The sequence below is a fragment of the Drosophila tropicalis genome, unplaced genomic scaffold (assembly GCF_018151085.1).
Source record: "Drosophila tropicalis isolate 14030-0801.00 unplaced genomic scaffold, ASM1815108v1 contig_443, whole genome shotgun sequence".
NCBI classification, from domain to species: Eukaryota; Metazoa; Arthropoda; class Insecta; order Diptera; family Drosophilidae; genus Drosophila; species Drosophila tropicalis.
Window position 1 is genome coordinate 1,148,193 of NW_027172907.1, and position 559,784 is coordinate 1,707,976.

Genomic DNA, 559,784 nt, shown 5'->3' on the forward strand with positions numbered 1-559,784 from the left:
CCACGCATGATCCACTTACTGTTTGGGTGAGATCTGGCGAACTACCGATATATACTTATATAATAATAATTTTAGTTTTAATAGATGGAAAAAGAAATTTAACTCACAGCAAATAAAATATAGTTAAACATAAAGTATAATTGAACAGCATTATATTCAGTCATTCGAACTACAATTAAAGTTCTAATCGTGGACAGCTTCCGCAGGGGGACGAATTATACACACCCGAGGGTGTTGGCATGATTTTCATACACAAGCCGTTTCAGGGAAAATCTGAATTAAAGATTCTTGAAACCTATCGCAAAATTTCGATACCTTGATAGTGCCATCGATAGTTTGCCAGTTCAAGTGCAATTATTTCTTTATTAACATAAAGCATCGGCATTGCCATTGGATCAACCTTTTATAATTAATATATATCTGAATTTTCGCTATTTGCCTTTATAGAATGTCAGAAACAGTTTTAAATTGGTTAGCAAAGTCTGCTGACTTGGTAGTTCTTGAAATAGCGCTATATAGACAACCTGTTCAAAAAGAAACTAAATTTCTTCAACTTGGATGTTTTAAAATCAAACTCAAGACGTGAAGTGTGGATATTTTACTAATTATTACAAACGTTATAAATCTTCTTAAAAGATCAAAATGTCGACTTAAAGCTGTGTAAGCTAACAATAATACTAAATTAAACGAATCTTATATCATGCATATAAAAGAAAATCAAAAGAATATATGTACATAATCGTAGTCAATAAACAAAAATTTAAACATGTGGGATCGGAAAGTTTTCGCTTAAGAATAAACAAAAAATGTCTATTGTTTTACAAGAGTCTATTGTAATAAACTTATTGTTTGCCTTTTGCCAAACCATAATCAAATATTTACTTGATTTCTTTTATTTTCAAGACAAGAGAATTTTTTTGCTATAAATATTCTGCGAGAATCTTAAAAATTAATATACATTGTTCAGAAACATAAGAGAAAGCAACTAACTACCATGAAATCGAAATTTTCAGTATGCTTCTGCCTTTTGGCTTTGATCGCGGTTGCTATGGATGCTGATGCGGCAGGATCTTCTTCAGCATCCACTCCATCATCCTCATCTACGACGACTCCAACATCTTCAACTCCGTCGACCTCAACGACTCCCAGCTCTTCGTCGTCGACTCCGTCGTCATCGTCATCAACGCCCTCGTCTTCCTCCTCGTCGACGCCTTCATCTTCGTCTACAAGTACTACGCCTTCATCTTCGTCCTCAACTTCGCCCACAGCTTCGACTCCGACTACTACCACAACAACAGTTGCTCCTACAACAACAACAACAACAACTACTGAGTCTTCAAGCAGCGGCAACAGCGGACGCAGGAGACGTCGTGAGCGGCGGCGGCGTGAACGCCGTCAGGAGAGACGTCGCGAGCGCCGTCAGGAAAGACGTCGTGAACGCCGTCAAGAGGAGAATCGTGGACGTCGTCGAGGAGAACGCCGCGAAGTTATTCGCGAAACCAGGCGCCGTCGGGGTTAAATAATTTACCATTATGGGAAAATTGACAACAATATACGATATAATAAATAAAAATTCCATTGCTTTTAAAAAAATTATTGGCCAAATTAGTTTTTAGGCTGTTTGAAATCTTTTCCAGTATTGATTGCGAGAAAATGCTTTAAACTTTATATACTTACATATGTATTACAATAGCTTGCAATTTTTAGCGGCAGTTTTAGCTTTCGTCACTTTGTTTGATCCCAAAAGAAAAAAGTTCGCGCCACAATTAAAACCATATTAGAGTGTATGTAAAATGTTTTAATTTTGTTTGCCCAATTTTCACTGACCTTACCAAAAAAAAAAGGAGAAGATGTAAACATGGCAAGTATGTACGTAGCTGTTGAACGTTTTACCAATCAAATGAAGCTGCAAAAGCAGTAAATTTACATTGGCGCCACGTGGCGTATACGCAATATGGAAATTGCCAAAACCAAATACACACACATACAGACAATATGCATTAGCTAGCCATAAATAATAAAGCCATACACACACACACACTCATTCACAGGACACACTACACAATGACGACGACGACGACCAAAAATTGAAAGAAATGCAGTGAAATTATTTTCAAATCATTTTATATATAGAGAAAAGCCAACGAGTTCAATAAGTTTTCGTTTGGGTTTTGGTTGAATCGTTTTTTTTTTTTTTTTTTTTTTGGTTGGGGAATGCGTGTAGATTATATCAAAGATGCGGACAGGCGCCGCTGGAAGCCATAAAATTTTAACACACACACATGAAGCCTCAGTGTGAGAGGTAGAGAGAGAAAAGAATAGTCTGGTTCTGTACTTTTTATGCAAAACGAATCAAAATCCAATTATAAACCAAAAGCGTGTGTATGGTTGCGTTCAACGAAAGCAAGATAGTCAAAAGCGAGAGAATGAGAGAAGAGTGGTGTGGGCACCACTGCAGTGGCCAGAACCAGAGCCAGAGCCAGAATCAGTACGAGGGCCAGGAGCATAACCAGACGGCAGTGGCAAGCGGCACTTGGGCAATGGTAATGAAAAATTCAATTTTGTAAACAAAAGACGTGGCGCGCGAGCGCCAGAAAAACGCCATTTTAATATATGCAATCGTATGTGAATCAGCTCGCCTGTGTGTGTGTGTACGCTCTATGACGACAGCATCTAAGTTAAGGACGCGAACATGGGCAAATAAGGGTCAACAAGAGGCATGAGAAAAGGTCATCAATTGTTCCAATAGTTCAATACAAAATGTAACACTCTCATATACATATACTTATGTCTGTATGTGTGCCTTGAAATAAACGTCGAAGAAAATAGAACAAGGCGTTATATTGGATTGCGCTCTCCTCCATTTTATAAAAACTAAGTGGAGTGGAAAGTTTAAAAGATAGTAAGATTAAATACTTTTTTCTGAAGAATCATTGATTGGTAGAATGTTATCTGACCGTGTTTGATCCCTTCGGTGTCTTAATCTACTTATACTGTTATGTATCTTTGACCAATGAAAACAACTCCTTTCAAAATCTTGTTCATTATACAAAAGATTCGTTGGTCGTTGGTCGAAATGACAAATTTTGTAGAGAAGTTGCATGCAAAAGAGTACCAAAACATGCTAAACCGGACACGACCTAAAGACCTCCTTCTGTTACCTGACATTTGGCCAAGTCTATCGCAATCTAATGCAAACCAAACAAAGTGATGTGCTTTCTTTAAAACGTTCTACCCAGAAGTCGTCCCGGGCCTTATCATAGAGCATGCTGTCTCGCTAATTTTTTTCAAGCATATGAACACCAGCCAACGGCCAATTTCGGCCTTATGGAAAAACGTTTATATGCATAACTTGGCTATTTTCATTCCGATTTTAATTAAATTTGGTACGTTGCTGAATATTAATGACCAATTTAAGTATGCCAAATTTAACATGTATGTACATACCAAATTTGATGTCTCTAGCTAAATAAACTTCATCACTGTACATACTACACTAGTTTACACACAAAATTTGGTGCTTCTAGTAGTCTTATAGTCTTCCAGATCTAGCACAGTCGGACGGATGGACAAGGCTAGAATAACTCGGCTGTTGATGTTTAACAGGAATATACTTATATACTTTATGGAGTTGGAAAAGCTTCCTTCTGCCTGTTACATACAATTTGGCAACTTTAATATACCATTTTACCAAACTAACAGCTTTCCCAATGCCCTAAATATAGTTCAAATAAAAACTAGGCCAAAAATATTAAATTTAATATAAAAATCAATTTCTCACCACTGTTAATGGCTTCAAAATTAGGAGCCAGATTGAAACTTTGTACCGCAATTCTGTTTGCTGAAAATTATATATGTACATAGATTAATTATTTAAATATCTAATAGTTTCAATACACATTAACCCAGTTTAATGGTATTAGTATAATATGAATTTTTTGTAAATAAATATGTATTTATTTCGATTTTCTGGTGATCTTCCATACACGGCTTATTATTAGATTTAAACTTGCCAGATCATGCCATGCTTTGAGGGTAAACAAATTTGTCTATTTTTGTCAACACACAAAAATTTGTTTCATCCGAAAGAAGCTCGTTTTTATTTGCTATATCTGTTTCTGTAACAAATAAAATATGTATTTGCATAGAAGTTAGATGAACACGTGTAAATGCTACCTGTGTGTGTGTGTGTGTTATCTTTGTTTGTTCTATTAAACATAGTAAATCAAAAAATATATTATAAAGTTCAGAAAATTTTAATGGAATCGGAAAGTTTTCTCCATAAAAAAAAAAAGAAACATCTGAATAGCTTAGTTACTTCTTTTATTAAAAACGAATCTATTGTTTAAAACAAAAATTAGTTGTTTACCTTTGGCGAAAACAGATCATCAAATATTTACTTAATATTGTTTTTAAAGTGAAGATTTTCACTTTTTTTTGCTATAAATATTCTGCGAGAATCTTAAAATATTATAATCATTGTTCAGAGACATAAGAGAAAACAACTAACTACCATGAAATCGAAATTCTCAGTATGCTTCTGCGTTTTGGCTTTGATCGCGGTTGCTATGGATGCTGATGCGGCAGGATCTTCTTCAGCATCTACTCCATCAACATCGTCATCTTCAACTCCATCGACTTCAACGACTCCCAGCTCTTCGTCGTCGACTCCGTCGTCATCGTCATCAACGCCCTCGTCTTCATCCTCGTCGACGCCTTCATCATCGTCGACGCCTTCATCTTCGTCTACAAGTACTACGCCTTCGTCTTCGTCCTCAACTTCGCCCACAGCTTCGACTCCGACTACTACCACAACAACAGTTGCTCCTACAACAACAACTACTGAGTCTTCAAGCAGTTCCAGCAGTTCCAGCAACTCCAACAGCAACCGTAATCAGAGACGTCGTGAGCGTAGAAGGCGCGAGAGGCGTCGCGAACGTCGTCAAGAGAAACGTCGTGAACGTCGTCAGGAGAAGCGTCGCGAACGTCGCCGACAAAACAAGCGCCGTCAAGGTTAGGAGATTCATTTTTTTGAAACATTTAACAAATATATAAACAAATTCATTTTTTGTAAAATAAGTTGTAGTGTTTGTCAACAAATATCAGCTTTATTAGTTTGAAAATATGAAACAGAGAAACGAACTGAGATTTTCTATTTAAAAAACATTTATTTGGTTGCTTTTTATGTCAAGACCCGATTCCCACACGATGCATCTGCGGGAAATGGCTGGAACTAATTGGCAATATTTCAGCACAGCTAAATTTTTTTTTGCACCATCCCTAAAAGACATCTCTTTGGACGGATGGTCGCCGTGGGAATCGGCCTTAAGGTACTAAAGAGAACCAACCAGTGTTGGCTAACAAGGAAATCAAAATATGACAAAATAAATCAGGAACAGTATTGGATAATAAATTTATCAGGTTTATTGAGAAACCATTATTTCAGAATAAAGTACTTCTTTTTGATAGAATGAGTGAGTGTAGTAGTGTTGGCTAACAAGTAAATTTAACAGCTTATCTTCTCAAAACCAGATCAAAGGAAAGCCACAAAGCCCATTACGAGCCCCATTACCAACTGCAATTAGCTTTTTTTAATATTGAGCCAGAGCCAAGTAACCACAAAAAGCATATTAGAAGCGCTGGACGGAGGGCCAGCCCAGATGACTAAAGCTTAATATTTGATTTGATAAAAGAAGGTAAAATTGCTGGAGTGCCTAGCGCCTAGTGCCCTAGTGGTTTTTAAACGGTTTGTTTGAATTATGTAGGTACGTACTACAGTACGTAAGTCTGCCCTACTTTCACACCCCTCTAACTTGGCACGCCGATGCGCTTTATCTATGTTGGACCAAGCGTAATTGCAATTGTCATTGAGTCTTCTAGGGCTCTGTGCACTTTAGCTGGGGTGTACATAGTTCTACCATAATCAAGTGGCCACCGCATACATACATATGTACATTCCACTTCCCATATAAAGGCAACGACGGGGCAAAGATCTGGTGGTCGTTGAGGTTGAGGGCTCAAAAGGTAGCATTGCATGTAATGGGCTTTTTATTAAGTGGCACAAAGAGAGGAGATAGAGAAAGAGAGACAGAGAGAGCTTGAGTACCAATGGCTTTTTGGAGTACTTCCTTCTCCTTCTTGTTATTAACTTCCCTTGGCATTTTCTCAGAAATTTAATTTTTACCCCTCAAGGTTGGCTTGTATACACATACTCCAGGCACAACGGCGACAAAGGGCAGCTGGGGGTCACCGCGTCTCCTTTCATTTTCCCTTTTTTTTTTTTTTTGGTTTTGGTTTTGTTTTTAATGGGTAAAAAAACAAGCAAACTTTAATTTTCGTTTAATTTCGTTTTTATTATTATATACCTTCTTTTCTTACGCGTTGTTGTTATTGTTATTGTATTCTGGTAGCGGAAACCCTTTTTTTTGTTACAAACTGCATAAAAAATTCAAAAGGCGAGAATAGCTTTAAAGTTGCGAATGAACTAAGAAAAGCCAAAAAGTTAGTACTTGAAAAGTTAAAAGAAAATATGTCAACACATTTGAACAAGTGAAGCCGAGGATTACAACTACTACTACAACACAAGAACTATTGGGTTTCATCAGATTATGTTATGGTTATAGTTTGGGCATAAAGTGAATACGGCCCAATAAACTAGATAAAGTTAGTTTAAAGTTAAACTCGTTTTTAACTTTGCAAAAAATTTGTTGTTTTTGGCAACATTTTTGATTAATATCAAGTCTTTTTGTTAGCCGGCTATTTTATAATATTGTATAATGATCAAAACTACTGGTTACAAATATGTTAACAACTGAGGCAATAATATTGGTTTTGCATCAGAACTATTTTTTAAGGTAAGCCGCAGTACAAAATTTACGAAGAGGGGAAAGTGTACATAAAATAAAGGCCGCATAAAACGATAACGACCCTGGGAAATGGCCAATTTTACTTGAAACGAACTCCACGCGAGAATAAAACTAGAGGTCCGAGCCTAAACGGCAAAACGTTTCTTTCGATAAGTCAAATTTCCGCATAAGAATGGGCTACTAACTTAATTCATATTTTTTATCGTAGACTTACATGACATCTACTAATATACATAGATATGCATAAGTTATCCGTTTCTTAACAAAATTACCTAAACTATAGATTACTACGTGCTTAAGTTAATTACCTAGTTTTGGGAGTACATAATCATAAAACTATGTTACGACAATGGGAGCTATTTGATATGGCCATCCGATTTTTATGAAATTTGGCGTATTGATTAAAAGCTAGACTATATATTAAACTGACAAATATTTATTTTTACTACAATGGCGTGAAAAATGATACAGTGCACGATCGGTAGTTTTTTATATGATATACATACATATAACTAAATGATAGAGTTACCCGATCTTAGTGAAATTTGGCACAGTCTAAAAATATATATTAATTTTTATGGCGATAGCTTAGAAAATAAAGAAGTTATTGAGGAAAGTCACTGTTAGTGACTTAATCGTTTCTATACCAGCTGAATTCGAGATATTTAAGCCCTACATTATATATGTATGTATTTGTGTACATACATACATAGACGCTACGTATACAGTAAAAACTCACAGCCAATTCAAAAGCACATAAACAATGTACATACATATATTACTCAATAAATCACTCAAAAATTACTCACACCACTTAATTGTCATAGATGAAATTCTCCATTTTGTTTTCACTTTTATTTCCACTCATTCCACTTTTTTACCGACTCACTCACACTCGTATTTGACTTAAGTTTGCTCTCATTTGACTTCATTTCACACACACTCACACTCACAGCATCGGGCTGTATTTTGTGGGGCAACAGAAAAAAAAAAAAAAATAAAACACATTTCAGGGCCAAACAACAACAAAGCCGTGTGCTCAAACACAACAACAAACACTTCTTGCATTTACTAAGCATTTTTAACAAACTTAGACAAAGATTTAGCACTTAAAGAGATAAATAACAATAAATTTAGGATAACACAATTTTCACAACTGATCGTGGCAACCGGCAAATTCGAAATGGAACCAAACTAGTGATGGAACATAATAAAAGGAATTCGATCTCGATTTTAAAGTTCTAAACTCGCTCAAAGCTACAGAAAAACTTAAATGTAATTAATTTGCGAGTTAAATTAGTCTGTTGCACTTTCTTTTAATCGTTGTTTAATTACAATCTGTGGTTTTGTCGTCCTTATTAATACTTGTTGTTGGTAGTTTTGGTATTTTATCGATAACTTGTAGAACTTTTTGGCGGCTTTTGATTTATCGAATGCCGCTGATCAAGTTGACGCTGAATAAAGCCAGGAGTGGCAATTTAAAGTACACGTACATAATGGAAATGCAGGCAAAAAGAAGTCGCCGATCGAGTTGACTCCAAACGGAAGCCAGGAGCGGCAAATCAAGACACCTTCATACATGGAGAGCATCAAGAGGAAGAGGAAGAAATTGTCGAACGGAAGCTGGGAGCGGAAATTCGGGAAACAGGTACATAATGGAAATGCAGACTACTAGAAGCACAGGGCAGAAGAAGCCGTCAATCTAGGTGACTCCAAGCTTAAGCCAGGAGCCGCAAATCAAGATACCTTCATTTATGGAGATTATCAAGAGCAGAAGGAAGAGGAAGAGAAATTATCGAACGAAAGCTGGGAGCGGAAATTGGGGACTACTAGAAGCACAGGCCAGAAGAAGTCGCCGATCTAGTTGACTCCAAACGGAAGCCAGGTAATTCAAGATGCAGATAATGAAGATGCAGAGTAGAAGTAGAGCAGAATTAAAGGGACATTATTTTACCCAGGAACAAACAATTATTAACATGTTTAAAATATTATCAATAGTTTACATACATTTTATAAACCAATTTCGACATCCAATTGATGTTCTCCACGAGATGACCAATTCCTGGTGAGTTAACGCAATACAAAAATGAGCCTTTCGTCCAGTAATAAACTCACATTTTCCACAGGAGAACCACTGACTGAAAAGGACTAAATCAAATGGGTTAGTCCCATGGGGGACTACGATTGAATTTGTTGGGGTCTTTTCATCATAAGTCATGGTGGAGTAGAGACTCTCGCATCAACTGAGGGGAAACCCATTCGAATTAGTTGTGAATTTCTAATTGAATTTCCATCTTGCACCCTCGTAAACGATGGCAAAGAAAAGACATTTAAAAGGTTCTCTCTCTTTCCCCCTACTTGTGAAGAGCTTTTATGTCTGACCATTATCTTGACCATCATTGTTAATTTCCGGTTTTTCTCGTTTTTTTCTTGTCCCATTTGTCTTAATTGCTTCCTTTTGATATTTCATACCCATCGAAGGTTAAGAGAAGCAACTCATTCTCTTTAGTTGTCTATACATACAAAATGTACAACTAATTTTAATTTAAATATTTGTTTAAGTTAAATTTATTAATTAATTTTAAATGGTTTATATTTATATGTATACATATATCATTTTTACAAGTGTTTGTTTTTGTTTTTTCCGTAAAGCTAGCTCGAAAGGTTTTTTTTTTTTTTTTCACCACATTTACCACCATAATGAAAGAAAGTATTAGTTTTAATTTTTTTTTGTTTTTTCTTATGTGTTTGTCTTTGTTTCCTTGGGTTTTTTTTTCTATTTTCATCCGAAAGTGAGTTCTTTTTTCATACATGCTAATACAAGGTATAATTTTCCATATATTATATAATTGGATTTTGTTGTTTTTGTGTTTTTTCCATTTTCGGATAAGTAAGTTTATATTTCTATATATGTATATATAAAAATCAGTGGAGTTGCAAGTCTGATGGATTAATTCTTTTTCTTTGTTAAGGGTTTCTTTTTGTGTTCTTCAGTTGCTTTGTCTCCTTTCTCGATTGAGTGTCTCTTGGAAATTATATATGTAGATCATAGAACTTAGGAATTAAAAAAAAGTACACATATGTATGTATATATATATATATATATGTATATACATATATATAGATAATAGTTAATAGATAGGCGGATAAGAGAGAGATTTAACAACAATTGAGGCTAACAAATTACAATATAATCAAAAAATAAACGTTCTATGCATAATTATATATGTATATATATCTAAAAGAGGAGGAGGGGTGGGGGGGGGGGGACTTTTTGTTTTTATAGTCGTTATCCGTTACCATTTTCCAAGCAAAACAATTTGAAAATCAAAGAAAAAAATAAATTGACCGTATTGATATTAATTATTTTACTTAAAAGAAATTTTGCAACCCCAAAATTGCATTCACAATATTGAGGTCTTCCTCGTGCTGCTGCTGGTCCGTGCCATCATCCTCCTCAATCGGCTGGATAATGTGAATTAAACATAGATATATAATCAGCGATTCCATAACGAATAAACATAGAAAATAGACGTAACCCTAGAGCAACTCCTCATTGGCATCTACCAGTAGGTGGCGTGGTACATCGTCACGCCTTCGGCGAGCATACAAAGCCGCCTGCTCCTCATCATTGAGATAATCAATGGGAGCACCACCAGGTGGATACTCCTCCTCATCGTCATCATCGTCGTTGTTATCGTGATTGCCAACTTGATTGGGTGCCAGTGCAACGGCGGCGGCAGCGACAGCAGCTGCAGCGGCATTCACCGCCTGCTGTTCATTTGCCGCCTCTTTGTCCTGTTTTTCCTTTAATTCCTTGGCCGCCTTTTGTTCCTGTTGCTGTTGTTGTTGTTTCTTTCGATGCTCATAGTTGACCAAGCGCTGACCAACCAAATATTTATCCACCTTAATGGACAAATACAATTTCTTCATTTGCTTGATCTGAAACAGTAGGAAACAGATGCTGCCGACAACTATACAGCTGACGGGATAGACCAAACGTGAGATAATCTGTCTGGTGTAGGGATCCGTAAAGAATATGGGCAAATACATGTGCGCCAGGACATAGGGTATGGCCAGGGCCAGTCCAAAGGTGGTCACAACTGGCACCGCCAAATCTCGCATAACAAAACGCAAATCGAAATCCCTCAGTCCATCGGTATAGGCGCGTTCCAAGGCTCGTTTAAGATGCCACTCTGGACCCATTAGTGTCAGGGCGATGGCTATTTTCGTATATAGCACACCCAAAGCCCAATCCTGCCAAAGGAAGTGAATGGGTGTCTTTCGTAAGGGAACTCTCAATGGTATAACCACCACCAGTTCAAGGAGTAGACCAAATAGCAGCGGCACAAGCACAAATATTCCAATCAACGTCATTACTGGAAGGGCATATTGAAGGGCAATCCTTGCCCAATGCTTCAGTTTTTGTATAATAGCGGTGCGACCCTGGGGCAAGAGAGTGACTACCACAGCAATGCCGCGTGAGACAATCCAACATAGATAGCCGCCGATTTCCGCTGTATAGAGTTCATGGGCACGCATAAAACGTTCATTTTTGCGTGCTTCCTCTGGATCAGCCACAACTCCTCCACCTGCTGCTGCTGCATCATCCGCTCCTGCAACTCCTCCATTGGCTGCAACCACACCTCCCTCGTCTGCGGCAGCGGCCAGTCCGGCTGCTGCGGCTGCAGCTGCTCCTCCTCCAACTGCCACACCACCGCCTCCGCCACCACCCGGTTGTCCTGTCCAAAGCATCATTAGACGTCGACCAATGTAAACGGGTATGGTCAATACCATTACAGCAGCCACCACAATGGACAGGCACATTAGCATGAGAAGAGCACACAGACGTATGGCAAAGAAAGTTGGCTTCTCATAGGGCTGGAAACCCACTGGGGCATCTCTTTGCATAATGGCCTGATGGGCAGCAGCTAGGTTTCTAGCCGGTTCCGGTGGTGGTGGTGGCGGCGGAGGCGGAGCAGGAGGTGCAGCTGCCGCCGCCCCTGCTATGGGTGCTCCTCCTGCCTCCTGATTTCCTTCTGCTGGCTGCTGTTGTTGTTGCTGCTCCTGATTCTCATTCTCTGGCTGTGGTGCCGGCAATAGATAGCTACGTATACCCAATAGCCAAGCCACTGCAGAGCACCAAAAGCGTAGCAGTCCCTTGAGCCAAATGCGCGTTTGCGTCTGTTCAAAAAATCCTGGCAAGAGAATCTATATGAAAGAAAGAAATAATTCAATTAGAGACACTAAAGGGAGAGTACATCAATTTAACTTACCTGCAGAAGGAGCAGCTGTAAACTCAAATCATTCACCTCCGAATCCCCGCTCAGGGCATAGGGTAAGAAATTTGGCCATGCCCATTGAAGAATTCTGATGGGCAGCCAAAGCATGAGCAGGACAGCGAAACCAAAGATCATGGCTGATGCAACCAGTCGTCTTATATGTCTAACAATTGGCACATGGATCATCTCTTGTATGGGACTAAAGTCTGGATCATTGACATTACGGAATATCCAGAGGACACCAGGACGCAAAACCTCCCGCAGTAGGGAAATGAAGGCAGCAAAATAATAGACATAGACCATGCCAAACATCCAATGGACAAAAAGCGATGTACCCGGAGCTGCTTTAAAACTCGCCTTGCGATCTTTTAGACTAGCATCCAGAAGGGGCAGCGAGCATATATCCAACCACCAGCCGCAAATCAATGGCAAGACACCAATCTCTACCACAGAGAGAAGGGAAACTTTCACCACAATGTAGCAAAGGCCAATGAACCAGCAGACACGTCTCAGGCGAAAGATTCGAGCAAAGAAATGAAGGACTACAAGGGTAAGACCAATGCAACAATAGCCAAAGAGAGTCGTCACCAGGCCATGGAAATGTAACAATGGTTTCTCCGCATGAAGCAAATCCATAGAGCTCAGAATGAAATTACCAACACAATATGGACAAAAGGCGAAGGTAAAAATGAACATGGTGTTTAGTGAGATGATCCAAAAGACATGCTCCAAAAAGACCAAGGAACCATCCAAACCCAAGAGTCGCTCCCAGGTAAGCTCCTCGCCAGCTCGATCCCATTCCATGGGATTCCAATTTTGTTCATCAGCATCGGCAACGCCAGCCCCGGCATCAGCTGCTCCCTGGGCTGGTGCTGGATCAGGTGCTGCTGCTCCTGCTGCTGGATTTGGATTCTCATCGCCTTGATTGTTATTATCATCTTGGAGTTCGACTTCTTGTTCAACAGCAGCCTGAGCGGCGTTGGCTGCTGGAGCTGGTGGATTAGCATTTGCTGCCGCCGCTGCTGCTGCTGCTCCCGCTTCATCTCGCTCTAACCAATCGGGTCCACCGCCGTGTAAGATCTGCTCCCTTAGCCAAACTAAACCAATGAATGACAGCAACGTACAGGTGACTACAAAGCAGCCACGAAACGCATCCACTGCCAGATTTTCCATGGAGAATATATCGAAGGGCAACGTGAGTATCATTTCAAAGGAATTGGCTCGAAACAGATAGCGATAAGTGCGATACGCCGACAGCGGGACGACACCAAACCAGGCCATGCCCACCAGTGAGTAATGCAACCAGCATCTTGCTCCCTCAAAAACAGCCGACATGAGACCCACTAGGACATCCTTTAATGGCAATACGCGTGGCATATCGGGGGGCATAGATGGGCTGAAAACTGAAACGATGTCCGCATAATTCACAGTATTCCTTATGCGAATAACGCATCCATTGCATTAGGCAATCCTGATGGATGTATTTGATGCTCCCAGTGCAGATGCAAGGATAAAATAAAGGACGATCCTGCTGGGCCTCGCATCGGCAAACGCGACAAATGTCGCCCTGCGACAGATCATCCATTGTGAAAATTGATTCTTTTTCGCCTTCTCGTTCTTCTTCTCTGGATCAGACTTTATACTAATTCCTGGACACGTCTCGTCTCTTTAGATTAGTGGCCATTTGTTCCCACTCCAACTAATTGGCCTGGTCTCCACTTCACTTTATTGTTGTTGTGGCTCTGCTTGTTATTGTTGTTGTTGTTGCTGTTGTTGGTTGATTATTCTTCCTCTTGTTGCGTCTTTCACTTGTACTTTGAATTTTGCTCTAAGTAAGCAAATCTCAAAATGTATATCTTATTCAATTTGTTTATCGTTTTTGCTTCAACTCTTTTCTATACATATATATTTGTTACGACAATCAAAAATATTTTCGTTTCGTATTTTATAGTTTTTTTTTTTTTTTTTTTTGATTTGCAATCTACTCTCTGCTTCTGCTTTTGCGTAGGGTTGGCAAACTTGTCTAATTGGGTTTCTTTTTGGTAGGGCCGTCTGCCAGGGCTGCACTCTTAAGCACATAGAGATGGTAACGTGTGAACAAATTTTAGAATTTCAATTTACTATGTCAATTTTGAAAAAACTTAAAAAGAAAAATTCGGTTTGCAAAAGTTTGTATGCAAACATAAAGTGAGAAAAAAAATCTTGAAACCTTGAAGTCAACTTTGTTCAAATTAGGCAAAAAAAAAAGTAAAATAGGCTATTTTTCACTTTACTTAATTATAACACGCCAAAATTGACAGCTTATTATACATTATATACAGTCGAAACTGACACAGAAAACTTAAAAAAAACATTTTAAAATCCCTCGGAAATGAATCTCATACAAAGATATGTAATTTTGTTTGATTCTGAAAATTTCTTGCATTGTAAATTGTTTATTTAAGAGTTGGAGTTAGAATTCTGCTGCGTGTGTGACAATCTTTTCTCATCCCTAGTACAAGAAATGCAACTTGGCCACATTAATTATGGAAAATAGTGTAACCACAATTGCGGATTGTTGTCATTGTTGTTGCTTTTGGGGCCCACGGAGATTGTTCTCGTAACAAGTTGAAACTAATAGGAAATTGAAATAGAGAATTTATTATAAACAAAATGCAGCGACAACTACTAAATACCTTGACCAAGACACTACGTCAAGGTCAGACGCAAATGCGCCTGTTCTCTGTGTCATCACTGCAGCGAGAAATATTCAAAGTGCAAAGCACCGAGGATTTCGACAAGAAAGTGAAGAACAGCCAAACTCCGGTCATAGTCGATTTCTTTGCAACGTAGGGATACAAAATAACAATAATTATTCATAAATTGTTAATAAATCAAATATCTTCGCCTACAGATGGTGTAATCCCTGCAAATTGCTTACGCCGCGCATTGAGAATATTGTTGGCGAACAGGCAGGATCTATCAAATTGGCCAAAGTTGACATTGATGAGCACAGTGAACTGGCTTTAGATTACGATGTAGCTGCCGTGCCAGTTCTGGTTGTAATGCAAAATGGCAAAGAACTCCAGAGGATGGTCGGTTTGCAGGATGAGGATAAAATCAGAGCCTGGGTGGCTGCTGCTGTTAAACAGGCTAAGCAGTAAAAAACGACGATTAAAAAATAACACAAACAAAAAAATACACCACATAAAATGGAGCAAAGCTTTTTAAGTTAGTTTTCTGTTGGACTTTTTGAATATTAATAAAAGAAATCACACACATTTTTTTCAAACTGTTAACAAACGTTTAATTAACTAACTTAAACTAAATGGAATACCATCCCGGTGTGCCAGGACGTTTCTTATTGCGATCGAGAAATTTGCGAAAACCATCCTTGGACTCATCTAGAGATTTGCCCTCCTTCTCCTGATTCTCAGCCCGATTGGAAAACAAATCGGGAAAGGTGAACGATTCAGTTTTTGGCTGTAAAATAAGAAAATTAAATTATTAGTTAAACCATTCTAATGGATTTCTACTTTACCAGTTCTTACCATTGTTACATAAGCATATTTCACATCGTCTTTTTTCGTCACATAGCCATAGGTTTGATCCCTTTTAGTTTCGCCAAGAGCTATTCTGGTACGCACCTCCACCACGGGCAACTTATAGATCTTCTCCAAATAGTTTTTCACGTCGTGTTTGGTCATCTCCGTGGAGACGGCAAAAGTAACCACATTGGCCGGCTGCTCTTCCTGAGGACGCACTAGTTTCATCCAAAAATTGGGCAGAAAGACACGCAACTGTGGATTACCGCGTTGATAGATGGGGTACCAGCGCGTTGACATTGTTTAATTGTTAGCAGTGATGTCTTTTAATTCAAAATAGAGGAAAATATATTTAAAATTGGTAAATAACATGCAAAATGTACTAAAAAATGACAAGTGCCAAAGAATCCAAGCACGCGACAGTGATGACAGCCTTTTACGGCTAAAATATAGGTGGGCGAAAGTTAGCGGAAAAGTAAATACGCAAAACATTAATTGGAATACTATTTTTCTGCTAGGATATAAGCCTGGTTATTAATGCATAGCGATTCAGGTTCAGCTGTATTTCTAGATTTACTTACTGTTTTATTATTTGCAGATCTCTAGCAAGCTAGAACTACTTTAAGCTAAAAAAAAGCCAATATATCATATCAAGCGACTCGGAGTACGCACGTGTGCTGTCCAACACTAACTCAAACAGCTGATCCACCGGAATTTTAATTGCTGTCCAAAACATTTTACCCAGTATCAATATCGAGTCACTTTGTTTCCGAAGAATATGGGAAAAGTTAAATTAAAGTCGAAAAAGCAGGGCCCTAAGAAGCCTTTAACCCGCAAGGAGCAACGTAAGCAAAAGGTTTTGGACAAAAAGAACAACAAACGTATTTATCATGCCAGCAAATCGAATGGAGCAGAGCGCGTGGCCGCTGCTGCAGCAGAAGCAGCAGCGGTGGCAACTGTGGGTAAACAGAAACAAGGCAAAAAGAAACGTAAGCCCAAAGGAAATCCCCTAGATCTTCAATGGGAAGAGCTAATCAAAGGTAACTTGGGTAGCGATGATGGGGAGGAGTCTATTGCATCGGACTTTAGTGATGCCGAAGTGGATGCTCTTATCCCGGCCAGTCACAAGGTTGAGACCTTTGAGCCTCTGGGTAAAGTTCCTACACAAAGAAAGCAAAAACATGCTGGCATTCAGCGTGTGGACGAGGCTGCCCAGCGTCGCAAGGAATTACGCCAGCAAAAGGAATTGGAGGGCAAATCCCGGAAGCAAAGAATAAAACAACTTAAACTGGAGAACGAAGAGGAGGATCGTGAGATAGCCAAACTGGAGAAAAAACTCAAATTGAACAAGACCAAGGATAAGGGGCGTTTGGTAAAGAAAATGTTCAGTGATGGTTTGGATTACCTCTTAGATTTCGTCATGGACGATGAAGAGGAGAAACAGAAATGGGAGCAGAAGCAGGAGCGAAAGAGACAATTAAAAGAACAACAGGAGAAAGAAGAAGCCGGCATGTGGAGCGATGATGATGAAATGGACGAAGATATGCAGCATAGTGATGATGAAGAGGAAGATGATATGGTTCAAGATAACAGTGAAGATGACGAGGACCTAAATGACAGTTACGAAACCAACGAGGAGGAGGAGGAAGAGGAAGTGGAGGCGGACGACGACGACCAAATTGAGGAACCAACCCCCAAATGTAAGTAAAGAGTCAAGTTGGATCTTATTAATTTTACATTATTTACTTTACTTTTCAGTCAAGGAGGACATTTATGGACGTCGTCGTGATGCTGAGGGCAACGTAGTACCAGATAATGCGGAGCAAGAGGGCCAAAAGTACATACCGCCACACCAACGCCGTGCCGCTCTTTTGGAGTCAGGGAGTGCCAAACAATCGGAGCAATTGGAACGCCTCCAAAAGCAATGCAAGGGTCAGCTCAATCGTCTCTCGGAAGCAAATCTTCATAAGATAGCCACTAGCATTGAGGCATTATATATGAAAAACTCCCGTTACAATATGAATGAGACGCTGACAAAGTTGCTGCAAGAGTCTCTAATTGGCCATACGCGCTCCAATGAGCGAATGGTTCAAGAGCACATGGTCCTCTTGGCCTACCTACATGCCCAAATTGGCAGCGAAATAGGAGCACATTTTCTACAGATTTTCGTTGAAACATTTGATCAGTATATAAAAGATATATCCATCATGGAGGTGGAGGACAAACGACTCAATAATCTCGTCCTTATCCTATGCTACATGTACATCTTTAAGATCTATGAGCTAAGTTTGTTAATGGAATTGATTGGGCTTTTGGCCAAGAATCTATGTGAGAAATCTGTTGAATGTTTGCTACTGATTTTCCAGTCAATTGGTTTTCGTCTACGCAAAGATGATCCGGTTGCCTTCAAAACAATGATGCAAGGAGTGCAAAGTCAAATAGCTGAAGCTCCACTCGAACTTAAGGATAATCCACGTTTACGTTTTATGGTTGACATCCTAAATGCCGTCAAGAATAACAATATGAGCAAATTGCCACAATATGATCCACAATTGGCGGAGAATTTGCGCAAACGACTAAAAGGAATGCTTAAGAATGATCATTACGTGACCACATTGAATATAAAACTAGAGGATCTACTAAAGGCCGACAAAGTTGGAAAATGGTGGATAATTGGCTCAGCCTGGACAAACGATCTAAATGGTGCTTCCAGTCAAGATCCCAAAGTGAAAAGGGATAAGAAGGAGGAGAAATCCAATTCCGGTTTCACGGAACAATTACTGGAGCTGGCCAAGCGTCAGCAAATGAATACAGCCGAGCGTAGACAAATCTTTTGCCTTATTATGAGCGCTGCCGATTATGTGGATGCATTCGAAAAAATACTCCATTTGTCTCTAAAGGATCAACGATCCGTTGCCTATGTGATACTACATTGTGCACTCAATGAGCGTCTTCCGAATCCTTATTATGCCCATTTGGCATTGAAATTCTGTCAATATAATCGGAAACATCAATTGGCCTTCCAGTTTGCCTCATGGGATCGCATCAATGATATCGAATCCCTGACCAAAAATCAGATACGTAATCTGGCTAGCTTCTTGCAGCATTTAATTCTTAACAGTGGCCTGCAATTGTCCGTACTGAAAGTGGTTGACTTTATGCAATTGGATAAACTCAGTTTCTATTTCATGAGAGAGATTATGGTCAAGTTGTTGCTAGTGGTGGAGGAGCGGGAACTCTATCAGGCCTTCGAGCGTGTGGCCAAGAACACGAAATTGCAACAGTTCAAACAAAGTCTCCGTCTTTTTATGCAACATTTTCTGCTTGGCCAAACGGAGGAGCAATTAGCCAAGCTGAAACTTAAGGAGGGACAACAGGAATTACTGCAGCGTCGCATTGAGTACCTGGATAAACTGTTGGCCTATGTCGATTTGTAAATAGAACCAAATAAAATCAAGAACTTAAATGTTAATCCATGGTCTATTAACTTTTTTAAAGTATATTTATGTATGTACATATACACATACATATATTCAAAACTGGGTTTTATATATTGTTTTTTTTTTTTTTTTTGTAAACATTTCACCAATTGAAAAGAGCATGAAAGATGCCCTATGCTCTATTTTTTTATATACCTTCTCTTTCTCTTTCGCCGACTGAAGGCAAACAAATGAAATAGTCTGAAATAAAGAGAGACAGGTAAACCCGTAAGAATGATTTTGTGATTTTCTTTACCAGAAATGTCCCAAACTCATAAAAAGTTGTAAGTTTTTTCTCCTTTTCAATATGTAGAAATGCTTTGGAGTTGTTCGATCCGTCAATTTGTCAAGAATTTTAGTTTTATATTGCCAACTGATCATAAAATTTATATTTTATACGTATTTAATTTTCTTTATGTTACTTTGATTTGAATGCCTGATTTTAGGGTTACTTTTAAATAACATTCCCGGCAATTGTTCAAACATAACATATTTGTTTTTTATTAAGTGAATAGACAATGGTTTCTTATATACATTCATATATATAGGATATTACCTATATTCTTGAAAAGTTGGCTATAAACAAAAAAAAAAAATGTATTCAGTTGCATTTGTATTAAGATGATCATAATGTTGCAAATTAAAAGACTTCTCACTGACTTCTTAGACAGAAACCGAAATAAAGAACGCTTTTCCAGTAAAGGTTTTCAAGGATTCTAACAAATTTTATGGCGTTTCGACTTGAAATGAAATAGGTTTAATTATTCGTTTTAGAAATGTACCACAAAGTCAAATTTTTAATCAAAACTTTGGAGTAAATCTCGAGCTCTTTGATAGCGTGGCGAATTGATGAGCTGCTGTTTCTCCGATTCCTCAGCAAACTGCTCGCAATCCTTGTCCACTGTTTGGATGACATCTTCAGCCAGTTTGATAATGGTGGCCTTAGCTGCACCCTTTGAACTGGCCAAATACTCCAGGGCATTGGGCCAAATGTCTAAACTCAATTTCTCTACATCGAAGGCCAATTTTTGTATGGATATTTGACGTAGCTTATTAAATTTCCAATCCTGACGTGAATTTTTCCAGGTATTGAGGTATTCTTCATTGCGTTTGACATCCTTGTCGGCATGCTGTTCCTTTTGGGCCTCCAAACGTTGCAAATGCTTTAGTTTTTTCTTTTGGCGAACTGTCACAATGGCATTGGAGTTCTCCGGCTTGGCTGCCTCTTGCAATTGGGCAGCTGTGGGCTGCTCATGCTCATCATCGTTCTGATCTTCATCCACCTCATCTTGATCGTCCTCTTCTGCTTGCTGCTTACTTCGTTTCTTTTTAATTAAGTCCTTCTCGATTATATCCTGCTTACGCTTGTTGGCTTTGTCTGGGGGGTATACATGTGGTTATGGAAAATAATTCTTTTGACAAAATTGAGACTAACTCTTTTTTGTGGGCTCCTCGTCTTCTCCTTTGTTAGTTTGTAGTATCGCCTGTTTTTTGGTGTCTACCTCGTCATTATCGCTGCCTTCCTGCATGTTATGTTTGCGCTTCTTTCCTTTTTTTGTATTTTCATGTTCCTCTTGTTCCAGCTCTTTCTGCTTGGAGCTATTCTCATCGACGGCTTCTTCCGAGTTTTCCTGCTTACGTTTCCCTTTTGACTTTTCTGAAATTATTGAATACATGAATTGTTGGTAGTTCTGTGTGCCATGAGTGTAAGTCTTACTTTTCTGTTTGATGTGTTCCTCCTCATGTGGATCCGATATCACCTGCACTTTGGTGGCCACCTCGTCGTCGTCGTTAGCCTCTGTAACAGCATTTCCTTTTTGGTTGTCCGTATCATTCTCATGTTTACGCTTCTTTCCCTGGCGCTTGGGTTTTTTAGTAATCTCAATGCGGGCCATATTTACCGATTCTGACTATTAAATAAATTTGAAATAAAATTTCCCACGTTGTTTTCGGTTGTTTCGAAAAATTTATGTCGTAGTCGCACGGCTCCCGAATGATACTGAGTCCTAACGAAACGGCAGATAGAGCAAATGTTTGCTTACAATTGGCATAGCCTACTGAATCTTTTATTTGGTGTAATCTGTCAAATGCAATTCCAGGCTTGAAAGCAAGAGCAATGAATATATTTCTTAATATTCGATATTGCTTATGTTAGTGTAAACATAGTTGCTTAATTTTGCGTTTGTCAACACTGGTATAAGAAATATCGTAATCAATGGTAATCGAGTATGGTTTTCCCGCTTAGTTTTTTTTTTTTTAATTATAATTCAAATTTTTTATACTTAAAAGCAAAATCTGTACACATTTATAAAATAATGATTAATTTTTGTCGACAAGTGTTGAGCTATTTTCATGAATGTTTGTGGCTAAAAATTAATGTAGCAAAAAAAAAAAAACCATTTAAATACCAGAAGCGCCAGTGAGCTTGCGGTGTCTTTGGTTATCGATTAGCCAACAGCTGTTTGTGGCTCCAGCTATCGATGGCGGAGCTTTGTGTTTTTGTTGTCGTTCTTGGCTTTTTGTTTTTAAGAAATAAGCAACAAAGTATTCAATAGTTATTTGTAGTGCATAATTTATAGTGTTAAATTTAAGGTGCCAATTAGTTAAGTGATCTATATAATTAAACAGAATACAGGTAAGTTTCAGCCAAAAAAGGCGGTAGTTTATTTTTGCTTTGCTTTGGTTTTTTTTTTTTGTATCATGTTTTGATTGTATTGGCAACAACAACAACAAAAGTTAATGTTAGGGCGCGGAACCGGTAAATGTAACAACAACAACGAAAATCGCGAATATTCATCGAGTGTAAAGTGTAAAAATGAAAATTCGCCCTATCGGCAATCACAATTGCCAATTTGTGTTTTCTATTGTGTTAATTGAACGGGCCAAGGTCTCTGGACCAAGGAAACCCATGGTCAAAGCGTTCATAAAAGAAGAAGGAGAAGCAGAATACACTGGAATAATGGGAGCAGCTGTGGACATATACCGTTAGCTCCAAAGGCGAGAGAGAAGGAATTACCGCAAATGCTAGGTAAGTAAGATTAATACTTATCTTTAATTATATTTCATCATTTGCTCTCTGCATCATTTGTTATCTGAAATTCTACTCTTCTATTGTATTCACTTTACTTTTTGGTATCTATGGTTTCAAAGGTGGCTTACAAAAGGTGGTATGCTTGAATTCGAATATGGTAGCAAGCTTCGGTGTAATTCTGCCGGATGAATACGAAAAGGATTGTCCGTCAATATCCTTCAATAGTTTTGCCCTCCTCTATCCTTAACCTCTACGATGTGATTTATTGCTTCTCACTCCTTTAAGTGATTTTGCTACGAAATTAAGTGAATCTATGCATAACTAATAACCTATCAAAGTTACATTGTAGTCTTAATTGAATACCTTAAAAGTAGAAGGAAGATATACCTTCCCCAAATGAGTGTTCAGTGTGGTTTATCATTGTTCTAATTCAATTATCATTTTGAATATTGCATCAATAAAGGGTATTGTGGGTATTCCTATTCCTTGTGCTTGCCAGTTTTAGGCCCATCTCAATATCCTCTATTAGACAAACGCTATGCTTTGACTCAATTGAGTCATTTTGTAAAGACATCCAAAATAGCATTTTCTTTAGTTTTTCTCAATTGTTTTACCCACCTACCGTACCTTCTCCTCCCCTCCATACTTTGCACCTCTCTTTCTCTCTGTCTGCCACTACTGCTGCTGCTGCTGTTGAGTGGAAAAGCTCTTGCTAGTCGCTCTTTTTCGTTTTATTTTCCTTTACTTTTCCTTTTTTTCTCGTTTTCTTTATGTTTGTAGTGTGTTCTACTATAGATGTCGGTGCCATTCAGTTTTGCTTTAGTTGTGTTCTCGTGCGCGTCGTATTTGCGTCGTTCAGTGGATTTCCGTATGGTTTCCTGATTTCAATTTCAATTTACAATTTTTTTTCTGTGCGTGCGGCTTAAAAGATTTCGCATAACTCTAGTGAAGAAATCTTTGTGGAATTTTTTGATTTTTCGATTGTTGTTAGAATTTAACACGTATACGCCCCGCGTGCTGGTGATATTAAACCCTATGAGAGGGCGGCTTCTTTTGATTGTTTTGCCAACGCTAATTGGATTGTCAACAGTTTTCCCTCCCGTACTTTTCTCGCACACTATTTGGGGGGGCAGCGGGGCTATCTGTTAATATATATTGTGTTGACTTCGCATAACTTCACCCGGCAAAACGTTCGGTTGTAGTACATAGTAATCAATAGTTTTCTTTCTTTTGTTTTGCTTTCGCGCGCGCGTTTTACTTTCAAACCCCGTTTCTTGTGTCGTCGTCGACGGCGGCGTGTTTCTCCTGACAACGTGAGCCCAAACAAATCGCAGTGCCGTTTTGGTTTTTTACCTACATACTGAACTTGTATGTACGTACATACAACAAAAACAAATGGTTTAGCCGCTTAACACATTGGAATAATGCCTTACAGTACGCGCCATAAGTGTAAGTTTATTTCAAGCATACCAACTATATACTACTCATTTGGCGTTATCCATGTTTTGTTTATAAACATTATCTTGCACATCCGTTGGGTCTTCTTCTTCTCCTTCTTGTCGTTGTGGAGATTACATCAGTCGTGTAGAGATAGAAGCAAGCCCACTTGTGGGCTTCCATCATCATCATCATTTCCATCATTAACGTCATGATCTTATCCAATACGTTTCCATATTCTCTACTTCGTATATCTATTTGGCATAGCAGCCACAACATTTTTTTTTTTTTTTTTCTTCTTTCTGGCCCATTGAGATATTTTGCTCTAAATTTGGATCAGAAGCAATTAAGCAAGATATACACACATAGATACACACATACAACGAAATTAAACGCATCTCACCTATATACACATATGTATACATACATATATTAATTTTGTGTAAAGTGTTCTAAAGAAAAACTTTTTCTCCTTTTAGTCGGAAACTTTCATTTCCTAGATAAAAAAAAATAAATATTTTTAAATGATTGCCAAAATTTTATTGCCAAAAAAACCATTTCGTTGGGAAAGTTTTATTTAAAAATTTTCCAATGCAAACTTTTATTAACAATTGCGGAGGTAATAAGTCGTTAAAATAATTGAACCCTAGATTTCACTTTTGTTTTATGTATTACAAATATTAATTTCTGTTTTTCAATGTCATTCAGATTACTTTTGGGACTCTTAATAGAGGTAAAAGTTGTTTAAACTAGAAAAATATTTAAATTTGATAGGCTAATAGTTTTTTTGGATGACTAAACGTACCAAAAATGTATTCCACTTTTTGATGCCTTTTTTTATTTGATGACAATTAAAGGTCAAGTGAACATTCTAGGGATAAAAGGTTTAAAAAACTTGAAACTTATCGAGAGAAGTTAGTTTAAATCACTGATATTAATTTCTGTCTTATTTTTTTGGTTGTTTAAATATCTTGACCCAATTTTTCATCATTTATTCCATGGCGTATGAGTTGTCAATAAACCATGAATACTCAGAGCACTAAAAGTACTAACTGAATCTGAAGATTAGGGTAACCGAAGTTTAAAATATATTCTTTGTCGGTTGCCTGCAACTTTTTCTACTGCTTTTTAGTGTTCAATTTGTAGTGATCCCCAATCTGCACTCATTTTATTCGAATCAGTTCTAGTTTTTGTGATTCAGGTAAAATCTTCAATTTTTATTAATAGGTAAAAACCTTAAAGACGCTTTTCATTAGGGTTTGGTCTAGTCTTATCGTACTATGTATTACTTATTCTTCAAATTGAAGTTAAAATCTAATTTTTTCTTTCAAATCAATCGACTTTGATTGCATTTTCCAATTCTAATTTATATTGGCGACCTAATCTATTGTTACTGCATAAAAAAGTGAAATTTCTTAATTTTCCTTGAGATTTTGTTGACCTCTTTTATCTATCTACTAAAGTAATATAATATAATATTTAATAATAAACAGCAGAATAGAGGTTAGTTAAGCACTCTCGTCTAATATTATTCCAGGGTATTTCGTCAACATTTGTTTTATGTTTTTTATTTTCGTTTTCTGTTGACCTACCGCGTCTCTGATTGTAGTTGTGGGCCATAAAAATGTATCTTTTGAGCACAAATGTCAAATATTGCTTTTTAAGGGTCAGCGGTTAAATATTTTTTACTCTTTTTCAACGTATTTAATTTCTACGTTTTTTCAATGTTGCGTGCTCTGCTCGGGTGGGGTCGCTTGGTGGTCAGACTGAGTCATTTGGAAGGGTTGCTAGACTAGAATACATGTTGAGTTGAGTGCAATTTGGCTAAATGTTTGGTTTTGGTTTGGGAGAATATTCTTCTTGTTTGTGTGTATTTTTTTGGCATATAAATATTCACACAAAATGGAAATCGTTAGCATGTGTTCATTTTTCATTTCAATTCAGTTCAGTTTTATTTCATCTGATTTTGATATTCTTTGCCATTGACGTCAAATTTGCTTAGTATGCAGCTCTCATCATCATGATGATGACTATAATGACGATCAAGAATCATTTGTCTGTTTCATAAAGTTCGTTGTAGTTTGTTTTCTATACACAGAAAATTCAATGAATCGTCTTTCCAAAACATTTGCCCAATGCTCAGAGTAAATGTTGGGTAGATTGAAGCCATCAAAAGTCAACAAAAAAGGGCTCTGGTCTAGCCACTCGAATGTGTTGTGTTTTAAGTACACATTTAACATTCTATTCTCTTAAAAAAAAACTATCTAAAGAGACTAAAAACAATTGAGAAAAACTGACAATTAAAGAAACTTTTGTATTTTCTTAACATTTTTTCCTCTGCCCAATCTATGAAGAGATCCTTTTGAAATCTAATGAAAATATTACAGAGTATTATATGGTCTGCTTTACTTATACTTTTTCTACGTGTTATTGTTATGTATGCAAGTCAGGTTATTGCCAACGATATCGACTTTGCCAAATATGCGACTCGAAGGCGTCACATTTTTTACGCCCCATTGCCCAGTTGAAATATCAATTAAACGGACTTTGTTGTTCACATTTATTTGTTGTACATATATATGTACATGCTATATATTTATTTTCATATAATTTTCTTTCATTTAATATTGCAAGGAAAAGTCGCTTAAATGGCGGACAAGTATCGCGAGACACGCGCACTTCCGTCACCCAAAACGAGAAATCTTTTTAAAGAAAATTTCAGAAAAAACGAACAAAACAAAGTGACAAGTGTGAAAATAAACCGACATATTTTGTTTGTTTATATATATGTGTGTATATATAATATCAGGGTCTTTTTACGATATGTCCAGTACTTGTCGCAGTAATTTTAGCTCGTTAAATATGAAAAATTATGATTTTTTTTCATTGGCGCTAGCCAAAAAATTTAAAAAAAATATATAAGGCTTAAATATGAACAAGATTAATTGACACAAAAAACCAAACAACAAAAAAAAAAAGAAAATTTGTTGTATATTGAGGTTAAGTATATTGCAGTTCGCTGCACTTTGAACAGAAAACTTTGGTATCCGATTCGAGTAATCCAAACAATTTTGAAGCGTTATCCATGTGAAATTGTAATCTTAACTATTTTCTGAACTTCATATTGCATTTATTTATATAAACTTCATAGACTTTCCTGAAGAGCCATGTCACTAAGAAATATCTTAAGAAAGCTTCTGGATAGTCCATCAATTTCCATTTGACTTAATATTATAAACAATGTTTTTTGTATATTACCAGGAAAGGTTTCCTGAAATCTTTAAAAATTCTTCAATTATTATGATAATTAACCACAAAATTTATGACATTGCTAATTGTATTTTTATGTTACGCCAAAGCATTAAGGTTTAAGCATTTCGAAGACATAACAAGAAATAAGTCAAAAAAAATATATACTAGATTCAAAAGATCTTTTTTCTAAGACAGTCCAAACGGATTTATACATATATATGTATGTATGTATATATAAGAAAAATTTGTCCCAACATAAATCTATGGAGCAGCTGAGAGAGCAAAAATTTACCCCTAGAAATTCCCAGCTAGACATTAATTTTTTATACAGACATTTAGACGCAAAATTTTTATTTAAAGCAAAAAGCAAAACGCTAAATACTGACGACATATTTACTTGAATTTGTTTTTGTTTTTTTCTTTTATTTATTATAAATAACCAAAGCAAAAAAACAAAAAACAATCTAAAGACCTTGGAGGGGAAATAGTTTTGCAAAAATACTAGAAAACAGGAGAAGGCGTAATTGAAACACAAATGATGAAAAACTTGATACCCTTTACAAGGTATATTGATATTTTATCCTTTACTATGCAGAAAAATCATTTACCTTTATGTTATAATCCTATAATGGGATATAGAATAGTTCATTTGTGTGATTCTCTGACTGATTTTATTATTTAGATGACTGTAAATCCATTTTGATTAAAAGCTTACTTTTCTTAGAATTCCCAAGTAGTTCTGGAATCTAGATACTTATAGGAAGAGACTCTGAATCATTAAACTTTCCGGAAAACATTAACTTTATGCAAGAGTATTTTCGATTTTTGATTTAATTTAATTTACTATTTCTCACATCTAACCCTGAACTGAAACAGAAACCATTTCGACTTACATACATATGTATGTATGTATGTATGGGGGCGAATTGGGTCAACATATAATTTATATACCAAGGCGCAATGGCAATGTGCGTTCAGTCAACGAGGCAATGAGGTCAACTGGCAAAAGATAGGCCAGGTCAAACCACCAACCTAGTAAATGGCATGGCAACCCCCCAAAACTAACAAAAATTCTGATAAACAATCCAATTAAAACAATTGCCAGGGACAAAGTCAATAAGTTTTCTATTGCGTGTAATGTCTAGATAACTGCCATGGATATATATAGTTCTTTTAGCCCAGCCTCGATTTCACAATTCCGCCAATACAGTACCCTCCACCCAAGAGAGTAGAGTAGAAGGAGGGCCGGGAGACTTTTCTCCAGCAACGAAAGTGAAAGTTTCGCATATATGCGTTCGCACAAACCAATTTAATGTACATTTCTGATCATTAATCTTTGCTTTTCTTTACTTTTGCCTTTTGTTTCTGTCTATATATATATATATATATAAATATATATCTATAGTTTATTTTTTTTGCGATAATGTTGATTGTTTTGCTCCATGTGATGGCTACTCGATTGGTCCGGCTGACTTCGATCGTAGTCGTCGTCATCATGTCGCTTGATTGATTTGCCATGGCAGGCCGAACAATTTTGTAGCTTTCATTGAAATTGAAACTAATTAACATGCAACGTGTATCAAATTTGATTTGCCCACAAAAAACTATAGATAAAAAAATGTTAATTTTTCTTCTATTTTGGATTTTACACCTTGCCGATATATCTCACATAGACACAAACTTCCCTAAAATTTAATATACGACTTTTGTTTGTGAGCAAATTGATATAAATGATCTTTCTGCAAGTTTCGGTTTCTTGTTTCATTTATCATTTACGTTTTTTTTTTCTATATAATTTTCTAGTTTGCTCGAGAATTAATGATAACAGTGCTTAAGACGCTTCGAATTTTCCCACAAAAATTCTAGTTCATTGAAATATTTTCTCTATTAAACTTATAGATCTTGACCTAATTGTGTTTTTCCTGTATTGAATTTGAGTAGCATTATTTTAAAATCAGTAGCATTATGTTAAAACACTGACGTTTTCTTGACGTTTCAATGCTGAAACTGTTTTTCAGTTACCAATTTGTTTGCCAACTAGATCATACGGAACGTGTTGACACTAGTTGGCAATACTTCCACTTTATAATTATCCCAACATTTCATGAAAGCAATTGAAAACTGCTACCAAATGACTGGTCATGATGCAAATTGGTCTTTGCAATTGGTTAAAAGTGTTTTAAAATGTGTTCAACTGTAGGTCCAGCCCAAAAATTGAGTTTAAAAAAAGTTGAAAACCACTGCAATATGCATCATAAAGACTAAAACTAGTTGAGAATTCTAAATCAAAACTATACTATGCAAAAAATAAAAGCCTTGTTGACTTATTTTAGATAATAACGGATTATATATACATCATTGGAATTCAATATTGGCTTTATCTTTAAAGGCTTTATCAGTATCGAGGCTTGACCGAGTCTAAAACCCCTTAAAATATTTATTTTAAATACCAAAACTAGATGCGAATTCTAATTAAATACTTTTAGCGAAAAAATGAAAGTCTTGTTGACTATTTTTAAATGAGAGACTTTGTGCATCATACCAATCCAGCATCTGCCCTACCTTTAAAGGCTTCCTTCTTAATGTTGTACAGGCGTTGCCCCACATTTCAAAATCTCCTGCTTGGCTCTGCATGAGTAATCAATCTGTCTGCAAATGTGTATACATACATGTATGCAGTAACTCTGTGTATGGTAGTTGTTGTTGTAGTTGGTTTTTGGTATAATTGCTCTGTACATGATTATGGGTTATAACAATTGTCTGTAACCCAATTCAAGCTTGGCATTTTATTCAAGTTCACATGGGAAAACATGTTTTCCGCACAATATATACATACATTTTTTTTTTTTTTTTTGTATACCGGCATTTAATTGGCTATGCGTGGGTTAAGAAAATTGTTTCGCGCCTTTTTTTTCTGTTGGTGTTGTTATATTTTTTGGATTTCAACTTAAGCTCTCCTTACCAACGCCTCGAAAATTTGCAATTTGCATGGGGCTATGAAAATGTAAATGGTTATTATTATACATATCGCATATTTGCATATAAGTTGGCAATTAATTTACAACAATTGCAATAATATGACACACACCTACATTAACATATGTCAAGAAGTCAAGTCGAATCAGCCAAAGTGTACTCACATAGACGAAGGATTGGCTGGACGCAAAAAGATTTACTATAACTCCACTCTGGAGTCTCGATAGAAATCAGCATAAATGGCTAAACAATGCTAACAACATAGGAAAAAATTTCTAAAATCCAAGAAAAACAACAATGTCTTTAGCACTCGATACGTGCCAAGTTGTGGCATTTACCTCACCTCACCACATCTCATCTCTCCTTACTGGCACTAGCTCTTTCTTTCTATATGGTAAAGCAAACAACAACAAGAGGCACGTGAGTATTTTACAAATTAACGGAAAAAAAAGACAAGAAAAAGAAAAAGCCTAAAAGACTAAAAAATAACAAACGCACCTACATCAACTGAAAGATTTCATAAAAATACATGGCAGCAGCAATATAAAGAGGATGAGAATAGGAATCGGGATGAGGTGGAAGACCAGGTGAGGGAGCAGGCGGAGGCTATAAAAAAATTAAAATAAAAACCATAGGGAAATATTCAAACGTACTAGTACTTAGCTCTCATAGTTTGCTGCATACCCAGTACGATACAGGGTCAAAAAAGGGTATATAAAGGCAGAAAAAGATTTCAAGTCCGGCCATACGATTTCGTTTGCAAAGTTTTACTGACTTCTTTGATTAAAATTGCGTTAAAAGAATGATATATTTAAATTAAGATTCTGGTTTCGTAAATTAAGCAATCCAAATCAAGCAATTTCATTCTAAAGAAATGAAGACTTGGGTTCTCAAACAAGAAACTTATATTCTAAATCTTGAATAAAGAATCACACATTTTAATTCGGGCCTTTCACTCTCAAATTGAGAATTGACATTTATGCTTTTGCATGCATTTCACTAGGTTAGGGTATTGTTCTGTTCTACTTATTAAAGTGTTTTTATTTAGAGGGTACTCTGACATCGACAGCTGATGCATATCGACTACAAAGCTTAGATTGCATCTAAGCCGACTAACCGGCCGACAGACCGTTTGACTGACTGGCATGACGAGCAGCACCGAAACCCCAAGTCAGTTTTTGTGTTTTTTTTGACGTCAATCCGTTGGGCATACAGACGATATGCAATTTATAAAAAAAAAGCTATTGCATATTACCCATATCTATCTCTAGGCATAGGTTGTGGCTGAAGCTGAAGGTGCAGATATAAAAACGCTGATTAAATTGTATGCACGCCATGGAATGGTGTTTCAAACCAAAACCTTAACTGAAGTTTTCACTTGTGATTTATGCCGACCGCACCGATTGACGAGACGGGCGTGGCTGGTTCGGCGGGGTCCATATACACACCCACTGCAAGAATTTCTTAATGGTCAGTTGTTGGTTGCATTACGTGACCAACAATTTGTTAAAGACTTGTTGCGAAAGCCAGTCGATTGGGGTACAAGACAACAAAAAAAAAAAAAAAAACAAAATAAACGAAAGTGCCAAAGTGAGTGAAGATTGTCGCCGCAGCAGCTTGTTTGCTCCTTGCCATTGCAGTAGTCTGTAGTATCTGTCTGTCCTCTCGACTGGGGTTCGAGTGCTGCCGCATTGCATCATCTTTCACATCTCTCATATTTCGCTGACATCTTTTCAGCCGGTTTTACTCTTTGGAAGTAGCCCCCTGCCTGTTGTAAATACCAAATATAATTGTTTAACTGTCCATAAAGATGAACAAAAAGAGACCCTTTTGTTCAACGTCCATTGAACTTCATGCGTTGAAACTGCAGCACTTTGCCATAGCAGATTTTGAGAAAGAGAGAGAGAGAGAGAGAGAGAAAGAGAGAGAGAGCGAGATGAATAATTTCACACCAATGTGAATAACAGGCCTCCCTGTGTCCCATCCATCAATTGAAAATGAGAAAATATATTACCGCGGTCAGACCGGGGCAACTCTAACACCTGCCTACTACTACACCTCCTAGCCAAAGATACTCGCATGTTTGACTTATTGTTGTTGGGTGGGGGTTGCATCTCAAATGATTGAGGTTTGTTGTTTGAGTTGAGACATCATAAAATTATCTCGAAGGCAGCGAGAAAAAGAGATTTCACAACCAAAATCCGTAAATGATCAAAGGAGTAAAAAGAAAAGAAAAGAAGAAAATTGTAATCCTTTATTATTCAATTAACTATTCTAAGGATACTTTCCCACGATCCTCATGCACCAGGCAAGTACAAATTGTTGAAAAATTTCAAAAGGATTGGAAATATTCCTTATTAATAATTCCTTGCCTAAAATGCATGTATAATTGATATTAATTGCAGGTTTATACGACCTTTTAAAAGGCCGGAGTTAGGCCTTCTTAATTACCATAGTTAGCTTTCTAAGGCTATATATTTGTATACATTATATAATGTTTATTGGGATTTTGTTCAACTGTTTTAGTAAGTGTTTCCACTTCATATTGTAATTGGCGTTTCAATGGACAACTGCTTGTCAAAGGAAATTGCCTAATCATGTTCCCTACGTCTCTTTCGGCTCCCCGTTTTGTAATCATATCACCTTGTGAAAATTTCCTTTACGATATTTTTTATACTTTTGCAAATGACTAATACCATTTTCCAACCTACTTCTCTCTCTCTCTCTCTCTCTCTCTCTCTCTTGCTTTTACATGTAAGTTTCTCCTGCATTCAAAAGGAAATCATTGCGTAAGTCAAACAAGTTGATTGTTTACTTAGGATTGACTTCCTTGCCATTAGATGAATGGTTATATAACCAAGGGAATCGTATCATATGGTGTTCCGGTCGAAAGGGAAGTGCTAGCGAATCTATTGTATAAGAGAGCTCATTCTACCTGTTCGGTTTCTATTTTGTTTGGTGTTTTTCATTTTTTTAATGGATTTCCCTTAACATCATTTACCATATAGGCAATTCGTATATGCACATGATTATCTCTTCATCAAATTGCTTTGCTCAATCATTTACTGCGGCGGCTGAGTTCGTTTTGCTGATTGCAAAACAAAACCATATAAAAACATGAGGAGAAGAAAAAAAACTAATGAAAATGAAAAAGATTTCAACGCAAAACACTTATGAACCCGTGAGATATACTCAGCCTTGTTGTACCTACACATTGAGTTGATGTTGTGCCTCCTTCTTCATTATCGTTAGCATCTCCTTTTCTTTTACCTGACGACCTCTTGTCGCGCCTAACGATCTTTAACCTGGCTGCAAGATGTGAGACAAGCCAGCCAGGCAACCAACCAACCAGACCGACCAGACAGTTAGCCATTCAGCAAGCGATAGCCAGTCAGTCAGTCAGTCAGCCAGTCAGTCTTTCAGTCTGTGTGTTTTTCTTGTTATTGATAGTTGTAGGAAAATACTCACATCTTTTAGTATCCAGTGTATACCTAAGGTGTGGTAATTAGTTGGGGTATATAAGGCTTGAATTAGGCTAATAGAGCCATCAAACAATATGTTAATGAGTGTCGACCTCGTACAGGGTGTCTCTACTGTCGATCTACCTACTTACCTATCTCTTTAGGCTCACTGTGTTGCATTTTTGTTGTGGCATTGTTTGTTTGTTTGTTTTGCTTGCAACTAACCAACCAGTCTCCTCAGTCTGTCAGTCTGCTGCCTCCTTCGCCGTTTTATTGGCCATTTGCAGAAAATCGTCTCCCTGGGTAATCACAGTTGCCATTTGGGCAATTAGCTAATTCAACGATTTTCTATGGGCTGTAAATGACTGACCGACGCGTCGATCGTTCTGTTGATCTGTTTGTCTATCTGACCGTTGGTTCGTGAAGTGCGTGACCATATTTTAACTAGAGTTATTTTGCACTTAGCTACTACTAAGGCTACCACAATCAACCAACAGCACCAGCACAAGCACCTTGAGGAAGATCGAAAATGAGTGAAAGTGAAAGGAAAGAAAATAAAAGGAAAGGAAAGGCTATACCAGGCTAGACAAGGCGTGGGTTAGCTACACTAAAATCAAAAATTCCGAGATCAATGAACCTTAACTGACCACAGAGAAAACGCCCCTTTCTCTGCAGGTTCAATTACAATTAGATTTAGGGATATTTTTGTTAGAAATCAGAATTAAATAAGCCTTTGAAAAATTGCATGTGAGACCAAGTTTTGACCCAGTTAATATTTGGCAAAGAATTTTAGGTCAATAGAAAGAGACTTAAGCTAAAATAAAGTATGTGAAGTAGGTGAAAAAAGGAAAAACGTACAGATTTTTGGGGAACTTTTCATTAAATGGTCGATTTAAAGTTCTATAACTAATCAACTCAAAAATTTCGTCTACGGTTTTTATATGATTTTGTGCTTGTGATTCCGTAAGAAATCGTCTTACAATTATCTGGGGAAGTTTCCCTTTTTCCTTGTTGTGTGGCAGAGCTAATTCTAGATTTAATATCTTTTACGACTTCTCAACTCCGTTTTGCTGCTCAAGTTCAGTCAATCATAATTCTTTCTTTCTTCATGTCTGGTTAATTTGAAGATTAGGGTGAGGGGGCGCCCTTTTTCACAAGCAAAGTCAGTTGAAATTTATAACACAAATTAAATGGCATGAAAATTATGATGAATGCGCAAAGAAAAATTTATGCTGATGACATAGTCGACCAGCAACAACAATAACAATATTGAGCAAGGAAAGAAGGAGCCCAATCAAGACCCCAGACAAGGCACAGACACAACAACGAACGAACGAACAAACTACATACATATGTATAGAGAAAGAAGGAGAGGACCGCCTTGAATCAAAATCTCATGAGCCTTCTATCCATTGAGGAGGAGTAGCAGTAACAGCAGTACCAAATCTGGAGAGGAATGAAAAGGAAAGGAGTAGAGCTGAGTAGAGAGGAGTGGACCTCTCCTCAGACCTCTCTTCTCATCTTGCATCGAGAGCCTGCCTCTAGCCGAAAGTTGTTGCGTATTTAAAATGGAAATTGCAAGTTTTTCAGCTCGACTCGCGGTCTGGCTTGGCTTTGGCTATGGCTCTGGCTCTGGGTTTTGGCTTGGTTGACTGTCGGCATTTTTGTTTCACTTTCGTTTGGGTCTTGATTGCTGGTTTTTATAACCGCCCCGACGATCCAAGCGCATTTATCACGCTGTGTGCCACACATAAGATCAGCGCGCCCAGTCCAGTCAAGCACAACAAGAAAATATAAAAAATATAATAAAAAAAATACATCTACTGAAATACCCTATAACAAGTTGAAGCTTAGATTTCAGTCCTATGCCCAGGCTATATCTGCTTGGTATGCCAAAACGAGTAAACGTTTCATTTTCATTTAGTTAGCGGGCAAAAAGGGTGTATTGACCAGATCCCAAAAAGATAAAAAGAAGTTGCTGATAGCTAATTTGTAAGTGAAAATCTTCATCTTACTCTTTCTCCTTCTATCCAGCTATCTCTATCTTTTTCGATATCGGTTTTATCATCCGCATTTGTCATCTTTGGCAATTTGTGTCAGGTTATGAAATATTTTTCGTTTTTTGTTTTTGTTTTTGCAAAACAAAATTTCCTGTTTCTCCTTTTGATTACCTTACGCACTTTGCAAGTTGCTGGCTTTTGGTTAGGTTAGTTGGTTGGTTGGGCTGATCGGTTGGTTGGTCAGTTGCCTGCTTGCTTGGTTAAGTATTAATTATTATGGTTTTGGTTTTTGTTTTTCCTTTATTTTTTTTTTTTATGAATTTTGTATTCACATGCCAACGAACCTGTTGCTGTGGCGGCTGCTGGTGCAACGCGTTCCACAAATCTTAGCAAAAGATATTTCTCATTGGAGGAGGAGAGGGAGAATCTGTGTCATGGATTTCGAAAGCAATTTGCTTGAATTAAAAATTGAATAGAAAATTGATATTAATGACCTTTGTTAACCAAAAGTTCAATTATATAAATTACCTCTAGAACTATTGTAAATTAAATTCAACAAATTTGAGTTAACAAGTACATATTTCGTTTATTTTTGCATTTTTTGTGCTACTTTTAGTGTTAAAAGTTGCAAATTTTAGTGTTGATAAGTGCTTAGTAAAAAAAGCCCACATTTTTGCCATTTATATACATACTTGAGTGGCATTTGCCTTAGCCTTTTTATCGGCTAAATTCTCGATTTCTATATCACATTAACATTTCACCTTTCACTGTGACTGATTTTTGTTTCTAATTTCTGCAAGTCATAGTTCTCTATTATTATCGATTAGATATCGACTTATATTCTATCATCTCTTGAAAATCAATGTACCTGAATAACTCTCACCTAAACTTCAGTATAATTTTACTACTCGTCGAGAGATTGTCTGGAAAACAAAAAAATAAAATAAAATAAAGTTCACTACTGGTCTAGAAATTGTGTTGAAAAAAAATAAAATAAAAAAAAGTAAACTAATTTCACTAAAAAAATGGCTGAATTTTCTGGAAAAAAAAGATGATCCTTTAACACCAGGAGCAGGAGCAAAGAAAGAAAACAATTTTCTGGAAGATGAAACTATGTCGGAAGACAGTAACGATATATATCTGAATGTATGCCAAGCCTTGTCCGATGCGGTCAATGCAATCAATGCGGCAGGAGTAACCGAATCTCCGGATGGTGAAGATCCGATGGAGAAAGTGTATGATACGGTTCATGCCATGTTCGATTTGGGTCAAGTGCATCTAAATCGTAATTCCATAAAAGTTTGTATAAAATTATTGAACTCTGGCGTGGCACCTCAGTCTTTGGCTGAAATCATTGAAATCCTGACGCAGTACATTGTCATTGGCGAAGACTAAGAAGAAGAGGACAAAAAGGAAGAAGAGAAGGCGATGAAGGAGAAGAAAAGAGGATGACGAAGATGGAGAAAAGGGAACGAAAAGAAAGAAAAGGGGAAGATAAGAAGAGGACCAAGAAGGAAAGGACGAAGAGGACCAAGAACGGGAGAACGGAGAGGACCAAGAATGAGAGGATGAAGAAGAAGACGAAGAAGAGGACCAAAAACGAAAGGACGAAGAATAAAAGAGGATAAAGAAGAAGACGACCAAGAACGAGAGAAGGAAGAACAGAAGATAAAGAAAAAGACGAAGTGAAGATGACGACGAAAAGGACAAAAAAGGAGACGAAGAAGCGAAGATGACGAAGGAGACGGGTAAGAGATGATGACAAAAAAGAAGACGAAGAGAAGATGACGAAAAAAAAACGAAGAGAAAAAGGCAAAAAAGGAAAGACGAAAAAAAGGAAAGACGAAAAAAAGGAAAGACGAAAAAGGAAAGTCGAAAAAAGAAAAGACGAAAAAAAGAAGAAGACGAGGAAAAGAAGAAGACGAGGAAAAGAAGACGAGGAAAAGAAGACGAGGAAAAGAAGACGAGGAAAAGAAGACGAGGAAAAGAAGACGAGGAAAAGAAGAAGACGAGGAAAAGAAGAAGACGAGGAAAAGAAGAAAACGAGGAAAAGAAGAAAACGAGGAAAAGAAGAAGACGAGGAAAAGAAGAAGACGAGGAAAAGAAGAAGACGAGGAAAAGAAGAAGACGAGGAAAAGAAGACGATGAACAGAAGAAGACGAAGAATAGAAGAAGGCGAAGAACAGAAGAAGACGAAGAACAGAAGATAAAGAAAAAGACGAAGTGAAGATGACGACGAAAAGGACAAAAAAGGAGACGAAGAAGCGAAGATGACGAAGGAGACGGGTAAGAGATGATGACAAAAAGAAGACGAAGAGAAGATGACGAAAAAAAAGGCGAAGAGAAAAAGGCAAAAAAGGAAAGACGAAAAAGAAAAGACGAAAAAGGAAAGACGAAAAAGGAAAGTCGAAAAAGAAAAGACGAAAAATTGAAGACGAGGAAAAGAAGAAGACGAGGAAAAGAAGAAGACGAGGAAAAGAAGAAGACGAGGAAAAGAAGAAGACGAGGAAAAGAAGAAGACGAGGAAAAGAAGAAGACGAGGAAAAGAAGAAGACGAAAAACAGAAGAAGACGAAAAACAGAAGAAGACGAAAAACAGAAGACTGATCGGTTCCACAAATCTTAGCAAAAGATATTTCTCATTGGAGGAGGAGAGGGAGAATCTGTGGCATGGATTTCGAAAGCAATTTGCTTGAATTAAAAATTGAATAGAAAATTGATATTAATGACCTTTGTTAACCAAAAGTTCAATTATATAAATTACCTCTAGAACTATTGTAAATTAAATTCAACAAATTTGAGTTAACAAGTACATATTTCGTTTATTTTTGCATTTTTTGTGCTACTTTTAGTGTTAAAAGTTGCAAATTTTAGTGTTGATAAGTGCTTAGTAAAAAAAGCCCAAATTTTTGCCATTTATATACATACTTGAGTGGCATTTCCCTTAGCCTTTTTATCGGCTAAATTCTCGATTTCTATATCACATTAACATTTCACCTTTCACTGTGACTGATTTTTGTTTCTAATTTCTGCAAGTCATAGTTCTCTATTATTATCGATTAGATATCGACTTATATTCTATCATCTCTTGAAAATCAATGTACCTGAATAACTCTCACCTAAACTTCAGTATAATTTTACTACTCGTCGAGAGATTGTCTGGAAAACAAAAAAATAAAATAAAATAAAGTTCACTACTGGTCTAGAAATTGTGTTGAAAAAAAAATAAAATAAAAAAGTAAACTAATTTCACTAAAAAAATGGCTGAATTTTCTGGAAAAAAAGATGATCCTTTAACACCAGGAGCAGGAGCAGAGGAAGAAAACAATTTTCTGGAAGATGAAACTATGTCGGAAGACAGTAACGATATATATCTGAATGTATGCCAAGCCTTGTCCGATGCGGTCAATGCAATCAATGCGGCAGGAGTAACCGAATCTCCGGATGGTGAAGATCCGATGGAGAAAGTGTATGATACGGTTCATGCCATGTTCGATTTGGGTCAAGTGCATCTAAATCGTAATTCCATAAAAGTTTGTATAAAATTATTGAACTCTGGCGTGGCACCTCAGTCTTTGGCTGAAATCATTGAAATCCTGACGCAGTACATTGTCATTGGCGAAGACTAAGAAGAAGAGGACAAAAAGGAAGAAGAGAAGGCGATGAAGAAGAAGAAAAGAGGATGACGAAGATGGAGAAAAGGGAACGAAAAGAAAGAAAAGGGGAAGATAAGAAGAGGACCAAGAAGGAAAGGACCAAGAACGGGAGAACGGAGAGGACCAAGAATGAGAGGATGAAGAAGAAGACGAAGAAGAGGACCAAAAACGAAAGGACGAAGAATAGAAGAGGATAAAGAAGACGACCAAGAACGAGAGAAGGAAGAATAGAAGATAAAGAAAAAGGAGACGAAGAAGCGAAGATGACGAAGGAGACGGGTAAGAGATGATGACAAAAAAAGAAGACGAAGAGAAGATGACGAAAAAAAAGACGAAGAGAGAAAAAGGCAAAAAAGGAAGGACGAAAAAGGAAAGACGAAAAAGGAAAGACGAAAAAGGAAAGACGATAAAGGAAAGACGAAAAAGGAAAGACGAAAAAGGAAAGACGAAAAAGGAAAGACGAAAAAGGAAAGTCGAAAAAAGAAAAGACGAAAAATTGAAGACGAGGAAAAGAAGAAGACGAGGAAAAGAAGAAGACGAGGAAAAGAAGAAGACGAGGAAAAGAAGAAGACGAGGAAAAGAAGAAGACGAGGAAAAGAAGAAGACGAGGAAAAGAAGAAGACGAGGAAAAGAAGAAGACGAGGAAAAGAAGAAGACGAGGAAAAGAAGAAAACGAGGAAAAGAAGAAAACGAGGAAAAGAAGAAGACGAGGAAAAGAAGAAGACGAGGAAAAGAAGAAGACGAGGAAAAGAAGAAGACGAGGAAAAGAAGAAGACGATGAACAGAAGAAGACGAAGAATAGAAGAAGGCGAAGAACAGAAGAAGACGAAGAACAGAAGAAGACGAAAAACAGAAGAAGACGAAAAACAGAAGAAGACGAAAAACAGAAGACGAAAAACAGAAGACTGATCGGTTCCACAAATCTTAGCAAAAGATATTTCTCATTGGAGGAGGAGAGGGAGAATCTGTGGCATGGATTTCGAAAGCAATTTGCTTGAATTAAAAATTGAATAGAAAATTGATATTAATGACCTTTGTTAACCAAAAGTTCAATTATATAAATTACCTCTAGAACTATTGTAAATTAAATTCAACAAATTTGAGTTAACAAGTACATATTTCGTTTATTTTTGCATTTTTTGTGCTACTTTTAGTGTTAAAAGTTGCAAATTTTAGTGTTGATAAGTGCTTAGTAAAAAAAGCCCAAATTTTTGCCATTTATATACATACTTGAGTGGCATTTCCCTTAGCCTTTTTATCGGCTAAATTCTCGATTTCTATATCACATTAACATTTCACCTTTCACTGTGACTGATTTTTGTTTCTAATTTCTGCAAGTCATAGTTCTCTATTATTATCGATTAGATATCGACTTATATTCTATCATCTCTTGAAAATCAATGTACCTGAATAACTCTCACCTAAACTTCAGTATAATTTTACTACTCGTCGAGAGATTGTCTGGAAAACAAAAAAATAAAATAAAATAAAGTTCACTACTGGTCTAGAAATTGTGTTGAAAAAAAAAATAAAATAAAAAAGTAAACTAATTTCACTAAAAAAATGGCTGAATTTTCTGGAAAAAAAGATGATCCTTTAACACCAGGAGCAGGAGCAAAGAAAGAAAACAATTTTCTGGAAGATGAAACTATGTCGGAAGACAGTAACGATATATATCTGAATGTATGCCAAGCCTTGTCCGATGCGGTCAATGCAATCAATGCGGCAGGAGTAACCGAATCTCCGGATGGTGAAGATCCGATGGAGAAAGTGTATGATACGGTTCATGCCATGTTCGATTTGGGTCAAGTGCATCTAAATCGTAATTCCATAAAAGTTTGTATAAAATTATTGAACTCTGGCGTGGCACCTCAGTCTTTGGCTGAAATCATTGAAATCCTGACGCAGTACATTGTCATTGGCGAAGACTAAGAAGAAGAGGACAAAAAGGAAGAAGAGAAGGCGATGAAGAAGAAGAAAAGAGGATGACGAAGATGGAGAAAAGGGAACGAAAAAGAAAGAAAAGGGGAAGATAAGAAGAGGACCAAGAAGGAAAGGACCAAGAACGGGAGAACGGAGAGGACCAAGAATGAGAGGATGAAGAAGAAGACGAAGAAGAGGACCAAAAACGAAAGGACGAAGAATAGAAGAGGATAAAGAAGACGACCAAGAACGAGAGAAGGAAGAATAGAAGATAAAGAAAAAGGAGACGAAGAAGCGAAGATGACGAAGGAGACGGGTAAGAGATGATGACAAAAAAAGAAGACGAAGAGAAGATGACGAAAAAAAGACGAAGAGAAAAAGGCAAAAAAGGAAGGACGAAAAAGGAAAGACGAAAAAGGAAAGACGAAAAAGGAAAGACGATAAAGGAAAGACGAAAAAGGAAAGACGAAAAAGGAAAGACGAAAAAGGAAAGTCGAAAAAGAAAAGACGAAAAATTGAAGACGAGGAAAAGAAGAAGACGAGGAAAAGAAGAAGACGAGGAAAAGAAGAAGACGAGGAAAAGAAGAAGACGAGGAAAAGAAGAAGACGAGGAAAAGAAGAAGACGAGGAAAAGAAGAAGACGAGGAAAAGAAGAAAACGAGGAAAAGAAGAAAACGAGGAAAAAGAAGAAGACGAGGAAAAGAAGAAGACGAGGAAAAGAAGAAGACGAGGAAAAGAAGAAGACGAGGAAAAGAAGAAGACGATGAACAGAAGAAGACGAAGAATAGAAGAAGGCGAAGAACAGAAGAAGACGAAGAACAGAAGAAGACGAAGAACAGAAGACGAAGAACAGAAGTCGATGAACAGAAGAAGTCGATGAACAGAAGAAGTCGATGAACAGAAGAAGACGAAAAACAGAAGAAGACGAAAAACAGAAAAAGACGAAAAACAGAAGAAGACGAAAAACAGAAGACGAAAAACAGAAGACGAAAAACAGAAGACTGATCGGTTCCACAAATCTTAGCAAAAGATATTTCTCATTGGAGGAGGAGAGGGAGAATCTGTGGCATGGATTTCGAAAGCAATTTGCTTGAATTAAAAATTGAATAGAAAATTGATATTAATGACCTTTGTTAACCAAAAGTTCAATTATATAAATTACCTCTAGAACTATTGTAAATTAAATTCAACAAATTTGAGTTAACAAGTACATATTTCGTTTATTTTTGCATTTTTTGTGCTACTTTTAGTGTTAAAAGTTGCAAATTTTAGTGTTGATAAGTGCTTAGTAAAAAAAGCTCAAATTTTTGCCATTTATATACATACTTGAGTGGCATTTCCCTTAGCCTTTTTATCGGCTAAATTCTCGATTTCTATATCACATTAACATTTCACCTTTCACTGTGACTGATTTTTGTTTCTAATTTCTGCAAGTCATAGTTCTCTATTATTATCGATTAGATATCGACTTATATTCTATCATCTCTTGAAAATCAATGTACCTGAATAACTCTCACCTAAACTTCAGTATAATTTTACTACTCGTCGAGAGATTGTCTGGAAAACAAAAAAATAAAATAAAATAAAGTTCACTACTGGTCTAGAAATTGTTTTGAAAAAAAAAATAAAATAAAAAAGTAAACTAATTTCACTAAAAAAATGGCTGAATTTTCTGGAAAAAAAGATGATCCTTTAACACCAGGAGCAGGAGCAAAGAAAGAAAACAATTTTCTGGAAGATGAAACTATGTCGGAAGACAGTAACGATATATATCTGAATGTATGCCAAGCCTTGTCCGATGCGGTCAATGCAATCAATGCGGCAGGAGTAACCGAATCTCCGGATGGTGAAGATCCGATGGAGAAAGTGTATGATACGGTTCATGCCATGTTCGATTTGGGTCAAGTGCATCTAAATCGTAATTCCATAAAAGTTTGTATAAAATTATTGAACTCTGGCGTGGCACCTCAGTCTTTGGCTGAAATCATTGAAATCCTGACGCAGTACATTGTCATTGGCGAAGACTAAGAAGAAGAGGACAAAAAGGAAGAAGAGAAGGCGATGAAGAAGAAGAAAAGAGGATGACGAAGATGGAGAAAAGGGAACGAAAAAGAAAGAAAAGGGGAAGATAAGAAGAGGACCAAGAAGGAAAGGACGAAGAGGACCAAGAACGGGAGAACGGAGAGGACCAAGAATGAGAGGATGAAGAAGAAGACGAAGAAGAGGACCAAAAACGAAAGGACGAAGAATAGAAGAGGATAAAGAAGAAGACGACCAAGAACGAGAGAAGGAAGAACAGAAGATAAAGAAAAAGACGAAGTGAAGATGACGACGAAAAGGACAAAAAAGGAGACGAAGAAGCGAAGATGACGAAGGAGACGGGTAAGAGATGATGACAAAAAAAGAAGACGAAGAGAAGATGACGAAAAAAAAGACGAAGAGAAAAAGGCAAAAAAGGAAAGACGAAAAAGGAAAGACGAAAAAGGAAAGACGAAAAAGGAAAGTCGAAAAAGAAAAGACGAAAAATTGAAGACGAGGAAAAGAAGAAGACGAGGAAAAGAAGAAGACGAGGAAAAGAAGAAGACGAGGAAAAGAAGACGAGGAAAAGAAGAAGACGAGGAAAAGAAGAAAAAACGAGGAAAAGAAGAAAACGAGGAAAAGAAGAAGACGTGGAAAAGAAGAAGACGAGGAAAAGAAGAAGACGAGGAAAAGAAGAAGACGACGAACAGAAGAAGACGAAGAATAGAAGAAGGCGAAGAACAGAAGAAGACGAAGAACAGAAGTCGATGAACAGAAGAAGTCGATGAACAGAAGAAGTCGATGAACAGAAGAAGACGAAAAACAGAAGAAGACGAAAAACAGAAGAAGACGAAAAACAGAAGACGAAAAACAGAAGAAGACGAAAAACAGAAGACTGATCGGTTCCACAAATCTTAGCAAAAGATATTTCTCATTGGAGGAGGAGAGGGAGAATCTGTGGCATGGATTTCGAAAGCAATTTGCTTGAATTAAAAATTGAATAGAAAATTGATATTAATGACCTTTGTTAACCAAAAGTTCAATTATATAAATTACCTCTAGAACTATTGTAAATTAAATTCAACAAATTTGAGTTAACAAGTACATATTTCGTTTATTTTTGCATTTTTGTGCTACTTTTAGTGTTAAAAGTTGCAAATTTTAGTGTTGATAAGTGCTTAGTAAAAAAAAGCTCAAATTTTTGCCATTTATATACATACTTGAGTGGCATTTCCCTTAGCCTTTTATCGGCTAAATTCTCGATTTCTATATCACATTAACATTTCACCTTTCACTGTGACTGATTTTTGTTTCTAATTTCTGCAAGTCATAGTTCTCTATTATTATCGATTAGATATCGACTTATATTCTATCATCTCTTGAAAATCAATGTACCTGAATAACTCTCACCTAAACTTCAGTATAATTTTACTACTCGTCGAGAGATTGTCTGGAAAACAAAAAAATAAAATAAAATAAAGTTCACTACTGGTCTAGAAATTGTGTTGAAAAAAAAAAAATAAAATAAAAAAGTAAACTAATTTCACTAAAAAAATGGCTGAATTTTCTGGAAAAAAAGATGATCCTTTAACACCAGGAGCAGGAGCAGAGGAAGAAAACAATTTTCTGGAAGATGAAACTATGTCGGAAGACAGTAACGATATATATCTGAATGTATGCCAAGCCTTGTCCGATGCGGTCAATGCAATCAATGCGGCAGGAGATACCGAATCTCCGGATGGTGAAGATCCGATGGAGAAAGTGTATGATACGGTTCATGCCATGTTCGATTTGGGTCAAGTGCATCTAAATCGTAATTCCATAAAAGTTTGTATAAAATTATTGAACTCTGGCGTGGCACCTCAGTCTTTGGCTGAAATCATTGAAATCCTGACGCAGTACATTGTCATTGGCGAAGACTAAGAAGAAGAGGACAAAAAAGGAAGAAGAGAAGGCGATGAAGAAGAAGAAAAGAGGATGACGAAGATGGAGAAAAGGGAACGAAAAGAAAGAAAAAGGGGAAGATAAGAAGAGGACCAAGAAGGAAAGGACCAAGAACGGGAGAACGGAGAGGACCAAGAATGAGAGGATGAAGAAGAAGACGAAGAAGAGGACCAAAAACGAAAGGACGAAGAATAGAAGAGGATAAAGAAGAAGACGACCAAGAACGAGAGAAGGAAGAATAGAAGATAAAGAAAAAGGAGACGAAGAAGCGAAGATGACGAAGGAGACGGGTAAGAGATGATGACAAAAAAGAAGACGAAGAGAAGATGACGAAAAAAAAGACGAAGAGAAAAAGGCAAAAAAAGGAAGGACGAAAAAGGAAAGACGAAAAAGGAAAGACGATAAAGGAAAGACGAAAAAGGAAAGACGAAAAAGGAAAGACGGAAAAAGGAAAGACGAAAAAGGAAAGACGAAAAAGGAAAGTCGAAAAAGAAAAGACGAAAAATTGAAGACGAGGAAAAGAAGAAGACGAGGAAAAGAAGAAGACGAGGAAAAGAAGAAGACGAGGAAAAGAAGAAGACGAGGAAAAGAAGAAGACGAGGAAAAGAAGAAGACGAGGAAAAGAAGAAGACGAGGAAAAGAAGAAGACGAGGAAAAGAAGAAGACGGGGAAAAGAAGAAGACGAGGAAAAAGAAGAAGACGAGGAAAAAGAAGAAGACGAAGAACAGAAGTCGATGAACAGAAGAAGTCGATGAACAGAAGAAGACGAAGAATAGAAGAAGGCGAAGAACAGAAGAAGACGAAGAACAGAAGTCGATGAACAGAAGAAGTCGATGAACAGAAGAAGTCGATGAACAGAAGAAGTCGATGAACAGAAGAAGACGAAATACAGAAGAAGACGAAAAACAGAAGAAGACGAAAAACAGAAGAAGACTGATCGGTTGGTTGGTCAGTTGCCTGCTTGCTTGGTCAAGTATTAATTATTATGGTTTTGGTTTTTGTTTTTTCCCTTTTTTTTTTTATGAATTTTGTATTCACATGCCAACGAACCTGTTGCTGTGGCGGCTGCTGGTGCAACGCGTTCCACAAATCTTAGCAAAAGATATTTCTCATTGGAGGAGGAGAGGGAGAATCTGTGGCATGGATTTCGAAAGCAATTTGCTTGAATTAAAAATTGAATAGAAAATTGATATTAATGACCTTTGTTAACCAAAAGTTCAATTATATAAATTACCTCTAGAATTATTGTAAATTAAATTCAACAAATTTGAGTTAACAAGTACATATTTCGTTTATTTTTGCATTTTTTGTGCTACTTTTAGTGTTAAAAGTTGCAAATTTTAGTGTTGATAAGTGCTTAGTAAAAAAAGCCCACATTTTTGCCATTTATATACATACTTGAGTGGCATTTGCCTTAGCCTTTTTATCGGCTAAATTCTCGATTTCTGTATCACATTAACATTTCACCTTTCACTGTGACTAATTTTCGTTTTCAATTTCTGCAAGTCATAGTTCTCTATTATTATCGATTAGATATCGACTTATATTCTATCATCTCTTGAAAATCAATGTACCTGAATAACTCTCACCTAAACTTCAGTATAATTTTACTACTCGTCGAGAGATTGTCTGGAAAACAAAAAAATAAAATAAAATAAAGTTCACTACTGGTCTAGAAATTGTGTTGAAAAAAAAATAAAATAAAAAAGTAAACTAATTTCACTAAAAAAATGGCTGAATTTTCTGGAAAAAAAGATGATCCTTTAACACCAGGAGCAGGAGCAAAGAAAGAAAACAATTTTCTGGAAGATGAAACTATGTCGGAAGACAGTAACGATATATATCTGAATGTATGCCAAGCCTTGTCCGATGCGGTCAATGCAATCAATGCGGCAGGAGTAACCGAATCTCCGGATGGTGAAGATCCGATGGAGAAAGTGTATGATACGGTTCATGCCATGTTCGATTTGGGTCAAGTGCATCTAAATCGTAATTCCATAAAAGTTTGTATAAAATTATTGAACTCTGGCGTGGCACCTCAGTCTTTGGCTGAAATCATTGAAATCCTGACGCAGTACATTGTCATTGGCGAAGACTAAGAAGAAGAGGACAAAAAGGAAGAAGAGAAGGCGATGAAGGAGAAGAAAAGAGGATGACGAAGATGGAGAAAAGGGAACGAAAAGAAAGAAAAGGGGAAGATAAGAAGAGGACCAAGAAGGAAAGGACGAAGAGGACCAAGAACGGGAGAACGGAGAGGACCAAGAATGAGAGGATGAAGAAGAAGACGAAGAAGAGGACCAAAAACGAAAGGACGAAGAATAGAAGAGGATAAAGAAGAAGACGACCAAGAACGAGAGAAGGAAGAACAGAAGATAAAGAAAAAGACGAAGTGAAGATGACGACGAAAAGGACAAAAAAGGAGACGAAGAAGCGAAGATGACGAAGGAGACGGGTAAGAGATGATGACAAAAAAGAAGACGAAGAGAAGATGACGAAAAAAAAAACGAAGAGAAAAAGGCAAAAAAGGAAAGACGAAAAAAAGGAAAGACGAAAAAAAGGAAAGACGAAAAAGGAAAGTCGAAAAAAGAAAAGACGAAAAAAAGAAGAAGACGAAAAAAAGAAGAAGACGAGGAAAAGAAGAAGACGAGGAAAAGAAGACGAGGAAAAGAAGACGAGGAAAAGAAGACGAGGAAAAGAAGAAGACGAGGAAAAAGAAGAAGACGAGGAAAAGAAGAAAACGAGGAAAAGAAGAAAACGAGGAAAAGAAGAAGACGAGGAAAAGAAGAAGACGAGGAAAAGAAGAAGACGAGGAAAAGAAGAAGACGAGGAAAAGAAGACGATGAACAGAAGAAGACGAAGAATAGAAGAAGGCGAAGAACAGAAGAAGACGAAGAACAGAAGATAAAGAAAAAGACGAAGTGAAGATGACGACGAAAAGGACAAAAAAGGAGACGAAGAAGCGAAGATGACGAAGGAGACGGGTAAGAGATGATGACAAAAAAGAAGACGAAGAGAAGATGACGAAAAAAAAGACGAAGAGAAAAAGGCAAAAAAAGGAAAGACGAAAAAGAAAAGACGAAAAAGGAAAGACGAAAAAAAGGAAAGTCGAAAAAGAAAAGACGAAAAATTGAAGACGAGGAAAAGAAGAAGACGAGGAAAAGAAGAAGACGAGGAAAAGAAGAAGACGAGGAAAAGAAGAAGACGAGGAAAAGAAGACGAGGAAAAGAAGAAGACGAGGAAAAGAAGAAGACGAAAAACAGAAGAAGACGAAAAACAGAAGAAGACGAAAAACAGAAGACTGATCGGTTCCACAAATCTTAGCAAAAGATATTTCTCATTGGAGGAGGAGAGGGAGAATCTGTGGCATGGATTTCGAAAGCAATTTGCTTGAATTAAAAATTGAATAGAAAATTGATATTAATGACCTTTGTTAACCAAAAGTTCAATTATATAAATTACCTCTAGAACTATTGTAAATTAAATTCAACAAATTTGAGTTAACAAGTACATATTTCGTTTATTTTTGCATTTTTTGTGCTACTTTTAGTGTTAAAAGTTGCAAATTTTAGTGTTGATAAGTGCTTAGTAAAAAAAGCCCACATTTTTGCCATTTATATACATACTTGAGTGGCATTTGCCTTAGCCTTTTTATCGGCTAAATTCTCGATTTCTATATCACATTAACATTTCACCTTTCACTGTGACTGATTTTTGTTTCTAATTTCTGCAAGTCATAGTTCTCTATTATTATCGATTAGATATCGACTTATATTCTATCATCTCTTGAAAATCAATGTACCTGAATAACTCTCACCTAAACTTCAGTATAATTTTACTACTCGTCGAGAGATTGTCTGGAAAACAAAAAAATAAAATAAAATAAAGTTCACTACTGGTCTAGAAATTGTGTTGAAAAAAAAATAAAATAAAAAAGTAAACTAATTTCACTAAAAAAATGGCTGAATTTTCTGGAAAAAAAGAGGATCCTTTAACACCAGGAGCAGGAGCAGAGGAAGAAAACAATTTTCTGGAAGATGAAACTATGTCGGAAGACAGTGACGATATATATCTGAATGTATGCCAAGCCTTGTCCGATGCGGTCAATGCAATCAATGCGGCAGGAGATACCGAATCTCCGGATGGTGAAGATCCGATGGAGAAAGAGTATGATACGGTTCATGCCATGTTCGATTTGGGTCAAGTGCATCTAAATCGTAATTCCGTAAAAGTTTGTATAAGATTATTGAACTCTAACGTGGCACCTCAGGCTTTGGCTGAAATCATTGAAATCCTGACGCAGTACATTGTCATTGCCGAAGACTAAGAAGAAGAGGACAAAAAGGAAGAAGAGAAGGCGATGAAGAAGAAAAGAGGATGACGAAGATGGAGAAAAGAAAAAAGAAAGAAAAGGGGAAGATAAGAAGAGGACCAAGAAGGAAAGGACGAAGAGGACCAAGAACGGGAGAACGGAGAGGACCAAGAATGAGAGGATGAAGAAGAAGACGAAGAAGAGGACCAAAAACGAAAGAACGAAGAATAGAAGACGATAAAGAAGAAGACGACCAAGAACGAGAGAAGGAAGAATAGAAGATAAAGAAAAAGACGAAGTGAAGATGACGACGAAAAGGACAAAAAAGGAGACGAAGAAGCGAAGATGACGAAGGAGACGGGTAAGAGATGATGACAAAAAAGAAGACGAAGAGAAGATGACGAAAAAAAAGACGAAGAGAAAAAGGCAAAAAAGGAAAGACGAAAAAGGAAAGACGAAAAAGGAAAGACGAAAAAGGAAAGTCGAAAAAGAAAAGACGAAAAATTGAAGACGAGGAAAAGAAGAAGACGAGGAAAAGAAGAAGACGAGGAAAAGAAGAAGACGAGGAAAAGAAGAAGACGAAGAACAGAAGAAGACGAAGAACAGACTTCTTCTGAAGAACAGAAGAAGACGGAGAACAGAAGAAGACGAAGAACAGAAGTCGATGAACAGAAGAAGTCGATGAACAGAAGAAGTCGATGAACAGAAGAAGTCGATGAACAGGAGAAGTCGATGAACAGAAGAAGTCGATGAACAGAAGAAGTCGATGAACAGAAGAAGTCGATGAACAGAAGAAGTCGAAAAACAGAAGAAGTCGAAAAACAGAAGAAGTCGAAAAACAGAAGAAGACGAAAAACAGAAGAAGACGAAAAACAGAAGACGAAAAACAGAAGACGAAAAACAGAAGACGAAAAACAGAAGAAGACGAAAAACAGAAGAAGACGAAAAACAGAAGAAGACGAAAAACAGAAGAAGACGAAGAACATAAGATGATGAAGAAGGGAAGAAAAGATGACGAAGACAAGATGATTAAAACGCAAAAGAATCCAGAAACCAACCCGGAATTGTAAAGCCCATCCCATTCTAAATAGCTGGAAATAAATCTTACCATCAAAACATTCGTATCTACATTATTTGTGTTTATTATTTTTCCTTTTGGTTCACATTTTTCCAACCATAGGCCTACTTATTTACATAAATTTAGTTGCCATTTAGACCAATTCCCTTTTTAATGCGAATTACTTATCAAATTAACAAAATTCCAACAACTGCGTCGGTGGTGGGCGCCGCTATTTTACGCACCCTTCGTACCTCTCGACACTGTGAGGCAAGAAAATAATACGAATTCCAAAAGTTGACGACAAGCATTTCAAGTGCATGCCACCGCTGCCACCAACCACCGACTACCCACCCTACCCTATTCGACCAAGAAAGAAGGAACTTGCAACATTTTTGTATCTTTGCTCTCTTTCTCCATGGCAACCTGTTCCTACGTTTGTCCAAACCACAGGGTCGGCTCTTTGCTTGAACGTTTCGAATTTAGTTTATTTTCAGCAAAATAATTAACGTAAATTTTTGGAGTTTTTGAGTGCCTAAGTGACATGAATCTTCTAGAATATTATGCTTATTTCTTGCCAGCCCTAAAGGACATTGTGTGTGCCACTTTTTTACTTTTTCTGCTTGCTGTCATTGTGTGTGTTAGACCCATATACCCTGTTTTCCATAGGCATTTGACAACCAGACTAGCGTTCCACAACATGTTCCACATGTTAGCCAACAGACTCATAAACGAGCCAACTGCAAGTTAGCAGAGTCATAAGTGAGCCCAACTGTTAGCTGACAGAGTCCACACCATTGTGGAATCCATTATTGATTAAAATTTCGAAAAATTTGTTGTTTTCCAGTTCGCGCTCAACTCACTTAGATGACGGTCATGAACGACGCGTTGAAAACAGAAGATTAAGACCAGAAACTAATATAATGATACCTACTAAAAATTTATAAAACACACCGACATACAACCCAACGAAAACTGTAAATAATTGTACAAATTATCAAATAACCACAAAAAAAAAAAAAAAAAAAACAACAATAATAAAAAAAGGAAACCCTCCACAAGAGAAAACTAACTAAAAACGCAACCAGCTATATAGTTAGTGCCTCAAGTTCCCATAGATTGTGCTAGTGCGCGCTCTGGCATTTGGAATTTTGTTTGATCGATTTCTGTTTGTTTAGTGTAAAGGCATTCATTCTCAAATGAATGGCGAAAAAGAAGTGCTAAAAGTGAAGTAAATAGAAATTACCACCAACCCTATACGAGTGTTTAACTTGTTTTTCTCAATATATGTTTCGTTCGGTGCCGATGACTAATTGCCGTTTATATAGCCAGACTATATAAAAACTTGGACAATAAGACCGGAGGCCAAAAACCTACAAAAAAAAAAATCAACCCCTATAGAATCCATCATTTTTAATTTCAATCAACCCAGAATCAGCTGGCAATTACTTCTTTATCGAAAGAAGTTAACTTTAAAAAGTAACCAGCAAAACAAAACGAAGACAATTTTCAATTTATTTTCATTAAGTGGGAAAGTTTTTTTTCCCCCGTTTCCTCCAACCAATTTTCTTTGTTTTTTTCTCCTTAAACAATTGAAAACACTTAAACTCGAAAAGAACTAGAGAAGAACCACCAAAAAGAAGAGTTGCTGCTGCATATTTATATATCAACTAGAGCAAAACTATCTGCAGTCGATCTGCAGTGATTCTCTTTTCTGGACAACAACAATCAAAATGTATCTCATACAGGTGAGACAAGATAATAGTTATTAACAGTACAAAGATACCAAATAAAGTGTTTGCTTATGACTTATCACCTGCCGCTGCCGCCTGCACTTTACCAAAACAAGAAGAAAGATCTTCATTTAAGCGTTTTTTAATTGTTTGCCAGTTTTGATTTGTTTGTGTATGTGTGTGTGTGAGAGTGTCTATTTCGTGTGTGCGTGCTATGTTTATATATTGTAGATATATGTATATATATAATTTTGTTTAATTTGTAGCTAATTTATCTTTCCACTTGGCCCGCAGGGGGTTGTGGGCTCTATGCTACTTTTAATGGTGCAGGAGCAGCAGGTGTGTAAAACTCCCTCCACTATTTCTGTAGCTTTGAACTTGTGTAACGGTCAGTGTTAGGTGAGATTAGAGTTAAGAGTTACACCCAAAAGTAGTCATTAAAAACACATAATTCTGTGCTCTCACTCACACTTTATATAATAATGGGAATTGAATCCATTTGTAATCAATATCTGATGTATAGCAAAAACCTATTTTAATCACGTAGCTCGAACTTTTCTTTATAAAATTAACTCAAAAAGCATCTCAAGTTGTTGGCGAGAATAATTGAAAACGGGAAAACAATTCCGCTCCTACCAGACATAACATTTGCATATACATATTCAAGGAGTCTGCTTACTCGAATGAAAAATAGAAAGTACATCAACTGTCATTCCTTACATTAGGCATTTGAGTTCGATTACAATTTATGAAGAAGGCTTTGATTTTCACTTCCTCATTAAACTTACAAAAATAAACATTCTGCAAAAATGAATGAGAAACGAGATTCAAGAAAAACTCCATCCTCACCAGCGAAAAATGCCGAGAAAGTCCTAGATGTGGTCGCTGCCATGAGCCAGACGCTGAATATTGAATTACCCCGTGAGGCTCTCAAAATTTGCATTAAGTTGCTAGAAGCTGGCATTGATCCAAAAGCTTTGGGTGAAGTTGTCAACCGTTTGATGCAGGAAGGGCAAAATCTAGGATTGATTTTAACAGAAATTGACTAGAACAAAAAACAGAAATGCCACAATAAAATCATATGCCTTTTGACAAAGAATAACTCTCTATTTGCTTGTCTCTTTTTAAATTTCAAGTCAAAAGAAAAAATATCGAATTAAGCTAAGCAAGTGATTAACAATTATCCTCAAGACTTGGTGATTGTTTAGATCTGGCAAGAGGATTTAGACTCATCGAGAAGGTTCTTCTAAAGCTGTTTCGGAAATTAATTGGCCGATTGTATTTATATTTATAGTGCACAATTATCTATTGTTTATTCTTTTTCACTTCAATTTATTATCAAAAATTTGGAAAAAAGTACCGAAAATTGTTCAGAAATGTATTGGAACTAGCAGGAACTGGATCTAGAGAATGGCCAACATACGCAAGCTTCCAACGAAGGAAAAAGAGTAGGAAAACCATGTATGCCAGCTGTGGGGGAGAAATGAGAGAGATGGAGCAAGTGACAGAAAGTTAAAGGATATTATCAAAAGACTTACCCACTCTCTAGATCAGGCAAGAATACTATGGCTCATCGATGGGCATCATACGAGAACGACGCTGCTCTTTGATGACAGTAAAAATGCCAGCCAAGATGATGGCAAATTGCAAAAGTTTTGCCTGCAAAAAGGTCTGAAATCAACCAAAAGAAGATTAAATGACGGAATAGTTTAAACATTATATGACTTGCCTGTCTTATGTACATCTGTAAAGGCACATGCATTCTATGTGAATGATAATCCATGCCCCTATAAACCCAATAGCCAGGCCAAGCACCCAGGCTGGCCAGTAGGAATGGTGAGGCTGAATTAAGGGCCGTCTCGAACTCTTTCGTCTGCACTACTTGCCGTATATCCTCGCCAAGATTCGGAAATGCTATTACTGGAGGTTTCTCCTCAATAGGTTTCTTCGGTTGAACTAAAGCATGCCAGACATGCTCCATTGTCCAGTTCTTCAAGCTCTGAATAGTGCTTAAAAGGCCCATTTTTTTAATGTTTTTTTCTTTTTTTTTTTTTTTTTTTGAATTTCTTTTGTGTGTGGGTATTTTTTTGGTCCAAAAATATGTATGAAACTAAATTTATTAAATCTATACTGAAAGATTTGTTAAAGCCAGCTGCTGTTGATAACTTTAGTTGTCATTTTGAAATTGTGATCCCTTAGTTGATACTTCATGTATCAATAGACCTGAAGACGAATGACCCGCTGTGGTGGCCATTAGAAGTCCAGTGGCCAAAATAACCAACTGCAACATTTTGGCATGCTGAAAGGTCTTTGCATAAATTCCAATTAGTTATTGTTTAATTATAAATATATATAAAATATGTATAAGGTATTACCCTCTGTATGTAGAGGCCAATTCTTTCTGTATTTCGTTTCTGTTGCCAATGGATTCCCCTATAAAGCCAATAAGTTGGCCAGGATATAAAGCTGGCACCCAAATAGGGCACAATTTCCTCTAGTTTCTGGGAGAAACCTTTGGGCGTATGTTGATCTATGAATTTCACAAATTCTTTATTATAATCAATCAGCACGGGTTGCTCTTCACGATATTTGGGTATTTTAGCTTTCGGTAAAGGTATCTCAATTTCTGATTCAATTTTCAATTGTGCGTCCGGTAGAGGTATTTCCACTGTTGGAGGTGGCGGTGACGTCACAGAGGGCGTTATTAGAACCTCTGTTGGCGTTTGAGTTTGCGCATCTGGAACTTGCTGACTGGACCCAAAGATACCTTTTTCTCCTACAACGCCTGCTGCAATCTTTATAATATCGTTGGGCTTACCCTCATCATCGCCCGCTAAGGTATTGCTATCGCTGCCCTGTTCTACATTATGAAGCTGTTGTTCTGAGTCCTGTTTTTGAGTTATCGCATCTTCGGTTTGATTTGCCTTTTGAGGTATAGCCAAATCATCTTGCATGGGTTTGGCTTTGAAGAAGAAGTTGCGTAGTTTTTCCATTTTAACACACAAGAGATTTTGAATTTGTTGATCTATTAAAAAATAAATTGCAATTTTTTTTAAGAACTGAACTAATTTTAAATGTACAAAACGCAAAGCCAACCCTGCTTGAAAGAGCTGAAAACAAGTCAAAATAATTACCTACTTTAATGGGCAAAAAAGTTTGGGGATTTCAAATAAACTGAAACTGAATTTTTGCATTTTTGAACAACTCTTTATGAAGATGCATAAAAAAGGTTATTTTGTGGTTGTTTTTGAATTACTTGAACATTAGGGTAGAGATAGAGCTGCATTTTTACAGTGTTGGTTAACAAGTTGTAAAACTTGATTTATTTGGGACATTTAACAACCTTTCAAGAAGTTTTTGGATAGAAATTATCTAACTTGAATTGACTATATGCGGGCCACTACTATTTACAACAACAGCAACAACCGCAACAAGAACAACTGAGTGCCGAAATCTTGGTTAAGTCTGTTGTTACCAAAAAAGTGGGTCAGCTTTGCAGTTGGCTCTCTTACAGGTTGCTGCTGCTGGTGGCTGCATACCAAAAAAAAAAAAAAAAAAAACAACATCCACAAGCCATGCCATTCGTTTTGGATCATTCATTCATTCAAAAAAAAAAAAAAAAAAAAGACTTTGGGCTCCATTGTGTGTGCCGAAGTGTGTGCTGAGTGGCTTTTGCAGTAGCCTAACGGCTTGAACAGCAGCAGGTGTCTCCTCACCTCTCTGTCTCTATCTCTCCCTCTCTCTTTCTATGTTCCATGTGGTTCTATACAGAAAATGTGGCTTACCTTCAAATTGTGTAGGGGCCAAACGGTTTATTTTTTCGAGATGGCAGGAAGCCTATTGGCTAACCGACACTGTGTTCTAAGAGTTCTTTTGTGTTTTAAACTAGTTTTCTAAATGATCAATGCATTTAATCAAATATATCCAAAAATAAAAAAAAAAAGAAAAACAATTTAACGGTAGTTAGTATTCGGGATTTTTTCCCCATTTTTACAAAAGGCCTTACAATACTTGCTTTAATGAAGTAAAGATTAAACCTAGGCAAGATCTTAATTGGCTATCTATAAGTTTTCTTTTTCTTCTATAGAGAGAGAGAGAGAGAGAGAGGGAGAGAAAACCAACTTCTGCAAGTTGCTTAAGAAATTCGTCTCAATAGATTGGATGCTGGATATTGATGCATTATTGGATTGAATAGCTTTCATTCAGAACATTGAACTAGTTATCAATCTAACCGTCTCCATTCTCTAATAAAAATTGGTTGCATATTTTCCTGCTCTTTATTTTATGTATTATACACATTCGCTCAATTCCCATGCTTTCATTCATTTCAAACCGCAAATTGCATTTACAGGGCTTCATCATTGGATCAATGATCACTGCTCTTTCTTTGCCCTTTTCTGCTCTCTTTTCCATTTTACTGTATCGTACTTCACAGTTTTAAAAGCATCAAACTCAATTAACCCAATTTCCAAAAGCCTACGTTATTTCTTCTATTTTTTGCCATCTTTGAAATGAGTTGGCAAAACTCTCGATGAAAGTCAGTCTTCATTTGAGGCCTGCTGTCAAAATACTTGAACATAAATCAAATCAAATGAAATCTTTTGCCAACAACGACAACAACAATAACAACAAGTTGACACCTGCAATTAGATTTGCTTACCTGAAGTGGCGTGGGCCACAAGAAAATAAATACATACTCCTTTGACAGTTGTTTTGGAAATTGTATAATCAATTGAATTTCAGTTCGATTCGCTTCGGTTCGAATGGCATGGTGAAAGGCCCACCCAATGACACTTCAAGTGTCAAGTGGTTTTCAATGTAGCTCCAAAAATGGCATAATAATGTCGCGTCGTTCGTCGACGTCGTCTATAATGATCATTGCTCAATATAAAATTATGTTGAAAACTAATGTGTTCTTTTTTTGTTTGTTTATTTCAATTGATCAATTGTGAGTCAGCAAGTATTAAAATTCTTGCAACAAGTGATATCTCTTGAAGACACACATAAGGATAGATAAATAGATGGATCGAATGGCGAATGTTAATGTCTAATGTAGGCCCAAGAAAGTGTCCACAAAAAACGGCACAGGTATCTAAACGCTGAACAAGATTGGGTAGAAAGCCTGGCGATCCTATGTATAATCGGTCATCATAACTTCTTTCAATTCGGTTGTACATTCCAATGAAAGATGTTGCTCATCTTAAGAACCTGACTTTGGCCTTTATTTTGCTCTTACCTCATCATCATCATCATTTATTCATTATTGTTGCTGCATCATTGTCGGCAGCAACGGCGGCGGCGTCTGCTCTCACTGCTAATCTTGACTAACCCATCTAAATGGTCGGCCCGCATACCAGCAAAATAACGCAGCAGCATATTACTCAATTTTCAGACAAAACAAAAACAAAATAAAACATTGCTCAGATTTCAAATTTGTATATATGTATGTATGTATGTAGTATGTGCTGGCAGACAGAAAAGTATAGGGGGGCCTCGGAGGGGGACTCAAAAGTCAGAAGAAGATGATGCCACACTATAAAGGCCCACCGAAAATTCCACAGGCTATGTGACACATTTGACAAATGATCCCCTCAATAGAGTCAAGAAACATTGGCGATAAGGCATCCGACCCACTATGTAGCCCTCCCTTTTTCAAATTGAAACTCATGCATCAAAATACGAGACAGTTTTCAGAATTTCAAACAAGTTGTGAGCGTGTGCGTGGACCTTGATCTTTTGCCGTTACAACTTGAATGAGGTGCGGCAATCTGATCTCTGTCTGTCTGACACTCTACTTGAGACGAACTACTATATAATAGTGATATTGATTATTGCTCTATATATTTATACTTGAGCGAATCCCATCGCTCTCTCAAATATCTTCTGTGTGGTTTGTGATGAGGGGGTCACCTGATCCACAGGAATTTCTGACACTCCCTTCTATCATTTGTTCCTTTTTGAAATTCCTTTTTGTCAGTTATTTGGGCGTGGGTCAAATATAATTCCGCATTCCTATATACATAAACCTGAAATATGTATCATTTTAATTACCTCAACGAAAATCCTTTAGCTGAATCATAAACTACAACAGCAACAACAACAGTCACACGCAATTAAAGTCCACGAAAGACCCAAAGACCAGAGACCAGAGCAGAAATATGTAAGTCTTTGAACTTCTCGGACAAAAGGGGAGAACACGCACCTTTTTTCCCTCTAACAGTGTATAATATCATAAACAATTGACTACCTGATGAAGAACAGGATTTGGCTTCTATATAATTCCTTGAAAAAAAAAAAAACCAAAAGAACCAAATGAAAACAAAAACGAGAGAAATAAAATGAAAAGAAAGGAGAAACATTAAACTCACTTCACAGCTTACCTGCTAGCTCTCTTCTATCTCTTTGAATTTTCTTTTGTCTATGATTTATCTTTGACATATACATTTCATGCCTTATCAAGGCAAGGCAGGAGAAAAAGAAAAAGAACCTTTTAACCGATTTGAATATTTTAAGAGCCCCCACCAAACGCCAAAGTTCATTGTCATTGGGGCGTAACCAAAATGCAAGTCAACCATAACGAGACAGCATTTTGGGAGTCATTTAAATTTTTGAGTTGGTGTTATTTTTTTTCTTTCGAAGGCGTTAAGTCGTGACCACTCCCTCTGCCTTTCCATCTGTACAGTTAGATTGTTTCAATTATATAGAAGATCATTTAAATCGATATGTAGGCAAACTTATTTGGTATTGATTTTTCAAAACACGCTTCTCCAAATTGTAATATAAAACTCGTTTCCATTGATAAGCTTGGCTTGGATGACTAAGGCCAGGCTTGTTGTCTAGGTCTGAGACAAGGTTCAGACATACATAACATGAGTTTATTTATATATTTTTATTTTTATTTAATCACGATCAAACCCTATCGACTGCTAATACCTACTAAAAGCATGACCTTCAACATTTTTTTTCTCTCTGTTTAAAGGAAATGCGCGTAATTGAAAGTCAGTTTTTTTTTCCTGTTCAGTTTATCCACCTCTTTCAATCATTCAATTTTTCGTTTGTCTGTGTTTCTATTATTAAGCAAAAATAATTATTGGCTCTTGGTTGTTGTATATACATACGTATACAGTATATGTATGTAGATATAATTGCCGCACGTGTTTCGGTGAAAAGTAGTATTTAGTTGTATGTATTGTACGTTAAAGTCCATGTCCATGTCCATGTATACCCCCATGACACATGTCCGAATTGTTGGTCTGACATTGATGAAATGGGCTTTTTATTGACCATGTTTTATGCCTGTATGTGTATGGGTATTTTTTTGGTTTTGTGGCTTTTAATACTCTTTTTTTTAGACTGAGAGTTTGCCCAACTCTATTTAAGCTACCAATACTTAACTTATATTCATGTTAACTAAGGCTCTTTGATAACAATTACAAAAAAAGGTTTAACATTGATTTTGGCCATCTCTATTACTGACTCACTTTCCCATGCCTGATTGCTCGCTTTTTAGCTGAACAACCTTACCAGTTGTTAGGGTAAAAACTAAATTCGAAGCCCTGAGCACTTATGTTCCCGGAATTCACTTTTCTTTCGTGTTCCAGGAGATGAAGAATTGCGCAATTGTCTGTATCAGAGTTGCAAGGGAATCACACTTTTTTGATTGGCATTTCGAAATTGAGAGTTTTTTAAATGGAAGTTTAGCAATAAATATTGTTAATAAATTTATACTCATGAATCTATAATTATGTTTTGGTTTCTAGGAAATTCAATAAACGAAATGATAAGAGCTGAATTTAATTTCTTTTTGAATTGTATGGTATTAAGATGCAACTAATCAGACCTCCTCAACCCAACCACATTAAGTCCATGTCTTTTGACTCAATTTTTTTTCCCCCTTTTCTCTCTGTCTCTCTCTCTGTGCATGTGTTTTGTGTGGTCATAATAATGAAATTTATTACGTGATTACTTGGACGCGTACAAAAAAAAAAAAAAAAAAAAAAAAGCATTTTGATTAAGTCGAAACCAAAACGTAACCAAACCAAATGAAATGAAACAAAACGGAGAGGAAAATATCTCATAAAAAGTAAATGGAAAAATACACAAAACTGTTGTGTGTGGTCCACTAGCATCAGCAGCAGCAATCAAAGAGTACATATCTATGTATGTATATAGTCGAGTACAGTTAGAACACAAAAAAGTGAACAAAGAAATTGTTTATCAAACATTAAGATTGCCATTATATAGCTTTTATATTATAGTTGGTTCAAAAGTTACCTCGATTCTTCATTGGCGAAACTTAATGCCTTAATTTAAAAGCTTATTTTGATTAGTTAACATTTTTAACTCTCTAAAATGATGAAATGATTTCATATTTTTGTTTAGCCAGTGATCACTGTATGGTTAAAGCAGCATTTGCAATTTAATGAATATTTTTCCAACATGGGGCAAGTTGCCCCACATCAAGCTGGCTTTTATTGCATTTTTCCACCTCAGATATTTATGATAAATAAGAAAAAAAGAGAGAGAGAAAGAAAAAACCAAAACCAACATAAGAAGAAATTACAAATTTCAATGGAAAACTAAACCAAATGAAGCAACAACAATAATAACAAAATCAAAATGCAATTACATAAAAAAGAGGAAAATAATCATCTAATCCTCTCCCCGTCTCGCTGTCTTTAAATAGTTAGTAGTAAATAAATCCAATTAAGTTCAATAACAATTAACCGAGTAACTGAAAATATCACGGCATTTTCTTTTGGGCTTTAGTTAAAGTCAGTTTATTGCTCTCGTTTTAACTATCTATCAATTTAATTGTTAGAAGCCCTTTAAGGGCAAGTTCGTTGATGTTTTTGTTTTTCTTTTTTTCTCCTTCTTTTTTTTTTTTAATGATGTATTGGTATTGCCTTTGTTTCATATCCCCTAGAAATGTTAGTCGAGTGAGTATGTTGAGGTCACAAAAAACCACTGCTCTTAAATTCTTTATAGATGTCATTTAGATTTCCATCTTAAGTCAAAATAAAATCGATCCTTAAAAGTGTGATACACGATAATGGGTAACGCTTAGTCGTAGACACAATTTGATGTTATACTTTTATTGTTACCAAATCGATGACACTTTAACTGGGTGTAGGTCTTTCGGTCTCAACCTGTCTCTGTGAGGTGGGGTTAGATCGATAAATGCGTAATGTTTAGACAATTGTTTGTTTGGTCGGTTCGTTTGGCCTGTCATCATACAGAAATAAAGAAGAATGTCAAGAGGCCACAATAATTGCAACTAATACCCAAACGAAGGCTAAAACCTTGGGCCAATTTTGATTTTGTTGCATATGTGGAACAACCTGTCAGAGTCAAAGCAAAGAGTGCCGCAAAATGACTCTGAGAGAGGGGGCCAACACGTGTCACACTTTGTTTGGCATAGTCGTTGACTGTGAAGATTGGTACTTAAATGGTAATTACCTATAACCAAACCATGATTATATGTACGTACATACACATGCGGTCCACTCACTCTTGCTCTCTCTTTATCTCTTTCTATATATGTATGTACATAGATGTATCTTTTGCATTCTCTTTCTCTATTCAATTAACTGAAAACGGAAATGCAAAAACGTCGGCTTCCGGCACACAAAAGGATGTGAACGGCTACCGCTCGCTGACCACACACATATGACTTTTAATTTTGTTTGGAAATAATTCTAAGCATAAAAAATTGTTGCCTTCCTTTCTTTTCTGTTAACTTTCCTCCCCCTCTCCCACTATATACATATGTAAATCTCTTTTTGAGATTTCTGAACATGTGACTAAACTTGAACTTGCCCTCACCCAAAACCTGAAATAAAATAGATTCGCAACATTTATCAAAATATATAAAATGATTCATTCTTAAGATATCGCAATTTATTTCCTCAGGTATACACACAAACACACTCACACACGAGGAAAGAAATTCATTTTTTGCCGGCATTAGCTTATTGTATATACATATACATACATAGTAATATATATGCTTTCTGCATATAATTTTGAAAATTTGGCACATTTTGTGGATCTGCCAAAAAATGTAGCTTCTTCTGTCTGTCAGACTAAATACAAAAGCTAAGAAAATTGAAAATGCACACACAAGAAACACACACAAACCTAGACACACATGAAAATTTTGTGAAAATAAACATTGAGCGAAAGATTTAAAAAAAAAAAAACTTAGTTCTAAGACGAAAGATGTTGAAAGATTGTGGTAAAGTAAAGTGAATAATGATGAAATCGAAAAGGAAAATGTGATTTTTACAACAGTGTTTTACCTATTTTAGAAATTGCCTTCACACAAAATAAGAACTAGAGCAACAAAATATAATTTACTTAGGTCTCAGCTCGTAAAATGTATACCGAAAACATTATGTATATGTTTTGGGCACATATTTTAGTTGCAATTAGATAAAAGACTCAAAAGATTTCTTTGATTTCTTAACCCTGAGTTGGTGTGACGGTTGTCACATTGTAGCAAAAGAACTTAAAAGGTTAAGACTGATATTTTAGTCTATTGTTTAGTTACAACACAATTATTGTCAGATAAAAGCCTCATATAAGATAGTAAGTCTTAACTTTGTCTTCAATGTCTTATAGAAATAGATAAGCTAAGGTTAAGTATGATATTTAGTCACATTTACTGATTAAGATGTTTTTAATGTCATAAAAAAAGTTGGCTAAATCAATTAGGTTTATTAAGCTCAACTATAAGTTATTTGTCAAATAATAGTATAGAACTGTCTTATTATTCGCTCTGTGATTTGATACCAGCTCATATATGTAGTATACTCCACCAATTTTTACACTTACAGGGTATAAGCGAGGTGAATATGCATCACTCGCACCTCCAACTGGCATTATATTTTTGCAAACAAATATCTTTAACACTATATACAAATACGTTCATAATATTATATACAAAAAAGATATATATATGTACATCTATATATTGTGTGTTCCTCTCTGTCTTGCTTCTTCTTTTTTTTTTTTTTTTTTTGGGCCATGGCAAAATAAATTTCAAGTATTTTTGAACGCAAAAGAAAACATGATTACGGAAATTGCTAAAGATGATGTACGTTCTTCAACTCGCATCAAAAGTCATAATTTAACTAAGGCAATTGCTGTTTGTAGTTAATGATATCTTAAGCTTAAAAATAAAAAGATATAATAATAATTATGATTCCGGCATACGCCCAATTGACATTGAAGTTGGGGCTGGAGTTAAACAATGGGTCAAGGTTGAGGTCTTTTTACCTGCATCTCTCTTTGTCGCTGTCATTCTCCCAACTCCGTCTCTCTCTCTCTCTCTCTTTGTTAAAATACCTTCTCCAAGACGTGTTAATGGCTTGTTAACGATCTTAACAACTTAAAAAAAAATAAGGCAAAAAAAAAAAAAAACATTTAAAAGAGTGCAAAAAAGCGAAAAAAATTGGCATTACAGTAAAATAGTAAAACTGTTGTTCCGCTTTATGAACTTTAAACAGTTTTAATGTGTGCTCTCTGTTTGTTTACTTAGTTGTTGTTATTGCTCTGTCTATATATGTATATACATATATAGTGCTATGTCTCGATGTATGTACATATGTAGGCCCTACGAAACCATAAAAATTGTACCCATTGATGTTTCAATTACGCAAAAGAAAACAAAAGAGAGCCATAATAAATACGCTGTGTCTTGGCGAGGCAACGAAATGAAAGAAATGCTCTGGACCAATGCCATCCTGGGAATAAATATTTCCAAGATCCGTATAACCTTAAAAAAACAATACTAAAATGATAATAATTTCTGATCAATCGCAACTATTAGAAAGTGTTCATTTTAAACGGTATTGGCTTCCGGAATCTCTATGAATGGCTTTAGATCCATAAATGTTCCATCAAATTATATATTCCACATGGCCAAATCTGAAAATCGCTTGGTAAATTTGCAATTTTGATTGACAAAACCAAATTGGATACATTTTGGTGTTGTCTTTGATTTAGATTTGATCAAAAGTGATTGTTGGTTTTTCTTGGGTTCCACTTTGCTGAGAATTCATTCAACTTACAGCTCACGTCAGTTTGTTAATTGAATTTTCAAATATGAAAATTATCATTCAACCTGTTGCTGCTGCTTCATTTTCAATTCAATTCCCACGATTTTATCACTCTCTCGCTCTCCATCTCTCTATCGGAGTTCATGTTTTCAGTCTCAAATATCATCAAATCAAAGGGCTTACGCAAAACTCTATTATGCAAATTTTTGATCGGTGTTTTTTTTCTTGTTTTTTGAATTTCTTTTGTGTAACTCAAACTAAATGCTTACAAATTAGCCGGCTTTTCATATAATTTTTTAATAAATACATTCGCCACCTGCTTGATCGGCTTATGAAATAGATTTAAAATCCAAAAAAAAAAAAAAGAAAAACAAGCACAGTAGTTTTCAGATTGTTAAGCCTCATCGATCTTCGATTGCCCTTTCTCGGTTGAATAGTTTAAGAGACCTAGAGCTATGAGTTCAGATCTTGAGATCTTTTTCCCAGAATCGTTGTGGCTTTCAGCTAAGCCATTAAATCATCGATATGCTCTTATTTGGCAAGGGTATTCAATATTTGGAGATGAAAAGCAAACATGTCTTATTTGTGGGCAATTAAAAATCGATTTATGCATAAATCTTCTGCCGCGTTGTCTGCTGCTTCTCTGGGTGAAAATTAATGACAACTAAGTGAAAGTTTTTTTCTTCCCCCCCAGATTTACGTTTTGTACAAACAAAACTATAAACCACAAAAAACAACAAACGAGTGTAAACCAATAGGTAAAGCCCACAGAAAAAATGCGTGTCAAACATTTTGCTTAGCTTTTTTCGGGCATTTCTCGACAAAACAACAAACCAAAAAAAAAAAAAAAAGGTTCATTGGCCCAGGGGCTATTTGAAAATGAAAGCGACCAGTTTTTAGCTTATGAGTCTCATACACAATACTTGTATGCAGAATTTGAATACGAACAAAAACGTCATAAAAAAAAAAGTTATATCTGCTGTTAAAAATGTTAATTTTCATGCTTTGTTAAATTAAAATTATATTGTTCAAGCGGCTAACTGAATTGCAAAAAACAAAATCGCAGAAAATCAAAGTCGAAATCATTTTCGCTTGAAGCGTAGTAAATTTAATTATTAGTTTCAAACTAAAATAACTAAAATTTAAATATTAAAAAGAATTTCTAACTGAAAGCCATTAAAAACTTCGATTCATTTCGAAAGGCTTTTGCATTTAAAGAGAAACCCATATATTTTGAAATGTTAGATAAAGCATTATACGGACATGTTTCCGTTTTTGTAATGTTTTGTGAGAAATTTGAATTTTGAAACCAAAGCAACTGAGACAAAATAGAAACAAGCCTAATTATTGAAAATTCCAAGTTCAATAAGAGAAATAAAACAAAATCTGTTTTTTTGTTTTTAAGGAAGAATCACTAAAAACAATGACCGCTTTGTGAGCAATTTCAATAACTAAATTTCAATGACATTTTAAGGAAACAAAGATTTAAATTGTTAAAATTTAAAGTTAGACATTTCAATTGTATTTGATGAGACAGTTAAAGAGTTTGAAAAGTTTAAACACAATTGACAACTTGACAAAAAACAAACAAAACATAAAAAAAAAGAAATAAAGTATAAAAAAAACTTGATAATTATAAATGCAAGATGCAACCAAAGTTGAATGCAACTTCCTGGTTCAATATGAAATTGGGGTTGGAGAAGCATATATAGCATGCAGGGGGGCCAGATATATACATACATATGTACGTATGTATGTATGGGGGAGTTCAACCTAACCTAACCTAACCCTTACTCTGGCCTATTGTATTCACTCATGCAATGCAATGCAATAGCCAACATAAGCTGCAACAGCAAACAATAACTGCAACAATAACAACAACAATATCACGCACTAGTCATTAGCCCTGCCATGGATAAACAAATTTTGTGTTTGTTGCCACAAAATGCGGCAAAGTTTAGTCTACAGTCTACGCTTCGTCTCCTTCAGTTTATTCTTTTGCCTCTCTGCATGATGAAATGCAACACGTGCTGTGCATAAATAAAATTGTTTCAAAGCCTTTTTGGAGTTTTTCCACACTCGCACACACACACACACACAGATGCACGCATTTTACTCCTTTTTTCTTTCCAGTTGACCAATTTTTTGGCCCTGTCATTGACCCCTTCCCTAGAACAAACAAAAATACCAAAAAAAAAAAAAAAAAAATTATTATAGATTATGCATGGTTAGAAATGAGAATAGAAAGAATTCCTTAACTTTCAATTAAGGCAACGACTTTGACTTACCCTAGAATGAAGCACAGTTGAGTAGTGAATCAAAAAGCAAACGTTTATGAGTATACCTTTTGCAATTTATGAATGTAGGGTATACAAAAAATATGTGTTAAAGCATCTCAAATGAATTAGAAGAACTTGGAGCTTGGGATCCCCTTTCATTCTCTCTATCTTTCACCACACATCATAGGCCTCTGTCCTCGTTTTTCCTCTCCATCTTCAGCGAACCTTAACCACTTGTTGTCCATCTTTATTATTTTTTTTCTGTTTCTTACAAAACTCCTCCGACTTCTTCTTCATCGTCATAGAAATTTCTTAATTTTTTTGTTTAGTTGCTATTTTGTGGTGCGTCGTTTTCTGCTGTCTTTTGCCACTATTTCATTTGCATAATGTGTGTGATAAGCTGTGACACAGATATTTCACCGAAACGGGCGGATGTTATGAAAATGAGAGAAAGAAACAAGAAATTGCTGCTGAATTTCGCCTCACAAAAAGTCGTTAAACTTTTTGGCCAGAAATATATGTATTTAACAAATTAAATTTCATTTTTGCAAACCCAAAAAAACCCAAAAAATATTAACAATTGCAAGCCTGTTTCAGTTCATTAACTTTCGATTTAAATCATTGCACAGCTGAGAGAAATGACTAAAGCAAATTTTCTAAATTTTATTAATGCTGTTTTGTTGGGGTATTTAAACTCATAACAATTGAAATGTCCTAAATTTGAGATCAAGGCTGTATTGAGTCATTTGGCAACTCGAAATGTTTGCCAATATCATTAGCCAATTAGGCGATCAAGAATTTATGAGTCTTTTTAGTCCAAGTCATTTTCTGCCTCAAAGTCTTTAATGTTTAAGATCTTTTTCAAAGTGTTTGCATATATAAGTAGGCACATTCGTCTGGTGTTTTGACTAAAGTTGCTTGATTTCTACTACAATAAAAAGAAAAGGTTGGCACATGACAAGCAAAAGCTTTGATTATATTAAAATCCATAGAAATGTAGATATATTTTGCTTACCCTTCTCTAAGTTTATGAATATTAAGGGCATGGTTCTGTGTGTCAAGTTAAAAGAATCGCCAAGAAGTTATTTCTAAAAAGGTTTTTTTCTAATAATAATTTATCTATCGTGGCTCATCATGATGATAGATATCAATAAATATTTTTGTAGTTGGATGGTCAGTTCAATTTGCATTTACCTAAGATCCTTACTCACCTCTATGAACAATCAGTTGACTTTATACCTCACGGTTACCTCATTCTATCTGACAGAACGAACTTTCCCACACACAAAAGACACACGCACACACAAAGAGAGACACATTCCTTTAGCAGGCACTATATATAGGAAAATGTCTATCTATAATTAGTTTCACCCACTTTTACTGCACTTTACTTTTACTTTTGCTATTCTTCAAACTTTTGTTCTATTCTTTTTTTTGAGTTCTTTCGATTCTTCCGCATTTCCAAGCTGTCTAAATGTTTTGCTTTAACTAAATTTAATAGTGTTTGACATAAGTGGAACACAGGGAAAAAACTTCGATCGATTAAGACTATGATAATGTACCTTTTTGGTGGAGGATGAAACAAGTCTATATATAGAATTAAGATTCATAACCATAAGTTAAATGACATTAATGATCTTCTTAATTGAGTGACAGCCAAAACGAAGGTGACACATTTGTTGTTGTTTTTTTTTTTTTTGTTCACTTTGCTTGTTGTTTCTCAATTTTACATTGGTTCATTGACTTAAGGCTTAAGACTCAATTTAATGATCAAAATGGTTTTAATTTGATTTCTTTGTTTAGTTAATTGAAAATTTGCCTTAGGCCTCTTATGGTTGCTCTTAGAGGTAGGACTAACCCATCTCATCCCATCCCATGAATTTTATTCTCATGAGTTAGAAATTCTCATGGCATGTAAAATGCTCTTGGGTTACCTTAGCCTACCCCATCTCCACCCCATTTTGATGATGATGCTTTTCACTCTCTTAAGTCCATTTATATATATATATACATATATACGCCCAGATATCTCGCACTGTTCGCTCTCTCTCTCTCTCTCTCTTTCTCTCTCGTTTACCGATGGGGAGGGAGCTTCACATGTTTTTATATATTTTTTTTTTTTTGTTGGAGCTTTTAGTTGCTTGGTTCATTCGATCGATCTCAGACCCCAACACACACAGTTTTTCCTTTGCCCATAATCAGTTGAGAACGAGCGCGTTTACGTGTCGGTGTGGAACTACGGAAAATATTAAGAACAAATACGTGAACGAGAACCGGGAACCGACAACCGAAGACTTTTCCCTTATTATTTTTTTTTTTTTGTTTTGGTTTTTTCGCCTTTCTATTTGACCAAATATTGCGCGTAAATATTTCTAAACCTCCGCCCGGCCGGCTGATTCCCATCTTTGCTTCTTAAAGAGCCTTATTTTATTTATAAACTTTCAAAAGGCAAAAATTTTTTTTTTTTTTTTTTTTTTGTTTTGTTTTTTTTTTTTTTTTTTGTTCTTTATGCTTGTCTGTTATTTTGGGGATTTGCCATTTGAAATTGGGGAATTCTTGATCTGGAGTTGCGTGTGCTTATTTATAGTTTCCTTTTGCCTATGTATGTTGCATATATATATATATTTCTGATTCTATTGTTGTTTTTCCGCGTCGTCGGCTTACGCCATACAGTGCGTATGAGTGATTTGTGCTGTTTTGAATATATAAAATTTGGTTGTATTTTTTTTTTTTTTTTTTTTTTTTTTTTTTTTGATCTGGCACATTGCCCGACATTACGCAGCTGTTTAGTTTACCATAAAATCTTCCTAGTCAAAAAGAAGAAATATATATCTAGAAAATTGTTCATCTTGTAATTTTACCTAAATATATAAACATACTTATACCTACTTATATATACAAAAAAAAAAAAAAACTGATTTCACTGAGTCACGTAAAATTTGACTTTTATGTTTCCATATTTCGAATCTATAAATCAATCGAGTTGAGAGAGAACGAAAGAGATTGAGGGGGTGGAGAGAGAAAAAGCAAAGCCACCACAGACTGACATGTGTTAGCTCTAGGAAAGTTGTTGAAATGTTTTAAGAAAGAATTATTGTCACAAAAACAGAATATTCACATATATGTATACATTCTTGACAAGACATTGAAGAGTCAGCATGGAGAAATGCTAGATAGAGGAAAATTAGACAGCAGGGAATGCTTTTAGTAAGAAAACTAGAGATAGAAAGCAATTGGAAACTATAGTTTTGCCACTCGATACCTGACAGTTCTTTCAATCTTTTTATTTTTATAGTAGTGTAACTATTTAAATCCCTTTGAGTCTCTTATCACTTAGGATAATGCTTGCCTTTAAATGAACTTGAATCCCAATTGAAAAAGTATCTCTTATTCCTGTTTATCCCCTAATGAAAAACGTTTTAAAGACTAATGATTAATCCATCACAAATTATGCTTATTTTTCGGCAATTTGATCTGAATGTTAATTTCATTTAAGAGATACATAAATAAATAATTTGTTTGTTTATGGTCAGTGATCTTCACTTTGCATCATAGACGAGATCTCTGCTTTCAGTTTGGACCAAGCATATCGAATATCATTCATCATATACATAATCTCTTCATGCTTATTGGCCTCATTCCCGTTCCGTTCCCTTTTCGTTTATTGTTTCTCTGTTTGCCTATTTGTTTATATTGGGGGAGGTTTGGATCGTCTTCGGATTGAAATTGAAATGGAAATGAAAATTGAAACAAGTGTAAAGCCTTTTGTCTTTTTGGTAGTTGTTTTTGTTAGTGTTGTTGTTGCTGGTGCTGGTGTTGCCGTCTTCATCAGCAATTCGGCTCTCTTTCTATGGCGTCATTAACGGAAATGATGCGTCCCGATCCCACGCCTTATGCTTGCCTCATATTATTCGCCCAATTTTAGAGCTATTTTTTTTCTTTCTTGTTTTTCGGTATAAACAAATTCAAAAATTGAATTTCACACGCAATTTGGTAGTTTCTTTTTCCACCCCCTTCCATCTTCTTTCTTTCTTTTTGTTTTGTTTGCTGGTATAAATAATATCCGCAAAAAATATATGAAAACGAATTGAAATTGAATTGCGGTGGGGCTGAAATTAATTAGGTTTCATTTATATAGACACTTTCAATTGGCAACAGAAAAAACAAAAAAAAATAGAGAAAGAAGAGATAAGATTATAGTGCTTATACGACTTTAAGTGATATGTATGTCTATGTTATATGTATGTATACATATACATATGTATCTACATTTGTATGTTTTTTTGCGGCTTTAATATATATTTCAAATTTAGTTTCTATTTTTAATAATTCCTTGCCAATAAAATGGTTTTCAATTCGATTCCTTATACGGAAACTTTTTCTTAAAATAGATTAAACATTCAATTGAAGTGACCATAAACAGCTTATATTTATAATATTTAAATCCAACTAAAGTTGTATGAAATTAAATGATTAAAATGAAATGTAAATTTATTTGTCAGCGCCAAAAACTTTTCAATAAAAATAGTTAATGGACTCGTGTTTTAGCTACAATTCTTTTATCTCTTCTCCAACTTGAATGATAAGAGACGTTTTCTATTTGTGCTTTTTTAGTTGGGTCGCATTTGATTTGCTCTTTTTATGCAATTAGTATTATGCTAAATATCTAAAATGATATGGTAATCAGATGTTTCCGCTGACATGACAAGTCAAGTGAAGACTCTTAGCGTGGGAGCTAAATGCAAACGATAAAGAAATTTTGCAAGAGTTGGCAAAAAAAGTGGCAGAGTAAAGAAGACCAACCTCTCTTACTATGCGAATCAGTTTAAAGCTGGTCTTTTTTTTAGCGATCAACGACCCTGGTTGTCTTTTGGTACCTATCTATATCTTAGATGTGATGTAAATGTTAACGTCGACGTGAGGCCATTAAAAAGGTCTTAACTTATCTCAGGGTCGTATGTCGTACTATAATGAAATCTTATCACAAAGAGCAAGCCATTAAAATTAAATAAAATAAATGTTTACACAAAACTTGACTTGAATTCGCGCTGCCTATTGAAATTTTCTATGGAAACAACTAATCGTTTGCCCTCTCTCTTTCTCTCTGTTTTTGTAGACTGTTCAGACCAGTTGGCGGCCTCAATTGCCATTGCCCAAAGAGCTACAGCTCAACGACGAAGAAAAGGATACTAAAATAATAACGACAACAACTCAAGCAGATATACACAACGAACAGGAGGATCAGGATCAAGAAATGGATCGTTTAAGGAGCAATCATCATCATCAACAGCAACAGCAGCAGCATCATCATCAGCAGAGTCTGGGCGGCTCACATCAACAGTTGACTAGCAAACAAAAATGGTCATTTGGACGATTATTTCGTAACAATAATAAGAAAAAGGAAGCTGAAATTTCCGCCTCATCCAGTGAGGAGGATCGCAAGGCGGGCTTTCAGCCCAATCAACGACAAAGTGCTGGCAATAAATCTAAGACGAAACAAGGCAAAAGTTCACGCAACTCGAATAATGCGTCCAGTCAGAGACAACAAATGGGTTTCGATCACATTGTGATGCCCCATCGAATGTTGGAGCAACAGGTGGAGAATGAGTTCTTTTTGCCATTGGAAATGGTTGAACCACCACCACATCATCCACAACAACAACAGCAGCAAGAGCCATATTATCAAAATCAACCGAGTCAATATTATCCACGTTCTAGCAATTCATTGGACAGAAGAATGCTAATGCCACTAGCGCCACCGTCGCAACATAAATCAAGATCAGCTCAAAGAGGTGGAGCCAATGGTGGTCGCTCTAGTGAAGAGGAAATGATTTCCTTAAATTCTTCAACCTTTTCAAAATACCGCAGCGACGAGAGTATACATAGTGGCGGGCAAGCTCTTATGCCTGGTGGCTCAATAGGCTCAACATCTGGCCAAAGTCGACGAAGTCGAGCGGCACGCAATGAACGCTATTACAAACGTTTATCCCGCGATGGAGAACAAAGCCATGGTGGTGTACACATTCAAATGCCGCCCCCACAACAACAACAGCAACGCTATAAGACACAACCCTTACCATTGTCCATTTATCAGCCACAGCAATCCTCAGGAGGTTATGTGCAATGGCAACCAGGTCAGGGTCACACACAGACGAAGCCATTGCAAAACTCTATGCAAAATGACAATAAACGCAGCATTAGCTATGATAGTCAAATACATTTACAGAATATCAATGGCCGTATGCATAGTAAACCCTTGCCGCCGCCACCACCTCCAAGGGATCCTCTGCGACGAGTGCCCACACAGATGGGCTCAAGTTCTGGGGATTTGAGACCGGTTTCGATGTATTCATTCGATCATGGCGGCGGTGGTCGTTGTGTGTCCGATGATCGCATTTGGCAGCCACCCCACTATCAGTCGGTGCACTCCCTCAACTCTCAGCCAGCCAGTCAGACCTCATCGATAGTCAGTGCTCCCACTGGAGGTGGTCATCGACGGTTTATCACCAGATCGGAACGTAAAGCTCAACCGGGTAAACAATCATTGCCGAACGGCATTGATTTTCATTACATAGCCGATGCTACGCCACGTTCTCGCAAACCCATACATATGATGGATATGGAACGCATGAATCACAAAGATGAGCTACCAGCCTCTAGTGGCATATTGAGAACTTCCAAAAGTGGTTTGGCGTCGGCACCAGCACCAGCAGTAGCTGGGGCTCTACCTATAGCCAAACCACGTTCTGTATCCAGTTCGAGATTAAGTGATTATGCCAATTGTAATATGCCCATGTATTCCGAAGTACAAAAACCAAAAAGAATGATCAACAACAATAACAGTAGCAGTCAGGATAATGTTATATGCGGTAGCTTACACATCAAACCGAATCTAAATGATACAAATCGTTCCGAAAATTATGTGGAAATACGTCATAAAACGAATTCTATGCCACATCAACAGCAGCAACAGCGTAGATCTGGTGATAAATATGAGGAATATATTGCCGAGAAGCGGGAACAACATCAACAGAAACAACCATCACAACAGATCTATAAGGAACGCAATCAAAGTCTTCCAACAGCAGCACCCATATACTTTCCACGCAAAAAACCAGCCAATTTGGAGGAGGCGATCAATGAACTGGAGGCAATTTATAAATCTCTGGGCCTGACCGAACCCAAAGAGGAGCAAGTGGGACTAGTGGGAGTGGGAGCAGTAGCAGAGAAGCCCGTGCGTATACCAACGCCCAGTGACTTTGAAAAGTTTGCTTTGGCCCATGCTGATGATTATGATGATGATGGTGATTCACCGGCCGGTGAACCAGATCCCATACGAGATGACGTGGCTTATAGAAATCTTCAATTGGCCAATTTACACAATCGTTCGGCGGTGGAAAAGCAATTGCCATTCGGTATACCTCTGGGTCCTATTGTGCCAGCTCCGCAATCAGATTATTTGCATGTTGAAGGATTGCCACATGTCCTGAAGCAGAAGCCAAAGAAAAGCGGTTCACCCGATATAGTTAAAGATGATTTGGCTGTGCGTGCATTGCGTAAAGATCCCCCGGGACCCAAATCCACATTCAATTATCCCATGCAAAAAAAACAGAGAGCCATACGAACTCAATCGGCCAATATATACAATTTGATACAGAGAGATGCAGCCAAACCATCTGGCGGAGATTTAAATAGCTACATGGAGCTCAGTCGCAACATTGAGAGGGCAGGCAGTATGACAAATTTGCAGCAAACAAGTGATATACCGGCCACATTGGATCTACTAAGGAAATTGAAGGCCCAAGAAGAGGAGTTGAATATGGTGAAGAAGGTGCCTTTCCGTCATCCTAGTCTGGGCGGGGCTATTGCTCAATTGCCAGAACGTTTGGCCAAAGATGAACCATCGGGCAAATTGCCGTATCAACCAGTGCCAGCACCACGTAAAAGTCTAACTCCCGAACCAATTCTGGAGGATGCCCTGAATAAGATTGCTCAAGATGCTCAGGCGAGTAGCATTAAATTGAGTCAGGAATTAAATGAGTTGCGCAAGGAGGCTCTCATTACGGCGGCCAGGCCAAAATTGAATGCGGAACAGCAGAAGCTAGAGGAGGATCTCGAACAGATTGAGGCAGTATCTGAGGCGGCGAAGAGATGCGGCCAAATGTTGCTCGATACGCTGCCAGATGCCAATGAGAAGGAAGAACATCAAAATCAACAACAAGAGAAGCCATCACGTAAACTTCAAAAGGAGGGTAAACTGATACGGGCCATCGATGAAGTGTCCGAGGCAGCAAATGCGGTGTGTGAGAAAATCCTTAAAGATATTGTGACCACAGAGCCGCCAGTTGTAGTCCATGAGGCAGTTCAGGTGAAGCAGCCAACAACAATGGCCGCAGGACAGGATCAACAGCAATTGGTGATGCCGAATCTTATCAAGAAACTGGATCCCATCCAATCGGATAAGATTGAGCATATTGCCAGACGTTGTATGCGACAATTAAGTGAATTGGCCAATAATCCGGACTATGATAATCTCTCACCAACAGCAACAGCAGCAACAACAACAACAGCCTGTAAAGATGCAGCCCAAAGCAACAACAAACAAGCACCATCAAATGATGCAAATAATGTTTATACCGTTGCAGAGATTACGGGTGCAGGAGTCGGAGTAGGAGGAGGTAGCGTTAGAGGAGGAGTTGTAGGACGTACAACTCTCGAGGAGATTGATCACATAATGCAAGAATGCGAACGTCAGGCGAAAAGTCAACAAACAACAGGCAACAGCTCTTCCATATCCACCGATGATCAACGCACCACAGCACCAAGCATGACCAGTGGAAGCGGCAGTGGCAGCGGTCCAAATAATGTGAGCACCACAGCCAGTTCATTTAGCTCGAGCAGTGATTGTTTGGCCAAATCATCATCGAGCCCCTCAAACGCCAGTCGTCCCATGTCCTCGAGCATAACGTCTTTCAATCCTTATTCATCGAGTGATTATATTAAATCACAGAGCAGCGATTATCAAGCACCCAGCACTTCAGATCCAATCAAAACCTTTAGCACCACATCATACGATAAAGAGACAACGCCAAATCAAACCACAATTAGCACTATAACCACAACCACCAGTAATAGCAACAGCACCACCAATAATTTCGATTCAATTGAAGATCAAACTGCGGCCAAAACAGAGCCAGCTTCTTCTCCCCTGCAATTGACGCCGAAAAGTGAAAGAAAATCAAAGGATGGTGAAAGGGCATCATCGGGAGCATCATCATCGCCATCGCAATATAATTCTAGTGAAGAATTGGCTGCCATATTTGGCATTGAAGAGAAACCAAAACGTCATCTACCAGCACCACCAACGACAACTACAACAACAGGTAAAGGCGCTACCCTGAAACCGCCGCCTTGTACCGCCAATGTTGCCAACGCTGCCAACGCTGCTATTACTACTACTACTACTACTACTAATATTATTAATAATAATAATAATAATAACGAAACCCATCTCCACCCTCTTCCATCTAATGCTAATGCTATTAAACCAAATTTGATTGATACTACCAGCTTGTCAACCAATACCAATACTACTACTAATGATAATTGTAAGCTAGAAACTATATTAGAGCAAGATGATTGTCAACAGGTGAAATTGTCACCTAATTTCAATCGCATCTATAATAGTAAAGTACGCATTGTAGTAGATACAGAACCATCAACTGCTGCTGTTACCCATTGCGATTCATTGAGTTCTTTAGAGGAAATCTCATCAAATCCCGATTCGGGTAATGTTAGTTTAACCGATTTCCCTTTGAATAGTCAGGCAAATGCTTCCCTTCAATTGCAATCATCGTATAATAGTCGTTTTGAGGTGAAAGAGCATTATGTAAGCGAGATAGCTATAGCCACAACTGAAGATGATGATGATGACGATGAAGATGAAACTGAACGAAAAGACATAGCAGAAGTTGAATTTCCTCCTTTGCCCACAGCAGAAGAACTATACGAGAGTTTGAGAGAAGATGTAGAAAACGATGAATCTCGACCATACGAGAAGGTAGCCGATTTACTCAATAGTTTCATAGAAGATCTAGATCTAAATACGCAAGAAGCATTGACCTTAAGTCAAGAGGTTTATAATTTGGCCAATGGATCAATGTATAAGTCTTTGGAGGCATCAAAGGAGGAAATGAGAATTGAAGCATTACCCATATTGATCGAAGAAGATGAAGATGAATGCGATTCGGTAGCGCAGTCATCGCGAATTGTGTATGAGACACCCCAATTAAATCTAAGTATAACCGAGCTGAAAGTTAATTATGAAACCAAAGTAGAACAAGATAAAGAAATGGAAACAGTGCAAGAAGCAACAGCAGCGGTAACTGATGATATGAAAACCAATGATCAAATATCGATTAATGATACTTTAGCAAGTAATGAACAAGAGCACAAAGAAGATGAAGAAGAAGAAGCCAATGAAGAAACTGCTACACGATGCCGCAAAGGACATCCGGTGAGACATATAGATGCAAATGCAAACGATGTGCAGCAGCAACAGCAGCAGGAACAACCCACAACCAGTAGGAAGGCTCTGTCTGTGTTTGGGGAACAGCGTCTGGTGGCATTACCACGACATCAACAACAACAACTGGCAGCGGGAGGAGGAGCTGCTGTACATCTTGGCAGTGGTTTGACAACACTTGAGCACGTACTTGTCGCCTGCACAGTGGGCCTGATTACACCCAATGATTTGCTCACTTTATGTTTGATCGTAATTGGTGTGATTATCATTATAGCAATTGCTCTCAACTGATTGTTGTTGTTACAAACAAACACACACACACATACACCCATATTGTTGTAATTATAAAAAAGAGAAAGAAGAAACAAAAATCGATGGTGAAAAAGAAGAGAGAAATGAAGTAAATTGATTGTTTAATGGCCACAAAGTGCACTTATATCTACTTACATATATACATAGATATATATTTAAATAGTATATATCCTTAAAAATATGATATATAATTTGTATTTTAGTTTATCTTATACCAAAAGTATTGTATTTTTTTTTTCTATACATTTAACAAACATATATTTAAGCACATCGAGCATATTTACTTTTTAAAACTAACCTTGGCAAGTTCTTTAACCAGTTTTTTTTTTTATTCTACTCCTTTGTTTTATTTCCTTCCCTAATTGTTAATCATATTATTATATATTTTTCTACTTGTTTGTTTTTGACTGCAACTTGTGCCAATGATTTTGACTTAATTATGTTCTATTAATTAATTAATTAAATAATGTTTAAGCACATTTACCAGACATCGAAAAAAAACGAAAAAAAAAGCTATCCCAGACGACCTAAACAACAACGAATATTTCATTTATTATTAACAAATAATATTTAAACAAAAACAAAAAAATCTCTCTCTCTTTGTATATTTTCAGCTCAAAATTTAAGAGTTTAAATTATAAACAATTTCCTTAATGTAGTCACATATTAATTATTTTTTTTTTTTACATTTTTTTTTACGACGAAAACTACAGCGAAAATATTATTATTATTATTATTATACTTAATAAAATGTTAAAAAAAAAAATGTTTTGCTAGAAATTTTATTTTTATTTTGTTGTTGTTAAAGTTTATTTTTATTGCTTGCTTTGCTCTTTTTCTTTTCTTTATATGTTTTAATTTTTTTATTTGCTTTGATTTATTATTTTACATTTTCAGCGTACCGCCCTGCCACGCCCAGCGTGTCGTATCCTATGAAAATGCGTTTAACCTGAACTAATAAAAACCGAAATTCGAAAGTGCATTAAATGTTTATTGGTGTTAATTGTTGATGTTGTTGCTATACAAAAAAAAAAAAAAAAAACCAAACAAAACTCCGAATTAGTTGCTAATTAAAAAGATTATTGAATATCCATTTATATTTACACATTTCTTTTTTAAAATTTTACTCTTTAGCTAATTTCAAATTTGAAACGGAACTTTCCTAATTTAAAACGATTAAAAAGCTTTTTGGTCAACATGAACGCTAGATGGCGCTTTTATTTGTGTGAGTGGCGCTGTCGTTTGTTGAAATTGTAGATTTTCTGTGGCGCCACTGAGTTTATAGATTTCAAATCGAACGTTTAAAGTTTTAGATGTATTATAACCCTCTCGATACTATTATCATTAAGTTTAATTTTGAATGACTTGGTGATACTTTTTGGTGCTACTGAAGAATAAGCAATACAATTAAATTAAAGGCTATCAATTTGGTATGCAATCAGGGCTGTTGTTATTTTAGCTAAACTGACTCAAAAAATACCTAAAAGAAACCCCATTAGTGGTTACGATAAAGGCCAAAGTTCTTTAAAAGAACAACCAAACTTTGTAGGACACTTTTAAAGCAGAGTGGCTTAAGTATGTTCTAGTGATGACCAAAAAGAAAATTTTAACAGGCTCACTCAATAAAAGAAAAAGTAAGGCAATTGACCCAGCGTCACACATATTTAAGTCAATTTCTATTAACAATTATCTGTCTTGAGTATGAATTCGTATTTGCTTAGTTTATCTTAGCTGTTGGGCATCAACATGCTTCTTCGTCTAGACATGACCAAATTGAAAAGTTCTGTTTTTCTCATACATAAATACTTTTTCTTTTCTTGTGTTGGTTCAAACATGAGAAAACCCCTCCAAAATTTAAAAAAAAAATAAAATGTAGGCATTTTAGATGGAGAGCATTGAGTTAACGGTGGCCAAAAACCACTCCAGAATCAACAAGAAAAGTTCAACAATCGTTTGAACTTTTCGGCTCTCTAAGAGGCCAGTCAAAAGGCACATACACACATGGCCAACATATATATGTACATGCATGATGCTATTTACAATTTGTCTGTCTGCTCTGCTTTTTCGGGGTTCCTTCTTACCAGTCAATACTCCTTCAACCCTTCGTCTTGCTCTCTGGTGGACCCAAACAAAGAAAAGGAAAGCTTATAGCCAAAATAAAGGCAACTTTCTAAAACGACTTTTTGATACCTTTCATCCAAAAAACAAAAACGGCTGTCAAGCAAAACTTTATTCCCAAAAAACTGTTTTGGATTTCTAAAAAAAAAAAAACATATTAGAGACTCTTTTAAAACGGAATAAGATGACTTAATAAGCAAATATGTACATCCATAATAAAAGACCCATGAATATAGAGTATAATTATGTTAAAGCTGATGTAAAAGCGAAAGTCTTTGGCGAAGTTCACCGAAAAAAAGGACATTCAACTTAAGGTCATTTGCCTCCTGTCTATGGCTTTCGTTTGTTGCCATGCTACTAAAATCATTTATAATTGTGTCCTTTGGCTAATGAGGCATGAAATATCCTTGCGAACCCAAACAGATGGATTTCGCTACCTAAAGGTTTCAACAGCAAGATCTCTCCAAAAACTACATACAACTGAAAAGTAAGAAATTGAATTTTAAAGTGAAAACGAAAGAAAATGGGTTCATTAACCTGCTGCCAAGAGAAGGCAAAACCGGTGGCCATTGCCCCCTCCCAAAAAAAAAAAAAATAAAAACAAAAAGAACAGAGAACCACAAGAAAAATAAACTTTCGGGCAATAAAAATGTCACAGAACTAATTTGTTTTGTGTGTTGTTGTTTTTTGGTTAGGAGCTCCTCATAAATTTACGCTAGGACACACATGTGGCTGAAAACAAGGGGAAAAATAAGAACTCAAGGAAAATCCACACTCTCTTATACTCTGGCTCTATGACGCTCCCTTGGGAATGTGAAATAATCATAACTCACTTAACCTTATTATAGCAACGGCTTTCACTAGGCGTATGAGTTATATTAGCTAACGGTCGGAAGGCCTCACTGACTCCTTCTTTTCACGAGGCGTGCCTAAGTGGGCGTTTGACTTTCCCGGTTATGTTTAATTATTCTTAAGAGAATCTTTTGCCAAGCCTGCTGTTTGGTTCACACTTGCTGGATAATTATTTATCATAGGTTACTCATACGCCACATGGTACCCGCTGCTACACCGCCGAGCTTGCGGTCAAGTGTGAGCTACTACTACTCAGCTCAGTTCCTAGTTGCGGTTGCACATCCTCTACCTCGTCTCCTTCCTTCCACCCATTCTCCTTCCTTTCGTCCAAGAAAATCGGGGGCACGCCTCAAATTTAACAGTTGAAAACAGTTTGACAAGCATCATTTCTGGAGTGAGTAGTGAGTGTAGTTAGTAGTAGTAGTTTGAATTGTTAGCAAAGTGGGGGAAACAAAGGGGATACGGCCATAAAAGGTTTCGTCCTTTCGTCCCTTTGCGCAGGTACAAACAAATTCTTCCAATTTGATTGGGAGACAGAACGAAAGCGAGTGAGCGGGAAATAGCCGAATCAGTGAGAGAGAAATAGCGAAAGTTTTTCAGCGAATTCGTCAAGTCTTTGGAAAAGAGAAACATAGATAAAAGCTAATGGGAAAGCTTTGCTACACCCTGTATCTATAAATCGGACACAAGGGTGTATTTAAGTTTAATAACGCAAAATTGGAAAGTAATTCCACTCAAGGAATATATTTATTTGTCTTTATATGTTAAAACGTAGCTCATTGTTTAGTACAGAAACTTAAGTCACTCAAAAATAATTAAAGTAATTTTTTCAAAACCTATTAAATGAATAAGTGCAATTTTTTGTAATAAAGGGTATAACAAAGCCGATTAATAAAATCATTATCAGGCATAAAAAGTTTCTGTAAATTTTAAATTAATAATTGTCAAAAGAGGATCCGTCTGAAGTCTCCTTAATTAAATATATAAAAAAGCTCTTCAATCAGTCATGTACATACATATGTAGGTCATTATATTAACTTTATTAAGAATAGTTTCTGAATAGTTACTACTTCTATTTTTAATAGACTAATAGATTGATTAGATAGATAAAAAAGATACATATATAAAAAAAGCAACAAGTTTCATAAGCCAGCAAAAATTCTTAATTATATTTCAAAAAATTGTGAATGTTTGAACCCCTTTAGAATTCAGATCCTTAGAAGTTCATTAAAATGTTCAAAATTTTTTGGAAAATTCACAAAAAAATCAAAACATTCTCTATTATTACAAATAATTATTATTTATTATAAAATAAAATAATGATAGAAGTAATTAAAATTATTGATAATTTAAGAACTAAAGCGCTGGCAATTAAGTCTTATTTTCATAAAGTGTTCACACTTTGAAATATATAAGAATACTATAGAAACAGCTGATTAAGTTTTGTTGATCAGCTGTTGTGCAAAATCTAAAAAGAAAAGTAAAAACAAAAAATCCTTTCTATTCTTTTTTGTTCCGTGTACAATAAGAGAGAATAGCTTTCGCTCTCTGTCTATCTAGCTTTTTTCTATCGCTCTCTTCTCTCTCGCTCACCTCTCTCTCTCTCTCCCTCTCTCTCTCCCTCTCTCTCTCTCTGCCTCTCTCTCTTGCATTTGTTGATTTCGCTTCACTTGTTGTTGCACAAATATCCAACGAAATCAAACAACAAAAACCGGCTAACAGACCAGCTGTTTACTGAGGACCTGTAATGTTATTGTTGTTGCTGTTGCCGTTGCTGATAGCAAAAAACGCAGAGAAAAACTTGTCTCGGTATGGCCTTAGCCTGGGCCCCAACACCATCAACATCATCATCATTATCATCATCATCATCATCATCATCATCATCATCATCTCTTCAACCTACCGACAAAACAGCCAACCTACCAACAAGGCAGGCTCAGTACGCGCTGAGTTTTCCAACAGGACGGAACTGTGGCGGACACAACGCATGTGTCCTTCATTATTCCACTTAACGATTTACGAGCCAAAAGTTACGAACCAATTTCAAGTTAATGTAACTTTAAAAAATAACAGACTCTAAAACAAAACTGAAATTAAAAAAAGAAAAGTGAGAAGAAAATATATCTTGAAAAATAAAATAAATTGACAAACAAAAAACTAAAAAAACGGAAGGTGCGTTACGGTCTGCAATAAGTTTTCAAACTTTGAAGTCTGAGTGGAAAGCACATGTGTGTGTGTGAGTGTGGCATTTTTTGTTAGAAAGGTAGGATGAAGCTGGGTCCTACACCAGCAACAGTTAAGCAGAAATTTCCGGAATGTAAAGCAACGTATATGTACATGGACGATTTTTGAAGTTTCTTCATTTTTTTTTTTTTTTTTGGGTGTGTGTGTGGTTTGAAGGCCGCATGGCAAGTGTCTCTCCTTTGTCTCGTTTACCTTCATCCGAAGGATTGTTTCGCCACATACATATATGTGCATAAGTTTTGTGGTTAGCCAAGCAAAATGTTTGTCATGACATTTTGATTGCTCGATCATCATTTTTTGTGTTGATTTGTTTTTCATCTGTTGTGTTTCTTTTCACTTAATGCGTAATTCATGTCACTTACAACATGGTAAAAAGTCGGGGGCGTGAGTCTTAACCTCCTTCATCCGTTTCCCGAGTCACGCCTTTGGCCTGTTTGTTCTGCTGTTACTTCTACTGTCTGGCATTTTTGTTTGCCAATTCTGTATATTTTTTCCTTTCTTTCTTTCTTTCTCTTTATTATTATCGTGGACGTTGAACTCTTCTACGTAGCTGGGGGGAAACGAAGAAGACGCATCAAGTTTTTCACTGTGTCCGTTTGGCGGCCATCTATTTACATTTGCAATGAATTTTCATTCTCATTTTTTCTTGAGCTACGCCAAAGGATTCGGGTTTTCTTGCCATGACAAGTGAATTTTTGTGTGTTTGTGTGTGTGTTCTTTTCTCTCTTTTCTTTTGCAATTTAAATCGCTTTGAAAATGCATTTGGAATATATAAACATGCTACTTGAGGAATAGTCTAGGCCACTTAAATTTGTTAGTTGAAAAAGTAAATATATTTTCTGTGAAACTTTAAATTTATTCAGTACTAAATTAAGATAAATTTGCCATTAGTTTTTGCCATAAAATCTAAATTACTTTAGTCTTAAAAACGGACGGTGTTGCCTGCTTTTAGGCTAGCATATTTCATAAATTTTACTTTGCAGCAAGCACATTTCTTATCATAATTATGAGCACCTTGAAAACAACAACAACCGAGAGCTGTTAAATTCTATATTGTTGTTTCTGCTATAATTTCACTTAAAAGCCAATTTACTTCATAGCTAACAACTTTTGCATACCCTTGGGCTTACGCATCGGCCTTAATGTAATCCTAAGTAAAGCAATGTTCTGGCTTTTCAAGAATTTAATCAACTTTTGTATTGGTAAATGGGCATCGTTTCCCCAAAACGTATGAATCCAGATACCAAGTTACAAGGTTGTTCACAAAAAAAACTTTTCCAACCATTTCAATTGGCAAAAACAGAAATGCTTTTACACTTTATAAAAATAAAAGTGTTGCATACCTCAGGGCTCTGATTTTCTTGATTATCCTGTAGAAGGAGTTTGCTGATTTATTAGGAAATTAAGAAACAAATAACTGTGGTCTCCATGGGTTTGAAAGGGAATGCTACTGGAAGTTTATCATGGATAAATGTGACTTCTTATGGTTTCCATTCATAAAGTTGCCTAAGCAAGCTATTGTTAGACAAGTTTCAATACCTGGTTTTTCTTTGTACACGACACGTCTCAGATTTTGCGTCTTTCCTTTTGCTAGTAGTTGTCCTCATTTTAGGCCCAAACAAAAAACCGCGATTCATTTCGTTTTCATTCCACTTTACTTCGAATCTCTTTCATTTGCCACCTACAAAGCTTCAACAATAGCAACAACGCACACACACATACATGAACTCGGATGAGATGAGTAGCAGACCCTTCTCATCTTTTCTCTCACTCCCTCTTTGTCTCTCGGTCTTTGGCTCTGCATCTCTCATGCCTTTTAACTTTTATTTTGGGTCTCGTCTGCGTTCTGTGGGTATCCTTCAGATACGTGAATGATTCAACATAATTATGTTTCATCAGTTGGCGTTGAAGATGATGATGTGGGTTCACCTCCTTCTGCAATCACCTCTTGCCCCTTTCTTGCTCTCTATCTGTCTCTCTCTCTCTCTCTCACTCTTTCTCACTGACGTTTTAACTGTATTATAACGGTTATTTGTGCACGTATGCACGAAATAACAGTTAAAGCCAAAGTATTTCAACATTCATTTCGGTTTGAAAATTGCCAACTTGATTGTTTGGTGGTTTTGCATTTTGGTTTGCATCATTAAGCTGACAAAGTGTGGGGGTTGCGGGCAGGGAAAGGCAAAAATGAAGGTAACAAGAGCCAGGCAAATGAACAGACTGACTGACGGACTGACAGACAGACAGACAGGTTGAATGACAGAATCACTTGGCTTCGGTCTAACTGAAACAGAAAACTAATAGGTATTAAGTCTCTCTCTCTCTCTCTCTCTCTCTCTCCCTATCCCCCCTCTCTATTACTCTCATTTCATTCACTCTCATTTTGTGTGTCTTAACAGCAGTAGTAAAGTAGGCTTCGATTAAAATTTCCGAGAAAAACGAGTCTACCTCTGAATTCAAAACAATACGAAATATCAGTATGTTTTCTTAAAATTAACAAACGGAGCTAACGTTTCGTTTTGCAATTTCGTTTATTAAGAAGTTCCATCCAAAAACTCATTTAACACCCTTCACAAAAACAACAGCAGCATCAAAATAATCAAAGAACCAAAGGAAGAAGAAAATATTATAACCAATTTTTTGGAGTTTTCATTGAAACCAAAACAAGCAACCAAAAGCAAAAAAAAAAAAATATATATAAGAAGCAAAAGAAATTGTATTTTAAGACTGTTGGAAAATCACAATTTTTTATTGTTATTGTTGCTGTTGGAATTTGTGTGATTGAGTGAGTAACAGTGTGTGAGACCAACTCTGTTTTTTTGGGCCAATTAGTTTATGCCAAACGCCGTGCCGTGAACGAGTTGCCCTAAGACTAAATCCAGACCCCTCCCCGCTTCGCCCTCTCTCTACACCTCGTATTTGGTTGACGTCGAAGTTGGAAGTTATCAAAGCGCCACAAGGGAGTCCTTGTTGAGGTAAGCTAGCACGCGAAATGTCCCTTATGTCCTAGGGTCGGTGTGTACATACATATGTGTGAATAGGGTGATAGGTGAGCTAACATTCCAAAAAAGAAAACCCAACACACACACACACACGCACCACATAGAAAAAGAGTACGTGAATGTATAGAGCATAAAATCTACATAATTCAATTTTTTTGGCAACGTTAAAAAAGTTGAAATTTCTATACCAAAAAGTTGTACCAATTTCATTCTTTCTATACCCTTTTTAAAAAAGGATACTTAAACTTTCACATTTTTGAGTGATATTAAGGTAATGAATGCTAAATAAAGATAAACCAAGAACTGACAGGGGGAAAAGTACTCTGATAACAAGTGCAAATGAAGAGATCAACTTAAGGGCCAAAACGACAGTAGGTAGTGAAATCTTTTAATACGTTTTTATTGTTCACTCATTTGGGCAGTCAAGGACGACAACACTTTATACATACATACATACTTATGTGTGTTTACGATATGAAATTTTATATTTTTATGCACAACTGAAATATGATACAGGAAGAGAGAGATAGAGAGAGAGACATAAATCATAATCACACGGCGCCAGTAATATATGTATTTATCATCTTCAGATTTTTCTTAAGAGCCTGTCATCAAAAGTCACGTGACTGACTCATACACTTAATATTTGGTTTTCTTTTGCCCACTGTCTCGTCTCTGGGCCATAAAAACCAAAAATGTTTCATTAATTAAAAAGTCAAAGCACAGGAAAGCCATAAAAAAAACAGTCAGGACTAATACAACATAGAACCAGTGAGTAAATGACAGAGGGGGGAGGGCACAGGAAATGGCAAGTTAAATGTTGGTAAATAAAATGAAAAATAAAAATCCATATGAAATACCCAACATAAGAGAAGCGAAAAGTAGAGAAGTACTGAGGGAAGTGTATCCTGTAATTACATATTTTGAATCTCCAGTCTACCTCTAGGACATGTAAAACTTGGCTTATTACTTAGAGTTTTCGGCCCACTTCCACCCACGACAGACACATGAGTTCCTTTTTTTTATTCAGCCTTCATTTCTGCTGCTAGTTTTTTGTTTCACCGTTTACTTTTCGCCTCCTTTCGTTTTTTGTTTTTCTTTCATTGTTGTTGCTCGCTTACTAATTAATTAGCTAATTAGTTTTGTCTTCATTTAGCCAGCACGTGCACAAGAGGAGACAAACTCCTCGAGTAGACGTGACTTGAATTTAAAAACAAAAAAAAAAAAATATTCGAATTTTTGTTCTTTACATCTTATAATCATTTCATTTATTATTTATTAGTTTTTTAACGTCTTGGTCAAACATAATTTAATGCTAATTATTTGTTTACTCTATTTCACAGGTGAGTTGACACAACAACGACAACGTATATCCAGAACATTCAGTTTCAAGTTGAATTTGTGTGCTTGCATTTGGTGGGTGAGTTTTTTTTTTTTTTATATTTTACAATGGAAAAGTTTATTGAAAGTACAATTCATACGTTTCGTATTAGGGGTGTGTGTGTATGTACATACATACACATGTATGTACATGGAATGTGTAAGTCGTATAAATTTTTATGCTGAACAAATGAAACACTATACTACCATTTACTCAGTCTATATATTTCTGTTATGGTATATAAAACGAATGTTGGTAAAACAAAAGAGTAACAGAGGGAATGAGGGAGAAAGAGTCGTAAAAAACAATTTCATAAAAAAAACGGATAGTAAATTTGAAATTTGTTCAATTGTTGGATAATATCGCCAAGATATTGGCAAATTGGTTGTAAAACAAAAAAAAATCTCAGGTTACTGGTTAATTGACTTGAAATATTGTATCTCAAAGCGCAAAAGTCATTATAAGATATGCGAGGTCAGCGACAGGTCTCTTGTTTGTATCGTGTAATATCTTTCGTTCTAAGAACTTAACAAGATATTTTACTCTGCCAAGGGAATTATTTCGTGGCTGGCTCACATACAATTTAAAGATATCCACTTAAGTAGATTGATTTTTAAAACTCGTGGAACAATTTTCTATAGTTTCCAATTTGTCTAACAATTTTTGTCTAAAGTACTTCAATTTTTTTTTTTTTTTTTTTTGTTTTTGTTGATTGAGGCATCATCCATCTCTCAATGTCTTATTTTCTCTATCATTTGATTTTTTCTCTTTGCCGCTGTTGCCGCTTACAATTTGGCTGCAATCTCATCTTAAACTTTTCCGCCAACCATTAAACTTCTTTCCAACCATCATGGAAATGGACTAGACGGGTCGGCTCTCGTCTTCTCGTCGTCATCCTTAACCACCACCATTCCCAATACACCTGGTCATGCAATTTAAAGTGCCCAAGTTTTGGCTTTAGTTGCCGCCTGCGCAAATATCCTCTAGGTGAATGGCAAAGACTAAGAGCTACCCCGTAAACAGTAAAAGGAGAGGATAAAAATAAGGAGGGAAAATACGGGGTATCAAATCCGTTCACTTTGCCTATCATGAATATACCTTTTTTTGTTTGCCATGCAAGAGTACTGGGCATAAACAAGTGAGAGAGAGAGAGAAAAATAGTTTCGAGTAAATTCTGTGAAAATGCAGTTTTTACAAGTGTTTTCCTACGCAATAAATATTCCATCTCTCCTCCATGGGTGTGTGTGTGTGTGTGTGTGTGTGTGTGCTTTTGCTCCAACGCTCGTCCGTTGTTTATTTATTTTTATCTGTTTTTATGACCATTTTACTGGGGCTCCCCCCCCTTGCCCTGCTCTCTGGCCTACCATTTGACCATTTTGCTGGTGTTAACCTGTCCCCGAAAATCTGTTTTTGTGTGCTGCATCTGAAAATGGTAGTAGAAATGTTTAGACCAGCCAGAGCACAAGCAGATTGCTTAATGGCATTGAACTTGGTCAACTGGAGAGGAGGAAAAGCTACTGACTGACTGACTGGATGGCTGGCTGCCTAGTTGTTTGTTGGTTAGCTTGGCTTGCTGGCTATTTGCTGGATGATTCTCTGATCTATGGACTGGTTGGCAGAACCACTGCCATTTGGAGCAAATGCGAAACGGTTCATTAAGCAATTTTCTATGGCATTTCCGCGCGCTTTTCATCATCATCATCATCATCATCGCATTCTCATTCTCTTCATCATCATCTCTTGGCTCATTGCATTGGTCATTGGCTATGGTTATAACGGCACCTGGCATTGGCCAATGCCATTTCTGCCTTATTAGCAGCGTGCAAGGCTCTCAGCAAGTTGTTGAATGATGTCCAGATTTTCTTTTTCTCTTCTTTGATGACTTTATTAATGCTTACCTCTACCCCTCTTTCAATCAACATATGGTAATAAGTTGTTATACTTTAGTTACAATTGTAAAACCTGATTTCCCGTTTTTTCTTTTTTCTTTGTGCTCCGACAAAACCACGTCCAAACAAGTTTCAAATATCTTTTATAACATTTCATTCAAAAATGTCTCAAATTTGACGTCTTTACATGTTTATAAGTAAATTTATCAGTTCAGGAAACCTTCTTATCTCACTTGTATACCAAAAATACTTGTATTGCAATCAAATGGTGTAAAGTTGTAAAATAACTGAGAACCTACATAATAGTTTAAATACTCGTGGTGAAATACGAAAATTTGAACTATGTATTTGACTCCAAGGGAGTGGAATTTTATTGACAGCTTTGAAGAACTCAATTCTCCCTCGAAAGATCTACTAAAACTTTCCATTCTACAAATTTTTAAGTTTTTACAGATACTTATCGAATTTCAGAGGAAACCAAAATTGATATATTGAAACAAAGAAAAGCCCAACGAATGACTAGATTGGAAAAGAGAGAAATATGATTTTTGGGGGTATTAAGTATAAGTATTTAAATACATTTAACTTTTGGAATCAATTTTAAATCTGGTTTTGATTTAATCCAAAAGGCAAAAAAAAAAAAAAAAAATAAAAGAAAACAATCATTTGGCATTGAAGCCTCCCGCTCCCTGAAACGCGACAGTCCAATCTTTTTGTCTTTCTTTCTCTCTCTGCCCTTTCCTTTTTTTTTGTGTTTTTGCTGTTGTAGTACCAGCAGCAATTGCCCGTAACTGTTGTTTTTGCAGTAAATGCTCTGCTGCTGTTCGCCGTGGTTCTGTGCAGCAACAACTACACCCACACACACACACACATTCGTACGTTGTGTGAAACCCAGTCGGAAATGAGCAGCGGCATGTTAAACTCCTTTCTCTCCCTCACTCTGATTTCCCCATGGACTGCCCTTCAGTTTGCTGAATAAAGTTTGCATTTGCACTTTTTTTTGCTCTCTTGTCTCTCTACAGGGAAGGTCATTGAACAAAAACTGACAGATGACACAGTGCAAAGTCCTTGCCTAAGTAAGAGAAAAGCGCATTACTTCTGTCAGGTGAAAATAGGAATTTCATGCATGACCCGACCTGCTGACATCAAAAGTCCGACTGGGTAAGCGCGAGCGAGAGACCCCGTGCGCTCTATCGGCCCAGTACAAGATCCGATCCGATCGTTCGTTCGGCCTGTTGCTGCTGGTACTGCTGCTGCTGCTGCTGCTGCCGCTGTTGCTGTTGCTGCTGCTGTTGTGCCCACAACAACAAAACTTGCATTTCCATTCCCAACTCTGGCTCAGTCTTTTGTTTGCCTTGGTCGATGTCGGTACACGGGGGCTTTACTTTCAGATTTTCTATACACATAAAATTACATATTTACATTGAAGGTTCTGAATTCTGAAACGTTGTTTCCGTTTGTTTTTGACGCTCGTGTGTGTGAGTGTGTTTACTGTCGGTTTTCGGTTAATGCAGTGCTTTTTTTTACATTTTTGTTATTGTTGTTATTTCTTGTTGTTGTTGTTGCAAGTTTAGTAATGCGTTACAAATCTGCGGCAATTGTTTCGTTTACATTTGTTATGCTCCATTCACTCTCATAGCCACCGACAAAAAGAGTCGAGAGGAAAGAGAGACAGAAAGAAAGACAGAGAGGAAGAACATGAGATCAGTAGAGAGAGAATCTGTGTGTAAGTAAAAAATAATTAATTAACAATTTGTTTAGTTACTTTAAGTTAACTTCTAATAAACGGAACATCCAAGCCGCTGCATCATCTTAATTTGTTCTTTCAACATGTCATTAGAGCTTTTCACTTGTCCACTGCTCGCTTGGTCGGTCTCTGACAGTCGCTCCACTAGCGTTGACAGTCAACGGTAAATCTTTGCTCCACTTTTTTTTTTTGATACCCCGTGTCCAATAGATAATCGTGGGCGTATCAATCTCTTAAAAACTTCTTTCATTCTAATGAAAAAAAAGATTAGTTGAAGATATTAAAGAAAATGCGTGTTTTTCTTTTAATATGGCATTTGTTTTTGTATAAGAAGAAATCTTCTTAATACCATATAAATTTGCTACATATGACACACCGAAACCGTAATCGATTCCCATTTCTAACTAATTTACAAGGGTTTCTAATTTACGGCGATTATTTGTTTAACGCGAAACTTGATCAAAGAACCAACAGTTTTACAATATTTCAAGATTTAAGAGGAAAAAAAATGATCGTAACTTGACTCTAGTTTGGTTTAATTTGTGATAGCTTTAATAGCTAACGATAGTTTTACAGAGTAACTAGAAGTCGTGACTCAACAAGCTGAATGCTTCGATTTCGGCAAGCCCGAATGTTTGAGAGAGAGAGAGAGAGAGAGAGAATCTGAGAGTGATAAAGCAAGTGCTTTATTTAAGCTTGACCTTTAATTCTAGCTTGTTCTCATTTCTCTGGCTCTCTCTCTCTCTCTCTCCCACCCTCTCTATCTCTCTTTCTACCTCTCCATATGTATCTATCTTTGTCGCACTGTCATTGCTACTCATTGCGTTATTTTTAGGTTTTTGATCGTCGACGCTGGCGGCTTATCAAAAACAAACAATATGCTAAGAATCAAAAGAACAACACAACACACACACACACACACACACACACACACACAAAAACAAAAAGTAAAAAAAACTGACAGAAATGTGTTTTATTTTTAGCTTTTCAGCTACTTAAAAATAATTTATTCTTTGCATTCTGATATGTGCGAAATTTGCTTTAATTCAATTCAATGTTCCAACTTTGTTCTGAACTTTGCTATGACTAGACTAGCCAGCCAGCGCAGCATCTACGTAGAGATGCAGCGAATTGGAGCGAGCGAGATGAAAGCATTTCACCTGCTGTCAAACATATTGCTGCTTCTTTTTTTGGCATTTTCGATTAAGAACTTGAAAACTCAAAAGAATCTCTTGGATCACCACATTTCACCTAAATGGAATAGCTGATTATATGAGGATCAGTTTAATCCACCTCATCTAACCTCTGTTCTTCTGTGTGTCTAAAGATTGTATACTTAATGCCTCATTTCAAAACAGATTACATCAGGTCAGCATTTTGCATATTCATTTTAGCCGGAATCGTTGGGTAGGGTATAACTAAGTTGAAGCATACACTAACTGGAATTCCATACGACCCTCCGTGCATTTAGCCATGCGTTTTGTTTGCACGCCCTTTATTGTTTTAGTTGTTGTTGTTGTTACTATTATTGTTGTTGTTGTTACCATAGCAATGCCAACATTCAACTGCATTTAGTTGATTGCAATTCGCTTTTTCGTTTGTATATATGTAAGTGAAGTTGATTTTCATGGCTCCTTGATTTGATTTCCAAATAAAAAGGGAAATCTAATTCAAATTTATGCTATTAAAAAGAAAGAAACTTTTTGTTAGTTCAACCGAATTAAGAATGTAAAAGTAGCCACTGTTCTAATTGAGCTTGAATTTAGTGCGAAGAACAAGAGTATGCAGTCAATTAGTTTTAGGATTAAATTCCTTTCATTTTAATTTGATTTTCGTATAAAATTTCATGCCACTTGGGGGCCGGCCCCAATTATTAGAATTTATTTGTACTTCATTACCAACTAAATCAGCTGATTGTTGTTCGATGTGTGCTGTGATGCAGTGGTGTGTGTGTGTGTATGTGGTGGTGATTAGTAGTTGTAGGTGGTTGGTGGTTGTGTTTTTTTTCACTTTTATATGCTGCAATTTGTGTAACCTGCTGAGCGCATTAATTACAATTAAAAAAAAAAAACGAATAATAAAACAAAAATAAGAGAAAAAATCTTGTGCAGTCAACAGCAAAATGCCATAAAAAAGAGCATAAAATGTTTCATCTAATCTAAAAGTGTTCATACATACATACACACATGCATATATGTCTATGCATGTTACCCTACAACCAAAAAGATGGAAAGTACATTAAGCCTAGCCATATTTTTAGATAATGACATATTTATTCAAAAACTCTTACTTTTCGAATACAATTCAGAAAGAGAATTTAATTGTATAGGGTATTTGAAATGGTCGTTATATTCATTTGCTTTCTTTTATTTTGGTTTTTCTCTCATTTTTCGGAAACGCAGCGTTGCTTTGCTTAATTATTTATGCCAACCTGCCGTAGACCATAATTATCTGTGTTTAATTTTCGTTTATTTAATTGTATCTAGTAAATTATTTTTCACTTTGATTTAGACATTTCTCAGATTTAGGTGCCGCCATGGCGATGATGAGCGGCGGTAAAAGGAAAGATATGTATACCACGATGACCTTTTTATGTGATTTGTACCTTAACCTTTCTCATTATTATTGTAACCACTTGTTAGCCGGAAAAGTTGAATCTTTCACAATTGCCGGTGCTTGTTGGTGGTAGGCATAAATGGGAGGGGCAGGGACGGGAAAGGTCTGGGCTTATGCAAAGGTCAAATCTGATTCTTTTTCCAACTAAAAATTATACGTTCTTGACTTTTGGAGTTGAGCTAATCCCCAACCAAGAACGATGAAGAAATAACCTTCACGAACTACCACCATGAGTTAACTTTATCTTTGTCTCATTGCCAAGACAACCGGGAGCCAAGCACCCACACCGACTCCTCAAACTTCTCCACCCTTTCTCTACGGACATTTCATATATCTAAGGTTTTATGGCAAATTTATGTTTTTTTCTGTTTCATTTCGCTTACGCTTAATAAATCTCTTTCTCTTTCTGTTCTGCTCTCCCTCTGTTTTCTTTTGTGTAATTTTGCTTTCGCTTTCGTTTTCTTCATTTAATTTTCTTCGGCCTTTTGTTGACAATTTCTTTGTGAAAGGGGAAGACGACGGGGACGGGGGTGTTGCCTGGTGGTATTGCCTGCTTTGTCTTCGTCATCATCAGATGGTAAAAGTAAAAATGATTCACAATAAATGCCATAAAATACAAATTCGTTGCCTGATTTATGTGAGGGCGAACGTTGCGTATGAGTAATGTTTAGTACATAAATAAGGACTTGAAAGAAAAAAATGTTTGGTTACCAAGTTTTAAATTGTTTGAAATTAGTTATAAAATTCAATCAATTGTTTGCGGGAAAAAGAAAGAGAAAATTAAATCGCGGATGCGTGGAAACCAAAATCAAAAATGAAGTAGACAAAAAATTGAAGAAACCTTTGTAAACCTTTTCTATGCCAATCAAGAGATAACGCTTTATAAAAAACCTTTAAGATCTCATCCTGAAGTCCATATTTTTACTTGATTTAATTTCATTTGTTGTAGCTGCTGCTCCTTGTCAGTTCACCATCAATCGATAAATCCGTAAATAGCATTTACAAAACGCGCGACTTTTCAACGTCAGCAAATGACTTGTGTCCCCCTTTACACCAGCTGTCTCTCCTGTCTTGTGTCAATAGTCTCCTCATTTCCCCTGTCTCGTCGCCAGTCAGGCACTGAGTGTCTCTTCCTTCCTTCCGTTAAAGCTTCCTTCCTGCCTCTTTTTTCCATACGCTTCCTGTGGATCAATGGAGAGATGGGGGAAGGAGAAGTCCTTCATCGATTATTGTAACAAATGTCAGAGAATTGCGTCAATGAAGAGGAGGAGAAGGAGAAAGGCTTTCTCTTCTCTTCGCTCTATAAACAATTGTCCTTGCTTGTTTGACTACTATGTCTATGACAACTACAACAGCAACAAACAAATGTCTATTAAACAAACAAAACTGTCCAAAAATGCCGAAAGGTTACATGAAATGGTAATGAAAGGTATGGATGAGAAGGGAAGGGAAGCGAGGCGAAGGTGTAGGTGGATTGATGTGCAACTTAGTACACCAAAAATTTGTTGGGCATGAAAATGTCCTTCTTCTGCCATTCTTTCTTCGTCTTCTTCAGGTGGTTTTGTGTTGAGTTTCATTGACAGCTGTCAGCTTTAGAGGATTGTTGACCTGCCACGAGTGGTAACAGACGAAGAAGAGGTAGTAAAAGTTTTTGTCCTTCTATTGGAGACCTTTTTTGGTTGTTAACATCGTGAGAAGAGAATAGAGATATAGAGATACTTTTCTGCTTGGTTTGCTCTTTGTGGTTTAACAATTTTTCGACAGCTTTTTGTTTGTGTGTGAGTGTGCGTGTGCGGAAGAAGAAGGTTGCTGCCTGGCTGCCTTTTTCTAGGGTCTCTTTACTATGTGTGGGTCTATGTTGTTAATGAGCTTTTGGCAGACACTTGAGTGAATGAATGGGTGCCGCTTGAATGAACATGGATGGATGGGATGATCATCTAAAGGTTATTCAGGGGTGAAGATTACTACTACAACGAAGGCAAAATGATGATGATGACAATAACAATGATTGTGATTGTGGTGCTGTCTGTGTGCGTAAGTGTGTTAAAATTGAGAAATTCTAAAGATGATTACATTGAAAATTTGCATATTCTTGTTGCAAAAATTGTTAAAATAGCGTAAATGAAACATTTGCAACAGCGAATTTCATAAATAACTAAAAAATAACCGTTAGCTACAAAATCAATCATATTATGGCTTAAATGTTTGTTGTTCTTTTTTTTTCTTGTTGACTCTTCTCTGATTTATGACAAGTCCTTCTGCAAACATTCATCCATCCATTTATCCCTTAGCCACCAATAGCGGTGTGTATATAGTCGAGTCAAGGCACTTAACAATAATTGAATTCCATAGTTGTTGTTCGAGTGCGACGAGTATAGACCCATATATACATCCTCATACTGTTTGGCGCGGCTGTGACACACTCAGTTCTTCTCCTTTCATTCTCTTGTTCTTCTCTCGGCTGCTGCTCTTCTGGTGTGTTTTGTTATTCCTATACGAAAAAAGAGAAAAAAATGCGAAAACTATCTAAGTGCATTGCTAGCATAACTTTCATATTGCATTTTCCGAAACCTACGCATACCATGCCACGTCGTCCATTTCACCCACATTGCCCCGCATCTTTGGCACAGTTGGCAAACTTTCAACTCAATAAAGTACAACCAACCAACCAACCAGCCAACCATCCAGCCAGCCAACCGACCGACATTGAACATTGAACGTTGAACATCAAAAATGAAGAGCCCCGCCTACAATTTTACGCCCACATAGCAGGGGCAGGCAGAACCAAAATGTCACCATAACATGAGCGAGCAGCAGTAAAAAGAAGCAAAAACCCCACTGAAAACTCTGTTGTAGAACTTTGAAAATGGTGGCATCTCCATTAGTCGCTTTTCCTTCGTGTCGTTTCGAAATATCGCATAAATCGTTATAAGGTTGTTGTTGTAGTTTTTTTTTTTTTTTGCCAATGTTTTTGCTTTTTTGCGTAGTGTAAAAGTTCACCTATTAGCCTGAATTTTTCTTTTAGTAGACGAGTTTTTCCATCACCTAATTTATAGACAAATGACCGTCTTCTCCCTTACCCCACGTCCACACTTTGGATGAAAGGTAATTGCTAAAAGAAATTACCAGCAAAACCTCTAAAGCTCATTAGCCGTTTTGTTACACCCATTTCGCCCTCCTCCTCAATCATTTACCAACTTTTGATGTACACAGATACTTTCCCTCCATCTAAAGGGTAAAAGAAACGTATGTATGTATTTGTCTTTGTACTCACCATTCGACACCTGATCCTAAGGGTCTTGTCCTGTGGGTCTAAGCTGAAAGATTTTAGCTATTTAAGTAACAATTGAGTAGCATTTCGTTAACTACTTAATCCCATGTGAATGGAAGTTAATTCAAGTTTTAATCAACCCCCTAGCCTCTTGAATTTGGTGAAGAAGTCGTCAATGCCTTTGACTAATCCATTTGACAACTAATTATTCAAATTTCATCTCTTGAGTAAATATTGTCTAGTCTCGATTATTATGTCACGCCTTGTTAATTAATTTATAAACAAGACGAAGAAGCACCCATCATTTCCATTCATTCCCATCGCCATCAGCAACATCTTTGTCGTCATCCTCATCGTCGTCGGGTTTATTGCTTTGTTGTTACATTATGCATCATACCAATTTCCATTTCCATATCCATTCAAATTTCCATCACAATTATTCAAGCATAATGAAATGAAGTTGCATTTTTTGCTCAACCACTTCACCCTCCCTTCTTTCACTCTTATCAATTTGCATATTTCAATGTTTGCCTTGCTCATTTTTTTCTTGGGGCTTATCTTTCGCTTCGATCGGCATCGGTTTGTCTGTTATATAACTAATTTTGATATATATAAATGTGTTTCTTTTCGGTTTGTTTTTCTGTGGATTTGTGTTGTGTTTTTTAACGCTTCTCGTAATTGGTAAAATTTGCATTTATTTTATGATAAATATGTATGTATGTATGTATTTCTGCTTGTGCTTTGTCTCTTTTATTGGTCAATCAATTATGCATGCATAAATAAAAGAGAGACAGAAAAAAAAAAACAAACTTATTGCTTGAAAAGAAATAGCGTTCCTCCGAGGATGAAAAACATTCGCACTGTTTCTAATTGACAATTATATTGAATCGATGGCCAAATAATTTATGCAAAATGTAAGAGGGTCGTGGGAATGTCTGCCATGAATACTACCTCTACCACTTAGTAGTTTATTGTATATACTATAAATCGCACAGAAAACTACGTAAATATATGAACAATTTGTATTTAAAAGTAAAGGGAACTTTGCTTTAAAATGTTGCATTTCATCACAAATAATCGATGGTAGTTTTAGGTTTAGTTTATCACAAATAATCGATGGTAGTTTTAGGTAATCTGTCAGTTATGGAAACTACTTTTGTAGTGTTGCAAAAGTCACTTGTTCCATACATTAAACAAAATTAACAATTTGTATGTGAAAGTACTTTAAAATGTTTCATGTTAATTAAAATATTTAATGGTGGTTTTAGGTAATTTGTCAAAAATAAAAACTTTGCAAATGTAACTTGTTCTATTCTCACATCAATTAACTATGTATATAATGGCAAATGGAAGTAAATAAGATGTGAAAGGGGAAGTTTACTTTAGAATGCTGCATGTTAATTAAAATTGCAATTTGCAAATAAAACTACAAATTGCTAATAAAAATAAATGTATAAATAAATTTCTGTAGAACTATTGCTTTTCAGTCATGTTGACTCTTTCTTTAGACTATTCAAAGCAAAAAAGAACTAGTTTCATTTCTTAAATGCAATTTTATAGTGTTTTACAGGCATAAGAAATTATAAATGGAAATGTTTTTAAAAATCCAAGAATAATTCATAAACTTAATAAAGATGTAATTACCATCTAGTATTTTTTTTAAGGTCTCATCTTAGCATTGTAGTTTAGTCTTCTCTCCTCTCTCTCTCTCTCTGTCTTTTCTTAAACTTGATTTGTTATCGTGTCATCTTGTGAGTGCTGCAAACAAACCATAAAAGTGTTTGCAATTTGGTTTATCGACCTTCCCACCTCAAAAGGGGACCACATACATGTATACAGTTTGACAAGCATTGACAGAACCACAGAACGCATTATTTTGCAATGAAAGTGGATTAGGCATGGTGATAGTGTTGTGTTGCTTTTCCCTCCTCTTTCCTCCTTCACGCTATTCTCTCGCTATGTGTGTGTTTGCGTTTGCACCTGCAACCTACTTTTAACAGTAACAAGAGGAAGACGAAGAAGAAGCTATTTTCAAAAACCATGTCAATATTAGTAACGCCCATTTAACCAGTTTAAAAAGGCGTCAGCAAGCAATGTGGGTAGAGCATTGACAGATAGACAGATACCGGTAGAGAGAAAGGATGGTTATGCAGGATTATGAAGGTGGAAGCGTAAAAATCTCTTCGTAAATAATAGAGCAAGCGGAGAGGAGATATGATGATTAAACTAGTGGGAGCCAATTGTAGGGCGAAATGTGGGCGGTAAAAACCTCAAGGTCAGAAGTGATGACAACGCCTCCTGTAAGCATCAAGGCCAAGCCCAGCCAAGCCTTCCAACTAACCGCAGTCGTTAGGTTTTTGCGAGTTCCAATAATTGGCTTTTCCTTGTCAAACTTTTCCATGGACACTCACTCGATTCCGTTTATCTCTGTCGAACATATTTCCATTCCATCAGCAGCAACTTCGTTGCATTGCTAGGCATCTACTTGAAACTGCTGCCATTGCTGACATTGCTGGATGGCTGGCTGACTGGCTGTTGGCATTGTTCGCACTATGCGGCGCAATTAGCGCTGACAATTAAACCAGAACAAGAATGAGCAATGAGCTGCAGAAGAAGATGACGGAGGTGGAGGAGCATATGTACATTTACTTAGTATAGTATAAAAAAGGAGGTAGATTAAGGTGCTGCCGATAGAGACAGAGAGAGATAGAAAGACACGGAGAGATGGTGACGGGTAGGTGCTGCACTTAAGCTGACACAAAACGGCAATGAAAACGACTCCATGACACGAAACTGACGACGACGACGACGCATGCCATGACAGACGCCAACTGGTAAAGTAAATTAGCTGCAGACAGCCAAAGAGCAGAAGTACGCGGGGGAAAATAAGTTGATCAACATGGTTAGTAGCATAATTGCGCAGCGCCATTTAATCACAATTAAATTATATCTCATTTTTGCAAAAGAGAGAGAATACAAATAAATTGTAGCAAAAGTCGGGCAGAAAGTTTTTACTTAATCAAAAGAAGAGGGGCAAAGTAGATGAGACTCTGGCGGACTCTTTTACGAACATCGTATTTAAACCGTATCCTAGTAATAGCAAGAAATTCTTCTCATATTGAGAGAGAGAGATAATAAGTTGTTTATTTCTTAGATAGAAATACATTTATCGTTTTTCATTTTAATATAACAATTATCCTAATTACTTTAGTAATTCAGTACTCTCTAATATTGGTTAAGATATGACTAAATGATCACCAGGTAGACAGTTTGTGGAAGCAAAGGGAAAATCGAAAAGGTGGAAAAGAAGGTATATAGTGTAAAAAGTTCATGTAAACTAAACTTGAAAAAATGTTAGATCAGAAATTGAGCTCAATAGTTGTATTTATCTTCAGTTTTTATAAACCAGTAGACGTTTGACCTCTTTGGGTTCATATGGATATTAAGTTTGTAGATATTTCGGGAAAGAGCATTACAACTTCTCTCTGTTCCCATTGCTTTGTTTTGCACTGATAATGTCGGGAGTCTGTAGATAAGAATGATGAAGCCAGCCTATGACGTTTGGACGCTTTGACGCACAATGCTGACATTTAACCACTGACAATGGCAGCAACAACAGCAGCAAGTTCATTTTTCAATGGCAAAGTATATAAATCTATAGTTACCCGATTTTTATTTTTGTGTTTTTTTTTTTTTTTTATTTATTTTGTTTTGTTTTTTGTTTTGTCAAGTAAACTAAGTAAACAATTTAAATGGTGTTTGCGGTTCGATTTTAGTCATGGTGGGCGACAGCCACCAAAATGTCAAGCGGAAATCAATTGCGGATTTTCCATATAATTTTGGCGAGGGATTAAAGTGTTTCTTGTTACTCGTAGTAGGCGTCAGTTTCTAGTTTTCTTGCTAAGCTAAGCTTTGGTAACACCAAAATTGTAAACATTTGTTACCGCATAGAGAACTTGATCAAGATTAGGTAAAGAAACTTGATAAACAAATGAAAATTGTTTATTTTTCATTTATTGAAATATCAATAATTTCGAAAAACAAAGTAGTTAAAGGCGCCAGTAGTAACTTAAGGGTATATGTATTAGTCGACGAGTACAAAAATGTTTCATGATAAACTATCAAAAATAGAGTAATATATCGTTTTTTTTTAGAAAGATTTCAAAGAGATTATTTAGTGACAAATATTTAAAAAAAAAATGAAGTCATTATTTGCGTAGAGGTTTGGTCAATATAAAAATTGGTCAATAGGGTGCAAAAAATTGCACAACCGGTCACACGCACACACAGACATGTGCTTTTTGAGGCCTTATCTAACAGGCTTTTGTGTCGGTGTCCCAACAATTTGTATTAGGGTCAAGTTGGCATTTTTACACATATTCGCATTAACAATTATTTATTTATTTTGGGTTATGCGTTTTGTGTTTCTCTACCTCTCTCGCCTTCTCTAACATTAATGTGTCTATGTGTATCTATCCCTCTTACTCAGTGTCTTTTGTTTACGGTCTCTGCCTCTGCCTCTTTCTCAATTTTGAAATTTTCTTTTAGAGTGAATGCACGTTGCAAATTACGTGGCCCTTGAAGGTGACAGCGCGTCAAGAGAATTGCATTTTATGATGACTTGGCATTGTGCAAACATCGTTAGTGGCTGCCGCCAGGAGTGGCAATAGAGCCAGAGTTCGATAGGGTGAGAGAGGGGCTAGATGTTGAAGGGGGCTGTATTACTTGCTGACTGAAACAAAAACTTGAAACCGATTTTCAGTTAATTTAAGCAAATGAATGAATTGTGCATCGACAAAGTAAAATCACAGTCAGGCAGGCCCAACTGCAATTAGATGATCATTATCAACATCATGATGACGATGAATAGTAATGATTCATGAGTTGGAAAATGATGCAATGCCAATTGCAGTCAAATTATCACAAATATGCAAAAAGCCACAACAACAATAACAATGCGATTACTGTTTGAGAATTGAATTATAGTGGCTAAACAAATGTGCTAAGTGGGTCATGATACACTAAGTATATATAGTAAACTAGACTAACTAGTTCTCATACTGATTTAATAGGCAATGTAAATAATAAAATTGAGACTGATTGATACTTAAATGATCATCTTCAGTCTCTCTCTCTTTAGCTTAATTAAGACATTAATCAAATGTAATAAAGGGAAATGTCTCTCCTCCATTTATAAATGCAACAAGACAATTTCTCCATGCGACATCTACATAAATCTATTCTGCTGTAGTAAAGATCAGTCATGGATAATTTCTTCGTTTAATCAATGTCGCCAAAAATAAGTACAAATAGATAACCAATTTAATTGAAACTTCGGTGCTAACAGTGTGAATATCTTCTTTAGTTTACAAATTTTATGAGCGTATCTAAGAAAAAAAACAAAAGAAAAAGATTATGGCAAGTTGTCATAAAAGTCTGTCTCGATTCCACATGAAGTGTATGACAACAAAATGTCTTTTTCTACCTTAAAGTATTTCCCCTCTTCCGCACTTCAGTTTCTTAAGCTCTCTTTTCCCTGGGTTATTTATTCCATTTGGTAAAGTGATTTTGGTTTTTATTTTTTCCCATATTCATCCTCTCTTGGCTGACATTACTTGACGGGCAGAATATTTGCTGATTGAATTATAGAGCAGACTTCAGCTGCTGCATTATTAATTTCGTTTCTCATATGGATTTTTCTGTTTTTGTTTTTGGCCAGCAGAAACGATATGAAGAGACAGGAGAGGGGCTGGCCAAAAAGGAGCACAAAAGTAGGCATATTTGCATTTGGGATTAATCATGCTGTAGCTCATATCCTGCATATTAATGAAAATAATTATTGGCATACAGCATATGAAATATAAATAGCTTTTCCATGGACACTGACAGACTGCCTGTGCGTGTGTATGTATGTGTGTGTGTGTTTAAACATTTGGGAGCGAGGTAGATAAAACAGTTGGCCCGATTGATTGCTGGAATGTTGGTTACATCAGCATTAATTAATAAACTGGACAACAAGATTTTCAATATAATTCTCTGTAATAGTATTTACATGATATTCACTCACATAAAACACAAAAACCAAATCATTTCAGCCGAAATCTAAATACTCTTCCAAATTCGTCATGTTGTTCCCCCCATTAACCTAATGACTTTTCATCAAAGCTTCAACTCCTTTTACACAGCTTATGGTCTTGCCTTCTGTTGTCTAGTTACTCCGCTTGGCCCCGTTCGATATTGACATTCTCCTTTTGGCCAAAAGAGTATTGCAAAAAAAATAATAATAATTGAAACAACTTCCCACATTTGGCCATGACAGTTAAAAGAGATTTTAATAATTGAAACATTGTTGTTGTCTTGTAGCGGGTGTAGGAAATGAACTGAAAGATACAGATACACAAACTCACACACACTCGCACGTTGTTGAACAAAACGATACAAATAATCTGCATATAAATCAGCGCTCGCTGCTTTGATGCAGTTTAAACCCAACCAGACCAGAGACAGCAGATATATGTACATATAAAGATAGATTACGATAGACATGAGATTGAGGAGATCTCGCTTAAGTGGCAGGAAGCAAAAAATTTCAATTGACACCCACAACGGAAGAGTAAAGATAAAAAAAAATAGTAATAATAAAATGAAGTAAAAACTGAATGGCGAAAAACTCAATTAGCTTTTATAGAAAAGTCAAGTCCAAAATGTAATCTGTCTGTGGCCAAAGCCAAAGCCAAGTCACGTCAGTTGAGTTCAAGTCAGCAGCAGCACGTGCCTGATTTGCCCAGATACATTTATATATACATATATATATATTTTATACATATATTCTTGCCATAAAATTGATATGCTTGGCTGTCTCTCTCTCTCTCTGTCTCTGAATTGTATGAGATATACCAAATTCCATATTCTATGGTGGCGCTGTCAGCTGCCAACTATTTAAACCTCAAGAGACAGGGATAGCAGAGTTAGAGAGACACAACAAAATATGCATGAGGTCAAAGTTGAGGCTTTTTAGCCAGTTGACTTTTGACATATGCCAACCAAAATAAAGGGGCAAAAATATATGTATATAAATATTTGAAAAGGGAAAGTATCAAGTTTTTTTTCGACTATAAGCATCCGCCCAGGTGTGCTGCCTGACTTGATTCAGACGAGCCTCTGCTTCGCATCTCTTTCATCTAACCAACTTTTTGTTGGTGGCCAGTGAAACGCATCCTCCTCCAGCAAACCACAAGCCTGGCAGCTTAACAATTATGGCACGCACTCTAATGAGAAACTTGGTTGTCCACCTCCCCATCCTCCTCCAACGAACAACCCAACTATCCTAACTATCCCGAACATCCCATCCCAACATAATCATCATCATCATCACCTCCATATACTCTTGTGTTCTTGTGCTGGTCCTCCTTTTGGCTTATCGTTTACCGTTGCCCAACCTCATAAACCAGATAATGCCCCCTAGTTGCAGTTCTGTTTCTCTGTTCTCGCCGTTGTTGTATCACTCTCTGGCCATTTAATGAGTTTGTTGTTGCTCCTCCATGGCATGGTGACATGGTGCAGTTGGCTGGCTGGCTAGCTAGCTGGCTGGCTGGTTGGTTGGTTGGTTTTCTGCTTTACTTTGGTCCGTTTCTGGTGGTGTGTGGTGCTTTACAGTGGTTATGAGCTGTCCCACTAATAACGTATGCAAAATGTGGTTCTTTATCAATTGAAGCTAAAAAAAAAACTTGATTAGAAAAGTGGTTTATGGTTGCCCATGATTACTTCTGAGGAAAATCAACCAATTAGTCCAAGAGTCAAGGTGAGATATATAAACTGACTAGCTCTCATGTGCATCATTCGAGAATTATTACTAATGACCTAATCCCTTTAAAATGCTAAAACTAGAAGAAGAAAAAGGAATTTAAAGATAGACTATTTGCTTTTTTCTCTCTTTTTAATGACATCCCACCAGAACTAGTGTTAGATAGTTCTTTATACGCAGCATAATTTAGAACCAGATCTTATAAAAGGTTCATTAAACTCATTTTGTTTAATAGACTAAATTAAAACGAAAGTATATCGAGGGTATTTTTTTACCTACTAACTGAGAACTAGGACAATTTCTCTTTCGATAACTAGTTCATATACTAATTATGTTTGATAAATAATTTCCAACACTTTTTTTAGTTGTCATTTCATTGTTGATTTGCCACTGTGCAGCATTCTGTGCCTGCAACACACGCATCGCAGCAGCTGAAGCATCTGTTTCAGGTTGATTCTTCTTCTTCATGTGCTGGTTGCTCTCCTAGATCTCCCTGCTGATTTCCACATCTTCATCTTAGTTTTTCACGCCTTGTGGCTGTAACCGTTGCCGTTGAAGCTGCCGCAGCACGTTTTTCGTTTTGTTTTGAGTATTTTGTTTTGATTTTGCTGCTTCTACCCACACGCACACACATATGAGACACAGATACTCGAGACACTCATAGATACTCACGCATACATTGAGGCATTCCCATTCGGTTTTTGTTTTAATTCTTTTGCTTCGCACACAAAGAGCCAGCCAGCCCCCCTTTGATAAAGAATGAAAATCCAACACACACAGAACGAACGCGGCGGCAATGGCAACGGCAACGGCAACATCAACGACGACAATGACGACTACGACTACGACGACGACGATATATACATACAACAACATCGAGTTCTAAATACATTCGTCTAGCGCTTGCTACTCAGTCAGTCAGTCGCAAAAACGTTTAGCGTCGAGACGGACGACAAAAAAAAAAAAAATAAATAAAAAAAACCGAAAAACATTTTTTTTGTTGTGTTGAAAATTACAAGAAACAAGAAGAAACGAAACGTTCGTCGTCGAGTGTGTCTTGTGTGAAGTTGATGCGAGTGAAAAGCGCTTTTCTATTTTCGCCTCAAGTGCAGGCAGGCAGGCAAGCAGAGCAGAGCAGAGGCTGTGGCAGCCTGGCAGACGATAGACTGAACCGACCCCCAGTAGTAGAAGATCCTACCATCTTGTTTCGCTGCAGCAGCACTTGATGCGCGTGTCTTACTTTCTAAAATAAAATATATATAAATATATCTAAGAAAAAGGAAAAAAAAAAGATTTAGAAGCTAGTCAGTTGGCTGAATTTAGCCAGTTTTTTTTGTGTGCCGTCGAGACCGCAACCGCGCAACCACCAAGTGTTGACAATGCTAGCCATTAAGGAGTGTCTTATACGCGAAGGTGTGCTCAATTTGGATAGCAGTCGTCCCACCGCTTCCACCATCAGCAACGGCAATGGCAACTGCAACAGACATCGCCAGTTCCAGCAGCAGAGGCAGCAGCAACTGCATACCAGCAAAAGTAGCAGCAATATGGATATGCCTTGCTATCGCAGTTAGTATCTAAACATAAATATCAGTAGAAACACAACAAGCGGTGTTATATGGTATCTCATTCACTTTACTCACCTACGCAACTGTGAACCTAGAGCAATTGATATGATAGCACACTGTGAGCGCTAGTTGTTGTATCTATATCTCTCTACATTTTTGCCAATTTCTTCATAAATGTACGAGATACGTGAGTGTCCGACCGCCCTTTTGTGTGATAATTTACTAAAATGTGACATTGACACTGAGTTTGTCCCTCACCACCACCCCCAAACGACCTACTCTATATTCTGCTTTATTTAATTGTGTTTTGTGTGGTCGGCGGGGGGTTGGCCATATCTTTCTTTCAATAGGTGAATGAAAACATTGACATTTTTGGTTCAAACTGAACACAGCTGATTGAGGGAATACATGTACATACATATGTACATATGTATTCATGTACTTCCAATGAATTGGCTTTCTATGGATTTACTATAAAATCACTGAAACATTTGTTGAAGTGGAAAAATTCCTTGTGTTTCAACAGCTGATTACAAATATAGTGCTTGGACTTTCTAAGCAAGATGAAAAGATTAAAATATAAATTCCAAGTTAAACACTTATCATCGCATACATACATATGTACGGTTTTTTATTTCTATTCTCAATAAGTAAATCAGGTTTCATCGTCACCCGCTTCTTTGTGCAACAGCTTTCTTGCACATTTTCTAGTTATTAAGTTTTTTTTCTTGTGTTTACTTTTAAATGCAATATGCAAGTTCAAAGTTTTCCATTTAAATCACTCATATACCACACACAACGTTGCCGTTTTGTTATATTATGTTGCAGAACTTTATTTTTAATACCCTAGCTAATGAATGGGTATGATGTATTTGCAGGAACTTAAGAAAAGTTAACCTTTGTTTCCAATTACCTTTCGCTCTTGGAAACCTTAAGTGAATTCCCATTGAATATACAAATACACGTATGAGAATTTATTCAAAGCGTAAAGCATGTAACAAGTATCTCTTAGTTAATCGGAGGCCTAATGCAACAATTATTTAAAGTCGTTTCGGACGGTATAGCGATTTTTCTCAAGTACTTTGCGAAATCTACAAAATCGTATTTAACCTCTGGTTAACCGCCCAAATGGATTAGCTTACTTTGGCTTCCGAACTGTGACTACAAACTAACTAGTAGATACATAATTTCCATAATTTACTAACCTTTACATTACATATTACATTTTGTAGACTTGTCGAGTATACCCCCTGACTTGATATATATGTATATAGACAAATTGTTTGGTTATTTTTAGACTCTGGCGTCGTTCAGCTATCTCAGCTATTTCCTATATAAAAATTCTTTGGTTTTTGTTATTGTGTCGTGGATTATTGTTTAATAAACTGTTAATGATTTGTATGGCCTTTGTTTACTAACAAATTGTTGTTGCTGTTGTTGTTGTTGTTGTCATGCACATTGTCTTATGATTTGAAAACTTTAACACTCCCAACCGGTCTCCCCCTTCCCTGTGTAACCCACCGTGTAATGCATTGTCTTTTCTGCTTTCCAAGAGTTATTCCCAAAAAGAGTGAAAGAAAACATTGTTACTTTTGATGTGGTTTGGTTATAGCGGTGGTGGTGGTGGTGTTAGATTTTGTTGTTGTTATGTCATTTGTCTATGGAGTTAGTTTTTAATGCCTTTTATTTGATTTGATTGCTTTTGTTGTTATTTCACCTTCCAATCACACCGCCGCCCTCCTCATTCCTCCTTTCTTTACTCTTTAACAATCTGTCCACTTGTGCTGTGCACCTGTATCTCTATGTATTTCTATTCTGTCTTAAATCTTGATATATTGCTCATTTTTATAGTTTATATTGTAAAGGGCTTAAGTGCTAAACTAAAGTAAAGCTGCCGAGAGATAGAGAGGCAAATGACCCGTACCAATAGACAAACCTGAACCACGAACCCAACCTCTGTATTTGTATATAAAGTTGTCCGCAATCAAAGGCCATTTGTAAATACTTTTGTGAGGCTTAACTCTTTTAGCTGTGGCAGATAAATAAATGCTTCTAGAGGTATCAGTCTAATAGATCCCAGAACGAAACGGATCGTAACGAAAAACTGGTTAAATGTGTCTTTAGCTTCGAATAATCGTTTCATCGTGATGATGAATGCTAAGCATAGATAATGATAATGATTTTCAACTTCCTGTATATAAATTCTTCAAAAAATTAGCCTGTAAATCCAATTAAAATACAAACAGCAATATCTAATATGCCCCATGCTTGAAAGTTAAGAAGTAAATTTTGATGGAGCTAGATGAGGAGGGACAATAAGATGACATAATTTTCCCATTTCTGATACCAATTCGACTAGACTCACAGCAAAAGAGACAGAGAGAGAGAGAGAGAGAGAGAGAGATTATTGTACATTTTGATTGATTTGTTGCCAGAATTAATTAGAATTGTGTAAAGTTAACATGAAAATGTTACGCCCTAAATTGTTTGCTTAACATTTAAGCGAAATTAATTATAAATTCTGTTGACTTGTATTTATGTGCATATACATATACAGGATACATACATATATACGTGTGTATACCTTATGTATATTGGAAAAAAACGTTGAACCGTTCCGCGATGAAAAGCAAACAAAAACATTGATGAAAGTTTCCTCCAATTCGTATGGAAATGTCAATGCACCCACAACCAGCAACAACATAAAAAAAGACAAGAAAAATAATTGAAAACAAACAATTTGTATGTCTTTTGTTGTGTTTTTTTCCGTAAAGTGGCAAAAAAAAAAAAGAAATAAAAGAAAAGAAAAATGCATTTTTTATTACACTTGGTTTTTCATAAATTTCATCACCGAAAAAAACGAAAACAAAAGTGACAAAATGCTCAAAAAAAAAAAAAAGAGTTTCCCCATAAGTGAATAATGACAACGGCAACAATCTAATATTTATAGTTGCATTTACGCAATTGCTAAATTTGGGAAAATGGAAAACGGAAAATCTTTTCAAAGAGAAGTTAGGCAAAATGCCAGCGTGTGTGGGATATTCTCCAATATCAGGCACAGCAGCAGCAACAAAAACCTAGCAGAAAAAAAGAGGAAGGAAAAACCAGAAAATCAGCAAAAAGAAAGAAAAAAAAAACTTTTCAATGGTCGCCTGCCAAAAATGTAAAAATTAAATAAATAAACCAGCTGCAAAATAGTAGAACAACACAAATTCTTATTGGCATTTTGCCTTTTGGGTTATTAAACCAAGCAAACAGATTTGCATTTGCCTGCAATAGCGAGAGTAATACGAAAAGTTATCCGAAAGCTAAGTAAATAATTTATATGAAAAGAATAGTGAATTCTAAATGAGCTTTAAGAATTTTTAAGTTTGTCTAGGGCACGGCAGCTATTAATAACAATCTTATCTAAATAACCCAAGATTATTTTTTAACCCATTGATATTTTTTGTAGAAAGAACTACAAAGTCTTTCTCAGAAAACTTTTCAGATTACCCATGCAAAAAAGATTTCAATAGTTATATAGAGATAGGGGAGTGAGGCGGCAAAACTTTGTTTTTGACTTCGCGTAACTAAACCGCTTACAGTCAGAGCAATAACAAACGACAGAAACAGCAACATTTTTGCGGCTTCGTTGCGTATTAACCAAACCCCAACAAAAAACGCTTCTGTGTGTGGCAAGCAGCAGCAACAACAGCAGCAGAAGTGGCTAGCCAACTGATTGATCGATTGTCTTGGGCCCCTCAGGTTGCATAATTAATATTATGGCCAGGCAGGCCAGGCTACCAGTTACAGCTACAGCTTAAACTTGCTGCAGAAATATTGTCATAAGATTGTCAAGGGGCAGACACACACAGCCTATAAATACATTCAATATTGTGTGTGTGTGTGTGTATGTGTGTGTGTGCGTGTGGTAGCAGCAGGCAAAAGAGAAAAAGTTGAATCAATATTGAACGCAACAGCAAAAAGGCAAAGGAGAAAAAAAAAATGAATTTTGCAGTTGTTGCTGCTGCTGCCTTTGTTTACAGTTTTCTGTATTCGTCTTATTTTTAAATGCAAGGGCAAACTGCTGAGCACCACCAGCATGCACCACTCAGTTAGTCAGTCACTCAGTCAGTCAGTCAATCATTCAACCACAGATTGACCGATTCAACGGTTTTTTAAAAATAACATTCTCAAATGCAATAAACACAATTTAATTATCAACAAAAATGAACAAAACTTTTCTTCATCATGTGAACTTGATGGGTTTCTTCTTTCTGCCTCTAACTCGCCCTCCTTTAAGAATCTTTTGAAATGTTGTGGGGCAGCCACACATCATCATGATCATCATCGTCATCATTCGCATCATCAACACACAACAACTTCGACAAAATTGTGTAATTTCTTGTGGCAATAAAAGCAGTTAAAATAAAAAGATGTTGTTGCTGTTTCGGGAGAAGATGTTGATGGATGGCATAAAGAGAGGAAATTGGGTTAAGTGAAGTTTATAACTCAGCAAACCGAACCGAAACAAACCTTACAAACATACAGATACACATATTGGCTTGAGTGGGAAGAATATAATTTATCTACACACACACAAACACACATGCACTCTTATGCACACCCTTTCCCAGAAAAAGAGTATGTTAGCAATACTAAGAAGAATATAATTTGTAAAAAGAAAAAGTATATTTCTGTGTTTAAGAAAGAAGAGAATTCCCTTTTCGTAGAATCAGGAAATAGAAGAAAGAACGGTTGTAAATTAAACTAGGTGTTTCGACAATAAGCTGTTTACTTTTTTTGTAGCATGCTTTGTGGGGCATACGCCTATGTGCATATATTTATTGCATACGTTAGGGAGCATGTACCTATGCAGTTCGCAATGTTTCATTTTATCTTACCGTCAGCGAAGCTGTAAAAGTTGATAAAGGTAAATAATTTTACTAGTTTTCTTAATTTGTTAGTTGTTCATTGCATACTTTAGGGAGTAATAAAATCATATTTCTTAATCTGCACTTTAATTGCGCAGTTAGTTAAGAATTAACTCACTTGTGAAATTCTACTTGTTCCTCACCTGGTTTAATTCATTTCTTAGATCTATTTTCTGCAATTGTCTTTGACCCACAGTGACTCTCGAACAGCAGCAGAGACAAGGCAAGATAGAAGAAACAAATAGGCAAATAGACAGCCAGACATGAAATGACAAGACTGACGGTAAAGAAAATCTCAGGCAATTTCATTGAAGACAATTAATTAAATTGTAAATTGAAATTCATTTTCATTTCAAACTCATTAGAACGACGAATAGAAACCAATTCAATCAATTAAACAGACAAGAAAGAGACGAATACAAAATGTTCAAATTGATGTGTGTGTCTCTGTGTGTTTATGTGTGTGTAAAGATGGTGGAGGCAGAAGACTAGCAGGGAAGTAGGCATGACAGAAGCAAGAGGAATGGGTGACATCAACTGACTGAAATGGCGCTTGGTAGCGACGTATTCTTCTCTTTTGTACGTTGGTTCTTTTTCTTCCAATTTGATCAATGGTTGCGTGGGATGAGGACTTCTGACATATTGCGAGAAGTAAGTTTAGTTAAGAGCAACCAAACCCAAGCCCTTTTGACATTAGTCAGGGGGCGGGCAGACTATTAAGTGTACAAGGGAGGAGAGAAACATTGAGGGCGTTACCTAAAAACTGAGAAACTATGACAAATGCTACGCCCACGATTTTGCTTTCCTTGTATGGTTTTTGTAATTGAATTAAGCAGTTTTTTTTTTTTTTTTTTTTTGCTTTTCGCTGAAATATCTTGTAATTTGATAACCAAACAACAACACACCCGTCTCCCCTCATCAGCAGCACCTTCCTTCTTTCTCTTGTCTTCCCTGTTTAATTACTGCTTATGCAACATGTGCAACACCGATCTCATTTTCTATTACAAATTGACTTTTGTTTTGGGTTTTCTTTTTTCCACCGATAAGATATATGTTTGTTCTATATAGTATTTGCTTTTGTGTGGCTCTCAATGTGTTAACTATTTCAATATTTGCATTTCACTGGGCATTCGTAATTGCTGGACAAATATATAGTATAATTCTGAGAGATCTGACTGCCTCTCCTTCGCTTAGTTTATATTTATTTGTTAATTGTATTTCCAGTTTGCTTACTTCTATCTCTCTCCCTCTATATCGCTCTTTTTTCTCTCTTGCCTATAACTCGCTTTCCTCCCTTCCTCGTTTTGCTTTTTCTCTTCCCAATGCATGTCATAATAAATTAGTTACCATTAATTTGTTGAGATCTTTTGCATTTGGCAAAATAATAAAAAAAAAAGTAATTGAAGCACAAAAAATATGTGTACATACATATTATTCATTTTTTTCTCTTCTACATTAAACATTAAACAAAAGGCGGGCATATTAGTCCATATAAAGAAGAATATATATTCTTTATCAACATCGCAACATCGAAAAGAGAATAGGGTATCTTGAGATCGACTCTCCGTTTTTGGTTACTCCTGTCGAGATTTATATTATTATGGCCCAGACTACTTATTCATATTTGCTTGTAAATTCATGAAATTCCTTTTTGGCCATCAAGCAAACAATTTTGTTGTCTACAAAGAAATTTGTTTATTTCAAATTATCATTGGTTTTATTTCGTTCTTCTTTTTGTGTGCCTTTTTTTGCAAGCAAATTTTTGCTTTGATTGGCAGGCGTGAAGTGAGAGAGCCAAGACATGAGATTAAATTGATCAAATTTTAATTATGGGGAATTAAATCTATTTAAATTCTAAGAATTGACTAATTAGACGACCTGTGTGCAAGCAAAGAAATAGTGGGTAAAGCACTCACAAAGAGCATAACTAATCGCTTCTGCCTGAAGAATCGTCTAAAGAGATTTGCAAATGCCAAAAAAAACTTGTCCACTCAAAAGCTAAAAAAAAAATAGAGAATAATTTCAGTTTTTTCCTCTCATTGCCAGAACAGCAGATGCTTAATGTGTATGTGTTTTGGGTGTGGGTTGAGTTTTAGTTTTAGTTTTTTGGGTGGGCTATAAAAAGCAGCCAACCCTCACCTCACCTTGACATACAAAATGTCCACGTAGAATGTGAAGGATGAGGGAATGCAATATATATTAATACAAGTTGCACCTGAGCAATTTAATTGCTGCCAAGATTTTCGCTCAGAGCTATACATATATATATATAATATGTATATACATACATACATATATAAAGGAGGAAGAAAAACTGAGAGGAATAGCGAGAAAATGAGTCGAGGAAGGAGGAAGTCTAATCCCCTAGAGGATGCAGCGGCGGCGATGGGAAGCGCTTTTAAATGCATTAAGCAACATGTCAGCTAACAGAGAAAGAGAGTAAGGGAGAGAGATTAAAAAGGGGGGGAAGGACCAGATTATATTACTTACTTTTAATTTAAACAAGATTTAACCGTTATTTCTTTCTTTTTTTCTCCCTCTTTTATGCATTTCAGAAACCATTGCGGCCTCAAGTGACTTATCCTTAGAATCTGCCACTGCCAAAACTACTAGCTGCCAGCAGGTTGAACCGCCGCAACACATTTCTGACGATTCAAATTCTCAGCGTATATCATCTTCATCAGCAGCAACAACATCTTCGTCGTATCGTGGCCAACATCCTCATTTTTATCACCATACAACGCCAGCCTATTATACAGATCTACAATTGCGCATACACACACCGAATGTGACCGATGCTGGGGTCCTGAATGAGAATTATCAAAGTGTCTATCGAACGCCTAGCACACAGTTGACAGAGAAACGTACATTTCCCAAAACGACAACAGCCACCGTGGCGCCGCCACCCATTGGCAACAGCAACCACCAGCAGCAGCAACCATCATTTTTTCGTGGCGACACTGCGTCCATAGACAGTACAAGGCGTCGACGTCGTCACGGCAGCGAGGAGGGACGTTGCTACAAATTCTCTCAGGGATCTGTGAGCCCTATAAAAAAAGGTGAACAACAACAATTGCTAGATGAAAATTCACATATAATTACGAATTCAAATCAAAATCAATCACCACAACCACCCAGTAGTAATTCCCCCGTAGTAAAGCAGGCTAGTCATCATCAAACAGTAGCAACTCCAACAGCAGCGGCAGCGGCATCAACAACATTATCAAACACTAGCGGACGACATAGTCGTCATAATCAACAACGGTTCTATAATCGCTCTAAGCGGGCGGTGCGTGTGCGCAGTGAATCGCGTCCCATTAGCGCCTTGTATGATATAATATGCAAAGAGAAGGGCCTAGAAGCCAGCAGCAGCAGCAACAGCAGCAACAACAACAGCAGCCACAGCGACAGCAACGACGGGGAGGTGGAGAAGCAGCAGCAACAGCAACAATCGAGCAAAGTGGCCATAGCAAACGACACACTGGCGACCTTTTGGCCTTTGCATCACCGTTATCATACGCCCCCAATGAGTGGCAATAGCTTGGGCGGCAGCAGCAGCAGTAGCAGCAGCAGCAACCATAAACAGCAACAGCCACCACCAACATCATTATCTAGTCAACAAATTGGCTTAGATCCCTCAACGAGCAATGATTCCCTATTGGCTTTGCATTCTAGTCACAAAGTTACCAATCTAAAGGCCGCTTCATTGCCGCCACAAAATGATATATCATCATCTAGTGCCGCCAATCAAAAGCGTTTGATGGCCTTGCATCATCAGCAACATCATCAACAACAACATCATAATCATCAACAACATCGTTCAACAAAGAGCCAGGAGCCGTCGATCGAAGTCGCTGCACCATCAAATGGCCAGGCGAATTATGATCAACCATTTTGCATGGATCGCCTATTTGTAACGCCACCCAGCATAGCCATGTCGCAAGTGAGGCGACATCTCTCCAAACACGCCCAAAAAGATCGTCAAGATGCTGCTAAAAATAAGGCTGATGAGATTCCGCCGCCCCCACATAGTGATGATGGTAGAAATGCTGATCAACATAATTTTGAACATTTCGATCAGGGAGTTGTTTTTGACACTTTGGCACGTTGGCAACAAGAGTTGAGCTCGTCCAGCGAGAAGCCATCTAAAGAAGAACAGCTATCTGCTAATGGACATAGTCATCACTTAAATCACCATGAAACTGAACTAGATATTGAACCAGAACATCATTCATCATTGCCTATAGTAGAACCTCAATTGTATCATCAAAATCATCCGACTCATCAGAATCATCATCAGCAACATCAGGCCACCAATGCGCGCAGGTAAGTTCAATTACCTTATCCACCACACCTTATCCACCGCACCACCCATGGCACCACTCTCCCATCCACTTGAGTGAACTATCCCTAACATTCGTATCAATGTCTTTCGCTCTTTTAGTCGCAAATTACGCGCATAATTAGTTTTGTTTTTCTACCGTGTTGCTGCTGTCACGTGTGGCAAGAGCAACCCAAACCCAACCACCCAACACGAAATCCACTTAACTCTCCCTATTTCTGTTTTGGTTTTGGTATTGGTATCGGTTCTAGCCAACCAACCAATCATTTACCCAAACCACCCACTTACCCTCTACCCCATTCATTCATTATTATTCAACCCTAGCTAATTACCTTTAAGTGCATGTTTGTGTGTGTGCGTGTGTTGATGTAAGTGTGCGTGTGACTTGGCACTTTTATTGGAAATACTTTAGGTCATTTGCCAAACTCTGATTGCCACTAATGGGCAATATGTTTCGATTAAGGCACTTTTTCCTCTGTGCGCTGCTCTGTGTGGGGCAACTAAAAAGGGAAATCGAATGATCAAATTGAATTACTTGCACTTTACCATAAACTGATTTGCCAAATATAGAAAATATAGCAAATAAATCATGGCTTTTTTCGACACATTTCTCTCTGTCTCTCTCTCTATTTACTAAAAGAAACTATTATAGATACTATGCCAACAAAGTGATTTTTTACCAAATACGTCTTCTCATTGACTATACAGTTCTAGTTTTTCTTTTCTAGTAGTTCTTTTATATTCAAATATCCTAAAATCAGGATGAAGTTCCTTCCAGAGAAATTATTGGGGTTCTTATGGAACCATCATAAGAATGCTGAGAAACAACAGTTAAGGTACCCTTCTCCTCATAGTCTTTTGTTTTGCAAAACTGAGTTTCAAACTCAGTTCTTACCTCTAGCATTGCCTCCTTGAATATTGATCCATTGGTTGATTTATTATTACTTTTTCCAATCAAGGAGGTTATCAAGAATCTTAAATCCCTCCCCAACAATCCTCAACTCTCCCTAACACTACACTACATTTTATTTTTCTGTGCAAGGAAATGTACTTTGATTTTTGCATTCAGTATTTATCAAAAGATTATCTCTATATCGAGATGGCCATCCTTATTCATTGGTTTAATCTATGCAAATGGAACATTTTTTTTCCGACCAATTGGTGGTGGTGAGGAAGGGGTATTCCCCCACAACACACCACATCTTTCTTGCTCTCTCCTTCGTTTCAATTCTCCCTTGTGCCTACTTGGCCTCTAATCCTTACCAACAAAACGGGGCAAACAAATTGCATTTATTGTTTGTTGTCTACCTCTTTCATGTAAGCTGAATGCTATCTTCACCCATATTGTGTTTTTGGGTGTTGTATGTTTCATGTTTTTGTTGCTGGCGGTGCGTGTTATACAATCGGCAACGAATCGGCTTCAACTCAGCTCTGTCTTTTACTCTTTAAGCCGGTCGTTCGAATCAACAAAGCCCCCTCCAGCAAAGGAGGAGTAACAGAACAATATCGAGAGAAAGAAAACGGGGTGGCCGGAGGGGTAGGGTGACGTAGATGGGGGGAGAAAAAAAAAAAAAAAAAGAAAGAGCGAGAGGGGTCTTGTTAACAAATGAAATCCATGTATTGTTTAATATTGTGCTGTTACGTTGTGGTTGGTTTCTTCTTTCATTGTTTGGGGTTTTCCAAAAGCTGCGAGTGCAAATCGCACAACGAATTGTGTTCCATCAATTATAATGTGATATATCAACGAAAAACGGCCAGACCCCGACCTCGAACCCGGCCCCTCGGACACACGACCCTTACCCCCCTTGCGACCCGTGACCCGTCACCCTGTTTGTGTATGTGTGTGTGTGTGTGTGTGTAGAAAGCACCTGTTTTACACCCAAAAAAAAAACTGACAATATGAAAAGCAAACGACAAGTTTTCCCAATAGGCTAACTTTCTGGTTGGCTTTCGCTACAAAAATGCATCATAAAAGCGACACAACAAAAATACAAAATAAAAAAAAAGCAGAAGAAAAGACAAAAAGTAACAGAGACCAGACACAAGAAAAAGAAGCACACAACAAAATTTTCCAAAATGCATTTCAACGCATAGAATTTCTTCTACTCGACCACAAAAAAAAAAAAAATTAAATAAATTTGAATGCCTCCTCAATTAAGATTGGAATTTATTGGAGTTGCAACGCAGTGTCACCACCGACGGCGGTTCCTCACCTGCTGTGTTTAACGACCAGTTAGACTAGCCATTTAGTGTGTGTGTGTGTGTGTGTAAACACATAGACGAGAGTCTCATCCATCGAGAGCTAACCACCCTGGCCCAGATCGCCTGTTTTTAGTTTTTTTTGGTCCTGATTTTCGCTTTCTTTAATTTCGGCAGCTGCTTCATCTCATGGCGGAAAACTGGTTAAAAAACCGAAGACACATTGTACGCATAACACTTTTCCTTTTCAAACAACAAGTTGGAAAGTTCTCGTGACATCCATACATGGCAGCCATATGCAAGAGCCTATATTCCGTTTCCGCTTTATGGATATTTCCAAGCCCAATAGTACACAATATTAACGATTAAAGTCAATGGAGATAAGTCAAAAAGTGAATTCCCTATAATCTACTGCCATCTCCTAGAAATACTCGGGTGGGTAGGACATATAGTTAGGTAGGCAGTTTGTCCTTGAAAGGAAAAACCATTGCTTGATGGATTTCAAGGTTATGGCATATGGTTTTGAGTATACAAAGTACAAAGAAAGTTTGTTTTACATAATTTTTATCGATAACTAATTGATTAAGAAATTGTTTAAACAAAAAGGAAGTTCAAAACAATAAATCTCAGGCAAATAGTATCGATTATAATGAGTGTTTTAAATGTCGAAATCAAACCAAAAGTCGCGACTAAGGACATTTTCATTCTATTTGTTGATCACGCTACAAATATGTATATTCTGTATTATTCTATTATATAGTTTATCACTATATTATTTATTATTTTATTATAAAAATATTCAGTTTTGCTTGTGATTAATATATTCAAAATCTAGTTAGATTCCGATTCCTGATAGAGATAAAACAAATTGAGTCGAAACTTAGTCTTATACAAGAATTCTCATTTGAAAGCATAATTTTCAAAAGTTTTCTGTACTCTTCCTTACATTCGAAAATATAGATTATCTATTTAAATTGAATACCTTTTAGGGATACTTTGAATACCATAAATACTATTTATACTAAATAAATTATTCAAAATCTTTTGAAAATGGCTTTCATTTTAATCCGAAAATCATTCAAGTTAAATAAAATTTTCAAGTTTTGTATTAGAAACTGAACCATAATAACCGGAAAGTATGTCCAGGCTTAGCTTAAAAGAGATTTAGAATTAATGTGTAATTTTGTTGCAAAAGCTGAGAAAAATAATATTTACATCCACAATTTGTTTGAATGCAAAATACTTTTAAATATTTTTTAAAATATTAGTTAGAAATTTAGCAAAGCCTTTTGAATTTCGATTAACTTTATTTTGCTTTTACCATAATTGACTTATCTTTGTGTTTGTGTGCGTTTGTGTGGGATGATCAGTAAACATAAATATAATCCCTCAACCTAGATCATGATCGCCTCACTCCTTCGTACTACTGATCTGCAATGTCCTACCTCTATGTACAATGGCATTGAAAAGATTTAGTATCTTTGTAGCAAAAAAAAAAAGGTGACATTGATGCGTCGCGACATTTAAATGCAACAGCATCAGTCTCAGTCATAGTCATAGTGAATTCTGTCTCTTGTCTGTCTGTTTGTTGTCTGATGTCTACCTGCTGCTGCTGGACCAGAGACTGTCTGTCTGTCTGTGTGTCTCCTTCGCTTGATTGAATGCCAGGCGACAACATGCGGCAAACTGCGTCAGACAGACAGACACACAGTGCAAACCAAGAAGGAAGCCAGCTCGAGACTTGTATGTGTGTCTATTTTAATGGATATCATTTACACAAAGATTGCAGAGATACATTTTGTTGTTGTTTTTGTTTTTGCTGTTACTTTTGGTGGGTACCTGCGACACTGCTGCGCATGCGTGCCAAACGGAACCAAGCAGCAACAATAACAATAACAAAAAAAAAAAAGATACAAACTTGTTAGGAAAACAGATACATATGGATAGATGAATAGATGGATGTACATATGTATGTGTCTATATGTACTATATGTGTATTTAAGTAGTAAAAGAACAGCAACACACAATTTGTATAGAGAGCTCTCTGTTGTGTCTGTCCGTCTACCTGGGCCCACATACTTGCTTACTTACTTACTGACTTACCTACATCTGTGCGAATTTTTGAGTGATTTTTAGTTTTAGTTGAGTGACTTTGGCGCGTAGCGGCAAAAACCCAAAACACAGCCAACAGCCAAAAACTCTTGTTGCTGGAGTAAAGTTGTTTCTGCTGCTGCTGCTGCTGCCTGGCCCGGCCTGCCTGCTTGTTGTGTCTCTCTGATGTTGGGTTACCACTCTGTATTTCAGTCTGCCCCTCGGCAGTTGTTGAGCGTGTTTACTGGCGTCTAGTCTTGTGTGCCGCAGTTAGCGGAACGTATACAAAATATTTCGTTTTTATTTTATTTTTTTTTTCTGTTATGCGGACATATATCTCTCTCTCTATATATACATATATCTATCTAACTCTATACATTTATCGAGTTGCCGCAAAGTAGTAGCAGAGTGTGTGGTGTATGTGAGTGGCGTTATGTATGTGCTTAACGGTTAATATTTGTGTGCTTTTGTTTTGCAAAAAAATAATAAAATGAATGAATAAATAAATAGAAATGAAAAAAAAAAAACTAAAGCACATTCTTCTCGCGCCCTTTTCTCATGCAGATTCATAACGCGTTCAACACGTTCAGCGAGTCGTCAAAGTGCTGGCCACTCACCGCCGCCACCATTGGGAGCAACATCCACAGCCGGTGCCAATTACTACCATTGCAGCGACTCCTCAGATAGTTCACCATCACCCACAAGAAGACGTAACCAGCAGCAACAGGGATCAATTGATCAACAATCCTCGGCCAATGGAAATAGTTCGGCTTATGAAACGGCAGCCACCTCTGTGATGACACACGGTCCAGCAACAACAGCAGCACCAGCAACATCTATTCCAGTTCCTTCCCAACAGCAACAGTCAGCAGCATCGATTCCTCCTGTTCCCGCTGCTGCTGCTACTACTACTACTACTACTACGACTAACACAGCTGAAGTTGTTCCTAACACGGTTCATCCATTGGATAAATTGGTTGCTTTACGTCCTCATCCTTCTCCAGCTCCAGCATCTTCGGGTGAGTAGTAATCGCACAGAAATACAAATTTTTGTTTTTGTTTGTTTGTTTGTTTGTTCGTTTGTGTGTTGTCCATCCAACTACTCTCTTTCCTTTTATTTGTTTTCTATTCTTGTACTTTCCTCCTTCATCTGACCTTTTCAATGACTTAAACTTTCTTTGGTCTATCATGTTAACCTCTAGCTTTTCTGATCATACTTTAGCACTGATTTTCAGGACTTGGAATCTAGTTCCCTTAGCACAGCATAGGCCAAACTGTTTTTGGGGCTCTGAAATCCTCATGAATCACCATTTAAAATGTTTAGTTTTAATTTAGGCACCCCTAATGATATTAATTAAAGCATTTACCTTTGAAACCTTTAAATGCTCTTTAGGGAATCATTTTACCTGAACATCGATGTACCATTGTCCCCATACACACACACACACACACACACACACACATACACTTGTTTGCCTAATTCTACCAGGGACTCTAAATATCAATGATTGTCAAACTGCAGATGTGACTCACAAACCATAAAGCCTAGTCGGATCATTTAACGATGCTGTCTTCATAAGCTACTCTCAAGCTACTTGCCAAGGTTTGGTCATTAAACCTTTAACTTTTTCCAACTTTCTCAGGCCTTTTTTTGTTTTTGTTTTTTTAGACCAATTAGTTTTCAACAATAATCTAAAGTCTAAATGAAAATTTAAAATGTTTCTGCAGTTTCTTTTGCTTGCGTCGCTCTTAAAAGCAATTTAAACTAAATTAGATTTCAGTTGTTGTTGCTGCTGTTGCCAATCAAGCGAAAATGTTTGCTAGACACAAATGTTAATTTATCTTTCCAAAAAAAAAAAAAAAAGCAGCTACAACAACTACCACAGACCTTGCAAACTCTAAAATCAATTTGCAAACTTTACTCAAGCTTCGCTTCTCAGAAAGAAGTCTAATAACAAAAAAAATCATAATAATTATAGAAAAAAAAAATAATAATAAGAAATAAATAAACAAAATTTGCACAATTTGAAAACCGAAATAAGCGATTCACTAGAAAAAAACAAAAACAAAACAAATAAAATAAAACCCTTCATAAGCAAATTTAACCCAACCCAAATCAAAAGAAATCTTAACGCAACAAATTAGGCAAATGAAAAAGATGTCATAAAATTTGCTAATAGTTGGACAAACTTTAAATCCAACAGCAACAAAAAAGAAAAGAAAAAAATCAATACAAGTTTTTTTATTATTATTATTATCAATGGGCCAGAAGAGTTTCGTTTCATAAATATTTTTGACAGGCCCAAGACAAACCCAAAAGCTCAAGTCCAGCTATCTCTTCTTCTCATAACGGTGGATCTTGAGAAAGTCGTCCCCATCTCCATTCCGCCCGAAATGTATCGATGGAAACGACAACGAACGTTGGGGCCAAATAAAAAAAGCAAAACACTTCAAAGATCGTTTGCATAGATCTGCATAGTTTGCCTCATTCATAGGGTTATGGGAACCCCTTAATATACGTATGTGTATATATTTATATATATTTTTTATCATAAACATATATTGATAGATATATGTATGCATTTATGTCACATGCTCAATCAAAATCATTTAAATTTGCCACACGCACCCAGAGCTTTTACATCTCTTGCAATCGCTTGATGCTGACGATGATTGATCAGCGGCGATCTCTTCTATCGAATGCCCCCAATGCCTCCTGTGTCTGTGTGGTATTATTGTTTGTGCACACTTCATTTGAAATTTCTATTTTATACAATATTTTTTCTTTTCCTTCATGGCAATTGTTTCTCCTCTTCATCCAACTGTTCATTCACGAACAGCACATTCATTCAGTATTGATTTCAATATTTACCAATTTGGCAATTTTTTTTCTTTTTTTTATTTATAAAGCGGAATTAATTTGATTTTCATACGGATTTCAAAGTGTAAAGAGAAGTGGTGGGTCAATAGGGCTGAAGAGGGGGGAATTTGCTGCCGTTCAGTGATCTCTGACAGATGACTATAAACCTTCATCTAAGGGGGGGCAGACAACAAGAAGGCAATGAACGCCGCTTAAAAGAAAAAGATGATTCGCTAAAAGCATATCTACATCAAAATATCTCTATGTATGGTGGTTTCTGGTGGTTCTGCTGCGGGGATTATGTAATCATTTCATTGCCTAAGAGAGTAAAGATCAAAAGATATACAGATACAGAAAAAAGTTTAAACAAATTCCATGTCAAAGAAGGTTGACCCAAGAGGGTTAAAAGAAATTACGATTATAACCTTTACTTGAGCTACCTTTTATATGAATACATATTTTTGAGTATCCTTAATAGGATGGGATAATTTAGATATTCCTTATAATATTGTTAGAGTAATAAGATACCATTAAATAATTCATTTTCATAGCTCCATGTTTTAAAAAAACAAGGATATTTTAATACTAATGCAAGTGATCTTATATCATCCCTGGAATAGATAACTTTTTCTATACCATTGCTAACAAGTTTTAAGGTTCTTCAAATCAAAAACTGATTTATTGTATAGCTTTTCCTAGATTATTAAAGCGTTTGTTTCTCTGATCTATGGCAATATTCCTTATGAGTCTCCTTAGCACTCTTGTGGTCCTAAAACGCACTTATACAAATCATTTTCCGTACCTTATTGAACAAAAAGCACAAGTTTCGAAAACATTAAAGGAAATTTTAGAGAGTTTCTAAATTCAATGTCAATTGAGTAAACCATTTTTCCCAATTAACCCATCAAGGAGGCATTTTTGAAGGCCATCGAAAGACAGATTTATATTTATAGCTGTGCTTAAGGCATGAACAATTTTTTCTATCACATATTGTATATATGTAGATAGTTGTGGGGTGTACATATGACCTTTTTTGTTCGCTCATTTGACATATGCGACCTTTTATAAGTACGGGGGGATCTGCCAGAGAAAGACCATCGATTAAACATGTCAGACCAAAGGCAGGCTTATACGCGGGCTTTTTTTTTTTTTGCTTTATTCGACGGAAACTCGGAAACTATTTGCTTTTCTTTGTTATTTTCTTTGTTGGGTTTGGCTGCTGTCGCTTATTTTTTTTTGTTGGTTTTTTGTTTTGCGGTCGGGCGCAATTTCCTTAACTTTTGCTTAATGTCATCAGCAATCAATCCTCATCTTAGGCCAAATATACAATATTTTTGCTTTATGCAATCGACACACACACACAAACACATACACATACTCATACACACAACCACAACTCTCATTTGCTTATAAATATACTAAGTCAACAACAACAAACCACAAATAAACAAGCCAAAAAACAAAATCAGCAGCAATGAGAGCTGCAAAAGGAAAAGCTATCAACAACGTCTTCTTTTCCTCCTCCTCCTGCATTTCCTACTCCAACTGACATACGAATTGCTCTTCAGCCGGCGGCGCACCTAACAAATGCAGCATTAATTGCACTTACAACAACAACAGCAGCAGCAATAGCACCAACAACAATAACTACAACAACAGCAGCAGCTATAATAACAACGCCACGCCCATGCCGCCCTTAACTAATGCCAACAAAGCGCCGATAATTGTGCTGAAAGCAGCATCAGCAGCAACAGCTCAGCCAACAGCGGCAACAACATCGTCTGCAGCAGCAGCATTAGCAACATCAATAACACCAGCAACATCTTCACCTTCAAAGCGTCGCAAGAATCCTTTGTCACCTTTGCGTCTGGGGGGTCCAAGTCCTTTATTAGGAGGAAGTGGTGGTGGCTCATCCTCATCGGCGGCAACATCGCCTCAAACATCGCCAGCAGTGCGCACAACCAAGGCCAGTCGTTTGAGGGCAGCAGCGCTTGGTGAGTGTGTGTGTGCGTGTGCGTCTCTCTTTAAAGAGAAGATCATGCTACACCTCCCCAACCACACCTCTCCATAACCCATACCATTAGTCTTAATCACATCACCCATTGGTAAAAGGATTAGCTACAAAAAGTTTCTCTTACTCTCCTTCCTACTTACACTTTCTTCTAATGTATCTATATGTGATTGCTTAACACCTGAAAATGACATTAACTAACAATTGCCCCCTCTCTCGGTCTCTATTTCTCTTTTTTTTCGTTCACAGACAAGAAAAAAGAGGAAGTGCGCGAACTACGTCAACGTTATAGTTCACCCAGTTCGCCACGTACCATTGCTGTTGCTGCTGTTACTGCATCTAATCGTCGCCTTAGTAGCTCCGAACTATCCCCCAAATTAAATCAAAGCGGTTTCAATTCAGAGCCAATTTCATCAGTTGCAACCGTACGTCATCAGTCTCGGGCCTGTTCCCAGCCCACGGATACTCCACCTACACAACGACGTCAGAATTTGGTAGCTGTGGGCTCTGGCATAACGATGAAACAAAATCTCAGTGAATTGCATTTTACTGGAGCAGCAGGAGGCGGATCAGCAGCAACAAATACATCACCAAAACCGTTAGCTGAATGCACTCTGCGCATGCGTCCACGTAGTTCCACCATGTGCAATGACAAAACTTTGCCTGGTAGTGACGATGGTAGCATAAGCAGTAAACCAAGTGATAATTTAACCAACATACAATTGAGTCCCGTCGAAAGGAATAAACGAACAGTAAGTAGATATTAGTATATACAAATTATTTGATTGATCTTGAACTCATTTGATTTATTTCTTCTTTTATAGCCGGAGGCCTCACCACGTCGTTTAGGTGATCGCGATAAATCATCGAAACGTAAATCAAATTTAAATCGTTCTTTAACTGAGGAAGCCACCAAGGATGGCGGTAAGTGGAACGAGTATATCAGAAGCAGCCGCAGCAGCAGCAGCAGTAACAACAACAGCAATAATAATAATAATAATGGATGGGAGGTGGTTGTGGATTTGAAGGCTAAATTTGGTCGCTTTCAAGCTTCAGTGCCTCGAAAAAAGAGATGAAACCAGGTCATCAACCAAAGACGATGTGCCTTTGTATTCAGTCGATCTTGAGGCATCGAGAAGATGATGTCGTTGTCATCGATACACATTCATCTAAAGCATTTTCAACTCCTTGACAACAATGAGCATCAGCATCATAATTATCAGCGTGGCTTTCATGTCATAGAAACCTGTGTGAATTATGTTAAAATCCTCCAAACCTGCACCTCGTCCCACCACACCTCCTGTTCCTCTTGTTTATACCAAACTTTATGCTTGCCGCCGCCGCCGCTTGTTTGTCTGTTTCCTTCTGAATAATGAGTTATGCTAATTACTAAATCATTTCTTATATATTTCTCTTAGATGATTTGTCAAATGCAACGAATGCTGCAGCAAACCGACGACGTCGTCGCCGTGAATTGGGCCAGGCGCGACCTTTGTTGCCTGCTGATGATGACGTCCTACGTGATTTACTTCAATCGCCCATTAAGAGCTCTTGCAGTGAATCAACAACAACAACAACAACGAATACCTCCCGTTCAGAATCCCAGCGAGCTGTATCACAACTAGCTGCCACGATGCGTCATCCAGAAGTGCCAGTGCGCACCATGACAGCGGTTTTGCCCTGTCCCAGGTCATTACATGCTGGCGCATTGCGCGGACAAAAATTAAAAGAACGTACTAAAACGGAACTGGCTGAGATTAAGAAGATTGCCGAAATGGCAGCAGCAACAACAGCAGCAGCAATACAAGAGAAATCACCCAAGTCACCCATACTGAGGCGCAAGAGCACTGATGATCAACAGATGATAGCAGCTCCTTTGGGTCACTTGCAGACCTCACCACCGGCACCTAATCAAATTGTATCTATACTTAAGAAAAAGGAGCATGCCTTTGGCGAATGCAATTCGAGCAATTCAAGCAATGCCTCTCCGGTGACATTCTCATCCAGTGTCATGGATCCACCGCTGGCAACTGGGCGCAATAAACGTCAGGGTATACTTAAGAAGCGATCCAGTTTGGATGAATCGCGTTACTATTCCCGTTCCCATTCACCCGATGAGCGTAGCATTTTAATTAAATCCGCACGTCGCAACTCTCTCGAAGAATCAGGCACTGGTCTACAAACTGCAGCTGGCCAGGGCCATGGACACGGACACGGACATGGGCATGGGCATGGTCACAGTCATGGTCATGGTCATGGCATACTTAAACAAAGTAGTTACGATAGCAGTAAAAGTGATGGTTGTCCATCGGCCACAGAATGCCAGCCTCATAGTATACTAAAGAAAAAGGATTCACTATCCACACCATCGGATGGTGGATGCCACAAACATGTATCTATTTCTCAGGCAGTAATTTTAGCTGCCGCCGAATTGGCTGCCCACGATGGTTGCTTGACCACTGGCGGTGGGGGCGGAGGCGGCGAAGATATCGATGAACACGAGATACGTCCTATACTCAAGCAGGAGAGCACATCCAGTGAGGAGGCAGTGCGTCCACCGAAACCCATTTTGAAAAAGAAATCATTTGGCGAAGCGGATGAACATGAAATACGTCCCATACTAAAGAGTTCACGCAAAAGTAGCCGTGAGGAATTCGATTTGAATCTAACTCTGGGTCAAAATCAGGATAATGGTGATATTCAGCGACCCATTCTGAAAACCGAATCGCCCTCCAAGCGACGTTCATTGGGTTCAAATTTACATGAACTGGAACTGGAGCCGACATCGTCATCGTCCTCGTCATCGATGCTAAAGCGACGTACACGTTCCCTGGAGCGACATGATGGCGGTTCACCAGTAATGGATTTAGCTGCCGCACTCGATGCCATTGCCACATCGCAGACCCCAGTGGATTTTGTGACTACACCGGCCAGCATGTCAGTGGCTGAACGCGTTAAGCATATGGAAATGCTATCGACAACAACAACTACAACACCAACATCACGCTCTGTTGGCGGCATCAATAGCATTTGGGATACACCGTCAAGCCGAACTCCGAATGCCAATGAAGCAGGTGTCGGCCCCAGGCTGCTAAAGCCCAGTGTATTGCGTAGAGATTTGCAAAGGGAGAGATACAAGACCCAACCAGTGACCAGTGATGAGAAGAGCTTGTAAGTATCTTACAAAATTTTCCTTTATATATATCATGGGTGAATCATAAGAGAAAATTTAATGTCTGACCCAACGCCCAGCCATTGCCTGTCAAACTGTCACGCTTGACAGCGAGAATAGCTGAGTGCTAGAGTGAGAGAGGCGCGGCAAGAGCTATATTTAGTTTGAAATGCGCTTGGATTTTTTCCCTGGCGGCTGGCTTCTATAAATATTTGTTTTGCAACAACTCTCCATTTACCATATATGCGTGGTGTGGCAGTAGCTTTTGGCTGGAGTCCAGTTCAGTTCAGGGTCATCATCATATTATCATCATTAGTCGCAGTTCGTTGACTCAAAAACTTTCCTCTCCTGTCTTGCATGTGACAAAATATTGTGTGCAAAATTATGTCTGTTTCTGATTCTGATTTCAAAAAAATTACAGAAATCCCTCATGGGTGACCTCAATTGATTGGCTAACTCAGTCACTTTTTATTATTTGTTTATTTGTATTTACCTAAGTATGTATATATGGTTGTTGCATGTTTCACTTTTTTTCTATTTTATTTTTTTATTACCATTATTTGTTGTTTGGCATTTAAGCCGATTATTGCTTACCTAATTACCTCACTGACTGACTATTGAGGCCAGCCAACCAGCTATAGGCAGGCAGGCCATACCACAACAAGAACAAGTGTCAGGCAGAAATAAAAGGTTAGCAATTGGTTTGAATTGAGGGATTTCGTTGGTTGATAGCTTTGACGCTTTGATAGTTGAAGGCTGATAGAACAAGATGGAGCCAGAGGTGGGGGAACCCTTTGAGTCTTTCAATTAGCTTGGCATTGACCCCGCTTTAAACCTTTCTCCGATAAGGTTGATTAAAATGTTTCTTGTTTACCAAAGGATAATGGCCAAGATGCCTTATGGAGAGTTATGTCCAACAGAATTTCGGTATTACTACCAAGAACTGAACAAAACAGGCAAAGCATTATGCAGAGTCAAGATACGATATAAAAAATACGTCCACATCTATATTTTAAAAATCTTTTCTTTATATGTGCTCCTAAGTTGGGTCTTAATGATAACATAGAACTTTAACCCTTTGTGCTAACTGTCTGACTATTAAGAGAGATGTAGTCACAAAATTTCGCATAGTTTTCCCCAGCGGTTGGTCTGTTGGCCTCCTCCGCCTTTAGAGACCTTTGTCTTTTCTCTCAATTTGTTTCGTAAATCGAACCCAATTTTGTTGTGTCATAAAGATCTTATCACTTATTTGTGTGTGCTCCATCAACATAGTTGGTTTTGGTTTTTCAATTGTCGCCTCTTTTGATAATTTTCTTGCGAATTTGCTTGCCCCCTCCTGCTTTTTGCCCTCTGGTGCTCCTCCATGTCGCCCATGCCAATGTCATAGTCGTAAACCTACTTAGTTTTCCCTCTCACTCACTTGCTTTTAAGTGAGGGGTAGTGAAAGAGGTAGGAGGGGACTTTCATTTTAGCACTAGACTAGATACATAGAGCGACCTCCGCTCTACTCCTCGTTGCTCGCCAACCCTCTGCTTCCCTTTGTTCTACGAAATGTTGTGACTTCTTTTAACTGTGTTTTTATGTCAGCATTTTTATGTGTTTTTTTGACTAGTTGGTTCTTTTCGGTACTTTGTGTGTGTGTGTGTGTGTGTGTGTATGTTTGTGTGTGCCGCCGACACTCCCTAACCGAAATTCTATAGAACATTCAGAGTATTATAGCCAAGTTCTTTTTGACCCTTCTCTACCTTCCTCTCTTTTTCTCTGTGTCTCTTTGTTTGTGTTGTTGTGCTCACCTGCCTCCAATATGTTTTTTTGCTATTGTTCTTCACACATTTGCATTTGCAGCGATTGAGAATATGTGTAACTGTGGGGTGGAATTCGGACGGGGGGGGAGGAGGAGGTGGTGCTTGTTTGCTGCCCCAAGCCGCTTTTGTTGTGTAGCATGAATGTTTTGTAATTTATGGCATGTTGATGTGTTGCATTCAGTTAGCTGCAGCACTTGAACGCGAAACCACTGGAAATTTCCCTATTTGGTCTCAATCATCGCGAAGGGTTTTTCGTTTTACCAAGGGTTGTTCCAATATATCCACAGATATATATATATATCCATCTTTCTATATGTTGTGGCTTCAACGTCGACAGAGTGAAAAAATGTTTGAAGCGTATATCAGAAAACGGTAAAAATTCTTCCAATTATAACAACAAAAAAAAAACCATAAAAATTCATCCAGTCGATAATCAGTCACATAAGAGAGTGACCCAGAGGGAAAGAGAGTGAAAGGAAGAGAAAGAAAAAGAGAGATATAGATAAGCGTCGCGTCGCTCTGGGCTGATATTATAAATCGATAAAGTAATACTTATGTCTAAAATTTGAAGTAATCATTGTGATAAGATATACAATAACTACCTACCGATGTGAGAAAGAAAGCGAGGGAGAAAGCAAGAGAGAGAGACAAAAAGAGTTAAATCCATGACTAACTTGAATAAGGATAGAACTTTGGCATGCCAATTATAGAACCAATTGAAAAAAAGTACATTACTCAATAAGAGGATTTATAATACAATCACTTATTCAATCCCATAAGTTTCCATGAGTGTGTATGTGAAGTGCTTACTAGAATGTATTTAAAATCACTACACAAAGAGCAGAGGTTGGTTTACACCTCGTCCCCACAATCACAAAGAATGCGAACATTTTCTTATCACAAATCTTGAAGGTAGTTATGTATGTCCAATTCTTTGCCCCAATCGTATATAATCAAAAACGAAATCGCTTGATTAATAACTATCTGAAAACACCTATCAGACGGTTTATTTTCAAAGTATTGCATTACCCCATCGTAATGTTAAAGCTACTTAGGGGGCAAAATCATTGTATGACATAACCGTAACCCATAAAACATGGTCAAACAATGTTAATATGTAATGGCTATTTCCAATGACGAATTCCGCCCACAAAGATGTTTCATCTTTTATATATAATCAAACTAGAAATAATGGCAATATTATACAAAACTGTAAATCGTTACTCGATACCAGATTTTCCTATGACTCTAAACCCTGACTTTCTTTTGGTTCTATAACCAACATCAAGTTAGTGCTTTATAAGTGTGATTAATTTGGAAATATCTATAATTCTGCAGACATACACAACTAACTAAACTAATGATTATACAATTTGGGTACCCATTTTTGTTATCAATTCGTTTGGAAATAGATCGTAGTTATGTTTTCTCCTACCCGAATAACCGTAACGAATACAATGAATGAATTTTGTGTAATCTGTATAGTCAAAATGCATTTATGATCAATACTTTGACATAATTAAAGATTTCAGTTAAGTTAGCTGTATTACCGAAACCCCACCCAGTGTAACCGATACGTTTTTGCCACAATATGTGCCCAAAAGTCTTTATTACTTTAGGCAGAATGTTTCGATTGAATCTGAAAATAGATCATATCCTGCCCTATATATGTACATATGTATCCAATACACACCCACACAACATCAACACACACTCTCTCACACATACTCCAGGGCTACTTCATAAAAATAGCTTAATATAATATTCCATATGAAATAAATGAGCAGCAACTGCAACTGGTCAAAGAAAAGCAATTTCTCACCTCTCTTTTAGCCGGGGAAAAAGAGCAAAAGCAGCAGCAGAAGCAGCAACAACAACAAGGCGAAAAGAAAATCTCATTAAAGAAAATCTCAAACAGACGAAGAAGAAGACATTTCGAAATACGCTCACACACGCATACACATGTATGCATATAGAGAAGGAAAATAACATACCAAAATAAATATAACAACAAAAAAAAAAAACCGAAAAGAAAACAAAAACTGAAAATAATTTAAATTTGCCGACTGCGCCGAAGTCTCAGTCGCTGTTCAGTTGCTGCCTCAGTCGGGGCAGGCAGCGCTGTTAACATTGCCGCTGCTTCTGCCGCTGGCGCTGCCCGCGCTGCTTGATCGTCTGTTTTGTACAATTTTTTATATATATTTTTTTTTTTGCGCTCAGTCGCTCGCGATCGCTTTTTCAATTTTCACGTACCGCAGCCGTAGCAGCAGCAACGTCAAGGGAAAAACTACATTTCCTCGGATTTTTTTACGGGTTTTCTTCCTGTGTCTGTGTGTGTGTGTTTTTTTTTTTAGTGTTTTGTGACTGAAAATCAAATAAAATTATAGTAAATGTGTATTGTTGTTGTGCGTGTTGTGTGGGTGGGGTAAACCAAAATCGAAATTACTCTAAATAACTGATAAAAAAATAACGTTAGGTATCACTGCTGTTGTCCCTCTGTTGCGTTTGCCTTTGTCTTATCAGTTCGAACACAAAACGCGCCATTGAACCACGTTTTCGAGCAACGTCTTTTGCCTGTCGATTGCCGCCGCCGCCGCCTGTCAGTTAGCCCAACTAGTCAGCCAGTTGTTGGTTAGTGCCGGTTCACAATTTTAAAAGGTTCTTACAACACCTTCTACATATATTTCTTTCTCTCTCTATGTGTGTGTTTGTGTGTGAGAGGGAGTGCAAAAAGTGTACTTGAAAAATTGGAAAGAAATATATTCAAAAGATTTTCAAATCGAAATGAAAATATTTCGTAATGAGCTAAAAATACTTGCGAAAAAAAAGACAAAACAACCTCATGGAAATGTGCAAAAGAAATGGAATATACATATACAATACATATAAACATCTGCATATGTACATACATATATATGAATATATGTATATATGTATGTATACATAGATTTGTCAGTTGTGCGAAAATTGTGCAAAATTAGCAAACATTAGCAACAATTTTGTTAAATTTCATTACTTCTTTTATCTCTTCTACCTCACTTCCACCTACTTCTTCATTACCAATTTATTTGTTCTGGTTGTTGTCTCTGCTATTCTCTTTTCGTTGGTTCTCAACCCAACTAAATGGGCTAACAAAAAGTTGTAAATCTTTAAGCCATAAATACACATACTTATAGCCATATACATTTCTTTTTTTGGGATGGATGTTTGCCTGTAAATCAGCGGGTGCTCTATAGATTAAGAGGCATATAAGGTATATTAGGTAGATCTGTTCTTAATTCAGATTTTGAATTGGAATAATTTCAAAATAAATTCATTCATTTAATTTTTCTTCGTGCGTCAAGAACTAGTTTAAAGAAATAAACTTAAATCTAAAACTATTGACTTTGTGAAGAAACCTTTAAACTTGAATTAAAGGTGAGGTATTTTTTTTAGATTTCTTTCCTTTTTTTACAATTTTGACGTCTTGTCTCTCTCTTTCACAGCCTTAGATTCTTTTGCAGTTTGAGAGTCACTTTGAAAATCCAATTAGCTTTGCTTGTTATTCTTTTTTTATATTGTATATTTTTAGTTATTTTTGCTTCTCCCGATAAACAAAAAAGCAAATATTGGAAAAGAAGAATTGCTGCACTAGAAAAAGAAAATGAATAAGTTGTTATTGTTGTTGTTGTTGTTATTGCTGCAGTTGCTATTTGTTCAGGAAATGAGCCAAGCAAACTAATTGAAAAAGAATCATTTGAGTGTGTTGGGAAATTTTTATAGTCTCTTCGGTTTGCTGTTGGTTAGGAGAGGGCAAGTAGAGAAGGGGAAGGTTTTTTTTTTTTTTTTTTTTTGTTTGTTTCGTTTTTTTTTTGTTTTTTGTTTTTTGGTTGATTTCAATTACCTTTCACTCGGAAACAAATTTTTGGTGGTAGCGGATTCTAGAAACTTTTACCCGGTGCCCGAGCCCCGAAAGGGATTTGTGAATTGAAAATTGCCGCCAGCTTTGAAATTTCACCACAGAGAAACAACAACAACAAAGAGTGTAATTAACTTGGCCAAAATTGCCTATAATTATGACCAAATGCTAACTGCTCATTGTGTGTGTGTGTGTGTGTGTGTGTGTGGTGTCTGTGGTGTCTGTATAAGATGATAGAGAGACAAAAAGAAATTCACACTATTTTATTGCTGGTTGTTGTTGTTGTGGGTTATGTATAGTTTGTTAATGCCCTAACTCATTTGTTTGTTTATTTAAATCTCCCTCTCTTTGTTTATATTACTACAGCTTTAAAGGCAACTCCACACCCTTTGACATCTCGGCCTCATCGGCCTTTAAGCCCACCAAGCCGCTGGACATACGCCTAATATCAACGTCAGCCGCTCAACAGCCGTTAATTTCGCCGATCACTGGACAACCGCTAAGTCACGTGCCAGCCCCCTTGCTGCTCTCCTCGTCAGCACATTCAGCAGGAGCTGCAGCTGGAGCTGCTGGATCTGGTGTTGCTGCAACATCGTTTCGTTTGGCTCGTAGCTCTACACAGCCATTGCAATCACCACGTGTCGTTCATTTGGCCTCACAGGGCCAGGGTCAGACTGGTGCTGGTGCTGGAGCTGGAGCTGGTGGTAATAAACCCTCTGCCCAATCAACGTTGTTGCGACAACATTCAATCAACGATAGCTTCAGTTTGAGTGAACAGCTCACTCTCTCTTTGGGCAACGATAGTGAGAATATCTTCGAGATGTCTGGCTTAGATGATGATTCGGCCATACAATCGCTTGGCGATGAAGCTGCTCAGGCAAGAGCTGCAGCAGCAACATCAGCAGCAGCCTCAGCAGCATCGACAGCAACAACTACAACGACTACTTTAACCAATCAATCATCAACACCAACGACCACCAGTGGCCTAACACGTAGCAATAGTGTTCGAGCCCGTGCCAATATGTTCCAGCAGTTGCAACAACAGGAACAAACTCGCAATCGCCGCGACTCCCATGGTGGAGGTGGAGGCAGTGGAGAACCTCAGCAACAGCAACAACAGCGGTCAACCATTGCCAACCGTCAAGGTAAGTAGAACCCGAAAAAAAAATTAGCATCAAACCATAAAACTAACAGACAAAAATACCGCTAGCAAAAAAGAACAAAAAAAAAAGGGAATGCAGATTCTAAACACCAAGTTTTTGGCCAACTTTGTTTCCATTCTGTAGCGGTAACGAGGCGTAACTGCGTCGAGATCAAAAAAACACGAGAGAGGGCACAAAGGTTGAGAACAAAACAAATGCGGGAGACTAGGAAGTGGAATAATTTAGCTCCTCTACTCTTTGTTTATTTTGCTTCAAAGTACATATGTATCTACTACTAGAATTTTAGCACTAGCTTAGAATGAAATTAATCAAAGATACTAAATTACAGTTAGCGTCGTCCACAAACAAGCTTAACTTAAAGACTTATTGTGCAATAGTTTTGTTCATCTCACTTAAATTTCATATCATATATAGAAACAGATCCCTTTATAAGAACTAGCGTCAATTTAATGACTTAACAGAAAGTTATTATCACTAACCATAGAATACATAGATGCGTCAAACTCAAGTTTTTTTTGATTACAAATGCTAGCCTGAGTCTGGAACCCCAGAGAACTTCGGCAAAAGCCGAACAGCGTAGAACCCCAGAGAGCGGTCGCAGCGAGAGCGAAAACGTTCGCTCGCAGCACTGTCGCTACACATCTGCCACAGATCGCAGAACGATGAACACATGTCTGTGTCGCTGTGTTCTCGTTTTGCATATGTATGCGTACACTCGTCGGTACATGCTCAGGCTTCGTAGTGTGTGTGTGTGACGTGAAGTTGTACAACATCGCATTTCAATAGTTCCCTCAACCAAAATTTTTGATTTTCGACAAATAAGCGACAATGCGAATAGGTAATGCCTCTGTGAAAAGAATATCAAGAAGTATTGGCATCAGATTCGTATGTGTCACGGTGGCTGTGCCGATAGAGTGCTCGCTTGGCGATCCGAATATCACTGGTTCGAATCCCAACTCCGATTATCGTTAATGAAGGTTTTTTTGTTTATTTTTATTTTTTTTATTTATTTCTATTTTTTTTTTTCTTTTTGTTTATATTTTTTAATTTATTCTTATATGAATAAAAAACGCTAGCCTGTATAATAAAAAGCCTATATAATTAAAAAAAATAGATAGAAAAAACCTTCATTAACGATAATCGGAGTTGGGATTCGAACCAGTGATATTCGGATCGCCAAGCGAGCACTCTATCGGCACAGCCACCGTGACACATACGAATCTGATGCCAATACTTCTTGATATTCTTTTCACAGAGGCATTACCTATTCGCATTGTCGCTTATTTGTCGAAAATCAAAAATTTTGGTTGAGGGAACTATTGAAATGCGATGTTGTACAACTTCACGTCACACACACACACTACGAAGCCTGAGCATGTACCGACGAGTGTACGCATACATATGCAAAACGAGAACACAGCGACACAGACATGTGTTCATCGTTCTGCGATCTGTGGCAGACTGAATTATTTTCGATGTGTAGCGACAGTGCTGCGAGCGAACGTTTTTCGCTCTCGCTGCGACCGCTCTCTGGGGTTCTACGCTGTTCGGCTTTTGCCGAAGTTCTCTGGGGTTCCAGACTCAGGCTAGCATTTGTAATCAAAAAAACTTGAGTTTGACGCATCTATGTATTCTATGGTTAGTGTTATTATCGTGTCATTACCATTAAAGACATCCTAAAGTTGTTTGTCATTCTGTTTGTATCAGAAAAACCAAGCGGATCAATGCTAAACATATTCTTTACCTTAACTTTTCGAGTTTCCCGGGCAACTTTTTAATGAAACATGATTCTATTTGATTTTAAGAAGTTTTAAGCTTTGATTTGCTTTCAAATCTAGTCTCTGAAGTACTCAAAACTGAACGAAAATGAGCTGTAGAAAAAAATATTACGTATCCGCCATGTTGGTCCAGAAGGATGAATATTTTGATCAAAACTTCAGGAAGAACTGTGAACAGACATTTTGCAAGAGAATTTAAACTTGGACAAGGCCAAAGATAACACAACATTGATAGCTACAATTATAAAGATTAAGAGGCTTTCGAGGCTATATAAATGTAGGTTATCCGAGTTTATATACCTAAAATTGGCAGAATCGAACTTTGATCGTGTATGTGCCCTGTGATTGATTTATTATTTTTTGTTTCTCATTGCATTAGTGCGGGACAAGCCTTTCCTATACGTATTGTTGCCAATTCAATGTCAAACTTACTTTTCTCTCCGATCTGGTCAGTGGTTGTGGGCCTTAAATATGAATTAGCCAGATTTTTGCTAGCTTTTTGTATTGTTTTCTGTTTTTGTTGTCATTGAGGCTAGTCGCTGCCGCTGCCGCTGCCGCTGCCGGCACATGGTTGTTGCCCAAGTTAATAAGCTGTAAAATGTATGTCACTTGCCTCACACACGCACACACACACACTTAGGCACACTCATTCACTCAGGCAATCAGGCACTAATTAAGGTTTGTGTGTTGCTTGGGTAACATTTTGGGTAAAGGTGGAGGACCGTCGATGGCGACTGCTATGTGTGTGTGTGAAGGGGCGGGCGGATACATAAATGTATGGGTCACTTAAGATTAGGGCCTCTAGTTTGTTGTGAGAGTTATCAAACGGCGTGTGCGCTATCACTAATACATATGTATATTCGTGTCAAAATCTGGCCAAGCGTTGAGAGTTATGTCAAAAATGTATCGAAAAATCGCTGTCAAATTATGACATAAGATGACATAGCACTTTCAGTTTTTGCTAAACCAACCATCAAACTGCACCTCACAGACCGAGGAATAAAGTTTTAGATAATGCTAAACATTAGCCAAGAACTTCTGTTCAAAGATGGTAGCGTCACTTCCACTGCCTTGTACTTTTCACCCTCTTGCAAAAACTTATCAATATTTCATTTCATTGCAGCACTACGTCAATCGACGCCGCCGCCAGCGAGTAATACGCAAGGATCACCAACGCATGATGAGACCAGCACGCCAAATACAACACACGATGCGGAATTTGGTAAGTTCTTAAGAAAATCTATTTCAAAATGTTTTGGAAAAAGAGTGAGAGAAAGAGAGAGAACCCATTAAACAATCGATTAATAATCGAAAAACCAAATTAGAAGAATTTCTATCATCATTCTTCAATGGATGTTCGAAGGGCCTCCACGGCTGGAAAAAGAACAGATTTAGCTATCTAAGATACATATCTAAGTTTTGTAGACAGATTCTTGATTTTTGTTTTCCTTGCACATTTGAGCAGATTTATTACTTAGAGGACGTTAATGCAAGTGGAGCACCAGGACAAAGTCCGATAGATGCCCACCTTTTACCCGACCGTTCGACCGTATATCGCAGGAATCGTGGGGATAAATCTTATACAAAGCTAGTTATGAACTAAATAGAAAAGGTTAGATGTTAGTTAAAGTAATAGAAGTCTCTGAGAAGTTCACAAAATATAGTTCCAAAGGTTAAAAGTTCTATCATCAGGGCTTTAAGACACCAAAAAGCCAAGTCAAGACTAAAACTGGTTACAACTGGAAAATTAATTAGTTTGGGCTTTGTTTTTAGTTTTCAAATTTTTCATATATCTCAGAGTAAACTTTTTGGATCTGTACAAATATATCAAAAAGTCTTACAATAAAACCTATTGATCCTATTGATTGATTGTTGTTAATAAAGACGCGTATGTTCGTCTCTCTCTCTTTCTCTCTCTCTCTCTCTCTCTCTCTCTCTCGCTCTATCTCTCTTTATATATCATTCTCTTGTTGAAAACTTAATTTTCATTTGTTAATCTCTTAATTTAATTAATTTTGTTTGCGCGCCTGAGAAAAATGCACGAAACACATTTTTTGGAATGCCAACTGAAAATTCCATATTTGTTGTTAAAATGTGTTGTTGTTACTTTTATTGAATGTTGTTGTTGTTATTGCTGCTTTACTGTGTCTATATGTTAAATTATATGCATTATTTTTTACATTTTTTTTTTTTTTTTTTGTTTCTTTCTCTTCATCATTAACTAATAATTTGCATTGAACAAATCAAAAATGAATGCCACGTTCAATTAAACAAACAAAAAAAAAAAAACAAAACAAAAACCTAAAGAAATTGCAGCCGCACGCAAAATTGCGCAATGCCAAAGCGAGAAATTGGCAAAAAAAAAAAAAAAAAAAAAAGAAAAAAAAAAAAACGAAAAACTTTTAATAATTTATTCAATAAATTTGCTGCATGCATGCAATATTTATTTCCATCTTTTTTTATTGCTTCTGGCCAATTTTCTTGAATTGTTTTCTAACACACACAAAAAAATAACAAGAAAAAGCTTAAAATAAAAAACAAAACAAAAAATATATTGGCTGCCGTTGTTGTTGTTGTTGATGTTGTTGTTGCCGCATGAGAAAACTAATAACAATTATTATTTACAAGTGGTTTTTTTTTTCCATATTTCTTTAAGTTTACATTAGTGTGTTTTACTTTATGTAATTTAAGACGTGATTTATATTTCCATTTTGGCCATTAATTAATTTCTTAAGGCTTTTCCCCCAATTCCTTCCTTTTGTGTTTTGTGTGTTTTTGGCATTCGTTACACACTGACATAGAAAAGACATATGTATTTATATATCAGAAGGTTTGGTCTCTTTTTATTATGATTCGAGGTTTGCTAAAAACGCAAAATATATTTGGGCGTGAGAATGTCATAAATAATAGCGATAAGATGGCTTTACTTTATGATCTTGATTGTGTTAAGAGGGTGTGTGTGTGTGTGTGTGTGTGAGTACTATATGGACAATTAGCATAGAAAAGAGAGAACACAAAGAAAGTTCAAACTGGAGAAGTCAATTGCCCCGATACTAGGGCAATCCTTTCTTAAAACTGAAATAGGGAAAAAAATCTATCTGAATGATTCAAAAGTATGTACATTTTTTTGTTTTAACTCAATTTATATGCCAAAAATTATGAACAACAAAAGGTTGGATATAAATCAAAAAGAATATCAAAAACAACCAAAAAGATTTATAATTCAGACTTTGTTTACTTACCCAGCATTAAAATAGAAATCAAATGTAATTAGAAATCAAAATTAATTCTAGAACTTAGTTTTATGTAATTTTTAGATGAGTTCTGGATCGTTAGAGATTTTTAGATTAATTTTGTTTTAAACAAATTTGTAGATCAAATTTAAATCAATTTAGAATAAGATTTAGTTAACATTTAAAAGCCATCTGAATGAATTTTAGATATTTTACTTGTTTGACCAACTTTTTCATTCGTTTGTGAATTTTCTACAACTTTAAGAATGAAATTTAAGAGATCCGACTATGAGTAATAATAATTTCGTATAAAAATAAGCAATGATATTTTATTTTCATTCTATGGAAAGATCTATTAAACAAAAGGGCATCAAGGAATTAATATATGTATTTAGATAGCTTGATAGAAAGTAGACTCACACAACTTTCTGTGGTTTTTCTATGAGTTCTTTTGGCGTCTGTTGCGGGAGGCGACAACGGCAATACTTTGCACAGAGTTCATATCAATCATGAGTAGACACAATGACGATGTCGATGATGATGATGATGATGATGACGATGAAAACAATAATGATGATGATGATGATGATGCAGAATGAAAGAAAGCAACAAAAAACGAAAGCCGCAAAAGAAAGATATTGCAAAGAGAGTATAGAGATGAGACTGACGGCGGCGACACTCTCATAAATGTCCATTGAATAACTAAATAGACAAGTGTGGACAAAGAAAATTACAGAAATTGCTTTTCAACAACACACACACACACACACACACAAGGAAAAAAAACCAACAAACTTTCTAAGCGGCGGCAACAACAAACCCGACAATGTCTCGACGAAGAGAGCAAAAATCGGTTGTACTCGGCCGATTTGTATATGAGTAGTTACATATTTATATATATATTTAGTGGGTGATAGGGCAAGCAGCAGTTGACAAAAACCGTTTTTTATCGCAACAGCAGCAGCAGCAACAGCAACAACAACAACAACATATCGGCAACACCAGCAACAACAGCGGCAGCAGCAACAATTGTTGTCTCGTTTCATGTGGGCACAGAAAAAAATGGATAAAAACTCAGTGCGCAGTTGAAACTTGCCTTCAATCGAACATTGAACAACAGCAATTATGGTTTCATATAATATTATTAATAATAATAACAATAATAAGGAGAAGAGATCAGCAAATGAGTTGAGTAAGTTTTACCCAACAACAACAACAAGAGCAGCAGCAGCAGCAGCAACAACAATCCTCAGGATATACATAATGCAGTAGACTAATTCCTCAATTCCTATCTCTTTCTCTCTCTCCCCCATTCGCTCCTACATTACTTGCCACTTCCTCTTCTGATTTAGAACCCTCATCTTTATCACTGGCCGAACGTTTGGCATTCTTCACCAGCCTCTGCGATACTGGCAGCGGCGGCGGAGGCGGCTGTCGCACTAGCAGCTATTCAAAAAGTCCACAAATGGATCGCACACCGCGTAGCAGCACAACAGCCAGCAGTGCCAGTGTCACGCCCACACCAATGGAGTATTCGCCCCTGCTGCAGGAGGATCATCCTATCCAACATTACCAGCCCAGCAGTTTGACATTGGAGAGCATAAATGAGCACAATTCACAAAATAGCAGCAATCATTTTCATGCCCTAAGTCGTTCAGCCACAGAGCCAACAGCGGTCCTTTATGATCAGCAGCAATCGGATCCACAAGCGGTACCAGGAGCAGTGTCATCTGTCACAAAAATCAAAATACGCACCATAGGTAAACTGATATTGCCGGATACGTTTATGGGTGATCGCAATAACAACAATAATGCCACAATCAACAATCACAATTCGAACAAGACATGTCTGGGTCGCCTGCAGACACTCGAAGAGGTTAAGATCTCAATGGGTGTGCGTACCATAGGGAAAATCAAGTCCCCATTTATCGAACAGCAGCAGCAACAACAGCAGCAGCAACATTCGAAGCTTCTAACAAATGGTGGCTCCTCATCGACTCAAAGTGATTCCGATTCGGGCAAAGAGAATTGTGCCTCAAATGAGCAAAAAGATAAGACGTCACCGCAAAAGGTATCCGAAATGCGTCGCAAGATAACCCGTATAGTGCAACAGCAACAGCTGCCACAAGTCCAGCCAGTGCAGCGGCGACACACCACAGAGATAACCACCGGCAGCAACGCTGGTAGCAGCAGCAGCAACAACAATCGTTCACCAGTTGTGGATGAACGTTATGCCAAATATTTTGGTTGCAAGGACAGCTTAAAGTCCACCCCAGTACTGAAAACGGAATCCATGCCACTGCCATCAACACCAGCAATACCATCAACACTATCACCACAGCAACAGCAGCAGCAGCAACAACAGCAGCAGCAACAGCAGCAGCAGCAGCAGGAGCAGCAGCAGCAGCAGAAACCTCAGGCAGAGGCCACAAATGAGTATGTACGTTTGCCCACCGTTAGTGTGGGTAAACGTCGTGAGCTATTGAAACGAACCCGTCCCATATCCTTTGAGTCTTCGATATATACACCAACGAATGGCGCCGGCGGCAGCTTTAGTCCCACAGCCATGCCCAGCCCCAAGAGAGCTCATTCGCCCGGTAATCGCATTAAGGCCATGATATCCTCCTACGATGACATCATTGTTACACCAGCTGAACTCAATGCAGCTGGCAAGGAGTTTCATCGCCTTTGCGAAGAGTCTTCAGTGGGCTAAAAAGATTTAAAAGAAAGAAAGACAACAAAAAATCGAAACCCTTTCAAAAAAAAAAAAAAAAAAAAAAAAGAAGTTCTCAAAAAGAAGTAGGAAAAAATTGTACATTTTGGCCAAATCAAAACAAAATTTCACAAATTTTTTTCAAATTACGTTTCAAAAACATTCTCCCCACCACGTTGTCATCCCTCCCTGCCTAGCTCCCTTCCTCCCTACCCCTTTTACCAACTCTCTTGTGGCTCGCCTAAGGCAAATGCTCAGTGTGATAGATGCGTTTCGCCTCACACAAAAACGAAATTTTCACCCACAAATCATTGTCCAAACGAAACGAAGAAAACAACAACAACAACTACTACTGCTACTATATATTTCTTAATAAAAAGAGTTATTATCTTAAAAAAAAAAAAAAAAAAAAAAAAAAACAACCCAAGCAAAACAAAATATAAAAAAAAATAGAACGAGAAAAAAATATAAAATTTAGGCTTGTAAAGGATATTTTTTTTTTTTTTTTATCTTATATATTGATTATTATTATTGATTTCAGCCAGATTTAATGCCAGTTATACAAAAAGAAAAGAAAAACGAAAAATAATTTAACAATTTGTGCTTGGGCTTAAATATATACATACATATAAATTATATCACATTTTATAGAATGGATTTGAATGGATGGGAAAAATGGAAAAGAACGAATTGTACCTTAAAAGGCCTAATGTTTATTATTATTATGATTATTATTATTAAAATTATTATTATTATTATTATTATTATCATTATTGTTTATACTTAAAGGCAAATTGTTAAAAAAAGAAGTAATCGAGAGAAGAAAGCCCCCAAATAAGAAATAAAACTCAAGAGAGAAGTGCTAAATCAAAGTGTTTAGTATTAAGAGAGGCGGTTTAACTAAGCTTGAATAAGTATATATATGTATGCATGTATATGTTTATGGGTGACTTTAAAGGTAAAAGTCAACATTTAGAAAACAAATGTTGTTGGCAGTAGATCAGATTCCACCTAATGCAAACACTTTTTTCTAATGATTGCTGCAAATTTGATTGGTCTGAGGATATCTTAAGCTTAGCCCAACTACAACATCAAAAATCTTAGATCTTAGAGCCCAGACTTGATACGAAGAAGGAGTTATACATCGGGATATATGCTTTGGAAAGAAGTCAAATCAATTTATTATTCATGTTTACTAGATTCAGCCTAAAATGCATGTGTTACATATATGAATAACAATGGATTAAACAGAATGACTAAAGCATGTGAACTTGCACTTTGCATTTAATTGATTGTTTTCCTTTTCAGTTGGAAACTGCTTTGTTTGACTATGTTAAAAAACAATTGTTTTTTCGTTGGTCCGCTTCTAGCCACGCAAAGTATCCTTTGAATTTCTTGACTAATGTCCTTTCTTTGTATATTTAATCCATAGCCAAACCAAGCAGCAGCAGCAACAGTAGTGCCTCGGAACCATTGAAAAGCATTCTTAAGACTGGAAAACCAATGCTTGGCGCTGCCATGGGTCGTGGCCTAATGCCAGTTGATCTTAATGCCGAACTGAAGAATCGTCTGAAACGTTCAACTCATGCCACAGTGTCCAATCTAAGGAAATCGGCCACTGCAGCAGAGGTACCGGCAACGACAACTATTGATGATGAGGTTGATAATCCTCAACGTAATTTGGCTCAGATATTGCGTAATGTGGCCAAAGAGAACACAACACCGGCCCAACAGCATGATGATGCAGTGAATTTAGTTAGAAATTTATCAACATTGGGTCAATCGCGACGCTGTGAGGAAGCAGCCAGTGGAGGAGGCGGTGGGGCTTCTGCCTCGGAAGGTGAAAGTTCTGGAGGACGTGAAATCGAGGCGATTATTAAAAATAGTGCTGTGGCACGTAGAAGGCGTCAGCAGCAGCAACAACAGCAACAACAACAACAGCAGCAGCAGCAGACAGATGGGTGAGTCTATGTCCACCAAGACGATCATCACCTCCTGCCATACCCAAAAGCTGTGCCTGTGCGTGCGTTCTCGCTGTCTCTTAATTGTAAATTAACACTAAGAAACTAACCTAAAACAAAAATCAAAGAAAACAAAAAACAAAAAAATGTTGATCTTAGCTTTGATCATGGTTTATATATTTACATATGTATTATACATACATATATGTATGCATCAATTGTGTGTGCTCTTCTCAAGACTGGTTAAAAAAAAAAAAAAACAAACAAAAAAAAAAAAAACACATTTTTGTACCATTAAGAACAACCAAAAACAAAAAAAACTTTAAAAGATTTCAATGTTTGCATTTTTCTTTCACATTATTTGTGTTCTCACAATGTTTTCTACTAGATGTGTACTTCATTCTTTTCTCTATCTCGCTCTCTCTCTTTGTGTTGCCTTTTAATAATTGAAATTAAATGAAATTTTTCCGATTTTCTTAAACACACAAAACAAAATAGAAACAAAAGTTGTTTCCCCATTAAAGTCAAGCCCATAGCCAGAAGCTATTACTGGCCACATCAGCAGCATTCCTATCAACAGCAGCAGCAACCACTGCAACTGCAACACCGGCAGCTGCAACAGCAGCAGCAACAACTATTACAGCAACAGCAACATCGGCAACAGCAACCACAACAACAACAAAAATTATTAAAGCCAAAAACTACATACTCATAAACTTGTAAAAACAAAAAAGAAACAAACGGAAAAATATGCGTGTTAAAAAAAAAACAAATAAAGTTTTAGCCATTAAGTTTGAACCATTTGCTTTGCTTACTACCTAACGTTTTAATGCAACAAAACAAAACATACACAAAATACAACAAGTAACTGAAAAATATATATTTTATTGATAAAAAAAATAAACGAAAAACACACAAATTTGTTTAAAACAAAACGAAACCAATGCCACAATATATTTTTACGTAAAAAACCAAAAACATACAAAAAAGTAAAACGAAATAATATTAATATTAATAAAGTTGCCGAAAAAAAAGAAAATCCCATATAATTGTTGTTTTGTTTTGGCGCCCACACTTTGCTCCCATCTAATCGTGCTTTAATACTAATTCTTGTTGATTAATACATTAAACTGCAGTGCATGTCAGAAGAACATAATTTTTATAATTTAAGCATGCTGTTGTCACATTTTAAAATTACTAAAGTTGGCGCTTCATCAGTGGCGCCTGCTCATTTTGGGGCTTTCTCGATTGAGCATTTTCATGCTGACAGCTGGTAACACTATCCAGACTATCGATAACAAAGTCGATGGATTTGCCATCTCTTGTTGTACCAATGATTTCTCATTGTTCGACTCTTTTGTCGGAGTTCGACTTCTTTGTTCGATGTTGGCTTCGGGCGAATGAGCAAAAAGTTACGGCGAATAGTACCATCCGGGCGAATTCGGCCATTTGGTTGTTGTTGCATTTGTGAGTCGAGCGAATTGGCGGCGAATTTTGCTGTTATTGTTTTTTGTTGTTTTTTCGCGTTATTGTTGTTTTTGCTTTCGTAGTGAGTAGACGTGTGTGTCGGTGATTTTTTGGTGTTTTTTTTGTGATTTTGTTTACGCTTTTTTTTTTGGCGGCGCGCGCGTCTATTGCGCCGACTGCTAAAAAATATATCAATTAAGAATAAAAACAAAAAGTGCATACAAATTCCTTCAAACATCTATGCCAGATATTTATTAGTGTGTCGTGCAATGTTTGTTTCCGTTTATAATTTACAATTGTCAATTGCGGGAAGTTTTTCTTTCAATTAGCTTTCGATTGTAATTGAAAGCGCAAGTGCAGCCGCAGTTGGCGTCGTCGTCGTCATCGTCGCAGCGAATTAAACCGAATTGAATTTGCAATTGCAATTGATTGTTTGCATTGAAATTCAATAGAAAGGTTAGTAAAATGTACATATGCATTTACTATGTGCATCTGCCATCCCTTCTCAATGTGTTCATCCCCTCCGTGCTAGCTCTTACCTGCCGATGACGGATGCTGCAGCAGGCAGAATAACTGTAAATTCTTTTGCCTTGTGTGTTTCTTCTCATTGAGGAAAAAAAAAAACAGCAAAAAACTAATTTAGCTGATTCACAAAAACCAAAACTCCCCTTTGCAAACTGTCTGATTTTTTACGCTACACCTCCCCCATCATCAAAAGTAAAGGTATATTGATTAAGGGCAGGAATATGCAACAACTTCTTACATATCTATGTATGTATGTACATATATACTGATGTATTTGTACATATATGTACATAAGTTCTTTTACCTGTTGCAATCATTGATTTTGTTTGTTTTTTGGGAGTGAAAATCTGTGGCAAAAATTGATTAATTTTTTTGCACTCTTACCTAAATCGGAAAGGAAACAAGCAAGTTTTATACCTTTTAACATCTAAACGATCGTTTGAAAAACATATACATACATACATACATATTTATAGTAACTTTAATTTGGATTTCAATTTGTTGATCTATTGTTGTTGTTGCTGTTATATCTAATTTTGTTGATTGTCTTTACTTCTTTTGCCCTTTCAAATAATCACAAGTATTTAAATGTTAAGGTTCAAGGTTTTAAATCTAGGCCAGTATTTGCATAAGTATCTATACTTATGTATGTATATACATTTATCTCAATAAAGAAATCAATCAAAGAAAACAAACAAACAATAAAAGCAAAAGAAAAAGTCAAGACCACCAATGTTTTTATTGTTTAATCATTATTACCTTAAATATTTATTTATTTACACTTTGCTGTGTTGTAGTTTCATTATTGCATAATTTTTGATCAGATCACACTCCCACCTTGTCGTCCTCCTGCCCTCCCCTCCCCCCCAACCCTAAACTCTAGGCTAATGAATAAACAATCGACAGCGAGAAAAAGACCCAAAGAAAGATAAAAATTTGGGGGATAGCTAGAAAAAAAGAGAGAAAGAAAAAAATGCCTTTCGTTTTCAATAAATTTGCATAATTTTTTGCGGTGTGGCGGCTCCATTTGATGAGGGGCGAGAAATCTGTATAAATGTAATTAGTTATGTCATAAGAACGACGTAATGATACCCTATCCACGAAAAAGTTGTTTTTTCCATTTAGCTAATTGAATGCATTTTGGCACAGAGTTGGGTCTTTATATCCAAATGTTATAAACTTTTTCTTTAATCTACAAAGAAGTAAGACAGATAAATTAGATATACGATTTCCCCAAAACAAATACATATATATTTCCATAATGGAATCTCCTCTAAACAAACAATTAGCGTTAATCTGGATTTATTCATTATAATTGAATCCACTTTCCCCGTACTTCTCTGAGTATGGATGATCGTAAATTGACTTCAATTAGAGCTCAATCGATACGATCGATCGTTAAATAAATCAAACCACATTGAAGTGTGAAGGGTAAGGGGGAAAGGGTGCCGGCCATAAATACAGACAAACCGTAAAGTGCTTATCAGTTTTAGATTGCGTTTTCTATTTCGATTTTTATGGATAGCCCTATCTAAATTTCAAGTGGCACTTTGGCAGCGGCGGCTAATTTCGTACGTATGTATGTATGTGTGTATATATACTTATATGGGAAAGTGTAGAACAAACATTAAACTTAAACCCAACAGAAATAAACTGAGTATTGATATGCGGAAAAACGTGAGCTCAAACGCTAATGAGGCAGATAAAAGAAGAAAAAACACTCTAAACAAATTTACAACGCTTGAAAAATTGTAAAAATACAACAACAACAACAACAAAGAGAAAAAAATGTTAATGTAACGAAACTTAATGTACAAAGAAAATTTATGTATGAAACAACATGCATTTTAATAATAAATTTAACAGCTTAACAATGAATAGTTTAACACAAGTTCAGGATAAACCATTTTATCATTAGGATTTAGTAAAATTTTATTTGTAATACATACCACCGAGAGAGTGTTATATAACAAAGCTTAAAACATTTTTGTTAAATGCATACATTTTGTTGATAGATAGATTATATGCAAAGTGATTGAACAAAGAGTTATACTATATGCACATACTTATTAACGCAATACGCCATTTCGTATGCATTCTTATCTAAAAGCTAAACTAAAAATAAATTGTCTTTGTAATGTGATATTTCAGTTGTCCTTTACGTTTTGTTTTCATATAGAAAATCCTGAAATCAAAACAAACTTTTTAATCAATTTGCCATGAAAAACAAATAGAAAAGAAACTGAATTTGGTCTTAGGGGGAGGAGAGAAGAATGCGGTTATTCAGATTCAATTTACTCTTTCGTTATAATTAGGTTTTTGAGTGATTTGTTTGTAGGCTTTTTATCAATTTTTCATTGAACGAATACAATATGCTGAGCCGCCCTCTGATCGCATGGTGGCAGCTGTTTCCCCCACTAATCCATTGCCACGATTCATCTTCATCCCTCCCACACATTCGTCTTATGAACATCTCACGCAACATTTCCATTTAAAGGCATGTTTCTGTGTTATACGATGCTTTTCGTCCCCACCCTCCCCCCATTTTCGTTTGCATTGCTAATGCATTTCCAGCAGATTACACAATATTTTCAAATTTCAATTCCAAAACATACATATTTCTAATGCAGTGATCCATTAATCATGTTTTCATTTAGCTTTGTTCGTTTCTTCGACTTCGTTATGCTTTGTTTCAGTTTATATAGCAGGGCACATAAAAACTTTATTCCCCTTTTCCTTCCCTTTCCCTTCCCTTGACTCAGTATATGCTATAAATATGCATTTCGTTTTAGTATTATAGCAAAAAGATTCCATCAATTTCAATGCAACAAAATCTCATCAGCGATTCTGTCTTGAGTTTTCAGATATTTCAAATATTTAGCTTTTCAGAACAATATTAAAAAATCATGAGCTTTACTTTAGAATCTAAAGATTAGATTGATAACTTCTACTTAATACATAAGATTTAGAAAATATTTCATAACCATCTACGAATTTGGAATATGAGGCCCGTTGTCGCTTCTAATGAAAGATGAAACTAAACTAAATATTTTAACCAATTTCAAATTGAATCTATTATTGTTAAGAACAAGGTAAATAAATTCCATTTGCACTCTATTTAAAGAGAGCTTTTAGCTCAAACTAAAGAAGAAACTAAACAGAGCTATAAGAAAAGTGTTTTTCTTTGTAAATGATTATTATACAATTTTGTGTCTCTAGTACATTGACTTAGTCTCTGACTCTCTCTGTCTCTCTAAACGATTTTCTTCCATCTGTTTCTTTCTCTCTCATTGTCTTTGTATTCACTTCTGGCTTTTGCCTTTGTTCAAGTTTTGGTTATGGTTTGGGGCACAGCTGTTTTGGTTTTTGTTTCCAGTCAGACAGTCTTTTATAAAATTTGGAACAATTTGTGGCAAGTGTTTTCGCTTTTATTTATTTTGTTTTTTTTTAGTTTTCAGCATCTTTAAGCTAATTAATCATTTACCCACTTGTAAGTGCAATAAGTTTGAAGTTAGATAAAGTCATTTAAATATCACATATACATATATATGTATGTCACAATATTGTGACAAGAAAAAAAATCATCATAAATTGTATTTATGGCCAAAAAAAACTAGACAAAACTTGCTCTAGGCCAAGTCAAGTTAAGCTAGCCTCCTCCTCCTCTTCATCTTCATCCTCCTTCTTCTTTTACACCCTCCCGCTAAAGCCACTCGAATTACCAAAACGAATTTGAAAGCTCTCTTTCATGATGTCAGGTCGTCTGTCTGTCTGACTGACTGAATGATCCAGCCAACCAGTCATATACAGCCAGTATGTACATAGTTTTGCAATAACTGAACAAACAACATTAGCAGGAAATGTTGAAATATAAAAAATTGGTTTTCGAGCGCAATTTAATTAATTTTTAATGAGAATAAATTGCAAACAGTTGGAAGTCTCTGTGTGAGTTAGCCCCCCACACAAGCATGAGAAATACTCAATGACAGATGATTAACCACAAGTGAAACTGTTTTCAATGCATTTGATAGACGAATAATTATTTCAAATTCACTGAAATTCTTCAGAAGGATGGGGATTTATTTTAAAAGGTATACATATATTCCCGGTTAATAAAACAAAAAAAAACCAACTCGAATCTGATTGCCTCAAAATTATTCTATTCTATTCTATATTTTTTCAAGTCTGCAATCTGAATACCGCGCTGACATTGACTTTGACACTCTCGATAGGAGAAAGAAGCGAAGGAGATGGAAAAGTCAACAAACTGAAGTCTAGGATAAAGATAAATCCTTTGCCTAGACTGCAGTTTCTAGTTTCTCTCTCCGTCTGGTTTGCTGGTCTGTCTGTTTGTTTGTTTGACTGGCAAATAAAAGTCATCAGAATTGTTGACAACTCATTAGCCCCAATGAAGAAGGCGGAGGCGAAGGTGGAGTTGCAGTTGCAGTTGGAAGCTCTCATCTCTTCGTACAATGAACTTTTTGGACACGGTGTTCTCCTCTTTATTTTCTTTTTGCTCATAAATCTACTGTGGCTGCCGCTGCTGCTGCTCCTCCTGCTCCTCCTATTTCTGCTTTAAGCTAAACGCAAAGTGAAAAATGTTGCCCCCGCCCCCCACTTTTGATCCCAATGAAGCAACCAGCAGCTGCAACAGCATCTTTCCTCAATGCAAACTCTTTGTGCCTGGGCATGTGTCTTGTCTGGCCATGTTCCGTGTGTTAGCTCCTTTGTCTGCTTGGATAGATGGTTGAATGGCTCCCTGGCCAGATACAGGGAGAGAGAGAGACAATCTCTTCTCTGTCATAGATACCATCATTGGGCATTTATTATTGCAGTCTTTCGTTTTTTTTTTTCTCCTTCTTTGTGTGTGGTTATTCAATTTTCTTTGTCTTGTCTCTCGCGTATCATCCTGTTTTGCCGTCATCTGGTTGTTTCAGGCTATGCCAACTCACAACTAACATTTCCTTTTTGCCTATTGAATTTCTTATCAATTTTCCCTTGATATTTCTCCAGGGCCCCTATCCCGACCCCCAACCACATGAAAGTTTGAGTGACAAACAATAAATGCATCGCCTAACTGCATCTATTGATCTGTCTCTCTGTCTCTGTTTCTGTCTACCAGTCAATCAGCCAGTCAGTCAATCAATTAGACACCTGTTGCTTTTATGCAAGCTTAAAGCATACTGAGATGGCCAAATTGACTTTTTTATGGCTAGAACAGGATTTCTCATGGGGGGAATAGAATTGATGACAGGCAGTTGCATGTTAATATACGTTTATCTCTGCGCGTTTTCAAGAACTAGAGAGACTTTTCCACTAAACTAAACTAAGATTTCAAAATTATGACTAAATTGGATAATAACCAGCAAAGCCATAGAAATTAACATTCCAAATATCATAGGAGATCTACCATTTGCAATTTTGGTATTCAAGTAATCTACTTGCTCGTTTATATCGTTCTGTTCTTTTCCCTTACACGCTCTCTTCGTTTCCTTCGGAAAATCTTTATTTCTTCGTCCTCGTCTCGTTAATTTAGTTGTCGTTTGTTTCACTCTCGTCTATTCGTATTCGTTCTTATTCATTTAGTTCTCGTTTCTTCGCACTCGTTCATTACGTTCTTATTCTCTTCCATCTCGTTTCCATCTCTATTGACCTCTCGATACTTTTTCTGATTGTCCTCGCAGGCTTGTTTCCTTTTCCCTTTCTCGCTTTCCTCGTCTCCCTTCGTTTTTTAAAATCTCTCTCTTTCTGATCTCGTTAGTCTTAGATTCCAAACAACTTATGTACATACATAGATAATAACTAAACTCGTTGCTTTTTAATAACTCTGCCTGTTCCTCCCAGCTTAGATTCTAGGCCAGGAAACACAAATTGGTTATTTTGCGTTCAATTTCCTTTTCAACTTCCTTGCAGCAGCATCACTCCACCCCTCTCCCTGTCTCCTGCTCTCTCGTTTGTACATACATTGTTAATCGATTATTAATGACTTTGGCGCAATTAAGTAACAAACAAAGGCAAAAATCGCTTCATCAAAGCGCAAATACAAAAAAAAAGAGAAGAAAAAGGCAACAGCCATAATAACAACTTGCCATTACCATTAACACACAAGCCAACAGGCCAGAGATCGGTGGAAGAGTGGACCAACTGGTGGACTGGTCAAGTCTGTTTGGGACTACCTCCTCCTACTCCTACTCCTGGTCCTCCTGTGTGGCTATAAGCAAACAATTTTTAGCCAGGCCAGAGAGTAAAAGTTTTTTGTTTCTTTTTGACATCGGCAAGGCAAGTGCAATCTTAAGAAAAATCAACATGCAAAAAAAAACGCCTTCAAAATGTGAAAATGCGAATGACCTGAATACACAGACACACACAGAGATATGGAGAGAGAGCGAGAGAAGCGGAGAGAGGGAGGTAGAAAGACTGAAATTGATAGCTTACCAAGGCGCATGCGCAACACGCAACAAAACCAAAATGCCTTAAAAGGCAGCGGCAACACCGACAACGCTGACGACGACGACGATTTCCTTTTCTGCTCATTTTGTATATGTCGTGGCAGCAGGCAAACTAGTTTTTGCCTCGATGATATTAATACCCTGTAAACGATTGCCAATCGGAGAGTATATCAGAGTCAGAATCGAGTGAAAACTTGGACACTCTCAAATGGGTAGCATCTAGTCTGGTTTAATTTCTTCTTACTTTTGGGGACACTTGCAACTTTTTCCTTAATTGGCCGCACTTACTATACGCCCTCCTCTTCCTCCTCATTTGCACCTTACCCCTCACTTCATGCCTCTTATTTTTGCATATGGAAAAAAAAAGCAAAACGTTTTCCACATATTGATTAAAATTGATTCTCTCACGTTTTATTAACACATTTCCCCCAATTTTCGCATAGACCAAATGAAAATGAAACGTTCACGTTTTGTTGTATGGAAAAACAAAACTAGTTTTTCTTCTCTCTCTTTTTGTAGATTGATGCATGATGATCTTCCACTATTTAACATTCGCTTTTTTTTCCATGCTTGGTTAGATGTGCTGAAAAGTTCAATGAAGCGAGTAAATTGTACACTCAAATGTGGGTTAGTTTTGGAAGCCTCCACCTTTCCCCATTCTACGTGATAGATAGATAGACCCCCCATCATTCTACATACTACTCAGCGTCTAGGTGATTAGTCGCTGGTGATGACGAAATGTGAGGCATCATCATCATCATCACGAGTTGAATTAAACTAAGCGTGGAGAATTTCTAATAAAAGTGATGGGAGAATGAGGCAGAGACAGAGGCAGAGTCACTTTTTTGCAGTGTTAAGTAATGCCATTAAAAAAATGTATATATTTAATGTCTACGATGACTTTTGGTCATATCCATTAACTTTTAATGGCTTGCAAAATTAATTATCTGCAATAATGCCTCAAATAGTCAAAGAGGACACAGGAGAGTATATGTCCATAGGTAGGTAGGCGTTGAAATTTCACATCTCTTGAAAACCCAACCCAATGAAATGAAAGCCAAATAAGCCAGAATGTTCATTACTTTAATGTACTTTAGAATCATTACAATTTCATGATCAAAGATACACACATTTCCCCCAATACTTGGAAAATGTTTCAGATGGATCAAATGAAAAGTCATATTTTATAGCATTTTTTAAGAAAATGATTTTACTTAAAACCTTTTCTGCTTTTGTAAGCGATAAATTGGCACTCCCCCGATATTAAAAGAATGCTAGCTGTCGTAGCTTTTTCTCTCTTCCATTCCCCCTACTTAATAAGCAGTTCCTCTTGACAGCCAATTAAGAGGGCCGCACGTCATAAACACCTAACTGCATACAAGTTGCATTTTAATTACCAACAGAAACTACAAAATACGAGACATGGCCAGCATAAGCATAGCCAGCCACTCCTCTTTGGCTTAAACTTAAACCTCTTACCAAGTGCAGCACAACGGTTGCCTGCAATTGCTGGCGTACCAATAAAACGCATAGAAATTGACGCAATTGGCATTCCAAGAATTACATACCACAAGTTAAGTCAAGTTTTGCTGCTGTTGTTGTTCTTGTTGTTGTCGTTGTTACTGCCGCCAGCAACAGTTCTTGTGCCAGTGTCAGCCAATTGTGTTAATAAATGAGCTAAGCACTTGCTCTACGGCGGCAACGAATGAACAAGCAACGACCAAACAGGGCCAACAACAGGTGTTTCATCTATGGTCATGTCTTCTGGGTTCTACTGCGGCCCTAAGCATACATACAAACATATATGTACATACTGAAATACTCAAAAGCCATAAAAGCCAAACATGTTATGGTCAGAGGCATCTAAAAAGAGCAATTGAGTGCGGTGCGGCTTGTCTTTGTCAAGGTCTGGACTCTTTTTCTACTGTGTATAGGTTGAGAAGTACTCGAAAATTCCAAAAACTACATATTGAACTTAATGTAGAAATATATAACCCAAGTAAAGCTGATTGCATTAGAAAACCCGTAAATGAAGAAGCCAGACTTGCCCTTTAAAGCTCCTTATTCTTTTTTTAATGTAGGGTATAATCAATTCGGTGCGATAACTTACTTTACCTTAAATGCCAAGTTTTGAACCATTTTTTCTTGCTTGATTTTTTTTTTATATTTTTGCCTTTGCTCTTCATGGCCATAAATGGCTCTTGAGATTTTTGTAGTTGGCATTTTCTTGTTCTGTTCTTCTGTTCGGTCTATCTGAAGATCTCGTTGAATTATTTTTTATTTAACTCAATTATTAGCACCTTAGGTTTCTCATCAATCATAAGAGCTTTCCGCATTAGCTGGCCAAGTGTTGAATAACGCCAACGGAAAACGGAAGAGGGCTCCAAAAACTCATTAATCACAATTACGAAAGTGGAAAAGAAATCGATGAATTGAAATGAAAACGATCTTAGCTTAAATCGTTGAAGACTTTTCGCACCCACCCAACTTTTTTTTTTTGGTGAATATTTTGTGAAATTAAAACCTCTTGGGGTTGTGAGTAAATGTACCCTTCTTAGTTCAACTGGGGGTTAATTTATGTATTTACTAAGGGTTGCATATTAGGGACTTCTTCTCTTTCCGTGACATGTCTGGAAAGTATTTCATAAAGTTCTTGCCACCTTTGTGACATTAATTTAGCAAATTTAAAAGCTGCTTAAATTGATCTTCTATATTAACTGGACTTTCGGTAGTATTTGGTAATGTTGCCTCAGTGGTTGGTGGTGGCGGTGGCTCTGTAGTTGTGGTTGTTGTAGTTGTCGTCGACGATGTGGTCGATGATGTTGATGTCGAGCTTGTGGTAGTTGGCATCGGTTTAGGCTTGGCACGGCCATCCAAACATGCCTGCAAATAGTTATAATTTCCAGCTGTGGACTCTACATAACTTCTCTCTGCCTTATGAATGCATTGCTCATGCTGTAAATCGATTAAACGATAACGCTCTTGCAATTTGGATGCCTGATCGGAGGCGTTTCCCGATATGCTATAGGTGGTAATGGTATTATTCGATCCCTAAAAGAAAAGTTTGGAGAAATTAACGTACGTTCTTTGAGTACGCAGCATTGGAGTTACTTTCACTTACCACATTCGCATGACAATTAAAGGAATCCAGAGTGTTGTTGATTTTATTGCACAAGTTAAGATCACGGCATACTTTTTCAGCTGATTTCTCGATTAACCTGCGAGTTGGCAAAAAATCATGATCGATCCCTTTGCGTGAATTCTGTGCCTGCTCCGAGCACACACTATAGTCTTTGCTATACTGCTCCGTAATGAGATTCGATTCACCAATGTAGCCAGCAAAACAGGCCACCGAGGCGAATGGATCACGACGCGTCACACTCGATGAGAGAAACAGACGTGTCAAACCATCCTGGGTGGGTAATCCCACATACGGGGGAAATGGACGACTTATGCCCTCGGCAAAGGCTAACACGGCCAGCGATGATAGAATTAGAATTAACATTGCACACATAATTATTGCCGAAGAGTGCTTAACTTTAACTAACTGCTGATGAACCACTTTTGACGCATTGCGCCGTCTCTTGGCCCCTTTTTATACTTTTCTCAATCTCAGTCCCAATCTATGCAGACTCAGCCGAATGTTGACCGACAAAACTGATAAGATGATTATATGATTTCCTCCCTTTCTGGCCTTATCTATTATCTATAGCTATATCTATTGTTTTTTCTTTGCAAATTCTCTTAAACATTGCAGAACTTATCTCTTGGGCCTAAATAACCAACCTACTCACATATACATATAACATAATGACTTGAGATCATATTTTCTTTTTTTTTTTCTCATTGGAGATTTATGATACACTTCCGACGAAAATTTCTACGAAATATTGTTATTGTTTAATTCATTCTTAGAGGTTTCTGCATCTTTACAACCTTTGAAAACGGTGTGAATGCATAACAAGTAAATTACAAATATTGACCCAAAGTAAATACCTACAATAATTTATATAAGATAAACCACCAGCACTCAGTTATCCCCAGTCCAAGTCAGCAGCTTCATTTGCTAAATAAATATTCCGATGTATAAACCTGAACTAGTTTGCTTTGACTGTCTAATTTTATAATAATGAGCCTAACGAGTAAATAATTTAGATAAAGATTAAGTAAACAAAGACCGCTATAATTTACTCGACTTAGTCATCGATTTAATAACACTGTTACCATAAAGTTAGTTAATCATTACTTTTTCTAGTAGCCAGAATGCACTTCAAAATACAAGTAAACGATCTGTGATTATAGAAGATACATATGTATTGCAAGACTAACTAACTTTAAGAGTCTTCGTCTATTAGGTCGATTAAGAAAATATTAATAAATGCACACACATTTCCATTGATCGATCTATACCACAGATTCTATAGTAACTACTATAAAAATGTTCTTTGTAAATTAAATTTTCTAGCCATCAAAGGTATTTTCAGTAATTTCAAGTCCATCTGTTTAAATCAATCTCTCAACGTGATTTCAAAAACTATCGACATAATCGTCAATATTGGTCGGCACTTAGTTAAGGCACAAATTTACGTGTCGTTTCTTTCTAAATTGTCATGGAAGAAAAGGAAAAGGACCATATAAAACAGAAAAAGAACAGACTAATTTTGAGAATCATTTCTGAAAAGTTGAACAAAAAGTTTGAACCTTAATTGATTATTCGCAAGTATAGCTTTAAAAATTCTTTCATACAAAAATTAACATATTAAAAAAAGGTTTATTCAATTGTATTGATATCTGCTAGAGCATAAGTACAAAAAGTATCACAAAAACCCATTATACACCTTAACCAAACATTAAATATTAACAATATGTGTTAGATTCTATTTCGATCTCGGCTTAAGGCCCACATTCATGCCAACAGACGAACGTAAAATGAAATTCATCATGGGTTTCACATCCTCACCGAGAGGCAATAGATGATAATATCGTATCACTTTGCTGATCAGTGCTTTCATCTCCAATATGGCAAATTTCTGACCAATACAGTTCTTGGGACCAGCACTAAAAGGAACATAGGCAAAGGTCTGGGGTTTAGCATTGGGTTTTGTGGCATCGTCATCGGTGAGCCAACGTTCTGGTTTAAAACTCAGAGGATCGGGAAAATATTCAGCATCGCGTTGGGCAAAATAAAACACCAAATAGATGCTAGTATTTGGTGGTATTATCTGGTCTCCGATACGTAACTCCTTTGTCGTATGTCTACCCACAGCTGGCACTGGGGGATACAAACGCATTGTCTCCTTGATGACACAATCCAGATATTTGAGTTCCTGCAATAGAGATTGAGTGATCGGTGCGGTGGGGTCTTTTCCAAGAACTTGTTGCAGTTCATCATAGAGTTTTGACTGCACTTCGGGATGCCGGGAAATGGAGTAGAGAGCATGAGAGACACCACTGCTTGTGGTATCATCGCCCTCAAACATAAACGTATCGACCTCTTCACGGATATCGGCATCGGTCAGGGGTTCTCCATTGATGTTGGCCTGCAGGAGTATGTCCAGCAGAGCCATTTGTGATTTACGACCAATGTCTGCATCAGCCAGACCTGAACGAAGATGAAGCCGACGACCACAGAAACGGAAAGCAAGCAAAAAGCTAGTTAGTAGTTGTAATTGATGAGGATCGGATTCGACTTACTCAACGGTTGGTAGCTACCATTGGCCTTCGCTTGCTCCACAGCTGCTCGTCTTTCGCGTATGACCTTGTCGGTGAAGTCATGCATGATGCCTATATCTCGGACTAGTTTGCGATGCAACAGCGGGCAAGTGAGACGAAAAAGCCAACCATAACGTTGCGAGAACTTAAACATGCGATCAGGTTGTATATTGACTACACTAAAACACACACACAAGAAAGCGAAAAAGTATGTAAACAAACAAAAACTAAGGCTCGTTCGGTCTAGTCTAGTCTTACCTCTTCAGAGCCTTGATATAGGGAAAATCCTCATTACTTTGGGCATTCACTTGAACACCCATGGCGGTCTCTAGAGTAAAGAGTAAAGTAAAATATACGAAGATCTTTTCAATAGAGAGCTATTCTTACCTGTGATAACATCCAAAGCAGCTAGTGAGACATACTTAAGCATATCCACCACAGTCTTACCATCGGCATCTTGCTTCAGTTTCTCCACCATTATCTCGCTCTGTTTATCCATTATCTCCACATATCTTTCCAGCACTTTGAAATGGAAAGCATTTGTGAAAACCTTACGTCTGGCATGCCATTTCCTATCCACACTCAGCAATAGACCATCATTGAGAAAGGGTCTTAGGAATTGATACAACTGTGCCTTCTCCAACAATGTAGTGCTGCTCAGTATGGTCTCGAAATATTTTAAATCCTTTGTATAGATCAATGATTCATTTAGAATCCAAAAACGAAATGTTTTACCATATTTCTCGAAGGCATTGCCCACATAATCGATGATATCTATTGAATATTAAAACGAAATGCAATTTTAAAATTGAATGGCGTTTGCCTAAACATTAACGATTTTGGCTTACTTTCTGCTCCCAAATGGAGAGCCTCTAGGCCACAGCCCAAAAGGGGCAAAGTTCTTGGTCCTGTTATATGGGATTTGCGAAATATGGCAACGCGTTGACGTTTGCGTCCAAAGTCCCAGGTCAATAATAAGATCAAAGTGCCAATTATCAAGGTCAGCAGCATGTTTAATGTTGTGTCGTCGTCGTCGCCGTTGTTGTTTTTTGTGATTGGTATCAGTCTCCTCAGTATTAAGTTGTGCCGGGGCAAGCTGCTGTTTTTTTTGTTTTTGTTGGCCGCTGTTGCCGCTGCTGCTGTTGTCGCTTAACTGACAGTCAACCGACTGTGTGAGTGGAGAGTCACTCACTAGTCCGATTATCGGAACGCTTGACCAAGCGCACTTTTAGTTTTTAATTCTAGAATCTGCCTGCCGATACCCCCGCGCCCCCAGCTTCCTCTCTATTTCCATCTCACTCTATCTTACCTCTGCGCAATTTAAAAACTAAAACAGGTTTCCAGTAAAAATAAAGTAATTTTTGAGTGTTGCAACTTTTTGTGTTTGTTTTGTTTCTGGCATATAAAACGATTCATTGAATCGCGCGCGATGACTTGCTAGCATTATCATTCACATACAAATATGATGTATACATGTACATATACATATATATGGTATACATTGTATATATATATTAAATATTTATATATGCATATGATTAGTACTTGACCGTATCTCCTGTCCAATTAAAATGCAGCTCAGTTTTACATTTTCATTTGTTTTCTTTCCATTTGTATGTATGTATGTGGATAAACTAAATACTTATACTAACCTTAAAGCATATATATATGTATGTAGGTAGGTGATCGTTGGTGCAGTTAGTTGGAGAATGAAGATCGCACACACATACACACCATAATAGCTATATTTATGTTTGGACAGATCCATTTTACTACCCCTTCCTTAGCATTAAGTGCAAACAGGAAACGAATGGGTAGCATCATTCTCGTTATCCTCCACCATGTCACGTCACCTTCAGTAGGGGCACAAGACAAACATTGATTCAAGCAGCACTTGTCGCACATACTTTCCTACTCATGCCTTCTGCCTCACATCATTCGTTCTTCCATGAAATTACACACTGAGGCAAAGTAAGAGCTTTCCTCTAGAGTAGTACTCTAGGTGGTCTAGTCCACTGTTGCAAAGTTCAAGTCACTGATTTGTTTACTACTTGCGAAAAGTATAATATAAAATTGACATCTCTAATAACTCAAATCATCCCGCTTTCGTTTAGAAACGATATCTAAACTCAGTGAAATAAGAAAGGATATTCTTGAAGTCACACAACTATAGCAATCCCATACTTTAATAGTCACCTTTGAAATTTTTTTAAAAGTTCTTTCAATTCCAAATGTGTTGGCCTCCCTTGATACAGTGTGTAAGTATAGGGTAAAGCGAAGAGTTGCGGGAAGTTGAGAAAAACAGCTGTGACAATTGGAAGAACGAGAACGACGACAGTCAGTTGAATGGACTTGTGACAGTGAATAGTTCTTGTTGTTGTTATTGCTCGTTGAACTTGTCGGCGACCGCGCGAGTTCATTGTAGTTGAAGAGCCAGTCAGCCAGCCAAGCCAGCCAATGTGGGACCTGAGACCTACACTGGGCCCACCGGCCCTAAGTACATGGAAGACGGTCGGTCAATTAGGGGGCATTTGAGCGTGGGTTGTCTAAAACACACACACACACACAAACACACACTCGGAAAAAAGAAACAAGTTATCAGTCAAAAGAGTTGGAGACCCCGCCCCGGTTCTACTATATAGGAAGCCAACGGTAAACGAAAACGTCATCATCATCAACATCATCGTGGTTTCGACCAACAAGTTTGTACAACCAAAACTTGAATGAAATGCGTTGACTCATGATTTTCCCATGAAAACAAAACAAAAACCAAAGAGCGGAAGATTTTCGATTCGATAGATTTTCTGGTCTTCATCCTAGGTAATAATGCGGGCCGAAACAAAAGATATCAGTGAAGAGAACAAACTCCTCCTTAATGGTGTATATCAATCAATAAAACCCAAACCACACCCAAGAACAAAAAAAAAAAAGAAGAAGAGAAATAAGCCCAAATGAAACGAAAACTGCAAAGGAAAATGAGGGAGAATATGAAATGCAACCCCACTTTACAGGGGAAATGAACACCAGGCATCAATTAGATACTGCTTAAGTGGGGTGGGGTGTGGGAGGAATGCCCGTAAAGATTGCCAGTGGACGGTGAGGGGTTGGGTGGAGTGTGGAGCTTTTGTTTGTTTTGCCAAAAACGAAAAACGCATGTTTCCTGCTTCCGTCGCTGCACAAGCTGTGGGCCCCTCTTTAAGTTGTCGTCTAGTCGTTCGAGTCACTCAACTTTTTGGAAACAGAGGAATAAGAGTCATCTCCAACTCCTACCCCCACTTGCGTTTCATTGCTTTTTCTTCATTTTGCCATCGACAACAAATGAAACAAAGAAAAACTCCAAAAGGGAAGAGAGGTTTGTTTTGACGCTTTACATTTGGTTTGGTGTTTTTTTTCGGGTAACTCCGGGCAACCGGCAAAAGTAGAAACAACAACACATGTCTGGCCATGCTGGTTGGTTGCATTGAGGGGGTTTTCATCCTGGTGGCGGGGAGGATGAGTTTGGGTGTCTGGGTGGCAGCACGTGCTTGAAGCACTGCGCCTGCTCGTTAAAATAACAGTGTACAAGGAATAACTTCGCTTTGGTCCTTAGTCACGAAGTTTTCATGCCCTAAAAGAAGTTTAAACCGATAAGAATCATATTTGGTATATATATTTTCTATAAAAAAATACATTAAGGCAATTATTTGAACTCGTTTGATAACATCCTTTAATTGGTTAAAGATATAAACTAATTGCGAGAGGGAATGCGAAGCATTCATGGTATTCATAGGGTATTTGCCACAACCCTGTTGCTTAGAAATGTTGCCAATCGAAAATGTTGTTAGACTTGAATGATTTTTGATGTTGCCAAATGTTTATGTGAATGTTAATACAAATTGAGGTGTGTTTGTGTGTGTGGGACACCTTGAACTTGAGGTGAAATTTCCAAACATAACCCACAATTACAATTAAATAAGCAGAAAACCAAAAAATAAACTAACAACAAAGAAAAAAGGTTAAAATGAGCAAAAGTTAAAACTAAAAACAAAAAAGCGGAAGGTCAGTTTAAGCCAAAGCAAAAAATTACTAAGGGGGCTTTTGGATCTCAAAATGAAATAAAATGACTGAGTTTGGCGTTGACGTTGTAATTTTGCATCATTATGTTGGGTGATTGCTGCGGCGTGGGAAACTCAACTCTATGAAGAAGGCAAATGCTTAAACGTGGTCGGATGGGATCGAGTCTGGTCTGTTTTGTATATATGTATATAGTTTTTCTTTCCATCTCCCTCTTTATACATATCTCTATATGTTCATCTGCTCTGTCTGCATTGTTTGAGATCTTTATTTTGCGCTTTAACTAAAAGAAAGAAGAGAAGGAAAGAAGGCAAAAACTTTTTCTTTGTGTAATATTGTCACTTCAATTTTTAACTTGAGCTTGAGCTTCATTCGCAAGTGTCATTTGAGTGGCAATTGTTGCAAAATGTTGCATAAGCTTGAGTATACTCACTCATTCACTTTTTGTTACTTGATGATTTATATCATCATCATCATAATTTTAACCACCAAAAAAAAAAAAAAAAAATGAACCGGAGACGGCCAGGTGATCATATTTAACAATTTTGCGGTTTTAGATTGTTATTACACACACACACACACACACACAGAAAGATAAGTACACATGCACACACACACACAATTACATATGTATAAGTATTTGATTTGTGAGTTATTTTATTTTATTTATTTAAGTTTTTTAATGGTTTAACCTTCTCAAATAAAATAAATAAATTCAGGGCTAAGATTCAAATCAATGGCAAAGACACGATTCTAATTGAATTAAATTTTAATTTTATATTTTTCAACAAATTTAGCTTTTTGTTAAATATTTTGCATAACTTTTCAACACCTTGAGCTACACATAACTTTGTGGATTTCTTTTCTTTTTAGTTTTTTTTTTTTGCAATTATTAAGATATATTCCGTGTTATGGACTCATTTCAAATTTTTGATATTTATGCCGCGCCAAATAGTTTATAAAACAATTCATTTTGTTATATCATTAACCCAAACGAATCTCTTTCTCTTGCCTCACTTGGTGGAGATCGCGTGATCGGGTTTTAGCTTTAATTATGGCATCAAGTACGAGTCGAGTAATTCAATTACAAAATGCCTTGTAAACAGTGCAGAGGGAGAGGATCGTTAAGTCGTCTAATGGCTGGATGGATGGCTGGTTGGACCGGCTGGCTTATTATGCGCATATCAATTTCTATTACATGGAAATCAAACAGAAACAGAAATAAAGGGGAAAAGCTTTTGCCAATCTCACATCATTTTTTCACAATTTTCAATTCTGCTCAGTTTAAATTACACACTTGTGGGTGTGGGTGTGTGTGTGTGTGTGTTTGATGGATCCATAAATGGCCGGTCTGGTCAGTCAGTGGGCCTGGCCGCACCCAAGCCAAGTCAAACCCCGACTGGCAGCACTCAAACTAATTGCTTGACTAAACTGTTACCAAAAGGGCAATTACTGCATTAGAGAAAACTATCAAACAAAGGCACAAGCCAGGCTAAGACAAACTAATATCAATCGCGTGTCTGCACTTTGACCTATCTACTCTCCCCTACCCCCCTACTTCCTACCCCTTCTCAATATTCTCAAATCTATATATTTGATGTGTCTGCAATTTATCCATTACTTTGATTTGCTTAGCTGAACTTTGAACTTTTTTCAAATATTTCCACTATACCATCGAACTAATTGAAAATATTGGAGAGTGGAGAGATGAAAGGATGAGGACAAAGATGAGACTCAGATTGAGGTTGAGGAGGTGTGCTGCCAGGTAGTTTGGCCTTCAACTAAGTTGAGTCTATCCACTTGAGTGCTTGTCAAGATTTCCACACAAATTAATATGCAATTTAGCTGTCAGCACTTTATGTATGTTTACCTGCTTCTGTGCAGGTGTGAATTCATAGCTTCGTTTGAATTCGGCTAAATGATCCGATTTGCCTCCCTCTCTCTCTCCTTGCCAGCTGCTTGCCTGCGTGGCTTAGACTCACTGTCTGCCTGGCCGGTCTCTGGTCTGGCCTTATCACACAGGCTCTCGTTCATTCGACTTTGGTCATTCGGCGGGTTTAGTCTTAGTCTGTCTCTGTGCAAGTGCAAAAACTCCTTTGTGTCCCTCAAACTGTGTATCTAAGTACAAGTGCTTGTTAAACTGTTTTCAAGTAAGTAAGCGTTTATGTGGCGTGTGTGTGTGTGCGAATGTGCGAATGTGTTTGTTGCCAAATTCAAACAAGTTCCTCCTCGCTTAGCGGTTTTTTAATGTTGAAAAAAATGCCTTGCCCATTTCATTTTTAGTTTGGTTTTTTTTTTCGTTTTTATGTCTTTTTTTTTTTTCTTCTTTGACTCATGTTTGGAAATTCCGATTTGTGAGAGAGGGAAAGAGAGCGAGAGATAAGAACCATACAGAATCCAGAATCATGTAACAAATGAAACTTGTCTCTGTTTTTGGATGACTAATGTTCTCGGGTCCAAACGAGAAGGCTTTGTGTGAAAAATCTTTCAAATATATACCATATAACGGTCAAGACAAAGGCAAAAGTTGATGATGAGACGAGACAAAGACCATGCTCATTGATGACATCTTTCAAAAGAATCATCAATGGAAAACCTCTTGAAAAAGAATTGCACCAACCGAATTCTTTGTCTCTGTCTACCACACAAAACAATTTTTTTGACAATAAAAGAAAAATCCAATTAATATACTTACATATATACAATTTTTAACAATTTGTTAATCAAAAATGTTGGCAAACTTTCCTAATTATAATTTAAAAGCTTCTTAAGATTTGCTTCACCGTTTGTTCTAGGTGTTAGTAATGGGGTTGACGATCCTTTATAAATTGAAATATAATGTCAAATCTTTTTATTTTAGCTGTGATTATGTCCAGCTTTCCATTATAATTAGATCCTCGCTGCCCTTATTAACTCGCAATTACCTGAGATAACAGCATTTTGGCCATTATAAACAACTTGACCATTAATATTATGGTCAACTAATGCAAAAATGTGTTAAGTTTTAAGGAAAGGAAAAAAAGCATTCCCTTTTTTTCATCATCTGTTGGTCATTGAGAAATTTTAGCCAGCCCCCCATATCTATTAAAGGAGAAAGTTTTTTTTTTTTTGTTGGTGTGGAAAAATCCCAACAAAAAAGGCAGCAAACGTCGATCCGATCGTCAATGGGTCTTCCTGTCTGTCCGCCTGTGTGTGTGTGTGTGTGTGTGTATATGTGTGGTTGTGTGTATGTTGGCCATGTGCATTCATTCTAGAAGAGGGAAAACTCAATAAGGCAGTTCAACTTTAGTCTCCGGTCCGGTTCGGTCCGGTCTCTTTCTCTCCTCTCCCTCATTAGTGGCTCAGAAAATGCCATGTCACGAATTTTCTATTAATGGGCCACCAGAAAAGGCATAGAGAAGGTGAAGCAAGGAGGAAGTCCATTGAGGGAAAAACGCACGTTTTAGCACTGCATTGCATTTGTGTATCTGGTCTCAATCTGTGTGAGCTATCCTCTGACTTTTCTGCACTTTAATTGCCACACTTTATGCACACACACTTTAACTGGTCTTATCCGATTGTTATTTTTATTTTGTTTTTCTTTATTTTCATCTGTTACAGCAATCTACTGAACATTGCAAAAAGTAAAAGTCACTCGGGCATATCAGCAGCAGCGGCAGCTCCCCACCACCAATCCCACCTGGTGGAATATCCATTGGCATTGGCCCACAATTGCCCCCACTTGGCACCAGCAGCATCGGTAGCGGCAGCTTTGTCAAGTTACGTCATGTGGATAAAGACAATGAAGTGAATCCAAAGGAGGAATCAACAACAACATCAACATCAACTGAACACACTACTGATAAGCAAGAAGAGCTCGATAAAGAATCTGAATCAGGTGCCAGCGGATCAGCGGCAGACACTTCCAGTAAGGCAACCGCTTTGCCCGATTTTCTTCAAGGCGTGCGTCGCTCATCGACTCAGGTGAATAAGACCCATCATGTTCTTGACCCACTGTCAATTGTTGTGACTCATCCCATTGTGCGGTGTTCCCCTTAGGTCATGGGCCCCGATCAGCGCACAATATCCATAGCCAAGACGGGCTCCATTGCGGATCGTTTGGCGGCTCTTCAAAAGAGCGGCGAGGATGATTGGAAGAAACGCATATCAAAGCGCGATGAAGTCGATGATATACGTCGCGAAAACTTTGTAAATGTAAGTAGAGAGTCAAGTAAATTTATCTATTTTTACCCCCAGTCAAAGACTGGGCTAAGTTTTAAAGCATCATATCATGCGTGCCATTCATGTGGATGATGATGATGATGATGATGTTGTTTAGCAACCGCAACGGATCTCAGGTACTCGATTGCGTGAAAATAATTTCCTTATTGTTAAACGTTTTGTTATTTGCAATGTTGTTTTGCAAAGCGTTAAAATTGCCTACCTGTATGTACTGCCTGCCAGCCAGCCACCTTGCAATGACATAAGAGAAAAGATATCGACAATCAAGATGAAAAAATATTTCAAACCAAAAATGGAGACGATTGGGAAAACACCTAATTGATATCATTAGAATTGGAATTGGAATCTAAATTGAACTAAATTGAAGTTTAGGACTAAGAAATGGCTAAATTTGCACCTTAATGTATGCAATAGATTGAAATTAATTGCAACACATTTATAACTTTTCGTGTCTTTTTTTTAAAATTTATTTTTAGGCAATTTTTAGTCTGCATATGCGCAGAATATTCAATAAATTTATGTTATCGCATAATATTGAAAGTATTTGTCCTTCATTTCCCCCCCTCTTCTTAAGTCACAAAAGACACATATAGATTAACTTTGGAATATTAAACAAATATTTATCTTAGTTCACTAAATCTAATAACTGAAAAACTCCTAGATATAATCTATCTTGAACTAAAATTTCTCAAATTTCAGATGTGAAATTTTTAGTTTTTCAATTGAAGAAGTCAATAATTAAGATGTACAATTTTTAATTTCTGTTGTGCGTTAAATTCTATTTTGGCCTCTCTGCCTAAAAGCGATTTACTATTAACAACTTAAGCAAACCATTGCATATTTCTGGGAGCCGTTTGAAATATATTTACATTTGTGCCGCAAAGTAGGCAACTAAAATTCAGTAGATGAAAACAAAAAGTGCAAGTGCTTAGGCAGATTTGTGACCATGAACATATATTTTTGATTTTTTTCGATTTTTATTTTCGCTTTAAACACTTTTTTTTTTTTTTGGGCATGTCAACATTTTCACTTTTTGTGCGAAAATGCCATTGATTTCCGTTAGTGGACTTGGCCAATTAGCCGAATTTGACACTAAACCAAAAATTGTTGAGCACTTGTGGCAATTGAGTTTAGTGAACTTATTTCCACCACCCCTTTCTCCTTTCATGTCAGGCTAAATAAACGATTACTTCTGCGCTACATAATTATGCGGGTAGACAGAGAGCGGCAAGCAAGGTCTTTTCCCTTGGCTAAATTGTACAAGTAATCACATTTAATTACATGGACTCCGCCTCCTTACACTTTTCTCTATGTATGCCAACACAACACACAAGACACACAGCATCTTATAGCTGTGTTGGTGGCACTGATCGTTGCCTGATGGATGGATGAATGGATTGCTGGCTGACTCTGGTGGTGGTGGTGGGAGAAATTTTGTGAAGAAATCATGTCAAAGCGATCTTCTGACCCACACACCAAAACCAACTCACTGACTGGCCCCGGTCTGGCCTGGCATGGCAAATGAGTTTTGAAGTGTTGTCGCTTTTGTTATTGTTGGCAGCGAATTACACGCTTCTTGGAGTTTCTTTCGTTTTTATTATTTGGGGAGGCCACAAGTGCTCAAGTATTCAACGCCTAAGCTCCAACACACAGTGGTATTAAGATCAATAGAAAGTGGCTGCAAAGCTCTACATAAATAGCTATATTGGTCAAATACTCACAAAATTAAAGACAATTGTTTTAAATTTTGAAAAAAAAAACCTTCCACAAAAAAAAAAAAACAAGATGTGAAATTAAAGAAATTCCATTTAAATTTCAAACTAGATATTCTCTTCTAAATGAGATGAAGTTTTTCAATCATTTTTTGGTATTTCATCACTAAATGACGGCAACTTGAACCACTGTTAATGCATTTGGCTTTGTACCCTCATTTTGCCGCCAAGATGACACTTGGTGCACAATTATGGAACGTTTTATTAATAATTACGCGTAAATTTATACATAAAATTGTAAGTTCTATGCCCGTTTTTTTTCCCCATATCTCTTTTTAAGAGGGAATGTTTGTTTAATCACTTTTGACAAGAGAAAAGAGTTTCCTTTATTTTGTTCATAGTTATAATTTAGTATAATTTATCAAGCCACGATCGTTGAGGCAAATGAAAATGCGCATAATAATGCATTACTAAGAGAGAGAGAGAATCATAGAGGATGAGGCAAGGAAGAAGGACTCGATGATGTTAGAGGAGAACAGTTGAGAAGGGCTAGAACAGATGATGCAGCCGGTCATGGTAGTTCTTTCTGCATCTTGTTGTTGTTGTTGTTGCTGTTGTTGTTTCTGGTTGTTATGGTTAAATATAGATACAGAGAGGAGACCAGGCAAAGTCGTCGTTGTCTTGGCTGCTTGCCACAGCATCTTTTTCTTCCTTGCTTGGTTTCGCCTTGGTCGCGAAACTTCTTTCATTTTGCCATAATTTTTCTAAACTTGCCTGCAGCATAAGCAACAACTTAGTCTAGGGCTGAGACTGACACTGGGTACTTGGAGCCTGTGTTTGGTCTGTGCTGGTCTGCTGGGCTATTGGGCTGTTCTGTTCTGTTGTGTTCTGCTTCTAAGTAGAAGTTGCTGTTGTTGCTGTTGCCTGCCTGCATTTGATCTCTGACTTGATCTTGAACGTGCTCATCTTCTTCTTAGTTAGTTTGTTGTTTTTTTTTTTTGTTTTTCCATTGCTCGTGCTCGTGCTGTTGTAAATTGTTTTGTAAATTTGATATACTACGCCTCCTCTCCACGGCTCAGTTTGGTTCTCTTTCTCTCTATTTCATTTTTTTTTTTTTTTAGTGGGATCGTACTTCATTATTATTACAGTTGCTGTTGTTGTTGTTGTTTTTGGTAGAGAGAGAGACGACTTGTTCATTAGTCCATGCCCTGTCAAGTCAAGATCTAGCAATGACAACACAGTAGCACACAAAAGCTATATAAAGCTATATAGCTTGAGCTCAACTTCTAACTGCCCCGCTGGGGGTAACCATATCTTTACTTGGCTCGTTCTGTCTGACAGTCTTTGTCTTCCTTAACGACAAAAATAACAGCAACAACAACAACAACAACTATTCATGTATCTGTATCTGTGTCTGTATCTGGCCGCTTGTATCTACAAGCTGCAAAAATGCCAACAGCGGCTGCTGTTGCTTCTACTTATTGCTGATTATTTTTATTGCTTCTGTGTTGTGATTCATTATTTCTCTTTGCTTTTACCACAGCAATCCCTGTACCCCTCCTTTCACCCGCCTCGTCCCTGTGATAGATAAGGTGAACTATCTGTCTATATAGAAGGAAATGTGCTTTATTTTTTGTTCTTTCTTTTCCTTCTTTTTGAAACTTATTGAATTTTTAGACAATTGCATCACTTGCGTGAAGAATGTGTTAGCCATTGAGATTGATGATGATGACGATCTGAATCATCTTCTTGAAATGATAATGGGCCTTGCCCCCAAATACTTTTGATATTTGCATTCCCGAAAATTCAATTCCTTTTAACATTAATTAGAGCAACGACTAAACTTATACTCTCTAACAAGATCGTTAGATCTTTGCTCTCGCTTTAGTTGCAATAAGTTCAAATCGTAGAATATTTATTTATCTCTTGGAACTAAAGCTTACAAATGGATAGTTATTGTGATGCAAATTCATTGGATCAGAGGATCTCGATCCTCTTTGGGATGACTTCGCATATACCCTATTTAGTTTAAAGGGTGGAGGATGGCCTCTTCCTTTCTGGTTATTCGCCTTTCTCTCTCCCTACGTTGATCTTGTTTTATACGCCTAATGAGAAGAGGGACTCTGTCTTACCATCAACATCATTGTCATGATGATTATTATCATTATGTTTCTCTCTCTCTCTATCTCTTTCTCTCCGTCTCCCACTCGTTGTGCGATGTGTCCTCTCTGAAAAGCCGGCTTGGACCCTCTCACATTCTCTTTTTCTCTCTCTGAATCGGCTGTGGCTCGAATTCCCACTGAGGTTTCCCTCTTCCAATTGAAATTTATGATATTTGCTTGCAGTTCAAGTCGCGACTTCAATGCGACTAGTTGGCAATTTTTTACGCCTTTCGTTCGATTTGGTTTTTCGTTTATTTTATTTTTTTTTTTTTTTTTGTTTCCTTTTTCATGTGATTCGCTGCTGTTGTTGTTATTGTTATTACTATGCAGTATTATTATTATTTGCTGCCGGTTTCAATTGACATTAAAATTGATAAGCGGCAAACTGAAACTAAAAATAGAGAGAGCAGGAGGCTCGTGTCTCAGTCTCCGTCTCCGTCTCTGTGCAAGTCTCAGTCTGAATCTTTCGCTCGTATTGCATAAAAAGTAATGTGAAGTGATTTCCTGAAATGAAAACAGCAAAAAAAAATTGTTGCATAAACTGTCAAATGCATTTAGCAGGAAGCATATTAACATAATAAACTATAAATATACATATACGATTTTCTGTCATTTTGCACACAATGTGAAAAATAAAAATGTTCAAGGAATATATAAATTTAACTTAAAAAGTGTCTCAAGGCTGGACACTCGACTCTTGCACACACACACACACACACACACACACGGTCTAATGCATTTGCACCTTCTCAAGATGAGGCTGATGATGATAATGATGATGAGTAAATAAAAAACCATTTGGTCATTACAAATCGTACGAATTGAGAACCAGAACCAAAACCAAGACACACACACTCATTCATTTTATTTAAAAATAAAATGCCATCTGTTTTGACTGCATACTCAATGTATGTACCCAATATATAGAGGTACGCGATATCGCCAAGAAAAAAAAACTATACATAGGAAAACACATATATATTAGATGGAAAAGATGACACAAATTTTTGCGCTGCGACAGCTCGGAAAATCAAATAATATCAACAAATTAACGAAAGGCAAATGTCATATAAGTATAAATCACAAAGAGGCATTTGTTAATAATGTTATTATTATTGTTGTTGTTGCTGTTGCTCTACATTTTCGACATACAAGAGAGTGAGATAGTCTGTGAGTTTTTGTTTGCCTATGTCGCAGTCGGTGAGTGGAGCAATAAGAACAACAACAATAAGTAAAACAAGAAAGTCTGATAAAGTTGGCAAATATGAAAAAGACAACAAATTCTGTTGTGAATTTCTGTTTTAAGAAATATGCAAATATTTAAAGATTAACTACGAGAGAGAGAGAGAGAGAGAGAGAGAGACTAAATTTAGGAGGCTGGATTAATTTGTTAAATAAGTGTAACTAATAATGAAGAATTTGTTAAAGTAAATGGATAAAATTAGATCTTAATTTCTCTTTAAATCAGGGAGAATAGTTTTACTTCTTTAATAGATGGCTTAGCCAACAATTTATGGCTAACTAAGACTCCCTTTCATTGGTAATGAGCTGGACTTTTAATCCCATCAATAATTGGTAAACTAAGTTAGTCATAGCTTGGAAAGGTGGTTTAACTATTACTTCTTGGTTGAGAGCGTATTTTTTTGACGCTTCTTATTGAAATTTTGCTTCTATTTTTAATGAAGAACAAAAAATGGTTGGTACAAGGCTGTTCAAAAAGTCTGCGACCTTCAAAGGTAGGCGGCTTTTGATTCGATTGCATTTCGTTTCATTAAAATCAGAAAAAAATATCTCTGAAAGTATTTCGAATTTGGAATAACCCTTTTAGGACAATATTCTAAAGAATAATTTAAAATTTAAGCTAAAGAAAAAAAAAAAGATCGAAAATTCCTTTTTCCCAACCAAAGCTCCCCCCATAATTGTAATATGTCTCTAGAGTAGGGTTCATTATTAGTTTTAAATCGAAAATCAAAATATTTTAAATGAAAAGTTATTAAAATTACAAATTGCAACATTTTGGACTAGTTTTTTTTTGTCCTTTCATATCTGTTTGTAAATGTATTGCAAATTTAGGTCTTATCTATCATTTAACTTTGGATAGCCGATCAAGCCCATATCTATATAATTGAATACTTATATCTAATAACGCGATATAAATTTATTCTATCTATAGATAATGAGACTATTGCTCACTTTTAAAGGTATCCTTGGTTGATATATTTAATATAAACTCAGCTGACATTATCTTGGGGCATTGCAGTCTTTCTTTTTAGCAAGTGGGCCCCACTGTAATTTGTGATATATAGAAATTAAAAACGAAGAATACAGTTCAAGTAATGGCGACTGAAAGAAGTTCTTTCATCATTAGTTAGAGAGGAATCTTCCCTTGCTCTTTTCGTTTGTTTTTTGTTTTTTTTTTTTTTGCCCGTATTGCAACGACGACCAACAGCAACAACAACAACTTGACCCAAGAACAAGAATTCTGCGCGAGTGCAGCAGAGCAATAGCCGGCAAACGTCCAAAGAAGAAGCTCCCCATAAAGCACAGATCAAGAGCGAGAAAGCGAAAAAGAGAGAAAGAGAACAGCCCCCCCAATTCAGCAAGATACAGAGAGTGAGAGAAAAAAAACGACGCGCGCAGCTTTGAATAGTGAGCGACCTCGCCACTATTTCGTCTCCATCGTCAGAGTCGTCGGCGTCGTTAGTTGGAGGAGACCCAACAACGCCAGTTAAGTTTAAGACGAGAAGCCAGAGAGAACGACCGCGAAACGAACGAACGACGCCACGGAATATAAAATGCGTCAAAAACAGCAACAACAACATTTAAAAAAGAACGAAATAATATAAAGCCATAAAATTTACGAAATATAAAATTATAGCCGGTAAAACAAGAGAGAGAGAGAGAGAGAGAGAATATTGTAAAACGGATGATACCTGAAACCCAAATCAAAAAAGATAAAAATAATACTCGAGGACCAAATGAAAAATCTATAAATTATAAAGAAATCATCATCATTCCAAAGCAAAGTGCAAACCAAAGCGGACAGCACAAAAATAAAGGTGTGTGTCCCTCTGTGTATGTGTGTGTGTGGGTGTGTGTGAGGGTAGAAAGATAATGCAAAATATATGAAATCCTTTGATAAATATTTTGCAATATTTTTCAAAAACTTCAAAACGTTCAGAAAATCGTATTATCAATATGTATTTAAATATCATAATTTTGTATCCTGTTTAGAATGTGTGCAATGTGATGTCATCAACAAGAAAACAAAAAAATAAAGAACATTTGCAGCGAAGAAAGAGAAAAGTTAGCCAAACGATAACGATTTCAATTTTTGACCCGGATAAAGTCAATAAAAAAAAATTTAAAACACAAATCAATTTTCTGATAAGAAAACAAGAAATTACTGAGAGCAGCCGCTAAGGAGGATTCGCCATGTTGTCGTCGGACTATATGGTCTATGTGAACATGGCCTGGGAATGGGCCGCCTGGTTGCCCTACTTACTGATCACCTATGTCTTCCTCACACTTTTGCCCAAATCCGTAGTGCGTATGAAGCATTTTGCCAATGCAGATTATGAGGCGAATCGCAATAAATTTCATCGTTGCTATGGGCCAGAACTTTGCTGTCATGTGCTGGCCCAGGAGTCATCTGCTGCCGCCAAGCAGGTTAAACAAAAGGCGCGGAAACCGGTGACAAGGGTCTATCCGAAGCGTCAACAACAACAGCAGCCTCAGTCCTCAGTGGGGCATCCAAAGGAGGAGTTGCCGCCATTGCCAGTGCCCGTGAAACGAAGCAATGTGACGAAAATTGCGCGCATGTTTGAGACAGGGAACACCAGCAGCAGCGGCAAGCCGACAACGCGTGTCTCTCCCTAACTCTGCCCGAGATACGTATGTTTGGGGCCAGCGAGGAATCGAATGAGTCCACACCATGTGCCTCACGCAAATCCAGCATTGCCTCACATCTGCGTCACATAGAACAGGCCATGCTCCAGCTGGAGGAGGAACTGCAAAATCATCACCATCAGCCGCAGACGCAACAGCATCCAGCCGCCGAGAGTGTCAAGACATCGTCCTCTGCGATCGTGGCGACGCACAGCGATTGGGAGCCAATGGCCGTACCAGTATTGAGGCATGGTTCTCGGCGTGGCACCTCAGCCACACCCTCAACAGCCTCGCCCTTGTCCTCCAGTTCACCAGAGCCACCGGCATCGCCTGTGATGTTGCGTCAGCCGACTGACTTTTGCCTCGATCTCAGCATGGAGAATATCTTTCAGGCCATTGCACGCAGTGCTGAGGAATCAGATAGTCTATCGCCAGTCACCTGCATCGATGACATACTCTCCGAGCGTCGTTTCTCTCGTCCCTTGTCGGCCTACTCCATCACAGATTTGCTAAACGAGGAGCTGGCCTCCTCGAATTCGTCAAGCACGTGTCACCACTTGGATGAGGAGACCTATGTGAATGATGCGAGATGAATTGGCCAGGAATTTTTAGAGATAACTAGATGATTGTTTTTTTTTTTTGTCTTTGTCGATCAGCGTCTGTCTGTGTGTGTGTGTGTGCGAGTGTGCCATCATCAGATGAATGGGTCACCCCCTGCCCCATTACACTGGTTGCTTTTGTTTTCGAATGACTCACAAATATTCGTATGGTCACAATTTCATTCTACATCTACATACATACATACATGCGATAAACATATACTCTCATATACATTATATACATTTTACATGCATACAATATACATAATTATATACATAAACATTAAATGTGTAGAATTTAGTCAACGCCGTTGTTGCTTACCAATTCTTTGCTCTATTATGCATTTGGTTTGTTTAATTGATGAAAGCTTAAACAAATTGAAATCGAACAAGGGAAAACACTGAGAAAATTCGTGAAAATTTTAATCCTAAATTGTACTTACTTTCCTGTTCTGTTCTGTCTTTTAATATTTTTTAACGTTAAAAACTGTGAAAGGATAGAAAATGATGTCTCAATGTTTCAAGAATTGTAAATTGTAATTTATCAAGAATTTGTATTTAGTATTATTTATCCCTATAATCCTATATGCCTATATATACCTATATATATATATATATATAGGCTTATCTATAAATAGAAACACAATACAAATAAAAACGTTAACAACGAGACGTATTCATTAATAAATAGTCATTTATTATCTACAAAATTTGTGTTCTAATAAATGTTTAAACAGCTGAGCCGAAAATTGAGGCAAAATTTTTAGAAAATTGCTTTTGCCTTTTGCTTGTTTTCGATATTTGTTTTGGGGTTTCTTTTTTTCTAATTCTGCGCAAAATTCATAGGTTTTCAAGGTGTTTTAAAACTAAACTAATAGATAGAGGATGTTCCAACTGGAGGCAATAGAGGATCAAAAGCATGAATATTTTGAAATATTTAGAAATATCTCAATGGCCATTTTAACTCTTGTTTCTGCACCCTGTATATATTTTGTATAGGGTAATCGTCTTCATCATCATCATCGTCATCGAAGCGTGTCTTTTCGCAAAAGCCAAAACAATTTGTCAAATAAATTGATGCGCGAATCCAACTCTCATGAGATTTGTTCATTAATAATGGATTTTAGTCAGAAATGTTGCCACAAGCAATTCTTCTGTGTGTAAAGTGAATCTAATTCTTTGATTGATTTGTGGTCAAAATACAAATTTTTAGCAAGAAAAATGAAATGACTTGATGTGATTCAGAAATAATTTAGACATTTAAAGAAAGTCTTTAACTTATTTTAATCTACTTGCTGTGTGGACTTTGTTCGTTTTGAGTGAGAAACCTTTTCAACCATTTTAAATCAACAACTCTAAGGCCATATGTAAAGACATATATCTACTTTGTATTTGTATCTTCAATGAACTTAGCTCTGTTAGCAATGTGAATGAACTTTCTGTGACCGTTGCCGTTGCTACTTATCAATTAAATATACACAGAAATGTACATATGCCTCGCGTTTCTTCTCTTCTCCATTTGATATGAGAAATTTCAATGGATTAATTCATCAACAAAGAATTACCAACTAAATGGAAAACTTCCATTCACTGATTTAGATTCCCCCCTTTTTTGCTATGTAGATTTTACGCTATTGGCCAAATGCCCACACAATATCCACTATTATACACTTGAACTTGACTAGACCAAAAACAAAATAACAATAGTTTTGGCTAAATTGGCCAAAAAAAAAAACAAAACCAAAGTCCAGCAAAAATCGTATGGAAATTTATATTATATCATTAGCAGACAAACAACTCTTCCTATTTGGCATATGCAATATATGTACATATGTATGTTTTTGTTTATATCCAATTTAAAATGGAATAAAAAAGATGAAACGTAGAAATCAAATACTTGCAGAGTGAAGGGCACTCAATTGAACTGTTCTCTACGAACATGCAAAAAAGTAATTTATTTTTATTTTATGACCATCAGTTTTTACTTAAATGCTAAAACCGATTGGGAATTACTAGTAAATTAAGGGGATAACAGACAGAACAGTTTATAACTTAAAAGTTTATCTTAAATTAGGACTTAAAAGCTCAAGAGTGACAACAAATTGACCCAGATTAAGTCAGAAAAAGTTTAACACTAGGACTAAAAGTAGAATCAAATAATAACCAAGAGATTATTGGGTAATTAAGTTAACTTTGTCAAAAGCTTAGTGAATGTTTAAAACAGTTTATTATTTATAAGCAATTCATTAACAATGATGGTCAAAGGATGGCTAATTATGAGCTACTTGGCAAACATTTATTTCAAATTCAATAAGTAAAAGCACATTCAAAATAAGTTGTCATATTCCAAATTTAAATGGAATAGAAATTTAAATATTAATAATAAAAACAAAACATTTCTCCGATTATACCCTTTAAACATTCATGTACGATCGATCGTTTAAAGTTACTTGTAATGTCAAATGATTCGTTTAGGTCCTCAAAATAGTTGCGTATACGTGATGTGGGTGTAGGTTGGGCAACAATGCGATAGTAGGAATAAGGCATTTGATGGAATTCTAATTAGGTGCAAGCTTCAAGTAATTTGAAAACGCTTTTACATCTAAGTAATGTAAACAGTTACCAGAGAACAAGTGTTTTGCTCCACTAGAGAGAGAGGGAGAGGGAGAGGAAAAGGGAGAAAGAATGAGTGAGAGCCAACGGCAAAGGTAATAATCAACAATCAGCAAACACAACACCATAACGTGAAACTATTATAATAAATTGGCATTCATTTGTTGATATATTCTCTGGCGTCATGCCCCTCCTTGGTACAAGCTCTGATCACACAGCAACAACAAAGACAATGGCAACAACAACATTTACCTTTTTGTTGCCGCATATTTGTTGTTTTTCGAATAGCTATTGAATCTTATACCCAATATTTGGTAATCGAAACGTTGGGATTTATGTTTTGTTTTTTGTTTAAGGTATTTTATCAAATATTTTTCTGTTTGTTTGTATATGTATGGAATGATTCATCATTTCGTATGGTTAGAGTTGTGTGTTGCTGCTGCCGCCGTTCAGGTGGTGTGTGTGTGTGTGTGGAGCAAAGTGAGGAAGAGGAAGCAAGAGTGAGAGCCTTCATTATGATAAAAACGCATGACACATACATTAAATTTCAAGAGAATTTCATTGGCTTAAGGGCGGTGGAGGGAGGAGGGGATGGGCAAAAGTTGAGAGGAGTGCGCCAAGGTTATGTCCATTGTTGCTTTTGTTGATTAAGTGTTATTTGTTGATATAAGAGAGCCATACAACAAATATGATTGACAACAGAAGCCAACTGAAAGATCTCTTCACTGTCCACAACAACAAACACTGTAAGCAACAACAACAAGTCTGCCAGTCAGTCAGCTAGTCTAAAAGAGTCTGAGAGTTGATAATGTCATTTGCTTAAGGCAAACTGCAAATAATCAATGAGGAAGTTAATCCAACAACGGGGCGCGGTTAAAATAAATAAAATCCAACTTGAAATCAACTCACTTAATGAACAAATTAATCATGGAATATAACTAGGGCAACGTCGGCGACATTACACACATAGTTAAAAGTTACTAGTTTTAATGGAAACCTTTCAGTACCCAAATAAGTCTTGATTGCTTACTTTAGTTTCCCATTTCGCATTCCTAGATCCGCCTATGAACACCTATATATTCTACAAAAGATGGATTAGGTACATATTTGACTTGTCACGAACGAACATTGGCTCTTCATTTCGTAGAGTTCTTTAAATACTTTTTGCAACATTAAAGGTTCAAACCATTTAGGTGCTCTGTATAAAATGCTGATTCAATTGGAATCTCTTTTTGAGAATTCTTTCTAGATTATAAGTCAAATTTCGCTATGAAAACTCGACATACTACACCTATGGCAATATTTAAGGGCTTCGTCCTGGCCAAATGCTTTACTCTTCCCATTTAATCGTTCATCAGTTTTTCCAAGGAGTTTTGGCAGGTAAAAATGTAAAAAAGCTTAGGCATTGAACGACGCCTAAATGGATCGAACATAGAAAAACGACGACACATTGTTTCGGTAGAGTATTAAAAAGTTCTTAAACTTATGATTTATGATCTCTGCATTTAAGAAATGAGCAAAGAAAGTATAGAGAAATGAACCATTTAGTAAATATTAGTTTGTGCCATCTATATGTAATCTAGCTAACTATCTATTCCAGGTAATAATCATGGAATAATCAAATTGAATTTATGTTCTAGCAATCTATTAATCAAGGAAATATAGATATAAATTATCAATTTCTATTGGCGTTTTTTTCTTTTCGTTGTAGTTTTCTTTACACTTGTCTGTTGAACACGATAAGACATAACAATTATTTTTGTTTTGTTGTTTTATTTGGTGTTTTGTTTGAAATGGAAATATACATATGTATGTATGATAAGTTAATATTGACACTTCATTAATGCTTTTCAAAGTTTAAACAAATGGGAATAGCAACAACAATAGCTTTGTAAGACTGAGAGACCTCTCCAGAGAGAAGTTGTCTCTCCAAGTGGTCTTATCTTATCTTTTTTCTCCCTATTACTTATTGTTCTCTCTCTCTGTCTGTCTCCCTCTCTGACTGTATCTCTCTCTCTATGTTTGGAATTCTTCTCTTAATGCATTTGACTTCAATTGAAATTGTTGTTCATCGAGAGGTGCGCACAATAATTTGCCAGTTGCTTAGTATACTTTGTGCGGGCAGCAAGCCCCCCAGTTTAGAGATAGATTTCGGGGGTCCAAACCCATTAATGGGACATACTTGGTATTATTGAGCCGAGTTTCTATCGTATATTCGAGGTGTGCCGCCCTTCACCTAGCCCTGCCAAACCGAACAACCAAAGCAAACAGAACAATATGAAAAAAGTGAAACTGGTAAACAAAATGAAAAACTTAGGGAAGCAAAAACATTCATTAAGGCGCAAATCGAAAAAACAGATTCTACAAATGGTTTTTCGATAAGCAACAACAACAACAATAACAGGTGGCAAATCAAACGCAAATACAGGTGATGCGTCATCGAAATGGACTGGGAACAACCCAGTTTTGTTATGGTTAGGCAATCATCGTTTGTCAACTCGATAAGGTCGAGATCGAAAAAGATGTTCTCCAAATTTGGTTATATGTATATCTTGTTTAATTTCTTTTTAAATGCCAAAAATTTGGTCTTAGATCAGTGTGTGGGCGTAAACAAAACGAGAGGGAAATGGACACATCATTAACAAATCTTTAATTCATTTTGTTAATCAACAGGAATCGCTATCTTTGGCCCATTCGCTGTCGGACAAACCATTACCTCCGTCGCCCTTAATACCAACCAGCCTTGAGGGTGGCAAAGTCTCAGATCGTTTGGGTAAATTGCAGTCCAATTCAGAGAAGTGGAAACAGCGCATAGGTAAGAGATTGATTTATGCAGAAAATTACTTTAGGTTTGGATTTGAAATTCGGATTGTGTTTGTTTGAATTGTAGAACAAACCGATGCCAAGAAGTTTACAGTCGCTGGACGACTTCAGACGAAATCACAATCTCCCGTGGAATTGCAATTTCAACGTTCACCCAATGATGCAGCCAAAAAGTGTCCACTGCTTGAGGTGCGCAGTGCCAATCAACCGCAATTGGGTCTGGCCAAAAGTCCCTCCATGATGGTCACCACAACAACCAAATCTACAGCGGCCCAGCGCAGTCTGAGTGTTAATCCCGAAGAGGAGAAGGAGAAGGAGTCGAGCCAGGCCCTGAGTCGCTCCAATAGCAATAGTAGCAGCGGGTCCACTACAGATTCGGATGGTGGCGGAGCTTGGCCACAGAATGCCAAACAGAGCAAAGAGTTGGCCAATAGCAAGAGTGCAGCTGCTCCCACCAATGTGGGCTCCAGAATTCTAGTGCCACGTCTCGATGATGAGGAGACCTTTGAGAACTTCTTTGTCTCGCAGATAAAAAAGCCAAAGCACGTGGAAGAGCAGCAGGATAAGGAGCAATTGCTGGATCTAGATGATATCAAGCCCACTGAGAGGTAAATTTCAGTTCCAAACAAAAAACAGAATGTAAAAATAAATTTAAAATTTAAAAACACATTTTTTTTAGGCTCGTAACTAAACGGAATATACAGGGGCCAAAGGGTCGGCGAGCTGCACGTAATCCACTCAAGAGTTTGGCTGCCCGGAGTGACATTAGTTCGGAGTACACCGAACAGAAATCCGGGATAGCCGAACGTGAACTGAGGCGTCTTAAACTGGAGTCATGTGAGTGGGAGAAATTTCTCTTCTAAGGCCTTTCAGTAATCTCTCTCTCTCTCTCTCGTTTTAGTCGGACATGGACGTAGTAACTTGGCAGCTGAGGCCATAGCCGGCTTGGCCTCTGTAGAGGATTTCAAATCGGTTGCTTTGCGTTCATCCTCGTTGCCCTTGCAACAGATGTGGCTTCCCCATAAGCCGGTAATGCTGCTCCATGTCAAGGGACGTACCCACGTGCAGACGCGACTGGTTAGCCCAACGCATCTGTCAATGAATCGTGGCGACTGCTTCATCTTGGTGGCCGAAACGCAACTGTTCCGTTATGTTGGCTCCTTTGCCAATGTCATTGAGATATCGCGCAGCAAGAAGATCTGTGCTGCCATTGTGGAGAACAAGGATTTGGGTTGCACAGCCAGTCAGGAGGTAATACTTACCGATGGCAAGTATCTGAACGAACGACAGTGGCGTCAGTTCTGGAAATTGTTGGGCATCCCATCGACGGATGAAGCAACTCCGCCAGAAATAGCCGATTCCGGGCATGCCGACGAGGATGACGTGTTTGAGAGCAGTTTGATTGAGACAAATAAGATCTACGAGTTCCAAGATGATGCACTCGTGCCCATGGAGAAATACTGGGGAAGTATACCCAAAGTGGATATGCTGGATACGCGTAAGGTGCTGGTATTCGATTTCGGCAGTGAGCTGTATGTGTGGAATGGCAAGAACGCGCCATCGGATGATAAGCGTGCGGCCATGCGTTTGGCCCAAGAGCATTTCGTGGCCCAGGATTCGGCTGATTATGCCCAATGCTATTTGAATCCCCTCAATTACGCGTCCATTGTGGGCAAGCGGGAGAGTGTGGCATATGTCAAGAGATGCCCCCAGCGACCGGATTGGTGTGTTTTGGGTAAAATAACCCAGAATATGGAGACGATTCTGTTTAAGGAGAAATTCAGCGATTGGCCTGAATTAGAGAGGGAAGATCTGGAGAAGGATTATCTGGCAAATGGTGTCAATATAGTGCGTGCCCTTAATGGCGCTGCCCTGTTCAAGGGTGAACCCTATCAGGAGCCAAATCTGGTGCTGGAGCAGGCCAATTTGGGGCGTGGCAACTTCTATTATGACACGGATACGATGCGTCATTGCGATATTATAACCAAGTCCACTGATAAATGGCAAATTCACGAATTCAATTTTGATGCGGCCAATTCACGAGAGGATTATGGTCATTTCTATTCAACGGAAAGCTATATAGTCCGATGGATCTATCAAATATCGGTTACAGTGCGTGAACTAAGCGGCAAAGTGTCCAATCGCAGCACTGTGGGCCGCGATCGCTGTGTCTACTTCACCTGGCAGGGTCAGGACTCGAGTGCTAATGAGAAAGGTGCCGCTGCTCTCCTAACAGTTGAATTGGACAAGGAAAAAGGCGCCCAATTGCGTGTGGCCCAGGGCGATGAGAGCACAGCATTTGTGCGTCTCTTCAAACAACTGTGGCAACATCGCGGACGCAAAGACAAATGTTTGGAGCGGCGTAGTCAATGGCGATTGTATCAGGTGCAGGGCAATGTCAAGGATGAGACCCTGCTCAAAGAGGTGGATTGTCAGGCCTGCCAGTTGCGTTCGCGCAGCTCCATGTTGCTAATCCATGGTCAAAAGGGTGTGGTCCTGGTCTGGCATGGCTCCAAGAGTTCATCGCACACACGAACCATTACCCTAGAGGCTGGGCAGGATTTGATCAAGCAAACGCCAAAGGATCTCTTCGCCTGCGAGAATTCCACTCTCACCGAAGTGGAGGAGGGTTCCGAGGATGAGGCTTGCAAACTGGCCTTGGGCTTGGACCAGCAACGACTGGACTATCACAGTCTGCTGCAATCAACGAAAAACTTCGACTATCAACTGAGAATCTTTCAGTTTAGCAGCACTCAGGGTGTGTTTAAGGCACAGGAGTTGATCGATGGATTGCGCTGCCAGGATCTGCATAGTCCATATCCATTTGCCCAGGCCCAGCTATATAATGCCCGACAGCCGACCATATTTCTCATAGATGATGGCACGGAGCTATGGCTTTGGATGGGCTGGTGGCCCCAGGAAGATATTAAGCGTAAGAAAACTATAAAACAAATACATATACATAACTATATATGTTAATTTGCATTTAATTTCAGTTAATACAGAGGAAAAGGATCGTAGCAGTCCGTCGACAAGCGATAATCGAGCTGGTGTCAATCGTTGGATCTCAGAGAGACGAGCTGCTTTAGAGACAGCCGTTGACTATTGGCGTGCCAAGCACGGCGAGAACGAGAAGGAAGCCTTCCATGGCATCAAAGGGCAAGTTGTGTGGGCTGGCCTCGAGCCATTGGCTTTCCGTGCCCTCTTCCCCGACTGGACAGAGCGCACAGATGTCAGAGAAATCAATTTAGAGGTAAGTCAAAGCATTTTCCCTCTCCCTTTGGCAATAAATAGTGTGGCCTCTACTCTTTTTTACAGGATGGACGCACGGACACCCCCATCATGATAAGCACAATGTTGGCACAAATGACACAAACCGAGTATCCCCTGGATGTCCTTAAGGCCCGCCCCTTGCCCGAGGGTGTGGAGCCGACACGACTGGAGGTCTACTTGAATGCCGAAGACTTTAAAGTGGCCTTGGGCTGCAGTCGGCCGGAATTCGAGCAGCTACCGATTTGGAAGCAGACCAAGCTAAAGAAGGAGCGAGGACTCTTTTAGGAGAAAAATGCAACTTATAGACTTGAACACACACACACACATACACAATCACAAAAACAAAGAATTGAAAAAAACAATACAAAAAAAAAAAACAAACATCTAAATTTTAGAAGCACATATACAATATATATATATACATATATATTTACTTTTTTTTTTGATATGCAACGATTGCTTTTGCAGCGGGCACTTATAAAAAAACATACGATGTATTCTACTATATATGTACTAGGACTATCACATACACACACTCACGTGCGCATATCCTTATGAACTCTCTATATATTAACACACGCATATACACACATACAATTTATATATCAATTTATATAAGCATCAATGCAAGAACTAAGCAATAATAAATCTAATCCAAACTCGCTTCATTCGAAAAATCTGTTCAGAGTTTGTTGGTTAACTATTATTATTATTATTATTATTATCATTATCATTATTATTTTACCTGTAAATAATACTAAGTTGATTTTGTTTTTTAACTTTTAATTTACACACATTATGTAATTAATTTTTAACGAATTAACGAAATTTTGCATTTGTTCAATTTCTGCAAACACCAAAAACAAAATTTAAAATTAACGACCTCTCGTTAAAATATATACATATTCACATTTTGGATATCGATTTAGTGTTAATTTTATTATTTTTTACATTTAATTCTTACGTCTATTTCTGTGTTTCTATTTTTTTTTTTTTTATTATTATTATTATGTTAAAAACAAATTTTTGCGTATTTGATTTTTATTAAATCAGTTTTACAAAATTCAACATCTTTATTTTCACTTTAATATGTGGGCCCATATAAGTACGCAATACATTTTTCGTTTCACCTACACAAGTAAAAAATCAACCTACAGCTGTCTTCTGTTGGCCTGGTATATCAGCAAATCTCGTTCAAGCCAAACCAATGAAATTTCAATTAAAATAATTGGTTTTCATCCTACTATTGATTTCTGTTCGCCTGGTATTTCAAAGATAGTTGGGCACTGAATTTCGCCTGTTTTAAAATTAGAATTTTAAATTTCTCAAAGATCAACCTACAGCTGTCTTCTGTTGGCCTGGTATATCAGCAAATCTCGTTCAAGCCAAACCAATGAAATTTCAATTAAAATAATTGGTTTTCATCCTACTATCGATTTCTGTTCGCCTGGTATTTCAAAGATAATTGGGCACTGAATTTTGCCACTTTTAAAGTTAGAATTTTAAATTTCTCAAAGATCAACCTACAGCTGTCTTCTGTTGGCCTGGTATATCAGCAAATCTCGTTCAAGCCAAACCAATGAAATTTCAATTAAAATAATTGGTTTTCATCCTACTATTGATTTCTGTTCGCCTGGTATTTCAAAGATAATTGGGCACTGAATTTTGCCACTTTTAAAGTTAGAATTTTAAATTTCTCAAAGATCAACCTACAGCTGTTTTCTGTTCGCCTGGTATTTCATTTTTTTTGTTGCTGGTATTTCACATATAAATTAGGCTAATAGTCCTTCAACCAGATGAACTGGCACTGGCAAGTCTTTAGCCTATTAATGTATGAATCAAGCGATTCTCAGAAGGGACAAAGTATAAATTTTCATGGTATCTAAAAAATAGAAATATTTGTTGTATATTTTTGCTGCTGAATAAAAATACATTTTTTTTGTTGCCTACTCCCCACTGCCGAAAAATGGTAAAACAAATTTTTTGTAGCATAAATTCTAGGCAAAATATAACGAATTGTGTAGCAAAATCTTAGGAGCAGATGAGAAAAAAACGTTTTGGTTGACCCGCACAAAGTGTGCAAAAGGAATCTCTCTCGTGCTTTAATATATCCCGTCAGTGGTTGCGTGCGATTAAGGCCGAATGTCCGGGAGAAGGCACATTGTCTAGCTCCCATTGTTTGATAGCCAGGGTCATCTTTCTCCTAGCTAGTGATGGATCCCTATTTCAAGCCTCATTTCACAAGCGGTGTAGTGGGGCCATGTCAGTTGGCGCCAGAGCCGAGTCTTCCGAGACTGCTCTAATCGCGCTCTTAAAACTAATTGTTTGAGTTATTCCTATTTTTATCATAATTTATTTAAAATCTTAAATTATTGCTTATACTGTAAATTTTGGGAAGTGATCCGGCCATGACTTAAATGCGAAATAAGTGACTAAAGTTTCAACTAGAGTTAAATTTAGAGTTCAATCCTTGCTGCTTCGTGGTAGGTGGTAACCTTGTCCGGAATCCCGCCAAATGATTGCCTATGAGGTTGTTTGAATTTGACGAATGAGACGTGAAACTAGCTCGCAGCATGCCTTCTGCCGGTTCTTAGCCACGGCCATGACTTCGTCATGGCTAGCCTCGTCATCCTTCTTATCGCTGTATTCGGTGGAACATTTGTTGGTGATCAGACTGAAAGCGAACACCTTCATGTCGCAATGGCGGGCAGTAATGACTTCATGCACCGTGGACATGCCAACGGCATCGACGCCCATCGTGCGAAGAGCCCTCAACTCGGCAATAGTCTCATAGGTGGGTCCACCCAGACAAGAATACACGCCCACATGCATATTAGCCTCGATGCCCATCTGTTTGCCAATTTCGAGTGCTTTGTTAATCAGTTCCTTGTTATAAGAGTTAACCAGAGCGGGGAAACGTGGACCAAAGCGAGGATCGTTCGGTCCCTGGAGCGGGGAATTGCCAGCAAATCCAAGCATATTTACGTGATCGTGCATTAGCATAATGTCGCCCACCGAGTACTTGGCATTAATGCCACCAGCGGCATTTGTCGCAAATAGATATTCGACACCGCACAATTTCATTACACGCACGGGCATGGAACATTTGGCCAGTGGATAACCCTCATAGAAATGGAAACGTCCCTGCATGGCCATAACGACGGCTCCCTCCAGATTTCCGACAACCAATTTACCAGCGTGTCCCTCCACAGTTGATACCGGGAAATTCGGAATTTTCTCATACTCAAAAACTTTCGCATCCTGAATCATATCTGCCAACGAACCGAGACCCGAACCGCAAATGATACCAATCTTGGGACGCATACTCGAGCCCTTCACAATGAAATCGGCAATTTCCTGAATAACCTCATAGGGATACCTAAATAAATGGGAGAAAAAATAGGATTAGTCACAGAAGAAATAAAAATAGACACAAGAACGAAAATCGTTACAAAATCTCTCCGCTGAAATTCATCATTCCAGTTGAAAGAACGTATGGAGTACATATGAAGAACATATTGTAGACAAGATGATAATAACAGTCGATAGAGAGAGAGAGAGAGAGAGAGAGAGAGAGAGAGAGAGAGAGAGAGGGAAAGTAGTACCTACTACTACTACTGCTCGTCCTTCTCCTCTTACTCTCACTTGTTCTCTTGCAAAAGACAGAGAAAAAAACAATAACAAATGCTCAATTTTATCTGAAAAATTTATGCACAATATATCAAACACTTTTGATGATTCACACACAATAAAATAGATGTATTTGACGACAAGATGATAAAGAAGTTGAGCGAGAGTTCTCGTCCTTCTCCTACTCCGCCCCACTTAAGTACTTCTTTTGCTAAAATTTATAAACAATTGATCAATCAATTATAATGATTCACACACACACACATATAATGAAACATACTATTAACTAAAATTACACTGAGGAACAACAAAAATTTGAATATTTGGAACTACAAACGTGTCTTCATTCATTACGCGCAATGCTCTAAGTTCTTCGGCTGAAAGATAGCATTGGATTTTCTCTTGGTTATTAATGTTATTGCTGCAAAAAAGAAAGTACAAATTCAATTCACCCACAAAAAGTAAATAAAGAAATAAACAACACACGAAGTTTTTTTTGGTTTTTTTTTTAATGGTTTTACGATACGAGAAGACCAGAAACAGGTGAGAAACCATCGTCATCTTATCGGCGAAACGGAAAAATTCTTTTTTTTTTTTATTGCGCGGTGACAGAAACCAATGTTATTGTTAGATGTTTGTCTAAATTGCACATTTATCAAGAATTTAAGCTACAATTAAACTACACTATGTGGTACTTTTTGTCTCCCTCCTGCCGTTTGACACAGGCCAACAAAACAAAGGTCTGAATAAAATATAAAAAAACAACAAGGAAAATGCAATGGATCAGTTTTAAGGTCCTTTTGTTAGCGAGAGAGTGAAAGGTTACACTACCTCTAGAGGCTAGACGTAGAGACATCCTGGTGAGCTGAAGAAAGGGTCTACGAATTATCCTTGCAGTTTTTCAATATTATAATTGCCATCTTTTCAGTAAATTTCATATATTTCCGAGGTGTTTCTGTTTGTATTTGAATCGATTAAGTTTTGTAATGATCTATTGGATTAAAAAGCAATAAAGCAATAAACATGCCTAGCCAAGGTCAACAGAGTTTCTAACAACACGCAAAGGACATTCAGTCACTCACGCAAGCTCTCAAAAGGATTAAGTGCAGCGAATTCATAAGAAATTCAGTTTATATGTTGGCTTGTGTAATTATTGGTTTCAAAACTGGTTCGAGGTTAAATTGCATAAACTTGAACTGAACTGGTGGCAGGGGATTGGCCCCACAGCCCCTTTAAATACCACAAAGCAAACAAACACACACACGACATACTCTACCTATCTATCTATCTATCTATCTATCTGCTGACTGTGATTAAGCAGAGTATTCATGTTTGTATGAATGTAATAGAGAGATGAAACATCAGTTTACACACGTGCTGCTGGGGACCAATGAAATCTTCTCGTGCAGTTTCATCATCATCACCCAACATCATCATCATCATCAGTTGTTTTTGTCAAGTTGTCAACTGATAAGTAATCAATATTAAAACAAAACGAAAACAAGACATTAAATGCGTCATAAAAGTAAATGTAAAATATGTATATACAGAAGTAACATCTCTTCCTCCTCCTCTTCTTTATGCGCCTTAACCCATCCATTTGAGCATAAATTTGACTAATTGAAACAATTTGGCTAATAAATTCGATTGGCTACCCGTTTTTCGTTTAGAACACGCGACCTATGAAAACTAATCGAGTTCTTCAATAGATTTTAGCAAGTTGATTGTTTTTTTTTAAAGAAAGAAAACAAGTTTCTAACTGAAACAGGAACGGAGGAGACCAGCGCCACGTTTGAAGTGGTCTCTTACGTCACACACACACACACACACACACTTGGAGCTTATCAGTTAATTGCCAATTGTTAAATATCGTTAGAAGATTAGATAAACCAAACAAAAAAAAGAACAAAATCAATCACTAATAGACAAACCCTAGGCCAAGGGAAAATGATCAGAAAGATCTTTAACTAGGCCATAATGAGCAAACCAAATCAATCCAAAGGGAAGGAACAAACGAACCGGATTGAGCCAGACATTCCTATTCTAAATATATGCAAATTAAAGATTTGCTTCGTTTTGTTTCTTCTTAATGAGCTACGCAAATTTTGTTGATAAGCTCCCATTGCGAGATCTGGATGGGCCACATATTTGTCCAAAATAACAACAAAAAGCACACACACACACACACAAATCTCGCTTCTTTTTCTCTATCAGCGGTGAAGATCAAGGGCAATACATGTATTTAAATAATCACTTACAGTTCGCTGTTTGGAGTGGGTACTACGGGTCTATTGTTTGCATTGGAAGGATCCAATTTTTGTCCAGCTTTACCGCGAGGATTCGAACAGCAATCGATTGTACACATGATGAAAATGATGATTTTTGAGAAATGAATTTGTTCTCTAAAATAATTTCGTTTTAAAACTAAACCGAAAGTTTCTAATGTTGTCTCTAAGCGAAAACAAAAGCAAGGCTAACTTTCTACAAAACTTTCTAATAAGCAAATGAGGGCGGGATCGATTTTGGGGTTGTTGGATTGTGACTTACAGCAAACTTTGGGGGGTTGGTATTATCTTCTCGTCATTGATAACTTTGGCATTTTTACGATCCGTGCAGGTATTACCCGATTTTCCCGAACCGCCTGGACCTGAGCAACAATCGCGAGAGCACATTTTCTTGTTGTTGTTGTTGTTGGGATGGTTATATATTCTATAGATGTATATCAATATATATATATATACAAATTGGCCAGATGCAGCAGTTTTAGAAGAAAAACGTAAGCGAAAGCAAATCAGAAGAATTTTGTTTTTGAATATTTTTGAATTTGGAATATAGAAAATTTGTTTTTTTTTTTTTTTTTTTTTTGAACACCAAGTCGAAAGGTTTTTTTGTGTGTGAGAATTTATGTGAGAAATAGCATTGAAAGCATTCTCCAAGTTGAAGTAAAAAAGCAAAAGCTACTACAATACACTGGAAAAAACAATAATCACATGTAAGCATAGGGGAAAGTAGACGAAGGAGCCGCAAGGCCACATCGATTGGTATAGAAAAAGAGACCAAAACAAAAGGCAAGAAAAAGCAGGTCAAAACAACCAAGTGCAAGTAGGGTGGGTGATGGAGCAGGTTGAGCAGGTGCTAAAGCATTCAGAATATTGTCAGGTGATGGTGTTGGAGGTTCTACTCCTCCTCCTTAATGACAGAATAGGCCAGTGACCCAGAAAAGAGCAGCACTTGAAAGTCAGGCCAAACACACACGCACTCATACACACACACAAACAGCTCTTAAATATTCTAATCGAGGATATTTGTCTTTAAGGATACATCAACTTAAACTTTATCTACTATCGATCATGTTCATATGTATTAAGGGCTATCAACTGAGGACTAAGGACAATTAATAACTATTAAAAGCTTTAAAATTGTTTCACCTTATGAAACTTCCTTATGAAACTTAAGTAGACAAATTTTTAAGCTTTATGAATGATCCTTAGTCCTTTTTTTTCACAATATTTAACCTTTTGGTATTAATAAAAGTTTCTTATACTAAAACTTTAGATAGTTATGAGAGATTTTCAAGGTATGAAGTTTTCAGAGGAATGTTTGATAGGCGAATGTTTTGAAATGAAGCCAAAAACAAAACTCTGTTTCAGATTTTGAACACTTGATTGATTCAAATATGATTTAAAGCGGTAAATAATGTCTTTTTTCTTTTGTCGGATTGAAAAACTACTTCAAGATCCTCAAGTTAAGAGCCTTAGTGATAAGAATGTTAAAGGGCTTCAATTGAAAGTTGAAGTGTTGATTGCAGTTAACGAGTTATTGGCGTGAGTCAGATGGAAGTCAATGAACAAGAACAACAAAACTTACGTGTGATTCTCTTGGGCTGTATAATCGGCTGTCTGTTGCCCGTTGCCATTGTTGTTGCTGCTCCCGTTGTGTCCGTTCTGATGGCCATTGGCATTGCTGGTGGCCACATCGCCATTGGAATTGTAACCCGTCATGATTCGCTAAGGAGTATAGACTGTATAATTATATAAGAGTCGCCGATCTTTGTGCCAAATGATGCCGATGATGTCGATGTCGCCTCTTCTGGTTATGTAAATTGTGTGCGCCGATTAACTTTCACGGGTTGGACGATAAATTCAATTTAAAAAAAAAAAACTGGAATGTTGCCTGAATAATGTCTTTTGTAATCTTGTTAGATTTTTCCTGACTCGATATGTTTACGTTTCGAATAGAGATGGATGGATTTTTTTTTCTTTTTTTGTGTGTGTAGCTCCTTGTGTTGCCTCTTCAATGTCCGGATGATAAGTGAACAGCGTCGTATGACCGCTTGACGGCTTATAAACGAAGCACGAGCAGCAGCCAGCACGGTCCTCAGTCTCGGTCTCTGTCTCAGTCTCGGTCTCAGTCGCTGCCGGCGCAACGTTGGTTATGTAGCCGCTGTCTCTGCCAACGATTGTTGCTGCTGGTGCTGCTGCTGTTGCCGCCTCGGCTGACTTTTTGCCTATTGTTCACAATTCAATTTGAAATTGTTATATATAAAATATTTATGTAGGTATATATAAATTAGTTACTATGTATATGTATGTATATATTCTGTAGCCGGAATCGTTGCTCCTAACTCAGTTAATTGAATAAATCGAATTCATTTCTAGACCAAACAGTAAACAAGACATATTACCCATTGATGTCCCCATACCCCGCTCTATGGACCTTGCTTGGGGGGCGAGGCTGTTCCTATGACCGGCAAATTTCTTTGCCTTATCGGATTGTTAGGCAAGATTATATGTAAGTACCAATGTCGACATAGTATATGTATATATATGTTTATGGCCAACTGAATGCACAGAAAAAGGCTTGTCCATTATTATTATTATATGATAAAGCAATCAGAAACACTGAGAGAAATGCAAAAGCCAAACTTTTTCTTTGTCTCTCATCAGGTTTCTGAATTGGCGAGTTATTTTTAAACTAAAAATATGCCACATGCCGAGTTCAACATTTTGTTTATAATAATTTTATTATATTTTTTATAGATTTTTGCTTATTAAGTTAACCTTTCACTTCAGCTCTTATCACTCTCTCATTTGTGCTCACAGATTAAACTAGGCGGAAAATTTTACAGTTTCTAGGGAGCTTTTTGGTAAGAAGATATACATACATACATATATAGGTACTCTTGAATCGGAATTCAATCAGTTTCCGAATGAGATTAGACTAGAGATAATGCAATGCATTCACTCGTGCGAAATCAGTTTGAAATATTGAATCACCTAGCAACTGAAAAGAAAAAAAGTTCCCTAAAGGGATGCCAAAAAGCAACGCGAACAATAAATATTTTCAATTGAACGAAAAAAACAAACAAATCAATCTCTGACGCATGTCTTTCGATTTCCATTGATGCATTACACTTACATAGGTGCCTATATGAAATACATTGATAAGGGGCCAATCTCCTTATCACTAATCTGACGTTAGCTCTTCCAGTTCCAGTTCCAGTTCGTGTGGGGTAAGATTTTGCATTGAACCGCAGTGTTGAGCTGTCGGGTAAACAAGTTTATTACTTAAATATACAAAAAGAAATGCATTGGAACAGATACTGCAATCCTTACACGAAGTGATTTGGCAATTTATACCTTAATTAACACCTCCTCCAAGGGGTCACTGCATATTGATTAAATGTCTGAAAATATATAGAAACCAATAATATTGTCATACATAATCCTAATCAACACACAACAACCAGATCGAACCTCTATATGCGATTGCATTTCTTTTTTGCTTAACTTTACAAACATCTAGCCTCCCTTTGATTAAAAAGTCATGTCTAGACATTGACGAAAACAAAATTGTATTAATAAAATTAACTAGAAATTTACTAAATACATTATATACTGCATTTTTACTACACACTTGGTTCAATTGAAAACTGACCTCGTCTTGAGGAAAGTGGAAAATTCCCACACATGATAAGCGAGCCAAAGAGGCTCAAACACAAACGAAAATTTCCATTCAGTTTACTTTACATGTAGAGTAAAAGAAGTTTCGAGAGTTGCTCATTATATCTCTTAAATGACATCTCCAAAAAAAAAAACCCAAAAAAACCCAAAAGAAAAGAAAAGAAGCAAAACAAACGAAACGCAAGAGAAGAGGTCAAGTTGCGCCTGCGTTGTATTAGTACAACAAACTCATTATGATTGCAGCCGACATAAAAGTGTGTGTGTGTGCGTAAACAGTGCGTTGTAGGTCCGTCCATCCATCTATTCATCCGTCCGTCCCTTTGCGATTGTCGCGCAACGTGCTAGAGATACAAATTCGAATGAAAATACTGATAATGAGAATTGAATGAACCACTTGAAAATAAAATATATATATAAATTAAAAAATTCCCCTTAAATACCCATTAATAATCGGCTTAAGTCTCTAACATCGACCATAATGCATATTTTGGCTAAATTTCGTTTTTAGTGGCATTGGAAAACTCATAGATTTCGCATGTTTGATCAAAATGGAGGAAAGGAATCCCTTTCAACCTTTTGCCAAAAGTATTTAATGGCTACTCTTATTAACACTTTTTGCCCATTTTCTTTACATTTTGTAATTTAAACTAAATTTATCAATAACAATTGCAATTAAAAGATCATTTTTGACTAGATTGTGACTAAAACGCATTGAAGAATGAAATACAGTGAAACCTCAATATAGCGAATCTAAAGGTAAACAGCAAATTTTTGTTTATACCTATGCTTGGTGTTATTTTTATGATATTGACTCGCCTGAGTTATTAGCTCAGGTAAATCTGTCGGTACCATCTAGACGGAGTAGACATCCTATTATACCTTTAACCCTTAGTCGTTGTTCTTCTAACTATGCCATGCATAAAGCTGTTAGGGTCCTCTGCTCTGATTATAACCTTTTATTCCCTGCTAAATGCTCAGGAATCTATCTATCCTTTCCTATTTAGTTCAAAGATAGAATTCTTTGTTTGTCTGTTTTATATACCCTTGCAGAGGGTATTATAAAATTGGTCAGATGTTTGTAACGCACAGAAGAAGACGTTTCCGACCTGAGTTGATATAGCCATGTCCGTCTGTCCGTCCGTCCTTCGGTGCGTATGCGTTTTACTCAGCCATCTTCGAATCTATCGCGATGGAATTTTTTTTTTTGGGTCTTTTTATTAAGATATTTTTTTATTTTATTAAGGGCTTTAAGTAAGATAAAGTATGAAAATTGTCAGTATCGGATTACTATTCATATAGCTCCGGTCGGTCGGGTGGGAGCTGCGTAACAGGCTTTGTCCTGGTGTCGTATAGTATCGTCAACGTCCGTTATTATTATTCGATCGTTTCAAGGGACTTGAAGTTAAACTCGAGGTTTCACTGTATATTTAAATATTTGTATATGTATGAGAGACGTTAAAAGCCATTTCATTTTAATAAAAAATTGGATGGGGAATTCAATTCACTTTCGTTTGTAGTTCAAGAACTAAAGTACTTTAGTATAAATCAAAGACGTAAAACGATCTCGCCCAAAATAAAAAAAAAAAAATTTATAAAAAATTCATAATATTCATTTAAATGCTAAACTAAATATTAGTTTATCTTATGTTAAACTATGTATCTGAAAACTTCTACTTAAAAGAAGTGTTCATTGAGTTAGTTGGAAGCCGAGACAAAAAAAAAGGTTTAAGTTTAAGATCACCAACAAAACGAAAAAAATAAACAAATATAGTTTAAATGAAGCAAGTAAGTCGACTCGTCGACTTGGGTATACCATACACCTGGTGAAACAAATATTTCTTATTTCGAAGACCAAATGTATGTCTATTAAATTGTTTTTACATGTCTTATACTATGTGCTATCTCGCTCACTCTACAAACACACGAGCACTCTAGCGCCGCTACTAGCCAACGTCCAATTCTGGCCTTGTGGACCGCGTAGTAAAATACGTTCATACGCATATTTTACATGTTTCTAGTCCGATTTCAATAAAATTTGGTAGTTTGGTAGAAATAGATAAGATAAATTAGTCTGCCAAATTTAAATGCGATAGTCAAAAAACTAAAGGAGGAAATCGTTTTTTTCTAAATTATGGAGGCGGAAGTGGGCGTGGCAAAATGTGAAAATATCTAAATTCTCCGCGCATACTATGCCAGTATACATACTAAATTTGGTGACTTTAGCTTTGTTAGTTTTTGATAAAATCAGTTTTGTTTAATTTGCGGGGGCGGAAGTGGGCGTGGCAAAATGTTTAAATAGCCAATATCTGCGCGTCTATTAAACTAGTCTACATACTAAATTTGATGTCGGTAGCTATCATAGTTTTGAAGGAAATCACTTTTATGTAAATTCCGGGGGCGGAAGGGGGCGTGGCAAAAAGTTTAAACAATTAGTTTCTGCGCGCTAACTAAACAAGCATATAAACCAAATTTGATGTCTCTAGCTATTATACTTTTTGAGAAAAACAGTTTTGTGTGATTCCTGGGGGCGTAAGGGGGCGTGGCAAAAAGTTTGAACAGTTAATTTCTGCGCACTAACTAATCGGGTATACAAACTAAATTTGATGTCTCTAGCTGTCATACTTTTTAAGAAAAACAGTTTTATGTGATTCCTGGGGGCGTAAGGGGGCGTGGCCGAAATTCCAAATTACTCTGAACATGTGCATACTACACGAGTATACATACCAAATTTGGTGGCTCTAGCTCTTATAGTCTCCGAGATCTGCGTGTTCATACGGACGGACGGACGGACGGACGGACGGACGGACGGACGGACGGACGGACGGACGGACGGACGGACGGACGGACAGACGGACATGGCTAGATCGACTCGGCTGTTGATCCTGATCAAGAATATATATACTTTATAGGGTCGGAGAAGCTTCCTTCTGCCTGTTACATACATTTTGGCGACTTTAATATACCATTTCACCCTATGGGTGTATGGTATAAAAAGATATTGAGGAGATTAATTTAAGTTCTACTAAATTGCAGAACAAAAACAAAATTGATTCTTTAAGTAATCTGCAAAGAGTAGAGAAAAATTCAAGAAGAACAACTTTTTTTTTGTTTTTTATTTTGCATTTAAATTTACGTTTATTTTTGGAATATAATTCATTAGTTTAGTTGTCTTTATTATTATTTTGGTGTGTATTGGGCTTATTATTTTCAATGATTTTATTTGTAAGAGTTGTTTTCAAATTGTTTTGCATTTAATTTTTCGATGATGATGATTTGTGTGTGATTGATTGATTGATTGATTGAGAGAGAGAGAGAGATGGATAGAGAGTGAATATTGAATTGTGTTTACTAACATTTACTTGCATTGAAATTGATTGATTTCATTTGATTTGAAGGAAACAAAGAACAAGTCCAGGAAAACTCCAGCCAAAGTGTTCCCATTGAATCCAAGGGAATCCATTCGTGGAAACGTTTTTAAGTGAATGAATGATATACCAAGTGCATAAGTAAATTGTTAATAAAACTAAAAATATAATTAAATAAATGACATTTTTTTGACGTTTTTTTTGCCACAAAATCCATTCAACTTTTTGTTGTTGTTGGTTTTTTTTTAATAAAATATTTGTTAAGGAAATTTAAAAGACAAGCCATAAAATTGGAAAACTAAATGAATAAATGTCTAATGGGTAATATAATTTATTTATTTACTTTATATATTTATAGTTTTTGTTTTTTTTTTTTTAAATATTTTTTTTTTAAGGCAATTGCGGGTTATTAAATGTTTCTTTCTGGTATTTAATTCTTGATATTTGTGATAAAGTAAAAAAAAAAAAAAAAAAAAATTTGTTAGGGTTGTGTTTTTTTGTTTTTGTTTTTGGAAATGTTGAGATGGAACCTGGGATGCGGGGGAGGAAATGGGTTTGGTGGAGGGAGGTAGGTAAAGTGGGAGGTGTTCTTGGGTGGGAAGGTGTTAAAAAGCTGATCTTCTGCCTTTTTCCCTTACCCCAAGACAAATTCAACACATTCTCGACGGAAAATCCTATTCTGTTTTCTCACAGGGACATTTTGGTTTTCTTTTTGGTTTTTCTTCGTTTTTTTTTTTTGTGGGACGGTTTTTCGCAATGAAAAAGGCACGAATGTGTGTATGTGTGCGTGTGCGTGTGTGTGTGTGTGTTTTGCTTCTAATCGAATAGCTCAAATTTTCCAATGTGCTTCTTCTTTTGCTTTGTTTTCTCAACTGGTTATGTTGTTGTTGTTGTTGCTGTTGTTTTGATTTGTTTTTAATTATAAGCATTTGATTCTCGATCGTCGATTTGGTTTCTGTTGTTGTTTTTTTTTTTTTTTTTTTTTTTGTATTTTTTTTTTTTTTTTTTGTTTTAAATATGATGTAAAAATCGTTTACAAACAATTACCCAAAAATAAAATAAAAATAAAAACATTTGTCAAAAATAACAATATATTATGTAAGTATAATATTCAATCCGATTTCTTGTTCTTGCTGTCGTTGTTGTTGTTTTATGGTTGTTGTTGTTGGTGTTGCTGATGCCGCTAGTTGTTGTTGTTGTTTGGGAGGGAGTTACGCGTGGCGCTTCCGTTTCATGATATTCAGGTTTTTTTGTTTTATCGTATTGAAACGATCTGACACTCCACCTCCACCTCCTCCTCCTCCTCCCATTACCCCCCTCACTTGGCACGTGGCACTTGCACTGGCACTGAGAGAGAGGTGGATGGGTGGCTGATTCAGAATGGAAGTGAAGTGGCCAAAATGAAAGGCTTTCGCTGTGAGTCATTGAGAGAAGGAAACTTCAATCAAAATCACATTGAAAAAGTCTCATGAATTGAGAATTCGAAGATTAAAGAACTAAGACACACACACAGACAAGGATGGTTAGTCCTTAAACTACAGGTAACTCCCCCCAACTAACTAGTTAGACTATACACTTGATTTCGTTTACTTTTGCTGTTTTTGTTTGGTTGTCGTCATTTCTGTTTTGTGTTTGTTTTAACGGTTTGGTGTTCGTTTTTAAATGTTTGTGTACTTTTTTTTTTTGGTTTTTTGGTTTTTTAGTTTTTTTGTTTTTTTTGTTTTTTTTTTTTGGTTTTTTTTTTTTTTTTTTGTGGCACTATTTAGAGGCGAGCTTTTCAAAAGCTATATTAAGGACTTGCAACGAGACGAGTGACTAATGCACATGCGGTGAATATGCGCTGCCGGACATTGGGCTCGATTTGGGGTCACATGGTTAGTGTGTCCACTTCTTGGCCACGACCGGGTTGTCTTAAAAGTCAAACTAGAGTAGACAGAAAGAATATTTTTTGAGACAATTACAGAGAGAGATAGACAGACAGAGAGATAGAGATAGAGACATAGAGAGAGGAGAGTTAGTTAGAGAAATTCAGAGAGAGAGATAGAGAGATAGAGAGAGAGAGAGAGAGTATTTCGTATTTATAAATATGTTGGTTAAGTATTATTAATCATTAAATATGCTAATTCTTTTGGTTTTTATCTTAATTTTTTTTTTTTTTTTTGTTTTTTGTGTGTTCAAGTGAAAAATGAGAAATCTATTTACTAATTTCTTTTTTTGTTTTTACTTTGTTTCTTTTATAAATTATAAGTTGTTTATGGCATTTTGTGGCAATTGTTGTCGAGTTCTCTAGAATTAAATATAATGTAAAAATTTATTGCAACATATGTATTTTTTATATAGTTATCAGATAAATAGAAAAAAAAAATATTAATAATTGCCTAAAATAAAACATAAATAAAATTACAACTTACATTTATGTTTATGGTACAAAGTAAATCAAATGATTGCGAAATACTAAATACACAATGTGAAAATTATAAACAATTACAAACTAAAGATTACACATGAATAGAAATAGAAATAGAAATATAAATAATACACCACAGTCATCATTCACATAATGAACAGAAAACGTTATTATTCTTCACTTTTCTTTGTTGTGTGGTTCTTCAGCATTGAAAGTTTTCTGGACATGTGGGGTTGGAGGGTGGAGGGGGAGAGTGTTGGGATCTGAACAAGTGAAGGAGGCTAGACAGAACATTCGAATTAGCCATTTGCAGAGAAAATATATTCAAATGAGAGAATCACAAAACTCTTCAAAAACAATTTATCAATTTGGATAAGCTAATTTTAGACTTTCAACTTTATTTTAGTTGTTTTTAAGCAGTTATTGTTTAATGCAGCTAATTTTGAAAATGTGTTCTTCACTCCTTCACTTTATTTCAGTCAGAGCAATGCAGAAATGATTAGTTTTGTTTTCTACTTAAGTACTTAAATGTTCTTGCGAAACACTGTTAATGTTAATAATAATATTATTTTCTTCTTGTTGTTGTTGTAGCATACAAATACAAATACAATACTTTAGCATTAAATTGGTTGTTTGTTTGTTTGTTTGTTTGTGAAGGGGGATTATACATATTTAAGATGATTATACACATACACACACAATATATATATATATATATATATATATATATATATATAGATGGGGATGTCTTGACAAATTACTAATACACATTACATACATGTATGTATCATATCATATAGGTAAGTAAGTATATCTAGGATCGAATAATATATTTATATATATATATATATTATTATATAGGCTAGTCATTAAAATTACACAGATTAACCAAAAGTTAGACCCACAAAGAATACATACATCAAAAGGACGAGAGAGAGAGAGAAAAAAAGGGCATAATGGAGTCGGAGACGGACATATAACTAAAACGAGATATTTTACTTGTTTTAACTTATGTTAGTATCTCATATTAGTTATAGTATAATTATTAAAGCAGCTGCTAAACTTATTATTTCTTCAAGTCACATCGAGTTTCCATTAAGAGTTTTGTTTGTTTTCAATTTAAAATTCATTCCGAATGAACAACAAAAAACTAAAAGAAAAGTCCCTTCATTTGTTTTGCTTGTCTCTCTTGTTATAGTTTCTTTGTTGTGTGTGTGTGTGTGTGGTTTTTTTTTTTTTTAAAATTAATCATAAAAATCAGTCAGTCCAACGCCAGTTTTTTTTTTTTTAAATTTTTTTTTTTTGGGGTATTTGTTGTTAATAATTTTCGTTAAAGTTTTTTCTTGGTTGTTGTTGTTAATTTTGTTAATTTGGGTTGGTTGTTTTTGTGTTGGTTGTTGCAAGGTTTTTGTTTATGTTGTTGTTGTTGTTGGGTTAATGCATCTGCCATTTCTTAGTTTCTGTGTTTTCTTTTCTTTCTAATAGCCAACTTCTTGTCTGTGATTTTTTGTTTGTTTGCCTTTTCTGCTTGCTGCTTTTTATGCTTAATTCTTAGGATTAGATTTTAGATTAAAATGTATAGTACGTATTTATATATATATAATTAATATATGCTTATATGTGTGTTTCGTTTGCGTGTGTGTATGTATTTCCAAAAAAAAATGAGGGTATATATTTGTTAATATATATTTATATATAAATAGGGTTTTTTTATAACCGTATGTATGTATGGTGTGTGTGTGTGTGTAGTGTATGGGTTGGGTGTGTTACTACAATATACTGCGTATTAATTTTGGTTTTTGGCTACTGCTTAAATATCTAAAATTCATCTACTAATTCTACTTCTTTTTGGCCGCCTTCTTTTCGGCCTTGCGTATGGCCTTCTCACGTTCCCGTCGCTCTCTTTCCATATCCTTGCGCTCCTTCTCAATGCTGGCCTTCAAATCCTTTAGACGTTTCTTCAGTCGATGCTTATCATCACCGCCGACGCCCAGCGTTTTGAAATCCTTCGAGTCCAATGTTAACAGAGCTCCACCCTCAACATTATGCTCCTTAAAGACAGGTATATAACGCTCCAGCTCAATGCCCATTAGCCAATGGCCGACCTTTCGATTAAACCAGAACAAGAGGTCTCACTTTACAAAGAATCTTAAGAAGAACCTGGTTAATTCAGGACTCACCTGCTCTTTCGTCCATTCATGGACCGGCCCTCCCTTGTAATTGTAACCAGCTGCGGCTGCTTTGCGATCTGAAAAGCTTGAACTCGAACCGGAAAGATCCAATGTACGACTGGGCGAATAGCCCGGGGAGGAGCAACCCGATGACATGCTGGTGGGTGATGGTGGACCAGTGGCATGGGCCGATTGTGACTGTTGTTGCTGTTGCTGTTGCTGCTGCTGCTGCTGTTGTAGATGTTGCTGCTGCCAGGGCACTGTGCCGGGCGGTGAAAGGGATTGGGGTACAACTTGTTTAACTTTTTTTTTCGTGGGTGTTTTTGTTTTTTTGTTTCGTTAGTTCACAAATGGAGACAACAGATAGAACGCGTTAAGATTAAGATAAAGCAAGCGCGTGCGCGCAATAGAGAGAGAGAGAGAAAGAGAAAGAATAGATAGAAGAACTGAGGTTAGTACAATTTCAATATATGTATTAATATTTTCTAAATTAATGATTTTTCATAAAGTTAAAACTGGGCTGCAGATGAATCAAGGCTTAATTACACATTTAAAACAGAGAGAGAGAGAGAGAGAGGTATATATGTTTATATAGAAAGAGAGACAGAGATAGATAGATATATATATTTGGTTATGTAATTATGCTCAAATAGAACTGAAACATATATATTTCATATATTGTATACACACAGACATATATATATATATTTATATATATATATTAATATTATTTGGTTAGCAATATAAGTATAAACAGATAAACGTATGTACAGAAAATCGGTATCGGTATTGTATGAAATGGCATTATGATTGATTGAGGAGGATAGTTAGGAGAGCTAGGGAATCGATCTAAATTTGGGAACTTCATCTAGAGGGTGGGGGGGAGGGAAAGAGGAAAATAATATTTCTGTAATTTGTATATTTATCACCTTTAGGCTGTGCTTCGTTTACCGCCTGGCGTATCTCATTGATCAGTGTCTTACAATTGATGGCAGCAGCACTTTGACTCTTATTGATCTCCGTATAATCATCGCTAGAATGACGAGATGACCCATCACCCAGGCGCCTGTAAGCAAACACACACGCACACACACAGCGAGAGCGAGAGAGAAAGAGAGTGAGATCAGATATACATATATGATGAATGATGAATGTCCAAACCCACCTCTCACGCTCAGTTAATGCCTGGTTCAGCTGATCGGTGAATGTTGAGCCAACTCCCGGCAACTTGCTACCATTCGATGCCACACGCCTTCGGCTGGGATACATCCAGTTCTCGGCTTGATCATTTTCCGATAACTTATCATTTGATCCCAATATGGAATCATATGAACTATTGAGATCACGATTGCTGCTATTATGCGAAGCTGCTGGACCAAAGGTGGTCATGCTGCCACGATGGAAATCATTGAGTCCGCCATTATCCGCTGGTGAGCCCAGAGCATTCTTAAACATGCTAGAGACAGTATGCTGCTGCTGTTGCTGTTGTTGATGTTGCTGTTGGTGTTGCTGTTGTTGCTGCTGCTGCTGTTTGCTGGGATCCTTGTGAACCTGGGCATAGAGCTGATTGATTTGAGCCTCACGTGCTGTGGACTGATTCGAAGAGCTGGACGAAGCCGAAGAGGTGGAATTGAGTAGAATTGGCGTAGTAGTGCCCAGATGACCATTGGATGAGATGACCACTTGGCTGGCCATGGCTGGGGGATGGCTTTGCAGCAAATTATTAACATTGGCCAATAGATGAGAATTGCCATTCGATAGACTGATGGCTGCTGCCTCATGGCTCAAACCGGAACCAGCGGCAATAGATCCCGATGTCGCTATTGCTGCTGCTGCTGCTATGGATGATGATATCTCGCCCGAGCAGACAGCTATGGCAACAGATGATCCTTGAGCCTCCTCATCATCCTCATCGTCATCGGTGTCATCGAGAGTGCAATCGGAGCTGCGACTGTTGCTTCTGCTGCGTTTCATGAGATTTCCATTCGATAGTTGCTGCTGCTGATCGCTGATGAGGCCATTTGTATTACTGTTGTTGGTCCCGTTGCCATTTGAGGGCAATTGGCGATGGGCTAGACCACCACGGGAGGCTTTGGTTTATATATGGTTTATCGATATCGAAGAATTTGGTGCAGTTACAGTTTGGTGGATGCGGTACGATTAGGCAAAATGAGGGCGCAGCGTGTAGGCGTGGCAGTCACAGCAATAATACCAATTAACCAACCAACCAACCAAACGAACGAACGAACGAACGAACGAGCGTGAATCAAAAAAAAAAAAAAACAAAAAAAAACAAAAGGAAGAAAAACAAGAAACACAAACATGAACGACAACATACAACAACAAAAAACAAAACATAAAACAAACGCACAAAATGAATCAGAGCGAAACGAAAGAGAGAAGTGAGAAAGAAAGAGAGAGAGAACGAGAAAGAGATGTAAAATGACATTTAGCATGGACAATGAACAAAGCACAAGAAACTAAAACTAAAGAGACTTATCTATGTATGTAGATTAAGACTGAGAGTAAAACAATATGCGAAAAATTTCAAAAAAAAAAAAAAAAAAAAACCATGATGGTGAAAAAAGGGAGTGAAAATGTTCTCTAGCATGAAAAAGCAACCGAAAAGTATGCTATAGCAAAAAAAAAAAAAAAAGGCTGCATAAAGAAAATCCCATTTTTTTTGGCAACAGAAAATGGGCGACATTTCGGTTGCCTTTTTCTGGTTTTCTTTTTTCTCAATTTATTTGGGATTGTGAGAATGTAGGAACTGAATATGACTATATAATATATATATTTTCAAACTCACCCAATTCGATTTTGGTTTTATTCACAGAATTATCCAAGAGCTCGTGCTGCGGCACAGCCGCATCTAGTTCATCTTTAACCGGCACCTTACGCTCCACAGTTGCCGTTTTGACGCCATCGCCATCGGGCGATAGATCCGAGATTTCCGTATCGGATAATTCCGTTTCCAATTTATGAAACAATGGCTTTGGTGGCGCCTTGCGCATCATTTGTGGTGTTAACTTTAAGGTGGCACTATCATAGGGCAGACCAACCGGAAAACCAGCTTTACGTTGCGTTTCCTGCAGCTCATGCTCCAGATTGATAACACGATCTTTCAACTTCTTCACAAGCGCATTATATTCAGTGTCCTTCTCCTGCAACAGCTGCTGATAGAACTCCTCACGATGGCACATATCCAGTTCACGCTGCTGATATTCCCGCACCAAGCGCTTGGCCTTGTTATATTTCTTGTCCAATGCCATGTACTGGGCTTGCGATTGCTGCAGCATATTCTGCAAATTGGCAGCCTCCTTCTTAATGTTGCCCAATTCACGTTCACTTTGACGCAGTCGTTCGCTAAGCAATTCATTCTCATTGCCCGTAGTTTCAAGCTTGACCAGCTAGAGTGGAATAGTGAAGAGATTTCAAATATTAGTCAAGTTGAATGGGTTTAAATTGAAATTTAATATGGTGCTCGGATTAATGATGAAACGATAATGAGAATGTTAATGATAATGATGATCATGATGGCGGGGTTTAGGTGATACAAAAAAAAAATGATGGAGGAAGATACAAAAAGAATAAAAAAATGAAAATAATAACAAACCTTTCGTTTTAGACTTAAAATAATTTCTTCTTTCACCAGGCAAGCCATTTCGCTCTGGATTGTTTTTGTTTTTCGGGTAATTTAAATGAAGAAGATAACAAAAACAACAGCAATAAATTTAAATACAAAAATAAAATTAAATATATAATTATAGAGAATGATTGTTGGTTCTTGAAATGTGTTTGATACTGTGCTCTACAATTTGTTTTGATCGATTTTGATTTGAAATAAACATTTTCCATTATCCAATTACCGCTTTATGCTGCATTTCAATATCCATGAAATGAAATCCATGATGAAATTCAGCAAAAAAGTAGAGAAAAAAAGAGAACACACACACATACATACATATATGGTTATATATGTGAATAAGTATATACATATATAATATTTAATTAGGTCGATTAACAGCCTCCATTACGTTCGTTCTTTTATGTACTGATACTGATAATTTCGAAGCCCAACTTACCTCCTGTAGTAGTCGTTTTAAGGACTCTACCTCCTGTGAATGGGTGGCCTCGACCTCCATTGGATGTTCAACCTGTACGGGACTCGATGGTCCCTCGCACACACTTGAATTAGCTGACACGGGTTGTGTGGAATCCTCCGAATAGTCGAGAGTACGTCGCAAATACTCCTCTTGTTGTCTAGGGATAGAGAGAGAGAGAGATTAATTTTGATCAATCAAAATGGATTATCCTCATTTAAGTACCTTTTTAGACGCTCTTCCTTCTCACGATCGGCCTGCAAACTCAATCGTATCAATTGGGCCACCTCCGAGTTTTCAGGATCACGTTCGCGTCCTATTTGGAATTTGACTAGACCAGATGTGTTGCGTAAAACTGAAGCAGCATATGCTTGGGTAACACCAACCAGACTTTTTCCGTCAACCTCAATAATTTGATCGTTGACCTACAAAAGGAGAAACAATGTTTAGCTTTATATCCATGGGTCTGAATGACTTTATGTCTCTTACCTGTATGCGACCGTCTCGGGCCGCAGCTCCGTTATCGGTAATTGTCTTAACAAATATGCCCAATTTCTCTAAGCCAGCATCGGCGCCAACGCCCATGCCAATTATACTTAGACCCAAACCTTCAGGACCTTTCATCAATTCAACTGGAAAGACGTGCATTTTTTTCCACACGTTTCTCCAGCTCATATTCCGCCGAAGCGGCCACAGGATCAACGTCTTCATTGCGACGATCGTAATCATTTACCGAAAAGGTCGAATACACATGTATAGGTCCCGAACTGAAGCGTACTTTGGGATTCTTGCGCACTGTTATGGGCGGATAGGAGCAGTCGTCGTCATCAAAGTCTAAGAGACCTACAACGAAAGAAAGATTTAAATTTAAAACGCTTCTACAATCTTCAATCAATCAAGTCTCAATCTCATTTATTTACCTGGCACTTCCATCCAAAAGTTACCATCTTCGAAATAGTGAACACCAGCCTCGACAAGCACTTCCTTGCTACGAACGGGTGGATATTCGGGTATATAATATTGACTATCATCGAGTTCAGTTAGGCCAGTGCTTAAGACTGTGGAGTTAGTTGCCTGTTCGGCATCTGCCAGAGAGTAGGTGGAATTATGTTTGCTCGAGATGATGCTATCATCTATGGTTGTGGTCTGATTGAGTGTGGCATCCGATTGTGTGGATTCGACTGATACGATTGATTCGTGTAACGATTCACCGCCCACGTTGTAAGTACTATTAAGATCGGAATGTTGTTGTTGCTGTTGTTGCTGTTCCTGACCACGAACCGAAGATGAAGAAGAGATTAATAGATTCTCTAGACTACGTTTGGGTGCCTCAAGGACATCTCTCAGCCACTCTGGCTCATCATCGTCATGGCGTGTGGTCGATGGTGTCGTTGTGGTTGGCTCTGTTTCGGTGCTGTCCTGTGCCCTCACATATGTGGCATTTAATGCCGATGATGAAGCAGCTCGACCAATGCCCACAATATCCAACGCCTCAACGTCATCAGAGTCCTCCTCGTCATCAATATTCTCCGCCGATAGATGATGTTGCTGCTGCTGCTTCTCTTGCACGTTCAACGCCAATTCTTCGTTAATGTCGTCCTCCTCGTTTTCCTGGGTCGTCTCCTCAATAATAGCAGGAACAGCTGCAATTTGTATATCCTGTGGCTGCTTCTGTTCCCCGTTGGCAATTGATTGCGTTTGCCCTCCTGGCAATTCCTCAATGAGATTCTTAATGCTGGTCGGTGATGTTGCTGTGGCAACAACTGCAGCTACTGCCACACCCACACTGGGGGCAGCTGCATTGAGTATTTGCTCAACTTCTTTAGCCTGTTCGTCCGATAGCAGCGACTGTTGTCTGTAAAAATGCCAACAAATTGGCGATAGAAACGAAATTGCGTTAGCGTCAACAAACTTGGCGTAAAATCAAATATACACATATATGTTTATTGAATGCAAACCTGATTTTGCTTTCCAAAATGCTACAATACCAGCGCAACAGGATAATACACAGGACGCAAGACAGGACACACACATACAATAAGCAGGCAAATTACCATAAATATATAAAATAAAATTCAATGGAAACATAAAAAAAAACAAGAGAGAGAATGAGAATTACAAAAAAAAAAGGGAAAAAGAAATGAAATATTTAAATAAAATGGCACATGCAAATCATATTTAAATGTAAGTACAATAAATACAAATAAGACAATATTTTATATGTGCTATACGCTTAAAAATTAATAAACTTACATTTAAAACGCTCATGTAAATAAAATTAAATTGCATATAATAACTATAATTAAGCTGAGTGAACTGAAGAGCAACGCGGTGAAGTCGAGAGGATGGGGGGAGAGGGCGACCAACGAAGTGTGTGTGTGTGTGCAATTAAAATGTAATGCACTTTTAATTTACACCGGCAATTTATGACGCGGGGCCAAGGTTCAAAACCATCTTTTACAGTTTATGAAAAACTTTCCAACCAAACTAATAGTCATTAGTAAAGTTATTGCATATATATTAAATAGTTCATTTTATTAACTAGTTTGAAGGTCATCAGAAAATGCAAATTGTAAAAGAGTAACTAAGTTTAAGACCTTCGATGAGAAAGGTGTGATAAAGGTAATCGAATGGAAACAAAAATCTCCAGAAATTGTAGAAACATTTCATTTAATTAGTTATTAATTACAGTCTACTTAAATTTTTGTTCCTAAGAATACAAGAAGTTTTAACTAAGTAGAAGAGATGTACAACTAAATTGTGTACGAGTTACAATTGACAATTACTTTATATGTGTGTGTGTATTTTTTTATTTTTTATTATAAACAAATAGGATTATAAGGACTATGGTTTTGTTTGGCTTTAAGTCTTAACTACTTTCTTTCACTTTACTCTCGAGTGTAGATTGTGACAACATTGTTAACTCTATTTTTATTTTTATGAAATTCACTTAAATCTGTGGTAATATGTGTGCATAGGAGTTCTTTTGCCCATTTTAATGGCATACCCTGCATACACACATACACACACATGTATAAACTGACTTCATATGGGAGTAGTAGAGTATGTAATAAAATCTCAGCTTCAAGTACATAAAAATTGCAATGCAACGCCGCAAAGTATGCAATGCCAAATTAAACATGCACGCTTACACGAGCACGTCGCAGAGCGAGATAGCTAGATGAGACAAAGAGCGAGAGTATGGAGTATAAGAGAGAAAGAGAGAGAGGACAAGAGCGAATGCAAGTAAAGTTATGTCGCATACGCGGTGTTGCACACGCAATGACACCTGAACTGTATTACGAGAGAGTAAGAGGGAGAGAGAGTGAGAGAGAGATGCCTCAGCCTGGGTGCATTTAACGTTTAAGTGTTTGTCACTCTCACTTATGCGTGACGTCACGTGTAAGCAAGGCAAGGTAGGGAGGATGCAGGCAGGAGACAACTGAAAGAAAAGGTGGAAATCTCTTTCTGTCTGTGTGTGTGTTTGTTAATTACAGACGACAACGACAACAACGGCAACGTTGCTAATCATTAACACACACACATACATAGACACACACATTTGCACAATGAAAAGTCAGTTTCGTTGTTGTAGTAAGTGGTTGATTATGTTGTTGATAATGAAGGGAGAATGAGCAGGAGGAGTGGTAGAAGCACCTATCTCCAACTAGACAGTCATACAACTAAGCTGAACTAAAGTACCATCCTCCAGCGCTGTTGCCCACCTAATTCTCCTCTCTCACTCAGGTGTGTGCATATGCGTGTGTGCGTGAGTGTGTGTGTGTGTGTGTGTTGTCATGCATTTAAATGAGGTTTTTTAGACCCAACTGCATTTATGTAATTGCAATTCCAACTATAATTAGCCTGTCATTGTTGTTCACTTTTTTTGTTTTTGCCTCATTCGTTCGTTGTACCAAAAATATAACAAGTCCCATAATCAAAAAGCTGTCAACAGTTATTTTTCATCAATCCATATGATACCAGAATATTGGAAATGCATTTAATTTTTGTACGTATTCAATTTTGATATGAATAATAATAATAAATACGATGGTAAAAGTTGGCCATCTCATGGTTTCTTTTGAACAGCAGTTTAAAGCGAATTTAATTTGATTTTATATTTAAGTTGCAAATTTTCCACTGAATATATGATATACGTTTTTGTTCAGTGCATAGAAAAAAAAAATCGAATAAATAGTCCACCCCTCGGGCTGCCAATGTGAAAAAAGCAAATCCGCTTAGCCGCCAATAAAATGCAATTAAACAATTAGCCATGCGAGATTTTGCAAGCAGCCAATTCAAACTTCATGATTTGCCTGCCTCCTTCTGTTTGCCCCTGCCCTCTATCTGTTTCTTGTTGCTCTCCTCTAAGCCAATAACAACTAAAATAACCGATTTAGTTAACTGAGAGCCACAGGAGTTCAGTGGGACAGTTGGGTTGAAAGGTTGAGCTAAGCGGTTTAGACTGAATATTTAGATGGCGTTGCATGGTAAGATGGATGGCGGGGGGTTGGGTGGATAAGCCACCTTTCAATTTGCCACAACATTTTTTTTCTTCTCCCGTTGTTGCCCCGCAGCTGGGGCTAAAAAAAAGAAGAAAAAATTTGCATAACGCTATAGTTTTATAATTAAAATAAAAATAACCACACGTTCCGCTCCACTTTTAGTTGCTATGGAATGTGAAAAAGGAACCAACCGAACCAACAGTACTACCCAGAAATCCATCCAGATCGGTGACGGAAATCAAATTAGACTGTTGAATGAGACAGCTTAGATATAGAAATTCATTATCGGTAGATACCGATGGCCAGCTTGATGGCCAAGAAATTATCAATGTATAGCCTTGTAAATCTGTAAACAACTGTCCTATTATTATCTATCAAACTGACCATAGCTGATTTGAAATTTATGATTTGGAATTTTTGCACTTTAAAAGGAACACTCCCTGTGGATTTTATGCAATGACAACTGTCAGAGTCCCCTCCATCACCTCATTCACACACTTCTACGCCCATGCCGTCACGCTGGGTCTAAAGCCACAACGCATATACAGAAACTCATACACAAACACACATACATGTATATACATATGTATGTATTTACATATAGAGGGTATTGCATGCATAAAACGAAACGAAATATTACGCATACGCAGCATATGACGTGCGAGGCAAACAACGACGACAACGACAATGACAAAGTTTCGCAGCGGAAAAAATAATTATGAAAAATAAGCGCAAAGCCGCAGCAGCAACAAAGAACAACAACAACAGCAACAACAACGATAACGACAATGGGCATCAACTTTAACGATATTTAAATAAACGCATAAGATGGAAAACGTTGGCGGTTAAAAAAGGGAACAACAACAACAACAAGAGGAAAAAAAGTTAAGGAAATGTGAAAGACAAATGCAATTATGCCAAAAGAGAAGAGAAATTGAAGGGTGAAACGTTGGTATTTGTTAGCAAATAGAAGCAAATACACACACAAGCCCACACACACGCAAACTAAGCTTCAACACTTTTTGTATAGCCTACTTATTAGGGCTGAACATATGGTAGGGCGGCATTTTGATGTAGTTAGAACAAGGTCACTCAGCTGCTTCTTGTTGTTTCCCATTTTATTTGTTGGGTTATACATTTTAAATTAATTTAAACAACAAACGCAAAAGAAGACAAAAACCACAATGTAAAGCAAAAGCCTTAACCCACAAAAACACGCACAAACGAAAGAGATAGACATGAACAGAGAGTTAGAGAGAGAGAGAGCGAGGTAGAGCAGCGGAATGAGCAAAAGCAATGGGAATAAAGTCACTCACTTTAGCTCACTTACTCTAGCTTTAAGCTCATTCGCTCTCAATTTTTGAGTTTGAGTGCTTTCTGATATGGCCATGGCCCACAATGACGTCATGTGTCTGGTTTGTAGCTTTAGCCTTGCCCTGTCTTCTGTCCATTGTTGTGTTCACTGCGTGTGTGTGTTTGTGTGTGATAAATTTAACACAATTTATGTTTAGTCAGTTGTGAGTTTTACAATTTACAAGCAGCATTTCTGTTTATTAATAGCTACTCGCAATGAATTTGAATTGAATAGACAAAAGAGAGAGAGTGAGAGTGCCATCTAATCGCCGCAAAAGTTCACCCAAAGTCAAGGTAAATGACGACGGCATTAAATTAAGAGGGATGGAGAGGACAAACGAACTTCTCGCCCGCTTAAATATATTTTTGTAATATGCTGAAAAGCGCTTAAAAGATTGTCAACTAACACAACAATGAAAAATTGGCAAATTGAAAATACAATTTTATCATGGCAAACACGTACAAGCTATACGAAAAACAAAATGAAACGAAAGGCGTTGAGAATAAATCGAAATGAATTCGACAAAAATGTGGCGAAGCGTTTCTACTCTTTTCTTGTCAAATGTTCATTCACTGTTTGACGAAATGCATATACCCCTCATCATTGGCAAGGGTATACAGCGCACTGTTGTATGTCAACAACAATAGCAACACGAACAACAACAACAAGAACAACAACAACAAGAACAACAACGATAACATTTATATTGACTGGCTGTGCAGAAAAGTATGCAACAAGAAAATCACAAAAGGGTGAAGTGGCAGAGAGAGACCACCAAAAGCAACACACAGACAATAAGAGCATAATGGATATGAACCATGGACGTAGCTTAAGAATTGCATCATATAGCAGGAGTAGTACTTCATAGTGCTCAGAATGGTTCACAGATTTAAATGCTTGAACTAAATTGATTTCCATTATATTTTGCCAGTCAAATTCCTTTGTGGGCACATTATAATCACTTAGTGTTTAGTGTTTTTTGTGGCTCTCCCCTTGAGAGAGTCAGAGTTTCATGGCTGCTGCGACCATGCTTGGCAGTTGACAATGTTGAAAATGACAACTTGGCAACAATTATATTTCTGTTTATACATACATACGCATGTACGTGTTGGCAGTGTTTGTGTGCGTGTGTGTGAGTGAGTGCGTCCCGCATATAACAAAAAGCAAAATAGCAACAACAATGTCAACAGAAATACATAAAGAGCAGTCAGAGACAGCAATAGCAGCATAAAGCACGCAAAGTGATGAACATGCCAATTGAAAACTCATTGATAGAGATGACAGAAACAGCAAATGCCACATACTCTCAAAAGCCACAAGGAGCAGGCGAAAGCGAGACAGAGAAAGATTACGAAGAATAACAGGAGAGATGGTAGGATGGAGAGATGAAATTGTGGTAATTAAATGCTTGAAAAGTTGCAATCCATGAAAACGAGCAATGAGCAATGAAAAACAAAGCTCTTCTTGGGTCTTTTTTCTCTGTTTTTGAAGGAAAAGTTACCTGACGACGACTTTTTATTTCTTTTGCTTTTTGCCCAGAAAAGTATGCTAAAAATATTTTATCCCCCAAAACCAAATGCAAAACAGTTTTAAAAATAATTCGCTCAGGTGCGGGGGGAGAGGCGATGGGCTTAAAATAAAATTGAAAAAAAGGGGGAGAAACAAAAAGCACAGAGGCAAAAAAACGAAAAACGAAACTGCACATAACTTGCAACTAAAATGCACAAAAACTTTCAAAGTGCTTTGGCACATAAAACCAAAGTGGAGAACTGAAACACTTTCACATAGCCAAGAGAACGAGAGGGGTAAGCAGCGAGGGATAGAGAGAGAGAGAGAGAGCGAACAGAGTGGGGGAATTGCAACAGAAGCCTTTCATTTTGGCAGGCAGTCAGGCAATCAACGTGTGAAGCATCACAGCTGGAGCCCAAATCGAAATATAAATTCTCTATCTCTCTAGCTCTTCTCTGTGCTCTCACTGCTTCTCTAACTGTCTCTCGATTTCTCCCTCTCTGTAATTATCTTGAATCCTTCAATTAGGATTTATATCCCCATGTGTCACTTAATCCCTTTCTCCTACTCCTCGCCTCATCCCATCAAATAAATTCAAGTATTTTCACTTGAAAACTAAAATTTACGCGCAAAACTTTGAGCAAACAAAACAGAAGCACACAACACACAACAAGAGTGGTGCCAAAGGTGTAAATATTACGATAAACTTCCAATGCACAGCGAGTGAAGTGTGCGAGCAGGTGAAAAAGTGGGACGAGAAGCAGCCACAGAACCCAGAACTCCTTTATTGCATTAGTAAGATGGACAAGGCTATAAATGGCATAAAGGAAAATATGTATGCATAGGTATATCAAACACTTTTCTCTTTAAGTGAACTGGAAAATTATACATGAGCACATCAAAGCCGAACAATCTGATGACCATCCGTTGATTTTCTGTCTGTTTAGAAAATAACTAGTATAACACATAAGTAGTTGAGCCCAATTTTGGTAAATACATTCATTGCATTATATAAAACGTTTTTTTTTAATGGATTTCTCCAAAATCAAACATCAAAGAAACGACAAGTTCTGGCCTACATCGAAAAGAGAATATTACCTAGTCGTAATATATCTGAAGAGCTATTGAAATAAATACCAAACAAATGGGCCATCGCCATTTGTACGCTCCATTTCCAAGTTGTTGCTGGTGGTTTTTTTTTTCCTTTTTTTTAAAAAAACTTTTGCTATGCACTTGCCGCACACACACATGCACACACCACCAACATTTTTCACTCCACCTCTCTCCCCTATATTCCGCCGTTTTCCTGCATTATTTTTGTTGCAATTTAGCTAAGGCCAGAGCGTGCGATAAGCCAAGCACACAAATAAGATTACAACGCCCCGGCAAAGAAGTTACGAAAAAAAAAAATCCCCCTCTCAACAATAAAAAAGTGCCTGAGAAAATGAAACAAAAAATATTCCCTCAGTCTCTTGTTTTTTTCTATAGTAAAACCTCTTTTAGAAACAGTCAAAAGCAAAACTTGAGAGAGAGAGAAAGAGAGAGAGCGCGGACGAAAAAAATGCAGAAAAATAGGAAGATAAAGTTGAAAACCGCCAGAAAATTATTAAAATAAAGCTGCAAATGGCAGCAAAAGGCGCGCTTCATGCCTAAAGGGGATAAGTAGAAACTAGTTCCTTTTGCATTTGTCTACAATTGACCAGCAAATTGCCAGGCAAATGTGAAAAGGCAAGGCACAAAATATCTGTAGACTTTGCAGTGCAATTTGTTGATACCCTTTATTTTTCCCCTCTCTCCTTATACCTTTAGGATCATAATAGGATTATGTTAATTTGTTTTTCATGTTGTTGGCGGCAAGTTTCTGATTTTCTCAGATTTAAGCATAACCTTTGAACCCTATGTTTACAGGGTATTCTAAAGGAGAGGCAAAGGAGGCACGACAAAACAGTCACGTGTCAAGGACAAATTCAAGCTCAGCTGTTGGGCAGGCTGCCAAAAAAAATGAGAGAAGAAAGCAAAAACGCCAAAAAAAAAAAAAAAAAATATATATAGAAGAAGAGTTTGTCTCCCTTTCACACTTTCTCTCACTGTCTCTCTCCTGTTGCCTCAAAGATAAATGAGAGTTGGTTGGACTTGCAGCTGCGTCTCCTCGTTTTGCTCGCCCTGCCCTCCCTTCATACTGCTTAGCAAACACACAGAATTTTGTGGCCAGGCGATTTTCTAGGGCGACAAGGACATCATCAACACATGGCCACTACTTTTGCTCCTACTTCAGCTGCTGCTCCTCCTATTGCAATTTATGTAAATTGCAGGCTAGAGAGACAGCCGAGGAACCGAAGAAGACCCGCTTAGTTACTGTTGCCCCCCCTCGCGCCACGCTCCTTACTCCTTAACTCGAATACCAGCACCACACACTAACCACTAGTTTGGTTGCTAGTTGTTTGGCATTAAGCAAGTCACCACTGCGTATGTGTGATATTTGGTTCTTTCTTTTTTTGCCTCTTTCCTTAGCTGAAAGCTTCAAATGAATTTAAATTCTCTAGGCAAAGAACTGAAAAAGACCCAAGGAGAGAGATAGAGTGAAAGGGGGAACTGAGAAATAACTAGTTGGCTTTGGGCTAAATAAGTGAAGTGAAGTTTTACAATTATGTAGTTTCGAGAAAAAAAAAAAAAAAACCGAACACAAAATTGAATAACTTGCACTTTTGCCCATGTGCCAGTGGCTATATTGGTCGAGATGATGCAAAATTTATTAATTTTCACCCATATGGCAAAGTTTAGAGAGGAACAATACAGTTAAATAGATATCCTATTCCTGCCACTCAACTATAAAATATTTTGCATTTCAATTTTAAATTGCTTATGAAAAGTCTCATAATACAGAGAGAAAGAGAGAGAGTAAAGTCTGATTTGCGTTTTGTGTTTCAAAATCGTTCCCTCTATATGCAATGCCGAGAGTCAATATAACCAATCGATCGATAGGAGAGATAGTTTTCTTTATGATTATTAAAATATTGCATAGTAAAAATGTAAAACGACAACAAGAGACAGAGGGAGAGGGAGAGAGAGAAGAATGTACTTTCTATCCAATACTTAGTCAAATAATTTCATTAATTGTGACAAAAAGTTTTCAATATCCAAACAACTTTACGTTAACATTTGTTTATAATCAAATTAAATTGATTGAGGCTCATTTCTCCTTGCTTCTCCAATTCCTTTTTAGCATTTTAAACAACATAAACAGAAGGACAAAGCATAACAGCAATGAAAAGCAAAGAAAAACGTAAATCGCTTAGTTAACTTAACCAAATGCACCAACCATTGTCAGATAAGTAGTTTTCCTTTCATAATACAACAAGTTGTCCCGCCTTGCTCCTTTCTCGTTCAGTTTAAATAAAAACTTTAAAAGGCAATGCAATGGATATGTGTGCAAGGCTGAAAATTGAAATGACGGAATGAAGTAATGAATCCTGTCTCCTGGACGTTGAATGGCATAGAATGTTTAAATTGGAATAGAGTAAAATCAATTCGTGGCAATTACAAAATTAATTACGAGAAGTTTAAAACCAAAATGACAGGCCATCTCGTGGAACTCGACAGATACTACTAACTAACCCATCAATGTGATTAATCTAATCATTATTAGAGTACACACAGGGGAAGAGAGAGAGAACGAGTGGCGGATATAGAGCGTCAAAGGGAATCTGTCGAAGAGAGAAAGAGAGCGAGAGACAGAGAGAGAGATGGAGAGATGCTATTACACAAAGCCACAAAACTCTTCAAACAGGCAACATTCAATCTGATCCAGCAACTCGTCGTCCTTGTCCTTCTCCTCTGGCCCTTGTTGCAGGCACCGCATAACCAATCCCATTAACATTGATGTAAGCTCATTTAATTGCCACAGAAACGATACTGCTGGCCACTAACGAGGTGACGACAACGACGAGCAGTAGCAGCACTAGGAGAAACTCGAGAAGCGGGAAGGATTGGGCGCACATGTTTGGGGCAAGGCAGTTGGTCTAATTAAAAGCCAACAAGCCAATGATAATGACTGCCAACAACACACAGGATATGAAACCAAAATCAACCTGAAGAGAACAACATAATAAAAAGTCAGACATTCTCATTCTCGTTCTCATCATCATCATCGTCATTATCATTATCATTATTAGCGTCAACACAGGAATTGGCAAAAGGAAAGAGGAAAATGGCAAAAAGAAAATGAGAACTGAAATGTCATCAGTATAACGCAACATTTCAATGAAAAATATATAATAAGATTTTTTTGTTACCTTTTACCGCAAAAATGCTTTCGCACACACACACACACAACCAAACACAATGAAACACGCACACACGTGCGTCAAAAAAAAGAAAACCTTATATGGCACTTAAATATTTCACTTAAACTTTTTCTTTTAATTAAAACTTATTTCCGCTTTGACACCGAAGAAGCAGAAGCAGTGAAAAAAGTTCAACAACAAAAACAAAAATGTTAATTAAAAACAACGTTCGCCAATTTTTCGTTTAACGTTTAAAAAATGATTTTCTGTCCGCCTTTTTTTCTTTATTTTCCTTTTTTTCCTTTTTTTTTTTTTTTTTTTTTTTGATTGTTTATGATTATTTAGTTTAGGTTTTTTGTTATTTATTTATTTTTTCTTTTGGTTTTTTTTTTTTTTTCGCCGTGCGACACGTTGAACGAACGGCGAGCATGTGATTCCAGAGTTGCGTTGCATGCAGCAAAACATTGGGGCAGGACGAAAACTGACTGCACAAACACAAAAACCACTCAACAGAGCAACAGAGAAGGATTCGGATAATTCTCACTCATTCGGTTAGCTTGCTGACTCTCTCACTCATTTCTTCGTTCGTTTGTTGAGTACTTTTTGAGTGCAAATTGTTCATTTGAGTCTTTTCTTTCTATGAAGTGACTGACAGAGGGGGGGAAAGAAGTGAGGCCATAATAAATTTCGGTCGAAAAATGGTTGCCTAATTGACGTATGCAACAACATATATATTGGAAGCCAAGAGAGAGTTCGTTCAGAGGCAAACGAAAAGAAACTATGATGGCAAAGCTGAAATTGGTTATTTGCGTGCCAAAAGCGTTGAAAACGTAAGTGAAGGGGCTCGCCGCAGACCCAAAAAAAATGATTCCCTGTAATAGTGATGATAAATTGGCGCCCAACAGAACAAAAAAAAAAAACACAATATCGAAGGGCCAGTCTATTTTTGGAATAGGCAAAGTTTCTATACTCTCACACTCAAATAACTACGAATGTATCCGAAGTCAATAAAAACTTTTGATTTTTTGATTTTGATATCGGAACCATACCGTCAATTTTTTGCTACAGAGAGAGAAAAGACAATGAGACAGAGTGCTGTAGTATAGATGGCCATCAAACGAATGGCCTTTATCCCAAAGTGTTTGGCCAACTGATACTCAAATCGTATATACCCTTCGAGTTTGCCTGTAAAAACAATCGAAATAAAGCAGAGTCCAAATTGCGCGACCCCATAAAACTATCAAAAAGTCAACAAAGCATGGAAAATTGCAGTTTAATACTTTTTAAAGGGCTGCCACAACACACACGACCCACATACACTCGAAAGGAAAATAGCACCGGGCGCTTGAGTACACTAGAAACAAGCAGAGGTGTAAATGTCCATATATGAACTTGTCTATGTAAATGTTTTCAATCTGGTAGATGAATTTTGACGACTTCTTCTGAGCTATGTAAGACTGAGAACAGCGATTGTTGGCTTAATTTATTATTATTTCTAAACTCAAGGTACACGAATGTAGAACAGTTCCTTAAAACCGTCTAACAATTTAATGAATCGCTTAACCGTTTCTATTAAAATTGACACTTAATTTAACATGTGTGTAACGAGTTTAGTTTCAAGTTTAGTTTCGAGTTTAGTTTCTCCTTTTATATTCTGGCAAAAAACAATCATTCTTTTTAGCTTTTTACACATCCAATAAATCAATGGCAAGTCAATGCAGGCGTATGGCAAATGTGAAGAATGACTGTCTAAAAATCTACTTAGTTTGGGGCCAACCGACAAAGCAACTGACCAACTAACCGACCAACCAACCAACTAACCAACCACGCCAAGCCCCTGCAAAAAGTTCAATTGTCCGTTCAGATAGATGGACATGTAAAGATAGTAACAGCAAACGCACCTGCAAAAGGATGTACAATACGGCAATGAAGGACTATGGGGTGTGGGAGGGATGGGGACACAGAATGCATTTTCTGGCTTTACCCTCAGACTTGCAGAGTCGGACAACATCGTTAAACAAATTGAACCGTGCCCCAGTAAGGTACGAGTGAGTGTAATGTAACAAGCTAAATCTGGCACCTACTACTATGTTAGTTCAATCTGTAAAAGTTCAAAGCAGTTCAAAGTTTTTGGCAACTTAAAGTGCTTGGGCTTAAAGGCGAAATAAACCAACTACTACAATGTGTCTGTGTGTGCTTGTGGGTGTGTGAGTGTGTGTGTGAAACCCCCAAGTCAGGATTTTTTTCATCTCTGTTTTTCTTTGTTCTGCGCTTTCAACTTTTTTCCGGATGCAGTGCGTCATCAGCAAGTTGACAGGCGACAGATTAGCTTACAATTACAACAAAGTTGATGATAGCCACTACGAAGGTGGCCCTCAAGATGATGACGATGTTATGGATGTGGATGATGATGATGATGATGAATAGCAACTGTCGACTTTGTGTGAGTGTGTGAATGTATGCAAGGTAGAAGGGACTAAAAAGGTAAATATTTGTTTTACCATGTGAGTGAAATGAATGAGAAAACTGATGCAAGGAAAGGGAACGGATGGTACGATAAAATGCTAAGATCAAGGCAGCAGCAGCAACAACAATTTCAGCCAATTTGACCCACATAGAGGTCATTAGGCTTACGTGCTTAGTGCATAGGGAAGTTAAAATTATTAAACAAATCAACTCTAAGAATTTAAGTCAACTAAAAAGTTATAGTACTCATATAGTAAAAACATCCTCTTTAACATGTCGTATCGTATAGAAAGGGGAACCACATTGTCTAAAAGGGGGTTTAGCTGAAATTTCGCAACGTTTCTCAAAGTGGAGACATAAAAGACAGCTTAGACTAACTAATATTAATTGGAAATCTTAATGTATATACTTTAAACTTTTAGTCAACACAAATGAACTACAGACAAACTATGCATGCTTTAGTTCAGCGTAATAAAACTTGAATTCAATTACATGCAAAACTTACCTTGAGCTCAACAATCGCTCTGCTTCGGCAGCTGTCATATCATCGGGTAGACTCTCGGGCTCAGATGGAGCGGAAGTGGGTGCAGGAGCAGATGCAGGGACTGTGGTAGTCATCACTGTATGATTGACATGCACTTTGATCACCTCATCGACAACATCATCAATTAGTTCAACGTTCAAGATATCATTACTGCATTTCAGGCGATGGAGTATATCGTCATCATCTTCACCAGCACTGGTATCGACATATTCCAAATCTTGTAGGCAATCCATGCCACCAACACCACCCTGGGCAGGTGGACGACGTTCGGGCAAAACAGGTGCCACATCTTCATCAGCGTTATCCTCGTTGTCCAATGTCTCTATATACTCAACGGCCAAATGCTCATCTTCCTCGTCTTCCTGCGCGAATTCATTCGCCTCACGCTGCTCCTCCTCCTCGTCCTCCTCATGGGCATCAATAGAGGCAATTGGAGCAATTCCCTTTATCAGAGCTGAACGAGCTGGCGACATGGGCGGTGTCGATTTGGCACTGCCCCCACCATTATTCTGTTCACTTTGATTGCTATTCCTTCTTCGAATGGGTGAGACAACGCCCACTGGTGGTGAATTATATGAGCTTCGGTGTAAGGGTGAATTCTCCACACTGCCAGACGACGGAGATTGAATATTGTGACCACCTATGCCTACGCCACCGCCAACGCTACGAGCTGGAGCTGTTGGGGGCAGAACATCTTGTACTTCTGGTTTAATGATGGCATACACCGTACTTGATTCCTGGGCAAATCCATTTGCACCATGAAATTTGCGTTGCATATCGGTCACCTTGGCCGTATCATAGAGTTCAGCCTCCGAGCCATAGACTTCATGTGATTCACTGCCATCGGGATTGAGACGATAGCCCACATCGACATAGTTAAGGCTGTGGGGTTGCTCTTCGCCGCCTTCGCCTCCACCACCAACTCCTCCCGATTGAAGTTTGGCTTTTAGCTCGGGCATGGATTCCGATGGATTGAAACAATCATCTTGACTAGCTGTCGATATAATGCTGGGCGGACGCTGACCGAGACCAGCGGCTGGCATATTGACGGTGATGCTGCTGCGTTTATTTGCCACTCGTTGTGGTGAGTTGATGTTGGAATGTTGTTGTTGCTGCTGCTGATTGTTATTATTACTGGTGGTATCATCCACAGATTTGCGACCTTTAAATATGCAATTAAAATATATTAATTAGTTTAATTATCAAAAATATAGCAAATTGAATTGAAAACAATGTAAAGAAAACACAACTTAATATAATTTAGAAATTATTATTTAATCGACCTCTGAAAACCAAACGATAATTGAAATTTTCTTCAATTTTCGTTTATCGTTCAGACAATATCTGAATTAAATCGTTTTGCATATTAAGCAACAAGTGCAAACGCTGTTTCAATGAATCACCACCCATATTCAATTCAAAATCGGGATCATCATGCTTGTGACGAATATAGAATTCCTTATATCGTTGCAGCTCATACTCGAGATATTCATCTCTGTCATGTGTCTCTTCACCGCATAACTCGGCCTTGATGCGTTTCAACAGATAGGTCATATCTTTTTTGACATCTTTAGGACGATCCATGCTACCCATGAAAGCATCTGCCAAACGTTTTCTAGAACTACGTTGCGATTGCGCTAATTTAGGTGGTGAGGATTTCGAACGTTGCACCGAAGCATTGGGAGTTGAGGCGTTTGAGTATCTGCGGCATGAATTTAGCTTCGATAGACCATCTAAACATTGAAGCTCCTGATCACTTGGATCATCGAGCTGACGATCTTTTGAAGCGCCACCTAAATAGCGCGACATATTACAGTCATGACCAGATGTCGTTGGCATTTCTCTATTGACCATTCCAGCCTCCGGACAACATGATGCCGCCGATTTCGACGGCGGTTGATTCATCGTATGATCGGTGAAATCCACCCAAATCAATTCCTCTTCTGGTGGCAATTCCAAAAATATGCCATATAGTCGCTTTTGATTGAGGCAAACGCTTAGATAACTCATATACGCATTTCGCATGCGTCGGTCGTACAATGTGTTGCACTCCATTGTGGAAAGTTTATTGAGCCACAGCCACGACTGTTTATATTCAGGCGAGTCCGTGGCAAAAACATCCTCTAGTTGAGGTGATAGTTCAAGCATAAGCCCGAAATCACTCGACAATATGGCCATGGCGTTATCATAATCAGATTGACTGAGGCCCTTTCGTGTGTTTTTATCCGTTTTCATGCTGCCACGGGATGCGGAACGCGTGGAACGATTCTTATCGAAGTCTTCACCTCGAGATTTGCGGTCGTATGGTTTATTACCTCCTTTCATGTTTTTAATTGCCTCACGCCGTTCTCCTCAATGTGCAGGAAGGTATTTGATTTTTGTTTTAATTTAAAGTTCCAAAAAAATATATATATAAAAAATGATTACTAGTTCGAAGCAGCAGATTTGATTATTTGTGTTATTTTGCTGTTCTTTTATATTTTATTTATACAGTTTTGACATTTTTAATGAATTGTTTAATTAATTAGCCAACAAGAGTCGATCCATTTAACACATATGTCTGTATGTATATATTATAAGATGTATATATATATTTGAATTTATATCGTTATTCGCCATAGTAAATGATTCTAAATGGTTTGCAAAATATCTTTCTATTTTTATACAGATATAATGGGATTATACTTAGCTAAATTTTTATTTTGGCAAAGGGAAAACTGTTAGAGACAAGAGAAGAGGAGTATGAGAAGTGTAAGAAATGTTCTTTATTGTGGTGGGTGGAAGGAGGATGATAGGGGGTTTTGGTAAAGAGCTGTCAACAGCATGGCCTAAATTTAGACATAGATCGCTGACTAGGTAACTTGCCCACGCAGCCAAACCAAACCAAGCCAAGTCGTCAGAGGAACACATTGAGGGGAAACACAGACAAATCATTGTCCTATGACAACTGACACGAAAGTGGGCAGTAGTTATGCGTTTGAAAACACAACAACCTAAGGCAATATATGTGTTCATACAACCATATTTACGTATAAGTTGATATAAAATATAAGAAAGCTAACTTTGGACGTGCAGATCTAAGAAATCTTAAAAAATATCTTATTCTTGAGTAAATTTTGAGATTATAAATAATTTCTCCAAGCTCCCAAATCTAATTAGGAAAATGTTAGGGTTATCACTCGCCGCCGATAATAGAAGTAACCATTTTCGATGACAAATCCCAACGTACTTAATAAAATGCCCACAAGCCACATATAGAAGGCACCTTGTAATATCTCTAGACTAAGAACCACTTGCTTTTGATGCAAGTTTTCAGTTTCATCGCCAGCAAAATCATCTTCGGCAGAAGGTTCCTCTATGCTATCATCCGATCCGCGATAGGAATACTGATCATCATCCTGCAAGGATCGACGACGACGGGCTATAACATCCATGCGACGCCAATATTCGAATAGTCCATGCTCATAGAAAGTGAACATAAACCATTGGAACTTGTACAAGAATGCGGAACCTTTGGGTAAAATATAAGTGCATGGCATAGTTCTAAGATATTCCTTGACGATATGATATCTAGGACGATCAGCCTCGTGATTATACGTGATAACCACAAAATCCTTGGCGATTTCATCACGCATAATGAAAGCGGGTCGACGTTCTTTATCTATGACATTTAGTTCATAGTAATACGATGTCCAATACAATGAATGCTCTTGTCTCCAAGCACTTATGATACTATATTGATGTTTGCTTAGGACAGTTTCAACGGCCCTAAACATATTGGTAATGGCATGCACTTTGACATGAAGTTTAGGCAAATCCTCGATGACATCCACTTGTTCCTCATATGTGGGCTGGACAAAGCTGCTTTCCAGTTTGGCGAAATAGAAACTTGTGAGGACATAGCTAAATAATATCCAACTGATGAGAAATGCGCGTAATGAACTTATCTGAGTGAATCTGGCCACTGGTTCACCCAAATGAGTTTTGGCAAACATCTCAAAGATCTCGAACCAACGAAACAGATGAATATCCTGTGGTCTAATTCGTTGTAATAGTCGCTGGAATACGTGAAATAGTGTAAATACGAGTAGAAAATTTCCAAAGAGTAAACTCCATACGGAATTACGAAATGCGCGAATGAATATCAAATATTCCGGACGTACATCTGCAGCTGGCACCACGAGATAGATAATTCTACGGGTATATGGATACAATTTCTCGACATGCGGCCAAATGCAATCTAAGACATATCGCCGATTCGGACCGAAGTGTGTATATCCAGATCTTAGGTCTCTTACCACTCCGGTAATCGTACCATTTGGCAAACATTGGCCATAAGTATCATTATCTGTGGGTATTATATATAATGCAGTGGCATTCATTTGCATCGCAATGAGGCGAGCTGCCGATCCGTCAACGGCCTCAAAGCCATTCACGGTAACATTCGGTCCCAAGGGTCGTGAACGCAATGGATCACTAAACATGGAGTAACGCAATTGATGGCCGTAAAGATTTTTTAGTTTATCATCGAATAGAATGCTCGATTCATTCAAAAGTCGCACTTGCAGCATTCCCGTTGCGCTAAACGGTTGATAATCATACAACTTGGGACCGTGCGTCAAGGCCAAAGCATTAATGACATGTTTACTCCAACATCCAGTGAATAGATAGTGCATATCTGTCAGATTAGCCATAGGCCAAATAAATATATATTGATGTGAATGCTTTTCCTGTTGCTCGCGATTCAGCATATCCAATATACGACGCACAAGTGGTACACCACCATAGATTAGGAATATGTTCATAGTTTTTGTTTCACGCAACGGTTCCAACTCATAAAGCTCTATGGAACGGACTATTGTTGTGGCATTACTCATAATACACTTGTGAAGATCCTGAAGATCCTGTTCCTGTTGCTCAGATGGACAGCTTATGCAGCGATATATATAAATGATTGGTACATTTTCTCTTAGCGCAGTCTCGCAGCCAAACTGCATTAAGGACAACGGCACTAAGCCAATTGTCATCGGGAATATATACAAAGCTAGCAACAGCCACCACCACATATTATGGCAATCCAAGACCAACTAACTTGTTCTTCAAAAAGGACTCTCCCAATTGTTTTGCATACCGTTTTTATGATATGTGCTTAGCGGCAATTAGACGTGTGCGTGCCTTATTCATTAGGCCAAACTGTGAATACTTAATGTCCACAAATGGTGAACATTCGAATTGCCTTCTTAAATTTATTTTCGCATAATCAACTTTTGTTCAGATGATACCGAAATAAACTGGTTCTTCAACTGATAACAAAGACATCAATCGACAACCAAATATAGTCGAAAATTCTGTGACATTTCAAATTTTTAAATTTTCTTTCACTTTAATTACATGTTGTGTTTTGCCCTTTAAGAATTTTCCCGAAAATCAAAGGGAATTAATAGTAAAAGCGTAATTTTCACACTAATTTGTTTACAGTTTCTTCAATTCATTTGTTATATTTATTTATATAGATCTTCGATCACTAACTACTGACCTCGACAGGCTTTACAAAGTTTTCGCAGACTGAGACACATGGTTTTCTTTTACTCTTCTTTTTCGTTATATGTTTCTTCTTTTTTTTTTTTTTTTTTTTTTTTGTTTGTTTGCACTTTTATATATATTTCTTGGGATTCATTTTACATATTGTTAATGTTGATTCACTTCTAAAGGAACGAACGAAGAAAAAACAAAAAATTATATTATTTTGACATAGACCATGCCTCCAGATTGCCTTAAGTTACTCCTTCCATTTCATTCCCTATCTCATTCAGTTGACCGACGTTGCGTATACATAATGCATCCGTTTCGCTTTTCACTCTCCATTCTTTTCGTCTCGATCTCTCTCTCTCTCTCTCTCATTCTCTGGCTGGTCGAAGGCCAATGCGTCGTATAAGTAATTTCAGTTTTCTTTTTTCGGCTTACCAAGTAAATAAACTTAATGCATGAACATTTTCATGTGAAAAACTGCGAAGGTCAAACAGAGTGAAAGAGTGTGTGTGAGAGTGGGGGAGTAAGAGAGAGCCAATTAAAATCGATGAAAAATCGACAACACAGAAGAAGATGAAAAAAAGTTCAATTTAAATTCAACTTTTCTTGTTTTGTGTTGTTGCTTTTTTGTTTGTATGTATTGTATAATGAGCTGCGAAAATTAATGAAAAACGCGACTAAAAATAAATTCAACGAGAACAAACAAAAGACAATTAATGAGTGGAAACAAATTGGAAATCTATAGAAAATTGAAATCATTAAACGAATTTCCATAAGAAACACAGAAAGGAAAGGCCGCGAGAGGGAGAGGAGGGAGAAAAGAGTTGATGCTTTCCAGTTTGGTTTAACTAAAAATGCAAAACTACTTGCTAAAAGAAAACCCACAACAAAGCCAGAGCAAATTAGAGATGAGTCAAGACGCACACACACACACACACACACACCTACATACAAAACGGAAGTCGCCTGTCAAAAAAAAAAAAAAACAAGAACAGAATGAAGATAAATCAAGAAAGCAGAGGAGACCTGCACTTCTACATGTATATATAAATAAGTCATGACAGTGCATAATAATGCAAAGAACATAACGACAAAATCAAAACAAAGGAAAGTTTTCAAAAACCATCTCCTCCTTTTGGTGACCCCTCTCTCTGACTTGCCACTGACCTGCCTAACCCCACCTGACTGGACAGCAACAAGACAAACCACCGCAGATAAGCTGATGCTCCTTCTTCTGATGCTTCAGGCCAAAATGATTAAAACAAACGATAAGAAAATATTCCCATAAAGGATTTCCAAAACCACAAAAAGGAAACATCAACTAAAACCACAAAGGAAGAACAAGCCCAACAAGAATAGAAGAAAAAAAAGGAAAATGGTTTAATTAATTTATTTGTTGCACACTCGGTAAAGAAATGACAAAAGTCTGGTCGGAAAAAATTTCCCAACATCGGAAAAATTCCAAAAAGTAAAAGGAAAAACTGCAAACACATGACAATTTGCAATTTGCTTGTGGTAGTTGTTGCTACTTGCTGCTGCTTGTTGCATACTATTTCAAATTTGAAAATAAACTCGGCAACAGTAGCAACTAACCAACCGGCAGGCAGGCAGGCAGACAAACGGACAGACAGGCAGACAAAAAGACAACGAAAAGTGTACAACAAAAATGTGCGAGAAAATGTACTTTGATACTTATTCTAAATACACTTTCCGTATGTATTTGGCACAATGAAAAGAAAGGAGAGCCATTAAGCATTGACGGAAAATCAGCCTACGAACTGGCGAATCACTGTAGATTGGTTTCATTTCATTCATTCTCAAAAAGAGCAACTAATATTCGTTCTGCCGTTGTCATCAAACAAAAGTGTTGAACTTTTTTGTAAACTATTTTATTCTGCTTAAAAATGTGTAAGCATTTTGGCATTGTCTGCACATTGTTTCTACTTGTTCTCGTTGCACACACGACACATATGAATGGGTTGTTTTTGTTTCAAAAGAATTTTTCAGCATCAAACTCTAACTCTCAGTCTCAGTCTGTCTTTCTGCAGTTTTTTTTTTTTTTTTTTTTTTAGTTAATTAATTGGCGGAGCCCGAGGAGGATGAGGATGAGTTAAAGGCAGTCTCATTATAAATTAGGGTCAATCGTAGAGCAGTTTGGCAATTATGCAATGAGGAAATAAACATAAAATTGCCAGTTTTAGCTTACTCGTCGCTTCACCAACTCACACCACACACACACTCGCCACACACAGTTTTTAGTTGACTGAACCGGGCCTCCCTCTTCAGAACCCACAAAAAAGAAAAAAAAAAAAAAATCTGTAAAAGTCTAATGAAATTTTTCAAAGCAACGACATCATCATCTGAAAGTGTCGGGCTTATCAGAGGCCAAGGAATTAATTGACCACCTCACGTGCCCCTAAGAATGGAAGCATAAACATGCCCACTCCAATCACGACTCAAACTCATGCCCCTCCTGGCAACAAATCTCAAGAATCATCATCATCATCATCATTATGTTCTATCGGTCAATGGGCTACGTCAAATATTTTGTTTTGATTTCTCAGCATTTGGCTTTTTATTATTATTTTAATTTGTTTTACTCCACACACAGAGTCGCGCTTTTTGGTGTGATTTTGAAATATATAATTTGATTTTCAATTATATTTTTTATTAATTTTTTCGATTTTTTTTTTTTTTTTTTTTTTTTTTTTTTTTTGTTGATTATTTGCACGCGTTTGATTTGAATGTGTATTCCTTCTAGCGCAGCAAATGTGGCTTATCAATGGAAACGCGACATCAACTGAACACACTGAAATTTTACGCTATTATTGTTTTTTTTTTTTTTTCGTTTTGTGTTGTGTGTTTTGTTTTTATTATTTTTGCAGAGGCAGCATCTCTCAAAGAAGAATAGATACATACTCTCTTGGTGAGAGAAAGATCTAATGAGAGAGAGAGAGAGAGATCTCTCTCTGTATCTATCTCTCCCTATAGTGTTGGTTTTGGCATATTGCCCGGTTAGCCGACGACGGGGCCAAACCCCATCACACAGAGCAGACACATGGCAGCCAAAAGGCAGCGCCAAGTTCCGCACCAGCCACATAGCCACATAGCACAGGGTGTTTCATAATCCTCCATTTTGTCAAGCTGCCAGATTGCAAAATGATGTTGGGAAAGGCCAGAAATTCGACAACTAATTTGCTGATAATAATCAGTCAAAGAGGGCAGCATGATAAACTAAAAACAAAACGAAACCTTAAACTGTAATTCATTAGATTTTTATTTTTGACCTTCCTCATTTTGTTATAAGCAATAATTGAAGGATTAAATACTAAACACTAGATCTGATGTTCTATGAATAGAGAATATCTAACAATTAGTGATCCTATAGCGTGGTCTCAACGAAAACTATGGCTTTAGCCAATCGATGTAGGGATTATGTCCATGAGTAGGTAACGTTTGAAAAGTGACAGCAGTTACATCCTTGCAACATTTTCATCTTTCGAATGCCTATACAGCATCTTGCCTAGCATCTTGTTAATTGAACAAAACCACTTCTTTCCATATAAACAATGTAAAATTATTAATATACTTATAACATGTTTTAGTTCGAACTATTATTGGAATGAATCAAAACTTTTAGAGAACTGAACCATTATGTATTCAAATTTTCAACTCAGTTTCTATTCAAAGTAGTTTCTCAATCTATAATGTACATTTGGGACATCATTTCAGATGTTTTTCGTTGATCATTATCCGAAACATTGTTTGTTAACCGAAGGTCCACTGTATTTGTATACAGTGGCGCGTGGTGCTACTATGAGATTCATAAGAAGGGATCACATTATGATCGCTCATCATCTTCCACTTCTAAGGATCAATATGTGAAGATTCTTTTTGTGGGGCACTGTGTGATGATTTCATTGGTATTTTCTTAAAATAAACAAATATACATAGAAGATTTTAATGGCACAAAACGATGGTTCAATGGAAAATGTCCATGTCCATGGCTATTATAAATTAATTTCCTCCATCGCTTTACATATAATCGTTTTACATATATGTATGTACCAACTTTCACCTTAATATTCTAAAAGAGACTCTTACAACACAAAGATATCATGTCATTATAGTAACATTTTTCTTTTTCTTCCACCATCTCGTTTATGCAATGGACGTCATAAGTTTTTTGTTGGAAATAGAAAATAAAATTAGACATTTAAGTTGATGGCTGCTGCTTGGGTGGGCAGTTGGCAATTGAGAAAACTATGCTGAAATGTCTCACCAGCAAACCGACAACAACACTACCAAGCAACATCAATAAAGAGAATGCGACCATGGGAGACTCTCCGGTGTGGCGGCAAAAATGTTGGGGCTGGCTACGACGTCGTCGACGTCAGCGTCAACGTCAGCTTCAAACGTTGGCAAGTGTCTGTCAAAAACCCACGCATTCATCTATCATCTATGAAAACTAAGAGCAATGAACTCATCCACTGTGGTGGTGTTGGTCAAAGGCGGTGAAAATCGTAAGTTTTTTTTCTTCACATAATTGGAAAAGGAATTTGAAAAATGCGGGAACGACGAAAGAAGAACGAAAATAGTTGCCACAGACTATGACGACAAAAACATGCGGTACTTTACTTTAGACGCTTTTTTTATATTAACATCAATTTAGAACTGGGTTCTTAACATGTCATTTTTATTTTATATTTAAACTTTTGAAATATTTGAAAATTTTTTAATTTCCTTCTATTTTGAAGCCCACTCAAAGTTGTGAAGTGGCGCCAAATTCTTTAAGCATTTTAAAGCTGCATTTTTCTAGAGGGCGACAATGAAAAAGCTTTTGCTGTGCAGCTCCAAAAGATATTCAGCTTTTGACAACCAAAATTATTGGTGGAGCTTTTTAGCAAAGCTCCAAACCAGGCAGAGTGTTGGAAATTAAAAAATAAGTTTATTAAATATTCGCTTAAAGCTTTTTTGGTTGGAGCTGAAATAAATTGTTTACTAATTGGGGACACATTTTTAAATTTTCAAAATAAACCTTAATTAGTTCAATTTTTGTTCTTAGACAATTAAAAAAAGTTTTGTGTCTTATTCTGAAAATATAAGCTTACAAGTTTAGCCTTTAGTCCAATCTTTTAATTTCCAAAATTGGCTTTATGTTGGGAAACAGTTTAACTTAACGAAAATTGATAAAAATGTCTACTAAAGAGGTAATTAATATCTGGTATTCCATATAGAAGCTGACTTAAAACATTATTTGGATTTCACCTAGAGAAAGAGAGAGAGCTTTCCTTATAGTTTCTTTCGCTTGCTAGTCAAATCTATGCCTCAGTGCCGGATTTAGACAGCGCAAGGCCCAAAGCAATAAACATAAGTTTATTGGAGTTTAATGCAAATTAAAAGATAATTTTCAATGTGAATGTTAGGTAAATGAAAATCTGTTAAAAATCTGAAACAAAGAATCAGATTTTAAGGCATATTGAAAGATATTTTCTCTTCAAACACTAAAAGAGTTGACTAAATTATATCTAAATTAAGCTTTATTTTAAATACTTTGCTGTTCTTTGGCATTATTTGGAATCACTTCGAAAAGTTAACTTGATAATAAGCGATCCATACAATCGAATTTAAAAACATAAAAAATATATTTGAAAATTGTTTAAAATTAAAATTACAAATTCTTAAAGTAAAGAGTTTTGTAGGAATATTTAAGATCAATTTTTGTCCATACATCAATGATAGTAAAAAATCTTTTTATAGAGCCCTAAAAGCCCGTACCTTTTGCTAATCCTGCTATATATCTAATCCGCCACTGCTCAATGTATCAGGAATGCGGTTATGCCGAGTCCCCAAGCCGTCTGTAGGCGTTCTTTATGGTTAGTAGGTGTAGGAATTTGACTTATTTACCGTTTTTTTTTTTTTTCATTTTACCACAATGAAATAAAAATAGAAGTCGTAATATATCTCTATCTATTTATACTGAAAACAAATTGTCAATATTTGAACGAAGTTTTAATTATGATAAATAATGCTTTCCGTTTGGGATTAACGAACAAAAAAAAAAAAAAAAAAAACTATTTGCATACATAGCTTATTTGTTGTGGAGCCTTCTTCACTGTGTTTGTGTGTGTGTGTGCCTCTTATTGTTTAAGTGGAGCAAAAACGTCGCAGTTTGGCAGGCATAATTTATAGTCAAACAGATATATGTATGTACATACCTACATACATATGTATGTATGCCTCTTCTATCTTCTCTTTAGGTTCCCTCATTTTCATCCATATAGTGTTCAAGTAGTATTTTCCGTTTTATTTATAAACTCTCCCTCTCTCTCGCTCTCTCTTAGTCTCGTTTGTGACAGGGGCCCAGTCATTCAAAATGTGCCAGGCTTCATTTATATAGCATTTTCTCCCTTCTCTTTCCCTCACGCTCGGCGCTCTGTCTCGCTCTTTCATTCATGTGTTTTTGTCATGTCTCCCAACTCTGATAGAATACAGATACTATATAGTACATATGTACATACATATATACGACTGAGTGTGTGGAAGGAAGGAAGAAAGGAAGCAACCAAATACCAAACTGGCGCTAAACACATGATGGGCGCTGTGTCAGCGTTCCATCAAATATTATTTTACCCGTTTCATTTTTTTTCTATTCAACCTTTAGAGCAAAATGTTGGCGCCTCTAACATAAGCGACAATATACAGCAGAGACACAGCAGGGAATGAATGCACTAAATTTAGCTTTAATTGAAAAATAGTGATTCGTTTCAGAGTCTGGGTCGTTCAGTCGTTTTAACGATTCCAGAGATAATGGAGAGTCTAAAGTTGTTGGTTTTAAGTGATGAATATTTACTCGTGTGTTTTAACTAGGCTTAACTCATAAAGCTAATATATGTATAAAGAGGAGGGGCAAATGAATAATTCGCAGTGATGGATGTCCAATCACCTCATATGATGGGCCCCCGCCCCCATTAATAAGGAAATACTTATAGAAAACTTCTTTTTTTAATTGGTAATTCCCAAACACACACATAATCCTTGCATTAAGATTTTAAGAGGCACTTTTTATTGCTAGTGCGTGCACTTTTTTTTTTTAGAGTGTATTAAAATCCATACATCTGTTTATGAATTAAAAACAAAGTTCTAGGCCTCTTCCTTCATCATTGCATCTTCGTTTTGATTCTGTTTTCCAGATAAGCCAGCAACAGCAACCGAACACATTGTGAACTGCCAGCTCCTAGGCAGTGAGTGGTAGCAGGCGGAAGCGCAGCGTGCAAATTCCAATTTTGTAATCAGCTGCAGCAGCACCAGCAGCGGCGTCAGAAACGAAGAGAGCTCCAAGAAAAGCCCCGCATCATTGAATTCTTAATCTGGCATTAATACAATTTTATATGTATGTATTGTATATGGGTATTTGTGGGGGGATTGGGGATACAGGAATAGAGGAGTTCTGAGAGAAGCCTGAAGCGGGAGCGGGAATCCCAACAAAATCCGCAAAACGCAGCAGACTAGAAAGAAACGACTTGAGGGGGAGAGTGTGGAGAGTTAAAGATGGTCGACGACAGATTGTAGGCATTGCACTCGACGACGAAGTGGACGACTATGATGATGATGATGATGATGGTAATGGTGATGATGGGCAAAGGCTCAGGCACATGGGCACAACGGAATGTTGTTGTTGTCGTCGTTCGACGAGGTTCTGTTCTGTTCTGTTTTGTTGGGGGGCTGCATTTGATATGCCTGCTGTTTGACCCATATTGGAATTTGCCTCAGAGCCAACTAGAGAGGGAGCCAGCCAACAAAGCAGCAACAACTGAAGAAGCCGGACAGGAGGGGGTGGACAGGAGGTAAGTGAAGCGTCGGAGTCACGATTTGTGCAAAGCTTAGAAAACTTGTATAGTAAATGAATGTGGGATCCAAAAGGGAAGCAAAACTCGACCTGGCCTGCCATCAAGATAGGCATAGACAGAGAAAGACAGAATGAGAAGTAGAGGGAGTGAGCGAGAGTGAGACACCAAGACAAGGTGTTTGAACTCAGGCGTTCAAAGTTCATTTCAAAAAGTTCTAAATTGACCTATGTGTAGGTACTTACAATGGGTTTACCAATAATATTTATGGAATGGAATTTCTGAACTCACCTTCATTTTCGCTACGACGTCGCCTTGGCACACTATTGTTGTAATTGTTATACGAATAATGTTCGATTTCGGATTTCTCGGTTGACTCGTTCTCCTGTTTCTCATCCTCTGTATGGACGGGCGATGACGGTCCCGATGAGGCACTAGCCACAGGTGACCCAGAGGCAGCTGAATTGGTACTTCCAGTTAGGCCATTGCCAACAGAATTATAATTCTGTCCCTGGCCAAGCGGAGCATTCGCATCCAGAGAGCCACGTTTGTAAGCACTGCTGTGAGTGCTCATTGAGCTGGTCGGTGATGCACAAGATGAAGGTGTGGAACAATTTGTGCTAGCAATCGGTGTACCAGCCGCTGCCGCTGCATCCTCAATGAGATCAATGGACTTTTTGCGTGGCTTCTCAGGTGGTATGGGTGCTTGAATTTGATCCGCGCAATTATTACTATTATTACTATTTCGGAGAAGTTCCTCTTGCAGTAAGGAACGTTGCATGGCCGCTGTGACAGCAGCTGATTTCGCTGGCGGAGGAGGCGGCTGGGCATCCGTGTTAGTTTTAGTTGGTGAGCTACGTATACGCTCTGGATTAAATTTGATAGGACTAACGTTCTTTGGCTTGGCCGCCGGTATTGGCGGCAATGGTGGAGATTTGACAGGACTTCCAATTTTACCACTACGTGGCTTTATCTCTGGCGGTGTCGGACCAACCCCACCACCGACCTGTGTTTGGGATTGCGTTTGCGGTTGTGGGGTAGCGGCTTGTGCGGTGCGTGTGGGTGGACTGGGTGGCTCAACCATTGCGGGCTTAGCTGCCACCATTACCACTTTCTCGCTATTATCCATTATGAGTCCTGTGCCCGGGACGGTGCGTATGATGTCACAGCGATTTAGATCGCTTGGTGTACGAGTGCTTTTGGTTTTGGTAAAATGTGAAGTCCACTTCTTTTGTTTCTCAATTAGCTCCCGCGAATTGAATTTACGTTCTGGCTTCTCGGGCTTATCCACCGCAGATGTGGCGAATAGAGCACTAACTGAACCTCCCGATACTTGTCCCGGCTGAGGTGATACCTCTTCACCGGATTTCAACCGCATCAAATTGTGTTGGGTAAACTTGCTGCCAACAACCGTTTGACCTGCCGATGGTGGCTCAACAATGAATTTGCTATTGGCCAATCGTGCTTGCTGCTCCCCCACTCCACCACCAGCACCACCATTCTGGCCTGTGACTCCACTATTGTTGTTATTCTGGATGAGCGAAGCACCCGATGGAAATGGTGTTCGACGCTTTGGCGGCGATTGTGAACGATCCGATGACCGAGATGACGAACGGTCCGAACTATCGCACAGATTATCCTCACGTGATCCGCTACGCAATAGTCTTGAGCTTACATTCGAATTTGATTCCACACCCAGTTTCTCGAACAGAGCTCGAGCATTATTGAAACGTGCCGAATGGGATTCACTTCTAACTGGCGTTGGAGCACCCTGTGCGGCAGCAGCGGCGGCGGCAGCGGCAGCAGCAGCATGTGCTGCAGCCACAGCACTCAATTGTTCAACGGGTTGAATCTCAATGGGTTTACGTTGAAATATGTTGGCAATTTGACTGACCTTACCCACTGGCGCTGGGGCATGTTGCATGGGTTTCTCCATAATGAAACTGCAAGAATAAAAAAGAGAAAACGAAATAAAAAATAATGTTCAGTACAGTTAATTATTCAAATTCCCTAACTCTGTAATTCTATTTGGACATCTTGTGTTAATGTTTTATTTATATATATTAATAGTTTACTGTAAATAGTTTGCTTAAGATACATAACAGATAGAATAATACTGGCTACTTTTGAAGATATTCCAACTAAGTTTGATGAATTAGATCTTGGGAATAAAACTGTATAATCGGTTTAAAAATTTGCTTAAGTACCATTTTTTAGATTATCATCAATTCTACACGAGTTTAAGTAATTCGATCGTCTACTTCATACAATCAAAACGTCTAATTATGTTTTGTTATAAATCTAATACAGTTATAAATCATAAGTTTTGAATCTGAAGTGAAAGTGATTACTCTAAAGAGGTATATATGCATCTATTGGTCTATTCCGTATTCCTAACGAGACATTAAAAGAAGAAATCAGAATTATAATTATCTTCGGCGTGGCTTTTAGCCATTTGCCAGCAATATTTTCCTTTACATTCTCTTACCAAATGCTTTAAAAGACGCATTATTGGTACATTTTTGAACACAACTGTATTAGTGAAGTATGATATCAATAAAAATACATATATACATACGTGTATGACTAAACTGTAAACTAACCGCACCCCAAATGATAAAAAAAAATTGTTGCCTTAGATAGCAACGGAAAGGGAATAGAAAGAAGGGATTTTACCTTAGCCATTTTTCTCTTAAACTTTCGCACAATACACAATTTTCTCTAATTCGCGGTTTTAGAACAAATTTTTATGATTTTTTCAAATGATTCTCTTTATTATTTTTTCTTCTGTTTTATTTTGCACATCAAACACAATTATGGATTCATTGATGGTTCGTCGTAGCCCTTTTTGGCAGTCGTCGTCGCTTTGGTTATATGTGAAAGTCTACGATAGTGATTTTAGTGTTGTTTTGAGGTGAGAGGTAGCTGAAGAAGAAACAACAGTGCCAGGTGGGTATGGCATTGTGTGAGGCGGCTTTCTTCGATATTGAGAGTGCAAAATATATAGGAAGAGAAGGCAAGAGAACACCGGAGAGCAAAGAAAAAATCAGAATGTCATTTGAGTACGACATTGGAACCTATTTGAGTATTTGTTTACTGATACGTATACACGAGCTCTATGATGGTAATGGTAATGGTTGCTAAATTGTTATCGACACTTGAGCATATTGATTTATAAATTTGGCCAGGTTCATATTCAATAGAACACTAGCCACACACACATTCACATTCACTCAGACATCTGGTTGAGCCGTATAACAGTTTTTTATACCCTCACAAAAATGGGAAGTATCTAATTTGATAAAAACATCAGCTAAATACATACACTGCCATGCGATTGTATAGGGACAAGACATTACCAAAAAGGATATAAACAATTTTTTTTGAGCGATCGGTCTGTTATTAAGTGAAATGAGAATAAAATGAAAATGTTTCATTGCCAGTGTATACTAAGAAAAGGGATTCTTATATTTGTATGTATGGACAACAAGTTTAAGTAGTTCTATGTAAATACGGAGTATATTAACTTTATTTTTGCTTGCTTTTATTATTAATATTTATTTAAGTATTCCATTTTTCAAAATTTTATTATACCAAGAGAATTACTCTGGTTCTTTATGGAATTCAAGGATATTTCACTCCAGGTTGTGATTATGGCATTAGTTAATGACTGTCCATCTTTAAATTGTCTACATAATCTGGCAAACTATTCCGAAATCAACTTGATTAGTTGCTTTTTCATCATCGAGATACCGTTGCCCCAGCTGTCCTAGTCATTTCTCATGTTAGGTATGCTAGTCCTAGGTATTAAAATCATTTCTCGTCATCTATTCGACCTGAACAGTCGTATTTGGTTTAGCCTGAAAAATAAATAACCTAAATTTTATTTTCACACCCTTAGCCTGGGGGAGGGGACACAAAACTAAAAATAGTTTGTCAGTTTTTGTACAAATCCAGCCATCCCAAAGAACGTGGTTAACTAGGCGGAGGAAGAATATACGCAGCAGTTCATTTTCCACAATGGGTAAGTAGTTCCTTCTATACTACATACATATATAGTGTATCACACAGAACGTTTTGGAAAAATTATCACAAAGTCAACAACACAAACAACACAAACAAATGCACAGATAGTGAAGTTTCATAAATAAATACCAAGTGTACATACTTACTGGAACTAACTATATAGACGACTGTCGGAAGACAAAATCTAGACAAAGGTCTCATCACATCGGTAAGAGACCTTCTACATTAACATCATCAATAGTAAGTGCTTGAATAGAGAGGGCTGAGGGACAGAAGATGGAAGGGGTGAGTCAAAAGAGCACGCGTCTTGTAAATAATCAGCAAGACACAGAAGTCAACGTCTGATTTACAGTCCACCAGACAGATGCAGAGTTTCAAGCACGAGACACCGAAAATTTTGTGGGCTACAGAGAGCGCGTTAAGCTTATCTAATCTAATCGAAAATTTTGTTTTGAAAATGCATATAGCTCAATTGCGATGCATGTGACCATGAATAGTAGTTACTAAGGTAGGAGAAGAGAGCAGTAGAGAGAGAGATATACGTACATATGTATGATAAAAACACCGTAAGATATATTTAGCTGATGATCTGGTCTCTTGACTAAATAGATGGATGATAGGTAGATATCTTTCTTGGGTCGTTGTTTGCAACAGATAAACGTGCTGTAAATGCATCACTTAAAATATCACGTATTCCCTTCGCGCTCCCTCCATTTCGCCTCCCCAAGCGATGTTGCAAATGTTGTGTGTGCTGCATATTGCGTCTCTGTAAATATTTAACTAGTTGGCAGATTTATTCGGCTACCGAGTTGATATTGATTTAATGACACGTCTGCCAGACAGTCAGACCTTACCCAAGGGGGGACTCTCATTATAAATTAATACTACATAAAATGACCAGCAATGCTTTGTGTGAGTGGTCCTTTTCAGTCCAGTTGAAGGACAGAAGGGCAAGCGGCTTCCATTTATTCAAGACAAGTAAATGGCAATGACTTTCAAATACTTGTCCTTGGCCCCCAAATGGGAATTCAATTACCATGGCTCATTAAAAGGTTCTTAGAAATCAAAGTAAAGGATATTTCTTAAATGTCACTAACTATAATATGCACGCATAAGCATCATCGACCATCAATCAATCTACTGCTTTTTTCCGGTTAAAAGAGTTAAAAATTGATTATATAAAAAAGTATTTGTGCATAGGATAATAGATCTTACAATTTAGTATCTACACTATCTTTTATGGACGTCTTAAGTAACTGTGATTTGCACTAATAAGCGGTTATTATTTGCTCTTGGTAAATGATAAAACCAACTAGAGAAGAAGATAAATAGATGGAAGCCCAGGCATTGTCTAATTTTTGCATAAATGTTAATTGTAAAGTGGCAAAATGTTAAATTGCCCTCGTTAGCCGCGACACGTGCAGTCAGAAACGAGAAGACAGACACATCATGATGCAGAAGGCGACAAAGAGGCAATAGATAAAATGACGGAAAGATGATGAGATGAGGTAAATGCTTAATGATGATGAAGATGATAATGATGATGATGATGTTAGGTAGCTGCTCTATAGGTAATGTAACGTAGGCAGGTGTGGTGCCTCTCCGTATGACAGGGGCCTCATGTGTTATAATTGCGTCAACATTCAGTTTTCAGTCTCTTGAGCCGTGAACAAGAAAACAATGTCAACAATGGTAACGATGGCCCCATTGTAAAATGGCAATGGGCAAATGTTGGTCTATAGACTAGGTTGTAGCTAACACAAAAGATGACGATAATGATGACGACGATGGGACAGTTAGTGCGAATAGAGGTAGAAGAAGAGGTACGTGTTCATTTTAAGCCTCCACTGGGGAGGTCTCTTAATAGTTTATAGCTCTCACATCAAATTCCCATGAAAAGGAAAAAATAAAAACAAGAACAAACCTTCTTCTGGCGCCAGCAAATATGATTTCTGTATATGATATAATTCTGATACAAAAAAGAACAACAATAAGCAGAGCTGACATACAGAAAATGGTTATAAAAAAGATAAGCCATGATGTGAAACTCTTAAGCAACAACAAAGAAAAAAGAAAAAGATTACATATAAAAAGCAAAGACAACTTTGTACCAGGCTCTGGGGTTCAATTATAGAACTTGATACTTAATACTTAATTCTTTACCTCTACCTAAAAAAAATATCCGTGTATAAATATATATATCCGCCTTTTTATTCTTATTTGATTTATACAATTGATTTAATTTTCAATTCTGAATGTGCAATGTGTGTGCGACGAGCACCATTGTCTCTGAGAGTCTCTGAGAGTCGTGCTAACAATACAACTCTGCCATCAACTAAATATCTATATCTATATAGACTATATACATACGTAGGTAGAGGCACCTCTTTTACCGCGTAGGCCCCCATGTTGAATACAAAACAAGTCGTCTGTCTGTCGGTTGTTGTTTCTTGGTTCGTTCGTTGTTCTTGTTAGACAAATTATGCCAATTAAACGGTGGGAAAACAAGTTGGCAAGTCTGCACGCGTGTTGCCACCGCTGCTGCAGCGGCTGCTGCTTTGCTGTTGCATTGACAGAGTGTGGGTTGGAACTAAAGTGGGGAGACTGGACCTAGACTCTAGTCTAGAACTGGGCGAAGTAAGTGGGTAAGTTAGTAGCTAGTTCTGTGTAAACTTGACCAGCTTGCAAATTCAAGTAATACATCTTGTGGCAAGTTCATAAATAAACGCACAGCAGCAAAACAGAAGAGAATAGTCTTCAAAGGATAAGCGCCAAAGAATAATTAAAACAAACATTTTGAGAAACTGACTTGAGTTGAGACAAATAATAATTGCTACACACAATAGCATCGCTGAGAGATTTCTCTTTAGCATTCGGTAGCAATGGTTGATCTTAAAACAAAGGGAACATCCTCATATGGATATTATTTTTGGATATTGATCTCTGATTTTGGTCTTTATAATAAGCCTGACAAATGATGTGCATTGGAGATGGTAACTTACATATACACATACATACATAGATGTCATTTCATATATCAATTTATATGCTAAATCCAGACATGAGTCAGTGGCTTGGAATGAACCCAACTAGCAGCAACAGCAGCAGCAGCAGCTGCCTCCTGATGCTACCACACTGATGTGGAATTGTTGGAACAGGGTTGGAGGGAGAAGAACTATTTTTAGCTGCTTCTAGCATTGACTAGAGAAGGGAGACCAAGCAGAAGCAGCAACAGCAACCTGTCCTCTATTCTCTGTCCTAAATGTTTCCCCAATTTACATATTCTTGTATACAGCAATATACCTTTGGGGATTGGGAGAGAGAAATAGAGACAGAGACAGAGAGAGAGAGAGAGAGAGAGAGAGAGAGAGAGAGAGAGAGGGAGAGGGAGGGAGAGGGAGAGGGAGAGGGAGAGGGAGAGGGAGAGGGAGAGGGAGAGGGAGAGGGAGAGGGAGAGGGAGAGGGAGAGGGAGAGGGAGAGGGAGAGGGAGAGGGAGGAGGGAGAGGGAGAGGGAGAGGGAGAGGGAGAGGGAGAGGGAGAGGGAGAGGGAGAGGGAGAGAGGGAGAGGGAGAGGGAGAGGGAGAGGGAGAGGGAGAGGGAGGCTTGTAAGGTTTTCTTCGATCAAAAATAATTAATAATTTGTTTCGAAAGATTTCTCATTTCTAGACCAACATATTCGAGACAATACTTGGACCTGTGTTTGTGGACTAATTGATACGACCAATGATGGAAAAGTGGATGACAAAATGGTGATCTATCAACCCAATGGCAGCGAGACGGAAAATGAAGAGGAACGCCAATTTCTGGAACAGAATTATCTGCCGCAACATATGCCCAGGCAATTCATTGCAATTGGCGGCGGCCGATCAGAAATCAAAATCTCTGAAATTGTAGCGGACGAGGACTTTAATGTTTTCTTTCCACTTCTATATGAACACCCAGTTCCTAGTTTGGGTATCCATGATATGGCACTTACAACGGATAGTAAAACAATTGCGGCCGTCTCAGTGGATGGCCTGTTATCTATTGTGGATGTAAAACAAGGCGTACGATTTGAGAGCGTTGGAAAGACTATTCGAAATTTTTGGTCAGTTGCATTTGATCCGAAGGGCAAATTCGTTTACGCTGGCAATGGAACAGGATGTGTTTATAAATTTATGGTTGATAATGGTCATGTGTTGCAAGAGTACAATTCACAACGTATGAATACGATTTTATGTGTATGTCCTAGTACAAATGGTGGATATGTGGCCAGTGGTGATTTCGATGGTTGGTTCACTCTATACGATGGCGCTACGAGTTTTGTGCTGAAACAAATCCATTTCAAGAAAGCCTTACGCAGTATTATTTTTGCAGAATATCTGTCAATTTTTCTGGCTGCCTGTGATGATCACTCAGTGAAAATTGTCCATGTACAGGACTTCGATACGGAGCCTTTAATGGGGCATCGTTCTAGAGTTGTGTCGCTTGATCCGTCACCAGATGGACGGCAATTTACGAGTGGTTCAACAGATGGTGTTATCAAAGTTTGGGATGCTAGATGCAACAAATGCAGCATAACCTTTACAAACAGGGAGAAATTCCGTCTATGGGATCTGGCCTTTGCTAAATCGAATAATCTAGTTGCCTATGTGTCTTCGGGCAAAGATCAAGATATTTATTTTTGTTAGTCATCATCAATGTTTTTGCTTTTTCTCTCTCCCTCGTTATTTATCATTATTGTTTATACTTTTACATTAACAAACACACACACTCACACCCAGAAAACCCGAAACCAAAATTTGTGGGACGGCCCTCGCAGGATTGCAAGACTGAGTTTTGAAAATAAATTAAAGGTTTGGCATCCCTCGTTTTTGTTTGCCAAAAGGGATAATACTTCAATCGTTGAAGGCGAGGCGTTTGCCCTGATTTATCAACGGTCATCCTGCCCTCCAGTTACTCTGCGTCTGTGTGGGTGTGTTGCACTTCAAAATTCTTAACGAAAGCTTTTCGAATAGAAAATTTCTTAAGCTACTTTGGAAACTTTGCCTTTTGGCTTGAGGGGATTGATTTCCACCAGATCGCAATTTTTAAATAACGTATACGCACCATGTGACGGACAATTCAAAAAGTGTCCTACTTTCATTCACGAGCTAAACATATCCTGAATATTTCCAAATGATTGGAAAAATCGTTTTTGAACTTTCTTGCCGATTTATGCTCTGATCGATTTTTAAAATTTGTCACATCGGTCAATCCTTTTAAGGTAAATCTACCACTGAGGCCCCTTTATAGTTATTTTCAAAAAAAAAAAATTTTAGTTCATTTCAATGTAATCCAATTTTATATTTAATATTTTGTGGTCGAGAGTTTGCCTTTCCAGTTCGTTAATTTAATCAAATTAATTTTCACATTAAAGTCTTACCGTTTTCTATTTAACGTTGAATTTTACGCGAGTCTCAGTTGGTGTTTCTTCTCACCGGTGAGTTTTGGTGCAGTTGTGAGTGAAGTTCCCCAATCACGCCTAAGAACAGGCGGCTGCAATCGTGTTGCTTGTTGTCATTACTGAGCAGCCGATGGAGAGCTGATAGAAAATTTTGACCCAGGGTTTCTTCTTCTGGTTGTTGTTGTTGCCCTGCTGTATTTTGTTTTCGGCTGGTGCTGCAATCGTCGTCGTCGTCAATCAGTCAACAGCGAACCAATGTTGGGCTCAGCTGTATCAGCATTTTTCTTTCGTGTTTTTTCGTTGTTTTTTTTTTCCTTCGCTATGTGCTTTTTTGCGCAAGATGAAAATGCAAATTTCTGCAAAACAAAAATACAAAAAGAAAACAAATGTTAAAAACTTTGCCTTCGGGAGAAGGGAAGAAGGAAGGTTTAGTTCATTGAACCGTAACGCAGAGAATTGCTACATTTTGTGGGCCTCTAAGGCATACAAAATTAGTTGGAAATTGGTGGAATAGGTGAAATGTGTTGCAAACGGAAGCAATTAGTTTTATTTGTTGAAGACGACAACAACAACAACAACAGCAACAATGACAGCAACCACCAACATCTAGACGGAGCTGGGTGAGCTTAATCGAGTGCGACCAACAGACCAACAGCAAAACATACAGATTGGTGGCACAGGCGGAGAAAGTGCAGCCAATTGATATACCAGCCATGTTTTTTTTGGCCGCCAACGACTACTGGAATCCATCAGCATCATTAACAACTGTTTTCGGTTAGCCAACTCTTCCACCGCCCCCTTGGTAGTAGTCAGTGGTCACCTGTCACACTACCTTAAAAACCAAAAAAACAAAAACTAAACGTAGCGTCATCTTTTTGTGTCGTCCCCCTTTTCCCTGTCTTACTCTTTCTACCAATTCTTTTTTGTTCATGTGAAGCTCATAAATAATGCCAACTGAAACCGAAACCGTGACTGAGAAATCATTCAACGCCTGGTAATTGTCTAATTTATTATTATTTGTTGTACCAACAATTTCACTTGGGTATGCCTTTGGCTTATTGTATGAGGTCTGTAGCTTGGTCTAAGCTTCGCAGTCAGTAATATGGTGGGAGTATTTTTTTAAGTCACTTGGGATAGGTCTTAAAGAATCTTAGATGTTTAATTGAGCGAGAAAGCAAAAAGCACTACAAAAGAAAGTCAAGTGGTTGTATATTGGTATAGGTCGCTGATTCTCAATAAATGAAAATCATAAAGATTGTAGCAGATTTTCAAAAACTAATATGGATTGATTAAATACACCTTCTTATCTTTAGCAAACAGTACCCAAATATGCAAATATTTGTTTACTTAAAAAATTCAAAGCACAGTCTTAATTAATTGCTCTCTTTACATCACAAAAAAATGCAATATCAAACAATTTAGCGTTAACTAACCTAATCTTTATTATTTACAACCTAATCTCAAATATGTTATGCCTTCATTAGTGACTTATGTGTACACAACTAGCTAAAGTGTTGAAAAGTGTTTTAAGATTGTCGGTGGTAGTAAAACGCTACAATTAAAAGAAAGGAGATTTACTTTATTATTATTTTTTAGGTTTTCTTGTTCTTGTTTAACATTCAGTCAGTCATTCCACCCACAACCATTCCGAATTCCATTCTTTTGCCACTTGTTTTATTACTCTATTGGCTTGGTAAGTAGGAAGCAGTATTTCACCTCAAAAACTGTCTTAATATGGCCTAAAACCCGCATCCCCATATGAAGTCTAACCAATTTCAGCGATTACATTGGCAAAACTGCTCATCTTTTGCCTAACCAAAAAAGGTTATAAGAAAAAAGTTGTTTACTCTGTGGCCCTGCTTGCTCACTTGTTCACTGGTCGTCGTCTTCGTAGTCATATCAATCCAACTTATGATGCCATAAAAAGTTAAGCTAAGCATGAAGAAAAAGGAAGAACCACACAGCAAACACCTGACCTGATATAGTCTGTCTTTTAGCTGTAATAAAACTTCAACATGACATGAAGAACCTTCAATGTAATTTACAAGATTCAGTTTACATAAAAGCTTCAAGTTACACGTTTGTATTTATGTACGTTTTCTTTTTCTGCCAAAGATTTGTGGGTAAAAAAGTAAACCTGATTACTCTAAGGTCGACCGCCGCTCACCTCATTATGAGATACAATCATCTTATAATTATATTGAAACGCGTTATGATTTATAAACCATCTCATAATCATAATCATCACCATCATATTGATAATCATCTTTAGCCGCAATCCACAATATCGAACAAACCGTTACACGATCGACAACGCGCTTATGGCAAATCAAGTTTAAGTCAGCCAGGCCGGCAAGCCGGCAGTTTCAATCCCAATAACCTTGATTAACTAATGATTATTGAGAGCTTTTGGCGCAACTGCGATAGAGAGAAATCTTGATTGATTGTAATAGAATGCGCCTTCTTTTTCTTTGACAGATTCTAATGACAAGTTATTACCACTTTCCAGTAAGAGAAACTCAGAGCGACTCAGACTTGTCTCTCTCTAAATGTCAACAGGAAGCGAGTTTTTTTTTTTTTTTTTTTGTTCTTCTTGAGCTTAATTCAATTGGAAACTGCATTTTAAAGCTAATCAGATCACCACGAGCCAAAAGACAAACCAATTTATTTAATTCCAGAAAGATATTCTGATCTGGGCAAGGGACAAAGAAAAAACTAAGCTATTTGTAAGAAAAGGGACCTAGTGATTGTGAGAGACATAGAAAATGAGTTTGGAATATCATATACAAAATATTAAGTGCAATGACTTTTATTTCATTTTTCTTATTCTCCAATTATTGTTAACCTAGAGTATAGAAAAAAGTTAGCATCGTTCGTTCTCTTTTGTTTTTAGCATTAAATTTAGAATTTACAATTGTCTTTGTTTTGGCATCTAAATTTGATGCGAATTATATTTTCTGTAAATGCATTGTAAATTTTTCACACATATCTTTTATGGCTGATCAACATGCATACACACACAGACACATGCACAATTGTATGTGCATGTATGTGGGGTGGAATGCTTCTTAGGCTTGCATTTTTCATGCATGTACATCTATAGAATATTTATTGCACCTTTTTCTTGCCATTTACTCTACCTCTTCGTCATAATGTATATACATATGTATATACTAATCTAAGCCATTTTTAATCCCATTCACGTAACATTAACCCAACTCGGCTAACTGCAAAAATAAATTAGACATTTATTGCATTGTAAAAACCATAGAGAGAGAGAGAGAGAGAGAGAGAGAGAGAGAGAGAGAGAGAGGGAAAGAAAAACAGCGAGTGTAAAATTATGATCATAAATTACCAAAGCGCGTTGTACCATGTAAGTGTTGGACTAAGTGGTGCAACGAACGAGCGAGCTGAGAGGGAGGTAGGTGGTGCATTTATCTTTATACATATATTTTTAATTGCAGGTAAATAATACTCTCTTGGACGTTTTTAGGTTAACAAAAGAAGTGGAAAAAAACAAACACAAATGTGTAATAATGCAATTGGGAATGGGAATTGAAAGGAAATTTGCCATGGGAAGTAATTATTAATATAATTCAATTCAACTGTAACTGGGCCAAAAAGAAGAAAGAATACTTTTTTGATGAAAAATCAATTTTCATCGATTTCAAAATATTCTTAAGCAATCTGCCAGTTTTGATTGGACTTTTCCTTGTGGTTGGCGGTCATTATATCTGTCTCTTTTTTTTAGCCATAATTGGTTAAACGTCAAGGTTTTCCCTTCGGCCTCAATTTTGATTGCATATTCACAGACATTTTTCACTTTTACTTTAAAAGTTAAAGAAAAATTTGATTTATGTGGCCCATATCAGTGATAAGATATTTCTACTATTCAAATTGTATTTATTTTATATATATTGACATTGTTGATTCATTGAAAAAAATCACGCGCCTTATCAAGAGATAAGACCAAAATGTACTTAATATATTTATTTCAATAAACAATTTCCCGTCTTAATCAAAAATTAACTAAATCCACTTTTTGCGTTAAGTAATCAATCATGATATCGAAAGAGAGCGAGAGTTTCAGCACCTTCCTCTGTCTCACTCTCTCTTTTTGTCAAATTGCAATCAATGAAAATCAATGTAAACAAGTTTACACACAGCTGCTGCTCAGAGAGAGTTAATGAAATGTTTTCGGCCAATATTTGGTCAATATCAATTTTGCATAATAAATGATTGCTTTGGAGAAACAAAAAAAGAAAGGAGAAAAGCCGAGATAAATTGCTGCCCAAGCTGCCACTGCTGACTATTTGTCTGTCTGTCTATTGATATATTGTATGGCAATGAACTTGACACTAATAGGGTTTCCTTCTAGCCCCGTGGGGTCTAACTTCTTGCATGACTGAGTTGACTGAGTAGAGAGACTAAGAAGCATTTTCTCAGAGGCAACTGGCGGCCAACTGCAATTCAAGAATCTTTAATTAACCAGAATGAGAAGCATAGACACCAACTAACAGAAAGGAGTTGCCCAGTCTAAGCTGACCATAATGACACAGAAGAAATGGCGAATGGCCTTAGACGGATTTCATTTGAAATAGCAACAGGAACTCAGGAACATCATCATCATCCAAATGAGTTGACAACGGTCCAGTAGTTTAGATCTGACCACAAACGAACAAGATGAACTAGATCAACCCTCAAAGCTAATACAGGGAGCGCTATAGCTTAATTATGTGTCAAAATATTGTATTGAAACAAGTTTCAAGATTTAAACAAGTGTTTTTTCAGAGCATTTTGTTTACACCTATAATTAAAACTTTTGCAATGCTCTCGGCAAGGCCGTCGACTTTTATTTACCGTGTACTTTTATAGGTAAGGCCTATGCCTTAAACTAAACCTAATCTAAGCGTACTTAACCTTTTTTAATCCATTAAATATTGCCTTAACTAAGTAAACGGAACTGGACATTAGTTCTCTTCAATTTGATATGCTCTTTGACCTTACACATATTGCAGGGTATGCAAAGTTGGCAAGCAAAAGAAACAAAATTACATGCCTGACCAAAAAAGAAAAGGTCGACCCTTCTTTTCTCTCCACCCTCACCTCTCTCTTGCTGGCGACTCCCTTTCTCTGCCTTCCCTTCTCATTTCCCACTCCGCCTACTTCAGCGAGCATTCACGTTTGACAAATGACGACAAATGCGAGTCAGACATTTGGTCGCCTTTGCCCTACTAGTACAGCCCCCAGTCCCGCCCCCCAGCAAGCGCGACCAAATGAAAGCGAAAAAAACCGACTTAAAAGAAAGGGAAATAAAGAAAGAGAGAAGAAAAAAAGCAAGATCATGGCGAGAGCGTGACAATGTCAAAAAAAAAAAGCCCGTTAAACCGTGGCCATTGGAATTTAATGCTTTTGGCCCATAACAACAACAACAATAATAATAATAACAATAATCAAGAGCATCGCAGAGGAGGGCAACAAAACACAACTTGTTATATGTGACAAATTGTGAACACACGAACATTTTCAATATGTATGTATGTATATGTAATTTGTCATGTAGAAAAGTCAAAAAAGATTCCACAATAATAGACATTTCGATTTGTACTTACAACTTGTAAAATGCGGAAGTTGTAATAAAGACACGAAACCAAAATCAAGTGAAGAATATGTATAGATAGCGTAGATAGACACAGTCTAGACTTGATTTAAACATCTCCCATTTGAATTTAAGCTTTGAATATTATGGAAAACAAACTTAAAGCATTTGTCAGTAATGTAAAGTAAACTCTTTAGAAACAAAAGACTTGCGGAGACTTCAAGGAGAAACCGTGGAAAAACTTTTCTCTAAAAACTTACTTTGCCCCTTCCGGTCGTTTTATTGTGAAGGAGTAACTTCTTTTGAAAAGCTTTTTGCTTTCTTTCAAGTGCCTTATATTAAGAAAATAATAATAGAAGAAAAAAAAAAACAAAAATTGACTCTAGTTGAATAATAAAACTTCCAAATCGTTTTCAACTCGGATAAACTTATCCGATTTAGAAATGCAAAAATGCTGAATAAGCTTAAGCAGAGGAGAGCAGAGAGAGATTCACTCGTAATCGAACATCATTCATTCATTCATTCTTTCTCTCTATCTCCATTTGCAGAAAACGTTTAAGGTCGACGGCAGACGTTTTACCTTTAGAAATCTATATCCTTCAAACATTTATAGTTTGATATTTGAACTTTTATGGTTTTTTTTCTATCGAAGTGTGGAAAGGCTCAAGGTAAGGGGAGCTGGAGAAAATTCGTTCACATTTCTTATATTTGCATTGCGCTTGCATCTCACTCTCTTTCTATCTTTTCTTACCACTTTTTCTGTCTCTTTCTTGTTTGACAAAAGCAAACAACTGAAACCCCAAACGAAATCCGCTTAGAGTGCAAACTGTTGCCAATTGCCAACTTTGCCCCTTTTTCCTCTTTGTCGACTCACTCCACACATCACTCCATGCCAGGGCCAACACCAACGCCAACGCCAACGATACTTCTCTCTCCCTCTCTCTGTTTTCCTGCCTCTTTCTTGAAAGCCAAGTCAAGTGCAGCAGTTAAACATTTGAGACATGCAAATGTAGTTGAAGGTTTTTTTATACCCTGTAATCAGTAGCATTTGATTTAGCATCATGTATTAAACCCTAGGCATCTCCCACAAGTCACTGAATCTCTCTTGAATTCAAAGTAAACTGGAATGACTCAAAAACGAAACTCACACGATCTAACTCCAACCGTAAGTATTCGATTTTATTCAAAATTTTGTTTCAACTCATTGGAAAATCATTGAAAAATTTGAGGTATCTAAATCGACGATGCTTTTTTGGCCTGCCTGGATATATCGACTAGTTGTTGTTATTATTGCTTGCATTGTTCTATAGACATAGCCTTGACAGCCTTCAGCTTTCCACATTTCGCCTCCCACCACCTCCCCGCACTGTCAACCGAAAGCAATTGCAGCATTTTTTTGTCTTATGCAATTCACATGATAGTCACGCTGTCTGTGAGATTTCACTTCGTTTTTTGCTAGTCTCTCTCTCTCTCTCTCTCTCTCTATGTTATCAGTCGCATCAGCTGCTCTAACACAGGCATTAAAAATCAATTTTCGTTTTGCGAAATGCATCACTAATTACTTCAATGATTAGCCATTAACAATCTCTCAAGTGTGTGTTTCAATTTCGCCTGAGTCTGTCTTATCATCAGCGACAAACTGGCTGGATTTTCGTTTTGTATGTGAACTATGAGCCACATTCTTGCTCATCATCATCATTCCCAATCTATATCATCATCATCTTCTATTCGTCATCGTTTAATCTCTTCTTTGTGAATAAATTTGATTTATTTACGTTCATTTCTTTCATTTTTTATTGTATAAATTTTTATTTATTTTTTGAATGACCAACCATTCAACACATTTGTTTTGTTTATTTTCTTTGTATTCGTTTTGTTTTTAATTGGTTTTTCTTTTTTTGTATGTCAAAATACGTTGACTTCCATAAAAAAAAAAAGAAATAAAAAACAAACTGTGCAACAATTTTTGTTATTCCACTAAATTAAATAGAATTGGTTTTATTAAATAAACAGCGAGTCAAGAAGTGGGGAACAAGTGAAAGTTAAAAATAATAATAATTATCAGTCCATAGTAATAAATTTATGAAACAAAATAGCACGAAAGAAGCTAACATCGGCTATGCCAAAGTTTCGCTTTTTTGGCAATAATGTTTTAAACTCTTCTTCAAGCTCTGACTGACGCACAGACGGACGTGGCCATGTCAACTCAGCTTCCCTCCCCTGCAAACGTGCCTGTTTTTTTTTTTTTGAGAGTATTGCGACCTTGGACATTGGATGATACACATATTGGTAACAACAATTGGAATCTATTGTCAACTTGTTTGTGATTGGCCTCGTAAGCTTTCTTTCATTTTGTGTTGGCTTTTCTTCTTGAACGTTTCCTTTTAAATCGAAAAACCCATTTGTGGAGATTGTAAGAATTATTCTCTTATGATAATCCTTTCTTCAGAAAGACGATATACATGTACATACATACATACATACATACATAGAAAAATAGCTAATCCAACATATAAACGTCGGTCATACATATATAGTGCCATATTTTTTTTTTTTTTTTTTAAATATTTCCTATTTAATGCCAAACCATGGGTTCCTTTCTTTCAGACTGGGCACAGTCAGTCAGTTAGTTGGCACATTCCTGTCACATCCCATTCAGAAAAGTGTCGTGTGTCACAGAGAACAACAACAACGACGAGGAACGAAGCTAGAGGCACAAATTATTGATTTATGGCACACGCGTTCCTGTTGGTTCGTTCGTTTGGTCGTCCCGTCAACATCACCGACTGTCATTGTCAAGAGATAAAGTGCTAAAGCAGAAGCTAAACCCAAAGCAAGAAGCGTGAAGTTTCAAGTCTGAGCTTCAGACGGGGACGAGACTCTCAGTGCTGCACCCTGGCAGCCAGGCAGGACAAAAGGCGTGACAACTACAACAGCAAAATGAGACGAAGACGAAGACGCGGAAGATAGGAGGCAATGCAAAGTTGACTCAACCTTAAGTACACACACACACACACAGTTCACACTTAGTCTTGGTCTTGGTCTGGGGTCTTTGGTTTTGGTTTTCGGCTTTGGTCTTACTGTACTTTTTCTTTACTTTTTTTTTTTGCACTGAAGCTGCAATGCAATTCGCAAAGAATAGCGCAAAGTGCAACCCTTAGAAAGTTCCCTTAAAAAAGAGGAAACAAAGAGAAAGAGAAAGAGAAAGAGTGAGAGAAAATGAATAAAACTCCGGTAAATGTAATGCAAAATCAAATTGAAAAATGCAACACACAATTATCTTCATCCTTTTAAGCCTTATTCTTAATCAAATGTGCTAGTAATAGATAGTAGTAATAGATTAATATTGTTAGAAGACGACTATCTGCAAATTCTTTCGAATTTTCGTGTTTTCAGCAGGAATCTGATAGGCATAAGGATTGGACAGGGATTGAATATGGTTTGGCCTTTATAGAAATAGACTAGATTTCAAAGTGGAAAAGAAAATGAAAAATGCAGAAGGTGTCACTCAGCTCTGGACCTTAAAATAAAGTTTAGGCAGAGAAAACTCTGTGTCTCATAATGGGATAAAGCCAACTGTATTAATAATAAATCAACTTGAAGAACATAATGTTAACGAATGTTTTTTTAATCTTCAGACTTGAATTAACTTTAACATAAAGACTAGTTTTGCTTTGTAGACCCTTTGCACTTTAAAAGGTGGAGACGAATATTTGCTTTAGCCCTTGAAAGTTCTCCCCTATTTTTAAATAGCCATAAATCCCCCGCCAGCCCGCACACTCCCTCCCCACACACATGAGTGCATCGAACAGAGAGAGCATTTTGAAATAAAGCTAATGAATGAGCCAAGTCAAACCTAAAAATATTGACAGGTAGACACATATTTTTGTAGCTTCCTCTTCTTATATTCCTTGTTAATGTAGTCAATTTACAAATTAGACCTAATTTGTGGTCAGGACCCTGGAAAATGGGGTCAACCTGTATGTGTATGTGCGGGCCTGGCCTCTTCCTCTTAGGAGGGGAAAAGCCCAGCCTAATTTTTTGTTTGGGGCTGGGCATGTTTTTTATATAGAATTGTTTTTTTTTTTTAAGGGTATCAAATAAAACATACAACATGGAAACATTTTTAATTAGCTGGTAAAGTGGCTAAGGCTAAATCTTATGCAATAATTTTCAAGAGGCGTGGCAAGTCATGCGATTCTATTCTATGAAAATTCTCCCATTTATTCTTACACAATTTCTAGCATCACATCAGACAACAGACAATGGCAAGGGGGAGAAGTGGCAGACAACAGAAGAAGGGTGAAAAAGCAGCACTCGTTAGACAAATGTATGTTAATGTTATGGATGGGGTGGTGGGGAGGAAGGGGTGTACGGGGGGATTGAACGTTCGCTCGATTTGCTTGCCCAACCCACCAACCAACAAACCACCTAACATGTTACCATGTGGTAACCACGAAACTGAAAGCTTTTGCTGCATGTTTCAAGTTGTTTTTGCGCGGCGTTCACATTTCACATTGGACACACAAGTGGACCCAAAAAGTGCCCCCAAGTGGCTTAAATAGTGGTCGCAAGTAGGGAAAGGGGGGTCGATTATGCCGCTGCAGCTGCTAAACATTTGTGCCTGGGGCAAAAGTTCAGTTCAATGAACCATAAATTAGATTAATATTAGTTAAACAATTTAAATCTTTATAAATTCAGACTTATTCTTAGAAACTTTTTCTTAAGATAGCTAATAGAGTTTTAATTTTAGTTTGACATTGTAAAATGTAATTTGAAGTTCACTGAACCCACGTCCACTGTAACCCAAGCAACAAAAAAAAAAAACCGAGGGCTGCGCCGAAGTTTGTATGCCCTTACAAGATTTTTTTTTTTTGTTACTCTTTCCCTCCCATAGCCTTCAATATGAAAACACGTTTTATCAAAGAGGTTTAATGATCTCGCGAAAGAACGGCCTAAAATCCTAGGCTGAAGCAATGCGGCACATGTATTGTATTAAGAAAAGTCACTGTTTGTGTCTCAGCCATTTGTATGGGAGCTATAGTGGTACGATTCGGCGAAATCCGTTAAATACAACCCGAGTATATACAAGCCTGGATGCGAAATTTCAACTCTGGTCTAGGAGAAGTTTGCTTGGAGGTTGCTTTATATGGTCTAAGATGCTTCCAAAATTAATATACTCTTTTTTGCAAGGGTATAAAAAGACATAATGGTCCACAAATGGTCCGTCACCCATTCGAAGCGTGAGTGAGTGTTTGTTTTCTAAACCAAATGATTACTTTTCCTTAAGGCAATCAAATCAAACCAAAAGTGATGAATTCCTCCCCCTTAGTCCCCCACATGATTTTGATCAGCAGCCACAGCGACAAACCATATATAGTCTTACCGATATATACATACATACGTATCGAAAACTAAGAGTAAATGCGACATTTGGCTTACCCATTCGAAAATCAAATGAAACGAAACGAAATCGAGACACAATTCGCGTCGTACGCCAAAAGTCAACTATTACCTCTGAAAGGGGTTTGCAGGAGGTACAAGAGGAGGAGGAGGAGGAGGCGTTAAAAAAACTAGATTTCGGTTTGCTCTTAACTCGCGTGGGTTTTTCTGCACAACATTTGTTTTTGTTATTGTTTTTGTTTTGGTTGATTGCCTAAGAAACATTTTCCACGATTGAGAAAAAAATTAAAAAATAAAACCAGCAAATCAACATAACTTTTAAATAATCATTTGCATATTAACAAATTAACATTTATCCAATAAATTGCAGTGATTAGGTTTCATTAATTATGTATAATTAATACAGTAATTAAGCGTAGGCAAGAAAGTCAGCCACAAATTTTAAATCACAAAATAATAAACATTAAATACAAAATTTCCATACATAAGGCAAAAAATTAAAAATTTTCGTATAGACTAGGTGTAATACCTGTCAATGATTTTCGAAAAAATGTTGAAGTGAATTTTTTACAGAGATCAGAGAGTGAATTCCTAAACATTTTTTTAATTTTTAATTAAATAATTTCGTTTTTTAAGCTTGTCTTAAAAGTTAACATATGTCAGTTTAGTATACCTATTAATGACTGAACAAGATCGGGTGACTATTTCATATACATATGTACATATGTAGGTCCCATAGGAAAGTTTGGTAGAAAACAGTAACTTTTATGAATAACTTCGTTAGTTTTGAAGCGATTGTCAAAAAAATGTATCTATGTCGGTTTCAAAAAGCGTAATTTAAAAGACTTTTAACTACATGATACCGCTGGAAGACTTTCCAAATATTATTTTAATAAATTTTAAAAGTCGTGTTCAAAGATCAAAGATCTCGTTCTAAGCTAGTTACTATCTAAAATTCTTTTCGATGATTGATCTTTTTAGAGGGTATTAATGTTTCCCTTTCGTTGTTTCGTTACTCTCTTCTCCTTTTTTTCTGGTGGTCGCTTTCTGAGAGAGTGAAATGACTTCAAGCGCAACTGTTTCGACAAGAACAAAGAACAAAACAGAACAAAAAGAAGAATACGATGGGAAAGATGAGGGGGAGGGGTTAAAAAGAAAAGAAAGAAAGGCAAAAAAGAAGATTGAAACAGCTTGAAATTAAATATGCTTGGTAAACGAGAATTCCGCAAACTAAAAATAAACGAAAAGGAAAAAAATGGGCAGCACGCGATGTATACGAAAAAGCATACACGACAACAAAAAGCAAAACAAAACAAAAGAGGGTGAAATTGTATACAACAACAATTGCCGCAAAGTGGATGTGGAAAACCAAGGAAATGCATTGCAGTTGCATTATTTGCATACGCACAAAGATCGAAAGGGAGAGGAAGGCGAAAGACATGACAAAGTTTTTTTTATACAACTTACTACTTATCAAAAGTTTCTAGGCCCTGGGTTTTCTTTAAGTAAATGGCCGTCGATATCAATATCTTTAGCGTTGAGAAGACTACGACTGATGGTAATGGCAGAGGACAGGACTGACAGGAAAACCGAAAATCTCGTGCTCATGTAAATTATTGCACTATTCATTGGACCAATTGATCGCTAAACTTGTGTTTGTACAAAACAATAAAAGAATTCATTGATAATTTCTGTCGAATCTACAAAATTCAGTGATTAAGGGAGCACTAGTTTTGTAATTAATTCTATGAAGGATGTTCAAAATTTGATTTTCATAATTAAAATAATTTTCTTATGTTCAAGCATTAGCCAAAAATCCAATAAGTCTGATTGGTCTTATTTAAATTCGCAAAAGAGAGTATTACAAAAGAAGCACCAAAGAAGGAGGAAGGAACAACAACAACAACAACAACCAAAGTCATTTGCCTTTTATTGTTTTGCTATCTTACTCTTTCCCGCTTTGGATATCTCTCATTGAGAGAGTTGCTGCTGCAGACGCGCCGATCAACGGTTCTTCTCTGCACCCACACACACAAACACAAATATATGTATGTACATATGTACATATATACACACAGAGGGACAGAAGCAAAGACAAGGACAGCAAAATGAAACCAGTTATTAACAAAAAAAAAACACAACCAACAACAAAAACAAGGAACCTTTTGCACGAATTAACTGTTAATGCAGGTTTATGGCCAGGTGCTGCTGCGACTGCTCTGTTGCTGAGCAGTCTGAGACCGCGGCTGGTCCAGCTGTTGGCCAATTTTTTTGTGATTTTGCTCTGCAACTCATAAAAAAAAAACAACAACAACAGCAGCAGCGGCTACAAAAATGTTGATAGAAATATGCGAAATGCATAAAGGAAAATTGTACGGCGGCGGCTTCTGCGCAGTTAGAGAGAGAAAACCGACAAACAACAACACACCCCGCCCTGCTGACCCCCCTCCCTACCCACACACTCTTTTTCACTCCCTCTCTTTCTAATAAGGAAGAAGCACAACACAACAACAAAAATGCCGCTAGTTTACACCAACAACAATCGAAAGGAAAAAAAAATTGATTAAATTGTACTGTTATTGCGTATTTGTATGTGTACATGTACATACATACATACAGATGAACAAAATCTGTTCTCCACCCCATCCCCCCTCTACGAAACAGTATTCAATTTTTGCATCTATGTACATGTATATGTATATGCCTCTCTGTCTCGCTCCTGTTTCTAGTTATGTTTTTGTGTGTGTACTTGCAACTCCGGCGCAGCTTCACTATACTACCTTGTTTTTTCTCCTTTTTTTTTTTTTTTTGCCTATTTTTTTTTTTAATAAATTTCTTTGCGCAAAAGGAGTGGCGTCCAGGATATCTTTCTACACCCGCACACACACACACACACACACACAGATGGATATACACAAATATGAGCGTATATATGTATGTATTAAGATAAAAAAAACTTCGTCGGCGTCTTGTTTTAAAATTTTCATTTTCCGGCTCAGATTATTTGTTTTTATTTATTTTTTCCAATTTTTACTGTTAGAGAATTGGCAATTTGTTAATGCTTTTACCTTATTAGCGGCTGCTGAATGCACAGAACCACAATTCCTTGTTTTCCATTTATTGCGAAGCAATTGCCAAATTCAGTGTGTACTTTATCACAAAACTAAAAAAAAAAAAAGTAATTTCTTTTCTTTTCCGTTTACGAAACGGGCGCGCGGATTCACCGTTCAAAGCAAAGATAATGAACAAAATATCAGCCACTCGCTTCACTTTTCATTTTTTTTTTTTTTTTCTCCAATTTGGGCGCGCACTGCTTTGCTTTTTGTTTATTGCATTGCACAAATTAGTTTAGTTTATGCAAATCGGCAAAAAAAAAAAATCAGACAAAAAAACCAATTCCGTTCGACGAAGCGCGCACACGTCCCTCCAACTCGAAAACAAAAACAACAATAACAGCAAAAAAAGTGCTACCAGCTCAAGAATGTCTGAAAATGGTAAACCAAACAAAGTGTTACCAGCTCCCTACATTTTTTTTAAATCCAAAACCGCTCGTCATTCGTTCGAACTTTGCAGCATCGAACCGTTAAGTGCAACATCGAACCGTTAATTGCAACTTTGAGTCGTTGAGAGCAATTTCGAACCAATTGAGAGCGACTTCGAGCCGATTGTTATAAATCGATAAGTTAGGTAGGCGGGAAACTTGAATTAAAACGCGGTTTAATATTTTCCGATTAAAATCAGTGAATCGTAATGTCCGGTGTTCCTAGCTCTTATAATAATGTTTTTCTAGATGACTAATATGCATATTTGCAATACTACTACAAAACTGATGGTAAAAAACTAGTTAATAATTTATTTAACCACATATTGTAGACACAACTGTGTAAAATTACTAACACCAATTTTATTATCCATGTTTTGATATAGTTTTCATTGTCCAGAGTAGACTTAAATTTTCTACCGCAATAAAATATTTCTTGCTTACTATGCTGCTTTTCGAACTGTCCAACTGCCAATCCCCAAAATAAATATTTCATCCTGAAGCTTTAAAAAAACTGCTTTATTTTAAAATCGCAAATCTTGTAGATTAGTTTCAATTGCATGTTCACTGGGTTAAGTGGTGTTTTTCTCATCTTAAGGCGTTTTTCAGGCTTTCGGCAGCTGGTCACACTGTTCTAACATTTTGACGCATTCAAGACCTGGTAACACTCTTTTTGCTGTTATTGTTGTTTTTGTTTTCGAGTTGGAGGGACGTGTGCGCGCTTCGTCGAACGGAATTGGTTTTTTTGTCTGATTTTTTTTTGCCGATTTGCATAAACTACAACAAAAGATAAGAAAAAAAACAATCAAGTCTGGTGCTTAAATTGTGCAATGCAATAAATGAAACCCGAAGCTGTGCGCGCCTAAAGTATGTAAAAAAAAATAAAGAAATAAAAATTAAAAAGAAAAAGAAAAGAAGCGAGTGGCAGATTTTTTTCTGCTTCTCTGTCTACCTACACAAACATACCGAGAGAGTGTGACAGAGAGAGGAAATAGAAAAGGAGAGAGATAAACGTAGATGTGTGTATATAAGAAAATGGAATCAAGTGTTTAAAAAAATCCCAAAGATTTGAAACCCATGCAGGAAATTTTAATTTCGACCGATTTTCGAGTGTGAATTGTTTATAAGGAAAGCTTAAAATCTACAAAATACGAAGAGCCCTGCCGCGCCCCGCTCTAACACACACGCACGCACTCTCACAAAGAAACAAAAATCTCATTCACTCTCACACACACAAACACACACACACATGGTCACAAAGCAAATCACAGAGTGTGTGAGCTTGATAGAGAGAGAGAGAGGGAGTTCTTTTTTCCGTTTTAAAAGAGAAATGTTTAATATCAACAATTTGTTTTGTTAATTGCAATGCTGACAAAAAAGAAAAACGAAAAATTCGAATAAAGAGATATTACAGAAATAAAACTTTCAGAATTTGCTTGTAAATTATCACTCACTTTAGATGAGGATCCATGTGTGTGCGTGTGTATGTGTGTGTGTACGTACGAGTATTTAATTTTTTGTTGTTTTTTTTCTGTTGTTTTTTAAAAATTTGTTGTGTGAAGTAGCAGCAGCAGCAGCAATCGCCGCCAACAAACCGACAACACCAGCAGCAGCAGCAGCGGTAGAATAAAACAACAAAAAAATAGCAAATCAAAATGGCGCATCAACAGCAGCAGCAACAACAACTGGCTACATCTGTGAATTGTTCATTGGATGATATCGATTTGACAGCTCTAAAAGTAAGTTTCGTTAACCATATCAATTTTAGGCCCGACTAAACAATTGCTCCTTCCCTATTCGACCAGCATTCCACTCTCTCTCTTTCTCTTTTATATATATACATATATATAATTTTTTTTTATTATCAATTTTCAGTGTGTTTAGTAAGCTCATTAACGTTTGTTACCCCCTTCCCCCTCATCAATCAAGCTAGATAGCTTCCCTCCCCCTTCCCCTTGTTTTGCCTCACCCATTTCCTTTTAGGTGTGGTCTATGTGCCGCTTCTTAATAATTATAGTAAATGTTATTAAATGCTATAATAAAGAAAAGGGAAGGAAAGTGATTTCTCTCCCTGCAAGTGAAAGAGAGCTCAGCTGTTTCGTTTAATGGCTTATGTCAAGATTGCCAAAATGCATTTTTGGTGCCATTTTTGTTGTTGACTTTTTTGTTTTTGTTTAATTTTTGTTTTCCATGACAACTCTGTTAACATAACACAACATAACATATAACGGTGAACATTGTCATCGTCTGCCAACCTCACCCACTCATGCGCTCGCTCGCATTTCATCTCTCCCTTTCATTTACTTACTCTCTCTCTCTCTCTCTTTTGCCATCTCGCACCCACCACTTACCGGCCGGTGTCATTTTGGCTTTGGCCAAGCTTTTGGTTTATTTTCTTTCTTTTCGTTTTTTTTTTTTTTTGTGTTTTCTCAATGAATTCTTCCATCTCACACGCATCCCATGCCGCATGCGTTTTGTTTGCCTGCTGCCGTTGCCGCCTTTCTCTTTCACCAAAAACATTCACCGCAAAAACACAAAAATACAAGTAAAATTCACCACGCATAGCCCCACATTGGGCGCCTGCCTGCTTTTGCGCACACCACACATGTGTGTGTGTGGGGTGGTGGTGCTGCTGCTCTTGGGTCGTCGCCTCTCATAGTCTCGTCAGGCGACGACGTTGTCGACCAAGAAAAAGACGAGACAAAAACGAGACAAGAATGAAAATTGTTTAGTTTACTTTATTAAAAGGCAACAGCAACAGCAGCAGAAACATGCCCATGCATCCATGCATGTTTGTATGTGTGTATACAGCAGCAGCAGACAAGACCCCAATGAACACAGTGGGTCAGAAGTCCCTGTTTTTATATTTGCGAACTTGAATCATGATTTTTGTCCAAAAAAATACCATTTGCTTGAAAGGATACTTAACACTATTGGAAAAATGATTACATTTTTTTGTTTTATTGTAACATTTAAATGACACAGAAGTTCTGGTCCACTGTGCCGTCTTGTCGGGATGATGATGAGGATGAGATGAAGCAAAATGGCAGGGCATGCCAACGAGTAGGCGTTTGACCTGTCTGAGCGTGTCGACTTTTAAAGGTCATTAAACAATGCGAATAAACCAAATATAGAATAGATGAAAAGAAAAGAAAAAATAAAATCAACACTTTCATACTTACATATATGAATAGATACATATGTATGTATATAAAAGGTCAGAGTCCTTAGCGCTTAAACTTGGGCGACGGCGACCGACCTCATTTCCACCTCCCAGCTCTCGCCACCAACTCATCCTCTCCAACTCTCTTTCTCTATGATAAGCGCACTGATAGTTTTTGTTTTTACTAACACCAAGAGTCCAAAATTTTGTATTAACTGTTATTTCACATGTGTACTTAGTCACTTTCAGATTCTCTATAAGACATTTGGTTGAAGGTACATTTGTTTTGAAAGATATTTTTTGGTTAAGATATGATTTACATATTATTTGTATGTACATTCTTATGAAGAGTACGGTTAATCTTTCACTATGTATAGATATTTTCCATTTAATCAGTGAGAGGACATATCATCTACTCAACAATTGTGAAGAGTATGTGTAAAGTCGTTGCACCGGAACCTTTCGTTTTTTATTGAACTTTTAATGCAGTTTCTTAGAGCAAGACAGATAGAGATAAAGGCCGCTGATTGCCCCCGCCTGCTGCCTGCATTTGTGTGTTGTTTCTTTGTTTCTCTCTCTGTCTCTCTGTCTGTCCGCCTTGCTTTGTGTATTTATTTTAATCAACATTTATTGCATTTCGGTTTGGTTGCGATAAAAACGCGTTCGCCCACATTTGCTTTGTCGTCCGTCTCCTTTACCCCATCCCCTAGCCGCTTTGCACCGTCTCTGTGTCTGTTTCTGTCTCTGTCTCAGTCTCTCCAACTGTCTTCTGGGGGCAGTTGGGAAAATAAAAAATGCACATATGTTTGGAGTTTTTCATTTTTGTGGGTTAAATCAACACACACACACACACACACACTCTCCGGTCCGGGAAAATACACACTTATCCAATCATATGCATACCGAGCATTCTAAAAATTGTTGTTTTATTTTGCTTTTTGGTCAGAGAGTTGTCGGTCAGGAAATTCCCCAAATGAATTGAAATTGCATTTTCGTAATATTCTCAAAATATCCCAAAACGTTTTATGGCCCAAAAGAGACATCTGTGCTAAAGAGATAGAGAGTGGGCCAGTCTATAGGCTAATTAGGTTATTTATACCAAACAAAAAATAAACATTAAGAAGGTAAATACACTAAAACTTAAAAAAAAAGGGATTTAGTATAAAGACGAGTTCTAAGGAATACTCATCGAATGCTGTCGGATATGGTTAAGGAGGGGTATCATTTAGCTGTTAATGCTAGTCGAATATGTGTTAAAAAGAACCCATAATCAATTTGAAAAGTGTGTAGGAACTTATGAAATCGTGCAAGGTCGTATATTTTATGGATGATGCTGTTGATTATGATGATAGTCGTGTTAAATTTGTATAATATAATCTGATATATCTGGCATTCCACTAATTTGAATTGGTCACACCAAAGAAACCCACACACACACACACAAATTAGCCAATCAAATACCTCCCTCTCCCCTTTAGACAGACTAGAGTTCCACTTCACTTCAATCTACTCGACACACTCCACTCCACCTAGGTATGCAATGAAAAAAAAAAAAAAAAAAAACGCTACATGGGCGTTTCAATATATCTGTACATATATATATTTGTATATACTTATGTATGTACGTACATACATATAAATGTATGCAGTCAGTCCTGTTTAACCAATCTGCTGCTCCTCCATCTCCTTCACCTTTTTCTTCTTCTTTTGCTGGCTTTATTTTGCTTACAAACTGGGCCAAGCCTTTGGCTTCTCAGAGAGAGACACACACAGACAGACAGTGAGAGAGAGAAAGAGAGAGTTAGCCTATGCCTTGCAGTAAATTTTTGCGCTTTTAGACCGACGAAGTAACCAAACAACCAGCAAGCCAGGCAACAACAACAATAATAATAATACATAGTAAAACTAAACAAAAACAAGAGAAAAATCCAGTTTTGCTAGCAAACTGTAATAATAATGAAGCAACTAAACCAAGAGACAGACGACAAAGCACAGGCAGGCAACTGAGACAACAGCAGCCTCTTCTACCTACAGTAAAAATTCGCTTATACACTACTCAAAAATTGGTAAACTTGAACGACTTACAGTACTAGAGCAGTTTGAGGGTAGAATTTTTTTCAATCCACTTGTTTTTTAAGATTTTAGATTTCAGCCTAAGAGTTAGGCAAGACACGGTATATCCTTCCATACAAATTTTGCGCCATTTAAATCCTTAAACGCTCCGTTATTTGACACGAAATTAGAATTCCTTTTATATGGTAGAAAAATGTTCAGTAAGCAGCAATTGGAGCAAAAAAGTTAGAATGAAGATAAGTTTTCATTTTGCACCCTTGTTTGATGTTATTAGAGAGTATTTACTGTATGTATAGAGTTGCCGCCTTAGAGTTGGTCCGTCCGTCAAGCTCTTGCGCCGCCGCGGCCTCCAACGAGTTGTTTAGTTTGAGTTTTAGTTGTACCCGTTTGGACAAATACAAACAATAACAACAGCAACAACAACATAGACAAACAAAGGCAAATGGTCGCGGGGGTATGAAATGACAGTGGAGAGGGGTGTTGAGAGAGATGGCTAGTGTGGCGTTGGGGCACATGTGGCAGCAGCTGTAGCATAGCATAGAAGCCTGTGTCTATATGTATGTATGTGTGTGATAACTGTAACCAAAAGTTAAAAACTAAAGCTATCTTTTGCTGACCAGAACTTTTCTTGTAACGGGTTGAGGAGTATATATGTACATATGTATGTATATGCCGCTAGTGTGCACTACCCTAACTACTCTCTCTCTCTCTCTCTTTCTCTCTCTGTCGGTGTCTCTCTCGCTTTGCCAGTTAGTAGTGACATTTCATGCCGTTTACTTTTCTATTTTGCTTAACATGTCAACACTAATGAGTCATGCGAAGTGGTGAGCCCAGTGGTGGAGGAGGAGGCAGGCAGGCAGCCAGCCGAAGTGGTTGGCTGCTGTTTGGGTTCTTGTTGTTGTTGTGCATTTTTAATTGATTTCGTTTTTACAACCGTTGAAGTAATCACCCATAAATAGCAGTAATTGCCGTTGCACTCCCAAAAAAAAAATAAAAAAGACCTGCAAATGCTCGTTGCTCCCACTCATTCACTCTCTCCCGTCTTCCTATGCCCTGTAATTTTACATAAGGTATATAGATTCATACATGCATACAGTATGAACTGTGCGTATGTATGTAGATAGATTTTAAATTTTGTGGGGTTTCCGTCAATAATTGCTTGACGACCTTAGTGCATTTCGTTGCAGGGTATCTCAAAGTCGTGCCCCTGTAAAAAAAGAACGACTGTGTGTGTGTGTGTGTGTATTCCCTTTGCATGTGTTTGACACACTTTGATGGCGGTGACTGTAATAATGGTGGCGGGGGGTTGGGTGGTTGTGGGGAAAATGAGGAAGAGGGTGTTAGGCAGCCATAAATCTACTTAAAGCGGCTTCCTTACTTTATATGCCCTGCACTGCACTTTTATCCTGGAGGGGCGGGGCTTTCATTTTGTTTTTGATTTGTGTTTTGCTTTCTAATTCCCAATTTTGGTCATTTTTTTGTGTATCTATACAGGTTTAAGGAATCCTGGAAACTAAAGATTCAATTTACGTAACGAAGTTGTAAATTCGGATTTGAACAACATCTCGACCAATTGGTTTTTTGCCATTTAATCTATGAGATTTCTTCAAACTTAACTTTATTATTTACCTTTTTATCGTAAGCGTTATCGAGACAAACTGTTAATTATGGAATAGTTTTCTTCTAAAAAGACTATTTCTCAAACTTACAATATTTCCTTCAATAAGCAAGAACATAGTTATCTTTCTCATCTTTCCCTTTCGATTTTGACTGTTTTTTCGTTTAAATCTTATCAGTTTTAGATTGCAACCACAAATTCTTAGTTTTATCCCCTAAATCCCCAAACGAAACTCCACTTGTATGTCTTCAATCACTCACCTCATTCCTTTTGGTGGCGGCAATGTGTTATGTGTGTGTTTGTGTGTGTATGTGTATGTTTACCTTGTCATGTAGAGTGAATTTAGAGCACTAACTGCACTTGGCTTAACCCTTCCACTCATCCATCCATCCATCCATCTCTCCATAGTCATCGGAGAAAGAGGCGCATTCAACGGCATTTAAATTCGACTTCCACAACTCGTCGCGTTCCCTCTCTACCCCCTGCCCATGCCCCTTATCGTTTGACTTTTTTTCTCTACGTCATTGTGAACTGTCAAAAAAGTCAGTCAGTTACCTGTTGAAAATGTTCTTGTTCTTGTTATTTTAATTGGCATTTCTCTCTCGCTCTCGTTACCTACCCATTCCAGCTTCTCCTTTTACTCCAATAAAAATAGAAAGCATTGTTTTTAACTACTACTACTACTCTGCCCTCCCCCTTACCCCCGTATGGTGCATAGTTTTTCCTTTCGGCCCTCTCGTGTCACGTCACTTTGGTTGGTCGTCGTGAGTTGCGTGTCAATGAACTCTCCTTTCTCACAACTCGCATGCAATTTGTATGGCTTTGGGCATTCGATGTGAGAGAATCATCGTTCGTCGTTGTGTTGTATATTGGAATTTCGGTTTGAAGATTAGTGCCATGAGGCACAAGGCATGCTGAAGGTGGAGATGGAGATGGAATTTTGGGTGGAGATGGAGACGACGGGAACGATGGGGATTTTATTTTTTTTTTTTTTTTTTGTTGCTTTTATTTTTAACATTCTGCTTGCCTTATTTGTATTATTCATAATTTGTTGTTTACGTAAACAAACAAACAAGGAGAGCTAAGTTAAGTGGCGGCGGCACAGTGCTTCTATATCTTAAGGAACCTTTTTTTGTTTTGTTTTCGTTTTTGATCATCATCCTCATGGGCGTTGTCTAATTTGTTTTTACTTTCTGCTCTTCTTTTTTACAGGATCCAGCTGGAATCTTTGAGCTAATCGAAGTTGTGGGCAATGGCACTTATGGTCAAGTCTATAAGGTAAGCAATAATCGTATGTATAAGAAACAAATAAGCTGAATTTCTGGATTTATGTTATGCTGTTATTAGTTTAAAGATAAAAGAAAATTTTTCAAAAGAGGTGGGCCTGTCAAGTCTAATTTAAGTCACTTGAGTTGGTCTCACAGGTTTGTGGGACCAGGATACTTCAAGAAAAAGAACATCCATGTAAATCGTGAAATAATCACAGAGTTCGTATGTTCTCCACCGAGTTAAGGCAAAGTCTTATCCTTTTGCTTTAGGAAATATTACAGTATTGGATTCTAATACTAGAAATCTGTATATAGGTTATTGTTAAGGGCTTTTTCTAACTACTGGGGACTGATACATTTTGAAAAACTTTTTTCAGGGTATCGTTGATGGGACTGGTACCTACCGGTAGGGTATCTTTTGTGGTCGGTAGTTTGCAAGTTTGTTGAACTTTTCTTTATGGCAAAAACTTACACAAAATTGGAAATGGAAATTATTCATTTTTGGTTCCAGAGCAATAAACTTCCAAACCAAAGACCGAAAGACTCTTGGAGTCATTTTTCTTTCGCTCTCTTGCTCTCTCTCGCACTCTTTATAATTAGCAATCATTAGAGTTTTATGCTTGAATGCGTCGACTTTTTTGCATATATACATATATATATATATATATGTATATACAACACTTAAATGTATCTCGAGAAAACAAGCTGCTGCTGCTGCGTCATTTTTCTTTAGTTGTTCAGTGTTGTTGCTGTTGTTGGACTAGTTTAATTAGTTTAAAACAGATTCGCCGCTATGTTGTAGGTATCTCTTAAAAACTATGACTACTTCTCACACATTAACACATTTCTTTTCTCTATCTGTCTCTCTCCCTCTCTCACACACTTAAGTGTGTGTTACAACAACAACAATCATCATCATAATAATCACAAACCACAAAAAGAAAAGGAAAAAAACAATGCCTAGACTTTGTATTTTCAAAAATTATAAGTTTCAAAGAATCAAGAAAAATCAAGGAATGAACGTAGTGTTGAGTGGGAGAGTGAAGGGATGGGATGGGGAAGGGAAGGGAAAGGTGGTGGTTAGAAGGGCGGCGGACAGGCGACGGGGCGAATAAAAAAAATGCACCAGGCAAACTGTAGCGTCTTCTACTTCTTCTTTTTCTTTGCCTAGTACAAAAATAGACACTTTGCTGTGTGTTGTAAGTTTACCGTTAGCATAGATGATAGAGCGGGCGGGTAGGTGCTGGTAGGGGGGGATAGAGAGAGAGAGAAAGAGAGAGCGCTATGGAGCTGTTAAAGATTACGATGTTGATGTTGATGATGATGATGAAGCAGATGATGATGATGAAGACGTGTGGCAGGCGGCTGGGCTGGCATGTGCTTCTGCTTCTTATTCTTTTTGTAGTTAGGCCAACGGCAAGTTGTGTTCTCTTCCTCTTCTGTTTGGATGCGTTTTCTTCTATATCTACTTCTACTTTGTGGGGGTCGGGTCGTCGTCGTCAGCGTCATCATTATATATGCGTGCCCTCTTCAAGCTAGGCAAGTGAGGAAATAACTTTACCGCATTCCTTATATGAATTTATTTCATTCATTGCATTATTTAACCTCTTTTATGATTGTTGTTAACTCATTTCTTTACATTTCGGTATTTGTAACCGTTGAGAAGACCAAATGATAACATTAGCACGACATCATCTACGGAATTTGTTAAAAATTAGCAACATATGAACATACAGACATATTTACGTTTGTGTACATGTGTGTTTTAGCCTTTGTTCAGAAGTTTTTTTGAGCTGGCCGTTCCGCCTTCCGACATCCGCACTTAATCAGTGCACACATGCAAAAGAAAACAACAACAAAAACCCGTTAATAACCACACTTGTTTGTGTGTGTTCCCTGGAAATTCATTTGACGAGTTTAAAATTATATAGCACATACACTTATGTATACATATATCGTGACTCAGACAGAGACAAACAGAGGAGTTTAGAATAGAATGTTGATAAAATGGGGAAATTTTGCAAAAGCGCAATATCAAATATTTTTAAATGTTGTTGTTTTTTTTTTATCAATCAAACGGATGTGCTGCGCTAAACTAAATGAAACTAGCTTATTCGTATGTATGAATGTATGCGTATATAAATTAACAAGAAAAATTGGATGAACACAGAAAGAACTCAAGACCAGCAGACAGTCGGTCGATCGTATGAGTGATAAATCACAGAAAAAAGGCTTAACGATTCGCAGAAAAATAAACACAAATCGTATGACAGACGACCGTTAAAACCCCCGCCCTCACCACTTAATAAGTTATTATTTTTTTCTTCTTTTATATCGAAATCGATTTATGAATAAGCCAAAGCCAGAAAACGAGAAATTATTTAGCAAATATGGTCAAAATGCTGTGACGTTTGATAAGCTGCTGCTAGCTAGCTGGCTGGCTAGCCAGTCAGTCAGTCAATCAGTCACTCACTCACTCAGTAACCGGTTGTTTGGGTTGTTCACTACTTCATAATAAAAATGCCAAAGAAATGAGGCATACCAAAAGAAAAAATGAAAAAAAAAAAAAAAACAAAACAGATAAAATGTCCCACTGAACGAAATTAACGAAACAAGTGGTGAATGACGACAAGCTACCATGGTCGGTAATGGCTCCGTTAGTTTTGAAGTGCGTTCTAGTCACATGGCTCTTTCTCTGAGATACACAGTGGGCATTACTCATGCTAATTTCCACACACACATACACAGATATAGAAACTGTCAGCAGCACAGTCAACCACAAAACAAGTTGCCACAATATATAGAAAAAACTAAAGGATCGGGACCGAAGTTTACATACTCTTTGCTAGTTTTTTGTAACTCTTTTCTTACTTTCATATGAACATTGTATGTAGATATCTTCTCTTTCTTAAAAGTTGAAGTTGGCAAAAGAACGGCTCGCAAACTTAAACTATAGGAGGTCTAGCAAAATTAAGCGTTGATTAAGACGGACGAATCAGGAAACTATATACTACACTTCTAAGCAAAATGAGTATACCCTTATTGCAAGGGTATAAAAAGAGATTACCACGTGCCACACAACACCACACACACACACACACACACACCACCAACACCACCGCACTACAATCGCGCGTCACTATTGCCACCAATTGCTTTGAAATTGGGCGGATTGACCGCATTTCTATGCTGAATTTCAATTAAATATAAGTATAAATTTGAAAGCTGCTGTCAGATTGACAGAGTGATATATTTAATGGCGTAATACAAAGAGAGAGAGAGAGTGAGAGAGAGCAATAAAGATATATTAATCCATTATGAAACCCCAATAACCATATTAGGCTTAGAGAAACAACAAGGTGAAAGAACAGCTCCATTGCCCACAATGAGAGATTGCTTCAAACCAACAACAATATTGAATTTCACAATAAATTTGAATATATTCTATGAAAAATATTGTAGAAATACTTATATTGTTTATTCGATACTTTGTATATACATATGTAGAAATATTGTGAATACTTCAATTGAGCATACATACAAATGCATTAACCTGTTTGGGAATTCTCGGAAAATGGTTTCCACAAAAAGCGCTGAAGTTCCATCTTTAAAAACTGAATTTTGATACTTAGTTTGAAAATTAAAGTTTGTTTTTCGATTTCACTTGGCATTTTCTCGATTTACAATTGTATAAATAGAAATACAATTTTATTCTCCAAAAGGGGGTATTGTAGTTGTGTGTGTGTGTGTGGCATCCTATTAATTGAAGCCATTTATAAACAGATTTATACCATTCGAAGCCATTAAATGCCATTTCCGCAAAAAACAAAAAAACGAAAAAAAAAAATGGAAAAAGTTTATTTTTGTCTCTGGTTTTTAAGGCTTGTCATAAATGTTGTGCGCCGCCCACGCAATTCACATTGAATCGCCTAAGAATAAGCAAAGCCAACAAAGTAACGACAGCCCACAGCAGTTGTCATATAATTAACATAGCTAAGCGAACTTTGACCCAATTACGCAAAAACAACAACAACAAAACCCAAAAGGCAGTAATGATGATGATGAATAAGAAAAAGAAGTAGAAGGCAAAAGACGAGACAGACAGACGACGAATCATCATAAAAAAAGAGATAGACAAGTGCAGACAGTCAAACTGACAGACAACATGCATATTTATAAGCAACATACATATAACAATAACAACATTAAGATGATGATGATGGTGATGGCGATGGATAGTTAGCTCACGCAAGAAAATACTCCTAATAATTCCTTGTAATCAACGACTTTCAGATATCCTCTAAAATAAATTTAGGCCGTAACACTTCGTAACACATGGGGGTAAAAGCCAACGCCCGAAAGAAACGTTAACTATAAAGTTAGTTAAACAAATCATCTAGCAATGGCCCATCAAATCCTTAGTTTGGTTATTGAGAGATGTGAATAGTAATATGTAGATTATAAGGTTTAATTAAAAGTTTTAAACTTAACTATCGGATTAGAACATTATTGAAGTTAATCAAAACTGGGCGATAGTTATGACATTTTCTTGGGCACTTACATTGAACAACCCCCACATTAAGGGTAGCAAGCACAGGAAAAAATACTAAATTAAAAAAGTAAATTTTAATTTACGATATATGTACACTTCGTACGCTTCGTATTGCATTGCTGCTGCTTTGGTGCAGCGCAGGCGCAACCACAAGAGCAGAACAAAACAAAACAGAACAGACTGAGGGGCAGCAAGCAGTAGACCGAACAGCGACTGAGCAGCGACCGCGACGCACACGCAGCAAACATAAAGTTGAAATAAACATGCAAAATACATTAAAAGCAAATGAACAAATCAAGCAGGAAACACAACCAACAAATTAGAGCCAAAGGCAGGCGGGCTGTCGGGCAAAGGGGGCGTGGCGGCGGACATTGGCAGCCAGCCAGCTAGCCCCAAGTACATGAGCACTTAAAAGCAACAAAAAGGTATTTCTGCTGCTGCTGCTGCTGCTGCTGCTCTCAATGTCAAACTAAACTAACTAAAATAATGACTCGTAAAAAGACCTTTAAAAACATGCGCTAAAAACAAATTATTACGCAAATTTTATTTGTTAAACTTTTTTGTTTTTGTTTTTGTGTAACAAAGAGTCATTGACACATACTTTTATGGTAGAGACTGAGAGAATGTTTTGGCAGAGATAGAAAGACAAAGCTTTTACGAGGGCTAACAATTAAAGTTTTCAAAAGAAAAGACCCAAAAGGCCCTTTGAATCATTTGTGATCAATAACTTGCAAAAACCCACCAGTAAATGTACTCAGAAATAGTAAGTAACATTCCCATGATAGTTAATTCAAATGTCAACAAATATTAATCAAAAAGGTTAATTCGGTGTGCTGAATGTTTTAGAATGACCCTCGAGAGCAGGCATTAAGCAGAAGAGAGCGCCCCCAAATAGACAAAAGATAACAGTCCACTGTTAATTCAGTGTCAATGGCAGCCTTTCTCTTTCACACACACACACACACATATATATATACTGATGAGCGAATTTTTTTTTCTTGATTCAATACCCTTACAAAAGGCGTGTCGGCTACTTAACTGAAATCAAATTGGTTAGAGTTTAACTTGTCATGGAATAAAAAGAAATGATAGTCTAGTGTGTTTACTGTTATCTTTTTCATTTTATTAAAGATGGAAATCAGACAATTGCATTTTGATTAAACTAACATCCCATCCATCGTCCATATCCACCTCTTCTCACGCTCTCCAAAGAGCTATCACTTTGTGTGCCTTTGTATTATATTTTTAGAGGTTCAATAACTTTGGCGTTTGCTAATTTTTTTTTTTTTATTTCTTGTCTGTGCTTTGTTTGCTTAATTGAATCTCCTCTAGCCCTGACACTTTTTTCATTGACAAGGCAAAAGTAGCAGCAACAGCAACAGCAGCAGCAGCAGCAGCAGCAGCAGCAGGCCAACAATAAATAAATGAGATTTTAGTTTTTCGTTTTCTTTGGCATATTATTTTTGCCAACTTAAGCTTAATCCACATTGAGAAAGTCAATGAGCGAGGGCGATCAAGACAACATCCAATGGGGGATGAGGTGAAGTGAGGTGAGCTTTGGTAAAATGTGTGTGTGTGGTGAGCTATGGTGTGTTAAACGAACGACCTTGCCAAAGCTGCTAAGTTATGCAGTTTTCATATGAGTGTGTGTATGTGGGTTGCTGTTGTTTTTTTTTTTTTTTTACCTTCTTCTTTTTTATTTTTAAATTGTGTGCATAAATTAACGAAATAAAAAAGAAAAAATGCTTGTGGAAGTTGAAAATTTATCACTTTCAAATATGAGACGGCGGCGGCGTGTGAAATTTTTGCGGTCACATTAGCAGAGAAACCGCAACACAGCAACAACAAAACGAAAATACTCCTGCCCTTTCCCCTTTCCCCCCCTCACTGAAGAAGATTGAAAAGAGGAGTTCATGGGTGAGGGAGGAGGAACGAAAAGCTAGAGCAAAGTTCAGACAGTTTCAGTCTCAAATTTGCAAATGAATGAAATCATTTGTTAATTTCTTGTTCGTTTCCCCCCATCTTTGTGTCTTTTTTTTCTTCCCTTATATACTGAGCATTTATTATTATTATTGTGTGTTAGATTTATGCACTTATTTATTTGCGATAAACTAAAAAGAAAACATAACAAACACAAAACGTATGTGGTAGGAAATTTTCCATTAATCAAATCTCCGTTATTCTAGTCAATGAAGAGGAAGACCCAGGTTCCCCTGCATTTCAAAAGCTCTTCCTTCATTGAAAGACTGTATCTTATCAGGAGAAATGAGTGATATTATCAATGAAATGTTTTCTCTCTCTCTCTCTTCCTCTCTCTCTTTCTATAAACCGCACTGTTAACTATATTATCCAAGGCAAACAACAATGTACTGTATATAATTAAGTTTTAACTAATGATAGTTGTAGTATGACTAAGACAATAGATAATCTTGTCTGCTAACAACTAATTATATAGATTAACACTTGGATTAACAAAGTGCACATTTAAATTTTAGATTTGTTCTACTTATACAAATAAGCCAACTCAATAGAACCGTTACACTTTTATTAGTATTCAATTAGAGTCCGATAATGTTGCTAATTAACACCAAAAACAGACATAGAGTTAAAGTGCTTTGACTATCGGTTAACCAGTGAGCCAGATATAGACCATATCGACCAGATTTAGATATACTACAACTCTGCACACAAAGGGCAGGCCAAAGACAAGTGTTCTTGCGGATTACTAATACTGTTTTACACTATTATTTAATTGCATATAATTAAAGAACAGGTTTCAACGTGCCAGATAAGTTTCAGCCAAACAAATGATGAATCATTTACGTTGGAAAATAAAAACCTTCTTTAAACTTGGTAGAGTCTGCTGGCTGGCAAAAATAATCATTTTACTAAGCATTTACAATTTGTCAGTCAAAGGACGTCTTCATGCTTTGGGGAAGTCGGGGGATGTAGACAAACCCCCAAAATTTCATATGTTTAATCATTGTATTACTTTTTTCGCTCGTCTCTATGCCTAATAAGTGAATCTTCGAGGTGGTCGGACAATTTGGATAAATCCTTACACTGACTAAATTGTCCCTTGCAAATTACTGTATTTCCTAAGTGTAAAATCTGAATTTTCTGATCGAAAACCCCCAGAAAATATTTTCTAGATCGTATTCGTTTTCAAAGCTTATTTCGTAACATTTTTGATATCAGATTACAGCTCATCTTAATCATTTGGGTTTCGAATACGAATCCTAACAAAAATAACTCAGCTTTCATTTCTAAATGGTTTTTACTTACACTAATAGATTTTTAGTTCTGGCAAATGAATTTATTTTTGACACGATTCGAAAACTAAGCATTTTAATTGAAAAAATTTGTAAAGATAGGAAGCTTGCAAGCACATATAACTCATCTCACTCTGGATTTGTTTCAATATTGATTCACTGATATCAGTAATAGAGCTATAGAGTATCGCTTGGATAAATCGTTTTCTGACTTCATCACGCAGAGAAATATATGTAATGGGTCTCCAATCAATGCAATTGAGTAACCAATCATGATTGGAATTAATGTACTTAATCTATAATTACCACAAATTGCTCTATCTAAATCACAATTGTATTCGATTTCTTAACGAGCAATAACAATTTGCATTGTGAAATGATGGAACGAGGAGGGGGGCTTCTTATCAGTGAGTAAATTCACTCAAATACCTTTTAAAACGACGACCATTTATTATTACTTTTTTTTTTCAAATAAAACATTGACTCACCTAAAGTTATTTTCAAATGTTGACAACGAAATAAATTTGCTTTTACTTGCCGTTTTTTATTTTATTTTAAAGATAAGCAGCAAATAAGCTAAAAATTGTGTCAAAAGATAATTTTTTGTTCTTTTTATATATATTATAAATGAATGAATATTATTTTTTTTTTATAGCTGAGGGAAATTGGGATTGTGTATGTTGATAATGATGATGATGATGTTGTTGTTGATAATAATGACGTCACTGGTTTCTTAAGCGGCGGCGTGTCAACAATTTCCGGTTTCTGTCCGTCCGATGGGGGTACATACGACAACTGGGTACACCACGATGGCATAATGTGCATGTTATGGGTCTTGCGGTTGTGTATTCTTGTTTTTTTTTTTTTTTATTATAGGGATATTTTAATTAATTGAGAGAGCAAGTCAGCCAGTCGTCGGTTGGTTGCTTGGTTTTGGTCCCCTTAGTGTAATTGGAAATTAAATAAATTAAGTGATGGCTTGGCTCACTCAAAAGCACTAAAAAACTACTTCAATTCCCCAATCGGAAGGCAATCATTGGGCTGCGGGTCAACGGGTTGGTGCCCCGCCCTGCTCTATACCCTGCAATGGCATATTAAACGGGTATATTGAATATGTTAACAAAGGACTTGAAATCCAGAGTGTAAGAGTCATATTAGATGGAAATTTTTCCCCCTCATATGGTATCTGAAAAGTCAAGTTTCCCTTTTTGCTTTTGATTGTCAACAATTGCATAGAAAAGTGTTTTGTGCTTTTTTTCTTCTTCTTCATTTTATTTCGTTCATTATTCAAAGGCAGAAGAGATAAGGGACCAGCAGGGCCTGAGCTACACATATGCATATATATGTATATTAAAGTTAGATAAGTCTTCAAACACAAAGACCTTTCTTTGTTTTCCAATGCAGCAGCAGAGCAAATTATGCATGCAAAAAAAAAAAAAAAAAACTAAAGACTAAGCAAAACTTTCACTCATAAATTAATTGTTCAAAAAGCTGAAAAAAATTGGAAAAAAACGGCTGCTGCTCTCCATATGCACACACACATACACACACAGAGATAAACTAAATATGCCTCTGGTATAATGAAATCAACTAAAGACCAACACCACCTGCTATATAAGTGAGTAATCGACTCTGGACTCTGCATACGAGTCTGACGAATATTGAAATACCTTGTGTATTGGCGCAAGTTCAACCTTGTAACCACAAAAACAATCTGAAAACACGGTTTAATAGGGTTCCGACCGACTTTGATTGCGTTTGTGGGCGGTAAATTTGCGAGCAATAGATAGATAGAGAGAGATAGAGAGAGAGAGAGAGAGAGAGAGAGAGAAAGAGAGAAAGAGAGAATGGAGTAAAAGTAGGTCAAATAATATTGCCCATGTTAGAAATGGGCGCCGAAAACTTGTTAACAATTTGCATGTGGATAGATGAGTCAAATCAGTTAAACAGAAAACGGAATTGGGGAATAACCCAAAGAAAAAAATAATAATCAATAGCATAAACAAACAAACAGCAACAACAACAAAAAAGTTCACAATCAAAGTTAAAGAATTTATTTTCATTAAATTTTTCAATTCAATTCATTCAAATTGAATTCGTTTAGAATGTTTTTTAGAGTTGAAAAACAAAAAAAAAAATAGAAATGGAAAAGTAACTCAAACATCAAACAGAAGTTTTTGCTAACTAGGTTAACCAGCTTCAGGTAGCTCCTGCCTCTGCCTCTGCATCTGCCAACCTGCCAATAAAAGAAAATGTTGTAAAGCTTTTACCGAAAACACTTTGAACTCTCTCAGACACGAAAACAACAAAAAGACAGAAAACACAAAAAAGCAAAAATGAAATAAAATTAAATGAAATGCAGCCAAGTGCTAAAATGCCTGTTAAGTGGCTGACAGAGAAGGAAAGATAAAGGAGAAGTAGGCAAAAAACAGACAGAGAGAGAGAGGGGGGCAAGGTGTGGGCAACATGCAACTAGTCTATTTGGCTTAAACTAACCTATGAACTCAAGCAAAAGTGAACTCAGCTCGCACTCATGTGCGAGGATGTAGATACTTCATCTGCTGTTGATTACTGGGTTAATTAACAGCAACAGCAACAACAACAGCAACAGCAACATCTAACAACAATAGGTAATTGATGAGCGTTAAAACTTTGTGCCCTCCCTCCCCACCAAAAACCCTCATGGCTATAAAAAAAAAAAAAAAAATGTGCAAAAACACAAAACAGAAATATTGTATGTATATAAAAGGTTGCGTAAGTTGGCCAAACGCAGCTGTGGCGGCTGTTGCCACAATTTGCCAAGAGACTTGACTTACTCTGGGGCTAGTAGGTTGAGGCAACCAGTTGAAGTTATAGATGGAATTTTGTTGAGGCGAAGAAGGGGGAGAAGTTGCCTACCTATCTACCTACCTACCTGCCTGAGGCTTGACGCATCGCATTCGGGGCGTGGTTGTGGTTGTGGTGGGTGCATGGGTGCAGCAGCAAAACGTTAATCTCCACTCGAGGAAGAAATTCGCTTAGATCCTTCTATTTAAACACAATACATGTTAATCGTAATCAATAACTTGTGGTTCCTTAACAAGTTTAGCATCGAATTCGAATGGGGAACCTACAAAATATTGCACGTTTTTTTAATAATATGACCATAAGTATTAAACAAGTGGGTTATCCTACAAAATGTTGTCTACAGGCACTGATTCTGCCCAAAAGAGCAATGGGTTTAACCCAAAAAAGGTGTCCTTTAAGAGAAGCCAGAGATCTACATTCTATGACTAAAAGGTATAGTTCTCGATCGGTCCTTTAGCTATTAACTATGGGACGCCCATGCTGCTTTGAACTTAGTTGACTTGATCCCACTTTATATATACCCACAAATATATATATATATATATGTACCTATATCTTAGCATACCAGACCATTGTGTGTGTGTGTTGTAATTGATTCGCCGTTGTTGCTTTGTGGTTTTCCTCCTTTTTTTCGTCTTCTCTCTCTTTCTCTCTATCTATCTTTTGCTCTCTATGAACACACATGTGTGGGAGTTTTTGGAAATTGACTTTTTGTAGGCTGAGTTTATTACTGGCTCACAATTAAATATGACCAAGAAGGACGGTGGAATGCCAAGGGGGAAAGGGGAATGAAATGATACGACTTGTGTGGGGTGGTGTGGCAAGGGGTAAAGTAAGGTGAGAGTGAGTAACATGTGATGTGGTTGGGTTTGAAGTAGCATTGGGTTACTTAACCAAGATTGGCAAGGTGTTGGGCTGTGTTGGCAGCAGCTGTAATAAGGGCAATGGAAAAAAAAGGTAGAACTCAAATTCCCCAGCTAGTTAGTAGGGCAGTAGTTTAGGTTCTATAGCAACAACTAAGTTAAAACGTAGAAAACTGATTGCCGATGTTAGTTCTTATGTACAACCATAAACCATTTCTGTTTTTTTTGACCATGGATTTTTTTTTTCGGCTCTATGTGGCCCAGTTTTTCTGATTTATTGGTGTTTTGGTGTCTTCTTTCTCTCATATTCCTCTCACTTATTCCCATGATCATACGTAAACCTCCAGCTATTTCCATCTGGATTTGTTTTCTGTGTATTTTACTTTGATATCTCTTTACCTACAAAAAAAAAAAAAAAAAACAAAACATTTCCTCATGTGCAAACACAAACACATGGTTTCGGCCTGGTCTGTGGCCCGGCCCAGCCCAGCCCAGTCATCATCATGATATTCATTCACTTTTGTTTGATGGGGTTTATCGCTGGCCAGCTGTTCTTCCACCGAACACCTCGATTTATGCCCTGTCCCTGTCTCGCTTTTAACTGATTTGCGTGCCAACTCGTCGGGGTCACCAAATTGAAAACATGTCGAAAAAGTTGATCTGCACATTTTTTTCGCCTCTGTACTTATGTAATCGACAAAAAAATGTAAGCCAGTTCCGAGTTTGCTTTTTTTTTTTACCTTTACAAAGAATGTGTGAAAGAGAGAAACAGTTGGTTGTTTCTTCTTCTACTTCTTCTCGAATTTACATTCTCAAAAGTTTTTATTACAAACTCTTCGGGGTAAGAAAAAGCGCAAAAATTTGCCTGATTATGCAGTTTGCTTCTTCTTTTTCTTTTTTTTTTATTTGTTTGCTCATTTTTCTGTTTAATGGAAGAAAAAAAGATTGTTTTTATTGTGTTTGTTTTTGCTTTCGAGGCATTGTATCTGTCAGATACACACTCACTCACTCACAAAAGATATTTGTGTACTTGTGAAATTGAAAACGACAAGCAAGCACCGAAACGCAACCTTATGCATAGGTAGGCTAAAACCAATTGGACAGCTGCGATTGCCACCAACTGGTTGGCTCTCCGTCTCATCCAACACTTGGCTTTGTATGGCTCCAAAGACTCCGGCACTCCATTGTTACCTTTAAAAGATTTTCTCAACTTTTTCTTGATTTTATTGTTGTTTTTGATTATTTTACAAATTCAACAATCTTATGTCTTTCTCTTTAGAGTGCTTTATATGGGCAAAGGCTTGTGTCTAGCTCCACTGTTGCACATTGGATTTCGGCTGTGTATTTGCTTAGGTCCTTTAAATACACACGAACTTTAGGAGTAACTTGAGGTAACGCTCAAAGGGATGATTTCACATGAAGGTTACCAGATTTTGATCCCTCTCCAATCAATGCCCCATATAATATAAAATTCCTCTAGTTGTGTTTTTGTTCCACTGTGCAATGACAACAGTGGCTAGCTCACCATTCCCCTCCCTTCCTCACCAATGTCGCTTTGTTTATTTGTTTCTTCTTTCGTTTTGGTTTAGCTCTATTTGCTTTTTGACTTAAAAAGCTTTAAACAGAACGATGGAGACGTCAGAGAAGAGTCAGAGAGAGAAGGGACGAGATGGGGGAGAAGTTGGAGGAGTGTATTGTTGACTTGACTACCTCTTCATATTCTTTGTGAAATGCAATGAATCACAAATATTTCTTTTCTCCTCCCACTTTGTATTAATTGCGGCAATCGTTATGACTCTTTTCCTTGTCTTTGATTCTATACTAAAATGGCATTCGAAGATGACGACAACGACAACGGAGGGGATGTAGCGGAGTAGAGAAAGAAGCACCTGCCGTGGCCAATCATAAGATACTTAGAACACAGAGTGTTCAAAGTCAGGCTCCATTAGTAGTGCATGTCATTAATTTGCATAAGCCCGTTAGTTGGAAAATAACTCTTTCCTTTCTATCCACCAGCCAGCTTAGTTTAGTTCAGCTCTCCTTCCTCGCCTTCCTATCCTGTCCTGCCCTGCCCTGCCTTGCCTTCCTGGTGGGCAGCATGCTTAATAACATTTTGATAGAAATCTCTTGCCAACTAATCAATAAAAAGCCAACGGGCAACTACTCATAACATCATCAACTATCAACTGCCGCATCATCATCATCGTTAGCATCTTTGCCTGGTTGCTCTCTAGTCGCGTCGTCGTTACTTTCCAAACAAATTGTTATCATCTCCAGTTAGCCTTTTGATTTATAGTTAAGAGGAGCATGAGGAAAAGGAGACCATGTCTACTACTCTGGGACTTCTTCTTGCTCACTCAATTAAAACTGTATTAAATGTAAAATGACTTTAAAGCGGCTTAAAAATTTACTTCACTTTTTTTCATTCTTACGGGGCAGAGCAAAAACCGGTCAGGACAACTCAATCTTCCTGTTGCTGCTGCTACTCTTGTTTTAAAAATAAGCAAAAAAAAAAAAAAACAATCTTCAAGTTTCAATTTTAAAAGTGGCAAACTAATTGAAATGCAATTCCTTTCTCCCACCCTCTCCTTGTCTCAGTTTCTCTTCGGCCTCTCTACAAGCTAAAGTTAGTTTTTCATAGTTCTAAACGATTTTTTAATTTAATGATATTCATCATTACAGGTTTTCCTCAAAACACTTAACAATTTTCTCACAATTTATTTTTCAATTTAATTGAAACTAGTTACTAACTACCAACTTGTGCTAGTTTAAGATGTTTTACGACAAACTAAATATAAGCTAATGACATTCGTTGTCCATTTTATTACAAATTATTTTCCAATTTTTATTATGAACTTTATTTCAATTTCCATTCGTATCCCATTTGCAAATATGTATTCAATTGAAATTCGATATGGACTTGAAACTTATTATTTAAATATTTCGCGTAAATTTGTTTGGTAAATGTTTGCTCAATTGTTTAAAATATATGACCATACACATACATATGTAGGTGTGTATGTGTTCTATGGTCGGCGGTTATTCATTCTGTTTTTTCCATCACATTTCTTTTCAATGTGCATTGGGTGTGATATGTTTACCTTGCCGCTTATCACCTTTTAAAGTGATGGCCCCCTCAGCCTCAGCCTTCTGGCAGGCAAAACCTCAGTAGAGCTCCTTCTTGTTCGGTATCTCTATTTATCAGTCATGAATTCCACTCTTCACCGTCCTCATCGTCGTCGTTGTCGTAGTCGTCTCCTGCTTCCTGTTCTATTGTTTGATTTCATTGACGACGTCGATGATGTTGTTGATGATGTGTGGTTGGTGGCAGCTTTTGTTTACTTAATCACTTTTTATGCGTCGCACAGTTTGTTGACGCCAATCCACACAGCGAGCGAAACAGACAGACAGATAGAGACAGAGAGAGTGATGCTAGTCGTAGTCATCATAGTTGTAGCCAACGCCTCCGCCGCCATGGCCAAACGTTGCATCGTCGTCGTCGTCGTCGTTGTCGTTGTCAAGTGCATAAAAGCGAGCGTGTCGATTGCCGTTGAAGTGCATTAAACAGCTTCAATGTCGGCGCAATGTAAATTGATAAACAAACTTTTTTTTCTTTCTTTTCCATTTTACCCCCATTGTGAAATGGCCTCCACTCCATTGCACTTTACACCAAAACATGCTAATAATAAATGCGGTCTTCTGTCTCTTTTTCTTTCTATAGGGCCGCCATACAAAGACTGGCCAATTGGCTGCCATAAAGGTGATGGATGTCACCGAAGATGAGGAGGAGGAAATTAAGTTGGAAATCAATGTGCTTAAGAAATACTCAAATCATCGCAATATTGCCACATATTATGGAGCCTTTATTAAGAAATCACCGCCGGGCAAAGATGATCAACTTTGGCTTGTTATGGAATATTGTGGTGCTGGTTCCGTAACCGATTTGGTTAAATCAACAAAAGGACAAAGCCTCAAAGAAGAATGGATCGCATACATTTGTCGTGAAATTTTGCGTGGCTTAAGCTATTTGCATTCAAATAAGGTCATACATCGCGATATCAAAGGACAGAATGTCTTGCTAACAGATAATGCCGAGGTGAAACTAGTGGATTTTGGTGTCTCAGCGCAATTGGATCGTACGATAGGCAGGCGGAATACATTTATTGGTGAGTAAACTCAGTCAGAGAGAGAGCGAGGGGAAAAGAGTAAGAAATGGCGTGAGTCACATTTGGTTTTTGCTTTTTGAACCTGTTTCGCACAGGTACTCCCTATTGGATGGCTCCTGAGGTCATTGCCTGCGATGAGAATCCCGATGCCACATATGACAATCGTTCGGATCTTTGGTCTCTGGGCATTACGGCCTTGGAAATGGCTGAGTCACAGCCACCGCTTTGCGATCTGCATCCCATGCGAGCCTTATTCTTGATTCCACGCAATTCACCGCCGCGTCTCAAATCGAAAAAATGGTCCAAGAAATTTCATGGTTTTATTGACACGGTGCTAGGTGAGTCACAGAGAACTGACTAAGAGAGACATAATAAGATTAACTTTACACACACACTTGACTTGTATTTACAGTCAAGGACTATCATCAGCGGCCTTATACCGAGAATCTATTGAAACATGCCTTCATTAAGGATCAGCCAACAGATCGTCAGGTACGCATACAGCTTAAGGATCATATCGATCGTTGCAAGAAACGCAAGCAGGAGAAGGAACGTGAGGATTATCGCTATTCTGGTTCCGATAACGATGACGACGATCCGCAATTGGCCGGCGAGCCAAGCTCCATTATCCAGGCACCAGGTGGTGATACCCTGAGACGCAACTTCCAGCAGATTCAGGAAGGTCGTTTGGCTGCCGAACAGCAACAGCACCATCAATTGATGGTCCAAGCCCAGGCCCAAGCGGCGGCTGTTCATGCTGCTGCCCAGGCGCAACTTCAACAGCAGCAACAGGCTGCCGCAGCAGCTGCTGCAGCGGCTCATGCCGCTCAACAGGCCCAAGCCCAGGCAGCAGCCGCCGCCGCTGCCCAGCAACAACAGGCCCAGGCCCAGGTGCAACAACCGCAGGCGAATCGTCAACAAAAACCGACATCGGTATGTGAAAGGGAAAGATTATTAATTTAAAAACCAAACAAAATACAAAATCCGCTTCATTTTTTGCTTTTAGCGTCAGCAGATCGAAGAGCCTGGCCCACCAGCACGCCCACAATTGCCGCAGCGTTTAATTGTGGTGCCAGATCCACCGCATGCCAATCGGCCATTGCCACCGACGCCCAAGTGCGGCAACGGAGGTGGCGGCAGCGGCGAACCAGCCGCAGGTCAAACGCCACAGCAGCAGCAGCGCAATTCGCAGCAAAATAATTCTAGGCCATCGGTGCGTATCGTTTCAGAGAGAAAGAGTGAGAGATTAAGAAATTGCCTTCCGAGTGTGGGGGGAGTAAATTCTATAAAAGCAAAAATGAGATAAGCATTTTGCTCAGGGATGAGCTCGTGTTATATTCACGGCTGTCAATCTATTGATTCGAACTTTAAAATTGAGAATTTTTCAAAGAAACTAAAGAAAATCAATGCATACCCCAATGAAAATGTTACCCCATTTGTGGGTGAACGTCTGATAATTTATACAATTGATAAGCCAAGCTAATCAGGTCTGTTCTCGTTATTCTCGTGTCAAATAAATTAATCGAAATTGAAATCTTCTTTCGTTCTTGATACCTGATGAATTTGTTAATACCATGGAAAAAGGTTTAAATGCTAAATTGAAAAATGATTCAAAAACGAGAAATGACTAGAAGAGTAGTTTAAAAATCATTTGCTCCAAGCTTAACACGAGCTCATCTCTGAGGCACGTTTCTGTGGGTTGATTGTAGTAATGAGAATATTCATGGAATAATTAATATACATAGTAGGACTCCAGGGAAAATGTAATCTTTGTTTTTATAAAACAAAAAATTGACATACTAACGATTGTGATTAAAGCCTAATCAGTTAGTGAATTAATCAGGAAAATACCTGACCATCTGGGAAAGGGTACCAAAAACTATTGTTCGATGTAGTTTTTATTTGTATTTGTGTACTTTTTTGTATGTAGACCCGTAGACCCATTGATGACCCCCCTCTCTCCATATATGTATGTGTATTGTAGACCCAATTTTTTCAGTTTAGTTTATCTCATAACCGAAAACCCTAATTTTATATGTATTATCTTTTTGTTTAATTTCATGCATATATGTATAACCGAATTATGATTTAACTCATGTGCGTTGCGTCAACTCCAAAAAAATTTCCCCATATGTATGATTTATTTGACACATACACACACACACAAAACACGAACAATCAATCAATCAATCAATCAATCATACAACAGTTACCACCAAGGAGACCTGAGGTATGTCCTTTATGTTTTTCCTTTTTACAAACGAACCTACATATGTATGTTTGGTTTTTTTGTTTTGTTTTTGCTTGAATCTCATATGAGTGTATGTATATATTAATATATATATATGTATGTATATATGTGCATATATGTATGCATGGTATACATAAATGTGCGTATATATGTATATATGATTGTGTACCCCCTTCTTGCATTTGTTTTGAAATACGTTTTTGGACTTAAAAAGCATTTAATCAAAATTTGAAAATAATTTAATGTATGTACAATTTGATGGAGGTACAACAACAACTACAATAACAATTATATAATGCACGTGCCACACACAAACACACACACACACCAACAAACACACTAATATACCCCAGTTCCAGTTGCTTTGCATCTACTACCCACTTGGTAACAAAAACCACTTAAACTAACTTCTAATCCTTTTCGACTTCTTTTTCAACGTCCTCCTCTTTACCCTTAGACAGCAATTCTTTTGTATGATCGATGCCTTTCTAATCTCTTTTCGTTGTTTTTCTTCCACCACGTTCTGAATACGAGATCGTGAAAAACTAACCAAATGTGAATAAGTAGATCAAAAACCAACAAATGCAACCGAACGACATCAGTTAGGCAAACGGTTCTTCAGCAAATAGATTATTTTGATACGACATTGTTTCGATACGAACTATTTTGAACGTGATTCAACGTTATTATAATACCAAATATTTCGTGTTATATTTTGTATCGATATTTCGCTACAATTAGGTTATCGGTTCTTTTGTGATTTAACCGAAACAATAACTATTTGATGCTGTTTTATATAAACAAAATGTTTGATTGTTAATAAACGATAAAATCGTTTACGAAACATTTATATATCGGTTTTGATTTATCTGATTGTTAGTTCGGTTACATAACGGTTGCATTAAACGGTTGATAGACCACCAAAAAAAAAAAAAAGACAAAATGTATTACTAACCGAGCTTTCATTTCATTAATTGTTAAGCTGTTTTGCTTGGCTTGTTATGTTCTTTATCTAAGAATATAGTGTGAAAAGGAAATTGAAAAATCAATCTAATTTCTCTCTTACTTTTTGTTCCCTCCTCCACCCCGACCTAAAATGAAAAATGAAAACAAAAAACAAACCCCAAAATGAACAACAACAAAAACAACAAACTACTGTGGTATCATGTGCAATCTACACACACACACACACAAACACAACACACACACAACACTCATACACACACACACACGAAAATCCTCCTCTGAAAATGTGTGCATTTGACTTCCTTTTTCTTGAAACGAAAATCAACAAAACCAAAAAAAAAAAAAATGTATTATAAAAAACGAAATGAAATGACCAAAAAAAAAAAAAAAAAAAAAACAAAAAAAAAAAAAACTGTAGGATCATTTGGATGTGTTAGCAGCACAATTAAATGAATTGGGCGTGGTCTCCTCTCAACAGCCGCAGCCACAAACGGCCACCGCAGGACAACAGCAGGCTCAACCGGAGGCACCGCCACGCAATAATCGTCAATCAGGCGGAGTCGGAGGAGCTTCCTCATCGTCATCGAAGCCGGCAGCTGCCTTGCCACAATCGAACAATCATTTGGGTCAACCTGTCAATCCCCTGGATCCATTGGATAGCAGTGATTCGGATAGTGAGCCAGATGAGCCGAATGATCGGGCAAGAAACGATGGCACTTTGCTGGCCAGTGATCCACCCAAACCACTGTAAGTACACCGCATTCAGAACCAGAACCAGAAGTGAGCAGAAGAAGAAAAGGGCCTGGCAGCCAGCACGTAGATTTGCGACGATTCATCTAACTAACTCAACTCAATTTCTTTCTCACCTTATTACACCACAAAACCAACCAACCAATCAACCACCCATCCACCTTTACATATCAACCACATATACCCACCATATCCATATCCATTCCCATTCTTTCAAACTGCCGCCCTTTATGTTGCTCTTTTTTGCGTTTTTTTCGGTTTTTCGTTTTTTTTTTGGTTTTTTTTTTTGTTGTGTTCAGACCCGAATTTTCATATAGACCCGGTTTGGGACCTGTCTCCGAGGATAGCTCGACCACAGCAACCACGACACCGTCAGGCCATGGCAGCGGCGGCCCACCAAATCGTCCCTTGCCCCCAACGCCCGATGATGATGATCAGGCTGGAGATCGCACCCTAATCTTAAAACGCGTAAGTACCCAATCATCAATTTACGTCTAGTCGTTCATTATATATAGAATTGCAAAATTTTGATATAAACGTTAGTTTAGTTTTTAGTTTTTTTTTTTTTTTTTTTTTTTATTTTTGCCAAAGATATATAATTTTTTATCAGATCTTCTTAGCACAGAATCAGATCTCAGTGAGGAAGACATTCGTCTAGTCCCAAAAGTGTACAAAGTGTAATTTAGGGTTAAAGGCTTAAAATAAAATATTAAAAAACAAAAAAACACTAAATTAATATTAGACTTTAAACAAAAAGAAAAAAACCTATAAAAACAATATACAGATATTTATCAACTGGTTGTGGTTCTCTTTATTCTTTAGAAACACTATTTTTTGAGTTGATTGAGTTTGATTTTTCGATTTAAGTTTAGTCTAATACTAAATACTATATAGTTTGATTATATTTTTTTTGTTTAGTAAGTTGTTTGATTGCTTAAAACAGCGTGTGAAAGCATTTTCTGTGAATTTTTCTTTATATATTTTTTTTTATGAGAAATATTTAGTCGTGTTTGTTGTTGTTGTGTATATCTACGTTTTTAGTTTGTTTTTTTCCATTCGAAAGAACATTTTTCAAGCAATGTGTGAGACGAAAGCATGTGTACGTGTTAAATTTAATGAAATACAACACTTTTCAAGTATGCAAAATCAATCGTACATCGATTTTTTTCATGTACTCGTCGAGCCGTTTTCTAGTTAAGTGCATTAAATGCAGTATTACATTAAAAATGTTTAAAGTAAGCGTCAATTTTTACGTATTTAAACCTGCATTGCTCGGGTTTTAGGGTTAGGGTGAGCAATCGTTGAAAAATTCGTCATTCCAAGAAACTTTAACGCGTTTTTTTTTTAACATTATTAACATTGGAGGGGTTATCTACAAAGTTGATTCGAAAAAAGTTCGTGTTGTTTTCAGAAGGTTTTATCTAATTATATTTAAAAAGCAAAACACAATGCGCTAGTAATACTATCAACGAAATAGAAACACTTTCAGTTTCGAAAACAAAACTTTAAAACTGTCGAAGCTTTTGATAATTTTAAATCAGCTGACATCAAATAGGAAAAAAATCATTCAAATTTAAAAAAAAAATAAGAAACTTTCAAAAAATAAAAATTTTCTGACTAAAAAACTACACAAGATCGTGAATACAAATATTAAAAAAAACATAAAAAGAAGTGAAAAGTTTTTGAGATATTACGAGTACTTTTTAAAAGTTTAGAGGCATTCAAAAATGAATGTTACACAAAATGAATTAAATTTTAAACAGATATTTTTAAAAGTTTGTACTTTTTGTGCGATTTGGGAGCTTCAACTTTGTATATAACCCCTTAGATTAAAACTAAAATGACGAGATGCATTTACAAGATTATTTTTGCGTTTTAGTTTAAACTTAGAAATGATTTGAATGTATAAAACTGAGAACTGGAATTAGTTTCTCTCAAGGACAACAAGTCCAATGCACGTTGCAAATACTCAAACTGTATACCCTCCCATACATACATGCAAATATGATATGATGATATGATATAAAGTGTATTATGCACCTTATGCACATATACATACATACATTTAGAGAGTAAATACACAAACACACCCAAGTATAAATATACATACATACACATACACACACAGACATTGCCACAAAGATGATGTAAATACATACATATATACAAAAAGGAATGCAAGAGGAGAATTCATAAGAAATGTTTCCATGCTGTTGCAGCAATCTACTTTTTTTATCTATGGTGGGGAACATTAATTTGCCTAGCTAAAGTAATGCAACAGACAAAAAAAAAAAAAATATGAAAATTAACACAAAAAATCAAAACAAAAACAAATACCAAATTCTTTTCTTGCGCGCTGCCTACTTACCAAACTGTACAACTGCCCCAAACTCCCCCTTTACCACCTACCACCGCCACCAACCAACCAACACCTCTGACCCAACCCAACCTCTATTCCAACTGCGACAACAGATACTAGATCAGGGTATAAATCGCTTGCAAAAATCTGCCTCGACGTCGCATGCCAATTTCGGAGTTGGACAAAAGCAACGAGCCGCCGATGAAGCCAAATTGTTACGCGACTGGGATATCAATAGATTCTTCAATAAGAATTCAAATGCCAGTCATCAGAATAATTCGAGCAGCTGCAGTGGCGGCAGCAGTGGCAGTAGTCCAACTACCACAGCGAGTTTGAATCGCAGCTCACAGCAGAGCACGTTGAAGGTGGAAACCAAATTGCAAAGGGCCAGTGTGGCCGAGGCCATTACTAGGCCAGTGCCCAAAGGATATCATCCATTGAAGTCCCATCAAGATGAAAATGCCTTTAATCTTGTCAAAGAATCAACTGCCAAATCAAGCGGAGCAGGAGGAGAAGTAGGAGGATGGCTTACAGGGGTCTTACCACAAAAACGGAATCAGGAACCAACAGACTCTACGTCAAAATTGCCAACGAATTTCGTGCGAGGATTTCGTCGTGAGAATTCTGATTTTTTCCCACTTACCAAAAGGCATTCAGCCGTACTAAGTGGTAGTAGTGGAGCTAGTTCTTCATCCATTTTTGCAAATCGATCATCCAAAGTGCCACAGCAGCCGCCATTGGTTCAAGGCCAAAGAACCGGTGCCATGTACGAAATACCTTACAACAACAACAACCATAATAATAATAACAATAATATAAATAATAGTAGTAGCAGCAGCAAAAGGCCATCGCCAGCAGGAGCAGACAGTTCGGCAGTAACAGCAGCAGCAGCAGCTACCGCTAAAAAGGATGCTGGAACAGCATCAGCAGCAGCATCTACAAAGGCGAAAGCATCCGGTTCGGGTGCAACAGCCACGCCCACCAAATCCAGTTGGCCAATAGATTTTTGGCGTCCGCGTCGCGAAAAGACTGAATCTGTCATTGTCCTGCATAATGCAGCAGCTCGTGCCCAACAGCAGCAACAGCAATCGCAACAGCAACAGAAGCAGCAGCAGCAGCAGCAATGGCCTCAGCCGCCGCCGCAGCAACAGCAGCAGGTAAACGTTCTCAGCTCGCACGTACAGAACAGCAGAAAGGCAAAAAAAAACAAAAAAAAAAAAACCCTGTTAAATGAAAACTCGCTACATATTTATTGTGTTTTGTCTTGACGCCCTCAGAAAAAGAAAAAAAAAAACCAAACCAAAAAAACAACACACACACACCAAAACAAATTTACCATTTTGGCTTTTGCTCTTACCATACTCACCACACACCAATGCACTTACACATCCCACCCCCCCACACACGCATATCCACCCACAACTCGCTGTAGCCTGACATACTGTTAATAACATAAACAACTAACAGCTCGTAAATAACAGCAATGCCAACAACAGAACAGCTGGAATCATTTGCGCGAAATAAAAAAAACAGAATCGAACAGAAAAAGAAAACTAGAAAAGAAAAGAATATATGTATTTATATATGTGTATAATATCATTAATTTGTTGTTGCTTGAAGCATGTTTTCAATTTTTTTTTTTTTTTTTTTTTTTTCCCGTTATTTCGTTTATCATTATTTTTCTTTGTATTCAGAGAACCCACGCCTTCATAAAATAATCAGTATTATAATATACAATGTATATAAAAAATGAACATTCTCATGTTTCCTAGAATATAAGTCTCTCATTATATGTACATATATACTCTATGCTATCAGATCGATCGGATCGATTGATGATCTTTCTATTCCTAACCCCCCAATATAATATGTACATAAACACATTATACCTTTTAATTCTAATACAAAACATTTGCTATCTAATTTGGTACTATCTAAGGCACTTTAAAAACTCATTTTGGCCATGTTTTGGTATATAAATAATATGTATTGTAAGAATTAAGTCATAACAAAAAACAAATACCATTTGAATGCTAATGAGATGCTATCTATAATCTAAACCCATTTACAATTGAACTACTGTAAATACTATTGTTTTTTCATTTGTTGAATAGAACAGGTTCAGTTTTGACAAAAACAATTCTCTTCTTTCGAATTTCCTAGTTTAGAACTAACGTCTGAGATAAATAATATGTGTAATGGGTTTTCGAATGGTGCTGCATTAATCCCGATCTAGTATAAAACTTTATGATTCTTTAGTTAGAAACTCTTTCTGATTTCAATTCTCAATAGGGTTATAGCCATATGGGGGGGGTATTATCAGATCAGTTTTGTTAACAGCATCTGTTATCTACTCGTATATAATATAAATATTCTGTTAATATTAACTGTGAGCTAATATATATACATATATAACGGTTTCATCTCATTTCAAATACATTTTTTAGCTAGCTGTTAACTCTAAGGCTCAGCTTAAAGCGCTCTAACTTAACATTAGACAAGCCAACAACCGACAGAATGCTTAATAGTTTTAATTTTAACGGTTTTAATTTTGAAATATGTAGATTAGGGAAACCTTATCTAGAGATAGATTATATAGGTAAATTATATTTATTCTTATGTATGTTGCTTTAGCTTCTACTACTACTTTTCTCTATCTTTCTCTATCTATCTCTGTCTCTGACTCTGTTTAAACCTTCTCATTTCTGCTCTTGCTCAAAAATTAGTTTTTAAAGCTTTTAATGTAAATATTATTATTGTTGTTGTTGTTGGTTTGGTTAGCGCAAATATTTTCATGAAAATATCTTACAAAACAAAAACTGAGCAACGTTTGCCCGTTGCTGCGCGGCTGAGCATCTGAGCGACTGAATCTCAAGGGCCAACGGGGCGTATGAAAATTATAATTAAGTGCCATTTGTTAGTTTTAAAATAAATTTGTGTCCGTTTCTTCTTTAGAATATAAGCACACACACACACACACCCATACACATACATCTCTCCTCCCAGCTCTCTCTCTCTCCAACCTATACCTATTCCCGATATTATTCCTTGGCTATATAATTAGACTTCTCCTTGTAGAAAGTATATGGAAATCAATTATAGTTTAGGAGTTTTCTTTTGTTTCTTAGTTATTCCCATCAGGTGTCTCATTGGCATTCATAAAAAATAAAATCAATATATTTTTTACACTCATTTTATTTATGTTTCTTCTGTTTATCTGTTACATTTATGATTATTGTTTTATCATTTTTTTTTTTTGTTGTTTTTATTTGGATAACCCATAATTTCATTTCGAATTGTTTGTTGTTGTTTTTGTTGAACTCTTATCCGCCTTTTTCATTTCGTGGATGATGATCAATCTATACTTATCACTTCTAAACAATTTCGTTTGCCCATTTCTCCTTCAATCAACAGAATCGTGGAGGAGGCGGTGGCGGCGGCGGCAGCGGCGTTGGAGGAGTCAGCGGCGTCGGAGGCAGCGGCGGCGGAGTCGGTGCAGATGCCAGCGGCCTTGGTACACCTGGTACACGTACCAGCAGCGTCCTGCCCGATCTACTCAGTCAGGCATCGCCAGCAACGCCACCGCGGCATGATAAATCATCCAGTGAGGAGGTGAGTAATATATTCCTCAATGTTTATTCCATTACTTACTTTACCATTTGTCCATTTTGTCCACATTGACCATTTGTCCAATGTTTGTTTGTTTACTTGTTCTTTTATCACGTTTTCCTCGTCTTGTTTTTAATCGAATTTCAACTGAGTTTTGCCACTCTGACTCCCAATCCATCCCATCCATCCATTCCACATCCTGCTGTTCCATGTTTGATTATTGTGTTATTCTCTTTTCTGTCTGTCGCCCTTTGTGTCTTTTCTTGTTGTCTTTAACTTTAACTATATTATTATAATTTTTTTTGTCGTTTGTCTGCATTATGCAATATCAAAACATTCATTCAACTTTAACTCATTCATTTATTATCCTTAATGAGAATTGCATTGTTGAAAAAAGGTATATTCGATACGATCTTGAATAAACATATTGAGATTTGCATTATTCATATTATCGATAAGCAGTTATCCACTGAGACTGAATATTCTTCACACAAAGCTTATAATTTCTTAGATCCTTTAAAAGGAATTCATTTTTTTCTAACTTCTCAAAGTATTTTATATCAGATTTCTTAACTCTAATTGAGAACTATATATAAAAAAGACATTTTAGATAAAGTAATTTAACTCAAATCGTTAGATTTGAAACCAAATTTTATGTCTGATGTCTTGAGAGAAGAAAAAAATTACGGCCAAGTCGAATTTAGTCCGTTAAATGGGTTTATTTTCTTTAGTTTGTTACTTTTTACTTTGTGTTCTAATCAAATTTCTAACCCTTTATTCAAATACATATATTTATATATGTGTGTTGATATCATTTTGTGACTAATCATCAAATCGAAACTATAAACAATTTCTTTGAGACGTGGAATAAAAGTTCATACATGATGAAGAAAAACAAATCAAAAGAACAATTACAAAAATTAAATAAAAAAATTAATAAACCAAGCAGAACAATTGCATGTGCCCTCCCCTCCTGCATGATAATATTGAATTAATAATTAGTAAATTACAAAAAAAAAAAAAAAAAAAAAAACAAATTGTTTAACATAGAAAAGAAAAAAGAAAACAAATCTCATTCTTCCTATAATTGTGCTTTGTCTTTCCGCAACGTTTGAGCTGATGGCCACTACGATATATATATATACACAAATATATATGTATAAGATATATATATTTATGTATATTTGCAATAATTTCAACAATTATAAACTCAAATAATTCAATTCAAACAAATCAAAAGAAACCGAAAACAATATCAAGACTTTACCCATAGTAAGTATAAATCAACAACAACTACAACAACAAGAACAACCAAACCACCAACCAATCAAAATGAAAAGATCTCAAAAACCTTTACAATGTAAAAAAAAAAAGAAAAACATACACAAACACTCACACACACACACACATACACACCGAAAACCAAATCAAAAATCATTTTTCTCTATTATATATACAATAATCTAAATCTAAACTTCCCCAAAAACAACTGCAATTTCTGTGTATACAAATTTCCCATCATCATTATTATTATTTGTATTGTTTTTTCTACTGTCTGTGTGTGTACTATATTTCCACTTATTCTACATACATATGTATTATCTTTTGCTCTTTACATTCCTTCCCACAAACAAAGGAAGACAAGTCACTGTAACTAACACATTTATACATACAAATATAAGCACCCAAACACACACACACACACACATTTTTATATGTATATCCATTCATTATTGTTTGAAATTCTCTCTTGGATGTGGGTTATATATCAACTTTGACTTGTAGATTTAATAAAAAAAAAAGACTTTACTCCTTTCACTAAGATCTCATGGATTAGTGGAAATCAGGAAGGGAACTGTATAGACCTAGACTAGTACTTTCCCTCTTTGATCTATTGCTAAAATATTGGCCACCTAAATAACAATAGACAGACTAATTTCTGAGGCTATTGAAATGGTGAGAACTCAAGCACAGTTGAAGTGGGAGACTTTAAAGGATTGTCAAGTTGCAATCATTCCTTTTGCCGCATCTCTCCCCACCCACCCTCAATTATGACAAAAGTATTGGCAATTTGAACTATTGCCCACCTTCTTCCACATCTCTCCCATTCAATGGACCTTATTCCAATTGAAGTTATAAAACTCGGATGAACTGGAATAAGATAGGAATCTAAAAGCAATCAATCTCGACCAAATCGAAACTATAGATGACAAAGTCTTGATGACTAAATCGTTAGGCATGCCAACAAAATTCAATTTTTTATCTTTTGTTTGAATATTTTCGAGTAAATTTCTCCTTTCGAATACTTTTGTCCTTTTGAAATTGATATGTTTCTGTTTTGTAATGTTTTTTTATGGTAACCTTTCAAATGCAGTCAACAAATATCAAAGAATATTTAAAAAAAAAATATAAACAATTGAACTACAAACACATTTATTTAAGTTGTTGCCAATACTTTTGACCATGACTGTATATGGAGGATCTATGGATCACTAACATAGAAGACAAGTCAACACATTTTTCTATATCCTGTGATCAAATTTTGCTTCTTGCCCCAAATATTGTTTCCAGAAGTTGTCAAATGAATAGTCCAGAATGTAAATATTTAAAAATCATATTAAATTTTTTCAGTTTTTGTTGTTTTGGTTTTTGGAACCATTTGGCCTCCTGGGGAAAGACATAACACATTTGTATTTGTATTTTTAACATTTAATTCGTTTCTAATTTGTTTTGTTAAAATATTAAATTTATTGTCCATTGTTTTTTTTTTTTTTTTTTAAGTTTAAGCACTATTTTACTGTACATATAAATATTTATTGATCCGACTGGATCGAGTCCCCCAAGCGACCCTTTCCCCCCTCACCTTAAAGCATGTAAATAGAAGTAAAGCAAAAAAAAATCTCATTTTTTTGTTTATATTGATTTTGATCTTAAAAACTAATTGAATCTTTTTTTTTATTTTTTCGTTTCTTTTTGCACTTTTCTATTTTTCTTTTCTCTCTCTTTCTCTTTCTTTCTTTCCACCACTCTCCATCTCTCTGTCTCTCTCTCTCTGTCACTTTCTCTCTCGCTCGCTCTCTTTGTGAATACAAAATAAAAATAAAAATAAAAAATAAATATATATATATATATAAATATGAATCAATCAATAAATAAAAAATAATAAAAATATAACATAAAATATTAAACAAATATAAAATAAATACACACGACGCACACACACACACACACACACACACACACACCCAATACACCGACAACAACAACAACTACAACCAACCAATCAACCAACAGTATCAGGCGGCCATTAGCTCATCCGTGCATTCCACGCCATCGAAATCGTTTATAGCCACTAGCTCCAGTTGCAGTTCCATTGGCGGCGGATCAAACCATCATCATGGTTTGGGCGGCGGCAGTGTTCTGGCCGGTGTGATTATTAATACCAATAATTCACCACAATCGACCATATCGCTGGCCTCGGCCTCATCCACATCCACATCGAATTCGCGACAGAATTCACCAAAGAATTCGATTAGTAAAACGCGTTCATCCAGCAGTATTACTAATTTATTGCATAAATCTGCTTCTTCCTCTTCTGCGAACATTCTACAATTGACGACAACGCCAACATCATCATCATCATTATTATCATCATCCAACTCCAACCACAACAACAACAACAATGCACCACTACCACCACATGCCTACGCATTGCAACAGAAACAGCGAAGTTTCTTAACTTTCGGTTTCGGTGCCGGCGGTTCGGGACCAACGCGTCGCGAATCCCATGTCAATGTCAATGTTACACCCACATCGCATGAGGTTTCCAATGATACACCCGAGATACGTAAGTATAAGAAACGTTTCAATTCGGAAATCCTATGCGCCGCCCTATGGGGAGTCAATTTATTGATTGGCACAGAGAATGGTCTAATGCTCCTCGATCGATCCGGTCAAGGCAAAGTAAGTTATTGAAATGAGTCTACTTCTGAATCCTCTTCTTAAAAATTCAAACCCAATTTTTTTTGTCCAGGTTTATCAGCTAATCTCTCGACGACGTTTCCAACAAATGGAAGTTCTAGAGGGACAAAATATATTGGTTACCATATCTGGTAAAAAGAATCGTGTGCGCGTCTATTACTTATCCTGGTTGAAGTCCAAAATTCTACGCACCGATGGTCTATCCGATGTAAGTTCAATATGAAAGTTGTTTTTTCTAATTATTAATATATGTTTTTGTGTTCTGTTCTATGCTGCAGCAAGTGGAAAGACGCAATGGTTGGATCAATGTGGGTGATCTGCAAGGTGCTGTACATTTTAAGATTGTCAAATATGAGAGGATTAAGTTCCTAGTGATTGCATTAAAAGACTCTATTGAAATTTATGCATGGGCTCCCAAACCATATCACAAATTTATGGCATTTAAGGTGAGGATCAATCATCCCCACTCCCACTTCCACTTCCATTCCCCATCCACCAATTAATTGTGATATATTTCTTGTCTAGAATTTTGGTGAATTGGAACATCGCCCACTTTTGGTCGATCTCACAATTGAAGATCAATCGAGACTGAAAGTTATCTATGGTTCCGCCGAGGGTTTCCATGCGGTTGATTTAGATTCAGCTGAAGTATACGATATATATCTTCCTAAGCATGTAAGTTACGATTCTAACAAATACAATCTTGAGAAGATTAATTCTAATCCAATAATCTATCTCCCATACAGACTCAGGGTGCAATCATTCCGCATTGTATTGTGGCGCTTCCAAATTCAAATGGCATGCAATTACTTTTGTGCTATGACAACGAAGGCGTCTACGTGAACACTGTGGGTCGTGTTTCTAAGAATATTGTGCTACAGGTTTGTAATTTCACAAAAATTAAAAAAAAAGAAAAACTTCTAATTCTACCTTATCTTGCAGTGGGGCGAAATGCCAACTTCGGTGGCCTACATTGGCACTGGACAAATCATGGGCTGGGGCAATAAAGCAATAGAGGTAAGAGATCATTGATGGTTTGGAGAATGAAATGGATCGAAATGTAGTTTTCAATTAGAAAGAGTAAAGCATATGGTCAATTATATTTTGAAAGTGAGTGAGATGGCAATTGAGCATGTCCAACACGTGGTAGACAGACTTGCATGTTAGCTGGCTTCCGATCGAGAGGTCCATTAAGTTATGGGTTTGAAGGAATCTTTTAGTGGGGGAAATCTTTTTCAGAATTTCCATTAAGATCGTTTTAAATCCAACTCCGAAAGCTGAGATAAAAAAAAGCAGATTAGCCAGACTTTGAAATACATTGGTTTGGTTTGGGGTACATCCAATTGAAAATATGATTAAAATACTAATTCTATTTCTCTTCTCTATACCCCCTCCCCACACTTTTAGATACGTTCCGTTGAGAGCGGCCATTTGGATGGTGTGTTCATGCACAAGAAGGCGCAACGCTTGAAATTCCTTTGCGAGCGCAACGACAAAGTATTCTTCAGCAGTGCCAAAGGTGCTTCATCGTGTCAAATCTACTTTATGACGCTCAACAAGCCGGGCATGGCCAATTGGTAAAAATGATTTACCAACTGCTTCTCCAACCTCCTCCAACACCCATCCACACACACATATACACACACACACACACACACATCGATAGAGAAACAAAACAACAAAAGGAAGAAAACTCATGTAAAATTTCTTAAATAAACAAGAAATTGAAAGTGCATAATGTAATGTTTAAGTAAAAAGATAATGATGATATCCTATACAAAAATTACACACACATACACGCACCCTCCACACCAACGATCTTGAGAACTCTGTGCTTATGATGGGAAACAATTTCGAAAAGAAAATCAATCGACGACAACGTTTCAATTAGTAAATGTGCTAAAAACAAAAAAATGAAAATTCAATCACTAATAGAAAACAAAGTAAATAAAAACAAAAACAAAGAAAAACAGTGCCGCAATTTAGCTAAGCACTTAGATAGATATATATAAATATATATATCGAAAAAGAAAACCAATTATATTTAACAATTTAGAGAAACGATAACGAGATGAAAATTTTTTGAAGCTCACTCGCCGAGGTTTTTTGTGCCCGCCTCCCTCTATACACACACACACCCCCCACACACATACACCTTGCCGCATCCACACTCACACAGCAAAAGAGAAGAATACAATTGATATATATATATATATACTTTCGATATGATTTATGATGTATGATGATGTATATGTATAATGAAAGTTACATAAAAACGAAAGAAAAAAACAAAAACAAACAAAAATCCAACACAAGAAAAAATTTCATTTTCAATTTAATTAAAATTAAATTTTTTTTTTTTTTTTTTCTTTGCTTCCAAGTTAAACTTAAGTTAAGAAATTGAAGCAGCAGCAGCAGCAAACGGATTATATATATCAATCTGTCTCTCTCTCTCTTTATATATATATATATATAAATAATTAGTGTGTGTCTTTTTTTTATTGATCGTCTTGATAGAATTTATTTGTGCGCATTTTCAAATGAATTTTCATAGAAAGAAAGTAGAAAGTGAAAGAAGAATGAAAATGTGCAAAACAGACACAAAAAATCAATGTCTCTTATCAACTAAAGCTGCTCATTTTTAATGAAAAAAAAAAAAAAAAAATAAACGCCATTGTAAAAACTAAGTGATAAAAAAATATTAAAAAACAAAAACCAACAACAATTAAATAATATTATGTAAAATAAACAGAAAAATAAAAAAAAAACCAACAACCATAGAAGAAAGCAACACAAATAATAATATTAAAATAATAAAAAAAAAAAAACAAATTGAAAAGAAAACAAAATCACAAGCTTAAAATGAAATTGGAGAGAAATCATTGGAGGGAAAACCTAGTTAAGCTGCATTTTTTTACTGAACTTTTATACAGAACCACAGAAAAAAAATAAAAACAAAAACAAACAAATAAAATATGAGAACAAAACAAAACGAAAACAAATTTACGAAAAGTAGAAATTTAAACAAATTAAGTAAATTAATAAACATTTTTTTTTTTTTTTTTGGTTTTGCTTGTTGTCCAAACTCTTATGTGTAGGCATTTTTTTATTTAACAACAAAAACCCTGCCAATATTTATCCCCACAAATACATATTAAATATATATATATATATAGAAAAAAAACATGATCTGTTCACAATCGGCTTAAGCGTCTATATCGTCTGTATATCTGTAATATCTTCCTCTTGTGTTGTTTTCTCTTTATCTAAATTCGTCCCCTATGCAAAACAAAATCAAGAAACAAAAAAACGAAGAGGAAAACTGAACATTTTATTGAAAAAAAAAAGAAAATCTTTAAAATATTGTTTGTTTAATTTTGTGTTATGAAAAGAAAAAAAAATTAAAAAGAAAATAACAAAAAAAAAAATCACCTATGTAATCCCCCCATAAATTTAATAGTGTTCTTTAAATAAAAAAAAAAAAAAAAAAAAAAAAAAATTATTGATGAAAATAAAAGAAGAAGAAGAAGAGTAAAAGAAAAACCCTCTGCACTACAAATGCAAAAATTTCAAACAAAAAACCATTCAAGAAAACAAAACAAAACAACAAAAAAAATGGAATTAGTAATAAATGCTTACTTTATTTCTAAAATAAAACAAGTAAAATGATACAAGAAATGAATGTAAATCTAATTATTATATATATAATCTCAAAATTTAAAAATGAAAAATACAAAAAAATTCAAAAATAAATATTTACCTTTCATTCTTTTCTTCGCCATTCCTAAGAAGGAGTTCCCTTTGAGGGATTTGTGGCCCATTTGGGGTATTACAAGGATGACTATTGAAGATTCGGTAAACAGGGTAAAGTCTCTACAATTGATCAGTTTGAGTCTATATCTACATATGTACATATGTGTATCAATATTGGCATTAGTATTAGTGATGCGGGTAAATTCAATTGATTCTTTTGCCTATTGATAAACATCGACTGACATCAGCTGAGATGAAAGGACTTTTTTTGATTAATCAGAAACATCTTGTCCTTTATGAAAGTGTTGGGGGGGGTCAGACAACTTCCGAAGGTAATCCTACCAGATGCTGAGATATCAAGAAATCTTTTTGTCAATCCTAAAACCTCTAACGAGAAATAAGAAAGAAATCGAGATTAAGATAGAGAAGGAATTGATTAATCCATTAGTTAACCCTTATGGCAGGACAGCAAATAGGTTATTATTGAATTCCAGTCTTACCGACTCCCAGCAGTTGCCATTTAACCGACTTTTCTTTTCTTTCACACTCAATGTTTTTATTATTATAAAACTGTCACTTTTCCTAGCCCGACATGAGTGTGAAAGAGAAAAAAAATGGCTAAAATGGCAAAAGTGCTTAACAGACGCTCTAGCCGAAAGTAGTAAGCTTTTTTTATGGTTGCCATGTCTGTAAAAGGTTTTCAAATAAACAAATTAATATTTTAATCAAAACAAGAAGTTTAATTCATAAAAAGACGCAGACAAATTGAAAGGCATTTATATTGCAATATAATTTATTAGATGTCGATTTTCTTAATTTAAATAATCTGTAATTTTTCAATGTTTGGTAGTAGAGTTAAAAGAACTGTTAGGGTCTCGTCCACATCTATACAGCTTTAAATGCCTTCAAAGGGCCACAACCATAGTCAATCGGAAAATCTTCATCCTGTTTTTATTTCAGAGATCTTGTCACCATAAGTCGGTTTGTTGGACGTACCAAGCGACAGCCCTTCCATCTAATTTTGTCATCGCACTCCGGACGAATGCTTTAGCCGGATTTGACTGTATCCAGAGTCTGGCTAGGAAAAAAAAAGCGAGAACAAATCTAAGCACTCCATGGAAATTACTTGTCGAACTCAAACTTATCCATCACATTCACTTTCTTTTCATTTCTCTTTGGGGTTTCGTGTTGCAAACCAAAATTTTTACTAAAATGTCTACATTAATTTCGGCAATAAATTATATTAAATTATAAATTTAAATAGTATTACTGACTAAAGTTTTTGGAATGTTTAATTAAATTAATTTATGGTTTGTTTAAATTTGTTTTTCAATATACATAAGTTGCATTTTGTTGCCATCAGGCAACAAAGTTCTTCTTATAATAAGTGTATATGCATGTGTATATTTCAGATTCAGATTCAGATTCACAGAATACCAAAGGCTTCGATCCTTGAAAAATGTAAAATTAGTTTTTGTTTTGGTAAGTCTTAAAAAAACAAATACTTACAGTGCAGAAATTTGTAATTGTTTTAAAAGGGTTCCGGTTGGCTCGGCCGAAACGATTATCGCAACATGGAGTGACTTCACCAGCTATTGTTGCTTCATCCTTTGCTTCCGGTGCTAAAGCTACTGCTGCAACCCTATGAGATGAGCCGTGATTGATGCCAAGTTTCTTTGTGAATCGGAAGGATGGGATCATGATTTCAGAACTGCGCCTTGTTGGACGGATGAACAAAGGGGTTCCCATCCAAATTGGTGTGCGCCCAAATAGCGACATTGTCAAGGAGCACGCCTGGACAGTAAGCACGATTGCTGTTCAGACAAACATGCAGGAGATGAGATGAGGCTCTTCTGCATGCTTGAATATTCCGTGCACACTTCAAAGGCGGCCACCTAAGAAGTATGCATCATTATCATTTTAGAAACTATCGTCCAGGCGGGAACTTCGGGGGACCTCCATCATTATCGTTTTAGAAATTTTCGTCGAGAATGCGTAACGCTCGTTCTGAAATCTTTGCTGCTCCTAAAAATTTTGAAAGTGTATAACCAGGAAATAAATTGTTCTAAAGTGAAATAATTTTTGAATACATTGTTTACGTGTGCTCACTACCTACTACAGAAAAAAACTGAATTTTTTTAAATTTCCAGAGCCATCTCCAAATCAGATTTCGAAATGAACAGTTTTCAGTATTTGTTTGAGTGGAAACACACCTTTTATTTTTAGGTGCTTGTTTTAAAGTTAAAACTTTGATTTTTTCATTTCATTCTTTAATTAAGTTTATAGATATTATTAGTTATCATGTTGACCAGTTGAAAAAGGGAGTTTTGTGAAAAACCAGTCCAGTCCAGAGCAACGCAGATCTTCTCAGTGGCTACAACTTTTTATACCCTTGCAAAAAGGGTATATTAATTTTGGTCAGAAGTGTGCAACGCATAGAACGAAGCATCTCCGACCATACAAAGTATATATATTCTTGATCAGCACGACGAGACGAGTTCAACTAGCCATGTCCGTCCGTCCGTCCGTCCGTCTGGATCAACGCAAACTCCTCCTAGACCGTAAGAGCTACAGAGCTGAAATTTTGCACGTAGGCTTGTATATACTGCAGGCGTTGTATATCTCGGATTCAGCCGGATCGGACCACTATATCATATAGCTCCCATACAAACCCCAAAGTCAAGAACAGTGACTTTTCTCAATAACTTCGTTATTTTCTATGCTTTTACGGTGAAACTTAATATTAGAGAGTTGATTACGCTTATAAACCACTGTGCCATATAGCTCCCATAGGAACGATCGGGCGAAAACAGTGACTTTTGTAAATAACTTCGTTACTTTTAACGCGATTGCTTTCAAATTAAAGATCGATAAAGATCGGGTGACTATGATCAATATCTTCGTTATTTCCTACGATTGTAGGCCATTCTTTCGCAAACATAAGCCTTTTTAGATAAAACGTTCTTCCACATTGATGGCTAATAGGTAAGAAAAGAGTTATCAAATAAGTTGCAAGGGTATACAAATTTCGACGCGGTCGAAGTTAGCCCCGGCCCTCTGTTTTTTTTTAAATTGTTCACCCTGATCAACCCCCACATAATGGTCAATCTCCCGTTGACCTTTTGGAAATCGTTGATCTCAAGCAACAAGATAAAAATGTGTTCTTGCGTATTTTGAAGAAAAACGTTTGCTAGTTGGCCTGATCCTTGTTAAAGGTGAGAAAAGTGTATTCAAAGTGTACTCAGAAAGAGAAAACACAAAATGGGTCTTCATTTTATATCTTGGTGGCCCAATTTCGTCATCATGAAGGGTAACAAATTGGGCGCTAAAACCATGTGGATTGACTGATCGCCCCGAGCGACACGAAATCTCATTTATACACATTTCAAAAGACATTTGGGGGTACTGTTAGTTTTTGTTTTTTACACATAACTTTTATTCCGCCATAAAATCCATTAAAATGCTTACGACATTGTGTTGCTTGTACATTTTTCGCATTTGAAATCAATAAACAGCGCAATACAGTGACGGAACCAGCTCCATGTCAATCTCCTCCTCTACTCAGTCATCGTATAGCTTATTTGTCCTTGGCGTCTCCCCTTGCCACCACGAATACGACCGGTACGACGGGCAGCAATGAGACCGACCTTGCGACCAGCGGATGTGCCACGCTTAACTGTCGATGCCTTACCAATGTGTTGATGGTTACCACCACCGTGAGGATGCTCCACAGGGTTCATGGCAACACCACGCACCTTAGGCCAGCTGTTACGCTTCACCTTGTACTTGTGGTAGGCACGACCGGCCTTCAGGATTGGCTTGTCGATACGACCACCGCCGGCAACGATGCCGACCATGGCGCGATTGGCCGAGGGCACAACTTTCTTGGCGCCGGAAGGCAGCTTGACACGGGTCTTCTTGGTATCGGGATTGTGGGCAATCACGGTGGCGTAGTTGCCAGATGTGCGAGCCAAACGGCCGCGATCACCGGTTTTCTCTTCCAGATTGCAGATGATGGTACCTTCGGGCATCTGGCTCAATGGCATCACATTGCCAATCTGGAGGGTAGCCTTGCGTCCGCAGTACACGAATTGGCCAGTGTGCATGCCCTCGGGGGCAATGAACAGCTCCTTGCGGATCTTGTAGCGGTAGGGATCACGGAAGTGAACCACAGCCAAGGGGGCACCACGACCGGGATCGTGGACGATGTCCTAAACGAAAAGAATTGAGTCATTAGTATTAATGCGCAACATTATGGACTTGATCAAAAAACTTACCTTGACAACACCGCGAATGTAGCCAGAACGTTCAGCAAAGTCCAGCGAACGGAGCTTGGCGGCTCCCTTGCGCTTCTTGACGTGCGCCTTGAACACGGAACCGGCGCCCTTACGTTGTGCACGAATTACGCGACCCATTGCTGTGAATAAAGGAAGACATCAAACAATCACTATTAGAGTTCAATATTTACACTTTGACCATTTTTTTGTGAAGTCTTTTTCTATTCTTAAATAGGTTTAGTCAATGAAATATTTATGGCACTAACAAATAGTTTAAATGATTTCAACATTTTGTTTATTATTTTTATTGGATGTAGAAGATTTGTTTTTAAATTTTCAAGATTACAATTTTAAGCACCACAACCTACCGAATCTCGGGTAAAAAAGAAAAGAAAGAGAAAGAGTAAGATATATGCCAACTGTCAAAAGTGACAGCCAGTGCAGCCAACTTCAGACAGTTAAGCACATAGTGTGCTGTTGAGCGCATGGCCGTAGGCTGTTAACATACTGTTTTTTTTTTGGAAAACAAATAAAAGCACTTTTAAATATTATATGTTACCTAACTTTAACAACTAATGAACAAATGAAATCTAGAAGATATCTGTTTAACCTATTATTAAATTATTTCTTAACCGCTTAAATATAAATTCATATGAGATTAAAAACAAATATCAGGAAATTAGTTTTGTTAGCTGTAAATTGGAATATCATTGAATTCAATTTAGCCAATTTATGGCTACAGCAAATCGCCCCAAAAACCGCTATCCGATAAGGACAGCAGAAATTTTTGTATGACGCTTAAAATATATGTGCGTAAAGTTAGCCACACTGTTAATGCCGAGTTATCCACAACCCTCTGTTAATTAATGGCCGTTAACACTATGTTGAATTGCATGAAGGCCCTTTACACAATGACTGCTAACTCAAAACTAGTTTTGATTACTACTCAAATACTGGTTTTTTAACTAACATCGATAGTCACCACCGAATGTCGATATTTATAACAAGGCAAAAACATTGATACATCGCTAGTGACATCGATGTTTTCCCCACCGCTAGTTCTTGAAACGAAAACTCGAAAAAATTAATCAGAAAAAATTTAAATAAAATGGATCGCACATTTTACGAGGGCTGGCTTATCAAATCACCGCCCACCAAACGGATTTGGCGCGCTGTAAGTGTTGAATATTTTATCCGTAAAAAACTTCAACGCCATTTCTCCCCATCTTGGGCAAGAGAAGCAATTTCCTATAACGATCCCCCATACCCCGCATCCATACGCGCACCAAAATCCCACCGCCCCCGCTATCAATAAACATCAACACACTGTTATAAACATTCCCAAAAATGCAAGTTGCAAGAATAAGGAAATTGGAATTTCTAACTGTTATTTACTGTTAAAGTTCTTTATTTCTGCACACTGAGTTGAGTCATACGAAGAATCGCACCAAAAACAATAATGTTAGTGGCATTTTTTTCTACAATTACTCGTATATTTAGTTCTTTCTCTTTCGCACTTGCTTGCAGCGCTCAAAGCGGATTCCTCATGTGTGTGTGTGTGTTTGTTTGTTTGTTGTTGTTGTTTGCCCAGAGATAATCATTTTTAATTCATTAATAGGCGGAGAGACTCGACTGGTATGACTAACTGACTAGCTGATTGAATGATTGACAGACTGACGTACGCGCTCAGTGAAAATTGATTGAAATGCAAACCCAAACCCAAACCACAAAAATGCGAGCAAAATTATTAATAATAAGAAAGAAAAAAAGTTGAATGAAAAGTATGTGCATGTGTATGTTTGTGTGTGTCTGTGTGTTTGGCGTGGGAACATGTTTTGGTCTCTGCTACTTTTGTTGTTGTTCTTCGTTGTTGCTGTTTGTGGGGTCTGAATTTACGCTTAATTAATTTTCACGTTAAATGTTTACTTTACTAGTCTCCCTAGCGCCCCCCTTGCCCTTCTCTTCTCTTTGGCCTCCCCGGTTGATCAAGTATTAAATTACCAGCAGCAACTGTTGCGTTTAATCAAATTTTGTTGTGTTTTTCATGTTGAAAGAATTGCCCAAAGCAGCACGTATACACACATAAGCACATACATAGCAATGCAATAGCTACACATATACATACTTACATACATATGTAAATGCACTGCCGATAAGCCACTCATCATCATCATCATGATTATCATCGTCATCATCATCATCATCCATATTACCATCATATCACTCGCTCACAAAAACAACGGGTGCCACACACAAAAACAATGACGCATTTGTCTCTTGTATATATACATCTATATAGGGGCTAATCCATCAGAATATAAATTTTCAATATCCTCGCTTTGGTATTCGCGTTTCAACTTGCCACAAGTGCCAGCAACGAGGCGGCACCTAGCGCTTAATAGATTAACTATCTTCTAATATCCATAAAAACGGTTTCATAGTAGGCAAAAAGGTGCAATATACATATGTATGTAAAATATATACATACAATCGCATGTTCTTAATTAGTATTGATAGCTTTGCCTCAAATTTGGTTTCATATAGCTTTTTTTTTTTAAGAATCAATTACTTGAATATTTTAGCCAGGGTAATGGGAAGCAGGGCTGAGGATTTTCAGAAGAACATCTTGGCCCCTGGACCTCTAAAACTCTAAAATCGGCCTTGGTTGAAGCTAACACATATCAAACTGTTTAATTAAAATCGCAATAAAATTAGCCAAATTATACACCTGTAGAAACGTTCTAACAGGTGCGTCAAAGTGCTTATAAGAACAAAACTTAAGAAATGAAATGAATAATTTTCAAGCACAGGGTAGATCCAAGTCGGATTAACTCATTCATTGATGTTGAAAACCAAGATTAAGTGAAGTATAGTATCTCATAGTTAGACTTTACTGTACTAAGTATGATATATGTATGTATGTACATGCATATGAACATATATCTGGCATATGTCTTAAGAATATTAGCTGCGTATTTTCTGCTCCTAGGGGGTGCCAATTTATGGCAAGATGTTTGTGTTTGTGTACGGCTGTGTGTGTGTGTGTGTGTGTATGGTTTTTGTTTATTGTTTATAATTCAATTAAGCAGATGATATTCTACTTACACGTCAAACAACAAGGGCAAGAAACAAAAATAATGCATATTATTATTTTGTGTGTATATTTTATGAAGAGGATTAAAGTCCGTCCAACCACGCATTAACCACCCAACCAACCATTCAACCAGGCGCCCACTCTCACTCAGCTGTTAAGCAATCAACAACTGGGTGTGTGTCTCTCTCTCTGTGTGTGTGTGTGATGATTACCCAAGAAAATGTCAATGCAAAAAACTTACAATTCCGCGGAAAAGCTATCCAATGCCGCTTACTCATACGCTGATAGCCGCTGATGTAGTACCAAGCGAATCGTCAGTGTAGCGACCTGCACCACCCACTCCACCCCCCACTCACTCTACACATTAATCCAACGAGGGCTACCTCAAAAATAATCATTTAGTTGAATTCATTTTAATAATATAAAGCTTAAGATTAGGCGAAGACATAAGTATGGGATCAAGTTCAACATTCTCAATTAGCCAATGAGTCGTCTAAAAAAAAATATCAGGCTCTGTCCAAGGCTTGTCATTGTGATACGAGCAAGGAATCTCTCTCTTCCTCTGTCTCTCTCCCATCATAAAGATTGCATATACATACCTGGGCAAAATCGACGACTTGACGATCCCAGATCACAAAAAAAAACTCAACAACTGTCCCCGGATTGAACGGATTGAGTCATGGCCACACCTCCATAAAGTAAACTTTGCTTACACAAACTTTAGGCATAACCCTCGCATGTAAATTTCTGTTTACTAACTTTGTGTTTCTGTTTCGTTCTGTTTCTGTTTTCATTTTACAGCGCTGGCGTCGACGTTGGTTTACACTGAAGCAGGGCGAGATACCCGAACAGTTTTGCCTTGAATACTATACCGATCACAATTGCCGTAAACTGAAGGGTGTCATCGATTTGGATCAATGTGAGCAAGTGGATTGCGGCCTACGTCTTGAGAATCGCAAGCAGAAGTTTCAATATATGTTTGATATCAAGACACCGAAGCGTACCTACTATTTGGCAGCGGAAACAGAAGAAGATATGCGGGACTGGGTGAATTGTATATGCCAAGTATGTCACTTGCATGATACCAAACAGTCCAATGAGCTGCCATTAAGTGCTGCCGGTGGAATAGGAGCAGGTGGATTAGGAGGAGTAGGTTCAGGAGGTAAGTTGCATAGAAACAAGATGTCAAGGCTACCTTTTAATATTTCACTCTACACCATTTTAGATGACAATCGCACGCAACATACTAGCTCGAGTGGTGGGCTAAGTAATTCCACACAAAATACCACAACCACTTCATTGCATTCATCGGCGGGAACCACCACCACCACGACAGGAGCTGCTGCCGCACAACAGTCACAGGGTGGTGGTGGCGGTGCATCATCTACACTTCTGCGTCGCCCACAGGCGGTAATAGAGCAACAGCCTATGCCGCATCAGACTCCGGCAAATGCTGCCGCCACAAATAACAATTCCGACTCGGTCTACGTGAATACCAATAGCACGGACTACAACAATCGTTTGACTTTACTCTGTGATGGGAATTTCGAGCAGCAGCATTTGCTATCGGCTGCCCAACAACAACCACCGCCATCACCAGCCACGGCTCTTTATTTGAATCACAGTGCCCTAATCCAAGCGCAGGCTCAAGCCCAAGCAGCGGAACAGCAACAGGCCGCACGGCTGGCCATAAGCTCGAATGGCGTGGTACGCAAATTACCCGAACATTTGGTTCTAACCCAACAGACTTTGGCCGAGGCGCAAGCCCAGTCATTGGGTGGAGCCCAACAGCAGGCTCCCTCACCAGCTTTGAGCACCGCTTCAGGCCCGTATATACCCATTAGTGAATGCTTTTCGGGTAGTCCGAAATTCTTAACAGAAAGTGGACATCGTGTGGATATACCACATAATCCCACAACGCCACTAAATAATTTGGATCCCAAATTCTATGATACACCCAGAAGTCATAATAATATTGGCCTCAATTTGACCAACGATCAATCCTATTCACCCAAAATAACCAATTTGAGCCTGGTAAGCAAAAACAATTTATATGCTTGGACTTGACTGTTTGAATATAAATGTTTCTTCGAATTTTAGCAGCAGCTGGCAGCTAATGCCAATTCTGGACAAAAACAACGTTCCGATTCGGATTCCGAAAGTGTGTTTACCGATGACGATGAATGGGCGCATCCCTTGCCATTAAGGGAAAATGTGGGTAAGTAGCTAAGCATGTTTTCAATAAAGGATTGCAGTGGATATGATATATTTGATTTTTCTTTGTATGTAGATCGCAGTACCCGACCTTCGGATAGTTCCATAGAAAATGAATCATTCGTTTTAACCTACTCACAGCGTTTCTCAAAAATGCCTGAAGATGGCAGTGGCGGTGGAGCAACGACTCCAGCTGCCGATGCGGTGACATCTACAGCTTCAGTGCTAACACCACCTCCTTTTAAGCAGGCAGCAGATCAACATCACACATTAGAAAAGTTGGCCAAAGTATTGAAAAATAAAAATAATCTCATATTGGACTTTAAGGATAATGAAAAGTAGGAAACATTACTATTATAAATTTCCGATTAGTTTTGATTGTAAATCTATTGTTTTTCTTCTTTGTCGTTTAGAATTCCACGTGATTTGCCTCAATTATCGGATACAGAGAACACTTCACCGGCCATTGTGGCACGTCGTCATGCCAATTCCTCGTTGATCGAAGAGAGCTATGACATTCCACGTTCGCATCAATTGCCGTATTACAATGTTAATCAATTGCTTAGCGAGCGACCCATGACCAGTCCACATAATACCAACCCAATAGCAGCTTCCACTCCCAACCTTATGGCAGATGTGGCTGCCATCTCATCATCATCATCATCAACGGCAGCGGCAACAGCTGCACTCACTGGAGGTCCCATTCCATCCCCATCAGCTGTTAGTGCAAGTGCTCGTACACTGCCACGCCCCCATTGTTATACAAATGCAGCGCCCACCAAAATGGAGGGCAATGTCTTTCGTTATGATTTCATAGAGCAAAAGGATTGTCCGCCTGTAAATCGTAAACTAAAGCCAAAGGTAGCAGCAGCAGCTGGAGCCTCTGGTGGCTTGGCCACTGTCGAAGATAAGCCACCCGAAGAGTTTCCAGCCAAACCGCCAGTGGGAGCCATGGAGCATCTAACTACCAAATTTTATGTAGCTCAACTGCAACAGCAACAGACAGCAGCAGCTGCAGCAGTTGGCGTTGTTGGTGGTGGAGCGGTTGGACCACCTAGTGTGGATCGTAAATGCAAACCAAATGCATACAAGGTAATACATTCTCTTGCTCTTTTCTTTTTTTCCTGTCTCACCAAATTTGTTATTTGACTTTCAAGCTTGGATCATCGGCTACTATGTCACCGGCAACACGTCGTTCGACAGGAGCACCCCCTATCCATGGTATTGCCCCATGAAACGGATGTCCATTCGCCAGCAGCTGCAGCTTATTTCCATGAGACGCGCACTCTGCCCCGGCAACAGCATCGCCCTCATCCCAATAGTCCCGGTAGTCATTCCGTGCAGCATCAGCGCACTGCTTCGGCGGCTGCGGCCATGATGTCAACATCTTATTTAGCAGTGGCTGCCGCAGCCGCAGCTCAAAAATCTCAAGCACCTCCCGCAGCAGCCGCTCCCGCCGCAGCCCATACAGAGCATAAATTGCAATACTTTGATCTGGATGTGACCAATAAGCCACCTCTGCTCAATCGTCAGAGTATGAGTGTTGGTAATCTCTATACCCAGGGTGCTGGTACAAGTGCTGCCGCAGCTGTTGCCATAGCGGCCACAGCTCAGGCTCCCGTGCGCAGCACGGTGGTCTATAATTTGGTTGATTTTGTCAAAACTGAGGCCTTCAAGCGTATACGCGAGGAACGCAATAAGGAGAGTAGCGAAACTAAATAGAACCGGGCATAGTTAGGAGCTGCTCCAAGTCAGAAGAATGACAACGTGCAATAATTTTCAGTCCACGTGGTTTTAGTAGTGCCTATACATAAATGTGGGAGATATCTCCATTTATCTAACATTCAAAAATTCAAATCGATCAAAAGAAAAGAAGATTTTCAAGTCCTTTAAACGGGCTTAATTATTATAGGTACATATTATTATTATTCCTCGTCACTCTAGAACAATTGTTTCTCGAAATAACTTTTCGATCAAATATTGAATGCGATTTTGAGATTATCTTATATCGTATATACATACATACATACATATATCTTATAGCAGTGATAAGTTATTATGCACTTTGTGCTTCTCTACAAATACAAATACAATATACATTTACATACATACATACATTTATCAAATCTGTTGTGCTTCCAACACTTCCACAAGCAAATGCTAATTTATTTTATACATACATGCATATATACAAAGAGATATACATATATATATATATATTTATATGAATATCATATTTGTATTTTTTTTTTATTGTTCTTAAGTGTTAGGGCTTTAAAAATCAAAATCAAAACTGAATGTATACAAGACAAGCGAATTTTAGTGCTAATTTTTACAATGCCAATTGCGAAAACAACGTATTTTATATAAATGCATTTTACACCTAAAACCTATACACTTACATACATATATGCACACGAATGTGCGACATTATTATACATAAACGCGAATTTTATATGATAACGAATTCAAACAAATGTTTAATTTTTTATTATGATTATTATTATTATTAAATGTGAATTTTTATCTCTGTAATTGTAATTGTCAGTCTTCTCTCGTGTGCAAGCAAACCAAGCTGTGTCTTGAATATTTGTGCTTTTAATTTAATAATAAAAACAAAAAAAACATTTATAACTAACTACATACATACATACATTTATACAACGAAATTATGTCCGAGAGTTTTTATGTAAAAAAGTTTGATTCTTGTTTAACTATAGCAACCAGTTTCGTTTTTTGTTATAAACAGAGTCTGCCTGGGGTCACTTGACTACCGAAAACAATATACATATCTATAATAAATAACAACAAACTGGGAAACAACACTAAACTAATCCTTAAAAACCCATTCAGTTGAGCAGTAGCTGTTTTTTCGAGTTAATTCCAATTGCCGTTCGGTGTGATAGACAGAGACCATGTCTTTGGTATACATAACCCATCACGATGAAAGCATTTTCGATGTAGAAAGGGAATATGCGGCACAGGCTGCAACTAAACAAGGTGGCAAGTTTGGGCACGGTGAGTATGGGTCATTGAGAGAGTTCACTTTTGGTAAATAATGACCAATTTTCTGGCAGCTTCCAAGAAGGCCACACGATTCGCTCAGAATTTGAGGGATCGTTTGAATGTGGAATATAAGAAGCAATCGGTTATAATGCAAAATGACGGAGTACGTCTCCTGACCGATGCCAAGAAGGCCTTTCATCGGACAATGGGCTGTGCCCACACACCCCTGGATCCGCCTTGTGCGTATTTGCGTAAGAATCAGGGTGTGAAATGGCGGCGCGAGAACACTCATATGTGTCCCAAGGGGCCAGGCGTGCCCTCATTGCCGCGTCCTGGCAAAGACGATGGTAAATGTAAAGTGCCACCAAATTTTATACGCCGCAATATACAGTGCGCTCAACGAACAGTGGCTTGTCCGCCACCGCCACGTTATGTGGACACTCCGACGGGTACGCGACACAATCTAGTCAATTCGGGATTGCTGCCGCAGTTTATTTGTCGCAAAGATTTCGGTAAAGTGCCCATTTACATTAGCAAAACAAAGAAAATGTTAACCCAAATGCGTGCCATATGTGACAAGGAGGAGGCACGAATTCAGGAGCTATGTGGTGGCCATAAAAGAGGCCAGCAGGGGCGTGCCTCTGGTGCGTCTGCTGCAGCAGCTGCCATGTTTGGTGGACCACCTGAAATGCCTGGCATGCGGATTATGGAACAGGCGGAGCGCAATGAAATACTTGAGGGTTTGCGTCAACATCTAAGTGAGAATACCAAGCAATATCAGTCCATGTCACTGCTGATTGATAGTGTAGCTAAGCGTCAGCGTAAGGGTAAACTGGAGTCTGATTTGCGCCAAGTTGAGCAGGATATATTGCTAATTGAGACCAGTCCCATAATTTATGTTTCACAGTTTTAAGATGCACGACCCCTTCCCTTCTTAATTTGAATGTGCAACTGCTTAATATTTTAGTTTGCGAATAAAATTTAATGTTTACAATTAAAACAAATCAGACTGATAGCTGCCATGACAAAATGGACAAAAGAGTAAAATTTTTGCTCCGTTTTCATAAAGTTGTTCAAGTTTCTCCATTTGCATTAAGATTGGGCGAGAGCACAAAGTGCAATAGCAACGATCCAGACTAAGTGGCATCTGGAGGGGGGGTCAAAAATATTTGCTCTATTAGAACTATTCAATGATTAACCATATAAACTTTTTACCTCAACATAGGATATGCTACACAGGAGTAAAGGCTGCCCCAGCTGATCCTGTTGCTCATCCTTCCCCGCTTTAACATGAAGCTGTTCCCGTAGATCTTCAAAATGTATATCCATTTGATCAAGAAAGTGCCGCGTTATGATATCATCTGGCTGTTCATCCGCATCGAGATTGCTTTGCAGTTTCCGCTTTAAACGTGCAAATTCTTGGAACATTTTTTGGCTGGCTAGTATTTGGAATGGCGTTCGAATTTTCGCACTTAAACTGGCCAAATACTGTAATCTCAAACGCATGTGAGTTGTGGTCAACATGGCAATTAGCAAATCCATTCGACATTTGGTGCTCTCATTGCGGCAGGAGTATTGAAATATTTTTGTTTGCATTTCATAAATGGGCGTAAGGATATGGTAGACCAATTGTAAATGCTGCAGCTGTTCCTCTGTGGCCCTCTGATGGAATTGCAAATACTCGAGCGAACTAAAGTTTAAATATTTCTGCATACTCTTCTTGAAGAACAAAGTGAGGCGAACCTCAGCCAGCAGATCGGCAGAGGAATTTATGGGCTCATTAAGTTTTAGATTGGCTGCGAGCTGAATCAAGGGATCACGCTGGTGTATGCTGCCCACATGCACATGCAATTTATTTCGCAACTTCGAAGTAGTTTGCAAGTACTCCTTTTTCGGTGAAAGGACTGCCGTATACAGATTCTTATGTCGACTGTTAAATAGCCCGAGTATTTGATAATTTTCACAGCCTTTTATCTGCAGAGGTTTCATGGTAAGAGACAAATGATTGTTGGACTTGTGAACCACTTCAATTTGGTAGATTTTACTCTGAGCCGTGGCCAAGACGTAGCTGTCGCTGGTTATTCCCGCAAGAGCTGCATAGTGAGATAAATACAGTCTAATTACAATTTACACAAGGTTCGTATTTTTTTTTATTACCTGTTATCTTCATGCCGCCCACGTAGAGGCGTGTCTCCAGCCAATTGCCATCGCTCTGTTCACACCAGGTGAGCAGATGTGCTCCTTTACAAAATGTAATGTAGGTACAATTTCTATTTCTGCAATACGTTATCTCAGCTTGCTGTATACCCATGCGATCTGGTTTCAACCAAAGATTCTTAACCAATGTCAATTCCAGCGATTCGGAGGCGAAGTTATATAGATTAACCAGACCATTGACATCACCGACCAGTAGCAGATCCTGGAATACTTGCATGAAGCAGATGCGATTCAAATCCGTCTGCATTTGCCAGTGATCAACAAGACGCCTACAATCCGGAGACAGAATAAGCACCCAAATATGTCCACTTGCAGTGCCCAATATAAGAGTGTGATTTAAAAAATGAAATTTGCTTGGACCCCAGGCCATTATGGTGATCCAACTGCGATCTATAAAATTTTGATAATCTTGAAAACTTTTTATCTCTGAAGGATTCACCTTATACGGTTTCTGCAAAACGTCTCTTAGGTGGACTGCCACATCAAGACCATTTAGTTCCTTCCAGCGTGTACATTCTACTGGTTTAGTGAGCAACAGGAATACTCCATGGCTATTAAGAGAGGCCAAAAGCATTTTTTTATTGGGCATTATTTGTGGTGACCATTTGGCTGCTATCAGTTTGGGTTTTGGTAGTTCTGTCGAGCAGATTGCAACATAAACGGGCTCCAAGGTAAACTGCTGAGCTTCCAGAACATGGCACTGTTCATAGATAAATGGGAGATTTGCTTGTTTGGCCAATTCATCTAAGGGTCTGCGTCCATTGTTGGGTAAATTCGAACTTGCGACAATAAAGGGAAAGGGAAGCCGGCAGTTTGCTTTGCTCGTCATCTCTAGGGTAACGAGAGTCGTTGTCGATCCCAGGAGGGCTATATTGTCACCATCTATGGTAGACGATAGAAATTCATGGACCGAATTTTGTTTTACACTTCCTCGGTAAAAAGTGCGAAATTTCAAGGCGCCACCTGCAAGCAATTCAAAATTTGTTTCACTAGTGTAAATGAGGGAAGAACGCAAGCAAAACAAAAACGAGAATACGTTTGTGTGTGTGAGTGGGAGCGTGCTTTGATCCCTCTCTTCCCTTTTAAGTTTCCCTACCCCATTACCATGCTCGTCTATAAGATGGTCCTCCCCGATGTCGGTGTCAGTAGCTCTTGGCATTGCGGGTAGCAAAGTTCAGTCCATAAAATAGTCACTGAGATCAACGAAAAATGGCGTCAACGAAAAAAGGCTTGGATTTCGTTAAACAAGTGGCCGATTACCTCACTAAAGGCAAAAGTTTTGATCGAGTAACACAAATGGTAAGAGAACGAATTAAAACGACGCACATGCCGAAAACAAAACCGATGATGCTGATAGAACAGCTGATGAGCTGCGGCTATTATTTACATAAGATATTCTGGCTCAAAACAGTCTTTAGGTATATGCATTTAGTATCAAACGAAAGGAAACCATTCTGTGGATGCTGCTGGTAGATTTTTCCTCTAGTTTTTGTACAATTTACAAAAAAGAACATACAATTTTAAAAATATCAAACACTCTGGCAACGCCAAATGTAGCTTAACTTGAAATCTGCCGTTTAGCAGTACTCAACACTGTAATAATATATCGATTATTGTTCAATCGCCGCTCATCTTAAATTTCAAATTGCAGATAAAAATCACCAGCGGTGGGGATGGACGTTGTGTCGGTGAATTTACTGTGGCGGAAGAACATCTCAATCGCATGGGATCCTTGCATGGTGGTTTGACTGCCACCATATTGGATAATGTTACTACCTATGCTTTAATGTCCAAGGGCTCGCATCCTGGAGTAACATCCAGCTTAAATGTTAGCTACTTAACAGGAGCCAAGCCTGGCGATGTGGTCGAGGTGGATGCAAACACAGTGAGAGCAGGCAGAAAAATGGCCTACATTGAATGTGTATTAAGACGCAAATCGGATGGCAAAGTGATTGCCACTGGTGGACAAACCAAATTTGTGGACTTAGAGTCTTAGAAAATTATTCATTTGGAATTACAAGCTAAGAGTCTACTTTGTCTACAAAAATAAATTTGTACTGCATTCAAAAAGCCGTTAAAAACACGCTGTGTTATCGATAATTGCCGAATCAGCTGTTATTATTTACATTGCTTGCTACCCTGTAATCGTTTTTTTTTTGCGACACAAATATTGGAAACATGTAAGTTTTTCATAGAATGAATAACGTAGACCGATCGTAAGAGCTTAAAAATTAGTTTATTTAATGGGATAAAACCCAATGGCAGTGTGTTAAGGGGTGAGCACATGTCGACTCGATTGCTGTTGATTAAAGTAGCTTTTGATATTTTTGTTTTTCGTTTCGTAATCTATCAGCATGGGCACACGCAAGAAAGGCTTGGAGTTTGCTAAGCACATAACCGAGATAATAACCAAAGCCACCGGATTCGAGCGGCATCTGGAGAAAGTAAGGCCGCATGGCTCATCCATTAATACCATAGAAATAAAATATATTTGATTTCAGGTACAAATCACAGGCGGAGGCGATGGCATCTGCACTGCGGAATTCAAAGTTGGGCCGGAGCACCTGAACAGAGCCGGAGGACTACATGGTGGATACACTGCCACTCTGGTGGATATGATAACTACTTACGCTTTAATGTCCAAGCCCTGTCATCCAGGTGTCTCGGTTGACATCAGTGTCAGCTACCTGAAAGGTGCCCGCGAGGGTGACGATGTTGTGATTGAGGCCAATACAATCAGAGCTGGAAGAACTTTAGCCTTTATTGATTGCATACTAAAGCATAAGAAGGATAACTCGGTGATAGCCAAAGGCAGCCATACAAAGTATGTGAACTTCAAGTAGATCACATAAGAAAGAGAACATCCTCTAAGAGATTTGAATGTGCTTTATTTTATTACATTGTGTAGCAGTACATTGTTGTTGTTAGTTAATTTGTTTTCGTTTTGTTTATTTTCTTTTTTATGTGCGATTAGATTTAATGTGGCTACTACGGATTAATTGTTAAGTCGATATGCATATTTTTGGGATGATTTTACTTCTGTGGCGGGGATGGAGGAGCAGCCACAGCAGGAGGACAATGTGGGCAACAGGCCTCGGGCGGCGTCAAGGGTTCAATGCCCACGGGGCAGCTAACCTCACCGCATTTTTCCCTCAAACAGTTCACTTGGCCATGGAAGCAATTGCATTTTGTGCACACATCCGGTGACCAGACCTCATTATTCAGACGCGTAGTGCCATTATCATCGATGCAGTGACTGCGTTTGGGTTTCATCGAAACTGGCGCTGGGGCTGGTGCCAGCTGGACTATCTGGGGCACAGGTTGTTGCAGTTGTGGTTGATCCCCATCACCGGCATTGCAAGCCTCCTCCACTTTTCGTAGTTTTTTGTGCAACTTCTTCAATTCCTTTTGGAAGCTGCCAATGAGCTCCTCCAGCCCACTGACACGTTCTTCATTCACATCGTACAAGGCCTCCAGGGAACTGTCATAGCTTTCGGCAGTGGTAGAAGTGTCATGCTTCTCTGAGATCTCTCTCTTTTGACGCCTCTTGACATACGTTTGGGGTACGTAGGTATCGAAAATGGGCGGCAAACTGTTGCAATTGCCACAATCTTGCCAGAGATATAGATTAACACCGGCCACATCTTCGCATTTCTTATAGCCACCCTGGTGTTTCGCCAAGATAAATACGTTCTCAGTCACCTGATCGAAATTGTCTCCCACATCGCACAGGACACGACCGAAATTTGATTGCTTAATCTGGACTAGTTGCTCGGGCAAGAAGACACTGGGATTCTCGTAATAGAAACGATCGCCATCTCGCAGACGTCGGAACTGTTCTATCAATAGACACTGGAATAGAGGTCCCACCTTGCCCCCCTCAACCTGATCTTCCAAAATACCACCCAGCCAGACATCAATATTATCTGGATGACCATACAGATCTTTCATTTTCTGTCTAATCTCGGGACTGCTTATCTCACCGGCAAGATCCTCAAAGTCCTTGGCCACAGGAAGATTACAGAATTTCCTATAGACATTGTAACCAGGAATACCATGATCGCGGCCACGTTGTATATTAATGGCAGCCAGATCCAAGGCAACAGCGTGAGCCGTTTGGAACAACTTCTCAGTCAACTCGGTATTGAGATTTTGGCTAGGAGTCTTAAGTTTGGCAGGCACAGCCAGCATTCCTCTCATCAAGGGATCAACACCACCCTCATAGGCCAACCGCCAAGGAGCGAAAAATGCCTTGTGCAACAGCAGATGACCCTGGGCAATGGGCTGGAATGTCTCATTCAAGCGATGCAAAATGGGATTAATTATGGTATGACCAAAACGCAAAGCGGCTGTGGCAAACTCATTGGCTATGCTGGGTTCCACTTGGGGATTATAACCCTTATATTCACCCAATTTGGCCATGCCACTCTCGCCAATGATAAGGGGTAGCCATTGCTTGAATGTGATGTGCTGCATTTGGGCGCCAACTATCTTACGGGCCTCCTGGTACAAAGTATCGCCATCCCAATGTGGGTTAATCTCTTTTAGTTTAGTTGCCAAGCGATTGTGTTCGCGCATCCAAATGGTATGCATGGCTAGCAGACCGACTTGCTCGTTTACCCTAATATCTCCAGAGACGAAGCAATTCATTTTATTCTCATCCAAATTGCGACGACAATCCATGCCATCTTGAGGGGCAGCAAATGGCAGCATGGCCTTTTGCTTGGGAAAATGAACGCCCTCTCGCAGGAGCCCGTCGTCTGTGCTGAGATTACGTAACTCCTGGGCAAATGGACTGCTATAACCATAAACCTGTGAGGCATCTATGTAGGAGGTCAATTGATTTATCTGCTCACGATGCTGGACACTATCGAAGAACAAGGATGTCATGCCTGAGCCACAAATGGCACTAGAACGAACCACATCAATGCAACGGCGATTGACCACTCGAGGATCATTTGGCGGCACCTCGATCGGATAGCATGGCGGAGCCATTTCGCATGATTTCTTACAATCAATGCCATCCCAGCTTTCCGAACTAACCGAGGGTATAGCATGATCCAGATCGTGATCCAGAAACTGTCCCCACTGCATAACCATATGGGTTATCCTAGCGTCCGGAGTTATCTCTTTCGTGGCCACCAATGTCGTCGAGACAAGGCGAGCACTTGGCTTCGTATAGCCAGCATAGAGCATTCCCTTGGTCCAACCCACCGGCATGCTGAAACCATTCTCATAAATGGGCGGGGACAAGCGACGGAAGGCCGTCAAGGATGCCCCCCATGTGGGATGCTGCAAATTGTTGCAGGTTCCATCTACACTGCGGTATTTCGAATGATAGCACATATCGGTGCAATTGGGCATCTCGCGATGCTCCATACAACCGGACAGTTCGGCCACTAAATGCAAATGCTCGCGTGATAGTAAATCCCTAAACTCATATTGCTCGCTATCCATGGTCAGATTATCGCCACGTTGCACATGCTTGCGAATATTAACCAAAGTCCGTTCATAGATCTCTGCCGCCCGAGCCAATTGCCTGGCCTCGCCAGTCGGAAAACGGAACACACGCAACAATTCACCATAATTCGGTGGCGATTTGGCCGAACGATTCGAGAACAACATATCCAGTGTATTATTGATGGCCACATCGATCTCTTTGGCCGCCTCGGCGAACGCAATGCGTACGTAACGATCTCCTGGAGCCAAATCCACATTGTTTCTGGAAAAAGAACAAATAGAGGGATATACTTAAAAATCTTGTGTAATCTACTCGGGTAAGTAGGATACCATTCCTTGCCTTCCCCCCCCCCTTTTTTTCCTTTCATTATAAAGTTTTGCACATTTTTATTAATTACCATAATGCCAACACGTCAGCAAATGGCTGTGTGAGATGCCACCTTCTCCTAACAGTCATTAAAAACCGTCGGCAATGTGTAATAATAAAAGGGCAGTAGTTTTTTTTTGTTTTCCTCTGTTGCACAGTTTTTGAAAATTCAGCTTTTTCTGCTGCCTGCTATCCTAGGGGCAGTCGCTTGCCTGTGTCCTCCATTCTGACTTGGTGGCAATGCAACAGCAGCAGCAGCATGCGAAAATTATGTGGCAAAGGCAAAATCCGAGCCGCGCTCACAGCATTAACAACAATTCATGCCTTACATTCTTCTGTTTCGCTATTCGCGGTCGCCCAGTTTCTCCCAGTTCTGCCAGTTTTCCCTCAGTCCCCAGTCCTCGTCCCCGTCCTCGTCCCCGTCCTCGTCTTTGTCGTTGTTGTCGTTAAAGGAATTTCCCTTTTGAAAAACTTTCGCCTGTGTAAACTTTGCCATTGTGTTAGAGGCTAGAGCTGGTCCTGCTGTTGAGTCTAGGGGCCGGGTGAGGTAGAGGTAATAACTTAACGACCATAATACACACCCTGTTGCACCACAGCCAACTCCATAGACCCCGCTGAGCTAGTGGTAGTAGTAGTAGACTACTTACCACTATGGGATGTAGGCAGCCTCCCCCTCTCCCACTCCAACCCATTTGCCTGCGGTTACTCTTTTTATGCCACGTCATCGTGCGAAACTAAACTGTAAGCGGTGGCCATTTCTGTGGAGCATTTGTTATTTCACCAAGAGTTTGTGCAAAACTATGCAAGTTAGATTGTATTAAAAGTTACTAGAAAATCATGATCTTTCAAAAATATTTACTGATCCAACCACCTGATAAGTAGGTTCTTGAAAATCAGCCATAAATGCTTTATAGACTATATCCTTAAACTATATCCTTATAAAATTAATTAATAGCTGTCCTGTAAGATTCAGTTAAGTTCAGTCCTATTTTTGTTTCGGATTCCGAATGTTTTTCTCGAAATTCTCTTGACAGCCGAACTGGGTATTCGAATTTAGCCTTAATAACAAAAGCGATTGACATTTAACTTAAAATTGAGAAGAGTAAATTTAAATTTAATTGGTTAAAAAATATTTTACCTATTTTTAATTTTATGAGTTTTGTATGTTTTTCTAATAAACCTATTTAAAGGAAGTTCTAGTTGATTTAGTAAGAGCATTCTTTCAAATAGTCATGTCCTTAAAAAAAAAAAAACTTTTAAACAAAAAGAGAAGTGGGAAAAGAGAAAGGAACTTTGGGGAAACAACACTATGTAGTTTTATTTTTGGTTTTGTTTTTTCTTTGCATTTCTTTTCGCTTGTTCGTGGGTTCTTCCTGGGTGTGCGCGTGTGTGTGTGTGTGTTGGTGTTTCTATGCCACATGCTGTGTGGCATATGGTAACGTATTTCCGTGGCTAGCAGTACTGGGCCAAAACCAAACCTGAAGCCACCACCACCAACACCACTATCAAGCAACAACAACAGGAGAGCAACGAAAGACCACGGACCAGGAACCAGGAGCCTCCTGCTTGCTGCCAGTAACAGGATAAGCTTTTGTTTTACGCCAGGCATTAACCACAACTTAGGCGGATTTCTGTGTGGTGACTGCTGCCGGCTGGTGGCTCTGAGCTGGTTGGTGGCTGCTGACTACTGCTGGTCTCTTCGCCACTCCTAAACGCTCTAGCCTTTTGTTGATATCCTTCTCTCCCTGCTCCCCCATCATTGTCTTGTAGTTTGGCTTGGGGCTTTCAGCGCGGTTTTCGTTCACTCTTTTTGTTTGGAGACTCTTCTTGTTCTCATCGTTGCTTTCTTTTTTGTTTTTGGTTTCCGTCTTCAACATAGTTTTTCACTTTTAAGGTTTGGGTTTTTTTTTTATTTTTTTGTTTTTCAATTTTTGCCTTTTCTTTGCTGCGGTCTGGCGACTGAGGTTGGCAGCGTAATGAGTAAAGTTTTTGCTCTGGTCTCTAATGCTGCTGGCGCAACTAACAACTGTAAGCCTCCGTCTCAGCCGGCGAGTCCTACTTCCAATCAGAAACCCATACATAGCCCCACACACACACAAACACACACACTTATATAAGTGGGGAGGGCATTTGGGTGCATCTCTTTTGCTCATCTGCTGCTATATTATGCATTTAAAAATGTTCTGCGTAAGCAGAAAAACACAAAAAGCTTCGTCTTGTGGCTGCTTTTGTGGTTCTGCATTGGTTTATTTCTTTGTCTTTGTCAAAAAACCCAATCACCACCTCCCGCAGCTCTCCATTTCAACCTACGCAGAGACACAGAGAGAGAATCAAATTGATTTACGGCCTGTGGCATAAAATTTACGTGAATATCCTCAACGACATTTGCTCTATAAATTCCGCTCTCTATCTGTCTGCCTGTCTGTCTGTATGTCTCTCTCCCTTCTTATTTTCCCAAGCATAACAACAATAACAAGAACACCAGTTTTGAAAACTTTAACGACAAAAGAGAGTGAGAGAGTGAGGGAGGGAGAAGGAAGCAAGCAAGCAAGAGAAAGATGAAGTTAGTGATGGGAATGAGAACGGGAACGCGGGAGAAAGCGGTAGATTGGGTTGGGGGTCCGTTAACACACCCAATTCCTAGGCAAGAACACAACTTGTCAACTCAATTTCAATTTGGGCAATTTGGCTAACTTGTGCGGTTGTCTTACTGAGGGCTGATGGGTCCTTCCCTGCTCACCCTTTTGTACCCGCTTACCTCTCGACTGCCCTGTCTCTGTCACGTTCCTTGTTCTGGCTTAGCACGTTTTTGGTTCTGCCAACTTTTGTGCTTTCGTTTGCCGCTTTTTTGGTGTTCTTTTTGTTGGTTGTTGGTTCGTTTTTTGAGTTTGCTTTTTGAGTGCATATTTTATATGCAGTTTAACTGATGTCCGCACAGTGGATCAAAATCCGAGAGTAACCAAAACTTTCATCTTAATAGATTTTATAATGTTAGAAAAGTGTTTGTATAGTGGTCCCATGGGGCGTATGTGTAATTTGCATAAACTAATCCAAATGTTATTATCCCTTCCCCTAGTGAAAACTACCATAATATAATTCACTTACCTATTACCGTTTCAATGTGATTAAATTATGATTGATTTCTTTGTGATACGTTTAATTGAGTATCTTGAATCACTGTGGATGCGGGTGTTCCCCCGCATTTTGGTTGCGTTTTTTTCTGTTTTCAATTAATTAAACAAGTTTACCGCACACTTAAATGCATTTTAAGTGCTTCATCTACATCTACAGCCTTTCCACAGGCCTTTTTCTTACGGTTTCTGTTATGGTTTTTCTTTAACCCCTCTCTCTCCCTTTCTTCCCTTTTTTTTTTTATTCTGTTGCTGTTGCTGTTGGTCTTTACTCTTCCTTTGAGTAAAAGTTGTTCCTTTTCCCTTTTAATGGAGTTTTATGGGCGCTGCTTCTGTTTTGCTGCCTTTTTGCTTAACCGTTTGCACAATTAAAGTTTTTGTGAACTATTTACTTTTGATTTTTCACTCTTTTGCATTTCCCTTTTGGCATCTTCATAAAAGATGTCGAGATGGGCGAGAGGGTGGGTATAAACTTACCTTATGGTGACCAAAGCGGATGCCGAGACACGACCAAATTGATTTTTTAGCTGGCATTCATAGCGTCCGCCATCAAGAATGGTCACATTCTTGACAAACAAACTGCCGGCACCACTTATTTGATATTTCTCTATCGCCTGGACATGCGGATCAATCAGACGTCCATCTTGTCGCCAAGTAATCTGCAAAGCAAAAGAAACGACAAAAAGAACGAAAACGAATGAACCAGAGTGACTGGGTGGAAGGAGAGGGCCTCTCAACAAGTGGCCAAAGCAAACAAAATCGAGCGAAATGGAGTATTATTATTTTTTTTCACCTGCAGACCGTCTTCGGGGTGCTCGGCACGACAGGGCAGCTCAATGGTTGTGCCAGTTATGGCCACCAAATTGGTTGGCTCAATGGCCAGACGAGGTGGGGATTGCGAAGCTTCCACTTTAATTGCGGCCTCGGCACTTGTCTCGCCGTTCTCATTGCGAGCCACACAGCGGTATATGCCTGCAAAACGTATATATGTACATATTTATATGTATATATAACGGCCAATTCGTCTGTACTTACCAGCATGATGCTCCTTGGCAATGCTAACAACCAGTTCGGTGTTCTCGTTCTCCAATAAAATATCCTTGGTGCTTTCGAGCAATGGCTGGCCATTGAACTGCCATTCGATAGTAGGCAATGGATTGCCATCGGCATCACATTCCAGTACAAAAGCTTTGCCCAGTTTGATTGTTTGATTTTGTGGTGCCATTAGAATTTCGGGTAAATCTGCAAAAAGGGTTTAACAGAGCGTACGAAAACGATTTAAGCAAATTTTGCTTGCTCTAAAAAGCAACAAGAACAACAACAAGAGACGGCAAACAGCAAACAACAAACACAAATGCAAACGCAAACAAGCCACAAAACGCCAGCGGTATAAATTTCGACTGCGTTTCTCGTCTTTTCGTCGTTTGGCGTCCCACGGGTCGTATGCATAATATGCAAAATATAAATTTCATTGCATACTTTTTGGCCGCCATTTTTACTGTGTGCTTGCTCTTTCTCTCTCTCCCTGTGTGTTTGTGTGTTTGTTTGTTTGTGTGTTGTTTGCTTGTATATTTGTTGGCTTAATTATGCTGACCAGGCTACTCTCCATGCCTGACTGCTTTCATTGGGGCCAAAAAGTAACCGTGACAGTTGGGTTAGTTAAGGTAGGCGGAAATGTGGAGTCACTCCCTACCCACCGTCTCCTTACTCCACTCCTTCATTTTTGCATAATAGTTTATAATTTTTCCGCTTTTAATTTTGCAAAATGTGCGAAATCAAACCGCAATTTATAATGACCCATTGTTATTGAGGCACTTTTGTATCTCTTTAAACTCTTCTTCTCCAACTCTTTCGCTTTTTGCCCAACCCATTCCATTCATCTCTCCCATTTCTCGCTCTATTTCTGTCTAGCCCTCTTTTAATAGCCATGAAGTACAGTCACGTACAAACGCTTCAAATGTTCAACATAACGAATGAGAAAAAATATAATAATAGTACCAAGAGCAAAGTGTTATTTCATTTTTTTTTTCGACCAAGGAGAAGCTAGAACTGTACTGCACTTTAAGGAAATGGAGTATACTCCCTCAGAACTGAGATAGTTAAAGAAAATAATGATCCCATTCAACTGAGCTTAAGAAAGATCGTTAGATTGGTATGCGGATGACATGAAAACCTTTTGTTTGAATAGAAAGTGACTCCAAAAAGAAGCTCTTCAGCTATAAATATAAATTAAATCCAGATAAATCTAATCACACCATCTAAAACTGGAATTTAAAGACTCTGAGTGATATCTTTTATCTATGATTGAACGCTTACTCTCTGTTTGATATATTTGAAGGATGTATACCCATTGTTTAATACTTGAAATTGAGTAATTTCGATCAATCAATACATATGAATATGTTTTTTCTACTGTGATTTGGTAAACAAACTCCATGCCAAAGTCCACCAACACCCATCAACAAGTGCAATAAAAACAGCAGATAGAAGATGAGAGAGAGGGAGATAGCGAGAGAAACCCAACACCCGACAGCAATCCTTTTGCCCAACGAGGGCCGAGGGCAAAACAAAAATTAAATCGACTGCAAATTGAGTAAAACGCGACAGTTGTGTCAGTGAGTGAAATGCAATCCGTGTCCCTGTCCGAGTCCAAGTCCGTGTCCGTGTCTGTGTCCGTGTCCGTGTCCATGTCTGTGTCCATGTCCATGTTGTCCTCTGTACTCACCCTTCACCTCGATTCGTGCTGTAGCCTGAATACTGCCCAGACGATTCCGCGCCTCGCAGCAATACGTGGCCGCTGTCATTTGTGTGGGTTGGACCAGAATCAGACTGCCATTCGCCTGCAATTGCTGTGTGCTGGTGGACTGGGTTAGCTGGCGACCATTGATGAACCATTGTATGTCCGGCTGTGGCCAGCCGGAGGCTGAGCAATCGAGCAGCACATGCTCGACACCACCATGAAGAGCCACAATTTGGTCATGCGGCTGATGGGTGAATTGTGGTGGCGATTCCGTATCCGCCCACACCTGATTGCTATTGCGTAGCTTGTTGTCGGAGTTCCCATTGCCATTGCCATGCCCAGCCGCCTCCGTCTCTGCCACCACCACCAGACGCACAGGCTGTGACTTTATTTCGCCCATCTCATTGCGACCAAGGCACTGATAGATGCCCATGTCATTGGCATTCACATCGTGTATCACCAGTGTGCCGCTTAAGAGGATTTGTGTCTTGGATTCAGTCTCGCTGATCTCATTGGTGTTGTGCATCCAAGTGATTTGAGGTCTCGGCAGGCCGCTAACTTCGCAATCAAGTTGAACCAATTCACCGCTAATTGCCTCAACATCTCGCGGGGATACCAGCAATTGTGGTTTAGCTGAAAGCAACATCAATAACAATTACATTTCAAGTTGATCAGTCTTCTACCAGGGTGTTAATCGTCTATCTAGATATGGTATACATATATTTTGTGTTAAGAGCTTCACTTTCAAATGATCTCATATCAAGCTGTTTATTTTGTATAAAGAGTATTAAAGATACGGACATGATGACATTTCATATTCTGGCTATTCTCGAATGTATGCACCATTAGATAAGACAAAGAAAGAAATCGATTTTCGAAAAGTGTCACACTGGGTATAGCCTCTTAAAAAGTTGCACAAGTTTTCTAATTATCCTTTGGCTTGTTTTTGCAAGTTAAATGAAAGTTTAGCATGCAGGGCCGGATCAGCTAAAGTGAGTGAGTATTATGGAAATATGGACGCCAAAGAGAGTGAATATGTTTCACCTAAAGTGTGAGTCCTACACCAAATCCCATGCCAAAGTTTGTCTATGCGAAAACTCATTTTGCAATTGGAGGCCTCTGTTAGCTAGGCATCGCTTAAAAGCCCTTTTAGTCAGCTTACCGCATTCGAAATGTTGCTCACTGAGACTGGTAAAGCTTCGACGCTCCAAGGCTTTGGGCTCGGCACAGCTCAATGTTATGGTCACAAACTGACGCTGGACATCCAAATTCCAGCGCCGCCAGAGTGAAAAGACGGCGCAATTGCAATCAATGGCATTGCCATCCAATCTCAGACGCTTCAAGCTATGCAATTTGTTGAATCCATCTACTGGCAATTGATTCAGCTTGTTGTTGTAGAGGAAACTGCATAGGAAATGAGTACAGGGCGATTCAGTCAGTAAAAGAGGTTTCATCAAAATTTATTAGATTTTCAATATACATATATACATATGTATATATGTATATTGATTGGAATACTTACAGTCGATTGAGACGCGGAAGATTACTAAAGACACCGTTGGGCAATTGCCATAGGTCATTATTTTCCAAATAGCTTAAGAGAGAAAGAAAATGAAATCAATATATATGTATATATAATTAGAATTTCCTAGGCGATTGCTTCTTTTTTTTTTTTTGCTGTCCTGTTGGTCGTTACTTACAGTGTCTCTAGTCGCGACAAATGTTGAAAGATGTTCTCCGGTAAGCGGCTTAGGCGATTATTGTTCAAATAGAGGAACCTCAATGCTGTTAGACCATCAAAGGCTCCATCCTCTAGATGCGCCACCTCATTCTCATTGAGGAACAAAGTTGTCAGCTGTCCCAGACCACTAAATGCATTCGCCGGCAGCTTCTCAAAATGATTGAAACGCAAATCTCTGCAAAAATGTAGAAAAGAGACGAGAGGAGATGAGTTTCGTGGTACAGAGCTCTCTATCGCATAGTGAGGAGAAGAAGTGAACAAACATGACGACCTAGCATGACAGGCAAAGTGTATAGGACGAGGACGTCAATGGGGATAGGGATAGGGATGAGGATGAGCACGGGGTCGCCTCTATCTGTTGGCAGGGTAAATCAATTTTTGCTTCAAGCTGCCAACTCACTCTCTTTTTACTTTCTCCTCTCTTATGCGGGTGAATGCATGTGCCTTTCAGTTGGATTGGGTTTGGATTTGGATTTGAATTCGAATTGGTATTGGTAGGGGCAATTGTCATATGCAATTAGTCCAATAGTTTTTTTCTGTCCACATCGTGGATGTGTTGCCACAGAAGTGTGGGCGTGGTCCTCTTCCAAGGCAAAGTTTGTGAAAAGGATTTGTGATTGCTTTCCAAAAGAAAAAACCGGCCAAAGCGACAAAGCGAAAAGGAGTCGTAATATATGCAAAATCGTTTGCTTGATGTTGAAATTTTAAAGAGAGAGATTCATTAATAAACCAAAATGATGTTAAGATCAACGGAACTCACTTGAGTACACTGATTCCAGCATCAGTGTCAATCAAATTCAGATAAGAACTCGGTTTTTGCTAATCTTGTCCAGAATTTATGAAATCAGGAGACGATCCGGGGATTTTACAACCTCACACACAAAAACCTGTGCATCCAGAGGTATGCTTATGGAAAGTCGAAGCAGTTTTTGTTATCTATTAAACAGGTTTTATAATGTCCTATTTTGGCCCTTCTTACAAACATTACTAACAAATAGTTTGTTAGACGCAACAGATTCCAAAACTTCTTTAAAATTTTAAAACAAAGAATTGAATTGGCCAACAAGAAGATTCAACATATATTCAAGATTTCATTTTGAATGCAAAACAACAAATAGACTAAGATGTAGCTTAGAAAATAGATTTAATTTAAAGTTTGATAAACAAATATTTTTCTAATTTCAGAACGAAATCGAACTTCATGCTTTCACATTTGAATTAATTTCGATTAAATGTTTTTCCGGGTAAGTAAATTTTTTGTATATTTTTCTAACTGACGGGTTTAGAAAATATTTTCGGGGAGGGTTCAATAAAAAATCGGATTTTTAGCTCAGTAACTTTAAATGAAAGTTTTTTTTGTCAGTATGAGGATTCATCAAAGTTGCATAACTTTTTTGAAAACTTACTTTTCGGGGTTAAAAATTTAAATGATTATCATAAAAAAAGGGCTTAAAAACGATTATTGCTTTTAAAACTAACAAAACATAGAAAATAGCTTAAAATTCTCTGATAAAATTTAAAACGTTAATTTGACTGCTTAAATTGAATAAGAAAAGTTTATTTAATGGCTTAATAGAATGTTTTTCTACCATTATAAATGCAAATTTCTCTAATCTCTTGAGTTTAGCGAACACTTACAAAACAAACACAACCAATGCTAAAAGTTTCCTTCTAAGTTGGCAAAAATAAAAAATATATTATAAGAAGAATATAAGAAGGACCAATAAATAGACCCAGTGACATTGTTAAACAAACAAAAAAATAATTTAACACAAGTGTTTAGTTAATCTGAATGCTTTCAAATCTTGCTTGTTTCCTTCCTTCGTAATTCTGGACCCCTTACCCTTTTCCGGTGTTGTTATATGGATGGAAAAAAAGCATTAACAAACAGTTTATATGCTTATTTACAAAACATTTTGCACACATTAAAAATTAATTAGGAAAAGTTTTATATACACACATATGTACATACATACATGGGATGGCTATATGGATGTGGATGTGTGTATGTGTGTGTGATTGTGTTTAGTTTATGCTTAGCGACAAAGCAACCAAGCGATAAGCTAAACTCAGCCAGAAACCACGGATTGAGGTTCCCCCATTCACTTGGAATATTGCGAGCGAGCAAGCGACCTCCTAAGCTGCCACCAACAACAGCAGCGGGGAGTGGCAAAAGGGGGGAGGAGGAGGATGTGCATGTGGATGTGGCTACGGCTACTGAAAAAAACTTTCTAATCAACTCGTGGCAGTTTAAAAACAGCTACCACCAACAGCAGCAACAACAACAACAACCATTTGCTTGGCTTCTAAAAAGTTTACTCTTTACCAAAAAAAAAAAAAAAAGAGGAAATTATATCCTCAAAATCCTTGCCTCCGAACTCTGTTGAAAATGATGCTTTGTGTGTGGCACAGCAGCAGCAGCAACATGAACGATTCGTAATAATTATGGCCCAGTTTTTGGGTTATGCATACTCTGTATACCCTGCATAGGATAACAGAAGCCATTACCGAAACGAATGAGTATTTAAATTCTTGATAATTTAACTGATCCAGCCATGGCTGTCTGTCTGAAAGTCAAGATAATACGAACTTAACTTATTCATCGTCATACCCATAGATTCGAAATCGTTCTAAAGCTTACCAAGTTCCTTCACATATCAGAATTGATCGATAGCTAATCGAGAGCGAAGAAAATTTACTACATATATGGATGCAGGGTAAATTTATGTCGGAGCAACGATTTCTTAATGTGTTTTTTTTTTTATGTGTTAGAAATAGGATAGGCACAAACAGAAGCAGCAGCAGCAGGAGTAGTAGTAGTGGTAGTAGTTAGTAGTAGAAGAGGAAGAAGCTTTGTCTAAACAAAAATTATGTTTTGTGGCAACTGTAAACATGCAACGCACAGACAAAACTGACTACATAACTAACTAACCAACATACGAACGAACGAACAAACAGGAGCAACAGCAGCAACATTCAAGCTTAATTGGTGTCAGCTGCCTTACCTGTGCAAGCGGGGGGAGTAGTGCCATGGAAGGGTGGTGCGTGGAGGTTGGAGGATGGAGGGTGTTGCAAAAAGGCAACACAAACAAGCCCAGGACAACGAAAACAACTTAAAAATCCAGAACAACACTAAAACCACTCACACGTACAGCTTGAGGGGCCACTATCCCCACAATCAACAACAACAACAACCAGAACCATAGCCATAGCCACAGTGCCAGAGGGATGGGGGAGGGGGGCGAACAGAGGTATACGGTAGCTGTGGCAGGACATGCATACGCCCAAATGTGGCATCATAAACAAAGCTACCGCTGCAGCAGCAGTAGTAGTAGCTGAAAGACTGAAGCCTTTAGGGCAACCATGTGGTCTCCTCTTGCCACCCCTTCACCTGTTTCCTTTTTGCTACCCTATTGGCGAAGCATTTTCCTTCACTTGGCAACCGCATGGACAGAGTTGCGGTAGGCGACTGACGACAGACGAGAGAGAAAGAGCGAGCGAGCGAATGAGTGAGTGAAATGGTTGAGTTGCTTGGAGACGGATATGGTGGTAAGGCTTACAGGCGGCAACAATTTACAAGTTGCTTGCTCCTATTTCCTTGTCCCTTCACCATCTCTACCCTACTACCCGAAAAAAAAGCCCGTCAAGAGATGCAGAGAATCCTTTGTGTGAATGCTGCTGCTGCTGCCGCTGCTTGATCCACATTTTTCTCCACTTCTTGCAAACTCCATTAGCCCCATCTCGACTGCAACCGAACCCACGACAACCGTCAACCGTAAAGGAGTCAACAGCTCAACCAAGTGGAGCCACAAGAGAGAGTGGTACAGTGGGTCATCTGGTCTGACATCATCTCTGACTGGTTTATGGTTTGGGGGCAGGGCAGAGAGATGAGTTCGAACGAAATTATGAAATGAAATTCACATTCAAATAATTATACACAAATATTTTGATAGCAGCAATGCAGAAGCTGAAGCTGAATCTAAAGCAGAATCTGAAGCAGAAGAAGCAGAGAAATCAACAGAAAAAAATGATAAAAGCATTCTGCAAATTTTTGAAGCAGGAATTTATTGAACACACACACACACACACATTTTAACGAATGAAACAGAATGATAATCAAAATAAATACATACCAATAACAGATACATGAAGACATGGAATCGAATGCAACTTGAAATGGAAGCATTTTTTTCCCAAAACAGAGAGGGAGAGAGAGAAAGAAAGCATTTCTCCCATAAATATGTTAAAATATTTCCGACTCTTTAGTCATTTTGCACAACCAAAATGATAATCATAACTAAATGCCCGGGCAAAATTATAATTCTTTTCCTTTCAATTGAAGAGAATATAAAATGAGAACAAAATCTTCCTTGGGCTGTAAATATTTTGACCTTCTTATAGGTCCTTCTTTTTATTTAAGACATAAACTTACAAATCTTCACTTTCGATTATAATAGTTTATCTCACTAAATGAAGGAAAATAATTCGGAATTTGATACCAACCGATACATATCCCTTGGATAATTGGTGAGTGGCTGTTTGTTCTTTCATGGGGTTATTTAAAGTTAAGCCTAAGTTTCAACTAGAACAAAGTCCTATCAAGTGCGTGTATCTTGTTCTTTTGCCGACAAAGCAAAACCCACTGACAACAAAGTGTGAGAGAGTAAAGAGGCTGGGGCGAAACGGATAAATTCTGTGTGGCACTATTTGCCAAGTCTTTGGCACAAGATATCATCTACTTGAAAATTCTATTCTAATTGTGAGAATCTTTTTTGCATATCTAATTAACCGACTGCTCATACGTCGCACACTCATAGTTGGACCACAGTGCCCACATATGGTGCACACAAACACACACATACACATACACATACACAGACTTATACTATTCTTGTCTCTGATTCCTGCGACGACCAGACGATGGTTTAACCGCTTGGCCTCTTCGCTTGACGTGTGACAAACGATGGCGCTGCTCTTGGCTACGGCTACTGGTTCTCTGGTCCTCTGGTCCACTCCAATGAAACACACACACACACATTCTGGAGTGGAAGTCCGAAGCCTGTACTACAGCCTAACCAAACTACAGATGCTTCTTTCTCTTTGTTCGTGTGCCAGTTGCAGGCTGTAGCACATAGTTTGGCGTCATGTCAGTTGCGCAACTATTTGTCGAGCATCAACCAAAGAAAAAAAAAAGGAGAAAAAGAAAAAAAATATCAAAGAAGTTAAATTCGGCTATGCCGAAGTTTATATACCCTTGCAGTCCTTGACAATAATAATTTCACATGTTCAAAATTTGTTTTCTGCAACTCAATTCATTAATATACAAACAAAACAATTTTACTCTTCATACTATGTACAATTTGTTCTTCTTCTTCCCTCATTCCCTAAGCAAAGCAACGCACGCATACACATACAGTTTATGTAGCGTTGCGTCTGTGTGTGTATGCATGTGCTCTGTTGATTTGATGATGACGTAGTAGGCAGCAAGCAGAGCTGCCGGCAGCGATTGAACCGATTTATATAGACTGTAACTTGTGTTCTATTTATCCGATCAGGGTCAAATTTTGGGATCTGAGATTTTATATCAAATTCTATTATATTGGTAAATTTCATGGGGATACTCCAATTTTTGCAAAAATTTTTGTTCCAGAGCTATATGATATAGTAGTCCGATCCCAAAGATTTTCATACTTTATCTCACCCGGGTAAAAAAAAGCTCCCCAAAAAAAATTTCATCCCGATAGCTCTTAAGATGGCTGAGTAAAACGCGTACGCACCGACGGACAGACGGACAGACGGACAGACGGACATGGCTATATCGACTTAGCTTCTCATGCTGATCAAGAATATATATACTTTATGGGGTCGGAAACGTCTCCTTCTGTGCGTTACAAACATCTGACCAATTTTATAATACCCTCTGCAAGGGTATAAAAAAGAACACACACATACAGATGAAAGCTAGATAAAGGACAGCGTTCCCTTCCTATACACAAACAGACCGAGAGCCGCAAAGCATTAGGACAGAAATATCCATGCCATCCATTCAATCAGCATGCAGTGCCAGAGAGCCAACAGACTCTTTCGCCTGAGCTACGCACACCTGCTGTGTTTGTGTGGATGTGTGTGTGTGTGTGTGTGCGGCATGCAGCAAAAAGAAAAATACAACCGTGAAGGAAATTGAATCTGTTCTGTTCTCTCTCTCTTTCTCTTCATCGCTTACTCTTCTGTTCAGAGTGATATTTGATTTGCATTTTGCAAACTGTTTTCTGCTCAATTTTCCATTAAATTATGTTTAGCATACACTAGAATACAAAAAAAAAAAAAAAAAGAAACAGAAAGTGTAAGACCCAAAACAAAACTGAACAGAATCTAAATTTTTATTATCACCCACAAAAACAATCAAAAAACCGTACAGGATTTCCGGGCATTTGTTGCCATTCTAAGTTTAAAGTTACATTAGGAATATTATTTACTTAACAGTCTGTGCTATGTTTAGTCCATATACTACATATGATTTGTAGACTCTTGATAAAAAAACGATTGGAAGTCGGTATGTCAGCTCTCAAAAATAGAAATTTATCAATATACAAAAAGATTCTACTCTACAGGCTTCCAGACTAACGAATACAGACTTTGACAATAAACAGCAACTGTGATAAAACTAGTTGGGAATCACAACATATGGAAACGAAACCTTTGAAAATAAACTGATATGAAAAACAATTTCGCTTCAAATACAAACCAATTCACATTCTATTGAGTTTTAAGAGTTTGTTATTGGTTTTATATGCAGTTGAGAGTTAAAAGCTAAAGTTGATAGTTGTAGTTGAAAGTTAAGAAAAAGTTATGAAAAATTGGTTAAAGATCTCAATTGCCTGGCGATCAAACCTATATACATATGACTGCTTTTTCTGAGTGTGGTCATAATCACGTTTGCCCCCCATCCTCATCGTCGTCGTCATCATCATCGTTGTTGTCATTATCACCATCATTGGATGGTATCCATGTCTGCACTTAATTAATGCATATTATTGACAAAAGCATACTCCTCGGTATACACACACACACACAGAGAGAGCCATAGAAGAGCCATGTTTGTCTATTCACGCATGCCTGATCACACTCACACACACACACACCAGAGATGTCTCTCCATTTTCCCCATTCCCTTTTGGCTTTGATGCATACTGACGAAAATTTATGGCTTGACCAAAAACTAAAGCCAAGAGCCATATGTACTACGTATGTACGTATAATTTTAAAGCAAATTGAATGAAAACAATTGGCATTGTGTATTGGGTTTATGGTTAGTATGGTATATAGTATATATGATGTGGGCGTGGTTGTTGGCAAAGGCGTTGCCGTTGCCGTTGCATGTTCAGCGAGCGTTAAACTGTTTAGTGGCTTTTACTAATTTGATTTCAATTAGTTGTCACAATTAGTGGAGCTAAAAACCGCAGCAAGTAAATTAGTGAGGGGTTTTGCCTGACGAAGCGGCCAACTATGGAGGGCAGATCGGAGAAGGTGCATTCATACATACATATGTATGCATTTTGGTTGGTTGAGTCAAGCTTTTGGCACTAAATGTTTGCGGTAAACCCTTTTGAGAATTGAGTTGATTGTTTAGCTACAACTAAGGGCTTTGCCATAGAGAAAGAGAGAGAGAGAGAGAAAGAGTTAGAGGGGCGGTGGAAGTGAGTGAAAGACAGAGAGATATGTATGTTAGTTTGCCAAAGTTATTTCAGTTAGGAATTTAATTCGTATTTAACTAGAAATAGTTTCGGTTTGCATCCCGTCTCTTTTCCATTCAATTGAATTTATTGATTCAATTTGCATTTAAATTCCCTTTATCCAATAACAACAGTATTGTATAACGCACGCACTCATTGTACAACACTGGCTTTTAAATTGCATTAAATTGCAAGCACTGAACAATAAATAGTTCAATGAATTTTAACAATTTCCACAAATTCTCTTGATGCGAAAAGTGCTGCTTTTGTGTTTTTGTATTTTATGGGGGTTTTCTTCTTTGTTGTTGTTAATCGTATAACATTTATTTCAAATACTCGTATCTAATATGTAAAATTTTTGAAATTTTCATCAAACAATACTCACAACAAGAAGAGTTCCTAGCAAAGCATATTTCTATGTACATACATTCAATGAAATTGGTTTTCTGCCACGCTTTGAATTTGCTTGTTTGCTTTCAATGCCAGTTAGTTTTATCATTAGGACAGTATATTTTCTACTTCACTGCATTTTCATTATAGTTAACAGTAGTAGTAGTTGTTGGTTTTTTTTTCTTCTGCTTTTCCTTCTGCTTGTGTTCTTTGCCCCACACACAGACACCGCAAAACCGACATAACATGCGCTCACTTTTACACCCTGACGCCATAAAGTATGCAACATAAAAAGAACATTATAAACGTGAGCTTTTTATTTGCTTTGGCGTAAAGGAATGGTGGACGACGATGGCGGGGGTGCAGCATAGTGGATGGGGTGAAGCAGATGGAGCAAAGGAATACTGAAGGCTGCTGTGTTGTTATCAATGTGATCAGCCTTCAGCCTTCGTCTCCTTTTCCTTCTCTTTCTACTTCCTCTATATAGGAGGTAGAAGGTTGTTAAGGTAAAATTGGGATGGGGAACGAGGAGGCCTTAGCCCCTGTTTGTTGTCTTTGATTATGATTTGTCTGGCTTATACACATCCCTCTACCCCTAGTCTGTCTCTCTCTCACACACACACACACTTCTCTACCCCTTTCTTATATCTCCCTTTGAGCTTAGCTAGCATCTTATGACACCATCTCTCTCTCTCTCTCTCCCGTTCTCCTGCTCCCTGGACTGCCTTTATGGCAAATGTGACAATAAAAACATGATTTAACTTTGGCCTGTCACAGACACAGAGACACACACACACACGTTTGCCTTGCACATTATTGTAATAACATGGCTTACAAACAGGCAAAGCAACAACAACGGCAAATAAAAGCTGCCTGCTATGACATTTCTCTTGGGTTGCCCAGGTGATTTCCAACTGCTTGACAATTGTCTCTCTTCCTCCGTGTGTGTGTGTGTTTGTGCGAGAGTGTGTGAAATGCTACAATCAGACACTTGGTAATGTAATCCTTTGCCTTCTCCTACAGGTTTCCCCTCTGCTGCTTTGCTTCACCTCTTCCATCTCCTAACACATGTCGTTTATTTTTGTGTAGTAGAATTTTATAAAACACAAAAATTCAAATTGACGTCACGAACTGGCAATACTCTATGCTGATTAAAAAGGAGATATATAACCAGACTATAGGAAAGATAAATTAAACGAACACTTTTTATGTCTTGATTAGATTTGCTAATTCGGCTTAACTAAAAGTTATGTATGTACTTAACTATTTGACACTATAAATGCCACTTAAATTAGTTGTGAATTACAGCTAAATAAAGCAAAGGGAATAGCAATTAATGGAAATCTTATGGGGAAATGTTTCAAGATATGAAAAAGATGATATGAGATGCCAAAACTATATTTCAATCAGTCGAAAAGGATTATTGGCAATTTTTTTCGTGAGACTTTCTACGACTTTTAGGGAAACTGCAAACAAGTCTACCCAGGTTGTTATCAGGAATTAGCATTATTAAATTGGACAATGAGTGGTTATAAGAAGGTCGTCCGTTTCCCCTTGGAGCGTTGTGTGCAATACTCTTGAAAAGGGTAATGCAAAGGACATATCTTACGCATCTTCAACTTTCTACTTAGTTGCTTCTTCCTCGTCTTCTTTATCGTTTGTGTGTGCGTGAATGTCTGTCAGTCAGAATGGAAGTTAGTAAAGACAAGAGAGACAGAGTGAGAGCACAAGAAAAAGAGACAGAGTCACTTTGTCATTTTGACAACTGTCGAGGATGCAATGTTCCTGCTGCTACTGCTGTGGCTGCTGCATATCCCTTTGGCCTGAGTTTTATTTACTGCTTTCTAACTGCTTTTCTGGGCTTATTTTCAAGCTTTGTAGCTTTGATTTAATTTCGTTTCATTTTTGTTTGTTTGTTTGTTTGCCCTTCTTTTAGTCTCTCTCTCACTCACTCCTTTCATTCACTCATTTTCTATGAGTATGTATGTATATGTATGTATGTATGTACGTGTGTGTGTGTGCTAAACTGTTAATGTAATTGTGTCCAGTTGTTGTTGTTACTGCTATTCGTGCTGCTGTTTGGGATACTTAGAGCACTTTGCGTAATTGGCTTGTTGTGTGCATGCATAAAACGCTTCGCTTTGTTTTGTTTGCCATTTGCCCCTATGGAACGAACGAACACACAACAAGAGAAATATTTTTTGGCTAAGAAAAACAAGAAACATTTAAGGAAAATTTTTAACCTAGTTTTCGTTTCATCTTTTCGTTTTTTCACTCGCTCTCCCTCTCTTGACAAGGCAATCAAGATAGAAGAAATATACAATTAGAGAGAGAGGGACACACAACATTTTAGCACATTTAAAAAACAAAAGCTTCAGTTTGATAATGAAAATTTCGTGATCCGGGCTTAAATGTTTTGCATACAAAGCAAAATCCTTAGCCTAATGTCCAGTCGAGCTCTGTGTACAGTAATTTAGTGGTAAACTTTGCCTGTTCAAGCCAATAGCATTCGGATAAAGGTGTGTGAAATGCAGAAAAACAAAACGCCCCAACCAAGACGCTTTAAAAAATTTCGTGTAAATTATCTCAATATATTGCTCGTTTTCTAAAATTTTCGAAAACTGAATTCAACGAAAGTTTTATTCATATCCAACTACTGTTTTATCGAATCATCAAACTGTAATTCGTTCCATTTCGTCTGTGTAACATGATCTTTGAATTGAAGCACAATTATACCATTATATCGGGCTCGATGCTACCATATCCTAGTCGTTTGTGATGAGTTTTTAAGTTACACATAAAATTTGAAATAATTATTGAATAACGATTTAAAAGCGTATCAAGTGTCAAACAGCAACTTCGGCAAATTTATAGCAATAATGCCTTTCGACTGCAGGCAACGCCCAAAAAAGTAGGCAACAAAAAAGTTACCCATGACATTCACTTGATAAATTCTATTAAGTTGACTAGCTAGCCAAGCTAAAAGTGATTTAAAGTCTTTAGTCGAGACCCAAAAAAGTAGGCAACGAAAAATTGCAGTGGTCGGAGGTCAGTGGTCAGTGATGACACGTGAAGAAGACTTTGGGATAAGGATAAACTTTCCTCACTGACCAAGACCAACAGCAGCAGCATCAGCAGGAAGTCACAAGAACAAGAAGTAAGTAAAGTATAAGTTGTCCGCTCACACGGAATTGATACGTTGTCGTCCTGGTTGGCTGGTTGGTTGGTTGGTTGCTTGCATTCCGCCTTTTTGTCTTTTCCCTGGCATTGTTGCACTTATCTGTCGCTGCAGTTACGCACAAGTGACCATGGAACTAAAGCTCGATGTTCCCCTTATTCTGGCACAGTGGCCACAAAATTGTTATATTCAGTAATTATGTCCAATAAGCGACGAAGCGTGAAGCTCTCCTTCATGCTCCATACAGAAGGTGTGGACAAAATGGCGGTGGCGAGTGTGTGGGGCAGAGATGAAGGAAGCGTAGCGATATGCCGGAAGGAAAACGTTGTCGTTAATGTTGTCGTTATGTAAGCTAACCCAGTTTTAGCGTCGACATGGCATTTCCTTCCTGTGTTGCTGCTCCTCCCACCCTGCGACACCAACATACTCTTTCTTGTTCTACTCTTTTGCTGTGCGTTAAATGCAATGCTGGAAAAAATTATAGCAAAAAGAAAGAAAGCCAAACCGAAAAGAGTGAGAGAGGGAAGCGGATGGGGCAAGCAGCTAAAGCTGGCTGACTGCATGACACGCAAGACTTGGCCTAAAGCCATGGCTCCAGCAAAAGTTAAGCCACGTGCATGGGCTAGCAAAAATTCACTTCCTAGCAATGGGAAGAGAATACACACACACCCACACACACCACATACATTACACACAAAAGAAGAATCTAAACTTGCCTCGTCTGACAGCACACTAGAAAAGAAACTACCAAGAATAAGTATAGGGACAAAAGACAGGCGAGGAAGACAGAGTTAGAGGGGAAACAAACCCAACGAAACCCACGAAATTTTTGTGTGCCTGCCTCCACTCCACCACTCACATGAAGCAACTAAAACTGCTCTTATCGCAGCCTGAGCTAAGCGTCAAATTTCGTCCGTTTTCTTGGTTGCTAATGTGTCGGGCCTCTTCCATCTCGCCCGTCTGGTCTTACCAGCTGCAACGCCGACTCGTAGCTGTGCCTCATCGACATTTCTACAGGTGTAAATATCTCACAAGTGCCTTTCCCACAACTTGATCGCCCTATCGAGGCAAAAATTGCCTCACTGTGTTGGTGCTCCTACCCACCTATCCGTAGATGGTTCCGAGTGTGAGTCCTTCAACTGCTAAGCTGCTTTCAGCATGCCCAGGCAACTTAACTCCTTCGCTTACTCCTCCACTCTTTCGTTACTTTTTTTTTCATCTCTTTTTCGTGTTTTTGGTCGGTTATAATTCTCACATTTTCAGGCAGCTCATGTTTCCACCACCCTCTATGTATATGTCAGTGTGTCTGTGTATGTGTGTGTGTGTATTTTTGTTGAAATAAATTTTATTTAAACTTTCATCGTTACTTTTTTTTTACTTTATTTTATTTTATGTTTTTTGTAACGTGTGAAATTCAATTATACAGCAGATTTATATGTCGAGCATGGCGTTGGCTCTAGGATTTTTATTTGAAGAGTCGAAAATAATACCAATGGAGCCGGAGGAGAAAGAGGAGATGAGTGAAAATGGAATGGAGCTGGCACCAGGAGCTGCTCAATTCAGTTGGAAAGTGTTTAATATGCGTATAAAAGAGGGGCGTATATTATTTGTAGTTCAATATATGAGCGTGTGTGCACAATTTTTCCATTGTTTGAGCAATTTCATTTGGTTAAATGTGAAGATACATATTTTTTTTTATTTCTCTTTTATTTTTGGCGATGGGCGGCTAACATATGGGAGTGGGTTATAAAAGCAAATGGAATTAGATTGCCACAAATGATACGTTTCATTTTGAATCAAGCTGCAGATTAAATTTCTCATCAATTCGTTGCAAAATGGATTCACACCACACGTAAATCCTTTGGCATTAGCTTTGAGTGAAATATCTCAAACTAATTCTCAAGCAAATTTGTTGAGTTTAGTCGCTTGACTAATTTATCTAAATGTGGAATAAGTTTAGACAAGTTTGTTAACCTTTGCAGCGTTTCAGAGATTTCAATTTGATATAACGGCTATGCACATTACGCATACGCCGTGTTAACGACTTTGTTTACTTGCTGAAGAAGCAAAAGCTGAAGACCACTTGAATAGCTGATCGCCATCTGTACATTAACATTATTATGCAACTGTCTCTTGAAATAACTACTTCTGCTGAGCTTCAATTGGAGTTCTCTCTTTCGACTCGTTTCGTCCTTTTTCTTCGTGTCCGGTATTTTTTTTCTTTCGCCTCCCGTATTCGGAATTGTATGTACGTGGTCTGTCCACTTGGCATGGGTTACTTAGTTTGCTGCTTGGACGAGCACCACCAGTAGCAACAGCAACAGCAACAGCACCAGCATCATCATCAGAAGCTGCAGCGGGCATTTCCTTTCCAGTTTTCGGTTCATTCATCCTTTCTGTTTTTGCCTGCTGCTGATGTTGTTGACTTTACCTGTGCCACCTAGCCACATGCATCTTTTCAGCATGTTGCTGTATCACTTCTTTAACATTCTTCCTTACCTTTTTGCCAGTTTCCTTTGCATTTTTTTCCTTTATTTTTTTTTTCTCTTCGCTCTGAGTTGCCATGGCTATAGCATACTTATGGGGGCTTGGTTGCTTGACCATCTGGCAGCTAGTACTGCCGATTGCTCCACTTTGACATGTTCTGGTTGCTATTTGAGAGCATTCTCCCAACCTCCAGTCACAACCACGACTGTTGCAACTTTGCTTATAAATTTGTGGCATGTGTTGTTGTTGGTGTTGCTGTTGTTGTTGTTGTTGTCGGTTGATTCTGCTATCTTCTCTCGTATTTTGCATTCTTTCGCCTTGGCACTAACGAGCATGCGAAATGACAAAGCGTCTGGAGAGGTGGCGGGGCGTGGCCGAAGGCAGGCAATGAACCAAGTGCCACTTTGTTGCATTAAAGTAAAAGATAGACTAAGCAGAAGCACAAACACACATACATACATACACTCACACAAACAACTAAAAAAGAAGCATAAAGAAAAAAAATGGAAAACTTTAAATGCAAATTGCTCAACGTGGCGAAACCAAAAAGAAGTAGAAATGGAAGATGGTAAAGGAATCGAAAAGATTTCAAGAGAGAGAGAGAGCAAAAGAGACGAAATCAATAGAAGATTTTTCTATGTCAAAGTGAAGCCTGGCAGACAGCTACAGGCTTCAGTTCTATATATCTCTCTTCTCTCTCTCTGTTTCTCTCTGTCTCTCTTTCTGCCTCTTTATCTATCTCGTCTTTTATCTGACACTGACAGTAAATTAAAAATTTATATCACTTGAAAGGCGAAAATGTGGTTCTTCCTACTACTTCTTGCCATTTACATACATACACATACACATTTTAGTGTCAACTTTAATAACTTTAATTTGAAGAAGTCACATTAAGCATCGGTGGTAATAGTTTTCCGGCATTCTGGTCGACCGCTTCATTTGCATAATTACAAATCATATTACAAATTGAGTGGCATTTCCATCTGCATTTCCATGTATTTATTTATTGTTGAAAATTTTGTTGCCAATACGCACACAATTGAACATACACCTACACCACACACACACCTATAAATTGTGTGCATATTTATTATACATACATTTTGTTTTTTTTTTTTTTTTTTATGCAAATGTTTGAACAATTGAAAAGTCAAACTCAGACCCAGAACTAGAATCAGACCCAGAACCCGACCCAGACCCAGACCCAGACCTAGACGCAAATGCAGCAGACGAAGTGCAATTGTTGGAAGGCTTTTGGGCCAACGGTTCAATCTATACAAATTCCCAAACCAAATACTATAAATAACAACAATATCACATTTCACATGTACATTTAAAAAGTCATGGCAAGAACAGGGACAGAGGCAGAGGTAGAATCAGTGGCAGGGACGTAGCCAGCAGACAGAGGTGGCCAGAAGTTGGGGTGGAAGGGGAAGGTCATCTCTTTTAATGGCCATTCGTTTCCGTAGCGAATTCCTCCATCAAATTTTCAAATATATTTTTCTACTATTAAACATAAATCGCCAACAATATCGATTGCATTAAACCAATGGATTTGTTGCCGATGTTTAAGTTTGCTTTTATGAACTTTCAACTTTTGTTGTTGTTTTTCTAGATCGATATGAGCTCTTACAATTGGATAATGAGCTGCATTATCTCTTTTAAAGTTTTTGGGAACTCAAAACTGGGTTGATAAATTGCTCAATTCTTCATTATTGTCGCAGTTATTCAGCAGAATGAATATAATATATTTCGAGGCAAATATAAGTAGTTGTTTCCTAACTCTCTGCTTTGAACTTGTACCTTATAACGTACAATTATATCTCAAAAGGTTGTCAGATGACAGTTCGTCAAGAGCTCAACCGTAGATCCCCTGAATTGTGTCAATTCAAATGAGTTGTCGGTCGGGGAGCTGATGCTGCCTGGGAAATGCATTTTACACTAACAATTTCAAATATTTTCCACCGACAGATAAACAGCAAATGTAAATGTAAAACTGTAGCAACAACTATAACATCGGCAGCTATGGCAAAAAAGGAAATTTATGCATATTTAATAACAACACAGGAAAGAGTAACAACAGGAAAACGGCTGGAGCTGCAAGGAAGCGTGGGTAAGGGGCAGCAAAGTGAAGTGAAGTGGTGCAAGAGAGGATGAAGGATGAGTGGAGGAACCACTACTACTACTACCACTACTATACTATATGCTAGAGCTATAAAATACAAGGCATTTTCTCACGCATAAATGCACTGAAACGAGATGAGATATTCAGATGGTGGGCGGCAGCATGGCAAAGGGAGAAACGGGGCCATACAGAGGATTGGATATAGGTTGACTGGGCTTGGGATGAGGCTGGAGAAGGGGTGGCGGCAGGGGATTCGGGGATCTGAGTGTAGGAGTCAAAACTGAAACAATTTTTGCTAGCAAATAGTTTTTGCAAATAGTTTTTTGTGCACAAAAGCATAGGAAAAATATATTGTACCATATTGTTTCAATGTATGTACATATACATATATAGAGAGAGAAAGAATCAGAGAGAGCGGTGTGGTGTGATAGAGCGGGGGGCCAAGAGGCGTGGCAAGTGCAGTGAACTGGTCACTAATCAAACTTTTTAATATGCCGACCGGGCAACGTGCGACTTTTGTTATGACAAGCAGCAGCAGCATGAATTTCGAGAACCAGCAGAGAAGAGAGACAGCCAAAGGGGGTAGAGGCTAAACCAAGGCAGACATTATGAGATTTTCTATATATATATATATATGCTCCATATATGTAATGCTTATGTTATTAGATTGTGCAGGCATATCCATATTTAGCTCACATGAGCTCCAGCTGCATTTTACGAGTTCTCTCCGGCAAGATATGAGGATGGAGTGAGGGCGATGGTGCTGGAAGCGAGAGATATGGTAAATCAAATACCCCCCACCACCCCCTTACGACGCCCGTTTTTGTATAATGACAAAGCAACTACATCCTATATGCATAGGCACATAAAGAAAACTAAAGATGGAGGAGGCTAGCTAAAAATGCATCATCATGAAATGAAATCAAGTGCATTTATTTAGCAAAAACGAACGAGAGCAGATGGAACAAAAAAAGAATGTAGAAAAAGTGCAAAAACGCCGACATGTGTGTGTGTGGGTGGAGTAGAGGCGTGGCAAGATGAATGATGCTGTTACTGCTCTGACCGTGCGCCGTATGTTACTCGGTTTGGCCTTCCATTTGGCTGCAAGCTTAAACACAGGATCAAAAAGGTTTCACCCACAGGGCTGGAACAGGCCTGCTTAATAGAGACATGAAAAAGGCCACTACTTCGGACAACAAGTAGACCTTATAACAATTACAACAATCATTTAAAACTGTGTTCCAGATGATATAGATCGTATCTTATCCCCCATGGAAAAATCTATTATATCTAAACATCTGCATAAAGTCTTGCTAACCGACCCTGGCATCGTAGTAAATAATTTTTATAAGCTATCCCTCGCAAGCTGAATTTTCCGTAAAGAAGACGACTTTCTGTTTGATGGATGGACAAGTTCTAAAGGACCAAAAAAAAGTATGGCTTTGGCTAAGCGGAGGAGCCATAAAATGGAAAGAGAAAACTTTTTCTGTTGGAATTCATTTTGTTTTTTCTTTTTGGCAAGAAAGTGGATCACATGAATTTGGAAAAAACTGAAGGAGTCCCCCGAAAAACGAGTACGTATCAACCATAATTGATTTGAAAAATTGTGCGTATCCTTGTTTTGGTCTTCTCCTTGGCGTTGCCACATTACCAAAACGGTAATCGACTTAAGGTTACCAGATAGACCATAGATAGATATAAAGATAGTTAGGTACAGTAAAACAAATTGACATTGACAGATCACCACAATTCACTGCAACTAATTATAGGCTTTTTTTTGACGAAATATTTTGAATGATTGTTTGTCAATGATGCAATTTTGCAGTCATTTTAATTTATTTTGATTTAATTGGATATGTAAAGCAAACTATTTGCTTGACTTTTCTGTTTTTCTTTTTTACTTTTTCAAATGCCGCTCCGGGGAAATACAACATAAATATTTTTCACACATTTTTCCCCAAAACCCATCACCCGTTCCATGGACTATTTCGGGTGGGGAAAACTAACGAAAAAAAAAAAAAAAAACAGAAATTGTAAACAAATTCGTGCACATTAATAAAATTAATCCGAGTGAACATGAGCGATGGCGGGGGGGGGCTGAGGCGCAGCAGGAAGATCAAGGCATGTGTTCGAGTTCCATAAAAATGTTTTGTTTTTATCCCACCGTCTACTGGTCTACCGTCTACTATTACTGGTCGTCCTCCTTCTCCTGCAGGGCTCCTCTTCAGAAAAATTCATTTTAGACTCGGAGCATATGTATGGCCAGAATATGAGAATGAGAAATGTGTGGGGAATTTGTGTGTTAAATGTTCAAATTTAAATAAATAACAAAAATTTTGCACAAACGCACAGACACACTCACACACACACACACACACGGAGACTAATATGTGTTGCATATAAACATGTGTTTAAATGTAGGAAAATATGAAAAACTTTTGTCTGACAACAAATTAATTAAAAAGTGTGCAACGGTTCGGCTACGAAATAAAATGGAATCAGCATCATCAAAATGAGAGTGGGGAATCAGAGTGATAGAATGAGAATGAGAATAAGAATGGAAAAAGTTGAGAATGCAATTTTTGTGTTGCTGTTGTTCACACACACACATACATATGTATGTATATATGTAGTTAGATAGTTGTTTCGGAAGGCATTATAAATTATGCAGCCATTTCCACCTTACACAAAAATGAAGATTAATTTAAGTACTGGGTTAAAAGCAAGTCGCATTTGGCTTGGATTTTAACTACCTTTCATTGCTAATGAATAGAAATTAATTACATTGTATGATACAACTTGCAGTACATCAATCGTTCAGCGTTGCCAGATTGTCAATCCATTTACAATGTAATTAGGTTAATTAACAGTTTCCTTCTACAGGAACTCTAAGAAAAACGATTGATAAGATATGTTTATAGATTGTATGTCCACATAAGATGAATGAATTGAATAACAGAATAATACAGAATAAAATAAATTTGAATCGGCTTAACATCAAATGGATTACAATACTTGATTTTATTGACAAAGGTTTAGACATCTTTTTGCATTCTGAACGCAATTACTAATTTCATTTGATTTCATTACATCCTTTATTATGTTGATTATAGAGTTTAGACTTCAGCTGAGAATTCCAGTCTAATTCTTTTTTATTATTTTGTGTAATGAATTGTATTCACATGGTAAAGGAGAATGAAATAGAAAAACCTTTATTCGAGACTTAATACTAAAAGAGGCACTTAATGGAAAAGTTTTAGAATAACTTTTCAGATTAAGGATAACTTTTAATTCGGAGTTGGCTTAAATGCGTTTTAGCTGAAGTGGCGTGTGATTACTTATTCAATTTTTGTATCTTACCTAAATATTCTGACTGAAAGCATCTGCGAAGTCGATTAGATTTGCATGTACTTATAAAATGGCTTAGTAAATCATGATGATCATGACAAATCGTTGGGTTAGAGCCCACATTTGTTGCAGTGGCTCGATACATCTTCGTTTGGGGCCAAAAAGAACTTTCGATTCAAATTGAATTCTGTACAAAAATTCCAGAGGAATGTGTGCGAGTGTGTTTTTTTTCTTAGCGTTTTTAACCAGAATCGTTGCAGTCGTTGCACATCCCACGGCCTATATAAATATGCATATGTTCCACAAACATTTGCCAAGTCATCATCAGACTCCTTCTGTGTTGCTTCAACTCCTCGTCATCCATTCCGGCGCAAAAATCTCCGCCGAAAAATTCATGCGAAAACTGCTGACATTTTTCGGTTGACAGAGAGAGGTGAAGTTTTTTGGTGGGGCACAGGAGGGATGGGAGGACAAAATAAATGCAATGTCAGTAAAATATTCCACATGCATGCAAATATTTCGCGATAAATATACAAATCCCCAAAAGAGAGAACTGTATTCTCTCTTCTCTCTGCCTGCGCCTCCGCCTCCACCACTGCCTATGGCAGTGTCTCTGTGTCTCGGTTAGGCGGCGGCGACATCCATTTAATTGAGTCAACACGCAGATTGGAGATAGAGGTTGAAGCATACCGGGGATGCCCAGGGGTTGGCTAGAAGCAGAGAAGCTGCCATGCAGTTTGTTTTGTGGGGGGGTGGGGATGCGAGGTGGTTGCATAGATGGCAGATAGGAATGGCAGGCTTCAAATTAACGCCAACTGGCAACTTTCGTTGCGAAGCATTAAAAACTAATTTATGGATTTTGGGTAAAGTCAACTTTTTTCTGTCTGTGTGTCTGTGTTAGAAGTGTGATTTATGCATCACTGAAAGAAAATAAATGATCCCCCTTTTGGAAGTATTCTGCCTCTCACTTCTGTTAATCTAAAACTCAAAATTGCTAATTTAAAACGGCGGCATATACTTAACAAGGACTTGAGCGAAAAAAAAAAAACTCAAACATGATCTTTATTTTCACGGAAAGCGGAAACCAAATTATGATTTGGACCATTCTGGTCCTGACCACATTCACATGTCCAAAACAACTTCAAAAATTCTGAATATGTGGTCTGAACCAGAATTAAAATTCTAAACTTTAATTGGAGATAATCCGGCATTAAGTAATCTTCGGCGCCAGCAGCATGTCTTTTTGTTAACATGGTTTCAAAAAAACAGACTCACAACCAAACGATATTCTTTGGTTTCTCAGAGAAATACATATGAGAAACTTTTATACAGAAAACTCGCGTCAAAATATTCTGAAACATTTTGGTTGTAAACTGCTTTCAACAGAACGCAAAATTTTTAAGATAAAAATGTATTATGTTAGCGCTTTTTAAGCCTTTTTTGACACCAGGACAATAGAGGATATTTAATGATACTCACAGGACTTGGGTATCCCTCGGAACTTGGGGTATTTCGGTTAGACGAGCTTTAATGCAGCGAGCCGTTCGTTGAAAGCAATTGCATCCGGCGGGACAATATGGAGTGGCATGACTCCAATTGATGAGGCATAGAGCATAGAGGACTAACACCACCGTAGCAGCAGGAGCTTGGTAAAAATATCGTGCCATGGCCGGGCAGTGTGTTGATTGAAGGTCTCTTTATCAAGACGGAAGCTAGCTTACTGGGCTTTGCTTAGTGTTTTTTGTTTTTCTATTTTTATGTTGGATAAGAGCTTATCACTTGGTCACAGGAAAAAAAAAAAACTAAAAAAAAAACACATACAATGAGGAGATTTCTAGTATGTTTCTTCAAAGTTCTATTTATGTTCTTCCCATGTCACTGCGCAAGTGCGACTCACATAACGCTTAACATTTTCAACGAATTCGATATGAAATGCCGCCTGATTGTTTTTAGAATCTTCTTTTAAAAACTCTTTTCCAACCGAGACCACCACTGCACGCGCCAAATGCTGTCGAGCATCTGAATGGCGAATATGCCAGGAGCCGAGTTGCATGCATACGCCGCACAGTGGTCGGAAATCGGTATATTGCTGGTGTAATTCAAATTTCAAAAGTGTTTACACTTTTCCATCTAAGAATTGAGTATAGAATTTTATTGCATACTTTTTTGAGCTTTTAAAGTCCATATGACTGTAAAGGAGGATTTTTAGTAGAGCTCGAAGCGGCTCAATTAAAAAATTATGTGGAAAAACTTTGCCACGATACTGGCCGACTCGAGATTTTTGACTTTCGACTAACTCAACCTACTGCGATTTTATTTTTCAAATTAATGTTAATGTTTGTTTTAAACGTTGCAGATAACTTGTCATTTTTGGCAAATCTGGTCACTGTGCGTTGCTGCCACCGAGCAACGAGCTCGAACTACATATGCACGATGAAGACGACGACGACGGTGACTACGACGACAGTGTCGACGGCGACAGCAACGGTGACGCCGCCGGATGCAGTTTGTGATAACCAGAAAAACTCAAGAGTTCTCGATTTGTGTAGCTCAACAAAAACATGAACAACAAAGGCAACAACAAAAACCAGAGAAGCACAAAAACTAAATAAAGAAAAAGAATCTCCTAACCAAGGCTGAAACACTTTTGACTTGGCCACTCAATGTATTTCACAAAGGTAATCCAAAAAATAGGTGAAAAAAGTAAGGCAACTAAGAGAGCAAGTATACGCCACGTTGAACTGCCTCATAAAATGCTTTGCTCATATTTAATGCATGACACAGGGATCAAGTGGTGGGCGAAAAAGTGCTGACTCCATTTGCAGCTATTTGTTGTACGCTTTGGTGATAAGACGCGAAATCAAATTTAAAAGCTATCAATTTGATATTAGTTTAGGGACTGCACAAAACTTCGATTCACATGGCGCGTGCCAGGATGCAATTGCCAGAGTTGGGTTGGTCTATCTTTCTGTTTTTTTTTTTTTTTTTTTTGCAGCAGCAGCCAGCATATGCTCCCAAGTGATGTCATGCAGTAGCTCATAACGTTTGCCCAAGTTGATTTTTTTTGTTTTTTGTTTGTTGATTCTGCTCTTCAGCAAACCCCCTCGCTTGGTTATATTTTTGGTTGGCTGTCGAAGTTTGGAAATCAATTTACAGATGATTTATTATATTGGTTGTGTGAAGGGATGGGAAGAGATAGTGGGGATTGGTCTTCTGTATGCGACATCCAATGACGTTGATGAATGCCGTTGTGTATTGTTTTGCTGTCAGCTTTGATCACAATTTCGTTGCAGGTGAAGTGGAAAATTTGAAAGTTAGGGGACAGTTTTATGAGTTAAGGGACATGAGTCCCCATAGTGGCAAGCAGCTTCTAACTGTGAAGTTTAAAAAAAAAAAAAAACTAATAACTTTTTAAACCAAAAGTTGATGGATAAACTGGAAGCCATATTTGTGGCGCCAGAAATTTAAAATTTTAATATTTAGCGCCAATTCGATGTATCGATATAGAAATTTATCGATATTTTGCATTAGTGTTGGGAATAGTAACTTTGATCAGTGCTGGACAATGTGAGAACATTAAAATTGACATGTTGTTATCGATTTATTATCGAAAAGTATCGGCTTATTGGAAATCTGGCAGCTTTACGGGACTTTGGCGTTGCCACACATTGTCGCAAAACGAAAACTACAAAACAACAAATGTATAGAAGCGAATTAAGTTTTTTATTAATTTTCTTAAGTTACGCATTGATCTCGAATAAATGTTTTTACTGCTATGTCCAAGCGTAACAATATAACCTATGTAAAGCCACAGGAACCCAGCTTTCTAGCTAAACTCAAAGCGGAAATTGGCTATAAAGAAGGACCGACCGTCGACACCAAAGTAAGAGACTGCTTCAGCTCAGACCTACATACACGCAGCACCACCAACCCCCGCCGCCCACAATAAACTAAACTAAAACCCATATATATATATATTTGTAAAACTACAGCGCCAGAAACTCGAACAGGATCCGGACTACGACGATTTGGGTGAAGAGGAAAACGAAAGGCCGGAGCGTGAGGACGAGCAGCCGCAAATTGTTGTCCTGCAGAGTGGGGATCTTACCGCCGAGGAGGTGGCAATCGAGCAGCAGCGCATAGCAAAAGGTATGTACAAATACAGACAGACATATGCCGCTCTTATATATATGTATGTATGTATATTTGAGCCCAAGCGTCGGTGTGTGTGTATGTGTGTGTGTTTATTTGGATGTGTGTGTGTGTGTGCGTAGGTAGGATGTAGTTATCGTCTGTGGCAGTTTGGCTTTCAGTTCAGTTGAGTCAGAATCGAGCGTCGGTTGTCGTTTCTACGCGTCTGTCCTATACTATATATACATATATATATAGTATATATGTACATACATATATGCTATATGTATGAATGCGCGTGTGTGTGTTTTGCATTTTTTTTTTTACAATTGAATTTTTTGTGAAATGAAAATTTGAATAAACAAATCAAAAAAGAAAAGAACGGGAAATTGCATCCACTTTTGGGAAATTCACTTTTGGTGCGTGTAAATATTGGTGAACAAAAAATAAAATGTTGCAAGTGCATTTTTGCTTGTTTTGACTTGTGGGTGAAAATTCGATTTTAACTTCAATTCTAACCTCGAAAATGGTGCTCTGTTCCTGAAGTTCTACCACGCCCCCTTCGCTCCCTTTGCCGCCTACAGGCCCTTTCATTTAAAGTCAATGGCCAAAATGGGTTGTCATGACGATTTTCCCTCTACTGCTGCTGTCATTGCCCACTATTGCCTGATTCTTCTGACATTTCTGGCCAAGATTAGGGTTTTTGCAATTTAATAAGGTGGCCAGCGGAGCACCCTCCGCACACCAACACACACACATACTTCGACACACACACACACACTTAGACAATGGCCAAGGCATACACATTGACATTTTCATTGGGGGGAACAGCCAGAGCATGTGATGAAAATCAGAGCCAAAGCGCAGAGCATGATAAAGCAGCCGGCAAAGAAGTTAACAAAATAACGGCGACCCAACAACAGCTGCCGATGCCGCCGCCACCGCCGCTGTTACCCCCGCCACCGCCAACACATCTACATTGTGGCTGCTGGTGCTGCTGCTGCTGTTGCCGCGCGCAGAAAATCGGGTGAAAACGTGTAAAAGAATAAACGAAGCAGAAGCATAAAAGAAGTAAAGAAGAAAGAAGCAGGCAAAGAGGCAGAAGAGACAATGATGAACAAAATAAGCGAGTAAAGAGCAGGCCAAGTGGCTCGACGAAGGCGGCGGCGGTGGCGACGTGGAGGAACGTTAATGGGAAGAGTGGAAGGAAAAAGTGGTGGGGTCAGTGGTTAGCGGGTGGATGGGTGAAAAATATCTTTTTCTAATAGGGGGAGGACAGTGCAAAAAACGGATAGTGGGGACAGCCGGCATCTAAGAGTGTATGTGTGTGGGTGTGCGTGTGTGTATAAATTATTAATTGAATGCACTTTTCAATGATCAATACATTTTCACGGTTTGTGTTCCAGAGGAAGCCGAAAAACCAGCAGATTTAAACCAACCCATTGTCTTCAAGCAACGTCATAAGCCCACAAAGGACCCAGAGCTAGCAAAGAAGTCATCGTCATCAGCAACTTCAACGTCCGCATCTAAATCCTCAACAACCGACTCTAATAAAAAACGCAGCAAAAAATCCTCGAAGCCCGCAGCAGCAACCAATAAACTATCCTTCAACGAGGACGAAGAGGATAACGAAGCTGAATCGGATTAAGTCAGCAGAAGGAATTTGGGGTAAGAATAAGGCATGAGCCGACCTCACCTTATTTCCCTTCCACAAGAAATTGTTAGTTTAGTTGTACAATTTTTCAATTGTGTCATCAATTAATATTGATTTTAATAATTGATCCTTTTCAATTCGTATCTTTTGCTAAAAATTGTTTTTTTGATTGATGTAGGTTAGTTGTTTAGTGTCAGTAAGAATTCCATTTTCCAAGGTTAAGAAGGCAAAACGTTGATCAGATGAGTTAAACACGTTAACAACACAGAAAATATATAAGCATATCTATACACTTAGCGTTTATCTTTAAGAATTAACGTTTTATTTCAATCTGGTTTGATTAGGTTAATTTAACCCGCAATAGTCCTATCTCTAGATGTTTATTTAATGTTGATCTCAATAATTGTTCTTAGACTCTACTTTGTTTAATCAATTCTATTGAGACTTATTCAATCCAATCCCTCACCTAATTTTTTATTCACAAGGCGATAGAAAGCTTTATTTAAATTGTACATCAAATTATTAATAATGATAGAATACATACATATATCACAGCTTCTAAGCTGATGTTATTTCACTTAAGCTAACTTAAAATGATTTATAATTCGCATTAATGTTATCCACATTGAGTTTTCCATTTAGATATTCAAATCACGTGCTATACATCTCAGATACATAAAAGTTTTCAAGGCTTATCCTCGTCAAGATGAACATGTATTTAGATTTCAACTGTGTGATTAAACTTGATTAAGCAAGAAAAGGACTAAAATCCTTAATTCAGTCAGGATATTGATGGCAATGTCAAAATGAGTGAGACAGAATGATGAATTAGATGAGTAGATTGAGTATTGATAGAGAGTTCTATACCTAGGCCTAAGATATTCATACATAGCAGCAAGTTAGTTAAACAACTTTTGATTTAAACTGATCTGATATCTATGCCGAACTATTAATTTTCGCACTCCCATGTGCTCTAAATAAGCCATAATATTCTTATCTTAAATTTTACAACGATTAAAGTATCTGAGAATTCTGGGAGTTTTGGGTGCGATATATTGTATATTGTATGTCATTTTGTTGAAACTTTATGATTCTCTAGATAAGCGAAAACATGTACATATGTATGTACATACATATGTACATATATTTATGGGATTTAAGTAGACATAGTTATCAATTCTTCTGCGACTGATAGATAGACGAAATATAAAATTATTGAAAAATCTTACTGGATATTGGCATATCAGATTAGTTAATTCTTAAAACCGTATTTGAATCTTTAGAATTGTTGAACAATTTGTGAAATATTTGATCCAATGACTCATCCAGATTAATGAATCATCATTATGTACCATTCCTATGTATGTACATATGTACCTATATACGTATGTACATATGTATGTGCCTATATACATATGTACATATTTGAGGTTGGGTTTCATAATGTATATATGTATATACATGTGTACCTACATACGCATATGTATGTATGCGTGTTATTTCGTACGTATGTACATATGAATGTATGTCTTTATATATGTAGATACATATGTACGTACATACATACTATATCTACATTTTATTGAGCCGATATGGCAAGAATTGTGCTTAGTAGTAGAACTTCAAAGAAGAATACGAAATACATACATACATACAACAAAAACGAAAAACTCTCAAGTCAGATAAAAGTATTCTCCAACTTTAGGGTTGCCACTACCTATGCTCCTCATCCTCCTCTCCCCCCAACTCCCTTTCCACTTTGTGTGGATAATTCTTCTTCGACACAATTTGCACAGAGAAAATTGTTTTCTTCTTCTTATGGTTGTTGTTGTAACCCTAAAATGGAAGAAGAAGAAGAATATCCTTCATACAGAATATAAATGAGTAGGAGCCAAAAGGTCACGTGTATGTATAACATGAAAATGATTTTGTTATCGGGCAATATTATAACGATAGTTTTTTTGGGTCTTTAATGAACCCAGACCAACTAAAGCCGTAGCCCAGAGTAGGTGATGACTCTGACCATATACATACATACATACATATGTACATAGACAGTCAGCGTACATACATACATATGTACATGCTTACATATTTACATACATACATACATATATAAAGTGCTGACATACAAACATGTACATATGTATACGTACATACATACATATATATGAATAACGAAAAACTTCCTACCAGTTGCCGATCAACGGGGGTGAGAAGCGGGTTACTTTCAAATTTTGTACTTGCATATAGACCAAATCGCACACTCACACAAACACACACACACATATATATATATATACAGAGACATATACAGACAAACAAACTCGCATACACACACACACACACATACAAACAAACTGACATGAAACACACTTACATATTTACTTATATGTATACATATACATATATGTATGTATGCGTGTTTGTATGGCTGTCTGTATGTATGTATGTACATACATATATATATATATATATATATGAATATATAGCTCATGAGAGCGACAGAGAGGCAAACGTAATCTGAAATAAGTTGGAAAAAGACGAAGAAGAAGAAGCATCAGCAAAAAGTATCGTGATGAGTATACAGTTTAAAAACTTACAGACGCTTTGGCTAATAGTATGTATGTATGTGTGTGTGTCTGAATTTTAGTGTGCGTTTTAGTCTTCATCTGTAACTTAGTTTAATTACCCATCAACGGTATCGACATTTATCCAACATACTTTGCTTATACTTTTGTTATTTATCTTCTTTAAATTTTTGCGTGCCTAAATTTTTAAAAATCTATTGGGGAAGGCAGAAGTAGCGCCAAAAAACCCGTCATCTTTCAATACGCCGGCAAAAGCAACAACGAAGCAATGCCGTTTCATTTTTGTTTTGTTCATTTCGTTCGTGGCGCGCGTACAATTGTCAAATTTGTTTTTTCTTTTTTCGCTCGCTCTTTCTCTCTCTCTCTCTTTCTCCCTCCTCCCATACATTGCCATGCCATTCCATCCCATTCACATGGCAGTCACACACACACACAAATATATTCATACATGTATGCAAGTATGTGCAGCACCCACACGCCATACGCACACACACACACACACATATGCATTGATAATATTCGCTATTTTTGAGCGCAAAATTTTCTAGTTGCTTACTCTCTCTTATTCTCGCTCCCCATCTTTTACACAACTAACTCACTCACTCAGGTGTTACCGGGTTAGCTACTTACATATACTCTAAATAAAAAGACATGTTTTTTTGAAATTAATTTAGGTGTCTTTTACTAATCAAACTAAATAGCAATAGAGAGTGAACTAGTTGTTACATTTAGTTGGTAATTGTTATTACTTTTGTTTTAATATGCATTTTGAATTTTCCTACTATACATGTTATTATCGATAAACGATAAACGACGTGTGAACAACTCTGTTTGCTCCCGGCTGCTTGAAAACAACTCTGTTTTTTCCTCTCCCTCTACCTCTTCTTCCTCTTCTTTTTTTTTCTTTTGCTTTTCCGCTTTACACATTTCCAGTTTGTCTTTCTTCTTGTTGTTCGTCGTTCGTTTGTGTCCGCGTTTTCGGTCTCAGCGTTTTCCAATTCTTTTTTTTTTTTTTGCTTGTGTCTTGTTCTATGAAAAGGAAAATTTCTGTTAAACGGAGAATAACAAAAAAAAATTGTGTTTTGTTTTGCCATTCATAAGAACTGACGGAGAAAACAACAAACGAACAAACAAACAATAACAACAACCTGTGTGTGGCATTTGTTTTGTTGAGACTTGTGGGAAAATGTAAATTTTGGTGTAAGTTGCGGCAAAATATGTTATTAATGAAAATATAAATAAAAGTTTTAAACTGTTTTCAATCATTGTTCTTTTGCCAATAACCCCCCCACACACACACACACAGACACACACACAATTGAATTAACTCACACACACAAGAACGCGCAAAAAAAAAAAAACACGCTCCTTCTGTACTCAGCGTTTCTGGTACTCCACCATGCCGCTATAGCTAGAGAGCTATAGCTATAGCCATAGTCATAGTCAGTCAGCCCAAAAGCCAAACGTCGTCGATGTCGTAGTCGGCGTTATTGCCCCTGCCGGACCCCGCGCGCCATTCATGCTATAGCGTTCCCTGCTCCCCACCGATTACCGCTGTATGGCCCACCTTTCATCATCCCAATGTCTGCGTGTCCGTTTGTATCCACACAAATATATAGACATTTGTATGGATGTATGTGCGGATGTATATATATAGATTGTACATATCCATATATATATATTCATATATATGTATATATTGTATATATATATGTATTTTGTTGTGTTTGTGTGTGTTTGTCTTAGCTTGTTGTTGTTGCTGTGTATGTGTGGCATTGCTCGGTAACTGTTCGTTTGTATGTACATATGTATGTACAAATAAATATATATGTATGTATATACGTCACATATATATGAATGTAGTATATATGTATGTATGTATATATGTATATCAGCTACATTTTGTTTTTATGTAATTTACATACCTCTACTTCTCGACTCTGCAATTTTTACTTGCATCTAAATGTATACTCACATCCATTTATTTATATATGTATGTATACATATGTATATATTTTATTTCATACGTATTAAATTGTATTTTAGTTTTAATCCAATATGGCAGCCATTTTGTATCCAATCCCTCCTTCCTTTTTGTACCCACTTCGCCCACTTCCAATCGCTCCCAGCAGCTCCCGCCCCTCCTCCTCAATCCTTTTTACTTGCTCCTTCCTGGCTTCCTTCCTGTGTCTGCCTACTATTACTTGCCTTGTTGCCCTTCTCCCTTAATTTATCCCCTTCTTTCTCCTAAGTTAAAATGAGTTTTAAATCACCTAGATTTCAATTTTGTTTCTTGAGTTCTGCATTTTATTTTTATTTATTTTACTTTATTTTTATTTTTTGCCATTTTTGCGTTTTTTTTCCTCTCACTCTATCTCTGTGTCTCTTTCTTTTTTCTCTCCTGTCTCTGCTTCTTAATTTTTGATTCCGTTTTGTGCTTTGTTTTTTAGTTTTAGTTTTCTTTTATGTGCCAATTTTTCCGGTTGGCAGCTGCAACAATAATTTTAATAGATTTTTAATTTTATTGGTTTTGAAATTTGTTGTTAAACATTTAAAATTTTTGTTTTAGGATCTGGAATTGGCATCGCATCAACAGTATCTTCAGCCAAGGAAGAATTAATACAAGGAGCGCAGCACAGAATTATTTCTAACTTAAGAATAGGAAACATTCCACTAACAAATGACGGAAGTCGATGTGGTTTTGCCAGAGGGCGTGGCGGAGCCTACTACTAAGCTAGCCAGCTCAACAGAAGACTCAAGGAAATCAGCATCACCACCACCAGCAGCACCACCCAAGACCACCACCCCACCACCAGCAACAGCGACAGATGAAAATGAACAACAAAAGTTAAGAAGAAAATCCACAACAGATTCAACAGAAGGTGGAGAACCAGATAGAGATGGGGATGATAAGGAGCTGGACGAAATCGATGCGAAAGACGGGACAGCCGAGGAGGAGACATCAGAGGAGGTTATTGATGATAGCAAGAAGGACGGTGATGACGACGATGCCATCATAAAGAAAGATGGTGTCAAGGATTCTACAGATTTGCTTAAAAAAGATGTGACCGAGGCCTTGCCAAAAGCTCCAGAACCAAGCGAATCTATGGAAGTTGATGAAAGTGTTTCCGATAAGGCAGAAAACGATGAAGCAGGAGAGGTGGTCGATGCCGATAAGGAATCAGCAGATGCGGAGGTCGAGCCAGAACCAGAGGCGGAACCGGCGGAAGGCGAGGATGAAGACTCACAGATTACCACCAGTAGTACGAAAGATTTAAAAGCTCAGGAAGATGAGGAAGAAGAGGATGAAGGAATGGAAGTCGATGAGGAAGTTGCCACCAATGGTGACCATGATCACGGCGCAACAGCGGAGGTAGAAGCTGAAGCTGAGACAGAAGAAATTGAAGAAGAAGATGAGCTAGATAAAATAGGCAGTACAGCTGAGAACAGTTGTGAGGCAGAAGATCCACTTGGAGCGGCGACAATTGGGTCAACTGCTGATACTGATCCAGCAGCTGCAGTTGACGATAGTGAAAAAAAGAAGGTTGTTGTCGTTGTGGATGTTGACAAGGAGGAAGCGGAAAAGTTGACTAAGCAAACAAAGGAAACAGTTAATGGCTTTGTTGCCAGTCCCAAGGAAACAAGGAAAGAGAATGGTCAGGTCAGTCCAGCCGAAGTCAAGGACGGTGTGGTCAATTTGGATGAGGATAGTGATGAGGAGGTAACAATTACTGCTAAGAAGAAAAATGATGTCGTCATCGTCGGCGGCGGTGTTGGTGGTGGTGGTGGTAAACAGACAATTTCCGCGCCGGCTTCTTCATGTGGAGCCGAATCCTCGGATGATGCTGTACTCATACCCTCCGATTCTGAATCTGAGTCGGCAGCACCAGCAGCAAATCCGCCAGCAACCAGCCAATTAGTAGTCAAGCCCACTCCGCCTCCATCCCTGCCGGTAATAGCAGCAACATCCAATCATCATCATAATAACAATGACGACGACGACGATGATGATGATGATGACTGTGTTGTTATTGAAGATGATTCGCCTCCTAGCAATCAACCCTTGGCATTAGGAAAACGTAAAGCCATTGACTTGGATGACTTGCAGGCGAATAGCAAGCGGCAACGCAGCTCCACACCCTCAGGATTGGGACAGTTGACAATTAAGGACGCTCGCTCCCTGATGCCGCATGATCTGACAGCGTCTGTTGGCGGTGGTAATGGCGGTGCTGGTATCTATCCGGTCACAATAACCAATGCGGTGACTGGAGCAGCCACCAATTTGGGTGTAGCCAATCCACCGAAACTAGTGCCGATGGCCAATAGTGCTGGAGGATTAAATGCTGCGGCGTCTCAACTAAACACTCCCACTTTGACGCTAACGGGCGGATTGCCCAGTATGACCAACAATGCCAATCTTCTGCCAGGTCTTACCGATGATATGTTTGTCCTCGAGGCGCCATCCTTTATTGTGCCCTACATCTATGAGAAGCCGCCGCATGATAACATACGGGAAGTCATCAAGGCCATCGAAGCTAAGTATTCTTTGTCGCCCGAAGATCTAGCCGAAGCAGTCAAGGGTGATGAGTTCGATATGATGACGGAACAGAATAAGGAGGACAAACCATTGGATCAGCAGCAACAGGAGGCGGCAGCTGGCAAAAAGAAAAAGAAGCGCGGTGACGATGAATCCTGGTCCGAGCAATCAGATGATGATGACGATGATGAAGATGACGATGATTCGGAATCGGGTGTACGCACCAAGGTTCTCATAAAAGAGGCCAACGATGATTTGACTGCCCTCAAGGGAGCCATTAAACCGGCTGCTGCTCTGGCCGCATCAGGAGCAACTGCCGGCAGTTCCTCAAATAAGCCTGGACAAGAAAACTATTTTGAGAGCCCACTGGGAATGTTTTTTATGGACATTGGAGTGGGTCTGGTGCAGGAGTTCGTTCAATCCGATCTGTTGCGTCTACAAAAACGTAAAATGCGTAAATCTCTGTCTCGAGACTCCAAAGATTTCGAAATGGCCATCAATGCGCTGTCGGGTAATCTGCAGGCATCTAAAACGAAGAATGCCCCCTTCAAGTTTACCATGAAACGTTGTGAATTCTGCAACTTTAAATCCGAATCGGCCCTATCCATGGCCAATCACTACGAGACGCCGCATATGAATGGTGTACTCTATAAATGCAATTTCTGCACATTTGAGATCCGCAATGCCAACGAGATAGTTTATCATATGGAGGCAGTGCATAATATCAAGGCGCGCCTGATCAAACCGTTGCCGTATCATCAGTGTCCGAACTGTGGATTTGAAGATAATGGCAAGGCCAAGTTAGCACGCCATCAGCCTGTGTGTGCAAAGAAATTCCGGCCGGAATTGAATCTGGCTCCGCCCAATGATTGGGAGGCACCTGCCAAAATACCACGGATTAAGCCGCGACACGGATTGGTTGGAACAGCCACAGCCTATCAGGTAATATAGAATGATAACCACCAATATCCGTGCCGAATTTTTTCTAACTTGAATTCATTTCCTTCTTATAGGCTATGGCCGCCCAGGCAGCTGCTCAGAAAGCTGCTCTGGCCACTATCCAACAACAGCAGGCGCAGGCACAGGCCAGGAATTTGCAGGCTGCCGCTTTGGCTGCTCAGAATGCGGCCAAAATACGACAAAGAGCTCCTCAGTTGCCCAAATCTCTGCCAGCGGGAAACAGCTTAGTACGAAACCCGGCGGCGCCGGTGCGTGGGGCTGTTGCCAACGCAGGAGGACTATCGCTGCCCAATAGCTATCAGTTGGCTGCCGGTCAGCTGGTACAGGTAAGCAAGTCTGCGGCGCATCATCTTGAGACAGATATTCATTGTTCTAATTGTGTATGTGTTTTTCTTTCAAATCCATTAGCAGGCCTCCAAGAAGCCCATGGCCGGACAGCCAAGCATCTCAATAACGCCATTACCTCGTCAAAGTTCGTCCGCTGGTGGTATTGGAGGAGCAGGGGGTAGTGGTTCAACTGCCGCTTCTTCATCCACTAAAGTGCCAGCCGGGGCAACGGGCATGAAGCCCGGCCAAAGTCCCAGCGGCAATAATAAGGCTCAGTTTGTTATATGCGAGATATGCGATGGTTATATCAAGGATTTGGAACAGCTACGCAACCACATGCAATGGATGCATAAAGTGAAGGTAAAGCAGAGTTTCTATTGCTGACATATCGAACAGAGAATTCTAATCCATTTTTTCTTTCTTCTTTACACCCCTTTAGATACATCCGAAAATGATCTATAATAGGCCGCCATTGAATTGCCAAAAGTGTCAATTTCGTTTCTTTACGGATCAAGGTTTAGAGAGACATTTGTTGGGCTCACATGGCTTGGTCACAAGTTCCATGCAGGAGGCTGCCAACAGAGGCAAAGATGCTGGTCGCTGTCCTGTTTGTGGAAGGGTAAGGATCCCGCCCGATAATAATATTTATTAGTCACATATTTTATTAATGTCGTTTCTCTTGTTGTCTTTCCCTCTCTTGTTTAGATGTACCAATGGAAATTACTGAATCACGTATCGCGCGACCATCACATGACCCTAAAGCCTGCACACCTCTCCTACAAATGTACCGTATGCACGGCCACCTTTGGAATGTACAAACAGTTTGAAACGCATGTATATACGGCGCATAGTACTGTGGCACGAAAGGCCATGGATAGCAAGAAGAATAGCAGCGGCAGCAGCAGTTCCGCGCAATCGAGTGGCGGCGGCTCTGGCTCTGGACTCTCACGTAATTCCCTGGGAGCGGCCAATGATTCGCTATTGAAGCCATTGAAAATCAATGATGAAATTACTATCATACCACAGCCTGCATCGAAGCCACGCATCACAAATATGGAGAGTCATGTTATAGGTAATTATAAATTAAAAATAAAAAATGACCAAACTGTTGTGTTACCAAGCTGATGCATCCTCATGTTGAGCCTATCCAAGTAGTTGTGTTATTCGTTAAACATTATACTAATTCGTGACATTTCTTTTTCGTTGGTTGCAGATTAAGGATAGCGCATTGGATCAACCAAAAACCTAATCTCTCAGCGCTTTAAGTTAATGGTTCTATTTAGATTAACATATACGTTTGGAGGATTGTATAAATGATGCGATAAATATATAAATCTAAACCCTTTTAACTTTAATAATAATTAATTATAATTATAAACAATAATCGTAAAACATTTAACAAACAACAAAATGCAAGCAGACAAACACAAAACAAAGCAAAAGAAAAAAAATGAAAGAGAGGAAACCAGATATAAAAAAGAGCTACAAGGATAACACCATAAGGCATTAAATCCACACAGATATATATATATATACTATATATACCTAAAAAATAATGTTAGTTACGCAGATTTAGTTGATTCATGAGTGTGCACATAAGTTTCGCGTTGAAGTTCTAGCTGCTACTAATTTGAATCATATAGCATATATATATATATATATGAAACACATACCATTTACACATATATATATATGTATAAATATTTAACTAACCATTTATGTATTTACATATATGTATATATATATATATATATATATATATATATGTACATCAGTATGTGTAATTAGAGATATAAAGTATATTAACTATATTATGAAAAGAGGCCGCCAGAGCGCATCGTCTTCATGGGCGATTATGTAAACTAGTTAAAAACTAAAAACAAACTATTTATACGACAAATACAAGTATCATTTAAAAAAAAGAAACAAAAAACGAAACCAACAATTGTGTGTTGCAAGCAACTTCCCGCCCCTGATCCCATTCTGAGACCCCTGTATCCATACCGATCCGTATATGTACATATATACATTTCTGAATAGGTCCGATCCAAGAAAATTCACGTCTCTTTCCAGGCTTAAACTAATTGTGTGCTGGGGAGATGAAGAAATACAAACTGGGTCAACTCTCTAACTGATATGATTTGGCAAAGAAATGAGACAGTAATTGATAACGAGCGAGACAGGGAGAGAGAGAGAGAGAGACAGAGTGAGAGACAGACATACAGACAGAAAGAGAGGGTTAACATTTAAATTTTTGTTTACAAGTTTAAATTTATATTATCGATAAATATTGAAGAGTATATATATAGATATATATATATATCAACTTTTAGCTGTTAAGCTCCCCATGTACTACAGTTATGCAAGCAACAAAAAGAAAAGAAAAAACCACGCCCTCACATATACACACACACACAACAAATAAACAAAACAGAAAATGAAGAAAATTAAAAAAAAAAAAAACAACCTAGTTAATGTAAAACTGAACAAAATGAATTTATTAACTAAAAGCAGAATATGTAGTTGAGTTTTCCATTTCAAATACAAACAGGGTATCTAGGCGTCGTTACCAGTTAGGATCAAGGATTTGGCACTTTGAATGTTGCGTCTAAAAGTTGGCAAAGATTGTCACTATAAATTAACACTTAATGTTAGCAAATTGGTTTTGTGTCAAAAGGGCAAAAGTAAACTATATGGTAAGTGTTTTTTGGACAGCCAAAAACTATCAAATGCTAAAGAACATTGTCCTTAAGGCATACACATTAGTATATATGGAGCAGATCAGAACCTGTTTTTATGTTTACCTGTTTGTTTTTTTGATTTCCTTGAATTTCCTTCTTGGGAAAGGTGGTCAACCTTGTTTTCCCAGCATAAAAAAAGAGTTTAAATGACCTTGCTTAGCGCTTCTAATTTTGAAATTTGTTATGTCATAGAAAGATTTTGAATTCTTTGTTTTTAACCGCCTTTATTAATTTGCAATCAATGATGAAATACTCGTATTCAATTAGTGGACTTTAAGTTAGTTCGTGTTGCTTTTCCACAGCAGCCAGGTGAGGGGTGAGAGAGATGAGGTTGTTCCCCTTTTCGAAAAATGCTTTTAGCAGGTAAAAGTCATATGATCCACAGAAAGAAAGAAACCAAAAAGAAAGAAAAAAGATTTACCTAGCACTAAATGCGAAATTTATTTTTACTCTATTAATACAAATACGAAAGCGAACGAAAAAAAAAAAACGGGCAGGTGAAATTCCAACCGTGTGATATATGACGACCATGCCTAAATCCATGGCAATCGATGGATGGATGATTTGTCCTCGTCTCCAGTCTCTTTGCTAACAATAACAGGGTGGGGGTGGTGTAATAACTAAGGTGGTTAAGGGGGTGTGAAGGGGTGGGTGGGTATAGCACAACGCACTGCATCATTGAAGTGTTTAACCTAATTAATTCTCTTCTTCGGATGTTTGCTTGGTCTCCGCTAGGACCTCGTTTGCCGAAATGGGATTGACTGGCTCGCCTTGTCCCAAATGACCAGTGGGCGGAAACAATTGGGCTGCATGCGTCAGCTGGGCCAGTGTATCCTTGTCCAGCACTTGAGGCTTCTCAGCTTGTGTAGTATTCGATTTGGTCAGTTGATAGAAGGCTGTATCACTATGGGTTATATTCACTATGCTGCCAGTTAGAGGCAGCGTCTCTAGCAACTCCTGTGGACTACTGAATGCACCAATATTGACCGGAGCAATGCCGGTAAGTACCTGGCCGGTGACATTTGTTTGTATGGGCAATGGTATGTTGCCCAAATCGATGTGACTCTTATTACTGTGTGCATCATAGAAGGTCAGATCAACACGCTCCTGGCTCTCAAAACTTGTGTCATTATCGCCGACCTCGGTTAAGATGCCGATCTCGTATACCACAGCCTTGACAACATAACTAAAGAGAGAAATACAGAGTGAGTGGGAGTCGAAGCCAAATGGGTAAAAGATTTGCTTACAGATTCTTTGGGGTATCATTGACACTGGCCCGCAGCTCCTCAATGGTGGCATTATCAATGCCGGAACTAACATCCAAAACTGGCAGCGTGCAGCCAAAGGCCATAAGCATGCCAAGCACAAGGGCTCCAAATGCAGCCTGATGGATTTGCATCATTTTTGGGGGAATTGGATTTGATACTCTGCTGCTTTGGAGTCGAGATTTGTGTGTTTCCTTCGCCCAGAGTCTTGCGCGTTTAAAGTTAATTAGGCCAGATCTGAGAGCTTTTATAGGTGGCGAATCGAGGCGCTATTCCGCGTAATTATCGACACCTGTTAATTGCCCGACAGGTTTGCTGCTGCTGCTGCTTCCATCCACATTTACACAGAGAGACCAAAAGATCGTTCAGTTTCTAGGCAGATCGAATGCTTCCGTTTCATAAGGGTAGTTCGGTGGGGGGCTTAGGAGGAGTCCAAAGTGTGTGTGTGTGGGAGGGGATGGGGGGGGGAGGGCAGGGGTGTTTGGAGGAGGAGTCTCAGTCTCACAACAGTCTCAGTCTGGTCATTGTTTTTTGATCGTCAGGCTCTAATTAATTGTGCTCGTTTCGAGGCATGTCCGAGTCACAGTCAGAGTCAATATGCAGTCTTTTTACGCAAATCTCAACTTGGTGTAATCTATAAACCTCCGCTTGTTTACCAATTTTAAACAATTTAAAAATAAAATCCCCATAAACATTGCACCTTTTTTTTTTTTTTTGGGATGTCGAAAATGACGCACATTCGGTTACTAATCTAAATGAAATATAAATTTATATCCCAGACACGCGCCACAATGTCACAAGATGATCAAAATATTGATCATACGCCCTGTGTGACGCTGCTGTCGATGATCTTTGGCCTTATAATTCAACCCGACCATCAAATCATCCACCCACAACTACTAAAACACATCTGTCCCAATCTGATTAATATCATTATAAAACCACAACAAAGTTGTAAAAGTTTTTTTTCCCACAAATTTTATTTATTTTCTTTTGATATTTCAATTAATATGTTTCTAACCCATTTCACACAAGTGTCAACCGCTTTAAGCCGCCTAAGGGTTTAGGCTTAACCAGTCAAATCCTGACTAACTTCTCCAAATCTCGACGACTTTCATTCATGTAGAGCATTCTTGCGGGTTCAACGGTATTTCCCGACACGTTTTGGCCATTTTACATGAAATTCAAATGGAAAATTTTGCAAATGCATCTCAAATATAATATATTTAGGCATTTTTCTTTTTATTTGTAATTGCAGTTAAGGTTTCCCATCTCCTTGTTTAGCATCCAATCATCATATTGCTCGTGCTTAAGATTATTATAATATTATTGAATATTTTTTGTATTTATCTTCTCGTTTTTGTTTGTTCATATTTAAATTATTGTTTCGAGTGATAAACAAAGTGTTATGATAATAACATTATGTCGGTTCTTTTGTTTTCAATCCATCGATGAGAAAGCATTTCAATATTTAGAAAAAACATTGTATTATGAGACATTTAAAAGCTCATACTCTTTCTTTTTTTCAAAAAAGATCATTGTACTTTGTCAAAGTGTTTGTTCCTCAAGAGATTAAACTAAACGAATTGAAGCAAAATTTCTCAACTCTGTTGGAAATATCCTTCCCCATATAAAATATAGAGAAATATCGAATTTCTTGAAATGAACTTGACATTTTTTATTGATACAGAAAGTCTACGGTAAATAGTTATATAATGATGTTTAAAAAATGATTGAAATATAAAAAGTTTCAACTATGATTATTTCGAAATTAATTTTCTAATTTACTTTTCTTTATTTGTTAGGGTATAAAATGTGCGTTGCATTGACAATTGTCCAACGGGATTTTTTATTTATAAACAGAAACATTATTTTTTTTCCTGGTATTCGCTTAAATTAATGTTAATTCTTTGTCATGTCTTCTTCAGGGCTTAATCCTTGAGATACATAGAGTCGAGACCGAAGGTTAGATCTATTACCATTGATTAATAAGAACCAGAGAATGCCAACTTGTCCATGCATGGACAGGGTACTGGCTACTGGGTACCGGGACCGGCACTGGCATCGCAATCAGCAGCGGCTCCGCCAGTGGATGCGAGAGAAAAACAAGTTCCCATCACCAGCCGCAAACATTGTGGGCCACGTTTAGAGTGCTAACTGAATAAAGCTTACAAATTAGCTGAAACTTTCTGAGATAGGGCGCGCACACAGCAGAGAAAAAAAAAACTTTAAAAACTCGCCAGCAGCTTGGAAATTGACTTATTATCAAGTTAAACTTTGAGGAAGCAACAAGCTCTCTAGTGTAGCCCAATTGAACAGGAATCTATTGCTATGGCCATGAAGTGCCTTTTGGTATTCACGGTGAGTGGATGGTATACACATACATATACTTCCGGATAAGTCTCTATCTCGATCTTTCCCCTTCTCCGCTTGGTATATATGCAGCTAATTTTGGCCACTAGTCTGGCAGTGCCCCTGCAGCTGATTCAGTTGGGCGATCTTTTTGCGGGAGTCGAGCAGCAACAGCAATCGAGGCAACAAGATGTTGTCAAGCGTCAAGTGCAGGCCAATGCGGATGGTCAATTGAAGCAGATCTCGTTCCATGGTCTAATTGGCGATTTGGAGAACAGTCTCTTCGAATCGGCGCTGAGTTTGCATGGTGCCAGTGCTCCGGATAGTGAGATAACTGAGATAAAACCCGACCAGGCAGATGAGGGGGGCTCAGAGCATGCCATAACTAAAAGATCGGATGAGTCGACTGCTACCACAGATAGTCCGTCTTCTTCCCCCGTGTCCACCAGCAGCTCCGACGAGGATGCACAAACTCGTAAGATACTATTGCAGACCACCCGTAAAGTGCCAAGCAATGATGAAGCGCCGGCTCATTTGATCATTGATCATGTGTCCGTTCAGCCACATAATGGTGGATCAGTGCCATTGATACCCACCTTCCAGGTGCATCGCACCAAGGTTATCTCGATTAAGGAGGATGTCAGCAGCGATGATAGCACCGATGGCAAGCAGACAAAGATTAGTATAACCAAAACCTCCATCACATCCACCGCACCCCTAGAGCCAAGTGTCGATACTCAGAGCACCAGTTCCACCCAGACAGAGGAGGTTAATTCCAGTACCAGCACCAGCAGTTCTCCCAGCTCAACAACAACAACAGCCACAACTGAGGCTAGCTCTAGCTCCTCGGATTCCTCCTCTAGTTCGAGCAGCACCACCACTACTACCACTACCACCACCACCACCGAACAACCCTTGGAGAAACTCAAAAAAGATGAGGAAAAATTAAAGGAGAAGGTCGCTGAGGTTGAGGCTGATCCTGTTATTCTAACCACTCGGGTCTAATCCACGCCTTTACATCCACCTCCCTATAGCCATAAGCCATCTCTCTCTCTCACACACACACATACATATACTCGCTCGCATATTTATGACACGCCAAGTTCAATTAAAGTCATGTGATTTGTTTACTTTTTTTTTGAGATCTGAAACTTTTGCTTACTTTTATTTAAATTTCAAATTCACACAACATTCAATAGAATGCTCAGTAGAAGGGAGAGGGGCTCAAGATTTGCCAAAAACAAAATTTTCGAGGCTCTAATTGTTAGAGCAAACAGTCTGAGAATTCCCGTATACATCCATAGTATATATTTTAATGAACGGAGCGATTCACTCGGGCATGAAGCCTGTTTTTCTTCTCAGGGAAAGGCTAAGACCAAAACATTTCCCGTCTCCATTGTTCGTTTCACTATCTTTGCAATTGCAAATGTTTATTTAATTTTGCAAATTGCAAATAAACAATACGAAAATAAACCTAAAACAAAAAATATATATGTACATATGTATACATATGTATCTCCAATTCTCCAGGTGAAACAGTCGGCAGCATCACCTGCAATTGGGTTAGTCAAATATAATCATCAGATTTACATTTTAGTTTTTATTGTGGGTGCTAATTGAGCGCATTTTTTTCGCGAATGATTTTGCAAAATTTTTTGAATTGAGAATTACGACGATAAATGTTTAAGTACACAGTATACAAAAAACTTTCTTAACCATCCGGTACAAGAGAAAGATCTTTAATGAGACATCATCATCATCATCATCATCATCATAACCCTCAGATGAAGACATTCGTATCCTGGGGGCAATTTTTTAGCGATCCTCCCGTCAACGGAATGGAATTTGCCAATATCGATTTCAAATTTTCTTACATCGTAATTTCTTTTTATAGGCTTATCAATTAGACAACTTAAGTACAACTTTAGTTCTTAAGCCACGGGCATTTGGCAAGGTGAACTTTCTTTCATTTCAATAAAAGAAAAACTAGAAAATGACGATAGCTATCTGGTTATCTTGGGCAATTATTGTCTTGTGCTCTCGAATGAGTCACTCTATACCTATGCATATATATACGATAATTAAGTTATATCAATCAAAAATTGATAAAGTGAAGAAAAAAAAACCAAACCAAAGAACAAACGAATCAACATGTTTCTTAGAAGGGAAAAACAAAGAAAAAAGTTATGGAAGTGCTTAATAACTTGCTTCAATTTTGAATGAATTTGGATGATTTGGAGTATTATGAGACTTGAAGATAATAAGTAAAGTATTTTGTAACTGAAATTTACGTTATTTCAAATATTTATGGAGAAATAATGTAGACTAAAAGCGTTTGCTGGTAATAAACGCATGGTATTAATATATTAAGTATACGCAATGTGCGCGTACATATGTACATATGTATGTATGTATTTTTTGTTGTTGTTGTTGAGATAAGTTAAGGCTTGTGATTGAAAACTGATTTCTCAAAATTTATTATTGTTGATTTTATTTTTGGATCTCTGCTAATTTTACATATAAAATTATTAATATTAAATATTTACTTATTGCTGATTTCGTTGTCGGCAAGACGATTGACGATTGACGAGCCTATTTCTCTATGCAATAATCATCCACAAGTGTGCCATAAAATATCATAATAAAGATAAATATTTGTTAGCTCATTGATAAAAACAGACAATGTGTACAATGTTTTGCTTGACTTCAATTCATTTGGATATTACAAAAGGAAAAATATTTGCCAGTTGCCCCTGGCCTAGTCATGACTATCAGATGAATGGCTAGTTGGCTGTTTCGGAGTTGGTTAAATAGTAGTCTTTGTGGTTTCCTCATTCTAGAGGAGGGTGGTTTTTTGTTTAATCTGTGAGGCATAACATATATCTGTATAAATGTGTATATGTATGTATATTATGTGTGCTTTGATAACAAGTGTTTCGCTTAAAATTTCATTAGGTTTATCTTATCGGTAACGAAAAAGAGTCGTCGTTACAGCCAACCAAGAGAAGAGCAGTCAATGGCCATTCAATCAGCTTGGGAGACTCCATTTGCTCGTGGTCTTGCTCAGTCCAAAGGAGGCATTCGGTGAAAACGTTTGCCACCCAATTATTATTTTCATGTGTATATATACATATGTATATATATTCTCAAAGACAATTGAAATCGGCAAAAGTTTGTTTTTTTTTTTGTTGTTATAAACGGTGAGATAACGCTATTGTTGTTGTCTTTGTGATTGTTTTTATAGCCATCATTGCGTATCAAGTGACGGAGTAACTTTTTTTCTTTCCGTCTCCCTTCAAGTGCACAACTCACGCTCCCATGATTCATTCTTCTAATGATCACAATAATAAATAATAATAATACGAATCGAAATAAAAAACCCAACATGGAAATGGAATTGAGTAGTTACTTCAAGAACTCATTAAATTGATAAGATATACCCTCTGTATAAGAATATATATACATATATTATTGATCATAACCCATGCATCAGTTGAATTGAACTCAAAAATAAGTTCCGATTTCTTCATACACATATAGCCGAGAGACCCTTATCGAATAGACGTTAATTGGCTGGCCAACTGATCGGTTGCACAACACATCAAACTAAGGAACTGAGCAGCAATAGCAAGAACAAGAACAGGATCAGGATCAGGACAGAAGCCACATCAAGATGGCTGGAGTTAGTGTTGGATTTGCAAAATGCTTTATACTATTTATGGCAGTTGTTATATTCGTGAGTAACCACCAATTTCTAATCTCTGGCCACCACCACCAACAACAACAACAACAACATGAAAATATATCTGATTAATTTATAGTTGAGATTACGTCCATGTGGAATGTGAATCTATATATACATATACATATATAGTACAGTATAGTTTCTAGGTTTTTCCCCCAATCGAATTGTGTAAATTTTTTTTTTACTAACTTATATTTGAATTTGTATTCTCGATTTTTTAAAGATCATTAAATTAATGTACTAGGATTTATTTTAAATTAACGAAAATACCCAAATGAGGGAAAAAAAAAGTGAAAACGCTTTTAATCTAATCGTTTCCGTTCTCAATTAATTTAAAATGTGACTAACTGTTGGAATTTTATTATATTTTTTACTTAACCAATTGACTTTTTAAAAACTTTGCGCTTTTGCCTTAAATCCTTCAAATTAGAGACATGTAAACAATTTTCTATTCACAGGCCCAAGGTGCTATCTATTTAAGCCTGGCCATATGGGGTATTACCCTGCATAAGTGCTCAACAGAACCATCGGAAATAGCCAAGGAGCCTTTTAAGTTTGCAATAGATTTGATATACTTTTCGGGTAAGTTTTGAAGAGGGGGAGGAGATCTAATCAATATCCAACGTATCTTATATGGTTACAGACAAGTCATGTGGTGATCCGGTAGTGGAGTTTGAGGGCCTTACTGAAACCCTAAACATGGACTGGGAGAAATCGGATAAAATTACGCATCGTGAATTTATATTCTTCGTAACCTATGCTGTGATCAGTGGCTTATGGCTAGTCACATCACTGCTAATAATAAGTGAGTTGAGTTACGAAAAAAGAAGAGATGGTATTTGGTATTAACTGAAATCGGAATGTCTTATCTATTATAGCCACATTGTGCAATGCTACAACTAAAGTCATTTCGGGAGTTATCTACTGGCCCTGGTTCTTGTCAGTGATCGCTGGCAGCATCGTGGATGTGGTGGCGACTGTGTATCATGGTCTGGACCTAAGTCACACATTGGTAAGGCAACTGTTGTTGTTTATTCTTGATGTGCGACGAATAATTCTGCTCTGTTTTAGACCTATGAGGAAGCCTTTGAGTACATAGGAGCTACATTTACCAATGCGCAATTTGGATCTTTTCTGGAACCCTTTGGTGTCTATTTTTCCACGCCGGCTATTCTGATGATCTGTCTTAGTTGTCGAGTGGTATTGATTTGGTTGCTCAATGTTTTTGGCAGCGCCTTCTGTTTGTCATTGTCGACTATTTTGGCTAAACAAACGGCAGAGAAATCGGCAGCTAATAAAACTGCTCCAACCTCTAGTCAGGCACCCACTCGCCAACCAACGCCTCAACCCCAGGCCCAGCCCCAGCCGTTGACACCGCAGCCACAACCCATTGTCCAAGCCGTTGTTGTGCCTGAGCCTGTGCAGTTGGAATATCCTGATCAAATCCGTCCTAAGCCGTTGCCTATCATTATACCAGCCGAGCAGTTCCCGCGTCAGGATCGTACCACTTTGCAATCGCCAGTAATGGTATTGCCCCCACCCCAACAACAGCAGCAGCAGGCAGATATCAACACATATCGCCACACTGAAGCCCATCCGGATCGTCTCAACTATCCTCCATCAGAGCCACCAACGCCCCGTGCTCCGTCCCCTGCAGTGCAACAGTTGGCCGTGACTTCACCTTTGAATAATCGCTATAGCGAAATGTATCCAACAGCACCACCAGCCAATCCCAGGGTTAGCGAAGAGCTGCGCAATCAGATGCCTTGGTCATATACTAGCATGACAGCTAAACCGCCACCGCCACCACGTAAACCTCAGCTGCAAGTACAGATCTATCCACAAATACCAGAACCAGACTATGCTGAGCATTAGCCGGTTCAGGTGTTTATACGAAATATGCAGATGGAGATGTTGTGTTATTGTTAACTTTATTTCATAGTAAAGCTAAAGCGTATGGCCAACCTTTTGTTTTCGATTTGTTTGCTCCTCCTCTTTGGTACTTCTTCTGATGTCAATTAAATCCTTCTTATGGTTCACATATTGGTTGACCATTTGGAGGGCTTCATTCAAATTCAATTCAATTTTGTTACCATCACTTGAATGCAATTCCAGTTTAGGATCTTCGGCTAAAACAGATTTTGCTCCCGCTACAATGATGAATGGGTGTCCCAGACGCTTGCCATCAAGTAAACGTTTCCCAATGGTCAAGTCTTTGCGATCATCGTGGAGCACTTCATCGGAACCACAAATATGTCCCAAATGTTCTAACAGATTATATTCCACACGTTCTGCTAAGGTTTGCTCTTTGCTTCCCTGTTTGGGTCCTATCACACAGACATCGTAGGGTGCCAGCAATTTGGGCCAGCGTAGTTCCTGGTCCGTAGATAGAACTTCCAGTGAAGCTGCTAGCACACGGCTTACACCTATACCATAACAGCCCATAATAAGGCTCTGTGGTTTACCCGAAGTATTTAGAAACGTGGCTCCCAATGGTTTTGAATACTTATCACCCAAGAGAAAGGTATGGGCCACCTCCACACCATGGACTCGGCTTAGATTATCTGCCTTCTGGCAACTTGGACAGTTACTGGACTGGTGTAAGACCTCAGCATTGCCGGCATATCCGCAGGATTCACACTTTACAAGAGTGTCTTCGCCCACTGATGATATAAAGTGATATTCGTGGGACAAACTGCCGCCCATGATACCAGTTTCAGCATTGACTGCAACAAAGATTATGAGAACAAACTTCAAATAGCTGTTTCAAGGCCGAACTTACCCTTGACAAAGGGAACTTCAAGCTGCTGGAAGAATCTGTTATAGGCTTTAGTTATTATGTCATAAGTTTCTTTGGCTGTTTCCTGGCTAAGATCGAATGTGTACATGTCTTTCATGAGAAACTCTTTGGCCCGCATCATACCAAACCGAGACTTTAGCTCATCCCTGAATTTGGGTCCGATCTGATATAGACGCAGAGGCAATTGACGATATGAAATTGGAGCTGCTGTAGCCAGCATGGCTGTCACGGCCTCCTCATGGGTCTGAAATGAATAGCGTTTAACAAATAGTATTCTCTAATGGTCCACGCACTCACTGGGCTCATAAGAAATTGCTTTCCACTTCGATCTCGCACCATATAGAACTCGGATATGTCTCCTTCTAACCGTCCACTCTTTTTCCACAACGCCGTCGATGTTAGTATGGGCAGGGTGATCTTCTGACCACCGGCCTCAAACATATTCTGTTGCACCAAATTAATGCATTTGTCCAGGGATCGTTGGGCTATAGGCATTATTTGATAAGTGCCATTGCTGCCGGATTTGATCAGACCCAATTCTGTGAGAAGCTTGAATGGCAATGTTGTTGAATATTATATTATATTACACTAAAACATTCGGTTTACCTTTTGACTACGGGATAACTGCTCTGTTTGCTTGATAACTGCATCTTTTGGCTTGACCAGCATAGGCCAAAAAATCCTCGAGGCTCTGTTCATTTTACGCCGGTAGCAATCAGCTGTTGTGCGCTTACCAGCTGTGATCGTAATATAGTGATTTTTAGAGTTTTTCTCTAGCTAGTGTCAAAATCCTCAAAAAACCGCTGATCAATTGCATTTTATGTAAAACACATACAGAGGTATAGAAACTTCATAACGGGAATCTATATATAGTATACTAACAGTTTTACATCATATTTGAGCTCCCACATTTCAATACAATTCTACTGCCACCCTCACAACAATCGATAAGAATCGATAACATTCGAGCGCCGAAAACAGACATCTGTTTTCCCACAAAACAAAAAAATATATATTTTAGACAAAATGTCTTCAAACTTTAAGGAGTTGTATAAAAGAAGCGTGGACTCTGGTGAACAGCAGAGAAAGCGTCAACTCGAGCTGTTGAAGGAGCATAAACTAAGACGACAGCAAGAACAAGATGAGAACCGGGTGATGCCAGTACAATCTTCTAAGAAGAGCAAACAAAAGCAACGAGGCAATCACAAGGGACGGGCAAGAGATGGACTCCAGTACAGACCGCAATTATCCGAATGGCTGCGTCACAGACCCGAGGAGCTTGGCGATTGGCTATTAGTTCCTTGCCCCATTGGCAAACGTTACCTTGTGGTTGCCAGCAACGGTAAGACCAAAGTTTACAATAAAAGCGGCCGGCAAATAATGCAAATCCAAACAATGCTACCCGGCGATGGGCAGCAGCACAAATGTACAACTATTTTGGACTGTATTTATGTAGAAGATATGGACACGTTCTACGTACTCGATGCTATTTCCTTTGGTCAACAAGATTTGCAGGAATGCGAGGCAAACTTTCGTTTCTATTGGCTGCGAGCTCGGTTCGAGGAATATCCTGTTGATCTTGGTCAGTGCAGGGACGGCCATGAAAAAGCCTTTGTCTTGCTAAAACACTTAGATTTTGAAGATGCATCTGCTGTGGAGGAAGTGCTGCAAAAATATCCCATTTGGGAGGAGAACAAACCACAATTAGATGGTTTCCTCTTCTATCACAAGCAAGCAAGTTATGTATGTGGAACAACACCTTTAGTCTGCTGGTTGTTTGCCTATATGTTGCCCAATCTATTGGGATTGCCGGTAAATGGCAATTATGTGGCTCCCGAGGACTATTTACCCGATCGGGCTTTGGATTATATGGACGAATTTGATAGAAAACTAAAGGAGCAGAGGAAAAATCCAACACAAAGGGGGAAAAAGACGAATAAACCCACAGAGATGGACCAGGAACCAGCGAATGCTGTGGAAGGGGAAAGTGACGAAGATGCCAGCTTAAGGAAACTTTTGAATCATCAGCGGCGTTTGGAATTGGGCGAACTGGATATGGACTGCAGCGAACCGTCTTTAGTTTCTCCTCCACTGCCTCCTTCTCATGCCACTGCTGTGGGTTGCTGATTGTTTGGTGGTGACTTTTCTGCGTCTGCGCATTAACTTCTAGACCCTGGGCCAGTGTATTAGCCTCAAGTTTTGAGCCCAGATTTCTGCCAACCAGAAAAGTTAAATTATTTTAATTATTTCACTGAAAGGGACAAAGAAACGAAAATCAAACAATCATAAAACTAAACGAAAAAACTATTCAAAAATATCCAAAATGGTTATTCAACGCAGTTGGAAAATCCTTAGTGACACTGGCGGTGGCAGTCAAACCTCATCAAATCTCAATGATAATCAACAACGTTCACCTTCGGGATTGCAGCAGCAGTCAATAAATTCCTCTTCCGATGATTCAGATTGCTCGAATCAAACCACACATTCAATGGACACACGAGTGGCCAGTCCCTCACCCATCGATCATCGCAAATCACTCGAATCGGACTCTAACAATGATACATCCTCACTCTCGTTATCTCTGCTCTGCGAATCCAACTCAACAGATGCAGAGCCCCCCACGACATTGGTATGAATTGCAGCATTTTCTTTGAGTATACGGTTTCCCTTCCTAATTTGTGAATAACTTGTATTTGTATTGGATATAGAAATATGTAACCACTCCGGATATGGCCGAGTCCATGTTGCAGCGCATCCGACAGCGATTGAGTGGATCACATAACATTGAAAGCGGTGGCAGTGCCGAGTCTGCGATGAGGGCTCTGGAATTGCTCAGGATTAGTGTACAGCAATCGTTTGATGCGGAAGTCAATCAGATTATAAAGCGCTACATGAATGTAAGAGTGACTGCAATTTTTATTTAAAACAATCTTTTCATATTCAGTTATCAATACCTATCGACCAGAGTTGCGGAGCTTAAGTTTCGGATTATGTTGTATATATTTTGTTATTCATTAAATCTTACTTATTTTTTTTGACTTCCATATGAAACCCCTCAAATTGTATAAATTTATTCTATTACATTTTATTAGCAACATGACAAATCAAGTTATGTTTCTTTTTTACGTTTTTACGAGATGGAGAGATGAAAAAGAGGAATTTGACGAATATGAAATCGATCGAAACTAATGGCTTACACTCTGTATTTATTCTTTTCTATGTATATTTATTGTACAGAATTACTTCAGACCTGCGTTTGGAAACATAAAGGAGAATTTGGGTCAACATACTGTGAATGAGGAAACCCTTCGGAAAATGTCATCATGCGCTCTGCTGGAAAATGCCAAAGCACAGTATACAAATTTTATACGGCAACAACGTCTGATTCCAGGTACCACAGAGCAACAGCAACAACAGCAGCAGCAGCAACAGCATCAACAACAGCACCAACAGCAGCAGCAGCAGCAACAACGTTTAGGTCTTAAAAGACCGGCCAAGCAAAATGATTTCAACAATGGCAGCAAAATGTTTGCCAATAATCTGGGTTACGCCACTGGAAAGCCGATGCCCGCACAAAGTCAATTGCTGTCCCAACAACAGCAGCAGCAACAACAGCATCATCAACAGCAGCAACATCAAAACCAACAACAACACAGTTTGGGGCAATCTCTTCCCCTCCAGCAACAACAGTCGCAACAGCAGCCGACTCAAAGGTCTTTAGTTACACCCATTGTGGGCGGAACGCTGCCTACACCTGTGCGTCGTCAGATCTTTTGGAATACGGCCCAAATTTCGACAACTACCAAATTTGTTTTGGATGTTCAAGCAAATTTAGCATTTGGTTTTGGCACTGATGGAAAGGAGCGTTTGGCCAGCAAACATCCGGAACTAATACGTTATCTGCCCGATGCAGAGGATCGGGATTGGTTGGCATCGCGCGGCATTATATCGTCTGAGAATCGTAGTTCTCGTTTCTTGTTTCTCATCTACGACGAAGTTTGCCGTTTGCAGCAGTCGCATGATCTTTATCGCCATAAGACTAATATAGATCTGAGCATGATGCTGACTTTTAGTGTCACCGAGGCGATGATACACAAAATGAAGTTATTTTTTGTTGATTTAAATATCAAGAGTCGCGGCTTGATCACAAATTCGTATATCATGGCCAACAATCAACAGCAGCAGCAACAACAACAGCAATCGACTGCAGGGTCTAATAACAGTCACCTAAGAAATGCCTTGCTTCAAGGAGTGGCAACTCAACAGCAACAGCAGCAGACAACGACGACACCAACGCCATCGGAGGAAGTTGCCATGAAGGATCAACTTATGCCAGCTGCCTCACCCACACCCTGTCTTCAGGGACAAGTTGTTGGTAGCAGCAGCAACTCTACCGTTTCCCCGCTCAAAGCCAAACTGGTGTCCAGTTCCACATTGAGTTCATCGCATGCCACATTGACAGCTCTGTTAAACAATGCCGGGGCAGGTCCATCCTCTTCAACATCGTCGTCGTCATCGTCATCAGCATCATCTTCATCGGCGAGTGCTTCTACAACCAGTTCAGGCGGCAAGTTTAGGAACTAATTAAACACCTTCCCAGGTATTCTAAATGTCCAATTTCTAGCAATAAAAGTTACTTTCATTATAATTATTAACTGAAACATAATCGATCAAGTGATTAATTGACTGTCTATAGCATCATCGTGTCATAAGCCTCTAAGTTTAGAGAATGTTATTATTTTTCTTAATATTCATTCATTCAGTTTTGAGGAATGTAACCTCATTATTAATTAACGAATTGGCCAAATTGGATAAGACATGTTTTGCGATAATGCCCAATCACCAATTTATTATATTGAATTTAGATAGCAGCTGAATTGGCAACGAATGCTTCTCGAATGTACTTCATTGGAATCCAAATTGATTTCTTTTTCCAGCGAATGTCTGAATATTAGGTAAACATTCAACGTTCTCCGATTCGTTATGGAGTACCTTCTGTGTAATCATTTGATGATCAGCTGATGGTCATAATACCTATAAGTGTGTCTGTGTCTGTGGGGGGGAGCGGCAGGAGGAGGAACATCTTCACAATATCATAAACTTACAGTACGACGAATTGATTAGCTTCAGCTTGGGGTTTCAATTACGACAAATCGCAATGATCGATGATCGCTCGATATTTCTTCTCTGTTGCCAACTGTGCAAAATTTTCAATGATTTAAGACCCTTTCGTAATTTGATTATACTATTTAAAAGTAATTGTTTAGAAAATGACCATTAAGTAAGTAAACGCAATGCGTCTACGTTGAAGAGAGATAGAGATAGAGAGACGAAGATAGAGTTATATGCACACCTGTTACACACACACACACATTTGCTTAATAATATTTACACATGTGTTTCGTCTTTTGTCTAAAACAAATCCACGTAATTAAATTAATAAAAATATTCTATATGGGGCTTTGGGCGTCGACTTGGCCTATACCCCGTCATTCGTCATTCGTCATAGGCCAGATATATAACTCAGATTCATTATAGTGTTGACGCCTTCCCCATGGGGAGAATACACTATAAATTATCATAAATATATGTTCGTGGGCGTACATGCATATAATCATAAATATTTGTGGCTTGAAGCTACAGTGGATGGCCTAATAGGAGCGATCAATCAAATGTGTGTTACATGATTTTGGGCTATTTTTGGTGGGCAAGAACTCGGATTGACCCGGAAATTGTAAACATACATACATATGTATGTGTATTATAGGTTGCCGCTAATATTGTATATAAACCAGTTTATTTGATGGCTTAGGGGTTTTTATCATAGTTATACATTAGATATCAGAAGCTGTTGTTAAAATTCATTTTGATGATCTTTATAAAGCCTGTTTTTTTGATATGGGAAAATGACATTGTTGTTATATGCATTCTGCATTCAAACTGCAATGAATATACCCAGTTTTACCCGTTCTGTTTCAGTTAAAGGGTATTTCAAATGCTGCTGTCAACTGAAGAGGGGACCAACTGAAGAAAACTTCCGTTAGCCAAAAAAGAGACATGAACAGAAACAATAACCCATGAAACATGAAAAGCTTTGCACAAGTTTTTAAACTATGTACAGTTAAAAATCTAAAAGCCAACGACGACGTTGGCCTCGACGAGCAGGTACACTACCTAACATGTAACCAGGTACTCAAATAGCAAGTTTCTCTTTCCAAAAATTATAGATACTATTATATTGATAAGTGTTTTGGTAGAAAACTCTTACTTTTAACTAAAGAACCTCACGATCTGGGTAAAGTGTAACAAATGGGAGTGGTTAATGAAATTGCTCTTGATGGAAACCAATATTTTGTAAGCCAGTGATATTGACCAATTCGCTTTTTTGCGGTTAGAGAAGTCGGCAGGCAGGTGGCAGCAGCGACACTGGCAGCACTAGAAGCAGCGAGCAGCGACGCTAGCAGAGACAGAGGCAATGGCAGAGCCAGTGGCATTGTTGTCGTCGTTGGCGTTTGCTTGGCGCTTCAGTTTTTCAGTCGGTTGGCTGTGGCTTATGAGCACGCTTTAGCTTATGCTGGTGCTCCCTTTGTCCCCCCTCAACCATCCAACCCTATACCGTCCCACAAGCAAAAACACACATTCACACACACACACGCGCGCTCACACACCCACAAAAAAAGAAGAAAAAAACGGGCCAACCAAACACCAAAACCAAAAAAAATAAAAAAAAAAAAAAAAAAAACATAAAATTTTCCCCTAACTCGCTAAAAAAAAGAAGCGTTTTAGGCCTTTGACATTGTCTCGTGATACGCGTCGGCCAAGTGATAAGAGCCAGAAAAGAGCAGAAATATGCAGCAAAGGTAAAAAAAAGTGCTTAAGAAGTTTTGTGTTTTATTTTTGTTTTTTTTTCTTTTTTTTATCAAGTGTTTCTTTAATTTATTATATATTTATATTTATATAATAGATTATAAATGCCATTTGTTTATTTTGGCATTTGTGTGTGGTGGGAGCTTAAGAAAGTGTTAACTGAAAACAACTGAAACCGAAAACGCACCGTGACGTCTCGTCGTCTGTTTTAGTGTTTATAAAGAATTTATGATGGCATAAATTTTTTAAAATGCCATTTCCATTTACTGGTATTTTCATTTCAATTTAATTTCTTGGCATTGGCTTATCAAAAATTCATACATACAAAAACACAAATTATACAAAGAACTTGATAAACATTTAACTGTGTTGTGGTTGTTGTAAACTTGTCAATTTCAATGTCCCTATCCCCCTCTCTCGCTCACACTCTTTCTACCACCCTCTTTTGATTCAACAAGTGGCTATATCTGTGTGTGTTTTTCCCTGTCACTGTGTAAGTTAGCTGCTTGATAAGCTCTTTTGGCTAGTGGCTGTTGGCCAAGATCAATTTGCTGATCCAATGGGAAATGGGAACCCCATACACACTGACACTGACACTGATACTGACACACACACACACGCACGCAGAGAGAACAAAAAACCCAAGCTCAATGCAATTCAAGCTTAACGGGTAAATTCTGCAATAATCCAAAACAAAACGTCGAGAAGTCAACATCTGGCTGAGTCATGACGTTTTTTTTTTTTTCGTTTTTTTTTTCTTGGTGGCAATTAACACTTGAAATGGAATCAAATCAAGCCAAAATCAAATTCAAACAGTTATGATAAGGCAAACAACACCAGCAGCACCATCACATACAAATGCCGTCAGTTGTTAAAGTTAAAGCAAACAAATAGCAAAATAATTGAAATAACTAACACTACACACTTGGGTGTTTTTCCCTTCAATATTCGATTTCTTTGCAGCCCAACAGCAACCAACAATTGGTCATTCCAGCCACTACATCGCCAGAGGAGCATTGGAGCTGGTGGCGGCAATCATGGCTATCGCTATCAGCTTAATAGTGTGCCTGAGAATAATGAGCTCACCACGCCCCCGCCAAATTGTAAGCGTAAGTTAGAGCAAATAGTTTAAATTGCCCAAACAGTCTTTATGTTTCCGTTGTCTGACGCTTGACCTGATTTCCATCGCCTACGGCTCCCTCCATGGGTGGTATTAGCTCTCTTGTGTGTGATTTGCCCACATCTGCCTTGGCTATCATTTCGTTAACATGACAAGAAAGTTTCAAAAATTCTAAAAAATCAGTGCCAGTTGGCATCGATCAAGCATTTTAATTGCTGTTCCTGATCATTTGTAGCTCCACCAGCAGCTCCATCTTTGTTCCTTTGCATGTTTCACTTTCCAATTTGATATGCATTGTTTTTTATTTATTGATTGCAAAGACTTAGCACAAGTGCTGAAATGCTTCAAAAAGTCAAACCTCGTATGAAACTATCCGCACGCAATTTGTCCAGCCAATTTCGGTCAGCCAAAATGAAATGATTCAGTCCCTAGGACTTCCGGCTCATACCTTAAGACTTCCTTAGACTTAGACCTTAGCACTTCCGGCTCAGACCTTAGGACTTCAATTGTTTGCCATTGCAATTCTCAGTGGCGCCAGCAGTGCAATATCTAGAAAGCTTCAAAAGGCCGAAACCGCGTACAAAGGTCGAAGCTGGTCGAAAACGTTGATTTTGTTTGATCTGGCAACACTGGTTTTGAATGGCACAGTACTGGCAACACTGCATCTAAAACCAACAACAACAAAAAAATAACAAAAAATTTACAGCGCTCCAAATACAAATTGGTGGCATTTCGTCTGCGGCTGCTAATCCTTTTCCTGCTTCCGCATCCGCAACGGCATCTGTGGGAGCTGCTGGCGAGAAGACGACAACCAAACGCAGGTACATAACAGCGCGCAAGAAGACAAAGACAACCATGAAAATGCTGGTGGATACAGAGCGGGAGGAAGCGCTCAACTTGGTATGTGTGTAAAACTGTTATTGTTGTTGTTGTTATTGCTACTGCTACCGTTACCGTTACTTCAAAAAAAGACGAAAAAAAAAAACAGAAGACAAAAAAAGTAATAATAACAGCAGAAGCAGCAAATGAAAATGTATTCTTAATTGATTATTGATTGTGTTGCGTTCGCTTTTTTCTTCCTTGTTTCTTCCACTTATGAACTGAATGTTGCTGCTGCTGCTGATGGATGAATGGCTGGGGGGGCGGGTGGTGTGTATTGCTGATTTTATTATTGATTTGTACACGAAACAAAACGAAACGTGCCTTTGCCTTTGTTTGGTGGTGGCGGGGCGCTATCGCAAAACACACACTCACACACGGCACCACAACAAAAACTCACACACACATACACGCACACCATGTACATATATATGCAAACATTAACGCAGCAAATTGAATTTGAATGGGTGCTGAGGCAAGAAGTACATGCGATATTAAAACAATTGCGAACCATTCTGGTGGTAAGTAAAGTCAAATACAACAACACAGAGACTGAGAGATAACTAATCTATTTGTACACCTGACCCAAAACCCACACCCACATCTACACCCCCATGATGCCCTCCATTCACCTACGCATTTCAATGTGCTAGGAGTGCGCCCATCGATTTCCCGTGCCGCTCTATGAAAATGAGGGAAAGAAGACTGAAAAGTTTATACTCAGCGTGTCGCCCGATCAGCTGAAGGCGGTGTTAACTCTGACAGGCGATGCCATAACACAGGCGGTAAGTACATACATACATACATGTATGTAAAAGCGCTTTACTTTGGTCCATATTGCACGAACTAATGACATAAATGGTCCTCCACTTGCAGGATATTAGCTTTAAGCTGTGCAAAGCTCCCAGCCAAACGCAACGTACCTCAATTACCCACGACTCACCATGGAAGTTGCAGCAGGTCCAGGATGCTGCCAATCATCTACAAACAGCCATCAACCACATTGATGATGTGGATGACTCTTATCACTTCAAGTGAGTCAGCTCAAGTACTTTTTATATGAATATATATATTGTATGTTTGTGTGTGTATTTGCTCTCTGTAGAACCTCCGATGAAGTGTTGCATGTGATAGGCAATATTCTGGATGCCTTGCAGCGTGGACGTACAAGTCTTTTGGTACCAAAGAAAAAGCCCATCGACGAGCTGATTAAGGGACGTAACATGAAATCGTTGGTGCCTAATTTACCAGAAGATTTGGCTGTTAGTTTCTACTTGCAAAGCCATAAACTTATTATAGCCGTCTATCAGCTGTTAAATAATCAAGGAACAATGCGCTTCGATTCACGCCAGGCAGAGGCATCGGTGCAATGGTTAAACGATGTTTTACTGTTGCTAATGAACGGCCAAAAGCTCTGCCAGCAATTAAAAGACAAGGTAAGATAGCGCGCCAATGTAAGATGTAACCATTTCAGATCAATACCCCATCAAAAGGTACCATGAATGACTACATCGTGTTTCGGTATATATTGTTATATACTTGGCAGCAAAAGGCATTCGCACATATTCTAATAGTCCTAGATATGAGATTTTAAGGTTCTACGAAAAATTCAGTCCAATTGGCACCTTTACTTCCTAACTCTATTCGTTGTAAGAGTATTGAAAGTTCTCCTCTTGAAGATGAATGAATATAGGCTTGCTCTTGAAATGGGAATGAAAGGAGGTGGAACTGTTGCCAGATGTGTGTATGGTCTGGTCCCAATTTAGAGACACCCACCACAAGTAGGGGCATTCGGTTGCCAATTAAAAAAAAAAAAAAAAAAAAACCAACTAAACTAAAAAAAAAGGGGAAAAAATAATGTTGTATTTAGTTATTGGCCAAATGCCAATGGCCAAAATGAACGATGAACGAGCTGCAGCTCCTCACTGTGACGCACAAGCAATTATGAATTATTTGTGAAATGTTTTCAATTCTTGTCTTCTTGTTCTCTCCCTTCTAGATATCTGTGTTTTCGGTATATAAAGATTTTACAGTTGGTTCGCGTTCTCCCTCGGCATTATCCTACTGAAACAGAGAAGAAGTTGATTATCTTACATAATAATCCAAAAACAAAAAAAATGGGCGACAGAAAACAATAACAACAATAATAGTTAATAATGAAATTGTACTTATAATAGTGAAAACAAAAATCAAGTAGTTAAAACACACACGTTGCTATAACCGATAAACTTACATACACAAACATAAAAACACACATAAATATGTACATATATATATATATATATACATACATATATATATTATATATACATACAAAGCGTATTTACAACTAAATTTAGTTTTAAAACAATCAATCAACATTCACAATGTTCATAGAATTTTTTGAGTGTATTCCGCCGGTTATTCCTTTTAGGTTTTATATATTTGTGTTTTTTTTTTTTTTACTGATATTTTCGTTTTGGTTATTCCTCCTACCCATTTGTTCGCTTCACGTCACTCCAATTATGCATCTTAATGCAAAACTTAATGAAATTGCTAGATAATTATAGTTTATATGTTGTAATATTATTAAATTATCTGTATGTATGTAACTATTATTATTTATGCAAAACAAAAAGAGAAATGAAAAGCTAAAGAAATAGAAATTCTGATCTAAATCTAATGGCATCTATGATGCAATTGTGTGTCAGTACTTAACACAGAGAGTTATACTATATACAACCCGCATTGCATAGATATAGATATATATATACAAATACATGTATATACATATATTTACATTTACATTTCAAGCAAAATGTTGATTGTAATAAACCAAAACCAAAATGTGGACAGAATTTTTAATTGTACTAGCGAAAAAGCAAAAAACAAAGAAAAGAATTGAAAATGAAACACCATTTTGTATTCGTACTATATTTATATTCTATAAATGTGTTGTTAATGTTTAAGATCAAAGCCTAATCCTAAAAAAAAAAACAATCTTATCCAAAGTCATTTGTATCAACGGCCTTTTACTTCTTCATTTACTTTACACTAACTAGTGAAATCTACTTAAAAACAAACAAAACAAAAAAGCATTAAAAAAAAACAAAAAATTGATGATTCGCAGAGAGAAACGAGAGAGAGAGAGAAAAATGAAGATGATGCAACGAAAACAATTACCCGTGTACTTATTGATTATATTGGTAATTTGATAAAGACAAAACAAACTATTTATGATTAAAACACTTAAGCATATTTAATAATCCACATTCATTTCATTTGATTGTTGTTGAAATAAAATATTGAATTGAAAACTTTTAAAATATTTGAATTTGTAAATTATCGATATAAGTAATCGATCTTACCATCGGTAATACTGGTAACATTTGGTCTAATACTGGCTAACACATTACAAAATAGTGGGCCCAAAAAAGCACCCTAAGGCTATGCTATCATTTTTTGTTGCTTCTCTGTTTTGATCAATTTCTCGTCGACCGTTAGATCGGCTGGTTGTCCGTCTTCTTTGCGCATAGTTTTTTCGTTTTTTTTTTTTTTGTCACCCTTTGACACACTTGACAAACAGGTGAGTGCACTTCTTTTGTATGGAATAGGAAATTGGCAACTAACTGCAACAGGAAAATGTCAGCAACATGATGTCCAAGTTGTCTCCATGGAGTGAAACGCCGCGCAGAGATGTCGAAATAGACGCGGAAACCAGTTTTTTTTTTTTTTTTGTTAGCAATTATTTTGATGCTAGTTTGTTATTGTTACTGTTAGTTGCTTTTGTGTTTTGTAATCGTAGCTCCAACGTCGAAAATATTAGCAGAGCTGCTGCTGCGGCTGCTGCGTTTTGTGGTTTCTTTTTGATATCTTTATGAGCGGTTTCAGCGAGGTGAAGTGATAAATTTGTTGACCGTGGCCAAGTAACACATAAAGAGGAAGCCGATGTCGATGCCAAAGCCAAATGTGAGCTTTGAACGAAACCAAAATACAATCGACTATTATCTTTTTGTCTATTCTGGTAATTCTTTTTTTTTTTTTTTTTTACGTGTGTGTGTGTCTGTGTTGATTGCCAAAATCTTAAGCGAAGTGCTAAAAGGAAATTGCATTTAATGGATTTCAATTATTAAATTATACTAGGCCATATAGTATGTAACTTTAAATTGATTTAGGGCTAAACTGGTTTCAAAAACCCTTAAAGGCAAACCATCAATTACAATTAATTTAATTCAAAACAAATCAATTTCGTACGCGACAACAACAACAAGGCAGTTATTGCACTGATTCCATTCGCAGTCTTTGTGGGGTAATTGAAGTCACCAATAGTTGGATGAGAAAATCTTAAGTTTCAAGACGGATTCTTCTCATTCACAAGACTGAAACTGAAACGCGACAGCTGAGAGACAAAAGATCTTATTTTATCTTAGGCATCGCCTTCCCATTATCATAATAGAGCGTCACGTAAGCCAGGTTAGGCAGTTTGGATACACATACATTGAGCCAAACTTTCTGCCATGTCATTCCAAAACTAGCTTACTGACCCCAGACGAAGGTCTGGCCAGTTCATCGTGATGAGCATGAGCTAGTTTTATGTTGCTTCTTGCGACAGTCTTGCCATATCATCATGGCATGTCGTTAAAAGAAGAAACGAAAAACTATTTCTTGTTTTCTAGTTTAGCTTTGTCCATTTATGGTTAACTGTTTTAAAAATTAACCTGCACTTGTTTATTTAGTTTCAGTCCACTCTGAATATTCGACGTAATGAGTAGCAGCAACAGCAATCCGGATAGTGGCGATGTGGTGCTAGTCACCGGCGGCAGTGGATTTTTGGGTCAACATATCATTAAGCAATTGCTGGATAATCGCAAGGAGCTCAACATTAAGGAGATACGATCCTTAGACATTGTGCCCTACAAAAACAACATTGGCCACTTGGAAACGCCGTCAATATTGAAGACATTTGTGGCCGATATTACCGAGGGGAATGAGAGCGAGACTCTTAATGGGATCTTCAAGGGGGTGGATGGGGTGTTTCATTGTGCGGCATGGGTGAAAATCGAATATCCTCCGAACTACGAGCAACTGGAGCGAGTTAATATTAATGGTAATAGTCACTGACCTTCTATCGAAGCCATAATTAATGTCGTTTTCTTCTTCAAGGCACACGCACCGTGGTCGATCTGTGCATAAGGAACAATGTGAAACGCTTGGTCTACACCAGCTGCACGTCCGTGTGCTTTGTGCCCTTCAAGGGACGCAGCACTTTTTCGGCTGTTATCAATTCCACGGAATCAAAGACGGATACCCCCTCACTGGAGACGTCTACCACAAATCTTTGGGAACAAGATGGGCAATTTCTTATTGCTGGCTACGCCTCAAGCAAACTAAGAGCTGAACATATTGTCCTAAATTCTAATGGTGCTCCCTTGCAGAATCAATTGGGTAAAGCTGAAAGATTTCCCTTCCTCTCAGGAAGCACTCTCTAATTCTGACATCTTGCAGATTATCTGGCCACCACAGCGATAAGGGCTCCATTGACCTATGGTGAATGTGATTCACATTTCATCACCAAAGTCTTTGAGTATTTGTCAAATCGCGGATGGGTTTTCCCTCGGATTGCTGGAGTTGGTGGCAAGCAGCAGCTGGTCTACGCGGGAAACGTGGCCTGGGGCCATCTCTGTGCCTACAAGGCCCTGAAAACCTCCGGGAAAGCCGTCAACGCTTTGCCCATTTTCGTCACCGACGACACTGGCATCAATGATGTGTCGCGTTTCATACAAAAAATGGCATTGCTGGGCGAACGGGTCAAAGTGAAAACCAGTTGGTGGTACCTGCCCCACTTTCTTTTCTATTTCCTCGCATTTCTCTTGGAGTTTGTGGTGCGTGCGGCATTCCCTTACACCAAATATCGCTTGGCCTACTCCCCGCGAGCAATCGCCTCGTACACTTCTTCAATGCTAATGTACAATCGTCTGAGAGCTTCGATCCACATGGACTATATGCCCCTTTACGATGCGGACGCGAGTGCGGATCGAAGTGCCAAATGGTATGCCCAGTGGTGGGATGAGAAGCAGCAGCACAAGAAACAGAAAAAGTCCAGTTGAGACTGTTCCCATTATCCTTTCGGGTTGCGTATTATGTAGTCTAGTGTATCATTTCTGTTGTCCTTGTCCCACATTAGTCTGTTATCATTTTTGTATAATTATTGTTATTAAATGGGTTGTGTGTGTTTTTTTTTTTTCTTTTAAGAAGAAAGTAATCATAATTGATCATGTGTGTTAAATGTTTATAAGTTTAAATATTGAATTCCTTACTGATGCCTCAATTGATAGCATTTATTCCTAATATACGAGTTCTTTGATCCTTTCTTCTGAGTATCATTTTATCAAGGACTGTCAATTGTAGAAAGGACTACTATAGCTGGAGGCGTTCATCGATTTCTGCTTAGGACAGGAAACAGAGGTTTGGCATGATCTTTGAGGGGGCTTTCTCCTGCCCTTGCGCCAAGTGGTCCCTAAAGCTAAGGCTTGTTTTGATTTAACTGTCGATTTGTTGTTTGCTCCAAAATGAAAATAATTAGCAACGAAAAAAAAAAAAAACATCCACATACATACAAATGTACATAGACATATATTCCATACACTTTACATATGAGTGGAAGGCCAACTAGAAAGACATTTAATGCCACAGTGTTACCCTAAATTCCTTGTCATCATCTTTTGCGGATTTTGCTGGTAAGTTTCCGACATGAAATGAGATTTGGGACTGGATAACAACGCATATGATGCCCATGTAAATCTTCAGCCATGACCAACTCAAAGGGTAGCAGGAAACGGAAGTTCTTAAGAAAGCGTAAACGAAAGCTCGCCAATTTAATGCAATGTGGCTTCCATATGGCATTGTTCAGTTTGGCATTGGCTGCTTCATTTGAACGCAGCATGGGTGGGGCATGGCGAGAGGGCTATACGGGACATGGCACAACCCATGAGCAATTGGGTCAATTGCATTGGCTACCAACGAACTATACGGTTTATAGTTCGTCACTGAGCTATACTCAGGATCGTACAAGAAATGCAACTTTCATGGGATCTATATATAATCTTACCCACTTGATATTCGATACAATGTTCCCTGATGATGCAGCGCTGCCTCCAGGTGAGTTATGGTTTTCGAAATCGTTTCTAGAGAGAGTCTTGAGTTGAGTTTGCTTGCTTTATGGCCCCAGGATACATTGTGGTTAAGCATCAGGATACCTTGGCTCTTGGCCCGAAGGTGGAGCAGAATGATTGGGCGGATCTTTTGACCGAATATCGATTTTTATTATTGTGGATCTTTCTTTTCCTGTTTTTCATCATTCTCATGCCGTTTGTTGGGTAAGCCCAATCTCAACTTATTGGTGGGACGGATGATGATAGATATCTTCCCCCATTCTGTTCCTAGTGTCTTCTATTGCTGCTTCTGTTGCTGTCGCAGATGTCGCCAGGGATGCCCACCGTGTGATGCGAAGAAAAATAGTTGTCGTCATTGCTGCTGCGGCATCTGTCTATTTCTTCTCATTCTGGGTCTAATGTAAGTCTGAGATGGGTCAAATCACAAGGCACATAGTGAATTCTAACCTACCCACTATGATATAGCTTTGGTCTCATCATTGCCTTTCTAAGCAATAAGCTCATCGATCGAGGATTCCATGATACAGCCAACACCATACGTCGCGGCAGCGTGGACACATGCGCCTTCTTGAGGGATATTTCGGATCATGTCTACCATCTGTTTGTCTACAACTATGATGAGCTTGCCACGCATGTTATTGATGATTTGAACAGTTTGTAGATTTGTCACCGACATTGTTGCAATGTTTCCATCGATTAAGTTAAATTTTCCCATTTCACTTAGATGCCGACAAGCATATATTTCTCGATTTGGCAGATGTCTCCGAGGGTAGTGCATTGGATGAATTGGAGAGAATATACAACAATATGCCAGAGGCGTTGGTTCTGATGCGTCAGGTGGACATATTGGAGAAGGAGATGCGTTTCTATGGATCACAACTACGTGATGGTATAATTGCTTCTCATTCCATTCAGTTTCCAATTAATATATTTTAGTCTGGCGTTCTTTGGATAGCCCTACGAGGACTGAAGCGTGATATTAACTTTGGAACGCATAGTCTCTGTGGCTTGGATAAATGTTATAGATTATTGTCAACCAAATCCGTCGAGTTTCTAGATACCTCGAAATGTCTTCATCTAGATATTGTATGTACCATAAGAAGCAGAAGTCTCTCAAAGATCACGTTTCACCCATTTGCTTTCTAGATACCGAATACGACCGTTTATGTCGAGGCTATGGAAGCAATAATTGAACTTCGGGCTGCCACAATACCAAGACAGGGCATTGTACGTTTACAGGCGATAGGTGAAAAGATCAAAAAGTCTTTAAATGAAATCACACCGAAATTAAAACGAAGCATCGAAACTGGAAAGGAGACTTTCATCGATACATCAACCATGATCCGAAACCTTATAGATGCTGTGACCAGTGATGTTTATTTGAATACATTACATTCGACCCAATCGTTTGACGATGTCTACCAACTGTTTGGCACTCAACGGACAATAGTTTCGATAATAATCCTTCTATTAATACTATTGGTAAAGAACATGACAAATTCATCTCATATCCCATTGTGTCGATTGGTATGCTTTAACCGTCAAACATTTTAGATCATCTGTGTCCTCATTGCAGGCTTAATATGCGGCTGCTGTGGAGCCAAAACGGGTTCATCTGGGTGCAGCAGGGCCACTGGTGGATTATTATTGCTTGTGTGAGTTCCCTAAGAAAGTCTCTTAGGTCACAGCCATTAATGAGTTCTATATATCGTTGCAGCGGCATAATGCTCATATTCTGTGTGTTCTCATTTATAATGCTGGTGGGATTATTTTACTTTGTGATCGGGACCATAACATACGAAGGTGCTTGTGCTCCGCTCAGGGATCAGAAAAGGAATGCCCTATTCCGGCAATTCGATTCGACCATTGATCTCAATCGTTACATGGCGAAAAAGACTAAGATCCGCGGCGATGCTGATGGACAGGCCGATGAATTGGAATTGCCACCCATGCGACTGTCGAGTGCCATAAATGCCTGTAGTGCGAATCAGTCGATCTTTGGTATGCTGCTTGAGAATAATCTGTACAATGTTAAAGAGTTGACCAAAATACATTTGGTTTCCGATAAAAACGATACGGGTCCCTTGATCAAGTTGGGTATAAAAATTCTTATATTCACGGAAGAGGAGAAGGCTGTACTGAATTTGTCACGACAGGGAGATATGGCTGATTACCATAGCAAACTATACGTGACCAATTTGTGCACGAAATTTACACCGATCAGTTTGGCAAGCCTCGGCGAGGACTTTGCTGCAATGGGTAACGAGATATATGGAGACTCCCTGGCACAAGGCACTTACTCGTTTCGCAATGATGAGGTTAATGCGAAAGCCTATGCCAATACGTTTGTCGGTCCGCTAACGAACATTATTGATAAGATAAAAGAGAAACTGGCGAAAATCGATGAGTTGATATTGTATGAGAATCAGCCTTTTGGGGCTTCTATTGAGAAACTTGTCGATTCTGTATTACGCTCAGAGCAATTTATTAAAGATCGCGGCCGGCATTTTATAAACGATCTTGCTGAAAATCTAACCGATTCCATAAGGAATCACGTTAAGTATCATGTCGATATGGTGATACGTGAATCCAATGAGAATGTCGGACGTTGTGCACCACTCGCTTACATCTATTATACTGGAGTGGATTTAATTTGTCATCGTTTGGTCGATCCCTTGGTGAGCATTGAGTTGGTTGACCTTTCTCCTTTCATTTCAAAGGTCGTCATTCCAATCGCCTTTTGCAGAATGGCTTCTGGTTTGGTATCTTACTATGCACCATCCTATTCCTGCCCATTCTGTTTGTCGCTCATCGTCTGATGTGCTTATACAGGATAATTTATCCTCCTGGTCCTCCAGCAATTGCTGTAGTTGTTCTCGAACGTGGGTAAGTACATACATAAGTGATCTATAGAATGAACAAATGGTTTTTCTAATACATCCTATATTCCCGTTAAAGTTGTCCTGTGTGCACGGGTGCCGACTATGTTCCGCAGCCTGTCACAACCTGTGGCGGTGGTCAGCAAACCTATTGTGGTTGCGATCACTCCGGGAGAGAGCATAGGTCCAAAAGATCTCGACTTGGCGCTGGCACACTAAATGGCTCCGAACAGGGGGAGCAGCAAATTGCTGACTTTAGTTTCGAAATTAAGGTCGAGGAACCGAAGGCGACCAGCAAGCACAAGCGGGACTAATATGTAGTTATGAAAACATTTTTTTTGTCCGTGCCCGAATAAAATAATTTACTTTTATTATTTCTGCCAAGCATTGAATTATTTCTAGTCCTAAAGTAAGATGTTAATCGCCAATAGTGGAAAAGGCGGTGAACTACCTAGGTATTTTTACCCCCTAAACTAAATATAAAAGCCTTGGCACTCTCTGCTTCTTTTAACAATAAGTTAATTACAAATGTCCTGTGCCATTTGCTTATGAGGGTGCAAGTGAGAGGGAACGACGAAAGATCTAACAGCAAGAAATGATCTCTATGCAGCCAAAATTGTTTTAGTTGTTTCGTGCACGAATAGTCAAAGTAAAATTTAAACGTTTTTTTTTTATTACTGTTTTTTTTTAATGTTGACAAAAAAAAAATATAGAAACAGCAAAAAAAAAATGTACATGCCCCGGGTGAGGCTCGAACTCACGACCTTAAGATTATGAGACTTACGCGCTGCCAACTGCGCCACCGAGGCGATGTCGATTCAAGCAGCAAGTACTCACAAGAGTCAAAAGCGATTGTTAAGAATTCATTCTATGAAATTCTAAACTTCTGTAAATAAGTTAATGTTTTCAATGCAATACAGATAATTTGGAAAATATATAAATGCACATGTCAATTTTAATGTTTTCTGAATTTAATATGAAACAATACTTAAAATCTACATAATGTATTTAGTTGGCAACGTCAAAGTTTATGAATGCTAATAATTTGAAATGTGTGTACAACGATTATATTTAAAATATATGTACTCTGTTTCCTTTTGGTAAGTTATGCAAATTTTGTAGAAAAGACCGTGGATCGGTTAAATCGGCTAACAATTTTCACTACACCCTTGCAGAATCCAATTTATATATGTATGTATATTCTTGGTCGGCGTGAGAAGTCAAGTCGAAAGAACCAGAATTAGAGGCAACTATGATAAAACTTGGTAAGTAAAATTATTAAGGAATTTTTCAAAATGTAGAAAAATCTTAAAGTGGCACACACAAGGAAACTTTGGCGCAGCCACAGTCTTCCTTTTTCTCGTCAAGTATTTAATATACAGTAGAATCCGGTTATAACGATTAAAGTTCAGTGAGTGATTGGTTAGTCCCAAGCGGAGTCGTTATAACCCGATTCTACTGTATAACTTTTTAAAATTATTTCATGTCAAATTGTAACGGTTGACGAGTTCGAATTCAATAATTTTGCAACACTGAATATGGTTTTTTTCTACTTCTGTTATTTTCCCTGTTTTAATCGATATTTTTCGATTTTGTTCGATGTTCGAGTTGCGACAGAAGCGAACTTCGCTTTCGCCGTCAATTCAACGTGAATTAGAGGTGGGAAACTATCGATGGCACTATCGATGGTTGAGCACTATCGAGTCGACTCACTATCGATGGTCATGCAGTACCGATAGTGTATCGATAGTGTCACCAATAGTTTTGAAATAAATTCCGCGTTTTGAAAAAGTGGCGTCCCTTGGCTGGTGAAAAATTTTCTTGCTTTCAATTACAAAACAAAAACATAATTTTAAAGAAATGGATCGCTTTCTCCAAATGGGTAATAAAAATAAGAGTAGTTGAAGCAATTTCAAAGCAACTATTAATATGTGTCTTTTATAATAGGCAAACGCCGCAATTCGAAAGAAACATGCGATTGCAGCTCATCGGAATCGGAAAAGAGCTCTGCGGCTACATCATCTAGCCATAAATTGAAAAAGAAAACAAAAATATCTGATGTGTGGAACTACTTTAAAAGATCAGATGATAAAAAATTTGCGAAGTGCTTAAATTGTGAAAAGGAGTACAAGACAAGCGGAAATACGTCCAACTTGCGGGATCACCTGAAACGGTTTCATGCTAGTTTAAGGGACAATGAAAGGAACTCCGCTAATTATGTAGATCAGGGCGACAGCATATTATCCACCAGCAGCAGCTGCCGATCAAGTATGAGATCTGTAGATTCATACATTAAAAACTCTGTCCTGTACGATTCCAACTCATCGCGAAAAAAAATTATTGATAAAACTTTAGCGGAGATGGTTGCCTTGGACGTACAACCGTATAGCATAGTAGAGGATCGTGGATTCATCAAGTACAGCAAAATTATGGATGCCAGGTACAAGCTGCCAAGTTGCCGTCATTTACAAAGTGTGCTGATGATGGATTTATTTAAAGAAACTTCGGCAAAGCTTTCAACCATTCTAGAAGAAGTTTCTAGTGTTGCTGTTACGTGTGACATATGGTCGTCACGTGCCAACATAAGTTTTTTAACAGTGACTAGCCACTTTATTCATGAGTTCACTCTTAAAACAGCTTCATTGGCAACAAGAAAGCTATTGGATGCCACGAACCATTCAGCTCAAAATATTGCGAATACTTTGCAAGAAGTTTTAAATTCTTGGGGTTTCTTTGACAAAACTGAGTGTATTGTCACGGACAATGCCAGCTCCATGATCAAAGCTTGCGAGCTGTTAAAGATTCGTAACATTCCCTGCTTTGCTCACACGTTAAATTTGGTTGTTCAAGACGGTCTAAATTTCGACGATGACGAAAAAACAATGGCAATAATTTCAAAATGTAAAGCAATTGTAAAATTTTTTAAAAAAAGCACTATTGCTAATAAAAAGTTTAAGATGGCGCAAGAAAAGTTTGGGTATTCACTTTTACAAGAAACTCCAACTACACTGTTTTATTAGATTCAATCGTAAAACGTTTATCGCCATATGAAAAAAAACTGCGACGAGAATGGCGACAATTTTAGATCCCCGATTTAAAAAGATTGGGTTTCAACATATGTCAAATGCCGAACAAGCTGCACATTGTTTCGAAAACGAGTTGACGGCTTTAATGAACAAAGATAGTTCAAATGACACAAATGTGGAACCCATCTCAACAAATAAGGACCCGCTTTTCGACTACATTGGGAACAAAGCCCGTTCCATGGCTAGAAACACGCGATCGGATGCTATCATTGCGAAGAGGCAGTATTTGGAAAGGCCCTTAAGCCAACAAGATGTTGATCCCCTATTATGGATGAAAGTAAATTATAAAATTTTAAATATCAATATCCAAAAATTAATTTGTTCTCATTAATATTTTTCTTAGGTTAACCAGACGGACTTTCCTGCAATAAAAACGTTGATGTTAAAATACTTTTGCATTCCGGCCACTTCTGTCCAGTCAGAGCGGGTATTCAGCAAGGCAGGGCAAATATGTAGTATCAGACCGCAGAACACGTCTAAAGGAGGAGAATGTGAACATTTTGCTTACTTCCTCGGAAACCACCGAATAAGCGACGTAAAACATATATATGTAGGTACATATAAATAATTAAAAACATTAAACTATGTTTTTAAAAAATTAATTTTAGTTGTTTTATGTAGGTCACTATCGAGGCACTATCGATGGTTTGGTAAAAAACTATCGCCGCTATCGATGGTGCCGACTATCGATAGTTTCCCACCTCTAACGTGAATTCGACTTCGCCGTCATTGTCATAGGTTATCGATGTTTGCTACTATCGATGTTTTTTTGTTGTTTTTTTTTTGCTTCTGCTCGGACGTAGTAACGGCCACGGAGCGCGGACGGGACTCGAATTAATAAAAAAAGAACAAGAGTACAAAAGTCGTCGTGACAATAAATCGTAAAATGTGTCTTCAATAGTTTATGCATTTATTTAATTCATCAATTTTAAGTTCATCGCTCAAGTCTTTCGAGCTCGCTCTCTAGCTGTGTATACGTCCGCCTTCCCCCCTTCAGTCAGTGACAACCATCAAAGTGACCCCGAAAATCAGCTGCCTACTTCCTACGCAAGTACACTTTCACTTCCAACAACAAGAGCAACGACAGAATCTACAACGAAGGAAACACAACTAGCCCCAAAATAATTGAGAAAATTGTTTAATATAGTGACAAGAAATTTAAAGAATGTCCATCCAAGAGAAGGTTATACGAGTCGGTTCTCGTAAAAGCGAGGTAAGTTTAAATGTTAATTCACTTTTGGTTTGCTTTATTTGAAATTCAAATCAAATACGATTCCCCCTGCATTACCCAACCCCGCATGTTTCCGTCACACACACACGCCGCACCGCACCGCACCCTGCCACCACCCTCCGCTGTAGTCACGCTGGTAGCATTTATGCAAGACTTGTTGCTTTTCGTAGCAACAGCAACAAATACAGTTCCCTATGCTTCTTTTGATACTTATTTTTTGTCTGTCTTTTTTACAATTTTGGTTAGCGTTATACAACAGCGGTGGCAGCTCTGCAGCTGAGAAGTCAGCAGCATAAGATCCGCATCACGCACTGCTGAGACAAACAGCAACAAAACAACAAAAAATACATACAAACAACTCGTACTTGTTTACTTATGTATTTATTTATGACATTCGAGATTTTGATTTTTGGGCTTGTTTTTTCTTATTGCAAAGTGAATGGGCAACCGATTTAACCTCATTGTATGTAGTTCGAACAATAATGTATTAACTAAAGAAAGTTTTTTTAGCTTTCATTGCAAAAGTGAGATTAATAATGATTAGAATTAATGACAAATGTTGTTAAATGAAACCCACTATAACTACCTTAGAAAACCCCCAACTGGGAGTGGAAGTTTGCGAAATCTGTGAAATTTTTGAATTTCTTATTGATGTTTCTGTGAAATCTTGAAATCATTTGGGCCTGTCGAGGGTTAATTAATTGAGTTTGACCAAGCCAACTTTGCTCGGGTTTAACTCTCGGCTTTTAGCTACTCACTGCGTTGTCTGGCTTGGCATATAAATTTGAAATTACTTTTAATAATGTTAATTGGTTTTTTTTTTCGTTTTTGTCGCTGTTTGTTTAATTGCCAGCCTTAACACCATTTTGCCCCCAAAACACTTTACTTAGTCATTCATCTGTTCAGACACTCTCCTCCACTTAAAGTGTGCTTATATTTAATGCAAAATATATATTTTCTTTTTCAGTTGGCTCTCATACAGACGAAGCATGTGATTGGAAGACTACAGAAATTGTATCCCAAGCAGAAATTTGAGATTCGTAAGTGAAAATACTACAAACTATACAAAATGATCCGATCAATTTCCCGCCATGGGAAATAATGTCGACTCATGCTTAGATCTATATATTCTTACTGGTTTTGAAGTTTCAACATGACTTGTGGAAAACAAATGGGGCGGGATTGTTCTCTTATCTTGAATAAAAACAAAATGTTTTAAATGTGTTAAACAATTATGAAATCGACCAAGTTATTTGAAGGATTAATCTATCTTTAATGTCATCAAAGTTATTGCAAAACTGATTATTTATATCATTATCCAAAAAGTATGTATTTTATTTCATCTTCTTCTTTTGCTGCTAATTTACTGTCTCTCTTTTTTTCACGTGCCATTTTGGCCATTTGGCTAAAAAGTTGTTCAATGTCAATGTCTGTTTCTCTTTTATTTTATATACCTACATATACAATTTCATAGATTGTTGATTAACTATAGAGCACATACGGTAGAAACATATATTGCACATTGTTTAAATTTGTGGCGACTATTATTATACCCTTTCTTAATTCTAAGTATTATTTGCTTCATTTACTAATATGAATTAAAATCAATTGAAAACAATTTAATTTTTTACAAACATATTGCAAAATATTTGATTAATTTTTAAGACTAGGATTAATTTTAAAGCAAATTGACAAGAAAAACAAAAACAATTGAAAATTACATTAAAAATTGACTCTAAAATGAAGTAGATTTACAGGGGAATAGGTCCTTAAAGAGAGTCCATAAAGCAGATCTTCATTTTGTTGATATTTGTGTGTTATTTATTTACTCTGATGTATGATTTTTGCGATTGTCCCGGGAAATCTATAATCTATTGAAACTCATAAGCTGCACGCTTATCAATTTAACAAAATCGGCAAAATATTTCAACCATCTTATTTGTGGTAGCAGGCGCGAAACAAACAATTCTGATAAGATAGTCCGCCAATTCAAGCTGACATAATATGAGAATTTCGTATTGAAATTATTATTGGGGGATGGATGGATGAGTCATTCAGTCGGGTGCGTTTTTGAGAAACTAAGTTTGTACATACATATATTTATTTATGGGTAAACAGTTAAAACCAAACATTTAGAGAATTGTCCCATTTATTTCTAATGCCAAGCAAAGTCCAATTCTGAGGCACGCAATGTTCTCTCCACTATTCTAAAAAATGTACTATTTATAGTATATCATTTATTTCAACCTTAATGTCGATAAGAAAAACGCAAAAAAGTAGTTGGGAGAGAAACAAAACTTCATTAGCATGGCGTGATAAGAAGGTGGCGGAAAACCGACGACCCTCTCGATAAAGGGGCATACTATGTGATGGCATGTCTTATTTGATTGATTTCGAAACAAAACCGGAATTGTTGTTTGTTATCTCTGAATAGAAAAGTTTCCCCCCTTTTCCATTTCTCTTTAATTTAATTTACTGATATTTATCTTTACTAGATACCATGTCCACCTTTGGGGATCGTGTGCTAAACATTTCCCTGCCCAAGATCGGGGAGAAGAGTCTGTTTACCCGTGATCTGGAGGATGCCTTGCGTAATGGTGGTGTTGATTTTGTGGTGCATTCGCTTAAGGATTTACCCACTGCTCTACCGACGGGCATGGCCATTGGAGCCGTGTTGGAACGAGAGGATGCCCGTGATGCTTTGGTGTTACGTGAAAATTTCAAAGGGCATTCTATTGCCACATTACCCAAGGGTAGTGTTATTGGTAAGCAAATTGTGAAATAATAAATTCTTTCCTTAGTTTAAAGTTATCCTTTTCTTTATTTTTGATAGGAACTTCATCTTTACGACGGACAGCTCAAATACGGCGTCAGTATCCACATCTGGTAGTGTGCGATATACGTGGCAATCTTAATACTCGGCTGGCCAAGTTGGATGCCGCTGATTCCAAGTTCTCTGGCATTATTTTAGCTCAGGCTGGCCTCGTGCGCATGGGTTGGATGAATCGCATTAGCCAAGTGCTGGAGCCCACGGATCTGCTCTATGCGGTGGGTCAGGGTGCCTTAGCTGTTGAATGTCGTGCCAATGATGGACCAGTGCTCGACATGCTACAGAAACTGTTGTGCCTGAATACAACATGCCGAATTTTGGCTGAGCGTAGTTTCCTCAAGACTCTGGGGGGCGGTTGCTCCGCTCCAGTGGCTGTTTGGAGTAAACTTAAGGGCGAACCCATGACAGCGAATAGCCAGGACGTGGATCTATCACTAACTGGTGCTGTCTGGAGTCTGGATGGGGCTATCGAGATAAGAGAACATTTGGCTTGTGCCTTAAGCGAAAAGGATAATAATGTACAGGAGCAGCAGCAACAGCAGAGAAAACGTGGCCAAGGTGGGCAGGATGTGCAATTAGAGGCAGATGAGTCCAATAGCAACAGTCTAGACTCACCACCTGCCACAAAGCGGGCTCGAAATGGCAACTACACGCCACCAGGCTCCAATGAGAGCAGTCCTCGACAACGTGGTAGTCCTCCAGTTATATGTGAGGATGGGATTACTCCTGAAACTGTTTCAAACTTTAGCATGGAACAGTTATTGGAGCGTCACATCGATTTGGCTCGTCAGTGTCCCGTTGTTGGTCTGGCAGGCGACAACAACAATCTTCATGAAGGTGCTGGCGGAGATGGAGGCGGTGACGCCGACACGACCAACGCCAATGCCAATGCACAACCTCCACACTGCCCACTTCAGATGACCGTCGGTCAGGACTTTATGGGCGAGTGCCCATTTGTTAATAACGAGACGAAAATTTCATTCGCCAAAGTTGGCAAATGCCCAGTGACTCACACGGGAATAGACACAGGAGCTGCTGCTGTTGCTGCTGCTGTATCCGAGCTGCCCACTCCGCCCAGTAGTCGGGCAAGCATTGGTAGCAGCATTGGCGATGAACCCGACAATGTAGCCACTTCATCGAAATGTCCATTCGCTTCCATGCATAAGGGCAGCGGACTTGAGATGCCACCACATAATAATAATTCCGCTAATGCTGCTTCTGCTGCCGCCACTGCCAAGTGTCCTTTTCTCCAAAAGACAGTCAAAATGTTCGACTATGCCGATGAGGAGCAGCCTAAGCCCCAGCCACTGCCCGTGCTAATCGAAGATGTAGACAATCTTTTCTGTGGCCTTTATCAACATGCCTGTTACAGTCGAGAGATCTACGCAAAAATCCTATCAATTGGGTAAATCCCTTGCCGATCAACTGATCAATAAGGGAGCTCTAGATGTTATGAAGGTGGCGCAGGCGGAGATTCATGACAAAACGGTTGCCTGAGAGCTGCTAATCATCATTATTATTCCCATTAATAATCATCATTATCTATATCCAGATATACGATTAAGTAGAAAAGTTAAACTTTTTATCGTTTTTTCCCTTGTTGTTGATCAGATTTAGTGAAAGAAAGAGAGAGAGAGAAAGGAATATACGGAAACTTCCCTCTCTCAAGTATGTAGTTAAATTCATGTCTTTATGTTGGATCCCACTAGACCCCACCCCTCATCCATTGTTAAAGGTTTACTTTTTTTAAACTATTTTTTTTAGTTTTTGCTTTCGGAAGTTTATAAAGATATATAAGAAAATGTGTATAGTAAATTTGTCAAAGCCTTTTCTTTTCTTCAAGACTACTTGGGTGGTAAGGTAAGTGGCGTTCAAGAGATCTTGGAGAAGATTCATATGATCATCAGTCTCAAAATTAATGGATTAGATCCACACATAATTAATTTACTTTCCGTTTGCTTTACTTGTTTTTTGTTTAAATTTTCTAGCGGAATGCTTAGTCCTCGGTGGGTGAAGAGGAGACTGAAGAGCAGTACGATGACTCATCAGAGTCAAAAAAAAGTATTATACTCCTTATTCATACTTTCTATATCCGCATTGCTGAATAGCAACAATGGGTTAAGAGTCACGCGAAAGTTATCATTCTGCTCGTCGTCCTCCTCCTTCTTTTGCTGCTGCTGCTGCTTGCTACACGATGGAGTGCATGCCTCTAATGGATGGACTGGGGGATTGGGGCCATCACGAGCTGCCGTGAGCTGTTGGGACATGCAGTCCAAAGGGAATAGTTTCTCGTCAACATGCTCCCAACGTTCGGCACAGGCCCACAACCAATAGGCATTAACCACTTTAATTTGAGACAGCATTCTGGCTGCATTCACTTTTACGGTGCCGACATTGACGGCCACCAAATGGGTGGTGACATTCTTATCAATGTCGGAATGTACCTCTGCGCCCAGACTCTTCGCCAAATGATATACACGGGATTGCTGCAATTTCATTTGTATCGGCACCAGGCCGGAAAAGACCAAATGTTGGCCACGCAACACTTCGGACCGTAGTTGGGGCACAAGTACCTTAAGATCGGATATTTCTCCTGTTTCGTCGTATGTCGCATAGAAGCTTTTATGGATGCTACCCAAAATAACTTCCAGATAGAGTAAATAATCATCCGGATCTTCAATCACGATTTGTTCCTGCTTCTGACCGTTGGTCTTTTTCTCTTCCTTTTTGCCATTATTCCGTGTTTCAGTCTTAATCTCTTGCTGCACCGACTTGACATTGGATTTATCACACAATTCATTCGATTGGCTATCACATGTACCCTGTATACTGTTTGTTCTTTTGTCTTTACTCTCTTTGGGCTGCTTCTGAACCCGCTTGTCTTCTGCTAAATATTTAAAGATTAGTTTCAAGGATCATTTGGTCCGTCTCTCTCTCCCTCTCTCTCGCTGTTATCTCTTTTACCTGTGAAATTGACACCTTCGCCATCTAACTCGTGCTTGGCCAGACCCGGCGGAGCATTTATGTCGCCTGTGTGTTGAAAGAAATGATAGGGCTTCACTTGAATTAAGTTTGAAGCCATATTCCACACATCCTCCCGATCATCGATGATGCAGACCATCTTATCACCATTTGGAAAAAGGGCTCTGGAATAGTTTAGTTTAAGTTTTAGTTGGATTTCTAGGCACATATCCAAACTTAGGGACTCACTTTAGATTATCCATTTTGCTGGTGGCATTAAAGCATTCGTCTCGCGACAGAATCCGATCCGAGAATAATTTACTCTGAGGATCAATGATCTGGGCAATCATATGGGCATATTTACGAGCACCAAACGTGCATATATGAAGCTCATACATCTGCGACATACGCTCCAGGAATTGAGTGGTGCCTGGTCGAAGACATGTGTGATACCATGGCGATTGTGCCCCATAGAGCTGGAAATGATGAACTCCCTTTATGTTTTCCGGGACCGGATCATTGGTCGTGTGTATGATTGTCTGATCGAGATCAACCAGCAGCACCAGTTTGCGATCGTTTAACAAATGACGGGTATCGTCATGTCCCAGCTTCTGGGCCAATTTCTGGGTGACCTTAAGGTCGGGCATGGTATGAACCATAGGGACAGATGCTTCAGACATTTGAGCCTAAAAAAGTTTAAAAACTGTATAAATTTGGAATGTTGAATGGCTTCCTCATTAAGTTCATACATTGTCATTCTGTCGCAGATCGGCTCCACAATCGGCGCACATGTCCCTCATCACAGTAGTGTGCAAACACTCAGATAACTCCAGCAATGCATCTCTAAAAGGTAACCATAGTTGACTTGAAAGCTATCACTTCCTCCTCCTCGGACAACTACTTACCCATTCAATACAATGTCATGCTCCTTGCATAGCCTTTTTCGGACCACACCGGCACGTGTCGACTTGAATTTCCTTATGTCTGCAGACTTTTCTTTGCCATTGCCGTCCTCATCCTGATCCGCATCATCGTCGTCGTCGACCTCTTGGTAAAGGAACAGTATTTGAGCTGGTGCCACATTTTGTCCCTCACGGACGCGCCATTTGTTGATTCTTATACGGCGAGTGCGCATTTCGGTGTTTAGGGCAACCACTAAGCCATCTTCCGCTACTGTTTCCGACACTGCACTAGCTCCATTTGGAGAAAGTCCCTGATGTGGAGGAGGCTCCTCTTTTTCGCTTGTTTTTTGCATTTTTTTTCGTCAAGAGAAAATTTTTTGAATTATTTTAGATTTCGGAATTTCTTTACAAGCTTAGCCCGTTTTGACTTTTGCTTTCTGACTGTTATACCCTTTTGCAACAATCAAGGTTATACACTTTTGATCCGAAGTTTGTGACATGAATAATTACACACAGTTGACTTGATTCAACAACATGCAGTGTATATTTTATATTTAATCCGGATCGATTGGTTAAGGATTTTAGATCAACTCCCGGATTTGTTATTATTAACATTGTCAAATGTAAACAAAATCAGCAAACTATATAAAATAGATACTACAGGATTTATCAATCCTTATTATGGCTGATTTGATGTGAACGTAATATAAGAGAGACTTCGTAAGAGTAAACAAACGTCGGCGGGCTCATGTTTATTTTGTTGGCAATAGTGATGAGACAGCTAGTCGATACTATCGGCGCATTTATCAGAAATGTGCACATCTCTAGGTGGAATCGCATATGTTTTGATTTGTTGGTTTGAATTTTGTGTATTTCGTTGAAAATGAGTGAAGAAAGTGGCAAGGAAAATTTGAAGCGTCAAGCTACCGATTCACATGACGAAAAAGAAGATGTCCGTGATAAGGATGGTGAGCCGGAGGAGGAGGATGCCTGGATTGGACCCATGCCATCAGAGCAAACTGCCTCCGCAGTGCCGGCAAAGAAAAAGAAAGGTAAATACCATAAACTGAATCCTTTCTCCGCTATTTATTAATTGGTCGAATGATTCTTCCCCTTCCACTAGTGCTACCCTATGAGCATATATATCTCGAGAATCTACCCAATGCCGAGAGTTATGAACGGAGTTATATGCATCGGGACGTCATAACGCATGTGGTGTGCACCAAAACAGAATTTCTAATAACCGCCAGCATAGATGGCCATATCAAGTTCTGGAAGAAAATGGATTTGGGTATTGAGTTTGTGAAGCATTTCCGCAGTCATTTGGTGCCGATCAAATCCTTAGTCTGTAATAGCAGCGGGACGCTTCTGTGCACAGCAGCCACCGATCAAACGGCCAAGATTTTCGATGTGATTAACTTTGATATGATTAATATTATACGATTGGGCTATACACCTCAATGTGCCGAATGGATAAATGCACCCGGCGATCCAGTCCAGGGATTAGCAATGTAAGTTTATTATACATATATACAATTGTGATTCTCTTTAATTCGAACATTTCTTACAGCTCTGATTCGGAGAGTAACCTCATTCGCATATATGATGGACAGGCCATGGATGCCACCAGTGTCTTGCACACACTGGATAAATTACATTCGGCTCCGGTGGTGGTCATGTGCTTTAATGTGGCCATGGAAACAATTATATCAGTGGATCGCAATGGCATTTTAGAATATTGGCAAAACTCGAAACATGATTACAAATTCCCACAACGTTTGGTCAACTTTGAAACCAAACTGGATACAAGTGAGTTAAGAAACAACACCTACGACAAACTATTGAGGTTATCCTTTTATATCACTTTTAGATCTCTATGAGTTTGCCAAGCAAAAGACACAGGTAACAGGTCTAGCGGCAACGCCGAATGGTAAGAGATTTGCAGCCATATCCACGGATCGGAAAGTTCGCATCTTTCAGTTTCATACTGGCAAATTGATACGAGTTTTCGATGAAGCTCTTACCACTTATACACAAATGCAGCAGACGCCGCATGCACTTCCCAATATGGAATTTGGCAGAAGGTATAATCAATCCTTACTTTAATATCTTTTTCTCTATACTTACATGCATTATATATTTCTCTCAACAAATATATAGAATGGCTGCTGAACGAGATCTTGAAAAAACTTCTCAAAACAACATGTTTAACATTATGTTCGATGGTACCGGACACTTTCTGCTCTATCCCACCATGTTGGGCATTAAGGTGATCAATGTGACCACCAATCGTTGTGTAACAATTCTAGGAAAGACCGACAATATAAGACCATTGCAAGTGGCTCTGTTTCAGGGAAGGATTAAGCGACAGAAAGCAGCTATTACGCTGGAGCATGAGGCAAGCGAGAATCCAGCTTTACAGAATCTATTAAATGATCCCACTGCCTTTTGCACGGCGTACAAGTGAGTAGTCTAAAGAATCTGATTTCTAGTTGAATATCTCAAAAAATATCTGATTATTTCTTTGTTTTAGAAAAAATCGTTTTTACTTGTATAGCAGAAGATTACCTTCCGATCTGCAAGATGTAGATCGCGATATATTCAATGAGAAACCATCAAAGGAGGATACAATTGCCGTACCAGAAGCTACAGGTATTCTTAAAATTAACAAATTTTCATATTTCTTATCTAAACTGTTACTAACCAATTTTCTAATGACTATTTCTTTTATAAATGCTAACATATACTACTCCATACATTCAAGACGAAGGTTCTTTCTTAGTCATTTGTTTTTTGCTTTTAGTTGTAATCAATATTAATGTTTCCATGCTTTTGTTTTAGTCATTCAACGAATCTATGAGAACGTGGTGCTTCATACCACCAAAGGTGACATACATATGAAGCTATTTTTCAAGGAAGTCCCAAAGACAGTGGAGAATTTTTGTGTCCATGCAAAAAATGGGTAAGCAAAAGGATATAACGCCTGTGAGATTTTCGGGATAACTCAATTCAACTTCAATTTGCAGTTACTATAACGGACATATCTTTCATCGGGTGATCAAGGGTTTCATGGTACAAACTGGTGATCCAACAGGTACAGGAACTGGTGGCAAATCCATTTGGGGCAATGATTTTAAAGATGAATTTGTGGCCAGCTTGAAACACGATCGTCCCTATACGGTTAGCATGGCCAATGCCGGACCCAACACCAATGGCAGTCAGTTTTTCATCACGGTTCTTCCAACAGTGAGTCTAGTAGTACAATTTCTTGAAAATATATTAAGTTTATCCTCTATTTTCTGTAGCCGTGGCTTGATAATAAGCACACAGTTTTTGGACGCGTTTATCGTGGAATGGAAGTGGTTCTCAATATTTGCAATGCTAAAGCGAATCCCAAAACTGATAAACCCTATGACGATATTAAAATCATTTCAATACACTTAAGCAATTAATAAATGTAAGTTAAATTTTTGTTCGCAAACCAAGAAGTTAAGTGTATTTCGCAGCTTCAATTGCATGGGATTGTTATTTATATCCAGATTATATGTGGTAAAAACTACTAAATTAGCCTAGACTAGCAGCATTTAGCAGTTAATGCTATTGATTCGTTTTAGAATTCGTTTTTTTTTTTTTTTTTATTAACATTTACTTTTCGTTCAAGTAAAACAAACTATTACAATTTTATATTTCTTATACATACATGAATGTAAATTTGAAAACAAAATTAACAAAAAGAAATCCAAAATTGACTTAGTTTTTACCATTAATATAGGATTGATGCTGTGATGGGATAGTTCTAACTTGGAGGAGACGCATTATCTCCGCTGTGTTCTATTGATTGCTCTGTAAATTTAGGACCACTCGTGTTTCTTCTCCAGATGGGAAATTAAGAAGTCGTCGTCCTGGAACACTTTCTTGCATTTACGTATGCCACAGGCCAAGCCGTTGCTCGTATCGCATTCCCCGAAATGAGAAACATACTCCAAGTGGCAACTAAATATGGACATGCAAATGGGACAGATTAGAGTCTTGGCATGTCTCTTCTTTATGTGCGATTCGAGGCGTTTACGTGAGGGCACAGATTTGCCACATTGATTGCAATTTACAGGTTCCTCTTCTTCGCCTATGTACGATTCGGTGATTTCCAAATCATTTTCAGAGTAGACAACTGACTCTAGTCGGGTCTTTTTATGTGGTTTCACCTTGTGATTTATTTCGTCCTCTTGAATTGTGGTGGATTGTACTAAATCGTTCTTTGATTCAACTGTGGAACTAAAACTTAAATCGCGTTTCCGTTTTGAGCTTTTGTTAGGAGATAGTTCCTTATCATTTGATGGAGCTGTTTCAATCACTTTCTCTTTCATTTTCTTAAAAGGTGACTTCATGACAGTTTGATTAAGAGTTGATTCCTCATCATTCGATAAAAGCGAAATTTCCGTATTGTCCAAATTGATAATTTTCTCTGATTTTATCTTGGCTTTCTTAACTGGCGACTTCTCGATGTCTTCCGGTTTCTTGATCGGAGAGCTTTTTGACTTCTTTGAGTCCTCTTTCGTTAGTTTTATCTTATCTTCTTCTTCGCTTTGGGGCAAAGATAATTTTAATTGTTTGAGCTTGGCTTCCTTTGGTTCTGCCTCCTTCGTTTTTCCTGCACTTCTAAGAGCCTTAGATTCAGTATTATTATTATTGAAATGCTTATCTGAATGAAAATCCAGTCCTTGCTTGCTACTAAATTGTTTATCGCATGTATTGCATTTAAATATTTTTGGCTTTTCAATTTGATGAGCCGTTTGCATATGCTGTTGCATTAGTTTCACCGTTTGCACTTCCGAATCGCATATCTCACACTGGAAGTTCATCGATTTGCGCCTGGCGACAATGGGCTTAGGCGTGGAGGCACTTTCCCCATTAATTTGAAAAGTATATTCCGGATTGATATTAGTCTCAGTTGGCTTGGGTTCATTTAAAGCAGTGAGGACTGCCAATGTGGGCTCTGCAGCAACTACTACTGGTTTGGTTGCTTGAGGTTCCTTTGATTTTGTTTTCTTTGGCCGCTGTTCGTCATTTTTCTTGCTTTCCTCCGATTTAATATCGCCATGGGAGTTCAAATGTTCTGTTAGAGTTTTCAATACACCAAAGGACTTAGGGCAAAAATCGCAGAAATAAACTCTCGGCCGTTGCTGATTGTGTACACTTTTTAGATGAACTTTCAAGTTCTTTGCAGTTTTGGAATTAAAGTCACACAGTTTGCACCCAAACGCACCAATGTGGGACACAGGCTTCGCTTTGGTTTCGGTTTGCTTGTTAACTTCAGTCGCAGCGGGTGGTCCATCATCATTTTCGCTATCCGAGACATTCACATTGATGGTTTCACTTTTCCCGAATAGCTGGTTCAGAGAATGATTCTTCTTTGCCTTCGCATTGGAGGTTGTAAGCTTAACTGCATCCACAAGATCTCTTTCTTCATCTGCATCAATGGTCTTATTAATTTTGGGAGTACCAGTTTTTTTAGATACAGTCGCTGCCTTTTTTGGACTGCTTGGAACTGGAGTATCATCAGATGTATCCAGTTTAGATGCCGCAGTCTTTTTGGTGGGAGAAGTTGCAGACTTTTTTGGACTGCCTGCAGCTGGCGGCAGCAGAATATTTTCCTTTGATTTGTTTGCATCAATTTTCTTCGAGTTAGACTTTTTTTTATTTTCTGGTGCAATCTCAGCTGCTTTCTCGTCCAAATCAATGACTTCCAATAAAGGATTCTCTTCCTCGCATTCGTTGTTCTGCTGATCGGCTGTCTGGGTGGTTGTGGTTGTCTTCTTTTTCTGAGAGTCAAGGCCCTGCTCAATCAATTGCTGAGTTTTCTCGATCATGGCTGTCATGGTCATTAAATTGGATGCACAGACATTGCATATTTTGATAGTAACATTGCCGGGTACCTAAAAAAGAAGGGCGATTTGTTATTTAATCCACTTTCATAATTTTAGCGCCATATTTGGCCCAGTTAGAATAGAATCTACTTACGCTGCGTTGAGATACAGTTTTAAGCATATCAATCACCCTGCGGCCGGCAAATACTTTCTTTGCTGTGTAAATTAAATTTGCATCCTTTTCGGTTTGGCAAAAGTTGCACAGTATTTCCTTTCTCACAGCGTTTGCCATTTTCATTTATTAAAAACACAAATTCATTAAAAACATAAATTTGAAAAACAAGCCGTCAAGAGTCTGGAACACGTTGTCGTTAGTGCTGCCAGATGTTGTCAGTATTGTTATTGCAAATAAAAATAAGAGTCGATAATTGTTCGAAACTCTTGACCTATCGATAATTTAAAGCGCTTGATTCAAATTGAATGCTAGCATTCAGTGAAAGTGACAAAAAGGAAATAATAGAAAGTCACTTTTATATTATATTTTAAATAAAATTATACGTATTTGCATATAATATATACACATAATTCAACTCAACATGCAAATACTTTTTTGCGTTTGTGACTACAACTACATATGTAGGTCACATCCTCCTCTTTCCCCCTATTAATTTTGCTTTCTCTAGAATTTTTCAACAGATGTGTGCATAAATCTATCAAAATTGTTTGCGCGTACTTCTAAAGTTTCCTTAATAAAAAATATTCTTACTTACAAGTTGATTCCATCGATTAATGTTGTGAAGGAGGAAATTGTGTAGTTGTGATTGGACTTTGACAATTGTGAGTTACATATGGATTTCCAAGTCGCAAAGGAATAAAAACTCAACGACAATAAACAATTTGTTAAGAAAAATTTTTTGTAGCCATGTGAATTATAGCCACTTTAATAAGTTACATGATATAAGGAAGGCGACTTCTCTCGACTTTGTGACGATCACATAACTAATAATACGTAAGTTGTTGTTTTCCCCATTTTCCTTAAACAAATTAACTAAATACCAACAAATAAACAAGTACATCCATACATATGTATGTCTCAAGGGAACTGTGAATGGAAGCTACTTATTTGTTATAATACGGTAGTCCGATTTAAATGAAACTTGGTGAAGTGTTTTTTTAAGACAACTTTAAAGATTGATCGTTCAATATATGGCAGCTATATCCGATCGAAAAGCCCCAAGAACTTTATCTGCATGGGGAAAAGGCTAAATGTCATGTCAGCCCATAGACTTCATTCAAATAAAATGGTTGCAACAGAATGAAACGACATAAATGTTGATTTGAAAAGTCTTCAAGTCCTAGAAAATGTTTTTACTAGAAGAACTGAATCAAAAGGTGAGTTTAAAGCAGAAACAAACAAACAATCGTTAAGAAAAATTACACTTACATATTATTGTTGTTCGCCTAGAGGAGTGTTTACTGTATATCCTTTATTTTATGAAAAACCCTTTGATTTAATTGGATTTGAATATTTGAAATACACTTAATATACTCAATTTATATTGGCCCTGATCTTTGCATTGACTTCAATTAAGTTAATCTGGTCTTTGAGATCTCTTCCTACATGCTCATGTGTACAAGATATAGTACAAATGCCCTGTGGGCTCAATCTTCAATCCAATTAAGCCCAAAAACGTGCCAATTAAAGCCTGGAGCTGATCTCAGCCCTAATTGTGTGTGGTGACCACAACAACGATCCAATGTTTATTTGGAACAAGTCGTTAAACTTTTTCGAGGCAATTTTTGTGTATCATATGTGTACGTCTGTGTGTGTGTGTGTGTTTTGTCGCAAATTCAGTTATGCCAGCCCAGGCGACTGTCCACGGGCAGTAGTAATTACGTCCACAATTCCAATGTCTCAAAAGTTCGCACACATTTTGGTTTTAATGAAGGTCAGAAATTGAATAATACCTTTTTTGTTTTGTTGATTGATTTCTAAAACGAACAAAACATACAATATAAGTACATATGTACATATATGTACATACATACATACGTACATATTTGAAAATAAAAGAGAAATCAATAAACAAGTTAGGTATCTAACAGTAGCAAAATGATTTCAATTTACCTTTACTTGCAAACCGAATACTAGATCAACAATTGCTTCAGCTTAATTCTATTTTATTTTTGTTTTGTTTCAAAGGTGTAGAGAGAGAGATAGAGGCAGAGACGGAAGGAGATAGATAGGGCATTGGGAATTCGCCTGTCTAAGAAACTCTTAACTCTTTTTAGGTAATTTGCCTTCAACAAATTTTTTTTTTGCTGCTGTTTGTACATGAACTCACTTCACAGAAAAGTTCAAATTAGAAATTAATGCACATAAATCACTTTGGGCACACTCTTTGGTGATGGTGATGGTGATGCTGATGGGGAAGAAATCATCATCTTGAATCTTGAGTTTTTTTTGGTTGGTTTTTTTTTTTTTTTTTTTTTCAATTAGCCAAAGCGATTCTTATCACAATTGGCTGACTGGCTGGCTGGCTACTGTGTCTGTGTAATTGAGGCGCGGATTAATGCCCCCGGACCAAGCCAGAAACAGAGACTTTTGTAAACTTGATTTGTTCAGTGTTTGACCTCCGGCCAGCTGTGGTTGCTTTTGTGCTGCTTCTTCTTCATCATCATCATAGTAATAATAATCATTACCATCATTATCAACAACAGTTGCGGTTGGCATTGTGTAAAGCAGAATATATACACGACGATTTGTATATACATACCCACATACATATATTTATACATAGAAACCAAGTTTCACCTCTCCTAGGCTGTGAAATCTTCTAGCCATGTTGTCTTCCCAAGGCCAAGCAAATTACAAGCTTGAAGAGAAAAAAAAAACCTACAAACAAACACACACAAAACCTGAAAAAAGAGCTTAGACTATGTGTGAACTGTAATCGAGTTCATTATCATAATAACCCATTGACCAAGTTGTCAAAACATTGGGCTAGGTTGGAAGTGGGCGGGTGGTCAGGAAATTATTAACTCACAGTGAAAACGCAAATAATTTAATTGCCACAAAAAATGAACACATTCATTGGTAACCATAAACAGAGGATTCTATTCGGAGAAAGTATGTACATATGTAGTTGGATATACTTATACGTAAGACATATAGATTAGATTGAAACTGATTGTGAGTCCGGGGAAAGGTCACTGAAATGAATCCCCTTCTGTGGAGATTACAACACACAAAGTGTCTTGAACAGATTTTGCAAGCATTTCGCAAAAATTACGTAAATGATGACGCAAGTTGAAAACTTACATTTTTGAAATATGGAAATCAGGGGACTCATCTGCACCACCACCACCACCCCTCTGAATCCGTTTCTGATGGAAACAGTAAATACACAAAACGTGTAAGAAAAATGCTAACAAAATTCTGAGACGACATACGTCAAAAAGTATACACATATACATAAATATGAAAGTTAAATGAATTTCTTTTTTGGCTTGATTTATAACTGATGATATTTTGCCCTAACAAAATATAAGATTTTCCATACCCAAACTTTTCAGTTTTAGGCTAATTAATGTATGTAATGTATAATGTAGTAAATTCTAGTAAATGCTCTTAAATAATGCAAAATATCGATTTTGGGTGGTAAAGATTTATAGGTTCCGGAAAATTGATTGCAATTGAAGTACAGAAACCTTGTTTGTAATCCTTGTTCCTTAAACGATAAGATACTGATATCCAGAAAGTAGGAAAGATCATTAAAAAGAAGTGTCCAATCTTCTGCACTTAAACTTTTATAGAATCTTTTTACTGGACTTCCATAGTCGAGCTGCTTTGCTTTAGATGTTGTGGTCTTTCAAGATGGTGTCTCAAGTGGAATATGATTTCAAATAGATCGCCTAGATAGTTTAATCAGTCGATATGTCCTTCTTTCCCAAATTACTTTGTGTCCACCATGATCTTGTTGACTTATCTTTTAGTCGTCGCTCATATTCTTAAAATCAGTCAATTCCAGACTTTTTTTATTTCGATTTTCTGTTGTCTATTTAGCAATTCATAGTCTTCGATTCGATTAAATTGAAAGCAGAAATAATCAAAAAGATAGAAAAAAGGACTAGACATGGATGATACACATAGCTACTGCTGATCATACATATGTATATGAGTCCTTTAAGACTACTTAATTACTTAGTTTGATTGGAATTTAAATAATAAGGCTTTTGCAGTGACCATTTAATTACTTTTAATTAGATTCATGTAAATGAGAATATTTTTAGTTCATCAGATCATATATCAATATATAAATAAAACGAGAATGGCTAAATTTGTTCACAATTCTTTATAATAATCGTATATATATATATATATGAATGTATGTATGCGTTGTATATTATAAGGGAGCGTAATTAATTTTTGGTTTTTTGTTTTTTTGCTTTGTTCGATTCTCCCACACAATTCGATGCCTCCGAAACAGAAGTCATTGATTTTGTCACCTAAAAATCAATACACAATTAATCATTGGCATTTGGCCCGCCCGCAGGTCGCTGCCAATGACATTAAATTGTTGCATTTAAGCCATCAATTTAATTAATACAATTAAATATTTTAAAAACAATTAATGAAGTGTCATTAGGCATAAACAAAACGTGAGCGCACTTGACCCAAACTTCTCAGTTAAAGCGATAAGTTCTAAGTGAAAATGTGTAAACATACACACACACATACACACAAGTCGTCTTATGTATTGTTTGAAGAAACAATTCATATATACAATATGTACAATATGTGGAAACGAGTATGTAATTTCTGTGTATAAACGTTAATAAACAAAAGTTTATGTACATTAATGGCCATAAAGAAACATTTGTGTTTTTTAGCCTCTTGTCGGCTAGTTACTTGAGTCTGAAGCGGAAGTTGACCGGCTAATTGGGCGAGCCATTAGAAGTGCTAAAAATAATAATATACGGTGAGAATCAGCGATATATTTAGTAGGTAGAGTATTAAGTTTATATTTAGAATCCCAAGTATTAACAATTACCTAAAAATAACTACATAATCGATCAAGAAATTCTGTTTTTCGTGTGTATTGTTATTTTAATATCATTTATTTACCAAAAAAAATCCCCCACAAATTCTTTGAAACTTCATTAAAAAACGCCCCAGTGACCTTTTTTTATACCATGCACCCATATAGTGAAATGGTATATTAAAGTCAACCAAATGTGTGTGTAAGAGGCAGAAGAAAGTATACACCATTTCTTGACCACCATCAACAGACTAGTCCATTTGGCCAAGTCCTTCTGACATTTAGTCTTGTATATTTGCAAAAGTTGTTTCACCTGGTAAATGGTATTAGGGAAGTCGGTGCTCCAACTTACTTCGTTTTCGATTGGTTGTATGTGGCATACGGAAATCGTAAGATTTGAAAAAGAAATTCACTCTGGTAATGTTATTTAATTAATTTATTATCTTATAAAGACAATAAACCATAAACAAAATCAAAGTCAAACAAAAGACCATGCCAACAATGCCTTTTGCGCGCGCACTTAACAAATTCTCACCTCAATGGACTAAGAGCGAGGCAAGAGGAGCCAGAGACTGCGAATCAATAAATAAATACACCTGATGCTGACAATATCATTAACAACAAGGGAGTACAACGAAATACATATAATGTTTCTATTTTTATACCCTTCCAAAGGAGGGTACTACAAAACTAGTCAGGTAGAAGGAGACGATTTTGACCTCACTTAAAATATATATATATTCTTGAGCAGCGTGGGAAGTCAATGGAATCGATGAAGCTATGTCACCTAATTTTTTATAAACAGTGGATCAGACATACATATAGCTCCATAGCAACGATCGAAGAGCCTTCTTCTTTGAGAAATATCTCCCAATAAGTGGAAATATAGAAAAATCTAATTAAAGTGGGCTTAGTGAGGAAATTTCTCAAAATATAGAAAAATCCTCTCAAATATTTAGAAAACGAAACTTGTTCAAAGAAATTTATATTGATTTTAAAATGGCACGCGCACTGCAAGGGTATATGAAATTCGGCGCTGACACAGTAAGCGGCTTTTTCGTTCTCTTTATGTTTTTGCCGTCATCACTTTGCAACGATTAATAGAAATACAAATAATAAAAAAAAGGCTGAAATTCAATAAGATGTTTGAACTTTGGAGCATAAGAACCTTTTTAACAAAGTGTTTGCATTTGTTATACTCTACAGTAATTTGGAGGTACTATACAATTATTAAAGAAATTTGCTCAGTTATAGATAAATTTCCTGAAAATCCTAACACTCCGCTGAAGTGTTTTCAAAGCTAAAACTATTTGATAATTATAAAAATATAAACCAAGCCCACAATAGCAGAGTTTATCTTTTTGGTTAAGTTAAGGGCTTATTATAAAATTGTTTGAATTAAGTTTTGGTCAATTTGAGTTGGCCAAAATGAGCAGGATGCAATGTATTCGTATGGTAGGGTATTTCAAGATTTACGATTTTCCTTTGAAATATTTTGCTGAATTCATTTTCAAAAACACAAATCATGCTTATTTTCATCTTCTCCTTCCCTCTCCACCTATATTCAAAACTATTAAAAACTAAAAGTAGAAGCTTTAAGCCACAACAACAACAAGAACAACAACAGCAGCAGCAGAATAGCCATTTTGGGGCGTTGTTAATGGTTATGTGTGTGTGTACAATGCTGCAGGGAACGCACTTCCGGGTCATTCGAAGCGACCCATTTCGGTTATAGTAGATGTTGTCTTACTAGTGTTTAGTCGCGTGTTTTACATTTTCTTAACTTTTTTTATTTTTTACTCACTGATGGGCTAAATCGAAATCCAAAAAAAAAGGAGAGACAATTTGGATACGCTTGCATTTATTTGTTTTACTTTGGTTAAATATGAAAAAATATGAAGTGAAGAACTGGTGTCAAATATGGGTATACATTACATTATTTAAATTTATTGATTTACATATCCAAAATAATTCATAAACTTAGACGAATCCCTCGAAGTTGGATAGGATACCTAGTAAAAAAAAGGAAATTGAAATCACATTTGATGGGAAATCATAGTAACTTCTTCTTACTTATTTTTTGGCAAGTGTATTCAAATGGACAAAAATAGGACAAAAAATAAATTAATTAACAAATTGCTTTGTTTGTGACAAATAATTCTTTTGATGAGCACAAAAAACAAGAGAAATATATACATGTGAAATGAGTGGAAAAAATTTGATTAATGATTTATCGATGTTTTTTTTTTTTTTCGTGAACGGCAGTCAACATCAGCAAAGATTGAGAAGCCAAAGATTAAATGAGAACTTTAGTATTAGCCAATATTGTGGCGGCATCTTTTTTTTCAGGCTGAGTGCCGGGAACTGGCACGGGGCGTTTTGTTATAGCTCCGAGGCGTTGGATTCATTTAAGACAGTAACAGAGGGATTATGGCGAGGGTGCGGGGTAGCGGGATGAACAGAGGAGTTCGATGTGCGAGAACCGTAATCTTTGGTTCCGCATAGCTGTCAATCAATAAATCATCAATCGATCGATCGATCGATCGGTGGCGTATGGCAAAGACATTTGCGGCAGCTCACACGTCGTATGCGTGATGTCAAGTGCCAAGCTTAAACACTGTACTACTACATTATACTACTTATACATATGTAGGTATACATATAATTATTGGCACCTTTGGATCTAACCCCCTAAATAAAATAGTGTACAAAGACAGTTTGAATCATTATCTTGAAGTACTGAATTTCCTTTAAGATCCTTTGATCGATACCTCTAAAGACACATCTATCAAGAGGGTGACACCTTTTCAGACGCCTTTTCTGCTTTTTTGTCAGTCAGTATATTGTAATGGGTTTTCAGCCTGGAGCGGCTATGAATATCAGAATCTTCGGATCTCGCACTTAACTGAGGGGAGGTTGCGGTCTCTGTGGATGGCTGAGTTAGGCAGATAGCAAAATATTGCAAATCTTTGATGATATAGTTGCCCGATCTCAATAAAATTTGACACAGTCTTTAATAGGTATATTAAACTGACACTGTTCGTGGCTTCAGCGTTCTATGTGGACTTTGCGTTGATCCAGACGGACGGCTATGGCTATATGAACTCGTCTAGTCATGGTGGTCAAGAGTATACATATACATATATACTTTATATGGTCGAAGATGTTGCGCTTCATGAAAGGATGTTAAAAAATCTTCCACTATTTCCAGATATTGGCGATTATCTTTATCCATTAGATAATAAGCCAAACTTCTGTTTGATCATAAACTTTCCATAATTTGTTGAAATGCCTTTTTACAATTGATGAACTTGATGTCCGACTTTTTCTAGACATTTTTTAGACCCTAATTTATTCTCCCATTAGTCAAAATCGCCTTCAAATAGAGCACAAATCATAATAAAAATGAAGCAAGTAAGTCGACTCGTCGACTCGGGTATACCATACACCAGGTGAAACAAATATTTCAAATTTCGAAAACCAAATGTACATATGTATGTACATATGTCTATTCAGTTGTTTTTACATGCTTCATAGTATGTGCTATCTCGCTCACTCTACGAACACACGAGCACTCTAGCGCCGCTACTAGCCAACGGCCAATTCTGGCCTTGTGGACCGCGTAGTAGAATACGTTCATACGCATATTTCGCATGTTTCTAGTCCGATTTCAATAAAATTTGGTAGTTTTGTAGAAATAGATAAGATTAATTAGTCTGCCGAATTTGAATGCGATAGTCAAAAAACTACAGGAGAAAATCGGTTTTTTCTTAATTATGGAGGCGGAAGTGGGCGTGGCAAAATATGAAAATATATATACTCTGCGCGAATACTAAGCCAGTATACATACTAAATTTGGTGACTTTAGCTTTGTTTGTTTTTGATAAAATCAGTTTTGTTTGATTTGCGGGGGCGGAAGTGGGCGTGGCAAAATTTTTAAATAGCCAGTTTCTGCGCGTCTATTAAACTAGTCTGCATACCAAATTTGATGTCGGTAGCTGTCATAGTTTTTAAGAAAATCAGTTTTATGTAAATTCCGGGGGCGGAAGGGGGCGTGGCAAAAAGTTTAAACAATTAGTTTCTGCGCGCCAACTAAACGAGTATATAAACCAAATTTGATGTGTCTAGCTGTTATACTTTTTAAGAAAAACAGTTTTATGTGATTCCTGTGGGCGTAAGTGGGCGTGGCCGAAATTCCAATTAACTCTGAACATGTGCATACTACACAAGTATACATACCAAATTTGGTGGCTCTAGCTCTTATAGTCTCCGAGATCTGCGTGTTCATACGGACGGACGGACGGACGGACTGACGGACGGACGGACGGACAGACGGACATGGCTAGATCGACTCGGCTATTCATCCTGATCAAGAATATATATACTTTATAGGGTCGGAGAAGCTTCCTTCTGCCTGTTACATACATTTTGGCGACTTTAATATACCATTTCACCCTATGGGTGTATGGTATAATGACAATGCCGATGCTTTTGTGGCGTCTCAGAATATTAAATGAGCTGTGAACAAAACCTTGGCGTGTAATATGCTTGTTATTTCTAGAACTCAGGCAAGAACAACAACACAGCAGCAGCAGCAGCAACATTAATGAACAGAATTGTTAACAATAATTTTCATAAACGACAACAACTGCAGACACAATTACCTAGATTTGTAGTGTGTTTAGCTATAGCTTTTTTGTTGTTGCTGTTGTTGTTTTTGTTATTGCTACGTGCTTAAGGGGAAGTTCAATGTCATTTTTGGGCTTCACTTAGTTAACAGGAAGCGTTTGTTATTATTATTGTTTTCGTTTTTGCCAACGCAATGCCAAAAATGTCTCTGTATATACACATACTCTCTAAACTAAGCCCCTCGATTAATCACAGTCTGAATCAGTCGGTTGCATATTGATCACCATTGATCCAAAGAGATGGACAAAAGGAAATAAGTTCTCTGGTGTTAATTGCCTCTGCTGCTTTGAATAAATGAAAAAACGTATATACCCTAATGCAAGGGTAGGCGAAATAGAATTAAACGCAACCCTGGCCGAGTTATCATAGACGTGGACGTACCTGGCCTGCTTATCAATTTGCCTTTTTGCTTTGCGAGTGGCATTCTTGAGACTGCTTCTGTTTTGCTGTTATATATATTTTGCATAAATGCTCAATTAATTATACACACATGCGAATTAGAAACAATAACAATTTGAAATAAAATGAATTTCGATTCCGTTTCGGTTTTGTGATTTTCTTGCCGATTTTTGCAAAGATCATTAAATTGATATTTATGAATGATCATTGGCAGTTTCGAGTTTCAAATCGTTTACTGAGTGGGTTTTTTTTTATTTGAATTTGGTTATGAATGTCGTGCACGTAATCACATAGGCCATAATCAGACTCAGACTGAGACACAGTCTGAGGTACTCAGATACAGAGTCACAGCTAAGTTATATAATAGTTAAATGCTTGCTTATGCCATGCATTCTTAGAGTGGAATGGTATATTAAAGTCAGCAAAATGTATGTAACATATATATTCTTGATCAGCATCACCACCCGAACCATAGTAGCCATGTCATTACGAGCTAAACCCAACAAATTTGGTATGTATGTACATATGTCTGATTATGGCTCCTTCTGGTGCATGGTATACCGAAGTCGGCACGATGACTTTTGCATTTACTTAATTTGCATTGTAATGGCTTTGCTTTGGTTAATAAAATTAGTTTGTAGCATATTTTCTAACCATTTATGAACCGTTTGGGACATTATTATCATTAGTTTTTTTTTTTATTATTATTACTAATTCTAAGCTGCCAAGAGATTTCTCATTCAAGTGGTAAATTAGATCAGATGTTGAATGATCAATCAGGATGTTGTGTAATGACAAAAGGAATGAGTAATTATGATGATCATTCTAAATACTTTGAGTCAGCAGATTGATCGAGTAAACTTTCAACAGAGAATATTGTGCTTTCCAAGTCATTATTAAATATGTATATACATTGACTGGTTAACTGTGAAATCTTTGTGCATAATGAATCATGGTTAGGAAGATCACCTAAAGTTAGTATACTTACTTAAAGATTCCCATTTATTGTGAGTCAATGGAAACAAACAGAAAAAAAAAAACAGAAAAGATGACCACACAAAATTTTCCGATATTTAAATAAAACTATTCAAAAATGCATTTTCTAATATCGTTTACCATTCGTAAACATTCTGAATATTTGCTTTTGATATTAAAATGAAAATCAAATTATATAATATATGCACATTTATAAATCTGAAACCGACACCTGCGGCTGGTTTTTCCCACTCGATGGCGTCTTTTACCTAAGCGGTCAGTGACTATTCGGGAGATTCTACCAATGCGTCATATTACACGCACACACAACACACACACACACATACACACAGATTGTGACACTTCCGCCATGCAACAGACGACAAAGCGGCGTCATCACATGTTATGGCAAAATGAAAACAAAAGATTTAGGCAACGAACTTGTCGCTCAATGTTTTTTATCAATTTTAGTTTGACCTTTTTTTGTTGTTCCTACCCCAACGCTGAAACAAAATATCAAACTACTTACCATGCAGGCAAATATATGAGATTTAATTACATATGTACAGACATATGCCTACATAGTACATATACATATGTATATCTGGACAATCATGTCTACTGCCATTGATAACTTTGGCACGTAGATCGATATACACACTCTCTCACACACACACAAAAGGAATTGATTTTCGGTTAGCTGAGAATTTTAAGCTTTGCTCGATTCCCAAACACGTCATCCTCAATGGAATGCAAGGCAACAAGAATTCGTTGCGCTTTGCTCAAACCTCGAAGGAGGAGGGGTAGTACGAGGGTGGCGGATGAGTAACCAAAAAACAAAACAAAAAAAGGAGGAAAAGAAACAAAATAAAAAAAAAAACGCCCACTAAACTCAATGTAACTGAGTGGCTCAGTGCACGTAGCTAAATTTAAATTAAATGAAAAATTGATGAACTGCCGACATTTTGTTGAAGCCGCGACGCTTTTATTTGGCCATTAAATGTTACTTTGGCTGTCGTCGCTGGATGTTTCGCTTCGAGTTGACAGTTGTCAGTTGTCACTTATCGTTGTCCGGCACCGGGACGCTCTTCACACTTTAGCGCAAAGTTTTTCCAAAACTACCGAAATAAATTACCCCCTAAACGATCCCTGCAACCTCCCAAAGTGAATGCAAAACCATTAAAAGTGTCATAAGCAGATGAAAAACAAAAATAAAAAGGAATAAAAATAAGGGAAAATCTAAAAAGAATATATAACGTTGCTCAACATTTCAATAAGGCAAGTATCAATTTTTTTTTTTTGAAACTAAATTTGAATATTAAATAAACTGCATAAAAAAACAAGATTTTTCATAATTTTGATTATGAATACCAAGCTACAGCAAACTGGAAATTAATACAACTAAAAATAGTAAACTATACAAATATTTATTTCAACCATCAACCGAAAACGCGTTCATTGACCAAATCGAAATAAACAGCAGGAAAACAAAGAGCCGAATAAAAACAAAAGTTAACAAACGGTTAACAACATTAAATGCGTCATGCTTTGATCTAACAACCGAAAAAGAGAAATAAACAAAAATTAAACCACAATCATATCAACAAAAGTTTTGCCAATCAAAATTTCAATAAATCAACAAATCTAAATTACTTGTACTAATAATAAAGCCAACTAAATACACTATGAATTGAATAAGAACTAAATAAAAGAATTTCAAACATTTTCACACTACGAATTGCAAGTGAAAAGTGATAACTAATCTAAGGAAAAGAGAATTAAGATTACAGATCATTTGCATACCAATTGCCATTTGATCCCATTGCCATTTATCGATTGGCTGAAACGATTTCCAGCTGTGGTCTAGGGGCTTCTGTTACACAGAGGTTGAGGTGAGGTAGGTTCTCGCTTGGCATTAATGATGATTTACAATGATTAAGATTTACACAACGATTGATTGATCGATTGATTGGCCCATAAAAAATTATCATCTGGGAAACAACATCGATCGGCATTTAATGAGGTTTCAATCTGTGCACATTAACTACTAAGGGTTAAGTTAGACCGAATGATTATAAGGATCTATATAGATATTCCGCATCTACTCCAATAATCCAATCTTAAGCCTACCCATTCGAAAGATATTAAATTTAGTGCAAGGAGCTTTTTATCAGATTTAAGTTCAGGAGAAGAACTCGAATGGTCAGTTTGTTTTATCTGTTTGGTAGTAAATTTTAATTTTCATGCGGTTTTGCTCCTTCTTTATCTAAAAGTTAATAAACTTGTTTTAACTCAAACAGTAGCTTTTTTTGTTGTCCATTGTGTTTGGGTTTTAGCGAGCTGCTGTGCGTTTTTCAATTTTGAATTTATTTTTGCGGTTTTTACGCTTGAGATTTCCTAAGAATGCGCACAAGAATTCCGCACAAAAAGCAACAACAACAACAATATTAAATGGCAATAAAAATTCATTTGCATTTGTTTTTTGTTTTTTGTTGTATCGATTGGTTGGCGCCAGTTTTGATGCTGAATCATTGTGAAATCGAATCGAACAAAAAAGGCGCAAAAAAATGTTGGCGAAAAAATTGTCAATATAATGCCACTTCAGGGCCAAAGATAAAAGGCTAACCAAATGATTGATATGTACGTTTGATATGTATGTAATTTTTGCATTAACTTTGAATTCTAATTCCGTTCTGTTGTTAGATAAACGTTGCCAGCTGTTCAGCTGTTGAGGTGGTTATCATTAGATTGCAGCTTCAACTAGTTAGCGAGTAACTAACTGACTAACTAACCGACTAACTACTGGCTATAAATCGCATTTGAATTGTGCACAGCTGTGTGCCCTAGAGAAGGCTATAATATGATTTAGTTACCAGCCAGGCAACGTTCTGTCACCGGCCTCCTGCCTCCCGCCACCCCCCTCCCAGCAGGAGTAATTTAACACCAATTAGCAAACAAAAAAATTGAAAGAGAGGTAAGGGTAAAGCATTCTCCCTTTTATTTAATTAAACTTGGCAAACTTGCCAAGTCATTGCATTTGTTCCGATAAATATATGTACATACATATGTATGTATATCTATGTATATAAATATTCTACATAGTAGTCGTCATTCAGGCGTCTTATTGTTGCCTTGTTGCATATATGTATGTACATATCTTGGAATCGTGTTTGGCTGCAAATCGTGTCTAATTTGTAATTTTGTCTTTTTATTTTTGTGTTTTGTGTGTGTGTGTGTGTTTTTTTTCCATCTTATTCAGACACATCTGTGAAGCTGATGCACTACATCGATAGATATATAGATACAACTGTTGCATTTGCATTCATAACTTGGCAGATGTAAAAAAAAAGTGGAAAAAGCAAAAGCACAAAATAAATTTTATTGCGCCCGCAAATGACACATATTTGAACTTAGTTGTATTAACAAAATGCGACTACACTGTGCTACAAAGTGCAATAAATAATTCGGACTTGCTAAACTGACATTTTCTGCTCACATTTTCTTAAATTTCGTACAATGTGAACCCAATCTTGACTTGGGTATTTCGATTAGATTATTTGATTATTATCAAATATTTAATTATTTCTTTTTTGTATTTAGTTTCAAATATTAAAGTTACTTGTTCACAGTTTTTATGATTATCTCTGCAATTATTCATTATCTTTTTGAAATGTTGATTCTTTAATGTTTGAGATTATAAAAGCAAAAGGATTTCACAATAGAAATCATTTCGGGACCTTGGTCAGATCAAACATGAAATCAGGTGACTAAAGTTTATACCCCAAAATACAATTTCTGATATCTAATATCTAGCATTGGAGTTAACTCAATTATTATTACTTATTGAACATTCACCTGAACTTCAATCCTGTCAATTATTTCCAATATTTAGTCACATTATTGAAGGTAATGTGGGAAGTATGGGATATATAGAATGATTCACGCAAATGACCCCCCCCCAAATATATCAATATAATAAACTTAATGAAAATATTTGTTCTTATTAAATTTTCTTAGTTTTTGTCAAAAATTTTACTTCATGTGGCTTAGTGTAGAATTATCTCAACTAGCCGCAGCTGCATTTACCCTGCCACCTGTTAAAAATGTTTAGACCCCTCACCTGTTGTGTTAGAGTCATCAGAGAGCTTCTACCACCGTTTTGCCGCCTCGATCGGCAATTAATACACGTAGCCTTTGCCAAGTCAACTAATTTTCTAGCCTTTTTGATTACGCGATCGAGATGACGACGACGACGTTGACGACCACATCGATTGCAAGTGCCCCGTTCATAATTGCCATGATTCTGCGATTTTGCCATCACACTTAACCCTTTTTGCAATGCAATGTCCCGCCACCGCTATAAGTTTGTTTGCCCCTTTCCTACTAGTTTTGTTACTCGAGTTTAATTACCCAAGATGCTGATTGACTGAATAGCTGGCTGGCGGGATGACAGGCTGGTTGGGCCAACAGATGTTCATAAACTGGCTCGCGCCTTAAACAATTATAAACTTGAACTTGTCTAATGTCTATTTATAAATGTTTCAAAACGATTTGGCATGTCAAGTACCTTTCGTTTCCATACACCCGGAGATTGCTTAGTTGGTTAGTTAGTTAGAAAAATTTAACGTAACGAAACGAAGCGAAAATTAATGCGAGTTCAGGCCAAGTTTGGCGTGGGAATTGGACATGGAAATTCAATGAATTTAGATTATAATACTGATGACCCTGTCTCTCTCTCGGTTCCTCTGTATCCAATGGCCTAATGGCAAAACGCTTCAATGCGCAATTCAAGTCTCTAACACCAGCTTAATTGAATTGAGGAAATGAACAGATACAAGATACATACTAACTAATATCTGAAATGTTGATTTCTAGTCTTTTTACATTAGACGTAATTAGTGTTTGCAGATTTCTGTAATAAATCAAAACAAAGAGGCCCTCAAAGACTTTTTACTTACTTCCGACTCTTCCGACTAACCCCAGTTTCAGTTCCAGTTCCAGTTCCGTGGTGCGTGTCCACTCGCCCCCACCAACACTTATGAAGGTCGCCAAGCGCAAAAAAAAAAATGAGAAAAAATATTAAAGAAGGCAACTTTGACTATGCCGAAGTTCATATACTCTTGCAGTGTTTGGCTATAATATTTTAAAATGTTTCAAACCCTTTTTATACGAAGCAAGTTATCTTGACCACAACTTGTGTTGTATTTTTCCGACCTTATTGAAGTTGGGGAGCTTAATATTTTACATTAAAAACTATCTCATTCATAAATTTCATTAGGATACTCTAACTCCTTCGCCAAGTTTACGTAAAGCACTAAATAATATAGTGGTTCGATCCTATCAAAAGCAAGTTTCATCCCAACAGATGGACACACAAAAAGATATGGCTAAATCGAGTTGGCTCCTCATACTGATCAAGAATATATATCTATACGTAAACTTCATCTTCTATGGATTACAAACATGTGACAAAATTTCATAATACCCTCTGCAAGGGTATAAAAAGAAGAAACAATAACAAAAATATATATAAACAGAAATTATTAAGTATTTTATATATGAGTAATGCCCATTACCAGAGTTATAAGTGAAGTTTGGAGCTCTTTTAATGGCTTATAAAAATTGAAATTGACCATTAGACCAGACCCCAAACAAAGAGCAGGAAGAGCTTGGCCGATTGCTCGATCGTTTGATGGCTTCAACCTGCAAAACAAATGCAAAATTAATCACAACAACAAAAGATGCTAAAAAAATGTTTATGCTCATTAAAATAGCAACATTTTAAACTGTAACAATCATTGAAACAAATGTTATTGATTATTTGAAGGTTTTCAATTTGGCGCTTAAATGGAAACTATTTCATATTTTTCTCATCTGGGTCTTTGAAACCTCGACTTTAATTAAATGTTTACTGGCTGCAGGTTATAGATACATAAACAAATATAAAGAGAAAGAAAGAGAGACAGTACTTCAAGATAAAATTGCACATGGTTTGCCTTTTTTGGGGGACGACTGTGAATATGCCCATGATGAGATTTATTGACCGTAAGCCGGCTAAAACTCAGCTTTGATTATTTCCACATTTGCATAGAAGACATAGAAAACATAGACTTGGAACAAATAGAATGTAGAATATTTATATGGCCTTCTATATTAATCATCTGAATTTACCAATCAGGAATAACTTCTAACCAACTAATTCAGATGGTCAATGGTTATACATAGAATGTTATTGGCCAAATTGTTGGCTTATTCTGGACTCCACTTACCCCTTTAAAAAACAATTTTTGCATGATTTATGCTTCAGCCATTTACTATTAATTGTATCTTCTTAATACTAATTATGCATAAATGTTAATTGAGTTAACGCTTCAAGGGGGTTATTACCGATCAATGTCGCATTGGTTATCGGTTATTGAACGTGTCTGAAGTTTGGATTTTGCATTTTTGTTTTGTATTTTATCTTTCATGTTTTTCATATTTTGCAAATCAATTGGCCACACTCAAAATGAATAACTTAATAAATAATATATTAAATAAAATAAACTGCCAGTGGAACAAAATTCATCTGACATGCAGCTGTCAAAATGTTTGAGGGAAGTCTCTAGCTCGTGCCTTGTTTCAGTTTTTCGGTAGCTCAATCAAATTATGAATAAGTATGTAGTCAAGTATTCGTATGCATATGATTGGTGTACCGACCTGAAGATACCCTGCACTTACCAACTTGATTACAGGCCCTTTGGCCTAACTAATAAGTATGTTTAAGAGACATACAACCTTCAATTGTGTGGGGTTAGCATGAATCAATTATCAATTGATGGAGCGATGGACCACCGCTTAGAGTCCTTCACTTAAGAAAGAACCTTGGGGCTATGCTGGTTCTGTCCTTTTTTTCGATTGTTTTGTTTGATTTGTGTCCTCGTTTTGTTTTGGTTTTTTTTTTTTTTTTTTTTTGGGACATTGGACAAAATAAACAAAAGACTTAGGCAACGAACTTGACTTTTTGCACTTGGTAAAACGTTTTGTGGCTGTCGTCTATTTGCAAAATGTCAGTCACCGTTAATGCTAACTTGTCTAACTGTAATTAAAGACATGGCTGACTTTAACTGCCCAGTCAATTGCTGAGGCAGCGAGTCGGCTGCTGCTGCTGCCGCTGCAATAAGTCGCTGCCAAGGTAAGGCTATTTTGGCATTTGCCTCTAATCCCCCCCGTACTTTCATGTCCAGCTGAGAGCTGACGTTAATTCTTCGTTTGTAAGGAAAATATTATTATTTTTAATTTACATTTTCGCACAAACAGTCACACACACACACACGCACACAGAGAGATACTCGCTTTATTTGTCAAGGTTCTTGAGTTTTGGGTTTGGATTTGCATTTGAATTTGAGTTTAAGTTTGGGTCGCTGTCCTGTTGGTTTTTCTGAATGACATTGGTAAATTACTGCTGCTCTACTTTGTCATGCAAATATTTGTGTTGAAAATTAACAATAATTTGCAAATATGTGCGAAATGAGCTGTTTATAGGCTTTAATATACATGCATACCTACACATATACTAATAAATGGAGTGTAAATCATAGAAAGAGAGAGACAGACAGAGACAGCCAATGTGGAATCCAACTACCCCGGAAAATGTGCACCGTCATTGGCAAACAAAACATAACTGACCATCGGCAATAAAAAAAAATCCCCCCTCCCAAACAGCCGCAGCAATAACAACAGCCATAACAAGCAAAAAAAGCTAATTTTAAATGCGATGATCAACAAAATTGTCAACCATCGAAATGTGGAGGAACCAACACGAAAGCGGGTGGTGCAGGGGTCAGTATAAGCGTGGGGAACTTCCAAAAATAGCATTATCAGATTATAAGTACTCGCAAATGTGACAGCTGGCAGGGGGATTGAGATGACGCTGATGAAATGTAAATTATGAGTTCATGCCATAAGACTGAAAGCCATGAGCTTAGCTGAGGCAAGAAGCCATACTATCAGTTCTAGTTAGGTTAATCTGGCTATTGCTAATCTACGATCTGATCTGCTTATATACATATGTACATTAATGCTTGTCTTGCATTATAGAAGCCGATTTGTTCATTAGTTTTCAAATATGATAAGAATTTGAATTTAAATAGATGCCAATGAATATTCTCCTAGCTCATTTTTCATTTTTTCTGGCTTTCATTTTTCATCTTTCTACAACTGAATGTTGGTATCATACACATGGCATTAATTGTAATATCAATATCACGTTTTTTCATTCAACTAAGCGACTGGTCGTTGACTTCATTCAACCGATTTTATATGTGTCAAGGTCACCATCGTTGAGCTTACTGTGTCTTTCCACTTGCTCGCTTGGTAACTCCGCTGATCCGTGGTACGTGCCAGACAACAGCTCAGCTGATATCATTTCACAATGTAAGGCAAAACATTGATCATCGTCATCATCATCATGATCAGCATCAGCATCAGCATACTATTCATACATATCTTCTGACAATCAAAGCAGGATTACGAAATTGTCGGTGCATAAATCAAAGAGTGAAAAAAAGGAAAACCGCAAAAAGTAAAACATAGAGGAAAAAAACCAAAAAAACGGAGGCCCAAAAGTTAGCTAGACCACTCTTCTAAGCTGACCTTGCCTTTTGTTCTTGCCGCTGTTGATTGCACTTTTTGCTTGGGCCAAAATTCACCCACAAGTGAACAGCTTTGACTTAACCAACAACTCCCAGCAGCTATCCATGCTCCTCTATTTGTATTTTGGCATTAACACAAAAGTTCAGATCTTAACGAAACTCAGTAAACATATCTCTCTGTGTGTGGGGTGTGTGTGTGAGTGGGCTGCTCTCTTTGCTCTAAGGGGTCTCTGGGGGTCTACTCTGTGCAGCTCCCTCAACAATGTTTTAATGTTTTTTAATACTTGAGCCGACTGGCGGCCGTAGACGTAGTTAGTCTTTGCACAGCCGCAACGGAGTGTGCACGCGTTTAGCAGCAGCAGCAACAAAGTTATTAGTAACAGTTTGATACCAAAATTTTGCCCAAGATTTTCTTCACCAATATTGTAAAGATTTTTTTTTTAACTTTTGACAATTTGGCTTCAAATTTTGCATTGTGGTTTCAACTAATCTATTGAAAACAAAAAACAAAAAAAAAACTGTTCGAGTTCTGCGAAAAAAAAAAAACCAAAAAATACATCACGAAACAAATATTACGAAAAGTTTGGTTTAAAAATGTTTTGAACATACGAAAAAAAAATAAACAATTAAGTGACATAATTGGAAAAAAAAATAGCAAACATTTTATTGAAGTTAACCTTCAAAAAAACCGAACCCGAAGACGACGGTGAGAGAAGAAAGACAACAAAACAACAGCAACAACAACAAATAAAAAGTGTTCAATAAGTGAGACGCCCCCCACTTCTCTCTTCTACCCTGCTAAATCTCTCTGTGTCTCCCTGCCACCTTACCCGCCCCCATTGTCACGCCTTCATTTACATCATGGATGCGCCCAAGCAGGTAAATAATAAACTTTTAAACAAATTGTGTTGTGGCCAAGTAAATGTTATTGTTGCTGTTGTTTATTGGCAATTTTAACAAGTTAACTAGGCTAAGCAACAGCAACAACAACAACAGCAACAACAACAACAACAAACAGCAGGCATGCAGCATGCGTGACAAGTTGTCTGTCGGCTTGTCTTTTGCCACCAAAATAAGAGAGGGAGACAAAACAAAAAAGTCAATAACAACAACAACAACAACATTAATGTAAAGAAAAATGCCACGCCTCTTGGCCCATTAACGGCATTTACAAAAACGTGTTTACAATATTGGTGAATTTTTTTCCCCCGTTGCCTGACTTAATGCTCCCATCCCACTTCTTACTGATTTTTGTTGTTTTTGTTGTTGTCTTTTTATGTATTGCCTTTGTTATGAGGGATTGCAATAATATCTTAACATCATCTTAGCATTTGTCATTAGGTTTCTGATCTCTCAGGCCAAGATAAGTTGTGTTTTTTGCGTAACAAAGAGAAATGTAGAAATTTTGCACATTATAATGCAATTTGCTTAAAACAAAATTGTTAAGAAACATAAAAAACAGAAAAACAACAACAAATCAAACGAATTCTTGCAAAGGAAACGTTTTCCTCATTTCTATTAAGATATGTGAAGGATTTTAAATAAATAAGCATTTAAATAAGCAAAAAAAAAAACAAAAGTTATCAAAAATTAAAAAAAACTTAATAACAAATTCTGATCCCACGAAGAATCCTTCTATAATATATGGTAGAAATAATCTCCACAGGAGCAACTTAATCGTCAGATCTTAAGGCCAAGTAAATTAAACCTATGTAGAGAGTGGCTGGAATGATATAGAATATTTCTAAAATAAAATTCTTTTGACTTTCAGATAGAATTATTTTGTGACAACTTTGAGAAAATTTGTATGAATTTATTCTTAAGGCACTAATAATATTATTCTATTTGACGTTTTGTGTTCTCGTTCATTAATAATTTATTGATTATTGTATTAAGATTATAGACCATAAACTTTGTCATTGCAGTTTCAATTGTTTTTTCCCAGATGTGTTAACGAAATCCTTCAATTAAAACTTAAAGTTAATGGCCCATTTATTTTTTAGGGTTTTTCTTTATTTTTATTAATAAAACTATCTTACCCAACTTCTTTGTGTGTTATATACACTTTGATTCTCATTCAGCTTGAATTTTGTTAATCTATTTATTGAAAGGCAACCAAAACTGGGCAACAAAATTTATTCTTCGTCATATCCTTTTGTTGGTTGATTCGGGATATGGTTTAAGGATTGGTTCTTTAATGGATTGAGTCTAGTCAAAAAGGATATGAGTTCCTGGCTCTCAAATCATTTTGTAAAGCATGTAAAGCTCAATGAAAGTAAGAGCTAAATGGAAAACGATGTGAAAAAATGTCAAATGAAAGTCTCAGAAAGTCTCTCATTCATAAGTTTAGAATTGAGAAAACCTTCACTTTTAGTATAAAAACTACTACTAAAGTACCATTAATCAAAGTCAAGAATAAAACAAATGTTAGCTAACTTCAGTTCTAGTAGAGTAGAGTATGAAACAAAGTCATCATAATTAAAAATCATTCTTTCTCATTACAAGTGCCATATATAGATGTCACTTCCTATTTGGTTATGTCGTATATATATATACATATACATATATATATATGTACTCATATCAGCTAAATGAGAAACAGAAATAAGACAGCTGTTGCAATAAGAATTTTTAATTGGATTTCGAAAGTGAATTTTTAGGTTCAAATTTCCGATTATGAGCGGCCAAGCGGAGACATCAAGCTGCACAAAAAAGGAGAAGATACACTTCAACAAAGATATTTGTTTATTTACGTATCTGTATCTCTTACAAAGATTTTTAATTGGATTTCGTTGAGATGCTTCCCCATTCTTGTTGCCCAAAAATTGCGAATCAGTAGGCGGTTTATACTTATTTATATACGTACATAAATACAAATGTATGTATATCCATTTGTCATAACGTTGAGTGGCAACACGGCTGCTTTTGATTGTCAAATTGACAAAGTGAAGGGAGCAGAGCAGAGCTCAGAATTGAACTGAACTCGACTGAAATGTCTGGGAATGCGATCAACTTAGAAACTGTGATGGTGAGCCGGAGGGGGGAGGGACGGCGACACGTGCAAATAAATTGTTATTTCCAATTTTTCTCGTTTTCCGAATGACAATGTGGAAATCACAATTTTTTTTTTTTTTTTTTTTTTTATTTTTCGGCTAACGGTAAACGCCTATTGTTATTAAACAAAATAATAATCGCATGCTCAAGCAACAAACACCAAAAAACCAAAGTCGAAAAAAAATTGCCCAACATTTAACATTTACTTTGGCTTTTTGAGAATTGTGCACAAGGTTAAACGAAAATAAAAATTGAATGCAATTAAAGTTTTCATTGAACCACCATCAAAGTAAAAACCAACAGCGAATGAAATGAAAATTTATTAAAACCAATGTAATTACAATGCACTTTGGCGGATTAAATACAATTTTGGCGCATTTTCAAATGACCCTAATTTGAATTGCAGTTAGCATTAGGCATTGCTTTTCATGGGTTAGGTCCGTCTAAATTATAAATTATATATGGAATGAATTCCATTTTGTCATCAGAAAACAAGAAAGGACAATTTCATTGGCAAACCGGGTAACTTTGCCCCTCAAAGTATGCAATATATTGAAAAATTAGTCATTAATGGCAAGAAATTTATCACCTGTTTGGCTTTGAAGATTCTGCTTTATTCGCAGAATATTCTAAAACATCTTTATATGTTTCAAAAACGAATTCTTGGCCTGCTTATTGCATACTTTTAGGTGACAATTTTCCTCATTCTCCACTTAGAATGGAAGTGAAATGTTCTCTAAGAGAGCGTCTATATTTCACTTAAGAAAACAACATTTCTTCTTCTTTTCTGTGTCCTAAGTCTGGGCAAGCTGCAGGCTTGCAGTCGATGTCCTGGGTCGCATCCTGGAATTATTTAAACTTCTTTCCGAAAGAAGAAAAGGCATAATGCAGATTTTCAGCTATCCTAATTGTAAAGCAAACGAATGTGGATGTAAAGAAATTTGTTTTTATTTTCAGTTTCTTGCTGATGCCACCCAAGACTAAGAAGTCTTTGTTGGCCTCTCTCCCTCCTCTCTTAACTCTGGCTCTGGCCGTCTGCTAATCGACTAATGCTATGTAAATTCGTTTTAATTATATATCCATTCTTAAATTGAAGGTGTCTTCTTGAGAAATGTATTTGCTAACCGAGAGAACTCATTCTAATTTATGGCCATTATTCATTTGAATATATTACCATTAAAAGATCTCATCCGATTTTTATTATTATTGCATGGCATTTTGGCTATGCATATTTATGAGAAAAACGTTTCCACGTGCCAACGATAAGTTCGTCGCCTGTCTCCTCCTCCTCGCGCTCGTGCTCTGCCACCTCCTACTCATCCTCCATCGCTCGCCACACTTCGCACTCTGTTCCCTTCTACACTCTCTGCCGCACTCACTCATTAATGCGCGAAATGTGTTAAAAAATTAATAATAATCGAAAAGCACACATTATTAAAAATTAAAATAGGCAAATTCATTAAGAGCTCCATTGTGAGTTGAGCCAGCCAATTTGGCACGGAATTCTGGGGGTTTTCGAATATATGATATCTGATTTCTAATTTGGGTATACTAAAGGATGAGTCAAGTCGGCATATCTAACTTTGATCAGTCGACCATTGAGAAACATCAAATGGTTTCTCACATGATTTCAAAACGATGTGCCAGAGGCAGAGGCAGAGGCATCTTGTCCAGCATTATTAGAAATTCCAATGAAGTTACAAAGTATTCAAACTGTTGCATGCGATTCTCAAATATCAGATGAGTTTCGGCTTCTTAGCAAACTAAATCTAGTACATACATCAGTATGTATGTACATATGTATATATTTTTCGTAAACCATCGAGTGCCGGCTATTGCAGCAGCGGCAGCGGCAACGACGTGTGACCAAGACTCTACACTGGAAGAAATTTCCAGTGGTTTAAAGGTTGGATATAAACAAAGGAAACTCTTTAACAATATTCAAATGTGCCCCGAGGGAGAAAATCGTTTTTCTTATTCTAGGTGTGTTAAAAATATAAAGGGAGAGTTCACATAGCAACAATCCTTTTAAATCTTCACGATCTTAAAAAGGATCCATAACATGGAGTGTCGGACACTTTTCTTTAAATTTAAACGAAATTTTGGCTGAATTTTCCAAAAGCTCAAAATAATTTTGGAATTGGAAAATGTTTTATCCCAAAACGAATCCTAAAACTTTATGAGGTCTGAGCAAAGACATAAAGTCCTAGATGAATCTGATTTTGATATACGCTTAGCAAACAACTTGATCCGCCCTCTTGTAGATCCGTGATGGCTAGCACCTTATAATCTAGTTGGGCATTCTTGCAAATAATTTTTTCCAGTGTATGCTTGAGAAAAAAAAACCGCAAAAAAAAGTAGCGACGTTTTTCTTTTTTTTTTTTTTTTTTTTTGTTTCTGTGTTTAGTTGGCCCGCACTTGAGTCTGAGCCTGAGTTATTACACGAGTTTGGTGTTTCTCCGTCGTCTCCCTCAAGCTCCTCCCTGTCGCTTTGTTGCTGCTTTGCTTTTTCCATTATGTGTGTCGCTGTCATCGTCTCACACACACACACACATGCATACACACTTATGCCACCACCCTCGCCTCCGCCCGCTGCCGCATTTGTTTGCTTTTCTGTTATGAAACGAAATTGTGTCAAGGTCAAATTTGCATGAACACGCTAAGCGGCAATTGGAGGGCGATGTGCCGGAATGGATACGGGGGAGGGTAAGTGTATTGTGGAGAGATAGCTGCCTGACCCCCCCAGCACCCTACCTCTTGAATCTGTGCTCTCAGCTCTGCTCAACTGCTGTCGTTCTGCGAGAGAGCTTTGCAAATAAGTTGGCCCCGCTTCTTTTTTTTTTTTTTTTTTTTTTTTTGATTTTGCATGCAAATGGCAAATAGACAATCAGAAAAACTGTCAAAGTAAATATACAAATAGAAAATTGTAGACAAAATAGTCGTAATAGCATAAAAAGTGAACACATGCCACACCCTGTGGAATCTGTGGCATCCATTCATATTGTAGGTACTAACTTTTCCCTCCCTCCGCCTATTCTACACCTGTAAATCAGGTGCTGGAATTCTACACATGTTTGTACAAAAGGGGAAGGTGCATTTCCCATGTCAAGTAAAGTCAACAAATTGTTGTTTTAGGTGTGAATAATTATGCAAGTTGCAATTGAGATACATACATCTAGTATACAGATTGAGGATGGTGGACAGTGGCTAGGGGCAGGGGGGATAGAGGGAGGCAACGTGTTAATTGAAACTCATACAGAAACTAATTGAGGATACTTTAAAGCTTACATGCTAATTATTTGGCATGAATAATGGGGAAAGTACAATCGATAGGATGAACCAAATGAGTTAAAAGCGAGGGCTACTTAAAAACTACATAATATAGATAGCATCTCATTAGCTAAAAGTGATTCTAGGAAACAAAACTGTAGAGAGTTTTTACTGTTCTTGGCTAGTTTCGTTAATTTTGTTATTAATCAAACCAATAATCATCAGGCAAGTCCAAGTCAAACAAGTAAACTCAGTAGTTCGCTCAATTATTTGTATACAAGAAAAGGGGATAAACCTATTAAAGCCACTTCAATTCAGTAAGAACAAGAAATCACCAAATTATGTATATATCAACTTTTCCATTAAGAAAAATCAATTTGGCTGCATACTCATAAGTGTAAATAATTACATTTCATTTGCATTTAAATGAAATGCTTAATTGTAAAATCTAGTCTTGATAATTACACTGAACAATTATCTTGCCAAACTGGATGATGCCTTATGCAATAATCCATTTTGAAGTGCATTTAAACAAGAAAACTTATGCAATTTCAATTTCAAGTGGTAGCTAGAATCAAAAGCTTCCTCAATTTGATGAATATTTGTTGTATAAATCATTCATTCCCATTCATTTACATTCATGGCATATCTATGCTATGATGAGATGATTACAATCCCCATGATAATAACGAGGATGATGATGATGATGACGATGATATTAATGTTGATGAGAGAGCAAAGCGAGCCCCTTCTTCAATTAGCATTCACATTCAGATGCATCATCATCGTCATCGTTTAGCACAATTTATTTCTACCTTTCACATCAAATTCCCCATCAAATGAGAATAAGAGAGAGAGATGGATAAAGAGGGACAGGGAAGGAGGTAAAATAAAATGTTTAACAAATGATACTATTGTTTTATTATTAACTGTGATTTGTGTTTGCTGTTGTCTCTATAGCCAAACATTCAGCCCACCCACATTTCAGTCTGGCCATATCTCTCTCTCTTCTCACAGACAGACAGACAGACGGACAGTAAAAAAAAAAACAAACCGCCCGCACTCTAAATACCATTAAATTAGTCATAATTTTCAAAACACAGTAGACCCGTAAAATGGAAGAAAATAATTTAACAACAAAAATGGTCAAATAAATTGATCAATATCAAATGTGCCGAATCGTAAGGCAGCTGCTGGACAAATCCAAACAAAAAAGGGGAAAAAGAAACACACTTTAAAAAGGCAAATTGGCAGTTAACAAAAAAAATTTGCAGGTGGCAACAGTAGTTTATTAGATAATCAATGCTAGAGATGGCAAATAAATGTATAACAATTTTTACGACAATTTCAAAACGCCTTTACTGACAAAAAATTAACTTCTATCCCATTTGTATAACAGTTTCCAATTTGTCCTATCGAATTTCGAACCGCAAAGGTTGTAGAATTGAGTTTGTTTCACCAGTCCTTAAGCCTAACCCATTTTCAAATCAAATCCATTCACCACTCACTTAACACAATTTGTGAAATGCTAATTTTTGTTATTTTATGCAAGATGTAAGTGCAATTGCTATTGCTAATTGGTAATTTCTGCAGGCACAATTTTATCGCACAATCCCAAAAAAAAAAAAACAAGAGCGAGAGGAAAAATGGGGAAGGAGAAATAAGTAATAGTAACCGCAACGTGGGCGACAAGTTACTTTACATAGGTCCGGGAATGTAGCCGGATATTAGCATGCAAGCCAGCAGACAACTTAGAATATAACCCTGCTAAATTGGATGATGAAATGTCAATGCCAAACGGCATAAGAATAAGCCAGAAGCCATAAGCCAGTTGGCCAGGCAACCAGCCGAGCAGACATACGCAGATGACATTAATCTCTTTAACTTGGCATACGGCCGATCGCACTGCACATCTCTTGGTCAGGCAAAAGGCATTTGCATGCCAGACTCAAACAGCAGACACACAAATAAACCGTCATCGTCAGCGACACCGACACCGACAACGACAACCAGACACCGACAGCGACACTCAACAGTTCATTGGCAGGCAAAGAGTTGACAAGCCCACCAATTCAACAAGAAGTGGCCAGAAGCACGAAAAAGAAGCCAGTGAGACGAAATAAAACTAGAGATGCGATCGATTTCAATTGATTTGTCAACCAAAGCTCACGAGAATCTCATAAATACTTACTTCCATTTGAAGCTATTTGCATTTCAGCTTATTTGAGGGGAAAATATTACCCATTTCACATACCTAAATCCAACTATTCATCTGATATATCATCAAATTGCAGTTTATAAGTATTAACTGGAAACAAAATAATCGTATGATTGCTGTTAAACTCCAGATGACAACATTTGGAAAATTAGATCATCAACCATCGATTAATTGGCATAGAATGCATTTTTATATCGTGATAATAACTTAAAATCATAAATTTGTCAGTGATTATGCAATTTTCACTTAATAGACATATTAGTCAAATAGTACATAAGTAAGAGAGAACGAAGAAGAAAAACTTCTGTAATGAAGCCAAAGTCAATATTTAAAAAGAGCTGCCAAAAATCATCTCGATACTCCAAATTACATGTACGCGTAATGGCTTCACGCTTTCATCTCTAGTTAGTAAACATGGCTTGACGACTTTATTTCCCCCACCATTCTTCAACTTAACCAAGCTAACCACCCACCTCTATTCATTTTATAGTGATTCAGACATTTACTGTTATTGCCTTTGCCGTTGCTCCAGCTGCAGTTGGTGCTGGTGAGGGGGTTGGGGAAGGTGACCCACCTGGTTTTTCTTTCAGTAAACTTCTTTCCTCTGGCGGTGGCTTAATTTTTATTTTATTTTTGTATGCCTGGCTAACTGCTTGACCTTCTATTATGTTTGTCTGGCGATTGGACAAATTTTCCATGGCAAAAAGCAAGTTCGTTGCCTAAGTCTTTTGTTTTTGGGTGGGGGGCTCAGACGAATTTATGGGCCAAGACAATCGAACAATGAGAACGGGAGTGGGGGCGTGACGCTAGCAGATTTATACATACATATATATATATACAGAGAGGGAGGGAGTGGGATAGAAAGAGAAAGAGAGAGAAAGAAACCAACAACAAAACGAACGGCAATCGAGAAATGTCTAAAAATAACCCAAAATGGCAGAATTTTGCTGAAATAACCCACGCGACCCATCCAAAGGAATCATCTTTGTTTATTTTTTTCTTTTTGTTTGTGGTTTTTTTTTTTTTGTCCAAAATGTGGGAAACACTCGAAATTACCAAAAATAACAATCAAAGTAATAATAAGAATAATAAGCTGAGTAAGTTTTGGTACTGGCACCCGGATTCAGACAGACAGCCAGACAAGTGGGGGAGGCCGAGAGCATGAAAGAAATCAAAAGAGAGAACACAAGCAATAAATATGATTTATACATTTATTCTTTTTTCTGTCTGTCATTTATTGATTTTTCACACAATTCATCACGTGCGTCATTTAACAGTTCAATTTATTTAATTTGAATAAGTTCTTTACCCTGGAAGAAAGGGCATATTCATTTCGATTGGCAGCAGATTGCCATACTTTCGGTATTTCAAAAAAGAATTAAGCTCTATGCAATGTAAATTTGGCCAATCTTCAAAGTCTCATCTCTCGTTCTGCTTATACGCTTCCCTTTTGAATGCCATGATTGAAATCGGATTCGGCCAAATCTAAGTTCTGCTAGGGTATACAAACTTCAGCTTGATTGAAATAGAATTTGGACCTCTACTTTATTTGTTTTGTATTGTGTGTGACGTCTGCAACGCATTCGTTCAAGAATAACAATTGATTTAACGGTTCTATTTTTTTAACCACTGAAAGATCATATCGAGCGATTTATATAAAAGACATTTGTTCCTTTTTTTTTGGGTCCATTTACTTACACTTTTGCATGTATGCGTGTCGTATGTACATACGTTAATAGCCATTAAGAGTTCAGGTTATTTTGCATATTTCTTGATCATGTGACGCACTTTCTTTCAGTATCCATCTTTCTCTTTCAATCGATGTATTTGAACCGGTTCAACTTTTAAGGCAAAGCGGATATATTTTTAATCTAAAACAGCTACAAAACAGAAAAGGGGGAAAAAAATTAAAAGAAACATTTCTGTACTTTCCAATTTTATGGTCAAACAAACAAATCTGGCAAGAAATACCAGTGACAAGAATCCGGTTCTACCCAATTTTTGCATAATAAATTGTTACAATTTGTTTTCAAATTTTGGTTTGTTTGTGTTTTGGTTTATTGTTGCTGGAACAGCACCCTCACAATTCGCAATTTGCACACAATTTGTCTGACAATAATTAATTATATTAATTAGTAATTAATTAAAGCGTACGCTCGTCGACTGACACGCTCCCACGCCACAGATGATGTCCATCATTATGAATCCCCCAACCCCACCCCCCAAAAGACACAACTAAAACAAAATGAAAAAAATACAACAGAAATAAAACAAAACAAAAAGAACACCTAAAACTTTTGGGATGAGGAAACAAACTATTAATTAATTAGGTTTTTTTTGCGGTTTGTTAAACACAGTTTTAAATATAATTTACTTAATTAATGATCAAATAGCTATGACTATTTTGTGGGGCGTAACAAATGTGTCTTGCGAGTTGTCTGCCCGTCCGTCCGTCCGTTCGTTTCTGTGTGCGTAATTGAACTAACTTAGTGATGGACTTGACCAAAAGAGTAAAGAATCTAAATAATTCCAATATTTTAGGATTTCTAAATCTAGTAGATCACAGAATCAATAGAAGACATCCAAGTTTTCCAATTTTACCTGGACCAATGGTTCTAGTCAAAAGAATGTGGTCAAATGTATTGCATCGTTTGAGTTTGTCTGATGTCTCTGGTCATACCTACAAAAAAAAAATATATGTCTTTCCATAGAAGATGCTTCGAGCTGGACTCTGCATATAATCGACTCTCTCACGTGACCATCTCTGATGGGAAATGCGCACAGAAAGTTGGCGCGTGGCAAATTAATGACAAATTTGTAGTTTTCAATACTCGATTGATGGAGCTTTTAATGGCTAAAACGAAATTTGTATGCCAAATTGGTTTAAAGCCACCAAAACACTAAATTTGTTTAGCACTTTACAAAAATTATGCAAAATATGTGAAATAATAAAATTATAAACCAAAGCCCGGCAACATTTATGACCCGACTTCAAAACGAGTTCAGCGAACAACAAAATTAAAAGAATAGCAACAAAAAAGGAGCCAGAGCAATGACCCAGAGAACTACTGAAAATGTCAATAAAACCACTTTAATATAAAGGGCAGTGGTTTGGAGGGCGGTAACCACTACACTCCCTCACCTCATTCTCTCCCTCTCTACTCTTCTCACTGTCTATTATCTTGATTTCGGGAGCTAAGAAATTGATATAAATCTTGGAAATTCGATTTGAAATAAATTTTATATGTCATTTCGGCAACAAAAACATGGCAACAAATTAGTACAAAATTAATTACATTTTAAGCCAACAATAAAAATGAAAAATTGCTTTTATCGCCAAGCTAAAATCGGCAGCTGTTCTCTGGGACCAAGAAGACAAAGAGCAGACCAAGTTTAAAAGTTAAGGCGAAGACAGATGGGCATCTCCTTGGCTTACACTCAGAAAACTTTCGCTATATATTCACATTATTGAAATGTATTTTTTTATTTATTTAAAGGAGAGAAAAACAAATGCACATACTGAAGTAATACAGTAGTAAAAAAAAAAAAGAAAGGAATTTCAAGTTAGGCATGTGCGGATGCGACTGCTGATTCCGAGATGTGAGTCGTGTTGGTAATAGAACTAATTGAATTTACACTTAGAGAAGTCCATTTCGGGATGTTGTTGTTTAAATCTTTGAAAGGGAGAAAATACAATTAATTATGCTTAATGGGTTCGAATCGAATCTACTTACTTTTCAAGTATGTCCTGTTTCTTGCGATCTTCACTGGTGGGCAAACCCATCTCCTTTTGACGCTGATCAAACATCATCTTTTCAACCATGCTACGCGTCTCACCATCCAGATCCGAGAGTTTCGATGGCTCCGGATTGATTTTGCGTGTGGATATTTCTGGGTCTGTGGTCACTAGACGACTCCACCAGTTCATCTTATTGATTTTCTCCAATGTGATAATAACCGTTTTGCTATCTTGCAAGACCCAGACGGATTCTTCCTGCTTCACTTCGGCACTCAACTCACCATCGATGATGGGCTCTTGACCTTTAAGGCCCACTTTCAAAGTTTTCTTGCCAATGTTGACCACAAGATCGCGGGCCCGCAAAGCGAATGTCACGTTGAAGGGAATCTTGAGCTGAATGTGGAATAGAAACAATAATAACATCGAGTTAATGATGATAATAATAATAATGATGCAGATGTAATGTTTTTGTGATTAATGAATCAAGACAATTCTATATACAAAATCAAGTAAACACACACAATGATGCAGTGCTACCTCAATATTTGCCTTTTGGTCAATGCAACCTTGAAGTCAGAGAGTGAGCCCCAGCGAGCTAATAATGATCTATAAATAACTGGCAAGACAAGGCAATCGCATCGGCATTAAGAAGAGGCACGTCTCTTCAGGGCTTAAGCCAGCTGCAATCTCTCACCACATCATCATCATCAGTGTACTAGAGCGCGAGCCCTTCACTAACCAGCCCCAACACCAAGACCAAGACCAAGACCAGATCAGATCAGAGCAGACCAAGGATTTTAACTAGAACGGGAATTTAAGTTAATTGTCTTTCGTCTTCTACTCTACACTGTTACACGAGTTCAAGGACGTACAGCGGTTGTTTTTAGGTCCGGTTTATAATGCACTCTACTCCAACCTCACTCTTATTCTACCTTCTACTCCCTCCTTATCTCTCTCTCTCTCTGGATTTCTCTGAATTCTGGAATGCCGCTCAACAGGTTGTTGCAGCCCAGCACCAACACCAAAATCAGATACTACCCTGAGGCAGGAAAAAGTGTTTTTGAGGTGTGAAGCAAAGAAGTGAGACTCTTCATCTATACGAAGGCCTCCCTCCTCCTAATTCGTTCGTTCTTTACTGATTGCATGCAATTACACTGGCGTCTAAAATCATATGTAGATATGTTTGTACTTTGGCTATAATTATAATGGCAAAAACTTCGCAACATGCATACGATTATATATTTAACACATTTCCCATTAAAAATTAATAATAATTAATGTATTTGCCGCTGTGTGTGTGTGTGTCTGTGTGAAAAAGCCAAGCAGCATAATTAAATTTTAAGTTATTAGACAACAAAACTACAGTCTATGCAATCAATTAGCAAGCACACACACACACACAGAGTCACTTGCATGGTGGAAAATACATGTATGTATCTATGTAGAAAAATGTTGGTTCGGGGGCGTCAGATAGACCTTTAATTAAAATCTCACGAAGCATTCAAACCAAGGACATGACGATGATGATGATGGAGTTGGAATTGAAGTTGAAGCTTATGAAGTGTGTCTGTGTGTGTGCAAGTGTGTGTGTGTGTGGGCTAGAGCCAGCACGCGGCTCATGTCAACAGTAGCACATACAAAACCTCAGTGTGGAAGCTTCTTTATGTGGGCTGTGCATCATCTCCATCAAGTTGATCCAACAACTCGATGAAGAAAATGTGTCAAAAACTGAAACTGAAGCGGATGTCATTTTTTTTCTTTTTCAATGTACGCGGATGTACATAGTAACTTAACAAATGGATATCTGATGACTGACGACTTTACCCAGATTGAATGCCTCTGTCACTGGACTGACTGACAGCTGTGTCTAACTGTGGAGGCGGCTGGCTGACTGACTATGACTGACTGGCCATAGCAACAATTTGCCAAGTAATTAGATTAACCACCATTTGTCATGGTTGGCAATCGGAATTGAGTTGCGTATTCTTGCCCAACGATTATGAAAGGAGTGCAACGAGATCTATGCCCGAAAAACTAAAGACAATTGTTCTTAGGTAATAAAAAATTTCGCAAGTAAGATCTTAAAGATCATTTTTAGTTGGATATGGACTTAATTAAAAGTGAGAGGGATGAACCAGCCCGATGGATTCGCTGCTTATGCCATTCTGTTTGCCCAATGATGCAGCTTTCTCACCCTCGTTGAGAGATCACACGAAGGTTATGCAAATATTAAACGATTCTTATGTTTGGCAAACTAGGAAATTTACACAAATCAGTCTCTCACTGACTAACTGACTGACATACTGCCATTAAATAATGCACATTAAATCAGTCAACGTTCTCTAAGTGAAACCAAATCCAAACCTCATGCAAATGGGCGTGCTAACTGATTGGAAGAAGACTAAAACAAAAACAAACTCATGATGCAGCAGCAACTCAAATTCAAAGTCAAAGCTAAAATTAAAATTGAAGTTAGAGTTCGAGGAGTTCAGAAAGAAGAAAACCGAATATGTCTGTATTTTAATGAAGTTAATAAGTCGCCTCATCGACTTGGGTATACTATGCAGCAAGTAAAATAACTGTTTTGAATTCATAAGTGTATAGAAGACTTCTGTTTACATGATGCTTAGCAAACTTATGCTATCTCTGCTCACTCTTTCAAGCGCATTTAATATCTCCTGGATACTTTCTAAGGAAATCAGTTTTATTTACATTTAGGAAAGGAAAACGGGCGTGGAAAGAATTTCAAATTAAATCTACATACCAAATTTGGTAGCTCTAGCTGTCATAGACAGAGGGACGGACGGCTAGGCGAATAGAAGGACGGAAATGGCTAGATCGACATGACTATAGCATCGGAAAAGCTTTCTTTCTGCCTGTTACATACATTTTGCGGACTTTAATATACCATTCATTCCCCCTTTGTGTACATGGTATAAAAACAGAAATAAAACAGGTGAATTAATGATGAATAAACACAAAAATATTGATGAAGAGTTTTGTCGTTGAAGACGGCCACGACATGGCACACTTATGCCAAGAGACAAACAGATAGCTAGACCAATGGACGGACAGTTTACCATGCCGACAAAATGTCTGACGGTCTCTGCCATTTTATGCAAATGCCTTTAATCGATCATCAAACTCAAGAGAGTTTGTGTATGTGTGTGTGAGTGGGATGCAGAAGGAAGGTTATGGGTTACTTTGCACTAATTCTCGCTCAACACAAACATTTGGGTGAAAGAAGAAACTTTTTTTTGCGCTTCCCTCCTCTCCCTTCTCCACCACACTGATCTGATCGGTTTCGATTTTGTGTCTGCTGCCGTTTTTAACTGTTTTCTATTAATTCTATGAATTTTTGAAAACTCATTTTAGTTTCTTAAGATATCTGACACTGTGTGTATATAATTTATGCTCAAAGTTGCTAGTCGAGATGGTGCCAGGCACCGAAAGTGGCGTAGAGACAATCGAAAAACACGAAAAACAAAAAATAAAACAAAAATCATTTGAAAACTAGTAGAAAAAAAATAAAAGAAGTTGTTTCAGCTTACCGGGAGATGACACGACCAGGGTTGAACGCGTAGAGGGAGAGGAGCAGTCGAAAACCTATTGTAGACTGTGAATTGGCTACGATAATGTTATCAGACGTTTAACGGCAGGTTTCCCATTAAAAGAGCGGCGGCTTAAACTGTGTTTACCAAAAACTTGACTTATGGCTCAAATGCTTGAAACGGAAACCAACCAGAATCAACGGAAGACTCTGTTTGAACCAGAGCCAGAAACAATCGGTTGGCTATTTAGACGGATAGATGGATGGACGATTGTTGGAGCCGCTTGAGTTGGGAATTTTGTTTGTGCGTTTAATTCTGATTAGAATGTTCAGCAACATTTCGAACAAAACAAAACTAGTTCTTATTGGGCAGACCAATCCCAGCCCGAACACTTTGCTCCTACTTCCCCGCCTCCTATCAATTCAACTAACCAGTCCCCCCACCCCTCCATCCCGCCACCACTCCTCAATCAATACTTGGAGAAGGAGCACTCAAGTGTCTTGCCATAAAAATTATTATATTATTGATATTTGCATGGAATCTAACGTGTGAGTAGAGTATAATGTAGTTCACAAAAAAATCTGGTAGCCAATTCAATCAGATTCTACAGCACATTAGGGGCTTTTATAAGCGGATTTAAAGGTATTAGGAGAAGTTGGGTGATTGGGTGGCTAAGGGTATTAGATTTCATCCGGTTTCTTGGCCCACATACTGGAAACCCCATAAATAATCTCAACTAATAGATCCAAAAAACAAAAAGAGAGAAAAAAAACTTGATTCTCGGAATCTATTAACTTTTTAGGTGACGCGCCGATGACGAGGAGAATAACCTATTCATATAATATTCATTTTTTTAGAGATATCTCTCATTGATCTGATAATGATAAAAAATAAATAAAGCATGAAGTTCGGCTAGAGATTGAACTTTGATTTAAGTTCTAAAGAATTGAAAAACTTTTCGAAAAAAGGCTAATACGGTAACCTTTACGACAAGCACTTAATGTTTGAAATATTTATTAGTTTAGTTTAGTCATCTATATCTTTGTTGATAGGTCGCCTCAATCCTTTCACTATATTTACATACTCGTACAAAACTTTAACTTAGCATATATTTTATATACGGGACTTTCCCGACTTTCTTCTTGCTAAATGGCAAATTTAAGTTATATTTGGATACCCTTTTTTAGCCATGACCAAAAGTCATACATATTTCCAATGACTTCCAAGAAGTCCAAGCAATTTCTTTATCAGTATATATAACAAACCCCACATAAATCAAGCCGTCGAAAGCAATTTGAGATATCTAGCTAAATCGTAAGGCCTTTTCTTAGAACAAGACATTCGGTATACGCTTCCTTATACCAGGAACCAGCTTCATTTAAGAGCAATCAACAAGATACCAAACGGATTTACTCAGTCATTCTTCTTGTCCGGTTTCAATTGTCGTCTTTTATTTGGCCAAATAAAGTTATGACCATTAAGCAGGATTTATAATCTAAGCAGGTGTGAAAATATTCCTATTCAGTTTCATTTTGTATTTCATTCTCTACAATATAATATGCCAATTAAGAAAAACCCTTAAAAAACAACAAAGCAAAGCACGTCATCAAGAATTTTACGCCAACGATTTCCGCCTCGAATGAATGAGAGTTGACTCACTCACTCACTCAGTCACTCACTTAGTAAACTCACTAACTAACCAACTGCGCATAGTTTTCTGCATCATTAGAAAACGTAAGAGAAATATACAAACAAAAAAAAAAAAAAACGGCCTGAAGGCATCACCACACTAAATGTAGTTTTTGTTTTTTGTTTTTCATCTTGATTTATTTTGCATAACTTAAAAGCGCCGCTAATAAAAACTAAGCAAAAAAATGAATTGAAAAAGAAAACGAAATTAGCCAAATGACAAAATGTTTTCTAAACAAAAATTAACTTTTAATAGACGCAATCAGGGGAATTGATTCGGTTTTAGCCGATGGGGCCCAAAGAAGAGCGAAACAAATAAGCGTGGCATACGTCAACCATAAAGGCAGGCACCCCCAGGGGGTTTCCCTCTAACAGATTAAGCCGTGGTAGCAGCATCGCTAGAATCATCGCATCAGCAGCAGCCAGCAAGCAAAATATGATTTTATTTATGAAGTATTGTCACCAAAATGGTAGAAAACAAGAGAAGAAAAAAAAAAGAAAAGAAAACCACCAAAAAATTTGATTTAAATATTTGTGAACGTCACTAGAATTACCAAAAAACTGTTTTGCATTTTAAACAATAAGTATATGCTAAAACAAATATTCCGAGAACGTTGTGTTTGTTTTTGTTACCATTCTTATTGTTTTTTTTTTTTGGATTTAGAGAATGTTGTCTTTGTTGTTGTTTTATACCCTCTCTATATAGCGCTCCTATTTGTAAGTCAATCAACTTACTGAGAGTTTCTATCGTGATGATGATGATGATGATGATTTGTTCGAACTGCTATGGAGCAAGTGTTGCCGACTGATCTGACTGATTTAAGTGCCTTCCATTCTGCTGCTTCTGATGTGAGGCCTCTCGCTTTTATTTATACATATTCTCTTTATTCCACATTGGCGATTCTCATCATCATCATCACCATCTACTATTGCTCTGTTTCTTGGTAACTGGCGGTGTCAGGTAATCTTTGTCAACTCAGCTGATTAAAACTCAAACTCTCGACACACTTCACCGCCAAAAACCTACAACAACAACAACGACAAGAACAGCAACAGCAGCAGCCTTTTCAAATGGCCAGCCACCACTCACTTGTCTCACTTAAAAGGTGATAACAAGATGCTTGACAAAAAAAAATAAAAATCGAAAAAAAATCATGTGTGAAAGTCAACTTGCCGACTACGATATACCATGTACAACCAGATGAAAAAGATTTCAGCCATAACTATATGCCATTTGAAGTTCAATTTGTGTTATTTATATTGCTATTAATATTAGTGTGCCTAATTTAATTTCATTTGGTAACAAAACTGTTGGACATTAACGCTTTTTCTTCAGAATGTCTTGTCTTGAGTTGACATCCCAATTTGATAGACTTCTGGTAGACTGCGAAATGTATTGATTTAAAAAGTTAATATACTTTATAGAGTACAGACGCTTTTTTTCGCCTATTGCATGCATTTTGGCGACTTTAATGTATTATTTCACTCTTTGGGTGCATGGTATAAAAACCGAATGTTCAGGTGGCGGCTCCCAACTGAGGGTAGCTTAAATGTAGCCAAAATGACAGATGGACGGACCACAGTCGACTCTAAAATGCTAAATAAACAAAATTGTAACAAATTATTTACAAAGCTTTTCGACAAGAATTTGTCTTGCCAATTGGCAGTGGTTGAAATGAAAAAAGTGTTAATATTAACTACTTTTTACAAATAAAGAACCCATGTTGACTATATGCCAAAAACTGTTAAGTCGGTATAAACTTTTACCTTCAACTTAAGCTCACAACCAAAAAGTGTACTTTAATTTAAGATTTATTTTTTTGTGGCTTAAACGGTTTCTTGGTAAGGGTTTCTATAGGTTTCTGTTTATAAAATAGCTAATGAATTTATATTTTATTTAATACTAAACGACTAAACGCATTGATTACAATTTATTTTAACACAATCGAGAGAAATTATGTTTGATTTCGTTTTATTGTCAATTTGAATCATTCTACACACACACACACACACCACACATCTTCTTTTTGTTGTTATTCCTGATCTCGGTTATTTGATATAATGATTTTGAGTTGATCGTCGAACGTTAAATGCTTTCATTAGAATGGCAAATTCTCTTTGTTTTTTTGTCGCAAAGAGAAGAATCAATAATAAATATGAATATCAAGTAATGTTTTTTTTTAGGCATGGAGAAAGAAGTAAGCCAAACAGTTAAAGGGCGGGGCATTGTGTAGGCTTTGTGGTAAAGAGGCCCAGACCCTTAACCCTAATGAAGACAACATTAAAATATAATTTGGGTTTTTCCTCGCCGCCCATCAAATCGATGTTAAATCGCGCGCTCTTGGAAAGCGGATCTTGAAAAACCGCCAAAGATCAAAATAATAATAATGAGAAATTAAAGAAAGAGAAAAAAGGTTATTAAGAACGCCCACAATTGAAGGGCTCTTAAGATAACATTTTGATTTGTTCCCATTAATGTGTGGCGGCAAGAGAAAAGGGCAAACGAAAGTTTGGAGTGAAGGAGCAGAGAATTAACTTCAAAGCCGGCAAGAACTGACACAAGACTGGCCAGCCAGTCAGCCAGCCAATCGATCAAGAAACAACAGTGTAGTTTAAATATAGCACACAAAGTAACAAATGTTATGCCATGCGAAATCCGGCAAGAAAGTCAGGCCAACAACAAACAACAACAAAAAGTTTGCTCATCGAAGCAAACAACCTGTTGATGAAGCCGACAGCGACGCAAGCAGCAGCAGATACAGTGCGCCGATGCTCCGATCTTGATCTGTTACCACAACGGACTTCAGTTTGATTCTTGAAGCCGTTTAGATCGGTTCTCTTTAGAGCGGTCAAACAATAAACCAAATATAAATAAATATCAAAAATTTAAATAATAATAACTTAATAATAAATTGTATTTATACACACTGATATATATATACATTGTATATATCAGATATCAGATCAGAATAAAAGAAATTACAACAAATTAACATTAATTAAAAGCGCTTGAAACGGTTCTTAAACAGCAGCTGCCCTCGAGGTGATCAGCTGAGTGTTTCACGAGCCGCTTTCCGCAATAAAACAAAACAAAAATAAGTAACAATCAAAAGACTGAAACCAAATACAAATCAGATCAGTAACAACAACAACAACAACAAAACACATTCCAAATTGTGATACTAATTAGGTTCAAATTGTCTCTCCGTGCGAGTGTGATAAATTCATTGTAATAACAATAAGCTAAATAAAACAAAACATAAAGTAAGTAACAATCGATATCCACGACGAAAAAAAAAAAAAAAAAAAAAGCCCAAAACTGGCCAATCAACTTGAATATTTATAACAAAAAAAAAAGACTGATAAGACTTCCGCATGCTTAAATAATATTTACACAATATCAAATACAATAAATAACATTCAAAAATACACAAACAACGACAAAAAACTGATGAACAAGAAGAAGAACAACAATTTCGAGTGTAAGACTCGACTTGCCACTTGTCTGCGACTAGGTGTGTGTGTGTGCGTATGATTTTAGAATTAATTGCAACAATTAAAGTCAACCAACAAAATTTGCATTTGTTCAGCAGCCACCCAAAAAAAATAAGGAGAAAAATTAAGATTCCAAAAATCATTAAAAGAGAAAGGCCAAAATCGTCATCTAATAACAAATAGCAGCAACAACAACAACAGCTAAAAGAATTAATTCACTTAATAAATATACAAAAGCAACAAACTTCATCGGAGGCTCTTAGATCGGGCCATAAATATCAAACAAGTTGGCTAAAACACACACACATACAAATTAAAAAAAAAAAGTCAAAATCGAAAAAAAAAACACACACGACTCGAAAGTTCAGTTTAGTTTTTTTTTCTCTCCTTTGTTGCCCCATTTGAAAGTCAAAAAGTTTGGGAATGGAAAATTTACTATACCCAAATCAAAATATATAAATCTTTTTACCAGCTATAAATATCGGATCGGATATTAATATTATTACCATTTAGAAGAGGTACTACTTGAATAAAATTACATTTCTATGGAACATTGCTTAACTTAAAGGATACTACCCCACACCTGATCCATCAATTCTAACATGCTACTCTCTGTTCGTTTTAGATGCAGGACTATTGGCATATACCACGCGCCTCGCTGGCCTCGTCAAATAGCTCGGCCATCAGTTCGGCCAGCTCATCGAAATCATCGAACAAATCAAATTCAAATCCCCCCAACATTGGCTCAACGTAGTGGCAGTGGTGCAATGTCCACATCGACCCACACAAATGCCACAAGTGCAGCTGTGACAGCAGCAGCAGCCGCTGCTGTACTTGCAGCAGCCAAACGTGGTTCACGCTCTTCCCAAGGATCCAGTGATAGCAATAATAGCACACGGGTAAGTTAAATAACCACCCACCCACACACACATTCTTATACACCCACAACACACTATTAACTGAAAGGTGTCCATTGACTCATGTAAACTCTGCACGTTTTGCATTTATATAGAGCGCTGCTTCCGGATCTTTGCTTTTGACGGCAGCGAATTTGGAACGTTTTGCCGAGATTCATAAGAAACAGGAAAGGCAGCACAAAATGCTAATGAATGATGATGAACATCATCAGCTTCAGCAACAGCAACAACGATCCTCGGGTGGCTCATCGTCATCAGCCAATTATAATGCCAATTTGACATTAGCCGCTTCTAAGGATGCAGTAATACCGATTGAAGGACACGATGATCCCAACTTGCATTATGTTAAAACCAAAGACCTTGACACTGTGTCCATAGCCAGTTCCATGCACTTCACCATGGTCAATGGCGAGAATGGTGGAGCCACCAAAAAGCAAAAGCGTGGTCTCTGCGATCGTGGCCGCCAGGTGACAGTGTTGATTGTTAGCATGAGCACAATCTTCTTGCTGCTCATCATGGGTATGGTGTATGCCCTAGAAAGTAAGTATATCCACCTAATCCTCCTGAGGTACAGAACCTAAGCTAACTCCAATTTCTTGCTTGATTTATAGTGCGAGCTCGTGACATGCCGAAAAGTTAACGGGCAACTTTTGTTTGGGCGATTTTTGCCAACTTGATTTAGCCAACTTTTAATTTATTATTTATTAAATTTCAATTTTTTTTTTGTGCGCTATATTTTGTCCAATTATTATTACTATTATCATTATTATTATGTGTATTAATTGTTATTATGTCGTCGTCTTTGTCAAATGTCGTGTGCTAGCTATTTAAGTTATTTATTACAATTTTTTTTGTTTTTTTTTTTTTTTTTTTTTTTTTTTGGGTCTTTTGCTAAATAAGCAATAAGAGAAGAAAGAAATAGAAGAAAAGGTAAAACATCAAAAGTTTTTGGTGGGCATGTCAGCATATTCCACATGAACTAGTATTAAGAGCAAATATTTAGTGTATAATTAGTTATCTAATTTAAACAATTATAAGAGGCAACGCTATTGGCTTTTGGCTCTGAGAAGTAAATCAAAACAGAGAAATATACATGGAACAATCGTATGTATGTATATATACACATATATTCACGTACATATGTTTCAATTAGTTGGATAAAGACATGTTATCAAATCTGTATTTTCTGGTTAAACAATGAAGAAGCAACTAAGTTATTTTATCCCTGTGATATGTTAAATAAAAATACAAAAACGGAATTTAAATTGAACAAAATAAAAAGAATACATTAAAAGCTATATTTATTTATGGTGGAAACAACGTGACTCATGGCCAATAACACTGTGACTAATATAAAGAAGTTTATTAACAAACAAAAAAGGAACATCCCACTACAAAGTCAAAACTTTATGAATACTCAACGTATCAATAAAAATATTGAAATAAATAAGCCAATTGCAATGACAGCATGTTTTTTTTTTTTTAGATTCGATTTTGCGAGTACTAAATGGTTTTTCAAATATTCAACAGGGATTGGAAATCTTTACTGAAAACTCTTTACAACTCTACTTTTGAAACATATAATGTTTTAAAGTCAATATTTTAAAGTCCAGGTGTGAATATCACGTATATACACTGAAGCTCTCTGCCGTTCATTAGCATTAGCGAAAAGGAAACACATGAACCTGACCTACTTGCCTTCCTCTTCCATGTTTAAGCCTTGTTAAGCAGCCTCAAAGAAGCTTCAGAGCTAATACATATTCCTTCTATTGGAGTATTGGTGTTTCTAGTTTCAACCCCTTTAAAGGGCAGTAGCTTTAGGTAAGGTCAATAGCACCTGGCTGCTTAACAACCAACAAACTGGCATCCTTGACAACCTCTTTAGGTCAAGCACAAACAATGAATGTGTGTATATATAGTTTTCGGTACTTACCTCCACCTCCTGCAAAGTCTGTGTCCACAAATATTTGTCCAGAGTGCAGCCATTACCAGCATTTGGTAGCAATTTACCCAGTTCACTCTTTTCGGTTTCATCTTCTACCTTCTCAATGGGCTTGGATATGTCTTCGCGACTTGATGAATCTCCGCCAGCGGAGGCACTAGTATCCGGAATTTTTGGACGTTTTCTATAACAGAAAATATTTTAAATTCATTAATATCATACATAAATTGCATGTTTGACTGTTCGACATACTTGTCCTGTTCTTCTTTGATAATGGCAGCGGCTTCTTCATCCGTAATATCACAAATTTTACTCTCGTTCATTTCTTTTTGACGTGCCTCGAACTCGATGCGCTCCTTTTCCTCCTTAACACGTTGGGCAGCTTCGTGATCGGCCAGGGCCAATTTGGACTCCTTGCGGAAGACGTCAAGTAGAAGCTTTTCCCATTCAGCAGGATTAGCTCCAGTGTAGAAATCGGTTTTGCGACGCAAAAAGCTGGCCAATGTGTGAAGGAACTACAAAGAACAGACATTACCAAATTAAGCACTCTCAGTTCATTTATAAACAGCTCCAGCAAAGACAACGTGGGTGTATGGGTAACCTTCCCCCCGCCGTTGGTCCATACAAATCATCATTTCGCACAACGTGCGCTGTCGCGCTCAATATATTACTCACATCAGGCACGCCTCCACGATGCTCTGTGGCCAACGCCAGCAGTACACTGTCGAACTGTTCTTCTTCGGCAGACATTTTACTTAAATCCTTTTTATTCTATTTAATTCTTTATTATATTTAATGCCTAAAATGAAAAAACTTCTAGTGCTTTCCTCTCTGGATGATTTCCGAAAGTTTTTTGTTTTTTTTTTGTGTGTGTGTTTTGCCGGGTGACAGTATGGCCAGAGGTAGCTTAAAATTTATCTACGTCAAGTTTGCTTGCACAGTGGCGCCACCGTTAACAGTGCTTATAATGAAAATGTTAAAAATAGGGGGTAAAAATAGTGTTAATTTTAGCAGCCCCCTATTTTGAAAAAGCCCCAAAAAATAGGCCATTAAATTAAAAAATATATGCCTTAAAATATACTAAAAATAATTATTTTCAATTTTATATATATCAATTTCAAACATTAAATAAAAAAATATAAATTAAAATCAAACATTTGGCTAGCTCCTTTAATTTTTAATCTCTGGCTATGTGAGTATTGTTTGAAAAATGTTGATACCCGTAGCTTTTAAGGGCCTGAAGAGTTGAACTGCCCACACAGTGGGGCTTTCGGTAATTCGTCCTTGTCATTCTCATTCGGTCTTTTGAAGGAGTCAGACGTCTACTGAGTGCCGCGGACAGTTGAAGCAAAACAAAACTAAATCAAAGAAGTTGAAAAAGTGCTAAATAAAATTGTGCAAAATTCAAAGTTCTTTTCTTTTATGGTGAATTCGTGAAGTGTGTTTAGGAAATAAACAAAACAGTTCAACTGCAAAACCCATTATCAAGTGTGAAAAGAAATGTAAATTTAAAATTTAAATGTGAAAGATTCTATTTGGTTTTTTTTTTTTTTATTGTTTTTTAATGTGATATTCATAATGCACACTTACACGCCTACACACACACAGAGAGAAAACAGAAAGAAATAAGAAAATAGTTGAAGCACAGAAGAGTGGAGAAGGCAAAAGAGGAGCCGCAAAATGGGGAGCTCTCCCGGCTCCAGCTCCCGTAGGAGTTTGTCTGCAAAAATCGATAAAGTTTTTACATAGGCACACATACACAAACACATGGATAAATAGATGTACGAGTGTGTGTGTGTGTGTGTGTAGGTAGGAGTGCGCAGGAGGAGAGTTGAAGAGGAGCATGCTCACACAATCAGAACACAGTCTTCAGTTAACAACGTTGCTCACACAACTAGAAACACTTGTCGTTTGAAAGTAAAAGGAATTTACTGCGAAGGCACTTATTTCCTTTGGTTAAACATACATACATTTGTATATACACACACGGCCTTTTAGCGTAAGATATACTAAGTTGTGCCCCATGCTAATTACTACTCTGTATTAGTGATTAGTTATCAAGTTAATGGGTCTTAAGGGCGGTCTCATTTAAATGACCCGCACTATGACAGTAAAGCTTTCCGCGCCCTGCCGCAACCCTCTCGCCCTTGTCGGTGACATGAAGCTCTCTTGCTTGGCATGTATTTCCGCCGAGCCTCTCTGCTTCTTCTCTTTGCCTCCCCAGTTATTTTAGCTCTTGGACTATTTTATTGCCTCTGCTTCATTCCGGAATCTTGTTTCGCTATTTCATTTTTCCCTCCCCATTATGTGCGTTCCAGAGACCCGAGCCCGAGACCGATACCAAGACCAGCTGCTGCTGCGGCTATTATCATGGGCGTAGCGCGAAACCTGATGACGAAACGTTTTAGGTTTGCCCCGGCTTTAGGCTCTGATGTCTCCTATTTTAGAAGCATCAAGTAAGTTAGTTATTATCAGAGTCCCCATTATTTGGTTTATTTTTCTTGGGCTTGGCACCTCCTAGATAAGATTATGATTCTACTCCCATGGACACTTTATTTGCTCCTCTTCAAGGTCAGTGTAAGGTTAGTTTTGCCGATGGTATGTTATCAACATCGAGCAGCAGAAAAAGGGCCATGGCAGTGATTTTAATTTGTTCGGCCCCAACGAGAAGCCACAGTGGTACCAACTACACGACATTTAATTATTTTCTTTAGGTCTGCTTCAAACAAGTGCGTTTGTATTTTGCTTGGGTTAGCTTTTGAATAAACTATTGAATTATCAATAATTAATTATGTGATTTGTATGTACAATGCACATATATCCCACTGTGCCTCACTTGAGCACACAGCGGTGGTCCTTCTCGATATTTGCTGCTGCTGCTGCTTCTGTTGTTCGTCCCTAATTTTGTGGCAAACGAGGCGCAGCTTCCCTAATGGCCACACTGACGTTTATGTGTGTTTGCGCTCGCTTATTTTGTTGGTGTTTGTATATCCTTTTTGTCAAGCTAACATCGTCATTTTTTTCAGATTACACACACACACACACGTACATATATACAATAGTATGTATTTAAGTTTTTTTGTTCGGTAGACACGTACAGCCTCCTGTGGTTTTTGTCGGCATCTTGGCAGTCCCTTGGCCCTCAGTATGTGTGGGTGTAAAAGTTTCATTTGTCTACGTCATTTGGAAGCTCTGACGTTGCCCTTTGACATTTATTCTACTCTCTCTCTCTCCCGCAAACACACTCCCCCTCTCTTTCACTCTCGCTGTGTGTGGGTGCACAATCTCTCAATTTCTTTTCCCAGATATTCTCACTCTCTCCTGTCCTTCGCTCTCTCTCTCTTTTTTGTATTTTTACATAACGGTTATGCAATCCAACAGAGCATTTGCCTTTTAAAAGAGGCTTTTCCCTCTCATTGCTGAATTGCACTTGAATTTAAAAGGATAACAACAGATGTTGTGTTGTGTTGCCATTGTTTTGTAATCCTTTTGGTGCGTTTATCTTAGGCGTCTTGAGTGCAGTGTTGTTTTCTTTTTTTCTGTTTTAGTTTAGACTTAAGCCAATTTACGGAAGTGTGGGAAGAAATCGTAAAATCAAAAAAGGCTTGAAGCCAATAGTGGATTTAAGAAAAGTGTCAGCTTAGTCTTATTTACTTAAGTGTTGATGAAATTGTAATTCATAGGAAATTTTATTCAAGCCTGGAATAATTTCAAGAGCAAAACTAGATGGCAATTATCTATTCGTCTAAAATTGCAACTAACAAAGCAAATACGGCGTCGCACCGACTTTTATATACCATAAAAACATCTATTTTAAAGACTAATCAAGTTCCTAAAACCGCAGCCATTTGCGACCTTTTGATTCTTTTAAACATATAACTTGGCTAGTTTTTAACCGATTTTTATGAAATTAAGTGCACTGATGTATTTCATTAACATGAATTAGTATGCAAATTTTAGCAACAATACATCATTCAGTACGTGAAAAAATCTGATTTGTTTTACATCACGGGTGTGACAACTGAATTCCACATTTGAAATACTGGAATCTACATACATATGTATATAGATTTTCAACTGGCAAACAAATACATAAATCTAGGTTGACTTCTTCAGAAAGTTACATACCAAAGTGCGACTTTAATATGTACATATACGAATGCTTGGTATTGGTAATTGAATCCCTTTTTTGTGGCATTGAAATATAAGCGTAATGGCGCCAAATTCACCGCAAATTTGTCACTTTTACATGAACAAATAAACTTTTAATATTGCGTCGCAATCGCATATGCAGTGGAAATAACATACTTTCCAAATCTTTTGATTAATGGCGCCACAAAAAGCCATTACATAAGTGACAATGGACAATTGTGCAAAGAGTCAAGCCAGCTGATTGATTTTCTATCGCTAGGATTACCCCACACACCCTATCATAATGATAAGACGTCAAGTCCCGAGGTTTCTGTGTGTCATATCAAGCTATCATTTTTTTTTTTTGCCAGAATGGCATAGCCAATTCAAATGAAAAGTACTAATTAATTATATAAGTGCATATTGAAATTGCATCCAGTTAGGGGCTAGGCAAGGGCTGTATAACCTACCCCAAAAAGCTTCGAGCTCCAGACAACTGAAAACTAATGCAAATTGCTAGAAAACGAAACATTGCCTCGTTTTGTTTATTGACTGCCAACTGCAGTTGCCGTCTAATTAGTGTGGGCAGTGAGTGGGGAGTGAAGGGAGGGGCCATTGAATGGGTTGGGTGTAGAGGCGATCGTCCGCACCTCCACCAGGCCAGGGCGTAATGCCATAAATAGCCTACAGACCTGCAACATTTTATCGTTTAACCTAATAGAATCTATTATATAGATACAGATCGAGTGACGACCAAATGGGAGGCGTAGGTGTCGAGGGTGAGGAGTGTTAAACGAAATGCTAAATGCAATGCAATTTTTTTGAACTGAAAGAAATTTTCACAGACTTCAGACACAAAACCAAATATATTTCAGAATTTACCCATTCATATGTATCTATGTATATGCATTTGTGTTTCGTTGATTGTTCAATTATCACCTAATTTAACGAGAGTTTAGCACCTGGCCTCAAACTTGCTCATCTCGGTTTGTACAAAGTCCACTATAGTCTGGTTTTTCTTACAGTGTAGCATACAGCAAATAGTTCAAGATAAAAACAAAACAAAACCACATAATTGTAATTCTTTCAACGTAATTCCGAAACGCAATAAAAAAACGCTAGTCCAGGAGGATCGAGGGGTATTGCTAATTAAAAAACCAAGTTAAAAAAAGCGAAAAGCAAACGATCTTTTTGTCACGATCTTCAGATACCCTATTCCATATATCGTTTGACTTGACTTGCCTGCATATGTCTGATATACCCGTCGAGGGTCTTTTAAATACAAGCCCTAGGCCATCATATGTATGTATATGTACTTACTTTGGCTATCTCGAGAATGATAATGAAAATAAATTGTTACTATTTTTAAATAATGCTGATTTTTGTTTTTATTTTAGTTTTTCCCTAATTGGGGCTGACCGTTTGAACAGCTGACTCAAGTGTACAGGCTATTGGAAGCCATATAATAATAGAGTCCAATAAAGTTGGCCGACTACTTGAAATACACGTCTGATAAGAGAAAAACTCGGGACCAGTCGGGGCTAAGTCAGATAATAAATGCGCTATTTATGATTGGGTAAATCATTGTGAACTCGAAATTTTTATAAAGCGCTACTGGAATTTGATTATCGGAATTGGTCGGGGGGAATTGGGTGGTAGTAGATTTCCGGTAGAGGTAAGGTAGTGGAAATTTGGCCCTTTCGATTAACAACTAATGACTTTATGACATGAAGGCCCATTTTCCTTTCATTCCGTTTTGTTTTGTTTGCCCAAATCGATGTTATTAGACTCCTCCTTTTGTTCATTATAGTTTATTTTGGTTTATCACAAATGACATTATTTTTGTTTTATTTTATTTTTTCGGGGTTATTGAAACTTGTTGCCTGTTTTTAGTGTAATCGCGATGGTTGTTTACATTAGGAATACAAGTATATCAGGTACATATATCCCTCGCTATATCTGTATATACATACATACGCACATATCTAGATGTGTATATCTACATAGATGTGGGCCACACGCGGCCAACATGGTTCGGACTTTGAACAGACACTGGAAATGTTCGGCTCCCTGGGTTCTGTCAGGTCTATGTGTTCTCATTTTGTAGTCTGCAGACTTGTTTGCCATATTGGATTTCTTTGGTTATTTTATTTTTGCCTTTTCTTTGCGTTTTTCGCTGTTTCTTTATAAATATTTATTTTTCGAACGTAGACTGAGATTTTGTGTTCATATCGGTTCCTGGAACAGGGTGTCTCGGCTTACTCACTCACTCTCGGCTAGATCTAAGCAGATGGAGATGGCGATGGAGATGGAAAATGGGTGGAGAAACTGTCAAAGTGATTTGAAAAAACAACCTTGAAATTCTCTTTCCCATTGTGACACGTGACGCGTCATCGTTGAACTATATAGATGGCATTTTGTATGTACAATACATACATAGGAACGTACATATGTATGTATATAAAATGAATGGTACCTAGTCTGAAAATAGATTTATGTGAGTATGACGCTTTAGAGAAAGTTATGCAAGGAATTAGCGACAATGAACAACAAAATTTTCAATATATAGAAAAAAGAATCATATGATTTTCGATTCGTCATTTTGTTTAAAAAACAATTCACTTGTTACTTTTGTATCGAAGGTCGTAACTAATTGAAATCAGTTTCAGGATCACAGCTTTATTTGTTCTTATTTAAACATATTGCACTTTGTTTCTAAAATTTTGGTTTGTTTTATATGGGACAGGAACTTCTGTATCTTATCAATTCGTTTCCTTCAACTTGAGTCTTGAATTATGTATATAAATTTTAATTCTTTATTTAGTAAGACAATCCCCAAGATTAAAAATATACATATATGTATGTGTGTATTTATCACCGTTGTTGTTCTTTTCCCCAAGTCACCATTGTGGGTATATATTATTATTTGTTTATTGGGGACCATTAATGTTTTTTCTGCTGACTGCTCCTTTTTTTGCAGATTTCTGAACATTTTATGTTATCTTTTTCATAAATCTCCTGACACAATTGCAGGCACTTATGAAATTTCATTAAGGAATTAGAAATAACAAAAAAGAAAAATAAAACTTTCCATTGCCATTGTGCTGTTTGGTCTTTAGTACCATGATCCGACCTACGTCACATTTCACAATTCCATGCTCTATAGCCCCCGAGAGTCTTATCAGGATTCAATATTACGCATTCACATCTATGTATATATACACACCCCGCTGCGTCTTGCCCCGCCTTGCCTACCACACTTCCACACCGCCGCCCCTTGGGGGCAGAATCACGCATGCAAATCGTGAAAAATATTAATAAACGGGGAAGCATTATCAATGATACCAATCAATGATCCCCAGGAAAGCTGGCCCCTGCCTGCCTGCCCCCAACGTCCAAATATGCGGCACTAGAAGAAGAGTTCACTGTGCCAAATGTTGCCCTTGCCGGAGAAAGAGAGAGAGTCCAGTGGCCGCTCGTGTCCAGCCAAATCTTATCGTGACCACCGATGGGGGGGGCGACGAAAGGCGTGACATAGATTATTAATTCAATCATATAAAAAGCAAACCAAACCAAACGAACAACAACAAAAAGAAGAATATCATACACCGAGAGTATATTCACCTTCCTCTTGCCCTGTTCTTCAGCAGCAGACACTCGTTTGGCACATGTTAGATGCCTGATAGCGATTCACAAAAAAAGCGTAAGAAAGCAATTTAATGGGCTGCAGTCCAGAGTGAACGACGCTGAGTTACCTAGCAAAACTAGGCCAACTTTTGAGAGGGCTCTACCCAAGATTAATCAATGATTAACAAAGTGCTTCGCCCGTGATGCTGCCGATCTACAAAAATTCACTCCCAAAAATATGCAATAGAATCTTCAAAAAAATGTCTGCCTTACACGAATCGATTGCATATTTTAGGAAGCATGTTTAGGCCATTTCACATTCCTAGATGTGCCAAACGATCGTTCATTAGCAAGTATGACTATTTGAATTAGTTCAGATTCTCGATCATTCGCTGCTATTCAACGCCATCAGCTTGGAGTGAAGCTATCCTTATACGGTATACAAGTCAGGTACCCCCTCCTCAAGCTAATTGTCAGGTATAAAATAGCATTATTATCGCTTGAGAAATTTTCGGCACTTATCTGCTACAAGGAGCCCGAAAAAAAACCGGTCTGGCTCTGGCATAACCCCCTACTCTGCCCTGCCCCGCCATCTAATTTCGACCCACCGACAGTCTAGTGGGTAAAGTTTCATTAGTGTGCGAATGTGTCACACCGTTGCGCATCGTCTCCGAAACATTGCGACAATGTGACGTAGACTCAGAGCACCACCATTCTGAGTCTACGCTGTTGGGGCAGATAAGTTCGATTCGAACGATCGCTCTTTTTGCCGGCCGGTTGTGGGGACTTTGAACGAATTTTTTTGTATATATGTATGTATGTATATGCATATAGACATACTTACTTACCAAATATTCTCGCATAATTCATAGAATGCCTTTTGATAACTGATTTAACTGGCATGCGGGAAGTGATTTTGTGGCGGGAGACGCGTGTTTTAAGGCTGATATATGTATATACATTATTTTAGTGGACTCCGTGAACTTGGCCGCTTATCCTTATCAATGAGTTCTAGTTTTTTTTTAGTATTTTATTGTTGGGGCCTTGCCTCTGATTGATTTATTTATGTATGTCTTTCTAATTAATAAGAAGAGATACGACCCCAGCAGGGATTAGCTACTGTCACGAGTGTTGCAAATTTCTTGCCAATTTCACGTCAATTCACTCATCAAGAAATCTTGAAAGCGAATGCTAAAGTTTATGGAAAATTTTTTTGCATTTCTAATGGCCACAGAGCCAGATGAATACATTTTATCTCTGAAATGGAGATTCTTTAAATAGAATAGGTCATAAATTCAAATGTCTTCAAAACAAGAATAACAAATTCCAAAAATATCATGCATATATAGAACAATTTTCAAATGCATTTTCAACAGAAATACAATTCTTTTCTTGCTTTTATTATTTATTTCATCTACGAAAGGTTGATGATCCCAAAAAACCTTCTCAAAATATGACTAATGTTCATTTTTATATCTTTGATGAGCTGAATAAAAAGCAAATAACATTACTAATTGCTGTCGTAACATATTAGTATCTCGGTGCTGACCCTTTTAGGGTGTGTCAATGGCTCCTGGCTCCTATTATCTGCCGTTGCCAAAATCGTCTTTTACCAGGGAATAAATCTTTCGAAATTTACTAAAAATCCCTAAGCCAAACATCTTGAACATCCCTTTAACAAAATGTGTAACCGATAATGTATAATTTGTAGATGTTTTAGCTAATAAAATGTATTAATATACATACATATATCATTTTTGTCATTGTCGTAAATACTTTCAAAATCCCTGCCAATCAGCTGACAATACATGCAATTTTTCCACCATTTGTTTATAGCTTTTGTTCCTAGTTTGATATGAACTATTTACTAAAACTTTTTGTTGTTCCAAGGTGCTCTATAATGGCAGAGAAGTGCTATTTCGATCATTCGATTGATTCATTGAATCAAAGTGCCTTACAACATGAAGACAACAAATGTTGAATAACTAATTAAGGCACTTGAAGAAAGTCAAAAACTATTGCGCTAAAAAACACTCGTCATACCCACATATGTGCATATGTATAATGCATTTCAAAAATGAAAATTGATAAGAAAATATATGTACATATAGGAATATGAATCAATCTGGAAATAGTGTGTGTCTAGAGAACTATGTATTACACTATTAATATTATGAAGTATTATTATTATTATTATTATTGCAAGTACTCATGACTTATGGAAAGAGCGGAAAGTGGAGGATGGGGAAAAACGTCACATTGGGAAAGAGAGAGAGAGTGAGAGTAGGTGAATGAGTGTGAGTGCGAGTGCGAGAATGATCAGTTTGGGGGGCCTTTAACGTAGCTCACTGGTCGCTGTCTTGCTCATTCGCTTTTAAGCAGCCGTCAGTGTCGCGTGTGCCCCAAAAAGCGGAAAAACTAAAAGAAAATATATAGAACAAAATAGTATTGTAAGTGGTGCGTTCGTCTCTATCTTTCTCTCTCCCACACACTGTGTGTGATTGTGTGAAAGCCTCTGTGAATGTGTGTGTGTGTGTGTGTTTGGGAGGGAAATGTAGATTTCGTGTGTTTTTCTCAATAAATGTAAAATAATGTTGATTTTTGTTATTTTTTTTGGTTTTTTTTTTTCAACTTATTTGCAGCTTCTAAAGTGTATTAAGAAAAATAAGAAAAACTGAAAACTAAAAACTCGCAAAAAAACAAGTGAAAATTTGATTTGAAACAAACAAAACGTATCAAGTGTGAGGAGATACTAGAAGCAAAGAAAACATTTTCAGCAAGTGCAACCCGGGTATACAACGTATAATGGCACCAATAAACACTGACAATTGCGAATTTGAATGTGCAACTGTTGATACAAGCGTCAGCAATAATTTTGAGAGCAATACCAATAACATCAGCAACAGCAGCAGCAGCAGCAGCAACAACAACATCATCAACAACAACGAAGAATCGAATGAAGTGCATTTGAGTGACAACGATCAGCATCAGGATGTACATGATGTACAGGAGCAGATGCCCTGGGAGGCACCAGGCAAACAAGGACTCTATGATCCTCAGAATGAGCATGAGGCCTGCGGTGTCGGTTTCATTGTGGCCATCGATGGCAAACGCTCTCACAAGGTGAACATCCAGTGACAGACAGAGAGAAAAATTCAAATATATTCACTAAATGCCATCTTCGTCTATATGTATATATATCAATAGATTTTACGTGATGCCCAGACCCTGTCAGAACGGATGAATCATCGTGGTGCCTGCGCCTGCGATAATGACACTGGCGATGGTGCTGGCGTTTTGGCTTCCATTCCCCACGGACTCTATGCCAAGGCTCTGTAAGTTTTTTTTTAACACATTTTTGTTTTCTCTATCCTTTCCATACACACATACATACATATGTTCATACATATGTACATATGCACATGCCGGTTGCCATTTTGGCGCCATTGATAAATAGCTTACACGGGTCTAGACATCCGACCATAACGTTGCAATCTCGTGCGCGAAACAAAAAATATATTTAAAAATAGCACTAAAACTTGCCGTGTCGTTTGTTCGTTGAACAAGACAACAGCAACAACAACAACATCGAAACTACATATGTATGTACATATACATACTCTTTAATCTAGATAGCATTAACTAATTATTAACTAGATTGTTAGCTAGACAAAAAAGATCGAAAATTGGATTGAAATAACGCAATCCATCTAAAATTTTGTCACAAATAAGATATATAATTGTCATATAATTCCCCTCGAACATCCTGTCATTTCGGAAAAAACATATATTATGCGTATAGGGTATTTAATGGTACTACATACATATTCAAATATAATTTCATTTCAACTTCAAAGCACTCGATTTCAAAGCAAGCAAATACATATGAAATATCCTCTGTATATATGTATATAAGTGTATATATATATCTATATCTGGGGGTATGTATGTATGTACTATATAGGACCAATGGCCAATGTATATATATATATATATACATATATACATGCAATATTTACCCTAACATCTGCTCTCTAGATTTCTGTGCTTTTTACTTGATGTTTGCTGTTTTCTGTTTATTTTGTTAACAATTTTTTTCAGTTTTTTTTTTTTTTTTTTGATTTTGGCATGGCTCTCATTTTCGTTACGGTTTGCCATATAGAAATTAGCCAAAAATAAGTTTTTTGTTTTTTTGCTTTGAATAAATTATTCCATTAGTTACTCGAAATAAAATGACATTTCCATAATAATGAATGGAGGAAGGTTAATAGAGAGAAGCAGTAGGTGAAAATGAAACAGGTGGGTGGGGAGGTGACGGGTAGGTAGGTAGAGGGAAGAATTGTTCATTCAATTCGCACTTTTATTTTGTGTTTAGCGACGACTTGTTGCCATAACAGCTGTTCATATATAGAGAGAGAGAGAGAGAGAGCGATGAAGCGGTCATTTAATCGTCTAATGTCGAACGACTTAAATCTTGCTTTAATTATCATCTAATGCAGCCTGTTAATTAATACATATGTTCGAATGTGTATTAATTTTCTGTTTTTGGACTAGCGCGCGCCTCCCATGAAATTGTGAAATACTTTGCATATTCGTGCTAGACACGCACGTGCCCCGTGTCCGTCCGTTCGAGCACCCCTCTTTGGTGGGGGAACGGAGGCCTGCGACTAATTATGAGGCGATGAGGGCGAGGTAGATTGGCTATTTGGCCAGCGCAACAAGTTAAATAAACAAAAACAAAAAAACAAGAAAATGAATGCCAAGTTCAAGGAACGCATTAAAAATCGGACACTTGTTGCGATATTGATATTATTTATATGGAACCCCCATGAATCTTGAACGCTGCGACGTAATAAGAACAAGATTGACATTTTTACTTAGCTTATATGTATACATACTAAGTGTGTGCATTTAAATTCTCGTTGAAATGACAAACAGTTGCAACGATCGGAGAGACGATCGGACAGACAGACAGACGGACAGACGGATGTATGGACGGACGAAGAGACGCTGTTGTTGGCGTCAAGGATTTGACAGTTGCTGACGATTACCGACCACTGAGATTGCGTTGATAAGGCGACTTCGACGCCGTTTCGTCATTTAACGCAATCGCAATTCCACTTGAATGGGGCGATGAATGAATGTTTAAGCCTAAATAGAGATAGAGAAAGAGATGGAGAGACCTTTAATTCAATTAGAAATGTGAAACCTGCCTGGATGTATGGCGCATTATTTAGAAATCATCTCGCAAATGTGACATAACCATGACCGACTGACTATCCAATGAACCTCCAACCCCCCACCCCCCACACAGACACTCAAACAGAAGAGTATCTAAATACATACACATGTAGGTATTTTTCCTATAGTTAGAATATTAAATGACATTTAATCAATGGCAAATTCCATAAAAATTCCAACAAGCATCAAATTGGTTTTGATTTTTTTGATCATACATACATACATACATACATATATAACAATATATATGTATATGTATGTACATATATGTATGTATATGTATTTATTTATGTATATGCTTCCCTTCTCTTGCAGCGCTTCTCAAGGTGTAACCTTGCCAGAGTTGGGCAATTATGCTACAGGCATTTTTTATCTGGATGAGGCGCAACACTCAGCCGCCGAAACTGAATTCAATGCATTGGCCAAGAGCCTGGGCCTAGATGTGATTACCTGGCGTACTGTGCCAGCTAAACAGGAGGCCATCGGTGTGGTCGCTCGCAAATCGGAGCCACTGTCGCGTCAAGTGTTCGTACGCCGTCCCGAGGGCAGCGATGAGAAGACATTTGAGCGACAGATCTTTGTGTTGAGGAAACGTGCCAGCCATGAGCTGACCAAGCCGGGCAGACGTTTCTATATCTGTTCCTTGTCGGATCGCACTGTCGTGTACAAGGGCCTGTTCACCTCGGATCAACTCTGGGACTATTATACGGATCTGAAAAATCCCGAATTCGAGACATACTTGGCCCTGGTCCATACACGCTTCTCGACAAACACCTTCCCCAGCTGGGAGCGTGCCCATCCTTTGCGTGTATTGGCGCATAATGGTGAGATCAATACCTTGCGTGGCAATGTCAATCTAATGAAGGCCCGCGAGGGTGTAATGCAGTCCGAATTGTTTGGCGATCAGCTGAAGAAACTCTATCCGGTGGTGGAGCCCAATCTCTCTGACTCTGGGTCATTTGATTGTGTCTTGGAGTTCATTACCATGGCCAGTGAGCGTTCGTTGCCCGAATCGGTGATGACAATGGTTCCCGAGGCCTGGCAGAATGACAAGACTATGCCGCAGGAGAAGCGTGACTTCTACCAGTGGGCTGCCTGTGTGATGGAACCGTGGGATGGTCCCGCATTGATTAGTTTCACTGATGGCCGTTTCATTGGTGCCGTTTTGGACAGGAATGGATTGCGTCCGTCGCGTTTCTATGTTACCAAGGACAATGTGCTGGTCATGGCCTCCGAGGTGGGTGTCTACGATGTAGATCCCTCCCAGGTGACGCTCAAGAGTCGCCTTAAGCCGGGTCGCATGTTGTTGGTGGATACCAAAGAGCAGAAGTTGATCCAGGATATTGAGTTGAAGTCGCAGATTGCTAAGTCGCGTCCCCATTCCGAATGGTTGCAGCAAAAGGTGAGTTATCCCCTCCATCCATCCACACACCCCACACACAGTCAATTCTCAGCAGGTACAGCCACAACAAATCACAGATATGTACCTATAAGTACCTACCTATGTACATGTATATCCACTGATAAAAAAAACACCTTGACACATTTTGACACGAAATTTTCTAACTTTGTAATTGTAATTGGTCTAAAAATTTGTACATTTCTCTCTCACGCTTTCAATGTGAATCCCTTTTTTTTGAATCCTGGACGATTGCAGATGGTGAGTTAGTCCTTTAGAGAAGTCTTCAGGAGAAATCGTAGTCTTTGAGCGTTTTGAGTTTTTGTTTTGATTTTGCGTTGAGTTCCCGTGCATGATAAAGATATCGCAAATTATTTCACTGTGCCTAATCCTTAAAACAACTTTCTCTCCCTAGATAACTTTGGACGAGATACGTAATGCGAATGTTTTGAATGCTCCGGTGGAGGAACAGCCCAAGCTGCCAGCCTCTCAGCGCGGCATCTTTGATCCGCGTCTCCCACTCTTTGGATACACCACGGAGACAGTGAACATGTTGCTTATACCCATGTTTAAGAACAAGTAAGATCAGAGATCAATAAGGATGTTCAAATAGTTTTCTTTAATTCATGTATGTCTGTGTCTGTGTCTGTGTGTGTGTTTATAGGAAAGAAGCTTTGGGATCTATGGGCAATGATGCTCCATTGGCATGCTTGTCGGCATTCCAACCCATTCCTTATGAGTACTTCAAGCAGCTATTCGCCCAGGTTACCAATCCACCAATTGATCCATTCCGCGAAAAGGTGGTCATGTCGATGCAGTGTCCCATTGGTCCGGAGGCCAATTTACTGGAGCCATCGGCTCCAGCAGGTTCATCGCATCTGGCTACCAAATCCCATACTGAGCATTCCAGATACCCAGCTGCTCAAGCGGAATACGCATCGCGGCTGGAAAACCAAAGTGCTGGACATAACATTCCAGTTTAATGACGGTGTTCAGGGCTATCTCGATTGCATTGATCGGGTTTGCCGCGAGGGTGCAAATGCTGCCCAAGCTGGCTATCAGATTCTGGTCATATCCGATCGAGAGGCGGGCGCAAAGGGACGTGTAGCCGTGTCGGCCCTTCTCGCCTTGGGCGCACTACATCATCATCTTATTGAGACGCTGCAACGCATGAAAGTCGGCATTGTGGTGGAGACAGCAGAAGCAAGAGAAGTTCATCACATCTGCGTCCTCTTGGGCTATGGAGCTGATGCCATTTGTCCTTACCTGGCCTTTGAATTGGCCCAGGCTCTGCGGGATGATGGAGTAATCGGTCCTGAGGTCACTAACAAGCAAATTTACAATGCTTATGCCCAGGCCATTGACACCGGCATTGCTAAGGTCATGGCCAAGATGGGTATCAGCACATTGCAGTCCTACAAGAGTGCTCAGATCTTTGAGGCTGTGGGATTGGGCAACGATCTGGTGAACAAATGCTTCCGCGGCACTCAAAGCCGCATTGGCGGCGTCACCTTGGAGATTATGGCCAAAGAAGGGTTGGAGCGGTATCAGCTAACCTATTGCAAGGTCTCGCCCGACACTCGCATTCTCCGTAATCCAGGCCAGTATCATTGGCGTCATGGTGGCGAGGCTCACATTAACGAGCCCTCCTCGATTGGCAGTTTGCAGGAGGCGGCTGTCAATAAGAATCTTGGCGCTTTCGAGCAGTTCAAGAAGACCACTCTGGACAGTGTGAAAAAGTGTGCACTGCGTGGTCAATTAGAATTTGTGACCGATCGCCAAAAGATCGATATATCTGAAGTGGAACCGGCCAGCGAAATTGTTAAACGATTTGCCACCGGAGCCATGAGCTTTGGCAGCATATCTCTGGAAGCCCATCAGACATTGTCCATAACCATGAATCGCATTGGCGGCAAGAGCAACACCGGCGAAGGTGGCGAGGATTCTGATCGTTATTTGAGTAAGTTTATCTATCTATACAGATCTCTCACTTAAGATTATTTGCTCATAAAAGGTCGTGAAATCCATTTACAGATCAAGATCCCAATAATAGTCGCCGTTCGGCTATTAAACAAGTGGCTTCTGGTCGATTTGGTGTTACCGCCTCTTATCTGGCCAACGCTGATGATTTGCAGATTAAGATGGCTCAAGGTGCCAAGCCCGGTGAGGGCGGTGAGTTGCCCGGTTATAAGGTTACCAAGGATATAGCTAAGACTCGTAAATCGGTGCCGGGTGTGGGCTTAATCTCACCGCCACCCCATCACGATATCTATTCGATTGAGGATTTGGCCGAATTGATATACGATCTAAAATGTTCCAATCCCAATGCACGCATTAGTGTCAAATTGGTGTCGGAAGTGGGCGTCGGTGTGGTAGCTTCCGGAGTAGCTAAGGTAAGGCTATTGAAGTAGATGAATCATTTCTTACCTTACGCCTTGATATTATTATTGTTTTTCTAGGGTAAAGCTGAGCATATTGTAATCTCTGGTCATGATGGCGGCACTGGTGCTAGCTCCTGGACTGGCATCAAGAATGCCGGTCTACCCTGGGAACTGGGTGTGGCCGAAACTCATCAAGTTTTGGTTTTGAATAATCTACGTTCAAGGTAAGTGTCCGACCAAAGCAGAGTCCCTTCTGCTCGATCCACTCGATTCTCTTGTTACTAATCATGAACGAAACATTACCGAAAGTGGCCTGGTGGTTATGTTATCCAGATGATGACAGCGTTGGAAAACGTTGATCAAGATTGATTGATGATTGATTTGTGGGCGATATATACATACAATACAATTGGGCAGAGTCAGACTCAGTTTCTTCTCCCACGCCAGATCCACCCACCCACACATATCGATATCGACGATCGGTCGATCCTGTCGCTCACTTGCTCACTCGCACGAACGTCGCGCCGCGCTGTGCTCCATTCGTAATTTCTCCTCATTACTTTAATTGAGTTTAAGAATATCGTTTTATGCTAACATTGCCCTCCTTTCTATGTCTCCCGCTTCTCAACTGGTTTTGGATTGTGCGTCTCTCCTCCGTCCATCTCTAAACAGAGTGGTTGTTCAAGCCGATGGTCAGTTGCGTACTGGCTTCGATGTGGTGGTAGCTGCTCTCTTGGGAGCCGATGAATTTGGCTTCAGTACCGCTCCCTTGATTGTCATGGGTAAGTGAGATAGCATTATACAATCTACTTAGGAAAGATTTCTTTAAGTATGCTGGTGATTTATTCTTCAGGTTGCACCATGATGCGCAAGTGCCATCTGAATACCTGTCCTGTGGGCATTGCCACCCAAGATCCAGTGTTGCGTAAAAAATTCACTGGAAAACCTGAGCATGTTATTAACTTCTTCTTTATGCTGGCCGAAGATGTAAGACTCGTACTCTCCTATTTCATCTGAAGTTTTGAACTCATAGATTATTTTCTCCTTGCTATAGATTCGTCAAATAATGGCCAATTTGGGTATACGCAAGTTCCAGGATCTTATTGGACGAACTGATCTGTTGCGTGTGGCCAGCCAACGGGAATCAAAGGCAAGTCATTTGGACCTTAAGTTATTGTTGCAACCAGCCTTGGACCTGCGTCCGGGCACGAATATTGTGGGCGGTTCCATCAAACAAGACTTCCAACTGGAGAAGCGTGCTGATAATGAGTTAATTGCCAAGGCCCAGCAGATCTTTAATGGTTCCGCTGATAATGTCACGGTTAAAATGCGTATTCACAATGAGGAGAGAGCATTTGGCTCCACATTGAGCTATCATATTGCTTGGTAAGTGCAGAGATACTTATACGCTCCAGTTCTATACCTAAATTCTGCATCCTTTGTCGTTCACAGCAAATATGGCGAAGCTGGCTTACCCGTGGACAAGAGCATCGACATCTTCTTGGAGGGATCTGCCGGTCAGAGTTTCTGTGCTTTCTTGGCCCGCGGTGTCAATGTCACCCTCAAGGGTGATGCCAATGATTATGTCGGCAAGGGTCTGTGTGGCGGAAATGTCGTAATCACACCACCCGACACCGCCACCTTTGAATCGCACCTCAATGTGATTGTGGGTAATGTGTGCCTGTACGGTGCCACCGAGGGAACAGCCTATTTCCGGGGCATTGCAGCCGAACGTTTCTGTGTGCGCAACTCGGGAGTGACCGCTGTGGTCGAAGGAGTCGGTGATCATGGCTGCGAATACATGACTGGCGGTTTGGTACTCATTCTGGGTCTGACTGGACGCAATTTCGCAGCTGGCATGTCTGGAGGCATTGCCTATGTGTACGACATTGATGGCACATTCAAGCCCAAGGTGAATCCAGAGAGTGTCGAGCTATTGCCGCTGGAGTTGTCGGAGGATGTTGCATTGGTTAAGAAACTGCTGGTCGATTTTATTGAGAAGACTGGCTCTAAGGTGGCCAAGCAATTGCTCGATAACTGGGCTGAGGCCCAAACGAAATTCGTCAAGGTCTTCCCGTATGAGTATCAGAAGGCTCTCAAGGATCTTGCCGAGCAGGAGGCTGTAGAGCAGCCTCTAAAAACGTCTGCTCTCGAGAATGGTAATGGCAAGCATGAGCCACACATTAAGGATATCGAGGAGGCCATTCAGGATGTGGCTCTGGAGCAAAAGCGCGCCGATCGTGTGCTGGACAAGACCCGCGGCTTTGTCAAGTACAAGCGAGAGACGGCACCCTATCGCGATGCGGCTGAACGACAGCAGGACTGGAACGAAGTTTACAACTTCCCGCATGTGCGCAAGAACCTGAAGGTGCAGGCGGCCCGTTGCATGGAGTGTGGTGTGCCCTTCTGTCAGTCCAATTCGACGGGCTGCCCACTGGGCAATATTATACCCAAATGGAATGACTTGATTTTCCATGGGGAATGGAAGGAGGCTTTGCGTCAACTGTTGCAGACCAACAACTTCCCCGAGTTCACCGGACGCGTTTGCCCTGCACCTTGCGAGGGTTCCTGCGTGTTGGGCATCTCCGAACCGGCGGTGACCATCAAGAACATCGAATGCGCTATCATCGATCATGCCTTCGAGCAGGGCTGGATAAAGCCAGAAATTCCTGAAGTGCGCACGGGCAAGCGGGTAGCAATTGTGGGTTCCGGCCCTTCGGGATTGGCTGCCTCCCAGCAACTTAACCGGGCTGGACACTTTGTCACCGTCTTCGAGCGCAACGATCGTGTCGGTGGACTGCTCCAGTATGGCATTCCGACCATGAAGTTGTCCAAGGAGGTAATTTCCACGCAGTTGTGTCCATTATATAGACAATAATACACATTACCTTTGATATTCCAGGTGGTCAAGCGTCGTGTCGATCTTATGGCTGACGAAGGAATCGAGTTCCGTACCAATGTTCATGTGGGCAAGGACTTGAAGGCCGAGCAGCTGCTTCAAGAGTACGTATTTCAGAGAATCCCATTCAAAATAGCTTACCATATTCTCTAACTTGTTTTGGTTTCGATCCATAGATACGATGCAGTATTGCTCACAACTGGTTCCACCTGGCCCCGTGATTTGCCACTGGCAAATCGTGATCTAAAGGGTATTCACTTTGCCATGGAGTTCCTAGAAGCCCAGCAGAAGAAACAACTGGGCGGCAAGCAGGACATTATCTCAGCGGCCGGCAAAGATGTTATCATCATTGGAGGAGGTGATACAGGCTGCGATTGCATTGCTACTTCCCTGCGTCAGGGAGCCAAGAGTATCACCAGTTTCGAAATCCTACCTGAACCCCCACAGAAGCGGGCCGAGGACAACCCCTGGCCACAGTGGCCCAAGGTCTTCCGTGTGGACTATGGCCACGAGGAGGTGAAACTGAATACGGGCAAGGATCCGCGACAGTATTGCACCACAACCAAAGAGTTTGTTGGCGAGAACGGTCACATCAAGGGCGTAAATACTGTCCAGGTCGAGTGGACAAAAACAGAGACGGGTCAATGGCGCATGCAAGAAGTCGCTGGATCTGAAAAATACTTTGCAGCCGACCTCATCTTGCTGGCCATGGGCTTCTTGGGTCCTGAGAAGACTGTTCCCGGTGAACTGGGCCTGGAACTGGATCCACGTGGCAACATCAAGGCGTGCAGTGGACAGTATGGCACTTCCAATGCCAAGGTCTTTGCAGCAGGAGGTAAGTAATCGCCAAGCCATTGACTTGTTCTCCTACTTCATCATCTTTTGTTTTTCTCGTCTTCTTTAGATTGCCGTCGTGGTCAGTCTCTGGTCGTGTGGGCCATCACTGAGGGTCGGCAAGCAGCTCGTCAAGTAGATTCCTACTTAATTGGCAAAAACAGCGGCTTGCCAGGACCCGGTGGTGTGATCAGGACCTAAATTGGAGCCTTGCGTCTGTGTGCATCGTCCTTAGTCTAGAGAGAAATTCGTTTTCAATTTGTGATTCTTATTTTCGCGATTTTAGTTTAGTTTACATTTAAAAACAAAAAAAGACTTGAGTTTTTTTTACATACATATGTACACACAAAACAAAGAAACAAGGATAAGCTTTTTCATTTAGTTTTATTTCTAGCTGGGGAAGAGCTATGTATATGAGATGCCCTCCATTGAAAAGTAAAAACTAAAGGAGTCAATTAAGAGTGCAAAAAAAAAAAAAAACATAAAAAACAAAATTTAACTAACTAAACAAAACACACATAAAAAAAGAAAATATATATCCATAACTTCAAGGACAATAACTAGAATTTTATCGTTATCGTTATAAAACTAAAACAAAAACAACTATTCTATACAAACATATTTAGAAATGCATTTTTTTCCATGTTGTGAAAATTTATGAGTTGCAAAACGAACAAATTGGTATGCTGATCTCCTCCTAATCTTTATATATGCATATATGTATTACCCAATCGTATGTAATATATGTATATGTATGTATTTGATAACTACAATCGACAGTTATTTGCATAATCTATATGTACCTAAGTGGCTATTGTTACATAAAATGCCCCTTTGGCAGTCAAATGAGATACGAAATCCACTATTTATATAAATATTTAATCCATCTATATACCCATACCCATATACAAAACAAAGAAAAAAAAAATACAAAAATCCACATATGTATATTAGTATATGTATATTAGTATATGTATATTTATGTGCAAAACATTTGATGAAATAAATATTCAGTCTATTTAAAGTGTTGCAAAAAAAAAAACAACATATTTAATGTCTTTATTTTACAAAATTAATAGGTGAATTAAACCTATTTCCCAGCCGAAATTTTTCCAAAGTTTTGTCTTATCTTAAATCAAGTAAATACATTTAAAATGAAAGTAGCAAATTCAAAATTGTTCCGACAGCGGTAAATAATGAGAGCACTGTCAAAAAAAGTATAGCTTTTGCAAATACTTTTAATAGAAGCACAAACAAAATTGCAGGAATCGAATTCGGTAAGGAGTTCGCAGGATACAAGTTTGAATATTATTTGAACAAGCGTCGGTTACTTGAATAGTGGTGAGTATGAATTTGCTCTCATTATGCGTGCTCAATTTGAGACATTAAAATGTCGATTTTCGATAGGTTTTGCTCCGGAATGTCGATTAACCGATACATTTTGCTCCGGAATGTCGATTAACCGATAGAAAATTTAAATTTCACTCCAAATACGATATATCGATATCAAAATAATCGATATCAAAATAATCGGTATTAAAATAATCGATACACTTGTGTTTCTTTTCATCTCTGGCCACACTGCGCGCGGTTTGCACGCGTATTTTTCTTGCTGTTGATTTATAAATTTTTTGTGAAAATAGTGGAAAAACATCTTCAATTATGGCGCAATTCGATTTAACACGTATCAACTGTCAATATCTGGACAGGCATTTAACGTTTCCTCTTCTGGAATTTTTGTGCGGCAAGGAGGTTAGAAATTTTAGTTTGCGTGTCAGCACCAACCCAGCAACTAAAGGTTAACACCCCGCTTTTTTTCGCAATTCCCCCTCCCTTAGATCTACAACCAACAAGAACTATTGGAATACATTCTTGAGACGGTAAACAAGACGAACATGATTGATTACACTATGGACACACGGAAGCGATTGAATCTTAGTCAGGAGATGCCCGAAGAGCTAGTGCAACGAAAAGCCGAGGTGCTGGCTACGCTTAAGCAGTTGCAGAACGAAGTGGCGCCTATTATGAAGGCCACCGATATTCTGAAAAACGGCGAGAGCATGAAGGATTCAAAAACATTTGTTAATGCCTTGCAAAAGGATTACAATTTTAAAATGGAACATTTATATAGCGCCTACAAGTTGGCCAAGTATTTATACGAGTGCGGCAACTATCAAGAGTCCACCTCGTATTTGTATTTCTGTTTAATTGTCATGGCTCCCAATGATAAGGTACTGTATTATAATTTATCGTTGTTTATTTTTAAAAATTCTAAATAACAAGAAAACACTTATTTTGTAGAACTATCTGAATGTTTTGTGGGGTAAACTGGCTGCTGAAATTCTAACATTGAACTGGAACACGGCTTTGGAGGATCTGACACGTCTGCGAGATTACATTGATAGTGCCAATTTTTCAACCATTCAGGCCCTGCAGCAGCGAACTTGGCTCATTCACTGGTCGGTGTTGGTTTTCTTCAATCATCCGAAAGGCCGGGATCTGATCATCGAGATGTTCCTGTATAAGCCATTGTATTTGAATGCCATTCAAACGATGTGCCCGCACATAATGCGCTATTTGGCCACCGCCGTGGTCATTAACCGTACCCGTCGTAATGCCCTTAAGGATTTGATCAAGGTTATACAACAGGAGTCGTATACATATCGCGATCCTATTACCGAATTCCTCGAGTGCCTGTATGTCAATTTTGATTTTGAGGGTGCTCGTCTAAAGTTGCACGAATGCCAGACAGTCATTCTCAACGATTTCTTCATTGTGGCCTGCCTAAATGAGTTTGTCGAGGACGCGCGACTAATGATTTTTGAAACTTTCTGCCGGATCCACCAGTGCATCACCATTAGCATGTTGGCTGATAAGCTCAACATGAAGCCCAACGAAGCTGAATGCTGGATCGTCAACTTGATCCGAAATGCCCGGCTTAATGCCAAAATTGATTCAAAACTTGGTCATGTAGTGATGGGCACTCAACCATTGAGTCCCTATCAACAATTGGTGGAAAAAATTGACTCCCTGTCGATGCGATCGGAGCATTTGGCCGGTCTAATTGAGCGTAAGAGCAAACAAAAAAACCAAGAATCCATTGACTCCTGGAAATATTATTAGAATCGTGGCCTAAGCATAAGTTCAAAGATAAATTTTGTATTTGTAAATCAATGGCGAGAACGAGATTTTCGCACATTGGGCGAATAAAACACCATCCTTGTTCGCATAAGCCGGAAATATTTTATTTTTCTGTTTCGTCAAGGAACCAGCGAATGGAATCTACTGGATGCAAGATAAGTATTAAGAATAAGCCATTAATATGAATATGAGTTTCTTCTTTTTGCAAGATTGGATAGTTGCACGACGGTCTGCAGCACAAATTAGAAGGAGATCAATCCAGACAGAAAGAGATGGGAGAAGATCGATAATGGGAAAGAGTGAGCCAGAGAGAGGGAGAGCGAGAGATGGCTGCGGTTGTGGTGATGGTTTTTTTGATGGCTTTTTTTAGCACTTGCCATAGGACTTATCATGTGCCTTTTGGGCACGACCCGACGGGTCCTCTGGACAACCCCAATCCATGCGTGGTGTCCATTTCTCCACAGTTCTAGCAGCTGCTTCACCTGGAAACTGTTCCTCGAATATGCAGCGATAATAGTAAGCCTCTTTTGTTTTTGGAGGATTAATGGAAAAACGTTTCACAGCCTCCAGAAGTTGATCGTCGCTGACGTGACGCGCAGCGAACTTGGGCAGGGCATCGATAAGATCGTAGCCCACACCATCGGAGAACTGTTCCTTTTGCCTCCATAGTACTGCATCTGGTAGATAGTTTTGGAAAAAAGCTTGGCGCAAAATAAACTTCTCAATGCGCTTCTCTCGCACACCATTAAATTCATTGAGAGGCCCTGGAATTTTATCCTGGGGACGTATACCCATCACATAGTTGACAAACGCTGTGTCTAGGAATGGCACTCGCAGCTCCAGACCCTTGGACATGGTTACCTTGTTGGCGCGCAAAATGTCGGAGACATGGAGTTGCTCACACCGATTGACCATTTCCTGATGGAACTCCTCATAGTTGGGCGCTTGATGGAAGTAAAGATAGCCACCAAATATCTCATCGGCTCCCTCGCCAGAAAGTATCATCTTGATGCCGGTGCTCTTTACATATCTAGCCAAATAGAACATGGGTAGGCTGCAGCGTACAGTGGATATGTCATAAGACTCCAAATGATAGATCAAATCTCGTACTCCGTCCAAGCAGTCGTCAACGGTAAAGGCAATCTCAGTGTGGTGGCTATTTATATGTCGGGCCACCATGCGAGCATGCTCAAAGTCCGGAGACCCTATCATACCCACCGAAAACGTATGCAAACGGTAATTTGCATCCTTTTCCCGCATTATATTCGTAGCTATCGATGCTATCAAACTGGAATCCAAGCCACCTGACAGCAAAGCTCCAAACTGAACATCACATTGCAAATGCGATCGAACAGCCCGCTCCAGTTGCACTTTTAGTTCGCTTAAGTCGACTGGCTTAGTTGGCGTGCCATGCCTCCAAATTGGATCGTAATAGCGTCTGGTCTCTGGTTCAAGCTTCACCTGGCCCTGGATGACGTGGCCAGGTGGGAAAATCTTCAGTTGTGGGCAGATTTCTATCAAACATTTCATTTCGGAGGCAAACATAAGATTCCCCGCATCGTCCTGGCCCATATAAAGGGGGATAATGCCAAAGGGATCGCGTGCCACTAGCAATTCCCGTTTCTTCTTATCGTACAGTACGAACGTGAACATGCCAGTGATATGATTAAGCAAATCCTTGCCATACTTCTCATACAGTTCAATGATCACATTGCTGTCACTCTTCGGCTGATAGCCCCCACGCTCCTGGGCTATATCCTCGGCCAGTTCGAGATAGTTGTAAATCTCGCCATTGGCTATCAACATAATGGAACCATCCTCAGAGTACAGTGGCTGATGACCTGTCTCGACGCCAATCACCGAGAGACGCTCGTGCATCAAAGCCACGCCCAGACTCTCAACCACGGCCACACCAGTGTCGTCAGGACCTCGGTGCCGTTGCTTTCCACTCAGGCGATAAGCCAACTCCCGTAAACTATGCTCACTGTTCAGGATACGGCGTGGTTCTATGGACTGGCCATTGGACGAAAAAATGGCCAAAATACCACACATAATAAACGGAAATTGAACAAAACTATTCTGGACCTCTCATAAAACTAACAAATTCGTTATAATTCAACTGCCTTTTATAGGTAACCTTAAGTCAACAGTCATAAAATACCCTGCTCGTTACTTAAAGAAAGAGTATATTCTTGATCAGCATCACCACCCGATTGAGGCAAGTGAATGTGAATTTGATCCCCAAAGGTATGGCCAAGTCGAGGCAATTAATGTCTCCTTTTTATTTTTGGTTTATTTATATTTGTTAATTAAATCATTTCATAATTTCCCATATTTAGTATATTTCATTAATTAGAACTGGATTTAAAAGCACAAAAACTGAATTAATAAGTACTCCAAAATAAGAATCGCGTTTTAATGGACTCTTTGTTGTTGTTGTTGTTATAGTTATTATTATTGTTAATTATATTGAAATTTCGAGCATTCATTCCTAAAAATTTGATCTATTGTAATTTACATATTAGCAATAGGTGACGATCAGTCACGTCAGTCAAGTTTGGAATTCTAAACTAAAAGTTTTCGAAAATCTCCAGAATCAACTGTGTATGTACATCATCTATTCATAAATACAGTGGATCCTCGATTAACAAACACAGTTCCTTTAAACTTTTCGCATACAAATCAAAATTTAATAAATTTATGCGTTCCAGATTGAAAAAATAATACAGTTATTTTTATCAAAAACGTTCAAGAGCTAAATAAAATTCACCAAATTACATATTTGAAGTTCAGTTTTTATCAAAGCGAACTGTTTAAAATTTAAGTCGCCATTTAAGACGGCTCGAGGTCAATCTTCGAAAAGAAGATTATTTCAAAGGTGAGCAGGTTGTCTGTAAAGCTATTTCAAGTTGATGGAACAGATGTTAGGTGGTTCTTGAATACAGACATCCTGCTCACCTTAAGCGAACCTCTTTCCAAAACAAAAAAAAAAAAAAGAGTTCATTATGCAAAAAGATCGTTATTTGGGGCGTTTGTTAACGAGGGTCCACTGTATATACAATCATCTCATTCCTTTCATAATTTTGTGCTCCATTAAAGTGTGCAACATCAAGAAGGAAGCGTCTCCCACCATATTAAGTAGGTATGTATATAGATCTATATTCTTGATCAGCGCGACAAAACTTCTCGATCAACACAAATTCGTTTCAGACCGCTTAAGCTTCAGCCCGGAAATTCGGGTGTGGGCTTCTATAACTTGGATTCATTCGGATCACACTACTATATCATATAGCCACCATAGGAACTATCAGTCGAAAACAGTGACTTTGATATTTTCCAAGTAAGTGTCAGTGTTTGTTTTTCTTATCCTCTAACATATTTCAAATTCAACGCACTTATCAATAAACTTAATAATATTTATAATAATACAGGCTTTAGGCCTCGCACTATTCCAGCAAGTTTTTGTTGGCCCATCTTTTGACCTTATAGATTGAATGTGTTTCCGCCTTAATGCCTGGATAGAGGTTAGCTCCACCCTCTGGTTTTCCATGACAGTAAGTGCTTAAGAGAAGCTGAAAAGGAAAGATTCCAAGTTTTATATTCATAGAAACTAAATGAATTTCAAATCGCAAACATTAGGTTTCTGTTTTTGATTCACTTCTCATTTACATTTTGATTTATTTCGTTGTGATCTGCTGCTTAATAATTAATAATGATCATTAATAATTTTAGTTAAATTTCTCCCACAGTAACTAGTGAATTATTTAAGAAAATGCTAATAATATTTCGAATATAGGGAAAATGATGGCGCTCAATCGGCTAAAATTGCTGAAACTCTTTTAGAAAGTTGCACATTATAGCCATAGACATGTGGCTATAATAATATTTGATGTTTACTGACTGAAAGTCGTCGTAAACTGCAATTTATGTTGGCCCAAAAGTAACGTGACAATTGTCACTTTTCGTTTATGCAAATTGTTTGTAATTTTGATTGATTTATTTATTGGCGATATATATAAGAATTTTATTATGCCGCTTGGCTATGTTTTAATAACAATAATGAGACAACAATAACAAAAAGCTGCCACTGCCGCTGCGGCCACTACTGTTATTACTGCTGTTGGGGCACGGGGCGTATGAGTAATGCGGCAATGCAAACGCAAAAAAGCTTCGCTTGGTTAACCATAATCCAAGCCATTCCAACAAACTGTTAGCTAACAGTGCGCAGCTGTAAAGCTAACAGGTGGTTGCCATAGGTCCACGTTGAACACGGCCGATGGAGATAAAAACGCCAAAAAGATAAACGCTTAAATCTCACAATCACAGTAGGATTGTTTAATTATGCAGACATTTTAATTGTACGTCTCACACTAAGATGATGTCATTGTCTAATGGCTATAAATAAATATGTTTAGGTATAGGTATACATATATATGGGGGCGATAGCACATACGATTTATGAGTGGCGCCAAGTGGAGAATACAAATCCGCTCCTGGGCCGCTTGTTGCTTCTTTCAAGTCTCGTTGCCGCCAGTTTTTTGGTTTCGATTTCTGTTTCTGTTTCTGTTTCTGTTGCCTCTGCCTCAGCCGCTGCTTCTATCTCTGTTTCTGTTCTTCTGTTTTCATTTTCGTTTTCGTTCGTTCAGTAGCCGATAGAACGCGACTCTGTACGGAAGGAAATTGCGTATACGACGCATTGTCATCTCCGTGTATCAAAATTTTAGGCGCGCGCGCGCCTCTTATCGACTAAGTGGTCCTTTTTTTGAAGTTTTGAACTGAATAGGTGCAAAGTTTTAATTGAATTAATTTTTTATTGGAAAAGAAATTTAAATTAAATAACATTTCATGTGGTCGCTTTGAGTCGACAACAACAACAACAACATCAAGTATAAGACAAAATTTTGTGTTTGGTAATTCGATTAGGAAAATTGAGTGTGAAATGGCAGGATGTAAATTTGGTTTTCGCCCAAAGTAAAAGGTTCTTAACGGCAATTTTCCTAATTGATTGCAATCAAGTTTTCAAAAAAAAGAAACAAACAAATTTCCCAAGGAAATGAATTGAGAAAAACGTAAGTTATATGACAATCTTCAAACTCTAACAAATAACCAAAACAATTTAAAACTGATCAAATGAAAATTTACAACATTTGTAAAATATAAATCTTTACAACTTAAACAAACAACATAAAGAAGACAAAGAGAATAAACAAACAAACAAACGAACAAAAATTAAACGTGGCAGAAATTTATGTTATAAATAAAATAAAAAAAAAAAACACAACAAGAATTCTAAAACTTGAAAAAAAGAAAAAAAATATCAAATCAAAATCAAATAAAACAAAGTTTGTTTTCTCCTGGAATCGAATCGAATCGAGCATGACCTATTACTGTCACGTCCGAATCCGGGGAAGAGAGCAAACAACTTTTGGGTCACGTTTGACATTTGGGCCGAAAAGCGAAATGACGCGAGACCAAGTCAAGATCCACTCCAGTCCACTGACAACGACCACATCGCATCCTCATCCTCAGATTCAGCCACATCGTCTATTTGATTCGAAACCCAAAAGCAACCACATCCGTTGTTGTTGTTGTTGTTGTTGTTGCTGTTGGTTGCTATGACTGCAACACAAACGGCAACTGCAAACCGGCCAGCCGAGCCAATTAATTAAAAAGTTTTCACGCGGCCAAATCAAATCAAGAATTTTCCTTAAGTATTTAGGCGGAAATATTCTATCAGGCTTTCCAACTTCCAAATTTTACAGTTACTCGTCCCGTCCCGACCATTGATGAAGCATAGAAAGCTAGATGGATGGATGGATGGATGGATGAGCGGACTGGGGTGGGTCGGGTTGGTTTGAATTGAGTTGAGTTAGTGTGGGGTGGTAGTAGATAGCTAAACCTATGAGAAGAAGTTAAGCGGACGAGTTTATTGGCGGCTGAAATGAAAATCAATTCACATTACTGCAGCCTCGCTGAATCCGCCACCAAAAAAAAAAAAAAAAAAAAAAACAACCACAAGAACAACAAACAAAACTTTGTTAAGCGCGGTCATAGATAACTCTTCTCGTGTACACTTAATACGTGCTGACTAAACGGGTTAAAGCCATCTAAAACGGGGCAATCAAACGATTTTTTGGTGTCATTTTTTAATATGCTAAATCAACTAGATGAAAGTAGTTCTCAACAATTTTAATATTAATTGTTTACTGCAGGGTAACTAAAAGTCGTTTTCCTTTCCTTTTTTTTTTTTATAAGTTGCTTTCTTTTTTTGGCTTGGTAACGTAAATAAATTTTCGGTTTTTAAATATATACATATATGCCAAAAGGGTTCAGTCTGGCCAGGTGACGATGTGCTTGACCCCAGATTGGCTTAAAAATAGGTTTGGGTAGTACTGCTCTCTCTCTCTCTCCCTCCCTCTCTTATTGTCCTTCTTGTACGTAGCAACAGGCTCCTGTGGTCCCATTGATCCCGTTCCATTAAAATTACACATTTAGTGCCGTTTATTTTTAATCCAAGCTAAAGAAATGCTGCGTCAAATTTCATTGACTGGCTTCAGACTTTATCAAGTTCTTAATTAGTTTCTGGGGAACGTGAATGTGACGTGACACAAATTGTTCTTTTTGCCGTTCTTGTTGCTGTTTAATGCTTTTTTTTTCTCTTTTCGGTCAAACTATTTGGCCACAAAGAGATGGATGGATCGAGGGTGTGAGAGAAAAAGAGAACCTATAGTCTGCTTTTCAGCGCCGCAGGACACGCCTTTGGTATGTGCGGAATGTGACTGTGTGTGTGTGTGTGTGTGTCATAATTAAATGAATGCCTGCCTGCCTGGTCAGAGCTTAGCACACGCAAGCAAAAGCCCACTATAATCGGAGCACAACAACAAGAAAAAAATGACCAAATGGCGACTACTGCAGTTTCTTAATTAGGTATTTTGACGCATTATGCTGGCTGGTGGCCTGGTGGCCAATGGCCAAAGCCTCAAGCTCGGAGCATTGACTCTGTGCTACCTGCCAGGATAGAAGCAAGAAAAAAAGGCCCGCCTATTTTTACCCAACCGACAAAGACGATAATAAGCTAAACGAAAGGAATAGTTGATAATGCTATTAAAGCGTTGCTCTCGACGCGTCTCGCCGCGACTCTCCCACTGGAATAGACCCAAAATAATTAAAATAGTTAATTATAACTTCGATGTACATAAGTATTTTCCAATTTCTAGTACTTATGTATTTCCATCATCATCAAAACAAAGAATGATTTCTCCTATGTTATGATAATTTAAATGGTGTCCAATGTTCTGTAGAAGTTATCATAAGTCTTTTGATTGGGTTACTTTAACAATTGTTAGACTTTTTAGGTAAATCCATTGCCAATGTAATACGCTTTCGAAAAATCAAGTAAATAACGAATTGGAGGTACTGAAGTTAGCCACAAAGAAGTTTAATTACTTTTCGAAAGATGCACTCATTACAGCATTTACTTCAAAATTGCCGTCCAAAGTGAACCAAGCATTTCAAATTAAGATTCGATTCCTAACTCCTGAAATCGAGCTAATTAAGGTAGAACAGGTTCTCTTTTTTAACAAACTTAACAAAACTTATAAAGAAATAGCTTTAAAAATAATTAAAGCTTAGCTAAAATACTTCAAAACGTCTTTATTAAATGTCGGTTTGGTTATTTTTGGTGTACCTACTTATAGCTAATACTGATTCAAATTTCAAAGCATTCGTAGATCTCGTTTGAACTTTGAATTGCAAAAATATGCCAGATACCTATACATGAATAATTATGGCATTTCATTTCGATCTCTCGAGTAAAATAAAAGATTTTTATCGATTTATAAATAAGTATAAATCGTCTGTTTACTTAAAAGTCAGCTGATGATGCGTCTATTTAAATAGAAAAACAAATAACAAATTTTAACAATGCCATTTCTGAACAAGTTCGAAAAGCATTTCAAGTCGACCTACGACCTATAATAACAATGAAATCTTTAGTGACTACTAAACCGTACTTAAAATCGCTTTAAGCTATGAGTCCATATCTATATATAGTAAGTCTCTGTTTTTTTTTTTTTTCATTCTTTTTATGTGATGCTTATCTATGACTTCTGCTCCTTGCAGTCAAACATCAACCACAATTGGAAATTATCCACTACAAGCTCAATAATCACCAAGTGCAGAGAACAACTCATGGCAGGGCCAGTTCATTCGTTAGACTTGTTCCAGCCATGACATTGAGAGCAGTGGCCAGGGGGTAGTGTTAGGGGGGTGGGGGGTTAGTCATCTACATAGACATCTACGTGTACGTATACGCGTGTACATAGAACAGAGAGAAGGAAACAAGCTGCAGTTATTTTTACTTATGATTGAAATTGAATCAATAAAGACGCATTGACAAGGTCAAGTTCCGTTGAGGCGATTGCCCAGGCAACTGAACCTGTTGAAACCAAACGAAATCAAAACACGGCACGGCACGGCTCGGCTCGGCACAAGCATTTCGTTTTGCCTATAGCAAATATCAAATTGCATTTTTCAAATGCCTTTCAATGTGTATTCAACATATTTCTATTAGCTGAAGGAACAACAATTTGTCAAGGCATAGAATTTAATCAATTTATTTATGCTTCAATCAAAACACACAAAATTTAATTCAATTTCAAGTCTCTCCCTCCCCAGCTCCTTTCATTTCATTCACCATCCCTTCCATGAAGAAAACATAAGCAATTTGAGGCCTAGGCCTTGAAAGCAACATTAAACTTTTGTCAATTGAAGAACAAAGCCAAGAGGAAAGAGCCACAAATAGGAGTGGAGCAGAGTGAGAGAGAGAGATTGCCAGGAGGAAGGAAGGGAAATTTAATATGCCCATCGACAAGTAAATAAATGTAAAGCATTTGCTTGGTTGCCGTATCGGTGGCGTATACTTAATATCATACTTATACACTAAGACAGGGCAAATATCAAGCAGCAGTCAGGTTGTCCCACCAACCATCCAGCACCTCATTTAAGCGGCTGTAAAGAGGAAAACTTTCTTTTTCGGTAAAGTTTGTCTATGCATACGTACATAAACACATGCAAACATACATACATACATACATATCTATGTGTACATGAGTGTACATATAAAAGACACAACGAATGATAAAATAATTGTCTTTACCGTCTACATTTAATTTAGTGGCTAGACTCTTGTAAATTTCTTTACCCACAACGACAACGACAACGACACACACACACATACACACTCGCATACATACATACAAAGAAGAAGAAGCAACTAAAGTCAAGTACTTTGCACTCCCAAGGCATTAATAAATGCGACAGAAATCGGTTTTGTTGCCCCTGGAAACTTATGGTTGAGAAGTTTTACTTTTTTTCGGCTCTGAACTAATTGTTCTTGTTGTAGCCTAGTTTCAGGCGCGTTCACAACGTGTCTTTCAAACATCACACGTCAGTTGACTCTCTAGATGCTCTTCAAACTGACAAAAAAAAAATGGGTCAGGGAAAAAGGACTCGGTCTTGGGAAGCTTATGTCGGGTGATAATTGATTGTTGCTAGATGGATTGTTTGGATCGTCATCCTGCAAAACTTTGTTTGTAAACAGATTGACAGCGGGGTTGCTATCTTGACGTACTCGTTTCCAGTTCCTCCAGATCGTGACCGTCCCTCTGCCAACAAACCATTTTTCCATCGCTCAATATGCTTTTCAGATAAACCTTTTGAACTGAGCATAATTAAGATCAAATGAAATTTCAGTCGTCGGTTTTGGGGTTTTTCCTGGTTTGCAAGAATAGGGCATGCAGTTTTCCACAAATTTTCCGTTGTTCTGATTTTTCTTTTGTTTATGTCTGTCAAATTGCTGTCAAGGCCGGTTCAGTTCGGTTCGGTTCAGTTCTGTTTTGGTTTTGTTCTGTTGTTCACTGCAATCCAAATGCAAAACGAAACAAGAAGCCAAAAACCAAAAATTTGCAACAATATGGAAACTATGTACGTATTGTCAGTTAGCCAAAAAAAAAAATTACAAAAATAAAAAGAAAGAAACTTTCTCCTGGCACTGCGCGCTTTTTGGCAAGTTTCTGAAAAGTTTTTCTCCCCCCAACTCTGCTCTCTTGCCACCAACAGCTGCAGTCGCATAGACAACTAAATCAAGTTGGCTTTAATGAAAATGCCTCGCCCGGAATCACTTAAGCCACAAAGCTTACCGAAAAAATACCCAAACTAGAGCTGATAAAATAACAAGCCAAAAATTCTTGCTACTACGACTACACGTCTATAAATGTCTGGGCTCATCAATTGGTTAAATACGAAGGATATTCTGATGTATGTATCTACATTTGTTGATTGATTGATCTACACTATTTTGTAATAAAAATTGAATCATTCAAATTGGACGTCAGTAAGTGAATCATATGTGTCTGTTTGCTACCACTTGGCGATATCCTAAAAACAAAAAAAAAAATAATAACGTTTGTTTTCTAGACTGATTCACCTTGTTCACTCATGGCATTTTTTCTGGTCTATCCTTTGTCTGTTCGTTTTCGAAATTTGTTTCCATTTTATGAGTTGCCAACTCCATGGACTAAGCACAGATCAGATGACATGAAGTGCATAGTAAGTTGTCTGTCGCTCTCTCTCACACGCTTTCGCCCTCTCAACTTTATTTACTTGATGAGTCCTTTGTCCGTTTATCTCTTCCTTTCTCTTAAACACTGTTTCATTTACTTGGCAATTTTCATTTTCTTGCTTGGTATTCTTGGTTGCCCTTCTTCTCCTCTTCATTTGCTTAGCATCTCTCCTCTCCTTTCTCTCCTCTATCTGACAGAAGAGTTAGTTTCTTTTTAATGTGGCCTTTTCGATGTTGATGCTGCTCAAGAATCAATATACCTCAAATACCGTTTAATACCTAAATACCTTATCTATCTCTATGGTTAGAGGGTATACAAAGTGAAATGCTGCTGCGTCTATTTAAACATGCATAATGGAATATACACATACATATGTACATACATACATACATAGATAGATATATCTTTAGCTATTTTATGTACATACATATGTGTGTATGTATTTTTTTTTTTTCTTCAGCTTTTGTTTATCTTCTCCTCCTCTACGGCAACTGTTTTAATGGCCAAGCGACGTCGCAATAGACAACAACAAATCCATTCATATGCAAGGGCATTAAAAATTTCAATTTTTCAAAAACTGACTAATACATACAATAGCAACAACAACAACAACAATAGAAAGAGCCAGAGAGAGGGAGAGCAAAAACTCCGAAAGTAGTAGTAAACGTTCGGGGGCGTTTGCCAAGAATTTATTTTGTCTATTTGCTACTGAAGCTGATAAAAATTCACTTTATACAACTTTTCGCTGTTTATTTACTTGAGCGCAAAGTGGCGACAAACCGTTGAGAGTATGGAGCAGAGAGGGGATGGGGGAGAGATGCATGAGGATGGGGATGGCAGACAATGGCGTCATATAAAAAGTGACAGACTAATATACAATGTATGTGTACATTTATAGGTAAGTCGGTTTGCAGCAACAAATGTAACTGCATTTGCAAGTAGCCATAAATCGGTTGGGTTTGAGGTTAGCATTTCAAGTTAATTGAATAGTCTGAGTGGCTTTTCTCCACCTCCCCCAGAAGTTTGATATCCTTCTTTTATACACTGGTATGCGAATGTTTTGCCATCTCTTAAGTGTAGGCAACAAAACAGAAGAAGAAGTTTTGCCAACTAACCCATTTGAATTTTAATTAGCCCTGTGGGAGGCATGAATCTTAAATGACGATCTACCCATTTAAAACGTTTGCTTAGGCATATGTGTGCCTGATCTCCTTTAAATAAGTAGGAAAATGGGAAAAGTGGCTTTACTCATGCTTAAGTCTACTACGTTTCGAAGGGAACTTGACTTCAGTCATGGCCTCAAGCGATGGCACCCCCTTGAGAGGTTGATCCTCTTTGTTAATCCTTGGTATTAGGCACACATGAGCACAATCATCAAGTAAAAGTTGCTTCAAATATTTGCCATGTCAATTTCTATTTTCAAACAGAAGTCGTTAGCTATGCTAAGTTTATGTTGAAAGTTTATGTTCAATGAAGTTGCTGCACTTCAAGTTGGCCTCTTGCAACTATTTTAAAACTCATAAGGAGTAAAACAGCACAAGAAAAAAAAATGGAGACGAAACGATAAAAGGAAACTACGAAGGAAAATTGTCAACTATCGGAAAAGTGTTTGTAGTTTTTGCCATTTAAGTTATTGCCCCATTTTCCTTTCTAGTGTTTGTTTGTTTATTAAGTTCTCCTCGTCTTTGGTGGCCTGTCATCACAGTACGCACACACACACACACACACACACACACACACACACACACACAGGTTGCACACACACCTCAAACACAATTTGTATCTATGGATGTGAACAGGGTGCTTCATACGATGAACTACAAATACATATAACTAAGTATGTTGGTAGTTGAAAGAATCTAAAACTTAACAAACATTTTCTTTACCTTGGGATGAAATTGTATATTAAAGTTGCCAAAATGTGTGTAAAAAGGAAGCAAGCTTTTTAGCTTTTATGTATATGTATGTATATGTATATCCTTGATCAGAATCAACAAGCAGATTCAATCTATCCATCTCACTCCTTTAGGAACATCTAGTTCGAAGAGACTAGTTTAGTATCTAAAGCGTGTAGTATTAGTTTAAAGTTTTAGCACTGCTCCTTTTTCCATCAAATATAATAACCTTGAAAACAAGCCGTGATTACAAATGAATACTGTACCCTTAACTTTAAACATAACCAAATAATTCTGAATGATTCTGATTCTTTTTTGTTGAATTCACCATTGGATAAAAGTTATACTAATTTAAAATTTTGAAACCATTTTCTTATTCAAGATTTTCTTTTAAATGCATCTAATGTATCAGCATTGAATTCTCTTCTAATATAAAATAAGTATATTTCTCAGAAATGAAGTTTGAAATATAAATTTCATTAATTCTTTTTTGAGAAAGGAAAATTTTTAGCCTAAAACGAAACATTTTATCATTTTATAAATAGCTCAAATTTTTTAAACGTTGGGGATGACTAGCTTGAATGATCGGCACATTAATACATACATAGTATATAAATTAAAGTAGCTCTTTGGAATAGCTATTACCTTCTATGGTTAAATGCTTTTAAAAGCCGTTTTTAAAAACAGATGCGAATTTCAAGCCTTACAAATGAGTTTAAACCAATTTGCTCGGACGAATGTTCAAGCTACATAGTTATATATTAAACTTAAGTACTACAGACAATAATAGTATACAATAATTTATTAGTTTAGTGACTCTCTTCTGATGTACACATGGCTAAAACAGAAAAACCAATAACACTGCACAACAGTATGTCTGATGATTAATTCATAATATTGGTCTAATTTATCATTAATATTTTAAATCTCTGTTAACTCTATTCAAAAACGAAATATACCATTTTTAGATGGCAGATGGAAGCTGCTCCGACCCCATAAAGTATATGTAAGTATTCTTGATCAGCATTAACAGCCGAGTTGATCTAGCCGATCTGTCCGTCCGTATGAACACCTGAATCTCGGAGACAATAAAAGCTAGAGCCCCCAAATTTGGTAGATAGACTCGTGTAGTATGTACAGTGATCAAGTTTATTTCAAGTTTTTGCCACGCCTCTTCCGCCCCCCGTAATTTAAACAAAAGTGTTTTACTAGGCGTTTTATAAGGGCGGAGGTGGTCGTACACGTGTGTGGTTAAGAGTGACTGAGATAGCATATGCTATGATGAGGCATTTGGTCTTCGAAATTCAAAATATTTCTTCACTTGCATGGTATACCGAAGTCGGCGAGACGACTCAAAAGATAGAACATTTCAAGAAAAAAGTCTTGTATTTAAATTCAGATAAAACTAACTGTCAGAGGAAAGACAAGGAAATTTAAATTAAAATATATTAACCGTTCTGCTACAGTACAGAAAAATTGGTACTTAATGAAAGCACCCTGTATTTGGCTTACATACATTTGGGTGTATGTGTGTGTGTGTGTGTGTATATTCGCAGTAAAAATGCCATAAAAAAAGGCCACGAGAGACCGCAAATTGTTGCCTTACCTTTTTGGCAGCCAATGCAAACACAAACACATAATAATTGAAAAATTAAATATACACGCTGGCAAGCAGCCCTAATTCATTATAGAGCTGAAAATAAATGGTAAGATAACAAATTATCATAGCCGAAAGACAACAGCAACAAACACACACAAATACAATATGTGTATACACAACATTTATACGAGTAGTTTGTCAGTGTCCAACCGAGCATTTACAATAATAACAACAACAAACATTGAGAAGGAAGAGAAAAACATAATTTGAAGTTCGCTCAGTTTCCATTAATTTTCCATATGAAGGCTAAACGAGAAAACAATTTAATTCCCATATTTTAATCATAATTTAAAGCATGCTCCAAAACGTCACTCAAAAACTGAAACTGAAACTGAAACTCAAACTCAAGCTCAGAGTCATTTAAAATGTTACACATCGCAATTGTTTTTCATGTTTCTAAACAAGTCAACCCCCATAACCCCCACGACCCCCGCCGCGACCCCAAAGCCATCCAGTTTTAATTTATGCAACATTTGCCGGTTTGTCGTTTTGGCCTACTTGAAATGGGAAAGGGTGAACAAAAAGGGGGACGATCCCATAATTTGTATACCCTTGTATATTCCGTCTCTGATGGTGGCTTAATTCGGTAGAATCCCTCATAGAAAAACCATCATATACTCTTGTGGTGTCAGAAACAGTTGTTCGGGTTCAGGATAAATGAAGGACAGGGCCTTGGGCATTCTCGCATCCTATAGTCAAAAGTATTTGTGTAGACTCGAAGCTATTAAATCGTTTCCCTTAAACAGGATAGTTTAATAGTTAGAGGTTGAATCTTGAACTAAAATTTTTATTTTTCCTACAATTAATCAGTCATTTTGAAGTTTTTAAAAGTTAATTGGTTCAGCAGTCGTCAAATTATGCAAATGCATATAAATAACCAAAGGATCGGAACTATATCAGTTGAACCCTTGTCTTATCTTGTGGATCTCACTCTTTTCCTAGCAGCAACATATGTCGAAATGATAAAAATTACGATTTTACGAAAATGCTTTTAAGAAATGAAGCCTAAGACCTATGCTTACCCTCACCAACCTGCTGGAACTAGTATGTTTCCATTGGAAACAACAAGTGGCATCCAAACCTGTTCCTTTTTAACACACTCACTTGAGTACTGACTCAGTCGTTATATGAATCACTTAAACACATTAAAGCAGTTAAAAACTCATATCTGAATAATTGATTTCTAAATTTTTGAATAATCGAATTGTTTAATCATTGCAAACTGTCGACTACAGCTAAAATATCCTTTTCACCAGAGCTCACCAACTGAGTGAGCGAATAAATGAACTTTCTCAAAATGAAATGATCAAAAGATGTATGTAAATAATTGAAAGTTACATTTTTTCAAATTGTAATTCAAATTCAAGTATTTCACTTGCAAAAAACGTATCAAATGGTTTTAATTTAACAACAGGCTCATTTCATTACGCTGTCGAAATAGATGCTTGATGCCGTCGAATATTCTAAAAATCTCTGTGAAATATGCGAGTAAATATTTTAGAGGGAGAGTAGAAATTTCAATTCGGAGGATCTTCTGATGACAGAGACCTATTTCATTTCTCAATGGACTTTGGTGATGGTTTCTTCGGGTCCTGCACCTCTTTAGTTGGCGGTATCAAAACAATTCAACAAGACAGGCACGAAAACGAGAGAAAAAAATGAAACTGTTTCATTTAAAAAAAAAAATTGCTCACATAATCCAAAGTTATGTAAAGAGAGGGGTAAGTGACTGGGTGGGGGATGCTTACGAGACAGCATTGTGAATCCGTATGGATTAGTGCCTTGCGTTTGATGTGGCCAGCCTTTGTTTTTCCTGTTGCTGTTTTGTTTTACTTTTATGACTTTGTTGATAATATTGTCTGTATTAAAGTTTTAGTGGCTCATAAAGCTCATCTTTAGCCTCTGTTCCTGCTGCGGCTTCGGTGTGTTTTCTTCATTTTTCTCAACTGTTTTTTTGGTTTTTTTGTTTCGTTTCTTCTTTGAAATTTTATTTGAATGCCGTTGGGTATAAATTTTATTTGGCTTTCGTTTATAGAGCCATTTAACCCGATTTAACGCTTTGGGGGTAAGAAAAGCATCAAGCCTTGTACTCATTTTGGTTGCGTTGCAATTAAATTATTCATCATCATGATCTTTATACTTCACTAAGCATTATAAATCGATGTTTCCTGTTTTTTGGTCGATTTATCTGTTACTCATGTGTGTGTCTGTGTGATGGAAATCTGAAATGTCTAAAAAGCATTTTATTTGGCAAGTCATGTAATATGCAGGACTTGGCCCCACAACTAATGCAACTGAGCAACGATAAAAAATGCAACCTCACCACCACACAAACTGCATATAAACGAGCTGTTGCCATGATTAGCAACCATTTTGTGGAATTAAAATAAATTGCCAAAATGGATAAATTTTCTATATTTACACACACACACACTCACTCACACACACATATTAGAAGCGTGCACACGCGTTTTAAAAAGTATATTTACCCTGCGGAATTGCGGCTATTCGAAACGATTGAGTTTCTGTTCATGAATATTTTTCAATTCAATTAGTTGGAAAGTCTTTTGCATGGTTTTTTCTGTTCACCGAAAATTCAATGAAATGTGAAATGCATTAAATCATAATATTGTTTATATATGTATATGTATGTATGTATGTAGGTAAATACATATAGTGTGCGCGTTGCTCTCAAAATTTATTAATAATGCTTGCTAAAAGTAATTAAAAATTGCCCATTATGTTGTAAATCAAAATATTATACGTGCACAACAAGTAACGAGCAACAAAATTGGCCAAAAGTTTTACATTGCGTATACGCAGTGTGTTAGCTTGTTTGCTAATTATAATTGTTTATTGAAATTTCTCAAATTACATAGCCCAACTACCAACCATAAGGTAATGAACAAATTGGCTTTGCGTTAAATTCAAATGAGAAAAGCTGCCTAGAGAGTTCATTTAATGCATTTAATTAAAGACAAACTCAACTGTCACCTGTCACTACTAAGTTTTGGCTTCTAATTTGCTCCCTGCGATTAAAAACAGTTTGTCTTCGCTTTAAAAAAGGTGTCAAATGAAAGCAACAGATACATATAAGAAAACACATTTGGACTTATAAATTCAGAGAATGTAATACAAGTAGTAGTTGATCTGTACCTCTTTTTAGCTGAAGAAGGACTTGCTTTTGGAGAGTTCAAAGTTATAAAGGGTTTCCTTATCTTTCTAGGCTTTCTTTTTTTGTGACAGTTTCGCCTTTTCTTTTCTCTTCTTTGTAATCGATTAACGATTCGAAATGATTCGATTTTAAGATAAAGACCGCGACTCTTTTTCAATTCTTGCCCTTGTGAGAGGGTATTTCTATATTTCAGTTAGCTAAATCATTAGAATCTTTGATCCAACATAAGAAAAGGATTTGTTTTTTTGTAACAACAATAAAAAGCTTTTACACTGAATTATCCTTATATCGTCGGATGAAGAACAAATTGAAGGAAAAAGTTCAACTAATTGTTATTTCTTGCTGCTGCCATTTACAGATAATTAAAACGTAATTAGAAACTACTTAAATATTGCTCAAACTGTGCGAAACCCTTTGTTGGCCTTTATGTCCTTATCGATAATACCCTTTGTTCTTACCAAATATAACTTACCATACACCGATGACAGATGGTTGCTTCTTTTTTGGCAAAATCGACTCCAATGTTATAGGATATAGAATCTTCGAGAAGCTACTTTTATTCAACTTGCTTCTTTTTTTAGTTCTGGCTCAAATATGCCAATTCATGATGTTTAATTAATTAAAAGGCCATCTGCAGGAGCCTTCAATGGGCTAAGTAACTACATACCTGCTGATTTTCGTTCACTGGCCACCCGCTTGGCCACTCGCTCTTGGCCATTTTTACACTCTGGCTTGGCCATTAATTTATTTTTAAGAAGCGCATAATTACCCTGACAACAACAGCAGCAAAGGAAAGGGCAATGGCAATGGCAATGGCAAAGGAAAAGGCAACTGCTACAAAGTGCAGCCCGAATTGTTGGGCCATATTACAGCACAGTTAATATCTTTAAATATATATTTGTGGGTGGGTGTGTGTGTGTGTGTGTGTGAGAGAGAGAATTCATTCAGCCGTGCAGAAGGTAAAGCTACAGTTAAAGGATAAGCCTAGCCAAGGCAAACTGCGATTGCACGCTTCGTTCGCTTTTACTGGGCAAAGCCGTGTCTGCGGCTTGTTTGTTTGTTTGTTTGCTCCTTTCATGCAACATAAATCGCCGGCTTAATGTGAAAATATGGCCAACAACAAAAATAACACACATTAACAGAGAGAATAGCAGCAGGCAGCAGAAAAGTGAGCGAGTCCACAGAAACAGCAAGCTGCAATCCTTTTGTGCATGTCCTTGCTGGCCATGGCGGCTGCCAGAAGTAGTTAGCGCGCCTTTGTTTGGTGTCCACATGAATCAAAAACTTAATTATTTTCAGCCGCGCGATGGTGTAAAATATTTTGCTCAAACAAACTGGATAACAACTTTGGGCAACAAAAAAAAGAAAAAAAACAACACTAGTAAACAGCAACAACAAAGTCTGTGTCCTGCATTGCTGACATTTTGACGCAGCTCGCAAAATTTTACAACGCCACAAAAACAGTAGGACAACATCAACAACAACAACAGCAGCACAGCAATCGTAAGCATATTTACAGTCAATTTGTTGTCTCTAGCCTCTCCCCCTCTCCCCCACCCGCCTCACCCAATACCCAACACCCAGCTCAGACTTGGCCCTAAAGGCTTACACATGTATGTGAGTAAAACGGAGCGCGATGGTAGATAAAGGGCAATAGAATGAGCAGCCAAAGGCTACGTGATCCAAGTGTCATAAATTCCTGAATGTATGTATATACATACATACATACGTACATGTGTGTGTGTGTGTGTCTCCGTTTGCGTATAGAATTGAGTATGCGGATATACAAAGGACACACAAAAACGCAGCACGCATTGCAAAAATATTGTTTTTGGTTTCATTTTGTTTTTTTTTGGATTTTAGGCAATGAAGCATACAATAGCACCCTATATAACACACACACACACACACACACACATACATACATACAAATATATGTATGTATGTAGGTATGTATTTTGAATATAGTACCTACCTACATACATATAATATATCATATAACAGCAAAAGCATCTGCTTGTGACAGAACAGAAAAAAAAAATTAGCTGATATAAGAAACGCTCGAAATAAAACTTTCCGTCCAAAAGGTGAACAAAAAAATAAATGCAATTTAAGCGAAATTTCATTTATTATAAATGTGAAAAATTTGAAACTGGCTGTCGTTTTCTTTATACCTGACTTCATAAGGCCTACTTTGTTATACCGAAATATTACATATACATCTTTATTTTGCAATTTGACTTGCTTTTCTGCGAGAGATTGCAAAGTCTGTAACAAGAAGGCCAAGTGTAATAAGTGACCTATATCTATTGGATTAAGGGTGAGTCAGTAATTAGCATTGATTTGCTTAAGAAGAATGAAGTATCTTGGCTATCATTGCCAATTTCCCCTCGCTCTTTTGAAAAGGGTTTACCAATAACTCTTCGAATTTCATAGTATTTTGAATCAAACCAAACTGAAACTCAAGGAGAACAAACTGAAATAGCCACCTCAAATGAAGAGCTACCCTCTCATTTTTCGTCAAACTTTTCCAAGTGTGAAAAAGATGAAGAAAAGGTAACAGGGAAAAGGTACGTAGGGATGGTACGAATACAGATATATCGATTATATTGTTTAACCTTTCGAAAAGGACTTTCGTTTAATAGAATCGTGAATTGATTAATGCCTCAAATAATCGCCTTATGGTATACAACATTCAAAATACATTGCAAAGAAACTTCTATCTTAGTTTTAGCTATAGAGGACATAAAATAGGAGACAGCTAAACTATCAACTGTTCAGGACTGCCTGACTGAAAAGAGGAACATCTTGCATATTTTTTGGTGTTTCTAAATGTCTTTTCTAACATTGGAATGTCCTCAATGTTTGAGCCCTAATCACATTCTACGCTTATATGCCTTATTGCAGCGTATTAGTAACACGTTCATTTCCCTTCTGTTCTCCCAGTCATAACTTTTCAACTTATAAGGATAAATGGGTTGATGTGGCAAACCAGAAGAATCCGGTAACACGTCACACACAAAAAGAGAGAGACAGTAAAAACAAAGAAAGAGAGAGAGAGAGACAGAGAGCGAGAAGCTTCATCCATAAACTTGTTACATTGTCAAACTTTAAAAGGCCATATACACAGGAAATGTTAAATTGCAACCTTTATTTCCCATCCTGCTTCATCACCTGTCCCTTTCGCCATATGCGTCGGCGTCCAAGTTGGCGTCAACGTCAGCGGCATCGTTGACAAGCAACAGGATGCATATAAATCAGCAGAAAAGTGTGTATGTATATGTGTGTATGTATGCATGTATGTATATGCTCTGCATATTAAATCAGCGGCTCAATTTATGCTTGGGTAAAAATTGCTTTAACAAAAAATTATATTGCCTTAACACGTCCACGTCCACATCCGCATCCTTGTATGCGATTACTGTTAAGTGCATCCTGTTAAATGACATTAAATTGAGTTTTATGACTTAATAATGCCGCCGAGAGATGGCCGCCAATGTCGCAATTCCAATTACATATCAGTTCAACGGTTAAACCGACCACACGGCAAAGCTGCAATCGACCAACAAATAAGGCGAACTACAAACAGCATCGCCAAGTGGCCAAGTAGCCGCCGTCGAGCTCTACGCACTGATTGAATTTAACTTGATGTTTCTCTGCCCTATGCTTCCCAGCCTCGCACTAGTCCATACATAGACATATGTAGCTGCTTATGTTGCGGGGGAATGGAAATATTGAAACAGTCCCGGGTGTTGGGTGTTTCAGGGCGGGGGTGAGGTGACACATAAAAAAAGACCGACTGGGCAAACACGACAAATGTTTGTGACTGCTGCTGTCAACATAGTTATTGTTGTTGTTGTTGTTGTTGTTGCTACTCCTACAGCATGTTGAGGCAAAACATTTGACATTTCTAGTGTTTGTTGTGTGTGGGTGTGGGTGTGTGTGTGTGGGGTGATGCGTGTGGGAGTGGGGTTGGAGAAAGGAACTCTAACAAACAACAGACACTCATACTAAGAGCCGCCAATACCGCCGATACCATGTTACCAGTTTGCATTAAATGGCAAAGTAGAAAGCATCCATATATAGATTTTGCCCTCATCTCTTGTTTATACTCATCACACACTATCCTTTGTGAGAGTATACAGTCTTTTAGGCCATCTTTGTAGACCCACTTACTTCTTATCAAATTCCTATCAAATGAGACACATTGTGACTACATCTCAAGTGTAATAAGTTTATTTCACTTTCAGATTTTGATCACATACATTAGTTACTAGCATTTAATATAAAGTCAAGTTTTTATTAATGTTTATCAAGGTTTAACTATGTATATTCGCGTTAGATGGACGATCACTTATTAGGCAGCATATCGATTGTGGAGATGTCAAAATTGTATAAATATTTTGCCGGCTTATAAAAGTTTTGGTTTTTTGTCGGTTTGACTACGATTTCCTATCGTTTTGTTGCGGTTTAAATACCCTGAAAAGTATGCAACAAATAATAAACTAGTTGCTCAATTGAGCTAGATACGATACCAGGAGAAGGTCCTTTGACAACGTTCGCCATTATGATTAATAACTTCTTAAGTCAGTTGAAAAAACATTTTTAGTTCAGTTACTCCGATAGATCATTAAGAATTCGAATTGACAATGGAATCTTGAGAGTTTTATTCTTTTAGTGTGTTCATGGTTTTTTTATGCCACTTCTTGTGCACACTTTTGCACTTGTCGTCATACACACACACACACACACACACACACACACAGACACTTGGATGGGTGTATGTATGTATGTATAACTTTATAGAGCCATTGCCAGCATTTGTTGATGTTGTTTTTGTTATTTTCCCTCCTCACAACTACAGCCATTTCCACTTGAAATCTGTCAACTGCAACTATTTATTAAATTATATATACTGCCATTGTTAAATGTGAATGACTGGCTCACTGCCTGACTGGCTGACTGGCTGGCTGAGTGTGCGAGGATGTGAGACTTTGTCGAGCGTGCCTGTGAAATTTAAGAATTTTTCACAGACTACGTTTTTCACACTAGAGATTGACAGCTTTATTAAGTATACTAAATATGTAAGTGATTTTGTTGCTTATCTGCTTACAGATTTCAAGGGATCTCAATGGGTAGTTACATCAGGATTTGCACCATGCGAGAGATATGCCGCTTACTGCCCCTCTTGGTGCTATATTTGCTCCTCTTGGTGGACGGATTAGGCAAATTGACAACAGCTTAAAACGCTTTCGGCTGACTTAAAGCCCACCAACCATTCCTAGTTCAATACAGCAAGCAAAAGAACACTGTCAACCTCAAGTATTCTCTGCATTTGGCAGTAAAAACTCCTACTTGACGACTCAAAAAAAAAAAAAAAAAAAAAAAAAGAACAAATTACAAAAACCAAGCCAGAGCAAAGGAAAAAATAAAAGCAGTAGAGAAGGAAATTCAAAGTGAAATAAAATAGGACAAGACCATGAATATGGAACTGGAAGATGAGGAGAGGATTTGCCTCAGGTGAGTGTCGACAGTTTTCGATATACATATGTATGTGTGTATGTGTCAGTGTGAGTGTATTACCCATGTTGTTGTTGTTGTTGCCGTTGGCTGGCAATGATTTAACAATTGCATTAGATTGACATTTTTTCTTTCTTGGTCCTTAATTTGGTTTGAGCTTTGGTAAATGCCAGTAAGCGAAAAATTGGATTTCGTTAGCTCTTGGAATATTTACATTTAAAGCACATTTTGATGGAGAGAAATGTGCTTAGACGTTTGTTTATTAAACGATTGCTAAAAACTGAAATTGTGCTGATTTAAGTTGAGCCTTGTCAGTTGTTCAGCACTCAAGGAACCCATGTGCAATGCAGTGGTTTTTCCTGGTCATCGATGAATGTTAAACAAACGAACTTGGGGGAAAATATTTAATAGCTTCTGCAGTTAAATAATTGTTCATTTTATGTCACATCAGCAACAAAAGAGACTCTGAAATAAAGTATAACATATAAAAGGACGCAGATCAACCGAGAAATTGGTGACAAAAAGAGGAAGGGTCTGGATGGACGGGGGTGAGGAAACCGGAGATGTTAATGGTAAGGGTATTGGTATTGGTGGCGACGCCATTTTCTTTTGTTTACAATAATAATCAATTAAATGCCGACGACGCCAATGCAACAACAAACAAAAATGATGTCTAGCAATGTCAAAATGAAAAGCCAAGACAACAAAGGCGACAACAATGGCAACAGCCACATCAGCAGCAACAGCAACAGCAGCAGCAACATCAACAGCAACAACAACAGAAACAAATGTGTGGCAGCTATTCAATGTCAATCTCATATTTCAATTATGTTCTATATAAAAATGGCAACAGACGCCACCAACCAGTAAGCTCAATGGACCTTCACTTAAAGCGATTCTCAAATTGAAATTTAACATGAAATGTGCATGAATTCTCACAATTATTAAAAGTTGAAAGTTTGATTTGGTCTTCTACTTTTTTGAAATCAATTAAATCCCTGACTGCATTGCATGACTCTAAGCAGGGCAGAAGCAAACTTTAATTGACCATAATTTGCTAGCCAACTAGAAAAACTAGACAAACAACTAGACGTAATATTTCACTGCTAATAATATTTCGCTCTTTGATGTAAGGAGATGGTAAATTGCATATACGACGCACAGTGAACTGAACTCGAATGAAAATTTCACTTATTGTTAGATTAAGTTAACAAAAACTCTCTAGATTAGAGTAATTTTCGGCACTCCGACTCCTTACAGGTAATCCACACACAGATTACTGAGAAATATGATGCGTCGAATAGTCGATCAATAAAATAATCTGTTGGAAATTGCTTGAATTGATGCCTTATCCGATCAAGGATCTCTGGACTTGGCCGTTTGAGAATTCGTTCAACTTTTTTGTCGAATCTCCTTTAACTTCAGTGACAATCGATGACATAATGAAATGAAAATGAATTTGAAGATTCTCTGAATTCAGCTGCATCAGGTTACTTACTTCAAGCCACTAGAGTAAACGTTTAGGGATATAGCATACATATATGTATAAGCAGCTTTTTGGCTTTATTGTGGGACACTGTAATGTGCCACTGTCTATTATAGATTGGTTGGGCAGTGACAGCTGTATATGAGAGTTTGAGTGAAAGCATAAAGGATTGCGGCAGGCTCGTGACTTAATCGAGTTATGCAATATTAATTACATAATAGCCCAGCCTTACTTTCAATTTTGTATTTGTATGCGCTTGTAGAAAGGGTATATTCATATATTCGTTAGATATATGCAACGCATTGAAGAACGCTAATCTTAGTAAAGCCATCTAGGCCCTTCCGTCTATTTGGATCAACATAAGATCTTTCTAGACTGTTGATGCTGAAATTGTGATATAAAACATTATTTCTATATACCTCAAGATCTGCTGAATCGAAACGACTATATCATAAACAACAACTTTGCAAGGTCTCATCTAGATTCACTTTGGCACCTATGGATGGGTGAAGATTAACACCACATAATCCTAAGAAAGGGTATACGAATTTCGGCATGACATTCATTTAAGTTTTGTGGTTATTGTTGTTGTTAGTGTGGGTTGAGCAATTATCGAGGCAAAAGGTTTTTTTGTCGTGAAAGCTTTCAAGATAAATTACAAATGGCTTAAGTTAATTTTGCAGTTCCAATTGTTTATGCAATTTGAGAATAAATCTGAAAATTAAAAGGTAGAGAAACAGCTGTGAACACTTTAAACATTTCGAAATTTCTGTGTGTGCTTAATGTTATGCAAATTCCTTTTTCTATGCAAATTTTGATGAAGTAAACAACAAAACGAAACAGTCAAGAGAGAAAGACGACAGCAAGGACTAGAAAGAAAAAATGGACTACGACGCAGAGACACACACACACACACACACAGACAGACTTACGTACATACATACAACGAGGTAAATGGCAAAAGCAGAAGGGAAACATCTATTTGAGTCTACCTCTCTAGCGTTATTTCTCTCTCACAACCTCTTTGCACCGCTTACTCTGACTTTGCACCATAAAAAGTGAATTTTAATAGTAAACAGACGGCGAGAGGCAAGAAGAGCAGGGGCAGGGGCGGTAGCGAACTGACATTTTGCCACATTTAATGGGCAGAGAAACTTTCAAACTGCAGCCCCTCGCAGGCGTATTCGCCCCTCCAAGTATGCAATAGCAAACCTAATTAGCTGGGCGCCATAAACATAAATAGCCATGTTCGGCCAGATTTTATGACCCAGCCAACCAACCCAACCTGCTTTATCATCCTCGTGTACTCCTTGGTAAATGTCAAAATTAACTCAAGTTTGACTTTACCTACTGATATTAGATTTTGTTTTGCTTCTTATTTCACGTTTCGTTTCGTTTCTTTTCCATCTTCCATTTATTTTTCTTGGCTATCAGAAATTTGTGTGTGTCTGTTTTGAACATTTGTCAATTTTAATGGCTTTTGAATGCCCTGGCAAATACTTGTAACTTGATTGCGGCTTTAAAAAGTGGCCACTTATACGGCTTATTGCCTTTTTTATACATTCTGTCTTTCTTTCTTTTGCTCGTTCATTCATTCCATTCACTTTAGTCACTTTTGTGACAGACGACCAGCCAGACCGACCGCCTCCTCGCACTTTCAGTCTAAGATGATGTGTTTACCCAAATCAGAAGCAGCCGTCAAATAAATCGCTTTGATTTGAGCAAACCAAACCAAACCAACCCAAAAAAAAAAAAGGACATCAAAGCAATTCGCCTAGCGCGCGCGGTTGGAGATTCCACGGCTGAGGTCCTTTCGACCTAAGCGCATTTTGTGCATAATAATGCGTAACCAGCACAAAAAAGAAGCAGAACCATGGCTATTTTACAACCACACTACTTTGTGGTCAATTTTTGTTGGCCTTGATTGGGTCGAGTTCTTGAATACATTTTCACTCACCAAACTCTCATCACAAATGAGAGGTTTTAAGGTTTCAATTCATGCATCAACCAATGTTAGCTAGTTCGCTCTCTTTCTAACTATATTCTATCTCAATTACTTACTTTTACTCAATGGTTTGTGTATACCATTGAAACCATTTTGTTAGATTCGAACTTCGATCAAAGTTATGGTCAGCAATACTCCAAACTCGTTAATTTCTTTTCACTTGGGTTTATGTATGAAAATCCTTGTTCGAATTGTAATAAAAGCAGATTCATAGATGACGGGCTAACATAATATTGTTAACATTGAGAATAATCGGGATCCCAGGGAAGAACAGCCTAGGGAGAACTTAATGAAATCCTGGATAAATGGGAATGTAAATTCTCAATCCAAATATATGATTTACAACACAAACAAATTTGATGCCTCTAACTCTAAAAGTTTTAAAGGTCAAATATGTATGTACATTTATTATGGAATTGAAAAAGATAATATACCATTCCACCCTCTTAGTGCATGGTATAAAAACAGTTAAAGTGTTATGCAGACTATTCTTTTATTGTCCCCATCATTATTTGGGTGTATTCTTTATCTACTTCCTTCGTTTTTTGCCGGCCTTCTTTTTTATTGTATCGCTGAGTAATTTTTCTATTTTCTGCTTTGTTGCGTCCTTTCAACTGCACACGGCACAGCAAGCACACCCATGTTGACCAATGCCCAACATTAACCCAAATCCAAAAGATAGAATATATATGTATGTATGTATGTATCTACGTGAAACCACGCACACACACAGACACACAAGTACACACCCATAGACAGGGATAACCTTGTACTCGGAGGCAAGTTAATATTAAGAGTTTTGGTAGACTTGTTTGCCCATTGCCGTCTCTTAAAGTCTTTCGACTTTCAGCCAAATGAAATAGATCAAAATTAATCTACATTAAACATTCGTTCGTTTTTTCATTGTTGTCCTGTTACCAAACCGAATCAATAATTATGATTATTGCCTCTAATAAACATAATTATTATGACTAGATTGGTACATTGAAAATGTATTTTGCTCTTTACCAATTTTATCAATTTGTCTTCCAAAAATCATTTGTACAATATTATGTTTATACTTTGCAAAAACTAAGCATATAGATTCGTAATCAGCTAGCTATAGTTCTGTGGATACTGTAATCATCAGTAGAAAGGTTTGCATCTCGTGGACACCAAGCCATCATTCCATTGATGGTAACAATTGGAAAGACCGACCAAGGCCAAAGGCATGGGCATGGAGTGTTCTCTTAATGATGTTGAAAGGAAAATCTACCAACTCTTGGCTTACGCCAGACATACCCATGTCCCAACAAATATATGTAAAACCCGCTAGGGGTCTATGTGTCCACCTGCTGAACCTAACCCAAGGTAAAACACTCTTTAAAAGGAAGCTTTGTGACAAGTTTTTTGATGGTTTTTGCTAAACATTTCATAAAGCCAACTCCTAAGGTTATGAAATTCATTTGTAGCTAGGACACATTTGTAGCTAGGACACATTTGTAGCTCATGTGAAATAATTTGAATACTTTTTGAGAACTCTTGAACTAAATTTAGAAAAAGCTAGGGCACCTTAATGATTTGGTTTATAGTCCTTTTAATGCCATATTTAATATTTTAGCAGTGACACTGTTAATAGGCCGCACTTAATTGGCCACTCTTAATAATAAATTGCACTGTAGAACTCATGAGTAGTGGTAATTGAGTGATAATATGTAACTAATTGACGGCATATGATTGCAATCATCTTTAAATATTTGCATAGCCATAGAAACTACTTTAACGTTAAACCGACACTTCCCCTGCTCCAAAACGCAGGTTGGCAACCACGCCCACTGAAAACGGCTTAAACGCTTAATAAATAAAATAAGCAGCTTGTTAGACATGGTAGTTGTTGTTGTTGTTTGTAACAGTTGGTTGATTGTAGTTGTAGTTGCTAACGTGTTGATTGGTTGGCCTTGCCATGGGATGGCAAGTCAAGTCAAGGCAAGCTAAGTTGTTGCGAGGGTTTGACAATAATGCATTGAAACGCCCCGTTGTGGCCCCAGGGCTAAGCATAAATATGTCAAGTGTTAATTGCTGCCACTTAACGCAGAGCACAAATTCAAACACAACCACAACAACATCAGAGGCAGACACACACACACGGAGATGAGAGAGGCGTGTAAATATGACTTTAATCTACTTAGCTAAGCAGCTGCCTCCTGCTCCTGCTCCTGTTACTCATCCTAAGAGTGTCATGACTCGAAAGCCGCAGCACAAAAAGCAAACAAACACTAACACACATTCATACAAGCCTCCACATACACACATCCGCACACACACACACACACACACACTTGTTACACACCCAATAATGTGCTTTAACAAGTTTCTTATGGCCATAAATTTAACAAGAAGCCAACAAAAGCTCATAAAAAGGGCTGACTGTCTGGAAGGTGGATTGTTGTGGAATATGACGGGGGAATGGGAATACTACCGCTTTGCTGACTCTTTGGGAAAACTAACTCCAGAGGCTGCCTCCCGTATAGTAGTAGTATAAATAAAAGCTAACATTGCCAGACATGTCTTTGACATTTCATATCTAATCAAGAGCAGAAGAAATACAAAGAAACCGAAAGAGAACGGCATAGAGAACGACATAGAGAACGAGACTCTCGACAGGAAATTTCGTAAAACAAGAAATAGAATAGAAATAAATAAAAAAGAAATTCCATTGCATACAACCAGGCGTCGACCGATGTATACCCTATAGGGTTTTCAACAAAATGAGAAACTACAGACAAGACTCATCAATATTTTGCACTTTCATGTGTAACTTGATGAAGCTTTCTTTTGTCCAGTGAACGCTCCATGTGTCCAATGTTATCCGTTTTTTTACAGAGTATTAAACCAATGTATGAACCGAAGAGGGCACTTTTAACAGGCAATAGGAATAGAAGGATATTGCGGTAGCTCTTATCAAACTTGTTTATCACGAGTAAAACTTATGACTAGTTACTTATGTGTATGTATGTGCATATATATGAAGCAATATATTATGCCACATCCTGTGATGTCCAAGCTAGTTGAAGGACATGTGTTTGATGATTGTCGCCGGGTGTACTGCCCTTTGGAAGCTAGCTACTTGTCATTTGAGACCAAGTGGTTTGTTTTTTTTTTAATAGGTTTATGTTTATTTATAGATGAAGACAAGTAGAAAATGGTTAGAATTTCTAATTTTACCTCGAACCGCTCCTGTTATCATCATCGTCATCCTCAAAGACAGAAGGGCCAGCCGAGCCAGTCAATTACCATATCAGCAACATTGTTTACCGAACAGGCTGACAAACTGATTTCACTTACTGCCGGAGTCCAAACCGGAGCTGGAACAGAGAGAACGCCATTATGATGTCCGCTCAGAGTCAGTAATAATATATATTCATGTACATATGTACATATGTATGTGTACACTTTTTGTCGGTTTGCTTCTTTTTCACATACTTAATTCACTCCATCGCATATTTTTGCGCTCAGTTGTCAAATGCCAGTTCAATGTGAGAGACGCGAAAAAAAACACTCGAACATCCGAAATATACATATGCCAAGCAGGCCGCGGGCGGCAGTGCAAAAGCTGGATTCAAATTCAAACATATACATATGTAGATTATAAATATATATGTGAAATCTCTGGAGAAAATAGTTCTTATCATAGCATCAAAATCAACATCACCATACTCCCACCCACCCCTTATAAATGTGATGACGTTAAGTGACAAGTTTTCTTATTGTATTGGACCCAAACTTTCATGAGTCAACGTTGTTTGGCAAATTTTTGGTTTGTTTCTTTTCCTCTCCATTTGAGAATCCCCTCCGTACGCTATCCTCATTTCGGACAATATTGTATTATCGATTTTTTTATTTTGAATATATTGTTGCGCCATTATCAACATATATTTATATATAAAAGCGATAATTATATTAGGCGTTTATCTCACTGCCTCAAACAACTTCGCGTCGCGATAAACGCACCTCATGCTCACTTCTGCATTGTCGTCGTGTTCTCTATTTATCTTTCGGATTACTCACTCACTGACACCGAGCCGAACTGCGTGTACCCGATGAAATATCCCAAAAACAAAGGCACCAACAAAAACAACAACAACCACAAAAATAATATATAACTAAACCAAACCAAACCAAACCCCAAATCAACAATCGACATCAATCCAACTCCATTTTTAGTCAAAGCAACCAGTTTAGTTCCAGATTTGTGTTGAATTTCATTATACAATGTGCTAATCAGAGTCAGAAAGAAAGAAAAAATAAATAAAACGAAAACGAAAACGAAACGTGAATGTGGGCTGGCATGTGATATACTTGTAGTTAATTGGATTAAAGCTTACAGGTGTGTAAATAAAAACAAATATCAATATATACTTATGTACAAAGATATAGTATGTATGCATGAATAGCAAATTTATAGCCAAAAAAGCGTAATTCTCATGATGATGCTGAATATGTCAAAGATATGGTTGATTGAAATTATACAGACAAGTTCTCAATGGAGCAGTTTTTTTTTTTTTTTTTTTTTGGTTGAAAAAAGGTGTTAAAAGCATCAATTTTACAACTGACAATTTTCAGTAAACTGACAATTGCAATTTACACAAAGATAGAGAATAAAGTTTCAAACTGGAAATTTCCATTGTTTTACGTCTATGGAAAGAGAAAAAATATCCTTTGTAATAATCGTTAACTATCAGTTATAGATATGTTGCTCTTGTTAGTTCATCTTTATTTACTTTCTCTCTTTCTATCTGTGTCCTTCTATTGGGTTTTCCCATCTGAAAAAGCTAATCAAAAACCAAAATGCGAGCTCTTCATATCGCCAAATGATAACTGATAACAGCTATTTAATGTGTTTAAATGCCATCTAGTGATTAGGCACAAACGTCCAGGAAATGCAGTAAAATAATCGACCCAATACACACGCACACGAAGAGACAAAGCTACAAGAGACGAAATTAGTTAGTATGAAACATGTGCATTTCAATAAAATCTTTTGATACATGCATAAATAAAATAAATGATCCATAAATAAAAATACATATTTTTGTTTCCCACAACGAGCATCAAACGATTTGCAACAAAAAAATACAAAATACATAAAAATATTTTTAAATTAAATTAATAATAATATATGTAAATATATGTGAATACATATATGTGTGTACATATGTGTCTGTATAATGTAAATGTTCCATTGCCATATTGACTGCAACTTATTGGCTTTTTTTTTTTGGGTGGCATTATCATGCCATTTTATCTGTTGGATTTAAATTTCGTCTTTTGCTTGGTGAAAAGGTGACAGTGCCCTGAAAAGTATGCTATACACAAGCATTATATCCTGCATATGAATGAGTAGATGCATGTATGCGTGTGTGCGTGTCTTCATATCAGACTGTGAGTGTATTCGTGTGTGTCTAACTGCTAATTTGAATAATGACAACGACATCAACGCGCCATTTTCTAGTTGTTGACTGTCGTCGTCGTCGTTGTCATTGTTGTTGCTGTTGTTGCTGTCGTTGTTGTTGTTGTTGTCGTTGTCGTCGCCATCATAGATGTCGCCATTTTTGCGTTTCCGTTGCGGCAATGGGAATTCGACTTGAAATAAGCTCATAAGAAACATATATGTATGTATGTAGGTCTATCTGTCTGTCTGTCTGTCTGTCTGATGAAGGTATCTGGTCTGGCAGGGCGCGTGCCAACAACAGCAGCAACAACAACAAAATAAACAACAAATTATTCAACAGCTTAGATTGTGCGGCATATGAAATTGAAATGAAAACCTAAATGCTCTTCATTTTCACCAGAGACCTGACAAAATTCCCAAATGTCTAACAACAAATTTTCCTATTTCTATAAATCGAAGAGCAAACACATTTTTTTTCAATTTTTACTTAAAAATAGTTCAAACTTTCTGCTCTATAAGTACTTACATAAAACGAATCTTATTTATTTGTATCTAGTACAAGGATAAAGTTGACATTGCTTATAAAAATGTAATTAAATCTTTTTTCAGCTTTGCTTTTTGTCGTCGTATTATATTTAAATTTACATTCTGGTCTTAAAGTTCAATCATACAAACTAAAACTGTAATGGGTTGAATAAAAACATATATTATTCGATCTAGGAAGTTGTTTTTAAAACAATTAAACAGTAATTTAGTTCAGTTTATTTTGTTCCCTGTTCGTCTAATTCGCTCGAGCGATGTTCGTTTGATTCATTTCATGGGACCTTTAATTAAGATCTTGCTCGAAATTAAAATGCGACAAAATTCATATCAAGTTGAGGATACTTTGTGCTATTACATTTAGAGTAAAGGCCTCAAAGCTGGTAAATTGATTCACGCTTTGGCCAAAAATGTTAACGCTTAGAAACCATTTTCATTTCGGTCTTAGACCCAAAGATGATTGTAAGTTGTTGAAGCCATTTTGTGTATGTGCGTGTGTGTGTGTGTGTGTGAGTGGGTGTGAGTGGGGAGGCCAGAGCAATCAGCTAACGGACCAGACTCGGCGACAACTTCAAAGCGAATATTGAAATTTAAAGCCCATTCCTTAATTTCCTTTTCAAGTTGCTGCTGCTTTGGAGATTCGTTAAGATAAATTTAAAAGACAACCAACAACTTAAACTAGTAATCCAACACAAAAATTTCATTGCAGAACCGAGGAGGAGGAATCGCGCAACATGGATGACGACAAGTTAGTCTCAGATGAGGTGCATCTGCGACAACTGAGTCCAACGCCTTCCTATGCATTGCAACAGCGCAGACAAAGCAACAGTGTGACACATTCCGCGCCACCCGAACTCACACAGCGGTCCAATGTTGAGACAATGCCGATTAAACGGAATGGTAAGGAGGAGAAAGCGGATGTTAAGGATACGGAGGATGAGCCAGAAGAGGGTGTAATACTCCGACGTGCCGTCGACAAGGGCGCCATTGCCTTGGCACAAATCGACGACCTAAGACTAGATGGCGACGACGATGATGACGACGACGAGGACGACGATGTTAATGGCCTGGGGCTAAGCAATCCCGCAGCGCAGACCACAAATGATGAAGAGATTAAGGTGACAACAAAAACAGGAACAGGACAAGGGCCAGGACAAGGACCACAAACAGGACCTGGAAAAACAACAGAATCAATTGTGTTAGCGGCCGGCAAAATGATGAAAGCCGAGGTAAGTTAGATGGTTTCCGGCCCGGTCGGCACTTAGAACTAATTAAAAGCTAAACTAAAACACAAACAGCAGGATGCAACCACAAAGACGCCTATGACGACGACGACGATGACGACGACGACGACGACAATGTCGACGTCGACGATAACATCAACTACAATGCATGCCGGCACTCCATCTCTTCGTCTGGCAACGGATATGTCGAAAATCCCACGACTACCCGGCGATGGGGCCCAAACGGATGACAATGGTGATCTGCCTCCCTCGCTGCGTGCCTCCACCACATCAATTTTATCCAATTTGCGCAAAAAGCAGCATGCCATGCTATCTGGGGTAGGAGTAGGTGGAGGCGTTGCCAAACAGACGCCACTCCGCGTCCAATCCGTACGCATTGTGGAGGCAAAGCGTGCATATGGGCCCAAGCGACGCACTGAAAGCTGCAGCATATTTGGCAATAGCAATTTTGGTAAGTTACCTGGAGCTTGAAACAAGCAGAAAGTAGAGAATAAAATCAATAATTCCCCTCCATGGGGTGTATAACCCATTCCCTTAATTCCTGCCTTAAACATACAGATCACGATATGGAATCCGGTCAGTCCATTTCAATCATCACTGGCAGCCAACCTCAGCGTCCGCTCAATAACGAAACCTATTCGGCCTTCAAGAGTGGCAACGTGGTCAAGGGGATTCTCTGTCCATCGTTAACCAATTCTTTTAAACAGAGCTCCCTGGAGCGTAGCTATCTAACATATACGCATAGGCAACGCCAGAAATCGTTGATTATTGTCAATGTGGTTGATTTCGTATTGAAAATTGTCCTGGCCCTCGTCTGGATCTTGCGTCGTGCTGAAACCGGTCCATGTAACCCATGTGACACCACCGAAGTCAGCGGCATGGCAACGGCCATTACTTGGTCCGTGTGCTGTGGTATTGCCAATATGGCGATATGCTTTCTGGGCTATTGGCGATGCTTTGCCAACAATTATTTACACTGGGCCGCTGTCTGCACTTGGGTCCTCTTCAATATACAAGGTAAGCTTTTTCTATTAGGGTACACTTGATATTTCATATACTCTTCCTAAAAGTTAAATTTTAACATCTCATATTTACTTTATCCAATATATTTGAAAACAAAGATAGCTAAAGCCTAAAAGTATGCAAAATTTTGTAATTTTTAGCAACTCCTTACTTTTTTGTTAACTTTTACATTTAGCTTTGGGTAATCCTTCCTAAACTAATTAATTAGACATTGCAAGTTTATGATACATCCATTTTTCGATTTAATAACACGGTGACTTTTTAGACCAATACATTGACCATTCCACTCGCACATTTACAAAACACACATCTAAACACACACAAACTCACACACACACACACATAAATCATGTGCGTCACATGCTGCAGCCATAAAATTTGAAAATTCTGGCTAATCCTTTTCTGTTTGTGGGCCATCGTGCCATCATAAATGTTTTATTGCCTCTTCCATGTACCGTGTGCAGGATTCGTTGGCCAAGGCGTTGGCTTCGCCGATCGCGAGTACCTGGTATGGTATATTCTGTTTGTGATTTTTGTTCCATATGCCATGTTGCCATTGCCACTGAAATGGTGCGTGGTGGGCGGCACCATCACGGCCAGCTGTCACCTGGCCGTAATTACCATCATCAAATTGCAAAATGGAGAGGTGGGCATTATACAACTCCACACAGTTGGATTGCCAAATTGTTTTCACATTTGCCTTTTCCACTAATCGTTGTTCTTGTGGACCATTGTGTTGGTTCTGTTGTTTGTTGTTTCTTGTTCTTCTTCTTGCAGGCCAGTCAAAATGCGGACTGCGTTTTATTTCAAATCTTTGCCAACTTTATACTGTATACGGCCATCAATGTGGCCGGCATGTATACCAAATATTTGACAGATCGTGGACAACGCTTGGCCTTCATCGAAACCCACAAAGCCATGGAGCACAAAAAGGAATCGGAAAAGGAATTGCAGCGAACACAAAAACTCTTGGATTCAAGTGAGTATTAATACCTAAAAGTCTTTTAGTGTGTTTCTGTGTAATGATTACCTTTGGTACGTTTATAAACTAATCAGGTAAGTTAGTACAGACTAAACAAATTAATTAGTAAGGCAAGAGATTTAGGGAGTCAACTGATTGAGTGAGTAACTGAATTTGTTCACTCATTAAAAAGTGAGCCAGTAACTTGTCCACCAAGTCGTTTAAACGTATTTAACTAACTGTTCTGATGTTAGCTAATATATGTAGATATACTTATCAGTTCAGATTATAAATTTTATAATTATATAGTTTTATTTCACTTGTTGTACCCATCGGGTTAAAGGATTTCAGTAGTCTTATCACTCTCTCTCTCTCTCTTTTTCTCTCTGTGTGCTATCTGGCATTCTGTTTTGACCAAGTTATTGCCAAGAGTCAGGTAGAAATGACCCGGACTCTTGTCGGGTGCTCGTTTAAGGATTTCAGTAGTTTCATGTTGCTTAACAACTACGGACCTGCAGTACTTTGAGTGTTCTTCCTTTGAATATCCTTTACCTATACATTCACTACCTTTACTTGCAGTTCTGCCCAACATTGTGAATAATCAAATACGCAGCGAAATGTACAAGGGCACGGATCCCACTGTGGAAACGCAGTTCAATAAATTGTATGTTTATCCCATGGATAATGTTAGCATACTCTTTGCAGATATTAAGGTAAGCAAAAGTCAACAAACTAACTGGAACTTAAGGTGCATTTGGTTTCCCTTCTTTAGGGCTTCACGGAGTTGGCCAGCAAAACGTCTGCCCAGCAATTGGTAAAAATATTAAATGATCTATTCGCTCGCTTCGATCGCATTGCGGAGGTAACGAAAATTACTTTCTTTTAAATTTACATTTTTGAAATTTATACGTTAAATTCTCTGCATGACGGAAACTTGTTATCCAATCCTTCCCTTCTGACTCTTTGCCTTTCTGATGCCTAAGGACAATCACTGTCTGCGTGTGAAACTGCTGGGCGACTGCTATTATTGTGTCTCACAGTTTGAAAGCGACAACTGGAAGACGCGACCGGATCACGCTGTGTGCAGCGTGGAAACTGGCCTGCACATGATAAAGGCCATTAAGGATGTGCGCTTGCATACGCATGTGAGTGGGACAATAAAAAACGCACTTGGGGGGGGAGGAGGGGTTTTAAGCTCGAGGGTGTAAATGAATACCAAAAGCACAAAGAAAAAGCCCATTGGCATTTCCATTTAAATTTTCAATGCGGGCAGTGCAGAGCGCCATAAGTTAACTTGAAGGTTGCAAATCAATAGATCCTTTAACTGGGGAAAAAACTGATTCTATTCGTCCATTTAATCTTTAAAGGGTGTTCTATTTATTTACAATCAATAGCATTATCTTTGCCCCCTTTATCCTGTTTTAATTGCTTTCTATGACCTAATCCTGCATACAAAATTTACAAGAATTCTTTTTAAATAGTTTAAAAATGGTTTAGCTCTCAGTCAAAATTTCGAATTGATTTATGCATTTTTATTTTCGCAACTGTATATTGTATGTTTTTACCAATCACAATTGAATACCCATCTATAGACCCGGCTTTAAATCCTGCGGGTGATTAAAAGTCGACCATTGTATTGATATGAAATGAGCCTTAAATATTAAAATATTCTATATTTGACTTTGCAAACCTGGAGAGAGTAAAACAGACCAGGACATGTGGACGTGTTCCATGCCAAAGTAACAATTCGAGGACTTAACTCAGACTTAACAACAGTCAGTGACTGTTCACCTCTTTTTCGGCAGAGAGGGGATGGGGAAGTTCGCAAAATTTAATACCGGCAAACATTTTTCAGCTGTCAGCTGTTTTGCATCCATTTTATTTTTATTGCACAAGATTGTTGTGTTCGGGGGTGGAGCCAAAATCAGAGGCGGAGGCCGGTGTGACCCATTGCTACTCTCGGCCACTGCTGGTGGACGTGTTGACAATTCATTTGTATGCAAATCTCAGTAGAGAAAGCCAAAGGCACAACGACAATGAGGACGAAAAGGACGCAAAGAAATGGGGGTCAGCACCGAGGAGTGGTTAAATTCTCATGCGACAAAAAAGTGCCACAGAAATTTAATTGATTTTTTTCCCCCTCCTTTATGTTTTTTTTTCTGAGGAAAGGATGGAGGTTGTTTGCGTTAAGGTTCACCATAATTTTTGGCTGCGTTAATTGCTGCGGCATTTTCGATGCATGCGAAATCCACTGAAAAGGACTGACTGACTGACTGTCTGGCTGTTGGCATTGCAGTAGCAGCTGCCTTGGCCAGTTGTGTGCTTTGCATATTTTGAGGCTGTTCTTTCTGCTCTTCTCATATCATCATTAATTTTCAGGTGGATCTCAATATGCGCATCGGCATCCACAGCGGTTCGGTTATGTGCGGCGTTCTGGGCAATAAGAAATGGCATTTTGACGTTTGGTCTAACGATGTTATCATTGCAAACCACATGGAATCTGGTGGAATACCAGGGTAAGCCAAAACAACCATTCAGTCTCGGTTTTTTCCTCGTATGAAAGTGTGTGGGAATGTGTGCTCCAGTGTGTGTGCCCTAGTGGCTAGTGTGTGTGTTTTGTGGGCGGACATTTCAAATTGGTAGTCAAAGATTTCGTCCACAAACATGTCATATTCATGGGCAATGCGAAATACAAATCATGTCGGTCTTCACTTATGCAAATTTATCTACTTCAATGTCTGATGGTTAACCGAATTTAAAACAGTTGCATGTCCACTGAGGCCACAACTTAAGCCACATTCTAAATAATTAACTCGATATGCACATAAACTTTTACCAAAAATTTTGTTTAAATTATGACTTCAGATTGTTCATTTCATTTGAAGAATACATTGATCTTGGAGATTGAATAAGCTAGAGCCACCAAAATTTAGTAACTGCTATTGTATACACTAATATTTGTTATCGGCATATTAAATATTATATTAAACAAGTTTTGCATAGAAACGGATTCGGCAGCTGGAATAACCAAAGTAAGACTGAGCAAAGACAGGATACGAAACGCGTTTAGTATACATCTTTTGTTGGGGCGATGTCCACAAAACACCATTACTCATTTGTCTCTTCCCAGTTAACAACTATAAGAAACTACCAAGTATAAAAACTAACTGATTAGGTTTGACCGAAATAGAAATCACTTCTTCTGTGTTGTATCCATTAAACTGACTTTTTCACATCTTTAAAGTTATTGAGATTGAGTATTCAGAATGATTTCATTTCATCTTTGGCCCAATTGTTTTTTTTTTTGGCCACAAACCAGAAATTAAGACTATTTTTGCCTTCAAAAAACAAGTCCAAGGGAAAAACTTTTTGCACAAAATCTTAGACTAGCTAGGGATTTTAATTGGCCAATTTTGTTCATGCCCAAAACAGTAACAACAACAACAATTATAACAAAAGTAACAACAATTGCTTAGTAATTTTGCCAGCTTGGCGTGTTCTTGTTGCACACAAGAGGGGAAAATTCAAATATAATAGAAACCAAAAACCACCAGCAATGGCTAAGGGGGCGAAAGGATGGTGGAGTGGAGGGGGGGGTGAGAACCTCAGAGAGAAAATGGAAAAGCTCAATTTAATGTAAACTGCTTTGATGTAATTGTGGCCCAGGCCAGAACAGAATCTCTAGCCAACTGCAGAGGCCAAATCGAAGTTGGAGTGAAAGTAGTTGTGTCGATGGTTTATACCCAGACACTAGACCCCAGACCCAATTATGAAAGGCACACAGACAAATACAACGCTCAGATGCACACACACACACACACACTCATAGAACTGAAAAATAAAGGCGTGGGCGGCACAATCGTAGCAAACGTATGCAAATATTTGAATTTAATTTTCACCAACTACATTTTGTACACCCCATTACCACCCACTCACCCCTTATCCCATCAATAGTCGCGTTCACATCTCGGAAGCAACTCTTAAGTGTCTCAACGATGCCTACGAGGTGGAGCCCGGCAATGGCGGCAGTCGGGACAATCATCTCAAAATGCTGAACGTTAAAACTTACCTCATCAAACGCACCGAACCATTGAGGTAAGATTAGAGTGCCAAATAGGCAATGGAGCAATGGCATTTAACAATTGTATCCAACCCTCCAACCTCTCCTCCCTCGCGGTCCAGGCCAAAACGACGTTTCGGCACCAGGAGCAGTGCCCATCTGGCTGGTAGTGGCTCTGCGTCGGCATCTGCTACACCAGCATTGCCCAAATCAATCTCGGCCAGCGGTAGTGGCAGCATTGGAGGCGCCACCACAGTATGCGGTGGCATGGGGGCTGGTGGCGATGGCGTTAGCATTGATGGTCGCAGTCTAGAGTATGCTGCCAGCATAGCTGTGCCCCCCGCAACAGCCAGCGCAGCTATTGCAACAGCAGCAGAAAAAGAATATCTCATTGAACTCCCTGCCCAATGTGGTCGAAGGGGTGGCCATGGATAATAATCGTCGCTTAAAGAATGGAGCAGCATTGGGCGTTGCATTGGCCAATGCGAGTGCAGGCACAGGTGTGGGCTCAGGTGCTAGTGCTAGTCCAGGAGCTGCTGGTACTGCTTCTGGAGCACCAACAGCTGGCCTATCCACTGTTTCCTCTCCAACGGCCATGATGTCAGCGCCCCTTGAGCAACAGTTGAGGCCAAGGAATGGCGCCAGTGTTCAGAATCTAGCGGAGGCCATCGATGCCAAGGGTTTAATCATTGAAGATGAGTCCACCACAGACTGGATACCAGAAATACCCTTTAAAAATGTAAGTAAGTCGATCCTGAGTGAGTGCAGCTATAACTATATGACCTCCTACCGTAGTTAAATAATCCCGAAGAAGGTTTAAATCGTACCGACTCCATACTAGTCGATCCCAAACAAGATCATCGCGTCTCGGTAACCGTTTTGGACGAGGAGGTAAGACTGCACATGCAACTTAATGTAGTTTGAATTAAAAATGTATTGTTGATACTTTACGTGCAGATTGATGAGTTCATCGAACAAAACATTCAAATCAATTCGAATAAGGAAATTCGCCGCGAGTATTTGAATCCTTGGACATTGAAATTTAAGGACAAAGGCCAAGAGCAGAAATTCTGTCAGCTGCGTGAGGATATGTTCCGGTACGTATGTGAAATTGGGTGCAAATGTTAATGGAAGGCAAAACAAACAGCCCAAGGAAGACTTTTTGGCTGCCTCGCGACTCCTCATTTTCGTTTCGGATGGGGCAGAAGAGGACTCCGCCCATCCTCCGGGTGGTCTGTTAATTAATGAACTGTTGCTAATTGATTTTTGCCTTCTCTGAAACATAGCTCCAACATGCTGTGTGTGTTTGTCATTTGGATATTTATGGTCCTCTGCCAAGTCATCATCATACCGCGGTGTACGCGGCTCATCATTTGTCTAGCTGTTGGCACTGTCGTCCTTACATTCTGTTGCGTTCTGGTGATGGCCGAGGAGTTTCCAGGTGATTACCACTTATTGATTTCCCTGTCAGACTTCCCATTTTGTGTCCGTGTGTGTGTGTGCGTGTGTCTAAAGAAATATCTTTGTGCTTTTCTTTAGGTCTGCCACGATGTTTGAAAATTAATTCCGCCAAATTGGTCCATCAGCGACAACGTCGCACGCTCTTCATTTGTGGCGTCATCATATCCATGTGCATGCTAAGTGCCATTGGCCTGGTTTTGTGCCCCTCATCCACCTATAGTGGTACCATCGATGAGCAGGCTCGTCTGTATAGTGGGTCTCTCTATACGAATGGTTCCAGCTTATCAACGGCGGCCGCGGATAAGGAGTACAAACTAAATGTTTATCTATCGGCAACGATTCACCACAACATCACCATAAGCACACCGACAAGCGGAGGTGCCACATCGGCGGCATCAATCGTGGATGCCTTGCTCAGTGAGAATATAACGAGTGCCCCCACCGATGAGTTGGTTCGCTCAACTCTGGCCAATGCCTTGAATTTGAATCTGTCGTCACCATTGGAACACTTTGAGCAATCGCATCGACCCTATACACTAACCAAAAATGGACACATAGTGTCCCTAAACAATACAACCTTTAGTTATGAGGATAATTTTGGCATGCGCCAGGCCCAGGATGTATGCGCCCATCCCGAGTACATTGTCTTCACATGGGTACTCTGCCTCGTCTCGCTGGCCACGGCCCTGAAGTTGTATTACCTGGTCAAGGCTGTTATGGCCTTGGGAATGGTGGGATTCTATACCGCGTTAATTCTGCTCAAATTCAATACCGAGGAAAGCTTCAGTCTCGTCAATTTGGGACGATTGGGAATGCCCTTGGGTGTCCAAATGTTGATATTGCTTATATCATTTTTGGTTATGGTCTGCTATCATGCCAGATTAGTAGAGGTAACTTGCCAACCTATATACATATAGAAATATACATATATGCATATATGTTAAACTCTCTCTTTTCCAGGTTACCTCACGTCTCGACTTTATTTGGAAAGAGCAAGCAGAGCGTGAACTGACCAACATGAAATCCAATCGTGCGCTTAATGACACATTAATTAAGGTACACACATTCCTTCCAATTCGACCATTTGCACTCCTTCCACTCCCGCCTCCCACCTCCATTTCCACCTCGTTTGTGGTACATTGTCTTCATTCTTCGTTTGGCTCATTAATTAAATGTTCGATTTCAGAATATTCTGCCTGACCATGTAGCTGCCTATTACCTTTCCGATGAGCACACTGACGAACTTTACTCCAAGATGCATAATCTCTGCGGTGTTATGTTTGCCTCCATACCCAATTTCCAGGACTTTTATTCAGAGGACATTGACAATGGCAAGGCCTGCATACGTATCCTAAATGAGATTATCTGTGAGTTGATTGATTAAATGCTTTCTCCATGTATTCCGACCAATTTCGATTCTCTCGCACTCTTAGGTGACTTTGATGAATTGCTGGAGGAGCCGCGTTTTGCTTCAGTGGAGAAAATCAAAACTGTGGGTGCCACTTATATGGCTGCAGCCGGCTTGAATCACGAACATTTGCGGGCACGTGGCGAAACCTCCGAGGACTCCGTCTGCGATCTGGTGGAATTCGCTTTTGCCATGAAGCAAAAACTTGAGGAGATCAATGGCGATGCCTTCAACAATTTTCAATTGCGTGTAGGCATTTGCAGTGGGCCCTTGGTAAGTGGAGTGATTGGAGCCAGGAAGCCAGTCTACGACATATGGGGAAATACGGTGAATGTGGCCTCACGCATGGACTCAACTGGAGAGAATTGGCGAGTCCAAGTGCCGGCCAATACAGCGGAACTTCTTTGTTCCCGAGGATACACCTGTGTGGTAGATATAGACGATTACTTTCATGCCTTGGCAGTTTTTTCAAAACGAGTTTCTTTCGTTGCCCTTGCAGAAACGCGGTGAGATCAATGTCAAAGGCAAGGGCATGATGACTACATTTTATGTACACCCCAAGGGCATAACCGAGAGCCAGTTGATCTCACCTGTACGCTTGCCAGCTGGCATTCCATTGGCTCAAACACCAAATCTTCAACGGCAGACTTCGCATCATGGTTCCTTTAGTGCTGTGGTATTTGGAATGCTACAGGCTAGCAAGCGGAGCACGGCTATAGCTGGAACACGTAAGGAAGCCCCCACCTTTGCCCACTCTCAGAGAACAAAGTTGCATAGATTGGATTTCCTTTTTTTTTTTTTTAGCCACGGGCACTCCTTCGCCGCAAATACGACGTGGTCATCGGGGTAGCACTTTCAGTTCAGTGCGGCTGTCACAGAAATCGACCACAGTTAATCCCGTACGGCGGAATACAACCCGTGTCCGTGGTCGTTCGTACCGCCAAAAGAAGGTGCGTTCATCTTTCAGGCAATCCCCGAATTTGGAATTGATTTATGGAAATGCATTTGATTTTATTACAGAGTTCCTCCAACAACTCGATAGTGACCCAGGCAAGCTCCACCTACATGCCATCGTTTCGACGGATCGATCAAATCGAGACCACCATATCAAAGAGTCACAACGATGCTTTATAGCCTACAACGCAGCGAAGTCATTGGGTCTAAGTAATCGACATCTCTCGCATATAGAGAATTTATTTTTAGAACGATTTTATGCAAAATCAAAATTGATTATTTAAAAAGCAGAGAAGAAAGAACAGATTGCAGTTGTATCTATATATCTAGAATTATAATATGACTTAGACTTTTTTTTTTTTTTTTTTGGTTGTTTCCCTTAATTACCTTTGGTAATCGGCATTAATGCTACTTAGTAGATTTGGAACTTACGATTAGTAGAATCAATTTAGATATAATAATAATTCGTATTATACCATCTCAGCACAATTCTAGTCGTTACTTTTAGATGGATTAGTTGATAAGCAAGATATGTATGTACATGTATTTGTATGTTGAATGTTAAATGTTATAAGAGATCCAAATTACATGCATAACACATTATTGCCAAACAATGACCACATCCAAAATGGAATCCAAGACCACAAATATCCACATGCATATACAATTTGTATAACCAAACCAAAAATATTTAATTCAATTTGAATTCGAGACAATTTAAAAACCATATATGTATAGGTTCATATAAATCTAGCAATTCTCAATCAAATTGCTGTACAAATCTTTTAACAGATCTATATTTTTTTTTTGTATACCATACACTCAAAAAGTAGAATGCTATATATAAGTCCGCCAAATGTGAATAAAAGACAGATCAAACCTTCAAAACAATAGAAATACATTAGGGACGGTTAATTTGTAGGAAGAAATTCAATCGGATTCTACGAATTCTAAGAAACTTTCACTATCAAACACGATATCTTAAATTTACATCGAGTCCCCGCTGCAAAGGATAAAGAAATACATTTTCTAATCACTTTTGGATCAAATCTCATTAATTTTTTTCATAACAAATTTTATAAGTACTTTAAACCTTCCGAAAGACTGCACAATTTGTTTGGATTCCGGTTGTCCACATTTCTTAAACCCGGAGATTTTGGAGGTTATGCAAACTAAAAAAATGTTTGCTACTCGCAATATTTGAAGGAGTGAGCGAGACAGTCTCTGTTTTCTAGAATTTATAAATAATTTAACCATCTTGGGATTGAAATAGTTACATATTTCACTGAGTGCATGGTATATCAAAGTCGGCTGCTGACTTTATTTTGTTTTTGTTTATTTATATAGTAAAATATCGAAGAAAAACAACCCACATGTAAAATATTTTATTCGTCTCGATGTCTAAAAAAAACCTTTAAGATAAGCACAACCAAAAAATTAATATAAAATGAGTAAAATTATTATCCCATGTGGGGGTATACAAGTATCACCGAATAAACCCGAACAAATTTATGCGCCCATATTGTAATTAAATAAAAGTTAATACTAAATAAATGTGATATATTCAAAAATGAGTCAAAATGGAAATTTTGTTTTCCATTTAAAAAGAAAAAAAGACCAGCGAAATAACGGAAGCTAAACAAATGACCAAAACACAAAAAAAAAAACCCAATAAATTTCAAATAAACAAATTTCATGTCTCTAAACTAGAAGACCCTCTGAATACCCTATATGTACATAAAAGTAGGTGAATATTTTTGGTTTATATTTAAGTGATATTGGAATTTTCATAACATTGCAGAAAATACAAATACACACTTTATTTTGTATTCAATAACAAAGATATAGATTCTAGAAGATCTTTCGAAGATCCACTGTACATACATATATGGACTGAAAATCGTTTAAACTGAATTCTCTTTGAAAGCATAATGGGTATACATAGGAAGGATCCAGAGACTCAAAGAGAAAGACACACACAGACATATTCAAAGCAACGAGCCGAAAAGTCATCTAAATAAATGCAACCGCCACTAAACACTATTTTTATCACATGCAATAGAGGGACGGAGAGAGAGAGAGAGAGAGATAGAAAGAGGGATGGACCGACCGACCCATCCGTACAGGGGTATCATGGGACTAAGTGGACAGCGACAGCAGCTGGATCCGTCTACAACTTTCCAACTTCCCACGTTGGTTACGTTTCGGTGAGCGAAATGATGAACTCATATTCAAATTGTCATTTGAATGCACGCACATGGCCCAAGAAAGACAGGGATGGCTATTGAGGAAGCAACAGCAACAACAACTAGCCCTACAAATGTTGACCCAACCACTTGTGCACTTCCACTTATTGGCGGCATTTGGCCGATAAGATGATGTTGTGATGTGTGTGTGGTTTCAAAAGAAGCGCACCCTGCTTCACAGGTATGTTAAAAACAAAAAACAAAATAACGTGAAGAAACATAAAACAGAAATAACATATTACTAACATATGACATTAAAATTGGGCCACGGCAATCCGGGCTCCCACCAACGGGACATCCACATTATCCGTGATAAAGTTTAGTTTGTTCCCTTGTCCTGGTTATCTTTGATAACCTCAATTATTGATTTCAGGATATGTACCTACTCATAAAGTTTTATGAAATTTTGCTCTCAGTATACCGAGATTTTAATTTTCGAGAATGTCTCTGGTCCCGAACGATCGGAGTAGATTTATGGCATTATACTATATATTGGCTATTTTGTAAGCCCTTGTCCCACTGTGCCTTACCGTCCGCCTTGTCAAGTGAATGAAATGCGAGTAAATTTCACATTTCACTGCCTGATTTTCGTGTATTTTTAATGTATCTAGTTTTGCCGCTTCCTCATTTCTATGAGACTATAAACGCCCACGTAAATTGCGCTACATCAACTCGACACGGGCATATGAATTTCAAATATACAAATATGTATACATATATGTACATATGTACATAAATGCATGTAATTGTTTCAAATTTAGGGAGTTTTTGTTAATTTCATGTAAAGACAGTATGAAATAAGGGCATACATACATACATACATACATATGTACTGTACGTGACCCGCAATGTCGTGAATAGCCGAAACATTCTCTTGCTTCCGCTGCCGGCGCCGAAACAGAGCGCAACATGTGTTTGTCTGGTCTTCGTGTCTGTGAATGGCTGCGTGTGAGTGTATTTTTCATTCATAAATTTTTATTTGGAAAAGTGCACCCAGACGCCGTTGCCGGCATCAATGTTATTGGCTGGCAATCGTGAATTTGGGCTACGCATTCAGATTCATTTCGTCGGTGACACTTGCCAGAGGGAAAACGCCGTGCGGATACATTGTTCAATATTATTAAATTTAATTTCTGAGAAAAGAAAGAATATTATTTAATTTGGTATGATATACATTAAAGATGACAGTATACAAAGATACACAAGTGAAAAGAGCTTTTGCTCCAAACTAAAATGTGTCCCAAAAAAAAGTGACCCAATCAAATTTATTTTAATAAAAATTAAATTAACCGCCATCAACGCCTGATTTTAAGGTTCCCAACACTGCACGAGAAGTTTAGCAACACTAATAAGTGTTGGATTACCGACTCGAAAAATAAAAATGTAAAGTGATTTCTACATAAAATGTTCACTAGGTTGTGTTTTATTAGGCGGCAGATTGAATGAGCCAATTTACAGGCAAATATTACGTTTCAAATATACATTATAAAATCGCGTTCCAATTTTTAAATAAACTGCAAAGTAAATTTGTAACAATCACGTGAAATTAAACTATCATTTTTCTCTGTAAACCATTGATGTTTCACCAGCACTAACGTAATGTTAGTTAACAGCTGGTGGTAAATGTTAGTGAACAGAAAAAATTGGTATTCTGTTATTAATTTCATGGTGAAAGGACGTCGTGATGCGCGTTCGTCGGCAAAAATTCAACAAGAAATTTATAATAAAACAACAGTTTGTTATGTTGTTGTGAATAGTAAACAATTAATTACGATTTCATAAAATTCCATTAGTTCTTCCGTTCAATTTTGTGACGCACACAAGTATTATGGTGGCTTATGCATTACAAATGTATAACTTTGTGTTCTCGCATTCATGAAATAAGAACGCTATCGCAAGTTAAGCGTTTTACCATTTTTTTTTATAAACAAATGCTGTGGCTTAATAATTTCGCGTTGCAACGTCGCCGAAATATATTACATTTTTTTTGTTTTAAATGAAAAAAGCATTGAATTGTCAATTGCAGATTGCAGCAACTATCGAATGAATTGAAAACATAATCATAAAAATATATATTTAAAAAATATATAAATAAATAAATTAAAATAAGCAAACATAAAAAAATCGACCAATTCTCGAAATTCTAATCTAAATGCAACGCTGTGCGACAACAACACCGAAATGCTGCTGAAAAAGAAACGCTATATGGTCGAAGAGCAGGACGACACGATTGAGGTCGCCGTTGTTGAGGCAGCAAGCAACAACAGAAACGCAAACACCAACACAAACACCAGCACCAATACCAACAGCAACAATAGCAGCAGCAGCAGTAGTTATGGATCCAACATGGCCGATACACGCGAAGTACGCATTGAGGAGCAATTAAAAGTGAAAATTGGTATGTAGAATTGTGCAAAATGTGTATGGAAATGTATGGAAACTGTCAATCAATGAATTAAGTACGTTTGCCAAGTGAAGTTTGCTAAAAATTTGGGCATTTTCATAGTGAAAAGTGTAAACGAATGTGTGTGTGCGTTGTATATGTGGAGGCGAGAAGAGCGAGCCAAACGCGAGAAAATATGAATCTGTTGTGAGACAGTCTCGTTAAATGCTCTAATGCCGTTAGTTAAACATCAGCTAAAGTGAAATTGCAATGAGATTTGAGAGTAAAAATGCCTATACTGTATTTATTTCATTTGGTTTGAAAATGCAATGCATTTTATATGCTACAAACGTGTTGTGCTGTTTTGGCGTATACAATTCTCGCCTGCTGCTGTCTCGCTTGTCCTCGCGTGTATGTTCTTTCTCCCTCTCTCTTTCTCTGTGTCTGTGTGTGTGTGTGTGTCAGTGTTTCCACTTTTTTTCGTGCAGCAAGTAACAAACTAACATTATATTTGTTGTTGGTGGCGTTGCCGCTGCGCCAACACAAATCTAGTTCCGCTGGCTTGGCTGGGCTTGCCACCCGTCATCTAAATGTTACGGCATCCACAGTCAGTCACTCTGCCCCCGCCCTTGTAGTCACTGTTTGCATGCAGTGCCCCTTTTTGTGAATGAATTTAGTTGTCTGTATGTGTATGTGCGACGCTTCAGCGGCGCATGTGCCAGCCAACACACACACACACACACACGCACGCAAATACCTACATATATAGACCCCAGCAACAATGTGTGGGTATTTTCATGAATGGAATTTTGAATTCAGTGTACTTTTCTCTTACCACCACCACCAACAACAACAACAACAACCACACAACTCATTGGCAAAAATGATACAACAAAACAACAACATCAAAATACCGTGGCTTTTCGATTTTATGAATGATTATTAAGGAAGTGAGGACGCGCAAAAGCTTTTCTACATTCCCAAATTCGAGAAAAGGTCAAACTGTCTCTCTCTCTTTCTCGCATGCTCTAACATATTCTCATGCTTATTCCTGTTACTCTCACTTGCGGTTTTGTTGTTGGTGTACTTGACTGGCTTTGCATTTCCTGTGTAAGACAAAAGTGTAACAACAAAATTATGACCACAAAATATAAAAAAAAAAATCGCCTCTCGATCTTCTCCTTTGTAACCTCTACATCCGTTCCAATTTTAGTTTCACACCTGTGTGTATACACTAACCTGCGAAAAGGGTTAAAACACAAGGAAATGTGTGTAGAAGACAGATTGCCCAAAGAAATTGTACAGAAGAGCTTTTTTGCTAATGTCACCGTTAAATCCACCAATATCGGATATATGTACAGTTGCGAACTTAATAATAGCACCACTTGCTAAGGTAATGTGTTCAAAGGATTCCTAGGCTTATTTTAAGGTTCTAGGAACATGTGAATACGTTTTTGAACGTAAAATACTTTCTACTAATAGAAGCAGAAAAAAAATTCTATCAAAATCCAACGTTTTCAAAGATTTTTACTAAAAACCTTGATATACTCAAAAAATACCCGAAACTAAAAATAGCACCACTTTTCAAATATTTACTCAAAATTAAAAAATAACAGAAAAAAACAAAATTTATTAACAAGTTATGATCAGATATTAAAAATAGTATTAAATAATAAACTTTATACTTTGTTGCATTGCCCTTATTGGCAATAACCGCAGCACATCGTCCTGGTATTGAGTCAACCAGGTCTTGACAGCATTTGACTGTTATTTTTGCCCAGGACTTCTGGATTACTTCCCAAAACTTCTCAATTTTTGTTGGTAATGAAACAGCAACTGCTTTTTTAATATCAGACCAAAGATTTTCAACGAGATTTTGGTCTGGTGACTGTCCCAGCCACTCAATTACATTCAGATAATTCGCTAAGCACCACTTCCTGGCTTTCTTACTGGTGTGCTTTGGGCTGATGTCCTGTTGAAAGGGTCATATTAGCTGTATATTATCCTCAGCGTATAGTGGCAACACCGTCTATAAGAGATTTACATGAACTTGCTGATCCATAATCGATTTGTGGACTGATATGTAACCGACACCATAATAAGACTAACAGCCCCATACCAATGACACTGATTCTAGACTCTAGGGTGAATTTGGAGTTGAATTCCAGGTTCTGTGGACGCCAGACGTATGGTCTATAGCCTTTTCTACGATATTTTACAATTTTATTTTCATCAGTCCATTGTACGTTCCTCCAGTTTTGGACAAGCCAGTTCTCATGATCTTTGACCAACTTAAGGCGATTGGCATTATGTCTAGCGTTCAAAAGTGGAGGCTTTCTTCGACTGGAATCTTTTGAATTGATCTTCCGGAGGTAGTTGGGAACAATTTGGACCCTAGTTTGGGGCTTAAAGTCCTTTTTAAGATCTGTTAGAGCCTTAAAAGAATCCTTATTGCTCTCTCGCATTAAGGGACCGACTTCTTGCTGCTTCAGTCTTGGCTTTCGTCTGCGAGTTGAAGGCTTCTGTTTCAAATAGATCGCTATTCGGATCACTCTGTTGGAAGTACCAACCAGTTTTCCATCTTCAAGACCCGATTTTTTCTCCAAAACCTGGTTTTGGATGACGTTTCGCTTTTTTCCCGGGGCAGTGTTTTCCCCGACCCATTATATCTAAAAGTCTCGGATATTTTGTAGTACTGTTGCTTTTAAAATCGACTTTGAACCAGGGACTGTTAAATATGTGTTTTTTGCTATGCAATTCTGCGAAATTTAACGGTATTTTGCAAAATACTGCAAGTGGTGCTATTTTTAGTTTCGGGTATTTTTTGAGTATATCAAGGTTTTTTGTAAAAATCTTTGAAAACGTTGGATTTTGATAGAATTTTTTTTCTGCTTCTATTAGTAGAAAGTATTTTACGTTCAAAAACGTATTCACATGTTCCTAGAACCTTAAAATAAGCCTAGGGAATCCTTTGAATACATTACCTCAGCAAGTGGTGCTATTTTTTAAGTTCGCAGCTGTACATACGTACATATGTACATACATATGTAGATGTATATATTTATTTTAATTTGTTTAAAGGATGTGTTGCTGGTGCAATTAATGTGAAAAACATTCACTGTACGAAACTTACAGTGGTGAGAAAGAAGAACTACCTGGTCTTTCGCAAAACTGCATGATATTGAAGAACCCTTTTTTTTTCCTACTCTCACAAAAAAAGAAAATTCAAAGTGTGTAAAAACTTCGGTGATAAGAAATTCCTATTAACTCGACTCTATGTATGAACATGTGTATGTGTGTATGTATATTTCCACGTTCATTTCATCAGCGCACAATAATATAAATAAATAGACAAACATACTGGGCTATTTCTTTGAATTTCAATCTTTTTTCCAAGTCATAAGCAGCTTTTGCTACGCTTCTTCATTTTCTGCTTTGGCCATAAATTATATGCAAAGCTGCAACAACAACAGCAGCGACAACAACAAACATTGTAGCTGCTTTTGATTTCCGTTTCCCATCACATGAGTTTCCTTTCCATGTCTTCTTCTTGCTGTTGTTCTTTTTGCTTTTCTTTCATGCTTACTCCTCTCCCACTGACTCTCCTCTGTGGTTTTGGGCTCATAAAACTTTTGCTTTTTGCTCTCATTCATCACTCTCCTCGTCTCTCACTCTGTCTCTAGAGACGACAAAGACAACAGACAGAGAGTTGCTGCTGTTGTTGTTTGTTTATTGCACGCCTCAATTGTTTTTGTTTTTTTCTCCTTGGTTTTTGCATAAGCTGGCGGCTGATTTCCTTTCTCAGCTGGTTGGATATTCACCTTTCTGCAGAATCTTTAGTTTAGGTTACCCTCATAAATGAAGCGCGGTGTAGGGATGGTGGAAAGAGGCAAGGGGGGAATGCTGCTGCGGGTCTTTGTCAGAAATCGATACATTAAAATTTTTGAAAATTCAAAGTCCCTTTTTGTAGCTCGCTTCCTTTCACCTCCCTTCCCTTTAAGTAGATACTTAAAACTTGTCTGTGTCACTTTCTGGTCAGAAGAATCTGTGGTAATGAAATGAAATGTCTCAATGTACATATGTGTGTACAAATGTGTATGTACATACATAGAGAAAAACCAAATTGCGCAGATGTGCATTTAATATAAGTAATTTATATTGATATAAATCAATGAAAAGCCAAAATTGTAGGTTTTTAGCCGCATTGAGCAATAGTTTTGATATACTACACAAGTGTGAGCATTTTCATTAAATATCGAGTTAAATCTTAGAAAAAAATTTCCCTATTTGCTGGAAAATAGTGAAATTGAATATAAAAATGCAAAAGAAATTAATGATTTATCGATTAAAAACATTAATTCCCTTGAACTTGTCACAAAGTCAAAGTTTAAACCAATGAATGTGTTTTGCCACTGCCCTTTCTATCCTCCTAGTACAACTGTCTCCATTTCCCTCTCTGTCTCTATATATATCTCTATAATTATAATTTATCATCACATCATTACGTCGCATTAGCTTCGTCACCCTGTCTCTCATCCGATCCAATCCGACTACTGCTTCTTTTTGGTATTCACAATACTTTTTAGTTTTTATTTCTACTCTCTGTGTGCGCTTTGCTGAGCCATCAGAGACTTGCATACACACATATGTATGTACATATGTATGTATGTAAGTATATAAAGCATATTTTTCTCAAGTTTCATATTTCCACTTCATTATGCTTTGCATGCTTAATAATAATACTTCCACATCGTGCTTAGTTTCAATTACACACACAGACAAACACAAAGTTTCGCTTTTGCTGTTGGTGTTGTTGTTGGATAGATGGGAAGCTTTCCATTTTGTTGGCCATTGCGATTTCTACATCGTCGTCGTCGACCGAAATTGGCGTAATACTTTTCCACTTAATTAAAATGTTTCGAGCATAACCTAAATTTCATTTTCTATGAGAGAGTGAGATGGTATGATAGATTGTTGTTGTCGTTGGCGCGGGAGTGGAGAAGAGTTTGGTGGAAAGACGGTGTAGGTTGAGGTTGCTGCGGTGGTAGCCATGAATGACTCAGGCAGGCAGTCAGTCAGTTTTGCCTCTTGAGCGCTTATTACTCATGGTGCCAAGAGCTAGAGAGAGTCAGAGACACTAAGAGGGAGATGGGCAGATGTTGGATACATGTTTCTTATACTTGTTCTCTGCTATACAAATGCAATTTATGCTGAATTATTACTACAGACAAACGACATTTACATGACAAATAACCCAAGAAGAAGTACAAGAGTTGACAACTTTGTTTAGAAACAGGATGAGGGGTGGGGGACAGGTGAACTGGACCCCACACACCTTATAATAGAGGACGGAGTATGGAAAGGGGGGGGTCCCTGTCCTCTATTCCGTTGAACTTGAAAACATAGAAAACGAAGCAACGAACTAACATAAAAATATATGTTTTTGTAGCGCAATAACAACTACAATAAATAGTTTAGCTAAAAAAGGTAATTAATTAAAAGCCGGTTCGACGAACAAACAAACAAACCAACTAACCCCGACTTCTCAAGTTTTCTGTATGTAACCATATAAATGTGTGTGTCTGTTTGTGCATTAGTGTGTGTGACTGACTGACTCTTTGGTTTGTTGTTCTAAAACTGGTTGCAATTGGTCTGACTAGTTCTAGTGTGTGTCTCCTCTTCTTTCTTTGGCTCTGTTCACAATTAGAGTTCGCTGATGCTGCTGTTGATGTTTTTTCTTCTAATTATTTACAAGATCAACAGTTTTTCTACACACACATTGTACATACATACATACTATGTACATCGAATGGCTTTTAGTTGAACGAAATGTAGATTTAAGTGAAAACGCTTTGGAACTTTGACAAGTTAGTGGATTGCTCTCTTTCTCTCACTCCCCGATTGTGAATATTTATGAAATTGTTACAGGTTCTTTCAAGGGACGAATTTAACTGTGCACACTGTGCGGCATATCAGTACGTACTTTGTCCACTTCCAGGGAATTACTAAGGACCAATTTGATGTAATTAGCGCATTGAAAAAATACTTTTTATTCAGGTCGCCAATAAAGTCACTACCAAAGTTCTTAAAGTCGGAGAGAACCTTCTTCTGTTTGTGGTGCAGTGGTGGTAGAAGGAATGACAATGATGCTGAAAAATTAATGATGACGATGTCAGCTGTCTTTGTCTCTCAATGCACTGGATGAGACTGCTGAGACAGCCTTCTATCCATCCAACCATCCACCTCTTCTCAACTCCTCTCTCACTCTCTTAATTCCGCAATTCAACTCTTTTATGACTTAACGCTTGACCTCTTCATTCGCATTTTGCCTTTGATGTGAGCGTATGATGACTTCACTTGGGGGTCAACCTCATAAAAAGTAAGCCCCTTGATCTATCTCCTCGCGCCTTGCCTCGGTGGTGTCTCCTCCACCACCTCCGCCTCTACGCCCTTGTCGCTCCCCCTGTCAAGGCTTTGAACTTCACGCTTTAGTGTGGCGCTGCTCATGTAATTTGTAATTAAAAAGAATTCCTACTGTCATTTTTATAAAACGAAGAGAGGAAGAAACAAAACGGAAGAGTAGGGAGCAGAAGAAGGTTTACTATTTGAGCGCTTGGTTTGGTTTCAAGTGTCGTTTTTTTTTTTTGTTTCTTGTTTCTTGTACCCTTTTTAAAGAACCCCCCAACAACAACGGGCGGAAATGTCGTTTAAAGAAGTTTTAATGGAGGAGACAAGTTTTTAATGGGTTTTTGTGGGTTTCGTTCGGTAGTTTAATTAGGAGGAAAAAAAAGAGACAGAGAGTGATAGTGTCTTTTTACTACGTGCTACGAGGGAGATGACATTATAATTATTTATCCAAACGACTGGACTAGGGCAACGGTGGAACACCTAATCCTCGTGCTAGCGTGTTATAGCTTGTTGCCTTCTGTTAACCATTTCTTGCGCATTAATGTCAATAGAGTTTTATTTTGGCCATTTCCTTGATCTTACTTCAAGGTACAACCTTACTCTACCTTCCTCTCGTACACGTGGATACTGTCGTCGTTGTTCTCAACCTGATCTTCTCATAAACTTGTTAAATTCTTCACTTTACGTTGCTACCTACTCACACACAAAAACACACACACACACACACACACCCCGCGGCAATTGTGTGTGACGGCCTGCTTGAAGCCGCACGCCAAGCAAATTCTGTGGGCGTTTTACAAAAAAATGTATGTATGATTATTTTCATTATATATGTACATACATACATACATACATATATATGTATATATATACATATATACATATACATATATACATATACATATATACATATACATATATACATATGTATCTATGGATAGGTATGTTTATAAAAGACGTAAGTGTGTTGAGAAACGGACAACAACTCGACCGTCTAATGAGCAAGCGAACAAACCGATCGCAAGTTGTTATTGAGCTTAATTTGGTCATATCAAATTGGAAAAGTCAGTCGTGCTTCGCGTCAATGTGTCGTCAAAATGCGCTGACAGGGGTCAGTCAGTCTTTATTTCTCTCTCATTCCAAACCTTCATCTATTTCTCTCTGTCTCATTCTCTTTGGCTAGAAAATTGAAGGTTAATAGTGCTAAAAATGATTAGCAATTGTGTTTAGGCAGGCAAAAGGCAAATTGGGTGGGCGGTTAGACTTTACTTTACATGGTTGTGACAAGCCACAAAAGCCTAGAGTGAGAAACTTTTAGTTGCGAATGTGATACACAGAATTGATTACTCATCATAGGGGACAATAGATCCGTCGATCGATCGGCCTCTCCAATATATACGAATAAAAAAAAGAAAACAAAAACAATGTTGATAAATAAACAAAAAAGTGCCAGATAGCTGCTGCCTTTGCTGAATGACGTTTATAAAAAACAGCAAGGCAAAGCTGCTTGCTCCCCACATGCAGAGAAGCCCGACAATGTGCGGTCAAAATCTGTAGAAGAAAAAGGAGCAACAAATGGGGAAGAGGCGATGACGAGCAACAGGCCAGGGCCAGGCAAAAGATCAGATGATGATGATCATCATCAGATGAGGGAAACGTAATCAGACCGGAAATCGATCAGCACGTACACGCACACACACACACACACACACAGATAGACACACAGTAGGAGAGAACGAGAGGAAAAAGGAGAGAGGAAGAGAGATAGATAAAGAGGCGTATACTAGTTTAGTTTCTTCTGCTTCTTCGTCTATATTGGTAACTGAATAAAATGAAAAGAGACGCATTATTAATACACTTAAAGATGATGCGAATAGAAGAAATGTGCATAACAGTGGAAAGACCGAGAACCTGTTTGTTGCATTCAACATGCTGCCGCTGGTGTTACCGCCGCTGCTTCTGCTAATTTCCAAGTGATTGTTTTTTAGGAAGTTCTAGTTCTTAAGCGGAAAAAGGAAATCGCCTAAAGGGTTCTCCAAAGGGTGTGACGAAGAAGAAAGGTATAAAGAGGAAGTGCTGGGAGAGAAGTAGTGGGAATTCGCTGCTGCTTTTACACCTTTGTGTGAAAATCTCAAATCCACTCAGCGCGAAGTAAAGTGTTCAGTCAGCCTAAGAACAAGAACAAAAACAAGAAGTGCAAACAACAATCGCATTTTCGAAGCTTTTTACACACAGGAAGCTGACGTTTAGACAAAACGGCCAGAGACCCAAGACCCCCAGACCCCAGACGAGACATGTGCTCTGGCTGCCCGCTCCTCGCCTGTGTCTCCATCTCTCCATTTCCATCTCTCACTCTCTATCTTCATCTGTCTGCTGTGTAAATCTCTCATCCGCTGAAAATACAGAAAAAGAAAAAACCTCACACACACACACAGATACAAGAATTTATCTCTATTTCCGTTCTTTTGCATAAATGTAGCCTTGTGCTTTGGTCGGGTCTGTCTCTGCCTTGCCTGGTCTGGTCTGGCCTGGCCTGGGTTCAGTTGGTTTGGTTTGTGTTTCATTTGCTTTTTAGAATTTATTACACTGCCAACCGCTACGGCACTGCTGGGCCGACCCACTATCCAACCGCCGCCTCCACACACACACATACACTGTATTCCTTCCCTTCATTAACTCCTCTCCGCCCCCCTCCCGCTCTATCTTTTTCAGTTTTCCTCTTCTTTGGCGCTCTTGAAGTAATCGCCTCATTAATTCGCGCGCGTTTCATGCTGCACTGAATCAATTTGCATACTGTGCAAAAAAAAAAAAAAAAAACCCTCCCAACTAGTGAACGACAAAAAAAAAGAAACAATAAGAATACCACTGGAAAACAGAAAACGAAAAGCAAATGAAATCCAATTACAAAGTCTTTAAATTTTATTTTTCTGTAAAAGAAATCATGAAAATTGAAAGCATTTAATGATCCACCGCGAAATCCATGAGGCCCCCTTTTGCTCCACTCCCCCATAAACGAGACATTGAAATTAAGGCAATTGTCATTTGTGCGGGGGCACATGTTGACGGCTTTGCGGCACGAGTCTTAGAAGTTTTCGTTTACCACATGGTCTTCTTGCAGTGGGTGGGAGAGAAAGTGATGGTTTCTATTTTGGTACATCAATTTATATGCAATACAACATACATATGTATGTATGTACATACACATGTACATACGTGAATGTCCCTTCCCCTCCATCTAATCATCATAATGTTGTTTATCTTTAGAGAAGATCTATACAGCAAATGCATTGTACCACAAGGTAGCATTTACCAAAAACAACAAGAATTCCAATCAATATTTCTTTTACAAGCATCTATATTTCATTCAAATGGAAAACGAAATAATGTTTTAATTAACTTTCCATACTTAACTTTTACACTGAAACAGTCAGTCAGTCAGTCATTTCCAGAGGATCTTAAGTACCAGGTACCAGGATCCATACCTTTTAGACTCGCTCCGTGTCAGATCTATGTGGAATACTTACCCCCGGAAGTCTAAATGGTCCTCACCCAACTTAACCTAGCCTAACCATATTAAAATTTCACATATGTCTTCAAATGTAATTCATCCGATTCTATCAAAGATGTGGAATATGTATATTTCCGAGAGGTGACGAAATCGCCTCTTCCTGTTCGCATGAGCATTATGCATACCGCGCATTCCACGGTGAAAAAAAACCCACAATAATTCTTAGTAATATATAAAAACAATATATGTGTATGTTAGTATACACGCAATTTTATATTTTAAAAAATGCTGTTTGGTTTTTGGTCTTACTGTGATATATGCAATGAGTTAACTTCCGCTTGACAATATAACAAGAAAACAGAAACTTTCCGATTTGCTGCTGCTTCCCCACGATCTCTTCTTTTTCCGTTTTGATACCAGGCATTCCATCCATTGATCAGTCGTCATGATTTGGCCCGGTTCAGTGAGCTTTGTGGCTGGGTTATTGATTGCAGCAATCCGTGCTTGGAATATATAAATTGATAAATGTACATGAATGTATATTTATTAATTATACTCTTTCAGAGGGCTTTATGATTTGGGTCACATGTTTGTCACGCCGTGAAGTAGAAGTTTCAAACTCCAAAAACAATATCTACATCACAATGTGAGAAGTCGAGTCGATATAGCCTCAATTACAGGTAATTAAAATATGGCTGCCATAGAAACTAGCTGTCAGAAAATGTCCTTTTTTGGGAAATATCTCATAATATAGAAAAATCTTCTTAAAGGAATTAACAAATTAAAAATGGCAGGCGCACTGTAAGGGTATTTAAACTTCGGTGCATCAAAAGTTGGCTTGGCTTATTTGTTGTTTTTATCATCATTGTGAATTGTGAAGGTCGTGGCAAAAGTCGTCCACATATCGTATGATTTTGTATGACGACTAACGAAGTTCAAAAAAATATTGAATAGTTCCAATGGGATTTTCCTCACTATCAAGACATTCCAGTTCAATCTAGTCCATTCATCTTTTAGTCTCATACTTCGAAGGGGGCTCGTCAGTGGAAATTCTAATCATATATATTCGCCATTCGTATTAATGGATGACTAAGACACAAGTTACTACAACAAGAAAACGGAACCCCATTATATTTCATTAAGAAACTTAAAAATCATGTGAGGAGGGGAAACAACAATGACAAAACGCAAAACTTAAAAAAAAAAAAAAAAACACACACACACGAAAAGACGCAGATAAATAAATTATAAAAAAACGTCATCGAAATGTATAATAAAGATTTCGTAGTAAAGAGAAGGAGGGCGTCGGTGTAACGACTGTTAGATACCCTCTATCAGCGTCTTAACTGAAACTAACCATGCGGCGTATACGTTATATTTACATTAACCATACGACAAGTGGTACATTTAATATACATTGTAGTTCGCATACATTTGTTCCGCACTGATATAACCATTTAGCCCATATGCTCACGAATACAGGGTATACTAATTTAACAGAGTTGTCTGGCTGGAATTCCCCCTTCACGAAAAAAAAAAATCACCACAGCAACAACAGCAGCCAACTTCATGAATGAAATTTACTGTTACGCAGAGTCCAAAGACAGCAGGGAAAAAACAGACACACTCACAGAGAGAGCTGGAGAGAGAAAGAGAGACAGCTAGAAAGAGAGAGAGAGAGGCATTTTCAAAAGAAAGCGAGATGGAGCTACTTAGAGTCGAAAGAAAAGAGAAATATAAAACACAATTTGAATTTTCGTTTTGTGCGCTCGGCGGAGGTCAAAAAGCAAAAACACTTTTTATTTTTGTCATTCATGATGACATGGTGATGAGGAGAAGGGGACCCAAATTCCCCTTCTCTCGTTTTTTTTTAGTTTTTGCCATTTGCTTTTTACGTTTTCATTCATTGATTCGTCTGTCGTCGTCTTCGTGTTATCAAGTAATAGTTTGTTTTTCTTACGACAACAAAGTGAACAGAGCAGCACACATACAGATGCAGACGCGCACACGTGTATGAGGAGGGAGGGGAGTAACAAGGACAATATGATAGCAAATATAACCCCATTGATAGGCAAAGAGTATTGACAATATAATAATGAAATGAAAAAAAACCTACCATATATAGTAGTGGGCACAAATTTTTGCGCATTGCCTGCGATGGCTGCAGCGATATGCGCCTACATGACGCCTAGCCCGCCGCACAAAGACACGCACATACGTACATTCATCATGGGTGTGTGTGTGTGTGCATTTACTTAATATATTTCCGCTTGACTGCTAATTTCTTTCATTGAGCAGAAGCATTTGTTCCAATAGGAGGGTGGCCGCCCCACTCCTCTGCCTTTTCAACCGGCAAGGCATTTCTTTTTGGTTTGTTGTTATTAGTAAAATTTCCTCCATTGGTTGTCGCTTGTTGTCACCCATCCGTCATCCGTTTGTTTGAGAGTCTAGTCAAGCGCCAGCCAGCTCATGGTCCAGTCCTGTCCACTTCAGGTGGTAAAAACCTCATCGATATTGCAATTTAACGCACACGCAACAGGCAACCGGCAACCGGCAATTGTTGTTGCACAGGAAGTCACGTTCCGTACGTTGCTCTTTTTTGTACTTTAATCAAAAGAAGCCGAAGATTTACATAATTTACAATTTCTTTTTTTGTTTTTCAAAAAGGAAAAGCAATAAGACACAAGAAATCACATTAACTATGGGCACAGCAAGCAGGTGTCAAGGTCAATCGGTGTGAAATTTTAGTGGGACGCTCCTCGGGTGAATAACCGAAACACTCTGTTAGTTTGGTTCTTTTGACTTTGATAGTTAATCATATCGATAATCGGTCTATCAGAGATCCGAGAGCAAGTGGAGGGGTGCATCCGTTTTGGGTGTTATTTGGCCCTAATTAACGGTAGACTACTATTCAATTTTATTAGTTTATTGTATAGTTGTTTCTCTACTCATATCAATCACAATTACTTGTTTCCTCTTGGCCCAATTTCAAAGATTAGATTGTTCCAATTTTTTATTTCGTGATAACTCGAATATTAATTGATTATTTGTTATTGTCATTGTTATTTATTTATATTTTGTTGTTTTTATTATAACTACAGGCGAAGCAAAGAACCTCAGCAGCCGCAATGCCGCCAACACAAGTTGCAGCACACAGGGCACACGAGATGTCTACTGCACCATTGCCTTGGATCAGGAGGAGATTTGTAGAACGCCGACCATTGAGCGCACCCTATCGCCGTTCTTTGGCGAGGAATATCAATTCAAAATACCGCGCCGCTTTCGTTACCTATCGGTATATGTATGGGATCGTGATATGAAGCAGGACAAACCAATTGGCAAGATTGCCATCAAAAGGGAGGAGCTGCACAATTACAATACACGTGACCATTGGTTCACGCTGCGACCAGTCGATGCTGACTCTGAGGTCCAAGGCATGGCTCACATAAAGGTGGCTTTTGAGGAGGTGCCACTGACAGAGAGCATTGAGCTGGTTGCTGCCCAGCAGCAAATTCAACTGCAGCAACAGCACCACCACCATCAGCAGCAACACCACCATCAGCACCAACAACATCATCTGCTGCACCATCATCACCAGCAGCGAGCCCATCAAAACGACTACAAGGAGAATAGCGAATTGAGCAATATACAAAGGGCAGCAGCAGCAGCAGCGGCTGCCGCATCAGCTGGAAGTGGAGGAGGTGGAACTGCTGGTGGTGGTGGCGGTGGAGGCACTAATTCGGCGGCCATGACTTTAAAGACTCGTGTGGCTGGCCTGGTTGGTCATGTGCATCATCATCATCACCATCAGCAGCAGCAGCAACTGCAGCTGCAGCAACAACAGCAAATACATGGACATCATGCGCCATCTAGCACCAATTCTTCCACAGATCAGCTGGCCAACTGGAAGAATGCGCATGGACGAAATGTTCGTGTTGCTATCCATGTTCCCGCCTGCATCGATTTGGCAAAGAAACAGGGCACCTGCGATCCATTTGTCATCTGCACCGCTTACTACAGCAATAAGCAACAGATTACCAAGCGGACAAAGCAACGCAAAAAGACCGTCGATCCCGAATTCGATGAGGTTATGTATTTTGATCTCTGCATTGATGCTGAAGCCGGCAGCACGGCGACCACCGGCAGCAACAAATCCTCTGGCTCACTTGAGTCGTCGGCCAACAAAGCTTACTCCATTTATCCCCTTGGCGGGGCTGATCTCTGCGAGATTGCGGTAACGCTGTGGCATGATGCCCACGGCGCCATGGCTGATAAAGTGTTCCTGGGCGAGGTGCGCCTACCCATGTTTAATAAGCAACAGCAGCAGGCGGTTCAACCGGCCGCCTGGTATTATCTGCAACCCCGCTCTACATCCACCAGTGGTCGCTCTCTGAATGCCACGCCCCGTTCGTGCGCCACCCCGCCAGGGACAAGACTAAGTGTCGATTCCACCATTGGATCATTGCGCCTGAATTTGAATTATACCGCCGATCATGTATTCCCGCTGCCCACTTATGATGATTTACTAAATTTGCTCTTGGAATCGGTAGATCAGCGTCCCATAACCGTGTCTGCTGTATCCATACTTGGCGAGTTGGTCTCTGGGAAAACGGAAGTCGCCCAGCCCCTGGTGCGGCTATTCACTCACACGGAACGGATTGCGCCCATCATTAAGGCATTGGCCGATCACGAAATATCGAATCTAACCGACCCCACCACCATCTTTCGTGGCAACACTCTCGTCTCGAAAATGATGGACGAGGCCATGAGGCTATCGGGTCTACACTATCTGCATCAGACACTGCGCCCGGTGCTATCGCAGATTGTGGCCGAGAAGAAACCCTGCGAAATCGATCCCACCAAGGTAAAGGATCGCTCGGCTGTCGACTCAAATCTGCACAATCTCAAGGACTATGTGGAGCGAGTATTCGAAGCGATCACAAAGAGCGCAGAGCGATGTCCCAAAGTTCTCTGTCAGATTTTTCACGATCTGCGTGAATGTGCTGGCAAGCATTTTCCACGAAATCGTGAAGTGCGCTACTCCGTGGTATCTGGCTTCATATTCTTGCGTTTCTTTGCGCCCGCCATACTTGGACCCAAGCTCTTTGATTTGACCACCGAACGATTGGTAAGCTGAAGAAGCAGACAATTGCAATTCGAAACTAATCCGTTTCCCCTTTGTACATTTTTAGGATGCCCAGACGAATCGCACGTTAACATTAATCTCCAAGACGATACAATCTCTGGGCAATTTGGTTAGCTCGCGTTCATCCCAGCAGCCCTGCAAGGAGGAGTATACCGGAGAACTGTACAAGAAGTTTTGCACGGAGCAGCATGTAGATGCGGTTAAGCATTTTCTAGAGGTTATCTCCACCCCAAATGGTGCTCCTCCTACGGGCAGTGCCACCCCAATGACGATGGCGATGACGACGACGATGACGACGACGATGACGATGAGTAGTGGCAGCGGCAGCGGTGTTAGTAATAGTAGTTGTAGTACAAATCAGTTGCCCACACTAACAACATCAACGACGACAGCAGCGACGCCTTTAGAACCAGTATTACTTAAAGAGGGGTAAGTTAAGCCATTGAGTTTTATACTTCAACTAACTCATAATATGCGAAAGGGTATTGTATACGGTGTTATTTTCAATTCCGTTTTGTTTTGATCCAATCTGGAAACGGAATTGATGAGTAAAACTCCGATAGAAAGGGGATGGTTTTTTAATTAATCAATATAAAGTTGTGGATATATAACTCCCTACCTTTGAATGTGTACCACCCCCCCCATCCAAAAAACAAATAAATATATACATATATAACTAAAAGTATATATATTTATATATACATATATATATTCTTTTCCATATAACCCACCTAACAAAAACAAAATTTGGTTAATTACGCTTTGTTTTATTCTAATACTGAAACTTTCTTTATCTTTCTCTTCTTTTACGCGCGCTGCTTTTATATATAAAAATATATTAAAAAAAAAAAACCAAAAACCAAACCAAAAATCCATCACCAACACATCACCACCAACAAAAATTCCCATCATAAATTTATACACACACACACACACATAAACATCTTTTACACACACACAAAATTATACTAACGTCTAGCGAGGGGTAAGAGAAATTAATGTGCTTTTAATTTAAACTTTTTGTGTAACAAACATATGTACATACATACGTACATCATATGTACATATGTATGGAAGTGTGTATGTATTTACCTAAAATTAAGCTTGATTTTTCGGTTAACATCCCAGCAACATAATATAGTTTATTGTTGTTATTGTTGTATATATATATCTATATATGTACATGTTTAGTATTATTAGTGTATGTGAACACGAAAATTTTGTTTGTGACAATCACACGTACATTGTACATACATATGTACATTTTAAACATGTTCCTTCTTCAACTCTTCGATCTCTCTCTCTTTCTTCCTCTCTCTCTGTCGACTGTGTGATAATGCAGCATGATGACCAAATATCCAACGAGCCGCAAACGATTTGGAAGACAATTTAAGCAACGTTACTTTCGCCTGACAACGCACTCGCTGAGCTATGCCAAGTCGAAGGGCAAACAACCCATCTGTGATATACCGCTCCAGGAAATCGGAAGCGTCGAGCAATTGAAAGACAAAAGCTTCAAGATGCAAAATTGTTTTAAGGTGAGTGACTAGTACCTTAAATGATTACCGGGGGTAACCCATCCATTTTACAAGGATGTGTTAAGGAAGTTTTAGTTCATAATGAGAACTTTAAGCTGGTGCGGTTAGATCTAAATCCAGAAATAAGCCACTAACTAAAGATTAAAAAAAAGTATCATATATTTCAACGAATGACTAAGACGATCCAACCATAATTTGGCTTGGTTCTGACCCTGGCTGATTGGCAAACAAAATGCATATATGTGTTTATTTATACCGGAAACTCATGATCTCAGGCGGCAAGCCAGCCAGCCAGCCAACACGCCACACACATTCACATACACATAGACTTATAAATAGGCAGCCCACACACACACACACGCACACACACATAAAAATTTTTGCAATGCATTGCTGCAGCATGCAAAAGACGGTGAAGAGCGTGACAAGCATGTGTATGAGAGAATCAGTTTGATTCAATGATTGACTGAGTGAATATAGGTGGGTGTTGCTTCTGCTGCTGATCGAGTGATGATGATAAGTAGAAGTTGCACCTAGCCCATGGGCGGGCAATTATTTAAACTACTTGGGGGCTGAAAGTGAAAAGCGCGAAAAGGGCCAACTTTCACCTGAGGAAACGTAATGAATGCCTTGACAAATGACAAGTTGCTGCAATTAAAAATAATTAGCATTACTATGCAGATGAGACGGCACACAAACAGCAAAGAAGATGAAGGGGGCCTCTAGCAGAGCTTATCTTTCATTTCCCATTTTCTTATTGTTGTTAAAACAAAAAAATGGTGAAATTTCTTTGAAATTGTAGAAATCTGTACACTGTACAGAATAATCGTTACAATAATAAATGTTGTAGGTGTGGGTGTGGGAAGCACACACACACCACGAATTAAACATAATTGTTTTTACATTTCTATTCACTTTCTATTTTGTTCTCTTCTTTTGCAGATTGTGCACAAAGATCGCTCGCTTATTGTTCAGACCACAAACTGTGTGGAGGAGCGCGAATGGTTCGACCTGCTGCACAAGATTTGTCTAATGAATTCCATCCGCATGCAGTACTTCCATCCGTCGGCATTTATTAGTGGCCATTATAGCTGTTGCGGACGATCCGATGAGAATTCGCCCGGTTGCAAGAATGTTTCTGATAAAGAGATGGATTATTTTCAAATGGATTTGGTTACGGCCCTCGATCCGCCGCTGGACTTGCAGCGCATTCACACTCTGATCATGTCCAATATGAATCTGCTGGAGTCTCTGTTAGATCCGTTGGCCTATCATCAGCATATGCCTCAATTGCAGCAGCAGCAACATCAACAAAACAATCCTCTGGCTCCGCTGGCTACAGCCCTGCAGCAACAATCACCGCAAGCATTTGCCGAATTCAAGCGAACCATTGAGAAATTGCGCGAAAAGGCATATGCCATTGATAAGGATCATAGGGATTATAAACAGGGCATTACCCGCCAGCTAAAATATGGCAGCAGGCAAGCACCCATTGGGGATGACAATTATTGGCACATGATGCGAGCAGCTGGCCAACTTAATTTGCAGCATCATCAGCAGCAACAGCAGCAGCAACAACAACAACAATTGCAACAACAGCAACATCAGCAGCAGCAGCAACACCTTCAACCTATACTCCCACAAATGCAGCATGTACGAGCCAATCCTTATCAGTCGTCAGCAGCCACAACCAATAGTAATATGAATGCATATTTTATGCACAATCTCCAACATCAGCAACAACGCCACCAGCAGCAGCAGCAGCAACAACTGCAACATCAGCATCATCAGCAACAATTCCAGCAGCAGCGAAATCATCAGCTGCAGCGGCACAACAACAACAACAACAACTTGAACAACAATATCAGCAGCAGCAGCAACAACAATAATAATAATAATTGCGGCAACGCCTCATCATCCAGCCCCTCATCGACAGCCTCGAGTGTAGTTGCTGCTCCGAGCAGCGCATCGACAGCCCCTAAGCCAGCTCCTGCGATCTATTAGCGTTCGGGACTCTGCGTATTCACCTTGCCCAGAAGAACAACTATCATGACGCAATAAACTAAACGTCGGGAATACGCATTCAACGATGGAGGATTCGAAAAAGTGGAGCGAGAATCCGTAAGGAACGGAACTAAACAGAGAATAGTTAAGTTATGTGTGATGTAAAACAGGAGAAAAGAGAAACAAACAACAGCAAAAACAGTTTTATGTGCTACTTTTAACATATATATACCTATATATATATATATATTTTTTTTTTTTTTTGTACAAATATATAACTAGCTTAAGCTAAGTTTTTTTTTTTTAAGTAACCGATTTTTATACACAGATTTATACAAAACAACAGAAATCGAAGAGAGACAAAAAGCGAAATCTAGAAATGTATAAGCCTATTTATTTTTTGTATGTGCAAACACATTATTTATACACTCACACACACACACTTAAACGAACCATCCCATTCACACACGGTTAAGCATTTTTATAGCGAGAGCGTAAAACTAATAATTATTTAAGCCCAATAACTCCAAAATTTTAAATAGGTTTTTGTAAAGCTCTGGCCCATGTTGAGGATTTCAATGAAGACGAGAGACAAGTAATAGAGAGTAGGTAAGGACAGAAGGAAAGAGAGATACAGAGAGGAGATGTAGCAAAATTAAATGTTGTAAATAGCAAAACAAACTATATATTAAACCCTTAATTCGACTTATATGGAAAAAAACAAAAACAAATGAAAGAATAAGAATACTAAACTATATTATTATACCAGTTAATTTAGGGGTAGTGAATTTTATAACAAAGCGAATGGAAATCGTTAAAGAAACTACAATGTATAGCTCACACATAAAAATGTCAAGAAATGAGAGAAAGAACAAAATAGAATGAGATAGAGATAGAGAAAGATAGAGCGAGATAAAAAACGCAAATAATTCGAACATAATGTGAATGCTATATACAAATGCAACCTATATACATATATGCATAAGCATAAGTACATACATCTTACATATGTATATTTACATACACATGCACATATACATACATAATACATACACAAAATATGTATTCAAAGTAAAGAAAGAAAATCATTGTTAAGAACAAATTGACTACTTCCATTTTACATGAACACACACGAACCCAATCCACATACATATTTACACACACACACACACACACACACTCACACACACATTTATATATTTATTAAATGCATTTAATTTCATATTAAATTTAAAGTAAATTGTTAACGGAAAATTAGTTTTTTGGTTAGCTTCGACTTACTTCCACCGATTTGTTTCCAAAGCTCTTCCAATATGAATTAAAACATACAAACATACAATAAAATATATATACATATATATGTATATATATATGTAGGAGTGTACAGAAGATATCGAAAATTCTGACCAAAATCCGATATATATATGTATACATATGTGTAAAATTTAGAATGTTTAATAATCTTATACACTTATCTAACGTTTATTTTTATCATTATTTTTTTGCCATATATATTTTTCGTTTTTGAAAATGTCTTCCTCTTCTCTGCTGCATTAAAATCTAATTGCGTTCTGTTTATGCATTCCAATTACTTACATTTATATATATCCATGTATGTATGTACATATATACATACATGTATATCTATTTATATTTTGTGCATTTCTTTAATTTTGGTTTGGTTTTGTTTTTCTAATCTTTCCAATTAAATAATGTATATATTGAAAGAAAAAAAGAAACAGAGAATTAAAGAAACATATTCATACTTTGTGTTTAGTATCCAATTATAATTTGTAATTTGAATTTTAAGCAAATGTAAGCGTAATTTTTAGTATACTTATTTTTTTTTTTTTTTTTTTTTTTTTTAATTTGTAGTTGATAAGTTGTTGGTACAAAGAATCGAAAATATTATTTTTTTTAATGAGAGAAAAAAAAAGCAAACAAAATAAAGCGTATCGCCAATGTATTTCGTTTTTTTTTTTGTTGTTGTCGTTTAATTTTTGTTTTATTTCGTTTATGTACATATCATTTAAATAAATTATAGTCTTCATTATAAAACATCATCATATGATCATCAATAATCCTCTCCATCTGTTGCTATCGGCTTCCTTTCCAATTTAGTACCTCCAATTCTTGTGCTTTAGGAAAATCTGGCATACTGTTGTGATATCTTATGATATGATTATAAATTAGAGACACCTTTTGAATGTATGTGTGTTAGTTGATAAATTGATTGATTAATTAAGCCGTATTTACAATACATTTATTAGATGGTACGTTAAAGCTGTTAAGTATTTTTATTCGTATTGTGACAATTAAAAGAGAAGCAATTTTTTTCAACATACAAACAACAAAAAACAAAAAAAGCAAATACAAATCATATAACAAATTATAGAGTACATGAAATATAATATTATGTGTATTCAACGATTGCGATTCGTTTCCATGTTATGTTTCAAGTATCATCCTATCCAAAAGTTTGACGATCTTTTGACAATTCCTTCCATTTCCATATACCCCACCCCCCCTATCCATTAAGCTTAAGCCTGATTAATATGATGATGAATACGAGTGTTGTGGTTGGTTTCAAATCGCCCGTGGAACAGATACAAAATACAGAAACCTATTTTTGTGTAAACGACAAAAAGAATACCTTTTGAAATCAATTTTTATGTATAAAATAAAATAAATATATATTATAGTTGCGTATTTTAATATAAAATGTATGTTTATATAGATGTCTTCGTTGTGTTCGTTGGTTCTTAAATAGTTAGTTAATATAAAGTTTCATTGGCATTACTTAAACCTTAGCCAAGGATTACAAGTTCAGGGCATACCTAACTTTTAAGAATTTTAAATTAAGTGCTCAATAAGAAATATTCGATAAGCGATAGCTCAATGTGAATAGTCGATAACCTATCGCCGATAAACGATAATCTGTCACCACTAAGCGATAACATGTGGCCGCGTTGAACGAAAAGAATCGAAGGATAATAGAACTACTACTAATAGTTCGCAACTATTGGCCATAGCAAATTGGTTCACGTTTATAACCTTCATCAGAAATGGCAAATCTGGCCGAATGAGTAAGACAAAATGAAATTAAACTTACCTCTGAAGTAGCCAAAACCAATTTGAAGTGGAAACATTAAACATTTTTAAGGAATAGAGATTACATACGTGTGTATATACACAAAGACGGGGAATCACAGAAATTGCTTTGTACGGCTGAATCTACCTGCCTGAAAGTATGCTATACCAGGCGAACTCAGATATACACAGTAGAGCTTACTATGAAATACCTAAAGCATCCTTTTGGGGCAGGTGGCTTCAGGCATCTGGCGATTTCTGTGATATCCTTAATTGGTATATATGTACATACATACGTCCGGTCTATTTAATTTGCACAACAAGTGAATGGTTTAAGTATGTATAATGATTTTACCAATTGCTGGGATAAACACGTTTATGGAACAAGAACAATTTTTAATTTTTTTTCCACTTATCGATATCTCATAATTATGTCCTGCAATATAGAGCAGAACATGTACATGTACTTATTGAAAAATCATTATACAATAACACACACAATTCTATTACAAGGGTACAAAAATTATACATCCATATATGAAATTGGAAAATGCCATATGTATTCGTCGTCAGTATTATTATACATACATATATCTGGCTTCTATTTGATCTTTTGCTTTTTTTAGGTAATTGATTTTGTTTTGTTTTGTTGTTTTTTGATTTCTTTCATCCTCATAATTTCAACAGATTGCTTGTATGTTCTTATTGCTGATAAACTTTATGGGCAAATGAACAACAGTGTTGATTTGCTTAACAAGTTGAAGGCTTCGTATTAACCTTCTAAATATACATTCATAAATACATAAATATTCTTCTAAAACATTCACTTAAAATAGAAAGTCTACACCAGTGCATATGTATATATATATGTATGTATATGTATACATGAGTATGTACAACAGTTTAAAACAGAAATTTCATTGTTTTTTTTTCGTCAAGTGTCGAATGCACTTTTAAGTCCTCTTTATATTCATTTAAGAATTAAGTTTTTGTCATCTTTTTGTTCTAAGCTCTATATTGGTGGAGGTTCCTCTACATCTATTGAGTTTTCCCTTTCGGTAATGTCTGGCATTTTCAGGGAAAAACTGCTCAATTTTCGTTCCGCTGACCCTAGCGAACTCTGCGAGTCCGCTTTCAGGAGTGTTGATCGCCGCTCGTTAATAACCCGCAGCGAATCGTACATTTGATCATCGCCCTCGCTGCCACCTCTGGCTGAAACCAATCCGCGTTCCATGGAACGAATGTAAAAAACTGAATCATCCCGTTCATTGGCTATACCAGGCTTGGGCCTATAAAACTGTCTAGAGCTATTGCTCCGATACAGTGGCGGAGCTATCGCCTTCTGTTCCTGCGATTGATCCTGCGGACTCGCGTTGCTGTTACTGTTGGTGGCCAGTGGAAGGGAGTCCGGACGCGTCTTCTTTGGAGGTAAAATATTATTTACAGCATTTACGTGTACATTTGGCGATTCTGTTTGCAGACATCGCATTTCGCAGTTGTCTTGGGATTGAACATGCTCCTCAATTACATCGGCGTCAACGATTTCCTCTGGTACGCACGGTTCTATGCTTGATTGTCCGGATAATTGCCGTACGGGCTGCGGGGGCTCCGAGCAAACCGACAATTGGCTGCTATGTTGAACGAAATTGCAAACGAAAGTCATTTGAGTTATTCATTAGTCAGTCGTCACTTACCGGAATTCCTTCTCAACCGACGGTGTGGCTGAGGGTCCAGAACTATATCGTTTCGGGGAACGCAATATTGATTTGGGTATGACTTCGGGGCTATGCAAATCGACTTGTACACGACGAGAATCGATGCTAGACGTGCGACTTGCTATCGAAGCACAACGGGCTGTCCATCGACCACTATACGATGAATCCGACAATGTTGAATTGCTTTACGTATAGAGTTTGAAAAATAGTTAAATCTCTTTAAAACCCAGTGACTAGTCCACTTACCGTCTATTGCCAAGAGGACTACATCTTTCACGACCAGCACCCCCGCCGCCACCTGCTTCCTCGTGTTCGATTGGCCGCTGACGCGAAAGGATATGACGTTTCGCCGTATCCGAGCGTTTATTACGCTCGCTGCGTTTTTCGTGTCCCGAAGCGGATGTACATGCTCCCATTCCCATGCCCCCATCGAAAGAGGACGCCTGCCAATAGACGCGATTCGCCGATGCCGATGTTGATGCTGACGGAGGTGGCTGGAGTAATGCACATTCTCGTGTCGCTCTTTGAATTAGACTTGACGAATTGCTAATTATGCGTGTCGTTCCACCCGATGCCCCTGCCGCAGCACCTGGAACACCCGTACGCGTTTGCCGGACTCGACGAACGCTACTGTGACGCGTTTTCGGTTGCATTTGCACGGTTTTATTGTGAGAGTGACGATGTCGTCGGTGGTGATGGCGTTTTTTGCCATATTGATTAAATTGATGGAGTTCCAGATGATTTAGTGAGAGCAAATTTGAATTGTTAGTGATGCAATTAGCTGTTGCATGTATGGTGGACAAATTGGGCACGGAACCGGTGAAGGTGAGGCGACGCAATTGTGGCGAAAAGCGGGTGGATCTGATGCACGGGTTTTTTGATTTTTGGATTTTTTGTTTTGTTTGGTGTTTTTGTTTTTGTCAATTTTGCAAAACATAAAAAGATGGGAGAGAGGTGGGAAATGGCCAATTGAAAGTATGTACATATGCAGTAGGCATGTTATGTAATTTACAAAAACTTTGTATGGTTGTGATAGCAATAAGCAAGCAATGTGAACTAAGTGCTATGGCTCAGATTGTCAAACGACCTCGACTTCGAATATAATGATCATTATTATTTACTGTACCTTAGCGATTTGGAGAACTTGATTAGCTCTGCTGTCAATGCCTCGCGATCAAAGGGCTGCTGTTGATATTGCCCTGAATTGGCATACGTATCTTGGGGTTGCTGATGTGTATCGCCCGGCGACGAGCGAAATACTCCGAAATGTTGATCCCAACGCGTTGACTGATATTGGGCACCTGTTGTGGCATAACATAATTATGTTAGGTATTCTCTGAAATGAGTGGAATATGCTATGCTAGTTATGAATTTGGACCATTACTTACCCATACCGCGACGCTGTGAAGCGGAGCTACTCTGATTGCTGCGCGTTGGATTTTTGTTGCTGCCGCCACCAGCACGAAGACGTGCCGGCACCACTTTGGCAGCCGAATCCCGTGCCTCGAATGTCATAACGCATGAGGCGACGACAATGAAGCCGCCAAATCCCATAACAATGGGTCCCACATAGGCGAAATTGTTCAAATGAAAGCCCTTCAAATCATTTTTGACTCTCACTGTGACATTGCCGCGCAGCTCCGAGCCCATTGACAAATGATCCGCATAGTAGCCAAGTGTTGCCATGCCAGCTCCCAAAAGCATAAGTGTTACACCGAGAATGAGGGCGCGACATGCATGCCACAGGCACTTGGAGGACATTTTGCCACGAACCACCTGTACGTTCCATGTTGCCCCGGAGGAGGGATGCGCTCGTCGCAAATTGCCCAGAGAATGTTTACGCTTTACGGTGCCACCGCTGCCACCACCAGAGCGACGGGAAGGCATTACATTGACGTATGTATATTGTGTATTAAGAGTCAGAGCTCAACAACGATATTCCTGTAAGACACACACACACACACACATGCAAAAACAAACACACAGAATTAAATTTTAATATAAATGTTGTTTCACATAATAATAATAATAAGTAGCAGCCTCGTTTGCACCCCAGCCATACCAACCACTCATCCACCTGTTGTTGCAACGAAACATTGACTGTAGCTGCGGTTAAGGTTATATTCTTTCTGAGTGTGTGTATGTGTGTGTGTGTGCGTGAGTGCGGCTAAGTAAACTCGTACTTGGCTTGTTGTCACATTCTCAAGCCCAAACTCAGGCTATGCTCAGGCTTTAGAGCATCTGTCAGAAATAGCTGAAGCACTTCCTAAAAACCCTCTTGGCAATCCCAAAAAGTATGCTACACTATGTAGTAGTCACTTGCGTATGTGTGTGTGTGTGTGTGTTGCAATTAAGCTAAAATAAAAACCCACACGAGTGATGGTGTGACTCAAAACAACAACTCAAGTATCTGATAACAAGCCATCACAATGCCAACTCAAGTGGATGACATTTTTAAGCCCACAGATTGCTCTACCTACCAACAACGACAGTGGCAACACATTTTCAATTGACCATCGTTAAATTTGAGTAGCAAGTGACACTTTTCTCTTGATGATAAATCAAGGGATATCAACAGCTTCCTTGGTACACATGATGTACTTGTATATGCGTACACTCACTCACACTCACACACAGCCACACAGAGATAGTTGATTTGGTGTAACTGGGCTGTTTATCAGAAACAGATTTGTATTATCCATTTGCTGTTTTTTCTTTTGATTTCGATTCTATTTTGCTTAAGTTTTAACTCTTAAATTGGTTAACTCAAATCTCTGCGTTGGGCCATTGCAGCAATTGTTTTTTTTTTTTCTTTTCCTTTTTTCATGTATGTATGTATGTATTCTGCACAATGTCGTACGTATACTTTTACCTTTACCTTTACCGTTTTTCACTCGTTAACAATGTGCTTTGGGCCATCATTGTTCTTCTGCATTTAGCCATCATTGACTATGACCTTTGCGTTGGCATTGTTCCTGTTCCAGGACCTCTGCCTTTTTGTTAATAGCTAGTGGGATTAGGCTAATAGATTTGCCACTGATTTTTGCACGTTTGTTTCTTTGATCGACTCTCGGCCAAATCGGAGGGGCGCAATCCAACAAAAAGAAAAACCACTTTAGAATATACCAACATCCGCAGCGTCCGACCAGCAGCAGCATCAACGCGCGTCTGATAAGATTACAGAATTTTCATTCTCTCCTTCTCGCTCGTTCTCTCTCTCTTTCTCTTTCTGCTACTGTCAGTTTTTTTTGCTTTCATTTCTTACTGAGATAAAAGAGAAATGGAACAGAATTCACTTTGACCCAGGTACCTTAATAAAATTGGCATAAAATGTTTACTTTCTTGTATTTTCAATGTCATGAACAGCGACTTATGTATGGAAAAAGGATTGGAAATTCAAATTTAGTACTAAACTAACTAAGAGAGAGGGAGAGAGAGAGAGAGAGAGAGCAGCCTTCCAGCATTTTGATTTGTGTCAAAGGACATTGTCCACAATATTCTTATGAATTATATTAATTACTTGAAATGCGAATTTTTTGATTTCTCTTGGTTTGTTAAGGTTACTTTTTGAGAACCAAATGGAAGACAATCTCTTAATGCTCTCTTTGCAATTGGTATAAAATGAAAACTGCTCTTACAGTTCAATAAAGGATGTCCGCGAGGACATCCAAACAGGTATAAGTGGCGCGCTCTATGGACTATTTTCAAGGGGTTTTGTCTTTGCTAGAACTCTTATACTCGAAGGACGAGAGCAAAGTATAACAGAACGATGGCAAAATAGAACGGAAATGGATAACCTTAGCTTAAAAAGGACCAGCAAGAGATGGCAAGGGATTTTCTGTTTTTTTTCTTTTCACAGAAATTCCCAAAAAGCACAAATTTCTTGATAATTATTTTTTCTACCTTTGGGAAACTGAAGTAGAAGGACTTTTGTTTTTATGAAAAAAATGGCGAATGTCTCGCGATTCCTGTGAAGGATCAGGGAAAGTGGTGCCAACAAATTCTAATTATTTAGGACTATAGTTAGTACAAAGGACATCTCGATAGTACTGGGGAGAGCCGAGATATTAAGGATGTAGTCGTTTTTTGCAGTTTTTTTGTCAACGGATCTGCGTGGACAAGGATTTCAAGCTGCACAGAGGACATCCCAATCGTCCTCAAAACTACCGAGTTATGTGAATTTTTCTGTTTTTTGTCCCAAATCCTTCCAAGTGGACAACAAACTGGACAAAATCTATGAAATCCTTGATATCTCAGCTCTCCGCAGAACTATCGTCATGTCCTTTGCAACACCTACGACATTCTGACTCACCCCCTTACAAAAATGCAAGCAATATTTATGGAAGGATATTGAGAATCCCTAAAATCCGCAAATCCTGCCGCAGGACGAAAGGACATGCCTTCCTATGATGTCCTTGATGATCTTTACGGATTGGCATGAAAAAAAGTTGGGGTCATCTAAGGATGAAGGACATGAAATTTTCTTAAAAGGTCCTTATTCTCAGCTATCCGAAGGACATCCCAGGACCTGGTGATATCAATCGATGCCCATGGCAAAGGAGCTTCCTCACGCCAAAAGGCATTCCTCTCGTCCTTGAAATGACCGAGTTATAAGCAGTTTTCTGATTTGTGGACTTGTAATTTTTTCCAAGTCCCAAATTGAAGCAAAGGATAAAAAATCTGAAGAAAACTACAAAATCCTTGATATCTCAGCTCTCCGCAGGACTATCGTCATGTCCTTTGCACCAACTATAGTCCTTGATGATTCGAATCTTTTGACATCAGATTCGTCCTGATCCTTCAAAGGACTCGCGAGATATTTGCCTTTTTCGTCAAACACAAAAGTCCTTTTATCTCAGCTTCCCGAAGGACATTCCAGGATCTGCTAGTGTCAGTCAAAGCGGGTCATCAAGGACTACCATCAGACCAAAGGACATCATGATTGTCCTTGACATGGCTGAGTAATAAGGATATTTCTCGTGTTTTTGCGATTTTTGGCTATTTTTCTGACTCACCCCCTTACAAAAATTCGAGCAATATTTATGAAAGGATATTGAGAATCCTTGAATGCAGATCGATAGTCCTCATCCTGGAGAAGCAAAAAAATGTATGTCCTGTCGAAATCGGTCAATGTCCTGCGAAGTTATAAGCTCGAGAAAATAATCCTTTTTTCGTTTTTTAGCTCTAAAATCCGCAAATCCTGCCGCAGGACGAAAGGGCATGCCTTCCTATGATGTCCTTGATGATCTTTACGGATTGGCATGAAAAAAAGTTGGGGTCATCTAAGGATGAAGGACATGAAATTTTCTTAAAAGGTCCTTATTCTCAGCTATCCGAAGGACATCCCAGGACCTGGTGATATCAATCGATGCCCATGGCAAAGGAGCTTCCTCACGCCAAAAGGCATTCCTCTCGTCCTTGAAATGACCGAGTTATAAGCAGTTTTCTGATTTGTGGACTTGTAATTTTTTCCAAGTCCCAAATTGAAGCAAAGGATAAAAAATCTGAAGAAAACTACAAAATCCTTGATATCTCAGCTCTCCGCAGGACTATCGTCATGTCCTTTGCACCAACTATAGTCCTTGATGATTCGAATCTTTTGACATCAGATTCGTCCTGATCCTTCAAAGGACTCGCGAGATATTTGCCTTTTTTCGTCAAACACAAAAGTCCTTTTATCTCAGCTTCCCGAAGGACATTCCAGGATCTGCTAGTGTCAGTCAAAGCGGGTCATCAAGGACTACCATCAGACCAAAGGACATCATGATTGTCCTTGACATGGCTGAGTAATAAGGATATTTCTCGTGTTTTTGCGATTTTTGGCTATTTTTCTGACTCACCCCCTTACAAAAATTCGAGCAATATTTATGAAAGGATATTGAGAATCCTTGAATGCAGATCGATAGTCCTCATCCTGGAGAAGCAAAAAATGTATGTCCTGTCGAAATCGGTCAATGTCCTGCGAAGTTATAAGCTCGAGAAAATAATCCTTTTTCGTTTTTTAGCTCTAAAATCCGCAAATCCTGCCGCAGGACGAAAGGGCATGCCTTCCTATGATGTCCTTGATGATCTTTACGGATTGGCATGAAAAAAAGTTGGGGTCATCTAAGGATGAAGGACATGAAATTTTCTTAAAAGGTCCTTATTCTCAGCTATCCGAAGGACATCCCAGGACCTGGTGATATCAATCGATGCCCATGGCAAAGGAGCTTCCTCACGCCAAAAGGCATTCCTCTCGTCCTTGAAATGACCGAGTTATAAGCAGTTTTCTGATTTGTGGACTTGTAATTTTTTCCAAGTCCCAAATTGAAGCAAAGGATAAAAAATCTGAAGAAAACTCCAAAATCCTTGATATCTCAGCTCTCCGCAGGACTATCGTCATGTCCTTTGCACCAACTATAGTCCTTGATGATTCGAATCTTTTGACATCAGATTCGTCCTGATCCTTCAAAGGACTCGCGAGATATTTGCCTTTTTTCGTCAAACACAAAAGTCCTTTTATCTCAGCTTCCCGAAGGACATTCCAGGATCTGCTAGTGTCAGTCAAAGCGGGTCATCAAGGACTACCATCAGACCAAAGGACATCATGATTGTCCTTGACATGGCTGAGTAATAAGGATATTTCTTGTGTTTTTGCGATTTTTGGCCATTTTTCTGACTCACCCCCCTTACAAAAATTCGAGCAATATTTATGAAAGGATATTGAGAATCCTTGAATGCAGATCGATAGTCCTCATCCTGGAGAAGCAAAAAATGTATGTCCTGTCGAAATCGGTCAATGTCCTGCGAAGTTATAAGCTCGAGAAAATAATCCTTTTTTCGTTTTTTAGCTCTAAAATCCGCAAATCCTGCCGCAGGACGAAAGGGCATGCCTTCCTATGATGTCCTTGATGATCTTTACGGATTGGCATGAAAAAAAGTTGGGGTCATCTAAGGATGAAGGACATGAAATTTTCTTAAAAGGTCCTTATTCTCAGCTATCCGAAGGACATCCCAGGACCTGGTGATATCAATCGATGCCCATGGCAAAGGAGCTTCCTCACGCCAAAAGGCATTCCTCTCGTCCTTGAAATGACCGAGTTATAAGCAGTTTTCTGATTTGTGGACTTGTAATTTTTTCCAAGTCCCAAATTGAAGCAAAGGATAAAAAATCTGAAGAAAACTACAAAATCCTTGATATCTCAGCTCTCCGCAGGACTATCGTCATGTCCTTTGCACCAACTATAGTCCTTGATGATTCGAATCTTTTGACATCAGATTCGTCCTGATCCTTCAAAGGACTCGCGAGATATTTGCCTTTTTTCGTCAAACACAAAAGTCCTTTTATCTCAGCTTCCCGAAGGACATTCCAGGATCTGCTAGTGTCAGTCAAAGCGGGTCATCAAGGACTACCATCAGACCAAAGGACATCATGATTGTCCTTGACATGGCTGAGTAATAAGGATATTTCTTGTGTTTTTGCGATTTTTGGCCATTTTTCTGACTCACCCCCTTACAAAAATTCGAGCAATATTTATGAAAGGATATTGAGAATCCTTGAATGCAGATCGATAGTCCTCATCCTGGAGAAGCAAAAAATGTATGTCCTGTCGAAATCGGTCAATGTCCTGCGAAGTTATAAGCTCGAGAAAATAATCCTTTTTTCGTTTTTTAGCTCTAAAATCCGCAAATCCTGCCGCAGGACGAAAGGGCATGCCTTCCTATGATGTCCTTGATGATCTTTACGGATTGGCATGAAAAAAAGTTGGGGTCATCTAAGGATGAAGGACATGAAATTTTCTTAAAAGGTCCTTATTCTCAGCTATCCGAAGGACATCCCAGGACCTGGTGATATCAATCGATGCCCATGGCAAAGGAGCTTCCTCACGCCAAAAGGCATTCCTCTCGTCCTTGAAATGACCGAGTTATAAGCAGTTTTCTGATTTGTGGACTTGTAATTTTTTCCAAGTCCCAAATTGAAGCAAAGGATAAAAAATCTGAAGAAAACTACAAAATCCTTGATATCTCAGCTCTCCGCAGGACTATCGTCATGTCCTTTGCACCAACTATAGTCCTTGATGATTCGAATCTTTTGACATCAGATTCGTCCTGATCCTTCAAAGGACTCGCGAGATATTTGCCTTTTTTCGTCAAACACAAAAGTCCTTTTATCTCAGCTTCCCGAAGGACATTCCAGGATCTGCTAGTGTCAGTCAAAGCGGGTCATCAAGGACTACCATCAGACCAAAGGACATCATGATTGTCCTTGACATGGCTGAGTAATAAGGATATTTCTTGTGTTTTTGCGATTTTTGGCCATTTTTCTGACTCACCCCCCTTACAAAAATTCGAGCAATATTTATGAAAGGATATTGAGAATCCTTGAATGCAGATCGATAGTCCTCATCCTGGAGAAGCAAAAAATGTATGTCCTGTCGAAATCGGTCAATGTCCTGCGAAGTTATAAGCTCGAGAAAATAATCCTTTTTTCGTTTTTTAGCTCTAAAATCCGCAAATCCTGCCGCAGGACGAAAGGGCATGCCTTCCTATGATGTCCTTGATGATCTTTACGGATTGGCATGAAAAAAGTTGGGGTCATCTAAGGATGAAGGACATGAAATTTTCTTAAAAGGTCCTTATTCTCAGCTATCCGAAGGACATCCCAGGACCTGGTGATATCAATCGATGCCCATGGCAAAGGAGCTTCCTCACGCCAAAAGGCATTCCTCTCGTCCTTGAAATGACCGAGTTATAAGCAGTTTTCTGATTTGTGGACTTGTAATTTTTTCCAAGTCCCAAATTGAAGCAAAGGATAAAAAATCTGAAGAAAACTACAAAATCCTTGATATCTCAGCTCTCCGCAGGACTATCGTCATGTCCTTTGCACCAACTATAGTCCTTGATGATTCGAATCTTTTGACATCAGATTCGTCCTGATCCTTCAAAGGACTCGCGAGATATTTGCCTTTTTTCGTCAAACACAAAAGTCCTTTTATCTCAGCTTCCCGAAGGACATTCCAGGATCTGCTAGTGTCAGTCAAAGCGGGTCATCAAGGACTACCATCAGACCAAAGGACATCATGATTGTCCTTGACATGGCTGAGTAATAAGGATATTTCTTGTGTTTTTGCGATTTTTGGCTATTTTTCTGACTCACCCCCTTACAAAAATTCGAGCAATATTTATGAAAGGATATTGAGAATCCTTGAATGCAGATCGATAGTCCTCATCCTGGAGAAGCAAAAAATGTATGTCCTGTCGAAATCGGTCAATGTCCTGCGAAGTTATAAGCTCGAGAAAATAATCCTTTTTTCGTTTTTTAGCTCTAAAATCCGCAAATCCTGCCGCAGGACGAAAGGGCATGCCTTCCTATGATGTCCTTGATGATCTTTACGGATTGGCATGAAAAAAAGTTGGGGTCATCTAAGGATGAAGGACATGAAATTTTCTTAAAAGGTCCTTATTCTCAGCTATCCGAAGGACATCCCAGGACCTGGTGATATCAATCGATGCCCATGGCAAAGGAGCTTCCTCACGCCAAAAGGCATTCCTCTCGTCCTTGAAATGACCGAGTTATAAGCAGTTTTCTGATTTGTGGACTTGTAATTTTTTCCAAGTCCCAAATTGAAGCAAAGGATAAAAAAATCTGAAGAAAACTCCAAAATCCTTGATATCTCAGCTCTCCGCAGGACTATCGTCATGTCCTTTGCACCAACTATAGTCCTTGATGATTCGAATCTTTTGACATCAGATTCGTCCTGATCCTTCAAAGGACTCGCGAGATATTTGCCTTTTTTCGTCAAACACAAAAGTCCTTTTATCTCAGCTTCCCGAAGGACATTCCAGGATCTGCTAGTGTCAGTCAAAGCGGGTCATCAAGGACTACCATCAGACCAAAGGACATCATGATTGTCCTTGACATGGCTGAGTAATAAGGATATTTCTTGTGTTTTTGCGATTTTTGGCTATTTTTCTGACTCACCCCCTTACAAAAATTCGAGCAATATTTATGAAAGGATATTGAGAATCCTTGAATGCAGATCGATAGTCCTCATCCTGGAGAAGCAAAAAATGTATGTCCTGTCGAAATCGGTCAATGTCCTGCGAAGTTATAAGCTCGAGAAAATAATCCTTTTTTCGTTTTTTAGCTCTAAAATCCGCAAATCCTGCCGCAGGACGAAAGGGCATGCCTTCCTATGATGTCCTTGATGATCTTTACGGATTGGCATGAAAAAAAGTTGGGGTCATCTAAGGATGAAGGACATGAAATTTTCTTAAAAGGTCCTTATTCTCAGCTATCCGAAGGACATCCCAGGACCTGGTGATATCAATCGATGCCCATGGCAAAGGAGCTTCCTCACGCCAAAAGGCATTCCTCTCGTCCTTGAAATGACCGAGTTATAAGCAGTTTTCTGATTTGTGGACTTGTAATTTTTTCCAAGTCCCAAATTGAAGCAAAGGATAAAAAATCTGAAGAAAACTACAAAATCCTTGATATCTCAGCTCTCCGCAGGACTATCGTCATGTCCTTTGCACCAACTATAGTCCTTGATGATTCGAATCTTTTGACATCAGATTCGTCCTGATCCTTCAAAGGACTCGCGAGATATTTGCCTTTTTTCGTCAAACACAAAAGTCCTTTTATCTCAGCTTCCCGAAGGACATTCCAGGATCTGCTAGTGTCAGTCAAAGCGGGTCATCAAGGACTACCATCAGACCAAAGGACATCATGATTGTCCTTGACATGGCTGAGTAATAAGGATATTTCTTGTGTTTTTGCGATTTTTGGCCATTTTTCTGACTCACCCCCTTACAAAAATTCGAGCAATATTTATGAAAGGATATTGAGAATCCTTGAATGCAGATCGATAGTCCTCATCCTGGAGAAGCAAAAAATGTATGTCCTGTCGAAATCGGTCAATGTCCTGCGAAGTTATAAGCTCGAGAAAATAATCCTTTTTTCGTTTTTTAGCTCTAAAATCCGCAAATCCTGCCGCAGGACGAAAGGGCATGCCTTCCTATGATGTCCTTGATGATCTTTACGGATTGGCATGAAAAAAAGTTGGGGTCATCTAAGGATGAAGGACATGAAATTTTCTTAAAAGGTCCTTATTCTCAGCTATCCGAAGGACATCCCAGGACCTGGTGATATCAATCGATGCCCATGGCAAAGGAGCTTCCTCACGCCAAAAGGCATTCCTCTCGTCCTTGAAATGACCGAGTTATAAGCAGTTTTCTGATTTGTGGACTTGTAATTTTTTCCAAGTCCCAAATTGAAGCAAAGGATAAAAAATCTGAAGAAAACTACAAAATCCTTGATATCTCAGCTCTCCGCAGGACTATCGTCATGTCCTTTGCACCAACTATAGTCCTTGATGATTCGAATCTTTTGACATCAGATTCGTCCTGATCCTTCAAAGGACTCGCGAGATATTTGCCTTTTTTCGTCAAACACAAAAGTCCTTTTATCTCAGCTTCCCGAAGGACATTCCAGGATCTGCTAGTGTCAGTCAAAGCGGGTCATCAAGGACTACCATCAGACCAAAGGACATCATGATTGTCCTTGACATGGCTGAGTAATAAGGATATTTCTTGTGTTTTTGCGATTTTTGGCCATTTTTCTGACTCACCCCCTTACAAAAATTCGAGCAATATTTATGAAAGGATATTGAGAATCCTTGAATGCAGATCGATAGTCCTCATCCTGGAGAAGCAAAAAATGTATGTCCTGTCGAAATCGGTCAATGTCCTGCGAAGTTATAAGCTCGAGAAAATAATCCTTTTTTCGTTTTTTAGCTCTAAAATCCGCAAATCCTGCCGCAGGACGAAAGGACATGCCTTCCTATGATGTCCTTGATGATCTTTACGGATTGGCATGAAAAAAAGTTGGGGTCATCTAAGGATGAAGGACATGAAATTTTCTTAAAAGGTCCTTATTCTCAGCTATCCGAAGGACATCCCAGGACCTGGTGATATCAATCGATGCCCATGGCAAAGGAGCTTCCTCACGCCAAAAGGCATTCCTCTCGTCCTTGAAATGACCGAGTTATAAGCAGTTTTCTGATTTGTGGACTTGTAATTTTTTCCAAGTCCCAAATTGAAGCAAAGGATAAAAAATCTGAAGAAAACTACAAAATCCTTGATATCTCAGCTCTCCGCAGGACTATCGTCATGTCCTTTGCACCAACTATAGTCCTTGATGATTCGAATCTTTTGACATCAGATTCGTCCTGATCCTTCAAAGGACTCGCGAGATATT

General features: G+C 37.9%; 48 protein-coding genes, 1 long non-coding RNA gene and 1 other non-coding gene across 97 annotated transcripts; 30 read left to right on the forward strand and 20 right to left on the reverse strand.

The window, feature by feature from the left end:
• Positions 1-9,418: 9,418 nt before the first annotated feature.
• LOC137573842 (E3 ubiquitin-protein ligase MARCHF6) lies at positions 9,419-14,346 on the reverse strand. Its single transcript, XM_068285898.1, is given in 3 exon segments — positions 9,419-12,077; positions 12,143-13,531; positions 13,533-14,346. Coding segments are annotated over 3 exon segments (3,261 nt in total). The 5' UTR covers positions 13,734-14,346; the 3' UTR covers positions 9,419-10,406.
• A 360-nt stretch (positions 14,347-14,706) lies between these two features.
• On the forward strand, positions 14,707-15,419 carry LOC137573978 (thioredoxin, mitochondrial). The gene is made up of 2 exons (XM_068286085.1): positions 14,707-14,976; positions 15,042-15,419. Exons 1-2 carry the CDS (start codon positions 14,801-14,803, stop codon positions 15,289-15,291), a joined length of 426 nt encoding a protein of 141 aa, XP_068142186.1. The 5' UTR covers positions 14,707-14,800; the 3' UTR covers positions 15,292-15,419.
• Positions 15,364-16,083, reverse strand: mRpL23 (mitochondrial ribosomal protein L23). The gene is made up of 2 exons (XM_068286084.1): positions 15,679-16,083; positions 15,364-15,610 (listed from the first exon to the last, which is right to left on the reverse strand). Exons 1-2 carry the CDS (start codon positions 15,970-15,972, stop codon positions 15,452-15,454), a joined length of 453 nt encoding a protein of 150 aa, XP_068142185.1. The 5' UTR covers positions 15,973-16,083; the 3' UTR covers positions 15,364-15,451.
• A 281-nt stretch (positions 16,084-16,364) lies between these two features.
• On the forward strand, positions 16,365-19,144 carry LOC137573976 (nucleolar MIF4G domain-containing protein 1 homolog). The gene is made up of 2 exons (XM_068286083.1): positions 16,365-17,372; positions 17,431-19,144. Exons 1-2 carry the CDS (start codon positions 16,451-16,453, stop codon positions 19,107-19,109), a joined length of 2,601 nt encoding a protein of 866 aa, XP_068142184.1. The 5' UTR covers positions 16,365-16,450; the 3' UTR covers positions 19,110-19,144.
• Positions 19,145-19,885: 741 nt separating this feature from the next.
• LOC137573878 (uncharacterized protein DDB_G0283697) lies at positions 19,886-21,305 on the reverse strand. Its single transcript, XM_068285946.1, has 3 exons — positions 20,869-21,305; positions 20,587-20,808; positions 19,886-20,529 (listed from the first exon to the last, which is right to left on the reverse strand). The coding sequence occupies exons 1-3, from the start codon at positions 21,044-21,046 to the stop codon at positions 19,949-19,951; spliced, it is 981 nt and encodes a 326-aa protein (XP_068142047.1). The 5' UTR covers positions 21,047-21,305; the 3' UTR covers positions 19,886-19,948.
• Positions 21,306-21,956: 651 nt separating this feature from the next.
• Svil (Supervillin) lies at positions 21,957-184,172 on the forward strand. Of its 13 annotated transcripts, XM_068286528.1 has the most exons (19): positions 104,990-105,616; positions 113,087-114,857; positions 119,728-120,182; positions 123,592-124,017; positions 124,284-124,786; positions 124,859-124,958; positions 125,453-127,205; positions 133,276-134,048; positions 137,016-137,076; positions 143,254-143,757; positions 165,564-165,611; positions 165,653-165,926; positions 166,002-166,157; positions 179,832-179,973; positions 180,049-180,589; positions 180,661-180,818; positions 180,883-182,913; positions 182,978-183,234; positions 183,300-184,172. In XM_068286528.1, exons 1-19 carry the CDS (start codon positions 105,430-105,432, stop codon positions 183,537-183,539), a joined length of 10,380 nt encoding a protein of 3,459 aa, XP_068142629.1. In that variant the 5' UTR covers positions 104,990-105,429; the 3' UTR covers positions 183,540-184,172. The 13 variants fall into 13 exon arrangements, with proteins under 13 accessions (XP_068142620.1, XP_068142624.1, XP_068142623.1 ...); XM_068286523.1 differs by lacking the exons at positions 104,990-105,616; positions 166,002-166,157; positions 179,832-179,973; ... (3 more) ...; positions 182,978-183,234; positions 183,300-184,172 and adding exons at positions 51,691-51,963; positions 71,406-75,672 and having other exon boundaries at positions 133,276-134,054; positions 136,974-137,072; positions 143,229-143,757; positions 165,564-165,881; XM_068286522.1 differs by lacking the exons at positions 104,990-105,616; positions 165,564-165,611; positions 165,653-165,926; ... (5 more) ...; positions 182,978-183,234; positions 183,300-184,172 and adding exons at positions 51,691-51,963; positions 71,406-75,672; positions 144,256-144,690 and having other exon boundaries at positions 133,276-134,054; positions 136,974-137,072; positions 143,229-143,757.
• On the forward strand, positions 36,422-38,119 carry LOC137574009 (uncharacterized). The gene is made up of 3 exons (XM_068286114.1): positions 36,422-36,593; positions 36,915-36,993; positions 37,082-38,119. The coding sequence occupies exons 1-3, from the start codon at positions 36,422-36,424 to the stop codon at positions 37,533-37,535; spliced, it is 705 nt and encodes a 234-aa protein (XP_068142215.1). The 3' UTR covers positions 37,536-38,119.
• On the reverse strand, positions 53,225-54,118 carry LOC137574047 (uncharacterized). Of its 2 annotated transcripts, none has more exons than XM_068286154.1 (3): positions 53,678-54,118; positions 53,512-53,619; positions 53,225-53,361 (listed from the first exon to the last, which is right to left on the reverse strand). In XM_068286154.1, exons 1-2 carry the CDS (start codon positions 53,969-53,971, stop codon positions 53,512-53,514), a joined length of 402 nt encoding a protein of 133 aa, XP_068142255.1. In that variant the 5' UTR covers positions 53,972-54,118; the 3' UTR covers positions 53,225-53,361. The 2 variants fall into 2 exon arrangements, with proteins under 2 accessions (XP_068142255.1, XP_068142254.1); XM_068286153.1 differs by having other exon boundaries at positions 53,225-53,418; positions 53,487-53,619.
• LOC137573985 (ras guanine nucleotide exchange factor C-like) lies at positions 75,678-77,685 on the forward strand (the record flags this gene model as incomplete). Its single annotated transcript, XM_068286092.1, has 1 exon — positions 75,678-77,685. A coding segment is annotated over one exon (1,428 nt), but the record flags the coding sequence as incomplete, so codon positions are not given.
• LOC137574031 (uncharacterized) lies at positions 154,732-155,751 on the reverse strand. Its single transcript, XM_068286135.1, has 2 exons — positions 155,320-155,751; positions 154,732-155,249 (listed from the first exon to the last, which is right to left on the reverse strand). The coding sequence occupies exons 1-2, from the start codon at positions 155,710-155,712 to the stop codon at positions 154,869-154,871; spliced, it is 774 nt and encodes a 257-aa protein (XP_068142236.1). The 5' UTR covers positions 155,713-155,751; the 3' UTR covers positions 154,732-154,868.
• Positions 156,950-159,114, reverse strand: Cyp4d20 (Cytochrome P450 4d20). Its single transcript, XM_068285860.1, has 5 exons — positions 158,759-159,114; positions 158,298-158,684; positions 158,169-158,238; positions 157,893-158,089; positions 156,950-157,800 (listed from the first exon to the last, which is right to left on the reverse strand). Exons 1-5 carry the CDS (start codon positions 158,919-158,921, stop codon positions 157,076-157,078), a joined length of 1,542 nt encoding a protein of 513 aa, XP_068141961.1. The 5' UTR covers positions 158,922-159,114; the 3' UTR covers positions 156,950-157,075.
• On the forward strand, positions 170,395-175,255 carry LOC137574143 (uncharacterized). Its single transcript, XM_068286281.1, is given in 3 exon segments — positions 170,395-170,544; positions 173,293-173,932; positions 173,935-175,255. Coding segments are annotated over 2 exon segments (1,044 nt in total). The 5' UTR covers positions 170,395-170,544; positions 173,293-173,493; the 3' UTR covers positions 174,540-175,255.
• Positions 184,173-185,584: 1,412 nt separating the features above from the next.
• On the reverse strand, positions 185,585-191,212 carry LOC137574286 (purine nucleoside phosphorylase). 5 transcript variants are annotated; one of them, XM_068286530.1, is made up of 3 exons: positions 190,752-191,212; positions 187,222-187,305; positions 185,585-186,633 (listed from the first exon to the last, which is right to left on the reverse strand). In XM_068286530.1, exons 1-3 carry the CDS (start codon positions 190,883-190,885, stop codon positions 185,778-185,780), a joined length of 1,074 nt encoding a protein of 357 aa, XP_068142631.1. In that variant the 5' UTR covers positions 190,886-191,212; the 3' UTR covers positions 185,585-185,777. The 5 variants fall into 5 exon arrangements, with proteins under 5 accessions (XP_068142631.1, XP_068142636.1, XP_068142633.1 ...); XM_068286535.1 differs by lacking the exon at positions 190,752-191,212 and adding an exon at positions 189,432-189,559; XM_068286532.1 differs by lacking the exon at positions 187,222-187,305 and having other exon boundaries at positions 190,752-191,211.
• Positions 191,213-200,240: 9,028 nt separating this feature from the next.
• On the reverse strand, positions 200,241-256,822 carry Spn (Spinophilin). Its single transcript, XM_068286586.1, is given in 16 exon segments — positions 200,241-200,724; positions 200,800-201,050; positions 201,720-201,856; positions 201,956-202,880; positions 203,600-204,200; positions 204,407-204,460; positions 204,876-205,053; positions 205,119-205,318; positions 205,383-205,544; positions 205,546-205,736; positions 205,814-206,748; positions 206,852-206,872; positions 219,516-220,716; positions 233,222-234,873; positions 242,362-242,738; positions 256,453-256,822. Coding segments are annotated over 14 exon segments (6,768 nt in total). The 5' UTR covers positions 234,867-234,873; positions 242,362-242,738; positions 256,453-256,822; the 3' UTR covers positions 200,241-200,457.
• On the reverse strand, positions 220,809-221,833 carry LOC137574251 (uncharacterized). The gene has a single exon (XM_068286445.1). It carries the CDS (start codon positions 221,787-221,789, stop codon positions 220,881-220,883), a length of 909 nt encoding a protein of 302 aa, XP_068142546.1. The 5' UTR covers positions 221,790-221,833; the 3' UTR covers positions 220,809-220,880.
• Positions 236,729-241,800, forward strand: LOC137574210 (superkiller complex protein 8-like). 4 transcript variants are annotated; one of them, XM_068286375.1, is made up of 2 exons: positions 236,729-236,954; positions 240,609-241,800. In XM_068286375.1, exons 1-2 carry the CDS (start codon positions 236,951-236,953, stop codon positions 241,625-241,627), a joined length of 1,023 nt encoding a protein of 340 aa, XP_068142476.1. In that variant the 5' UTR covers positions 236,729-236,950; the 3' UTR covers positions 241,628-241,800. The 4 variants fall into 4 exon arrangements, with proteins under 4 accessions (XP_068142476.1, XP_068142477.1, XP_068142479.1 ...); XM_068286376.1 differs by having other exon boundaries at positions 240,624-241,800; XM_068286378.1 differs by lacking the exon at positions 236,729-236,954 and adding an exon at positions 237,035-237,164.
• A 794-nt stretch (positions 256,823-257,616) lies between the features above and the next one.
• Positions 257,617-296,347, forward strand: msn (serine/threonine-protein kinase msn). Of its 16 annotated transcripts, XM_068286612.1 has the most exons (20): positions 257,617-257,792; positions 258,491-258,664; positions 264,992-265,057; positions 280,303-280,747; positions 280,843-281,085; positions 281,160-281,680; positions 281,754-281,960; positions 282,957-282,977; positions 284,383-284,711; positions 285,014-285,182; positions 287,187-287,839; positions 287,900-288,230; positions 290,488-290,685; positions 293,977-294,645; positions 294,716-294,871; positions 294,942-295,109; positions 295,189-295,338; positions 295,410-295,544; positions 295,606-295,680; positions 296,071-296,347. In XM_068286612.1, exons 2-20 carry the CDS (start codon positions 258,581-258,583, stop codon positions 296,242-296,244), a joined length of 4,794 nt encoding a protein of 1,597 aa, XP_068142713.1. In that variant the 5' UTR covers positions 257,617-257,792; positions 258,491-258,580; the 3' UTR covers positions 296,245-296,347. The 16 variants fall into 16 exon arrangements, with proteins under 16 accessions (XP_068142713.1, XP_068142709.1, XP_068142708.1 ...); XM_068286608.1 differs by having other exon boundaries at positions 258,488-258,664; positions 287,187-288,230; XM_068286607.1 differs by having other exon boundaries at positions 287,187-288,230.
• Positions 296,348-299,705: 3,358 nt separating this feature from the next.
• Positions 299,706-300,435, forward strand: LOC137574307 (uncharacterized). The gene is made up of 3 exons (XR_011031972.1): positions 299,706-299,726; positions 299,829-299,898; positions 299,955-300,435. It is a non-coding gene; the product is annotated as an uncharacterized lncRNA (long non-coding RNA).
• Positions 300,436-301,819: 1,384 nt separating this feature from the next.
• RpL8 (ribosomal protein L8) lies at positions 301,820-303,082 on the reverse strand. Its single transcript, XM_068286203.1, has 3 exons — positions 303,062-303,082; positions 302,694-302,833; positions 301,820-302,627 (listed from the first exon to the last, which is right to left on the reverse strand). Exons 2-3 carry the CDS (start codon positions 302,829-302,831, stop codon positions 301,974-301,976), a joined length of 792 nt encoding a protein of 263 aa, XP_068142304.1. The 5' UTR covers positions 302,832-302,833; positions 303,062-303,082; the 3' UTR covers positions 301,820-301,973.
• Positions 303,083-303,710: 628 nt separating this feature from the next.
• On the forward strand, positions 303,711-310,670 carry dos (daughter of sevenless). The gene is given in 8 exon segments (XM_068286544.1): positions 303,711-303,867; positions 306,589-306,949; positions 307,013-307,821; positions 307,888-308,005; positions 308,078-308,339; positions 308,415-309,093; positions 309,159-309,209; positions 309,211-310,670. Coding segments are annotated over 8 exon segments (2,859 nt in total). The 5' UTR covers positions 303,711-303,801; the 3' UTR covers positions 309,724-310,670.
• Positions 310,671-310,775: 105 nt separating this feature from the next.
• On the forward strand, positions 310,776-312,005 carry LOC137574296 (enkurin). The gene is made up of 2 exons (XM_068286546.1): positions 310,776-311,019; positions 311,079-312,005. Exons 1-2 carry the CDS (start codon positions 310,917-310,919, stop codon positions 311,918-311,920), a joined length of 945 nt encoding a protein of 314 aa, XP_068142647.1. The 5' UTR covers positions 310,776-310,916; the 3' UTR covers positions 311,921-312,005.
• LOC137574295 (uncharacterized) lies at positions 311,969-314,683 on the reverse strand. The gene is made up of 4 exons (XM_068286545.1): positions 314,329-314,683; positions 313,165-314,187; positions 312,223-313,100; positions 311,969-312,154 (listed from the first exon to the last, which is right to left on the reverse strand). The coding sequence occupies exons 1-4, from the start codon at positions 314,381-314,383 to the stop codon at positions 312,002-312,004; spliced, it is 2,109 nt and encodes a 702-aa protein (XP_068142646.1). The 5' UTR covers positions 314,384-314,683; the 3' UTR covers positions 311,969-312,001.
• LOC137574299 (acyl-coenzyme A thioesterase 13) lies at positions 314,366-315,305 on the forward strand. The gene is made up of 2 exons (XM_068286550.1): positions 314,366-314,523; positions 314,876-315,305. The coding sequence occupies exons 1-2, from the start codon at positions 314,434-314,436 to the stop codon at positions 315,218-315,220; spliced, it is 435 nt and encodes a 144-aa protein (XP_068142651.1). The 5' UTR covers positions 314,366-314,433; the 3' UTR covers positions 315,221-315,305.
• Positions 315,295-316,241, forward strand: LOC137574297 (acyl-coenzyme A thioesterase 13). Of its 3 annotated transcripts, none has more exons than XM_068286547.1 (4): positions 315,295-315,404; positions 315,578-315,668; positions 315,726-316,048; positions 316,199-316,241. In XM_068286547.1, exons 2-4 carry the CDS (start codon positions 315,579-315,581, stop codon positions 316,221-316,223), a joined length of 438 nt encoding a protein of 145 aa, XP_068142648.1. In that variant the 5' UTR covers positions 315,295-315,404; position 315,578; the 3' UTR covers positions 316,224-316,241. The 3 variants fall into 3 exon arrangements, with proteins under 3 accessions (XP_068142648.1, XP_068142650.1, XP_068142649.1); XM_068286548.1 differs by having other exon boundaries at positions 315,373-315,500; XM_068286549.1 differs by lacking the exon at positions 316,199-316,241 and having other exon boundaries at positions 315,726-316,156.
• On the reverse strand, positions 316,093-347,919 carry Pxn (Peroxidasin). The gene is made up of 9 exons (XM_068286543.1): positions 347,404-347,919; positions 326,623-326,838; positions 326,445-326,516; positions 326,085-326,326; positions 324,908-325,555; positions 323,218-323,424; positions 322,976-323,154; positions 322,660-322,841; positions 316,093-318,946 (listed from the first exon to the last, which is right to left on the reverse strand). Exons 1-9 carry the CDS (start codon positions 347,589-347,591, stop codon positions 316,258-316,260), a joined length of 4,623 nt encoding a protein of 1,540 aa, XP_068142644.1. The 5' UTR covers positions 347,592-347,919; the 3' UTR covers positions 316,093-316,257.
• A 1,668-nt stretch (positions 347,920-349,587) lies between these two features.
• On the forward strand, positions 349,588-351,703 carry LOC137573732 (uncharacterized protein KIAA1143 homolog). Its single transcript, XM_068285746.1, has 3 exons — positions 349,588-349,807; positions 349,917-350,073; positions 351,462-351,703. The coding sequence occupies exons 1-3, from the start codon at positions 349,700-349,702 to the stop codon at positions 351,701-351,703; spliced, it is 507 nt and encodes a 168-aa protein (XP_068141847.1). The 5' UTR covers positions 349,588-349,699.
• A 5,277-nt stretch (positions 351,704-356,980) lies between these two features.
• Positions 356,981-361,607, forward strand: MEP-1. Of its 2 annotated transcripts, none has more exons than XM_068285743.1 (6): positions 356,981-359,779; positions 359,851-360,123; positions 360,206-360,484; positions 360,564-360,743; positions 360,830-361,196; positions 361,338-361,607. In XM_068285743.1, the coding sequence occupies exons 1-6, from the start codon at positions 356,981-356,983 to the stop codon at positions 361,340-361,342; spliced, it is 3,903 nt and encodes a 1,300-aa protein (XP_068141844.1). In that variant the 3' UTR covers positions 361,343-361,607. The 2 variants fall into 2 exon arrangements, with proteins under 2 accessions (XP_068141844.1, XP_068141845.1); XM_068285744.1 differs by having other exon boundaries at positions 360,209-360,484.
• Positions 361,608-363,280: 1,673 nt separating this feature from the next.
• On the reverse strand, positions 363,281-364,337 carry LOC137574076 (uncharacterized). The gene is made up of 2 exons (XM_068286187.1): positions 364,113-364,337; positions 363,281-364,051 (listed from the first exon to the last, which is right to left on the reverse strand). Exons 1-2 carry the CDS (start codon positions 364,265-364,267, stop codon positions 363,562-363,564), a joined length of 645 nt encoding a protein of 214 aa, XP_068142288.1. The 5' UTR covers positions 364,268-364,337; the 3' UTR covers positions 363,281-363,561.
• Positions 364,338-366,399: 2,062 nt separating this feature from the next.
• Positions 366,400-367,633, forward strand: LOC137573962 (uncharacterized). The gene is made up of 2 exons (XM_068286068.1): positions 366,400-366,491; positions 366,576-367,633. Exons 1-2 carry the CDS (start codon positions 366,462-366,464, stop codon positions 367,485-367,487), a joined length of 942 nt encoding a protein of 313 aa, XP_068142169.1. The 5' UTR covers positions 366,400-366,461; the 3' UTR covers positions 367,488-367,633.
• Positions 367,634-369,540: 1,907 nt separating this feature from the next.
• LOC137574347 (uncharacterized) lies at positions 369,541-372,191 on the forward strand. The gene is made up of 6 exons (XM_068286641.1): positions 369,541-369,682; positions 370,023-370,218; positions 370,686-370,809; positions 370,871-371,032; positions 371,106-371,239; positions 371,299-372,191. Exons 2-6 carry the CDS (start codon positions 370,156-370,158, stop codon positions 372,100-372,102), a joined length of 1,287 nt encoding a protein of 428 aa, XP_068142742.1. The 5' UTR covers positions 369,541-369,682; positions 370,023-370,155; the 3' UTR covers positions 372,103-372,191.
• ProRS-m (prolyl-tRNA synthetase 2-like protein, mitochondrial) lies at positions 372,142-373,895 on the reverse strand. Its single transcript, XM_068286640.1, has 4 exons — positions 373,634-373,895; positions 373,325-373,576; positions 373,010-373,271; positions 372,142-372,953 (listed from the first exon to the last, which is right to left on the reverse strand). Exons 1-4 carry the CDS (start codon positions 373,724-373,726, stop codon positions 372,175-372,177), a joined length of 1,386 nt encoding a protein of 461 aa, XP_068142741.1. The 5' UTR covers positions 373,727-373,895; the 3' UTR covers positions 372,142-372,174.
• A 41-nt stretch (positions 373,896-373,936) lies between these two features.
• Snup (snurportin-1) lies at positions 373,937-375,421 on the forward strand. Its single transcript, XM_068286646.1, has one exon. The coding sequence runs from the start codon at positions 374,054-374,056 to the stop codon at positions 375,152-375,154; it is 1,101 nt and encodes a 366-aa protein (XP_068142747.1). The 5' UTR covers positions 373,937-374,053; the 3' UTR covers positions 375,155-375,421.
• On the forward strand, positions 375,335-380,989 carry LOC137574345 (alpha-protein kinase 1). Its single transcript, XM_068286638.1, has 4 exons — positions 375,335-375,656; positions 375,736-375,924; positions 376,265-377,627; positions 380,858-380,989. The coding sequence occupies exons 1-3, from the start codon at positions 375,351-375,353 to the stop codon at positions 377,609-377,611; spliced, it is 1,842 nt and encodes a 613-aa protein (XP_068142739.1). The 5' UTR covers positions 375,335-375,350; the 3' UTR covers positions 377,612-377,627; positions 380,858-380,989.
• rogdi (rogdi atypical leucine zipper) lies at positions 379,554-385,198 on the forward strand. 2 transcript variants are annotated; one of them, XM_068286644.1, is made up of 8 exons: positions 379,554-379,887; positions 380,858-381,003; positions 381,721-381,914; positions 382,343-382,414; positions 382,547-382,678; positions 382,770-382,927; positions 382,999-383,329; positions 383,893-385,198. In XM_068286644.1, the coding sequence occupies exons 1-8, from the start codon at positions 379,877-379,879 to the stop codon at positions 383,959-383,961; spliced, it is 1,113 nt and encodes a 370-aa protein (XP_068142745.1). In that variant the 5' UTR covers positions 379,554-379,876; the 3' UTR covers positions 383,962-385,198. The 2 variants fall into 2 exon arrangements, with proteins under 2 accessions (XP_068142745.1, XP_068142746.1); XM_068286645.1 differs by having other exon boundaries at positions 379,558-379,887; positions 380,858-380,997.
• Positions 385,044-387,979, forward strand: LOC137574348 (3 beta-hydroxysteroid dehydrogenase/Delta 5-->4-isomerase). 2 transcript variants are annotated; one of them, XM_068286643.1, is made up of 4 exons: positions 385,044-385,078; positions 386,609-386,979; positions 387,036-387,317; positions 387,378-387,979. In XM_068286643.1, the coding sequence occupies exons 2-4, from the start codon at positions 386,637-386,639 to the stop codon at positions 387,977-387,979; spliced, it is 1,227 nt and encodes a 408-aa protein (XP_068142744.1). In that variant the 5' UTR covers positions 385,044-385,078; positions 386,609-386,636. The 2 variants fall into 2 exon arrangements, with proteins under 2 accessions (XP_068142744.1, XP_068142743.1); XM_068286642.1 differs by lacking the exon at positions 385,044-385,078 and adding an exon at positions 385,371-385,458.
• A 428-nt stretch (positions 387,980-388,407) lies between these two features.
• LOC137574109 (prominin-like protein) lies at positions 388,408-392,297 on the forward strand. Of its 3 annotated transcripts, XM_068286228.1 has the most exons (12): positions 388,408-388,609; positions 388,680-389,030; positions 389,101-389,248; positions 389,316-389,444; positions 389,510-389,697; positions 389,769-389,933; positions 390,000-390,130; positions 390,191-390,526; positions 390,599-390,699; positions 390,762-391,722; positions 391,791-391,930; positions 392,003-392,297. In XM_068286228.1, the coding sequence occupies exons 2-12, from the start codon at positions 388,682-388,684 to the stop codon at positions 392,235-392,237; spliced, it is 2,883 nt and encodes a 960-aa protein (XP_068142329.1). In that variant the 5' UTR covers positions 388,408-388,609; positions 388,680-388,681; the 3' UTR covers positions 392,238-392,297. The 3 variants fall into 3 exon arrangements, 2 of the variants coding, with proteins under 2 accessions (XP_068142329.1, XP_068142330.1); XR_011031943.1 differs by lacking the exons at positions 391,791-391,930; positions 392,003-392,297 and having other exon boundaries at positions 390,621-390,699; positions 390,762-390,787; XM_068286229.1 differs by lacking the exons at positions 388,408-388,609; positions 388,680-389,030; positions 389,101-389,248; positions 389,316-389,444; positions 389,510-389,697 and having other exon boundaries at positions 389,787-389,933; positions 389,981-390,130.
• A 362-nt stretch (positions 392,298-392,659) lies between these two features.
• On the reverse strand, positions 392,660-392,732 carry TRNAM-CAU (transfer RNA methionine (anticodon CAU)). Its single transcript has one exon. It is a non-coding gene; the product is annotated as a tRNA-Met (tRNA).
• A 975-nt stretch (positions 392,733-393,707) lies between these two features.
• On the forward strand, positions 393,708-396,143 carry LOC137573745 (E3 SUMO-protein ligase ZBED1-like). The gene is made up of 4 exons (XM_068285766.1): positions 393,708-393,805; positions 393,871-395,286; positions 395,353-395,559; positions 395,618-396,143. The coding sequence occupies exons 1-2, from the start codon at positions 393,784-393,786 to the stop codon at positions 394,941-394,943; spliced, it is 1,095 nt and encodes a 364-aa protein (XP_068141867.1). The 5' UTR covers positions 393,708-393,783; the 3' UTR covers positions 394,944-395,286; positions 395,353-395,559; positions 395,618-396,143.
• On the forward strand, positions 395,783-400,885 carry Hmbs (porphobilinogen deaminase-like protein l(3)02640). Its single transcript, XM_068285765.1, has 4 exons — positions 395,783-396,222; positions 397,208-397,280; positions 398,736-399,005; positions 399,074-400,885. The coding sequence occupies exons 1-4, from the start codon at positions 396,175-396,177 to the stop codon at positions 400,477-400,479; spliced, it is 1,797 nt and encodes a 598-aa protein (XP_068141866.1). The 5' UTR covers positions 395,783-396,174; the 3' UTR covers positions 400,480-400,885.
• LOC137573743 (RNA polymerase II subunit A C-terminal domain phosphatase-like) lies at positions 399,055-403,373 on the reverse strand. 2 transcript variants are annotated; one of them, XM_068285764.1, is made up of 5 exons: positions 402,937-403,373; positions 402,781-402,874; positions 402,281-402,717; positions 402,035-402,216; positions 399,055-401,954 (listed from the first exon to the last, which is right to left on the reverse strand). In XM_068285764.1, exons 1-5 carry the CDS (start codon positions 403,284-403,286, stop codon positions 401,122-401,124), a joined length of 1,896 nt encoding a protein of 631 aa, XP_068141865.1. In that variant the 5' UTR covers positions 403,287-403,373; the 3' UTR covers positions 399,055-401,121. The 2 variants fall into 2 exon arrangements, with proteins under 2 accessions (XP_068141865.1, XP_068141864.1); XM_068285763.1 differs by having other exon boundaries at positions 399,055-401,957.
• A 370-nt stretch (positions 403,374-403,743) lies between these two features.
• LOC137573931 (peptidylprolyl isomerase domain and WD repeat-containing protein 1) lies at positions 403,744-406,421 on the forward strand. Its single transcript, XM_068286021.1, has 9 exons — positions 403,744-403,985; positions 404,057-404,444; positions 404,504-404,742; positions 404,804-405,017; positions 405,094-405,396; positions 405,467-405,585; positions 405,775-405,895; positions 405,960-406,179; positions 406,239-406,421. Exons 1-9 carry the CDS (start codon positions 403,817-403,819, stop codon positions 406,383-406,385), a joined length of 1,920 nt encoding a protein of 639 aa, XP_068142122.1. The 5' UTR covers positions 403,744-403,816; the 3' UTR covers positions 406,386-406,421.
• Positions 406,422-406,629: 208 nt separating this feature from the next.
• indra lies at positions 406,630-409,174 on the reverse strand. The gene is made up of 2 exons (XM_068286020.1): positions 408,952-409,174; positions 406,630-408,866 (listed from the first exon to the last, which is right to left on the reverse strand). The coding sequence occupies exons 1-2, from the start codon at positions 409,093-409,095 to the stop codon at positions 406,785-406,787; spliced, it is 2,226 nt and encodes a 741-aa protein (XP_068142121.1). The 5' UTR covers positions 409,096-409,174; the 3' UTR covers positions 406,630-406,784.
• Positions 409,175-410,051: 877 nt separating this feature from the next.
• Positions 410,052-451,752, forward strand: LOC137574216 (uncharacterized). The gene is given in 5 exon segments (XM_068286385.1): positions 410,052-410,189; positions 450,177-450,281; positions 450,283-450,450; positions 450,564-451,008; positions 451,080-451,752. Coding segments are annotated over 5 exon segments (777 nt in total). The 5' UTR covers positions 410,052-410,159; the 3' UTR covers positions 451,109-451,752.
• nudC (nuclear distribution C, dynein complex regulator) lies at positions 440,537-453,282 on the reverse strand. The gene is made up of 5 exons (XM_068286383.1): positions 453,086-453,282; positions 452,663-452,925; positions 452,402-452,594; positions 440,812-441,209; positions 440,537-440,751 (listed from the first exon to the last, which is right to left on the reverse strand). The coding sequence occupies exons 1-5, from the start codon at positions 453,158-453,160 to the stop codon at positions 440,700-440,702; spliced, it is 981 nt and encodes a 326-aa protein (XP_068142484.1). The 5' UTR covers positions 453,161-453,282; the 3' UTR covers positions 440,537-440,699.
• A 448-nt stretch (positions 453,283-453,730) lies between these two features.
• Positions 453,731-473,521, forward strand: LOC137574360 (uncharacterized). The gene is given in 16 exon segments (XM_068286659.1): positions 453,731-453,912; positions 462,811-463,291; positions 463,376-463,503; positions 465,725-466,811; positions 467,224-467,387; positions 467,473-467,668; positions 467,670-468,768; positions 468,843-469,201; positions 469,268-469,413; positions 469,862-469,971; positions 470,043-470,176; positions 470,244-470,575; positions 470,642-472,028; positions 472,092-472,192; positions 472,265-472,923; positions 472,993-473,521. Coding segments are annotated over 15 exon segments (6,351 nt in total). The 5' UTR covers positions 453,731-453,912; positions 462,811-462,973; the 3' UTR covers positions 473,124-473,521.
• Positions 473,522-474,485: 964 nt separating this feature from the next.
• On the forward strand, positions 474,486-476,154 carry eIF3e (eukaryotic translation initiation factor 3 subunit e). Its single transcript, XM_068286175.1, has 3 exons — positions 474,486-474,674; positions 474,761-475,153; positions 475,224-476,154. The coding sequence occupies exons 1-3, from the start codon at positions 474,585-474,587 to the stop codon at positions 476,043-476,045; spliced, it is 1,305 nt and encodes a 434-aa protein (XP_068142276.1). The 5' UTR covers positions 474,486-474,584; the 3' UTR covers positions 476,046-476,154.
• On the reverse strand, positions 475,367-478,145 carry LOC137574064 (uncharacterized). The gene has a single exon (XM_068286174.1). The coding sequence runs from the start codon at positions 478,113-478,115 to the stop codon at positions 476,430-476,432; it is 1,686 nt and encodes a 561-aa protein (XP_068142275.1). The 5' UTR covers positions 478,116-478,145; the 3' UTR covers positions 475,367-476,429.
• A 20,468-nt stretch (positions 478,146-498,613) lies between these two features.
• Ac78C (adenylyl cyclase 78C) lies at positions 498,614-519,718 on the forward strand. Its single transcript, XM_068285831.1, is given in 24 exon segments — positions 498,614-498,935; positions 509,107-509,626; positions 509,696-510,092; positions 510,200-510,658; positions 511,129-511,310; positions 511,442-511,643; positions 512,205-512,338; positions 512,398-512,487; positions 512,609-512,770; positions 514,005-514,141; positions 515,580-515,720; positions 515,808-516,021; positions 516,023-516,125; positions 516,186-516,424; positions 516,481-516,576; positions 516,643-516,782; positions 516,972-517,126; positions 517,225-518,036; positions 518,107-518,202; positions 518,333-518,513; positions 518,580-518,983; positions 519,054-519,282; positions 519,359-519,504; positions 519,575-519,718. Coding segments are annotated over 24 exon segments (5,424 nt in total). The 5' UTR covers positions 498,614-498,894.
• Positions 519,719-523,420: 3,702 nt separating this feature from the next.
• RasGAP1 (Ras GTPase activating protein 1) lies at positions 523,421-543,367 on the forward strand. The gene is made up of 5 exons (XM_068285875.1): positions 523,421-524,152; positions 537,155-539,181; positions 539,246-539,628; positions 540,542-540,737; positions 541,680-543,367. Exons 1-5 carry the CDS (start codon positions 523,936-523,938, stop codon positions 542,739-542,741), a joined length of 3,885 nt encoding a protein of 1,294 aa, XP_068141976.1. The 5' UTR covers positions 523,421-523,935; the 3' UTR covers positions 542,742-543,367.
• Positions 543,368-546,828: 3,461 nt separating this feature from the next.
• LOC137573917 (uncharacterized) lies at positions 546,829-550,696 on the reverse strand. 5 transcript variants are annotated; one of them, XM_068285998.1, is made up of 6 exons: positions 550,431-550,696; positions 548,935-549,487; positions 548,673-548,847; positions 547,793-548,176; positions 547,526-547,729; positions 546,829-547,462 (listed from the first exon to the last, which is right to left on the reverse strand). In XM_068285998.1, the coding sequence occupies exons 2-6, from the start codon at positions 549,431-549,433 to the stop codon at positions 546,844-546,846; spliced, it is 1,881 nt and encodes a 626-aa protein (XP_068142099.1). In that variant the 5' UTR covers positions 549,434-549,487; positions 550,431-550,696; the 3' UTR covers positions 546,829-546,843. The 5 variants fall into 5 exon arrangements, with proteins under 5 accessions (XP_068142099.1, XP_068142101.1, XP_068142100.1 ...); XM_068286000.1 differs by having other exon boundaries at positions 547,793-548,173; positions 550,425-550,696; XM_068285999.1 differs by having other exon boundaries at positions 546,829-547,459; positions 550,425-550,696.
• Between the last annotated feature and the right edge of the window lie 9,088 nt (positions 550,697-559,784).

Bases quoted from the DNA above. Each gene is read 5' to 3' on its own strand.
- rogdi (XM_068286644.1), top strand. The intron at 382,415-382,546 runs GTAAGTAAAGTC...TCAATGTGCTAG, and splicing joins AATTGCGAACCATTCTGGTG to GAGTGCGCCCATCGATTTCC. The intron at 382,679-382,769 runs GTAAGTACATAC...CTCCACTTGCAG, and splicing joins GCGATGCCATAACACAGGCG to GATATTAGCTTTAAGCTGTG.
- MEP-1 (XM_068285743.1), top strand. From the start codon at position 356,981: ATGACGGAAGTCGATGTGGTTTTGCCAGAGGGCGTGGCGGAGCCTACT. The intron at 360,485-360,563 runs GTAAAGCAGAGT...ACACCCCTTTAG, and splicing joins AATGGATGCATAAAGTGAAG to ATACATCCGAAAATGATCTA. The intron at 360,744-360,829 runs GTAAGGATCCCG...TCTCTTGTTTAG, and splicing joins GCTGTCCTGTTTGTGGAAGG to ATGTACCAATGGAAATTACT.
- LOC137574047 (XM_068286154.1), bottom strand. From the start codon at position 53,971: ATGGGCCTTTTAAGCACTATTCAGAGCTTGAAGAACTGGACAATGGAG. The intron at 53,620-53,677 runs GCAAGTCATATA...GGTTGATTTCAG, and splicing joins TACAGATGTACATAAGACAG to ACCTTTTTGCAGGCAAAACT.
- eIF3e (XM_068286175.1), top strand. From the start codon at position 474,585: ATGGCGCAATTCGATTTAACACGTATCAACTGTCAATATCTGGACAGG. The intron at 474,675-474,760 runs GTTAGAAATTTT...CCCCTCCCTTAG, and splicing joins AATTTTTGTGCGGCAAGGAG to ATCTACAACCAACAAGAACT. The intron at 475,154-475,223 runs GTACTGTATTAT...CTTATTTTGTAG, and splicing joins TCATGGCTCCCAATGATAAG to AACTATCTGAATGTTTTGTG.
- LOC137574297 (XM_068286547.1), top strand. From the start codon at position 315,579: ATGGGCACACGCAAGAAAGGCTTGGAGTTTGCTAAGCACATAACCGAG. The intron at 315,669-315,725 runs GTAAGGCCGCAT...ATTTGATTTCAG, and splicing joins TCGAGCGGCATCTGGAGAAA to GTACAAATCACAGGCGGAGG. The intron at 316,049-316,198 runs GTATGTGAACTT...ATGTGCGATTAG, and splicing joins GCCAAAGGCAGCCATACAAA to ATTTAATGTGGCTACTACGG.
- Hmbs (XM_068285765.1), top strand. From the start codon at position 396,175: ATGTCCATCCAAGAGAAGGTTATACGAGTCGGTTCTCGTAAAAGCGAG. The intron at 397,281-398,735 runs GTAAGTGAAAAT...TATCTTTACTAG, and splicing joins CAAGCAGAAATTTGAGATTC to ATACCATGTCCACCTTTGGG. The intron at 399,006-399,073 runs GTAAGCAAATTG...TATTTTTGATAG, and splicing joins ACCCAAGGGTAGTGTTATTG to GAACTTCATCTTTACGACGG.
- ProRS-m (XM_068286640.1), bottom strand. From the start codon at position 373,726: ATGAACAGAGCCTCGAGGATTTTTTGGCCTATGCTGGTCAAGCCAAAA. The intron at 373,577-373,633 runs GTAAACCGAATG...TTGCCATTCAAG, and splicing joins AGTTATCCCGTAGTCAAAAG to CTTCTCACAGAATTGGGTCT. The intron at 373,272-373,324 runs GTGAGTGCGTGG...TATTCATTTCAG, and splicing joins AGCAATTTCTTATGAGCCCA to ACCCATGAGGAGGCCGTGAC.
- LOC137574064 (XM_068286174.1), bottom strand. From the start codon at position 478,115: ATGTGTGGTATTTTGGCCATTTTTTCGTCCAATGGCCAGTCCATAGAA.
- LOC137573878 (XM_068285946.1), bottom strand. From the start codon at position 21,046: ATGGCCCGCATTGAGATTACTAAAAAACCCAAGCGCCAGGGAAAGAAG. The intron at 20,809-20,868 runs GTAAGACTTACA...CAATAATTTCAG, and splicing joins GGAACACATCAAACAGAAAA to AAAAGTCAAAAGGGAAACGT. The intron at 20,530-20,586 runs GTTAGTCTCAAT...TATACCCCCCAG, and splicing joins CGAGGAGCCCACAAAAAAGA to ACAAAGCCAACAAGCGTAAG.
- LOC137574286 (XM_068286530.1), bottom strand. From the start codon at position 190,885: ATGACGGGTTACAATTCCAATGGCGATGTGGCCACCAGCAATGCCAAT. The intron at 187,306-190,751 runs GTAAGTTTTGTT...TCTTTTTTGCAG, and splicing joins ACAGCCCAAGAGAATCACAC to CAATAACATTAATAACCAAG. The intron at 186,634-187,221 runs GTTTGTAGTTCC...CCATTTATTTAG, and splicing joins CGCGTAATGAATGAAGACAC to GTATCCCTATGAGGTTATTC.
- RpL8 (XM_068286203.1), bottom strand. From the start codon at position 302,831: ATGGGTCGCGTAATTCGTGCACAACGTAAGGGCGCCGGTTCCGTGTTC. The intron at 302,628-302,693 runs GTAAGTTTTTTG...CTTTTCGTTTAG, and splicing joins ACATTCGCGGTGTTGTCAAG to GACATCGTCCACGATCCCGG.
- LOC137573978 (XM_068286085.1), top strand. From the start codon at position 14,801: ATGCAGCGACAACTACTAAATACCTTGACCAAGACACTACGTCAAGGT. The intron at 14,977-15,041 runs GTAGGGATACAA...CTTCGCCTACAG, and splicing joins ATAGTCGATTTCTTTGCAAC to ATGGTGTAATCCCTGCAAAT.
- indra (XM_068286020.1), bottom strand. From the start codon at position 409,095: ATGAAAATGGCAAACGCTGTGAGAAAGGAAATACTGTGCAACTTTTGC. The intron at 408,867-408,951 runs GTAAGTAGATTC...CTTCTTTTTTAG, and splicing joins AAACTGTATCTCAACGCAGC to GTACCCGGCAATGTTACTAT.
- RasGAP1 (XM_068285875.1), top strand. From the start codon at position 523,936: ATGCTGCTGAAAAAGAAACGCTATATGGTCGAAGAGCAGGACGACACG. The intron at 524,153-537,154 runs GTATGTAGAATT...TTATAACTACAG, and splicing joins GCAATTAAAAGTGAAAATTG to GCGAAGCAAAGAACCTCAGC. The intron at 539,629-540,541 runs GTAAGTTAAGCC...GTGATAATGCAG, and splicing joins CCAGTATTACTTAAAGAGGG to CATGATGACCAAATATCCAA.
- LOC137573745 (XM_068285766.1), top strand. From the start codon at position 393,784: ATGGATCGCTTTCTCCAAATGG. The intron at 393,806-393,870 runs GTAATAAAAATA...CTTTTATAATAG, and splicing joins GGATCGCTTTCTCCAAATGG to GCAAACGCCGCAATTCGAAA.
- LOC137573976 (XM_068286083.1), top strand. From the start codon at position 16,451: ATGGGAAAAGTTAAATTAAAGTCGAAAAAGCAGGGCCCTAAGAAGCCT. The intron at 17,373-17,430 runs GTAAGTAAAGAG...TTTACTTTTCAG, and splicing joins TGAGGAACCAACCCCCAAAT to TCAAGGAGGACATTTATGGA.
- LOC137574076 (XM_068286187.1), bottom strand. From the start codon at position 364,267: ATGATGCAAATCCATCAGGCTGCATTTGGAGCCCTTGTGCTTGGCATG. The intron at 364,052-364,112 runs GTAAGCAAATCT...TTCTCTCTTTAG, and splicing joins AATGATACCCCAAAGAATCT to TTATGTTGTCAAGGCTGTGG.
- LOC137574251 (XM_068286445.1), bottom strand. From the start codon at position 221,789: ATGAAAACGGATAAAAACACACGAAAGGGCCTCAGTCAATCTGATTAT.
- LOC137574109 (XM_068286228.1), top strand. From the start codon at position 388,682: ATGACCAACTCAAAGGGTAGCAGGAAACGGAAGTTCTTAAGAAAGCGT. The intron at 390,527-390,598 runs GTAAAGAACATG...CAAACATTTTAG, and splicing joins TCCTTCTATTAATACTATTG to ATCATCTGTGTCCTCATTGC. The intron at 391,931-392,002 runs GTAAGTACATAC...TTCCCGTTAAAG, and splicing joins GTAGTTGTTCTCGAACGTGG to TTGTCCTGTGTGCACGGGTG.
- LOC137574009 (XM_068286114.1), top strand. From the start codon at position 36,422: ATGTCGGAAGACAGTAACGATATATATCTGAATGTATGCCAAGCCTTG. The intron at 36,594-36,914 runs GTAATTCCATAA...CAAAAACGAAAG, and splicing joins GGGTCAAGTGCATCTAAATC to GACGAAGAATAAAAGAGGAT. The intron at 36,994-37,081 runs GTGAAGATGACG...ACAAAAAAGAAG, and splicing joins AAGATAAAGAAAAAGACGAA to ACGAAGAGAAGATGACGAAA.
- Snup (XM_068286646.1), top strand. From the start codon at position 374,054: ATGTCTTCAAACTTTAAGGAGTTGTATAAAAGAAGCGTGGACTCTGGT.
- LOC137573931 (XM_068286021.1), top strand. From the start codon at position 403,817: ATGAGTGAAGAAAGTGGCAAGGAAAATTTGAAGCGTCAAGCTACCGAT. The intron at 403,986-404,056 runs GTAAATACCATA...CCCTTCCACTAG, and splicing joins GCCGGCAAAGAAAAAGAAAG to TGCTACCCTATGAGCATATA. The intron at 404,445-404,503 runs GTAAGTTTATTA...CATTTCTTACAG, and splicing joins CCAGTCCAGGGATTAGCAAT to CTCTGATTCGGAGAGTAACC.
- nudC (XM_068286383.1), bottom strand. From the start codon at position 453,160: ATGTCTGCCGAAGAAGAACAGTTCGACAGTGTACTGCTGGCGTTGGCC. The intron at 452,926-453,085 runs GTGAGTAATATA...TGTTCTTTGTAG, and splicing joins ATCGTGGAGGCGTGCCTGAT to TTCCTTCACACATTGGCCAG. The intron at 452,595-452,662 runs GTATGTCGAACA...TTTCTGTTATAG, and splicing joins ATCAAAGAAGAACAGGACAA to AAAACGTCCAAAAATTCCGG.
- LOC137574299 (XM_068286550.1), top strand. From the start codon at position 314,434: ATGGCGTCAACGAAAAAAGGCTTGGATTTCGTTAAACAAGTGGCCGAT. The intron at 314,524-314,875 runs GTAAGAGAACGA...TTCAAATTGCAG, and splicing joins TTGATCGAGTAACACAAATG to ATAAAAATCACCAGCGGTGG.
- Pxn (XM_068286543.1), bottom strand. From the start codon at position 347,591: ATGGCACGATATTTTTACCAAGCTCCTGCTGCTACGGTGGTGTTAGTC. The intron at 326,517-326,622 runs GTAAGTAACGAC...TTCTCTCTTAAG, and splicing joins TTGTCGCGACTAGAGACACT to CTATTTGGAAAATAATGACC. The intron at 326,327-326,444 runs GTAAGTATTCCA...TTTCCTATGCAG, and splicing joins CTTCCGCGTCTCAATCGACT to TTTCCTCTACAACAACAAGC.
- Svil (XM_068286516.1), top strand. The intron at 134,055-136,973 runs GTAAGTAGAACC...ATTTCATTGCAG, and splicing joins AACCATTGCCAACCGTCAAG to CACTACGTCAATCGACGCCG. The intron at 137,073-140,435 runs GTAAGTTCTTAA...CTTCTGATTTAG, and splicing joins AACACACGATGCGGAATTTG to AACCCTCATCTTTATCACTG.
- mRpL23 (XM_068286084.1), bottom strand. From the start codon at position 15,972: ATGTCAACGCGCTGGTACCCCATCTATCAACGCGGTAATCCACAGTTG. The intron at 15,611-15,678 runs GTAAGAACTGGT...CTTATTTTACAG, and splicing joins AATATGCTTATGTAACAATG to CCAAAAACTGAATCGTTCAC.
- LOC137573917 (XM_068285998.1), bottom strand. From the start codon at position 549,433: ATGCCTTCCCGTCGCTCTGGTGGTGGCAGCGGTGGCACCGTAAAGCGT. The intron at 547,730-547,792 runs GTAAGTGGACTA...CTATACGTAAAG, and splicing joins AGTCCTCTTGGCAATAGACG to CAATTCAACATTGTCGGATT. The intron at 547,463-547,525 runs GTAAGTGACGAC...CGTTCAACATAG, and splicing joins TCGGTTGAGAAGGAATTCCG to CAGCCAATTGTCGGTTTGCT.
- LOC137574348 (XM_068286643.1), top strand. From the start codon at position 386,637: ATGAGTAGCAGCAACAGCAATCCGGATAGTGGCGATGTGGTGCTAGTC. The intron at 386,980-387,035 runs GTAATAGTCACT...TTCTTCTTCAAG, and splicing joins GGAGCGAGTTAATATTAATG to GCACACGCACCGTGGTCGAT. The intron at 387,318-387,377 runs GTAAAGCTGAAA...GACATCTTGCAG, and splicing joins TCCCTTGCAGAATCAATTGG to ATTATCTGGCCACCACAGCG.
- LOC137573962 (XM_068286068.1), top strand. From the start codon at position 366,462: ATGGCCATGAAGTGCCTTTTGGTATTCACG. The intron at 366,492-366,575 runs GTGAGTGGATGG...GTATATATGCAG, and splicing joins AGTGCCTTTTGGTATTCACG to CTAATTTTGGCCACTAGTCT.
- Cyp4d20 (XM_068285860.1), bottom strand. From the start codon at position 158,921: ATGCTGCTGACCTTGATAATTGGCACTTTGATCTTATTATTGACCTGG. The intron at 158,685-158,758 runs GTAAGCCAAAAT...AATATTCAATAG, and splicing joins TCTCCATTTGGGAGCAGAAA to ATATCATCGATTATGTGGGC. The intron at 157,801-157,892 runs GTAAGTCGAATC...ATCTTCGTTCAG, and splicing joins TGGTAGCTACCAACCGTTGA to GTCTGGCTGATGCAGACATT.
- LOC137574031 (XM_068286135.1), bottom strand. From the start codon at position 155,712: ATGTGTGCAATGTTAATTCTAATTCTATCATCGCTGGCCGTGTTAGCC. The intron at 155,250-155,319 runs GTAAGTGAAAGT...CTTTTCTTTTAG, and splicing joins TTAATTGTCATGCGAATGTG to GGATCGAATAATACCATTAC.
- LOC137574296 (XM_068286546.1), top strand. From the start codon at position 310,917: ATGTCTTTGGTATACATAACCCATCACGATGAAAGCATTTTCGATGTA. The intron at 311,020-311,078 runs GTGAGTATGGGT...ATTTTCTGGCAG, and splicing joins AGGTGGCAAGTTTGGGCACG to CTTCCAAGAAGGCCACACGA.
- LOC137573743 (XM_068285763.1), bottom strand. From the start codon at position 403,286: ATGCAAAAAACAAGCGAAAAAGAGGAGCCTCCTCCACATCAGGGACTT. The intron at 402,875-402,936 runs GTAAGTAGTTGT...GTTACCTTTTAG, and splicing joins CATGACATTGTATTGAATGG to AGATGCATTGCTGGAGTTAT. The intron at 402,718-402,780 runs GTATGAACTTAA...AAACTTTTTTAG, and splicing joins ATCTGCGACAGAATGACAAT to GCTCAAATGTCTGAAGCATC.
- LOC137574347 (XM_068286641.1), top strand. From the start codon at position 370,156: ATGGCTGGAGTTAGTGTTGGATTTGCAAAATGCTTTATACTATTTATG. The intron at 370,810-370,870 runs GTAAGTTTTGAA...ATATGGTTACAG, and splicing joins AGATTTGATATACTTTTCGG to ACAAGTCATGTGGTGATCCG. The intron at 371,240-371,298 runs GTAAGGCAACTG...GCTCTGTTTTAG, and splicing joins TGGACCTAAGTCACACATTG to ACCTATGAGGAAGCCTTTGA.
- LOC137573732 (XM_068285746.1), top strand. From the start codon at position 349,700: ATGTCCAAGCGTAACAATATAACCTATGTAAAGCCACAGGAACCCAGC. The intron at 349,808-349,916 runs GTAAGAGACTGC...GTAAAACTACAG, and splicing joins GACCGACCGTCGACACCAAA to CGCCAGAAACTCGAACAGGA. The intron at 350,074-351,461 runs GTATGTACAAAT...TTTGTGTTCCAG, and splicing joins GCAGCAGCGCATAGCAAAAG to AGGAAGCCGAAAAACCAGCA.
- LOC137574345 (XM_068286638.1), top strand. From the start codon at position 375,351: ATGGTTATTCAACGCAGTTGGAAAATCCTTAGTGACACTGGCGGTGGC. The intron at 375,657-375,735 runs GTATGAATTGCA...TATTGGATATAG, and splicing joins CAGAGCCCCCCACGACATTG to AAATATGTAACCACTCCGGA. The intron at 375,925-376,264 runs GTAAGAGTGACT...TTTATTGTACAG, and splicing joins TTATAAAGCGCTACATGAAT to AATTACTTCAGACCTGCGTT.
- msn (XM_068286608.1), top strand. From the start codon at position 258,581: ATGGCGCATCAACAGCAGCAGCAACAACAACTGGCTACATCTGTGAAT. The intron at 280,748-280,842 runs GTGAGTAAACTC...TGTTTCGCACAG, and splicing joins CAGGCGGAATACATTTATTG to GTACTCCCTATTGGATGGCT. The intron at 284,712-285,013 runs GTAAGTACACCG...TGTTGTGTTCAG, and splicing joins AGTGATCCACCCAAACCACT to ACCCGAATTTTCATATAGAC.
- LOC137574295 (XM_068286545.1), bottom strand. From the start codon at position 314,383: ATGCCAAGAGCTACTGACACCGACATCGGGGAGGACCATCTTATAGAC. The intron at 314,188-314,328 runs GTAATGGGGTAG...AATTGCTTGCAG, and splicing joins CCATCTTATAGACGAGCATG to GTGGCGCCTTGAAATTTCGC. The intron at 312,155-312,222 runs GTAAAAAGTTTA...CCCCCCCTCCAG, and splicing joins GTAGCATATCCTATGTTGAG to ATGCCACTTAGTCTGGATCG.